We start from the raw sequence: 509,751 nt of genomic DNA, 5'->3' as shown, positions 1-509,751 counted from the left end.
TAGATTGTTTAGAATTGCACTAAAAAGGTCCCAGCTGAGGACAAAATCCTATTTGATGTGTAAAGGAGGTGAGACAAAGATGCGTGAGCATCTTGCATTCTACAAACTGACTAGAGGAGGGCTGTGGTTTTCATTTGAGAGCAAGCGAACTAAAGATAGTATGATTCTGTTTTGCTGGCCTCTTTACAGCCCCAATTTAATTGGGCTGTCTGAGGCTGTCCACCTCCCTTCACAGTCCCTGCAGGTGCAAGAAAAATCCAACAAAAGCAGACCAGTTCCTGGAATATCTACCCAATATCCATTTAACAGCGTTTGCAGCTGATGACTTCATCACTGGAACTGGGTCAGACCATTCAGTTGTCAGTAAGATTGCAACGCCCAGTTTACAGCTTTTGCAGAAGGCCTGCCGGAATCAGGAAAGCTGAATGCGAACCACTTGCTCTTTTGAAGAAACTATTTTCTTTACTCATTAAAAAAGCAGCCGAGCAGACTGAAGCAGCTGCCTTGTACTGGATCAGGCTCAGCACCTGACCATCAATAGGGCTAGAGCAGGTTCAGGAGATCCTGGAACACCGAAAGCTATGGAATGGCAATTTTCTTTCCCAGCATGACACTGTGGCTGGGAAGGTCTAGATCAGCCTTATTCAACTTTTTTTTTACCATGAGAACCCCCTGAAACATTCTTCAGGCTTCAGGAAACCCCAGAAGTGGCACAATTGTACAGAATATGGTTGGGAAGCAGAGCTGTGTACATGCCCACCTGGGGTCCCTCACCTTCCCATCCCGTCCAGGTCCATCCTTGTCCATTGGGGGCGTTGACATGATCATGTATGGTCATATCACCCAACAAACATTTAAAATATTAAAAGAATATATTAAAAAATAATTAACTCCCACCCATTTGGGAAACCCTTCCAGGGCCTTCACAAAACCCTGGTTGAGACAGCCTGACCTAGATATAAGCAACACATTTAGAGGGCCCAGCTTTTGTGCTTATGTGGCAACACCAGTGCCTTTAAGAGCCGTATGCTAGAGCTTCAGCATGTGCAGCTTTACCTCAGCATGGGAATACAGAGATAAAGAAAGCTCCATGTTGGATTGCGGTCTGTCATGGGGCCTTAGTGCCTTGCCGGAATTTCTTAAAAGTAGCTATTTTACATGGTAGCTCACTTGCTCACTCACTGTGAGGGATATGTTTCCGAGGGTAGCTGTGTTGGTCTGCAGTATGACGTATGTAGTTTAGCCAAGAGATCTGAGGACAGTCTGGCAGCCAGGCAAGGAATGCTTGGTGGTGATTTGCCATTGCCTACCTCCGTGTCATGGCCCCTAGTATTCCTTGGAGGAATTCCATCCGAATCCTTGGAATGCTCCCATCCAAATACCAGCTAAGGTCTGTAGTAGAAAAGATAGTTTCCAGCCCAGTAGTACCTTAGAGACAAACAAGATTTGGGGTTGGAGCTTTTAAGTCAGAACTCGTTTCATATCTATATGGGCTTGAAGGAATGTATCTCATACCCCTATGGCCAGATCTTCCATGCTGTCCAATATAGCTGAGTTACATTCTGGTGCAGTAACAGGTCATATATCAGTAGATCTGGGGAGGCAGGGGCAGGGAGGATGGTATGTAGTCCATGCCTTCTTGGCATAGCAGCTCTGACAACCAGTTAGGGCCAATCCAGAAGGAAGCTACTAGGATACCATCTGTCAGTTCAGCTAGCACCTTTCCTTTAACCTTGTTCAAAAGAGGGAAAGGAAGGAGCGCATAAAAGAAAGCAAAGCCCACCTAGGTCCTGTTCCACTGCACCCTTTCTGAAAAGTTCCCCTATCTAAGTTCTGGGTAGGTGTTATCTGCTGTGGTTGAATCCAGGTGGCAAGAGGGTTAAGGTTAACATCTCCAAAAAGAAACCTTCCTGAACTATAGACAAAAAAAAACAACTCTCCGAACTAATCTGGTGCCAAGCCCATGCAGATTGTGCCAGCCTATCCTTGAAACTGAAAATATGTGCAACTTTAGGGGCAGACGGAACTTGATAGTCAAACCCACAGGAACTGAGCAGACCAATGGGGCCCAGAACGGGATTCAGTAGTCAGGGCTGGAGGAAGCAGACCCAAGTCAATTGAACCTGAACTTGGAATCACTCTGGACAGAGCTGAGGAGGACAAAATTTCCTCCCACAGTGCAGCTGTCCATCGAGAGGTCCTGGCTGACCGAGCCTTCAGGCTGGCAAAGAAACTCCAACAATGTGGGCCTCTCCTAAGCACAGGAGGAAGAGTTAATGCTTGTTGCTGTGCATCGTTTTTGTTCCACATTTAGAACATTTCGTAAACGGTTTCTTGGATGCCATGACACGGGGCCAGAAGCAAAACGGTCAGGGAAAGCCCTGTTTAAGATGGGGCTTGCCTCCCATGGGACAGACTCCCAAAGGCACGAGAAACAATTATTTGAAGGAGAAAAGGGAGTCTATTTTACCCACAATGAAAACGAACATCAACGGAACATGCTGGAAAGTTTCCTTATGTTTGCAGGGGTGAAAATGGAACTGAGGGAAGGGGGTGACTGTCATCAGAGCAGGTGACACCCTGGGCGAGAATCCTGAGGGTGCACTGACTCTGAAATGGGCAAGGCACCCCCTCTTCAGAGTCTTTAAGTTAGAAAGAAAATGTGGGGCTGCATGAGAGGACAAAAGATGAAATGCAGACTAATTGCTAAGCCTAACATTTTAACAGTTCATTGTTTTTGTTTGTAAAAAAATAAAGCAGCCACTTGTCTTTAGGGTGGGTGGGGGGGGTAAGACAGAGTGATTTGACGATGATGATGAAAGCCCACTGAAAAAAACAGAAACTCTATGGACAAGGGAAAAGGAGGAGGATGCAGCAAGGATGCAAAGGAGGAGGGAATAGTGATGTTGTAAACTACTCTACCATTGGAGGACAAAAGCAGGATATAAATATCTACATAAATCAATATCCCTACAAATTAGGAACATGTGTGGAAACTACCAGCAAATGTTTCCCATGCTAAGAGAAAACGGAAAAGCCACAACTCATACTTTGCTTTGTTAAGGTCCCGGGCTCAGTTCTCAGCAGTCCAGGAAGGTCTTCTACCCAAGATCCTAGATTGTTTATTTTTTATTGTATGGTGTGTGGAGCCAGGAGGTCCAAGAACTGTCTGGCATCCAGGCAAGGAATGTTTGGAGGTGGTTTGCCATTTCCTGCCTCCACATCATGACTCCTGGACTGATTCTGCACTTACTTTATTTATTCCTTTGTAGATCCTGCTGAATTCAGATTGATTTGAACTCTGGTCTTCCTCTATCCCCCTCCCTTGAAATGGAAAATTGAAATGGAAAAGTGTTCTGCATGTCATTAGGGAAGCTCAGAAGTTGGGGGGGGGGCACTCACAGCAGGAGCTTCTTTCTTTTCTTGAATTGGAGAGGATTGGAGACAGCAGAGGAGGGAGAATAAATCCAAGAGGCAAATCTCTGCCCTGAGAATTTAGGGCTTCTGGAGCTTCTGCTGAGAGAAGTTAAGGCTTCCCTTTAAGGGAAGGGACGAGGAACAGTGGGACAAGGAAACCTTTGAACTGATGCCCTGGCCAATCAGGGCTTTTCTACAGCATTGGAGGCTCGAGGCAACAAGTTAGTTTGGGAAAAGCAGAGAGCTGCACCCTTACTCATGCCAATTTTTCAAATGTCAAGGATTATATCACTCCAGGATATCGCGGGGAAAATCTAAGGTCACTCTGGGTTAATCATGCTTGTTGCAGATGAAAAATTTAAATTGCCCAAAATCAAAACGGAAACCGTATTCAGTGTAAACGGTTGGAATAAAAGCTCCATGCAGATTCAGCCCTAGTGTGCAATTAGAGGAAGTCCATCCAAACACTAGCCAGAGTCAGCCTACTTAGCTTCTGAGATCTGACAGATTGGGCTTGCCTGAGCTATCCAGAATAAGGCTTGAGATCCTGGAGACAGAATCCCTGCTAGTCAATGAGACAACTATTTGGGCTAGAGAAGCCAATGGTCTAATTCATTATTAGGCTGTTCCATGTGTTCAACACGGAAAGCAAGAGTCTTCAGAAGACCAGGGTAGCTGCAACTGCTGTGTTTGAGATGGGCCCAAAGATCGATGGTAGAGAACATGCTTTCCGTGCACAAGCTCTTTGGTTCAGTTTCTAGCATCCCTAATTTAAAAGGATCTCACCTGTCGATAAAGGCCCCTGCCTGGGATCCTGGACAGCACACAGGCTCTCAGTGCAAGAGCTACAGAGTATTTTTTTTATCACAACTAACCAAAATATCTTCAGATAGTAAACAAACTCCATTTCAAAACTTAACAAAAAAATCAAAAAAAAAAAGGAAAGAGGCCAAAAGAAATTTAAGTTTCAAAATATTATGGAAAAGTCTCAGTCTATAGTTTGCAGACTATGCATATTTACAAAGCAACTCCTATTGAATTCAGTGGAACCTATGTAGTCGACAGCAGGTGTAGAGACATGGATGGTGCAGGGTACGAATCATCATCATCATAGAATCACAGAGTTGGAAGGGGCCACCCAGGCCATCAAGTCCAACCCCCTGCTCAACGCAGGATCAGCCTAAACATCTAGGATAAGTATCTGTCCAGTCGCTGCTTGAAGACTGCCATTAAGGGGGAGCTCACCACCTCCTTAGGCAGCCGATTCCACAGCTGAACTACTCTGTGATTTTTTTCCCCTCCTGATCTCTAGCCAGCGCCATTCTACATGTAGTTTAAACCCATTAATGCGGGTCCTATCCTCTGCTGCCAACAGGAACCTCCTCCAAGTAACAACCTTTCAAACACTTCAAGAGTATATAATCCTATAACACATTTCAATTTGTAACCAAGAGATGTAAAACTCAAAGCCAGCAGTGGACTCTAGTGGTCACTTGGCATAGTTGCACCTGGCATCTTCCAGTTGAGGGACTTTTCAAGAATGATGAAAGTATTGAGACAAATTAAACAATAAATGTATGGGCAGCTGAGGGCACAAGCGGTGGTCAGTTGATACACAGGTCATTACACTGACACCTCAGAAGGAGAGAAGGAATGGAAGTATGTTGCCCCATTCCCCCATCAAGTTGCAATTTAGGGGGACACCACAGGATTTCCAAGGCAAGACATGTTCAGAGGTGGACCGCCATTGCCTACCTGTGTGCAGCATCCCTGGATTTCCTTGGTGGTCTCCCTTCCAAATCGTTACTAGGACTGACCCTGCTTAGCTTCTGAGAAGACCAGGCCAGGTCAGGGAGCAGCTCATGGTAATTCAGATGCAGTGAAGAGGCCAGAATCCTAATTGTAGTCCTGATTCTCTAGTGCTCTGAGATACAACCCAACCAGTCTTTGTGGAGCAACAAAATCAGAGTCCAGTAGCAACTTTAAGACCAACAAAGATTTATTCAAGGCGTGAGTGGACTCTGATCTTGTTGCGCTACTTCAGACCAACATGGCTACCCATCTGAATCCAGTCTTTGTGGAAGTTAGCTGATGGGAAATATCGCACTCCCTTCCTAAAGGGTCATGGTGCTGCTTCTACCACTAAGCTTTCAGTTGAGGCCAATGAAAACAACGCGGCTACAGCAGCTCTAGAAACCCCCTCCCCATCAGAGACAGGGCAAGGTGCCCCTAGTCCTGCCACCGCATCGAACAACAGTTGTACACACAGTTATGCAGTTACCGGTCTGAACATTTATGCTGTTTGTAATGTTACGATGTTCATAATGTTTATGCCTGTTAAATTCAACTTTGTATTGAACCAACATTACAATGGGTTTGTGAGTTGTGATTCATATTTAAGGTGACCAGATCTTAACATTGGTAAAGCGGGACACCATTGTTGTGATTTATATTTAAGGTGACCAGATTCTAACATTGGTAAAGTGGGACACCATTGACCGGGGGAGTTCTTGATTAAAAATTTGGTCTACATGGAGCAACAAAAAGTTTCATAGAATGCATAGAACGCAACAATAGTATTGTAATATATATATTTTAAATTTCAACATAAGTACAATTTGCCATGTGCCCCCAGATGTCCCTCCAAAAGTGGGACAATCTGGTCACCTTATTCATAGTGTAAACCGCCCTGAGCCGCAAGGGAGGGCGGTATAAAATGGTAATAAAATAAATAAAAATAGCAAGCATCGAGGAATATTACACTTCTCTTACAACTGTAGTTTCAGGCAATTAAAGTGTTTAAACATTGTTAGATATTTAAAGGCATCCCTGGTCATTCTGTGGCAGATCAGAGGAAAACATTTTAACACAAGTTTTCACAACCACTACCACTCAAAACAAACACAAATTAGGCAGGGTTTTTTTTTTTTTTTTCATTTTTAAAAAAGTGGAATCTGAGAAAGGTTTTCCATAGACCGGCAAGGGAGTATTACAAAATTTCTCCCTTCAGAGGCAGATCTCCCTTTTATGCTGTTCCTGGGGGTCCCCATCCCCAGGAACAGAACTGTAGGGCCGCTTTGAGTTGCAGTGACAATCCTCTGTGGGATCCTACTAGAGTTGCCAACTCTGGGTAAGGAAATCCCTGGAGACTTCGGAGGAGGAGCTGGGAGTATGTGGGACCTCAGTGGAGTACAATGCTATGGAGTCCACCCTCCAAGGCAGCCATTTTCTTCAGGAGAACGGAATTCTTTAGTTTAGAGATGACCTATAATCTCAGGGAATCTCCAGGTCCCACCTGGGGACTGGCATCCATAGATCCTGCACACTATTCTCTTACAAGGACTGCGGGGAACACCTCTTCTAGCACACTAACTGGCTGTGACATGAACCCAGTGGATCTAAATAATTAAAAAAAATAATTTAAAAATATTTCTTTGGATATATAAGCCACCCTCTTGGGCAGACTTGAGCATGTACTGAAATTCAGATCTCTAGTTTCATTCATTTACAATTAAATGTTTGTTGACTAATCCATCAAATCTCCTGTCATTAGGCATACTAAACGAACATGTAAATAATTGTTTGCAAGGGACAGGGTTTGGGGCGGGGATGAGGGGCGGGAGAGATTTTCGAGGTACCTCCTCCACTTGAAGTATGACTCCGTCCAGCGTCTCCTCCCACGAAGGCCTTAAAGGGGGGAACGGTCTCCTTTTCTTCACCACCATACTGTGTTAAACACGGAATGAAACCTTTTGCTGGGCTCTTTGCTAAGGAGGCTTCTCATCCAGTTCCTTAGCAGGCCTGAAGCCCTTCTGGGGGGAAAAGATATTGACAGCTTGCTAAAGTACTGCAGGCCTTCTAACCTGCTGGCTTCACTCATTGAGCAAGTCTAGTGGCAGAAGTTACCTTAGGCTGGACCTGCACATTTAGTAATACCACAGAATAGCATTCAAAGGTGGGAAAGCAGATTGTGCCACTACAGCCTGCTAACCAAGGCATCTGTTTTTCAGACCCCCCCCCCTTTTTATTAATTCCTTGTGTACAGCAAGCAGACTGCATGCAAGAATTAGGCTGTACGCCTCTTCAGTATTTTTTTTTTTTTTTTACAAAATGAAAAGATTTCAGTCGAGGGAGAAATTAATAGGTGATACCCCTCAGCTGCAGTGTGAGGTGGTATAGCCCATTCTGGCACCTAGTTTTGTTGCATGTTTAAAAGAAGAAGAGTTGGTTCTTATATGCTGCTTTTCTCTTCCAGAAGAAGTCTCAAAGCAGCTTACATTCGCCTTCCTTTTCCTCTCCCCACAGGTGAGACTGAGAGAGCCCTGAGATTACTGCTCAATCAGAACAGCTTTATCAGTGCTGTGGGAAGCCCAAGGTCACCCAGCTGGCTGCATGTGGGGGAGTGCAGAATCAAGCCCAGCTTGCCAGATTAGAAGTCCGCACTCCTAACCACTACACCAAGCTGACCAGGCAATGATACAATTTTAAAAGAAGCTGGCTTTTTTTTGCAAGAGTGCATTTGTCACTTCGCAGATAGGTCCAGATTTTAGTTGTGTTGTGCTTCAGATCCATTGAAATTCATAAGATTTATGCTAGTTACGATCAACATCTGATTTCAATGGAACTTAAGCCTGACTGAAAACCAGTCTGTGGTCTATGAGGGCCTAATGGTGCCCCCCCCCCCCACTTTAAAAACTATACTCTGTTCCCAAAAAACCTGGTGTTTTACAGTATTGAAAGACATTTTATTTTACTGTTTAGATAGATTTATATTCCACCCCTCCTGTATGCTGGCTTGGAGCAGATAACAACAAAATAATGGTTACATAAAAATCATTTTGCTGTAGTGGTTAAGAGCGGTGGCTTCCAATCTGGCAAGCTGGGTTTGATTCCCATTCCTCCACATGCAGCCAACCTTGGGCTCCTCACAGCCCTGATAGTGCTGTTCTCACAAAGCAGTCCTGTCAGAGCTCTCTCAGCCTCACCTATCTCACAGGGTGCCTGTTATAGGGAGAGGAAAGGTGATTGTAAGCCACTTATAGAGACTCCTGGAAGAGAAAAGCTGCATATATAAACCCACTCTTCTTCAAAACATTAATACAGTTAATATTAATTAAAATCATAGAATCATAAGAGTTGGAAGGGGCCACACAGGCCATCTAGTCCAACCCCCTGCTCAACACAGGATCAGCCCAAAGCATCCAAGAAAAGTGTGCATCCAACCTTTGTGCTCTGTCCTGCAGGCCCTTCGAAACTAAGTTCAGTCTTGAAGGGCCCACAGCAAGTGAAAGGGAGCTCATTTCACCAGGTAGCTCACTGCTTGAGGCCAGACTTACCTCTCAGGGGCCAGAGATCACCAGTCTGTCTGTTTCAATTGGCTGAGCGTGGTGCTCTTCAGGAGGTATAGTCGGTCAGGCGGTCCCTCCGGTACATGGGGCCCAGGCCACGTGTGGCCTTAAAGGATAAAACCAGAACCTTGAATCTGATCTGGAATTCAACCGGAAGCCACTGTAGCTGCAAGAGGACAGGCCTGATGTGGGCTGTCCGTGGTGTTTTTGTGAGAACCCGAGGAGCAACATTTTGGACCCATTGTAGTTTCTGGATCAGGGACAAGGGCAGGCCCGTGTAGAGTGAGTTGCAGTAATCCAACCTGGAGGTGACCATTGCATGGATCACTGTGGCTAGGTGTTCTAGGGACAAGTAGGGTGCTTATAGCCTTGCTTGGTACAAATGATAAAACACCACCTGCACTGCTCTAGTGGCTGAACCTCCATAGATACGCAGGCTTTGAAGATCACGCCTCAGTTCCTAGCAGGATGGGCAAGCAAGTTTCCTTTTGACCCTTATACCTCTTGGAACATAATGGTTCAGTATTGGCAAAGGAGTCCCTATTTAAATATTAGGGCAGCTATGAACACATTGAGTGTTCTTAGACAAGCTACCATCTTTCAGTCTTGATCCCTGTTTGCATGAGAAAACCTTACAGGGTCCTTTTGGAACTACTGAGTTATGTGGAACCCCTATAAGTTGAGTTTCTTTTATTTACTTGAAGCACATTTGCGTCCAAAAAGTGACGAGTTGAAAAATGCAAGAGGGACCATATAATTCATACACTCTCTCCCAAAATCTGCCGAATGGTTCAAGTTAATGCAACGAATTAAACCGGGGTGTTGGATCAACTGCCAGTTTAAATTTTGTCAAGGTCAAGCTACAACAACAACAACAAAAAAACTATTTATTATAAAGTGTGCACATATGTAAAAATAAAAGCATTAGGGGTCTGGATATCAGACTACAGTTTATAAGCATTCCTAGTGAATGAGTAAGTCCTAGGCACATGAAGCTCTGGCAGCTTGTAGGACATCAAAGGTTTGACTGAGGAAATCTGATCTTTTTTTTCTCTTTTTCTTATTCTCTTCCTAATCACTTCTTCCAAACTATTCTTTTGGTTTGTGTGGGTGGGGTGGGTTTTGGGAGTGCTTTGGACTTACTGTTTCTTTCTCCTAGTATTTCTTCTTTGATCTGAGGGGCAGCATAGTTGACCTTTTCTTCTTGGGGTTGTTTTTCTTTTAAAAGTTGATTTGTACAGTTCTTTCTTTCAGTGTTCAGTTTTACAGTTCTTTATTTCAGTGTTTTGTTCTGGGAGGGGCACTGGAGTTGTAGTTAAGAGTTGTCCATTCTCCCCATTTGATAGCTGTTGTACTTGTAGTAGGTTGCCAACTTTGGGTACTGTTGTTCTGTTCTGGTTTGCTGGCCTGGGGGGCACTGTTTGGTTCTCCCGCCAGGACTGTTCTCACAGAGCAGTTCTGTCAGAGCTCTCTCGGGGTATCTGGCATCAAGAGAGGAAGGGAAGGCGATTGTAAGCCGCTTTGAGATTCCTTTGGTTAGTGAAAAGCGGGGTACAAATCCAGCAGATATTCATCCTCTTGACTTTTATGTATTTGTTGGGGGGAGGGGGGAGATGGGAGAGCCTGTGATGATGGAGCATGGATTAAATGCTTAGGCCACCCTTAGCTCCTCCACTGGAAGTCAGTAGGGTAGGTTCACATGATAATCCTCTTGAGGAAGAAGGTGTCCATGTGACACTCCCCCCTTGCTTTCTGATACTATGGATGGCAGTGAAGACAGCACTTTGTATGGGAACAACAGCAGTGATTGTGATGACTGCAAACTCAGTCTAGGCTGATAACCACAAACCAGCTACAGCTGAAGCTCTTTTTGGACATAAAGATGAGGAAGAATCCAGTTTCGAAGGATTTTAACTCTTGTGTTTTAGCTTGGTTGCTGAGCTAAGGTTTTTGCACTTTTAAAGTTATTGTTGATACCATATAGTTCTTGTTGACTTTCTTTTGCACTGACAGAGCTAGTTTACGTTTTTTCTTTGAAATAAACATTCAAAAAAATTTAACCTACTGATGCAATTAATGTAAATTTACCAGTAGCTGCTGCATTTCCCACTCTCGGCTTATATGCGAAGTCGATAAGTTTGCCCAGATTTTGTGGTAAAATTCGGTGCCTTGGCTTATATGTAAGTATATCTTTCTTTTTTAGTCATGCCAAATTTAGCTGTCAAAAAAGTGAAATTCTTCAGATGGAGGAAGATAATCTGAGACGGGACTGTTCCTCGCCCCATTCCCTGAACTCACACCTGCAAAGGAATTACTACATGGGTAGCACGCCTTCGTAGCATCAGTGAAACTACTGAGCAAGCATACACGCAGTCACAAGGATTTATGACCAACATAATTCAGATCTTTATTCTGGAGTTCTTCGGAGAGTGTTCAGTGGATTGGATCCAGCCCGCTTTTTCTTTCATCCCACCTACTTCTCCTTATAAGCCTCTTGTGGCGCAGAGTGGTAAGGCAGCCGTCTGAAAACTTTGCCCATAAGGCTGGGAGTTCAATCCCAGCAGCCGGCTCAAGGTTGACTCAGCCTTCCATCCTTCCGAGGTCGGTAAAATGAGTACCCAGCTTGCTGGGGGGTAAACGGTCATGACTGGGGAAGGCACTGGCAAACCACCCCGTATTGAGGCTGCCATGAAAACGCTGGAGGGCGTCACCCCAAGGGTCAGACATGACTCGGTGCTTGCACAGGGGATACCTTTACCTTTACCTTTTACTTCTCCTTACAACAACCCTCCTGCTGTGTTATTTTTATCTATGCTGATTGCATGAGCCTTCCCCCATCTTTTTGATTTTGAAAACTTATTAAACTCTGAAGAAGATGACAAACGCGGAATCGTCATTAGGGACACCTTCAGCGCATCACTGTCTATAATGGCTACTGAGTCAGGGGCAGTCTTAATGATTCTAAGCCCCTGGGCAAAAGTCCAGGATGGAGCAGCAAAATCACTCCTGCTCTCTTGCTGCCCCCCTTTGCCAGAGCCAAGCAAGAGGTGGCCCTCACCTCATGAGAGAGGTGCAGGGGACTTGCTGCAGCTGGAAGCCAGCTGTGCCCCCAGGCAGGGCACATGCAAATAAATGGCTGGGAAGTCCACTGCGGGACGAATCCATCAACTCTCTGCACTCTCTGCATTCAGGAGCTATCCAAACTGGCCAAAAAAAAATTCAACCAAGCCTTATTTTCCCTCTTTATTGAAAATAGACACTGAATTACAAGCTATCCAGTAAGAAACATACCTAGATGAACCATGTAACTAAGTACCATAGTATATTGAGGCCACCAGAAACCCCAAGCATTTTCTTCTCTTCTCTTTTTTTGGTGTAAATTTGATTGTAAGCGCCTGCAGTCAAAATGTTCTTTTCTTTCAGTAGAACTACCTACTGAGTAGCAAAATAAGTTTGCTTAATGCTTCCTGCTGAGAGTTGTCTTTTTTTTTGGGGGGGGGGGTTAGAAAAATAATTTTGCCTCAGCAGAATTTTATCTTTTCTCGGTCCCAACCAAGGAGTAGAAAGCAGCCAACCAAAGAGAACAATCTGACTCAACATTCTGAATGGCTTTGGTGACTCCTTGACTTACAGACGGATTATTCATCACGTAATGTTTTTGTTGCTGACGATTCCTCATTCAGTGGCTTGCAGCTATGTGCGAACTGCTTCCATTCACAAGGAGGTAATCAAGGCACTGAGGTAATCAAGCACACCTGTCACACCTGTCACTCACGTACGTCATCTAATTGAGGCTTCAGTCCCTGGGTCATCAATGTACACATGTGAATTCGCTCTTAGTGCGTAAGGAACGCCTACAGCAGCCCTTGGGCTTCTTAATCATCACTGGATTCACAATGGTCTGCATAATTAAAATCTGGAAACCTAATGGGCAGCTCTCCCCATCTTTTAAAGACCTCCGTTTTCTTGTCTTTGAAAACCACCACAAATCTGTTTATGTTTAAGCATGGCAGGTCTAGTCCTCTGTGTACCATCATAGTCCCCCAAGCCTGCAAAAGAAAAGGAAAGTGACAATCATCATAACATATTATTATTAATGAAGAAGATAAAGATAAAGGTGCACTGGTGAGAAAGGCACCCGAATCCGACCGACCCGCACTTACTTGTCCACAGCCTCTGCAGATAATGTCGCCATTGATTTGATAACCGGCTTCCTTTGCCTGTAGAGTCCTGTTTTCTTTTACAATATAGAGCTCCCTAAAAACATTTTGAGAAAGAAGAATTGGATTTTGCAGGTGAGAAAGCGACGGCTGCTTGGTGAAGCTGTCCATTTCCTAGGCAGGAAGGGATTAAGGTCACAGGACTGGCCTGTGCATGTTCTAAGACAGGGGTAGTCAAACTGCGGCCCTCCAGATGTTCATGGACTACAATTCCCAGGAGCCCCCTGCCAGCAAATGCTGGCAGGGGGCTCCTGGGAATTGTAGTCCATGGACATCTGGAGGGCCGCAGTTTGACTACCCCTGTTCTAAGAGAAACGACTCTCTGAAGGCAGCTCTGAATTTTAGGCAGCAAGCACAACTGCTGGATTACACCGGGTTATCTGCGTGGCACGCAGATGCCACACAACTGAATGCATATGTTCACGAACACTAACTGCGCAAAGTTTCTTAGGGCACAGCGAAATGCAACCTAAGACATTCACAATTCAGTCTTGTAACATACTCCATTCCCTTTAAAGTCAGCTATGTGAAGGGTGGGCGGGGAATTTGGGTCACTGCTGGGGCACTGGAGCAGGGGTTTTTAATATGCAAACTGGCCCCCAGTGCCTTTTCCCCAGATCCAGGTCCGTGAACTGTTTGAAGCCCTCCTGCTGCGGGGGAAGACTATCCCCCACCCCACATTTCAGGTCTAATAGCAATGGTGGTAGGTAAGGAGCATTTCAGTCCAGGAGATAGCCAAGGGACATGGTAAAACTTTGCTACTTGAATTCCACAGTCCTAATCCGTATCCGGTTTCCCTGTGGCTGCTATCGAAGCAAATTAACCATGTCAAAAGAACCCATGAGAGAGCTCTCACATATAATACATATACAGGCATTTAAAGATTAATAAAGTGTAGGTAGAGCTGAAATGGTAGTGGCTCCTGATAAGGGGCAGGTATTCAGAAGGCCCATGGTTCAATCCCGCACATGTTGAGTTCTCAGTTCTCAATCAATCTCTATTTAAATGGTCATAAACCAGAGCATTAAAAAGAATAAACATTAACACAGATAAGGGCATTATTATCATTATTAATTATTATTAACATAGCCATAAAATAGGAGAGGGAGACTATCAAAGTTCCATAGAGCTAGAATAAAACAGGACAAATCCCAATCTAAGATTCAAATTTCATTGAAAATCACCGTATCATGAACAAAAGTGCTCAGGAGAGCCACAGAGTGATGTCCATCTCCTGAGCCACTGAGAATCACTGAAATTATTTGATGCAGAGATTTCATTTCTTATTATTAATAAAGGTTGCATTGCATTTCATGAGTTCTCTGATGCATTCTTTCTCATTCCCTAGTGAATGAAGGCTGAAAATCACAAATGCATTATGCCCCTGAACTATAGAGTTTTAGTAGCTGTTCTAGTAGTAGCCCAAATTCAAGAAAAAAAAAACATGCCAACTCCCACTTACTCAAAGTCCTTTTTGGCATTGACGTGATGCATATCTTCAATAAGCTGTATGTCTTCTCCTGAACATGCTACTTTCAGACAGCTTTTGCATATGAATTTGATCAAGGATGGATTTTGCATGTATTCTTTACGCTGCTGTTTCTTTGCTTTCATTTTGACCTCCATTTTACTCTGCATCTGAAAGCCTTCGATCTAACAGTGGAAGAAACGCACAAAAAACCTGTAATCTTCTGAGGCCATGAAATGGGCAGATCTTAAGCTTCGTGAGGTGCTCTCAAACCAAACCAGATATTTCTATGTGTGAAAACTCGTTATCCACGTTATTTTTAGAAACAATAACTTTAGCTTCACATAGTGCTTCGGCAACTAAATCAGATTGCACATCATCTATATAATGTTAGTTTACTTCGTATGCTTTGGTATATACTTTAACATTTACAGGTAGCATGCAGCGTAGGCTTGCTTTTGCTTGCAAGAGAAGAAATCCTTTTCTGTTATACTCCTCCAGGATGCTTGAGATCCAGGAAGCAAAATTAGCTCAGGATCCCTAGCTCCAAAGAGGTTAAAGCAGCCTTAACTAGGGCCAGGGCTTCTACAGCCCTGGTCCCGGCCTGGTGGAATGTCCTGTGGGACCTTAAACCATTCCACAGGGCCTGTAAGAGAAAGGTGTTACACCAGGCCTATGATTGAGGCCAAGAAATAATGTCAAAATCTGGCTTCTCTACTTAAAGCCCCTAATATCCTGATTAACACCGCAACTGACGATCAAAGGATACACTTTAATGTATCCTCTCTAAATGTACCCTCTCTAAAGAGAAAGGTGTCTGAAAGGGCAAGATTAAATGTTAACATCAGTAAATTTACGATTTATATGGTTTTACCGAATTAATAGAATTGTGTGATTTATTTATAACTGTTGTAAGCTCCCTAGGGAAGGGCGACATATACAAACAATAAAATAAAAATACAAAAAAAATGTCAAAGAATAAAATAATAATAAATTAATAAAATTTCCTCTCTGTCGTTTCTAAGGTATCAGGATATATCTGCACCAGCTGTTTTTGCGGTTTAGCATTGATGAGAATGTTCATACTGTTGGCTGTCCTGCCTAGGTTTACGTAGAAGAAGAAGAGTTAGTTTTACACCCTGCTTTTCTCAACCCAAAGGAGTCTCAAAGCGGTTTACAATTGCCTTTCCTTCCTCTCCCCACAACAGACACTCTGTGAAGGAGAGAGCCCTGAGAGGACTGCTGGGTGAGGACAGCACTAAACTGCATGTGGAAGAGCAGGGAATCAAATCCGACTTGCCAGATTAGAAGTCGCTGCTCTTAAGCCAAGCTATGGTTGTGAGACTGGTGGGCAGGTTCTGATATTCATTCCAAAAGGAGCATGTTGGTGAGGAAACAACACATGGCCAGTCTCTCTGTAAGAAAAGAAAAGCCAGAGTTCTCCCAGCACCAAGCAGAATACGTGTCCCCGGCAGCCAAGAAAGAATGTTATTTGCTAATCTATCTGCAGTCTAATTATAGAATTCTAATATTTTTGCTCCTATGTCCCAGGAGTCTTTACTGCATTTTGAAATCTCACCAACTAATTCAACTGACAATACAAACCTATGTAGACTGACTGCATCTTAAGATTACTTTAATCAGTGGTTCTCAACCTCACCCACCCCACAGGGTGTATGTTGTGGGGAGCGGAATGGGAAGGCAACTGTAAGCCACTTTGAGCCTCCTTCGGGTAGGGAAAAGCGACCTATAAGAACCAACTCTTCTTCTTCTTCTTCAAACTTCCTAATGCCGCGATCCTTTAATACAGTTTCTCATGTTGTGGTGACCCCCAACCTTATGCAAGTGTTCTTTCACAGAAATTAAACCCAAACTGACCCATGGCGTGAAGATCTATTGTTCATGATTATATATAAATTTGTTTTTTTCCACCAGAGTGTCTCAGTTCAGTTCTGCCTCTTGTCCCACCAGGCCGATCTCACTCTTTTCCACTGCTCCAAACAGATGAACGCTGTGTCTCGATCTACCCTGCAAGACTGTTGTGTGGATGGAGCTGCCCCCCCCCCTTCCCGGCCAAGCTGCTTGCCCTGCCATGACCCCTGTGAACGGGTCATTCGACCCCCAGGATGAGAACCACTGACTTCAATCATTCTGATTAGAGTGGCATAAATATGAGACCCAGTGTGGCGTAGTGGTTAAGAGCGGTAGCTTCTAAACTGGAGAACCAGGTTTGATCCCCACCCCACCCCACCCCATATGCAGCCAGCTGGGTGAGTCATAGCCCTGATAATGCTGTTCTGACCAAGCAGGGCTCTCTCAGCCTCATCTACCTTACAGGGGGCTGTTGTGGGCTGCTTTAGGATTCCTTTGGGCAGTCAAAAACAGGATATTAAAAAAAACAATTCCTCCTTCTCCACAGGACTGCACAAATTCTGTCACAAATGCTCCAAGCTATTTTAAGATTTCAAAAATGCAGCCTTGGAGATATTCTTCACAGTGTCATGAAACATGTTATATTCCCTTCTCCCCTCCTGCCCTTTTCTAAAAACTGTACTGGACACCCAACCCGATAGTGAGGAATTGTGGAGAATCTCCAAAGCTTCATTGTTTTGTGACATTTTGGGGTAGCCCTAGTAAAAAAGTATTAAATGACTGTTGCATTTGGACTGCTGAACAAATGAGCTAATCTGGTCCTGGTAAAATTCTGAACCATACCTTACGAAAATATTCTTTTTCGGGCATGTCTTGGACACTTCTGATCGCCTTATACATCATTTTTTCACGAAAAATGTTCACGTTCTCACGCTCAACAGCTCCAGACCCGCCCGAAGCCACAAGTACGTAGGTACTTTCGTCAGCTCGAGCTCTTCCACGTGCCTGAAACACACGAGGCAACATTAACATGAATAATTGCAGAATGCCCATGGCTATACATAGGAACACAAGTCCGTGTTATTGTTTTTAAAAGACAAGGGATGAAGAGAATTGCTGGATTATTCCAAAAATTCTGCCCATGGCATAAATCAGGGATTATCTTCACATCTTGATGGGTGAAGAAATTGAGTCTTTTTGTTCTGGATATTCTTCCAACTCCCCTCTCCCCTGGTTCCAGTATTTTGGGAAAAGAAAAGACCTCACTTTCTCCACATAACAAATGATTTTTGATATGGAACACATCTTCTGGTGTGCCCCCTGAAACTGATGACATATATAGTCCCGCCCCTGGGAACGCGCCAGAAGATGCAGGGAAGTAGCTGGCAGAGGAGGCCAGGACTGCGGTCGAGGCGGCACCTTGCCAGGGTGGCAGCTGTGAAGCTGCGGTGCCACTTGTGCAACCTCTGCAGACCAGGGCGGTGCCTGCAAAGCCATTGGGGGCTGGGGCACTGCCCACACAGCCAGAGGAGGCTGGGACCCTCCTGCCACAAGAGAAAGGGAGGAAAGGAGAGATGTCTGAGTGTGTGTGTGTGTCTGAGAGAGTGTGAGGTGGAGGGACCAGGGAGGAGGTCAAGGAAGCAAGAGGAAAGGTAGGAGAGGGGAGGGAGACGTGGGAGGGAAGGAGTTTGTATGTGTGTGTGTGTGTCTGACAGAGAGGGAGGGGGGAGGGAACAAGGAGCCCTGGAGCAGTTATTCATTAATATAAACCCATATTTTCACTTAACTAGAAACCCTGTTAGCCTGAAGTCCTTATCCTTTTCTCAGAAGCAAGGTGATCTGACTGTTATCGCTTTGGTGGCCCTTTTCTGTGCCTCTTTTGGTTTTACAACATTCTTTGGGAGCCTGCCTACAAGTTCTGGTTCAACAGATCCAAAGAGATCGTAACTTGGCTGTTTTATTTTCTGTCCCTTCCCTGTTAAACGGTAACACAGAATTTGCCCCTTTGCCCCTCTCCAGGATGTGTCTCCTAGTTATCCATAAGAAAGTTGAAGTCACCCATTAATACAACTCCTTTTTTTCTGGCTGCCTCCCTGATTTTTTCTCTATTTCAAGCCTACTACTAATTTCATTTTGGGGACTATACAGAGCAAAAATCAGACGCTGGGCCACGTGAGCACAGACACTTGGTGCAATTAACAGAAAGAGTGTCTTTCGTAATATGATATATTAATTAATTATCACCACTATCAGCCTACAGCTACTGTTGGATGAATGCATCAATGCATCCACTATAGCAAGATACGGTTCTGTCTGTCACTGAAATGACCAGGCTGGAGAACCTGGAGAATTCAAAAGGCATTTTTCAAACACTAGCTGAACAGCCATCCTTAGGAAACTAGACAGGATGATAGCATAGCAAATAACTTTGCTTCATACAAAATTCTGCTGCAGTAAACTATTGTTCCACAGTGGATTCTCAAGCAGCTAATTCATTTCTCCATCACCAGGTGGCTTTAAATTCATAGAAAATAAATTACAGGGGGAGTGGTCAGACCAGGGGCCCCCTATCATTTGCAATTCTGAGACAGGGTGATGAGTACAACCACATTAATGGCCATCATGGGAGGCAGAGCCAATCATAAAACGGCTGCGACAACAGGCACAGCTTCCCACATACACAAACAAACAGAACCCATGTTCAGGGAACATGAGCAATTAACAAAATATACTGGGAAAGAGGAGTGTGAGAGAATTAGATCAAAAGTGTGGTGGCCGCTACCACCAAAGCAATGTTATTTTAAACAACCCAGCCAATCAAATCTCCAATGGCTAATTAAAAGCCCTCCTGGGCAGGACTGTGTTCTGGCTCCACCCATTTCCTAAAAACCTTCAGCGGGTGCTAGGAAAGGTGTAGGCAGGTGATGATGTGCCATGTGTTGGGAACCCCAGACTACACATTCAACATAACATACCTGCATCATGGCTATTTCATTGGTAACAAGGCCGTAGCGTATAACGATGTTACATTCCTTGATATCCAGGCCTTCTTCTGCCACAGTGGTAGCAATGAGTAGATTCACTTTTCCACGGCGGAATTTGTCAATAACTTCCTTCTGTTCATTCTGTACCAACACATTCATGGTTAGATTTACTAACTGAAGGAACATGAATTCAACAATCAGAACAGTTCCTTTGACTTTATAGAGAGATGCAGAGTATTCATGTTTGGTTACCCCTCCCCCCTCCCTCCCTGCTCCAACATGACTTCCAATGAACATATTACTATTGATGATTGATGACTTTAAAATGTGTCAATTGGGCAGAAACACTCTGGACGGTTTGGATCGGATGCTACACTAAGAGCATTTAACCCAAACAGATTGGGGGATCCCACAGCTGCCTAGGATATGCTTGTGTAAGTTACTTAAGAGTCAGTGCTTGTTCTTTCCTACATTAATTGTGAATATCTGTCATGATTCTTAAAAATAAGATGCACTCATTTTGTTTCAATGTCGTATGCTCCAAGAAAACACACATGTATTCATTAAGAAGCAGAGATCCAAAATAGAAAAGTTGTGAATATACTAGGTGGCTTTGAACCAACTTGTGTTATGGACAAGTTCAGCTAAAAGGATTTTTATTTTTGTTTATAGAAATAATCCTGACGAAAGGTTGAAATTATCTTTACCCAGAAGCCACTTGATATGGTTTTTGACTAAATATTTTGGATTATTTTTCTCTTATCGAGCTATCTTAGCTAGATCTTGACTTCTGGCTTAATATTTTGGAAGTAATTTTCTATATAAAGAACTATCTTAGCTAGTATTTCTTCCTGTGTAAAGGGCTTCAAATGAATTTGATATATCAGGTATATATGTAATTTGATAAGTTATACCAAATTAGAATGTATTTCTTTTTGTTTCAAACAATTTTTGGTTATTTCCAGATCTTGGAATCTAAGTAGGGTTGGCCCTGGTTAATACCTGGACGGGTAACCTTCTCCCCCCCCCCCCCCAGGAAGTGCAGGATTACTATGCAAAAGCAGGCAAGGACTAAGCACCTCTGCTCACCTCTTGCCTTAAAAACCCTACAGCAGGGGTAGTCAAACTGCGGCCCTCCAGATGTCCATGGACTACAATTCCCAGGAGCCCTTGCCAGCATTTGCTGGCGAATGCTGGCAGGGGCTCCTGGGAATTGTAGTCCATGGACATCTGGAAGGCTGCAGTTTGACTACCCCTGCCCTACAGGGTTACTGTAAGTGAGCATAATACAACCTTGCTGGAAAAAGTCAGTAAATAAGCCCTTTTGCCTATTAAGAAAATCAGGATCCTAGTCCTGAAGTTTGGGCAGGAATGATTTATGTGGTGACAGACTGGGGACACTGAGAGAGATGCCAGAAGACCTCCAGGCATTATGACTCGCACAGTGTTCATACAACAACTTGATCCACCAGACATAATTGCGATGTGCTAGTCTTTATGCTGGCATATGTGTATATACGTGTGTGTATACAGACACACACAGTCACACACACAACAACAATTTAACTATGGTCAAATACCTTGAAGCATGCAATATCCTTGGAAATCTGGGCATAAATAAAGAATATACCGTATATACTAGCATATAAACTGAGGGACCTGATTTCACCACAAAATGCTGGAAAACGTATTGACTCACAAATAAGCCGAGGGTGGTGTTTGGATAGTGGCTTTTTCTCCTTTCCTCCCGTCTCCCCTCCCGTTTTGGGTAGGATCGTTTATTTCCCCCTTTTCTTCCCACCCTCCTCCTGTGCACCTTTTCCCTTCTTAGCTTAGTGTTCTGTTTCCTCTACTTTCCATGCCTTCCTCTAGGGGCGTTTCCTCCTCCTCCTCCTGCTCTCTGTTCTCCCTCTGAGACAAAGGCTTCAGAGCTTCCTGCAGCAGCAGCAACACGTACTAGCCATGTGCTAGCCTCCTTAAGGCAGTGAGGGGGGAGGCGGAGACTGTTCTTTCCATCCCCTCCCAGGCTTGCTGAGTCTCTCCTTTGTTCCTGGCCTCTGCTTCTTCAGTTTACTTGTCTCCCACCCCCACCCTCCTGTCTTATCTGGCAGCTGATTTTTTATACCCGCATATAAGCCAAGGGGGACTTTTTCAGCTTAAAAAAGGGCTGAAAAACTCAGCTTATATGTAAGTATATATACAGTACAAATGGATTTCCAATATTAGAATGCTGCCTAGGCATGTAAAATTAGATTTCGATAGTTCAAAAAGTACCCGTATCAATGTTGATTTGGACACTTTTCTAGACTAGGTCCAGTCTGAATCAAACTTCCCCTGTACTTAACAGCCCTAATCAGCCTTGGCTGAATCTCCAAACCGTACTTTGACCATGATTCAGCCATGTGGAGATTTTGAAGTTTAAATTTTAAAGGGATTAAAATTTTCCTTTTCTATCTATTCTGTAGTCTGGGGAGAGGCAGGGGGATCAGGAAGAGGCATCAAATTTGCAGCACAGCTGCAGGAGCCTCTCCTAAAAAGACCCCCCAAGTTTCAAAGAGACTGGGCCAGGGGGTCCCCATCCAACCTCTATTGTTTCCAATAGTCTTGCCACTGAAAATAATGGAAGTCAGATGGGGGCACCCTTGAAGCCTGAAAAATTATTTCAGGGGCTCCTCCATAGTCAAAAGGTTGAAAAGGGCTACTCTAAACACCACACCATGCCATCTCTCATATAACAGCATAACTTAGGGCCATTCCGCACCTGATTAAAGAAGTGGGAGATACTTTGAGACTCCTTTGGGTAGTGAAAATCAGGGGACAAACCCCCCAGCTCTTTTCTTAGTACTGAACTTGTAAAGTCACTTGAACAGACGCCCAGAACGGAAAACATCACTCAAAATATGCTTGGATTTAATCCTTCCACTGTCCTAAGCTATGATGATTATTCCATATACTATTCCATATAATCGGCACTCAGAACTTGTTCTCAGTAGCAGGAATACACGCGCCCTAAAGACCCCGTGTACCACTCCAGCATTGGCAGTTTGTGTCTTTATCACATCGTCTACCAGATCAAAATGATCTTGTTCTCAAAGGAGAGATTCTTCAACTTTAAACCATTTCACATTTTTAACAATACTTCCTTCAGTTTCTAATACAACTTATTGTGGCGAGATTCGACTTGAGTGCTTGAGTGGCAGAGGGGAAAAACAGCCTAGGACTCTGGGTCCAGCTGACTTAAAAAGTCTGCTCCCTTGCAGAAAATCTGGTAATCTAGTGTTTCCAGCTTCATTTTTTTTTACCTGAGTCATGGGCTTAAATTCACTATTGTGACCTGCACCGATCAGGTAATGAGCTTTCACCCCAACTTCTTCGAACTTTGCGTTCTCCTTAATCCACTCATAAAGGGCAAAGGCGCTCTGCCGGGTCTTTGTGAAAATGATCCCCCGGGGCTCGAACGTCTTTGAGAACTCGACCATCAAAGTCTTCCGCAGCTTTGCCAGCTTTTCGTTCTCGTACTGTTCCTTCGTGGCAAGCTCTTTCAGCTCCTCTTCGTTTCCTTTCAAAGGAACAAATCAAAGTAAATCTCACATTAAAAACCAGAAGAATTTGACGGGGGGGGGAGGGAGAATCTATTCCACAAGGTCTCCCCACTCTCCATTTTTTTTACCGCACTCCTGTTGCAAGAGACAAGTGAAATCCAAAATGCGTAAAGTTCCTGTGTTTTTAGCAAGTCAGCCACCGATTGTCAGAGAAAGGGTTAACTCTTTGTAGACACTGGTTACTAGCGGGGACAGGCAGAGTGGGTCATGTGATCTTTATCGGTCTATAAATGTTGTTTCTCCATTTAACTGCATGTCTGTTTACACCAGGGGTAGTCAAACTGCGGCCCTCCAGATGTCCATGGACTACAATTCCCAGGAGCCCCCTGCCAGCATTCGCTGGCAGGGGGCTCCTGGGAATTGTAGTCCATGGACATCTGGAGGGCCGCAGTTTGACTACCCCTGGTTTACACGCAAGCAACGCTGACCAGAAAAGGTTTGTCCTTCCTCCCTTTCAGAAGTGAGCTGCTTTAGGCAGAAGGGCATCCATTTTGAACTTTCACCATGTGACAGCTAAGGTGTAGAGCTCCTGTAATGAGCTACAGCAGTGGTTCTCAACCTTCCTAATGCCGCGACCCTTTAATACAGTGCCTCAAGTTGTGGTGGCCCCCAGCCTTAAAATTATGCAAGTGTTCTTTCACAGGTATTAAACCAAAACTGACTAATGGGGTGAAGTTCCATTGTTCGTGGTTGTATATAAATTGTTTTTTTTTTTTCTGGGGTTTCTCAGTTCAGTTCTGCCTCTTCTCCCACCATGCCGATATCACTCTTTTCCGCTTCTCCAGAAAGATGAACACTCTATCTCGATCTACCCTGTAAGGCTGTTGTGTGGATGGCGCCCCCCCCCCCCCGGGGCCAAGCTGCTTGACCTGCTGTGACCCCTGAGAAAGGGTCGTTCGACCCCCAAAGGGGTCCCAACCCCCAGGTTGAGAACCACTGAGCTATAGGAAGCTATGTGTTTTGCTGGCTTTACCTTCCCAGTATTCCCCTACCCAGTTAGTCTAGTAAAATTGTCTTTTTTATATACTGGTAATACTGCCTTGTCTGGTCTCATCATTCATATATTAACTCTGCTACTTTTACATCAAATATATCCAACAGTTCCCAAGAGCACTCCCACTCTCAGAGGACTTTCCCCCCTGCCGATTCTATTTCCCATTGCACATCCCAACACCAGACATCACTCTGCTCCCCCAACCGCTGGTGCCAAGATCCCTGTTTTTTTCAGGACAGCATGGGGGACGATGATGATTAGTCAAGACAGAAGACGTGGGAAAGATCCCTTCTCTGAGCAGAGTCAACCAGTGCTCTGGAGAGAACCCAGTCACAAGCTCACGTGAGCTTCTGGCTAGCAGGGATTTGAAATGAGGTCTCCACAGAAATTCTACATGTAACGTTACATCCTGGTTAGTATCTAGAAGGAATATGAGAAGTCTGGATTTTCCTCAAAGGTACTCTTTATAATACCAAGAAAGTGCGAGTATCCTACAGTCTCAAATCGTCAGAGAGTATTGGGAGGGGTGGGAAGTTGTAAAGAACAGCCCTTCCATCATCATCATTTTAGAGTGCTTTCAGAAAGAGGGGGCTTTTCTAGGAAAAGTTGGCTTTGTGGGTTGCTGACGGTTGGGGGGACAGGACAGGAGAAGGGGGAAGATGTGCAGAGAAGAAACAAGAGAAGAGAGAGGGTTGCTTGTATTCCCCTTGCCCATCACACTTCCTTTGGGGTACCCTTTGCTCCAGTCACAATTTCTCATTTGAATTTCAGGCCGGGAACAAAAAAGTGCAATTATTTCAAGTGTTTATTTTACTGAGATCATGCTTTACTCCCTACTTTGGGGACATTCCTTGCTGTCGGAAAGGTGTCTATTGCTTTAATGTATGCAGCCAAGATTAAGGTTTATGGGTGTGGTAAGGGCAACCCAATGTAACATTAATGAAGCTTTGGAGTTGACTCCCCTTACTGTCCAAGTGAAGGACTGAACACACTTAACTGATGAGGCTACAGAAGGGTGCACAACAGAAGTATCCGTGCTGAACCATCTGGCCTCACTGCTGTGGTGAAAGAAACAAATAGTGCCAAAGGAAAAGGATCTGTAATGGCTGAATAACCCCTGTGCATTTTGCATTCAGCTTCGTCAGGGGGAATTGATTTCTAGACTAGCAAGAAAGCCCATTGCAACCAGCAAACCAATGGCCGCTAGGACCCAGGGGACACCGGCAGGCACATATCTATCTCCCTCCATTGCAGCAGGAGCCATAGGAGGTAAAATCAAGGCTGTTTGTAGAAGGGAATGAGGGCTCGTTTGGGTGGCTCTCTGTCTCTGTCTCTCTGTCCTTCGCAGCAGGAGCCATAGCAGGTATTCAATGCTGGTTTGCAGTTTGGTAGGTCTCTTTGTGTGTGTCTCTCTCTCGCTGGCTCCTGCATCATCTGAGAGCAAAGTGGTTATCATCCAGGGAGGGAGGAAGGGTGGGAGCTGTAGGTGCAGGGCCGATTAGGGTGTGGCTGCACCCTGATTAGCCCTATTCCAACTCGGACAGCCAGGACACTCTCCACCCCCCAGAGCTGTTTCACAAATATTAAGAGGAACAATGGATAAGGATGTTTTTCAAATTCCTTTCCATATAACACATGAAAAGAGAAATGCTGCTGTGGCAGAATAACCTGAAACCTCCAAACCACAAATTTCTAAGCATCATGTTAGCCCTGTAGGACAACCTAGGTGTGAAGAATAGCCAGTGTGTGATCCCTGTTAGTACAGTTTTGTAGAGTGTTCAAACCAATTTGCTCACCGTAAAATAAATTGAGGAGGAATCTATCTGTTTCGTCTAGTTTCAGTGCTAGGGGCTCATCCTCTTCTTCATGCACTGCCATCTTCCTGTTCCTCTCCTCCTGATAGAAGCTTCGGAGATGCTGGTACGCATCGACCATTCGGATGGTGTCGTTGATTTGCAAGGCATCGTTGTATTTCTTCAAGTGCTCTGCACAAGCATGTTCTTTGCGATTCTCTTCTTTAGCAGCTAGTCATGGGGGGGAAAGACACCCACATTCATTCTCAAAACTAATTGACAGAGGTCTGGAAGACTCTTAGGTATCTAAATAAAGTGCCTTCAAAAGATTTAATCTGCTTAAAGTCCCTGCCCGCCTTGGGACTAGCAGTCACAACGCTCCCTCCATTCTTCCTGCCGCTTTGGTAGTAGGTGGTGGGAACAAGATTGCTTTTCCGTCATGTTAGGATTTTTAAAGTCTTTTAATGGGTATTTTAACTGGGGTTAAGACTGCTCTTACCCGCCACGAGCCTTACAGGGAGTGGCGGGAAAATAAAATAATAGTAATAGTAATAGTAATAGTAATAGTAATAATGGTAAAGGTATCCCCTGTGCAAACACCGGGTCATGTCTGATCCTTAGGCTGACGCCCTCTAGCATTTTCATGGCAGACTCAATACGGGGTGGTTTGCCAGTGCCTTCCCCAGTCATTACCGTTCACCCCCCAGCAAGCTGGGTACTCATTTTACCGACCTCGGAAGGATGGAAGGTTGAGTCAACCTTGAGCTGACTGCTGGGATTGAACTCCCAGCCTCATGGGCAGAGCTTTCAGACTGCATGTCTGCTGCCTTACCACTCTGCGCCACAAGAGGCTATAATAACAACAACAACAACAACAACAACAACAACAACAATAATAATAATAATAATAATAATAATAATAAAGAGGTGAAGTTGGCCTCAGCCAAGGCTTATTCAGTTCTGGTCCCAGTTTGGTGGAATGAGCTCCCAGAAGATCTCAGGGCACTATGGGACCCAAACCAGTTCTGCAGAGTCTGCAAAAAAGTTATTCCACCGGGTTTATGGTCGAGGCCAGAAATAACATCTACCATATACGGCTGGCCTCACTGCTAAGAGAGGAAGGGAGAAGGAATGGAGAAGATCAGCTCTAGACACAACCTCCCCATTGGGATTTTACTCAGGAGCATAAATTATAAAGTTTTGGAATTTTCACATCTGTATTTATTTTTATGTTTTTGCCTGCCTGAATGTTAGAATGGTGTGATATAAATACAAATTATTATTATTGTTGTTATGTTATAATTACCTTTCTTCTCCTCTTGAATAGCCCACTGTTCATAGGTCTGAGATCCAAACTCGCAGCTTGGATTGAACTTGCAATAGGCCTGGATCCTGGTCATTATGCTTACGAGTTTATCTCTGAACGGATCCTAAAAATGAAAGATATGATGGTTTCAACCAATTAAACAAATGGATATTCTTGCCAGTGAGGGACAGAATTCCACTGGTTTAAATACCATCTAGAGCAGGGGTAGTCAACCTGTGGTCCTCCAGATGTCCATGGACTACAATTCCCATGAGCCCCTGTCAGCGAATGCTGGCAGGGTCTCATGGGAATTGTAGTCCATGAACATCTGGAGGACCACAGGTTGACTACCCCTGATCTAGAGGAATTTTCTGAAAATACGCATACAGGCCCTTGCAAAATGGCCCTCCTGCTTGACAATACTGAATGCCGCCAATGAAACTGAGCAGATAACAATCTAGTGAGAGTCCGACTATCAGGACCCCTTGATTCTGGCCCTCTCCCTCTCTGTCACAGACGCATGCACATGCAGACAGAGACTTCCCCCCCCCATTCCCCTTGCCTCTTCTTCCTCCCATCTCCCTCTCTCTCAGACATATACCATCTCCCTCTCTCTCCTCCCCCCCATTTCCCCCTAGCCTCACCAATTTAATACTTCTTCATGGTCCTTCTCCCCTCCCTTCCTCTCAGACACACATACACACATGCAACACAATATTATTATTATTATTATTATTAGATTTATTCCCCGCCACTCCCTGGGTAGGCTCGTGGCAGGTAACAATTGTCTTAAAAATCCCAATTAAAACCCTATTAAAAAGACATTAAAAATCATAACATGGCGGCAGCCAATCGCAATCTACTCCCATCTGCTAAGGCAATAGAGAATGGGGGAGATGATGTATACATCCCCATCACTCCCCCTGTGCCTCTCTCCCTTACCTCTTTTTCCTGGTCACTCCCCTTTCCCTCTCACAGACAGACAGACACACACACACACACACATCCAGACACATTCCCCCCACTCCCACTTCCCTTCCTTACTTCTTGCAGCAGCTGGGGCTCCATCTGCAGTGCAACAGAGCACCCAGCAAGGTTCTGTTCTGTTGCTGCCAGCTGTAGCTCCCGTCTTCCAAGGACGGTCCCACACTTCTGAGGGACCGACCATGGAAGACTGGTGGCACGTTGCCAGGGAAGCCTGCTCATTGCTCTGTCACCACCAAGCATCTTCTGAGGCTGGTCCTGCTCTGCAGAGGGCAGGATTGGCCTCAGAAGATGTGTGGTGTGACCCAAGAGCAGCAAACCCCAGCACTAAGGTCCACTCACTGCTCTGCTGCTGCCGAAGCCACCGAATGTTTTCGAAGGCCGGTCCTGCTCTCCGGAAGGCAGGACACCCCTCAGAAGTCTGGTGTCATCAGCATCAAAGCAGCAAGCCCCAGCACTGAGGCTCAATCATTGCTGTGGTGCTGCTACCACACATCTTCCAGGGCCGGTTCTGCTCCAGAGTGCAGGACCAGACTCAGAAGCCTCAGTGCTGAGCCTTGCTGGACCATCTACTGGTGTGCTCCCTGAGGCAAGACAATGGACGTCGCATCCGTTATCATTTCTGTTACATGGTCTGCGCCAGTAGATGTTCCACATCAATAACATGCAGAAATCCCACACGTCTGATGTTGTACTACACAGACTCTATTATCCTCAGTTAATTAGGAGTCAGCAATTTAAGGTTCCTGAGCTAAATACAGATTCCAAGGATGAAATTCTAGTTGCCAGCCTAAATGCACAGGAAGAAAATAAAAAGTAAGAGCTCTCTATAGCAATGTAAATTACAAACAGACCACTGCCCTGGGAATAGGAATTGGGCTACCACATCTAATTTCTTCCTCGAAGGCCTCCCTAAGAATTCTGACTCAATTAAAAAGTCTTTCTATGATTAAGGGAGCTTTCATTTCTTCATCCTTTAGAAGCCAGGAACCATTTTCAGAAAGCTACATGGTCACAAATCTGCATTCTATAAACAGGCGGGATAATTGTTCCAAAGAGAAACATCAGGCGTCAACTGTGAACAAGGTGACAGAAGAAATAGAAGGCCAGCTGGATCTTATCCTGTCATGGGACATAAAGCATCAAGTGGCTTCAATCTCAAATTTATTTTACCCTCAATGTGCGTTTTGACGGGGACAGCAGAGTTCGTTGGATGACTCAGTGGGAAAAATGGAAGGTAAGCTTTCCTGCTTTGAATTTTTCACATGGTTAAAATTATGAGCTTCTTTAACCCATCATGCCATACTACATTTAATGTTTTCTGAAATTTAAACAATCATGTATGCAATTTTGAGCTCACAGAAGCGTCCAACTAAAATAAAGTTGTATCCCCATGGTGGGCTGGGACACACACTGCAGGTCACGGGGTCCTCCTGTATAGTTTTATGTAACATCTGGATTGGATTGATTCATATTACCCATACCTTCCGTTTGTCATCAGCAATCTCAAACTTTTTATAAGGTTCCTTCACTTGACTGCTCAGCTGGTCCGCATGTTCTTTGACAGTCATGATCCTATCTGCATCAAGATTGGCACAGATCTGGAAGAAGGAATGTCATTACAGAAATTATGCGGACATTTCATGAGTAATGCTGCTAAAGCTGCTATATTTCCCCCCAGGACACTAATTACAAAACAATATTCCTCAATTAAGCTTCCATTGCTCTGGATGATTAAGATTAATCATATGCCTGGAAATTTTGACTAGAACCACTATAAATTGCTGTTCAGCTCATTCTAAACCTCAACTAGTTTGAATGATTTCTGGTTTTCTCATCATAAGCTGGCCGATTTTTAACTGGCCACTACTGCCTCTACAAATAGATGCGCGGGCGCGGCCCGCGGGCGCGGCCAGAAGCGTGGGCGTGGGCGTGGCCTGCGCGGGCGCGGTCCCCGCGGGCGCGGCCCGATGCCCTGCCGGTCCCCAGCCTAATAAAGGTTGGGGACCACTGCTATATAGGACCTTGGAATCCCTAGTGGGAGGGGGCACTCCTGAAGGAGAAGGGGAGTGGCCTTGGAGGGTTTATAAAGGGAAGTATTCTAAAAAAGGGAAGTTAGTCAGAGTGGGAGTTAAGAAATCACAGAGGGATTTAGGAAGACTGAGAGAGACTAGGGAAGTTAAGGTGGAGGTTTGGTGGAAGAGAAAGGATATAGGGGAACCTCTGGGCCAAACAAGGTTCTGTGTCTCAGGAACTCAGGGGAACCACAGCTGCCTTAGTACTCACAGGGCTACTCAGGGACTTAAGGAGAGCCAAGGTCCCTGACAGAACTGACAGCTGGAGCTGAAAGCTTATATTTGGTGTAGGGTTGGGCGCTTCGGCAGCTTGGGTGATCACGGAAGCCCGAGGCTGCCGGCGTTGCACCATAGAGGGGAGGGGTAGTGGTGGCATGCCAGCTGGTGCCCACACTCTGGGCCTGCATACGGGAGCTGGTTGGCGTGCCGGCACCACCCTTCCCCTCCGCTGGCCACCTCGGGCTTCCGTGATCGCCGAAGCGGCTGGAGCGCCCAACCCTGGAGTGCTTAGTGATACAAGCATACAGTGTGAATTTATATAGTATACAAAATAACAGCCTGTAAACAAACTGAGAACAGATTTCTAAACCTCTAAGCCTGGCTTTCTCAACCAGGGTTTCAGGAAGCTCTGGGTTTTTTCGACAACCCTGGAAAGGTTTCCTGAATGGATGGGAGTGAATTAATTTTTTAATATATTTTTAAAAATTGTTAAAACGTTTATCAGACGATACGACCATATATAGTCATGTCAACCCATCCCCTCCCAAAATGGCCAATGATGGGCCTGGAGGGGGTGAGAAGGGGAGGGGCTATCGGTGGGCATAGACACAGCTCTGCTTCCCAATTATAGTCGGCGTGATAGCACCAGTTCTGGGATTTTTTCTTGGAGCATGAAGAATGTTTCAGGGGGTTCCCAATGGCAGAAAAGTTGAGAAAGGCTATTCTATCACAGTTTAATAAACCTTTTATTAAGAAGATGATGAAGTGGAGAGGAGCCAACCCTACACAGACAATAGCCTCCAGTGACAGGAGAGTCTCATGCAGACATATTGAATAATATATATCTTTCCTAAATAGTGAAAATGTCACTGATACATTTACGGGTCATTGAGGATGGTGCTTGGCACAGAAGGCCATTCTTCTGCAAAGGCTTATTCCTGACCAAAGTCTAGTGAATTAGCCCAAAGGAGAGAAAGGTCTCAGAGAATGCGCAGGCTCATGCTCCCCTTTAGCCAAGAGTGGCTCTCCACACATGCCACTCTCCACAAGGCTGACTTACTTTCAGAATATGTTCCTCCGCTCTGGATTTGTTTTTTGCACCTCCTACCCCTGGCGAAGCTGTCAGCCCCAGGATCTGTGGCAGAGGAAGCCGGGGCTTGCTTTGCTTCTTCTTTTCCCTCTTTTCTTTCAAATACCGACGCATGATGTTGTTATAGACGCCTTCCTTTTGAGTGTGATGGCATTCATCAATAACAATCAGAGAGAATTCTGGAAGACATTCCGGAGAGATCGGTTAGATCGCCTGAGCGCAATACCCCCTCCGTGAAAATAATACTCTTTAGTGGTCGGTGAAGGGGAGAACAATTGGTTGGTTTATTCCAAGAGGCAATAATACACGGCTCAGAATGCACGTCTGTCCCAAGAAATATTCCTCCAAATTGGTGCAGTACCAGAGGACACTTCTTTTCTTCCACACATTCTGCTACTTTTAAAGTTGTACTGTAAAATGTTTATTTTGGCATTTATATTCCGCCCTGTCTTCACAAACATGACTGTTGCAATGTGCTTTATATCAGTGGTCCCCAACCTTTTTATCACCAGGCAGCGGTCAGCGCTTGACAATTTTACTGAGGCTCGGGGGGCGGGGTAGTCTTTTGTTGAGGGACATTGCCGCCGGCTGAGCCCCTGCTCCACTTGCTTTCCCGCCGGCGCCCCTGGTTTCCTGCCGCTCTCTGGGAGGCACTGCCAGCAGCAGCAGCTGCACAGTGCCATGCCGAGGGGGAGCCCCAGTCATGGCGGCCGCTGGAGAGCACCAAAGGTGAGCCAGCGGCAGAGTGGCAGGGCAGCCCCCGAGGCAGCAGCCAGGAAGGAGGACGAGGAGGAGGAGCTGCGGCCGGGTATTGACTGATCTACGGACTGGTCCCGGGACTGGGGGGGTGAGGACCACTACTTTATATGTAGGGAGTTGAACAAGGGTCAGAAATTTGGCTGGTCTAGAGGCTGGTTGGGGGATCTACTGTGGGGATTAAAAACCCTGAGGCCACAAAGATGGCCATCAGAGTTAATACCTTCAGCAACTTTATTCCAGGGACTGCAGGCTCCTGCTTAGAGTTGGATGCTTTGGCGGCCGAAGCAGCTGTTCCAGGCCGAAGCAGTTAGCAGCACAGCCCTAGCTGCTTCGGTCTGGAATGGCTGCTTCGGCCACCGAAGTGCCCAACCCTACTCCTGCTTACGGAACTTAAGAGGTGAACCTTGGATGAGGCAAGAATATGAGAGGAGGCTGTATTGGTCAATCTGCAGTGGTGAATTGCAATAGCAGGTTATGACCTAGGAGTTCTTTTAATATAATAGTTTAACTTTGTTTATTCTTTTAACTGTCTGTGGACCTATTATGATGTGAGCTGGCAGGGCTGGGAAGGGCGGTATAGAAACATTAAGAATAAATAAAATAAATAATGAGGGATACTGTAGGAACAACAGAAGTACTATCTAGTATTCTGGATCATTTCAGGCCAGTGTGTACGAACCTGCCAGCGACTTCTAGGACAGTGCAAAGAAATATTTGGTTTGATGATGATAAGCGCAGAGAACGTATCAGAAAAAAACAGAGCTAGACTTCGTCTCTTTAGACACACTAACTTACACATTCATTTAACAGATCTCATATCCCTGAAATATGCTTTTAGAACATCGATGCAGGATAAAAAGTGGCTTGCTTTAAAGAGTACAGAAGCTGGCATCTGATACGTTACACTGTTTTTAAAAGAGCATTAGACGAAGAGTTGATTCTTATTTGCTGCTTTTCTCCACCTGAAGGAGTCTCAAAGCGGCTTACATTCGTCTTCCCTTTCCTCTCCCTACAACAGGCACCCTGTGAGGGAGGTGAGGCTGAGAGAGCCCTGATATCACTGCTTAGTGAGAAAAACTTTATCAGTGCTGTGGTTCTTATATGCTGCTTTTCTCTACCCGAAAGAGTCTCAAAGCGGCTTACAGTTGCCTTCCCTTCCTCTCTCCGCAACAGACACCCTGTGAGGGAGGTGAGGCTGAGAGAGCCCTGATATTACAGAACAGTTTTATCAGTGCTACGGTGGGTCCAAGATCACCCAGCAGGTTGCATGTGGGGGAGCGGAGAATCACACCTGGCTCGTCAGTCCGCACTCCTAACCACTACACCATAGCAAATGACTGGTAGTTTGCTGGCTAATATATATCTTGGGTCTAGAACCCTTGAGAAAACTCATTGATTTACATACTTTTTTAAAGGCCCAGGTTGCAGTTGATCTCGAGAGACCACTGGGCTGTGTGTTCACTTATACTTTCCTAAGCAAAATGGTTTGCAGCTTACAGTATACAGCAGGAAGAGTTTACATATAATATAACGTTGGATTACAAACTAGGAGATCCGCATTTCACTCCCTAGTCTACGACGAAACTTAATGAGCCAATCACTATTTCTCTGTCAGCCTCACCTACTCCGTAGGATTGCTGACCTTAGGCCAGTCACTGTTCTTTCAGAGCTCTCTCAGCCTCACCTACCTCACAGGGTTGTGGGGAGAGGAAGGTAAATAATAATTCACTTCGGGACTCCTTGAGGTAGTGAAAAGTGCACCATATAAAAACAGCTCTGCTCTTCTCTATGACTGTCAGTACAATCTTATTACTCCAGTATAAGCACATGGGATTTCAACTTCAGAACAAAGGCACATGCCTGCTAAATAGACCCCTTCTTCAGCGTCCCTGTCTGCATTCAGCAGGGCATTCTCCAGGATCTGAGCAGTACAGATTATGACATCGTGACTTCGGACGACTTCAGGGAACGAAATTTTCAGCTGAGTTTCACCACTCAGTTTGGTGACTCTATAGTGGTGCTTCAGGAAGGGCTGAAATTCTTTCCAGAAATGCTGATCCACTAAAGGCACCTGAAGGAATTATTCCAAGCAAAAGCACACATAAGGATCAAAACAGAGTCGGAGTCCAGATTCAGATGGGATACAGAAAAATGTGCAGGCAGGCTTATGCCTTGAATTTTGTTGGTCTTAAAGGTGCTGAAAATTTACTCAGACCAACACAGCTTCTACACTCCTGAATCCATACACATAAGGATGGATTTTTTTTAATTGTCCTGTTAAAACTCCACACAAAGTGCTATCCATGTAACATTACCTTGGCAACGTGTAGGGTGCCCTGGTACCAGGTCCTTTTAAGCATGAACGACTAAAGCAGGGGTAGTCAAACTGCGGCCCTCCAGATGTCCATGGACTACAATTCCCAGGAGCCCCTGCCAGCGTTTGCTGGCAGGGGCTCCTGGGAATTGTAGTCCATGGACATCTGGAGGGCCGCAGTTTGACTACCCCTGGACTAAAGCAACAACACACATGGGTCATGGATCACATTTTTTGTGGGTGTAAAGCTGGGGCCACCAGTGTTTTTGAGCTCGTGGACACCCTTGGAATTTTGACAGAGGATGGCCACAACTACAAAATGGCTGCCACAGGAGATAGAACCAACCACAATATGTTGCTCTAGGAAGCAGTGCCACACACAGACAGAGCAAACCCAAACCTAGGGGGAAAGGGCTATTTAAAATACACGAGAAAAACATAAAATTGACATTGTGGTGGCAACTGCTGCTGAAATGTTATTTTAATCTACATAGCAAATTAGGTCCCCTGGGGCCAATCAGAAACAGAATCATAGAATAGAATCATAGAATCATAGAGTTGGAAGGGGCCATACAGGCCATCTAGTCCAACCCCCTGCTCAACGTAGGATCAGCCCTAAGCATCCTAAAGCATCCAAGAAAAGTGTGTATCCAACCTTCAGGGCAGGTCCCCAAACTTTCTAAAAACACCTGGTGGGCACCAGGAAAGATATAGGCAGGCAGAATGGAGCCCATGAGTGCACCATGCTGGGGACTCCTGGTTTCAAGACATGCCTTCTGTCCCACAGGTAGATGCTTGTATGACACATATAAAGGATAGACACCATACCTTGTTGACAAGGACTATAACTTTCCCCGGATTCCCTTCTTTTATCTTCTTATCCAAATGGTGTTTGGCAATATAAACAGCCACACGGGTCTTGCCGCTGCCTGTGGGGAGGCAGATGATAATATTCTTCCCTTCCAGAGCCGGTTGAGCGACTTCCAGCTGATAGTCTCTGAGACTGAGCTCCGGCTCAGGTGAGGATCTCTCGTCTCCATCATCTGCATTGTCTGTGGGGACAGAGAAACCAATTTGTGGTGGGCTCTTTCAGCGCACGGCACTTTATTTCAAGCTGCATGTTTAGCTGTAGGCAAGGCCTTGGATCCTAAGCCTTGTTTCCATTTGTGCAAGGCCCTCCTCCACTGCAGAGGTAGCCCTATGTTGCAGGCCACGGCTTCTGCGTCAGGCACTTCCACCCATGTAAAGCTGCTTTCAGCTGGGGATGATGCCTCACCATGCTCTCCTTGCCACTGTGAACGGAGGAAACGATCATACCTGTGCAGGGGGGAGAGGGGCTGGGAGAAAATAGCTCCAGACCAATGTCTTTCGATGAACCCCTAAGTGCCTAGGACTAGAGCAGGGGTGGCCAAACAGTGACTCTCCAGACTACAATGCCCAATAATTGTAGTCCAAGGGCATCTGGAGAGCCACAGTTTGGCCACCCCTGTCCTAGAGGGAAATGATCCATAGAGTAGGCTTTACATTTCCTATACAAAATACAATCTTAAGGTAAGGATCATGTATATCAAGAGCAACATGCAACGAAGGGGACTCGTCTATCTATCCATCCATCCATCTTGTATCCCGCCCTTCACAGTGTCTCCAGGTGGCTAACAAGTGTAGGATTTCCAATAAAACTTGTAAATTAAAGAATAAAAATAATCAGTAAAATACCATATTAACATCACAGCTCCTCCATAAAATCAACAACCAGAACCACACCTCATTGGTCCCAGCGTGGGTATAATTGGGTGACCCGGGCAAAGATGGTAAGATTCTTACCCCAGAAGCCAAAAAGAACCAGCCACGGAAGCTCTCAAACTATGTACGAAATCATTATTCTGGAAATTAAATGTTATTCGTCTCTAAGGAGCCAATTGTTTTAATTTTCCAAGTTAATGGGCCACCTAATTCAGCCCTATCTTAACCAGGGGAATTAATCTCACGGAAGCAAGAAAGCACCCGATAACATGTCAAGCTGAAGAGCAAGATGTTTCCCAAACAAGATATTTTCCTATGGAGCAATTAAGGGGGAGAAGGAGAATCGAAGAAACAAACTGCATTTAGAAAGGACATTATAGGAATTAAAAAGGCATGAAAAGTCAATTGTCAAAATATTGTGACAGTTACGGAAAGGAACAGCACTGACTGGAATGGGTGAAAGATCTTCATCAAAGAATTTCTAATGCTGTTGGGGAGGGTGTGTGGAATTTTCTGTCTAGTCAAACTGTCAATATAAGCCAATGATAAACACCATAATTGTTTGTAGTTGGTGTGAAGCATGTTGTGTTTTTTTCTGTACCCGCAAATGTATTAAAAGCCAACTAAATTAACAGAATGTAATGAAGCTTGCTGAAAATAATGGAAATCTCCCTCGAATTGAAGCCTGCATTTTGTTGGCGCAGCTAAAAGAATGCTTCGTTTAACTACTGCTTTTGGCACAGAAAGAGTTTTTGTCTTTTTCCTGATAGGAGACAAGGGGATGTAGTGAATCTTCAATCCCTTTGGTTTCTGCTAGACCAGTGGTTCCTAATGCCGCGACCCCTTTTGGGTTGCCGCGGCCATGGCAGCACTGTGGCGGCAGCCTCTGCAACCCCTGGGAAAAGGGTCAATTGACCCCCATAGGGGTTGTGACCCCAAGGTTGAGAACCGCTACATTAAACAGACTGGAGCCATCTTTCTGATGATACAAGTCCAGACTGTCTCTGCCGTCTCCCACAATTAACCTTTTCAGGGTCTTTATAGATAGCACCCACATGAGCCTCTTGTGGAGCAGAGTGGTAAGTAGCAGAAATGCTGTCTGAAGCCGTCTGCCCATGAGGCTGGGAGTTCAATCCCAGCAGCCGGCTCAAGGTCGACTCAGCCTTCCATCCTTCCGAGGTCGGTAAAATGAGTACCCAGCTTGCTGCATGGGGGTAAACGGTAATGACTGGGGAAGGCACTGGCAAACCACCCCGTATTGAGTCTGCCATGAAAATGATGGAGGGCATCACTCCAAGGGTCAGACATGACTCGGTGCTTGCACAGGGGATACCTTTACCTTATAGATGGCACCCACTTTGGGGTTCTCATGCATTGCTCACAGAAGAGGGGTTGGCTTTTATTTTTCCACTTTTTTCCTGCCCTAATGAGTCGCTAAGTGGCTTATAATCACCTTCCTTTCCTCTCCTCATAACAGGCATCCTGAGGTCAGTGGGGCTGAGAGACTTCTGAAAGAACAGTGACTGGCCGAGGTCACCCAGAGGGCTGCATGCAGAGGAGGAGTGGGGGAATCAAACCTGGGTTTCCAGATTAGAGTCTGAAGCTCTAAATCAGTGGTAGTCAACCTGCGGTCCTTCAGATGTCCATGGACTACAATTCCCATGCGCCCCTGCCAGCAAATGCTGGCAGGGGCTCATGGAAATTGTAGTCCATGGACATCTGGAGGACCGCAGGTTGACTACCCCTGCTCTAAACCACTGCACCACACTGGTAAGACCCTAGTCATAAACAGATTTTGAGCCTGCTGCTCTTAACCACTATACGACCCACACCATCACAGGAGCAAATCTTTGCACCAGCTGTATTTTCTAGAATAAGTTGACCAAAGTTCCAGAAATACAACCAGGTGAAAGAGTGGCCATGGCTCTACAAGAGAACAGCAGCAGTAATGCAGAGACAAAGTTTTTGGATGAACTGTCAATGGCTGTTGTGGGGTTTCCAGGCCGTGGTCTAGGAATATTAGTCCCTGATGTTTCATTAGTACCTGTGGCTGGCCTCTTCAGAGGTAGGACATGGCAAGACGGGAATCTCTCTGTGCCAAAGTGATTCTCATCTTGCCATGTCCTACCTCTGAAAATGCCAGAAAGTTTATAAATATATATATTTTTAATTCATTATATTTATAGGCTCCGTCTTACAGGCCTGTGGAACTTCATTAGCTCTGGCAGGGCCTATAGTTCTTCCGGGACCGCATTCCACCAGGCAGGGGCCAGGGCCAAAAGGTTACAGCTGAAACATCAGGGGCTAAAATTACCAGACCACAGCCATGCAGCTTGGAAAACCCACAACTGCCAGTTTTGGATGAAGTGAGACAGGAAGCAGGTAGTTTGGCAAGAAAGCAGTGGGAACAAAGCAATCAACATGTCTTGTGGTGAGATCTTATGCACAGCCATATTCTTCTAAGCCGAATGAAGTCAGTGGTTAGAAGTTAGAAGAGTGCCATGCACTTACGTGGGAACTGTTAACTACTGCGTCCACGGACCATTCACGTAACAAACATCTCTGTCCTCGTTTTCCAACACTGGCCTGACACACGGCAGCTTTTGATTCACTGCGCCTGTTGAACGTGCTCTTCTAGATCTTATTTCATGCTTGCTAGAGTACAGTGAAGGTCATACCTGAATCACCACTGGGGCTGACTTGACTGAGGCTTTCGTTGGCATCAGTGACACTTGCGTCCAGCAAGCTGACATCGGATTCTAGTGGACAAAACACACAAGCACGGGTCACCCGAGAACGTTTCGTGACACAACGTCCTATCTGGCACAGGTTGTTTCCAACTTGACTTGTCAGAACTACCCTCCTTTGTTATATAACATGCCAATTTAGAAGGAGGCATAAGCCACCTTTCAGGGGTAATGAATATTATGTAGTAATTTATGCTGCAAGGGAAAGGGGTCATTAAAGAGTCCATTACCTTGAGAGGAAATGGATGATTTTCATAAGTATGTTTATTGAGAAGGGGGGTGTGCAGGTTGACCCCAAAAGCCACACAAACAGCCTTGAACACCAGGTTTAACAACACCCCTCCCTAAGGCATCTTGACTACTTATCTGTTTTTCAGACACAATACAAAATGAGCATCTTCCTCTAAGCCTTTGTACTTTGTGAACAGAGTACTGATGGACGGTTGTTTAGGGTTACGGATAGAATGGCCTTCAGTTCTGTCCCGTTTCAAAGCTTGCCTTCGGATAGATCAGCTTGCCTCAAGTTTTTTACCACTGAGAACCCCCTGAAACATTCTTCAGGCTTCAAGAAACCTCAGAAGTGGGACCCCAGAAGAGGTGAGATTGTGCAGAAGATGGTTGGGAAGCTTAGCAGTGTACACAGCTACCTGGGGCTCCTTCCCTTCCCACCCCCTCCAGGCCCATCATTGGCTATTTTGGTAGAAGGAGGGTTGGGTTGACATCACCATATATGATCACCTGATCAACGTTTAACATAATTTAAAAAATATATAACAATTAATTAACTCCCACCCATTTGTGACTTTCCAGGGCCATCACAAAACCCCAGGGTTACACAAAACCCTGGTTGAAAAAGCCTGTGCCAGACGATCGCTACACAGACACAAATGCTGCACACCTAAGGTGCCTTGATCTTTCACATTATATTCTGTTCTGCCCCTTGTACGTCTAAGCCCATAAATGCATTTCTTGTGGAGCTTTTAAAAGAGGTTAATTCCTCTTGTGTGGTCGAGAAACTAATTTCCCTTCTCTCTGAATCAGCCCAATTACGTTTCTTGTAGACTGATCCAGTTTGCCTTGGTAGCCAAGAAATTATAAGCTACAGCTGCATTTAAAGGTTGAACTGCTTAACTTCTAAGAAGAGTGTGTGTTCCAATGGATGTTGGCTTGCTTCTGACTTCATCATGTGATTGTGTTTGCTGTAGGTTGCCTTTCGTGTCTCCTAACCATGGACTTGGGCCCTGGTGAGTTGGTGAAAAAGAAATGATTACAACCTTCTAACTGATTGTCCAGTTATTGGAAATTGGCTTTGTTTCCATACTGAAGACCAGGATCTGATCTCTATTTCTTCTCTATACAGGAAAAAAAGTTCCTTTCTTGGTCCGGCTTTGCTACGTACAATGGACCATGAGGGAAATAATTTATATAGCATTTTACAGACTTACTAAGGAATTATGTTTTGACTAAAGTTAAGGGTTGTCGTAACTCGGCCTTCCAGATAGAGCTGAGCTTGATAGAAGCTGGCACCAGAACTAGAGGACTGTTTTGAAATATGCTCTGTTTACTATAAGCTTGAAGGAGGAGTCCTGATCTGGTGACCCTGCCATGTCAGAGGTATGAGATCAGAGCTTCGGAGCTAGCCTGGAGACTTTGGGGGAGGGCCAAAGAAGAAGAAGAAGAAGAAGAAGAAGAGTTGGTTCTTATATGCCGCTTTTCCCTACCCGAAGGAGGCTCAAAGCGGCTTACAGTTGCCTTCCCATTCCTCTCCCCACAACAGACACCCTGTGGGGTGGGTGAGGCTGAGAGAGCCCTGACATTCCTGCTCAGTCAGGACAGTTTTATCAGTGCCGTGGCGAGCCCAAGGTCACCCAGCTGGTTGCATGTGGGGGAGCGCAGAATCGAACCCGGAATGCCAGATTAGAAGTCCGCACTCCTAACCACTACATCAAACTGGCTCTGGACCTGGAGATGACTTTGAGGGAATGGCATTACTACATTGACCCAGGAACGTAGCCAGCCCTCTGAACCAACCCTCTGAGGCAAATGTACAAATTTGTACTGGGTGATAAGAGCAAGTCCTTCCCCGTCCTGTACAGTCTGGACCCCCCAGGAGGGGCCTGCCATCACCCCCAGATTTACATTTGGTTGCCACAGTCAGGAACAGATGATTGAAGATTATGGATCTAACGTGGGATGGGATTGGGTGATCGCCTTCTGTGTTGGTTTTATCTGTTTATATTGTATTTTATGGGTTTTTATGCTTTATTATGTTGTGAGCTGCCATGACCCAGTTTGTCTGGGAGTGGCGGGATGTCCAATAAATAAATATTCTATGCAACTTTCTGTTCTTGGCACACAGTTATGGTGGACATGAGCGTCCTCTGTGCCTGTCTTCTTGCTGCAGCTAAAATAATAAGAAATAAAAAGGCCTTCCAGTCTGGTGTGTTTTGGAGTAACTTGCGCTAGGCAAAGGACCCTGGTTTGGCCCCAGGGCCAATAGCCCCATACAATACACTCTGCCTTGCTAGCTCAAGAGTCTCCCATCACCAGTAACTATTCCAATCCTTTAGAACAGGGGTAGTCAACCTGTGGTCCTCCAGATGTCCATGGACTACAATTCCCATGAGCTCCTGACAGCAAACAATGGCAGGGGCTCATGGGAATTGTAGTCCATGGACATCTGGAGGACCACAGGTTGACCACCCCTGCTTTAGAATGTTTCCTTCCCTCTTTGCATTCTGTGATGCCCAGGAGAAAGGCAGGTATACAAGTATTTCAAATAACTTAGAATTTGGAAGAGGAGTAAACAATCTGTATTTGGCTTGTGACGGAGAAAGTTGCTAGAAGGTTTCTGGCAAGCAGAAATAATTTCTAATGTTACTGGGGGCAAACTGCTGCGAGGATAATTTTAGGTTCCTCTGTGCTTGCTCACCATGTATATATCTTTGGTACTCTTTGCACACAAACTAATCCCAAGAAGCTCCGTTCCTTAAAAGGCTGTCTTGGAATTTTCCTGTTCCGTGGGAAGGAGGGGCAGGGAGAAACAAAACATATTTCAATCAGCCCAGATTTATGGAATTGTGGTTGTTTCATAGCTAAGCACTCCCTCTGCTGGCAAAAAATGTGAATTTAAAGGGAACTGTAAACTCAAGATTCAAATGGATAGTAGCCGTGTTGGTCTGAAGTAGCATAATAAAATCAGAGTCCAGTAGCACCTTTAAGACCAACAAAGATTTATTCAAGGCGTGAGCTTTCGAGTGCAATGGGGGCACAATGGAGGAACAATGGGGGCATTCTGTTGAGGGGGGAAGAGTGCTTGCACTCGAAAGCTCACACCTTGAATAAATCTTTGTTGGTCTTAAAGGTGCTACTGGACTCTGATTTTATTGTCAACTCAAGAGGCATTGATAGTGGAGTGCAGGCTTTCTCAAACAGGGTTTCATAAAATCATGGGGTTTCTTGAGGGCCCTGGGTTTCCCAAATGGCTAGTAGTTAATTTTTACATATTTTTAAAATTTGCTAAACATTTATTGGGTGATATGACCATATATGGACCTGCCCTCCTCCCCAAAATGGCCAACAATGGGCCTACAGGGGGTGGGAAGGGGCCCCGGGTAGGCGTGTACACAGCTATTCTTCCCAACCATACTCTGGGCCAGGGGTAGTCAAACTGCGGCCCTCCAGATGTCCATGGACTATAATTCCCATGAGCCCCTGCCAACATTCACTGGCAGGGGCTCATGAGAATTGTAGTCCATGGACATCTGGAGGACCACAGGTTGACTACCCCTGCATTATATTATCCTCCAATGTTTCACATCCATCTCACTGGGTGACCTTGGGCCAGTCAGCATCTGAGCCTTATAGCACAAGGTTATGGAGGGGGGGGGTAGCAAAATACTGCCTCAATTGTTTCCTGTGTAACTTTAGTTCAGGCTTGGGCCTGTAGATTCTTTAGTAGGCCAGAAAAAATCTTTTTCTTTATGGTCTGAGCATTCCTCCCTAAATGCCTAGCCTTGAATTATCTTCACCTGTGGCCTTGAAAAATTGACACAGTCTCTGATAAGGTAATGACTCACAGATGCTCCCAATTAGGGTTTTGAGAAATGGGTTTTTAGCTATTTGGGAGTTAACATGCCATCCTTGACTTAGGATTGACTCCTTTTGGTCAGCCTGTCTTGACACCAGTAATTTTACTGGCTCATTAATACAATTGGCAGGTAACTCCTGATTGGTTTAAGTGTCCAAAATCCCACATAGAGAAAAGCCGCAAACAGTTTAACTTGTAACATGGTTTGAGTCAGACTTTTGAAACGTTTTGTCTGTACACTTCTTGTACCTGCAACCTGCATTTTGGACTCTGGACTTTGAAATACTACCTCAGAGCTTTGCCATTCTGTCTGCTTTTGAGTATGATGTGCTAGTTAGTAATATTTCACAATGTGTTTTTTTTCACTGATTAGTATAACGATTTATTTATGTGCCCCCTAACTTTTTAAAACCCTTTGACTGATTCTTGAACAAGCTAAGTCCAAAATCCTTACCTTGGCTTATTCATGCTACCCTACCAGATAAAAACCTGAAGCTTTGTGGCCTCTTGTCTCGGAATAGAGTCAAAATTCCTGTTAAGCCTTGACAGACCACAAGACTGCCTCTGGGTCTTGAACGCCTTGGGAAACCATTCAGAGGTGGTGGCAGTACTACCCTACGGGGAGGTTGGTGTTTCTAACTTCCTTAGTTTTGTAATTGTTTTGACCCACTCATGGACACCCCCCCCCCTCTAGCTGATGTTTGTGGACTTGGCCCCGGCTGGGAGTGGTGTGACCACAGGGGAATCATAGCATACAAGCAACCTGGAACCGCCAGGAGGAAAATTTAGGGAAACTCACAAGCAGGGTGATTTCCCAATGGCATAAATATTTGGACCAGACTCCAATAAGTATCAAGACTCCAATAAGTATCAATATGGAGACCAGATACATCAATCACCATGTTAGAACTAATCTAATGTGAAAAATGAGCCCATAGTTTCTCTTGGAAAGTTTATCAATATACCCTTTACTGTCCGTCAGGTGACTGCTAATTTTTTTTCCAGGTGGGTTTTTTAAGAGACATTTGAGACTGCAAAAGTCAAGAGAGATCAACAGAATTGTGCTCTGTTCACAGAAAGTGCTGAAACAGCATGGCAAGCTATGGGAGGAAAAGGTGACAGCTTCATGTTCAAAACAAGGGTGTCGCTGATATACCACGTCAAGAATTCAGTTGCAAGTTAAAAACAAGTCATGTTAAAAACATGATGAAAAAACTAAGCAGAAGTCAAAGACCTGGGAGAGGTAAAGGCACTAAGGACTAAACATTGTTAAAAACTTCTGAAAAGTTCTCAGTCAGCACCTGAACAATAAAAGGACGGGGGTCTGTCAAATGTATCTGTGATGGGCATTCAACTCTTAGGGAGCCACTGTAGAAAAATCTCTTGTCTCAGAAAGCTCACGCCCTGAATAAATCTTTGTTGGTCTTAAAGGTGTTACTGGACTCTGATTCTATTGTGCCACTTCAGACCAACACGGCTACCCATTTGAATGTGCTTTGAAGTCAGCCCCCACTGACTTCAGCTTGATTAAGACTGCCATCCTAAGCAGAATTACTTCCACTGACTTTGTGTTGGAAGAGTTTAAATATGCAGAGCCCCGGGCTGCTTAAAAGTATAAAATAGTTTTATTATTAAGAGAAGCAACTAGGTAGAGAAAGAGAGAAGAGAGACATAACTCTTCTCCTCTCAACCTCACAGGGTTGTCTGCGGTGGGGAGAGGAAGGGAAGGTATTCTGAGACTCCTTCTGGTAGTGGAAAGTGGGGGTTAAAAGCCAACACTGATTCTTGTAACTGTTGTCTGATATCATGGTTGCTGGTTCTGGAGACAAGCAGGGAGGAAGAATGCTCAAAGGAGCAGGAAGTCTTCTAATGAGCCCAGCAGGACACTGGAGGGGAATATTTGAAAATGATCCAGAGATTCCTATCTTAACTATGCTAAATACACAGATTCTCTGCTGCCCCTTGCAGGGTACTCTTTATATTCTGCTCAGTCTTGCACACTGCAGATTGTGCCTATTCCGACACTCAGAAGGGGGTGGCTCTGCTTAGGATGGTACTGGTGGTTTGCCAGCTTCATGGAAGTCTGATAGAAAGTACAGCTCATCCCTTGTAACTTGTAAAGCTGGGTCTAGCTGTGCCAAGGATCTGCAAAAGAGATCAACAGACAGAGCACCTGCAACAGAAGAGGCCTCCCAGAATGAAGCGTTCTTCTCGGTGGCCGAACTGTCCTCCATGTCAGTTCCTTTCTTCAGCTCCTCTGTGGTTGTGGAAGTGTCGGCAGATATCCCATTTTCATAACATTCTGTTGACCGAAAAAAAAAACAAATCAGAATGCTTGGCAAATCATTGCTCGAAGAAGGGTCAAGGGATTTCGTGGCTGGAGTCAGCTGGCTGTTGTGGGTTTTCGGGGCTGTGTGGCCATGGTCTGGTGGACTGACCTCTAGCTGGCATCTTCAGTGGTAGGATATGGAAGAGGGCACAAAGAGATTCCCATCTTCTTGTCTGAAGATGCCAGCCAGCGTTACAGACAAAACGTCAAGGACGAAAACTACCAGACCACGGCCACACAGCCCAGAAAACCCACAATGGCCACATTCTGTTTCCTTTAAAACAAGCAGCCAGACTCTAGATGTGGTCAAAACGCAGTTGGTTCTGCAGTTCAGTGAACCATAAGGCAAGAGAACAATGGCTTTTATTTAAATTTGGTGAGTCACATTAAGGGCACTCTAGAAGTTGATGGCAAACTTCTTTTGGACAACGGAGGGTTATGATTTTGTCTTAGTGAATTCCCCAAGATAGCATACAGGATTTTTAAGCGGTAGAAAAGAGCAAGGGTCCAGTAGCACCTTAAAATTTGTGGCAGGATAGGAGCTTTTGTGAATTACTGCTCACGTTCTTCAGATGCATGGCCTTTATTATGGAGTGCTCTGTCAGGGGCTTTTCTCCACCCAGTCTCCCAGTCCTTCCAAGAGAGAATGACCCAATGCTACTTACAGACTCCTTAGAAGTGACTAGGAGACCTGCCCCCACCCCCAAGGAAAATGAAAGGTAGAGAAGAAGATGGGCAGAGATGTTACAGAAAAAGAGGGAAGTTTCCTGACTGGGTGATTGAGCCAGTTGTTAGTCTGGGTTGTATAGCATTAGCTTTGTTTTCTTTCCACAACACATCGTGGGCCAACGGACCTACAAAGGTTTCTGGACTGAAGGAGAGATTCCTCTCCTCCAGAACAATAAAGCTGGGCTTCCTTCCACCAAAAGTGGAGGGAAGGCAGTTCCACACTTATTCAGGTCTCCTAGACCAGGGGTAGTCAACCTGTGGTCCTCCAGATGTTCATGGACTACAATTCCCATGAGCCCCTCGTGGGAATTGTAGTCCATGGACATCTGGAGGACCACAGGTTGACTACCCTTGTCCTAGACCTTTCCAAGGTAGAACTGCCAGTTTTAATAGTCATAACAATGAAATCACCAGTTCCCTGTCCACTGAGTTCATCGGCAATCTCTTCATGGCGAGCTTCACGCAAGGCAGCCAGAAATGGAGAGAACCACTCCTTCTTCCGCTCTATTCTGTTCAGCAATTCCCTCACAGCTTCTGGATTCCCACATGTGTCACATAGAACTCTCACCTGTTTAAGAGATGGAGGGGGGAAATAAAAGGTGGGGAAAACTTAAAACAGTGATACTTACCCCGAGATTTCAGAGAGTGACAATCACAATTCCCTTCTATTAGAAGACCCACACAACCACTGTATAGCCTGCACACTACCCAATGCAAACAACAACACGTAACTATTGCATAACCCTTTTGATTACCAAAGTTCAGCTGAACATATATGCCGACCTCACCCCACTAGCCAGCTCCTGTAGCTAACAAATTCCCCACTCCGGGGACTCCAAGTCACTGTGAGAGCCAGCTTGGTGTAGTGGTTAGAAGAGTGGACTTATAATCTGGCCAGCCGGGTTTGATTTCCCGCTCCTCCCCCACATGCAGCCAGCTGGGTGACCTTGGGCTCCCCATGGCACTGATAAAGCTGTTCTAACCAAGCAGTGATATCAGGGCTCTCTCAGCCTCACCCACCTCATAGGGTGTCTGTTGTGGGGAGAGGAAAGGGAAGGTGATTGTAAGCCGCTTTGAGACTCCTTCTGGTAGAGAAAAGTGGCATATAAGAACCAACTCTTCTTCTTCTTTGACATGAAACAGCACTCAAGCTCCAGCATTCTTCACAACTCTATTAAAAACAAGCATTAAAGTTTCCCTTTCAAGCTTTTAGTTCACAGGTGTGAAACTTACGGCCTAGAGGCCAGAACCTGCCTGCCCATGGCTTTAACCGGGCCCAAGAACAACAGGTGTGAGAGAAGAAGGTTGAAGCTGTCAAGAATTACCTAGGAAAGGGCTAGACAGGGCAGGGTGAAGAGGCCAAGGTAAAACCGTGTGGCCGTAATGGAAGTGAAGGTGAAGAAAAAAGGGGTGTGTTTTTTCCTCTCCTCTGACTACAGATTGGCAAGGATTGGAAATCCAGCAATGGGGTGGGGCTGGAACTGAGCGGCTAGCACTGCTACCACCACACCAAACAACTTCGTAGCCCAGGCTGTGTGGGAAGGCATTTAAATAGAGAGCCAGCTTGGTGTCGTGGTTAGGAGGGTGGACTTCTAATCTGGCGAGCCGGGCTAGATTCCACACTCCCTCCCATGCAGCCAGATGGATGACCTTGGGCTCACCACAGTACTAATAAAGCTGTTATGACCAAGCAGTGATATCAGGGCTCTCTCAGCTTCACCCACCCCACAGGGTGTCTGTTGTGGGGAGAGGAAAGGGAAGGCGACTGTAAGCCGCTTTGAGCCTCCTTCGGGTAGAGAAAAGCGGCATATAAGAACCAACTCTCCCTCCTCTTCTTTTTTCTAGATCTAAGTCCCTTTGAAGGCCTCCCAAGCCGCCAAGAGGCTTCTCTCCACAGCAGGATCAGCTGCCTGACAGCCTATTTGGACAAACAGGTCCGAAATTCAATGCCAGGGATTCAGTTTATTCTAGCTGTACCAAATCAGGAAAATGCAGATCCTGAAAAGGTGCCAAACTTCTTTCTGGTGCACATCCTTATCATGATTTCCACCTGAGGCCCCCAAATGCAAACAAAGAACAACACTTCCAAACTGATTTGAAACTTCCAAAACATGCAGTGCTTTCGCTGCTGTGTGAAGAGGGTCAGGAAAACCACAAGCAAGGAAACAGTCCGGAGCAGGTGGAATGAGGAGAGCACCTTAGGCAAGAACTCAAAAGTAGGTCATGGCTATATTTTTGCCATAGAGAAGTGTGTTCGAACATGGTTGAAAACAGACACCCTGTGAGGGAGGTGAGGCTGAGAGAGCCCTGAGATTACTGCTCAGTCAGAACAGCTTTACCAGTGCTGTGGCGAGCTCAAGGTCACCCAGCCGGCTGCACGTGGAGGAGGAGCGGGGAATCAAACCCAGCTCGCCAGATTAGAAGTCCGCACTCCGAACCACTACACCAAGCTGGCTCTTATATAAACTTGTATACCACCACTCCCAGCAAGTTGGCGGGGCGGGGGGAGCTTCATGCTCTTTACCAGGGCAAACAAACTGAAATAAAGGGAGTGGCTAAAGAAGGGTAGAGCCAAAGAAGGTGAACGAACTGGAACGGGCTTGGCAAGAGGAAGAAGGAAATATACCAAAGGGAAGAAAGAGCCTGGTTATACTTTTTTACCCAGGGACCACAAAGAGTGGCTCTGCATATCGCAGCAAACCCATATTTTGTCCCAGTTGGCTTAAGTGCTGGTGCTTTGCAGGGGTGGTTGACTTCTCTCTTTCACAATTTACTTGCTCTTTAGCTTCACTCACTCCCTTACAGATGCTGTTTGGGCAGGCTTTGCACTCACTGTTTTTACAAACTGTCCTTCCCTCTTGAGATGTCAGTGTTTTTTCTGAAAGACTACTGGAGTTCAGCCCACTTTGTCAAAGTTATAGACTTTTAGTTCTTGTCTTGAACTAACATATGGATTGTGCCGAACATGGAGTGCGCTAAACAAATTTGTTGGTCGTGCATAGATCTGACTGTCAATCGTATGTTGTAGAAACTGAACTGGGAAGGAGGGAAGCCAAGTTCTGAGCTCAGCCTCCCATGGAACTTACCGCACAAACTTCTTGGGTCAGACTTTCTCTTTCAAGGTGTTGTGGAGGCAAAATGAATAGGGGAGAATTATGTATGTCATGCTAAGATCCTTAGAGAAAGAACAGATTAAAAAAAAAACATTACATGCCAGCTTGGTGTAGTGGTTAGGAGTGTGGATTTCTAATCTGGGGAGCCAGGTTCCACGTTCCTCCTCCACATGCAGCCAGCTGGGTGCCCTTGGGCTCGCCACACCACTGATAAAACTGTTCTGACCAAGCTTTTTCAGTCCTGGCCCTCAACCTGGTGGAATGAGCTCCCAGGAGAGCTAAAGGAGAGCTCTTGCAGTTCTGCAGGGCCTGTAAAATGCAGCTCTTCCACCCGGCATTTGGTTGAGGCTGGGTGGTGGAACATCAATTGGATCCCTCCCCCCCTATCGCTGGTGGGTGCATGAACAGTCCTGCACATTGCTGGAGAGGATATAGAGATGGAAATGATATAGAGATGGGAGTGGGATGGTTTTTGGGTTTGATATGTTGTTTTAATTTTCTTGTTTGTTTCATATTTTACCTGATGACGTGAACTGCCTGGAGCCAGCTGTGCTGGGATTGGCAGTATACAAAGGAAGCAATAATAAAATAAACGTCCCGCCAGTGTGTGCTCCTGGTTACTTTTGCTTTATATCGATTGGATCTGGCAGTAGGGAGCTGGCTGCGCACCGGCCAATCATAATCGCGAAACTGCGATCTTGCCTCAGAACACAAGCTCCCGTCCTCAGCAGACCCACATACACAACATCCCCACTCTCCCCAGGCTTGACTCCCAAACCTCCAGAAACGTCCTGACCTAGATTTGGCAACCCTAAACTCCAAAACCTTATTTCAGGAGTTAGCAATTTCTCCTGCGTCACCATTTTTATTCCATGCTCTGGTTTTTAAGTGTCCATCTCCAGCATCCTAGACTCTACTGGGTAGACATGAAGATCTGAACCAGAAGAACCAAGCTAGAGTCCAGTGGCACCTTTAAGACCAAGGCAGTTTAGTTCAAGTACGGTTGCCAGCTCGGGGTTGGTAAATACCTGTCGACCTTGAGGGTGGAGCTGGGGGTGGGCGGGACCTCAGTAGAATATAATGGTAGGAGTGTCATGCCCCCCCACGCCAGAGCAGCCATTTTCTCCAGGGGGAACCCAACCTCTTTTTAGTCTGAAGATGACCGGTGATCCCCAGGTGGGGCCCGGCATTCAAGGCATAAGCTTTTGGGTGCATGCACACGTCTTCGGATACCTGCGGGCGCGCGTGTGCCCACCAAAGCTTAAACATCGCACGGAACTTCGTCGGTTTTCACGGTACCCCCGAACTCAACGTTTGTCACCCGAGGAGACCTACCCGCTCCAAGTCCTCGTCCTGGAAGAGCTTCAGGCGGACGCACTGCTCGGCCACCTGCACGGCCCTCAGCTCCTCCACCAGGCGGCCCATGAAGATCTCCAGCAGGCGGGCGCCCGTCTCGTGGGCGGCCTCGAGGGAGGGCGTGGGCAGCTGCTCGAGGCTGGGGTCCACGTAGGCGGCCGCCTGGAAGCCCCCCAGCCGCAGCGCCTCGGCGAACTCCTGGCACAAGCCCGGCGGCCGGCGCGGCTCGTCCTGCAGCGCGCCCAGGAGCACGTCGGCGGCGGCCGTGTCGCCCTGCGCCTGGCTCACCCTGCGGACGCGCTCCCGCACCTCGGCGCCCAGCGAGGGCATGTAGTCCAGCACCCGCTCCACCTGCAGGCCCCGCCGGATCTTCGGCCTGAAGCACGACACCAGGTACAGGATGGCCTCGTCGCGGGAAGGCGCCGACGCCATGCTGGGAACGGGCCGTGCAGCAGAAGCAGCAGCAGCAGCAGACGGACGCCCTTTCGACGGGGAAGGATTCGCCTCGCTGGCCCGGAAAGCTCCGAAGCCGCTTTTTCGTGTTGCCTTCGGGAGGGCGCGCCGGAGCCGGGCTCTGCGACTTCGGCACTGGCCGGGCGTCGTCTCCGGGCGCTTATTTAAGCGCAGCACTTTCGGTTTCCATTCCTGCCCGGCGCCCCGTCGGAGTTGGGAGCAAACGGCACAAGCGCCAAGCCGGGGACGGTGCAGGAGGGAGCGGAACGCCGCGGTTTCGGTTTCTGTTCCTGCCTGGAAGAAAGATGAAGGAGGGAGAGCGTCCGGGGAAAGCCCTCCGGGAAGCCAGCGCAGGGAGCGACGCTGAGTCAGCGTCTTTGACGTATGGAAACGAAGCGCGCCTTGGCCAGAGATAGCTGGAGGCGGTGGCCGTGTTAGGCCGAGGCGGCAGAGCCGAGTTTTGAGTCCAGCGGGCACCTCGAAGACCAGCCAAGTTCTGTTCCAGGTGTGCAGGTGTGCACACTTCTTCAGATGCTCTGAAATGACCAGGCCATGTAGAGTTGTATTCCAGGTTAGAAGCGTTCCTGTGCATGCACCTGTCCTCAGATACAGTGGCATGGGAATTACCATTACCAGACCATACATACAGGTGGAGGGTGAACAATACAGCAGAATCAGGATAATAGAGTTGGAAGGGACCTCCTGGATCATCTAGTCCAGCCCCCTGCACTATGCAGGACACTCAGAACTCTATCGCTCATCCACTGTAACCTGCCACCTCCTTAAGCCTTCACAGGATCAGCCTCTGTGTCAGATGGCTATCCAGCCTCTGTTTAAAAATTTCCAAGATGGAGAACCCACCACCTGCCGAGGAAGCCTGTTCCACTGAGAAACCGCTTCAACTGTCAGGGATTTCTTCAGATGTTTAGACGGAATTTATTTTGCATTAATTTCATCCCTTCTTAGGATGCATGCCCAAATTTCCAGGGATTGCTCAGCTTAGATCCGGCAACCCTTCCCCATCATACCCCACTGGAGGCTGGGGTGGACGTTGACCCAAATTGCAGCCAGTGTTTCTACAAAAGCTATCACAAAACCGCCCAAAAGTGAACCAAACTGGTATTAAAATGCATTTAATTTGGGGGGCATCAAGCCACAGGTGACTTAGGGTGATCCCGTAGGGTTTTCAAGGCTAGATAAGGAATTTGCCATTGCTTGCCTCCATGTCATGACTGGTATTCCTTGGAAAGAATCCCATCCAAATACTAGTCACAGGGCCAGCCCTCCATAGCTTCTGAAATCTGATGAGATTGAGCTAGCCGATCTCAGGATATCTTTTAAAAGATTTTTTTTTTAATTACCAGTTCCAAGTGTCCCTACATTATCAGTTTCTTTTTTTCTCCGCATGGTTTAGTTTCATTTCATAAAGCCTCACATTTAGTAGTTTCCTTCTTTTTAAATCAAATGCTCATTCTAGTGCTGGTTTAATGGTCAGCCAAGGGAACATAATTAGCCATTAGGTCCCATTTATAAAAACATAATCTGAGCATTTAAATTTAAAAATTCAGAATCCAGAACATCCATCTTCACGACAAGAACAAATTGACCAGATTCATGGCTTTGCCCAGAATGCATAGTTTATGAATCTTTGTGTAGCCTTGATCATACGGCATTATTACCTGGTGTTTTTTGAATTTTTAATGCCAGCAGGTTACTGATTTGCTTTTTAAAAGATATAAAACTTCAATATATCTAATTCCCAAACTGTTTAAATCTGTGGAGCCACGAACAAGTTAGGTGGATTTTTCTGCGCCCCTGAAAATAGCCCCAGATTTGCAGGAAAAACTGAAATCTCTTTTTAAAAAGGGGATTAACCCCCACCCCCCAAATAGGAGTGCCTGTACCTTTAAGAACAGATGCTGTCAGTGGCCGTTGCTAGGAAACCACAACAACATTGCCAGCCATGGGTTTCTATCAGTAAAAGGCCAGATTCAGGGGCAGTGCCATTTCAAGGCTTTTGGAGCCTTTGATGGAGTACTCATCAGGACCAGCTGCAATCACTGCCTGACTTCTGTGACGCACTCCGGTCCAACCTCCAATTAAACAGCAGCTACCCTATGAAAGTCAGTGTGGTACAGGGGTTCTAGATTAAAATCCCTGCTTTACTGTAGCTCACTGGGTGACCTTGGGCCTGTTACATTTCAGTCAAACCCAGAGATGCCCAACCAGGGGTCTGAGGTCCCCCAGGGGTCCACGGGAGATCCACGGGGTATCCATGGCCTTTCCCCTCATAGTTTAGTGCAGGGGTAGTCAACCTGTGGTCCTCCAAATGTCCATGGACTACAATTCAGATGAGCCCCTGCCAGCAAATGTTCATGGGAATTTAGTCCACGGACATCTGGAGGACCACAGGTTGACTACCCCTGGGTGGACTTGGTCACAAGCTAGGGAACTGGCTGCTTCCGTTGCTCTTCCTCTCAAGCGTGAGCTGTCCCATGGTTTCTGGGTGGGTGGGTCTGCATGCCTACTCCCACGTTCAACTGTCCCTCCCTCCGTTCTCAAGCCTGCCTATTAATTCAGGGCCATGATGCTATCAGTTCTGGTGACATGTAATTTCCAGGGTGTACAGCAGGGAGGCGTGGCCAACCAACAGCACTTCTGGAGCTCCTCGAAGCCTAAAACGTTTCAGGGGCTCCTTGGTCAAAAGGTTGAAAAAGGCTGTTCTAACCTATCACACAACAGCACGATGAAGATAAGATGGAGGAGAATACAGAGACCAGCTTTGGGTCCCCATTGTGGAGATTAGTGGGGTATAAGAAAGAAAAAAGAAATATAGTTGAAGATGGGGGGATAGATAACAGGTAGGTTGGTGGGTAAGACATGCTTAGAATAGCATACCTGAAGCACCATCTGCTCCCTTATGACCCTACCTGATAATCACATTCATCTCTTGAGGCTCAAGTTCCCACACTGCACAGGACAAATCGCATTTTTGAAGCACGGATTGTATTGCAGCATGCCACTGTGGAGTTCCCCCCTTCCCCAGACTCTATCGTTCTTTTAGGCGCCACCCCCTAATCACCAGGAATTTCCCAACTTGGAGTTTGCAACATTTGGTTGCCTCCATCCAGTTTAATACCAATCAGACTTAGGGTTCTGGGTAATAACCTTCAAGGCTATATGAAGAAGCACGTCTGGCCTCGACCAGGGCCTGGGCTTTCTCTATCTTGGCCCCAACTTGGTGGAATGAGCTCCCAGGAGAGATCAGGGCCCTGCCAAGTTAAAACAATTCTGCAGGGCCTGAAAAATGGAGCTCTTCCGCCAAAACTTTGGTCGAGGCCAGTGGACCAACTCCACCAACCAGAGCCCCGGGGGGGTTTCCCCTCCCACCACAAACTGTACCCTGCCTATGAAGAGCCAAATCATAGTGCAGTCAGTAACAACACAGTTATAAAGTCACAACGCTCTGTTAAATGTTTTATTGTTACAACTTATACATTAGTGCCCCCTTCAAGGATCGCTGCCTTGTTGTGGCAAGGGGGCTTGCGTAGTTCAGTGAAGCTATGAGCTATGCCGTGCAGGGCCACCCAAGACGGACAGGTCATAGCTGAGAGCTCTGACAAAAGGTGATCCACTGGAGAAGGAAATGGCAAACCACTCCAGTATCTTTGCCATGAAAACTCTATGGACAGTTCCAATAGGCATAACGATATGACGCTGGAAGATGAGCCCCTCAGGTCGGAAGGTGTCCAATATGCTACTGGGGATGAGCAGACGGCTAGTACGAGTAGCGCCAGAATGAATGAAGCGGCTGGGCCAAAGCCGAAAGGACGCTCAGTTGTGGAAGTAACTGGTGGCGAAAAGACAGTCCGATGCTGTAAAGATTTTTATTCCATAGGAACCTGGAACGTCAGATCCATGAATCAAGGCAAGCTGGACGTGGTTAAAGAAGAAATGAGAAGATTGAACATCGACATTTTAGGAATCAGTGAACTAAAATGGACAGGAATGGGTGAATTTAATTCAGATGACCATCAGGTATACTACTGTGGACAAGAATCTCGCAGAAGAAATGGAGTAGCCTTCATAATCAATAAGAGAGTAGGAAAAGCAGTCTTGGGATACAATCCCCAAAATGACAGAATGATCTCAGTTCGAATCCAAGGCAAACCATTCAACATCACAGTGATCCAGGTCTACGCCCCAACCACTGCTGCTGAAGAGGATGAAGTTGATCAGTTCTATGAAGCCCTACAACACCTTCTAGAAGCAACACCCAAAAATGATGTGCTTATCATCATGGGGGATTGGAATGCTAAAGTAGGAAGCCAAAAGATAACCGGGATAACAGGCAAGTTTGGCCTTGGAGTACAAAATGAAGCAGGGCACAGGCTGGTAGAATTTTGTCAAGAGAATACAATGGTCATAGCAAACACTCTTTTCCAGCAACCCAAGAGACGACTCTACACATGGACATCACCAGACGGTCAACACAGAAATCAGATTGACTATGTGCTCTGCAGCCAAAGATGGAAAAGTTCTATCCAGTCAATAAAAACAAGACCAGGAGCTGATTGTGGTTCAGCTTCTTGTTGCAAAATTTAGGCTTAAATTGAAGAAAGTAGGGAAAAGCACTAGGCCACTCAGGTATGAACTAAATCATATCCCCGACGAATACACAGTGGAGGTGACAAATAGATTTAAGGAATTAGATCTGATAGACAGAGTGCCTGAAGAACTATGGACGGAGGTTCGCAACACTGTACAAGAGGTAGCAACTAAAACCATCCCAAAGAAAAAGAAATGCAAGAAATCAAAATGGCTGTCTGAGGAAGCTTTACAAATAGCTAAGGAGAGAAGGGAAGTGAAAGGCAAGGGAGAAAGAGAAAGATACACCCAATTGAATGCAGAATTCCAGAGAAAAGCTAGAAGAGATAAAAATGCCTTCTTAAATGAACAGTGCAAGCAAATAGAAGAAAACAATAGAATGGGGAGGACCAGAGATCTTTTCAAGAAAATTGGAGATATGAAGAGAACGTTTCATGCAAAGATGGGTATGATAAGGGACCAAAATGGTAGGGACCTCACAGAAGCAGAAGAGATCAAACAAAGGTGGCAAAATTATACAGAAGAACTATACAAGAGCGAGCTTAACATCCCTGATGACCACAATGGGGTAGTTACTGACCTGGAGCCAGACATCCTGGAATGTGAAGTCAAATGGGCCTTAGGAAGTCTGAGCAACAATAAAGCTAGTGGTAGTGACAGCATTCCAGTTGAACTATTCAAAATCTTAAAGGACGATGCAGTAAAAGTGCTACACTCAATATGCCAGCAAATTTGGAAAACTCAACAATGGCCACAGGATTGGAAAAGGTCAGTTTACATTCCAATCCCAAAGAAGGGCAATGCCAAAGAATGTTCAAACTACCGCACCATTGCACTAATTTCTCATGCTAGCAAAGTTATGCTCAAAATCCTACAAGCTAGGCTCCAGCAATATGTGGACCGAGAACTTCCAGAAGTACAGGCAGGATTTCGAAGAGGCAGAGGAACTAGAGATCAAATTGCCAACATACGCTGGATCATGGAGAAAGCTAGGGTGTACCAGAAGAACGTCTACTTCTGCTTCATTGACTATGCTAAAGCCTTTGATTGTGTGGAGCACAACAAATTGTGGCAAGTTCTTAAAGAGATGGGAATACCAGAGCATCTTATTTGTCTCTTGAGAAATTTATATGCAGGTCAAGAAGCAACAGTGAGGAGGAAGGCGGAGCCATGGCACTTGGATAGCTCGAATACTTCGAGCTCCTGTTCCACTGAGGGTCAATCGCTGCTGTGATTGACAGAATCGGGTTTTGGGTACGATAACCCACCCTTAAATCTTCTCAGGAATTCCTTGTGAATCTCTGGGGCCTCTCTGTTCCGCAGGGAAATTAATCTCCCACTGGAACGTAAGCTCAGTGTGCACAGGGTCCAGCAAGCGCCGTCCGCCATCTTAAAATCTTTTTTCCTTTTCTTCCTTTTTCAACTCTGCAATCTACAAAGCTTATTTTAATCTACAAAGCTAATTGGATACCTCCCAGCAAGACCTTCGACTCACCACAACTCTGGAGTGAAAACATCTGGCAGACATCAGATCGAGCCTGCAAACAGTGAGTGGGGTTTCCCTCGGCACCTTCTTCCCTGGAATGAACTCTCGGCGTGGAGAGTTGCTCTCGCTAATCCAAACAAGCCAGACTGACAGGACTGTCTGATAATACTGAGGGGGGGAAGCTGCCAGATTCCAAGATACTGAATCATTAATCAACGCAGAGATGCAAGTGTTTTTCCGCTTCTCCGTCTTTACTTTTCCCCCGTTTCTGGCTCTGCTTGATGCCACCTCATTCTGAGGCAGGCTAATTTTCTTTTCTAATCAGGAGAAGGACTTAAATCAACTCAATCTAATAAGTAACAGCTCTTATTATCTGTTTTATTATATCTGTTTTTCGTCTTCGAAGATAAGAGAGATTAGAGCCATGGAATCTCGCGAGAACTAAGCCTTAGAGACATTCCTTTAATTAAAAACACTGTTGCTTTCGTTAGGACTCTGTAGGACCTCTACTGGCTACTTGCAAAATTGCAAATATTAAGTCTAACAAAATTCCAAACCTGGAACATGTTTTCGTTTAAAAAATTTGCATATCTTCTAGACAAACAAACACAAGACTTGAAAGAATCTTTAAATGGTTCACTTAAAAATATGCTCATGGAGTTTAAAGGCATTAAGGAAGAAGTCTTTAACAGGAATGATGAACCAATAGTAGTGGCTGATGATAGCTCTAAACAAGATGGAAAATTACCAGCAGAAGAGGAATCTGAAATTATGGAGATAGAAAAGGGGATGTCAGAGTCTTGCAGCTCAGATAAGGACACCCTGCCTGAGAAGATATACAGCCACTCCAAAGCAACAATACTCAAGAAAGACATATGGATCTGCGGTGAAAGCAATCGATTGAAAGGAGCATCATGGAAAAACATCTGTACTGATATTGGAGTCCAGGAGGTACAACTGCTTCAAGATTTATCGATGTATACTCCGAGGGAAAGACTACAACTATACTTTCCCAGCCAAAGACCAATGGGACAGAACATCAGTCAACGGGAGTCACAAGACGTAATAAGCCTCGAAATGAGACCTCCCTAAGAAGCTTGGGGAATGGAAATGCAACACAGTGGTCGAAATTCCTTTCCTCCTTTACCTCCTTTATGTAGCCATATAGGCAATATAACTAGTTAAGAAGTTAATCTGGGGTCTAAGATCTTTTAAGTAAGCTGAATTTGTATTATTAAACCTAATTTCGCAGCGGCTACCAGCCCAAAATCAAAGCATAACTAAAAGGAGACACCTAATGGAATGGGCTTACATTATAGTGTGGGGTTTGAGATTTCCTATGATAGCTGAATTTGAATTATCTAGCATATCTATGTAGTGACTTCCAGCCTAAATTTAAAGCATAACTAAAAAAAGGTTTCTAGCTGAGGAGGTGTATATATAACTAACGAAAAATATTTTCTATTAATTAATGAAGACTCCATTTTATTATTTCTGGTATCAACAATGTATACTTATATATATTTGTTTCCCTTCTTTCCGTACAACTAAGTATTTTTTTTCTCTTTTTTCCCTTTTTCTAGTGAAAATGTGGAGGGCTCTAGGACTATGTTAAGTATAAACTGTTTATGATTGTTAAAACTATCAGAAACTATGCAAACAAATGTTGAAATGATGGTAACAAAGTAGACTTCTCTTTTTAAATGTGGTGCAAACGTGAAAAAGTCTATAAAAAGTCTATAAGCTTTGGGTAAAAGTCCATAATATTGTAGCCAGTCTATAATCTTAAATGGAGAGAAGAGGGTTTGTAAGATTGAAACAGGGAACCAAAATGTTTTTCCACAGCGCTTCCTAACCCACATACAGAGCTTCTTCTACTATGCGACGACGGCAACAAAACTAGAATTGGCCAAGAAATGGAAAACGTAAGAACTACCCTCGACAGAAGACTGGGTGAATAAACTAGCTGATCTTACCAAGATAGCCAAACTGACACTAAGAGGCTTTTCAAGAATAATGGGGCCCTTACCTGAACTATTTACAAAAGGGATTAAAAATGGGGAACCAAGTGTATCAAATGAAGAGTATAGCTCTCCTTTTCTGTACTAACAATGTAGATTGCATGTATCTCACTGTTTTCAACTCTGGAAAATAAAATAAAAACTTTCTATTAAAAAAAAAAAAAAAAAAAAAAAAGAAGCAACAGTGAGAACTGAACATGGAATCACTGACTGGTTCAAAATTGAGAAAGGAGTTCGGCAAGGCTGTATACTGTCGCCTTGCCTATTTAACTTGTATGCAGAGCACATCATGAGAAATGCGGGATTAGAGGAGTCACAAATTGGGATCAAGATTGCAGGGAGAAATATCAACAACCTCAGATATGCAGATGATACCACTCTAATGGCAGAAAGTGAAGAGGAACTAAAGAGCCTGTTGATGCGGGTGAAGGAGGAGAGTGCAAAAGTTGGCTTGAAACTCAACATCAAGAAAACAAAGATCATGGCATCCGGCCCTCTCAATTCCTGGCAAATAGAAGGGGAAGAAATGGAGATAGTGACAGATTTTATTTTCCTGGGCTCCAAGATCACTGCAGATGGGGACTGCAGCAAAGAAATTAAAAGACGCTTGCTCCTGGGGAGGAAAGCTATGGCAAATCTAGACAGCATCCTAAAAAGCAGAGACATTACCCTGCCAACAAAAGTGCGTTTAGTCAAGGCTATGGTCTTCCCAGTTGCAATGTATGGCTGCGAAAGTTGGACCATAAGGAAGGCCGAGCGTCAAAGAATTGAGGCTTTTGAACTCTGGTGCTGGAGAAGACTCTTGCGAGTCCCTTGGACTGCAAGGCGAACAAACCGGTCAGTCCTCGAGGAGATCAGCCCTGACTGCTCTTTAGAAGGCCAGATCCTGAAGATGAAACTCAAATATTTTGGCCACCTCATGAGAAGGAAGGACTCCCTGGAGAAGAGCCTAATGCTGGGAGAGATCGAGGGCAAAAGAAGAAGGGGACGGCAGAGAATGAGGTGGATGGATGGAGTCACTGAAGCAGTAGGTGCAAACTTAAATGGACTCCGGGGAATGGTAGAGGACAGGAAGGCCTGGAGGATCATTGTCCATGGGGTCGCGATGGGTCGGACACGACTTCGCACATAACAACAACAACATACATTAGTGATAATGACTGGGGAAGGCACTGGCAAACCACCCCGTATTGAGTCTGCCATGAAAACGCTAGAGGGCGTCACCCCAAGGATCAGACATGACCCGGTGCTTGCACAGGGGATACCTTTACCTTTACATTCACATTCACAATCACAATGTTTTCCTTGTATTGTATCACAGACGTCAATATAAACCAGCCTGAGCCGCAAGGGAGGGTGCTATATAATATATAAATAATAAATATAATAAAATAAAACTGTGCAACTCACTCCCCAAACAGACCCACTTGCCCTCTTCTATTGCTGTCTTCTGCCAGGAGGTGAAGACTTTTTTTTGGGGGGGGGGGGAGTCCCTCATTCCTGCGCTATTTGTAATTGTTTTTATGTACACCTTTTATTGTATATAGATAGATTTTAACTTATGGTTCTTAAGATGTGTTTTTTGCTAACCAGCTTGGTGGCCCTGATGAGGGTCAAAAAGGCAGGGGGTTTGAATTCTGTAAATAAATACATGTAGGAGAGAAGAACCAAGTGCACAGTTCTGAGATCCTTGGAGAAAGGATATAAAAAGACTGATGACCAATGAGATAAAAATAAGGATGCATGCATTACTCTAACTCAGAATGGAATATGTAATGAAGAAAGAATTCAAAACTATTTTTAGATCAACATGTGATGAAATTACTAGCTCAAGGGCAGAAATGCGGTCATGGAAACTCACTGCCACCCCCTCAAAAATGTTAATTTTATAACACCTAATGGGTCATCACAACAAAATTCTGTATTAATGACCCATGGTGCTGTGGTTTATCTGGATTTGAATATGGCACACAATCAATGTTGGTCTTAAAAGACACTAGCTCTGCTGCATTTAGAGGCTGTGTGGTATAGTGGTTAATGTTCTGATTTTTTAAGAAAAGGCACAACGCAGTCTTCTTTCTTTTAAGTTCTCCAGAACTCTTGGGTTGAATGTTAAAGGACAAAGCGGAACCAGCATAGGGGTGTATGTGAAGTGATGTCACAAATCCCTAGGAACCCTAGAGGAGGATTGACACCACTTCCAAGTTTTCCACAGAAGAGATACTAATTATCCCTACAACTTGCTGGAAACCATATGGTTTTACCATATAGTTCTCCATGATTCCTAGAGAGGCATGGCATCCGTTCCAGGGGAAGCATGGACATTTTTTTTCTCCTGTCTCCACTCTAAGCAGCAGGAGGAAATGGGTGCTAGTTGGGAATATTTCCTGTTCTGGATGGAGTTGCACTCCTAAGGAGCAGGTTCATTGCCTTGGGAGTAGGAAGGCAGGCAAAGAGGTAGGTGAAAGGGGAGGGGACTGGGGGGTGAAGGTTGGGGGGGCAATCAGGAGGGGGAGGTGGGGAGGAAAGAGGGGGGTAGAGAGGAGTGTGTGCGTGGATGTGTGGGGTGGGGGAGAGGAAGTCAGGAAGTAAGAAAGGAAGGCAAGCAGAGAGGTAGGTGAAAGGAGAGGGGCCAGGGGATGTGAAGGTTGGGGGAATTGCGGGGGGGGGGCGCAAACGTGGAGGGGAGGTGGCGAGGGAAGAGAGGATAGAGAGGAGTCTGTGCATAGATGTGTGGGGTGGGGAAGGGGTGGCAGAGCGCGGTGGGTGGGTGGCTGTGTGTGTGTATGCGTGTCTGTGGGGGCGGGGAAGTGGCGGCGGGGCAATGGGGGGGCCGCCAGGGGATTTGTGTGAGTGTGTGCGTGTCTGTGTGTCTGTGGTGGCTGGGAAGCAGCGGCGGGGTGAGGGGGCAGCCAGGGGGTTTTGTGTGTGTGTCTGGTAGCTGGGAAGCGGCAGCGGGGAGAGGAGGGGCCGGCCAAGGGGGTTTTGCTGGTGAGGCTGTGTGTGTGTGCATCTGGGTGCGGGGAAGCGGCGGCGAAGAATGGCCAGTGGGAAGGGACCCCAGGCGGGAAAGGAGCAGAGACGCCACGTCTGAGACGCAGCATCCCTGCTCCTTTCGCAAGGACGAGGGGAAGCCACCGGAAGTACTGTCGGGGAAGGCTGCTTCTCCTTGTGTGCGGTGAGTCCCCGGCTGGGCAAGGCGAGGCTGAGCCAAGCAGCCAATGGGGAGCCGCGCACAGCTGCTTGGCCCTGGAGTGACACTTGGAGGGCTCAATCAGGAGCCGCTTCGCAGTTCCTGATTGGGCCCTCTGAGTTTTTATCCCGGACAGAGCCCACCCTTTCTCCTCCCCCTTAGGGCTTACTCTTTTATTTATTCCGCTCCACAGGAGCGGTTAAAGATGTGGACCTGCCCTTGAATAATGTAAAGAAGCTGCAATAGATACAGAATGCTGTAGCCAGCATGCTGATTGGTATGGGCTGCAGGGACCATATCTTTCTGCAATGGTGTAGTCAACCTGTGGTCCTCCAGATGTCCATAGACTACAATTCCCATGAGCCCCTGCCAGCGTTTGCTGGCAGGGGCTCATTGGAATTGTAGTGCATGAACATCTGGAGGACCACAGGTTGACTACCCCTGGTTTAACTCCCATGAGAGAAACATTCCCTTTAAAGCAGACACATGGAAACAAATAAAAACCCAACTCTTCTTGTTCCAACACTATGCAACAACCACAGGGCTATAGTGCCAGGATTATTCTCATCAATAACCCATCCGTATAGTATCTGTCTAAAGAGTTGAGTAGTTTGTTTCCGGTGTCAAGTGAAAACCTCATAACCCAGCCAAGTATCACCCAAAAGGTCAATCTAATTACTTGAACAATAAATATGAAAGAACCACAATGATACACAAATACTTGCCTTTGTACATGAAACGAGAAACAAATACCTACAAATGATCCCTCATCCTATTCTATCTGAAGTGTAAAATATTAATTGCAGTTTCTGAGATTCTCACCAAAGCACCTTTGGGAAAGTTTACATCACCCACATCTGAAAGATTCAGGGGCACATTGGGTATGACTATCTCAATCGCACACCCCAACATACAGCGCCATCTTCCAATATAAGATAGAAATCCATCTGAGCTTAGAAATAACTTTCCCATGGAAATATTGCAAGCTAGTAATCTGCCTCAGTTTTCAAGGTATCTGGGCATGCTTCCACCTTTACCTACATTTTGTTTCCAAGGATGTAACAATGATAACTTTTCTGAAATGATAAAAATAAATTCCCAGCCCTACTTCCTTCAACCAAGGTCTGTGACATCTCCTATATTGTTCCCAATTTGCTTCTGTGCCCAATCCATCATTGGCAATATTGATCTTTAAAGCCCTATTCGGCTTAGGACCAGCATGTCTTAAGAACTACCTTCTCCAATATGAATAGGATTGTGTAAGAACACTCCAAACCAGGGGAGGGTAAAACTGCCCATCCCCACAGTGTTCTCACAAGATAGCGAGAACCAAACAAATTCACACAGAGACCAAGCTAGATATAAAACACAGCTGCTTCAAAGATATTTTGAGCTATAATACAAAGCATTATTTGTATTGCATACAAATAATATACAATATTATTGAATATAATATACAATATTATATTGCATAATATTGTAAAATATAACATATGTAAAATATAAAGCAGTCTCTACCCTAGCAAGTCTGCCCCTAATGTTGGCAAACTCTGGAGAGAAATTCTAACCAGCTCAAGGAATCTCACCCTGAATGTCCATGAGTTAGTCATCCTTTCCAGCATGAAAACCTTGTAGCTAGCTACTGTAGTACCAAAAAGTGGAGTTCTGGGGCAGATATAGCTTGACGATCCTTTGAGGTAACCATCAGGGCAATTAAACTGACCAAACAATGCTGATGAAGCCCAGCGGAACCTGATGTAACATGTGTGGCTGTTTTAGGGCTTCCCTCTGTATCTGTCAGGAAGTATTTCATAGCAAACTCTCTCAAAGATGCAAAACAGAGATAGCTCCATTTGTTCTTAAGTCTTTACAGGGTTATTGCAGATTATGAAATACTCTCTGTCCTAATAGTTTGTCAGCTCTGGGATGGAAAATATCTGGATATTTTGGGGGTGGAGCTTGAGGATGGTGGGAGTTGGAGAGGAGGGAATTCCATCAATGGCAATAAAGCCGTTTCCTCCAGGTGAGCTGATTTCTGTCACCTGGGGATCAGCTGCCACCTGAAGGCTAACACTGAACATAAAGGAAAAGAAAAGGCTAAATGTTGAGTGATCTCTCAAGCATATAACTCCAAATAATTTATTATTATTTAAATCACTTAAGACCAAACCTTCCAAACTGAAGGTTGTGGCATCCGTTATTCGCAGGGGTAGCCAAACGGTGGCTCTCCAGATGTTCATGGACTACAATTACCATGAGCCTCTGCTAACAATGCTGGCAGTTCATGGTAATTGTAGTCCATGGACATCTGGACAGCCACAGTTTGGCCAGGCCTGCATTATGCATCTCACACTGTGTCTTCCTTTTCTCCTGCTACCTTCAACTTTAACTAGCATTATAGTCTTTTCTCTTGAGACTCGTCTTCTCATAATGTGCCAAAAGTATGATAACCTCAGTTTGGTCATTTCAGCTTCTAGGGAGAGTTCAAGCTTGATTTGATGTAGAACCCATTTGTAGGGAAGTGGAAACTATGAAAACTGTCTTCAGCTCTTTGCAAAAAGATAAAACTATAATAAACAGTCCTTTAAAAATAGAGTGGAATTCACCTAGTTAATTGCCATTGTTATTATTTAGATACTTATACCTCATTTTTCTCCCCAATGGGAACTCAAAGCAGCTTACAATAGAATAATACAATATGTATTATTCTATTATTGTGCCTATATATGGGACAATTGAATACATTGAGAGGTAACACATGAAATGACCTACCTTTGAGCTCCATAAGAAGAATTCATCTTTATAAACCACTTTTACTACCCAAAGGAGTCTCAAAGCAGCTTTCAATCACCTGAGAGAGCACTAAGAGAACTGCTCTGGGAGAACAGCTCTAAGAGAATTGTTATTAGCCCAAACTGCAAGTGGAGGAATGGGGACTCAAACCCAGTGCTCCAGTCTAGAGGCTTCCGCTCTTAACCACTACACCACACTGACTTTCATAACAATGACTCCAGGGTGTGTGTTACTCCATTCTTTCAATCTCTCAGAAACTGGTATTAGTGTGCAGAACATCTCAAAACTGTGTTTGACCTTCACACATCTCTAATTTAAGACTACAATTTTAACATTTTCCTGGGAGTAAGCCCCATTGAATAAAATAGGACTCACTTCCAAGTAGACCTGGTTAGGCTTACTCTTTCTGGCTGTCACACTTTAGAAAGTTCTAATTATTATTATTATTATTGGATTTATTGCCTGCCGCTATCAGCCAAACCGTCTCATGGCGGGTTGCATAATATAAAACCTCACATAAAAATACATAAAACCACGAATCCCCCTGTTAAAACATGATATCCCATCAGTAAAACCCCTATCCTCTTTCCCAAATCAGACAACTCCCTCTCTGCGCCATGAGGGACAGTCTACGAGTGCCAGCGGTCTGTTGCCGACAATGATCTGGGCTAGAAGGGCCCATCTGATCTCCCACAACCTGAGATCTACCAAAGACCCGGTGGAAGAGCTTCAGGCCCTGCGGAACACAGAGGGCTCCTGCAGGGCCCTCAGCTCTTCCAGGAGCTTATTCCACCACATTGGGGCCAGGACAGAAAAAGCCCTGGCCCTGGTTGAGGCCAGGCAAACCTCCCGGGGAGCGATTACCACCAGCAAGTTGGTACCCACAGAACATAAAGCTCTGCAGGAGGGGGGGGCATAAGATGACAGGCAGTCCGTCAGATATGTGGGTCCAAGACTGTGTAAGGCCTTGAAGTTCAAAACCAAGTCCTTGAACCTGATCCGGGCTGCAACCGGCAACCAATGCAGATGCCTCAGCACAGGCTAGATATGAGCCCTCCAAGATGTTCCTGTGAGGACTCTAGCAGCTGTCTTCTGTAAAAGCTGAAATTTATGGGTCAAAGACAAGGGCAGACGAGCGAATTACAGATCTCAATTCTGGAGCTGACCCATCACATGGATCACCACGGCCAGGTGCTCTGAGGACAGGTAGGGTGCTAGTAGCCTCGCCTAGTGTAGTTGGTAAAATGCCTACCTTTGTGACCTGTGCCTCCGTAGGAAGACAGACGTTGAGGATCACCCCCAAATTCCTCACATGGGCGCAATGTTAATTTGCGTCCCAGCCAGGTCAGGTAAACAGCTAAAATGCATCCTGGGACATAATTCTACTGGTTTGGTACTTAAACAGTGATTCTGATGTTGAGCTTTGGAGAACTCAAAAGCTCACTACTACTATGTGACATTGTGGTTCATGCTACCAAGTTATTACTCAGCTGTTGTTTTTCTGACACTCCCCCCCCCCTCCAAGATGACACATTTTGGCCTCTACAGCCTTCCTCCGTGGTCAAAAATGCATTTTATTTATTTACTTACATTTGTTAACCGCCACTCCTGGACCCAGCCACCTTGTGACAGTGTACAAGAAGGTAAAACCCACATAAAAATACAACAACGTTATAAAACAAAGTGACGGCAACAAAAATAAATAAATAAGCTCCTCGTCCCCCACCCTATAATAGCAGTCATCGCTGCGCATACCCAGGAGGGGATCTACTGGTGATACTCAGCCTATGGGCCGATCTTCCTAGCCTGGCTTTAACCAAACGCCTGGTGGAAGAGCTCGGTCTTGCAGGCCCTATGGAGCTATGATAGCTCTCAGGGCCCCATACTCTTCCAGGAGCTCATGCCACCAGGTTGGGGCCAGGACCGAAAAGGCCCTGGCCCTGATTTGGGTCCAGGCATGCCTCCCAGGGTCCAGGGACAACCAATCAATTCGACCCCGCAGAGCGAAGAGCCCTACGAGGAGCATAAGGAGGTAAGCAGTCCCTCAGATAAGCAGGGCCCAGGCCGCGGATGGCCTTAAAGGTAAGAACCAAAACCTTAAACCTGATCCAGTAGCTTACATTAAATATACAGAACACCCATTTTCCACAACCAGGTGTTCTCTCTAGTGTGGTTATGCGAAGAACTTTATATATATGTTAGACCATGGGTTCCTCCTCCTGATTCTTGTACTCACACAAACATTTTTAATCTATTATGGAATTTCCAAAAACTCAGGAGTTGTATACTATCAACCAGTAGAACAATACCTGATTGTGAGAAATATTGTAATACTCTCAATGTGTGCTCTGAATGTTTATTTTTCACCACACAGGAAAGCTCTGGAGGCCAAAACCCATCTGGTTTCATTTATGCCACCAATCTTGCATGTGTGTGTTACTTATGGGGGTTTTATAGTTAATGGGGTTTTATTGATTTTATGCATTGTAACCCGCCACGAGTCGGATTGGAGAGTGGCGGGAGAGAAATCTAAAAATAAACAAAATAATAAATAAAAAATAAAATCAGAATAAGTAATCCGTTGGGAAAGTTTGTAAATTGTAATCTGATGTAGCCCAATATTTTTAATTTTACAAATAAACACACTATATCATAAATATAGTAACATAGTTTCTATGTAAACGTTCTAAAATGTTTTATGTAAACTGCCCAGAGCCGTAGGGAAGGGCGGTATAAAAATCTAAATAAACAAACAAATAAATAAATGTTTGTTTTCTTGTCACGGTGGCCTTGAGAAAACTAGAATATTTTGGGACAACAAAATCAGAGTCCAGTAGCACCTATTAGACCAACTAAGATTTATTCAAGGCGTGAGCTTTCGAGGGCAAGCACCTTTGGGTTCAGTTTCCCCTCCATTTTGTTGCTTGCGAATGTTGTCCCTATGGGCCAAACACAGCTGCCCACAATCCTTGTCAGAAATCCCATTGTTAGGAAACCCAACAGGAACTAGGTGGGACTTTAGAGAGCTAAACCATGCCAGAATCTCTACGCCTGAACGTGAGCCTGCTGCCTCAGAACCAAACTGCCAGGAAAAAAAACTCTCTCATCCACGAAAACTTGTCCCATCCCATAACTACTATTAGTTACAAAACCAAACAGCAACGTCGTTCCAAGAGATGACAATCACCGCTTTGCCCCGCCCCTTCCGGCGAAGACATCATCCTTCTCGCCAGCGTTTGTTTCCCTTCCCCCCTTCTTGCTTTTGCCCCGCCTTCAGCTCCACTCGGTGGCCAATCGCGGTAAGGCGAGGCCATCCTTTCAGCCAATAGCGAGAGCCAGCGACGCGTGACGAGGGGAGGAAAGGGACTTCCGCTTTTCTTTTGGTGCGTCGAGCCCGGAAGCAGACGGCCTTTCCCAAGATCCTGCTGGACGGTGGCACCTTCGCTGGGTTTTGAGCCTAAATCTGCTTCGAACCCGGGCGACGGTTTCCTCCCCCTCCCCCACCTCTTAACGGTCTTCTCTCCTAGCGGCGGGATGACGTACCCAGGGTTCGGAGCGGTGAGTAGGAGGGCGGTGATTGGAGGGAAGGCCTGTCTGTCCGCCCCTTCTCCGGCCTTGTTTGGTCGCCCGTCAGCCTCGGCTCCCTCCCCTCTCGCTGCGGGGCCGCGGTGCTGCGCCCTCACGGGGGTTGGTGCAGCAGAACCGTGGGCCCGGGAGAGGTTGGGCCCTTCCGGGCAACTTCTCTGGATCCAAGGAGGGTGATCTCTGACCCTTTTCCCACGGAGGGGCAAACAGTGGCTCTCCCGATATCCGTGGACTACAAGTCCCATGAGCCCCTGCTGCTGGCAGCGTTTGTCAGCCTCTGGTTGCTGGGAAATGGAAGGGGGTCACGTGTTCACATTCTTGTATTTTTAAAAAAAGGTGGCCGTACTGTTGCAGCCTAAGGCAAAGGCAGCCTCACGTGCTTCATGGGCCTCAGGGGAGGGTGGTATATAAATATAATAAATATAATATATAAATATATTGATATAAAGCTGCCTTCTAGATTTAGTGGGCTGAGGCATTGTTAAAGACCTTGTCTGACGTAGGGTGCTTGCCCTCGAAAGATCACGCCTTGAATAAATCTTTGTTGGTCTTAAAGGCGCCACTGGACGCTGATTTTGTTTTGTTGACCTGTAAACCAGCCGGCCTCAATGGAACAAATGTCATGAAATCGCATCTCTTGGCAAGGGCATGCTTTTAAGGAACTTGTAGAAACTGGGGAATGTGCACCTTTAGTTCATCCCCCCCCCCAATGAAACCCAGAAAACTGTTGCTGTAGTTAGACTGTAACAACAGTTAATGGTTGCCAGGGTTCATCCCTTTTTGCTACTGGGTTTAAATCATTAGTGCTTGCTTCTTTTCCAAAACCAAAATGGAGTAACAGGCATCTTTTGTGTGCTGTGAATCTTTTGGAATTCAACCTAATAAGTGTTGCTTTCAAGCTCTAGCTATTTTTATATTTATATTTAAATATCTGCTCCCTCTCTGGCAAATTTCTGGAAATGTTACTATCTAGCATGTGCCTGTAAGAATTTTACAGAAATTTAGTCAGAATAAAGTACCTTATGCTTATAGTCCATGTTTCTGGGATGGTATTCCCTAACTGGGAAATAGAAACATAAGCCTTCATCAGTCTTGTGTGAGCCAGTTTGGTGTAGTGGTTAGGAGTGTGGACTTCTAATCTGGCATGCTGGGTTCGATTCTGTACTCCCCCCACTTGCAGCCAGCTGGGTGACCTTGGGCTCGCCATGGCACTGATAAAACTGTTCTGACCGAGCAGTGATATCGGGGCTATCTCAGCCTCACCCACCTCACAGGTTGTCTGTTGTGGGGACAGGAATGGGAAGGTGACTGTAAGCTGCTTTGAGCCTCCTTCGGGTAGGGGAAAGTGGCCTATAAAAACCAACTCTTCTTATGAGTGAACTCAAAACTCATATGACTCAGAATTCAGGGTTAAAGTGCCTTATTTCCGTTCTGATTTGTATGGACCTTCATACTTGCCATACATCTTGGTTTGATGTGCCAGCTGAATGTTTCTATCTTACATTCTATCTTATTGGGAAATGTACAGCATGCTTACATTTGACTGTAGGAAAATAAACCTCAGTGAGAATGCATGTTTGTATTGAGCTGGTAAGTATGGTGAAATATGCTTCTTTTTTTCATAACAGTATGGCGCTTACCGTGGCCAGATACCAATGCAAATGGCCATGGGTCAGCCAGTCCCAGGAGGAGTACCGAGTGTGGCCCATGCTGGATCGTCTGGATATTCAGTTTATTCGGGTGCCTATGCCGCTGTTGCTGATCCCATGTGGACATTTTTCAGCGCTATTTCTGGACAGGTAAGTTAAAGCTGCTGTCTTTAAGTTTTGGGAGGAAGCCATTTTGTTTGTTATAGTAACAGTCTTTTAATCTGCTTGTCATCCTGTATATATTGCAAGCAATTGAATTTTAAACACCATTTAGTTATATCTATTGGCCTGCCAGTGATTTGCTGCTGAGCACTGCAAATTGATAACCTTCAGCTTGGCTTTTCTGGCAGGGTGGGGGTAATTGCTATGGCAAGCTTGAAGCTAGTCAAACTGCATGGTTATTAGCTCCATGCAAGTATTCCCACTAGGAAGATCACATGTTTGACCTGGGCCTCTTTTTGTTTGTTACAAAAGTTAAAATAAAACTTGGCGGAACAAATTTAGGGTTATTGTTGCTTGGTTCCAATCAGTCATTGACAAGCCTACAATATCTACCTGTTGAAGCAATGGCACTATTTCAGCTTTTTAAAAAGTATTCTGGAAGCACACTAAAGTGAACCGCCCAATTCTTGTTTTTAGCAAGAGTTGTTTTGGAAATCTAAGCTCTAGTATAAAAGCAGGTAGTGGAAAGCTATTTCAGTTCTGCATATCCCAGTTTAGATATTTAAGATTGTGGGGCATACTAGAATGGGGTTTCATTGGCTCTGCTCATGTTAAATAATTATTAGACATGCAATATTAAAAATCATGCAAAATACCTTTTTATTTATGAGTCTGCTTCAGGTTTCTTGGTTGATATAATAAGAAGTATATTGCACATAGCTAGGTATTTAATAGAGTAGTGCCAGTAAAACAGAACTGGTTAAAAGGTTATAGTAAAGATTCACCAAAGGGCATATGCACGGCCCCACAGGTCATTGGTCTCTAGAACGTTTTGGGACTTGTGATGTCATTATGCATTCTCCTAAGAAATGGATCTGCATGAAGAACTTCCATTTCAGGTAAGTAACTTTACTTTAGATTTTTCTTTTGCCTTTTTTACAAATTGAGGTGATGAGCCACACAACTTGTGATGATATTCCCCTTATTCAGACCTCCATATCAATGTTTCATAAAGCACATTTTGTGTACAGCACAATTTAAAATCTTGATCACATGATTTTTCTACACTATAGAAAGGGATGTTTTCAGCTTTTGCTGATGAGAGTGGGTTTCATCAGGTCCAGAAAGCTAAATACTTTTAAGATGAAATGCAAAAGTTAGTATAGTTTAAGAACACATGGTCTCTGATTCCGGTACTCATAGCCTTAGGGGAGGGCAGTATACAAATGTAATAAATTTAAAAATATCTTGGTTCCTTTAATGTTTCTAGAAAGGAGGCTGAGCATTTTTAGATCCTGCAAAATTGTAAGTCATCAAAGTGATTTTACATTAACTGGAAAGGATATTCTGGAACACAACATGTGAGTGGTTATACATGCAGTTCATTTCTGATGCTTTGTAGAGTAGCATAATAATAGTTACTATGGACAGCTGGGAGCTTTGTTTGGATTATCGAGACATTGGATAGGCAATGAAATATTATTGCTTTTTAAATGAATTCTATGCCCCTCATGTTCACCTTGATTAGGCCTTCCCACTAACATTAATGATAACATCCTACCTCAAGATGTCCCAGCTTGGTTGTTGAACTTCTCACATCAGAGGCGTACAACTCCTCTGTCTCTAATCTGGACAGCATAGATTTGCAGAGGCTGTTCAAGTTGGTTTCTGCAGTCAGAAGTTTTCCTTAACAGTACAGGACTTGCACCGTTTGGGTTCATGTTTATTGAGTTTAACATGTGTGAATCCTGGGCATCATCAGCTAAAGTATACCTGAACTGCGCAAAGCTGCTAGCTGCTAGACTCTTGATGTACACTTGGAGGGAAGAAAGCACAAATGGGGACCTGGAAAGCTAGTGCTATTTTTTTCCTTCCCCTAACCCCCTTTTTTCAGGGGTTAACATTTGGATAATCAGCCAGCTAGCTAGCATAACATAACATTCCTTTATGTTCTCAGCCTGAAGAAAGCAGCTATGTTAAGGAAGGTGCCAAAGCCGCTTGGTGAACATAAAAGGCATGGCAGTTCATCTGCATCTGCCATTTAGTCAGTCACTGAGACGTACGGTACTTTCTGCTTTAAGCTGAAGGCTACTGCTTCAGTAGAATAGGAAATAAAACAGCATTCATTGAGAAATGTAGTCTTTACTTTCTGTTCAGTACCATTCTTCTGTGGATAAAGAATGGAGAAGATAGTCACCCGAATGAAGCCAGCTTCTAATGATTTTCTTCATTCTGGCAGTAGTTGTTCCTAGGGTGGCTTAGTGGCTGCTTCTCTTCCTCTCAAGCAGCAGCAGAAACAAAAAATATGATAATTCTGCTTCTAACTAGAGAAGTGGCTCTTTTATAAATACCTGAGTTTAGTAATTTGAAGTGTTTTCACTTTGTATGGTAGTTGTTTTCAGCCTATCCAGGAAGTTCCCTAAATCTTGGGTCCTTCCCAGAACCTAGGTCACAGGGTTATACTTGAAGATGCTGTGTCCTGTAGTGGTCAAGGGTGGTGGACTCTAATCTGGGGAACCGGGTTTGATTCCCCATGCCTCCACATGCAACCAGCTGGGTGACCTTGGGCCAATCCCAGTTCTTTTAGGGCTCTCTCAGCCCCACCTACCTCACAGGGTGTCTGTTGTGGGGAGAGGAAGGAAAAGGTGTTCGTGAACCAGTCAGGGACTTCTTTGGGTAGTGAAAATCAAGATATGAAAAACCTAGCTCTTCTAGTAAAGGCAAACTCTGATTCAGAACAACTAGGATGGGGATGATCTCATTAGAATTGAGAATTTGGTCCATCTCTAGGAAAGTCTTTATAGAAGAATCAGTCTTTAAAATGAGAAGTGATTTGCTGGACGTATTCCTAGCACAAGGTGCTACCTATAACTATTCAAAATGTGTGCTTACAGCTGCCTTCTTCCACTGAGGTGAATGGGAAGTCCTTGCATGTGCAGAAGATCCATTATGTCTATTAGACCTGCCACAAATTCCTTTTTGAGAACCAACGTGGACTGCAGCTAAATTTTGGCTTCCGAGTTTTGCTGCTGTGCTCTTGGCACTCAAGAGTTGTCTCTCCTTTGGAGACCAAATTGCTGCCACCATTGGATTTCCTTAAAACTTTAAAGCCATGGTTTTAAAATTTGGTATCTTCAGGGAACCCTGTTCATCTTTGCTGGGTGATATCCCCTGTCTAGCAAAGGATTCTGGGGCATATTGATAGGGCCGGGGTGTATGGAAGCTGGGAGTCTACTCAAGAAGGAATCCAATCTTGTTTGCAGTGGTACAACAAAGAGGATCATTAGCGGCAAGCTAGCTGTCTTTCTCAGCAGCTCACTCACCATTATTGATCGTTTCATTGAAGAATCCATCGTTTTCAAGGGCCTCCGGGGTTCTCCAGAACACACGTTGTAAAACCATTGCTTTAAGAGTGACTGTATTTATGGGGGCTAAAATATATGGGCGAGGGAAAGATTGTGTAAAAAAAAATTTGCTTTGAATTTCTCTGCATAGGATCTTGAACATATTTTTTCAAGTGTCATATTTTAGTGAATGTAGTTTTTTATAGGAGGAATAAACAATTCACTCCTGAAGTACCAGTCAAATAAGCACAGTCTGTCATCTGCCATGTAGCAAGACCAGTGGGGTGATGGAAGCGTGGGCCCTGACACTCAAAAGAACTGATCAGGTAGAAATTCACAGAAACATGGGGGTTGCTTTTGGAGGGGAGGGTCAACACAGGAACATGGAATCATTTCTGAGCGTGGCTGAATCGCTTTGCTGCAGTCAGTGGGGCTCAGAAGGATACTCATCGCAAAAAATCTTAGTTCTCTTTTTTCCTCTGTGAGCTTGCCCAATGAAAAATTCTCTTGCTGTTGTGGGTAAATCCCACCATTCCCTTGTTACACTGCCGCATCAAGCGTTTTCTTGAATTCAACGCCATGTGGATTCCTAGTCTGCGAGGCATGTTTGATAGAGTTGTACATGTTGCACCTTCAGTCGTCAAGCATGGCTGCCGTATGTTTGAGTTCCTGTTCTGTCCTGCAAACAGTGAGGTCATTTTTGCATCTGCCACAGTACTAGTCTGTAGCCAGGAATCAGATGAGATATTTCAGAGTGAAGTAGCCATAATACGGTTTGCAACAACCTCCTGGAAACTTTCAAAAGCACAGTCCAACTTCAAATTAATGGGATTAGAATGGGGTCAACATCCAGAAATACAGGATTCTAAATGTATCCTCATTTTTATTTTGTTTATTAAAACGTTTAGGCCCTACCTGTCCTTGTGGTTCAAGGCCACTTGCAATAATGGTTTTAAAAATTATAGTTAAATAAAACAACCATCCCCAAGTCTCTTCCTCTCTTGCCCTCAGAAGAAGCTTGCCAGATTTATTATAGAACTTTCATTGGAGAAGCTCGCAAATAGCAGCTCTGTTTGAGGCGGGTGGGATGTGAAGTCAGTTTGGGGGACGGTAGTATACTATGCAGTAACACCAGGGGTAGTCAAACTGCGGCCCTCCAGATGTCCATGGACTACAATTCCCTGGGAATTGTAGTCCATGGACATCTGGAGGGCCGCAGTTTGACTACCCCTGCAGTAACACATAACTTTGCATGTGGAACTTTCTATATTGGGAAATAAATCTCTGGGCCAGGTGTGTCCTCCTAGCAGGACTACTTATAGATGTCCATGGCAGTAGAAAACACTAGACTTCATGCCATGGTGGTGAGTGAATCTTCTTCCCTTGGAGATTAAATGTTATTTGGTTATCTTTTGAGTTTGGATCCCTGGGTGTGAGAAAATCTTCTTTGTGTATGTACACAGTTTGGCTTGAGTTTAATCTGCAACATTTGTGAATGTGTAGTATAACTATGTAAGGGAGATGTGAAATCAAAAAGCCTTTTAAGCATTTATATCTAAATAGTTTCCTCGGTAATCTACGAAATATGAATAACTTTTTGTGTGGGATTTTTTTGCCTATGTTGTAAAGCACCCAGAGATGGCCGCGCCAATAGGGGCGGTCTAGAAATGTGGGGGGGGGGGGATTAATTAATGTAAAAAGCTCAGCATCGCAATCAAATACCTAGCAGCTTCATGTGAAAGGTCTGTTACTGTGAAGTATCCCTATCCTCTCAAATTAAAATATACTTCACTTTAAGTTAAGAATATTTAAACTTTCTGATTTTCTATGCACAGTATAATCTCAGTATGACAGACTCTTAGATGAGGCGTTCTTGTTCAGGATTCCAGGTTTGCCAGTCAGGCTAGATGTTAGTTGGCTACGATTCACTTACCCTTTGTCTTGTATGCTCAAGCTGGTTTGTGTCCCTGAACGTCAAACATGTCTGCATTCACTTTATAGGATGGTGAAGTGGATGCTGAAGAGCTACAGAGATGTCTAACACAGTCTGGAATCACTGGGACTTACACTCGTAAGACTTAATTGCCCCTTGAAATCTGCATGAACTATTTTCTGTTTGCTTTTAATTCAAACCAAAATAAAAATTTAAAAAATCAACATCTCCAGAGAAAACATCTAAAGACTTCATCAACGAGATGCGTATTGTAACATTAACATTGTGTGTATGACTGAAATGGGATGGTTGGGATAACCATGATATATTGTAAAATTAGCCTTGTTGTGTAATTAAAAAGGACATTTCATAGTCTGCATATACACCGGTTTAGCATATAAGACTTCATTTCCCCTAGAAGCTATGAAAATGTTCAGAAGGCAGCTCAAGCCATAATTTATGTCCTCAAAGATTGGTAAAGGTATGCTGTGTTTTCAGAAACATTTGGACAATAATATTTGTTTGTATTTCTACCTCCTGATCCTTCTGATAAGGAATTTAGCTTGCTTTTGAGCATGCCAGAAATTGCTTGAAGATGCATCTTCCAACCGAGGAAGCATTATCATAGTTCCAAATTCATGCCCATTTGTATTTATCTTCTAACTATGCCATCCTAAGCTGATCTATGCCATTCTAAACTCATTGATTTCAGAATGGTTTGACTCTTTGGATGACCCTCTGGTACATTCAGCTGGCAGTGCTATTCTGGAATAAACTTTGACAGAATTTCTGTTTGCATGCAAATTGCGCAGATCGTGATAGATTGGCAAAACAAGAATTTTTTTCCTCATCCTTCGTATATAACCTTAATATATCTGTTTTCAACAAATTAGTCATTGTATAATTGTACTTGTTAGATTTTACAAACGTCACTATGCTGCTAATTAGGACAGACAAACGGGTGTTAAAGCTGAGATCCATCCCCTTGGCTTTGTAGTAATGCTGCCTTTGCTTGTAATTTCAGCCTTCAGCTTGGAGACCTGCAGAATTATGATATCAATGTTGGATGTATCCTTTTTGGAAACAATGGCCATTGTTTTGGTAACAATGGCCAGATGAAACAACTGCATAGTGTTTTAGTATAGCTGGGTTGTGGTCGGTAGTGCCGGGATTTAGAGACTGGCCTCAAAGGGAATTTAGGACCTCTCCGGCTTGGCATGTGTGCCTTTGCTCTGTGCACATCTCTTTCTGGGTGCCACAGAGGGAGTGCCTCTGCTTTCCGGTGAGCCCCTAGCTCAGAGGAAGCGGGCTCTGCAGCATCTGCAGAGAAAAGATGTAGGATCCAGACCTCTATTCTAGACCGCAGCACTACTTTAATTGAGTGGTGGGGGGGAGAAGACTAAACCAATGTGGTCTGAATTATTAGGGCTAGGGTGCAGCCAAACCTCGCTGGTGGGTCAGCATATGCAAGCTTGCAAGATAGCTTTCAACAGATACATTTCAGAACCTTTGTTCTGGGTCTAGTGTTAATAGGATAGGATGCTTGGATTGTCCAAGAAAGGATTCAGTGTTTCAAAGCTTGCTTAGTAGTACTTCTTTTCCTCAAGTTTTCAGTACTTCTGCTGCATGTTCTGCTGCGGCCTGTTAAATTCTCTGGCTGTTCCTTACCCTGATGAGAATCTGTTGCACTCTCCAGAATAAAGGAAATAGGAAAGTGGGTGGGGTCTTTGATTAGGCCTTAGCTTGATTTGTTCCATATAATGGAAGCCATAGACCAGGACATCCAGCATAAGGCATCTTTTAATTCCTCTGTGATTATTATTATAGTTTTGTGACCCGTATTCTGGTTTCTGCTCATAAGCTTCCACATGGATCTGCCTTACAGTGGGTTGCTTCCAGCAATTGCATTCATCTAACAGCCAAGCGTCTCTGGTGGTAGGGTGTTCCCCATGTAGAAGTGTCTTGCCATTCAATCAATCAGTCAATCAGACTTTATTACAGTCGTTCAGACCAAGTTAGTATCTTGCCATTACCATGAGGTGAAGCAGAGTTCTAGGATAGGCCAGAGAAGTTAAGCTCCCGCTGATGTCTACTCCAACAGTCGTGTGTCAGGTGAGGGTCTGTCCTTTGCCTGCTGTTCAAATTCCTCTTGAAAACCGCAGCAACAACAAAAATCCCTTTCAAGATTCCTTGTAATCAGTAGTGAGGCCACAAGAAAGGGTAGTTTTGTGGCTTTCATCTGGGTTTCTTTTATGGTCGAGTGATACATATATGTGAAGGAAAATGTACTGGCAGCTGCCAAAGCATTGAAGACAAAGCTACGTACCAAATGACAGATTATAACGAAAAAGGAAGCTACAGCTCAACCTCTGCGTTCCTGGAACTCTGAGGGGCCTCAAGGAAGAGGGCCTTAGTAAGGCAAAGTGAGCTGTTAAGTTAGTACAGTTAGATAGGATGGACACCTGTTCTTTCACCTGGGTTGCCATATTTGGCATCGTGTTGCTTTAGAACAAACTTTGAAGCTTCCTGCTACTCTCTAGCTATCTTTGCCTCCCAGTGTAGAATCCTTTTTCCGCACAAAGACTCTCCACTGTAGTGGATCAGAGCATCAATATAATGAGACCCGGAACAAGTGAGGCGGTGATATATATCTATCTATCTATATCTATCTATCTATATCTATCTATATCTATATGTATATATATGTATGTGTGTATGTGTGTGTGTGTGTGTGTGTGTGTGTGTGTATATATATATATATATATATATATTATATAATATAATATATATATATTTTTGAATAACCGTGAGCAAGCTTTTGAACACCAGCAGTTCTGAGGGGAAACGACAGTGTTATCTATTAATAGCCGTTTGAGCATTCTGTCAAGTTTTTTTCTCGTTAACTAGCTGACCTCAGAGAGATAATACTGGGAAAATGGGCTTCAATGAATTTAAAGAGCTCTGGGCCGCTCTGAGTGCTTGGAAACAAAACTTCATGCTGATTGATCAAGACCGAAGTGGCACCGTAGAACTGCACGAGTTGACTCAAGTCATCGTAGCGATGGGTAAGGCAACACCATGACACAATTGATGGTTTTTAGGCCTGTTAAAGACAAGCTCTTGGCGGAAGCTAGATGTTGTATACGTGGACCTTGGCAGCATTTCCATTAAAACATTTAGAGTGACCTTTTCCACCCTCTCTCTTGAGATTCAGGGTGGATTACAGTAGAGGTAAAAACATAAAATTGTCGTATAAAAATAGAGATTTAAGATATAGGCATTCAAACAAGAATTAGAACATTGCTTTCTATCATGCGAAAGGGGGGGGGGGGTTAAAGAGATTGCCATTTGAGTTGGTTGGTGGATTCTGACAGGGAGGCCAGCAGATTAGATTTTTTAGGCCTCCGCTGTAGGCCTGGCAAAATAATTCTGTTTTACAAGCCCCATGGAACTGTCTGAGGTGCTGTAGGGATCTGATGGGGCAGAGCATTCCACCAGGCCAGAGCTGGGGATCCTGAGCAAGTTCTGTTGACTAGATCTTAATGCCCTCTTATTGTCCATATCATTTTGAAGTGCTTTTGATGAGCTCTTTCAGGCCGTGTTGCAAATTTGAGTGTAGAATGGTTTGCGTGAAAGTAGGCTGTGCATTGAAGATGGTATTATTTTCATAACTTATCCTTGTAACTTCTGGGTCCTATTGGTGGGTTGCCAATAAATTTGCTCGGCAGCCAGTAGAGGGAAGAGAATGCAGCACAGCACTCAGAGCTAAATAATAGCGGGACATCCTGGAGGACAGGTGTTAAAAGAAACCTCTCTTTGGCAAGGTCCAGCATCCCCATTGACTTCAAGTCTTTGGCTGGAATAAGTCTGCATAGGATTGCCCTGGAAGAGTCCCACAGGAGTGATATCCTAGGAGAATCAAAAGCAACGGTAGAGCTATCAGTGAGGAAAGCCGTCCCTTTCCTATTCAGGTGCTTTATTTTAGTAATATGCCCATTTTGTCGGCTGCCAGGGTTTTCCTTTCGGTTGCCATGCTTTGTGACGTCTAGGAATCGTCTCGACGTCTAGCCCCCAAAACCTTATAAACTTTTTAAAAACTTTCTCCAGGTTATAGGCTAAGTCCACAGACATTAATTGCGATCGTCAAACGTTACAGCAAGAATGGCAGGATCTTTTTTGACGACTACGTGGCTTGTTGCGTGAAGCTTCGGGCTTTGACTGGTGAGTTTATTTTGGGCAAATAATGAGTCTGTCCCTTCTCATAACTTCAGAATGAGGGTTGATGTCAGGACCGTCACAGCGTCCTACTCCCAGTTCTTTCTGTTTCTCCATTATAATGCAGAACACCATGCAGAATATCATGACACCTGCTAATTCCAAGTAGTCAGCATTCAGACTCAAATTTCCAAATGTGAATGTGATATTTTAATTATAGTTACCAACGCTGTAGGCTTGAAAAGCCATTTCAGGGAACAATATTCAAAGAGGTCTCCGCTACAATGAGTGAAGTATCCATTTTCTGTGACAGCGGAATGAATGGAATAAAGGAGTATTAATCATTCAGACAACAGGTGTCCTTCAGAAAGGAGTGGTCCTTTGCAGGCTGAGATAGTTCAATGTGGTCACATCCGTGTTTGAAATTAGTCCAGTCCTAAGTGGCGCAGGGTAGTAAGGCAGCAACATGCAGTCTGAAGCTCTGCCCATGAGGCTGGGAGTTCAATCCCAGCAGCCCGCTCAAGGTTGACTCAGCCTTCCATCCTTCCGAGGTGGGTAAAATGAGTACCCAGATTGCTGAGGGGTAAACGGTAATGACTGGGGAAGGCACTGGCAAACCACCCCGGATTGAGTCTGCCATGAAAACGTTAGATGCTTGCACAGGGGATACCTTTAAAGCACAATATTTTAACAGAAACTTATCTATTTTAGATTTCTTCAGAAGACGAGACAGCATGCAGCAGGGCATTGTGAATCTTGTATATGATGATGTAAGTAGCAAAAACTGGTTATTCAACTTAGAAGGTGCCCTGACAAGAGATGCTTAATGTAACTTGGTAGTCTGATTTTGGGAATGTGCCTGCAGCATTTTCAGGAGTTTGTAAAGCATTCTCACAGTCCATTGGGTGTGAACTCTCAACATCCAGTGCATAGGACTCCCTACACTAAGGTCTCCTCTGTTTGGTTCCTCTGCTTTTCTACTCAATGTATTTAAAATATTTGCATACCACACTTGTTCATGTATTGCTTGAGATCCTAGTAACCTCATTCACAGAATATGGGAGTGAGCTGACAGGATGCTTAATAGGCATCATGTAATGACTGGTAATGTGCAGCAGAATTATTGTCCCAAGTTATATAGCTGCCTATATTATTTGAACTGTGGGTTACCACCAAGTTATGAGGTGAAGAAGAAGAGAGTTGGTTCTTATATGCTACTTTACTTTACCCGAAGGAGTCTCAAATCGGCTTACAATCGCCTTCCCTTTCCTCTCCCCACAACTGACACCCTGTGAGGGAGGTGGGTTTAGAGAGCCCTGAAATTACAGCACAGCTATCATCGCTGTGGCGAGCCCAAGGTCCACCCCGCTTGGCTGCACATGGAGGAGTGGGGAATCAAACCCGGCTCACCAGATTAGAAGTCCGCACTCCGAACCACTACACCAAGCTGGCTCCCAGCTTGACAGTATGACTGTACAGCTTCATTCTGGAATTTGTAGTAGTAGCCTCAGTAATAATTTTATACACTTAACTGTATACAATGAAGTCTTAACTAAGGTGGTTTTGCATGCAAGGGCTGGGGGGGGGGGTAATCCATCTGCAACAACAAACTGTATTTCTAGCTTCAGAAATTTCAAGCTGTAGCATCTGCTGTGACCAGGCTTGGTCTTTTAACAGCTGTGGCCATTGCCTTGTTTTTTTGTACTAATACCCCAAATCAGTGTCTTGCTAGCATAGTAATCTGAAGCTTTGTATTCAAGATCGAAAGTATTCTTTATCTTGGGCACAATCATTTCTAAGGTATGCAAACATTGGCCCTTAGTTTACAGAGTTACGTAACCAGTTCCTCAGAGAGGAATATTCATAATTCATCAGCAGCCCTGGGGCATTTAACTCATGCAAAATGCTGCTTTCCCCTCAGACTTTTCTGCATAATTCCTTGACACATGAAAGCACTCTAAAATTTGAGCTATTTCTGATGGAATGTCATTTTCTTGGTTTCCATTTTAAGTAAAAGTTGTAGACCAGGCTTTCTCAACCAGTGTGTTTTGATGGCCCTGGAGGGGTTTCTTGAATGGGTGGGAGCTAATTAATTTTTCATATATTTAAAAAAAATGTTAAATATTTATCAGATGATATGACCAAATATGGTCACATTGACTCGCCCTCTCCCCTTCCATAACAGCCAATGATGGGCCTGGAGGGTGTGGGAAGGGGAGGGGCCCTAGGTGTGTGTGTACTCAGCTATGCTTCCCAACCCTATTCTGCATGACTGTGCCACTTCTGGAATTTCTTGAAGCTTGAAGGAGTTTCTCAACTGTAAAAAATCTGAGAAAGGCTAGTCTAGTCTTTGATATGAAAGCTGCAGGGGGGGGGGGAGACAACAATTCAGGAGATCCCCCCCCCCTCATGGGCCTTGTTCAAGTTTTCTGATGAAAATTTTAGGAGCACTAGAAAACAACTCCCTTCCCCCCCCATCGTGGCCCGGTACCTAGGACTCCATGGCCCGGTACCAGGCTGTGGCCCGGGGGTTGGGGAACACTGATCTAGAGGGCAGCTTTGCTTTTAAAAAGTCAACCTGAGTTGTGCTGCCTCAGTTGTTCTTGGCAAGAGCTGCTTACGATCCCGAGCAAAACATGCAGCCTGCGCTGAATATCGGTGGTTCTAATGGCATTCGATGGGCTTCCTTTGCAGTTCCTGCAGTGCACTATGGCCATCTGAGTGCCAGCTGTGGAAGAGAGGGCCAGAGGACCCAGCTGTTTTGAGGAAACGAATGGATGCTGTGAAAACAAGGCTGCCACTGACTTTTCCACAATTCTGCCCGCTAACGCGTATCTTCTGTATAAAATACCTTTGATTTTTAGTGTGTAAGTTCAACAATAAACAAGTGTTCATATTTTACAGTAGCTCTTAGAGGTGTGCCATTCTTTATGCATATTGATGTTAGAACTTGAAAGAAACTATTTTTGGGTTATGCTCTCAGGATCAATTAGAGGAGATACACAATCGTATTTTATGTCAGGGTTCTAAACAGGGTTCAGCTCATCCTCTGCAGCGCAGTGGGCCCCCCTGCCGTTTGGAATCGCCCTTCGAGGCCAGCCATGGAACAGCAGGCTTGTGGTAGGACACGAAAACAGCTGACGCTGCACATCTGCCCAATTCTAAATGCCTAGTCGATTTCTCCTGTGCCATCTTAAACAAAACCAGCTCCTGGATTTGTGTCCTGCTGAATCCTCAGTAGATTTACTGAAATCTAGCCTGGCGGAATATGCTCAAAATGAAGATGATTTAACAGATCTTTCTTAGAGCTGTTTTTTAATCTGTTTAAGACTTAATCATGCACCTCTGTAGAGCAACCCACCGCTTCCTTTAAGTTTAAGAGACTTGAAATGCTTCTAGATGTGTAAAAGGGGGAAAGGCTTCCTACTCGGCCACCTTTTAGTGGGCGTAATGTTTTCACTCGGAAATTCCAGCACTATCTTTGCAGCCCGGTAAACAAACGCCTGGCTTCCTTAACGAGACTGGCACAGTCTGTTCCCCCCTGTGCTCTGCTGCATGAAAATAGACCCACGGAGCTTGCTAGGTGAAGGAGTTCCTCTTTACGACTACAGTGATCTCAACAAGGACTCTGAAACGGTGCCAAGACAGCTGTGTCTTCTAGTGGTGTATAAACTAGACCCCCAGGCAAACCCTTTCACCGTTCAGCCCTAATTTATACCCCTGTTGTAGGATGAGTGGATTTGAGCGAAACATCCGAGTTAAGATAGCCTGTGGCTAATGGATGGACAGTGTGGAGTGATTTTCTAACTACCCTGTGCTTACCTGAAATGCGCTAATCCAACCTTCTTAGCCATTGTGTAGATGCTGCTGCTCAGGGTTGTCCTGACTCTTTGGTGTTGCTCTGCAACACCAACCTTCGTGACACGAGTGTCGCGAGTCTGTTCAGCTATGCTGCGCAGAGCCACTTGGGGGGCACTAGTGGGAGGAGGCCGTGTTCAATGGGCCTCCCCATTGCAGCCCACCACCCTTGTAACAGCAGGTCCACTTGTTAGCACAGCCCGCCACGCCGTGGTATTCTTTTTGTGTATGTTAAATTAGTGCTTGGATCCACTTGCTTAAGCAGAGTTTGCCTTAATTAGCTATGGGGCCACAAATGGCAGACGACCCAGCGTCAACTGAAATGTAGAAGGGTCAGTTTACCGGACGGTAGCTGTAATTTCTCATGCTAGTTAAGACACTTTGTGTGGAAATCTGTAATGTATGTATACAAGCCTATATCGGTATCTAGATTCTGTGTTTCTCTCTCCCCCCCCCCCATCCCCCTGAAGAATTATACTTAGTGACCTGGATTCTTTTTATAAAATGTCTTTCAGCCCCTGTGACTTTCTTTGCAGCTGCCAACCTGAGTCCTGCATTTGCTAATATTTGCATGCATAATTTTGCTGTTCACAATTATCGAGTAATGGTTGTAGATGATTTGCAGTCTATGTAGAGTCTTCCTTACCGTATGGAATTTCTGGACACTGTCTTAATTGTACAAATGCTCTTGTAGTAACTATTTTCATTACCATCCTGGCCAATTGTCTGAAAATAAACTTGGAGCTGGCTTTATATTCTTTCATAGAAAGGCTGTGTAAATCTGAGACATTCTTTAGTAGGTTTTGTAGAATAATTTTACTACTTTTTTCTTAAACCCTGAATTCTGTTATTTAAAAAAAATCATCATTTTAGGCTATGCATAGGTGTAATCAAAAAGTTAAAATTCCAGGGGGCATTCTTTATTTTATTTATTTATTTTTGCATTTATATCCCATCACTTCCGGACAGCTTGTGGCAGGTCACAAAACATAATAAAATCCCTGATGAAACCCATCACTAAAACCCAGTATAACTCAATAAATAACCCGGCAGCAGTGATAAAAACCTTTCCCTTCACCCTCCAGCCAGCCCCAAGATGGTGGTGCCTCGGGGACATAGGAGGTAGATGAGAGGGCAAAGGTCATCTTGCGGGGAGGGTCCCAAGATCTTCCTGACTCCGGCTTCAGCCAAAAGACCTGGTGGAAGAGCTTCGTTTTATAGGCTATGGGGCTGCAAAAGCTCCATTAAGGCCTGCATTTCTCCTGGGAGCTCATTGTACACGATTGGGGCCAGGACCGAAAAGGCCCTAGCCCAGGGCAAGGCCAGGCACACTTCTCTACAGCTGGGGACTATTTCTGGGAAAGATATGGTCCAGGCCTTCTGGAACTGCACCATATTATGTCTTGTCTTGCTGTATATATAAAATTAGAATGTCAGGGAGAAAATACCTTTCTTCTAGAGTTGCTATTTTTCACGTACTCTGTGTATGCCAGTAGTCTACCAATTACCTTGGCCTTCACCCAGATTTGCTAGGTTTTTGAAGGTAGGCCTCTGTGTTCTCTTGTATTCCAGAGGAGCAAGGTGTTGCAGTATTTAAAAAGTGCTAATACAAGCCCTTGGAAAAAAGCACCTTAATGAGTCTACCTACTACTGTTAAGATACTACTTGGTGATTTTCTTTTATAGCTTACACAATATAGATAAAACGTAGGTGTTGTGGATTTGAATAAAAATCATGCTTTGGGGGCACTGTACCCTATAATGACCTTTCTCCAACATAAAATCAGTCCAGTAGCCCCTTTAAGACCAGCAAAGATTTATTCAGGGCGTGAGCTTTCGAGTGCAAGCACTCTTCGTCAGACTATGATCTCCTCACATGATCATAGTCTGAAGAAGGGTGCTTGCACTCGAAAGCTCATGCCTTGAATAAATCTTTGTTGGGCTTAAAGGGGCTACTGGACTCTGATTTTATTGTGCTATTTCAGACCAACACGGCTACTCATTTGAATTTCTCCAACATGCAGAGGGTCTCATCTGTTGCACCTCTGAGATAAATCCTCATCAGTGTTTCTCAGTAACTGAGCAGCCATATGTTTAATTTCCGAGCATTGGCCCCCACAATTTTCACAATATTTCAGGAAAGTGCTCAGTTGCTATGAACTGGAATGATTTCATTGATGTGGGTCTATGATGAACAGCTGATTGTCTGTGATGATTACATAAATCTGTCAGGATGTAGAGTTGGGTCAGCGCATGGTAGTGAAATGAGATACCATTGTTGAATGCAGCCCCATAAAACAACCCCCTATCCCAAAGTAGGAAACTTGGCAGAGGAAGAAGTTCCCACTACTTATTCCTCTGCAAAAAATATCTTCAGCATCAAAATGCCAGGGATCTCAAATCTTGCAAAATAACTGACTTGCAAGCTGCACCTCTCACTCCATCAGCACATTAAACTGCCCCGTGCACTAGTTAACATGGAATATAGATCCAATGTATGCATGAGTTTTCTTTATGAACATTGCACAATCCTTATGTAATATGCAATGCATGTATAGCTGAACATGTCACTCAAACCCCATATTTGTCCAGGTTTCGTTTAAAGCGAGCGTGTGCACATGCAGTATGTGTGCAATGTAACGTGAAGTTCAGAAACACCTACTCTTGACTGGCAGCTACTGTCTACCTGCTGCCTGATCCTTAAGCTGAATATGCTCGGAGTTAAACCTGGAACGTTCTGCATGCTAAACATTTTCTGTCACGGAGCCAGAGGCCGTGGCCCTTCTTGGTAAGGAAGGGCTTGCAATGGCAGTGAAGGCCATCCCTACCTCTTCAAGAAGTGTTTTGATAATTTTCAGGGATCTGGTAGTTCTGTATTGTTTGTGGGGGTGGTTGTGTGCAAGGTATTTAATAGAGTTCTGACAGGTGACAGAAATGGAAAGTGATATGTGGAATGAGTCCCACCGATCCAGGTGTCTTGATGGTGGTGAAGAGACAGAGAAGTCAACAAGAGCATCCTGTTTGTGTCTCATATGAACCTGGATCACTTGGGAGTGGAGAGTCTGCGTGCCTTGCTTACAGGTTGCGTCATTTCTCCTGACTCAATAGAAGCTCAGAAAGAGAAAACCTAGCACCATCCTCCAGTTCCATAAATCTGGTTTGAACTTTTGCAAAGGCAGCCTGTACATGAAATGTGGACATGCAATAGATGGTTTTCAATGGGCAGGTTGCATCTTCCAAAGTGCATGTGACAATCCTTACTATGTCTGTGGACATTGGGCATGTGCGTTTGGTTTAGGACCCCCCCCCCCTGCTTTGTTTTTTCATTTTCTAGACTAGGTTGAGGCTTACAAATATAGTAAGTATCGATAAGCTGGCCTCCCTACAGCCCTGAACCCTTGGGGATGAGCAGCATATACATTTGTAAATAACGATTCTCTAATCTGTATTTGGTTACTAATATAGTTCATGCTGAATATTCAGGAATACTAAATATATTTGTCTCCATTAGAGTCAATGGCAGATCTAGGCAAAGACTGTTCAGGGGTCTCATGGGGTAAGGCTTGCGGTAGAGGCGTCAGATTTGCAGTGCAACTACTGGAGCGACTTCTCAAAAGAGCCCCCAAGTTTCAACAAGATTGGGGGGGGGGCACTGCAGAGATTCTCTGGGACATTCTGCTGGGCTCGTACTGCTCCCTAGCTATTTTCCCCACTGGAAACAATGGAGGATGGGGGCACCTTCTTTGGGTGCCCATAGAATTGGACCACCAACCCAATCTTTTTGAAACTTGGGGGTTATTTTGACGCCTCTATCTCAAACCCTGTCCCCACCAGATCACTGACTAGACTAAGGCTAGCTTTGCCATTGACTTTCATACTCCTGTAGGGTACCATGGAGCCGAATATATTCTATATGCTCAAACATTGCCAAACCAATATTGGTATTCGGGTACATTGCATTATACCGATATACCGATTTTTCAGGCCCAATATACCTGAACTTGAAAAATATCGATTTTTTTTTTACACATGCCTAATGGGCACTCTTCACCAAAGAAAGATCAGTGCTGTCATTTGTTTAAAGAGGAAGAAGAACAGTTTTCTGTACCCAAAGGAGTCTCGAAGCAGCTTACAATTGCCTTCCCTTCCTCTCCCCACAACAGACACCCTGTGAGGTGGGTGAGGCTGAGAGAGCCCTGATATTCCTGCTCGGTCAGAACAGCTTTATCAGTGCCGTGGCGAGCCCAAGGTCACCCAGATGGTTGCATGTGGGGGAGCGCAGAATCGAACCTGGTATGCCAGATTAGAGGCTGTCGAACTTAACAACAACACCAAGCTGGCTCCTAGCAGCATGGTGGGCCCTTCTGATCTCTGCTCTTCCCCCTCCCCTGATAAATGGTGCAACCAAAGCTCACCATGTCAGGTGACTGGCAGGGAGTGCAGAGGCCAGCAACATGCAGCATTGATGAGCAAATCAAATGGCAGTTCGATCTCTTGCGCCTTTAGTATTAGTTCTAGTTAGAGCCACTTCCTTTAACTTAAATGGTTTTGTTTTGCCCTCCTGTAAAGTATATAATTTGCTATCCAGGTTGCTCAGCCTTGTTTTAGTGCGACAGAACAGAACATACTCTTTTAATCTCTGCTTATAAACGGATGTGTCTGCCCCACGTTTCGAGTTGATCTTCAGTTTCCCCTGCTGCAATGAATAAGGATATGCTATGACGCCATTGGCAGCAATCGTTTGCCTCCCCAGAGCTCCTGGGATCGAACCAAACTTGGGTTGTGATCAGTGGCCTCCTGGACAGCAATCTTCATGTTGGAATTGTGTTCGTGTTCCAGCTGTTGTGACTCTCTTCTTTGGAGATCGTGTTTAGGAAACAGTGAACAATGTGAGGGAAGAACTGGGCTGAGCAGGAAAGCCAAATAGATACCCATGTATTTTGGCACTCGAGATTGAATGAAGTCAGACTTCCATATGCCATTTTCATGGCAGAAGAGCTTGCGCAGTCATAAGCCCGTGGCATTTTTAGTATTTTCAAACAGACCTTTAAAATATCCATTCACTGAATAACGCATTTTGAACCCTTGTTTGGAGGTGGGCAAGATCTATGTGTTGAGCAGGGGGTTGGACTAGATGGCCTGTATGGCCCCTTCCAACTCTATGATTCTATGATTCTATAACAATTCGTAGGTTTAAATTCCTCACTTGAACCTGGGTGTAAACTGCATGGAGCTTTTATTCCAATCCCAGGCCGATTCAGTCCCTGCCGTCTACACAGAATGCGATTTCCATTTTGATTTTGGGCAATTTAAATTTTCCTTCTGCAACAAGCATGATTGATCCAGCATGACCCTTCCTTTATCGTGCAATATCTTAGAGTGCTTTTAACCCTCAATATTCTAAGAATCGGATTGAGAAAGCAGGCTGTTTTGAATCTGGGCTCTGCTCCATGGTAGAGATTCCCTGATTGGCCAAAGCTGCCCATGTGACAAGCTTGCCTTAAAGGAGAAGCCCCTCATTTCTCTCAACTTCTGTCGGTCTTGAATTTTTTTCTCCTTCCTCTGCCTTCTTCGATCCTCTCCCCCCCTCCAAGAAAAGAAAGAGGCTGTGCTTGTCTCCCCCCCCCTTCTGAGCCTCCCTAACCACATGCAGAACACTTTCCTGTTTCAATGGGGAGGGGGGGGGGAGAGGAAGACCCAAGTTCAAATAGATCTGAATTCAACAGGATTGACAATGGAATAAACAAAATAAGTGCAGAATCAGCCCTGGTGAGCTTCAGCTGATTAAGTTGCTACAAGAAGGTACATTTGAGTCAGCTGGAGCTTGGGAAGTTCAACTGATAGTAGGCTGCAGAAAACCAGAGCACATAATTAGGATAGCCCCAGAGATGAAGGGTTGAAAAGTGGCAGGAATGCATAATAGCAGGCTTTCTCAACCAGGGTTTCATGAAATCCTGGGATTTCTTGATGGCCCTGGAAGGGTTTCCCAAATGGGTGGGTGTTCATTAATTTTATATATATTTAAAAAAATTGTTAAACATGCGTTGTGTGTGTGTGTGTGTGCGCGCACACACATGCGCATTAAAGCCTAAATGCAACACCCAAAGCAAGAAGTAGCTGCATCAGCTTTGCCAGTGCTATTCAGAAAAATCTCACTCTGAAATACATTTTCTCTGGCTCTGAAAACAGAAACCCAAAGAGAAAGAAAGCGGCCATCCACAATGGCAGAAGAAGTTGCTGCTGCTGCATATTTTTTATAATTCTTTCCCATCTTTTGTCACCACGGCTTCCACTTGTTCGGGGGCCAGACTGAAGTCTTGCTTGCTTCGTCAGCCAGGCAAGGAAGATGAATGGCAAAATCTCGAGGGAAATGAGGTGGGAGGCACAGCAGCGATGGCCACGTCTCTGGCTGCACGTAGACCGTTCAAAGGCAGGGTGCAGGCTCCAGGTCCCAGATGGGCAGCCACAAGCACAGCACTGGCAGAAGGGCCTTTCCCCAGAGAATGAGCCAAACCGACTGAGAACAGTTATTATGCAGCTTTTCTCCACTTTTTTACCGTTGAGAAACCCCTGAAACATTCTTCAGGCTTCGAGAAACCCCAGAAGTGGCACAATCGTGCAGAATATGGTTGGGAAGCAAAGCTGCGGACACGCCCACCTGGGGCCCCTCCCCTTCCCATCCCATCATTGGCCATTGGGGAGGGGGCGCTGGTCAACATGACGATATATGGACATATCACTCAATAAATGCTTTAAAAATATATAAACCAATAATTAGCCCCCACCCATTCAGGAACCTGTTCCAGGGCAATCAAGGGTTTCACATAACTGTGGTTGAGAAAGCCTATTCTATACTCTTGAAAAGGCCATGCTAGGAGGAGATAGTTCTAATGGTCAAGGGTAGTTGCAAGGGGTTGCTCTTACCACCAGATCTTTTCTTTGGTGTACCTTGAAACACTCATTGCAGCAAAACTGAAGAAGAAGAAGAAGAAGAAGAAGAAGAAGAAGAAGAAGAAGAAGAAGAAGAAGAAGAAGAAGAGTTCGTTCTTATATGCCGCTTTTCTCTACCCAAAGGAGGCTCAAAGCGGCTTATAGTCACCTTCCCATTCCTCTCTCCACAACAGACACCCTGTGAGGTAGTTGAGGCTGAGAGGGCCCTGAGATTCCTGCTCGGTCAGAACAGTTTTATCAGTGCTGTGGCCAGCCCAAGGTCACCCAGGTGGCTGCATATGGAGGAGAAGTTGAGAATCGAACCCGGCATGCCAGATTAGACGTCCGCACTCCTAACCACTACACCAAACTGGCTCTCCACTTGACGGAAGTAATTCTCACCCATCTTGCACCCTAAATGATGGCGAGTGAAGGTCAGGGGACACTGGACCACTCTCCAAGTGGTCAGGAAGGCTGACACAAAGAAGGGAGAATTCGCCTTTCTTCCCGCTTCTGTGAATCTGATTTCCACTCACCCTGCAGGATGTCCTTTATGGAAGGTGGAGGGAGATTCCTGCTACGTAGACAGTTCCGCCTGCAAGACGGGGCTGTTCCGCCAGGTCTACGGGAGAGGCCTAAAAAGAGTGCTGAAATCCTGACCTCGCTGTTCCAAACACCAGCCAAATTATATCTGAGCCTGACTATTTGATCTATATCCCCCCCAACTACAATAACAGAAGTGGTTGGAACTATTATAAGGGATTCATAATGTTTTTAATATCAAGTATTATAATCCTCTTACCTGCCCTGAATCCTGAAGGTAGGCCTGGCCATAAATGAAATATGTATTATTCTTATTATTGAGATTTGTTTGGAGCTTTTTAGGGCTAATTAAAAAATCTGGTGGCAAGCTCCACCTGACGTGACTGAGTGCATTCCCAGGAGTTCGGTCCATAATATCTTCCTGCTCATTTCCTTATTGGGACAGCATAGCAACTGCATGTAGCACTGACCTTTGAGTCAGAATCTGTGAGCTACTATTTAGAATCATAGAGTTGGAAGGGCCATCGAGTCCAACCTCCTGCTCAATGCAGGATCCGCCCAAAGTGTATTTATCCAGCCGCTGCGTGAAGACTGCCAGTGGGGGGAGCTCACCACCTCCTTTGGCAGCCGATTCCACTGCTGAACTACTCTGTGAAATTTTTTCCCGAGATACCTAGCCGATATCATTCTCCACGTAGTTTAAACCCATTACTGCAGGCCCTCTGCTGCCAACAGGAACCTTTCCCTGCCCTCCTCCAAGTCACAACCTTTCAAATACTTAACGACACCTTAAAGGTCCATATTCCCTCTCTCCTTTTAAAAAAGAAAATCTCTGTTCTATTTTTCTCCTGAAACATTTTGGCCTGAGATTCTCGGAAGGGCTTTCAATTCATGACGCACGACTTCTTTCCCCTCTCCCACTGCAGCCGTCTTGTGCCTCCCTCACAATGTTGCCCCTGCACAACATGAGGGGCGCCAGAGGGTCTGCCACAGGGGGAAGGAGCTGGTGGATATCCTCCGTGGGATCCAGCCGTACTGGAATCAGACGATGACAAAAGATTGCTTCAATAGGAGGCCAACATTTCCCCATCTCCATTTCAAAGGTCTCCAAGCTTAACTTTCGCATCAGCTCGAAACTCCCCAAACAACAAGTCCCTTCCCCAAATGTCTTAGAAATTTCTGTCGAGAAGGGTTTGGCTCCATTTGTTCCAGGGCGAGTTGGCGCTCTTGCTCCTGACAGGCGATTCTTTTTGAGTTATAAACGCATCCTCCATCTGTGAAATTGAGCTCCAACCATGCAAAATGCCTCCTTCGTTTTCCGTTGTTGCTCTGCACGCGCTCTAGTTGATTTCACACCCCGGAGCACATTGCTAAGAATCAGGAGCTGCAGAAGAATGGTGGGGAAATGTTGTCGCCTCATCATGACACATCCCTGTCAAAGTTAATGGTTCAACCCTGCCCCCTCCCCTTAGGAAAGTGAAGCCTTAGATGGGCTGAGGCTGTTTGTTAGAGTGTATAAAGTTTGCGGAGATGCCTCCTGTGAACCCCATCGGCCCTGCCCTAGATTAATCGCCAGCCTTGGTTCTCCTTGAAAGCTTGGATCTTCAGAACACCATGCGACCTTTTTTGGGTGGTGTGGGGGGCTAAAGCAAAGAACACACAGAGAAAGGCCAGTTCTTCGCTCAAACAAACACAATAATCGAAGCATTATAATCTTAACCATAAGCCTATATACAAAAGAAAAAGGGCCATGTAGGTGGCCGTGTCCAGGCCCGGACACCACCCTGCCCGGGTGGTGTCCGAGTTAGCAGGCCAATCCGGATGCATCCAGATAGAGCTGGCCCCTGGAGTACCCACCTCCAGGAGCTAGCCGTGTCACCTGCACATCATGGCAGCCCTCGGGTAAGGAGGCCACGGGCCCGGGTAAGCCACAGACTTGCTGGGAGGGGAGGGGGCCGAAGATGGCTTCCCCATGGAACAGGATCCACCTCAACAAACACCTCCCTCAACAAGCATCTGCCTATATAAGCAAGCCCTTTGTACAATTCACAACAGGCGGTCTCCTATCTGTGCAACGTGTTCCACTAATGGTGAATAACCAGAAATGTCACCTAGGAGTGGGCTCCGACCAGAGGATCTATGTGTTTGGGCCTGAGGGGCCTGGGAGCATGGTGGGCATGCCTCGCTGGGTTCCAGAGTTTGCCAGGAGACACTGCCGGGCTGCTATGAAGTTACTTTGGGTCGTCTACCTTTCTGTCCTTCAGATCCTGTCTTTGGAGACCTGGGGGTGGCTATCAGCCCAGCCAGCTTAACATTTGTTTCCATTCTCTGCCTGCATGGCGGATGTCCTCTGGTCCGGAGTCTTTCAGCCCTGGGGTGGCCTCTGAGAATTGTGACCCTGTTTCCCTTGCTTGTGTTGTATGGCCAGAGTGCTTGCCAAGCTGCCCTGGGAGACTCTGTCAAAACTCTGAGGATGTTTCTTTCTGCCATTGAGAACCTGCCTTTGGAGGCGTGTGGGGGCTGCGAGCAGAGGGGGGATGCTTGCCTTGCTTCCATCATCTGGATGGGGTGGGCGTGTGCCCAGCTGAAGCTTCTCAGTGAATTTAGTGTCACTGGCTTGTTCCTGAGTCTACAGACCTCTGCAACTGCAGCTGTCTTTTCCAGAGAGAGCACTGGGGGAGACCTTTTGGGGGGGGGACCATAACTGTTGCCCCAGAAATGTAGTCCACCCCCAACTTGGAGAGACCGTAGAGGAGCAGGCATTAGGGTGAGGTTCCCTGTGTGTTTGGTGTGTGTCACTAGCAGGGGGTCCATTCTGTACACTTTTAACCTTCACCTAACATTCCCCCCCCCCAAAGCATTTTCCTGGGGGTAGCTTCTTTGGGAGGACATAACTCAGACCCCCCCAAAGTCCAATCTCCATATAACTTAGAGGGCATGTAGAGGCACAGCTGAGGGAACTCCCCAGCAAGTTTGATGCCTATATCTTGCACAGGGCTCATTCTATACACTCCTGGACTTCCTAAACCCGTACCAGTCATTTCCACAGAAAGCCCTTTCATGGGGGCACCTTATTTGGGAGCTCGTGGCTTGGACCCCATAAATCCAATCCTCACCAAACTTTGATGGCTGGTCGAGGAGAGTCAGCCAGAGATCCCCTAGGAGTCTGGTGTGTCTAGCATGCTGGGAGGGCATTCTACTGTGTCATGAACTGAATCAATTACCTTGGCACCTAAAAGTGGCTCACAAACCAGGAACTGAGATGAACCACATGTTCCCAGTTCATGCCCATCTCTACTGGGGGAAAGAACAAAAATTTGGCCATCTCATGGGCATGAGCGAAACTTAGTTCAGATAGAATACCCACATGTGTTGGGAAGATTGCCACAAGACTTGAGATTTCTGCTTGATACAACACTGGGACACGCTGGGCCTTGCTTTCCAGCAACTTGCACTGACCTAAGAGGGGGAACCAAACAGGGATCAACAGGTGTATGTCTACATATCTCCCGATTCCATAATGGCCTCACTGGATGCTTTTGAAGCCACCAAGGGGAGGGGAAAACAGGTGATGGCCAGCCTTCTGAGTGTGGGCACTGTGTCTTTGCTAGGGTGGACTATGCCCCAAATTTACTTCACAGCATGGAGTGCATCGATGCCAGAAGAGATCATGTATATGTATGGGTGACCCAGGTGCCTTTGGGTGAGAACGTGTCAAGGCTTGAAATAACATACGCCAAGCCAGTAGATGTTCTAAGTGAGCACACAGGTGGAGGTTGCTAGATGAGGAGGGAGACCTCAAACCACGACCGTGAAAGTCTGAGGAAGCAGCACCGTTGCCGAGCCTGTGACGCCGTTTGCAGCAAACAAAACGAGCCAAGTCTTCTGCGTTATGTAGAAATCATATTTATTGCATTTGATTATGGTTGAGGGTCTCGACAGCTAACTGCTTGTTTAGCGTGGCCGCTTTCGGCTAGGATGAGGCTGTTCAGAAAGGGGGGGGGGGAGAAAAGAAAACCTGCAACAACAAAAGGTTTAGCCAGTGTGGATGCAAGACAGTGAGGAAGCTTTCCACACCCAGCAGAGTTGCTCTGGCTCTACTGAAAACAAACGGCCTCCTTGCTAATGGTGCTGACACAAATGTCTTCCAAACTCAGATGATGCAGGGACCGCTTTCCTTGCCGGTGCCACGGAAGGGCACGGTGGATTCGGAGGAAGTTCACTGCCGGCAAGGGAATTGGGTCATTCCAAAGGGAAGCGGGAGGACAGTTTCTCTTGAGATTCGCTTAAGACGAAAGGAAACCCCCCCTCCCCATCTTTTCTGCGTGGATCGGCGTCCTCGTCTCTTAAAGGCATATATCCGCAATCAAGCAGGAGTTGGTGGAAAACAGTCAACAGTTAATCTCCATGCAACAGAACTGTAACCATTTCCAAACATGCAGGTGCGTTTTTTTAAAAAAATTAAAAAATATAAGGTGCCTTGGGAATGCTGGCAATTTTACATCTGGAACATACCGTTTTTGTTTTCCCCCCCTCCCCGTTTTAATATATATATTTATATATTTATAATATGTACATCGTTGCCAGTTAAACTTTACCTTACAAGCTACAAAGTTAGGAAAATATACAGTACTTTTGCATATAATGGTATATCCTTGTAGCCCCTGAGTCAAGTATAGAGGATTTAAATACAAAAAAGGAAAAAAACAAAACAAAACCCCCAGCCATTAAAAGCACTTACATTTCAGGTGATGTAAGAGTCTAAAAGGGTTATTTCCCAGGAAGACCAGGATCGGAAACATGCCTATGAAGACCCAAGATTCCTACAGCACTTAGGGAAGAATCTGGCAGGGATGGGTGCCTGATGGGGTGGAGGCAAGTCTTGCAATGTTGTGGGGGCAGCTCTACAGACTGAGCATGCTCTTGTTCCAAAAAGGATGCCAAGTTGTCTTCCGAGGCTGTGTTAAGGTGCACTCCACTCGAGAGGGATTCTTTGGATTTCGGTTTCGATTTTTCGAGGTCTAGGAACTCGGGACACTGAGGAAGTGAAACAACACGACAAGTTATGTCATTGGAAGGGGGGAGTGGATAGGTGTGCTATCAAGTCATCACCGCTGTATGGTGACCCCCATGAGGAGCTTTCAACGGCAGGGAGAAGTAGAGGTGGCTTGCCACTGCGTTCCTTGGCATAGCCTTCTTTGAGGGCCTCCTTTCCAAGGACTGACCCTATTTTGCTCCTGAGACCTCATGATCCCATGCCACCTTCCCTCCTGGGGCAACGAAGGCTGGTCGGATTGCTAGTCCAGAAAATAAGAAAAAAATCCAGCCAATTGGCTGAACTAAATTTTCCTTATTTGCATTTTGTTGTTCTTTTAAATGTTCACAACGTGAGATTCCCTTATAGGGAAATGTTGATTCTTTCAAATAATCTAAAGCAGGGGTAGTCAAACTGCGGCCCTCCAGATGTCCATGGACTACAATTCCCAGGAGCCCCTGCCAGCATTCGCTGGCAGGGGCTCCTGGGAATTGTAGTCCATGGACATCTGGAGGGCTGCAGTTTGACTACCCCTGATCTAAAGTATGAAGCAAACAACAGCCACCAAAACGGGTTCCAGATAAATTATCTGATTCTATTTCCCGTTTTCAGTTTCTTTCTTCTTCAGTGGTATTAGCCTGTGACCTGTTAGAAAACCTCCCAGAAAGTTTGAGCCTGCCAGGACATGCTATATGAAACAGTTGAAAGAATTAGAGGAACTTTATATTTGAAATAATATATTATTCAAAAGAATCAATATTTCCCTATAAGGGAATCTCAAGTTGTGAACATTTAAAAGAACAACAAAATACAAATGCAAATAAGGAGAATTAAGTTCAGCCAGTTGGCCGGAGTTTTTTCTTACATTCCCTCCTGGGGCAGTGGTCAATGGGGACCATGTGGCTTTCCTCAAAACAACTAAGTCAGTGTGATGAAGAAGAAGAAGGAGGAGATGAGTTGGTTTTTATGCTGCCTGAAGAAGTCTCAAAGGGGCTTATAGTCGCCTTCCCTTTCCTCTCCCCACAACAGACACCCTGTGAGGTAGGTGAGGCTGAGAGAGCCCTGATATCGCTGCTCGGTCAGAACATCCGTATCAGTGCAGTGGCGAGCCCAAGGCCACCCAGCTGGCTGCATGCAGAGGAGTGGGAAATCAAACCCAGCTCTCCAGAATAGAAGCCGCCACTCTTAACTCCAACACCACTCTGGAATAAAGGTGGAAGACATCCAGGTTCAAATCTGCCTCTGCCATTAAGTCCAGTAGGTGGCCTTGACCCACTTGCTCTCTCTTTCCATCTAACCTGCCTCATACGGTTGTTGTGAAGGAAAATTAGGATAGGAGAACCTTGTCAGTTTTTTGGAGAAAAAGGGGGATAAAAATGTCATAGTGTGAAAGAGCATCTTAACAGTCTGCCAGGACCTCTGCCATCAGTATAGTTGTGTCACAAACACGGTAAACATCAGACAGTCCCGGAGTCTGCCTTCTCTTCGTTATTGTGGGCTTTTCCTTTTTCTCATGGTCCTTGCTTATAAGTTCCTGTTTCTTTAGGTTCTTCCTCCTGTTCTGCTTGTGTCTTCCTTCCTCTAGTGCAGGCTTCCTCAACCAGGAATTCATGAAATCCTGGGGTTTCTTGATGGCCCTGGAAGGGTTTCCTGAAGGGGTGGGAGATAATTTTTAATATATTTTTTAACACTTGTTAGACATCTGTCGGGTGATATGACCATAGATGATCATGTCAATCTGTTTCTTCCCCTCCCAAGATAGCCAATAGGGGGTAGAGGGGGTGGGAAGGGGAGGGGGCCACAGGTGGGCGTGGACACAGCTATACTCCCTTCTGCACAATCACGCCTCTTCTGGCGTATTTTGAAGCCTGAGGAATGTTTCAGGGGGTTTTCAATGGTAAAATATTGAGATAGGCTGCTCTAGTAGTTTAATTGATGTAACAGTGGTTTATGCCCAGCATAAAAACCTGAAGTTTAAATCTGCAAGGAGCTATGCTGGCAGACAGACATAAATTAATGTAATATTGCATTGACCACTAGGGGGAGCAAAGCCACTGTGCAATGGACTCCCCCACAAAGAAACAGGAATTTACAAACAAGGAATATGATAATATAAAAAGGCCCTTTGTGACTGGTCCTGGGATTCCGTTCGGTGTCTTGTTTTTAGGAACTTAATAATAAGCATAACCAACTCATGCTTGTCTGCTACCAACTATTCATTGCAAACGGTTAGCTTGTCAGTCTGCTATCTGTAACATAAATCAAAGGTGACTGGGTTTGTGGGAGGAGTTTTGACCGAGTCAGCGTCTACCTGATTGGCTGTCTATCCAACAAACAGCTAATCAGGTAGTCTGTCCCATCTCTGGCCACCTTCCCTCCAACTTCTTCCAGCAGGAAAAGGCAACAAGCCCCCCTTGTCAGTCTCTTTGTGCGAGGATGGTGTGAACTCATCTACTCTCTCCACCAATTATTTTAAAGAACAGATATATACATAAAATAAAAATAATGTAAAATACATTGCAAATTTGTTCTACTCCACAGTAAACTTTTGGCCTCACTGCTGGACTGCATATGCACTGTCCTGTAATGGGGCAAAAGGCCCCTTCCCAAGTCATTTTGTCTCAGCAATATGTGAGGAGGCCTGAGCCCTCCTCCTCCAGCACCTTGGTCCCCGTTGAATCATAGAATCATAGAGCTGGAAGGGGCCACACAGGCCATCTAGTCCAACCCCCTGCTCTACGAAGGATCAGCCCTAAGCACCCTAAAGCATCCAAGAAAAGTATGTATCCAACCTTTGCTTGAAGACTGCCAGTGAGGGGGAGCTCACCACCTCCTTAGACAGCCTATTCCACTGCTGAACTACTCTGACTGTGAAAATTTTTTTCCTGATATCTAGCCTATATCGTTGTACTTGTAGTTTAAACCCATTACTGTGTGTCCTCTCCTCTGCAGCCAACGGGAACAGCATCCTGCCCTCCTCCTTGAAATAGAGCCTGTGGCACTTGGGCAAGTCGTTCCCCACAAGTGCTGTGGAGAAACTGGCTCAAGGGAACTCCAGTCAGTGAGAGGTAGACGTGGATTGCCATTGCCTTCCTCTGCAGAGTCTTCCTCGGTGGTCGCTGCCCTCAATCCTGATCCTGCTTAGCCTCTGAGGCCGGGGTGCACCACACCTCCTTCCCTCCCAGTACCTGTGCCTGTCCACAAATGCATACCTGTGCAGGGCTGAAACTTTTGTCTGTTTTAATAGATGCTATAGGATGAAGACTTTGCACCACCCGGACAGCTGGCCTCTGGTATTCGGTACTCGCGGTCACCATGCTGTAGGCCGGTGGAATGAGCGTCGGCTGCCTCTGCAGCAGCTGGAGGATGGTTTGGATGTCAGCAGTCATTTGGGACTCGAGCCTGGGGGGAATGAATCACAGGAAATCAAAAAGCACACTGGAAGGCTCTTGTGATGGCATTGTTTGGCAGAGATTAAACAGTAGTGGGTACAAACCCGGTAGAATCCATGACGGCAACAAAGAACAACCTCCTTTCTCGTACAAACCCTCAGACCTTCTGCTGGCAGTTGCTGCTGCCCTGATAGCTAATCACAGGCGACGTATGGCCTGCAGTCTCTGACTCCGAGGGAAGTGGAAGGAAGAGGGGGGGAAAAGGGGGTACACATTATAAAGAGCCTCTTGTGGCGCACAGTGGTAAGGCAGCAGACATGCAGTCTTAAACTCTGCCCATGAGGCTGGGAGTTCAATCCCAGCAGCCGGCTCAAGGTTGACTCAGCCTTCCATTCTTCTGAGGTCGGTAAAATGAGTACCCAGCTTGCTGGGGGGTAAACGGTAATGACTGGGGAAGGCAGTGGCAAACCACCCCGTATTGAGTCTGCCATGAAAACGCTAGAGGGCATCACCCCAAGGGTCAGACATGACTCGGTGCTTGCACTGGGGATACCTTTACCTTTACACATTATAAAGAAGGGGTGGGTGGGACCTGATCTTATTACCCTGGCCTCAACCAAACGTCTGGCGGGAGAGCTCCGTATTGCAGGCCCTACGGACCCCAGAGAGCTTCGTCAGGGCCCTCAGGTCTTCCGGGAGCTCATTCCACCAGTGAGGCCAGGACCGAAAAGGCCCTGGCCCTGGTCGAGGCCAGGTGTGCTTCCCGAGAACCCGGGACAACCAGCAGTTCTTGGTGCAGTTCTCGCAGCCCCTGTGACCTTTTGTGTATGCAGGTCCTCCTGCACTCCTGGCGTGTGTAATGCAGTCTGGAGTCTGTACGATTGCTGGATTGTCTGGCACCACAGCGAATGCAGACAAGAAGTTCACCTGATTGGGAACAACCCTGCCTCCCCCCAAATCCCTAGTTTGTGGAAGAATTTAAGATTTGGAATTAAACCTGGTCCATTGAGCCAGGTGGTTATAACAGTACCTGGCTATACGACACACACCAGAGGATCAATAAACAATGGTATCTTTCCCAGACATGTTTGGAGGAGCTTTGCCATGGCCTGCCTTCGCATCATGACCCTGGTTTCCTTGGGAGTCCCCCATCCCAATACTAACCAAGGTCAACCCTGCTGAACTTCCAAGATCTACACGATCAAGCATGCCTGGGCTATCCAGCAGATCAGGGCTGCTAGGCTGAGTGGTAGAAGATGGGGGGGTAGGAAGCCATCTGTCAGTGCCATTTAGAAAAATAGGGTTTGAAGGGACCTCCTGGGTCATCTAGTCCAACCCCCTGCACTAGGCAGGACACTCACAACCCTATTGCTCATCCACTGTGACCTGCCACCCCCTTGAACCTTCACAGAATCAGCCTCTCTGTCAGATGGCTATCCAGCCTCTGTTTTAAAATCCCCAAAGATTGGGAGATGGCTGGAACTGACTCACAGGCTGTAAGTTTCTCTTCCAAGAAAAAAAACAAACAATTTAGCCAGGGATCCTGGAAGAAATGATGCAACACACAACTGCTATTACCCAGCGAAGGAGTGTATCGTTATCTTGTGCAGCCAAGATGCATGAAATGTCCCGTCTGACCTCTTTGTGTGATTTGGAACTCAAACTGAGGTTCAAACGTTTCACTACCAATATTTTATCCCAGTCTCGGCACACCGAGCAGGGCGTTGGGAATCTCGGATTCCCTCAGAGAGTTTGTAATGGAGGGGAGGGGGAGCTGACTGAAGCGTCCCAAAGGATCCATAAACACAGAACGACAGACCAGATCGTTGAGCTCCCAGTCAATCTGGGGGCTTTCAGGGCTGTTTCCTGAGCCCTCAGCCAAGGAAATTGCAATTCCTGCTTCAACACAGAGGCAATCTTTATTGGCATCCATAATATAAATGATAAGGCAAGGGCTGTAACTAAGACGAACCAGCCATCCAGTGAGCCTATTGATCTATCTAGCTCAGGAACTGCGTACTCTGACTGGCAAGGAGCCAGGGAGAGAAAGTATTTCCCTCCCAATATTTGAGTCAGAGGCTGTTTTCATAAGGATTTTACGCCTGGCTTTGTTTAACCATGTTGGTTTTAGTGGATTTGATGATGTGATCTCATGATGCATGTGTTCATTTGAGAATCAGAATCACACGGAGCTGGAACAGGCCACAAAGGGCCACCCAGTCTAGTCCCCTATCTTCTAGGGCAGGGGTAGTCAACCTGTGGTCCTCCAGATGTCCATGGACTACAATTCCCATGAGTCCCAGCCAGCAACTGTTGGCAGGGGCTCATGGGAATTGTAGTCCATGGACATCTGGAGGACCACAGGTTGACTACCCCTGGTCTAGGGGACTTAAAAATCACAGAATCCTGACAGGTGCTCATCCAGTCTCCTAAAAACTGCCAATGAAAGAGACTCCACCCCCCTCTAAGGCAGCGTATTTGGTGGGTTGGGGAACCTACTTTGTTGGAAGGGTTTAAATTAAATCTGGTGGCCACCTGCCTGGCTCCTATGATGGCAGAAAGGTGGGATGTACCTTTTTATATAATATATATAAAATATATTTCTGACCTCCCTAGGGGTTCTGTTAAAGCTGTTCTATTGAAATTGCTCAATGAGTTAATTATGGTAACCTGTTACACTTATATTTCCTGTTGGAATTGTTATTGATATGTTGCAGTGACTGTTATTAGTGCATGACGTTCTATGTCATGTATCCCACGATGCTCCCATGTAAACCGCCCTGGGCCGTATGGGAGGGCGATATAAAAATCTAGGAAAATAAATAAATACATACAAAAATATCAAACATGCCTTCTTGGTGAGTTCCAGTCCCTCTCCGATGATGGATGTGCCACTCTAGCTGAGGAAACAGGTACAGTGACACCTTTGGTCCCCTGACAGATCTGTACTGGATTGCGGGGAGAACAGATGTCAAGAGGAAACTTCAAATTTCCTACAGCATTTCTGTCACCATGACTAATGCAGAAAACAGGTCCATCTGATTGGGGACAACTCCTCCTCCCTGAAAATCCCTAGCTTGTTTAAAAAATCAAGGTTTGGAATTAAATTGGGTCCATCTAGCCAGGTACTGTTAAATCTTTCCCAGAACTGCTACTTGAGATCTCTCTGACGGTTTATGCACTGGGAACTTCACTGCCCCAGCTCCCATGCAGGAGCACAAATCGGGGGTGGATGAGGAGCACCGGGCCAAATGCTCCCCTGTGTGGGTGCAGGAGGAGTTGGGGCAACCTGCCACGACTAATACTCCAGCCTGCAGCCCAGCATGAAACCTCCAGTGCATAAACGGTCTCTGTGTCAAGTAGTAGAGTCAACCTCCTGTCCTGAAACGTGATAACTGATGTGCAGCAAGCCCTCTATTTGTTAATGTTCAAAGTGCTGTGGTCCCAAGTCACTGGTCCATAAATGAGTCTAGCTCTCTGCTCTTGTTCTACTGCTCTATTGCAAATGATCACTTGAAACGGCTGTAGCTGTACCAGCAATCAGGCAGCAGGCAGATCTCTCTGCATGCATTCTGCTACCTGCTGTCTTATAGCATGAAATCTTGCTGGTTTTTATTTTACCCCGGAAAATGCGATTCAGGATTTATTGGTTCACAGAAGCAAAGGCAATTGAGTTTGCATTTCAGTTGGTTTTAAATTGCTTATTCAAATGAGCTGTGTGACACGTCCATGAGCACTGAAGGACTAATAGAAACCAAATTCATCAATCCAGGGTTACTTTGCCTATTTCTCACGGCAAAAAAGTTGATGCTGATGAGATTCTGGGGTGGGGATAAAAAAGTGAACAATCTTGAATAACAGCCAGTGTCTCATCAGAGGCAGCTTTGTTTCCTCATAAGTCTCTTCTGCACTTATTTCTAAGATTTATCCCACTGGGAAGGAAGGTGGCTCTACAAGCTAATGCAAAATAGGGATGGGCATGAATTTGGGTTTGGTTTGTGGTTGGGGTCGAAGTATGAATCAAACCCGGAAACAAACCGGTGGCCAAAAACCGGTGGCCATTTTGCAAACGGAACCAGTTTGTGGTTTATGGCCTTGCAGACCCTGTTGAAAGAGACTGCGGTCCCTTTAAATGGAGTTTGCTGGAAGCCAGAAAAACAGCACAGCAATTCAGCTGTTTCAGGCAGTCTGCAGTAAAAAGCTCCAAACATATGAGTGGGGGCTGTTTTCTGGGTGGTCTTTTGCAATCTCTTTAAAGTTTTACAGGTTTTGCGAGCAAAAGAAAGCAGGGGTTTAAAGGGACTTAAATATTCACAGTCAAAGTAGTTCAGCTGTGGAACTGGCTGCCTAAGGAGGTGGTGAGCTCCCCCTCACTGGCAGTATTCAAGCAGTGGCTGAACAGATACTTATCTAAGCAGATGCTTATCATGGATGCTTTAGGCAGATCCTCCATTGAGCAAGGAACTAGATGACCTGAATGGTGCTTGAACATTAGTTTCCAAGAAGCAACATCAGAAGCTATTTTGATTTTTCTGCCCTGCTAACAGACTTTCCAGGTCCTTCTAGCTGATTCTGGAAGAAAGAGGAAAATGCACTAGATCGGGTGGCCAGACTGTGGCTCTCCAAATGTCCATGGACTACAATTACCATGAGACCCTGCTGTGAGAGGCTCATGGTAATTGTAGTCCTTGGACATCTGGACAGCCACAGTTTGGCCACTCCTGGACTAGACAGTCTGATCCAGTAGACCTGTTCTTATTCACTCTAGTCTGGTCTGTATGAAGAACAATCACCGAAAAATTCAAGTGAGCAGCCATGTTGGCCTGAAGCAGCAGAACAAATTTAGAATCCAGTGACACCTTTAAGGTCAACAATTTTATCTGAGGAAGTGTGTGGGTGCATGAAGGCTTATACCTTGAATAAAACTTTGTTGGTCTTCAAGTTGCCCCATCACATTAAAACTCAGTGAAAGTTCAGGGGGGAACAAATTCTTCATTCATGAGAAGATGAATGTTTCCTTACCAAAGTAGACTGGTGTCTCTTGAGGGGACAAATGACTCTTCCCCAGAGGAGTCAGGGGATAATAGCTGACTCTTTCTTCTTTTGTAGGATATTGCTGGTTTGACCCATTTGTTTCCCTGAGGGAATGTTTCCAAAAACTGCTTAAGAGACAGATTATTTGTTTACTGGAAACTAGGATTGTCAACACTGATTCAGGCAAAATTATTTTACCTGGATTTAAAGCTTGGCCTCTTTCAGTTAATAAATTTGGGGGAAGAAGGTAGACCTGCTGGTGACCTTACCCGTTTTTATTAATCTAGGACCAAAATTGACGCTTGAACACATTAAGCTTGAATTACGTTATTTCCAGGAAATTAGGGTGTGGGTTGAAGAGGTTGTCTCTCTTTTGATATCTGGCACCCGCAAGAAATGCTGAGTTTAATAAAGAATTAGTCTGGAACAAATTGTATTCTACTATTGAGTTACTGGAGTTCAGACACATTGATTCTAGTATTCTCTTGGAAGATGATTTTTACTTATGTGGGAAAGGAAAATAAAGTACAGTTATACTGTGTCTTGAGGAAGGTGATTTTTCCCCCTCTCCAAGATGTGAGAGATGATGAAATTAGTTTCCCCAGGTTTCTATTAACAAAGACTTTCTTCAAATTTAATCTTCTATTGTTACGTGAGAGGGGTTATAAAGATAAATACGTTGGGCTTACTTTCATTGCCACTTTAGGGGTGAGTATGGTAGATTATATCTATTTTCTGTCATACTGGAGAGTTGACATTGGGCCAAATTTCAGGAAAATCTGGTATAGAATATTGGAGTTACAGAATTTTTAAAAAGCTGCCTTTGCAGATACAGCAAATTCCCAAGTGTTCGTTTTGCACAAGTAAGGCACACTTTAAATATGACCTTTTCCCATGCCGTCACAATTTCACAAATATCCCTAAAGTATTTCCCTAAACGAGTTGCCATTCAGAGTTGCCATTCAAAGTGTTTTGGAAGTGTGGGGGAATTATCTGCACAAAGATGATCTACTCTAAGCCTTCTCTGAAGAATGTATTCTTGAAACGGTAATAGCCACTTTGTGCCTAGAAGAACATGGAGAAAGATGTCTCAACTACAATTGTAGGGCCAGTTATCCAGTGGGGTGGATCTTGGATGCAGAATGTTGTGCAAGGGCGGGGGGAGGGGGATTGTTTCAGGATAAAGCTTATTGGGCCATATCCAACCAAATGGTAGTGGAGCACCTCCAGCAAAATGGAACCTTCCCACCTCTTCCATCCCAGAGCACCTCTGAAGCCTTGAGGAACAATGCTTAACTGGGAGGGTACACAGGAGGATGGACAGATCAATAAAAGCCACTCCTACTGCTGAAAAGACCAATCAAATCATAGTTGACTTGTGGAGGATAAAGCTGCAACTGACTCCATCCACAGGGTCTTCCAGGCAAAAGATGATCAGAAGTGGTTTGCCATTGCCTTCCTCTGCATGGAACCCCAATCTTCCTTGGTCGTCTTCCATTCAAGTACTAACCATGGCCAACCCTGCTTAGCTACCAAGCTCTGACAAGCCTTGGCTAAGCCCTGCTAAAGTGGTATATAAATGTTATGTTATCATTATCAGCTGCATCCAAGGTCCACCTTTCCTGCGCATACTTTATTTTTTTTACCTGTTCAGTTGGTCTTGAAGTAAATCTAGCCTCTGCTCCACTTCTCCATAGTTGATCTCGCTGTCCGTCTCAGAGACGCCCCACGTGACATGAGGCAAAACGGACTGGCTGGACGACTCCTGGTGGTCCCTGCTGGGATCCTCCTCCCAGATTCTCCTGCTGTTGATGTCTGTCAAGAGCATCAAGATTGAAACTTCAGCTAAACATCAATACTGTTTGAATGGAAGTCCACACTTGTGAGAGAACACCACCTTAGAGGAAGTTCACACAAGTGCTTTCACTTTGCTTATCATACTTTCAAGCCATCTCCGACACAAGCCTGCCTTGAAGAAATAGCTAGTGGGTGGTGGAACCACAGGTGGTACTGGCAAAAATTATACTCTTGGCGTCTGATTTGGTCATGAGGCTGTTTGAAGGCCATGGTAGTGAAATTTTAGAAACCTGCAAAGCTTGGATAAATTTGGTCTAAAATACACTGCATTGAAACTCAAACCTCATTGGCAGATTTTTCCAGCAGCAACAAGCGGGAAGCACCTCAAACATGCACTTCTGCATTATGTGCTGTCTGTGGTGCCACCATGTACAAGAAGAAGAGTTGGTCCTTATCTGCCACTTTTCTCTACCCAAAGGAGTCTCAAAGCGGCTTACAGTCGCCTTCCCTTTCCTCTCCCCACAACAGACACCCTGTGAGGTAGGTGAGGCTGAGAGAGCCCTGATATCACTGCTTTGTCAGGACAGCTTTATCAATGTTGTGGCAAGCCCAAGGTCACCCAGCTGGCTGCATGTGGAGGAGGAGCGGGAAATCAAACCCGGCTTGCCAGATTAGAAGTCCACACTCCTAACCACAAGCTGGCTCCTACTCACGGGAACAAACACTTGTGGAATGTGTAAACTAACAGTTAAACATCAGGCTGTGTACTTTAACTCACAACTAACTAAAATGAGGTTTAAAAATTCACAGCTAAACTGACTCTACACTTGGCCACAGGTATGATAACCTCCAAGGCATGGGTGGAAGGTGTCCTGGAAGCACAGTTTTACTGGGATCAGTTCTCCTAGCTCTGGAGAGAGAACTCTATGACATCACATCCCCACTGAGTTCTCTCACTTCCCCAAATTCCCCTCTCCCTAGGCTCAACCCCCCAAATCCCATAGTTTCTCAGAGAGTCACCCTGATGTGATGATTTGACTCCCAGTTTGGCAGCAGATGTGACAAGTGAGCCCCCCCCCCCCACATCTTTCCCCCTGCCAGTATGTGAAGTGATGGTGAGACAGGGGGGCAATGCTGCGAGGGGGCTGATGCCTCCTCCACTACAAATCTCATTTTAACCAAAGAGTCCTTGATGTATGTTGGCATTTCGATAGCATATTCCCAAGTCCATAATGTATTAACTGTCCAGTCCTGTTCCCCTTTTCTCATGAAGATCTGTGAGCGCCGTGCCACGTTATGCTAAATTAAAGGATCGTTATAAGTCTGGATAATAAATCTTTGCAGTGCATGGCCCATTAAAATGACTCTTGTGGGGCTCCCAGGGGGCTCGCACGTGAACAGTCCTCGGTGAATTAGGCTTTCGATCTAAGGTATGTTATGACAGCATCTCACGGTTAATATCGTAGCGAAATAAATAATGGCCAGCCATAAATCAGTTCCATGCGCTTTTACCCATTCACAGTGGCCATTTATGAACTGCTTTTAATGTGCGGCATGGAATATCTCAGCATCTATCACAGGATTTTGTGCTGCTGTCTAAGGGGGTATTGTGAGGTTTTCCAGCAGGTGGACCGACAAATCTGTCCTTACTTTGATTCAGGGAAATTGGGGCTCAAAACCAGTTGCTGACATTCCCTGCAGTTTAGAAGTAGACTTTCCTGTATCACAGAGACCGTTTATGCACTGGAGGTTTCATGCTGGGCTGCAGGCTGGAGTTTGAGTCTTGGCAGGTTGCCCCACCTCTTCGCACGGGGGAACATTTGGCCTGGTGCACCTCATCCGCCCCCGATTTGTGCTCCTGCATGGGAGCTGGGGCAGTGAAGTTCCTAGTGCGTAAACGGTCATAGGGAAATCCAGCCGCAAAAGCACATTGAAAGTGCATTATCTGACGCGTGCAGAACACAGATTGAAAGAACACAGTGGAAAATGATGGCTGAGGAGTGTAGCCACGGTAGAGGCAGAGGAAGCCTGAACCACAGCGTGGCTAACTGGGTGTGGGGAAAGAATATCCTGCCCCTTTACTAGGAGCTGAACAGGATGTCATATACCCAGAGATTATATTTATCCCCATGCCAGCAGATTTCCATGCAGTGTGTTTGTGTGACTTCCAATTTCTGGAAACCCTATGAATTGAGGTTCAGAATATTCTATAATTAACAGACTTGTACAGGTCTTGCAAGCTGAGGTTCTTGTTATTGTCCTTCCATTTCATATCTGGCTCTCCTCTTCCCCTGCTGCATTCAACTTTCCTGAGCATTAATATCTTTTCCAGTGAGTCCTCTTTGCTGGAATACGCAAGATCTACTATACATATATATAAAAGTAGTGCCTAGAAAATCCTGCAGGGGCAGTAAAGGGGACAGCTAGCCAGAATAGCAAAGTTAGGAACCTCCCTCTACTCTAAATAGTTCCCCTTCTTTCCTCCAATTGGCTCATTTTGATTTTTCCCTGTTCTGAGGACAGTGACAAAATTTGAGCCCAGTAGCACCTTTAAGATCAACAGAGTTTTATTCTAGGCCAATGAGTCATTTGTATACGATTACTAAGAAGATTTAAAACAATCTGTTGGATAGTGATCCATTGCATTAAGAAAAATTGACTAATTGGAGGTACTGTGTTTTAATTTCATATTCAATACCATATTTCTGTATGCATTTAAGCAATATATTGTAAGATTTATTTTGAATTAATGTCTAAGACTTCCCACTGAGGAAAGTTGTTTTCCATTGAAAACAGACATTGCCAGGATGCCGTTCCGGTAGAAGTCCTGACAATAAAGAATGAGCAAAGACAGCATACACAAGAAGAGACTGCTCTCATCCCCTCCCTCGCCCCAAGAGACACTCTTAACCACTCTTCAATCAGAATCATACTTAAGCTAACCCTAACTTTATATTTAAAGCCAGTATGAATCTACATAATATATTTCTGGTAAGGCCTTGGAGGAGGAGCGTGTCTCATGGCTTAAATGCCACTCAGCGCTTAACACTCACTCAGAGTGGCTGTCCCACCCCTAAGTGCTTCCTTCTCCAATCAGCTTGCCTCTCTATCCAGTAGCTAGCCAATCACCTTCTGTCTCTCACCCCTGACTACCCCCTCTTCCTTCCAGTTCCCTCCAAGGCTCAGAAGCTGCAGATCCCTGTTGTATGAGAGCTGTCCCTGCTGGTGAGTTCCCTGCCTGGGGCTTCCAGCCTTTCCAGGCCATACATAGAGTTCTTCCACCCCCCCTCCCCAATCTAACACCTGTTGTATTCCTGAATGCAACAGGTTTGGCCCCTAGTTTTTAAACATATTTCACATGTAAAATAATGGAAACCATATTTATATGTCTGATCGGCTTCCTAACCATGACTCTAACTCTTCCCTAGTCTTAACACTAATAACCTAACCACTCCCCAATCATATCTATATCTAAGGTAACCATAACCTCGACTCTAAAATTAACCCCAATAGAAATCCATCATTTTTACATGTTTTTAGGGTTTGAATGTCTGGTCTCAAATATCCTTTTGAAAATAGCACTGTAAAGTTGATCTGATGATTCAGTGGTTTGACAGCTGTCAAATATGAGCTAATGCCAATTGGTTTGTCAGCTTGTTTGCAGTCAAAGCTCAGGTAATTGGCTTCAGCTGCTTACAATTAACTCTGACTCCATTCAGCTGGGGGCCATTAGCAAAGATGTATTTCGCTATGGTGGCTTCTGGGTCCGCATAATGCAACTGACTGGATCCATGCAATGCAGGGTATTACACTGCTTGGGAGCCACAGTTTTTTGTCTGTGCTGGTAAGCATTTGGAATGTATTAAATTCATGGGAAGTTGTTCTTCTAGATATTGCAATGATTCTGTTTGTATTTTCTGTATTTTTCATATTTCATATCTTGTCAGATGAAATATACTATCACAAAGCAGAGGTGAAACAAAGTATTCCGCACCGGAGCCTTGTTGCATGTTATTGCAGAATAACATATACCACTTGAATAAAAAAGACAACTTTTGCATGCACCTTTGAATTTTTGGTTGGTTTTGGCAGCTATGCCACAGTGTATTTTCTTATGCTGAGGTTGTAACAATTTCCTGTGGCTTCTTATAATTATGTGCTTAGAGGGATTACCTACCAGAGGTTTGTATTTGAAAATATTCACAGTTTAATGTTTCCATGCATGCCGTTAAGATCACACCACTGTATTTTGTTTCCTTATGGGTCCTTAACTGTGAATTATGTTTTGCATCGATTACCTTTGCAAGAATGACTTCTCTTTTCAGCTTGGATTCTTTCTGTGACATGCACCATCTCTTCAAAATCCAGCACAGCTGCTTTGCCCATTATCGATGGGTAGTCCACGATCCCAGGAAACAAGGGCTTTTGCTCATCATCAATGGATGACACAAAAGATGACGACCGGCTTCTCTTCTCTTCAAAATGTTTCTGGTCACCCTGATAATGCCCGGTGTTATCTGCCGAGCCCCTGTCCTCTTTGTCATCATCTGCAAAAGAAAAAAAATACTTTAGTCAGTACCATGCCATGGGTTTTTGAGGTTGCAGGGAAGCAGTTGCAATAGCATTTAGCTGATTTGTTCTCAGCTAGGGATAACTAGGGATAACATTGCAGAGAGGGTGAAGGATTTCCTCAAGCCAGTCTTGTGCTTCACCTCTGCAGTGGCTGAACCTGGCACCTCTGAGCTTTAAAATAAAAACAGAACAAAAACAGCCAATGTGTGTCCAACAAAGAGGGGGGAATGCATCTGCTTTCATGCTACTTTGTGCAGACTTTGAAATGAAAGATATTTCTAGCACAGATGATTTATTTCAAGCATGTTTTACGATGGCAGTCTCGATGCCCCTTTGCAGTAGAGTCCTGGGAGAATTTCTCCATCTGGTTTACATTCTTTATTAGTCCACCCAATATGCTGTTACACATGCGAGGTAAAGGGATCTAGGCGGTGACTGGATTGTGTTACAAGTTATATGCCTTTAAACACAATCATATGTGTATTTTACTTGGAAGTAAGTCTTGCTTCAATCAGTATGATTTCCTTCCAATGACCTTATATGTGAAGCTTTATCATATCATACAGCTGTGAGCTGAATCTACCTGGTCCAAGTCACAGGTGACCCCCCCCCCCCCACTTCTGTACATGCCCTCCAAGTTCTTGATTTGAAATTGTGTAAATATTTTGATTGAGCGGAGACAGTCTCTCTGGAAATGTATCTACTGGCACTAACCTCCACAAACAGCTCAAAAGTTTGTATCAGTTGACCTGCCATGAACTTCACTTTGCAAGCCACAAGCAGGCCAACATTCATCACCAACTTTGTTTCATGAGCTGGTTCATACCCATACTGAGTCATCACAGATCAGAAGTGGAACTCCCACATCCTCTCAGAATATCTTAATAACAATATTCTTCAATGGAGAATTCCTAGCTTCAGTTGCCAGTTATCCAGTTCACACATGGATACGTGAAGCTCCATAAAATCTACCAACATCAGTATCGTCTATGCTGTCTGGCAGTGGCTCTCCAGAATCTCAAGTAGAAGTTTTTTTTCAGAATCACAGATAGTGATGGAGAGGATCTGGGAGACCCAGGTCCGAATCCCCACTCTGCCACGGAAGCTTAGTAAGTGACCTTGGTCCAGTCATCCACTCTTGGTCTAACTTGCCCCAAAGGGTTGTTGTTGTGAGGATGAAATGGAGAAGAAAAGTAATAGCCTCTGAGTCTTCAGTGAACAGAACGGCAATGCATAAAGTAAACAAATACTAAATACTATCTAAGCCTTTCAGCAGGAGTTATCAGATATATTCCCTATATATTAATGACTGGAGTGGGGATGAGGAATGTGAAGATTGGAAAAAGATGACCAAGGCTTTTCAGTAAGTCAATGAATGGGCTGAGATTTGAACCAGAAACTTTTGGTTTCATAGTTCAGTCAGTCTCTTACGGAACAATCCTATGCAGAATTACTCCAGTCAAACTTCACATTTTTGAATATACAGACCAAACCAATTAGTGCTTGCTTTACAGCCTTGGAAAGTTTATCTGGCATGTTGTTTGCCTTGAGGATGGAATATGCCTTGGATTTTAGTCCACTGACCAAGAGAATGAAATCAGATGATTTAGGGTTCGTGAGCTTAATTATTTTAGTTGATACCATTAAAATGCCGTTGATATCCAAATTGTCTTCTAAGGACACAAATCCAGGTTTCATTTATTTTAGCAAGTAAAAGTATTCATATGTTCTATGGTAAATTAGTAAATATCTACTTGTGAGCGCTACCATCTAATCTAAATTTTTATAAAATGCATTGTTGTATTTGACAGCTATCCATTCCACTGAACCGGGTTTTCCTGTAATAGAGATATTTACATTTCTGGGTGCTTTAAGATGTTCATTATATCCTCAGGAAATGTTAAAATACTGTACCCATTTTACAGAAAACACAAAAGGATTTTGAAAGATGAAGGCAAAACAAGTCACTGTATCCAGAAACGTTAAGATGAAGGACTAGGACCCATTATGCACGGGCCAGAATGCCTGCGCTGGCGGCAGCAGGGCAGCGGGGGAAATCCCCAATTATGCATGCCCTTGCCACCAGTGTGGGCATGGCCCAAACCCAGGGCCACAGGAGGCCCATGTTATGCCAGGATACCATGGGTGCCTGCAGGGGCTGGGGCAGGCCAGCGCTGTGCATATTGACAGCACGGGCCTTTCAGTCTACCCGGCCCCGACCTACGATGTCCCTGTAGGGGCACCACATGCTTTAGTTAAAAAAACAGTAATTAAATTGAAACATTTACTCTGGGTTTTCGTGATGGCCCTGGAAGGTTTTCCCAAATGGGTGGGAGTTAATGAATTCTGTATATATATTTTAAATTTGTTAAACATTTATCAGGGGATATGACCATATATAGACATGTTGATTCACCCCATTCCAAAAATGGCCAATGATGGGCCTGGAGGAGATAGGAAGAGGAGGAGCCCTAGGTGGGCGTGTAGCCAGCTCTGCTTCCCAACCATATTCTGTCCAATTGTAACACTTCTGGGATTTCTTGAAGCCTGAAGAATGTTTCAGGGGTTTCTCAATGGTAAAAATGTTGAAGGGGGGGCGTTATGCTTTAATGTAAATTACTGTTTTTAATGATGTTGTCACCCAACCTGAGCTATATTGGAAGGGCAGGCTAGTAAAATAAAGATTGATTCATTTATTACTTATTCAGTGGATTCTAAATAAAGACCCAATGACACTGGCAGATCCCTTCAGCATAAAGAAGTCCAAAAGCTGATGAATTTAAAAACAACCTTTAAAAGATTTGAAAACATAATACTCCTAACAGAATTTTAAAAACATCTGTGTTATGACTGGGATGTCAAAAGAAAAAAAAACATGAAAGTTTGATTAGGATGTTGGTATACAATTACTTCAAAGATGATTTAAGAAGCAAACAAATTAATTGCTGAAGTGATTTGTTTTGCTGTTGGTTAAGGTAGAAGAGATAAAGGATTAAAAAAACCCACCACTCTGAGTAGATATCATCTAAAGCTTCTATGAAGCTGCAGCAGAAATAGTTGCCATAGAAATGACCAGTACCAGCTAACATGAAGTAAGGGACAATAAATATCACCCTTTGTGTTCCAGGGGAACAAAAGCTAATATAAACCATAAATCAAGAAGAAATAGGCTTTCAGAGGGTCTCAGGTGAAGGAACATATCAGCATGACAAAAGAAACCAGTTCTTCTCCATCCATGGCTGCAGTATGAATTGATGGCCTTGCAGAGAGGAGAGGGGGAAAAATCCCAAGCAGAAAAATTGACACAGACCAAAATGTCATCCTTCCTCACAGCACCTCAAATGCAGGCTTTCCAGTGGAGCTTGCTCACATGTTCGTGTGCCAGCTAGCAAGGGTTGAGAGATTCCTGCGTGCGTAAACCAGTGGCAAGAGGCCTCCACGTTTAGGTTGCTTCATTTCTCCCAAACAGCCAGTTTGGTATAGTGGTTAGGAGTGCGGACTTCTAATCTGGCATGCCGGGTTCGATTCTGCACTCCCCCACATGCAACCAGCTGGGTGACCTTGGGCTCGTCACAGCCCTGATAAAACTGTTCTGATCGAGCAGCAATATCAGGGCTCTCTCACCCTCACCCACCTCACAGGGTGTCTGTTGTGGAGAGAGGAAAGGGAAGGTGATTGTAAGCCACTTTGAGCCTCCTTCGGGAAGAGAAAAGCGGCATATAAGAGCCAACTCTTCTCTTCTTCTCCCTCTTATATTTTTGTATTAACAGTCAACATGGAAATAGCATTTTCCCATTTCAATGGAAATTGTGGAATATGATTGACTAGAGGCAAAGCCTGTTGTACCCAGGAACACAATGGGTGTTAGGCCATTAGGGTGGTTAGTGGAGTGATGTTCCAGGTGTCACTGCACATCGTAGCAGGGGTGGCTTGTGCTGAACGTGGTGGGATTGTTGTGATTTAGGGCGTCTCTGTGGGCATATGCACACCAGTGATGCAGTCTACTGGCTTTGGTCAGTTGGGAAGGCCACTCATCCCCATGAACTGTCCCAAGTCCTTCAAAAGGTCTCTAGGCAGCAGGCAACACACACCTGGCAAACCCATCAACTGGGGCAGCGTGGCTTCCAACACCACCACCATCACCACCCCAGACACACACAGACGCTGGATGGAGGCTGGGAGCCGGCAGCACACAAACACACACACACGGATGCTGTATGGAGGCTGCAAGAGGGCACGATATGGAACGAGCAGCTGGGTGAGGAGAAAGAGGCTGCAGGAAGACGACGAGGGCACAGGAAGGCGGCAGCAGATTGTGGTTAGCCCTGGGAGGAGGCTCCCCCCATCCAAGTGGGAAGCCGTAGGAAGGTGGCGGTGTATGTGAACAGGCAGTTGCGGCCTCCTCCAATCAGGGATGGCCCCCCTCCCCTTTCCAGCATCCTCAGAACTGGGGCAAGGGTGAGGAATGCTAGGGAGGTGCAGGAAGGGAGACCGAGCCATGACTGGCCTGAGAGCTGCTTGCAGCCGCTGGCCTAGAAAGGCAGGAGAATGGGCTGGTGCTGAGCTGGGGTGAGGGTGAAGATTGGGGGGAGGTGCAGACGGCCCAGAAAGCTGCTTGATGCGGGCAGACATGCAAGGCAGTGGAAGGGGGTACGCTGGTGCGGGCGGAGGCGAATGCAGCTCACAATGTTCCTGACAGTTAGAGCGGTTTCTCAGTGGAACAGGCTTCCTTGGGAGGTGGTGGGTTCTCCATCTTTGGAAATTTTTAGAGGCTGGATAGCCATCTAACAGAGAGGCTGATTCTGTGAAGGCTCAAGGGGGTGGCAGGTTACAGTGGATAAGCGATAGGGTTGTGAGTGTCCTGCATAGTGCAGGGGGCTGGACTAGATGACCTAGGAGATCCCTTCCAACTCTGTGATTCTATGATTCTAAACAGTGTATGGAAAAGGCTAAACATTACAGTATGACAAGTACAACAGTTATGAACTTATTTCATTCCGCTTCTTCAGATACATACATACATATATTCCTCAAGAACAGGGGTGGCCAAATTGGGGCTTTCCAGCTGTTCATGGACTACAGTTACCATGACCCCCTGCCAGATGCCACCACAGTTTGGCCACCCCTGCTCTAGACCCAAGTCTTATACAGTGTTTAATTTCAGTATTATCATACCTCTGACATCCAGAACTTCACTAATGATCTAACTAGAACAGCTCTCCAAGCTGGTAACAATACGGTTTGGGACCCTGCATTTAATTCTGAGCTGATGAAAGCCATTCTGCAGCCACCCTGGAGAAGCAACTCACAATGCCACAGCAGGTGCAGACTAGAAGGCTACTTTTCCCTCCTTCAGGTGTCAAAGTGTGTTTTCTCACACAGAAGGTGAAGGTCAGTCCAGGAAGTCACCTCTGTCAGAAGATTTCTTTATTTGGTGAAGAGCAGTCTAAATATTTCATGGAGGCATTTTCTTGACAGTTTGGTTGTCATTCTCGGCTTTGTGCTTCAAAACGCCTCCTTGAGGGAAAGGTAATGTCATTCCACTAAATGATAAGCTATTGAGCTGAAAACTACCTTGCCTAGGATGCAGAGCCATGAAAGCACGGCACCAGAGGCTCAGGGGGACCACAGCGGACTGGCTTGGATCCTATCCCTGTCTTCAGTGCGTATGCCTCTCTGTTCTGTTGTGAGGATAATTGTTTGCTGTGCAGCGGCCAGGGTCCTCATAGCAGATGTGGAGGTCCCACATCTGGCCCATCCTCCAACTACAGTGGCTACCAGTCAAATTAAGGATCAAGCTAAAGGTTAATGGGCATAACTGAGCACAATATGAAGGATGTCCTGCGGGGGGCAATAGAGGAGAAGTATATTTAGCATAGTTAGACTAGGAACTATGGTCAAATTGGCTCCTCAAAAGTCCTGATTGGATCAGTGGGACATTTCCTGGTTTGGGGTTTGTTTGTTTTTTGCATACTTCCCCTTGCTTTCTGAAGAATGACTGCAGACAGCAGCAAGCTAGTTAGGTTTCTCTCTCTCTCTCTCTCTCTCTCTCTATACATAGTTCTCTTTTGAATAAAAACTAGTTTATTCTCTAAGCAGCCTGGTGCTCCCTGCATATTCAAATTCTGCTAACATGCTGCACAGTGAGTTCAAGCTCTAGCAGCTCTCGGTCCTGCAAGCCCTAAGTCCATCAAAGAGCAGAAATGCCCTGGTGCGAGAGGCATATGCTCAGCAGTAGAGGCCTCCCTGTGCAATGCAGCAAGATGGGCATATATGTTTCAAGTCCAGCTTTTAACAAACAGAAGTACCTATTTACAAGGTCATTAAAGCCACAACAATAAAGGCATTTCCCAGACCTGCGAGGAGGTTCTGAAGGGTTTAGCAATGAATGTCTCACCGGAAGCTTTTAGATAATCATTTTCCCTGAGCCAACAGACTTCCCCCCTTTTTCCCAACTGCAACGTCTCATTCTGCATTACAGACGTATAAAACACATGTTCAAGTGATATGTCTTCACTGCTTGGTGTAGTGGTTAGAAGCAGCGGCCTCCCATCTGCAGACCGGGTTTGAATTCCCACACCTCCACATGCCGCCAGCTGGGTGACCTTGGGCTAGTCACAGTTCTCTTAGGGCTGTTCTCATAGAGCAGTTCTCTCAGAGCTCTCTCAGACCCACCTCCCCCACAGGGTGTCTGTTGTGGGGAGAGAAAGCTTAGGCGATTGTAAGATGCTTTGAGAGTCCTTCGGGTAGTGAAAAGTGGGGGTATAAAAACCAGCTCTTCTTCTTCATGCAAGGAGGTTTTTTGGGAGCACAATATATAACTTGTGCCCTGGATCATTTCGACTCTGATCCTGGAAATGCCAGTGTAGACTTTCTGGGTGAGAAAATCCAAGAGGGCTTCCTCTCCTAGCATTCTCCACTGGGGAAAGCAGAATGTACAATTCAAGACCAGTTAATAGTATCACAGTACAAACCACCCAACCCTAGGCTGCCTCCTCTCCTGACATTCTCCACTGGAGATTACAGGGTCCATCTCACAGTACTGAGCTCCCAGGCCTATATTTTAAATTCCACCACTTGAGCTATGGGGGCCTGTCCATTACCAGGCACCGCTTGGGATTATACGCACCTGCTGAAGAAGGAGGAGGAGGAGGAGAAGGAAGAGGAGGAGGAGAAGAAGGAAAAGGAGGAAAAATATTTTGAAGGTAAAAATATTTTTATTAAATTATCTGTTCTTTTCGCTTTATTGCAGTGGCCTCGTTGTCCCTTGCTCTTGGTTCCATGGTTCTATTCCAGAAATGACAATCTCCCAGTCTTGATGTTCCATTTCTGGCCAGTGAAGGATCTTTCCCCACTTTCTTCCATACTTCTTTGGAAGTGTTGCATTTGAAGAGAAAAGGCTGGTCTCTTCCTCACTCCCTTTATTGCTAGAAGAGTCATATTCCGGCCCTTTGCACAGCCTGTTCCATTCTGCTAGCCACTTTATTCCAATCTTCAAACGTTATTCCAATCTTTAAAAAAGGGAGGAAGGATGACCCGGGAAACTACAGACCAGTGAGTCTGACCTCTGTTATGGGTAAGATAATGGAGCAGATATTAAAGGGAGCGATCTGCAAACATCTGGAGGACAATTTGGTGATCCAAGGAAGTCAGCATGGATTTGTCTCCAACAGGTCCTGCCAGACCAACCTAGTTTCCTTTTTTGACCAAGTAACAGGTTTGCTGGATCGGGGAAATTTGGTTGATGTCATTTACTTGGATTTTAGTAAAGCTTTTGACAAGGTTCCCCATGATGTTCTGATGGATAAGTTGAAGGACTGCAATCTGGATTTTCAGATCGTTAGGTGGATAGGGAATTGGTTAGAGAACCGCACTCAAAGAGTTGTTGTCAATGGTGTTCCATCAGACTGGAGAGAGGTGAGTAGCGGGGTACCTCAGGGCTCGGTGCTCGGCCCGGTACTTTTTAACATATTTATTAATGATCTAGATGAGGGGGTGGAGGGACTACTCATCAAGTTTGCAGATGACACCAAATTGGGAGGACTGGCAAATACTCCGGAAGATAGAGACAGAGTTCAACGAGATCTGAACACAATGGAAAAATGGGCAAATGAGAAGAAGATGCAATTTAATAAAGATAAGTGTAAAGTTCTGCATCTGGGTCAGAAAAATGAAAAGCATGCCTACTGGATGGGGGATACGCTTCTAGGTAGCACTGTGTGTGAACGAGACCTTGGGGTACTTGTGGATTGTAAACTAAACATGAGCAGGCAGTGTGATGCAGCGGTAAAAAAGGCAAATGCCATTTTGGGCTGTATCAACAGAGGCATCACATCAAAATCACAAGATGTCATAGTCCCATTGTATACGGCACTGGTCAGACCACACCTGGAGTACTGTGTGCAGTTCTGGAGGCCTCACTTCAAGAAGGACGTTGATAAAATTGAAAGGGTACAGAGGAGAGCGACGAAGATGATCTGGGGCCAAGGGACCAAGCCCTATGAAGATAGGTTGAGGGACTTGGGAATGTTCAGCCTGGAGAAAAGGAGGTTGAGAGGGGACATGATAGCCCTCTTTAAGTATTTGAAAGGTTGTCACTTGGAGGAGGGCAGGATGCTGTTTCTGTTGGCTGCAGAGGAGAGGACACGCAGTAATGGGTTTAAACTTCAAGTACAACGATATAGGCTAGATATCAGGAAAAAGTTTTTCACAGTCAGAGTAGTTCAGCAGTGGAATAGGCTGCCTAAGGAGGTGGTGAGCGCCCCCTCACTGGAAGTCTTCAAGCAAAGGTTGGATACACACTTTTCTTGGATGCTTTAGGATGCTTAGGGCTAATCCTGCGTTGAGCAGGGGGTTGGACTAGATGGCCTGTATGGCTCCTTCCAACTCTATGATTCTATGATTCTATGATTCACTTGATCATGCAGCCCAAATTCAATACTTGGTGGTAGGCCTGCCATCAAGACTCCCATAGATTATAAGGGATCCTTTTCTCTTTGAACCAGTTTCTTTTCCGCCTGCGCCACGGGGTCGATCAAATACCCTTCTTTCTTCTTTAGGTGTTCTTCGAACAGACCCAGATAGTTCTGGCATACCAGCAACTGATACAGTTGAGCCGATTCTCCTCCTTTTACTGCTCCCTTTCCCGTAACTGCACTCACCAGCACCTTTAGGTCCATCTCTTTAGCTGCCTCTCTCATATAATCAGGAAGGTCTTCTAGACTGGCTGCCGTTGGTTTGATCCATCTGCCCTTAAACCCTTTTGTGAGCCACTAGTTCTCCTTCCAGGTAGCTTCAAAAAGATCCCATTTGATCTCTCCTCCTTCCCTTATTATAAAAGCAGCCTTCAGAAAGCAGCTCAGAAAAAGGGCCTTCATGTCTGGCAACCCTAAACCTCCTTCTTCTATCGGCGCATAAAAGACTGCCCTATTCAAAGGGAAAGTTTGTCCCCACCAGACAACGTATCGTCTCTCTGGTCACCTCTGTCATGCTACTTTCTGTCAGTGAGTATATTTGTGCGATGTGTGACCCTGCCGACATCAGGTATGTCTGTACATACTGGAACAATAAAATCAGAGTCCAGTAGCACTAAGACCAACAAAGATTTATTCAGGGCGTGAGCTTTCGAGCGCAAGCACTCTTCCTCAGACTATGAACTCCTTACATGACAGCTATATATCCTTCCCCCAATACTATATTAAAACCTTTTTCCTTTGGGAGGTTTTCTTCCTTCCCCCTTCCCCCCTCCTGTTTGGACTCTAAATTCCAATTCTTTTTTGACTAGCCTTTGGAATTTTCTCTCCCTTTCTCCCCCGCCCCATTTCTGCTGACTTTTTGCCCATTCAATGAAACTTTCCTCTCCTCCTTGTATTTCCATTTCACTCTCCTGTTCCCCAGGAAAGTTTTCATTTTCTTCAGGATTTCTCTGCTTTGCCCTGGGTTTTGCCAGGAAACCTCCTCTATTTTCCAGATGCCTCAAAATTTATGGTTTTGGGGGAGCCTTCTTGCTTTCCTTTTGTATTTTCCTTATTTCCTCTCTTTCCCCCTTCTTGCTGTTTCCCAGCCTTAGCTAATTCTTTAAGCTTCCTCTCCAGTTCATAATAATTTGTACTGAGATGATCTACCTAGCTTTGTCTTTCACTTTAAAGTGAGCTCTAGTCTTTCAAACAGTCTAAAGACCCTGCCTGCTTCTGTAACTTTAACATTTCTTTCTCTAATTTTTCGATCTCTCCTCTTTCTTTCTCAATATTTTCCTCTATATTTTCCATCTGAGTCATAATCTCCCCGCAATTTGCAGCGCTTTCTCCCCTGTCTTCCTTCCCTTCCACATTGGCCTCTGCTTTCATCGCTTCTCCTATTAAAGAGCTTTTTTCACTTTTTCCACTATATTTTCCCCACACCACCTTTCCTCCCCCCACCAATTCTTGTCTCTCTACGTGCACCAACGTTTCCTGATTCCAGGAGATCCCTTCACTTGCCATCTCACTCATGCTTGGGCTGGATGGCGGTGGATTCCCTTCTTCCTCATTGATGCCTTCCAGGCTGGCAGCCATTTTCTGCTCCTTCTGCTGATTCACAGTCCGAGCTATTCTTGCGTGTTCTGCTTCAGTCCCTGGGTTCTTCTCATCCAGTTTCTTTCTACTCCTGGTGGCTCCCTTCATCAAAGCCATCCTGAGTTCCCTTCAAACTGGGGGAACCGCCCCAAATCAACAAAAACTTGGAGATTTTTCTTGAGCCCTTCTACTGTGTGTATTATACCCTCTTCAGAAGGAGGAGGAAAGAGGAGGAGGAGGAGGAGGAGAAAAAGAAGAGAAGGAGAAAAAGGAGAAGAGTTGATTCTTATATGCCACTTTTCTCTACCAGGAATCTCAAAGCGGCTTACAATCACCTTTGCTTTCTTCTCTTCACAAGACACCCTGTGAGGGAGGTGAGGCTGAGAGAGCCCTGATATCACTGCCCAGTCAGAACAGCTTTATCATTGCTGTGGTAAGCCCAAGGTCACCCAGCTGGCTGCATGTGGAGAAGTCGGCGCTCCTAACTCCTACACCAAGCTGGGATTGATTTTGCCAGACCAGCTTCCTGAGGTCTCTGGGAAAATAGTCCCAGTCCTGCAATTTCTTATTCTGACTAATTATTGATTGCTCTCTGCTCCTTGCTGCTTCACGCTGAAGTCTGGCTACTACTCCAGGGCAGAGTACTCCACGAGAGCCAACATGGTGTAGTGGTTAAGAGCAGCAGAGAACTGGGTTTGATTCTCTACTTTTCCACATGCAGCCAGCTGGGGGATCTTGGGCCAGTCATGGTTCTCTTAGGGCTGTTCTCGCATAACAGTTCTCTTTGAGCTCTTAGCCCCACCTACCTCACAGGGTGGCTGTTGTGGGGAGGGGAAGGGAAATGGTGTTTGCAAGCTACCTTGGGACTCCCTTGAGTAATGAAAAGTAGGGCATAAAAAATCAGATGTTTTTCTTCCATGCTGTGCGCTCACAATCCGGCTGGAACATGACTGCAGACAGCTTAGGGCTAAGTAAGTGAGAGTTGAGGTTAACTGCAAAGACTTTTGCATTTGAATTCTAAGGCCAATGAACTATTTGTCACATTAGTGCACATCAGCACTGATTATGTACTATGGGCTTTTGAAAAACATGTTTGTTAGATCCGTGGGTTCATTTCAGCTCTTTATTGTGACGCCTGCTCTAAGGTACAAGAGGCAAAACTGAACTAAGCCTGAACTGGAGAAATCCCACAACACGCCAACTTATATTCAACAGGGAACCAAAGGATCTTCCCGCCAATGCATGCCATTGGTCAGTTTCGCTTTAAAACTGCCAGAGTTATTGGCTTTCTGCAGGGCCTGTAAGAAGGAGCTCTTCCGCCAGGCTTATGGCTGAGGCCAGGCTGAGGTCCCGGAGTTATCATCAAACTAGAATTAGAACAAGTCTCTTGCTCCTAAGGAAAGAACTCTGCTGCTGGGCAAGGGAGAAGAGATCGGGTACTACTCCATAGAACTGTCATATTTTAATACATTGGGGACTTGTGGGCTGGGTGGTTGTATTCTTCATATTTATTATTTTATTGTAAACCGCTGTGAGTCTTTGAGAGCAGTGGTATATAAGTCAAAATATAAACAAACAAACAAACTGACTGTATCTGGAAAATGGGATTCAATCACACACTGGCCAATCACGAATTTAGGATTACGGTCCTAAATGGACCTCAAGCTCAGTCCTTGGCAGGTCTACAGACACAATAGTGTTCTTAGGGCAAGTTGGGTTCAGGACCCTGTGGAGTCCTACAGAGAAACAGGCACAAACCTGGAAGCAATTACATTTACCTTTAGCCATTTCGCTTTCAAAGGACAGCTTCCTCCTTCGCAGCTGACTGCTGTCGGAACCGTTGGTGCTCTGCCTTCTTATGGCGAGGTCAGCCTTGAAGGGCAAAACATGCATACAGGATAGATTAGACTTATTTTGCAGAGTCAATTTAACACAACTATTTGGAAAAGGGAAAGAAAAGCAAACCTGGCCTAGCTCACCATTCACAAGGGCTCACCCGGGTGATTAAAAATGGGGGTCTTTAAAAGAGAACATTTCTATGCAGGTTGGAATGTTAACAGAAGCTACTTTCCTAACTTGTGTTCATAACAGTGAGTATTAGAAAATTTCATTAAAAACACAGGGAGAAACTTTCAATGATGCCTGGTCCCACACCGAACAACAAGCTGCATTAAAAGCTTGGTTTCCCATTCAAGGCAGCACCCTATCCAAGGCCTCTTATTCAGAAATTATTCCCATCCCACTATTTCTGTCCATCTGACTTTCCACACTGGGCATTAGTTCATGGATTGTACAGATACTAACACTAGTGGCCTATGAGGAATTGCAGGGATCACATGGCGGACCCGCCCCCCTCACACACACACACACAAACACCACCACTATCTCTTCCTCCATCTACAGGTCCTTGAGCAGACAAAAGTTTTCCTCACACCTTTCCCTCTTGAACTGACTCTCAACATTCCGACCTTGAGGGGCATATTTAGTTCTCATCAGTCCATTTTTTTTAAAGGTTCCCCTCCCCTTTGGGTTTATTTGCAAAGACACATTTCAGAGTTAGGGAGTTGTCTAGGTTTTGCTGCTTTCACGATCGGCATGGTGGTCAGCCTGTTTACTACTAGCTTTAAGGTTGGATCCAGCAATCCATCAGCAGAAGATGCTGACCGTCATGGCGTTTCCCCCTATCACAACAGCCATTTCTGATCCTAGGAAAGCTGATTCTGAAGGTTGTGAGGCCTGTGTAGAGTGATAGTTATATTTATTTATTTAGATATTGGTGGTGGGCTGCAATGCGGAGGAGGAAGTGGACAAAATCAAGCTTGTTGCCTCTTCCATCAGTGGTGCTTCTTCCATTAATTCATGGAGAAGGCAGGAGGAACCAATTTCATCTCCTTTCCCCAATTCACTTCAGCCCACCATTCCACATGGCTATCGCTCTACCTGGGTCAAACGACCCCAGGCATCCAACTCACAGTGATATTCTGTTTCGGCCTGCAAACTGTGCACATGAGTAGCTACCTAAGTATATAAAAGCTGCCTCATTTGTACATTGCCAGTGTGGATGTGCACTGCCCCCCACATCCCACCCCTCATCTGAGCTCCATCAAGCTGGTTGGGTGCATCTGAGGATGGCATGCCCGTCCCCATCTAGGCCAGAATGTGATTAGTTCCTCACAAATGCAGCTAGTTTAGTGCCGTAACATTTGTGGAGGGCAAATTAATCTGGATTAAATGGAGAATGGTTTAAGACTGGGACACTCTTGGGACAAAGGAGTAATGATAGCAGCGGGTTGCATCGATCTCATGGTGACAGTCCAAAGTATATTGTTTTGTTACATCAAAATGAAATTATCATTTTCATGCAAGTTTTTTTTTAAAATAAAAAAAGTGAAGTACAACATGATTTGAAGACATTCCCCTTATGGGATGTATATAATTGCACGCAATAATGTAGTAGCTGAAGATAATTAGCTATGATGTTTAATTACACAGTAAAAGTTGCATCACAAAACAATAAGGCTGGCAAATTACAGACTTCTTTGATTTACTCTTCTAGCTCTTCCTTCTTTGATTTAGCAGAACTGAGATCGTATTTCCACAACGAAAATTGGTTCCCTTCGTCTTTGAATGCTTACATTTCTTCGATGAACAATTTCAGGGGCATTTATATTTTACATCCTTGATAAGAATCAGGATCTAAAAGTGCTGATGACCCTCCAACACAGCAAGGAGTCACAGAAAACATTTTGCTGATGCAGGCAAGAAGAAAGCACTGCTAGGTTTGGATTGCTTCAAATGGAGGGGCGGAGGGGTCACTGGATCTGGACGCTCCCTATTTAAAATCCCCCTATCAACATATCAAACGAGCATGTCAGAGAGAAGTCTGCAGGCTGCCTTTTTTACCCATTGCTGTTTTCGGAGGATAAGGAAGCAGTGTGTGTTGGTAATTATTCATCCCCCTCCAATCTGAATGCAGGAACAGATTTCTTCCAGGGGATAGTTGCAGTGGCAAAGGGGGGTCGAAATATAATAAACAGGGCTTCTGTTTAAGTGTTTCACCACACTCCCTGACAAGGTCCCATGGGGTAAATGATCATCCCTTGGCCAGGGGACTAATGTCTCCTGAGCTCTAGGGATGGGAGGATTCCTAGACTAGGGGAGGGTTACATTACTGCCTTGTTGCAGCTACACACTTCAAAATACATGAACCTGAGGGCCACCAGGAAGGGGTAAAGAGGGGAGCGTGCTCTAGCAATCATTGAGCACTATGACAACCACGTCCTATTGGAGGATGGACTGTGCCTTATAAGGTTATGTTTCCATTTCATCTTTTAGCAACAACATGGCAGAAGTTGGACCTGGTATGCAATTTCCCCATCCTCTACCAGACCTCCCTCCTTTGGGTTGTGAGTCCCTGACACAGACACCAACAGCAAGATGGTCTTGATCCCAGGGAGAGATGTGACAGCTCACATTCAGGATATCATTATTATTTATTATTATTATTTATTAATATGGCAAAGATGGAAAAATGCCTGGCTGGCTACCTTCCTGACCTGGGCCTCCAACGATAGTGAGGCATCCAAGGTCACTCCCAAATTCCTGGCCTGGGACGCGATGACCAGTTGTGTCCCTGCCAAGGTGGGAAGGTGTGCTTCCTGGCCCGCTCTCCTACCCCCCAGCCACAGGACCTCTGTTTTGGAGGGGTTGAGTTTCAGGCGACTCTGCTCAAGCCACCCAGCCAGATAGGTTGCAGCCACAAAGGTGTTTCTCAAGTTGGGCTATTGGCTTTGATCTACTGTTACTGTGGGAGATGAGGTTTAGAGGAGTCCATGCCAAGAAGGAGAATCAACTAATATGAATTCGGCTGGATGAGGAAGGAAGCAGAAAGTGCAAGGAGCACCACCTCACAAGAAATGATAATTAGCTGCCTTTTCTGGTCAACCAGAATTTGCTCATGGTGCGCTGCAGTCCTGGGACTTGGCATGATACGATGGAAATTCAGAAGAAGGCTTTATCCTATGGTATCTTCCTAAGTTGGTGTCTTAGGAACAGAAATGCTCTTCGAAGGGTTAAAGAAAGAATGGGAAGCAGGCTAACTGAAGTGGTAACCCACAGCAATTAAACACTGAACTTAAAGGGATCCAACTGCACCCAAGAGTTAATGCAGCATAGCAAGAGGCTACAGTGAATTTGTAGAATTTCCAGTTTTTTATCCACATAATTGTAGCTCTTTGATCCAGAATCTTCCTACTCCCGTTTGTATCAAAGTACGTTTTCATGCTGTTTTCAAGCACTATATTTTTTGTGTCTCCACCATTCAGTGGTAAGATGAATACCACAAATGAAAAACAATGATCTGGAACCACTTCCCACACTAATATTCATCATTATGGAATTTGGCTTTGTGAATTTTAGTCCTTATATTAATTGTATTAACTGAAAGTCGATTATTTTAATTCTCCAGTGAAGGGAAATTCTGAAATTATATTCCCATAGCAGCTACCTTTCTATGAAGCAGGGTCCAAAGTACCGTTGACCAAATGAACTTTCTCCTGCCCCACCTCCCCCTGGAAGCCACAGAAATGCTAGTTCTAGGGGGCAGGGCTCACCTGGGGGATCTGTAGTGAGGAAGTTAGCTGAACTTCTTTTCCTTCTGCTGATGGAAAACCTTTCCGACAGCAGAAGATGCCCTTGGGATCCATCCCTATGACTTCAGGTTAACAAAATGTGAACTCAGCAACATAAGAAACAACTCTTACATACTTTGGGGTGTTCGTGTCTCAGATTGAAAGTGAGCTCCAGATTGGTGAGAAAGAGGTCAGAAAACTCTGGGTACATATCCAAAACTTCTAATAGGTCTTCTCGTTGAATCTTATGCAAATCACAGTAGGTTAAAGCTCTCACGTCTGCATTGGCCTTCCCTGGTTTGGCATAAAGATGTACCATCTCTCCAAAAATATCATTTTTGCCTGCAAGGAGAAAGGAAAAACACACATGGAAGAGATTAGAGAAATATATACATTCCTCCTGCCCTCAAGGACTTCCACGCAGTTCTCCCAAACAATATGCTTTCTCCTGGTTGTCACACATTCTTAACAAAGTTTATACATTCTTAGACCGTTTATGCACTGGGAACTTCACTGCCCCAGCTCTCATGCAGGAGTACAAATCGGGGGTGGATGAGGAGCACCAGGCCAAATGCCTCCCCCATGTGGGTGCAGGAAGAGGTGGGGCAGCCTGCCATGACTAAAACTCCAGCATGCAGCCCGGCATGAAACCTAGTGCATAAACGGTCTTAGCGACCCTTCCAGAACCCGTATGAGAGCCAATGTGGTGTAGTGGTTAAAGAGAGGTAGGCTCTAATCTGGAGAGCTAGGTTTGATTTCCCATTTCTCCACATGTTGCCAGTTGGGTGACTGGATTAGTCTCAATCATGTTAGAGCTGTTCTCACAGAGCAGTTCTGTCAAGAGTCTCTTTTGTCTCCACCTACCTCACAGGGTGTCTGTTGTGGGGAGAGGAAGGAAAACGTGTTTGTAAGCTACTTTGGGTAGTGAAAAGCAGGGTATAAAAAACAGCTCTTCTATGTGCAGATGCAGAAAAAAGGGACGGTTTGTAGTGTCTACAATCAAAAAGAGAGAAAAAAAACCTATCCCAAGGCTTTTAACAATATTTTCAAAATTTATACCAAATAAAGAAAAGTAAAAAGTCACTTTTTTCTATGTTGCTTTATTGTAGGATCCAACCAGAATGGTTTCTAGAAATTTTTGAAAACGGGAGATATCTAGATATTTGTTTTACTCAAAAGACGAATGTATTGAATTCAGTGAAGTATACCTTCCAATAAGGATGCATAGCCAAAACATTCGGTTTCCTATGAAATAAAGACAAATCTTTTGCCCTGACCTAGATAGCCCAGGCTAGCCTGATCTTCTCAAATCTCAGGGCCTAAGCGGGATCAGCCCTGGTCTGTATTTCTATGGGAGCCTACCAAGTAATACCAGGGCTGCAACACAAGGGTAAACAGTGGCAAACTGCCTCCGAACATCTTTTGCCTTGAAAAGTCCACCAGGGGTCCCCATAAGTCAACTGTGAATTGATCCTCAAGACTCTCTCCATAGCAGCAGAAGAGCTGCCAGCAGAGGGGTGGGACTGGTTTGGTAAGTCCCTGTGGGTCTCGTCCCCAAGCCCCTCTCTCTGCCTCAGCATCTCAAGATCAACAACCATCGAGGGAACAAACCTGCTCCCTGAGAGCCATAAGCCTCCATGCAGCAAGCACACCCCCACAATTACCACCCAGTGGGTAGATACCTGTACATTTATTTTATTTATATTTTAATTTATAAACCACCACGCTTGGGAATACCATCTCGCAGTGGTTTACAATAAAACAGTAAAAAATATAACAGAACCCCTAAAATCCCCATAGAGACAAATATACAAATGTCATCATAGTCTGAGTCTCTGGCCTCCTATAAAGCCCTGAATACTTAACACTCAGCTTCATCGGTTGGCTCCCAGGGCCCTTGCTGGTATCCAAAAGATGGGAGCCGGGAGCCTGATCTTAAAACAAAATGTAAAGCAATATCAATATGGTGTATCCGACATTTTGAGATATTACAATGGGTTGGATTCAGCCAGCTTATTCATTAAATCTCACCTAATACCCCTCCTTACTACATCTTTCATCTTTTGTCTATGCACATCCCATGATTGCCAGCATAGCTATTTTGGTGGTCAAAGGTGACCCACTCTCCTCCTCTTCCCCTCCCCCCCCCAAGGAAAGATGGTTGAAACCAACCCACTCTTTCCTCTCACTAAAAATGTAATGGTGACGGCACGAGCAAACATGGTTTCCCAATTTTATGAAATGCTTAGGAAATGCTTACCGAGGATCGCTACAACCATGTCGTTCTTGAGGATTTCGATGGAGCCTCGCGACAGGAAATAAAGCGCTGTCAGAATGTCACCACAGTGCACAAGCGTATCTCCGGGAGGGGCGTGTGTAGTCTTGAATTTCATAGCCAAAGCCCGGAGACAGCCTTTGCTGGCCCCCTGGAAAGCTTTGCAGTTCTGAAGTAAACTTTGGTTGAGGTGCAGGCAGATATCAGCTTGTAAACATTCCGGGAACCCCTTTAAGACCTGATGGAAACAAGGTGAGAGTTCAGCACAACTGCTAGTGCAACCCGGCCTATTGCTGAGGACTTCCAAAGCAGTGAGAAGTCCTGCTGGCTCTGAGCACCATGGACACCTGGCACAATCCTTGTTTCATGCTCACCATGTTAAAAAATGGGTTCACCATTGAGAAGCAATGGACTTCTTCCACTTTTCCTGTGGCTGACTAGTAAGGAAGTTGGGTAAGTCTGGAGGACGAGATGCACACTCACATCATTGCACTGCTGTACCAATCTTTTGGTCATTGTGGATGGTGAGCAAGAAATGTGTGGGTTATGCTACAGACACTATTTCATCAGGAACAAAAGCTTCTATCAGATGCTGGTTGTGAATGTGAATGACTGTGCTACTTAATCCATATTCTGCTTGCCTTTACTTGGGTAAAGAACCTCACTAATATTGTTGGGCAAAATAGTCCCATTACTGGATTGTCCTTTTGGGTTTTCAGCAGCCATTGTGGTCCAGTGGCCCTTGAAATAACCCAATTCTGGCTCCATTTCAGCTAGTGATTAATTTGCTCTGAATAAATTGCTCTGTCTTTCCTTCTCTTCTGTCTGATGACCCATTTCACCTTTATGTTACGATTGTGAAAAGTATTTAAGGAAACAGTCCCGGAAGACAGATATTGATTTTTTAGAGCCAATGTAAAAAAACAAACAAACCCAAAACAAAACTGACATCACAGTGAAATTGTATTCAGAGTCTAGTGTTTAATTTCAGTGGGCCCAGACTGGCATAATTCTCCAGGGGACTGCAGTTTAGGTTTACTAATCTACTAATTAAGAAGTGTAACAATGTGATCCTGGCAACTGTTCAGCTGGTTCAAGAAAGAGGCGGGCCACAATTTGACCTTTACAAAAGCTATGTCAAAAATCATGGGACCCACATGTATAGATTCTAAGAACATCTTCAACGCTGAGTTATTTTATTTTATATCAGCACAATAAAGGCCCGTGCACCTGTTTCCGCTTTATAGCAAATACGTACATATGTATACGTACATAGATTAGCACATTTGTCCCATTCTTAATAACAGCGGCAGAAGCAACAAGAAAATGGATGACATTTTTGACATGAGAATGTCACTTCACCAAAGCCAAGCTATGATTCAAGAAATGAAGTTCCTAAATGATAAAATTCTGCAACAGAGAACATTGTTATAACAGATGTTCATACATGAAAGTTGACCAACCAGAGGAGCCAAGAGCAGAAGTGCCATTTCAGATTTCAGGAAGGTTCTATGATTTTTAACTACGGTTTTTATTGTAATGTTGAATATATGGTTCAAGGTTCATTTATTTACAGTCATTTAGACCAGCAGGTTCAAGAAGGCAGAATTCTCTGCTTCGCATTCTTCAGTAAATTAAAGATTGGATCCAGACTAAATTATCAAGTTCCACTGATACCCCATTCACACTGTAGGCCCCTCTCATGTTGTTCTTCTGGGTCTCCTATCACCTAGAAACAGGGAAGGGTGGCATAGAAATTTGATAAATAAAAAAGATATGTCAAATGCTAGAAGTCTCTAAGTCAAGATGGGGGAATTGGAGTGCTTGATGTTCAATGACAATTTAGTCAAAGAAGCTATACAAAGAAGAGAAGGTTATTTTTAAAAGTGGAAGATCTCCCACAATGAATTGAACAGAAGGAACCACAAAAGAAAAGTAAGTCAATAATCAGGCATGCAAAAAGAGATTTTGAGTGGCTTTCCATCAAGACAAACAATACATTTTTAAAATATATATCTGAAGCAGCAAACCAGCCAATGAAGCAGGGGGGCCTTTAGATGACAAAGGAATAAAGGGATTGCTAAAGGAAGATGGTGAGATGACGGAGAAGCTCAATAACCCTTTTGCTTCTGTGTTCATGTGGAAAGTGTGGGGCAAGTAGCCTGTTTTCAGGAAGGGAGTCTAAAGAACTGAGCCAAATTAAAATGGCCACAGGTGAAATTCTAGACCTGCCAAAATTAGACACAATCTCCAGGTTCTGATGATATACACCTGAGGGTTGTTAAGGAACACAGATGTGTGATAGTTGAACTACTAAACTGTTTATGTACTCTGTCACTAAATTCAGCTGCTGTGACTGAAGACTGGAGAACAGCAAATGTGATAACGTTTTAAGAAAAGGATTCAGAGGGTAGCCAGGAAATTACAAGCCACTTAGCCTGACATGTAAGGCTAATTAATAGAGACTGTAACCAAACACAGAATTGTTAAGGGCACATAGAGGGACAAAACCTCCTGAAGGAAATCAGCATGGCTTCTGCTAAGGGAAGCCCTGTCTCACCAAGCCCAGAACTAGGAGGTGACATCAGGGAAAGGCCTTGGCCTCTATGCCCTGTTGTTGGCCCTCCCAAAGAACTGGTTGGCCCCTTTGTGAGACAGGATGCTGGACTAGATGGACCACTGGTCTGATCCAGCAGGGCTCTTCTTATATTCCTATCAGTAGGTTGCAGTGGGGTTGGGGGAGGTAAGAAAGTTCTGTTCAGCAGATGGAAAATTTAGTCTGAGATCTAACCTTAAAATTTCAACACGAGCCATACATTTTGAAAGCATCTGTTGTGATTACTCACTGTAAATGTACAATGCTATAAGTAACTCACCTTTTAAAAAGGAAAACCATCATGCCTTCAGCATGCAAGGCCAAAATCTTTTGCCTCTTGCTTGTTTATAACAACAGTCCCTCAAAATCTAACCAATATACATAAGTTTCAGCAGCTCCCTGGGGCCATTTTGGATCACAAAAAATAGCATGGGAGAGCCGATCTCTCACCTTTGTGCAGGGCCCTGCAAATAATTGTTGAATCCTCTCCCCTCTCCCCAGGAGCTTTGTACATGGAGCTCCCAGCACATCATCTGAAGAGATCCTCAGTGTGTAGCACTAATAAACTGGCCGCAGTAGCATAAGATACTGACACATGGCTTGAAACACCACAGGTGATGCTAGGTATCTCCCTACCCACCCTCAGTGGCACTGTGGTGCAAGATATTCACATCAATAGGCCCATTTATGGGGAAGCCAGCAAAAGGCAACATCAAAATAAAAAGCTCTTGGTGGCTAAAGATGTCGTCCTGAGAGGGTGGCAGGGCATCTGCTCTGCTATCTCTGAAGCCTGATAGGGGTCAATTGTGCAAGCAATTGGCAGAAAAGAGGAGGGGTACGCAAACGCCACCTCACATTTCTACCCAGGAAGTTCTTGGGGCCGTCTCCAATCCTTTAGGGAGTATATCTCCCTGGATTATAGGCTGTCAGCGTTCCAGGTCCAGAGGACGACTGCCATTTTCTACCTCGGACTTTCCTTTCTTTCTTTAATCTTAAAGTATCTGCTTCAACCCTACATGATGATTTACCACAAATGAACGCTTTGAACTGAGGGGAGGACATCGGCTGAGTTCCAAAACATCATTTACTGCAAGTATCTCTCGTTTTTTTTCTCTTCGTCTTTCTTCCTGCATCAAAGCCCTTTGTTTCCCCCCTCCTCTTACTCTGCTCTGCCTGAAGCCACCTCGTTAAGAGGCAGGCTAATTCTCCTAACTAAGCAGAAGAAGGACTCAAATCAACTCGAACTAATTGGCAAAAGCTCTTATTGTAATTGTTTTGGTTTTCGAAGATAAGAAGATAAGAGCTGTGAATGGGAAAATCTCACGAGAACTCTGTGCCAGTACGAGAATCTCTGCCTTAACTGACTTCAATACGCCACATGCCTGTGCCGGAACATTAGAAGATAAAACAGAGGACCTCTACTGGCCACTTGTAAAATTGTTTGAGGCCGGTCTTTTTAAAGTCAAAATCATGTCTATGTTAAAAAGATTGGCTCATCTAATAGAGATACAAACCCAAGATTACAAAGTATTCTTAGATGGATTGATCAAAAATATCTCCAAGGAGATCCAAGATGGCAAGGAAGAAGTCTTCAATAGGAATGATGGATTAATAACAGTGACTGATGACAGCTTTAAACAAGGTGGAAAACCAACAGCAGAAGAGAAATCTGAAATTCATATCTTCAAGGAGATCCAAGATGCCAAGGAAGACGTTTTTAACAGGAATAATGGATCAATAACAGTGGCTGATGACAGCTCTAAACAAGGTGGAAAACCAACAGTAGAAGAGAAATCTGAAATTCTGGAGACGGAAAATGGGATGCCGGAGTTCTGCAGCCCAGATAAGGACACCCTTTTTAAAAAGACATACAGCCATCTCAAAGCAACAGTGTACAAAAATCAATCAAAAGAAATATGGATCTGCAGTGAAAGTAACCGATTTAAAGGATCTCTCTGGGGTAAAAACTGTATTGATACTGGAGTCCAGGAGGTGCAACGGCCTCAAGATTTATCGATGCATATTCTGCGGGAAAGAGTACAACTGCACTTTCTACGCCAAAGGCCAATGGGACAGAATATAATTTTACGGGAACGACAAGATGTAGCAAGCCTCGAGATGAGACCCCCTTAAGAAGACCGAAAGCTCATATTGTTTTATGTTTAATGTTATACTGTATTCTATATTTCCATTTTTATGAAAAAGGGGAAGCAGTGTCTCTTTTCTTTTGTAGGCATATAGGTAATATAATCATTAGTGCTGAAAATGTAAAATGGGGTTCTCCCCCCCTTATTTTTTCTTTCTTCTATTAGTGTATTGTCCTAGGACTAAAGCCTACACTGACTTGTAGAAAATGTTTAATGTTAAGCTTTCTACTTCAATCTGAAAATATATCTGTTAGGATGGTTCTTAGAATGGGTCAAGCATAAATTGTTTTGTAGATGTATCAGAACCAAGGATAAGGAGAAGCTATAGAAGACTGAAAGCTTATATTGTTTTATGTTTAATGTTAAGCATTTAATCTAAACCTGGAAATCTTATTATTCTCTGTATTAACAACATATACTGTATTCTACATTGCTATTTTTATGAAAAAGGGGAAGCAGTGCCTTTTTTCTCTCTTGTTTCTTTTTCTTAGTAGGCATATAGGTAATATAATCGTTAGCGTTGGAAATATAAAATGGGGCTTTCCCCCCTTATTATTTTTTTATTGGTGTATTGTTATAGGGCTAAAGCCCATATTGATCTGTAGAAAATGCAAAGCTCTCAACTTATACCTGTCAGGATGGCTCTTAGAATGGGTCAAGTATAAATGGTTTGTAGATGTATCTGTATTAAGGATAAGGAGAAATTATGAAATCCTTTTGTAATTTTTTTTCTTTGTACATCTTTAAGGCAAAGCCCTACTTTCCTCTCCCTTCATCAGGGTATTGATACAGGGCCAAAACTCATACTGTGCTATAAGAAATGTTTAATGTTAAGCATCTAACTCAAACCTAGAAATATCTGCTAGGATAGCTCTTAGATTGTATCAAGCAGTTAATGTGAGGTCTACGATCTCTCAAGTAAGTTGACTAATAATAACTTTTCTTTTGTATATCTAAACAGGCCTTTTTTTTTTTTTTTAATGTAGTGGAAATGTGGACGGCTCTTAGACTCATGGCTCTTAGAGTTTTGGGCAAAAGTTTATATCACTGTGGAGTCAATGTGGGGTCGTATATTCTCAAATGATGATTATATTTCTATCTTTATGAAAATAAAAAAATCATTATATAAAAAAATAAATAAATAAAAAGCTCTTAAGAGGTCAGTGGCAGCTAACAAAACAGAAGTCACAGTAATCATGGTTCTGTTCACTTGAGCCATGATTCTAATGAATGCTTTGGTATAATAACTGCGTCACCAGCATTTTACGGAAGTCACTGGAGACAGACACACCAGTGTGAATTATTAAGAACAATGTGTTTGCTGGAGGCAAACAAAACACACATACAGTAACATGACCCTGCTTGAGAGCCAGCTTCGTGCAGTGGTTAAGAGCAGTGGCTTCTAACCCGGGGAGCCAGGTTGGATTCCTCTCTCTTCCTCCACATGCAGCCAGCTGGGTGACCTTGGGCTAATCACAGTTCTCTCAGAACTCTCTCAGAAGTGTCTGTTGTGGGGAAGGGAAAGTGATAATAAAGTGCTTCGAGACTCCTTTGGGTAGTAAAATGAGGGGTATAAAAACCAACTTTTCTTCTTTGATACTGAACCAGAGCCTTGGTCCATCAAAATCAGTACTGCCTATTTAGACCGGCAGGAGCTCTCTGGAGTCTGAGGCAGAGGTCCTTTTCATCCTTTACTTGGAGAGGACAGGGATTGAACCTAGGACCTTCTGCATGCCAAACACTGAGCCACAGCTGACCATATGAAAGCACTTACACTAGTGGAACTGGACTTCCGCTGGCAGATGATGGTGGCAATTTTTGCTTCCCATTCCAGCCCCCCACTTTGCTCCTTGCAGTGTTTACCTCTAGGAGCTGGATTTCAGCAGGTTCAGCAAGCTGCACTGGGAGGGGCAAGGTGAGAAATACCTGTTCCTCAAGCTTTGGTCCATTTGTGTTAATTTAGATTCAATCCATGGTTACTTATCCTTTACTCTTTGGTATGCAGGTATTGTGTTTCCATGTTCATGAACTTCAAACTAAGCCCCCATGAAGGTCAATAGACTTATTTCCCACTGTGTGCTTAGTAGCGCTGTCCAAAATGGTACACCCTAGTTCATAAAGTCAGAACCATATGGATGAAAATTTGCAAATATAGATAGTAACTAATAGAAGGGCCTGTTCTGTCACTGGTATCAGCATTTTGGATGTCATCCATGCTCCCTCCTACTTAGAACGAAATTATAAAGTATTTCAAATATTTATGTTCTAAACATTAATGCCTCGAGGAACTACAAGGCTGAACAAAGCTGCTTTGAATATACGGGGGATAGGCAGACACTAAGTAGCAACAGCCAAAGAGAGACTGTGAGACCTCTGGGAGTGGGGTGGAGAGTTAAATGGAGGGAAAGTCACCTCAGGTGGGGCTTGGGGAACTGACAGAGAAAGCGGGGAAACTACCAACAGAAGAGTTAGGCGATTAGCACAGTGGAGGCAAAAGAACTCATCTATAATATAGCTATCTAGGGCTCAGGGGCCAATAAAGAGCCGGGAATCCAGCCTGTATCCTGTGTTACCTTTGGGATATAGTAGGTTTGTGAAGAGATTGAGGGAAATATCCCAAGAGGCAAGTGAACCCTGTTTCAATAGTCTTGAGATTCTTGGGTTTAAGGAGGTGTTTTCAATACAATCATTCTTTCTCTCTCTTTCTCTGCCTCTGACAGAAATAGTTCAGGAAAGCTGTGGAGTCCTGCTGTGCTAACCAATAACTTGTCCCATTCCTTAGCTTAACCAACAAACCAGTGAAAACTGAGCCTTTCTAAAGAAGAGAAGATTTATTTATTTGTATTGTGAGAGGAAGGTGTTGGTGTGTATCAGGTCAGGATAAGAAATCACCTGAGATTTCTATTCTACCTTTTCAAGCTTCTGCTACAATAGCCACATGTAATCCATCATGGTTATTTTTTAACATTGGCTTCCTGACCACTTGCAACTCACCCATAACCAAACTCACCTTAGTCATTGCTTCTGGAAAGCATGAAGGGGTGGATAGGGAGCCAAGAAAGCACCAGGCCAGCACACCTACCTAATCCCACTCCTTATCCTGTCTACGTGTATTTTGTCTATGCAGATCCCATGACTCTTCATAGTCTTTTTAGTGAGTAAAGGTCAGGATGCCAGCCTCCAGGAAAATCCAATGTGTGTAGAATAGGTCAGGATGAGGGATCTCCTGGCCCCCCTCCTGTTGACCTACTGCCACTCTGACCATCACTCATAGAGCTACCAATGTCACTTTGAACTTGATGTGATGTTGTAGCCAGCATGTGATGTTGTAGCCAGCATGTGATGCAGCGGTAAAAAAGGCAAATGCCATTTTGGGCTGTATCAACAGGGGCATCACATCAAAATCACAAGATGTCATAGTCCCATTGTATACGGCACTGGTCAGACCACACCTGGAGTATTGTGTGCAGTTTGGAGGCCTCACTTCAAGAAGGACGTCGATAAAATTGAAAGGGTACAGAGGAGAGCGACGAAGATGATCTGGGGCCATGGGACCAAGCCCTATGAAGATAGGTTGAGGGACTTGGGAATGTTCAGCCTGGAGAAAAGGAGGTTGAGAGGGGACATGATAGCCCTCTTTAAGTATTTGAAAGGTTGTCACTTGGAGGAGGGCAGGATGCTGTTTCCGTTGGCTGCAGAGGAGAGGACACGCAGTAATGGGTTTAAACTTCAAGTACAACAATATAGGCTAGATTTCACAGTCAGAGTAGTTCAGCAGTGGAATAGGCTGCCTAAGGAGGTGGTGAGCTCCCCCTCACTGGCAGTCTTCAAGCAAAGGTTGGATACACACTTTTCTTGGTTGCTTTAGGATGCTTAGGGCTAGTCCTGCGTTGAGCAGGGGGTTGGACTAGATGGCCTGTATGGCCCCTTCCAACTCTATGATTCTATGATTCTATAAGGGCCCTACCCATACAGGGTTGTCAGACTCCCTAGTGCAATGGGGATCCCTCATTACCAGGCCCAGCCCGCCCAGCCACAGACCAGTTGGCCAGTGGGGGGAATTACCAGGAGAAAGAGAGTGGCTCAGGCCACAGTGCTAGCACTGCACAGGAAGTGACATCATCACACCTGCAACATCTATGGAATGGTCTGGTGTTTGGGCAAAAATGCCATGATAGACACCATTTTTTTTTGCTCAAATACCAGAGTATTGCAGTGTGTTGCAGCATGATGATCTCACTTCTGGTGTGATACTGATGATGTGGCCCGGGCCTTTCTTCTCCTGGTAAATTTCCTCTCATCCCTGATTAGTTGGCTGGAGGGATGTGGCAACCCTACACCCATATCTCAACCTAGAAAGGAGAACAATATAAGCTGTTTTGGTTCTGCATTTGGGGAGAAAGCTGAGATATAAATGAAGTAAATGCTCTTTAAGGTTCACTGGAACAGCTGAAAAACAGTTTTGATTTGTTTTTTCCCTCCTCATGGGAATAATCAGTCTGCACTGTGATCCGGAGTACGCAATCACCAGTTGGAAGCATCTAATTAAAAACTGAAAAAGTTGGATAGAAAATGTTTTCAGCTATTAATACCAAGAATGAAATGATTTTATCTAGGCCAGTGGCAGTTCACTCCCTCTAAAAGCTGGCTAATCTTAGATATACTTAGTCATTAAGAATAGTCAACTAGTTTAATCATTAGAAATAGATGACTACTTTATACCGCCGGAGGGCAATTTTTTAAAATGCCTGAGGCATGCCTGGGATTACTTCCAAGAATATGCTTAAGGAATACAGGCTTTCAGATCTGTTATAAAATATCTTCAATTTCTACAAAATGAAGTGTTTTTTTTTTTAAGTACTCTTATTCCTCATATATATTTTTAATGAGATTGCTTCTTTTCCTTCTGCCTTTTTCATTCTGAAGACCTGGGGTAACTAATTTAAAACATAAAATACAATTATGCCAATCATTTGGTTGAGTCTTCACATCATCCTCTATCTACTTTCCACCACCCAAAAAAACAACGTTGGGGCTGTGGATAAATGTGATTTTTACAATTTCTATCTTGAAAGAGGACCACAGAGCCTTCTGTTCAATAAGAACCTTCATGTTTTCATACTCTTGAGACTAGATTCTTCAACCAGCTATAGATGGACTTTCCCTTGCTAGCTGCAGAACAGGGCTGGCCTCCCTCATCACACAAGTCAAGATCCATGAATTTCATCGGTTTTCCTTCTGTGATGGTGAAGAAGTCAAACATAAAGTTGGGCAACTGCTACTCATGTTCACCTCATTGTAATCCACCAGTGGAACAGATAATGCTAGCAATGCAATGGAGGCTTCCCCTGCCACTTGGTTTCCATGATGGTAAGAACCAATCCTGTAGACAAGGGTCTATAGACTCCCCATCAATCTAAGCACCTAAGGACTTGTAAAGAAAGACATGTGACAAGATTCAATATCACCGAGCAGATTTTAGAAAAATGATATTAAGAATTTATTAAGAATTTCAAGAATATGCTGAAGGAATATCTAAAGCAGGGCTCGATCCAGAGGCAATATTCAGTGATGGGAGTTTCGTCAGTTAAACTGGTATTTCTCACCTCCCCCTGTTAAAATTTACAAAAGCTTATGAAAGATATCAACAGGGGACACTGGAGCTGTGTATTTAGCATAGTTAAGTAGGACGTTCCTGATATTTTCCCTCCTATGTCCTGATTGGTTCATTTGGAGACTTCCTGCTCCTTGAGCACACTTCCTCCCTGATTGCCTCCTGAACAGAAGAATGAACACAGAACACAACATTAGACAGTTAGGCCTCTCTCCTTCCTCTTTCTATGCCAAGTTGTTTCTCTTCTACATAATACTATTTTTTACTTTTAAGCAAGTTGATGCTTAGATCCTCTTTGCATATTTAAAATCTGTCAACACCCCCATCATTTCCCGTCTTGAAATAACCCCTCAAATACTGTTCCATGGAGGTAGGGGACCCTCAGGAACATGATGAGGGGTGACTTGGAGGACTGCAGTGGAAAGGAAGAATTGGGGGAAACTGTTCCTCTTCCATTATAAGAAATCCATTACAAGATTCAACCCTATGAGATGGAACTTTCATAATCCAAAATAGTACTGAAATCTTATAGTTGTTCAGAAAGTAGCATGATCCTGCATTTCTACAATGGATTAAAAAAAACCCAGATGATAAGGAAACTTAATCTTGGTTGACTATAGACTGATGAGTATAGTCAGTGAAAACATTTGACATGAAATGCTGAATGAATGTCCCCTGCAGCTCAGAGGCCCTGACTGATTTTTCCACTTTGACGGACTAATCAGAATGTATGATCTAACAGATTTCCTTATAACAGAATATTCTTTGCATTGGTTCAAAGTCCCAGAGAGGTTTTCAGTGTCTTTTTGATATTTGGTATCTTTGATTTCTCTTTGTAGTTTTCGGCTATACTACATGGTGATGCTCTATGTACTTTTTTGAAACTCAGCCCTCACTGGGTCTTTTTTGATTTTTTTTTAACGCACGTTAGCAGGAGGATAGGCTAGTCTGAAAAAAACACTGCCTATCTGTATCTACAGAGCAAAATTCTGTATTTTTGTTGAACCTCCCTTCCGGTCCTCCCTCTCTTCAAAATGGATCAAAACAGAATTGATTCCAAATCCCTAAAGAGAGGAAAAGAAATGAGTTGTTGAATTTCAGGGAGAAGCTGGGTAAAGACTAATCAAGAGAATTTCTTTTATCGTACCTACTAGAGATGCACAAAAACCGGCCAACCTGCATCTGTATACCTCTGCTTCCCTCTCAGCAGTGTGTGCTGAGAACCGTAGTTCTCAGAATGTCTGATATGAACCATGTCCCCCAACGCCATTAAGTCCAGCATCTGCAATCACCCAAGTGAACCACAAAGAAAAGAAAGGGACAAAGAAACCAGATCCTAGACCCAGCAGAGCCCAAGGAAAGAAACCTGATTTCTGCCCTTTTCAGCAACCTAAATGAGTCGACAGCCCTCCCCACAGAATTTAGTGTCTATCCCTCTTGAGCCTTCCTCTTTGTGTATTTTCACACCTTCATTTTTGCCAGTGCTTAGAACGTAGGTAAAATTTCAGCGACGTCTGTTTTATGACAAGGTCAGTTTTCTGATCCAGATTAAACTACCCAAACCTGTTTATTCTCCCCTCAAACATAAGTATCAATCATATAGTTTTACCAAAGTGATAGCATACAGAGAAATCCCACAACGAAAGGAATGGAAAGGCGATCGAAAGAGAAAGAACTGAACAACTCAGGTTCCAAGCATTTCTCAGAACAAAGAGCAGCAAGATTTCCATTCTATCCATTTGAAATGGTTACGGAGGGACATTATTTCCTCCCTTCTGGTGGAACACCCAACCCCCCCTCCCAATAATACTCTTAAGCTTTCTTTTTGAAAAGGTGTATTTATCTAAGCACTTGATCTCTTCCGAAGTGAAAAACTCCCTGTCATGTTTTCTTTTATCGGTGTTCCCACTTCAAAAGCGTATTGCTTTCACAAACACCCTCCATCCAATTAATTATGTATATAATGGAATAATGCATGTGTTTACTTTATGCCGCTGAACCAATTATCACTTTAGACTTCACTGCGGGCTGAAGACTTGAAAGTGGCAAAAGAGACGGTGCAATATTCAAGTTCATCTGCGGGAGCTTGGCACCGAGCCCAGCCGGAGAAGAAGAGACCTCCTAGTTCAGGGGTGGTCAACCTGTGGTCCTCCAGATGTTCATGGACTACAACTCTCATGAGCCCCTGCCAGCAAATGCTGGCAGGGGCTCATGAGAGTTGTAGTCCACGAACATCTGGAGGGCCACAGGTTGACTACCCCTGTCCTAGTTGACTACCATGCAAAGCCAAGTGGTTCAAAGTACATGCAAAGCCCATCCCAGGTGCACATGGTTTTGAGCTTAGGTCAACCAACTACTATTGGTCCTTGGCGACTAGCATGCATATGGCATGGATAGGAAAAAGCAGCAACACAAAAGAAAGCACAGAACAATTAGCGGGGAGGACGTCAACCAAACGTAACATTTCTAAAGAACAGGTACACCAAATGCAGAGGACCTTTCTTGGGCAGAGAAGAGCGACCAGGCATGTGGGCTCAAACCATGGCAAATAGATCTTTAAAGAAATGCTTCTGGGTTGTACAATTTCAGTTCTGTTATCTTTGGTTTTTTTAATTGCCTTGTGGCGATATTTTTAAATTATTTATCCCATTGTCATGCAAAATGAAGTTATAACTTAAAAACACAAAGCATTGAAAAAAGACTTTTTAAACCCAACAGATAACATGGCTGTTCTATTTTTTTTTTTTACATTGGAATTAAATAGGATATAAATACCTCCTGCTCTTACCAGTGGATGGTGTTATTCCATGTATTAGGGTATGAAGCAGACAGGAAAGAGATAAATCATTCATAAGTATAACATACATAAGACAACTGGCATATCTATCTCTCGCTAGGGTAAATATGTATATCAATTGGTTCAATTATTGTCCAAAACCCCAAAGGTCTCCAATTTTATTAAGCGGAACAAATACAATATTCCAAAGTCAGTCGCTAATATTGTTTCGTGTTGTATTAAAAGTGAATGCTTCAAGGCATTTCAACAGCTGACATCACAACTCCAAGAATATAAGACAATAAGCTACAAAGTCAAGACTGATTTCTAACACGTCTTGCATGGCAAAGCGCTTAACAGAACGATGTCTTCAATGAGAAGTCACATCTATTCATGAAATGTGGTTGTGGACATTCTCGGGGGCAATCATTAATACTTTCAGGAATAATTGAATGGGTTACATCAATCCCTGCTAAACCTTGTGAGATTTACCCACAAAGTTCTGAGTACTCAGATATTTATTCCAATGTGTTTGTTGTTTGTTTATATCCTGCCCATCCCGGCATGCTGGCTCATGGCAGCTTCCAACATTGTTTCATAAAAACATATACAATAAATAGAAATCACACACAATGCTATTTTCAATTTTAAAAACTTCATCCTAAAAACAATCATGCCAGCTGAATACGCAATTCATTTGAGAGCATCTCGGATTTCAGGAGGGGTATCCGTACAGAGGAAGCCCAGATGGTGTTTAACTGAAGTTGCCGTTCATTGGCCCCAACCAAATGACTGACAAAAGAGGTCTGTCTTGCAGGCCCTGCGGAACTGGCCCAGTTCTGTCTGGGTCCTTTGCTCATCTGGGAGCTCATCCCACCAGGTTGGGACCAGGACTGAAAAGGCCCTGGCCCTGGTTGAGGCCAGACATACTTCTTTTGGGTCTAGATCCTACTGAGGTCATTCAGTACAGATCACTAGATTATGAATACATTGTATGGATGGTTGTCAGCTCTGGCTTGGGAAGCACCTGATTTTGGGGGTGTAGCCTGAGAGCTGGGGGTTAGGGAAGGGGAGGAATTTCAGTGGAGTTTTATTTACTTATTTCTATACCGTCCTCCCATAAGGCTCTGGGCTGTTCACATAAACCATAGGGAGGTACATTATAACCATAATAAGAAAAATCATAACAGTAGCAGTCAAAACCAGTATTGATCAACAATAGCATAACAAGTAGCAATGCAATAGAACTTTTCAAACAGAACCCGTGTGCGTGGGGGGGGGGGTCCGTTGGGTTCAGGATGTGGAGGATGTCTGTGATGTCCGGGGGGCCAGCTGAAAGGTGTTAGATCTGTCATAATGCATAGGGTTCACCTTCTAAAATGACCCTTTGCTCTAGGTGAACTGATCTCTATTGCCTGGAGATAGCTGCACTCCCAGGAAATGTCCACCTGCACTCTGAAGGTTGGGAACCTGACTATGCAAAGACTATTGTTCTCTCAAGTGTCAACGCTGTTCCTATGTGTGCTGATGAATCAGGGTCCTTCTAGACAGAAAGATTCCCAAGGATCAAGCTTGCTGAGACAGAATCACTGACTTCGGCAAGCCACAAGGATTGTCCATAATATCATTGTGCTTTTTTGGACTAGCGTCTAGCAGAATCAGTGCTGGTGTCATGCAGTGCAAAAGTGGACCAGGTTATAAAAGTGCTGCAGTGACTGGTACCATTTTCTTTTGGTATCTTTCTCCCCAGTTTGGGTTTAACGCTTTAGCCGTCCTTCTGGAAGCTGCGTCGCAATGCCTGTTTCTCTTTTAAAATCTGAGCGCCTAGTGCCCAAAGCACCTTGGCGAAACTAATAAAACAACAGCCCTACAAGAACGTAACCCCAGAGATGTTTATAACAGAGGCCTGTCTAACTCCAAGGAGGACAAGTAGACACTTTACCATGGACAAAGTCACTTGCTATCATTGCAAGCCCAAAGATATAACAGATGGAAGATGAAAGTCATGTGAACAGTAAGGAAACCTGCTCGATAAAGACAATATATATATTTAGCTCTTACAGACAAATACAAATTACAGCTAAGTACGAAGTGAGAGTAAGGTTAATCTCTGGGGATGGTGAATACCCTCACAGTCAGGGGTAGTCAACCTGTGGTCCTCCAGATGTCCATGGACTACAATTCCCATGAGCTCCTGCCAGCGTTTGCTGGCAGGGGCTCAAGGGAATTGTAGTCCATGGACATCTGGAGGACCACAGGTTGACTACCCCTGCTCACAGTGACCTGACTATTCTGCAAGTGATGAAGAATTTACTCTAGCCAAGAAAAAAAGTTGGTCAAAAATTGGGGCTGTTAGAAAAGTAAATAACATGGCTGAACTGAAAAGGAGGAGCCAAAAAGCTGGGCGGGGAGGCAGGGACAGGACAAGAAACTAACTCTTCCTTCAGACAACAGCACAAATGGATATTGACTTTGTTTAGGCTTTGGACCATCTTAAAAAACGTTCCTCATATGGTTACTTTGGCTAGCCATGTGTGGTGTGCCAGCAGGGTCTCTCTTCACGCAATGTATCTTTTGAGCTTCAAAACTCTTCACACAGGGAAAGCCGGTGTAAGCATCCAGAAGCATGGACAACATTTTTACAATAGGCAGATGTGCATATTGGCGTTACGACTTTAAAACCCGTGATAGAATGGATAGGGGTGAATCTACACGTCGCAGACCTTTAGCCTCCCAAAGTTAAGAGAGTATCTACAAGAGAATCTGCTTTCAGCTTGGTCCAAGGCTGCTTCTTTTCAGCTCTGGAGTGCTAGTTATTGTTTGCAATGAGCGACTTAATTTTTGTGACTAGTTTCAATGTCATATCACATGTGGTCTCTGCCAAGAGAAACCTGGCTTGGATCAAAAGCTATTTTCCCAATCAAGGCAGACACTCCTGCTCAGTGAAAATGGGAAGGGCAATTTTGTCAATTCTCCCATCACTGCAGCTCCCTGTTATGACCCCCATCTTGTTCCTCCGGGTTTGCGGACTAATGGGGAAATAATTTGGGTGGGTGGAGGCATTAGGAACTGAAGAAGAAGGGGAGAGGAAGGGAAGTTGCCAGTTATGTATTACAGCTCTGTTCACATTTCATAGGGATCTAGCCTTCGTATACAAGTACCTTCAAAACAACCCAATTCTAATTCCTGTGATCTCATGAATAACCAACACTTGGCCCCCTCCAAGAGGTGGAAGCAGTTCTATGAACCCACAACACATTTCATTGCTTAATAAATGCCTGTTAATGTGATGCAGAAGACGCACCCTACTATGCAGGGCATCAAAAGCAGGCAGAGGTAACCCATGGCTGCAGAAAGTAATGAAATTTGCTTCTTTCCCTCTCCTGTCACAAATGTGCACTGTCGGTTGCCAAAAGCAGACTTACATACCATGTTCATGTCAATGCCGTTTGTGTAGGTCCAGGCGTGCTGGAAGTACTCTTCAAGCCGCTGCCTCAGAGGGTTGGGAATCTGATGGAAGCGGATGAACTCTTTCACACGCAACATCTGCATGTGATACCGGGCGGTCCCTGAATACAGCCGTTGGATTATTGCCGATACGTTTCCAAAAATGCTTGCATACATTAATGCTGGGGGAAAGTGGGGGGAAAAAAAACAAAACGAGTCGTTACGTCACAACATTGCCCTCGGGATCCCAGTAGCTCTCGGAAGACTCATAATACAACTGAGGTTAGGTCTCGATTTTGGCGCAAAGGAAAAACACAAACAGAATCTTAAGACCTGGAAGAAGGATTAGACACCACCTAGTCCAGGGGTAGTCAAACTGCGGCCCTCCAGATGTCCATGGACTACAATTCCCAGGAGCCCCCTGCCAGCGAATGCTGGCAGGGGGCTCCTGGGAATTGTAGTCCATGGACATCTGGAGGGCCGCAGTTTGACTACCCCTGACAACCGCCTGCTCAGTGACAGACATCCAAAGCAACAGCACCCTAGAGAGATGGCGCTCTAGCCCAAGCTTTTGTGAAACCCTGGGGTTTCTTGACGGCCTCAGAAGGGTTTCCTGAACGGGTGGGAGTTAATTATTTTTAAACATATTTTAAAATGTTAAACATTATGAGATGATATGGCTGTATATGGTCATGTCGACCTGCCTCCCCTCCCAAAACGGCCAATGATGGGCCTGGAGGGGGGTGGGAAGGGGAGGGCCCTCAGGTGGGCATGTCCACAGTTTTGTTTCCCAACCATATTCTGCATGATTGCAACACTTCTGGGGTTTCTCAAACCCTAAAGAATGTTTCAGGGGGTTCTCAATGGTAAAAAAGTTGAAAAATGCTGTTCTAGCCTCTGACAGAAGATTGCCAGTGTGGACGGCCCACATGACCTCGGGGAATTGTTTCCACTGTTGGATTGTTCACACAGTTCAGAATTTTCCCTTGTGGTTAACAGAATTCTACCCTCCCATTAGATCTACTTGTGCCCTCTGGAGCTTAGCCCTTTCTTCAGGATGGTAATAGTTTGGCCACCCCTGCCCTGTTTGAAGTCATCAATTGCCACATTACCTGCAGTAAATGAGCTGGGCATGAATTAACTGATGCAAGGGTTCTGGAGAAGTAGCATTGCTTTAATGCTGTTCCTGCCATGCCTAGGCTTTCCAATGGGCTCTAAAGTGAGCTCCAGCAAATTTGGCTAACAGATTTTTGCCACTGGACGCTCCTGAGGGCTCCCTGCCCTCTTTAGTTACTCAACTCCAAGGTAAATCACAGGACTAGCCTCTTAAAAGGTCACCGACAAGATGACTGAGTCAACTGCTTGTGGGCGTCTGACATTCCAGCCTATGGGATATGGGCGATCACTCCCGTGAACAAAGTCGGAAGCCCTTTTCCAGTCTGAATAATCTTCCTCTGATTTCTGTGGCTCATCCTCCTCAGCCTTAGGCGGGAGGAACAAAAGGTCAAAAGGCCAAAAGGTCAACGTATGCCACTGTTCTTGGAAACCAACCGGGTCCATTGACCTCTGACTTGCCCAGTCTCCCTAACAGACCAAGGACCCCAGAATACAATTCTCCTTCTTGGCAGTCCCATATACTCCTGCAGGCAACTGGATTGACAGCCCATTCCTCGAGGTATGCATGTCGGCACCGAGAGTCGCTTGTGTTGCTGCAGTGACCAGCATCATTTTCTACAAAACCCGTGCCAGAAGCCTGGCTTGCTTTGCCAGGATTGCAATGCATAGAGGACGCTGAGGGCCAGAAATCTTATTATCATGTGCCAAATACAAAACGATATGGACACGGAGCTGGCTAGGCGCACTGTTCCTATTAGCACTTTGGTTACGCATACACAAGAACCCATTTCCATGAAGGTGTGCCCAAAGCACCTTTGCATAGCACTGCAATGATGTGTTAAGTACTGGTGTCTTTTTCTTGGCCCAGGGTCCATTTCCTGGCAGGTTCCTTCGCCTGCCAGCTCAACAAGCCAACTTGGCTTGGGATATCAGCACAGAACAACTGATCATGACATTGGGATGGATCCAGACGGTTATTCTTTTTTCTCGGGGGGAAAAAAGGCTGAACGAAATCCCCTGGCTGGATCCCACCCATTCTGCTGGCATAGCCTTTAACGTTACAGCAATAATTGGATGATGCAGCTGCTCGTAGAATGTGAATCGGGCCAAAGTTAAGCCTTTTACATTTTCGTGGGAGAGTGACACACGTTCTTAAATCCCATTACTGGTATGTGCACACGTTGGATGCATTTCAAAGGATTTGCTTCCAGAGCATCTGAGCCTCTTTAACCACACTGACAATGGCTACTTTCCTGTCTGGATTCTGGTAGTTACAACACAGAACGGCTGCTTAAGGCTAGTAAAAAGACCATCCTGATATCCATTTAACCCTGCAGAGAGTAGCCATGACACTTCCACTGCTGAAAAGGCCTGTGTGGTTCAGACAAGAAAAAAACTTACCGCTTGGGCTACCAGACTGCCCCTCAGGGTAAATATGTTCCAGATTTTGAAGCACCAGGAAGTGATGTCAGCTGGCCATGTCGCCCTACTACCCCCCCCCCCCAAAGTGAGAGGTGCAAAGATTGAAATGACTGGAGCCCCTTCCCTTCTCACCCCCTCCAGGCCCATCATTGGGAGGGGGCTGGTCAATCTGCCCAAATAATAAACCTGGGTGTAAACTGCACGGAGCTTTTATTCCAACCCCAGATCGATTCAGTCCCTGCCCTCTACACAGAATGCGATTTCCGTTTGGATTTTGGGCGATTTAAATTTTCCTTCTGCCGCAAGGACTGACCCGGAGTGACCCTACCTTTATTGTGGGATATCTCAGGCTGCTGCTAATCCTGAATATATTCAGAAAATCGCATTGTTTTGAATCTGGGCTCTCCTCCGTGGTAGAGGACCCGTGATTGGCTACAGGTGGTCATGTGACAAGGAGAAGCCTTGCCTCAAAGGAGAAGCCTCTAAGTCAGGGGTAGTCAAACTGGGGCCCTCCAGATGTCCATGGACTACAATTCCCAGGAGCCCCCTGCCAGCAAACGCTGGCAGGGGGCTCCTGGGAATTGTAGTCCATGGACATCTGGAGGGCCCCAGTTTGACTACCCCTGCTCTAAGTTCTCTCAACTTCTGTCGGCCTTGGATTTTTTTGTGTGCCTTCTTCGTCCCCCCCCCTTCAAGAAAAGAAAGGATTTTTTTCTCCCTCCTCTGAGTTGTTGGATCCTCTCCCCCCTTCAAGAAAACAGAGAAAGAGTCTCCATTTGCCCCCCCCTCTTCTGAGCCTCCCTAACCACATGCAAAAGACTTTCCTGTTTCAATGGGGAGGGGGGGGGGGAAGAGGAAGACCCAAAGTTCAAAGCGATCTGAATTCAACAGGATTGACAATGGAATAAAAAAAGTAAGTGCAGACTCTGCCTTGATCTCCAGACAATAGAGGTCAATCCCCCTGGAGAGAATTGGTGTTTTGGAGGGTGAACTCTATGGCACTGTGACCTTCTGATGCCCTTCTCCTCCCCAAGCTCCCCCTGAGGCTCCGTCCCCAAAATCTCCAGGTATTTCCCAACCCAGAGATTGCAGCCCTATTTTATCACCATTTATGTCCATGGCAGAAAAAAAAGGTCTCTGAACTTCATTCCACCTGACTGCCGATAAAGGCACAACAGCTGAGTTAGTCTAACCGATTTGTCCAAAGGAGCCTTGCTGGCATCCCTCCAGATGTTCCTCCTCAGCGGATTCATAGAGAGGCATGCCAGTTTCACCTGGGGATCCCCTGAAATTATAGTTTATCAATCTCAAGAGATCAGTCCCCCTGGAGAAAATGGCTGCTCGGAAGCAGGGGTAGTTAACCTGTGGTCCTCCACATGTTCATGGACTACAATTCCCATGAGCCCCTGCCAGAAATCTCCTTTCTTCACAGATTTTAAAAAGTTAAAGTCGGTCGTAACGCCAATATACACATCTGCCTATTGTAAAAATGTTGTCCATGCTTCTGGATGCTTACACCGGCTTTCCCAGTGTGAAGAGTTTTGAAGGTCAAAAGATACATTGCTTGAAGAGAGACCCTGCTGGCACACCACACATGGCTAGCCACAGTAACCATATGAGGAACATTTTTTAAGATGGTCCAAAGCCTAAACAAAGTCAATAAACATGTGTGCTGTTGTCTGAAGGAAGAATTAGTTTCTTGTTTCCTGTCCCCGCCTCCCCGCCCGGCTTTTTGGCTCCTCCTATTCAGTTTAGCCATGTTATTTACTTTTCTAACAGCCCCAATTTTTTTTCTTGGCTAGAGTAAATTCTTCATCACTTGCAGAATAGTCCGGTCACTATGAGCAGGGATAGTCAACCTGTGGTCCTCCAGATGTCCATGGACTACAATTCCCTTGAGCCCCTGCCAGCAAATGCTGGCAGGGGCTCATGGGGATTGTAGTCCATGAACATCTGGAGGACCACAGGTTGACTATCCCTGCTCGGAAGGATGGTCTCCGTAGCATCACCCTCCACTGAGGTTCTTCCCCACCTCAAATCTTGCCCACTCCTGGCTCTACCCCCAAAGTTTCCAGGTATTTCCCAACCCAGAGTTGGGCATCCTAATTGTAGATCAGGCGAATTTAAGCTGACCAGATTGTCCCACTTTTGGAGGGACATCTGGGGGTACCTGGCAAATTGTACTTATGTTGAAATTAAAAACAATATATATTACAATACTATTTTTGCGTTCTATGCGTTCTATAAGAGCCTCTTGTGGCGCAGAGTGGTAAGGCAGCGATATGCTGTCTGAATCTGTCTGCCCATGAGGTTGGGAGTTCAATCCCAGCAGCCGGCTCAAGGTTGACTCAGCCTTCCATCCTTCCGAGGTCGGTAAAATGAGTACCCAGCTTGCTGGGGGGTAAACGGTAATGACTGGGGAAGGCACTGGCAAACCACCCCGTATTGAGTCTGCCATGAAAACGCTAGAGGGCGTCACCCCAAGGGTCAGACATGACTCGGTGCTTGCACAGGGGATACCTTTACCTTTATGCGTTCTATGAAACTTTTTGTTGCTCCATATAGACCAAATTTTTACCAATGTTAAAATCTGGTCACCTTAGGCTAATTTAGACCTTACCACGATACTTGGGGTGCCCTTTAGGGCAAACCGGCTCGTGGATTTCATTTCCTCAGGTTAAAATTATGTATGCTAATTCAATGCAACACACTTCAAAAAAAGAAATTCAGCTGAGACTCAGATGCTGTGTCACCTTTTTATAATTGTCGTTTGGATTCCTGCTCCCCGCCCTGCTTTATAGACACAAAGAGAACAGAGAGTTCTTTCAATTTCAAGGGAAAACAAAGGTTCCTTTAATGCGGCGCTGAAGCTGCGGAACTTCAATGAGAATGTTAATGTTCTCCCTTGATTACCAATTCTTAAAATGAATCCTATTTAATACATTCAAATCAGCTCCCCCCCCCCTCCCCGTAAAAAAAGGACATGGTTGCTCAAATGACTCGAGTCGCTTTAGAGAACGTTAAACCCTGAGGAAATTATTTCGCAACCCTCTGTAGAACACTGCAAAACAGGGCTCTGGAATCTAATATAACCAAATGAGGGCAAGGTGGGTTAATTCCTCTTTGGGGTAGAGAGAGGAGGGGCAGAAGGTGGCCTGTGGGTCACCACATTGAAGGTTCTGTGAGGGGGCTGAGGAAGATAAATTGGCTGGAGGCAAAGGAAGGCAGCCCTCCTATACAGGTCACTCCCCCCCACTCATGCCAACTTGCCTTCCGTTCCCAAAATAGCCAGTGATGGGCCTGGAGGGGGTAGAAAGGGGAGGAGTTCTGGGTGAGCGTGTACACAGCTATGCTTAAAATCACAGAATCATAGAATTGGGTCATCTAGTCCAACCCTCTGCATTATGCAGGAAATTCACAATCCTATTGCTCATCCACTGTGACCTGACACCCCTTTGAACCTCCACGGAATCAGCCTGTCTGTCAGATGGCGATCCAGCCTCTGTTTAAAAATCTCCCAACCATACTCTGCATGATCGCACAACTTCTGGGATTTCTCAAAGCCTGAAGAAAGTTTCAGAGCTGTCTCATTGATTAAAAATTGGAGAAAGGCTGTACTACACTGTGGGTTCAGCATGCTTCTTAACTACCATTTCTTCCAACCCAGAGATCCCTGCCTCACCTTCCCTCACTGGCTGGTTCCATTGTGAGGCAGGGATCTCTGGGAGAAGATGGCAGGAAGCAGAGGCCTGTGTCTTCTTCCTGTCTCACCTTTCTCCAGCTGTGCTATGAGAGAGGAGTATCTGGGAAGTTCCATTGAGCCTCTGCAGCTGCCAGGCTCTCTTCAAAGATACTGGGGAGGTGTTAGCTGTTCTGGCTCCTAGATGAGGCGAAGTAAAGGTGGTAAAACAGGTGGGGTGTGAAAGGCAGGAGATAAACAATGGGGGGAGCAAGAAATGGCAGTGGCTAGGGAGGGTTGACTCAATATTCCTTCTTGAGACACTGCTTTTCTCTATCCCTCCCCATTGATAAAAAGGGAGTTGAAAAATGATGGGCTGGAATATTATCCCATATTTATAAAAAGACATGTTCACGTGGACTTGGGCTAAGGTTGCCAAGTCCGGGTGGGGAAATTCCTGGGGATGTGGAGGTGGATCAAGGGGAGTGGCCTCAATAGGTAGAATGCTCCCGAATCCATTCTCCAAAGAAGCCAGTATCTCAGGAGTGGGCATATTGTGGCCCTTCAGACATGGACTACAATTCGCTGGCAGGGGCTCATGGGAACTGTAGTCCATAGACATCTGGAGGGCCACAGTTTGCCCACCCCTGCATTATCTCTAGGGGAATTGACCTCTGAGGTCTGAAGATTAGGAATGGGCAAGAACCAGAGCACGAACCAAATTTTCCCACGAAAATACTCCAGTTCATGCCCCTCTCCCAACCAGTTCACAGACCTTTGTCCGGTTTGGGGGTTCAGCTGGCAGCCATTTTAGGTTGACAGGAGATTGGGTGCACAGGGAGAGGCGAAATGGACTGGCCGCAATCAGTTTATTTGGGGATGGCTGGGTTATCTGGGTTCAGAGGGGTTGGTTCTGGAATGGAACATACTGATTTTCCGGTCTGTGCCCATGCCTTCTGGAGAGCAATTGTAATTCTGGGATATTTCTAGATCCCACGTGGAGCCTGGAAACCCTAGCTTGGTCACATGACATTTGGTGTTGTTGTAGAACCTTACAATAAATTTAACCTTGGGTATATATGGAAAGATGAACAAGGATTTCATTGCACATATCTGTGTGCCCCAATTGGTTCAATTATTTGCCACACTTCCCTCTGCAAAGTCCTCCAGGGGAAAGACTTGAGAGAGTTTTCCGCTTGGAAGCACAGCAACATTTCACTTGGCATAATGCAAACCTCCAAAGAGGCCTCTTGCCATTTTTCATTCTCAGGAGAACTTTTAATTGAAAGGACATAACTGTGCAATTAATTGCCCTGTCACAACATTAGGGATTATCCTTTTCATGCATTCAGAGAGGACTGCGCCCAATGGCCCTTTAAGCCTTCCACAGGTGAAGCTGCTACAGAAGCCACGAGACGGTTCCCTTAAGGAGGGTGGAATAAAAACTCCAAAAGCAGGCACTCGACAGGAAGTGTGCCTATCTCTCTCGAATATATCTGCAATGCTTCGGACTCAGACAAATAAAAGTGATCCCAGTTATATGCCACATGCTGCCTTCCCTCTGCATTGCCAGGAGAACCAACCCAACCCTGACCTACTTTGTTCTAGTGCCTTTCGAGCATATTCCCTGTAGGAAGCATGCTGACTAGAGGGGGGCGAATACAGAGAGGATCTAGAGTGCCTCATACTTATCACCCGTAATGGCGTGCCCTCTTTAAAGCTCTTTAAAACCCTCACCCTGCAGACTTTCAATCTTGTTACCCATTCGTCAAGTATTCTCGAAAGGAATGAAGTACATAAAGGAAAGCACTCTCTTGCCAAAAATAGCATGCTAGGCTTCCAAAATGATATTTACAGTGTCAAGTTTGGCCCCTTTAAAAGTGATGAGATGGACTGGTCACAAGGAGATGGTTTTCATGAATGTATTGAAAGCAATGCACTTTCGATTTTACAGATCTGATAGACTTTCTGACATTGATACTGCCTAGAATGGGGCTTCCCAACCTTTTGGGTCCTGTGGGTATTTCTGGAATTCTGAGAAAAGCTAGTGGATACAATAAAATGGCTGCTATAGTAGCTGGGACCCAGCACATTCTTCCCCCTGCTTTGGAGGTTTCAGAAAGCTGGGAGAAATCCTCCTTCTGTGGCAATCCCTGGCCCTCCCTCCACATTCACCTGGACTAGGAAGAATATCCCAATGGGCTGACATCAACCAGCATTGGCGTCAGCATGCCAGGGGACATCGAGGCAGAATGCTCTGGGGTTTGGGCAAAACTCTATGGTTGGAGGCTGATTTTTTTTTTTACCATAGAGTTTACCCAAAAGCCAGAGTGTCACTCCTGACATCTCCGACATGCCAACATGACTTCCACGTGATGTCAGCCGGATTCTCTTCCTGGTTCATGGAAATGCAGGAGGGGTGGAAGGGCTCTCAGCGAGTCCCTGGCAGTGCTAACCACACTGGTGACCACTGTCCTAAGCCCTCGCCTCTTCTATGGCAGTCTTCAAGCTAAGGTTGGATACACACTTTTCTTGGATGCTTTAGGATGCTTAGGGCTGATCCTGCGTTGAGCTGGGGGTTGGACTGGATGGCCTGTATGGCCCCTTCCAACTCTATGATTCTATGATTCTACAGTGAATTTCCTTCACTCCTCTACCTTCTGTATTATCGCAATTGGCACCTGTCCACATGTTATCAAAATATCAGTGGTAGGGAAAACAGAAGAACGCAGAAGAGTCCTACTTACAGCCAATCAGCATGACACAGATGGAGAATATTTTCTCAGAGTTGGTGTTGGGAGACACGTTTCCAAATCCTACGCTGGTCAGACTGCTGAAGGTGAAATAAAGCGCAGTGACGTACTTGTCCTTGATGGAGGGTCCCGAGCTGACATCGCTCCGATTGTAATGTTTCCCCAGCTGCTGTCCCAGGGAATCCAGCCAGCCAATTTTATGGACCAGGTAGTCCCGCTCAACGTTCCCGATGGCGTACCAAATGCAAGCCAGCCAGTGAGCAATGAGAGCAAAGATGCACATCAAGAGCATCAGAACGGCAGCTCCGTATTCGGAATAGCGATCCAGCTTCCGGGCGACCCTCACCAGGCGCAGCAGTCTGGCCGTCTTCAGGAGGCCGATGAGAGTCGTGGTCTGGGACGGGACAAACGGGTGCGGTTAGGAAAGGACTCTACACGGCTAAAATGCTGATTTAATTTTTCAATCACAAGGAAAGGAAAGGGGTTCAAAGTCAATTTTCTGTTTAAAAGAACTACATTAAAGTCCAACGGCACCAATTAAGTATAGACCTAGAAAATAGCCCGATATTTCGGTTATAATGCCTATTGTATAAATAGTTAGTAGCTTTGGACATGGAATGTGTTAAAGGTAAAGGTATCCCCTGTGCAAGCACCGAGTCATGTCTGACCCTTGGAGTGACACCCTCTAGCGTTTTCATGGCAGACTCAATACGGGGTGGTTTGCCAGTGCCTTCCCCAGTCATTACCGTTTACCCCCCAGCAAGCTGGGTACTCATTTTACCGACCTCGGAAGGATGGAAGGCTGAGTCAACCTTGAGCCGGCTGCTGGGATTGAACTCCCAGCCTTATGGGCAAAGCTTTCAGACGGCTGCCTTACCACTCTGCGCCACAAGAGGCTCTTTGGAATGTGTTATTTTTGTTTAAATAAAAACACCAACCATATAATTCCTATAGGCTATATCATGAATGGCTTCTGACATACATATTTAAGTGGAGTTATGTTGCGATTGATTTATGGTGGCCTCAGTAAGGGACTTTCAAGACAAGTGAGAAGCAGAAGAGCTAATTGTTATACCCTGCTTTTTTCTTACCAGGAATGTCAAAGCGGCTTACAAATGCCTTCTCTTTCTCCCTCCACAACAGATACTCCGTGAGGTAGGTGAGGCTGAGAGACCTCTGAGAGAACTGTGACTGGCCCAAGGTCACCCAGCTGGCTACATGTGGAGGAGTGCTGAATCAAACCCAGGTTTCCAGATTAGAGTCCACTTGTCTTAACCATTATATCAGGGGTGGCCAAACTGTGGCTCTCCAGATGTCCATGGACTACAATTCCCATGGGCTCACTACACCAAACCGGCTCTCAGGTGAGGTGGCCATTGCCTTTCTCTGCAGAACCCTCCCTGGCTGTCTCTCTTCTAATTCCTAGCCTTGCTTAGCTTCTGAGATCTGACAAGACTGGGCTATACCATTCCTCCCTCTCTTCCACGACTGGCTTCTGATGTCCCCCTCCATTTCAAAACTGGCTTGAAACATGGCATTGGAAATATAGGCTGGTGAACCTCTATTGTTTAAGATAGACAGTAGCCCAAAGATGCCCTGTGCATGTCGAACGCCTTGCGGTGCTCTTAGGTTCTTGGCCAACATTTCCTAAAACAAGCTAGCCTTATTTATGCTTCCAATTAAACAGCAAGAGGGCTAAAAATGATACCTTCGTGTCCAACAGCTGCTTGAAAATTACAGCAAATTCAATGGGAAAGTTAAGCACCCTCTGAAATCTCTCTGTTTGACCGCCGTTGAAAGTATTGGTTCTGATCCAGCTAGGCAGTTCTTATGTGATTCAATCTGACCAGGTAGTAAATATAGAGTATGTTTTGCCAAGGCATGCATACAGCATTTAAACTAGAGCTCGAGAATTTCATGTGTTGCCGCCCAACTTTGCTCTACAGCTGGCAATTACAAAGATGTATCCATTATTGATTCTATAAAAGTGGGCATCACCTACATTCTAAATAGTAATAACCAGAAGAACTCTGCCCTTCAAAGCTATTAATGTGGAACATGTGACGTTAAAATAGTAAAACACAATCAGTATTTAGATTCCCCTGCACCACTTTTTTTTTAAGAAAGCATGTATAAAACATGATGTTTAACAACTGAAATAATTTAAAATTCTGCTGGGACCAGCTTGCCCATTAAGGGCCCTTTTCAATGTTTTATCAAACCTTTGGATATTTGATGTGTTGCCGAATTTAGATCTCGGTAATTGTAGCCCTGAAATAAGGGAGGAGGAGGAGGAGGGAGGAGGAGGGAGGAGAGAGACACGCTCCCTAGGCTGTGTTGGTCGAAAACAACATCTTCTATTTATACCCAATTTACAACTTTCTTCCTGCAACAACACATTGTGATGGCTCAGTTAAGTGCGGCACACTCCGGCACTGCTGCAGAACGGCACTGCCAAAAACCAAGAATCTGGCAGCGGAGTCAACTGTGGGTGTATGTGAAAAGTGTGTTCAATCCGATGCTCTCTGCCATATTTCCATGAGCTTTCTCCCAAAGCAAGCTGAATACAGTAGGGCCTGCAATTCACAAAACGAACCACCAAAGTCGTTTGGAAAAAGAAGAATGAAAAACTGGAGAAACGGGGATAAACTGTATATATCAAGGGTTCTGAATAATTTCCTGCATTGTCCAGGGGGCTGGGCTAGATGACCCGGGAGGTCCCTTCCAACTCTATGATTCTATGAAGGTCAAGTGTCATTCTAAATGAATCCATGCAGACAATAGGAGGAAGGATATTTAACACTTTCCCTCTTTTCGAGAAGCCCTCCTCCTTCCCTCCTTCTGCTTCTGAGGGAGGGGCACTGTCCCTTAGGATAAACATTTTAAGAGGCATTTCAAGGGCTACAGGCATGGAGAGGCTAGAGATGAGAGAGTTTCCTTTCTATACAGAGAAATTTTAGACAGGAGCCATCCCACAGTAACCGAATGAGGGCCTAGAGAAGGCTCCCATCCTATCCGATAGACTTGTGGCTTCTGCCTGGCTAGCGGAGGCTGATTAGAAGGATCCAAGGACAGATCAGTGGGTAGTTCAGTGAAATTCAGAATTTCAGTGAGCCATGTCTTCCCTAACCAGGTGATTCAGCTTCCAGGGAAAATGAATCTCTTAGACCATTTATGCACTGAGAACTTCACTGCCCCAGCTTCCATGCAAGAACACAAATTGGGGGTGGATGAGGTGCACCGGGCCAAATGTTCCCCCGTGTGGGTTCAGGAGGAGGTGGGGCAACCTGCCACGACTAAAACTCCAGCCTGCAGCCCGGCATGAAACCTCCAGTGCATAAACAGTCTTACAGCACAGTAGCCCTCCTCTCATGTCACCCAAAGTCCTTGTACCCAAGTCTGGTATCTCCCAATAGAGATATGTGTGCCTATATAATTTATTTATTTAATGAGTCCTGGCAGCACACGCAGTTGTCTCCCCGTGAGGGTTGCCATAAGTCCCCCCGGCCACTGACAGGGGATTGGGTGGGGGTACAGTTGCCTGATCCAGAAACTCCTGGAGGTTTAAGGGCAGGGCCTGGGGTGGACAGGGACCGCTGTGGGGGTCAATGCCATGAAGGCCAACCCTCCACTGCATCCATTGTCTCAAGGGGGAGCTGAGATCTGTAGTCTGGAGATGAACTGCAATTTGGGGGGATACTTAGGTCCCAACTGGAGGCTGGCTTCCTTATCCCCCCCTTAATTTCATTCTTATTACAACCCTGTGAGGTAGGCTAGAGTGAGAAACAATGACCAGCCAAAGATCCAGCAGGAAGTTTCACGGTGAGTGGGAATTCGAACTGGAATCTCTGAAACTCTAGCCCAGGCTTTCACCCCCATGGCACACAGAGGTGTTCACAATCAGAAGGGGTGGGAAGGTATAAATGTGGGTCCACAGCAGAGAAACCCAGTAGCTAAGCCCCTTTGCTCAGCATGAGCAGAGAGCCCTGAGCCCACCCACCTGAAATCCAAACTCCACCAGGGGAGAGATGTTCACAATCAGGAGCGGTGGGAGGTTATAAATGTGGGTTCTTATCCAAGGCACTGGTAGCTAATCCCATTTGCTCTGCATGAGCAGAGAGACGGGGTGACTCAGAGCACTGAGTTCACCTAACGGCCAAATTGTACCAGGGGAGACATGTTCACAATCGGGAATAAACAAATGTGCTCTGCTTTTAACAAGGCCTAGAGGAAATTCACCTACCATCCAACTGTTGTTGTTGTTGTTGTTGTTGTTAGGTGTGAAGTCGTGTCCGACCCATCGCGACCCATCCAACAGTAGTGATTAGCAATTCCCTGGGTATGCAGGGAAGGGCCACAAGAGACAAACACTGGCACGTCCCTTCCTGCCCACCCACTCAGTCTGCTGATGTTCATAAAATCCGATAGCATCTAACACCCTCCTTTAGAAAACACTCCCATGTTTACATTCGTCTGGCCATAGACCTATTCAAAGGAACAGCACTAGAAACTCTAGCTGTAATTGAAATGATGTTGCTGTCAGGCAAAGATGGTTTTAAAGATGGTTTTAAATAGTTTAATGTACTATTTTAATAGTGTATTGTCTGTATTGGTGCTGTCCTCTACCCTGAGCTTGTATACCAGGAGGGCAGCACAAAAATGGAAGAATGAATGAATGAATGAATGGATGGATGGATGGATGGATGGATGGATGGATGGATGGATGGAATGTATGTTTGGTTTTTGGAATCCTGACACAGTGTGGTGATAGCACCCAAAACTGACTGCCAAAAAGCACCTACCAAAGGAGACAGAACCAGCCTCAAAATGGCCGCCACTGCTTACCTTCAGTCATAAATCTGAACATCCTTGTAGTGGGGTAGCAGCTACTGCCCAAGCAAGGTTTTGAAAAATCTGCACAGCCCATCAAATCTCCAATGGCCAGCCAGAAGGCTTGCTGGGTAAAATCCCCACCTGACCCCACTCACTTTCTAAAAACAGGAGATGGACATCAGCAAAGGTGTCAGTGAGGACCATGACACGTGGGGGACCCCTGCTCCAGGGGATCCAAATCACAGTTTACTTAGTACATCTGTGAGGCACAGTAGATCTGGGGAGCAAATGGGATGAAAGTCTAGAATGTGCCCCCAAATCCTTCAAAATGGGAAGGAATTCAGTGGCACACCAAGCCAATGTAGAAATCTTCTAAAAACCGTTGTTGTTGTTGTTGTTGTTGTTAGGTGCGAAGTCATGTCCGACCTATCGCGACCCTATGGACAATGATCCTTCCTGTCCTCTACCATTCCCCGGAGTCCATTTAAGTTTGCACCTACTGCTTCAGTGACCCCATCCAGCCACCTCATTCTCTGTCGTCCCCTTCTTCTTTTGCCCTCGATCGCTCCCAGCATTAGAAGTTTGAAAAACCATAGAAGTTTGAAAAGCGCTGGTTCATAGCAACCGACAGAGGTGTATTCTGAATTCTCCAGTGCTGCCCTTTGCTGACAAACATGAGGCATCAAAAGCCTCCTTATACCAATCGATTCAAATCAAAATTCGAGTTCCTATTAGCTTAGTAATGCCTGGAGGAAAACTGGAGACAGTTTTCTGAGCCCAGGAGGTGGGGGTGTGGCTTGCTCTGGGTATCAAACGCTGGTGACATTTAGCTGGAATTCCAAAGGGGGTAACCACACTTTCGCCCTTTCAGAATTAATGACTTTGCTAACACGTTTAACATTTACTTTAGTTGTACCACCGTGGTATGCATAAAACATGGCGGTCACAATGGCGTGCATTATTAAGAGGAGGGTGCTTCTTTTTCAGCTCGACAGATAAACGGGCACGCAGGAACCATTCCGTGACATGGCACGTGGCATTTTAGATCCTGGCCTTTCTAAACACAGCGGCCGGCTGAGCGTTTCTAAGCCTTGGAGAACCTGCCTGGGGTTCTCTTTGAAAGTGGTGCCATTGGATAAAAACGGATGGTTGGCACAGCTGCCAGCAGGGGTCTTACTGTTCGGTGGACATTGCGTTAATGGGGAAATAGGTTTCTTTTTCAAGGCACCTTCCACAGTTGAAAATAATTGTCAGTAAAAAGCCGTATGGTAGAATTTTTAAAATGGCTATCATTCTCTCTAGATAGGGATCACCACCAAACGATTCAGGTCAAAAGTACAAGGCATTAAAAAACGGCAAAGAAGGGAATCCAGGCTGTTGCCTAATGATGGACAAAACATAACAACTAGTGTATGAATACCCAAGTACTGACGGATTCTTCCTTTATTCTAGTGATTTTTTTCTAGACTTAACCTTTTGGCAGCTTAAAAGCATGTGATGGCCCACTCCCAACCCATTCAGTTAGTCCAAATGTTACAAAAAAGCCAAAGGAAGACCCCCATGTGAAATGGCTGAATTAGATCTCATTACAAGTTCAGGACTATTCAGCACCCTCGATTTAACAGGGACCTGGGATTTGACTACCATTATCAGTGTTAAATGAGCCCCTTGTGGTACAGGTGGTAAGGCAGCCGACATGCTGTCTGAAGCTCTGCCCATGAGGCCGGGAGTTCGATCCCAGCAGCCGGCTCAAGGTTGACTCAGCCTTCCATCCTTCCGAGGTCAGTAAAATGAGTACCCAGCTTGCTGGGGGGTAAATGGTAATGACTGGGGAAGGCACTGGCACAGGGGATACCTTTATGAGTGTTAATGTCCGCATATTGGTGACATCCCAGCCCATAGCCCCGGACCAGCTGGCTACAGGGTGCATATAGATGTTGAAAAGTGTGGGGGAGAGTATTGCCCCCTGCAGAACCCCACATGGGAGCTCACAGGGTTCCGATAACTCATCCCCCACTGCAACTCTCTGCGTCCGGTTCCGGAGAAAGGAGACCAGCCATTGTAGCGCAGTCCCTCTTATTCCGGTTCTGGCAAGGCGGTGTGCCAATATCTCGTGGTCTACCACATCAAATGTGGCTGACAGATCTAAGAGCACGAGTATGGCAGAACCATCTCGGTCCAGCTGGCGCCGGATATCATCTATCAGGGCGACCAGCGCGGTCTCCACCCTGTGGTCAGGTCGGAAGCCAGACTGGTATGGGTCAAATCTTACCCTAGAAAAAATGCTTTTGAGTCCGGTGGCACCTTTAAGACCAACTAAGTTTTATTCAAAGTGTTATTTCATGTCCACAGCACACCGTGTCAGACAATGAGAACATGAACACTTACTCCTTGAATAAGAGTTTGTTGGTCTTAAAGGTGCCACTGGATTCAGACTTTGTCTTGCTACTTCAGACCGACACAGCTACCCACCTACATCCATCTAGTAAAAAAGATGTTATTGCAAAGATGCCACTGGACTCCTGTTTTATTTTAATAGCAATGGCTGGTACTGATGATAAGTTCTGACGATTCATTCATCATCTCCCATCAAAGCGGTGGTGGTGGCAGAAAGTGCTGGAAGTCATAGCCAAATTATGGTCACCCCCATCAGGTTTTCAAGGCAAGAGATGTTCAGAGAGGGTTTGCCATTGCCTGCCTCTGACCAAAGAGATGAGGGTTTTCAAGGCAAGAGAACTTCCGTGATGTTTTGCCATTGCCTCCCTCTGACCAAAAGAGATGATACCATGTATAAGAGTTTTCCAATTTTATCCTTAAAACCACTCTATGAGCTAGATATGCCAGTGGGAAGGGCTCAATATCACCAAGGGAAAGGCATAGTTGAAGATTTGAACCTAGGTCTTCACAGCCCATAGGTAGAGCTCTGGCTCATTGGTGGAAGATTCAGTCGCATACAGAAGATCTCAAGCTTTACCTCTGGCATCTTCAGACAAAAAGGAATCAGGAAGTAGGGGAAACCCTGGAGAGATCAGGGCCTATTCTGCACACAACAGATAATGCACTTTCAATGCACTTTCCTCTTCTGCACAGGAAAATCCACCTGCCAAAGCACATTGAAAATGCATTACCCTATGTGTGTGGAATGGGCCTAGGAGACCCTGCCTCTGCCAATCAGTACTGACCTGGACAGACCGATGGTCTGGCACAGTCTATGGGACCCTGACAGCTGCTGACAGATAAAGTTACAACAGAGGGGAGGCCTTGGCTTATTTCAGCCACCAGAAAGCAGACAGCAGGCAATCCAAGTTATGGGACTGGTTAAAGACATGTCCAGATTAACCTGGTTTGGTGAATTGTGGATTGGAAAACATACATGAATTAAACAAATTAACAGAAATTTTCATCAACCCCCCCCCCCCCCCCCGCCCTCTCCAGCCCCTGACAAGGCACTGCTAGAATTAGGAAGCCTTCTGAAACAGGATCCCAGCAGTGCCGTTCCCAAGGGATGCCGGAAGGAGGAAATGGCTTCTGTGAACCTGCTGTGTTGATGAAAGCACAGCATCCAACCCCCAGGCTTCCAAATACACGCTGAAGTATGTTTCAGAGGGTAGCCGTATTGGTCGGCAGTAGAACAGCTAGATTCGAGTCCAGTAGCACCTTGGAGAATAACAAGATACTTGACAAAGAGAGCTTTGATTGCATGGCAGCGGGGTGTGGAGGAGGCCGATGAAGGGTACTCAGACACAGTCTATGGAATAATTAAGGCCACAGCTTTATTATAACCCCAGGCAGGAGTATGGTGTAGCAGGGGAGGAGCTGCCCTCCCGAGGTCAATGGACCGCCAGGAAACACTGATCCCAGTGACAAATCATGCAGCTGAGGGCCTCACTGGGCCCACAAAAGGTGTACCTCACTCCTGGCCGCATGCGATCAATCTTAGGGGGTGGCAGGCAGTGTGTGTCCCTGCAAGCCTCTAAATCAGGGGTAGTCAAACTGCGGCCCTCCAGATGTCCATGGACTATAATTCCTAGAAGCCCCTGCCAGCGAATGCTGGCAGGGGCTTCTGGGAATTGTAGTTCATGGACATCTGGAGGGCCGCAGTTTGACTACCCCTGCTCTAAATCAAGCTTTCACGAAACCCTGGAGTTCCTTGACGGCCCAGGAAGTGTTTCCGGAAAGAGCGGGAGTTAATTTTTAAAAATATATTTTAAAAATTTAAAAATATATTTTAAAAATTTGTTAAACATTTATCGGGTGATTTATGGTCATGTCGACCTGCCCCCTCTCCCCAAATGGCCAGTGATGGGCCTGGAGGGCATGGGAAGGGGTGAGGCTCCAGGTGGGCATGCACAAAGCTATGTTTTCCAGCCATATTCTGCAGAATTGTGCCACTTCTGGGGTTTCTCAAAGCCTGAAGAATGTTGCAGGGGTTTCTCAAGAGTTAGCCCTCTGCCACCTGGAAATACGAGCCCACCAGGCTGCCCTAGTAAGGACAGACCACGCTCAGCATCCACACAGCCTCTGTATGCATGATGGGCAAGTCTGGTGCATAGACTCAGACTGCCCCCAAAATAGCTCCGCTCATGTCCAAACTGCCAGCTGTGACAAGATTTCAAATCCAAGGCAATATCAAGGTGGCATTATAACACTAACACAGTAACAACAACCCTCATATGTAGGCACATCCGAAGCAGAAAACAAAAGGAAGCACTGCCCGCATGCTGAGGGGGGAAGGGGCCGAGCATGAAGGCAAGTCCTCTTAAATAGGAAGGGTCTAGCTTGGCCCTCCCTGGATCCTCCCTGCATGGTGCAGGGAGACCTGGCCCACCCTACGCAGAGCCCCTCGTACAGACAGCCTCCGTCCCTCTGTGGCTGCAATCATGTGGTCAGCAGTTACAGAAAGGCTGCATCTCTCAAAAGTTCATGCAACTAAAATAATGTCAGTCTCAAAGTTGGTGCTGGACTTGAATCTAGGTTGAATTTAGGTTGATCTGTAGATATTAGGGATGGTTGTGGGTGTCTTCCCACCTACAAACGTATCACGCCCTAAGCATGGAAGAAGGGCTGATTTTTTAATAACCAGGTTTTTACTACCTGAAGGAGTCCCAAAGTTACTTAGGAACACTGTTTCCATCCTCTCCTTATAACAGACACCTGGGGGAGGGGGGTTACGAGAGCTCTAAGAGAACTGTTCTGCAAGAACAGCTCCAAGAGAACTGGCTCAAGGTCAGCCAGCATGTGGAGGAGCTATAATTCCAGAGGATTCCCCGGGGCCCACCTGGGGACTGGCATCCGTACTCTGCTATTGGAAGGCCTACATTTAGCAAATGCCTTTTGCAAATCCAGCTGTTGCCGAAAGCATTCTAGAATGCAACCTGGCATGAGCAGGACTAGATTCTATCCCCAGTTGCAGGCCACACAAATCCGAAAACCAATGGCTGTTCCTTATGGCCATCACCAGCCAGTGGCTAGGAGCAAGCCAAGCCCTTGCAGGTGAACAACAGCGGAGGGTAACGTGGAGGAGGAGGCGGGCTCGGAAGAAGGGGGGAAAGCCTTTCCCCCAGCCCCCCCCCCCGAGGTCTGTTCCTTTCACTGCTCTGAAGCCAGCGACCGCGGGGGGAAAGGGGGGGGAATGGCTTCAGCGCAGCAAAAGGAGCAGAACTCGGGGGGGGGGGAGGCTGGGGGAAAGGCTTTCCCCCCTTCTGCCGAGCTTGCCCCCCCTCCGTGCTACCCTCCGCCGCCCCTTCCCAGCCCACCCACTCATCCACCCTTTGCTACTTCACCCTCCCCCAAAAGGACCTTCCCCACATCCTTCCTCCAAACCCTGCCCCGTTCCCTTCCAGCTACCTCCTACCTGCCTCCCTTCCTTTCGTCCTTCCTTCCAGCATTCTTTGTCCTTCCTTCCTTCCTTCCTTCCTTCCTTCCTTCCTTCCTTCCTTCCTTCCTTCCTTCCTTCCTTCCTTCCTTCCTTCCTTCCTTCCTTCCTTCCTTCCTTAATTTCTCTCTCTCCCCCTCTCTGCCTCTATCTCTCAGCCTCTTCCTCTCCCTCTTTCTTCCTCTCTTTCTTTCTCACCCTGCTAGCGCCTTCTGTATTTTGCCTGAAGTCACTGAAAATGGAAATTATCTAGAAACCGTCATGGTAGTTTCTTCTTGTATATAAAAGAAACTGTAAACGAAACTGTATTGGAATTCAATATATACATTATCACAAGTATATTGCCCTGGAAAGGTTCCTTGTTTTTCTGTTGATTTTCCATTGTGAACCTTCCTTTTTTCGTGTTGCAATTTTACAGAAATGGAATCATGGCAATGGAGAGTTCGAATCTCATTGGATATACCTTTGGAGTACAGAAACTGGCCCAGTTCAAAATGATACGCCCGATTCCAATTGTATAGTCAGTCACGGAGTCAAATGCTCTTGCTGTCTGGGGAAGAGAGGGTAGAATTTCTGGCTTCTCAGAGTGCCTTTTTCTGCTGCTGTGTATCCAGCGGTTCCCCTTGCTCTTCCCCGGTTATCTTACCCAGAAATAGTGCCATTAATTTACCCTCTTCCCGCATTACAGACACAACCGCTTCCTGTCATGGGTTGAAGACTGCTTCTGAACTTTCTCTTCAGATGCGTTTCTTCCAGGGGAGTGACTGAAATCTAGACTTCTCCAGAATGTGTCAAGTAAGTTTACCACTTCAGAACAGGCATGCGAACACTAGACCTAAAGGCAAATTCTCAGATATGTAGAACAAGCCCTGCCACGAGCCTGACATCTTGTAGGCTATTTAGGGCGGTTCTGTTCTGCTTCCCCCACCCCCCTCCTCTCAAGACCTGACCCAATTTCTCTACCGAACAAGGTGTAAATGGAGAGAGAGAGAGGGAGCGGAAGTAGAAAGACAAGGATCTTCTTGAGCAAACATTTGCTCCTCTCCTTTTTATAACTTTAGCTTGGCTTCCTACCCAGATTTGGCACTGGCTTCTAAAGCGACAGTAACAGATACTGCTCCATGCAAAAGGGAACTGTGTCTAAAGAACCTGCATTTAGGGATGCCAGCCTCCAGGAGGGACCTAGGGATCCCCCGGAATTACAGCTCACCTCCAGACTGGAGAAAATGAACACGTTCCCCTGGAGAAAATGAACACGTTGGGGGGGCGGACTCTTAGGCACTGTACCCCACTGGGGTCCTCGTCCTCCACAGCCTCCTCTCCCGAATCCTGAGAAATTTCCCAGACTGGAGCTGGTAACCATACACCTCCTGTTGGTGACCGGGAAGGATTGGGCGACCCTCTGAATGCCACCCATAGAGGAACTAATTTGTATAAATCAGATACTGTTGTCTTTCCCCATTATTGAAGGCTGTGAAATATTTAGCTGCATTACAGTATGTTTGTACATCCACAAGTCATAAGGGCAGTTTTATATAACTGTGTGTAGAAAGAGGGAGTTTTTCAAACCACCAGGACACAAAAGTCTGCTGTGATTAGCTTATTTATGTAGTGCAACTTGACCTGGCAAGCCGGATCCCATCAGATCTCGAAAGCTAAGCAGGGTCAGCCCCGGCTAGCTCTTGGAAGGGCGACCTTCAAGGAATACCAAGGTCGTGGTGTGGGGGCAGGCAATGGCAAACCGCCTCTGAATGTCTCTTGCTGCCAGCCACACAATCTAAGGTTCTCCTGGTTATACTACGGACCGTGTTACATGATAAATAATGCATAGACCAGGGGTAGTCAAACTGCGGCCCTCCAGATGTCCATGGACTACAATTCCCAGGAGCCCCTGCCAGCCGCTGGTAGGGGGCTCCTGGGAATTGTAGTCCATGGACATCTGGAGGGCCGCAGTTTGACTAACCCTGGCATAGACAATAAATCTCCACGGGCTTTTGGGGGTCCAGTCCATGACATGGCATGAAAGTAGGAAAGGTACAGAAACATGATCAGGGTAGGGAACATTCCCATGGCAATATTGGCCATTGTCACTCCCCAGCTGATAGTGGTAGGCTTTTGGGCAATGCCATGTTTGGTGGGAGGGTCAGGTGAAAACCTGTCCTTCACAGAAGCCACGGGTCCCGTGGGGCAGTTGTTCAAGGCTCTCATTTCACAAAAATGGGAGTGAGTTAATGTATGCCACTTCATTTTGTTTCTAGAATTATAGCCACCATAGAGGGGTGGGCTGTGGAAGCATGAGAGGTCATCTGGACCTGCAGAGGTCATCTGGACCTGCAGAGGTCATCTGGACCTGCAGCATCCATGCTGGTGCTGGATTCATTCCTTTTGCACTTAGGATTGCCAGGTGCCTCCTGGCAACCAGCAGGGGATGGAGACGACTTATCAGGAGCGGGAGGAAGGCCCAGGTTATGTTGCCGGAAATGTGAGAGAATGGCTTGTTTTTTGTACACTGCCTTTTACTACCAGAAGGAGTCCCAAAGGGCCTTACAATCGCCTGCCCTTCCCACAACGGTCACCCTGTGAGGGAGGTGAGGCTGAGAGAGCCCTGAGAGAACTGTGACTGGCCCAAGGTCACCCGGCTGGCTGCCGGTGGAGTGGGGAATCAAAACCGGCTCTCCAGATTAGAGGCCGCCGCTCTTGACCACTACAACAGGTTGGCTGTCAGTGGTGACATCATTTCTGGGCATGTATCTGAACTGAGGTCATAACATTGTGATGTTGTGGTGATGCTCTGGTATTTGTGCAGAAACTCTACAGCAGAGGTTTTGCCCAAATACCAGAGCCAAGCTATCAATGATGTGATGACATCACTTCTCGTACACATCCAAAGTGAAGCCTGGCATGTTGCCAGTGATGAAGCCCAGCCCTCCTTCCTGTCACTGTAAAGTCCCCCCTGCTTGCCAGAGGATGGGCTGCAGGGGGCGGGGCTGGAACCCCTATTTGCGCTGGCTCTGGCCCGCTGTCATAATAGGTTGGATGCAATTGGCTGTTTCCACGGACAGAAGGATTCCGCTCTGTATACAGTGGCTTTCTTTGAGAGCAGGATTTCAGAGGCATTCTGTACTGCAGTGGGAAAGGGGGGAATGAAAAAAATTGCGCTTTGCGGATGGCAATCTTTCTGTCCGTGGAAACTGTTGCTTGAATCAATGCCTCTGGTTCCCTGCGGCACAAGGGTGTCACTATAGTGGCGCAATTCTTTGCTAAGGTGATGTGGGGAGGGAGATTTAGCAAGTCCACTTCAATTGGCATAATTTAGAGACAGGCTTATACACCAACGTAATCTCTTAGGTATGCCTGAAACATAGTTTCTTGCCTCTCTCGGAGCCTTCTGAAGTCCACCAGCTGTCTCTAGGGCAGGGGTCCCCAACCTGCATACAGCCCCCGACCTCTTTCTGTGTGGCCCTCCAACCTGCTTGTCAGCTGCTATCACCCTCAGGGCATATTCCCTCAGGCCCATACTGTTCTTCCTGCCTCAAGAGGCACCATCTACAGTTGTTCATCCTGTCCCTTTCTTGCAAAAAAAAAAAAAAAAAGACAGTAGCAACATTATTTGTTTGGTCTCCATGGTTCCTCCTGCCAGCCCCCTCTTGTGCTTATCCTCCATAATAGCATTTTGGCCATTCTAGGTGCTTTGCTAGCCAGCAAAGCTCAGGCACCCACACCACTCAGCTTTTTAACTCACTCTCTCCATGAATTACCATGCTGAAGCTATGTATTAGCAAGCTACAGAGGTCTGGAGAAAATGGCTGCTTTGGAGAGTAGTCTCTAAGGTGTGTATCCTACTGAGGTCCTGGCCCTTCTCAAACCCTGCCCTTCCCAGGCTCTACCACCAACCCTTTGGAATTTCCCAACCAGGAGTTGGCGACCTTAGACATACTTTAGTCGAGGAGAATCAGCAAGCTGCCCCCCATTTCCACCAGAGTGCGCTTTTATCCCTGAAAACCAAGCACCAAGATACAACGCAATGATTTATGTGGGAAAGTTAAGAGAGTCCTTACAATTTACCTTGAAAGGAAAGTTTGTATGTGGCAATATAGTTGTTGTGATAAAGGACACTATCGCTTCAGCTTCTACTAACATAGAAAACAGATCTTTGGAAATAGTACAGGGTCGCGCATGTTTTCATAAAACGTGTCTTTTATACAGGGAACAATACATTCCTATGGCTTTTCTACAAGGACTCTCTCTCTTATATGCATAATAATGTACCATAATGCAGAAATAAGGTCATAATTCTCAATTGCCACACAACAATACTGAGATTCTCCAGATTCAGTGGAGCTGCTGTGTCAGTGGAGTTCCATGAGTCATGTCCACTGACACCACTGTGGCTCTGGGATGCCTGGATCTGCACAGTCACCACAAGTAACCCCATTTGATCATGCTGTTGGTTCTACTCTCGGGCTGCCAGGTTCCCCTTGGCCACAGGCAGGGAATGAGAGGTAGGGTTGCCAAACCCAGGTAGGAAAACTTGTAGAGATCTGAGAGTGGAGCCTGAGGAGAATAGGGACCTCACTGGAGGACAATGGGGTCCACCCCCCAAAGTATCCATTTTCTCCAGGGGAACTAATCTCTGTAGCCTGGAGCTGTAATTCAGAGGGATTCCCAGGTCCCTCCTGAAAGTTGTAATTCTATCCTACCACCGGCAGCTTACAATGGAGTGAAGAGGAACTGCGATGAGGAAGGCCAAGGAGTTCTGCTTAGATTAAGCCTCCAGTGAGACTTTATATAGGTAAAGGTTCTGAAGTGAGTTTTTCAAACATTAGGTGGTTATTTTTAACCAGGTAAGTAGCATTGGAAGCTGCTCTGTACAGAGGTAGATGATTGGTCCATTTAACCCCTGGGGACTTCTGGCTTTCTAAGGCTTCAGGCAGGTGTCTTTTCTCAATCTGTTACTTGAGATCTTTTATCCTGGAGATACCAGGAACTGAACATATCTCCATCTGGATGTGCTTTATCACTTACATAAGGGAGTTCTACAGAAGTCTTTCATGTAGGACTGGTCAACAATTACTTTAGCTGTTAATGTTATAAGGCTGAATCTGAATTCAATCAGGCATGCCCACGAGGGCTTGGCATTTGTCCTCCCACTATCTTCATGCCTCAGAGTAAACCAGTTTGGATACAGCAGTACAATTGACAATTCAAGGAAAGAAAGTCAAAAATCCCAGCAGCTGGGTTGACCAAAATAACTATTTGATAACAAGTGTTTTAATTGTTTTCTGGGAGAAATCTCCACTGAACACAATGGAACACCTCTGAATGAATACCTAGGACAGGTGAAGGCTACAGGGTGCTGAGCTCTTGTACATTGATAGCCAACATCCTTTATTCATGCACCAATTAAATTATGATGGAAAGTAACGGCAAATTATTTTTTGTCAAGGAAAGGCAAAATAGCTGCCCACTGTGTTTGTCAACATTACTGCTATTACTTACTCCACAGGCCTCCACAACAAATGGTTTCCACCAATCATGATGGACAATATTGTCCTACCAGTGAAAGATTTCATTCTCCCCACCACCACCAAAATCACAGTAACTGAGCGATAAGGGCTTCCTATGGAAAACAGGAAGTAGTAATACAAGTAGGGATGACAGCCTCCAGGTGAGGCCTGGGGATACCCCCGGAACTTTAGCTCATCTCCAGACTACAGAGATCAGTTCACCTGAAGAAAGTGGCTGTTTTGGAAGGTTGACTCTATGGTATCGTAACCCACCGAGGTCCCTGTCCTCATCAGGTATCCACCCCGAATTTTCAGGAATTTCCCAACCTGGATCTGGCAACTCTGCCTTCCCACCCTTGACAGCATTTATGGGGGGCCTCTAAATACAACTCCTCTGTCAGGATACATGAAGTGCAGACACATCAGGTCACCACAGGGATGCCAATCAAAAGCGAGACAGACACAAAACTACTTGTGATTTTCAGCTTACCTCATCAGAGCCGGATCCAAAGATCAGCAGGTCAAAAGGGATTGCTGCAACCATGTCAATTAGGAACCAGCCTTTGAAGTAGTGGATCGCTATTTTGGCTGGGTCACTTACCACTTCTTCATTCTGGTTGACGTAGGTAGTTCGAAAGTTTATTAGAATGTCAATGATAAACATGATATCCACAATCAGGTCGACCATGTTCAGCGGGTTGCAGGAGTAGCCGCACTCCCGCCTCTTCTGCTCCTCGTTGTCGTTGAGGAGGAAAGCGGCGGAGTAAGGGGTGAAGATGGCCGTGTAGATGACCAAGAGCAAAATGAGCCAGTCCCAGACAGCTTTGAACGGACTATAGTGCAATATTGTGAATTTGTTGATGCGAGGCGTTTGGAGTTTATATTCCGGTAAAACGTCTGCTCCTAAGGACAGGACCTGGGGAAATGGAGGGGAAAAGGGGAGGAGACACTTTGTAAGAGGGGAAAATGTCGAGTAGGCCAATCCTAAACCATATTGCATCCTTCAAAACCCACTGAAATCAATAGGCTTCATCAAAGGGTATAATTCTGTTTTGGACTGGTCCGTCAGTAGCATTTAAGAAGGACCTACCCATTTGGGAAACCCTTCCAGGGCTGTCAAGAAACCCCAGGGTTTCACGAAACCCTGGTTGAGAGAGGCTGTCCTAGAGGTTCTGCTAGATTTCCCCCCGACCCAGCATAAGAATTTAAAAAGCAGGCCCCTATGCTGAAAACCTCTCATCCACTCCTTATTTACACTGTGAACATATGAACACCCTAGGGGTTAATGGCCACCCTTTTCCTTTGAAAGGCACATTACAGAATGATTAAGCAACACCTAGATTATAAATTGCTTCCAAGCAGCCATTACACAACACGGGAGAAAATGGAGACCGGGTCGATCTATTATGTACTCCTTGGCCATGGCTAGCACTTAACTAATAGACACTGGCTGCCTTTTAATGCATTAGCAGCTTTGGTGTGGCAGGCCAAATTACCATCATTCCAGGCTATCTAGAGCATCTTTAGCCCCCACCCATTGCCCAAGAAGACCTCACATTAGACCTGAAATCCCTATTCCCTTAGCACTTTCTAACAAGGGGGAGGGAGGAGCAAGGATTGTAGTAGCAGGCCTCGGTGAGACCTACACATGCTCTGTGTGAACAGAACCATAGACTGCAAGTGCACGGTTGCTCTCTTGTGTCTCACCCCTACACCCATTCAACTACCACCACATTTAGTGGGAGAAACCTTTTAACATCATAACAGCCATGCTGGATCAGAGCAGTGGTCTCTCTAATCCAGTACACTGTATCACATGGTGGCCAGTCAGTCCCCCTTGAGCCCTAACAACAAGGCATAAAGTCAGAGGTCTTAGTCTTATCCTGATGTTGCCTCCCGGCTCTGGGATTCAGAGGTTTAGTGCCTCTGAACATGGGGATCACCTTTAGACACTGTGGCTACTAGCCATGGCTAGACCTGTCACCCATATCCATGGTTTCCTATATATATTTGGGAAACTGCCTGGGGGAAGGTGGAGTGTGTCTGGCCCCCGGACTGTGTCTGAGCTGGAATCCAGCCCCTATGTGGCCAGCCCTTGCAGGAGTCGCCGGATGCAGCAAGAAGGAGGCGTGGCAGTGAGTGCAAAAACGGGCCGGCCCTGAGAACGCAGGCAGGCCTCGCTGGAGCTGCCGGCCACAGCAAGAGGGAGGCGAAGGCGGTGAACAAACAGCGAGGGAGCCCGCCAATGGAACACCGCAGCAGTGCCACTGGCGAGAGCCAACCAGCAAACACGGCAACGGTGATGGAAGGCAGGCTGCGCCTCCAAAAAGCCGCCACCAATGAGGAGCCCGCACTGGTGGCGAGGAGGCCGCTGCAGCCTAAGGGAGGCTCTGGCGGTGACAGCGAGCTCACACTGGGGCCAAGGCCCCCACACCGGAGAACGCTGGCCATGTCCACGCCACCCAGACACCGTGAGTCCTGCCACTGCGGGGCTCTGCTGCACCCTAAACCTGCTGCCTGGGGAGGAGGCCATGGCCAACTGAGCGGGAGCCCTCTCCGAGCCTCCCCAGCCCTGCTCCCCCCCACCTGCCTCCCACTAGTGCCCGCTGCCGTAAATCCCATTAAAACCCCTACCCCGTAAAACCAGCATAAAAACCGATCAAGATTAGAGACGTACACCATAATATCATCACCGCCTGGCAGCCATCCCCTTTGGGGGGGGGGGGGTGGTGGCTGATTGTAATCCCTAGGTGAATGTAAGCCACTTGGAGACTCCTCCTGGTAGAGAAAAAGCAGCCTACAAGAACCAACTCTTCTTCTTCGTCTGCATTTCTCATGAAGCACCATCAACCATTTCGAACGTTTGCAGGTACCTTTCTATGATATGCAAGTAACATCAGAGTTGCAATTGGTAATATATTGTGGAGACAGAGAGAGAGAGAGAGAGAGAGAGAGAGAGAGAACAACAGCAGAGTCACACGACAGCCACTTCTGGCTTGCAAGCGGCAGGATACGGCGGTGCGTCCATCCATCAGCACTGCTTGGCTATCTACATCTCGCTGCAAATGGGAACTGTCAGCTGCTTTCCTGGGTGCTGAGGCTGCTGCTATTCACAGCACTCTGTGCCACTAATTAGCAGCCACGCAGCCACTTCCTTTCTCGGTCCTGACAGGTGCCTGTGCTGGAGGGGGCTCCTAAGAGGCGATATTGCCTTGGTTTTATTTTTAGCTCTACACAGTGATGACCTGTACTGTCTCAACCACACCTGTGTCGTCTTTGTGGGTCTCATTTGAATTAATGGGTTGCCCTCTTGACATAGTCAGGTGTTGGGGAAGAGTGGGGGACTTCACAGCTGTCTCTCAGCACCCAAGGTAGGCAAGAAAGCAACACATCCCTGTCTCCAGCGTACAGGGACTGAGGAGAGTGTCTTACGGGTGGGTTGGAAGGAGCTAGGGATGCCAGTCTCCAGGTTGGACCTGGGGATCCCCTGCTCATCTCTTCAGCGTGGAAGTGAGCTATAATTCCAGGGGAATGCCACCTGGAGACTAGCATTCCTAGCATGAATTCATAACCCAAAAGCTGTTATGAAAATCACGTAACTTTGCTTTGTCTTTAAGATCCAGGCTTTTGAAGCTTAGTTCTCATGAATTCTAATCAAGTTCTGTCTCCTGTTGTGTCCTTCATCGGGCACTGGGGCATCAGACGAAACAGCCTGAAGGTAATGGCAAACCACCCCCTATTGAGTCTGCCATGAAAACGCTAGAGGGCATCACCCCAAGGGTCAGAAATGACTCGGTGCTTGCACAGGGGATACCTTTACCTTTTAGGTGATGTGTAAGGCCATGACCCTAAGCCCTACAATTCAGACCCTAATGAACCAATGGCCTGATTCAGTATAAGGCAGCTTCATGGGTTCTTGGACTACTTTCATTCTTATTCATCACTTTGTTTCTCTTTGTGGCTTTAAGCTGTTGTTGGACTAGATATGCTGAAGGACTAGATAAGGGATAGTCAAACTGCGGCCCTCCAAATATCCATGGACTACAATTCCCAGGAGCCCCTGCCAGTGAAGGACTGGCGAATGCTGGCAGGGGCTCCTGGGAATTATAGTCCATGGACATCTGGAGGGCCGCAATTTGACTACCCCTGGACTAGATCATATTTAAAAAAATAATTGTCTTCTAAGAAGCCTGAGACGGCAAGATCTACTGCTTTATAGCATGGCATCTATTTAGGGAACAGGCCTAAGCATGTCTACTCATAAGAAAGTCCTGTGTTATTCAGTGCAGCTTGCTCCAAGAAAAGGATCTTTTGGGTTGCTACCTGTGTTCGGGAGTCTGTTTTAACTGTAATATATATGTGATTGTGTGTATATATGTATACAGAAGAAGAAGAAGAAGAAGAGTTGGTTCTTCTATGCCGCTTTTCTCTACCCGAAGGAGTCTCAAAGCGGCTTACAGTCACCTTCACTTTCCTCTCCCCACAACAGACACCCTGTGAGGGAGGTGAGGTTGAGAGAGCCCTGATATCACTGCTGAGTCAGAACAGCTTTATCAGTGCTGTGATGAGCCCAGGGTCACCCAGCTGGCTGCATGTGGGGGAGCGGGGAATCAGATTACAAGCCGCCACTCTTAACCACTACACCAAGCTGGCTCTACACCTAAGACCTGGGAGGGGGGGGGAGACCCTGCAAAAAGATCTGTGCAATTTTTTAAAAAAACTTAGTTTCCCAAAGATATTTCTCAGACCTGTTAATGAGAGCTACTGCTGAGGAGAACGGGCTAGGAAGAGTTAAGCGGCCCAATTAGGAGGGTGGTCTCTGTCTTTGAGCCCCATGGTCAGAAGGGGTCTCAGATTTAGACATGTGATCCCTTTTTTGGCATTTGATAAATTTCACAACTTGATTCTATGCACATCTGTAAACTGAGCCACACCCTATCAATTATGATCTGGTAAAGCTGTTTGTCCCTGTTTTGGGGGTCTTAATGTGCCATTTTTACTGGGGCTTTCAACTGGAAGTGGCCCAGGACTCTCTGGACCTCTGAGAGGTAGGGCTGCCAATTCCAGGTTGAGAAATCTATGCAGATTTTGGGGGTGGAGCCAGGAGAGGGGAGGGTCCTCAACTGGGTATAATCCATATACTCCATCCTCCGATGTAGCCATATTTTCTAGGGAAGATGTTCTCTGTAATCTGGAAATCAGATTAAATTCTGGGAGCTCTCCAGGTCCCACCTGGAGATTGGCAACGTAACTAACAAAGCCTGCCGGGAACCTTAATCATCATTCCCGTAGAACCTTGTTCTTCAAACGTAAGAGGGAAAACTGGGGGAAAGCCTCACATCAGCACTTTGAGGAGCACTAAATGCTAAAGGTATATCATCCTACTACTCCCATGGAATTCATCAGGGATCCAAGGGGAGAGGAAACAAACAAATACTCATACAATTTATCGTGGCGCCGATAGCTGAGATAATTAGCTTGTATAACCCACGGAAAATACAAGGTTGCAAAAAGAAGAGACTCTGATTATTGACCAGCAAATGGTTCCAAACTCCCAATTAGAGTTAAAACATTTCTAAACAGAACACGGTTAAGGTTTAACGTAATTGGACAGGGTTATGGTTTTACAGCAGCGCAATCGTATCGGGGAACTTAATAATGGGTAATATGCTGTTTCGAATGGCTGTTGTCAGGAGCACGGGAGACTTCTTGGGTTCCAGAATGTTATAGTTTAATGAGTGAGAGATTGGGCCTGTAATTAGAGATGCTGCAATGATAGGCATGCTCTTATTAAATCGCTTTTTCGGTCTGGCCTGAATATTCATCAGTAAATTTCAGATCATTTGCAACAAAAAGGAAAAGAAGATTTGCACTGTGCACACAAATGATAATGTGAGCGGCCCACAGGATCTATCTAGCATTACCCACCCAGTGTGTCTGGGGTGGAGAGGAGCATACATTTAGAACAAGCAGAGGTAGTAAGAATTAAGAAAGAGGGAAAGTTGGAGCACAGAAGAAAAAAAATGGAAAAGAGAGAAGTTCCGGGAGAAAACAGCAGTGGAAGAACCTAAGTAACGCTCCAAGTTATTGCTCAAAAAGGCTCCTGTTAAATCCGTGGGTTCAGAGACCAGGACACAGTTCATTTTAGCTCTTTATTGACCCCAACTCTGTAGGCATTTCCGCACATCACAAAATATAATGTTACACCAGCTGAATGGCATTGCACTAAATATTATCGCACCTCCAGCCATTCCTCTTACCATCTCGCTGTATGCTGCCTTTTTACGCTTCTTATCCTCCACAAGCGCTGCTGGAAATAGCGGGAGAGAGCAATGTTTATCTGCGACTCTCTTCCACCTGTCAATCAAGCAAAGCAGCCAATCCCCTTTCTCCTTTTTTTAATGGTCCCGCAATGCCCACCAATTTTTTAAAATCAATAGTTCTCTGTTTAAACACCTATGCATCTAATCATATAATCATAGATGCATAGTGCTTTTTACCACACTACCCCTTATGGAAACGCGAGTCTTGAATCTTCCTGATTTGGGGGGGGGGAGAGACAATAGAGAGGCATGTTTTGTGTGACAACTTTTGGGGGGGAAATATTTTTGGCTTTGCCTGCATGCTTGTACACCTATTGGTTGCTCCAGGCAGTTCGCTTAAAACAAAATCTTGTCCCCGGGAGAAGGAGGCAGGTGCGAGGGCAGGACTTTGGAAGCGGAGATAGCGCTTCTTCGCCTCCATACATTCCCTTAGTGTGCTGGTTGTCCGCTGGGAGAAAGCACTTTTTAGGCTGGTGAATCCACTTTTTGGTATTCACCAATTTGCGCTTTCAAATGGCAGATTTAGCGTGAAATTTACTGGCCAGACCTGGGAGGCTGGCAACATCATGCGGAGTGCAAGGAATATAGCGTCTTTTGGGGGTAAGTATCACACTAAATTTATGGAGTGCGGAATGGCCATAAAGTATGCAGAACCAAAATTGACCGGAGAAACCCCCCAGAACCACCAACACATATATAGGTTAGAACAATTTCAGATTCCCACCCCTGTGTTTTATTGGTCAATTTCAGTTCAAACTAATTGGATCTGGCAGTCTGGATCCTGCCACATGTTGGCCAATAGTGATTGCAGGGTTATGATCCTGCCTCAGATCTCAAGCTCAGGTCCTCATCAGGTCTACAAACCCAACAGTTCCCATGAAAGCCAAGGTCTGTGGCAAAGCTGGAGTGGCCAAACTGTAGCTCTCTAATTGTCCATGGACTACAATTCCCAAGAGCACTGCCAGGGGCTCATGGTAATTGTAGTCCATGGATTTTTCCTTTTTAGCACAAAGAGCCAGCCTACTGTTTACTCAAAGGACCACTCTGTAGCTGTGCAAATGTGGGGACCCTTTGGACTGGCACAGCATCCCTCTGAACCCAAACCACCTGACGGAGTGCCTAAAGAGCATGCAGCAGTGTCAGAATACGGAGATGAAAATCAGGTTCAGAAAAAAGGACTCAGCGAGATGAAACCAAGCCTTGTCTCCAACCATAAGCCCTTTTGACAAGTGAGAGCTCTGTGTTCAAAAAGCAGGCAAACCTGAATGAAAAAAAGAGACTACTTAAAGAGGACTACTTTTCCAGACTTGCAGTTAAGCAGCTTTCAGGTAATCCCTCAAGGAACCCAGACTGAATAGAAATGCTTTTGAATATCTCATTGGTAGTTTGATATCAAACACCTCTTTTCATGCCTTGACTTCCCTAACAGCACAGCACACTCGAGGCGAGTATCCCCACCTTTTTCCCTACTTCTCTCAGATGCTTCCCATCATAAAATAGGTATCTTTTAAAAAAAACATTTTTTGTTATGATCTGCCAGTTGAGTGAGAAAGGTGGACCTAGACGGCTTTAAAAGGGGGCTAGACAGATTCATGGAGGATATGTTTTTCAGTGGCTGCTGGCAATGGCAACTAGAGAGACAGCTTGATGTAGTGGTTAGGCGTGGGGATTTCTAATCTGGCCAGCCGGGTCTGATTCTGCACTCCCCCACATGCAGCCAGCTGGGTGGTCTTGGGCTCACCACAGCACTGATAAAGCTGTTCTGACCGAGCAGTGATATCAGGGCTCTCTCAGCCTCACCCACCCCACAGGGTGTCTCTTGTGGGGAGACGAAAGGGAAGGCGACTGTAAGCCTCTTTGTGACTCCTGGTAGAGAAACGTGGCATATAAGAACTAACTCTTCTTCAGCAATATCAGGGCTCTCGCAGCCTCACCCACACCACAAGGTGTCTGTTGTGGGGAGAGGAAAGGGAAGGCAATTGGAACCTGCTTTGAGGCTCCTTCGGGTAGAGAAAAGCGGCATATAAGAGCCAACTCTTGTTCTTCTTCTAAAGGGAACCTCCACAGTCAGAAGCAATAGACCTTTGAATCCCAGAGCCAGGAGACAACATCAGGGGAAGGACTTGGCCTCCAGGCCCTTCTGCTGGATCTGGCTGGCCACTGTGTGAGACAGGGTGCTGGGCGACAAATGAAATGAAATAAAATCCCATACTGTTAGCCTGCTTATTGCAATGTCATCCTGAGCAAAGTTACACTCTTCCAAGTCCACTGAAATTAATGGGCATAGAAAGGTGCAAATGTCACCATTAGGTTTCCTAATGTCCACGGTTAAAATACAAAACAGAAGCGGTGGTGCGACTCCAAGACAGACAATCTCCTTTCCATCACTCCCCAGCAAGCCAAGTTTAAAGACTCGGGGAGCAGTGATGTGAGATGCTGAAGAGCCATTGTCACTGCAGGGCAGGCAATTCCGATCGTGAGGGATCAGTGATCGGGCTCAGTTGAAGGCAGTTTCACGTGTTCCGGTTTCAAAGCTTTGTCAAAAACGGTAGGAGTATGAGGAAGCTTTCTGGCCTTAGCAACAAAACCTGTGGAGCACCGAAGAAGAAAAAACAAGGGGGATAAAAACAGGACAAGAGAGAAGTCAGTGGAAAGGACAGCAGCAGCAGAGGAGCCTGGGTAAAGCCTCCAGGCATTGCTCAAGAAGATTTGCCATAAAGACAAAGGTTGGCATACAGGGTTAGGGATGGCCTGCTATTTATCACTGATCTTTCCTTCACAAGGCCAAAGGAACATACCAGAAGGAATGTTGAGCCTTTAAAGACCTTTTCAGTGAAAAATTAAAATAGATAATTAAAGAGGGTTCTTTCTTTCTTTCTTTCTTTCTTTCTTTCTTTCTTTCTTTCTTTCTTTCTTTCTTTCTTTCTTTCTTTCAGCTTAGCTCTTCAAAAAGATTGCAGTGTTTTGTCTTCTACACTCGGGATTTTTTTTTAAAGGATCCAAACAGCTACATTTCTATTGATAAGAATCAACTACATTATCCCTCAAAAACCATACAAGGAGGCGGCAAAAAGACTTGAAGGCTGTCTCCAGACATCCCCACTAACAACAGTAAAGTAAAATGGGGGCAAATCTAATTTCTTTTGGGGCTTGTATATATTTAGATCCTGCTTTTCTCTCCAAGAAACTTACATCATCGTTGTCTCCTGACTTCTTTTTAGAAGAAGAGTTGTTTTTTAGACTTCACTTTTCACTGCCCGAATGAGTCTCAAAGTGGATTACAATCACTTTCCCTTCCTCTTTTCACAACAGACACAGTATAAGGCAGGTGAGGCTAAGAGAGCTCTTTCAGGACTGTTCTGAGATAACAGTACTATCAGGGCTGTGATGAGCCCAAGGTCACCCAGCTGGCTGCATGTGGAAGAGCGAGAAATCAAACCCAGATTGCCAGATTAGAAGCCGCTGCTCTTAACCAATACACCACACAGAACAAGAAGGACAACAACCCTGTGAAGTAAAATAGATTGAGAGTGACAGTCCCAAGAATGCCCAATGAACATCTGTAGCAGAATGGAGATGCCAACCTTGGTCTTCCTGATCCCACTCTTAACCACTATACCACCCTGGCTCACATTGTGAATCATAGGAAAACACAGCAGACGGAACACACTTTACAGTCTCCGAATCATTATTTAGATCTTGTCAATAAAACATTTTTGACCTGTAGTATCATCTGGTAGGCCCCACCTAGCAGCCATCTTTTTTTGCCATTCACTATCTTAGCATCTGTTGGCAGGGGCTCATGGGAATCGTAGTCCGTGGACATCTGGAGAGCTGCAGTTTGGCCACCCCTGATCTACTATAATGCACCAAGAATGTAGTCTGACTTGGATGAAACTAGAAATGGCTCTGGAAATTCGGCTGCTGTGGCAGAAGTTGCATGCTTGAATGCCATTATTGTTTTTAACCGTTGTCATTGTTTTAATTTGTAATCTCATTTGAAGTTCACATGAGGTCCTCCCAGCCCTGGCCCGTGCCTGGTGGAATGAGCCCCAGGAAGAGCTAAGAGCCCTATCGGAACTCGCTCAGTTCCACAGGGCCTGTAAAACGGAGCTCTTCCACCAGGCATTTGGTTTAGGCCGGGCTGACAGAAGATCTTGCCCCTCCTCTCATGTCTCTATTAGCAACATCATCCCTGTAGAATGGCATATGGGGGGAGGTAAGCTGGGGGCTTTGGCTAGCTTAATGATTTGGGGAATTGTGTAGTTTTATATATTTTTATGTTTGTATTGTATTTTTAACTGTTGTTAGCCTCCTCAAGCTGGCAGGCCAGGAGTGGTGGTCTATAATTTTAATTAATAAATAATAATAAATGAAATTTTAAATTTCATTTAAACTGAGAGCCAGTTTGGTGTAGTGGTTAGGAGTGCGGACTTCTAATCTGGCATGCCGGGTTCAATTCTGCGCTCCCCCACATGCAACCAGCTGGGTGACCTTGGGCTTCCCACGGTGCTGATAAAACTGTTCTGACCGGGCAGTGATATCAGGGCTCTCTCAGCCTCACCTACCCCACAGGGTGTCTGTTGTGGGGAGAGGAATGGGAAGGCGACTGTAAGCCACTTTGAGCCTCCTTCGGGTAGGGAAAAGCGGCATATAAGAACCAACTCTTCTTCCTCTTCTTCTTCTAAATGACTGTATATTATATATATTGTGTTATACACTGCCCTGAGCTGGGCTACCAGGTGGAGTAAAAATGAAATCAATAAATAATAGGAAAGAAGCAGTTTTGTATTGCTGTTGTTTACCCAGGATATCCATTCCTTGAAATAAATGCTTCATTGTAGCAAACAATACATAACCTTATTTCTGCAAAGGGAATCTGATACAATAGGCAGGAAGACCTTTAACTCCTTCCCCGCCCACCACTTCATCTAATCATAGATATCGCCTTAAGTAAATTGTCAATAGAGGTTGAATCAAGCTGACATCAAGGTCTCAAGCTGCTTTAATCAACATCTGAGCCACGCAGCTAGTTTGCTGGTAAAATGCAACGATATAAAATACGTCTAAAAAGAATCCAGGCAGATGTTGATGCCACTGAGTTCCTGCTAGATTGAATTTATGAAAGTCAGTAAATGGGTAATGCTGTAACCCTCTCTAAGAACCTTGAGTGACGCTGGAATTCTTCAGTTTACAGTGGAATTTAGGAGTTAAGAACTGACAAGATGACTGGGAAGGAAGGCTATGGGAGTGAGAGGATCAAGAAGGATCCCCATGCAAACCTTAGAGCTCCTAGAGAACAGGGAGTGATCCCTATTCTGTCTGATAGAAGTAGCTCCTAGAGAAGTGTGTGTGTGTGATCTTAAGTGGTTAAGAAGGGAAACTTAAATGTTTCTGGAAATGAGAAAGGGTACATGGGGTGTGAACAGGTCAGGGCTTTCTGTAAATAGACAAGTGGCATGGATAAACAAAATGGGTGAACTTGCACTGACAGCAAAATTGACTAGCATCTTAAATAAAGTCACCGGAGAAGTTTTTGCAATGTTAGAATTGTTTATTAGAATGTCAAATTATAGAATGACTAGGGGGAAAGCCCATTTTATTTTAAAATAAAATGGGTGCCAGGCCCCCTCCCCGATGAAGCCTTTGCAGGGCGAAGGCTTCCCGGGGCCTGGCTTGGTGTGGGTGGAGGCTCTGGGTGGTTTGTGCGGGCTTGGCTGGTAGGCCCTGTTGCCGGCGAAGCCTTCGCAGGGCGAAGGCTTCCCGTGACGTGCCACGACGGAAGGCTTTGTGCGGGCTGCGCGGGCCTGGGCGGGAAAGGAGCAGGGCCGCCATGTCTTTGACATGGCGGCCCTGCTCCTTTACCGCGGCCTCCCATTCTATGTCGAAGGCGGCTATGTGGGGGCGGGAAAGGAGCAAGGCCGCTGCATCTTTGATGTGGTGTCTCTGCTCCTTTCCCCAGCGGGAAGGGACCCCGGGCAGGAAAGGAGCAGGGCCACCGGGCGAGGGCAAGCCAGCCAGAAGACTTACCGTGGGGGAAGGCTTCTTCCTCTGTATGACAACTCCCCGGCTGGCTCAGGCGAGGCTGGGCCAAGCAGCCAATGGAGTGACACTAGGAGGACACTAGGAGGACCCAATCAGGAGCTGCTTTGTATATGTGCCAAAGATGAGACTGTATATGGAAAAACATACACCTCATCCCGACCCCTTCTACCCGACACCCCTTCTCCTTATTCATGTAAAAGAAAAGAAAATACTGTTTTTAAAAAAAGAAGAGACAAGTGGCAAACTGTGACTGCCTGATCTACTCATATCTCCAAACTTCTATGACAAAGAAATCAGAGTCCAGTAGCTCCTTTAAGACCAACAAAGATTTATTCAAGGAGTGAGCTTTTGAGTGCAAGCACTCTTCCTCAGATTATGAACCACTTGCACTCGAAAGCTCACACCTTGAATAAATCTTTGTTGGTCTTAAAGGTGCTACTGAACTCTGATCTTATTGTGCTAATTCAGACCAACATGTCTACTCATTTGAATCTGTGACAAAGGTTATGGTTGGGGGTAGCATCTGGGAAGTGGGGTCACAACCACTGATAGACTGGGTAAAGGTAAAGGTATCTCCTGTGCAAGCACTGGGTCATGTCTGACCCTTGGGGTGACGCCCTCTAGCGTTTTCATGGCAGACTCAATAGGGGGTGGGGTTTGCCATTACCTTCAGGCTGTTTCGTCTGATGCCCCACTGCCCGATGAAGGACACAACAGGGGGCTTTAAGGAGGAGACAGAACTTGATTTGAATTCATGAGAACTAAGCTTCAAAAGCCTGGATCTTAAAGACAAAGCAAAGTTACATGAGCTTGTGGAGTCTGAAGATCAGGATAATTATGACGCCCTCCAGCGTTTTCATGGCAGACTCAATACGGGGTGGTTTGCCAGTGCCTTCCCCAGTCATTACCGTTTACCCCCCAGCAAGCTGGGTACTCATTTTACCGACCTCGGAAGGATGGAAGGCTGAGTCAACCTTGAGCCGGCTGCTGGGATTGAACTCCCAGCCTCATGGACAGAGCTTCAGACTGCATGTCTACTGCCTTACCACTCTGCGCCACAAGAGACTGGGTAGCTGAAGTTAAAGAAAATGTTTTATATATTTTTATGTTGGGGGATTAGATACAGGAGAATTGGGAGGGAAGGTACGGAGTTCTAAGAAACAGCAGCCAAGCAGGATCGGTCCTTGGAGGGGAACCCACCAAGGATGACTCTGCAGTCCCTTGCCTTGAAAGACTTTTGCTGGGTCTCCAGAAATCAACTGCAACTTGATGGCACTTACCGACCAGGAGAATTAAAAACACAGCTCATACTCTCCTACCTCATTACTGTCTTCCCTGATGAATACAAAGTGTAATACAATTTGTTATGGATTCTGTAATTACATTTAATGTTCCAAAGCTTTATACATTTCAGGAGTTCTTCTTGCCAGTGGATCTGAAATTATTTTCATGTTGCAGGGGTAATGGCTGTAAACAGAGAGATTTTCCCAATGTGCTTTAATGAACTCTAAATCGGATTCTACTAATTTATAGATTTTTCAGGGCAACGACTGCTCTCTTTTCCGTAAGTACTCAGGTTAAAATAGTTTAAAAGAAAAAAAAACATTTCTGACAAATAGCTACTTGCATATTTGTGAGGGCACAGGAAACCATCAACCACCCCCGTGTTACTGCAACTTGTTTCCCATTAACCCAATATCCTTGTTCCTTCACCATTAAAAGATGTTGAAAGAATTAAGCAGATGGAGTCATTCCAACTTGAGCTTCAGTATTCTGAGCTATGGACAGGAAGAGAAGGAACCCATAATTATGGGCTCTGTAGCCTCTTATCCCATAGTGGTAAATGATCTATCCAGTAAGCTCTTTAGTACAAAACCCCAAAACCGCCAACACTTATCAGGCAAAATGTACTTGGTGTCACCTGTCGCTGGATATTATTTTCTCCCAGATTGATTTGAAAATGATCTGTGAAAAATAAAAGCGAACTTCAGCAGGCTTTCTGTCTCAGATCTTCCTTCATGCTGGTTTGCTGGTCGAAAATCGATCATACAGCCAAACCCTAAAGAGCTCCTTGAGCTGAAGTCGCAGATAACAAAGGTTTGTACCACTGCAGCTAAGTAGCCCTATAAATAGCAAGCAGAGGGTAACACTGAGGTAGCCTTCTCTCCACCATAAATCCAAGCTAAAGGATTTCCTGATTGTAAAAGTGGTCTAGGCCTTTCCGAGAATCAGAAGACTTGCATATCATTATTAGTGGGACATTTCCTTTAGTCTTTGCACAGCACTAAGAACAACCCAAACTGTCTTTACATTATAGATAGGGGCTGCTGTTGGGAGGGAGGGAGGGAGGAGGAGGAGGAAGAAGAGGAAGAAGTGGAGTTGGTTTTGATATGCTGCTTTTCTCTAGCAGAAGGAGTCTCAAAGTGGCCTTCCCTTTCCTCTCCCCACAACAGACGCCCTATGAGGGAGGTGGGGCTGAGAGAGCCCTGAGATTACTGATGAAGAAGAAGAGTTGGTTCTTATATGCCACTTTTTCTACCCAAAGGAGTCTTAAAGTGGCTTACAATTGCCTTCCCTTTCCTCTCCCCACAACAGACACCCTGTGAGGCTGAGGGAGCCCTGATTACTGCTTGATTTGAATAGCTTTATCAGTGCTGTGGTGAGCCACAGGTCACCCAGCTGGCTGCATGTGGAGGAGGAGCAGGGAATCAAACCCAGTTTGCCACATTAGAAGTCGGCACTCCTAGCCACCACACCCAGCTGGCTGTCAGGTCGCTCTGGGGGTCAGGAAGCCAGGCCAAATACAGGTGAGGGACAGAAGCAGTACACATGTGATTGAATAGCAGAACATCTGCTGTGTGTGTAGAAGGTTCTATGTTCAGTCTTTGGTATCTCCATTAAAAAAGATCAGGTGGTAATGGTTGGCAGCATTTAAATAAGAAAAGAGGGTAAAGCACCAAGCATCTTAAAGAATAATAAAGGTTTATTATGAAGAGAAACACACTTTGTATAGAAAGAGGAAAGAGAGTCCTAACTAACTGTATAACTGTTATGGATTTATTCAGTCTGTTCTGGAGGCAAGCAGGGAGGAAGTGTGCTCAAAGGTGCAGGAAGTCTCCAATGGGCCTTCCCTTGGCCTTAACCTGGAAATTACAGTTGGTACAAAATGTGGCTGCTAGGGTCCTCACGAAATCACGTTGCAGGGCCCATATCCAGCCTGTGGTGAGGCAGCTGTAGTGGTTGCCAATTCTATACTGCAACAGGTTCAAGGTTTTGGTACTTACCTTCAAGGCCACATATCTGAGGGACCGCTTGTCACCTTAAGCCCCTCGCAGGGCATTGAGCTCTGCAGGTTTGAATCTGCTGATGGTTCCTGGCCCCCAGGAAGCACGCCTGACCTCAACCAGGGCCTTTTCAGTTCTGCCCCCAACCTGGTGGAATGAGCTCCTGTAAACACTGAGCGCCCTGACAGAGCTATCACAGTTCCACAGGGCCTGCAAGATGATTCTCTTCCATCATCCATTTGGTTGAGGCTAGGCTAAGGAAGATCTGGGTCCCTCCTTTAGAGGTCCTCTAGATCAGTGGTCCCCAACCTGCGGGCTGTGGCCCGGCACCGGGCCGCGAAGGCCATGGCGCCGGGCCGCGGCTCCCTCTCCCCGCCCCCCCGCAGTAAAAAACTTCCCAGGCCGCAAGCTTGCGGCCCGGGAAGCTTCTTACTGCGGGAGGGCGGGGAGAGGGAATCAGGGCCGGGCCGCGCATCTCACATCGTGCATGCGCGGCCCGTGCGTGCGCGGCCCATGGGCGCGGCCCGATGTGCAGGCATGGCCCGCGGGCGCGGCCCGATGTGCGGGCGCGGCCTGTGGGTGCGGTCCGATGCGTGGGCACGGCCAGCAGGCGCGGCCTGATGCGCGGGCGCGGCCGGTCTGTGTGGGCGTGGCCCGATGCCCTGCCGGTCCCCAGCCTTGGAAAGGTTGGGGACCACTGCTCTAGATGCTCGTCCATCTAGGCAGGTGGCTTCTCTAGAGGCCGGTGGGCAATGGGAACTGGGTCTGGGTTGCTTGGTTGGGAGGGAATAGATGGGATTATGCTGCCTACAGTGTAAATCATTTTATTCTGTTTTATGGGTTTTATTGTAAACCTGCCTCGAGCAGCGCACTTCCGGGAGTGGCGGTTAATACATTTAAATATAAAATAAATATATAAATATAAATCAAGATGCTGGAGGTGATTATTTGAAAGTACCAGGGAGTTCTTATTCTAAGGATGCCCCCTGATACACTCTACTGAACTTGCACATTCCAAAATCTACTAGCATTGCCAATATGCCTGGAGAAAAATATCTTGTCCCTTTCTGCATATTTACTGGCATGTTATTTCCACACATTAAACCTCTATTAAAAGGGACAGGACGGTGTTCTCCAAGCCTGCTGGCCACCATATTTGTTTATTTAATTTGTTTTAACAACATAAGAACTCCTTCATCCAAAGACTGAAATCATAAACTCACAAGTCATAAAAACAGTACATGAGACCAGTAAGTAATTATTAATACATCTACCTGCAGGCTTTAATACTTTTAAACAACAGTCCACTAAAATTTGCTATCTGCTGTGGTTCCTGAAGCTGCGGCTACTTCTCAGGGCAGATGCGTGACGTGGCAGGCAATATTATCCTGACGGTTGTGAATTTCCTGCATTCTGCAGGTGGTTGGACTGGATGTCCGTGGAGATCCTTCCAATTCTGTGATTCTATGGGTGTCAGAATGTGTGGCTCCGTGATCCTGCGTTGAGCAGGGGGTTGGACTAGGTGGCCTGTATGGCCTTTTCCAACTCTATGATTCTATGATTCTATTCTATTAGTCCTCCATTAAAACAAAGCTTATAAAAATCCCCAAGAATCCAAAATATGCATTAGATCATATATGTAGAAACTCCCTTAACAAGGTCACTCCTCTTTAGAAAAAACAAAACCTCTTAAGAGATAAGACCCAAGTGGAAAATGTCCTCTGAAGTCAAATGGGACCTCTAGCTTCACATGTACATTCACATGTGCAGTAGATGGATGCTAAGTCTTGTCTTCTAATATTGCATGTTTGCCAGTCATTCCTCATTTATCCTGCGGATCAGCTTCCCCTTCTTGCTCCTTAATTAACTCTGTGCCATAACCTTTGACTCCCAGAGAATCCAATGAATTCCTGCCAGTTAGGTGTTTTTAATTAGTAACATTCATGAGGATGAACCAGACTCCAATTAAAGGACCTGGCTGGTGATTTAAAATAATTCCTCATTCTGATTTGGATCTGTTGACCCAGAAATCTGAAATGGCATACCTGAAGACAAGCAAGATTTCTTTCTCCCTCTGTCCCTGTTCTTGTTAAACAGAAAAATGTACTCCATTACCGCGTTATTTTTTTAAAAAATTGTACCTCTCGGGCAATCTGAGTATGAGCTGGTTACATTTCGTTACAGGGTCCTATGTTCATTCTGAAAAATATAAGCAGCCTTGATTTTGTGGCTGATTTTGACTTTATTTCAATTAGCTAGCCAGTGGACTATAGCCAGCATGGTGCGGAGGTTAAAAGCAGCAGACTCTAATCTGGAAAACTGGGCTTGATTCCCGATTCCTCCACATGCAGCCAGCTGGGAGACCTTGGCCCAGTCAGAGTTCAGTTGGAGCTGCTCTTGCAGAGCAGTTCTGTTAGAACTCTCTCACCCCCACCTACCTCACAGATTATCTGTTGTGCGGAGAGGAAGGGAAAGGTATTTATGAGCTGCTTTGGGACTCCTTCGGGTCGTGAAAAGCAGGGTATAAAAAAAGCCAGCTCTTCTTCTCTCACTTCTCTTCCCTAAAATTTTGTATTAATTAATATTGCCATGGATGGATAATGGGGGTGGGTACGGCTGCCAGCTCCAGGCTGGATATTTCTGGAGATGGTGCCTGGGGATGACACGGATCTCAGTGAGGTATAATGTGATAAGAGTCTGCCCTCCAAAGCATCCCCTTTTCACCAGAGAAACGAGTCTCCATAGTCTGGAGATGAGCTGAAATTCGGGAAGACCCCAGGCCATACCTGGAGGTTGGCATCTTGGGCTGGCAGGTTCCCCTCGCTACAGGCATGAGATGGGGAGCTGAGATTGCCAGTTCCAGGCTCGGAAATTCCTGGAGATTTTGGGTGGAACCTGGGGAGGACAGGGTCATCTGTGTTCATTTTCTGCCAGGAAACTGATCTCTCTGTTTGGGAGATGAGTTGTAATTTTGGGATGACAGGCTGGCACCCCTACTAGCAGCCCTAGAACTTATCCTCTGAACAACTGCTAAAATACAACATTTTAAACAATAATGCACATTTTCAAAATTCTTAGAAGTGCTTTACTGCTGCCTGCCTCTGTGTCTCCCACTCAAGTATTTAGGGCCAGCTCTGCCTAGCTTGTGGAGTCTGAAGATCAGGATAATTATGACTGCTTTTGCTACAACTGCACAAAGCACAGCTTGCAGCTCTGCTGCCCTGAAAGAAGAAGAAGCCTTTAAGGTAGTGTTGCTGGCTCTGGGTTGGGAATTATCTGAAGATTTGGGGGGTGGAGACTGCAGAGGGCGAGATTGGGGGGATGGACTTCAGTGAGGCATAATGCCATAGAGTCCATCTTCCACAGCGGCCATTTTCTCCCATGTACTGATCTCGGTCGCCTAGAGATCAGTTGGAATCACTCCAACCACCACTTGCAGGGGTGGGCAAACAGTGGTTCTCCAGATGTCCATGGACTACAGTTCCCATGAGCCCCATGCCAGCAGAAGTTGGTAAGGGCTCATGGGAACTGTAGTCCATGGACATCTGGAAAGGCACAGTTTGGACACCCCTAAAGGTAAAGGTCTCCCCTGTGCAAGCACCGAGTCATGTCTGACCCTTGGGGTGACGCCCTCCAGCGTTTTCATGGCAGACTCAACACGGGGTGGTTTGCCAGTGCCTTCCCCAGTCATTACCGTTTACCCCCCAGCAAGCTGGGTTTTACCCACCTCGGAAGGATGGAAGGCTGAGTCAACCTTGAGCCGGCTGCTGGGATTGAACTCCAAGCCTCATGGGCAGAGCTTTCAGACTGCATGTCTGCTGCCTTACCACTCTGTGCCACAAGAGGCTCTAGAGGCTGGCAATGCCAATTCCGTTTTCAAGAGAAAAATACCACATTTGTAATTTTAGAAAAAGTTCAATTCTCCACCGTCTTCGTTTGATAGCAGAGGCTTTTCTCTCCATACACCTGTGCACCATTGTGAGTTGTTTGCATCCTGCATCCCTGGCCCTGTTTGCACAGGTGTGTATGACAAGATGGGTTCAGCCTACTGATCTTTGGCTCTGGGCCCAGCTCCATGACGTCTACTCGCCCCCTTGCACATTCTTCCCCCCCCCACCGGCTGCTATTTTACATCTTCTTTATATAATTACACTTTGGAAAATGATGATATAATTAAGCACACTTGGATCATTACATAATTAGGACCTGAGCTGCAATTACAGAAGTAAATTTTGTAACTATATAGCAAACAATCACAAAAAAGCAGAAATCTTGTCAGAGTAGGGTATTAAGAATTAGCACAGCACAGCCTATGACAAAAATATAAATTCATGTCAGGCAAGGAAAGATTGTTGGAAGGAAAAACCACAGTTCAGCAACTGGGAACAAGTCACAAGCTAGAGACGGCGACAGACGAGGGGAGCATTCAGCTTACATTACCGGAGTGACAACAGAGATAATTGGAAGATGTGGAATAAACCTTTGCCTCCCAAAATGATTACAAAACAAATAGCAGCTATTCACACGGCATGATGCCCTAGTCTAGTGGTCTTTAGACCTTAGGCTTTATTGAAGACAGAGGTGGAAGAATATTGTCATGGTGAGGAGTACAGTGAATTATTGCAATAAACAATAATAAACTTTATTTTTATATCCCATCTTTTCTTGATAGTTCAGGGTAGGTAACAACATGGTTAAAAATAGCCAATCTTATAGTAAAACATTTTTATAACTTACAGTAGACCCCCTAACTTGAGCGGGGGGGCGGTGCCTGAGATTCTTGGAGGGCAGATCTTCCTCTGTTTCAGCTGTGAGGTCAGCACTTTTTGATAGTCTATTTGGGCCTCAGCCACAAGCCTGGTGGAGCAGCTCTGTTTTGCAGGCCCCGTGGAACTGGTTACCGTCCCGCAGCGCTCTGACGTCTTTCAGCAGAGCATTCCACCAGGCTGGGGCCAAAGCTGAGAAGGCCCTGACTCAGGCCAACCTCCCATCCTTTGGGCAGGGTTCGGTCAGATGACCTTAACCCTCGTTTTTCTGAACTCATGTTATATTTGTGGGATCAGAAAACACAAAGGATCCTGAACGGGGGCTGAGTAAAGTACAATAAATGTAACTAGCAAGCCAATTAAAAAAGTTGATTCTTGCCTATTTTTCTTTTTTCTAATTTATTTGTAGTCTTCACCTACACGCCATCCGGTAACAACCGCTTTCGAAATAGTTTTTTTTTTTTCAGTGGCAAAGATATCACAAGAGGCCTAATCGACCCTGGAGTAAATTTCAACTCTTTTAATTAACACCAGCACCAACCAAATACTGAACAAGAAAACACACAAACCAGACCTACTTTGATACTCCTTAGGCTTCCTGCCAAATAACCTGATTGGCTCTTAACGGAGCCCTGCAATTGGACTATAAACAATGCATTTCATTGGTTACAGCAGACAAGCAGAAGCGGCAGCTGATTGGTTACATAATGATCCCTGTAGCAGAATAACCGCAAGCAGGATTCAGTGTCTACATACACGACAACTCACACATACAGTCGGGTTACAGCCTGCTTTTGGTGATTTTCTCAGCTAGCTAGAGAGAGCTGCCCTTGGCTTCTGCAAAAGGAGTACTGCATCACTAAACTAGGGTTGCCAGCTCTAGTTTAGGATATACCTGGAGATTTTGTGGGTGGAGCCAGAGGAAGGTGGGGTTTGGGGAGGGGAGGGACTTCAATGGGAGATGAGTCACAATTGGGAGGTCCTTCAGTTCCAACTGGCAGCTGATATCACTAGAGATGGTGGGGACCCCTGTCCCAGACATTGTTAGAAAGGATGAAGAGGGAAAATACTGAAACATCATGGGGGAAAGAAATCCTTCTTTGGTACTTTGTTCTTTTATTTTCATCCCTATAATAAATGGTCTACATCAGGTCCCCCCAACCTTTTGGCATTAGTGTGCCCAGTGCCTAAAGAGGTCCACATCTTAAAACAAAATGTAACAAAATTATTCACCTACTTGTTTAGATCAAAAGTAGACATTCAAAAGTAAATGAAGAAACGTTAACATTAATGCAATCCATTTTGGAACAATATTTTACTGTGGAATCCTTTTATTTAGCTATATATGCTTACCTAGTCAGTGTGATTTGAGTGGCTGTTTTCTGTTAGCCAAGGCACTGATGTACAAGTCAAGGTTTGTGACAGACACTCTTAAAATGCCATGAAGATGTTTGTCTGTAAGCCTTGACCTACTCTTCAATTTCACAATTTTCATCTTGGAAAAGGTTTGTTTACAGATATATGTGGTGCCAAAGACTGTGAACATGCCTGCGGCAAATTTCTTTAGGTTGATAAATATATCAGGTAGGCCAGAATAGACTATTTTCTTTGTAAATGTCTCTGAGAAGCAAGGCCAGAAGTCAGAGCAACCAGCTCTTGTTGGGGAAGGAAAAATGCTTTTGATTGCAGCAGCAACCCCACCAGTAACTTTGGAAGCCACTTGCTTTGATGGGTGAAGCCTCTAGAAATGTTCAGTAAACAAAACACTTTATATCCTTTTTTTGCAAAAATTCCAGGCCTTTTACTGTCCTTTTCCCGCTTTTTGCAAAAGCAAACCTGATATCTCCTGTACCCATTCATGCAGCAACTTTCCTTTCCTGGGTGGAGTTAAAAAGCTGAGTGGTGTGGGTGCCTGAGCTTTGCTGGCCGGCAAAGCACCTAGAATGGCCAAAATGCTATTATGGAGGATAAGCACAAGAGGGGGCTGGCAGGAGGAACCATGGAGATCAAAACAAACAATGTTGCTACTGTCTTTTTTGCAAGAAAGGGACAGGATGAATAACTGTAGATGGTGCCTCTTGAGGCAGGAAGAACAGTATGGGTCTGAGGGAATATGCCCTGAGGGTGATAGCAGCAGATGAGCAGGTCGGAGGGCCGCACAGGAAGAGGTTGGGGGCTGCATGCAATTTGGGGACCTCAGGTTGGGGACCACTGGTCTATGTTGTATGTAAGCTCTATGCATTTCACTGGGAACAGAATTTTATACAAACCGAAACATAAGCTGACATCATCGTATGCTGTAAGAATTCCTGGCACCTTGCAGAGCATTCTGAATTTCATTTTAAACACCAAGAGTTTTAGAGGTTCCTTACAGGTCAAACTAACCCAAACTGATTCTGCCCGAGTTTATATAAACATATACATCATTTAGGTATCAAAAGTAGATCTAACGTTTTAATAGGTCCACTCTAATATGGAATAACTAGTAAATCCGAACAATAAATTTGAGTATTAAATTATCTCAGCACCACTTAGATGGGGAGCAACTGGATGACATTATCATCATCATAATTCATAAAAGTAGGTTTGGTAAACAGTAAAATGATTTCCCTATAGCACTAGGTTAAATAACCAGAGATATTGTACCCAGTCTGGAGAAGAGTTAACAGTGGTGTCCTGTGCAGAAATGCAACCTTCTAAGCTGGATGGCTTTAGTGAACTCTGGAGGGTGCAGCTGTGCTTAGAATGGTGCAGTGGTTAAGAGCGGCAGTCTATTTATTTATTTATTATATTTATATTTATATACCACCCTCCCTTGAAGCTCAGTTTCTAATCTGGCGAGCCAAGTTTGATTCCCTGCTCCTGCACAGGAAGGCAGCTGGGTGACCTTGGGCTCATCACAGTCCTGATAGTGCTGTTCTGACCGAGCTAGTCCTGTCAGAGCTCTTTCAGCCCCACCTACCTCACAAGGTGTCTGTTGTGGGGAGAGGAAGGGAAGGCGACTGGAAGCCGTGTTGAGACTCCTTCGGGCGCTGAAAACCAACTTCTTCTTCTTCTTCTTCGATTGTAAATCCAATTGAAACTTCCCTGAATATTAACTTTTGTGGATAGTCCAGGTTGTGTGGCTGTGCTCTGGTTGCCTTCGACAATTCCCTGAAAAATCTCCTTATTTTTGGAGGCTGGACCAAAATTATCTGACTCTGAGTAAGAATAGGAGAGTGACTACTGTTAGGTGACGTAGGCTTTCTTTGACTTTTGCACTCTTGGAAGGAGCTTTCCGTGAGGATGAGCTCCGTCTGTTGCTCGCTGCAAGCATGAATTCAACAGGGTCACACGCTTTCAAACAGATCTTTAAGCTTTGGTGACATGTCTGCCTCTTATCGGCCTAATCACAGACATAAAATCAACAGCAAAGCTTGTGGGGAAAGGAGAGGGACTTGTAAACGTCTGGTCTGTGATCTCTCATGTTTTCCCCATTTCCGATAAGAGAACGTTTCCCGCTGCTTTTCTGTGGAGCCATCACAGGCCAATAAAAATGCTGTCCGCCAATAAACCAAACTCGAGGATCTGGGAAAGGACCCGGTTTCTAGCTGCTGTGATGTCAATGATTTTCCGAGCACTTGAGGCGCTCCGTATGAGCTTTGCTTGAAGTTTTCTTAGCCGCTTTCTGACAGCTGGATCTGAAGGAAGAGTGGGCAGCCCGGCTTTCTTGTCAGTGTTAGCGGCTTCTTCCTCGTTTCCTTGACACGCCTGCCGTTCAAAATTCATCCAAATTGACAGGGCCATTTCCCACCCGATACAAAAATCCCAAAGCCGCGTCTGAACAGACACGCGACTTAATTAGGAAATTATAACGAAGGCCTTGGCAACTTGCCTAGGATTCCTAGGGCTCATTTGCACCCATCCCCCACTTAACCAAGACACCTCTGATCACCTCAGGCCACAGCTGGGACAAGGGCAAGGGACGTGAGGCGCTTACCACAGGAATAAGTGGCTCAGAAAAAGCTCACCATGACAACAATAAACTCTGTGTTATTATTACTATTATAGTTGTTATTGATGTAGGGGTATTTTCGGGGGGGGGGTCTTTATTACTTGGCCCATAGACCAGCACGATATTTATGTACTTACCTTTTGAACAAAATAACTGCTATGAATATATAGAAGGCTCCATTTTATATTCTTGCCTGGGGCCCAAAATTAAAAATAATGAACTGGGAGGGGTGGGTCCCAGTGAAGAAACAAATATAGACTAATACAGACGCACTGGGAAACCAATATGGCAATGAAATATCCAAACTGGACGTATATAGAGTCGTCTCTCTTCAGTTTCAGTAATTCTTTTATTCTTGTTTCACACAAGTCCCGACGCGTTTCGCCTACAGCTTTTTCAAGGGACGTTTTTCATATTTAAGGACCAACTTATTAAGGAATCTCTTGACAGAGTATAAGGTCATACAACAGCTAAACTTAGCTGAAGCGCCACAAGAATAAAAGAATTACTGAAACGGAAGAGAGATGACTCTATATAAGTCCAATTTGGATATTTAATTGCCATATTGGTTTCCCAGTGTGTCTGTATTATTCTATAGGTAAAGGTAAAGGTATCCCCAGTGCAAGCACCGGGTCATGTCTGAGCCTTGGGGTGACGCCCTCTAGCGTTTTCATGGCAGACTCAATACGGGGTGGTTTGCCAGTGCCTTCCCCAGTCATTACCGTTTACCCCCCAGCAAGCAAGCTGGGTACTCATTTTACCGACCTCGGAAGGATGGAAGGCTGAGTCAATCTTGAGCCAGCTGCTGGGATTGAACTCCCAGCCTCATGGGCAAAGCTTTCAGACGGCTGCCTTACCACTCTGCGCCACAAGAGGCTCTTTATTCTATATTGGGGCCCAAAATTAGCAGGTTATGGCTCTGCCTCAGGTGCTGCCATGGGAATGTTAGGTTTCACCAGAATTGATGAAAACTGGAAATTATAGGCAGGATCCAAGCCAAGGATGACCTCTTTGGACTATGTAGCCTTTGTAAGTAATGAGATCATGGATTTTGCCCCTGTAAGCTCACATTTCGTGTCTTCTCCTGACAAGCCTTGTAATTTCTTGTAATCCGTGATTCAGTTCACTGGTTATGGAAATGACTGCATCCAACTGAGCCTGGCATTGTACTTAATTTTGTCCCCTTAAATAGCATCCTCATATGCCTAATTGTGTCAAGGGCATGCAAATATTTAGTACTGTCTGTCGCTATTCCAAAACATACTCCATTTCATGCATCGCGTCATTTCAGCTAGGACTAGCATTTCAAACATAGGTCTCCCAGAACCTAGTCCAAAACAGAAGAAGAGTTTGGTTTTTGTGCTCTGCTTTTTACTACTTGAAGGAGACTCAAAGTGGCTTACAATTGCCTTTCCTTCCTCCCCTCACAACAGACACCCTGACTGTTCCTGCATTGGAAGCTTCAATGCCAGGCTGCAGGCTGGAGTTTGAGACGGGGCAGGTTGCCCCACCTCTTCCTGCTCCTGCATGGGCATTTGGCCCAGTGCACCTTGTCTGCCCTGGATTTGTGCTCCCACACAGGAGCTGGGGCGGTGAAATTCCCAGTGCATAAACGGTCTCTATGAGTATGTGAGGCTGAGAGAACTCTGAAAGAACCATCAATGGCCCAAGGTCACCCAGCTGGCTGCATGTGGAGGGGTGGGGATTCAAACCCAGTTCTCCAGATTAGGGGCTGTCACTCTTAGCCACTCTACCAAGCTGGCTCTTTATACCAGTGGTCCCCAACCTGCGGTCCGCGGCCCGGTGCCGGGCCGCGAAGGCTAGGGCACCGGGCTGCAGTTCCCTCTCCCCACCCCCCCGCAGTAAAAAACTTCCTAGGCCGCAAGCTTGCGGCCCGGGAAGCTTCTTACTGCAGGAGGGGGGGAGAGGGAATCAGGGCCGCGCTGTGCATCGCGCATGCATGGCCCGGCCGCGCATGCGCACATGCGCGCTGCACGGCCGAAATCGCGCATGCGCGGCACTTTCATGCATGCGCGAAAGTGCCGCGCATGCATGATTCCGGCTGCGTAGCACGCATGCGTGCTGCGCGGCCGCACATGCGTGCTGCGCGGCCACGCATGCGTGCTGCGCGGGTGGGGGAGTTGCCCTGCCGGTCCCCAGCCGAAAAAAGGTTGGGGACCACTGCTTTATACCACACTATACTGTGTATACTATTCATTCATTCATTCATTCATTCATTCATTCATTCATTCATTCATTCATTCATTCATTCATTCCACAGACATATTTTCTGTTGCAGCACCTTGTTTTTGTTCATGATTTCCTGTTTTATGGATCCTTTTCATGCTGCTTAGGTGCAATGGCTTGATCTTAATGGCTTGTTTGGTGTTTTTCCATTAGAGAAGAAGAGCTGGGTTTTTTTTTTTAAAGACTCCTCTTTTCACTACGCGAAGGAGTCCAAAAGCAGCTTACAAACACCATTCCCTTCCTCTTCCACAACACACACCCTGTGAGGTTGGTGGGGCTGAGAGAGCTCTGAGAGAACTGATCTGCGATAACAGCCCTAAGAGAACTGTGACTAGCCCAAGGTCCCCTAGCTAGCTGTATGTAGAGGAGTGGGGAAACAAACCCAGTTCTCCAGATTAGAGGTCATTGCTCTTAACCACTAGACCATGCTGACTAGCTTGAGTAGGACTCTGGAGACATAGAAATGTTCCAAATAAAGAAATAAATCAGGCAGGTGAATTACTGTAAATAAGTATCTTGGAGGACAGCCTAATGTGTTCTCATATGACAGACAGGGCATTTCCACACATCGTTAAAAATACTGTTACATCAGCTCAGAGGTAGTCAAACTGCAGCCCTCCAGATGTCCATGGACTACAATTCCCATGAGCCCCTGCCAGCAAATGCTGGCAGGGGCTCATGGGAATTGTAGTCCATGGACATCTGGAGAGCCGTAGTTTGAATAGCCCAGCTGAATGGAGTAGGGCTAAACATTATTGTGTCTTCTGGCCACTCCTCACCTCTTTGCTGTCTCACTCTTGTCTGCCACCTTTTTGCGCTTCTCACCCTCCACAAGTGCTGCTGGGAATAGCGGAAGAGAGCAACGGGCTTTATACGTGACTCTCTTCTGCATCAATCCTGGCAACCAATCCCCTTTCTCCATGTTTTAAAGGGCCCGCAAAGCCCACTATTTTTTTTTAATTCAATACTTCTCAGTTGAAACGTCTATGCATCTAATCATAGATGCACAGTGCTTTTTGAATGCCACCCCTTATGGAATCAAGAGTCTTGATACTTTAAAAAAATAATCTCATTCCTGATTTTTGGGGGGAGAACTTTAGATAGGCTTGCTTTCTGTGGGAGAGAATAATTTCTGCCATCGCCTGCACGTTCGTCCACGTATTCGTTGCTGCAGGCTGTTCTTAATTTTTAAAAATCACTTCCTGTCCCCCAAAAGAAGGGAGAGGGAGGTGGGTGCGAGGGCGGGACACTGGAGGTGGAGGCAGCGCTTCTTCCCTTCCATATATTTCTTTTAAAGGCTTCATGCGTGTTGCTCTCCTGTAGCTCGTGCCTTTTAGGTTGGGGAATCCACTTTATGCGATTCCCCAACTAGTGCTTTAAAATGGAGGATGTAGAGAGCAGTTTGCTGCCTGGACGCTGGATGTTGCCGACGTCATGTGGAGTGGCCAGAATATAACAACTACATGGGCGTTTCACTACATTTAACGGGTGCGGAATTGCCCACATTGATTGATTATGACAGTGTTCAAATACTTTTCCAGGGCAAACTGTTTCCCAGAAACTGATGAACAGTCAGTATGGGCTTAGAGAAGCATCACTGATTTGAGGATTGCATCACTGATAAGAAGAAGAGAAGCTTTTGTTTTTTTGTACCCCACTTTTTACTACCTGGAGTTCCCAGGTAGGTTACAAACACCTTTCCGTTCCTCTGCCCACAACAGACATCTTGTGAGGTAGGTGGGACTGAGAGAGCTCTAATAGAACTGTGACTGGCCCAAGGTCACCCAGCTGACTGCATGTGGAGGAGGACTGGAGAATAAAACCTGGTTCTCCAGATTAGAAGCTGCAGCTCTTAACAACTACACCATGTTGGCTGGGCAGCTCCCATCTACATTAAGTATTCTGTTAGTCGGCTGGAACAGTTCGATTCGGGTCCCATATCACTCTAGTAACTTAGAAGATATTTAGGATTAAGGCTTTCAAGATTCAAAGTTACCTTTATTAGATGTTAGCTGGTTGCAGTTCTTCAGGACATTATTGTAACTTGACACTAATATTTATGTCATTTAGAGATGTCAATAGCTGTCAGTGTTTTCCTCAGAACTGCCTGAGCCCTATCCCACTGTCCAAACCTTTCACTTGCTGTGTCTAAAACGACAGCTGACATTATGTATAAAAGAGAGAAGGGGGAAACTCCCTGATAGCTTTTTGGTACGGAATTGTGGGAAACGGTGGAGTAAAATACAGCGTTAAGACTATAACTGGTCTTATGCAATCCTCTGCCGCTTACTCCCTTCCTCTGGAACATGGGGAAAACACCGCTATACAGGGCTTTAGGAAGATGACTGAGATACTATGAAATGCTTTGGCCACTCAGGAAACTTATTACACAAATGCAAAGTATTGTAAACAAAACAGACATTGAATGCATCTAATAATAAAGACTAAGTTGTGGGGTTTGTTTTTGTGGAGGGGGTTCTTTGGATCTCCACTCACTGTTCTTTTGCAGTTCTTGGGTCAGCTGTCCTTATTCAAGTAATTATGAACTTCACTGAGCAGGGATCAACAGCCTTTGGCTGTAATTGGCCCCAGCACCAATATTTTGCACCCCACTAGTCCCCATGCAAGGGGAGAAGACACTCTACTTATTGATGTGCGGAATAGAGGCATCGTTATTGCAGAGATCTTTGGAGCTATCTTATATTGCATCTGGACTGACTCAGAAGCTCTACACTTCCTGTACACTGCTTTCAAGAGAGAGCCCTGGGCTTTAAATATCATGACTGGGGGGGGGGGGGATGCTAATCCCTCTCCATTTCCTCCTCTTCAAGAATTGGACAACTGTAAACATACAGAAGTGAAAGGGATCCCTAGATGCAAGACTCATTCTGAATATTTACATTTGTTTCGTGGCTATATGTTGCCCTTTACCTAGAAAACAGGATTTTTATTAAAGGCATTCAGCTGCCCTTGAGATTTACCAGTTAGTCTCCACATTTTTTCCCATGGGATATCATAACTATCATAACCATTTGTAAATGGACTCAACAGTCCCACCATTTTTGTCACAGAAACAAAAAAAATCTAGTATAGTTCACACATTTAGCACATAGAGGATGAGTGTATTCGCAACAGGGCATCTGAAAGTAATTGTAAAATAAAACCTGCCGGCTGGTATATTCAAAGTAACCCTTATCTAGAATACAGTACTTATTTATAGATATACTAGTAGGAAAGCCCGTTGTGTGCTATAATGCAACAGGCACTAGCTCTTGGTTTGGTGTGGGTTTAGTGCCTCAGGTAGAAGCTGGCAATTCTAAGAGGAGGTCTCTCCTTGTACAGCAGTCCCGATCTATGCAGGGTCATGCACACCTAGGAAATGTGGAATTCCAGAACATGAATGTAGACCTATCTGACAACCTTACCTTCTCTCTGCAATGTTTTATGGACCTGAAATAGACCAGGGTGTGCTATGTGGCTGGCTGGGTGGCTGCAGAGGCATTATAAACTTTTAAGGTCCAAACCTCCAGAAATATTTCCAACCCAGGATTAGCCAACTTCTGGGTGGAGCCTGGAGATCGCCTGAAACTACGGCTCATCTCTAGACCATAAAGATCAACTCCCCAGGCAAAAATTTTAATGACTGCAGCCCCTTCCCTTTCTACCCACTCCAGCCCCATCATTGGCCATTGGGGTGCAGGTTGACATAAGCCATTGAGAAATCCCTGAAACATTCTCTAGGCTTTGAAACCCCAGAAGCAACATAATTGTGTAGAATATGGTTGGGAAGCACAGCTACATACACATCCACCTGGGGCCCCTCCCCTTTCCTCCAGGTCCGTCATAGGCCATTTTGGGAGGTGAGGGCAAGTCAACATGATCATATATGGTCACATCACCCAATAAATGTTTAACAAATTTTTAAAAATACATTGAAAATTAATTAACTCCACCAATTAAGGAAACCCTTCCAGGGCAATTGAGAAACCCCAAGGTTTCACAAAACCCTGGTTGAGAAGCCCTGCCATATATATTCATATCACACAATAATCTTTTTTATAAATTAAAAAAATAATCATCTCCCACCCAATCATAAAACCCTTCCAGGGCCATCGAGAAACCCCATGGTTTCCTGAAACCCCTGTTGGGAAAGCCTATCCTAGAGATAAAAGATGCCCTAGAGCAGTGGTCCCCAACGACCTGGCCGCAGCCCGGTGCCGGGCCGCAAAGGCCCCGGCACCGGGCTGCAGCTCCCTCTCCCCGCCCCCCCCCCGAGTGAGAAACTTCCCAGGCCACAAGCAAATTGGCCGCCAAAGCAGCCCATTAGCTTGCGGCCCGGCAAGCTTCTTTTTGCATGGGGGGGGGGAGGGAAGCGCAGCTGCCAGTGCAAACGCGCATGCACGGCAGGTCCGCGCATGCACGTTTTTGCCATGTGCGGCTGCAAATGCGCATGCATGGGCTGCCGTGCATGTGCGGCGGCCGGATCGCCCTCCCCCCCACCAGTCCGCAGCCTAAAAAAGGTTGTGGACCACTGCCCTAGAGTAAGAATGAAGCAAGTGGCACCATTTCTGCTTAGGGATATACAATGAAAAGAGAAAATAATAAATATGCATTTTATGGAGCCAATCTAAACAATACAGCCAAAGAAAGTTCCTACCTGTGTAACTTTCTCAGTGACATTGTGTGTTCTGTCTTTCACTTTGGGTGCAATAATTGTTTTCTCTGAAGAGGGAGGTGATGAACTTTTTTTTTCACTTTTGATATCAGAAAAGTTCAGGGTGAGTTGGGGGATCTTGTTGATGGTAGTGTATTTGTTGAGATTTGAATCTGATGTAGATCCTAATAGGCTTGACTTGATATGATTGAACGGACCTAAATAAAATAAGGAGGAGGGGGAAACATGAGTATTGCTGCATAATGTCATGATGAGGATTCAAGAAGATATCAGTGAACTCAAGAAAGGAAACATGTCTTTTGATACCTGCATTTGGTAGACTTGTTGGCCAGAATTTGTCATTTTTCCGTTGTAGAACCTACCAACATTGGTACAGCTGACTCTTTCCTAGCATGCAAGGTGCCCTTATCTTTTTATATGAACTAACACAGACCCACTTTGACGTATTTTATATTATTACATGCTTCTGTCATATGATTGTTTGTTTTTCAATTTATACCCTGCCCTTCCTGGCACACCGGCTTGGGGCGGCTTCCAACATTATTTCATAAAAACATATATAATAGGTACAAATACATACCATGAAACTTTAAAACCATCATCATAAAAATCAATCATGCCAGCTGTATAGGCAATGTAATCCATTTAAGCATGTCTCAGGTTTTCAGAGAAGGGATGTCCATACAGAGGGAGCCCAGACTATGTTTGGTTGACGCCTTTCACCAAATGCCTGGTGAAAGAGCTCTGTCTTACAGGCCCTGCAGAATTGACTCAGGGCCCTTAGCTCTTCCAGGAGCTCATTCCTCCAGGTCGGGGTCATGACTGATAAGGGCTTGGCCCCGGTTGAGGCCAGACATACTTCTTTTGGACCAGGGATCACTAGTTTGTTCATATTGGACGATCTTAGTGTCCTTTGGGGGGCAGGGATACCCAATTTCGACTTTATTCTGAGATTGGTTGAGGCCAGTGCCCCCATAGTAGATCAGACCCCCCCTTCCCTCTTAGGGTTATGTTTATGGTGATTCTTACTCCCTCCTTGGGTTATGAGTTGGGTGGTATAATGTCGCCGCCGTTTGGATTGGTTGGGTTAGGTTGGGTTGTTCGGCTTTTTAAGAAGATTTTATTGTATTAGGGGGTTTTATGGGGGGTTTATTGTTGTGACCCGCCACGAGCCTTGTGGGAGTGGCGGGCTATAAGTCGAATAAATAAATAAACAAACAAACAAATAAATAAAAAAATTGTAAAGCTGAAGGAGGTCTTTGGTCAATCACCGTCACATCCTTGTCTTCTTAGCAACTGGGTTATAAGGACAAAAGAAAGGGGAACTAGAAACAAGAGGAATATTACATTCTTTCATCCCCAGGGAGTAAAACTAATGAACACAATGTAGATTAATCTAATGAACACAATGTAGAAAGAGCAAATCCAAGCTCAGATCCCCTCTCAACGTCGTGGACAACAAAGGATGTCCTTGGCCAATCACTGTGACTCAGAAACGATGGGTCCCTTTTTGTGACAGCACTGCTTGTACTACAACCTAACAAAGGGGAGCATTCGCCAGCACTCTCAGTCTGCCAGCTAGATGCCTCAAGCAAATGACAATACTCTTGGATCTTTCCCATCGCCTTCTTGTCAAGGTAAGAGGGATCCATGACCATAAGCAGACGGCAGTTCACAGGATCCAAACCCACTGGGCCAGATCCAAAGGTCTCATCCCACCAGTGTAATGCCAGTTAAACTGGAACAGCCCTTTCATTGGCAGAGGAGGGGAGGCTGGTTCTTGCCCATTTCCCTCTCACAGTACAGACCCCCACTTGTCTCTCCCACCAGTCCTGTGAGGACAGTGGGAAGCTTAGCCAGCTTGGCGTAGTGGTTCAGAGTGGCAGCTTCTAATTTGGTGAGCTGGGTTTGATTCCCCGCTCCTCCACATGCAGCCAGCTGGGTGACCTTGGGCTAGTCACAGTCCTGATAGAGCTATTCTCACCGAGCTCTCTTAGCTCCACCTACCACACAGGTTGCCTGTTGCGGGGAGAGGAAGGGAAGGTGATTGCAAGCTACTTTGAGACACCTTCTAGTAGAGAAAAGTGGCATATAAGAACCAAGTTTCCTTCTTCTTAGTGGGCTGCTGTAGGAATGGGGATGTAGAACATGATGAAGAAGAACAGGAGATAGGCTTTATACCCTGCTTTTCACTGCCCAAAGGAGTCTCAAAGTGGTTTACTACCCTCTTCCCTTCCTCTCCCTACAACAGACACCCTCTGAGGTAGGTGCATCTGAGAGAGCTCTGAGAGAACGGCTTGGTGGGATGAGCTCTACCAGGACTGTGATTAGCCTAAGGTCACCCAGCTGGCTACATGTGGAAGAGTGGGGAATCAAACCCAACTCTCCAGATTAGAGGTCGCTACTCTTAACTGCTATACCATGCTCGCTTTCCAGAAAGTTCTCTTTGTAAGATTAATTCCATTGGGGTTAGTTTGGATCCAGCCCACTGGCTTTTAATTTACTTGCACGTAGTGAAGGTCTGTTTCAACCCAAAATAATGGTCTTAACACAAACAAAATGCACAGTATCAAACACTTGTAACCACCATCAAATTCACTTATGCAACGTTATGCACTTACAAAAATTCACCACACTATATCTAAACCACTGCTAACGTACATAGAAAGCGAATGTTTGAACATGATAAATCACTCTATTGAGGCACTGCTGATGGACTTTTGCTCATGCAATCCATGCAGTTCAGCTAGGAGACAGTTCACCAAAGGCACAAACTTTCTGCGACATGCATGAAATCATACAGAGGACCAGAACTGAGGAAACCCTTCCTCACTGCTCCCGCCCTTCCAATTAGAATATAAACGTGATGGTAAGGAATTCAATTTAGCAAAGGCTTCGGTTAGGACGAATCAATGAAATGTAACAAATTGGAATCAAATTCCATGTACGCATACAAAAGATGGCCTTTTTAAGATGCCTTGTAACATAGGTGGTTAAGGATTTTCTCTCTCTCTTTGGCATGAAATGAAATCCATGCATGCACATTTGAAGACTACAGTAAGCTGAAGCCATACCCCCTGCCATCCAGGAGCGTGAAACTGGTTTTAAGGAGACAAAAGAGGGATTAAGTGAAGAGTGCCACATGGGTCAAGAGGATTATTAAATTGTTCTTCATGTGTGAACTGCAATGCTGAAACAGGTTTAAAATGCCTCGTCGGTAGGATGGTTCATTAAGAACACAGTTTGTGAGTCTTCCCCCCCCCCCCCCATCTCTTAGAAGCTTCTGTAGTTCTTTGGCTTGCAGAGGAACTGCGGTATCCACAGTTAAACCAGGGCCTAGTCTGCACACAATAGATAATGCACTTTCAATGTACTTTCAAAGTTGATTTTCCTGTTCCGCACAGGAAAATCCAGCTGCCAAAGCACATTGAAAGTGCATTATCCTAAGTGTGTGGAATGGGCCCAGGTCTCATCCATGAGGGCCCCAACCAACCAAAGCCAAGCGCTGTTATTCCTCATTGATTTCAAAGAACCACAGTTGACGGTCTGCTTATCCTTGCCACTGAAATCAATGGAAATTCTAAGGATTGGACCCAAAGGTTTTGGGGGAATGCAACATTTTGGGGGAATGCAGTGGGCATTAGTGGGATGCGGAAGGCCGGGCAATTCCATTCCATTGGCGGAAGGCATGGTCCGGAGCACTGTAGCCCACAGCAGCCCAGTGAGCACTCCAGAATGCTGCTCTTAGGTGAGGGGAGACTTCCAGGACCAGAATGAAGAACTGGGGGTGGGGTGGGGGGACGCTGCAGTTACAATGCAGAATCAGCAAAAATGGCCTTCCCTTCAGTGGCGGGAAACAGTTCTTAGATGTAACCCCCAGCTGTGAACCAAACCATGCCAGCCGTTGTCGAAACAAACTGCGGATTCACTGCTCAGCCATTCCTTGACAGCTTCTTCGGACTGGCGTCTTATTGCTGTTATATAGTGAGAGCAAAAAAAAAAAAAAAGCCTGCTAACAAAATAATTAAAGAGAAAAGCCTCTGCAGTGTGCCCAGCTCCCTAGAGATCAGCATGAGAATGTTGCATGGGGACATTTCATACAGCAGGCAAGTTCACATGCCAAAAAAGGGTGGCTTGGGAAGTACCGGAAAAGACATCTGATATAGTTACATTACCTTTGAGATTGCGACCATTGTCTGAGATTCAGCAGAACAAAGAAAAGACAGAAGAAAATAAAAACAAAAACAAAACAAAATAAACTCGGCATTCAAAGAACCCCCTGAATTATTTGAAAAGAAAAACAACAACAACTCTATATATTTATTTAAATTATCACCCCACAAAATGCTGAACGATTCAATGTTTATCTTGTGGAACTCGCTCAGCTCAACTGACTGCTGGTACAATCCGGCTAAATTTACAGTAACTTTCTAAGAACGCTGTCCTGGGAGTAAGCCCCACTGGATGAAATGCAACTGACTTCCAAGGAGGCACGTTTAGGATCGTTCCCTTCAGAACATATATCAGCCCAGCCACAATCGTGTCATTCATCTCATATAGTTCCAATAAACTGTGCTTACTTTTTACCTGTTAACTTAATTTAAGCACAGGTGCTTGGGAATGTCTTAAACAGAGATTTACTTCCAAGGAAACATGCTGAGGATTACTAAAGTAACATTTATTTCAGTGAGAAACCCAGAGATTGGCTTGAACAGGAATCATGGATGTTTTCTGAATTCTCCGTCCCACTCCAGCACTCCCTTCTGACCTCGGAAAACTAGTTTTCCCTTTCTCCTTGCTTTTCTTTATCCCCCTACAGTAGCGGTCCCCAACCTTTCTCAGGTCAGGGACCGCCTCCGGAGTGAGGGAAGAGCCGACGGCCCGGGTGCTGCGAAAACGCGCACGCGCAATTGCCGCCAGATGGCGCTAATGCGCATGCGCTGCAACTGCGCGTGCGCGTTTTTGCCACTAGGGGCGCTAACGCGCATGCACGGCAACAGCGCGCATGCGTGTTTGCGTCACCGCCATGCCGGCGGCTGTGCCTGCCTCTTCCCTTCCTTCTTGCTGCTGGCGGGGGAAGGCAGGCGTGGCTGGCGGCGGCCCGGTACCGTGGCCTTTGCGGCCCGCCACCTGGCCGAGGACCGGGGGTTGATGACCCCTGCCCTACAGCATACTAGGTCATTAGGCTGCAATGAAGAGGGAATTTCCCTTCTTTTCTCATCAGGTGATGGGAGAGAGTCATTTTGTCTATTCCCCTCTCTCCATGGCTTCCCCCCAGTGGTGAAGGTAAAGGTAAAGGTATCCCCTGTGCAAGCACCTGGTCATGTCTGACCCTTGGGGTGAAGCCCTCCAGCATTTTCATGCCAGACTCAATATAGGGTGGCCTCGCCAGTGCCTTCCCCAGTCATTACTGTTTTACCCCCCAGCAGCAATCTGAGTACTGAGGATGGGAGGATGAGTCAACCTTGAGCCAGCTGCTGGGATCGAACTCCCAGCCTCATGGTCAGAGCTTCAGACAGCATTTTGGCTGCTTACCACTCTGCGCCACAAGAGACACCCCCCCAGTGGTAGGAGCTGCCAATTTCAGCATGAAAAGGGAGAGGAAAGCAGGGAAGACCCACCACTACCAGTGCTTTCCGCTGATGGATTACTGGATCCTATCTTGTAGGACTGAGAAATATGATCTTGGGCTAGGCCGCACCCTATTCGTTGCATGTGAGCATTCTGATAAAAGAATAATGCACTAAATAATTTAGGGATGCCTTCCAAGCTGAATGTCCAGCTCTTCCGGTGTAAACTATGATTTTTCAGCAATATGTTTCCAAAACAAAAACACTTACAACTTAAGTTACAACTTAAAACTAGTTAAAAATTAAATTATAAACTTCCTGTTTTAAGGCTTGAAGCCTGTGGATTATGTGGCTAACAATTCTTGTCTAACTTTCATAGGGCTTTCCAATTCTTAATGTTGAAAATTGGTGGTGTTCACTCTTAATCTAGATTATTTTACAGGCTACTAACAAAAGCCTAAACACAATAGCTGACGTCTTGCATAACCCTTCCTAGACTTCTTTCACAGTCTCTTCTATAGAACCACCACACTGCTCCTAAACCATCAAAGTTCAGAAGGGTTTGGCGAATTTGATGCAAGAGCAGCTTAAAAGTGTCAATGGGGAAACATTCCGTGCACATATCAGAAAGAACAATTTCCTTCAAAACAGTTTACACATTTATTATTTACTGTAATATCTCCTGGTTCCCCAACGGACTCAAGTCTGTTTACAGAGTGTTCCTAGAAGCTCTCTTATACAAAACCAGACCCAGACTTGCTTTGCTTCGGCAAGGTAGCTATGTCATGTGACTTTGGATCTATTCCAGGCACTAATCAGGGCTTGCTGTCTCCCAGTCACTTTCTGAATCTTAAAAACCACCAGCAGGTTAGGTGGAATCAGCTTTTTAATACAACCTATTTAAAAAAATCCCTCAAAGGCCCACCTTCCACTTGTACAGGTGCAGATCACAGCTCTGCACCACAATGATGTGTCCAGTATTGGGACCAATGATTACTGACTCCACCAGCTTCACCTCCAGCTCTCGGAGTAAATGCAATAAAAGCAACGGGAGTGAACAAGTAGGGAAAGCTGTGCCATGTCTTTCAGTGAATCCCAGGAACCCTTTCAAGTATCCACTTACATATTCATCACTCTATCCCCACACTTGGATTCTGCTAAAAAGAGGGAGGGGTATTTTTGCTGATTCCTCCTTTCTGCTGCAGACCACATACAGCTCCTGGGTTTGTCACCGCCCTCAAAACTCCCAGCACTTGGGAGTATTTTGGGCTGCAATCAGAGGGGGAAGGTAATCAAATCCTGCTCAATGGGCACCTCTTCTGACAATAGAAATTCTTTAAAGGATACAACCAAGAACCTCTCTGCCTTGTAGGTCACAGCAGGCCCCCATCCTCCCCTCCCATTTGCTGGAGGTGTCACCCAACAGATACTCAGCTCTGGAATAAGAATCGTAGCCCATGCCACACACATGGGATAATGCCCTTTCAGTGTGCTTTTGCAGCTGAATTTGCCTATGTGGGCCTGAAAATCTACTTTGACAATGCATTGAAAGCGCATTATCTGACCCGTGTGGAATGAGCCCTTGCGTTTCCTGCCCCCTTTGGTGTTGTGCCCCTCAAGCTTGTCAAATGAACTGCAGGAGACATTCCAACCTGAGCCAGTTAAGTAGCTGAATCCCAGCTATTTTGTCTTTGGGGACAGTCCTGTAAATCAGGGGTAGTCAACCTGTGGCCCTCCAGATGTTCATGGACTACAATTCCCATGAGCCCCTGGGGATTGTAGTCCATGGACACCTGGAGGACCACAGGTCGACTACCCCTGCTGTAAATCGCCATTAGCCGTCGTCACGGTTTCTCATTGGGAGGCAAAGATACTGATTTCCGACTGTACCTTCACTTGCGTGCCGGTCTCGAAACACATTATTGGGCTGGATGTTAAATCCTTCTATGTTGTGTACCGAAGAGGCTCTCCTTATACTGCAGACGCTTTCCTTGGACGGAGTGTGGGTTAGGGCACTACTAGAATGCAGCATGTCCGCGTACAGCCGGTCCCACTGCCGCTTGGGTGATGAATGGTCAAGAGGTCCCGATATATTCACCAGGGGAGAACACGTGCTTGGCTGGATGAGCGCCTTGGTGTCATCCGCTTCTGAGGGGCTGCAGCTTTCTTTCGTGGGGGACTTAAAGTGCTTCATGGCCATGGAGTCGTCGCTGCGCTTGGAAGAATCCACTATGACTGCGTCGGGATCCTCCTGCGGCAAGGACTGCTTCCGGTACGACAAAAGGCTCAGCCCGGGAAGCTTGAAGCCAAAAAGTCTGCCTACATTTTTTAAAAAGAGAGAGAGGTTAAGAAAAATATCATCTTCCAGATGAGGGGGAAAGGCTAGCTTTTGTTGTCTCTTGTGATTCTCACTGGGCATATTAGCAACAAGACGCTGGCGAGAAGACCTGGCGAAGGGCCTCTGTGGTTAAATAAAGCCATGCATCCCTGGGGGGCAAAACACTGCACAGGATTGGTATATTCTGCACCCGGAAAGTGGTAATACTGATTGTGTGTTTGGTAACTCCTTGGTTATTTTGCTTTTACGAAAAGCTTTATTAGAAGCACACACTGAACGGCAAGAAAGCGGAAGCAGATAAGGAAATAGATTTTTCCAATCCACATGAATATTTTCCTTTCCATTTATATCCTGGTTTGGTACACATGAGGGGTGTCTTTGCAGTTTTAAATGCTCTATGAACACAAGAGAAGAAGGAGGAGGAGTTTTTATATGCCACTTTTCTCTACCTGAAGGAGGCTCAAAGCAGCTTACAGTCGCCTTCCCTTTCCTCTCCCCACAACAGACACCCTGTGAGGTAGGTGAGGCTGAGAGAGCTCTGGTATCACCAGCTGGCTGCATGTGGGGGAGTGCAGAATCGAACCCGGCTTGCCAGATTAGAAGTCTGCACTCCTAACCACTACACCAACAAGCAGAGGGACTGCCTCTCTGAGTATGACCCCTGAAGAGCATTGTGCTCTGCAAATCCCAACTTACTGGGAGTCCCATAAGTCTAAGGCACTTAAAGGAACCCAGATCCCTTGAACTGCCTGGGACTCAGACTGGGAGAGCCAACTTGGTGTAGTGGTAAATAGCACCAGGTTTGATTCCCCACACCTCCCCCACATGCAGCCAGGTGGGTGACCCGAGCAGTAATAGCAGGGCTCTCTCAGCCTGCCTAACTCACAGGGGGAGAGGCAGGAGAGGAAAGGTAAGGTGATTGGAAGGTGCTTTGAGACTCCTTCTAGTAGAGAAAAGAGGCATATAAGAATCAATTCTTCTTCTTTATTCCAAACCATACAGCCTTGTAGCTTGGAATGGACTTTCTCTGGGCTTTTTAAGGGATAATAGCCCCATTGACTGCCTGGGACTCAGACTTCACTCCAAGCCACCCGTGAAAGAGACAGTGAAAGAGACAGTTAACGGGATCTCAATGCCTTTAACTGCCTGGGACTCAGACATCACTCCAGCTGTGCAACTTTGTGGCTTGGAGTGAACTGACTCCGGAGGCAGTGGAAGGGATCTTTGACCCTTTAACTGCCTGGGACTTGCTGCTGCCTCCTGTTGCTTGCAGCTTGGTTTAAACCGGGGTGGCACAGAGCCGAGGTGATGTGAAGTTCACTATACTGCTGCATCCCAGCCGATCCTGGACTGGCTCCTGTTACTTGCGGTTTGGTTTAAACTGAGTTGCAAGAAACTGGAGCCAGCTTCAGCTATGCTGAGATGCATGGCATGGAACCCGGCAGCTCCTACCTACTTGGCTGGGTGGGTTTCTGCACGTCTAAAGGATCTGCCTGCAACAAGGAGAGTTATCCCTGCTCTATGCAGACCTGTGACTGAGCCACAGCAGGATCTGTCTAAAGCAGGGGTAGCCAAACTGCGGCCCTCCAGATGTCCATGGACTACAGTTCCCATGAGCCCCTGCCAGCATTCGCTGGCAGGGGCTCATGGGAATTGTAGTCCATGGACATCTGGAGGGCCGCAGTTTGACTACCCCTGGTCTAAAGGATCTGTGTGCAGCAAGGAAAGATCCCCCCCATAGCAGGCAGACCTTGGAGGGCTTCTGCTGTGGCAGGGTTTAAAGGACATCACGGCAGAAGCTGTCCTCAGGATCTGCATGCAGTGGGGAGGTTTCCCACCGCTGCATGCAGACCTGAGAAGATCAGTTGGGGCCGCCAGGAACGGAGAGCTCCTGGCGGCCCCAGCTGATCGGTGTAACGGAATATCCTCAAATAAAAGCGGGAGGGAGGGTGATCAGCTTCTATTCCAGCACTGCTGTACTGATTAGATAACATAATCTGTTATGAATTAGATAACAGAATCTGTAATCAGCTTAAATAATACCCAGAACCAGTAAGGTATTTCTCACATATTTTTTTCAACTCAGTTTAGCTCAGGGCACGCCCACTGATCTCAACACATTAGACTTTCAGATCACAGGACATCTTTCTACAATAACTTGGACCCTAGCATCTCTTTGTTCCAGGAACTGTATTGGCTAATCTTTCCATAAGAGATACATGCTTGATTCTAGTCCCCCCTTGACATCTCAGGACATAAGTTGAGCACCAGTGTAGGTTGAGCATGGAGAGCAGCGTGGTTTGCATCCCCAGGTTCATTCTTGCAGAAGAGTTGGTTCTTATATACCACTTTTGTCTACCCGAGGGTGGCTCAAGGCAGCTTCCAATCTCCTTCCTTTTCCTCTCCCCACAAGAGAGCCCTGATATTACTGCTCGGTCAGAACAACTTTGTCAGTGCTGTTACTGGCCCAAGGTCACCCACCTGGCTGCATGTGGAGGAATGGGGAATCAAACCCAGATTAGAGACCACTGCTCTTAACCAATACACCAAGCATGCATACTTGTAAAGTCAAGGAAGAAAAACCTGAGCTGTTCCTCGGTGGCTTAAATAGCTTTAACATCCAATTGTTACGTGGGCCAAGGTTTCTATTCATTTGTACAGGGATGTTTTGAAGGCTTGTGGATCACTGGTAGAGCATCTGTTTGCATGCAGAATACCCCAGGTTGAGTTCCCAGTATCTCTAGTAAAAATGATCAGGCAGGAGCTGATTGAAAAGACCTTCCTTCACCGGAGACTTGTGACAGCTGCTGCCCACCAGAGCAGGCAATACTGGCCTTGATGGCCCAATGATCTGACTCAGCTCAAGGCAGCTCCATTTGCTCAGGTGCCCGCAGGAGGGAAACAGGGCTGTACCCACCAGGACATACTCCATAATCGTGCCTGCTAGCTACAGTACGGTGTTACATTTTTAATAACTCTGCCGATACATGGCATTGAAGAGCAGGAGACATTTGTTGGAACGGTAAAGAAAGGAGTCCAAACCTATGACTGGAAAGGTCACGTTTAATAAGGATGGAAACTACTTTTGATTTGGGCTTATTACCAGCACTTTCTCATTTTAATTTATCTCCAACATCAAAATGTATCTCGGGACATCACGATTCATCAAGGAAGAGTACAATGAAGACGTTTTGCGATATTATACCTTCTGCAAAGAGAGACAGAACGGCTGCTTAACTGAGAATGGTTACAGCCATGGGATTTCTCACCTGGATGGAAAGTACATCCATGAGATCTACCTCCCATGAGTTACATTCAGGCGTGCTTCTGTTCACGCAAGGGTTATCTCTTGCATGGCAGGAGATCTGTGGGTTGTCGGCCAGCCAGGCAAGGGATGTTCGGAGGTGGCTTGTCATTTCCTGCCTCTGCATCTTGTCCCCTAGTGTTCCTGGGAGGAACTACCACCCAAATCCTTGGGCGTCTCCCATCCAAATACTAGCCAGGATCAGCCCTGGTTAGCTGCCGAGATCTGATAGGATTGGGCTAACTGATGGGGCAACACGAGGGTGTATCTGCAATGTCCACCATTCAGGTTGCAAGCTCACCCACTTCTCCCCAGGCTCTTTGCGGCTGCTACTTTCATGTGGCTCCTGATGGGAGAAGGAACACTCCTGCATCCGGCCGCTGGGATTGCATGCATCCTGCTCACATCACTCTGGAGCGAGACAGTAGGATGGCAAGAACCTACGTGTCCACTCATGGATCCTTTCTTCTGGTCAAGCTCTTACTTCTCCCTTCTCTTGAACAGGGGCGAGCTATCTCCTGCACTCTTGAGCCTTATGCATCCTGGAGCAGTTCCCGATCATAAGGCATAAAAAACATCACACAGTGAAAAAGCACAACCTCAACCTCCCCATGAACGTAGGACCATAAGAAGAACCATGGTGCATCAGACCCCAAAGCCCATCCAGTCCTGCATTCTGTTCACATGGTGGCCAACCAGCTACCTCTAGGCAACTCCCAAGTAGGATGGCTGCAACGGCACTATCCTTCCCATGTTCCCCAGTGTCACACAACCTCTGGCATTGGAATGACTAGACATCCATCATGATTAGTAGCCATGGTGTCTATCTCTCACACACATTGTTAAAAGGCTCAGTTTAAAAGCCTGGGAGAAAAGGAATGATCTAGCCTGGTTCTTAAAATGCATGAGCACAAGGGGGCCCACTATGGTTACATGCAGAGGGCTACCAAGAGAACAATCCTTTCACTTGGGCCTACCCAGGAAGAAGAAGAAGAAGAAGAAGAAGAAGAAGAAGAGTTGGTTCTTATATGCCACTTTTCTCTACCTGAAGGAGGCTCAAAGCGGCTTACAGTCACCCCTTTCCTCTCCCCACAACAGACACCCTGTGAGGTGGGTGAAGCTGAGAGAGCCCTGATATCACTGCTTGGTCAGAACAGCTTTCTCAGTGCCGTGGCGAGCCCAAGGTCACCCAGCTGGCTGCATGTGGGGGAGTGCAGAATCGAACCCGGCATGCCAGATTAGAAGTCCGCACTCCTACCCACTACACCAAACTGGCTCTCTCACTTCTGGCAAAATGCACAAGTCAAGGGCCTGTTCAGGCTCAAAGCGGCTTACAGTCACCCCTTTCCTCTCCCCACAACAGACACCCTGTGAGGTGGGTGAAGCTGAGAGAGCCCTGATATCACTGCTTGGTCAGAACAGCTTTCTCAGTGCCGTGGCGAGCCCAAGGTCACCCAGCTGGCTGCATGTGGGGGAGTGCAGAATCGAACCCGGCATGCCAGATTAGAAGTCCGCACTCCTACCCACTACACCAAACTGGCTCTCTCACTTCTGGCAAAATGCACAAGTCAAGGGCCTGTTCAGGAGATCTTTACTGTTAGGTAAGAACAAATGGGAATCGTCTGCCTAGGTAGGTGGTGAGCTCTCGCTTGCTGGCAGTCTCCAAGCAGCAGCTGAACAGATACTTAGCCTGGATGGTTTAGGCTGATCCTGTACTTAGTAGCTCAGGCTTTCTCAATCAGGGTGTTGTGAAACCCTGGAGTTTCTTGATGGCCTTGAGTTTCCCGAATGGGTGGGAGTTAATGAATTTTTAAATATATTTTTAAAATTGGTTAAACATTTATTTGCTGATATGACCATATATTGTCATTTTGATTCATTTCCCCTCCCAAAATGGCCGATGGGCCTGGAGGGGGTGGGAAGGGGAGGGCTCTGCGTGGGCCATGTACACAGCTCTGCTTCCCAACCATATTCTGCACCATCACAGCACGTCTGGGGTTTCTGGAAGATTGCAGAATGTTTCAGGGGTTTCTCCATGGTAAAAGAAAGTTGAGAAAGGCTGGAGTAGGGGGTTGGACGAGATGGCCTCTATGGGTGCTTCCAACTCTACGGTTCTATAATGTGGTCCTTTAGTATTTGATATGGGCAGACATGCTGATCTCTTGGTACCATCCAAAGAATGACGGTGTACACATTCTCACAGGTGCCATAAGGAGACGCAGACAGTACTTACAGCTGTCCGGATGCCACCTGCACCTGCAGATCTAACAATGTGCATTTTGCCAAGAAAGCTTTTGGCTAGCTGCGTGACAAAAATCAGCCATAGGAGAAAAACTAAATGAGAGAAGTACATTCTGCTGTTTTCGCAGCGTGTACGAAACTGAGTTCCGAAAAGGGCGTAACTCAATTGTGCAAGCTAATGACATCAAAGCTTAAGCGATTTGCTTCCTGGAGGTCTCTGCTCTGTACTGCAAACTCACAAAACAGGGACCCTCGTAGAATTCCCTTGCATTTCCTCACATGGTAAAAGTTGGTTACTTCTCCCCCCCTTCTTCACCGCTGTTCTATTTTAGTAAATTCATGGTGGTACAGATGGTCTCTTCTGCTTCACTAGGTTAATGCGACCATGTTAGGCTACGTTGCTGATTTAGCTGTCTATCTGTAGCTCAGCTGGAAAGAACACTTACAATGTTGGTCACCACTAATACTTTCAGGCAGGAAACAGAAAATCAGGGGACTATATTTGCCGTTCTTTTTCAAATGCAAGACGGGACTCTTTCAAGCGGAAATGTCCCAGCTATCTGCTGTCCTTAAAAACAACAGCAGCAAAAAACACACCCCGGAATTATCTGTTAAGAACAGTCAAAAAGTGATGCTCTTTCTCATTTCTATATATTAAAAAGAAGACACAAATTCCTTCTATTTCTGGAAGTTCAGTGACTCTCTTCCCAATGAATGGGAGTTGCATAGGCATTTTCACATACACCCTGATCCTATTCCTTGCCCTCATTCATTTTCATGACTAGGTTACACCTGCATTTTTATTCTGAAAGAAATCTAACGGGGGTTAATGGGCATTTCTCCCCTGTGATAATGTACAGGGTTTCAGCCCTGGTTTATAAAGCAGGATAACATAATATGTAAGAGCCGGATAGTGTCGACTGACTGATTTCCTGCTGTTTTTCTGGGAGACATTTTCTGCGTTTTTAAGTTCATCCCTTACATTTTAACAACCAAGAACCTAAGATAGTGGTCATGTAGGCATACCCATTCATGGTATTGATTTTGTCTTTCATCTCTACTTTCTTTTGTGCTGGGGCTCAAAACAATATTTATAATAGCACATGGAATCCCTTAGCATAGCCTTTCTCAACTTTTTCCCCATTGAGAAACCCATGAAATATTCTTCAGGCTTTGAGAAACCCAGAAGTGGCCTGATTGTGCAGAATACGGCCATGGGGGAGGTCAACATGAACTTATATGGTCATATCCCCTTCTAAATATTTAACAAATTCAAAATATTGTTTTGTAATGGCCTTTGGCTATATACAATAAATGTTATCGTAATCGTAAATTTAAAAAATCTATAAAAATTTCTCACCCCTTCAGGAAGCCCTTCCAGGGCCATCAAGCAACTTGAGGGTTTCATGAAACCCTGGTTGAGAAAGCCTGTCCTAGAGCCAGCATGGAGTTGTCTACTGACTTGGCTACTACAAGGGCAGTGCCTTCATACCTGAGATGGGACAGCTGCTGGGGCTCATGGCTTCTGCCAGGGCCAGCTGCCACTGATCACACATCCTCCCTGTTGCCCACCTATCTTTCACCAACATGTTTGCTTCCAAGTACTCTTCCATCCCTGCACCCAACTGTATGCACTGCCAAGCATTGTGAGGAAATGGCCATGTGAGTGGTGCAGGCATCTGTGAGTGCTCATGGATGGGCAACAGAGGGATACACAGGCATAGGGGTCAGAGGGTGAGAAAGGAGGCGTGAGGGGAGTCCTGGAGGGGTCCCTGGGTCTTTTTTGTCCAAGGCTCCCCAAAATCTGGGATTAGTCCTGACTGCTACTGGAGAGATGGCTTTGAGATTTGTGGTAGGGTATGGTTACAGGTTGTGGGAATGAGCGTAGACACATGTCCCTTGTTTCCAGTTTGATTTGGGACATCGATCGATTGCACCTGATCAGCCTGCTGGGTGCAGTCAACTCTGCTCCCAACATGGTGGGTAGGGATGGCTATAATTATACTGCACAACTTAGGGATGCTAGTTCTCAGGTGGGACCTGGGGAACCCCTGGAATTATAGCTCATCTCCTGGTAACAGAGATCAGTTCCCCTGGAGAAAATGGCTGCTTTGGAGGATGGTCTCCACAGCATTATACTCCACTCAGGTCCCTCCCTGCCCCAAATCCCACCCATTCCCAGCTCCACCCCAAAGTCTCCAGGCATTTCACAACCTAGAGCTGGCAACCTTAGCATTACTGTAAACAGGAAGCACCTGGCAAAGCACGCTGGATACTTCCAGCCTTCCTCTGTCTAGATATCCACCTGATAACATCTCATGGTACCATTCTCATAACTGTTCCTCCCTTCTATGTCCATTCTCTTCAGTGCACTTAGAAGGGTGTAGCTCTCCTTTGAAAGCCTCTGCCAGTCATACCCGGCTTCAAGAAGGAAGGTTTCGCACCAGACTTTCAAGCTCTGGATCACCGAGGCTGAAAAGATCTAACCGTGAAGAATAGACATCTCTAACCCCCTAGTGGGGATTAATATACCTCCAAACGAGCAGATGGAAATCTACAGCAATCTTCTTTAAAAAGTCCTCCGTTGCTAATATCTGCTCCCCAGCTGGGTCTGCTCAGCAGTTCCAATAGTGAAAGACTTGCAGAAAAACTGCCCAATTCCCCCCACAATTACAGGGAGCCAAGAAGAGCGAGGCGTCCTTTACAAGTGGTTTGGCAGTACTTCCTGATACATAGTGCCGCAGAGAACACGTGCGGAAACAACAAGCAGCACTCAAACTTCTCTGGTAAGCCTTCCAAACGGGCTGTCTGGAATCTGATCCGCTCCATAAAAAAGATGCTTTGAGCCTCCTTTATATCTGGGTGAAATTGCCTGCTGTGCGGGAAGGATCCCAGGGTCAGCCCCCTCGCTGCTGGGTTTCTGGCAAATACACGTTTTGTGCCATAGAATCCTCCCAAAATACAGGTAATCAGAGACAGGGGAGCACGGAACTCATGCGGAGCTTAAAGCTTTTAATCATTTAGGGGTCAAAAGGGCAAAATCAACCTCTGTTTTCTGAGTGCAAAACGAAGCGAGATGACAACACAAGTCTCTTCAGTCTTAAAAATTGGGGAAAGACAGCAATAGGTTTTCAAAGGCCCTGAGGGTGCTGGGATTCTAGAGCAGGGGTAGTCAAATTGTGGCCCTCCAGATGTCCATGGGCTACAATTCCCATGAGACCCTGCTAGCATTTTCTGGCAGGGGCTCATGGGAATTGTAGTCCATGGACATCTGGAGGGCCACATTTTGACTACCCCTGTTCTAGAGCGTGTGTTAAGTAGGGGTCTGGATGAGGCATTCTGTAAACTGTATTTCTCTCTGCCTTCTTCCTCCTTTTCTTTTTCTTGCCACCCAGCCATAGCCGATTTATGGCAACTCTGGAGGTTTTTCAAGGCAAGAGATGAACAGAAGTGATTTGCCAATGCTCTGGGCAGCAAACCTGGCATGCCTGGGGGGGGGGGGTTCCCATGCAAATACTAACCAGGGAGGCTGGTCATGGCAGCAGCTCTCCTCGATGCTTGTGGACAGGCCATCCCTGATGGTCATCTGAGGAATCTATTGAACATAGAGATAGGGATGCCACTCCCCAGGTGGGACCTGGGGATTCCTTGAAATTATAACATCTCCAGGTGACAGAGATCAATTCCCTTGGAGAAAATGGCTGTTTTGGAGGGTGGACTCCAGAGCATTATACATTAAGAAAAAGGGGTTGCATGGAGATGTTTAAGCACTAAAAGAAATTCCTATGCTTGAATATTCAAGACAATATACTCTTAAAAGAGCTTTCCAAAATATACAAACAGATTCATTCGCAGCTTCGTCTACACGTACCCCTCAGGCTTCTATGACTATCAAGCTGGATAGGGATAAGTATAAACTAAAAAGCGAATGAAACTCTTTGTATATTTTAATTTGTATCCCACCACTCCCAAGCAAGGCTTGTGGTGGGTAACAATAGTTGTCCCAACACTAAAATCCCGTAAAACAATATAAAACCCCTAAAGAAGAAGAAGAAGTAGAAGTAGAAGTAGAAGAAGAAGAAGAAGAAGAAGAAGAAGAAGAAGAAGAAGAAGAAGAAGAAGAAGAAGAAGAAGAAGAAGAGTTGATTCTTATATGCCGCTTTTCCCTACCCGAAGGAGGCTCAAAGCGGCTTACAGTCACCTTCCCATTCCTCTCCCCACAACAGACACCCTGTGGGGTGGGTGAGGCTGAGAGAGTCCTGATATCACTGCTTGGTCAGAACAGCTTTATCAGTGGTGTGGCGAGCCCAAGGTCACCCAGCTGGTTGCATGTGGGGGAGCGCAGAATCGAACACGGCATGCCAGATTAGAAGTCCGCACTCCTAACCACTCCACCAAACTGCCTCTCTAAATAAAACCTTCCCTTAGTGGTGAAAATTCCCACCTCCCCCGGCTCAACAGACCTTTAATAAAAGAGTGCTTTAGGGGCTATGGGGGTGGGGATGGTCTGACTAACTAGTGGGGGCCCCAGATCTAATAGCGCTGGCTTCAACCGAAGACCTGAGGAACTGAGTGCCCTCAGCTCTCCCGGGTGCTCATTCCACCAGGTAGGGTAAAAGACGAAAGACCCTGGTCTGTAACTGGGTTATCACATTTTGCAATATGATGAGGACAATGGGGGTTGCTGATGAACGGACGGAGCCAAAGGCAGTGGGCCAGCTGGCTGAGAAAGCCTGGCTTCCCAATCGCCCCTCTGAATGAGGCAGAGAGGCCTGGGGTTGGCTCAGTCCAGGAGCCATTGCTTACACTTCCCAAAGGGCAATCCAATCAGGGACTTGCGATGACGTACCAGAAATGAGCAAGGAGAACTTGGCTCCAGATGAACCTTTCAGGGGGTGTAAGGACTTCCCACCCTGGAGCACAGCAACTGCCCTCTGTGCCCATGGAAACATGCGTCTGAACCCAAGCCAGTGCATTTTCTGAGGTTTCCCACATTCTCCAGTCTGATTCATTTTCCTCTGGGCTTTACCCTATCATTAATGCTATGGGTTTTTTGTTTGTTTGTTTGTTTGTTTGTTTGATAAGGAAAAAATGGAACTTTTGAACAAGAGACTGTAAAATGTGACACCACAAAGGCTGTATGGGAGCTCTAGAAACTGACACTGATTATCCAGGATGTGCTTGTCTACTGAGCAGTAAATGTGATCCTGAATGACACATTTTTCCATCTTGTAAAATGTTCCTTTTTTTAGGGGGTAGAATTTTAACAGCTTCCAAAAAGACCTCCCTTTGTTGAGTTGACCTCCCTCCTTTTCTTTGCTAAGGGCATACCCAATAATTTTTTTGGCTGTTTTGAACCCTTCCTCCTTTTCAGGTTCACACTCCTATGACTTTCTGTCTTATATGCTAAGGTCGAGTCTTCTTTTGCTGACACCCACGCAGGATTTCCCAGGTTGCCAAACCAAGATGATCACATAACTCATCTGTTCTGTGGTCTTGTTCAGCCCAATAAATTAATCCTGATGGATACAGACAGTTCTGTGATCTTCTTTCTGTGTTAAAGGAGTCCAGTAACTCACAGCAATGAATGATTTTCTCAAATTGCTCCTTTACCATTGGCATCTTATAGCTCACTACCCAGAGAAGACTCCACTTATCTCCTTACAAGTTTTGGGTTTTTTTTTCAAATAAAGCTCCAAATGTATGCCATCCAAGTCTAACAAAAAATATTTTTCACCCATCCATCCATCCATCCATCCATCCATCCATCCATCCATCCATCCATCCATCCAGTCAGTCAATTATTACAGTAATTCAGACCAAGTTATATAAATAAAATCATAAGAGGCCAAAACAGTATGGTCATTAGCTATACTACAATTGAGACAAATCTTCAAAGCAAAACTTAAAATTATCTTTCTTCCAAACTTCGTATTTTGATGGCAGCAGTGCAAAACCTGGCAGGCTGAATTGTTACTTGGGGGGGGGGGGGTCTCATCACTTAAATAGCCTCTTCGCTTGCTCTGCATCCAGACGTTTTGGATACTTTTGGAGCACTGGGTAGATCAATTTGCCTTGAATACCTGCATAAGCCGGACAGTGGAACCATTTCCACACTGGGAACTTCACTGCCCCAGCTCCCTTGTGAGGCACAAATCCAGGGCGGACAAGATGCACTGGGCCAAATGCTCCCTTTTGTGGGAACAGGAAGAGATGGGGCAACTTGCCCTGGCTCAAACTCCAGCCTGCAGCCCGGCACAAACCCTTCAGTGAAGAAATGACAATATGCAGTTTGCATAGGGGAGCATTTGGCGCAGTGCACCTCGTCCGCCCTGGATCTGTGCTCCCACAAGGGAACCGGGGCAGCAAAGTATGTTCTCTGGTTTCAATTTGGCTGTTCCCACAAAAACACTGCCATGCATTCGTTTTCTCTTACATTTGGTCATTCATTTGTTTTGTTTTTCCTGGGTCTGAAATACAAGGACAGCTTCCCTTCATGGTCTCCACCAAAGCTGCTTTAATTCCTGCTGGGAAAAATTCCAAGTCCATTGATTTTTTTCCCCCTTTACTGGAGGTAAAAGCGGCTTGTTAAAGATTATCAAGTGGGACCTAGAGAAAAAATGTCCCGTTCCTTTAGGAGAGGTATAATGTGTTGAAATAGGCAATTAAAGCTTTTCATGGCAAGGAGGCAAATGATACCCGGTGCTAAATAGCATCCTATTAAACCTCTATTCAAGGGACAGGACATTTTCTCCAGACTAGCTGAGAACTGAGAACTGTATTATCACTCAGGCAAAAACTCCCCAAAAGTTAAGAATCCCCCACCCAGATGTGCATGCTCCCATCAAATTCCAGCCTTACTGGATGCCTTTTATTAAAACAATAAGAATTATTTTAATATAATAATATGTAGTTCCACCTGCTGCGAATATCTGATGATGCCATGGACAGTCCAGGAGCTTCCATATATCGTGGCTATTATAACTCCTAGACATCCACAAAAGTTGTTCATGTTGGTGGCGGGGTCAGAGAACAGTATGGGGAATGTGGAGGCTGGCAGCAGAAAGACAGAACTGGCAAACAATCACCCCCGCTAAAATGGAACAGCCCTTCTGCTGGCCAATAAAGGACTCTAAATCCAACCTTCTATAACTAGACAAAGGTTTAGGCAACAGGAAGGCCTATAGACAAACAATATCCATAGATCACATGGAGGTCACATGACAGATGTGTTCCCCACAAGACCAACAGCTGGAATATCATGAACACAGTCACGTGGAGCAACTTTTCATGAACAAACATACTGACGAAAATAAAACATGGAGCGATGAGATGTAATTTTATATTTGATCTGGTATACCAGGCTTAAGCGCAATCATTTCATCTCCCTCCCAACAAAATGACATCATCTTCAAAGTCTAGTGGTTAAGAGTGGCGGCTTCTAATTTGGTGAGCCAGGTTTGATTCCCTGCCCCTCCACATGCAGCCAGCAGGGTGACCTTGAGCCAGTCACAGCCCTGTTAGAAGCTATTCCCACAGAGAAGTTTATCTGAGAACTCTCTCAGCCTCTCCCCCCTCACAGGGTGCCTCTTGTGGGGAAAGGAAGGGAAGGCAATCATAAACCGCTCTGAGACTCCTTCTGGAGTTTTTATACCCCACTTTTCTCTACCTTTTCCGGATTCTCAAAGGGGCTTACAATTGCTTTCCCATCCTCTCCCGACAACGAGCACCTTGTGAGGTAGGAGGGACTGAAAGAGCTCTGGGAACTGTGCCGAGCCCAAGGTCACCCAGCTGGCTGCATGTGGAGGAGCAGTTCGGAATCCCATCTGGTTCCCTAGATTACAGGATGACATTCTTAACCGCTAAACGAGGGGTAGTCAAACTGCGGCCCTCCAGATGTCCATGGACTACAATTCCCATGAGCCCCTGCCAGCGAATTGGAATTGTAGTCCATGGACATCTGGAGGGCCGCAGTTTGACTACCCCTGCACTACACCATGCTGATGTTGTACGCCATTCGGATCAGACTGTTAAAAAAAACAGCATGTGCTTGATCTTCAGCCCACCAAAATCTCTGCCTCTTCCTTCTGACATGAGAGGGAGAAACCTACATCCCCTTGACCTACATCACACCTCTTCCAATGCAGTGGCCCCTGAAAGAGATACGCATGCAAATCTACAATAGCAAAGTTCAATTCAAATTTATTCTCTGAGCCCTCTCAGGATGGGAGATCGACAAGGTCTAGGTTAACACAATTTCTGACCCACCAAGCTGAATGCAGCTCAAGCCGGCCTATGTGATCATTGACAGCTTGGTGGGCCATTTGTTCTGGTGGCAGGAAGCCAATTCAATAGATTCCACAAAACCAGGGCGGTTTGGAAACACTGCTCTGAAAGCCGGTCTAGACGTGGGGACATAAGAAGCAGAAGTGGCGCAAATAGGATTTCAAGGGGGAGAATTACCTGAAGAAGAGCCTCTTGAAAGGTTGTTACCATCTGAAATACAAGTAAACTGCATTTACAGGGAGCAATCATTTTAAAAGGGGGAAAGAAACAACAACACAAGTTAAATTTAAAGAGCATTCTATGGTTAGGCTTAACGGCGTGAAACAACCTATGTGGATCCATCAAGGCTATCTCAGCCTCTCTCTTTTCTCGGGGAATGGAAGGGCACTTCTGGCTTCTGAATACAACGTTCCGGTTTCGGATTTTGCTCCACCGCACCTCTTCAACAATTGTATGTAAATAAGTTACTTTGTGTGTTTAGTTAACCATATTGTGTTTGTTTTGTGGTTGTCGTTTGGGTTTTTGGGGGTTTTTTTTACACTGTATTTGTGATGACACTTATTTTTTTTTTCTTTTCTATGTCTAAAATAAAAACCTGGGGGGAAAATAAAGGTAAAGTTGCAATTGGATTCGGCGATTGGATTCGGCGGAGGATTTCTGCAGGACTGAAGGGGCCGTTTTCGCCAACCCACCCTACCGTGGCAGACCGCTGCCCGGCAGACCACTGATGCGGTTCTTGAGCTGAAAAGCTGTCAGCAGGGGAGCCAAACCACAGATGCCGATAACACTTAATTTAACGCTGGTTTCCCACACTCGGACTGTCCTAGCAGCTGGGATGAGGACAGAGTCATGGACCGGAGGCCAGCTTGGTCTCCTTGATCTCTCCACTGAGAGTCTTGGCAGACTTGCAGGGCTAACCATTGAAGACTATGGAGAAGAAGAGTTGGGTTTTATTTATTCATTTTTCGATCGCTATACCTCCGCTCTCCAAAGGTCTCGCAAGGGTTTACAATTATAAAACAATAATATCCATAAAAACCCATAAAAACACCCCTTGTCACAATTAAAACAGACGGCGATCGCTTCCCTAGAGAATTCTAAACACCCAAACCACCCACCCCACCCCTGCTCAGCCTGAGGGCCCAGTTCTCTTCGCACGGCACTGATAAAACTGTTCTGACCGAGCAGTGATATCAGGGCTCTCTCAGCCTCACCCACCCCACAGGGTGTCTGTTGTGGGGAAAAGAAAGGGAAGGCAAATGTAACCTGCTTTGAGCCTCCTTCGGGTAGAGAAAAGCAGCATATAAGGACCAATTCTTCTTCTTCTTCTTCTTCTTCTTCTTCTTCTTCTTCTTTCTTCTTCATCCGATGGGAACGGAAGAGAACTTCTCACTGCCTGAAGGAGTCTCAAAGTGGCTTACAGTCGCCTTCCCTTTCCTCTCCTCACAACAGACACACTGTGAGGTAGGTGAGGCTGAGAGAGCCCTGATATCACTGCTTGGTCAGAACAGCCCTATCAGGGCTGTGACGAGCCCAAGGTCAACCAGCTGGCTGCATGTGGAGGAGGAGCAAAGGATCGAACCCGGCTTGCCAGATTAGACATTGCTCCTCCTAACCACTGTACCAGGCTGGCTTAACCGCGCTATGTTGAAAAGCCACGTGTTCTTTAAATGGTCATTCTAAAATCTCTGCCATTCCAAATTTCAAGTGACTCTTTGCAAGAACACAGCTTGCCCATTATGGAGTTATTACGAGATTTGAGGGGAGGCAGTCTTGAGGCGGTGGGTGGGGGAGAGGGACCTGTGGGGGCCTGAGTGAGGGACGGGAAGTGTCAGGGTTACCAAGTAGTGCTGGTGGGTTTGTACAAGAAGGAACTCCATGCTACGTGTGAGGAGTGGCAGAAAAGACAGGCTTCGGTCCTCAGAAACAACCTGCTGAAGGGCTGGCTCTCAGCTTATGACTAGCAAGCAACATGGGAGTTGACCCAGCAAGTTTCGAGTATCTCTGATTACAAAGGCAGCCAACGGCTGTTCTGCTTCTTTGATTCTGTGGTGTGCACAGAATAACAAACCTCTGCGCGTGAAAATAAATGGTGACCATGTAACATCTCTGTCAAACCACAGATGCCTGAGAAATGTGCCTGAGCGAACCAAGCAGATGTGGACCGCACAGAATCCTTAAACAGATGTTGGAAGCAAAGAAACGGCAAATTCAAATTCCTCTGCTGGCAAGTTGAAATGGGGACCTCTTTGCTTGGCTAAACACAGTGAACCGAGTCCTAAAATAACTTCAGAGGAACCTGGATTGATCAGACCCAAAGTGAAAGAGCCAACTAGTCCAGCATTCTGTTTCAAACAGATGTCCCTGCAAGACAAGAACGCCACAGGGAACCCAGAAGTTAGAGGAGGGGCTTGGGCTCCATGAAAGAGCTTCTGCTTTGCGTGTCCAAAGTCCCAGGTTCGATTCCCCAGGACTCAAAAGGACCAGGTCCTGTGCCTGAGACCCTGGAGGATGGCTGCCTGTCTGAGTACACAATACCAACCCTAATGGACTGAGGGCCTGACACAGTATAAGGCAGCTTCATATGCGCTGTCTAATGGCATTCCACAGCACACCGCCTCCAAAAGTTGGTTCCCTGCAGCCCTCAAAGCAAACAGCCTCATAAATGGGCCTGTAAGGCAGCCTTTCCCAACTTTAAAATCAGAGCCCAGTAGCACCATTAAGACCAACCCAGTAGCACCTTTAAGACCAACGAAGATTTACATACTGTCATGTAGGGAGTTCATAGTCTGAGGAAGAGTGCTTGCACTCAAAAGCTCACGCCTTGAATAAATCTTTGTTGGTCTTCAAGGTGCTACTGGACTCTGATTTTATTGTGCTACTTCAGACCAACACGGCTACCCTTTTGAATCTTTCCCAACTTTGTTACTGTTGAGAAACCCCTGAAGTGGCACCATCGCGCAGAATGTGGTTGGGAAGCAGAGCTGTGTCCACGCCCACCCGGGGCCCCTCCCCTTCCCGCCCCCTCCAGGCCCATCATTGGCCACTTTGGTGGGGACGTCATGTCACCTGATAAATGTTTAACCAATTAAAAAAATATATTAAAAGTAAGTTAACTCCCACCCGTTTGGGAAACCCTTCCAGGTCTGTCAAGAGACCTCAGGGTTTCACAAAACCCTGGTTGAGAAACATGCTGTAAGGAGTGAGAACTGGCAACCTCTCATTTCGTTTGGTTTGCCAGTTTGGTGTAGTGGTTAAGAGTGCGGACTGGCAAGCCGGGTTCGATTCTGCGCTCCCCCACATGCAGCCAGCTGGGTGACCTTGGGCTCGCGGCAGCCCTGATAAAGCTGTTCTGACCGGGCAGTGATATCAGGGCTCTCTCAGCCTCACCCACCTCACAGGGTGTCTGTTGTGGGGAGAGGAAAGGGAAGGCGAATGTAAGCCGCTTTGAGCCTCCTTCGGGTAGAAAAAAGCGGCATATAAGAACCAACTCTTCTTCTTCTTCTTCTAAAAACGAAGGGAGAAGCCAGCTGGATGTCATACCATGTCCACAGCACTATGGGCCCCAGAGTGCATATGTTGCCTATAAGTTCCTCTCTCCCTCACTGCAGAGAAGCATTGGCCTCCTGGAGGGCGCTGAGCTCCCGTGAAACCGAGGGATGCAGGAGCCTCGTGTGTGCTCTGGAGCGAGTTCCGGTCAGGGAGTGTTAGAGCGCCAAGGGGGGTCCTGCGTTACATCCCCTCGTCTGGAGCAGCAGGGATTTGCTTTATGTGCCTCAGCCTCCAACCCTATTCATTCCATACGATGACAGCAAATGGATGTTTCATAACACTGGGCAGAATTTCATTACGAGCGCTTGAATAATAGATGGGCTTTCTTTAAATAATGTACTCGGGCTGAAAGATTTTCTATTAGCGCTCGAGCTTTTCGTCCGACTTAAAGCTGGCATGGTCCACTGCAGGGGACTCTCGGTCGTGTCGCAGGCTTCACTTCCTAAGCGGGGGCTTTTAGAGAACCCCGGACGAGAGCGATGGGCTCCAGGAAGCAGAATGGCGTAAATGCCACATTCGTTTTGTCATCTCTGCAATACTCTCAACGAGAGCTACCACTTAATCTTCGTATTATATGACTTCAGTATCAATAATGCCACATTCTAATGATCCCGGGGAAGAACTCTGCAGCAGGAGCAATTGATTATTGTACATAACATATAGGCATGCCACTTGAGCCAGCGGGGTGGAGTGGTTAAGAGCAGCGGCTTCTAATCTGGCAAGCTGGGTTTGATTCCCTGCTCCCCCCACATGCAGCCAGCTGGGTGACCTTGGGCTAGCCACAGTTCTGATAGAGCTGTTTACACAGAGCAGTTCTGTCAGAGCCCTCTCAGTCTTACATCCCTCACAGGGTGTCTGTTGTGGGGAGATGAAAGGAAGGCGCTTGTAAATCGCTTTGAGACTCCTTCTGGTAGAGAAAAGCGGCATATAAAATCAACTCTTCTTCTTCTTCTTCTTCCTCCTTCTTCTTCTTCTAACCCTTTCCATACGTTGCCCTTGGCATAGCAAATAACCTGGGCCTCCATCTTCAAGTTACTAGGAACTGGCTGACAAGTATTTGTTCCCTTCCCGTTGTCCATCACAGCCGTCTTTGATCTGGTACAGAGACATGGATGCCACTTCTAAACACAGGAAATAGGCATCAATGGGATTTTCGAAAACATTGTGGGTGGATTCTTCTGTACCTTGGAAAGGTTTGTGGTGTAGCGGTTCAGAGCAGCAGGGCCTATCTGAGAACTAAGTTTGATTCCACGCTCCTCCACATGCAGCTTAGGCTAGTCACAGTTCTTTTAGAGCTGTTCACACAGATCAATTCTCTTAGAGCCCTCTCAGCTCCACCTCCCTCACAGGGTGTCTGTTGTGGGGAAAGGAAGGGGACAGTGTTTATAAACCATTTTGGGTCTCTCTAGGGTAGTGAAAAACTGAGCTTTAAGAACCAGGTCTTCTTCTACCCATATTATCCTCCACTATGCAGGCATATACACACCTGGATAGCTTGCATATCCCCACATTGTTTTCAAATGACACAGTTCATCTGGAGCCAAGAGAAGCAGAAAAGCTTTTCAGGTGGGCCTTTGCCTATATGATGCAGGAACAGGTACTTAATTCACCACTGATTGCTACAGCTGGGCTCTTTGTTTTTGTTTTTTTACACATCCGTTTTTCCTTCTTCTTTCTTTTTATCCTTCAGCTGGTGATTGGTGGAGCAGGTTGTCCTCTCAGCCAATATGCTGCTGTAGGTGCTGCTGGATTTTTTGCCTTGTTTATAATAAATTTCCACTCTTGGCGATTGGTGGCAGTCGTTTTGGCCATGTGGACAGTCAATCGCTGGTTTCTAAGGTCTTCCTCAATCTGTTCAAGCCGTGTTTTCTTTGGTGCCAATCGCTGGATCTTCCGTTCAGCTGGTCGTTCTTGCCAAAGGACTTTATGAGGCAGTCTGCTGGTGTTCATTCTGCAAACATGGCCATGCCATTGCAGTCTACGCTTTTGGATTTATGCTTTAATTTGCGGCTGGTTGTCACATTTTGTCCGAATTGTCTCGTTTCGATTACGATCACATAGAGAGACACACAGGATCTGCCACAGGACTCACATTTGGAAGGTCTCAAGTTTGTTTATGTCAGGTAAAGCCCATGTTTCTGATCCATATAGGAGGGATTGGCAGGATTAGTGTCTGGAAGAGACGAACTTTGGTCTTGAGAGAGAGGTCATGTCTGTTTTTCCAATTTCCTGTTTGTGCAGGCGGATAACAATCCCTCTGATGACAAAGCACCTTGTACCTAGTGGAACATTTGCTGCCATTCACAAAGCCTCCGGTTTGTTTTCCTTGTTTTAAGGGCGGGAGTGAAACGGGTGCTACATATGGTGTGACCAGTGGCTAAATGCTGAACGGGGCAGTCTTAAACAGAGTGACACCCTTCTTAGTCCTTAAAGTCAACTGGATTGGAAGGGTGAAGCTGTAAGCCCTGAGCTGCTGATCTGGGAGTTCCAGCTACAAATGTTCCTCTCTGAACTCACTAGGTGGCCCCGGAAAGTGTATTCTCTCTCCGACTCAGGTCCCCGCATGCATCATACAGAGAATAACATTTTCCTGCTTTACACGTTTGTCATATGCAGTATAGCACAATATAATGAAAGTAATGCTTTGAGCACTTAAGAAGAAGAAGAAGAAGAAGAAGAAGAAGAAGAAGAAGAAGAAGAAGAAGAAGAAGAAGAAGAGTTGTTTTTATATGCTGCTTTTCTCTACCCGAAGGAGTCTCAATGCGGCTTCCATTCGCCTTCCCTTTCCTCTCCCCACAGCAGACACCCTGTGAGGTAGGTGAGGCTGAGAGGGCCCTGATATTCCTGCTCAAACAGTTTTATCAGTGCCGTGGGGAGCCCAAGGTCACCCAGCTGGCTGCATGTGGGGGAGTGCAGAATCGAACCCGGCATGCCAGATTAAAAGCCCGCATTCCTAACCACTACACCAAACTGGCTCTAGAAGAAGCGCTGGCATTTTACACTGCTTTTTAGTAGTCTCAATGCAGCTTTCCCTTCCTCTCCATAGAACAGACACCCTATGACAGGGGCTCATGGGAATTGTAGTCCATGGACCTCTGGAGACCCACCGTCTGACCAACCCTGCTCTATGAGGTAGGTGAGGCTGAGGGCTCTGAGAGAACTGTGAGTGCCCAAAGCCACCCAGCAGGTCTCATGAATCTCTAAGGGGATTACAATCGTCTTCCCTTCCTCTCCCCACAACAGACAACTTGTGAGGTAGGTGAGGCTGAGAGAGCTCTGAGGGAATTGTGACTGGCTCAAACTCACCCAGCTGGCTGCATGGGGAAGGAGCGGGGAATCAAACCCAGTTCTCCAGATTAGAGGCCGCCGCTATTTACCCCCACGCCCAGCTGACTCTACTTTAAAGTGTTATACAAAAGCCAGATATCATTATTGGCCCTGGATTTAACTGTGCATGGTGTCCAGTTACTCTCGGGTTCCTTGAGGAGCAAAAATGGGGGGGAAAACTCAAGTCAACCACAGCAGGAGGAGAAAGGCAGGGTGGTTTCACTCTGACAGCTTAAGCAGCTGTGATTTTTTTTTTTTACATTTGCTTGGATCTGGGGACAAATCTTCCTTGCCTCTTCCTTCCTTCCTGCTGCAGCCCACAATGATCCCTGGAATACCACTGGAGAGAAGGGGAAGGGTAGCTACCATGAGACCTAATGATGCTGGTCAGATCACCATTGAGGAAAGCTCTTAAATCCTGGCAACCCTGGTGATGCTGGTCTAAAGAGATGGGAGCAATACAGAGCTATGCTCTTCTTGTTTACCCCAAAGTCAGGCCCACTGGCTGAGCGACTCCCAAGACATTCAAAATGTTGCAGTGTATCATTTGAGCCTGGGGTAGAGCTCCATCCATATCTCTCCCTTGCTGGCTGATTCACAACTGTATTTACTGGCTGATCCAGGGGAGAAGGGAAAAGGGCTTCCCCGTGCCCACCCGCTGAAATATTCACGGGATCAAGCGAGCAACTGATTATTTCATTTGGGGAAAGATCGGTTACTCTCTCCGCTTATTCCTTTCTTTTCTATGTAGAGCTTGTTCTTGTCTAACATTCTGTTTCAGAGACATACTTATAAAAATGAAAAGAAATGCTCAAAAGAATTTTATTTTGGGGGGTTCATCACTTTGCTAAGAAGTGCCTTGAAAATTTCCGATTATGTTCCAGCACTGGGCAAAACCCTCTCTCTGTGGTTCCTTCTGTTCTGCTAGCTCCTCAGCGGGTTGACAAAGTACACATGCATCGTGCACGGCATGTGGAGCGATATCCATTCTCTCTGCTGGGACCCCTTCCAACTGGGATTTACAAGAAACATTTGCAGAGCTTTGGCATGAATCTCCTTGTAGGTGCAACATGTCAAATGGAATCTCTTTCGTGCTCGAAGGGCTCGAATTTAGCAAAATTGGTTAAGTGTAGCATGTCACAAAAGATTTACATCCTAAGCGAAATCAGAAACAAAACATTCTTTTGGGGGAAAGACCCAGGCTACTTTAAGCACATTTTGCCCAATAGCTGCCTCTTCGGTAAAGCTCTTGCACCACGTTGGGGGTATTTGCAGAGATCATACTGGATGTGCGGCATCTAAACAGGCAGGGGCCAATTTGAAGCCTCTGTTTGGGTATGTGTACAGACAGGATCCGAGATGCATCGGAGGCCAGAATGTCGCCAGAATGGGGGGCTGGTTTTAATAGGCTTTCACTTGAGTTTCATTGCAAACCACCCTGAGTCCTCTTGTGAGGAGAGGCGGCATAGAAATTAAAGATCAATGAATAAATGAACAAACCACTGCCAGAGACTGTCTGGCTGTGCCCCCTGAAGTCTGGGGGGCAAAGCCAGAGGAGCTCTGGGTGTTCTGTGTCCCATCCTTGGCCCACACTGTGAAGCAGGTCTGGAACGAGTTGGCGCCTGGGAGTGTCAGATCCTTTGGTGGATCTGTGATTTAAGAAAAGCTGTCCCTCTAATGAGCCCTCCTTATGGAGCTGGCTCTCCTTTTCCCATGTCTGCCTGCCATAGGTCTTGCTTTAATCCACGCAGAGAAGCAAAGGCAGCACTGGGTCGGGAAGGCAAGAGAGAGCTTTCTTGTCTTGCTCCTCTTTCCCATATAAAACACAAGACGGCTTTTGATAAATTTTGCAGCTTGTTTTTTATGTGCAACTCCAGCAGGCCAAAGTTCAGTACATTCTCTCGGCTGAGTGCTGCAACTTCAAGCAGTGAGAGGTCGGGATTCGGTAAAATACATGTTTTTTTTTTAGTTACCTGATACAGATTTCAAAGAAGCAGAGTTGCTTTTCACTGCCCGAAGGAGTCTCAAAGTGGCTTACAGTCGCCTTCCCTTCCTCTCCCCCACAACAGACTCCCTGTGAGGTAGGTGAGGCTGAGAGAGCTCTGAAAGAGCTGCCCTGTGAGAACAGCTCTGACGGGACTGTGACTAGCCCCAAAGTGACATGGCTGGCTGCATGTGGAGGAGCGGGGAATCAAACCCGGCTCGCCGGAATAGAAACCGCTGCTCTTAACCACTGTCCCCTGTTGGCTCTCTTCCTCCTCATAGTAAAGAGTTTAAAATGTTCATAAATATCATTACAAATATATGGCTGAGGTCTTAAAAGCTGAAAGTGGGTTTGGTGCCTCGGGACCCTTGAGAGGGGAGACGGGTTGAGATTCCACCAGTTTTGCCAATAATTCAGTCAGAACCCTTCCACACTGTGTACTGGGTGTCAGGGTTGTGGCAGGCCAGGAGTGCTCGTCACAATATGTCAATATAATCTATTGGGCTACCAGGAGATTTTGTGGGTGGAGCCTAAGGAGGGCGGGGTTTGGGCAGGGGAGGGACTTCTGTGGGGCATAATACCATAGGGTCTGCCTTCCAAAGTGGCCATTTTCCCCAGGTGACCTGATAATGGGTGCCTGGAGATCACTTTAATCCCAGGAGATCTCCAGCTTCCACCTGGAGGCTGGCAACCCCAGTGGCCCAAAAATTGCTTCCGTCCCTTACTTCGTACTGCGTTTTCACTGCCTAATAGCCTTAGCTTTCACCAAAGAGCAGAGCTGAGCAAATAATTCATGAGTAACGCATTTAACGTCTTTAGCCTCTTATTGTGCCATTAGGCTATCTGCAAGCAGATTATGTTTCCAATTTGGAAAAAAAAAAGGATTTAAAAATCCCCCCAACTACTGTTCATATGGTTCTTAATTGGATGACTGTGCAGACAGTTCTGATATGAATATTTGTGTGTGCCAGTTTAAAATTGGATTTGTGAGGAATTGCTTTGCCTTCAGCTATGCCTCGCGTTTTGCAGATATCTCTCTTGAAAAAGCGCTGATTCAAATATGAATGAAATGAAAGCAGAAAGAGTGCAAGGAGAGAGAGAGAGAGAAAGAAGAAGAAGAAGAAGAAGAAGAAGAAGAATGAATGAATGAATGAATGAATGAAGGGTCCTTTGCTGAGCTATTAAGGCCCACTTCCAAAATTAATCCTGTGCCCAAAGGGGAATCTGTGGCATATTCTTGCTCAGAAACAGGCTGCCAGGAAGCAGCACTTCCCATGTAGAAAGAAGAACCTATTAATTTTTCCCTCCACCGGGGAACAAGCTATTTTAAACTTCTAGGGTTTGGGAGAAGGCTGTCTGTTGGATAGATGGGCCTGTTTGTTGTAGCCAGATCCTTGTCTGCTTAAAGGTCTCCCAACTGTGTTATCTCCTTCGCAAAGAGATGATGTTGGGTCAGCCACATTTCTCAGAGCTCTCTCAGCCTCACCTCCCTCACAGGGTGCCTGTTGTGGGGAGAGGAAGAGAAGATGATTGTAAACCACTTTGAGACTCCTTCAGGTAGTAAAATAATGAGGTACAAAACAACCTAGCTCTTCTTCTTCTAAAAATATTCACAGAATAAGCCTTTCTGTGCAATGTATTTGGATAAGTGTGCATGCACATGAAAGCTTATACCTTGAAATAAACTTTCCCGGAGCCCCTGGACTAGAACTTTGTTATATATTTTCTGCCGGAATGAAGCCCATACAAATGGTAACCATATAAACTACACTTATTATTCCTGTTAGGTCCTTGAATCTGTTAAACATATTCATTACGCTGTATGCTAATTTGCGGTTCACCCTCCATCTATATGCACAGACTGGCAATTTCCATAATAAAATCAGAGTCCAGTAGCACCTTTAAGACAAAGATTTATTCAAGGCGTGAGTTTTCGAGTGCAAGCACTCTTCCTCAGACTAAGAACTGACCATCATAACAGTAGGAGTCAGTTCATAGTCTGAGGAAGAGTGCTTGCACTTGAAAGCTCATGCCTTGAATAAATCTTTGTTGGTCTTAAAGGTGCTACTGGACTCTTACTTTATTGTGCTACTTCAGACCAACACGGCTGGTCATTTCCATGTCATTGTATCTGAGGAAGTGGGCATGCACACAAAAGCTTGTACCTTGAATAAAACTTTGCTGATCTTAAAGGTGCCACTGGACTCAAGCTTTGTTCATTTCTTGGGTAAGAAAGGAGTGCAAAACCTAACCATTTCCAGGTCAACATGAAGATGGCATGGAGTTAAAGGTAAAGGTAAAGGTATCCCCTGTGCAAGCACTGGGTCATGACTGACCCTTGGGGTGACGCCCTCTAGTGTTTTCTTGGCAGACTCAATACGGGGTGGTTTGCCATTCCCTTCCCCAGTCATTAACATTTTATCCCCCAGCAAACTGGGTAATTTTACCGACCTCAGAAGGATGGAAGGCTGAGTCGACCTTGAGCCGGCTGCTGGGATCGAACTCACCGCCCCATGGGGAGAGCTTTCAGACTGCATGTCTGCTGCCTTACCACTCTGCACCACAAGAGGCATGGAGTTAAGGACCAATAAATCCAAAAGGGAAGTACCACGGGGAGATATGTGTGCAGTACAGACTCTCTAGCAAAGAGTTTAGTCCCAGGGATCCCCATGCTCTCAATACCTTCCCTGTCTACTATGTGTTTTTAGGAAGTAGGCATGGCCAGATGGAGCATCTGCCCAGCAGTGGTTCTGACTAGACATGTACGATTTGGTTTGGATAGTCTGAAAAGTACCCAAATCAATGTCCATTTGGTCACTTTTTGGACTAATCCAGTCCAACTTGACCTTCCCCTGAAGTTAAACCAGGTTTTATTAAGTACAGAGATCTTTTCAAGTACACATTAAAAAAAAGCGTAACATGCAACTGTCATCCAGGGGATTATGAATTACATTTTTATTTTATTTATTTTGATTTATAACCCTTCACTTTCACAAAGTGACTCATGGCGGGTCGCAATCTAAAATCCCTATACAAAACCCCATAAAAGTCTGAAAAATCGCTACCCCCGTTAAAACTTAATAACCCACCCCCCAGGTGGCGACTAAGCTCCCCCCCACACCTTGGCTCACAGACTCACACAACCCTGGAGACTGCCTAAGCAGACTGATGTCGCGGCTAACTCAGGGAGGGGCCCTGATCTTACACGCCCTGGCCTCACCCAAAGACCTGGCAGAAGAGCTCCCTTTTGCAGGCCCAGTAATCGTTTTAATTACTAAAGAGCCAGTGTGATGTAGTGATTATGAGCGGTGGCCTCTAATCTGCAGAACCGGGTTTGATTCCCCGCTCCTCCTCCACATGCAGCTGTCTGGGTGACCTCTCAGAACTCTCTCAGCCCCACCTACCTCACAGGGTGTCTGCTGTTGGGAGAGGAAGGCAAGGCGGTTGGAAGCCGCTTTGAGACTCCTTCGGGTAGAGAGAAGCGGGGTAGAAAAATCAACTCTTCCTCTTCTAATTGTAACATTTGTGTTATATAAATATTTACGAAACACTTTTCTGTGCTTACCCTTTCAAGCCTTATGAGCCCATATGCTAGCTACACAGCATAGATCCATACCTACAAAGGGTACCCTTTTTTAGAATGGCACACCTGTCCAGAACAACAATCACTGCTGGTCTGATGTAGTATAGTTAGAGCAGGGGTAGTCAAACTGCGCCCCTCCAGATGTCCATGGACTACAATTCCCATGAGCCCCTGCCAGCGATGCTGGCAGGGGCTCATGGGAATTGTAGTCCATGGACATTTGGAGGGCCGCAGTTTGACTACCCCTGAGTTAGAGAGTTGGCCTAGGTCAGGTTTTCTCAACCAAGGTTTTGTGACAGCCCTGGAAGGCTTTCCTGAACATGTGAGAGTTAATTAATTTTTCTATATATTTTTTACAGTTGTTAAACATTTATTGAGTGTTATGACCATATATGGTAATACTGAGCTGCCCTCCACTCCCAAAATGGCCAATGATGGGCTTGGAGGGAGTGGGGAGGGGAGGGGCCCCGCATGGGCATGTCCAAAGCTCTGCTTCCCAACCATATCCTGCATGATCGTGCCACTTCTGGGGTTTCTCAAAGCCTGAAGAATGTTTCAGGAGTTTCTCAATGGTAAAAAAACTGAGAAAATATTATCTAATTCTTGTTCTAATGTTTATAATCTAATTTTTTTTAAAAAAAACTATTTTTATATTGCAAATTCAGATATTGCAAATTTATATGCTTTTATCTCTAGGGTAATCCATCCTGACTCTCATGAGATAGGCTGAAGAACGTTTTGGGGGTTTCTCAAGAATAAAAAAAAAAAAGTTGAGACAGGCTGGCCTAGGATCTGGGGTACTCAGGTTCATATCCCACACAGACATCAAAGCTCATTGGGTGACCTTGGGCCGGTCGCATACTCTCACCCTAAACTACCTTGCAGGGTTGTTGTAAGGGTAAAATGGAGGAGAGGGGGAGGATGTGAGCTGTTTTGGGGTCCCATTGAGAAGAGAGGTGGAGTGTAAATGAATTTTTAAAAAAGTAATGCCTTTTTGATTGCCACCCTTCAATTATGGAAAGGGCTTCCTGGGGGCAGGGGGTCTAAAAGAGTTCCTCATTGCCGGCTTTTGGGAGGGTTATGAAAGATCTGACTGTGATTTTTTTTAATGCTTGCAGCAGCGGTTTAATTTTTTATAGGATCTTTTAGCAACACGATGTTAGCTTGCGAAGGAGATACAGGTTGGGAAGTACATTTTTAAAAAATGTTAGGAGAACAATTAAGGTCAGTCTTTTCGAATTACATGAAATTCAGCTCACACGGAAGTGCATTAAGCAACCATGCAAGCAATGCCTTGTGAGGCAGGAAGCTTCTCTGCAGTGTGAAAGAAGTGGGACTGTGGAAGGGACTAATTTCTTTTGAATGCAAGATCGTTCCCACTGATTTCATTCGGGCCTGGCTGTTGCAGGGCTCCTATCCTGCCTCTGCACAAAAAACTTCACATGCCCATCCTTGGAAAGATGTAAAACCTCAAATCTTGCTTCCAGCCTAAACTTTCTGATGGGTTGGTCTGTAATAGGAATGCAAGTGTCAATTCCAGTAGGACGTTGAAGGCCAAGGAGAAAAAGAGCTGGGTTCTCCAGATCAGGGCCCACCACTCTTAACCACAACACCACACTGGCTCTATGAGTCCAGCAGAACCTTAAAGACAAACAGGGTACAAGCTTCTGAGAGTCCAAGCTTTATTCCCCAGATACCTTTGTATAGAATCATAGAATTATAGAGTTGGAAGGGGCCACACGGGCCATCTAGTCCATACCCCTGCTCAACGCAGGATCAGCCCAAAGCATCCTAAAGCATCCAAGAAAAGTGTGTATCCAACCTTTGCTTGAAGACTGCCAGTGAGGGGGAGCTCACCACCTCCTTAGGCAGCCTTTGTATACTCAGATACCCTTAAATACCTAGCTATAAGAACCTAAGAACGAACATAAGAGATGCCATGTTGGATCAAGTCAATGGCCCATCTACTCCAACACTCTATGTTACGCAGGGGCCAAAACCTATGTGCCATTAGGAGGGCCACCAGTGGTGTCAGAACCTCAGAAGCCCTCCCACCATTGTTCAAGCATCAAGAACACAAAGTATCAATATTCCCAAAATAGTGTTCTCTCTAAACCTTGAGCTAAAAGCCACAGATGGACCTCTGCTCCATATTTTTATCCTATCCTTTCTTGAAGCTACCAGTTCCCGAAGCAGTGAATTCCATGTGTTATTTACTATGAATTTTATATGTTAAAATCGGACAAAGAAAACTTTGCCTCTTGAAAGTTATACTCTGGGAATCTTGTTGGTCTGTGAGTTCTACTGGAGTTCTACTGGAGTTGTATCTTGCTCAACTTAACATTTCAGCTCAGTTTAACTATCTTTCTAAAGAAAGCAATTTATTGACTCATTTTTTCTTACAAAATAAGAGAAAACCTTTTGTTTATATCATCATCATCATCATCATCATCATCATCATCATTATAGACTATCTCCCAAATTAGTGGAGCAATGGTTTCCTGTATGTGTACTATGTGAATGCCACAGGCTCATTTAAAGTGCATGCTTTTGGATATCTCAATGAACTTCTTAGTTATGCGCTACAGATGGAAGGATCTTCCACAACTTTTATTCAAGTTCTGTGTGAAGCCACAAGGTGTTCCATGAAAACTACAAGACATTTGCATTCAATTACAGTTTGCTAGTCTAGCGTTTTTTGATCATTAGTGCAATGAAATAGTCTTCAATGCTAAACACCTTTGGTCCCTTAAAATGTTTTCATAGCCATGCAGGAGGCGATTACCCCAAATCTGGACACGGAATGGCTGAAGTAATAGGAGAAGGAGAGCCAGTTTGGTATAGTGGTTAGGAGTGCGGACTTGTAATCTGGCATGCCAGGTTCGATTCTGCGCTCCCCCACATGCAACCAGCTGGGTGACCTTGGGCTCGCCACGGCACTGATAAAACTGTTCTGACCGGGCAGTGATATCAGTGCTCTCTCAGCCTCACCCACCCCACAGGGTGTCTGTTGTGGGGGGAGGAATGGGAAGGCGACTGTAAGCCGCTTTGAGCCTCCTTCGGGTATGGAAAAGCGGCTTCTTCTTCTTCTTCTAATATACAAATGAATCTATCACATGGTTAGTAGCTAACCATATGAGTCTTTCCAATGCATCTAGGTCTCTTTGCAGTAGGATATCAGTCGGGTATCTAATCATTTAAATGTTGTGGCCCATCACACCCTTGGACAGGGACCTGCTGACTGTATCTTGACCACTCCAATCCAAACAAAATATATAGGAATTGTCCAGGCTATTCCAAATTAATAATGGTTTAAACGGGATATTATTTACCTAGGAACCCGTTTTGGTTGTGATTTATTTCTGTTATGATTTTGGATGAATTACAAAAGTTTTGAGTTATTATAAAAAGAAGAAATAAAAAGATCCATTATTAATTTGGAATAGCCTGGACAATTACTATAACTTTTGTTTGGACTGGAGTTACCTAAAGGAATTGACGGTTCGTTTGGAGTGTATCTTGACCACGGTATAGTCACCTGTGGTGAGAAGACACTGGATCCATATGGAGGCAGTTTCTACATTGCTAGGATAACAGTTCAATTCCAAGAAACTTCCTTCCTTAAGTTAAGGCTAAGGTATTAGAACAATCGATGAATAGTTTCCTGTTGGGTCCCCCGTTCATGTTGCATCCCACATTCCGCCCTACCCCAATAATAATCGCACTTACGGTTTGTGACTTTGGGTGAAAGTATTTGGTTGAATTTCTCTGGAGACTCTAGAGGCTCCTCGCCCGTGACGTACTCAAAGTTAATGATAAACATCATGGCTACGCCGTCCTGGTTTTTCACTGGGATGATGTGGGTGTTGCAGATGAAGGTGGAGCCTAAAAAGAACAGGGGAAAGGTAAGTCAGATTCAGATTCAGATACCTTTACTGGCATAAGATTTGATATACTTAAAACAAAATTTAAAACAGAAACAAATTCCAGACATAGACATATGGACAACAGTAATAAGGCCTTATGCCGTATAGCCGATCTGCAGCACAGACAGATTAGTTCTCGAGATAGTTGACAGGATTTTTGCAAGGTCCACTATCTGAGAAGCCTCCTTTACACTCAGAAACATCTTCACTAGATGTTTCTCATCAATGCACAGATACTTCATTTTCCCCATAAAAACCCCCAGATAATGATGGAACATCTGAAATTTGGGGCACTTGAATAATAGGTGGCTAAGGGAATCTGGTACATTGCACCTGTGCAGACAGTTTCTCTCATTTTGATTTGAAGGAAGCGTCCTCTTGATAGGTTTGAAGGGAAGATGTTTAGGCATGCAAGGAGAAAGGCCCTTTTAAGGGAATAGTCATCTAAAACTTGCAGATATAGGGGCATTGATTTATAAGACCAGGGGATGTCCCAATGGCCTGGTGAACAGATCCTGTGGGTTGATGTGCCTATTATCTGAATATCCTGGTCTTCTAGTCTTTTAGGGATCAGCTTCAGGACTTTGCTCTCATCATAATTAATTAGAGTAGATAGATCTAATCCTAAGCAACAAAGTTTATGAAAAATTACTTCATTAAAGTCCTTAATAAAATAGGGATCTCCTAAAGTGTTAGAAAGTAGAGATAGTGGGAAAGAATGGAAGTGGATTTTTAACCAGTATTTGAATGTACAAAGCCAGGCTCTGGTTTCTAGGGTCTGTTGACCAAGCTAAGAGTATATGGGTTGCGACACAATTTGGTACATCCAACAATTGCCTTAAAAAGGTAGATTGACATTTTTCAACTTTGTTGCTGAATGCACCAATCCAAACTGGGCTTCCAAAATGCAGTTGTGGGGTTATTTTAGCTGCTTAGATTTTCATTGTGGCCGAGAAATTCCTATAACCCTTCTGGTGGAAAATTTTTGCCAGTAAAGCCAGTTGTCTCTTAGAGCAGGGTAGTCAACCTGTGGTCCTCCAGATGTTCATGGACTACAATTCCCACGAGCCCCTGCCAGCAGGGGCTCATGGGAATTGTAGTCCATGAACATCTGGAGGACCACAGGTTGACTACCCCTGCCTTAGAGGATTTGACAACCTTCTCTATATGGTAAGTCCACTTATTGTTATAGCTAAATTCATACCAAGATATTTGAAGTGATATACTTGCTCGATTTGATCGCCTCTCACCTTTCACTGGTATTTATGTCTACCTTTGGCAAAGACTAAGATCTTAGTTTTCTCAAAATTAATTGTGAGATGGTTTTCGGTACAGTAATGTATAAAAGTTCTAAGATATCTTGTTAGGCCTATTTGGGTTCTTGAAAGGATGATTGTATCATCCGTGTACAGTAACAGAGGTGTAGACCTATTATCTACCGAGGGGGGGGGTGACCATTGGTTCTCCCAAAAAGAGCAGGGAGATCGCTAAGAAAAAGATTAAATAAATGAGGAGCAAGAATGCATCCCTGCTTCACTCCCATATCAATGGGTATTTTATCAGTTAGATTCCCCTCTTTTGAGTACTTTACTTGGCAGAAATTATTACAATGTAGTTATTTTAATAAAAGTAATAGGTGGTCCTCGATGTTTAAATCCGCCAATTTCTGCTACAGTTTTTCTCTCGGGATCAAATCAAAGGCTGACTTAAACAATTTCCCTATCTTGGGACTTAAGTATTTCTCGATTAGACTGGCTAAGACAGCGCAATGGTCAAGTGTGGTGCTGCCTTTCCTAAATCCTATTTGTTCTGGCCCTAGTATGTTATTGTCGTGGATCCAATTAGAAAGAATGTTGGCTAGGTATTTTGCATACAGCTTGTTTATAACAGATAGTAGACTAATAGGGCGGTAGTTACCTGGCAGATTGATGTTACCCTTTTTAAAAATGGGCAAGATAATAGAGCTTAGCCAAGCTTCGGGGATATGACCAGTAGCATTAAAAAAAAAATGAATAAACATTTCTGGAGGGATTCCATCTGGGCCTGGCGATTTACAGGATATCAGATTACTGATATCACTTGGATGAACCTTTATCCAATGAGGCAAAGGGGACTGTACTCTGCTGGGACTAGTTGACTCCACTGGAGTTGGACCTGAAAGCAGCTTAGAGAAATGGACTACCCAGGAATGTGCTGCAATATGAAGTATGTGACTGTTGTTTGTATTATTTAGGGCATTGGTGACTACCTTCCCAAAAATCCAGTTGTTAGGCGATTTTAAAGCTTTGTTTAAGTCTTCCCAATCCTTTTTGTAAAAGATTGTTTTTTTGGATCTGACCAGTATCTCATATTCTTTTTTGGTTTTGATGTAGCAATCTTGGTCCATTTGGTGACTGGATTTTAAGAAAGTTTTGAAAAGATTACGTAATTCTTTCTTTTTAGCTAGACAATCCTTAATCAAACCAGGTGGTTATTTTGGTTATAACCTTCACAGGGTTAGCTAAGGAATAAAGAGATTCCATTAATTCATCATAGGTATATAAGGCAGATTGAATAGACTCTGCAGAGATAAGGCTTTCTCTAAAGGCAATTAATTTTGGAGACTCTAGGAGTTCTTCCACGAGAGGAGCAGTTGATGTTGTCCAGTTAATCTTCCTAAATAATAGGGCGGTGTCAGGTGAAGGGTCGTTAACAAGGAGAGGTTCTATAATTTCAATCTGAATTGAAAGAGATAGTGGCATGTGATCGCTTTCAGTGCGACATTTGATGGCAAAGTCCTTGACAAGATTGACTAACTCTGAAGACATGCAACAATAATCAATAACACTGTTTCCCCTAGCAGATATATATGTGAATTTGTTAGTGTTTGGGTAGCTTCTTGAGCCATTAAGTATTTTTAGCTCTAACTCATTACACAATTTGGAAAAATACTTAAAAGCAATGTTAGATTTAGCATCAATAAAGATCTTTTCTTGGGCGCATGTAGAGTGGAGATTTAAAATACAACTAGTTATCCCTATTCTGGCGTTGAAATCACCCATTAGAATTATTTTGGCCTTGAGATGTTCTGATTTTAGGGAAGTAATATAGTTAGTTACCTTTCCCCAGTTTAACAATCCAGATTCCATCTCTGATAGAGGTGGAATGTAAATATTAACTAAAACTAGCTTTGGCTTTGCTAGAAAGACTGCATTAGCTGGAGGAGGACATGAGTCAATTAGCATAGCCCTAGATCTAATATTTGATTTCACCAGGATGCAAAGTCCCATTGGATTTCTACCTTTCTTGTTGGGAGGTAACGCCTTTAGGTTGAAATTTGGTAACCCTGAAGCTGAATTTCTGTAATGGCCCATGTTTCTTGAAGGGACTTTAATCTTTAACCGCTTCTAGTGGAGCGGATAAAATAATTTGTTAAGGGCACCAAAGGTGGGCCCTGTCAGTGATGAGGAAGGGTGCCCATAGGGACCAATTGCGAGCCGCGCACAGCCTCGCCAGACTGACTAATCGGGAGGTACGACAGAAAGTCCCTCAGTTGAATCCAACTCCAATAGTAGCTTCTGGGGTGAGCTGGTCACTTTAAATGTATCAAAGCAATAGTAATTGTACATAGGCTTCACACTCCCCTGCTGAAGCCAGTAGCCAGAATAGCAAGAGCAAGCTGGCTTTCAAAAACCAAAAAACCCACACAATTGTAGGGAAAAACAAAAAGAAAAAGGGAGGCCAAGAAAGAACCCTAAAAAACCAAACAACGACGACTCCTTCAAGTTCAGCTGCAGAGAATCAGCAACACAGCATCTCAACAAATCAGGTAAAACTGTGAAGTTTGTTGTCTGTAAAACCTCTGGACACGAAGCACAAAAATTAGGTCCTGTAATCAACAGTGGCAGCTAGCCAAAAACGTGATAAGAGGGTTGTTGGCAAGCAAGGCTAAAACAAAGATAATACAGCTACATAGCAAATCTTATCTGGGAGTGTTGGTTAGACGCTCTCACTCCGCCGCCATCTTGGGCCAGCAAGCCAAAATGATCGAAAGGTAAGTCAGTCTGTCTGTGAAGCCATTGTTATTTACTTCCACTGGATCCTCTAGTATTCATTCTATAAATTATTCACGGGAAAGGAGGAAATCCTGTGGATGTTTTTTTTTTTTTGTTTCAAAGGCTTGTGTTTTCCTGAATTCCAGGATCTCTTTTATCTTTTTCATACTGCTTTTTTTAGTAATATTTTTATTCAGTAGAAATGCTTTGAACGCATGTGTGGCATCACACTGGGAAGGTATTCAGCAGCAACCCACCACCTGCAATTTACCCTGTCATCAATGATTCTCAGTCTGAAGAAAGCTCCATTATTCTCTTAAATGTCACCCGTTTGGAACTCAGATTTTTGGCTGGATTTGCAATGCCAAAAGTTTTTGAAAATAGAAAGCTATCTGCATTCTTCCCATTTCCTGTGTACATCTGTGCATTCTTCTAGTCCTACCCAGTGTTGAATTATAAAAAAAATAATAATTTAACAGTAATATCATGGCTCTCTCAGCCTCACCTCCCTCACAGGGTGTCTGTTGAGGGGAGAGGAAAGGGAAGCCAATTGGAAGCCACTTTGAGACTCCTAGTACAGAAAAGTGGGGTGTAATAAAACCCTCTTCATCTTAGGTGAAGTGGTATTTTAGAATGGATTTGAGGAAAGGCACTGCCCGGAGACATCCATACATGCACATTATAGGACCTTTCCTTCTCTTGCTTCAGGCTGCTGTGCAAGGCATGAAAGTCTCAGCACCATGGACAGATCACAGTGGAGGTTAGCCGGAAGATCACCAGCAGCAGGGAGCGTGGTGTTGCTCCGAGACCTATTTTGAAGCTCAATGACTCAGGGAAAGGAATGATTCATGCTTTGCCTTTCTGTAGAGTCCAACAAGAAAACTCAGTCTGTAATACCTTTTCTCAGGACCATCCGGAAGGAAGCAAAGCAATGTTCAAACTTTTGAGTTCTCCAGAAGTTTTCCTTGGGATAAATGCTACCACATGGTGGTTGGGACAGATGGCTCAGACCATGTTTTCAAAGCCCATTTCTCACCAGCATCTCTCTGCTCAAGACTGGTAGACAAGCAGATATGCTTTGGTGCCAAATTGTACCCTAGTTCCTCTGAGCAAGAAAAAACTAGCAAGTTCTCTCTCTCTCTCTCTCCACTGAAACTAATACCAGGTTAGAAGTCACACCAAAACCAGCAGAAGAGATTCAAACACAGCAAAGAAAAATGCAGGGGAGAAAAAGTCTGTATGGAGAACGCTTTTAGAATAGGATTTTGGAAATGTCGAAAAGGAGACTAAAGATCTTCCACTGTGGAAAATTTAGAAACAGAACGGGAATACCAAGTTTAAAAATTGGAGTGCTGCAGTGAGAGGGAGAGAAAATATTTGTGTGAGGTTTTCTGTGATTGCTGAAGGCTCACTTTGAGAAGGAAGCAGCTTATTCAATAAATGTGCAATAGAAAGGTTCAGAAAAAAATGAAAAAGGTACAGAATGAGACAATCACAATGAGTAGGGGGTTGGGACCCCTTCCCTATGGAGAAAGGCTGAAGAGCAGTGGTTCTCAATCTGGGAGTCGGGACCCCTTTGGGGTTCAAATGACCCTTTCACTGGAGTTGCTGCAGGGTGAGCAGCTTGGCTGGGGGGGGCAGTGCCACTGTTGCTGTTCCTCCTGCAGGCGCCTGCGCTCAGCTGCCAGCTGCTCCAGAAGTGCCTCCAGCACAGCGCAGTCTCCCGCCAGGCGCTCCAGGTGGTGGCGCAGCTTGGCAGGACAAGAGGCAGAATTTGAACTGAGAACCCCCAGAAAAACCCCAATTTATATACAATCATGAACAATGGATCTTCACGCCATGGGTCAGTTTCGGTTTAATTTCTGTGAAAGAACACTTGCATAGTGTCATGGTTGGGGGTCACCACAACATGAGGAACTGTATTAAAGGGTCGCGGCATTAGGAAGGTTGAGAACCACTGCTGAAGAAGCTGGTACTTTTGAGTTAGGAAGCAGTCAGCTAAGAGGGCACATGATAGAGGTTTATAAAATTATGCAGGGTGTGGAGAGAGATGACAAAGAGAACTTTTGCTCCCTCTCCCCAAATGCTAGAACTCAAGGGCGTCCAATGAAGCTCATGGGCAGTCACAGGGTCAGGACAGAAAAGAGAGGGATTAAAATGTGGCATTCGCTGCCAACGGATACAGTTATGGCCACAGGAATAAACAGCTTTAAAAGGGGATTACAGACAGATTCATTCTTTGTGGTTCAGTTCAAGGGATATTCATTACACTGTTCACCAAGTACGGTAATAACTAAGCATATTGTATGACATCTCTTACATTGGTAAGGTAGACCAATGCATCACTACACAGAGAAGTATCCAAAAAGCCAAAGTCACTGACCAATGTGTGGTTGCCTCTGACAACCAGCCATTAGGGTGTTTTAGTGCTGGGCAGTGTCTCTTGTCCCCTCTGTTATGCAGCTTGATTTGATTGAAAAACTGGAAATGGATAGCAGTATAGCACACTGCCTAGTGTTCTGGTGGAAGGCCCATGGATCAAGTGTTGACATCCTAGGAGCCGCACTATAGATACTGTTGAATTTAAACAGTAGGGTGAAGTCATTCTACCTTGAAAGGCTTCTGCTTCATCTGTAGCTCAATAATGAAAGCCTTTGATCTCTTGCCCTCAAGCATCTTATGTCTCCCACTTGTGACTTAGGAATGAAAGTCTTCGAGGTTCATTCACATCCCATGAAACTATGTGGTCGGGCAGGCCTGGGTGACCTGGCATAGCTCCATATACAACCATAACAGTCACATAATGTGTTACCAGGAAAAGAAAATATGCCATCAGGGAGCAAGTCCTGGGCAAACTAATCAGATGTCACTTTGTTCATGTCAATTGCCTTTTGGGGGCAGACCGGTTTGTATAGAAGATTTTTCTTAAATCTCTAAACTGACTATTTATTTATTTATTTATTTATAAACTTATATTCCCTGCTCCCCCACATGCAGCCAGCTGGGTGACCTTGGGCTCACCACAGCCCTGATAAATCTGTTCTGACTGAGCAGTGATATCAGGGCTCTTTCAGTCTCACCCACCTCACAGGGTGTCTGTTGTGGGAAGAGGAAAGGGAAGGTGATTTGAGACTCCTCTGGTAGAGAAAAGCGGCATTTAAGAACCAACTCTTCCTCTTCTAAAAAAAAATTGCTCAACAGTAATTGTGCAGATGCTAAACTGAAGTAAAAGCATATGGACAAATTCCATGGCAAGATCTTAATTTATAGTAATGTGATGAATAAGTTAATTCTGCCACATTATTCCATGTTCAGACTTTGAAATTTCATAAAAGGATATTAAGCTCCAATTTGTTATAAGCAAGGGCTTCTCTTAAGTACTAAATTACCATCCATGGTACTCAATTTTTTTTTTTAAGGGCACAGCTATTTCACATAATAGATTGGCTCACTGGTTATATCAGACAGATGCTTGGTTTTTAAGAGAAACAAACAAGCCAAGTGGTGCAGCTTCAAGGAGCACAGTCGATCGCCTGAAATTCTGAAAAGACTGGCACGGCGTTCCAATTCTTATAAGAAGGTGAGGAAGTGAGGAAGACGGTGGCATAAGTGACAACAGCTACTGATGAGATTTTAGGTGCTGGAATTTATCATGACCTATAAGGTACATTTTGTCACACTACTGTGCCTGGCCAAACAGGTTATATGGGTTTAGCATGCTAAAAGCCTACAGGACCTGTTTGACGATATGCTCTCATTCTCAGGCGCATGTGCAATGCCGTTCTCAATAGATGCTAATTATCTGCTGCAAAGGACAAGAGACCTGTGAAACAAGCTGCAGAACATGGCCGTGATCCATCTGACGGCAGGACCAGGCATACTGGTAATGGTTTGTCCCCTTGCTGCTGGAATGCGAAGGAAGAGTGATGTGCCAAAACCACAATCTATTTTTCAACAGAGACACATTCCAGACCAGGATAGCCCAGACAAGCCCAGTCCCCTTCCATTTCCGAAGCTAAGGAGGGCCAACCCTGGCTAGTATTTGGATGGAAGAGCTCCAAGAATTTGGGTGGTAGTTCCTCCAAGGGAAACTAGGGGTCATGACCCGGAGGCAGGCAATGGCAAACCACCTCCAAATGTCCTTTGTCTGGCTTCCAGACAAGCCTCAGGTCTCCTGGCTGCACTACACATATGCCATACGATAAACAAACAAATAAACAACCCCTATCTTATATTAAGTCTTATATTCCTCTGGCCCAAAAAGAGGATTCCACAAATGCAAAAGACTCATGCAGCAGCAAAAGGCTCCTGGTACAAAATGAATGTGCCACTATTAGCTTTGGAATTCTCAATCCTCACTCCCACCACCATTAGCTGAACAGAGTAGCAGTGTAAGAAAGCCTAGCTTTGGCTCAGCAGTATGTATTTATTTCTATATTTATACTTCACTTTTCTGCATCATGAAGTGTGCTTCTCTTTCCCCAGTTTATCCTCACAATGACAATTCTGTCAGGTGAATGAGGGAGTCAAGGTTCCCCACTGAGCTTCCATGGCAGAGTGAGGGTTTGGATTTGGGTCTCCCAGATTCAGGTCCAGCACTCTAACACTGCTTCTCAGGGTACAATTCAAACAGCCTTGCGTTGCTTCAAAGACTTATTGTGAACTATGCATTCATAGGCCAGGGTACACAGCATATGATCCATGAAATGCTACATTCAGCCGGCATCTTGAATGCATCTGACAAATGGTACAATCCTATGCAGTGTTACTCCATTCTAGAGATGCCAGCCTCCAGGTGGGACCAGGGCATCTCCTGGATTTGCACCCCATCTACAGTTTAAAGAGATTAGTTCCCCTGGAGAAAATGCATGTTTTGGAAGGCGGACTCTATGGCACTGGATCCCACTGAGGTCCCTGGTCCTCCCCAGCCTCTATCTCCATATCTCCAGGAGGTTCCTTAGGGCAGTGGTCCCCAACCCCTGGGCCGGAGACCGGTCCGTGGATCAGTCGGTACCGGGCTGTGGCTCCTCCTCGTCCTCCCCAGCTGCTGCCTCGGGGGCTGCCCTGCCACTCTGCTGCCAGTTCACCTTTGGTGCTCTCCAGCAGCCGCCATGGCTGGGGCTCCCCCTCGGCATGGCACTGCGCTGCTGCTGGCAGCGCCCCCCAGAGGGCGGCGGGAAGTCAGGGGCGCCGGTGGGAAAGCAAGTGGAGCAGGGGCTCAGGCGACGGTGGCGTCTGTTGGCAAAAGACTACCCCCCCCCCGGGCCTCAGTAAAATTGACAAGCGTTGACCGGTCCCTGGTAATAAAAAGGTTGGGGACCACTGCCCCAGGGGACTTGGGAACCTTACTGAAGTCATGGGGTTTAGACTGGAATAACCCTGCATAGGACTGCACTGAAAGTGGATCCTGGCTCACAAAACCTTTTGCCAAACTACAAGGGTTACTCTTTAAGCCGTTGCCAATAGTCCTTGCTCTTTTTAGATAGTTCTTCAAGTTCAGCATATACTATGAGGCGTCCAAGAACTAGGGGCTTTTCGCACGCCTTCAAAATCGCACAATGGTTGCCAATTGAAAACGCTATTGATTTGCTGTTATGCACAACGTCGTTGACAATCTGCCACACACCTGAAACCGATCCGCAAAAAGCGCTTCGTTGTAGCGCTTTCAGGGAAATCCCCAAAAGTGGATTCACCCTCCGGAAAGCGATACACTCCTGCAACCAATCTGCAACACTAGCGAAAAAGACCTGTGCGTTAACATTGTTGCGGTTTCTACAAAGTCCCTCCCCCTGGCTCTCTCCTCTGATCTTCCGGCGAAGCGATCGCCATTTTTTTTTTCTCCGAGCGAGCGGGGATAAACGCACCAGCGAGCCTCTTTCTGTTTAGAGGCTTCCCTGGCTTCAGTCCCTCCCCTTCAGTCACTAAGCACAAACACAGAGAAGCCCGTTTGCTGATGTATTTTCCCTTTATTTTTTACACTTTTTTCGGCCGAAAATCGAGCCCGTGAGAGGGGGGGGGTTTCACTAGGAGGGAGTGTGGCAACGATGAAACGACAGCTCAAACACACCAGGCAGCTGGATGGGTCTCTCCGTTGCAACGAATCAACACAGATTCGTTGCAATGGGTGTGTGTGTTTTTTTTTAAACTTTCTTAAAGGGAAAGGGGCTGTTTGGGAGCATGCTAACGGCCACCCATTGGCTGCTTGACGTCCAGGGGCGGGACGAGCTTGGCAATAGCGCTTCCTGGCTAGCGATTTTTGCCGAGACCGGAAGCCTGTGAGAAAGGCTACAAAACGCAACTGGATTCCACTACAAAGGCAGGTATGCATAACGACGAATTCCACTATTTTAAATGGCGATTTTTCATTCAGCAACCAATTTGCTACAAAGATCCCGGTGCGGAAAGCCCCCTACTATTGGTCAATGGACCTGACATTTAACTAGATGCCTAACTGAGCATTTGGAGAAACGACATGAGATCATGCTGCTGCCCCAACTTGCCATGCAAAACAAAAAGGGAACAAAAAACTCAACCTGAGAACACAAGTCAGGAACCTGAAAGTTGAACAAATACACTATTTTGGGAGCACTCATGAGGATGCACACACAGGATTGCACTTTGGTCTTCGATAGAGTCGTGGTTTTTGACTATTTTGATACTTTATTATGAGCTCTTCATCAGGAATCCCAATATATTACTGGGAGCTTCACATTTTGGGATTCTTATCCCACCAACCAGGTCTTACTGTAATATCCTATGTGTGCATATATTATAATTTATTTGACCACTGATTTGGGTCGAAGCGCATTTGGTCCATGCGCCACCGCTGAGAATGTACATGCAATTTTGCACAGATTCTGCCGTTTGCATTTTAATGTTGTTTTTAATCTTCTTCGTTTGCGCCAAACAATACATATCTGCGTTCTAATTTTAATATTTTTTTTGTCCAACGTGCCATGCGCCAGCTGCACTTTACAAAGTCCCGAGATTGCTTCTGGACGGCTAGCAGGAAGCATTAGTGCCAATAGTAATCTGATTGCAGCAAGCATCGAGAGAGAGACAATTTGGCTACAAGATTCCCACAGATGTATCTGCAAGACAATTATCTTGCCAGAACCACTGAAGGCTGATTCTAATGGAGATGATCAGCTATGCAGTCCTCAAGACTAAAGGAATTAATAGACCTCCTTAAGACTGGCTCTCCTCTTGACGCCAGAGCGGAATGGAGTTTAAATTTATTTCCACCGGAGAGAGAAATCAGCTCTGCCCTCCTCTCCCATGGATCCAAATCCAACCCTGTGATATTTCGGAGCCGGGTGTGAAAGCCGAGGGGCCTTGTCTTTTGCATGCTGTCGCTGCGGTTTCAGTCCATTTACTAAAACAGTTAAGCTGTGTCACTTGCCACGGTTTCCATGGGAACAAACGGGATGACTTTAGTAAACAGAAAATAAGCAATTTAAGGCTGCTCCGTCAGGAATAAAAATAGAAACGCTCCAGGCCGTGCGCTGAAAGAAAGGAACAGAAAAAGAAAAACTCCTAAACTGGTTAAGCGGGAAGTTGGGAGAGAGGCTAGACGTAACCATTATGTTTTCAGTTAATTAACCAAAATGCATACTGACGGGAAATGCTTCCAAAGTGACAGTTCCATTTGCATCAGAAAAGGATGTGGGACCCCACCATGAGAACCCCATGATGCATGCATTTCGCAGTCCATCAGAACGGTGCATTTTGCTGGTGTGCTGAAACCTTCCTCCGATCACAAAGATGTATGCATTCAAGCTTTATGAGGAACTCAAACGAAACCACTGCTAGGGCCACTTATTTTGGGCTCAGCACCGTGGTGGTCAACTCTGTTGTCAGACGGAACCTGGAGATTCCATCTCCACCTTGGGATTCATAAACAACTGCAGTTTCTCATGCCTGGGCATAACAGTTGGCATCCCCCATTAGCTATGTGGGGTTGTATTTCTTGCAGCGTTTTGCCCAGTGGTTAGAATGTTAGTAGGACTAAGGGTGATGTGGCTTTAAATTGTCACTCAGGGCCAAACTACATATTACCCCTGACCTTTTGCAGACAGATGCAAGCCCAGGAAACTAATGTTTCTTTCCATGTGTGCCAGGGCTCTGATTCAGCTCAGAAACATGACACGGAGGGAAGGGGAAGCTTCATCAAGCATCCCCAATGGTGACTGTGGGTACCATTGTACCATGGCACCTTTTCTGGTGCCCATCAAGTGTTTGTGGAAGTTGACAAAATCTCTCAAGCCTGGTAGGGCTTTTGCCCAGCAGAGATTCTGACTGACTATTGAATATTTGATTGGCTATGCAGATTTTTAAAAAATCATTTTGTGTCTGGCTCTGCCTCCGGTGGTAGCCATTTTGTGGCAGCCATTTTGTTGTAGCACCAACCATGCCATTTCAGAATTCTAAATGTGCCTGCAGACTCAAAAAGGTTGGGGGCTCTTGGGCTTCAGTCGTTCTTCCACCATTTTCAATCAAGCTGAAATATCCATGGGGGGGGGGGCATATGGGATACACACTTTTCTTGAATGCTTTAGGATGCTCTGGGCTGATCCTACGTTGAGCATGGCCTATGTGGCCCCTTCCAACTCTAAGATTCTATCATTCTACCTGCAGAGGGAACCCACATGCATTAAGTCAGTGGTCCCCAACCTTTTTATCACCAGGGACCATTCACCGGGGACCACTCAACGCCTTTTACTGAGGCCCGATGGGGAGGGGGTAGTTTACTCCTCTACTCTCAACCACTGCCCTAACGCTCTCTGATCGCTATGGTAATGTTTAAACATCCCTTCAAAATAAGATACATACACGCCACAATAATGAACATAAGGAACATTTTATTTTCATGGAAGTTTTAACTCATGACAATGACCAATCAATGGGAACCCTGAGCTTGTTTCTCTGCAACAAGATAGTCCCATCTGGGAGTGATGGGAGACAATGACACCCGAAGTGTGTTGTAAAGGGCCGGGGGGGATGAAGTAAAGGGCTGGGGGGGGGGAAGGTGTCCTTCGGGGCCCACCTCCAATTAGTCAAAGGACCACATGTGGTCTGCGGCCCACAGGTTGGGGATCGCTACATTAAGTCACAGGTGGCACAGGGAATGTTCTCTCTGGCCCTTTGCCGTGAAGATCAGTTGAGCAGAAATCCCAAAGTGGTATTCTTCAAAGCAATCTCCATTTAATTGAGCGTGGCCGGCCAACATTTTCAAATTTCCTCAAATTGCACCAACTCAAATTTAGTGGCAACATGGTCACAGTTAAATTTGTGACCCGTAATCCCATTTCAAAAAGAAGGGTCTCCTGAAACCTCTTAACCCATTAGCGGCTCCGCCAGACATGAAAGAAATCCATGTCCGCAGCTTCACACTTAATTACATTTAAATCTACCGGCGCGGTGCATTTTCGCTTCATCCAAGAGATCTGTCAGGATATGATTGAAGAGGAAATAGAACAGCACCAGTCCACATGAGATGCAGAAAGGTGTTGCAGCCAATTAAAACAGCAAGATCAATTTGGAAAGAAAGCAAAGTCAGATCCTGGGCTGTTGATCTCTGGCCAGAGCTGCAACATTTTAGGTTGCCAACATTTTTATAGCCAACGATGGAAGGCCTTCCAAAAGCCTTACTCTCTGGAATTTCATTTATTTGGAGGTGAAAGACAAACCAACCCCTCAATTATTAATAATCATTATCAGGAGCAAATACTGCAGCGCTCTAGAAGGAGCAGGGAAAACACGCAAGCCATTGTTAAATATTTGCTCCTTGTTTAGTTTATCCTTGCTGCAAAAGGCAGGGTGCCAGCAACACAAAAACTTGCTAAGTCGACTTTTGCAAAGATGCACAAAAGGGCTTGGCGTTCTTGAAAAGAAAAGGAATCGTGAGACGGGAGAGAATTTGGAAATCCCTCTCTCTAAAATCTCCCCCCTTGTTGATTTGTCTAGACCAGCGTTTTTCAATCTTTTCACTGTGGAGGAATCCCTGAAATATTTTTGAGGCTCTGAGGAGCCAGAAGTGATGTCAGTTGGCCACACCTCTCTGCCATGCCTGAAAAAGACCAAAAGGAGGGTGGGGAAGAAAAAGGAAGTGGCACAGTAACCATGCGAGAACGCCACCGTCAGGTCAATGGAAGTGGCCAATTCCTTACTTTTATGGCAATGCCAGGACTAGGCAAGATATAGGGGAAAGGCCAGAGAGCCCCTGGGGAGTCTCAGGGAACCCCTGGTCTAAACTCTCCGAGTCTTGAGCATGCTCATTTCTTCTCTTACCCCTTTCACTGACCTCTAGTTGCTCTCCTGGAACATATTTGTTTCTCATCAGGCCAGATTTAGGTCTAATCTGCTTTTGTGGGATTCTTTATAATGTACTTCTGTACACCTGGGGCGCTGCCTGAATAGGGAGACACTCTACCTGTGGGTGAGCCAGTTTTTACCCTCCACACAAGGGCCACCAGGCTGACAGCTGGACACAGTGACAGACTGCATGGCTGCAAAGCTTCATGGGTGGAGGGAATAACATGGATACCTCACTCCACCTCTCAAAAAATCTTCCTAAAGCTCACAAAGGTTTGAGCAGGTTGACTTCTTCATCCTCCCCACATCCCACCCCCTACAGAGCATTTTCGCTCATTAGGCCACTGCTGGGGTCATCGGGTTAACTTACAAAGTCATCTCTTTCTGCATATTTGGGAAATCTCCTGAGTAGGCTGAGACCTTTGCCCTCCTCTGTGGGAGGTGGACTTTTCTGCTTTTCGCCAGTCAGCCACAAGGGGCTTAGCCAGTTTACTATTAGATACAGTGATGTGTACACAGTCTAATAGGTCAGCTCTCTCCAGCATGATTCAACACTGTCAATATCAAATTTTACTGTAGAGAACATACCCATCCCTATAAGCTGCTTCCCTGGGGAAATGAAGTGCACATTTCATTTCTTGCTTTGTTGGGCTTTCATAGCCAGAACCACGCTGATCCGGAAGATGAGAAGTGTAGAAAGCAGCTATGAAAACTGAGGAGCACGAAATTCTTTGGGCTAAGTTTGGTAATACCTTCCCAGTCAGTTGAGATTTCCTATTAGCCTAGGCACGTCTTTTCTCACACAGTTTACTCTGCCTCTCCTCCAAAGAGCTCAGAGTAGATTCTTCCCTCCACCATGTTATAACAAACCTGTGAGTTGGATCCAGATTCATTTTTTCCACTTGTGGAACAGAACTTTCCCCCCTCCCCCTCCCTCTGGAGTCCATGGATCTCCACATCGTGGTGCTCTTTGGGGATGGAAGACCTGAAGAACAACATGAGGGAAACCTGCAGCAGGAAGGGGAGACTGGTGGAAATTGCCAATCTAGTCAGGCTCCAGCCCTGAAAAACTGAGAGTGGCAGCCCTAAGGTCATCTGGTAGACTTCATGGCTAAATGAGGATCTGAACTCAAGGTATCCTAGTTCTAGTCTGACTTGTGGTTTTTTGGTCATTTCCTACTAATAACCTCCCCAGAAAAAAGGCTGTAAATCGTTAATAGCCTGACAGTTTATACATTTCAAATGATTTCTTATGCTTCTTTAAAAAAATCATTCAAATAATCTTGTTTTGCTTTCCAGTCCTCTCCGGTATTCCAGTCTGATGTCATCAGTAGCTTTCATTAATATATTTCCACTTTTACTATCAAGGTTGTTGATTAATATTGATTAAAATTGTTCCCAGGATTGAAGTCATGAAACCTCCCTAACAACTTCAGTCTTGCTTTCTCTCTATCCTTCGGTAAATTGCTGTGTTCTTTCCTGAACGAACTCCCTACCAACCTATTAAACTTTCTTCATTAATGTGTCTCTCTTCTCCAACTCTGTAATTTCCCAGAAGGCACTGTGACAGGTGCTTTATTGAAATACCAAGTTATCCTGGAGATCTTCTTGAGAAAAGATATCACATTGGTCTGTAAACTGACTCAGAATTCTAACAAAATCTCTCAAGGTCTAGCAATTCAGAAAAGACAATGAACCATTTCAGTTTGAAGGCCAAGATGGCCCATTTTGTGCCTCAGGGATCTTCAGAGCTAACTGACCTTCTGACATTCACAAACAGCAGCAATCCTAATAACATTATCCTGTAAGCAAGCATTGTGGAACAAAATGTAGTTCATTTCTGAGTAGGTCCACTTAGAGCTGCTCCCACATAACATTCAAAATCAAAACGGTTGTAAAGTCAAGAGAGTTAGCTATGGCAGATCTAGCAGCACCTATCAAGTGTTTAAGATAACCTGATGATTGTTCATACATTCAACTCAAATATTAAACAAAGCAAAAGCTGAGCAGCCAGCTGTTGAGATACCAAGGGATGTGTGTCCATGACTGTTGTCCTATTAATATTGGAGGAAACAAAACGTCCCAAAGGAAACTGTTGCCTTCAAGCCAAGGTTGTTAAGAGAGGCAGGGGCTACAGCATTTTGTAGAAGAAAACACATTGTGCCTCTATACTATAGAGTCAAACCACTGCTGTATCCTGGTCATCAACAGTGGTTCTCCATGGTCTGAGGTAGAGGTCTTCTGCATCACATAGCACCTAACTCCTTTAACTGGAGATGTCAGAGACTGAACTCCGGACTTCCTGCTTGCCGAGCAGATGCACAGCTGCTGTTGTACAGCCCGATGCAGAGCCAAGCTGGGAATGGTACCAGCATACCTCTTCCGATTAAACAATGTCTGCTAAAACAAATGCAGGATCAAGAAGATGGTTGCCACCCAAGTGTGGTGGCATTTGTCCACAGGCTTCCACGCATCCCCATTTTCCCAGAGGCCCTGCGAGACTTCAGAAAAGCCGATTCTGTGGGCCAGAACAAAAATGCTGTGAGATATGGGGCTTGTAGTGAGGAGGAAGAATTGGGCAAAACAGTCCCTCTGTTTTTCCCAGAGGAATTTCTACTGGTGACAAACACAGGGAATCAGGAATGTTTTGCCAGTTTCTCCTTCCTTACTGTAATCCTTGGTATTCTGTCTCCTGTGCCACAGAAAGCAGTTGAGGGAAGGAGAAAGGGAAGCAGGTCTATGTCTACGAGTACCTTTTGCTTGTGGTTGATAGGCTTCAACCCTGTATCTTTAACACTTATTCCCCCAGATGTATGCAAATCAAATATTTTGGTCAGTGTACTCCATAAGTAATTAGAAGAAGAAGAGTTGATTCTTATATGCTGCCTTTCCCTACCCAAAGGAGACTCAAAGCGGCTTACAGTCGCCTTCCCTTTCATCTCCCCATGACAGACACCCTGTGGGGTGGGTGAGGCTGAGAGAGCCCTGATATCACTGCCCAGTCAGAACAGTTTTATCAGTGCTGTGGCGAGCCCAGGGTCACCCAGCTGGCTGCATGTGGGGGAGCGCAGAATCAAACCTGGCATGCCAGATTAGAAGTCCGCACTCCTAACCACTACACCAAACTGGCTCTCAACATTTTCTCAACATTAGCAACATTTTCTTGGGAAGACTGACCAAATACACTCCAGTTTGTAGCAGACACATGTGGGCATGTGTGCCAGGGGAAAGTCCCTTTGAATACACATGTTGGTTTAGACAGCTGTTTTTTTCACTGAAAGGTGACTTTCTACTCATGTGCATGGAAATGAATTGTGAGAAGGGGCCACAGTGTGATGGCCTCTGCTATGGTCTCAGCAAGCTATACCACTGACAAAATAATGACGAAATGCCTATCACTTGACCAGTATCGAAACACAACAACAATTAAATTTTATTTGGACATTTTAAATTGTGGATGAACAGCAGTGTGTGCAGAGATAGCGCGGCCAAATGACATGAGAAAATGGGGGAAGGGAGGATGCTGTTGTGAAGGGAAGTCAGCTCTTAGCCTCTTAACCACACCCAGCCCTTCCCAAGTCCTGCCAGCCAATAGAACCGGAACACTGGAACACTTATGGGTCAGGCACACTGCTGGGCTGAGGAATGGTATTTTTGCATTGGTTTGTGCCGCAAACAAATGGGAGTCAACTTTCCTTTTTTTTTATGCCTCAAGCTATCGAAAGCTGCTCTCTCAGCTTATACATAATGGCAAGGTCCCTGGATTTACAAAGCCAAGGTTTGATAACTAAATTTTTAATTTACGATATGACCTTATAGTGTGTAATAGCTTGTTGTGAAATTTTTATTCTCTGCTCTTTTCCTGGCTACAATAAAGGGGGAGTGTTGTTTCCTCTTAGGGAATCATTCAGGCATGTCAAACCTTGCAGCGGCAGCAGCTCCATGGATGAAAGAGTCTAACACAATTTAGTCAGAATTTACATGAGTGTTTCAATGGATCCCCCCCCCCTCTCTCTCTCTCTCTCTCTAAACCAGGGGTAGCAAATGCTGGCAGGGGCTTCTGGGAATTGTAGTCCATGGACATCTGGAGGGCCGCAGTTTGACTACCCCTGATCTAAACCAACAGATTTTAACCTGCCACATATCTCTAATCGTTATCTATACTGAAATTCTAGCACAACACATCCCGAAAAGTCTTTGAAAAGTGGGTCAAACGTGGAAGACTGTATCATAATCTGGGGCATTAGAAGAAGAAGAAGAAGACGAGCTGTTTTTTTTTTATACCCCACTTTTCTCTACCCAAATGAGTCCCAAAGCAGCTTAAAAACACCTTTCCCTTCCTCTCCCCACAACAGACACTCTGTGAGGTAGGTGAGGCTGAGAGAGCTCTGACAGGACTGCTCCGTGAGAACAGCACTATCAGGGCTCTGACAAGCCCAAGATCACCCAGATGGTTGCATGTGGAGGAGCGGGAAATCAAACCCGGCTTGCCAGATTAAGAGTCTGCTGCTCTTAACTCCTACCCCAAGACAGCTTCAACACATTCAACTCCAGTTTAAAATGGAGCTTGCGTTGGGTTCACCCAGCCAGCAAAAATAATCAAGGGACTCCACCTGCAGCATCACCCATGGACGGTGTTGCTTCCATTAGAAAACCATTATGGCTCGTGCCACAATTCTCACTGGACGACGCTGGGCAAATCACTCTCTCTTTCAACTAAATGGGCAGTCCTATGGGAAGTTACTCCAGTCTAAGCTAATTAACTTCAACTGACTTAGACCGAGGTAATTCTTCATAGGATTATTGCACAGGGTTGTTTTAAGGACGAGGCTGTGGGTTGGACCCTGCCAGGATTTTCACTCAGTCTAGTTCAATTCCCCTTCCTTTAATGGTTCCAGTCCCACATGGCTTTTGCCAGCACACGTCCCATGAACCCAACTAGGGGTGCCAAGTCCTTTCTAGCAATCAGCAGGGGATAGGGGAGGGAACTTACCAAGAGAACAAAGAAGAACCAGGCCATGTTGCCAGCATTGCAAAGGAAGTGACACCATCAAGCTGCAATGACACTATGACACTCTAGTATTTCGGCAAAAAATCTATGGTAAAAATAGCTTTGACCACAGAGTTTTCCTCTGTGCCTTCATGCCAGTGATGTTGCTCAAACATCACTAGCATGATGGCATCACTTCCTGTAGAACACTGGCAACCCTAACCCCAGTACAATTTTTTGTTGGACTCTTTTCCTCCATTTTTCATCAGCAGAAAAGCTGAGGGGATCCAACGCTATATTACATATGTCACTCTGAGCTCCTTGGACAAAGGGAGGGAAAAATGTAACAGATTTCTAGTATGAAATTTTACAGAGATCCACATTTGTAAAACTAAGCCTAGCATTCCTGTTCTTGATTACAAAGAGAACCCTTTTTGCCTCAACAAACAAATCTACCAATTTCACAAATCATTCAAGCACTTGGAGCGAACACATGACAATATATCCATCCAACGTGCAATCTCAATTAAGGTGCACCACCCTGAAAGAAAGGAATGAGGACCAAAATGATTCCGTCTGCCTGCCCATCTTGGATTTCAAAATCCTGTTTATCTTTCTAGGGCAATGATCCATGCAAACAGTTGAATCGGAGTACCCAGACTCAAACAATGGGATAGAGTAGGTTGAAACAAATGCACTAGCTGAACGAAAATGGAGAGTTGCTTGCTCGTCTCCTGTCATAGAAGCTTCGGCATAAAACACATATCCAAACATTTCTTCTCAGATCAGCAATGGCTTTCCCCAACGGCCCTGTGATCGGGAGGCAAGCAGGACTTCCAAGAATCCCCGTTGCATGTTTCCTATCTTAACACATCTGTAGACCAGTGGGAAATCCAGAAGCTGCAAAGTGGAATGAAGGGTCTTAATCAATATTGTGTGGTGTGCCAATAGGAAAAAAAAATTAGCATCTAAGATCCAGGAGTGCTTTTACTTACGGGATCATATCTCCACTCTATTGAAATGTGCATACTCCTGATTGTGCACTGAACTCTTGGGCTGGAGCTATGAAACCACATCATGCTACAGGGAACATGTTTTGAGGCCACTCTTGTCTAGCTTCAACGGACTGAGATGTCTTGCTCACTGTGCCTGACAATGGGGACGTCACGAGCTTCCCCATTCAACTGACTGCAGGTGGATCTATGCGGCAATCTTCTATAGAGATTCAGTGCAGAGGAGGAACTAAAAATAACTCAGGGGTTGAAATGTATTGTGCACATCTTCATTCCTGGTGCAACACTGAAAAAGGTGGGTGTGTTTGTGTGGAGTTGCAGGGAAAGACCAGTAAGAGATCTGAATACATTTGACTGGGTATTTATTCGGCACTTTAGCTTATAGTGATTAAACGGAACCTTTTCCCCTTGACATCCCCCGATATCAAAGAGACGTTTCGCTTGTCACTGAAGCTGCTTCTAATACCCATCCGCTTGATTTACTAGACTGCTTTTAGGCGACTAGAGTATTTCCTTTCTTCATTGGGAATAAAAAAAAAGCAGCCACTGAAAAATTTAAACCTCCAGAAGCAGAAAATGTTCACAACTGAATTATCCATTTGTCTGAAATCCGTCGAAGCTGTTGCTTCGTTTGGCACCAATTCCGTTTATGGAGAGCTTCACCTGCTATAAAGACCTTCATATCCCCACCCCAGAATTTCTTATAAGATCACATAGACTCCATAGATCGTCTCCATCCAACCAGCTGCAGACAAAGCAAATTCATGGAAGGGATTTTTGCCACCCCCACCCTACCCGGTTTATTGCAAGTTCTTCGGCCTGTGAAAAGCTGCTCCTGAAGGTCAGGGGACCACTGATGCTGAGCAAATACTGAGAGAGGGCTGTTCAGTGAATGTTGACTGACTAAGAAATTCCTACTCCTGGCTGCAAACCCACCCACCCCATCCCTTGTGGATCCTGACAATCCCAGGAGTTTAGAGTAAGAATGGGCATGAACTGGTTCACAAGCCAAATTTCAGCATGAACTTGGCCTCCTTCGGAACCCCAAACTCACATTCAGGGAAAGCACCTGCCCCAAACACCAGACTTTTGTCTGGTTCAGTTTGGCTGTTTGGGCCATTTAAACCTTACAGCTGTGTGGGGCAGGTCCACCTGGCAGCGGTTTGTTTTAAATGGATGCAAAGCAGAGAGAAGCAAACTGGGCAGGTAAAATCATTGCAGAGCTAACTGCTGGCCATTTAACCCTTTCTGGCTGATCCCTCCTTTCTGAACTGGCTGGTTCGGAGTTCGGTTCAGGAGCCATCCAAACCCCTAAACCAAAGTTGAATTTTTAGGTTCATACCCATCCCTAGCGCAGAGGGCTGCAGTCAGGAAAGGTAAAGATCTCTTGGGGGGGGGGTGTCTCACACTGTGGGTCAGGATGCAAAAGAGGCTCATAACTGGGTTTGCCAATCTCCAAGTGGGACCGATGGGAAACAACTGGAACACAACGCTGCCCCATGAGAATTTCTTCATGTCCTTTAATGCTCGTAAACAGGGAGAAGACTTGCCAGACTTGCCCCAGTTCTAAAAATGCTTTCAGAAAACAATTTCTTCAGTGGCAAGTATTCCTTTTACAATAGCTCTCCAAAGGAACTACAGTCCTAGTGCAAATTATTCTGTCCTTGAAACAAATGACTGAAGATCCTATAAATGTTAAAACAAAAATGTTGACGGCTGTGGATCGTGGCAATAAGCCTACTTTGAAAAGACATTTGCTTCAAGGACAGATACTTAGCACTAGGAACGTAGTCCCTTTTGAAAGCTATGAAGAAAGGAATACTTGTCACGGAAGAAATTGTTTTCTGAATGTTTTTTTCTCATTAGTGCAACTTTTGTACTAGACAGTCTATATTGTGGGCCTTGCCGCACAAGGATCAATGTTGCCAATTGGTTCCAGAAAGCAGAAACGCTATTTTTAAAAGTGGAATCTCGGCGTTACGCATACCTGCCTTGGTAGTGGAATCCAGTAGCGTTTCAATCATTTCCCACAGGTTTCCAGTCTCGCAAAAATTGCTAGAAAGGAAGCGATTTTTTCTGTGCTTTGTCCCGTCCCTGGCCGTCAATCAAACGAACAGCCAATGGGCGGTTGTTATCATGCCCCCGAAAAGCCCCTTTCCCTTTAAGAACAGTTTTTTTAAAAAAAAAAAAAAGAAAAACACACGTTGCAACGAATATGCCTTGATTCCTCCTAACGTAGAGACCCATCTAGCTGGCATGTGAGCTGGCGAGTCATCGTTACCATGCTCCCCCGAGTGAAAAAAAAATCTCTCCCCCCTGCACGGGCGCGATTTTTGGCCGAAAATAAAAGGAACTTGGAAACGGGGCTGTGTTGTGCTTGGGAACTTAGGGAAGCTTTAAAGCACTTCTGTGGAGGGACTGTAGCCGGAGAAGCCTTGCTGGGTGAATGAAGGCTCGCTGGTTTGTTGCTTTCTGTTCGCTCTGAGAAAAAAAAATGGTGATCGCTTCACCGGAAGTTCGGAGGAGAGAGCCAGGGGAAGGGACTTTGTTGGAACCGCAACAATGGGAACGCACAGGTCTTTTTCGCTAGTGTTGCAGATTGTTTGCAAGAGTGTAGCTCTTTTCGGAGGGTGAATCCACTTTTCCCGATTTCCCTTTAAGCGCTACAACGAATCGATTTTGCGGGACTGTTTCAGGAGTGTGGCAGATTGTGTGCAACATTTTGAGGAACTGCAAATTAGTAGCATTTACAATTTGCAAGCCTTCTGCTACATTAAGGTAATGCGGAATGGCCCTGTGTATTGACCTCCAAGTGGGCCCTGAAGTTCCTTTGGGATTACATCTGATCCTGAGATGACAAAGAGCAGTTCCCCTGGAGAAAATGGTGGCTTGGAAAGGTGGAATATATGGCATAATGCTATGGTGAACTCCTTCCCCTCCCCTAACCCCACTACCCCTAGATGTCACCCCAAGTCTCTGGGAATATCCCAACACAGTACTAGCAACACTACTTGTAACTTTCTCACACGGTCTTGCAAAGTCAGGAAAGCTAGGACAGAGGACTTGAAAGGGTTAATGGCAACTTTGGATGCATCTCTGCCTATTGTGCTTAAGAGCTATGAAGCACAGCCTGTAGCTCTGCAATTCTATGTTTTTTATAATCTTATATTTATAATCTTATTTATGCTCTTGTCTGGTTTGCACTCCCATGAATTTCTGGCTGATGGAAAGCCATACTTCTTGCAAAGGTTCCAGTACAATATAGCTTGCAAATCTATTGTGACATTCTTTATGGCCAGTTTGAGCAATTTTACTGCAGGCATCGACCACGTGGGGGACCGTTTCATCCTTTGTCTTGTGAAATCAACATTGACTGTTGCCACTGGTCTTCTGAATCTAGTGCCTGCCCTTGTGTGCCTAGAATGAGGCCTTCTGTTTGTTTCCTCGCCCATTTTGGAGCCACTTTGAGGTGTTTTCATTATTACCTTTATTCCCTGTCTTTTAAATCTTGCCCGGGCAAGTGCTTTGTATCCAGTTGACAAAGTGAGTGCTGGTTTCAATCTCTTTCCCCAGTCTTTCTGTGATGTTTTTCTTCTTCTTCAGTAACAAGAATAACACTAACATTTTATCTAGACAGCCCTGACTGCTCATGGTGACATAAACAAAGGAGAGGTGCAGACAAAATGGGTCAGTGGAGATCTGTGATTATAACCTTCAACCTATGAAGCAGCCACAGGGGCAACATGTAGGGATGCCAGTCCCCAAGTGGGGGCTGGAGATCTCCTGGTTTTGCAGCTCATCTCCAAGTGACAGAGATCAGTTCCCCGGGAGACAATGGCTGCTTTGGAGGGTGGCCTCCATGGCATTAACTGAGGTATCTCCTTTCCCCAAATCCTCCCCACTCCTGGCTCCACCCTGAAGACTGCAGGTATTTCCCAACTCAGAGCTGACCGAGGCTTCTCAGCTGCAGAAGGATATCTTAATTCTTCTTCCTGGGCCATTTTCCTGGCAAGTAATGTTCCATGCTGCGTTACACACTTCTAGGACTGGCTTTTCACTAAAGTATCCCAAGAGGCAACATTTTGTGACCCATACTGGAAGTCCCACAGCTGCTTTTTAGGGTGAAACATCTGTTACGATAACGGCACTCCAATACCAATTGTAGTTTGACACTGACAGATGGCAGAAAATCCAAAGGAACTGAGAACAAGAGGGGACGCTAACCAGTGCTAGATGGGGGCCATCCTTCTGCAGGACAATGAAGGAAAAAAGTTTAGCAAAAAAGGTGACTTTTCAAGAAAGCCAAAGAGATAGATGGTGGTACATGGCAGGGCTTTCTGTAGAGAAGTTTTAAGCACAGGGAACAGAAGGGGTTGGATCCAACACATTTTTGGCTGGTAAAAAAAAGGCAACATAGGGTCCCCTTTGACTATCAAAAACCCTATGCTGGGGACCATGGAGCCTACAAGGACAGAAACTATTGGGCGGGGCGGAGTCCGTAGTAAGAACGTGTATTAGGCTAGATTGAGTGAAATGGGCTAAATTCAACCCAAATGGAAATAGGAAGAATCCTTTACAGGGGCAAATGCTGAAGGTCTTTGAGTGAGTCCATGGCTGAGATAAGCATTCATCTCGTGGCTCATGTTCTTCACTATTCCATTACTGAAACTGAAAGCGATAAGGCCAGGGAGGGATGTAAGGATGCCTCCACCATTTCTGGAGACACAGTATACGCCTTCTTGAGCAAACAGAGGACTATTTAAAGCCTTACAAAGAAACGTGAAATCACAATGAAAAAGAGGGAAATCATCCAACAGAAAAATGAGTGTATGCATACATTAACATCAGACTAGGAGAAACTGTGTGGTAATTTTCTGTCAGAATTATGTCAATACACTTAGACGGAAAAAAAGAGGTAGATTTGCTACTTCTCCCAGAGGACAAAGGAGGTGTGGATAATTTGCACATATTAATTCAAGACAAGCACATTCTAAAATATTCACTGCTGAGCTCCCTTAAAAAAAAAAAAAGGAGCCAGGGCATTCTTTAAAAAGGCTGCTAGGATAAGGTGACCAGATTGTCCCACTTTTGGAGGGACATCTGGGGGTCCCTGGCAAATTGTACTTATGTTGAAATTAAAAATATATATATTACAATTTTTGCATTCTATGTGTTCTATGAAACTTTTTGTTGCTCCATATAGACCAAATTTTTAATCAAGAACCCCCCCCCCCGGTCAATGGGGGGTCCCGCTTTACCAATGTTAAAATCTGGTCACCTTATGCTAGGAGTACAGATGGTTTGTTTGGGGGAAAGAGGTCAATGACAGAGAGTTAACTTCAACATGGATGGCTTCTGATCAGACCATTCATACCACTGATGTCAATTCCAAACACAAGTTTCGATTTTGTGTGCCTTGATGCATTTTTATGTGTCTTTATACATATAGATGAGCCTCTTGTGGTGCAGAGTGGTAAGGCAGCCGTCTGAAAGTTTTGCCCATGAGGCTGGGAGTTCAATCCCAGCAGCCGGCTCAAGGTTGACTCAGCCTTCCATCCTTCCGAGGTGGGTAAAATGAGTACCCAGCTTGCTGGGGGGTAAACGGTAATGACTGGGGAAGGCACTGGCAAACCACCCCGTATTGAGTCTGCCATGAAAATGCTGGAGGGCATCACCCCAAGGGTCAGGCATGACTCGGTGCTTGCACAGGGGATACATTTACCTTTACCTTATACATATAGCACCATGGCCCAGAGAAAGTTCAGAAGTATAATGAAGAAGATATAGGATTGAAAAGAAAACCCTCTCTTTTTAGTGTAGGATTACCAACAGTGGGTGGGAAACACCTGGTGAGTTTTTACAAAACCAAGGCTGAGAAAGCCTGCTCTAGGTGAAGAGTACAAGCAGTAGACTAAAATATATTTTTTTCCAAAGATTAACCCTCATTCATTTCACTGTGCTTACATGAGAGCAACTTGGCACAGGAGTGTACTGCAATTCACTCTAGGAAACTGTGGCTGGGGGGAGGCTGGCGGGATTCGTTTTTTCATTAACATCACATTACAGTTCATCTCCTTTTTGAACAGAGGTACTGGCATTAACAACAATATTAGCTGAGTGGTTTCAGGGGGAAGATTCAGTGGGGGGAAAAAGCGGAAGTTATGCTAGAACAGTGACCCTGACTCAATAGCTTGGCAGCTACATCTGGCTCTTTCACGTACCACCTTTAGCTCTTCCAAACACCATTCCCTTTTGACTAGACTGCCCCGTACCCATGAGCCAAAGGCCACATATATGTTATTTAAATCCTGCCAAGAAGAATTGATCCTATTGAAGGACTTCATTAGCAAACATCAAGTTGAAAAACAACCACTGATGAAAACTCACTTGAAAACGGTTATAATCTGGAGGCCGTTTTGGTTGTTCAATTAAAATAAGAGATTAGACACATTTAGTTGCATTCATTGTGAAATTGTTTATTGTGGCCTAGGATAGGTTCTTTTTTCTGTTGTTCTACTCATTTTGAACCACGTTCTAATCTAGGCAAATAGTAAGGCTACTGGTTGTAAGGCTTGGGGTTGGCAGGTGCTTTGCACCGTGAAGAAGCCAGCGCGATATTGGAGGATGGGTAAGCTTCAATGCTTGAGCCAGGAATGGAAGTTAAGAGCCCATCCTCTCCATCTCTCAGCCCCATTTCCTTCATTCTCCTCCCAGCACTAGGATTGCCAGTTCTCCCCTGAGGAAATCTCACATCATCTTACACTGATCAACTGGCTGGCAGGGGACTTACTTCTACTGCCCCAAAATTTCTCACCTACCTTATAGTGCCCCTATATTCCTTACCATCCCCCTGGATTCTATCACTACCCCTGGGGGGGGGGATACCACCCACTTTGGGAACTTCTGTGCTAGAACATGTTCTTTAACACCTATGTTTGTGTACTCAATTGTGTTCAGCAATGATAAATAAACGCCTGTTACTCCTCTTTTGGTGTGTCAGGTTGCAGCTAAATATGTTCAAGAGAACCAGCGTGGTGTAGTGGTTAAGAGCGGCCGCTTCTGATCTGGAGAACCGGGTTTGATTCCCCATTCCTCCACACGCAGCCAGATGGGTGACCTTGGGCCAGTCACCGTTCTCTCAGAGTTCTCCTAGGCTCACCTACCTCACAGGGTGTCTGTTGTGGGGAGAGGAAGGGTAGGCCATTATAAGCCATTTTGAGACACCTTCAGGCAGTAAAAAGCTGGGTACAAAGAAACAGCTTGCAAACCAACAGCCACGGAATGCCACGTTGCTAGAATGAAAACTCATCTGTCTTTCAAGTGTCACAAGACTTCTATTTATTGCCCACCTACGCCAACAACAGACCAGCTCTCTGAAACCTCTTGAAACTTTATGGTTGCAAATGAACCATGGCTCAGTAGCAGAGATCAGGCTTTTCAAATATAAATTCCCAGATTCAATTTCTGACAGTTTTGGTTTATTTATATTTGTTGACTGCCACTCCTGGACCCAGCTGGCTTGTGGCGGTCTGCAATAAAAACATTTTCAAAAAAAAATTAATTATGTAAGTTAATTTTTCAATTATATTGTGAACCAACTCCAGGACTAGATACGATCTAAAAGTTTGTCTAGGAACATACTGAATGAATAAATAAACAAGACTTAAATCCAGGTCTTTCCTTGGAAGGCAGCATCCTTGCTATACCAGGCTTTACAACGAGGGAAATGTGGTTGTGTCAGTTAGAACTCGGCCTTCACCATCAGCCAGTTAAGAGTCTCTGAGGAAACACTTCATGTTAGCTGTTAATTAAGGAATCAGGGAACACCCAATGGAAAATGTAACAGACAATGGGGAGGGAGGTGTGGAAGCCATGACTTTGCAAATGAATGTACCAGAGTTGTTTGCAAATGTGCTCTGATCCTGGGTGTGGAAGGACATTACCGCTTCCCCCCAACCCCCATTTCACTTTCCCCACCCGTTTATTGTTCAATAACGGCATTAAGAGGGAGAGACATGCTAATTAGGAAAAGGTCCTGGTGCTAGGAATTAATCTCATTGTAATTACATATAATTAAAAATGCTTTTCAAAAATGGAATCGTTTCACTGAAACTATATCTTGTTTCCTCTTATAAATAGGAGGGAAAAAATCAGGTTAATTAAAAGAAATTGTTCAGTCCATTTAAAAGCAGATACAATGCCTGTAGAGGAAGCTGGGCTTTTGCCTAGCAAATAATAATAATAATAATAATAATAATAATAATAATAATAATAATAATAATAATAATAATAATAAGTTATTGAAGTTATTTCAGCAAAACCTAATAAAGGATGTAATAGTTTGGGCTACTTCAAATATGCTGTGATGATTTTTACTATCAGAAATCTAGATAACTGGGCAGTGATATCAGGGCTCTCTCAGCCTCACCCACCTCACAGGGTGTCTGTTGTGGGGAGAGGAATGGGAAGGCGACTGTAAGCCACTTTGAGCCTCCTTCGGGTAGGGAAAAGCGGCATATAAGAACCAACTCTTCTTCTTCTTCTTCTAACACTGCATAAATGCCTAAGGTGGAAACAAAAACATTATTAACTAGCCATCAAAATTAACCCAAAGCATTCTTCATACGCAAGAGTCCACTGGCACCTCAGATACCAATAAAATATATTCCAGAACAAGGCTTTGGAAGTCAGAACGCTCTTCATTAGATATATAAGGGGTTCATCCATTAATTAGAAAAGGTATATATGAAAAGCTGTGAACAATAAATAGAGAAGGATAGAGGGGGAGGTTACAAAGAGAAGCTAGTTTACAACAAGAACCAATTGATTTACTACAAGATCCACTTATTCCACCCTTTCCCCCCCAGAATTTGGAAGTAGCAAGTATAGAATATCTCTCCTTCCACTTTGTACACTGTTTCTAATAGAACGGCACACTGTGTGCACCAGCAAGCGCACCCGTGCCTCCCCTCACCCCCTCCCATGCCGCGGTGCTGGCTGCTTCAGGTGCTAACAGCCGCTTTGGACGCCAAAGCACCCAACCCTAGTTTCTATATCTTCCTAGGCACTGTATGTTGTGCACCCTGGGAAATGTAGTCCTCAGGGTGCCTGGAAATGTAATTTGTGGAAACAGCATCTAAGGGCACAACTTATGTATCCCCAGGTTGGACCAATATTTTAGTGCCCCATGTGGCCATACAGGAATGCAGTCAGGGATGAGGTACAGCACACACACTGTCATTTAGGCTCCCTGGATGAAGTAGGGCCAGTAGCTATTTTTCAAGCATGCCTCAGCGCTGTGATCAGGCTTGCCATGTCCAGGTTGGGAACTGGGAATAGAGCCAGAGGAGGGCGGAGTTTGGGAAGGGGGGAGACTTCAGTGAGGTATAATGCTATGGAGTCCACCTTCCAAGGCAGCCATTTTCTCCAGGGGAATTGAGCTCTGTTGCCCTAAGATGAGTTGTGATTCCAAGAGATCTCAAGCCCTCCCATGGAGGTTGGCAATCCTAGTTGTGATTGTTTGGGTAAAAATGGAAGAGGTATAGGGCTTCTGCCCTGGGCTGCCTGGCAGAACAGTGAGGGGAAATGGTGTTTGTGTGTGTGCAGCATTCCAAGGGGGTCAATGTTTTAAATGTTTTAAGGTCACTTCAGATTCTTTTATCTTGTTCTTATTCTGAACCATTCTAACCTCCCCTGGGACCTTCTGGTGTAGGTGCGGAATATCACTCCACATAGAAATAGATAAAATAAATCCAGCAGCATGAAGCTTAGTCATCAGTTTTCCAGTGCAAGCACAATGCTAGCAGAAGGGCAGACTAATGGTTCTGCCGCTACATCTTCATTCTGCAGCCTGCTTAGTTTGGCTCCCTGAGCGTTTTCCGCACTTCGAAAAAGGGAGCTCTAATTTGCCCCTAAATACCCCGCAAATTCTCTTTCGGTTTGTCATTCTGCATTCTGCGTCTCACTCTGTTTCATGATCCACAATGTAACGAGCATTCCTTCCTGAAACCCTTCAGACCTCTTTCCATTTAGGGCTGCCATTTGGCTGTATCACCGCACCAGATCAGCTAGTAAAATCTGAAACCCTTGCATGAATGTCTTAATGATGAAGTCCTTTGCCAGTGAAATTCATTTGAACGTTAATGAAATCCTGAGACCTTTGCGTTTAACTCTTCTTCACCCTGTCCCCTAGTCATTGGATCAACTCCCCTTCTCTCATCCAAAGGGACAAGGCTGAAGATCTCGTTTGATATGGATCTGGGATCTATTAGCTATTTCTGGCAGTTTTTTTTCAGCTGTGAGATGGGTGACAAGTGGCCTATCTCCTGTTTGTCATAGAAAGATCTTGCAGCTGGAATCCTTGATGAAGGTATCCCGGCTTCACTGTGCATCTACTTCGTTAGCATGATGCCCCATCACTCTTGCCAGTAGGGTTGCCCACCTGGGGATCCCCCGGAATAATAGCTCATCTCCAGGAGACAGGGATCAATTCCCCTAGAGAAAAAGGCTGCTTTGGAGGGTGACTCCATGATGTTATGCTCCACTGAAGTCCCAAATCCCACCTGAGGTCCCAAATCTCACTTGCTCCTGGCTCCACCCTCAAATTCTCCAGGTATTTCCCAACCCAGAACTGTCAACTCAGTTTGCTTGGTAGTTAAAAGGAGTGTATCTTGGACACATGGCTTCATGTGCCATGATTTCCCTCCCCCCCAACTACCTTGTGAAATAAAATTGGGCAAGCAAGTCCTTGGATGGGAAAGAAAAAAACAACCAATATGGCTCACAGGAGAGACTGAGGCTTGCTGGTAATTCACCTATGTTTGTAGACAGTCCTGGCTTCAGTCTCCAGCACCCCCAGTTTAAAAAGCGGAGACACCGGAGAGCTGCTGAAAGGCTGGCAATGCTAAATTTGACAGGCCAAGGGTCTTCCTTAGTAGGGCCAGTACGGGTGATGATGGGTTCAAATGACGGGAAAGGAGGCTCCACTTAAATATTAGAAAAGGCTGTTTGTAAACAGAATAGGTTGCCTCTGAGGGTGGAGGAGTCTCCTTCATTGGAAGATTTTAGGAGGAGATTGGATGAGTACTTACCAGGAATATGTGATTTTTAAGTCCCCAAGAAGGGGGGGGCTGGACCAGATGGTTCTTTGGGGTCTGTTCCAGCTCTGGATGAGTCAATTCTGAGAGGGGGGGGTGAATGCACCGGCACTGCCCCTGCTCCCAGGCAATCACCTGACCACTCGGCTTTCTGACTGATACTGGGTGAGCGTGGGAGAGCTTGTGTGGCTATTTTAGTTCAGCCACTATTCTCTTCCACACGGCCGGGGTCAGCAAGCTTACACCTGTACCCCCCCCCCCCCGCATACACAGATGGAGATGCCTTCTGTATTGATGCACTGTACAGCAGCTTCCTGCATTCATGGTCTTCTTGAGACTCACTCGCTCTAAAGCTGCAGACCTTTCCCATCCTCATCCTTTGCTGGAGGGAGGAGGAGAGGAAAGAGACTTAGCTTTGCTCATTCTTTCCAAGGCCGGAACCCTTTTCCTCTGAAGCAAGGTGGGCATTCATTAAAGCGCAGTAAAGGTCTCTTGGTGACATTTATAGAATTTCTAAGGTAAAGTTAACGTGTCACAGCGGCATGGCACAACACTTTAATCCCTGCACTTTGCTGGATTTATTGTGGCAAGATAATGTTACTTTAATACAGCATTTTGCAGCTTTCCCTCCCTTTACTGTATAATTTAAAAAGAAACTTCAGCCACAGCAGTACAACAGAATAGACCGTGACAGCCCTTTCGTGATGATTTTTTTTAAATTGCAGCTCATGTGAATGAGTATATAATGGATACTATTTACTTAATTAATACTAATGCCTTCTTTCAAGTTATTGGGTGGCAATGGGCAATTTCTTTATTTTGATGTTAGATATTTGGCTTCACAAAGGTCTCCCCCCACCTCTCCTGTAATTTCATCCTAAACGTAGTTTTCATGGACTTGTATTTTATGGTGTGAGATTCTGAGGCCTGCTGTAGACAAAAGCTGATCTAAACAACAGGACGTCAGCAGAGGAAGTTCATTGGGAAAGAGTACAGAAGCCAGCTGCTGGCAACATGACTGGTTGGGTTTTTAAAAACTTTTCCTGAACTGCTGGGGAGCCTTACCTGAGGTTGCTGTGTGATAGGACTGTGCATAAACTTACTTCCTGACAGTTTATGATTTGGTGCTGCCTCCTGTGGCAACCGTTCTGTAGTTGGTTGCATGTAGGGGATTCCCTGCCCCTGGGACCCATTTCCCACTGCTGATGTGGCCACGAGTGAGGAAAAAAACTTAAAAAAACCAATGATCAGAGATACTCTGATATCACTTCCAGGGAAAATCCAGAAGTGACATCAGTCCTTTCATGATAAAAATGCAGTAGTTTTACCATGGATATTTCAGTGCTTCCTAGAGAGACATGATATCACTTCTTCATTTTCCTGGATGTGACATCATGCTGTCGCCAACAGAGCCGCCATTTCCCTGCTCCCCCCAGTCTCCCACTGTTTGCTGCACCATCCATGGTGATCGTAGCTGCATCTCCTGCAGTGAGGATTTTGTACCCTGTATCAGAATTCTAAAGGTGCCTTTGGGGATCTCCAAGATCATTCTTTTATGAACCAAACTGCTCTCTGAAGAAAATAAATCACTGAATTCCTTTTCTAGATGTCCCCAATTCCTGTAGACAGGGCCTTTTCTGTGGTCGCCCCCATTTATAGAACTCTCCAAATTTATCTCGTGCCAGGTAAAATCTGTCCTATTTGCCACACCTTGGCTTTGTTATCATTTCATTTCATTTTTCTTTTTTCTGCTAGTTTAAAGCTGCTGTGCTTAAACCGCTCTCAAAACTCCTTTAAAGTAAACATTTACATTTAAAGTGCTCGTAAACATTGTTTAATTCCTGCTTCTTTAACTAATTTGCCGCTTTGTTTTGCCATTGGTGATCAAATATGATGGAAAGGCGTAATTTAAATGCCTCAATCAAGCAAAGATTTAAAGTTATTTTGTTTTTATTGGTTAGACTCAAAAGAGCAATTACTTCTGCATGCCTAAGAAAAGCCTAGAGTCCCAATTTTTTTTCCCACACAGCAGTCCCACACGTCATAAAACAAATATTTGAATCTGAGGAGAGATTCAGAAGCAGTCTGTGTTGTGGTGTGTGTTTTCTCATGTAAGGGAATAAAACAAATAAGAAATCTCACTGGACATTTTCAGTTCCGCAGGCATTCCTGAAGAACTCTGTGGATTCTGGACACAATGTTTTTTTAAAAATTGACAAATCCTGTTAGAGAAAATAAAGCACATGTGTCATTTGAGTGTGAGTGTCTGTATGTGTGTGAACAGTTACAGTTCATTAAAAAAAACAAAGAAATTGACTGTCAAGTGGTGTTTGAAAAAGTTTTAAAGCCCTGATATAAAAAGTAAAAGGGGAACAGGCATCACTAAACATTATAAAGTTGAACTTGCGTGCAACCAACAAACTCCCTACCTGGTTAGCCATCCCTTGTAGTATGCCGCTAATAGGAAGAGAACAATCTGCCAATGAGGGCCAATCAGGTCAAATTGCGTGCAGACAGCCAGGAAAAGCCTCTACCCTTAGAATGTTTACTCATGAGTAAGTCATAGCCCCTGCCCTGGGAATATTTACTCATGAGTAAGTCATGGCCCTCAGCCAGTACAGTTTAGCCCCAATCAGGGGAATCCTCAGCCCTGGTAGTTTAGCCCCAATCAGGAGGGAGCTCTCAGCCAGGAAAGGCTAATAAGTAGTCAGGGGGTTGGACTAGATGGCTTATATGGCCCCGTCCAACTATATGATTCTATGATCTCTGCGGCTCCAACTTCCTGCCAGTTTCAGAAGTTTGCTGGGTAGAAGAGAAGCTGGCCTCAGAGCATGCCCTGCTGCCAGTAAGTTGTCTCCTGGCCCCTTGCAACTTGGAGGACATGAGGCAGGGGGAGTGAATTACCTCCTGATGCAGCCTCTATGCGCCAGCTGGAAGGGGGGTTGTGGGAGGCCCAAAAATGACCCCCTGCCAGCCCTCTGGGTCCCAGGACTGCCAGGAAAAGCCTTTGCCCTGGGAATGTTTACTCATGAGTAAGTCATGTGAGGCGTGCTATTTGCAATCTGAAAAAGTAGTAATGATTTTGGGGTAGCCATCACAGGCAATTGCAGCGTGGAATATAACGCTGAGGTCAGTGGAACTGGGAAAATACAGACTTTCCATATGGATACCACCTTGGTCTTGTGACCAAATCTGAGACCAATGGTATGGAAGATGGGAAAAGTGTAGACATGGTACAGAAGCGCCATAGGGACATGGGGAGGAGGGAGACACTGTTTCCCAATAGCACCTTCCCAGTAGAAGAAGAGTTGGTTTTTATACCCTGCTTTTCAGGGCCCAAAGGAGTCTCAGAGTGGCTTATAATAGTCTTCCCTTCGTCTCCCCACAACAGACACCCTGTGAGTGCTCTGAGAGAAACTGCTGTTTCTAACAGGACTGTGACTAGCTCAAGGTCACCCAGCATGTGGAAGAGCAGGGAATCAAATCCAGCTCACACTTTAGAAACCGCTGCTCTTAACCACTACACCAAGCTGTACAAATTGCCCTTCCCTTAAACTAAGAGATGTAGTTAGAGCACAGGCAGAAGAAGCTGTTGAAGGAGGATGGTGTTAAGTCTTTTTTAATTTGCTCATTCACTGTTTTTTCCCTTTAAATATGGATCTTCTGGCCAATGGTTTCTCAGAGCAATCCAAGGATAGAGACACGCAGGTATTTCCTACATACACAGGTGATTATGTAGTTAATAAAGTTTGCAATTTGAGAAAGGAGGAATGCTTTTGTCTTCTGTGTGTTCTCTCTCTCTCTCTCTCTCTCTGTGAGTGTAGAGGAGAGTACAACACAGCCCTCTGTCCCCATCCCAAGCAGCCCTTTCCTCCAGGGGAACTGCAGTCCGGAGAGGATCTTTCATTCTGTGGGTTCTCCAGGTCTCACCTGGAGGCTGGCACCCCTGACCAGTGGTGGGGATGCTAGCCTCCAGCTGGGACCTGGCAATACCACTTCTGAGGTTTCTCAAAGCCTGAAGAATATTTCAGGGGTTTCTCAATGGTAAAAAAGTTCAGGAAAGCTGACATAGAGGCAGTAATTGAGAAACCCTCTGTAAGTTCTTTCCCAACCAATGTTTTCATGTTTGATTGCAACATTTGATTTACTGTCATATTGAACTGAACTGAAGAACGTACTGACTGAAAGGTTTTCAGTTCTTTAAGCAAATTTTGCTATCAATTAAATATTTTCGTTGAAGGAAGAAACTGTGACAAGTTTATGAATTATTTGATGTTTATTGTTCTTAGCAATTCCTGCCACCCTGCACTTCTCTTTGTTCCCCACCTGGAGCCTGAAATCCCTGCACTTCCATGGGATGCCAAGCCAGGACTTTTCTCCAGGGGGACTGATCTTGGTTGCCGGGAAATGACCTGCAAGTGCAGCAAATCCCCAGGTCCCAACCTCTCTCATCCTGCAACCTCTCTGTCACAGAGTCCCCCCGCCCCAAGCAAGCCCTTTCATCTCCAGGAGCCTGGAGATGAGTTGTCATTGTAGAGTCCCCCCTCCAAAGCAGCCATTTTCCCCTGGGGACCTGGACTCTATAGTCCAATTCCAGGAGATTTCCTGGCCGCAGCTGGAGGTAGGTAACCTCTGGGTCATGAGTGTTCCTTGAGGTTTGGAGGTGGGGCCTCAAGAGTTCAAGGGGGGGCAGGAGCTTTTGCCATGTAGCCAGTCCTCAGGAAGGCCACAGTGCAGTTGTGCATCCTAGCGCCCACTGCTTCCCTGGGTACAACGGGCTTTGCCTCTAGTTTGTAAATATTTCAGAGATAATTAATTAATGATGAATAGAAGTTACTATCCACAACAAATTATCATACATCATAGCTTGCTTAAAAGGTTTGTGTAAATTATTTAATGGTACGCCCCGTACGCTGTTACACAAGTAAAGCATTTATAGACGAGAGCATAACATTACTCATAAATGCCTTGTGTCTACATCATGTTGCTGAATCCATAGCTATAATTCATTAGGAAAGTGGCATCTGCAATCCATATTTTATCAGACAGGAGAGCACTGTTTTGATTATACTGAGGCAATACTAACAATAGTTAGCATTCAAAAATGGCCTCGGCGGTATAGAACCATTCAAGATCACATTTTGGCTGCAGTTATAATATGAGTGGAAATGTAACCTAAATTGGCAGCTGTAAAAGAGGTTTCCAATGGGCAGGGAGGATGGACATGAATCAAGGTAATTCACATTGTGATTTCAGTTGCAAGGAAGCACAAGACATTTTAAGCCATCACTGTCAATTCATCACTTGAAAATCAGCTAAACCAATAATGCACTGTGATTTGTTGATATGATCATAAAATAATTTCAAAATGAGTAGCAACTTCCAGAAATACACTATACATTTCAGTCACATGAGCCTAAACCAGGGGCAGTGAGGTATCGCTAACAGTGATGCAACACAGGGAGCGTTCACGCACGCTAAATACGTTATCCATCCTCTTTCAATGAACTTTGTAAGTGGATTTTACTGGGTGAAATGGCAAAATCCATTTGCAAATGATTGTTGCAGAGGATTGAAAATGCATTATTTAGCATGTATGAAAACACTCAGCATAGTGTAGTGGTTAAGAGTTGTGGCTACTAATCTGGAGTGCCGGGTGTGATTCCCCACTGCTCCTCCACATGCAGCCAGCTGGGTAACCTTGGGCCAGTCACAGTCCTCTTAGGGCTTTTCTCACAAAATAGTTCTTCCAGAGCTCTCTCAGCTCCAACTACCTCACAGGGTGTCTGTTTCAGGGAGAGGAAGTGAAAGGTTTTGTAAGCCACTTTGGGACTCCTTTGGGTAGTGGAAAGTGGGGTATAAAACCCAGTTCTTCTTCACCTTACTAGTGAACTTTTCTGCATTCTCATTTTCCTCACTTATATGTTTCCTGTTGCTTTGAGGATTTCCTTCCTATTAAACATTCGCTCCCTCTAGTGGTCGATTCAATATTGCATTGCATTAAGTCCAGCTTCTCTTCCTATAGAGCAGGGATTCCCAACCAGGAGTTCACAGACCCTCAGGAATTTGTGGGAGCTTCAGAGGGGATCTGTGGCATTTCCCCTCCTGCTTTAATGAACTCTGCCACAATTAGGGAACCAGCCGCTTCCACTGCTCCCCTCCTTCCCTCCCAAGCATGAGTGGGTTTTCTCATGCTTTCTGCTCCTGGGAGGGGGTGGAGCCTGCACACCTATTCCCATCTTAAACCGCCTCCTGTCTCCTCACCCTCCCCAGTCCTCCTCAAGCCTGCCTGTTGACATGGGTGCTAATGTCACTTCTGGTGACATGGGACTTCCAGGGGGCTTGGCAGGGAGGTGAGACCAACTGACACCACTTCTGGAGTTCCTCAAAGCCTGAAAAATTAGGTGAGAAGTTCCTCTATGGTCAAAAGGTTGAAAAACGTTGCTATAGAGTGTTGTCATATTGACTACTCCAGGGAGCAAAACATGCATAGAAGAGAACACACCTAGCCAAGCAGCAAGTAGACACAAAGAGGAAAATTATAGTATGGAACAGCCCACATAATATATTTCTGGTAAGGGCTTGGAGGAGGAGCGTGTCTCATAGTTTAAGTGCCACTCAGCGCTTAACACCCACTCAGGGCGGCTGTCCCGCCCCTGAGTGCCTCTTCCTCCAACCGGCTTGCATGTCTGTCCAGTAGTCAGCTAATCGCCTTCTGTCCCGCACCCTTGACCATCCCCTCCTCCTTCCACTTCCCTTCGAGGCTCAGAGTCTGCAGATCCCTGCTGCGTGAAAGCTGCCCCTGTTGGCCCATGGGCCTACACGGAGTACAAAATAAATAAATAAATTGCAACTATCTTTCAAGAACTCTGAAGGTGAAGAACACTGATATCAATTCTCTATAACGATCTAATTTGAAAATGAATATTAAAAGAAGAAGAAGATGAATTACTCGCCTAGGTGCCACCCTTGCGACTTTCTGAGCCTAAAACAGTGTGTCATTTGTTATCATTGCCATTAAGCAGAAGTTACTCCTTGATATGAATAATGGTCTTTTGCTTTTGATCAGTAGGGTCATTCCTTCCAAGGACATAATCTGTTGAAACGTTCAGGGACAACAGGAAGATCCTGGGAGAAACAGCTCTTGAGAGAAATCAGGTGGAGTGTAAGATGGATACCTGCTGTAATGCATGCATGATTTGCCAGCTATCTGGTGAGTGGCCTCTATAAGATAAATGGATGCCATCCCGGAGGCTGGCTTTTGGATGACAGACTCATCTAAGGGTGGCCTAGCAGGATCTCAAGCGAGATATTTCAAAAACATTGCTCAACAGTACTTCCAGTTTGGATATGAGTCTCTACTTCTTCCAGCAGAAGACAAAACACACCCCTTTATATATGGGGTGGGGGTGGGGGAGAGAATCATGTTTCCAAATACATGGAAGAAAGCAAGTATTTCTTTATTTTAAACATTTCCATACCACCTTTTTACCCAAAACAAGGTCCCCAAGGCAGCAAACATCTGAACATTAAACACCTTTTAGACACTAAAAACTTTTCAAAATTGCTTAAAATACAGGTATATAAGTATTATTTGGAACAAATCAAACATATGAACATAAAAATTGAAAAGGGGCCTAATGAGAATTGATGAAGAGACACCAAGCAAACTCTTCACCTGCTGGTTGAAGACAATTATAAAGGGAGAAAGACAAATCTCCCTGGGTAGGAAAGTGCTGATGCTACAACCACAAAGGCCATTTCTCAAATCACCATGCATCTAGTATCAGCCATGGGGTTTCTTCCCTGTCCAGAACTGAAGAATATATTATTGATTGTCTTGACAGACTTGTTCTTACAATTGTGTTGCAACCCTAAGGGAGAAAATGGCATTGAATAGCATGGGTCTTACTTCTGAGCAGACCTGCTTGGGATTGCTCTCTCTCTCTGTGTTTGCGTCTATGTTAAAACACTCATTAATTTTCTTATCTTTGTGGCATTCTGTTTCCAATAACAAATGTACAGCATATTGGAGGCTTTTTCTCATGGGATCATAATTCAGAAAAATTCTTCCAGTGTTTTATTTTTCTAATGGTCAATGCATCATCAAAACAGACCATAAGTCAAATGCTCAGAAGAAGCATGGGAATTGCATTAATTCCTCAATTCTATTGCATATGGAAAATGAGCCTAGACTTGTATTTGATGTGGTAGGCACTCACAAACATAATAGTCTTGTTTCATTGTAAAATGGGACAGAGGAGATTTCAAATAGGCAGGCCCATTGTAACAATGACACCTGGACAGAAACGGTTTATCCTAGTAGCAGACATAATGGGCCCCATGGTGCCAGGGGCCCTGCAGTGCTGTATGGTTATGGGGTCTTCATACTTATGTGGCTTGTGGACCAAAAGAACAGAAAAAGGGCAATATGCATATTCTGCTACTAAATGAGCAAGTGCGCGGACAACAAGCCACATAACAGTGAAGGTCCCCTTAGATCAGGCTTCCTCAAAAAGCGTGTTGTGAAACCCTGGGGTTACCTGACAGCCCTGGAAGGGCTTCCCAAATGGGTGGGAGTTAATTCATTTTACATATATTTTTAATATTGGTTAAACATTTATCAAGTGATGTGACCACATATGGTTCTGCTGACCCCCCCCCCCCCAAAAAAAAGGCCAGTGATGGGCCTGTAGGGGTTGGGCAGGAGCATGTCCACAGCTCTGCTTCCCAACCATATTCTGCACAATTGGGTCACTAGCGGGGTTTCCTGAAACCTGAAGAATGTTTCAGGAGTTTCTCAATGGCAAAAAAGTGGAGAAAGGCTGTCTTAGATACTTCATCACTATGCTTGCATATTCCACCAAGATTCAAGAAATGTTTTCAGCCAAGTGAAGCTGTCAGATGCTTCCCAGAGTTCCAGCTATCCCTGACAGGAGGGCCCTTCATTTACCTGTGCAGGACACATAATAGCTCCAATTGTGCTCCGCTAAGGCCCCATGAATCCTTAAACAGGATCTGGTGTGATGGGCCCTGTGAATCCTTAAACCTGGCCTTTGTTTGGATGGAAAGTTTCTCCAAGTTGCTGGCAACCTGTTGGCTTCTGGGAAGCTCCCCAGTGGAATTAGGTCATCTGGAATACGGAGCTGTCTGGAGCCGGAAGGTGAGGTGGAAAAGCCAGGTCTTTCAGAGTATAACTGGTTGGCCTCCCTCACCTCCCACCAAATAGTTTCTCTTTAAATTGATTTCCGTGTCAGTCACACATACTGACAGTGACAGCGAAAGGGAAGTCAGAGGTCAGGCTCTGCTAATAAACATGCCCAGAGGATTCACTCACGGAGAGATCTGCTTAAGGCTGAACTATCCGTACTTTTCTCCCCCTACTTAATGGCCTCCAATACACAGAGTCATTACTCACATCTCTTCTCAGAAACCTTTTCCGATACTGGAACACCCAAGGAACAGCAGCATTTATAACAGTGATGAAGTAGCAGCATTTTGATGCAAGCGTAAAAGAAAGGGATGATTCTAATGGCACCCACGGGGATTTTTTTTTGTGTGTGGAAATTCCCTTTTGTTTCTGTAATGAATGTGATTAGCCACACATTTTCCTCTTTGCAAAGCAACTATTTTTCAAGGAGACAACATGAATATTGCGCTCAGCTCAAATCAATGGGTTTTCAGTTGACAATGGATCAATAAATACCTCTACAGCTCACTTTTTCAGAGAATGAGCATCACAGGGATTTCTAGAAAAGTTTTGTTCTCGTTCCTGACACTCCCAGACTGTTCGAAGTAACAAGTCCTGGGCCTGAAGGTCCGTTAGAAAACAGAAACCTGCAAATCCATGGGTGGAAGCTTTTTGACACTATATTTTTGCCCTCGTGTGGGCAGTGTGACATTTACACCCCTGCATCTCTCTGGCCACCTTCACCCATGTGTGTGTCATACCCCCATAAACAAGTAAGCGCTACTCATCTTTCCCCCTCAGGAGCCCCAGAGCCAAGTCCAATTGCCCAACTCATGTTTCCAAGCAGGGTTTTGGGTATCCTTCATTGCAGGCACTCTACATATTGGAGGGAGGAACCATGCATGCTGGCAGAACTCATAACTGTTGTGTTTTGGCAGTTGGTGTCAGTTAGAGTCAGTTAACAGAATCTCAAGTTAGTCAGTCAGCGAGTGCCTCTGCTTCTATGTACTTGTGTGTTTAAGACAGAGTCAGTGTCTCTATAAGTTCCCTTAACACAAAGAAGTGTGTTAGGAACAAGGTTTACCTCAGTAAGGCCTATGAGACTGAATCTATGTTTAACTATTTAACCAAATGAGAAGAGACAAGAAATGTTCTTCCTGTTTGTTAACTGTGAATATAAATGTGTTTTAACAATTACTCAAAGAAAACTGAAGGATTTATTTTAAGCAAAAGAATAACTACCCCAGTGAAAAACAAGCTGACTTTAGAAGAAGAAGAAGAAGAGTTGGTTCTTATATGCCGCTTTTCCCTACCCAAAGGAGGCTCAAAGCGGCTAACAGTCGCCTTCCCATTCCTCTCCCCACAACAGACACCCTGTGAGGTAGGTGAGGCTGAGAGAGCCCTGATATCATTGCTGCTCGGTCAGAAGAGTTTTATCAGTGCTGTGGCCAGCCCAAGGTCACCCAGCTGGCTGCATGTGGGGGAGTGCAGAATCGAACCCGGCATGCCAGATTAGAAGTCCACACTCCCAACCACTACACCAAACTGGCTCTCTTTAACCAACACAGCAACACTGTCTAGAAACAAAACTTCCCCACTTACTCTGCCTGGGATTCTGTGAAGTCTAAAGGCTATCACACAGAATTATTCTCACAGTCAACAAGAATATCGGTTTACATCAGGATACACGGCCTAAAATTCGATTTTTACAACACAGAGCTCCCCAGCTTTTTCTCACCAGAGCTGGGGGTGGAACCCTTCCCTACAATTGTGGTTGCCACCTCCTGGGCTTTTTATCTTGCTTTTCACTCTGATGCCAAGAGAATCCTCAAAGAGGGATGTTTTGGTAACCCAGTGCACAGCAAGGTCATGCAGGCAAGAATCAGTTAAGTCTTTTTATATCTTAAACAAATATGAGCTTTAGTCTATTAGTATATCTCTAGAGAGTCTGTAGTCTCCAGTATATCTCTGGAGAGTCTACAGTCTACAGAAACTATGTCCCAAAATATTAACAAATAAAATGGAAAAAGATTTCTAACTTGGAAACTACAGTAACTAGCATCTGTTCTTTGCTTCTGCCTGAAAGATGCAAATGAGTGTATGGGTAAAGAAGATGCTCTTCAGCTGTCATTCCCACACAGTCACCCCCACACCCCTGCACAAAGGAAGGTACAGTCCTTTTCAGTTCTCTCCCCTGATACGTGCAGAAAAATCCGAGCCAATTGGGTTCTGGCTGCATGGACTCACCAGAACTCATCACCCAATAGGGAACTGTTTATACATCAGAGAGATTTCTACCATACAGCTTGTGAAAACATCTAGCTCTGGGAACAACACCCTCCCTGTTGCTAGCAACTTCCATCTCCAGAGAAATGTCAGCCCTTCCTAAGATGAAGGTCTTGCGCTGCTTTCAGTCCATGACAGGTAGAATGCAGAAACCAAGAAGCAACCCCCATGTCAGCAGGTGGTCCCAGGCTTGACCTTCTCAGGACCTTTGAAAACAGACTCATAATGGTACCAGAGGATCTGAAGCAGAAGGGATAGACACCTCAGATTTGACTTCAAAGTTGGCATGAAACCAAACTGACCAAAAAGTGATTGTCACAACACTCAAAAGCAGTGGCTCAGCCATAAGCAAGATTGACATTGAGGATGGGAACCATGGCAAAGCCACCTTAGATAAATGTGTTCTGGTTATTGAACTGTCCTCCATCATGCTCACATATGTTGACATGAACTCTGAATTTCCCGAGAAGAGAGATCCATGTAATTCCCATTCTGGAAGAGTACAGGTATAATTTTATTCAAATTAGATTGCTCTGAGAAACGCCCTCTGCATTAGGCTAAAACATATGGAGGTGGGTGATCAGTCTGATAGGATAGAGCAAGGGTTGCCAACCAGCATGTTGTAATGGTTAAGAGCAGTGGCTTCTAATCTGACAAGCAGGGTTTGAGTCTCCTCTTCTCCAAATGCAGTCAGCTGGGTGAGCTTGGGCTCATCACAGCCATTATAGTGCTGTTCTCACAGAGCAGTCTCTTTCAGAACTCTCTCAGCCACATCTACCTTACAGGGTGTCTGTTGTGAGGCAAGGAAGGCAATTGTAATCCCCTTCAAGATTCCTTCAGGCAGTGAAAAGCAAAGTATAAAACCCAACTCTTCTTGTTGTTATTGAGTTTGTGGGCATTTGAGGATTTCTGAGAAAATGACTATCACTGTGTAACTGTAGCCAGGGGATGTAGGACCAGTTACAAGATGGCTGTCATAGGTGGTGGTGGGAGCAAGACAATAAATTATTGGGAAGTTCCAAGCCAAGCATGAATTGGATGCAGTGGTTTCTGAATATGTACTTCGTTCTGGGGTCTCCTGAAGTAACTCCTGCTCCAACAAGGTGGAGGAAATCCAGGTCTGGTCCCACTTTGGTGATGAAGAAAGTGGGCACAAGGAAGCACATCAACAGATGCCATGGCACCAATAGGTGCCAAGGTGGGGATCTGATTGCCTTACGATCTTCTCTATCTACTCCTCTCATAAAGACTCAGATGCAATGCAAAGTAAAAGACCAGGATTAATATCTTTCCGAGTCTACATGAAGTCCATCTAATACATACAGTTTTACCCCTTATGCAATAACAACAATTAAGGTAACAGTCACCGGGCAGCTACTTCTCAGTCTTTCATATTACAGTACCCAAAGCTACTGTGGCAAAATACATTTTCTATACCAAAGTCAAGATACCCTACTAAGAGAACTATTAGAAGGATCCCATGCCAAGATCCTGTTTCAAGATGATTGACTAAGATGATGTACACAGTAGTGGGAATACATTACGGTATGTACGTTGTACATCAACTTGCTCGAAAGGATGAGGATTTGCTGTCAAGCTATTCATAATGGTATGTCATCCTGCAGGGAAACTTACGTAATATCACCGGACTCTGAGAAGTTATTTGGAAATAAAAAGGACAGGACGTAGAGAGACCCTGGAAGCTGGGCACGAGGTGCCTTCACTGCTTGGACTGGACTCTGCACTAATCCTTCACCAGTCATCCTCCCTGACCAGCCCATCAGGTCACCTCCCCTCCTGCCAGTTCCCAGATGGGCCAGCGCAGTAACCTGTACCACAGAGCCAAAGTTTTCTCCACCCCTGCATGCTACCCATGTGTGGGAGTGCTCCTGTTGCAGAGCTGCCCCTGGTTCCCATGTGCAGCCCACCCTCCTCTGTCCCTCTCTGGTTGTGCCCCTCACCACAGCCAGTGAATGTGAGACGAGGCAGTTCTCAAATGGTCAGCCAGGCAAGTGGGTGGTGGCACAAAGCTTGCAGTGTGTGTGTGGGGGGGGGGGTGAGGCAGTTAGGAGCATGTCCTGCCAGTCGCAAAGCCTGCCTGGGCATGCACCCACCCCCATGTCACCATGCCCACTTGGTTTGTCCATACAATGCAAGCTGCAGCCTCAAGGAGCCTCAAGTTGCATTTGGAGACATGCCAAAAGAGGGAGACGAGGTTTACAGTGCCATCCTAAGCAGAGTCACACCCTTCTAAGTTCACTGACATCAATAAACTTAGGTGTCACTCTGCTAAGGATGGAAATGCTGATAAGTTAACCACTACTAATTTTTGCTATGAGAAGCCAGCTCTCACACTGTGCTGTTAGCGTTTAGCATAAGAGATGTCCTTTAAAAATACATTTATTTTCTTGGAAGTCCCTCCCCTCTTGCCCTCGCCAACCTCCTCAGGCTCCACCCCAAAAATCTCCATATACTTCTCAATCAGGAGCTGACAATCCTTTTGTAATGTGCATGTTACAAACCAACCAAGATGCACCCTTCAGTTCTTCTGTTCAAGCTCCTATAGACGAAATAAAAGCCCCGTTTGTGACATTTGACGGTTATTTCAAGCAATGGCACTCTGCTATTTAGGGCCTATTCTACACACAACAGATAATGCACTTTCAATGCACTTTCGAAGTTGATTTTCCTGTTCCGCACAGAAAAATCCAGCTGCCAAAGCACATTGAAAGTGCATTATCCTATATGTGCAGAATGGGCCTAGGATGCAGAACAACATCCTCTTCCATTTATTGGGAGCCCAAGCTTGCGAATTCTTGTTCTTCTAATGTTTATGTATTTATTTAAGCAGTAGCCAAAGTGTCGATTCCTCCAAACAAAAAAAGGAGATCTGTCGGCTAAATAAATTTTCTGAAGTATTTATTCATTTGTTTCTTCTTTGTTATGATTTCACAGTTCTAATGAGTTTATGGTACAACCCCAATGCTTACAGGCAGGAATCTATGAGCAGAAGCCTGTGTGATATCTAATAAAATTGAGCATTAAGATTAACAATCGCTGACGAAAGTGCAGGAAAACAGACAGAATACTGGGATGCCGTTTTGATTGTTGATCGTGTTTCAGAAACGGAAAATATGACAATAGAACTCTTGGGACTTCTGTTGATTAGAAATGTGAAATCATAACTAAGAGGAAACAAATGAATAAATACTTCAGAAAAATTATTTAGCCTAAAGGTCTCCTTTTGTATTTATATATTTATTTAAAGCATTTTTATCATTCCTTCTCTCCTTAGCTTCAAGGCAGGAAACAACATAGAAAGGTTGTGAAATACAGGGGTGTCAGTACCCAGGTGGGGCCTGGGGGTCCCCTGGAATTATAGCTCATCTCCGGGTGACAGAAATAAGTTCCCCTGGAGAAAATGGCTGCTTTGGAGGGTGGGCTACAGAGCATTATATTCCACTGAGGTCCTTCCCTACCCCAGATTCCACCCACTTCCAGCTCCACACCCAATGTCTCCAGATATTTCCCAACCCAGAGCTGGCAACTCTAATGAAATATATTTACTGAGATAAAACCACATGCAAGGTAACATAAAAAAACAATACAAATAAAAAACAAGGATTACAAATACAGCTTTACACAGCTGAACAGATTAAAACTGCATCCAAACCTTCTTCAGAAGTTGATTCTGCACCAATCTCCCTGTGAAATAAAATTCTCTCACACCTCTTCATAAATGCACCCAGGGAAGTCACCCCACCACACCTACTCTGTTATGTCATTCTGCAAGATGAAACCTACCTCTGAGAAAGCTCACAATCTTGGTTATTGCAGAAAAGAGAGTCCTAAGAGGAGGAGGAGGAGGAGGAGAAGGAAAGAAGCCTATCTGAAGAATACATCTGGTGCATGGCAGAATTTTAGGAGGTGCGGTTGGATAGGTAGGTAAGCCCTGAGCCGGGAAGGGGTTTAAAGCTGATAACCAGCACACTGAATTAGTCCCAGAAATAAACAGGAAAGCAGCACAGTCGATGCAGCATTTGGGCTGACCGACCACCTTCATAGACCACCTCACATAGCGAACATACAATCAAGTTGCAGCCAATTTATGGCAACCGAGTAGGGTTTTCAAGGCAAGAGATGTAGACTGGTAGTCTGCCGTTGCTTACTGCTGGGCAGGTGGTCTCCCATCCAAGTACTAACCAGGATCGGATGAGTTCTGGTGAGCCAAGGCTGGCCAGCGCCACACATAGCGCTTTATAATAGTCTTACTATCTGGAGGTTACAGCGACATGCTCCATTATCTTGCTCCTTTTGCTTCCAAACATTTGCAAGTTCTTTTTTGATATCTCCCCATCCACCACTTTCCCTCTTTTCCTTCCACTGAAGCACTTGTCCATGTTCTTTTTTGGGGGGGTATCTCGATTATCACCTACTGAATTCACGGCAATGCTGGCGTTTAAAGGGGAGATTTCCCAGCGTCCTGCTCAACGTCTATCTTTACATAGATTACTAGGCTAGGGATCTCAGCAGATAGGCACGGGTAACTGTATGTTCTAAGAGGGTTTAGAGGGATTTGTTCCTACAGACTGTTCAGAGCCTAGTCGCAGTAATCACTAGGATTTTAGGCTCTACAGTGAGTGAGTGAGTGAGTGAGTGAGTGAGTGAACGCCTCCCGAATTTCCCATTGTGAAGCGCATGTCTCCCTCTCTCAAAATGTCATGTTCTTCTTGTATTAAACTAAAAGATTATTTTTATCTCCGAGCGCCAGTATTAATAGCAGGTCAATGGCTATTTCCATCTGCCTCTCCATCAAAGTGTCAATGCTGATTAAACACATTTAGCCGCATTATGCAATGTAACTGACTCTCAGGTTGGACTGCTATTACATTTTAATGGATGCACTCTTGTCCCCCATCAGTGTAACACCAATTTCACTAATGCCAAGATCATGGCTTGACCTAGTTAATCATAAATGTCAACAAAAAAGTTTGCTGTGCTTCCTGGCTATAGAATATCTGCTCCATTAGAAAGGCTTTTTACAAGTGATAAATTAATCCAACTCTACAATACTAAATGTCCCTTCACATAAAAACCTTCATGCCCATAGAAATCTAGAAGTTAGAAAGGTTCCAGTGTGGCTTTGACCAGGACATGCTAATTTTCTTCATGCAATGAATGATCAGAGCAAGTGTTTAAATATGCAGCCTGAAGAGGTATGGGACAGGAACAGGTTCTTGTCTTCTTAGTGTGCAATAGGTCTTTGCCTTGTTAGGATTAGGGACCCACAGCTCTCATGATGATTCATGGCAGAGAGAGGACAAATATATCAATGCACACATCTCTCATCACGTGACAAGCCGGAAATAATTTGGATCCAGACCCAAAAGGGAAATGCATTGTGTGAATAACAGGTACAAATTATCCTAGACCAGTGGTCCCCAACTTTTTTATCACCGGGGACCGGTCAACGCTTGACAATTTTACTGAGGCCCGGGGGGGGGGGTCTTTTGCTGAGGGATGTCGCCACCGCCTGAGCCCCTGCTCTGCTTGCTTTCCCACCGCCCGCTGGGAGGCGCTGCCAGCAGCAGCTGCGTAGTGCCACGCTGAGGGGAAGCCCTAGCCATGGCGGCAGCCGGAGAGCACCGAAAGTGAGCTGGCGGCAGAGTGGCAGGGCAGCCCCTGAGGCAGCCGCCAGGGAAGAGGACGAGGAGGAGCCGTGGCCCGGTACCAACTGATCCACTAACCAGTCCCGGTCCCAGGACCGAGCTTGGGGACCACTGTCCTAGACTACAAGATACCCATCTGTGGGTTCAGCAGTTAAAGGGCAGCTTCTAGAAAACTCAAGAAGCGTAGGTCGAAGTGATCATTTTGCCATTCTCCTCCCAGCTACAAGGCTAGGGTCAAGGACACAGAAGCAGAAGGAGCAACAGCCTAGTTTAGGTTTGAACGGGACTGACAGTGAACTCTTCTTGTGGCCTGTTCCACTGATGTTCCTGCCCACACCTGCTGCAGAGTGATGATGGGAAAGAGGCAGCAGATTCTTGAGGTGGTAGATGTTACCACTTCAAACTGCAGGTAGATACAGTTCCAATTTTGGCATGCGAAGGTCACAAAGCTCTGGGGATTGTGGATGAGTGGGGTTGCCAGCTCTGCATAGGCCAACATTAGGAGACTGGGGGGAGGGGTTAGGAGGGTTGAGTTTCAGGGGACATTCCAGGAAAAGTCACTGATTTCTATAGTAAAGATCACAGAGACTGGAGAAATTCCTAGAGCATCATGAGGGATATAATGCCACTTCTGTATAGATGTATAGAGAATGTGCTGTCACTTCTGAGTGATATTCTAGGAATCCCTACTATCTCTACAGACTTTGCCATAGAGATTGGGGAAATTCCTACAGCATCACCACCAATGTTATCCCCCCCACACACACACAAACATTGTTTCTCCTGCTTAATCATTGACAGGGAGGTGGTTTGCCTGCCACAGATGAGCAAATGGCAAGCCTACTGGCTAAAGTAGAATTTGGGGGAGAAAAAAAGAGCTCAGCAAGGATGTGATGCCACAAGAAGCTGCCATTTACTGCAATTAAACTAATCTTTGTCATCGAGCGATAAGTTCAGAAGTACTCTAGGCCAGTGGTCCCCAACCTTTCTGAGGTTGGGGACCGGCAGGGCATCGGGCCGCGCCCGCGTGCCGCACCCACGTGCAGGGCCGCGAAGGCCATTGCGGCTGGCCCTGATTCCCTCTCCCCGCCCTCCCGCAGTAAGAAGCTTCCCGGGCCGCAAGCTTGCGGCCTGGGAAGTTTTTTACTGCGGGGGGGGGGGGCGGGGAGAGGGAGCCGCGGCCCGGCGCCATGGCCTTCACGGCCCTGCACCGGGCCGCGGCCCGCAGGTTGGGGACCACTGCTCTAGGCCACACCTGGACACTGGTAACCCAAGAAGAGATCACATTTTGGTATAGCCTCCTGCAACAAGAACTCTCTATAGGCTACAAAAACAAACAAACAAAAAAGTTATCACAAAAAAGAAGTGTGCTAAAAGTGTCCCAATATACCCCCATTACGATCTCAAACACTGAATCTCCTGATGGTCCCTGGTCCAAAACAAATGTGCCTTTTCTCTACCAGGGTCAGGGCTTCTTCAGCCGTGGCCCCAATCCGGTGGAACTCTGTGCTGGGACTTCTTACAGTTCTACATGGCCTGTAAAACTGAGCTGCTCAACCAGATCTACAGTTGCAGGTAGGTGCCTTCCGCTGCTAACCTCCCTATCCCCCCTCCCCGTTAAGTGATCAGACTGCTATCTTTTAAACTGAGATTTTTCTAGTTTTTCATAATGTTATTGATACTAGTTTTGTTCACCCTTGGTTAGCCACCCTGAGTCAACTGAAAAGTAGGATGGGCGGCCTATAAATTGCACTAATCAATCATTCAATCAATCAGCTAGAACCTTTCTTTCTAATAGACTTGCTTTATTTTTAATTTATGTGGATTGAAGTAGCTGGTCATTTCAAAAACAATACCTCCCCTGCAGTCTGAGGTCCCACAGTCTGTTCCATGGTCACGGTATGCTGCTTTTTCATGCTGCCATTTGTCTGGCCATGCTGACTTGAATGGGCTGCTGACAGGCAGCAGAATACCCCCATGGGAAAAGCTCTCGCCCAGTGTCTCGCTGAAGCTGAGCTACCAGTGAGGCAAAGCAGCTACATCTGCTTAATTAGCATGCCAACGTGACACCCACCAGAGCTCTGAGTCTCTGGTGTGTTTAAACAAGAGGCTGAATAGTCACACGGGAAATTGGTTTTGCTTTGCTAGGCCCATGGGCCAATCAGACCCGGCTCTCTTGAGACCGAATGCTCTTAGTCCCTCAGAAGGGATACACCTAAGTATATATAATGAACAACCAGCTTTATGCAGCTACTATGAACATCAAAAAAAAAACAGGTATATAAAAAGAAAATGTAAAGATTTATTGAAAAAGTACCTGAGTGATGCTCCCACAGAACTAGCGGTAATAAGTCCCTACCAAAACATGCGACTCAGCCACTGTTCAAAACCACTGTTATTTGATTTGAATAGCACTGTGAGGTTTCTCGGGGTGTCCTGGAGCAGCCAGTCCCGGCCCACCAACCGCACGCCAACAAGAAGACTCCCACAAAGGTTTGGCATCATGCTGGAGCTTGCGTTGATACAACAGGTGTTGCAGAAAGAGCCAAGTCAGGGTTTTCTATCACACTCCCAGTTGACCCCTCCGAAGATCCTGCTGAGTCTGAGCTATCAGAGTCACTGGATATCTTCTGGGAATCTCTCCTTTCCCAACTGCTGACTCTTCTGCCCTCCACAATGCTGGCTGTTCTGGATTGGCAGATGCCTAGAAGACTCACAAGACTCCTCTCTCAGGTCTCTGTTGCTCTGATTCTTTGCCACTCCTTGGTCTCCCTCTCTCTTCTTCAACCTTATCCCCACCTCTCACCTGTTTCCTTTTTATACGCTTTTCCTATCCTAACTCCTCCTCTTTCCTCAATCACCTGAAGTTACTTTAACCCCGCCCCTCCTAACATCTTCTCTTCCTGGCTTGAATCCAGTCCTGTCGTTCCTGGCTCCTACTGCTTCCTTGTCAGCTTCTTCCTACAAGTGTATCACAAGGTAAATTCACAGTAGACTGGTCCCTGGGCTTCTTACTCCCCCTTCCCTGCATCTTCCCTCCTGGTGTTTCTCTCTTTTTCTCACTGTCTACCCTCTGGGGTTTCTCCTGCCCTTGCATGTTCCGAACCTGGCCCTGCCCGTTGCACCAGCTCTTTGCTCTCAATCTTGGATAAGCTGCCTGTGGGTCTGTCTAGAGCAGGGGTAGTCAACCTGTGGTCCTCCAGATGTCAATGGACTACAATTCCTATGAGCCCCTGCCAGCAAATGCTGGCAGGGGCTCATGGGATTTGTAGTCCATGGACATCTGGAGGACCACAGGTTGACTACCCCTGGTCTAGAGTATTGCCCGCCCGCCCGCCCTGCAGACTGCCAGGGAGTCAGGGCAGACCCCATGGGTGTAGCAGGGCTGTTCTCTTTTCCTTGGCTAAGTCCCCACACTTCTAACCTGCCCAGGAGAGGGATTGTCCCACCCGGGAGAGGGCTCTGCAAGGGGGTGCTTGGGGAGACGTTCTGACAGCCACATAAAGGCATTCTGTTTTGAGGGAAGGAAAAGGGGAAGCCCAGCTGAGTTTTAGCCCCCATGGTCTCAACCATAAGTCTGCTAGGTGTCGTTTTAAAGATCTTGCGGAACTGTGAAAGCTCCATCAGGGCCTGGATCTCAGCTGGCAACTCATTCCACTAGGCTGGAGTCAGAACCAAAAAGACCCTGGCTCCAGTCAAGACCAGGCTGGCCTGTCTAAGGCCAGGGATCACCAGCAGGTTGGTATTCACTGAGCATAATGCCCTCATGGGAACATAATGGGAAACGCATCTCATCAGACTACAGAGAGAGAATGACATCGGAAATTGGTACCTAACACAAAAAAAGTCCCTGCAAATAGGGAACAAGCAGAGGTAGGGGGTAAACCTTCCTTGTTGTACAAGCTTTCTATTTAGTAGGATACGAAGGGACACACAAACTGGAATCCACCACCCTGCTGCAGCCATAGAGAAAACACAAGCAGTCCCAGTTCCTAATGATTTCAATGGGGGAACTACTATGATTGGAGCTATGCTATTACTCTGAAATATAGTTCTTTTGGGGAGAGGCATATTCACTTCCCCGGAAGATGGATATTTCTTTTTCTTTTTTTTTCATTCAATGACAAAAGCATCTTTCGCGACACAAAAGATGTCAGTTGTAAGTAAAGGAGCCGGACTTGTCCTTTGCTGCCCTGACCTTTTAGACAAAGGATTTTAACACTGTCATTAAATATATATAACTTCAGGGATTCAATTGACAATTCGAAGGCTTCTGGGATTTGCCTTAATGGCCAAGCTGGCTTCAACATTCTTTGGCAGTTCCTTCTTTTGGTGAATAATTTACAAAGGTTCTCAAAGGCTTTCAGACAACATCAATACAAAGTTGCAATCAACTCTCCAAAGGAGTCATATAACAGCTTTGCCTGAGGAGCAACTATGGTAGCACAGAATTAAAACAAGACGATGTTCTTTCTGAAACTTCAGTTTGCTTTTGAAGGGATTCCTATGCAATCAGCCTGAAAACCGTAATTCTGAAGAGGTAAAAGCAGGAAGGAAAACGTGAAATGCCACAGAAAAGGAACAGAGCGTATTTGAACATACCTGAAATGGCATAGAAAAGGAATAGATCATATGTACATATGGACTTCTCTGTGTTTGCAATGAATTCACTTTAACTACTTTCCACTTGTTGCTTTAAGTAAGGTCTTGAGAGTGTAACTGGAAGGTCGCAGAAAGAATGCCTATCTCTGGGGGGGAGAGGGAATCGCCACAAGTATAAAGCTTTTCAATAAGGTCAGTTCACATGTTCAGCTCCAAGTCACATGGACACACAAAAAAACCCTGTCTTATGCTGAGTCAGTCCTTTGGTTTATTGAGATCTGTGTCGTCTACTCTGACTCAGGGTCTCAGGTAGAGGTCTTACCTGTAAACTACAACCTGATCCTTTTAACTGGAGGTTCCGGGGACATTCCGCAGGCAACGCCAATGTTCTGACACTGAGTCATGATCATCATCTATGCCAGTGTACTTTGAGAAATCAGCTATACAGGCACTTATGAACCAACACAATACTAGGATACTGAACGGCCTCTGCTTATCGTAGAGCAGGCTTTCTCAACCAGGGTTTTGTGAAACCCTGGGGTTTCTTGATAGCCCAGGAAGGGTTTCCTGAATGAGTGATAATTAATTTTTAATGTATTTTTTTACATTTGTTAAACATTAATCTGGTGATACAACCGTATATGGTCATGTCAGTCCACTCACCCCCTTCCGAAGTAGCCAATGATGGGCCTGGAGGGTGTGGGAAGGGGAAGGGCTGCTGGTGGGCATGTCCACAGCTATGCTTCCCAACCATATTCTGCATGATCATGCCACTTCTGGGGTTTCTCAAAGCCTGAAGAATGTTTCAGGGGTTTCTCAACGGTAAAAAAGTTGAGAAAGGCTGTCCAAGTGATTGGACCCTTCTAGGGAGACGTATCACACTTCACGTGGTGTTGCTAAGTCAAATGCTCGGAAAGAACAATAAGATTTATTTATTTATTGCACTTTTATTTATTATTACACTTATATACTGCCATTCCCAGCTGGGCTCATGGCAGTTTACAAAGATAAAATACAATAAAACCCCATAATTCCCCTTAATAAAACTGTTACTCTCAATACCAATATCAATATCAAAAATCAGGCAGCAGGTGAACGGCTGTCGACTAACTGTTCCCCTCGTTCAGTCGGGGACAACATCCTGCTGTTCTCCTCCTGAGAGTGAGGCCTCAGATCTTACAGATCTCTCAGATCGATGGAGGGAGTCCTGGTCGAATATTGGGACTCCACCCTGGCCTCAACCGTATGCCTGGTGGAAGAACTCCGTCTTGCAGGCCCTGTGGAAAGTTGGCAATTCCGACAGGGCCCTCAGCTCTTCCGGGAGCTCATTCCATCAGATCTGTTCGGTGTTCTGTTTTAGCCATCTTCGTCTTCCTCAGTTCATTCCTTGCAATCTGTTTCACAAGTTAGTCGTACCCAGCAGGAGCTGAGTCATGCATCGATAGTGCTGATTTTTTACTGCGGATGCAGGCTGATCAGCAGCCAGATCTGCTTTGTGCATCAGAAGCTTGATGCCTTCATCATCCAGTGAGTCAGTCGCTCTACATCGAGGTTAAAAAGGGCAGCGAAGAGGTGTAACTACCAGCCCAAAATAAGCCTCCTTAAAGGCTCGAACACTGAAGCAGGGAGAAGCCTGGGTGCAATCCCGAAAGCTGTAGAATAGCTTTGGGTTTGAATAAGAAGTCCTTTCGTTATAATTTGTACCTTTTGATACTTGAAGGATGCAGAAATATCACTCTGAAATATAGTTTTTGTTTGAACATTAATGAAGAGTGGCATAGACTATAATTATGACTCTGGATTGTAGTTGGATTGTCTTTAAATGCCTTGGAAAAGCCAATTGTGAATGACTTCCGTAGAGCAACAATAGCATGATATCCAGTGAAGTGTAGATATAGTCGGAGGCACCAAACTGGAGATCAGACCATGAAACAAACCCAGTCGCCAACTCATATGAACTCAAGCGAAGCTATTTCTGGGCTCTATGACTTCAGCTATAACATTCTTGGCTCGTTCGTGTGCTTATCTTCCAATATGATAGATGCTTTTACGTTCTAACTGTGTTCTAACAATGTACTCCTGCTCCCAGCATGGGACAAAAATGGCAGTCCCTATGTAAACAAGTGAAGAGAAACAAACCTGACACTGATGTCCAGCAACCAGGAGGGAAACATTTCAGCCTCCCAGGAGGTTCTAATATGATCCAAAAGTCATACTTTGCCAACATAGCTGGAGACTCCATCATGGAAGTGTTGCATTAAAACTCATCTAAAGGCTTGGCAAAATCCATCCCTCAGTCCTAAGTAAAGGCTTGAGATTCCATACTGACTATATGTTCTACCTATCTTAGCTAGGAATGACAAGGAGGATCTGGGGATCCCCTGGAATTCTAGCTGAACTCCAGACTAAAGAGATCAGTTTCCCTGGAGAAAACGGCTGCTTAGGAGCGTGGACTCCATAGCATTATACAACAGTGAGGTCCCTCTCTGCCCCAAATCCTGCCCACTTCCAGCTCTACCCTCAAAGACTTCAGGCATTTCACAACCCAGAGCTGACAACCCTAGTATAACTGATTAGCTGGACTGGCAAAACTAAAGAAATGGCCCAAGACTGCTATTATGTTCTCTGCACAGAGATTTGCTTCTGAATTCTGCATAATAACCTTCTACACTGGACTTCCTATATTTCATGGACCCACCACCATCTTTCTTTGTTCCTAGTATGAACATGCCACAATACACCAGAAGAAGTGGCCCCCCAGTCCATCACCACTCATGCTAGAATATAATTGTGTGAGTCTCTAAAGTGCCGCTAGATTGTGCATTTTCGCTACTTTGCAAACAGTCCTCAGTTATGCAGGATCAGTCTTACATGCTGATTCTAAGCATATTAACATGGACACAAGTCTTGAAGGAGCCTGAGTTAAATAATGCTTTTGTTAAGTATAAATGTTATCCAGAAACCTAGAGGGGGAAAAATGGTTTTCGTTGAGCTGAAGATTTTTGGGTGAACTGCTTCACTGTGGCTAAGCGTCCTTCATTATTTACGGTGTTCCTGAGTGTCACATTGGGTTATGCCCACTCATTTATCAATGGAATACACTGAAGACAGGCATCACACGATTTGGTTTAAAGCTAAATCCTGACGCTGCCTTTAGCAGCACATGAATAAATATGCCCTGATCCTAAAGACTCGCTCCTCAAAGAGGGCGTTTGCTACCAAACAGCCACTGGAGCGCATGCCAAACAGGGATGTGCAGTCAAACAGTAGCTAATTGAAATATGACCCAAACGTTAATCAAATGAATCCAATGACAATAAGGTCCAACATTCAGTAGCAAATAACAATGGGAAGAAAAGCCTATAAGCTCAGTCAAAGAATAGTCTTTAGGCACAGCCATCTGGCCTCAGGATAAAAACAGGCTCTTCTATTGGGCCGGAAATTCGCCCTCTCAGAATAAGCAATGATGGATGGTTGAAGGGTAGAAAGGAAGGAAGTCCAGTCCCATCAGTGGAGGCATCAGGCTCTATATGTTTGTGAGTGAGAGAGACAGAGAAAGGGTGAACCATTTAGACCTGGAATACCTATTGTGGTGCCATGGCACCCACTGACACATTTCCTGGTTCTAATCTGTAGAAAGTGGCCAAGGCCAAATAGGGCTTGGACATCAGATTGGCTGTGCAGATTCTTAAAAATATTGCTTTGGAAGCAGCTGCCACCACAGCACAAAGGTTTTCAACCATGTCACTCAGCCTTTCTCATCTTTCCTCCTGTTGAGAAATATCCTGAAACATTCTTCAGGCCTCAAGAAACCCCAGAAGTGGTGCAATTGAGCAGAATATGGTTGCGAAGCAGAGCTGTGGGCATGCCCACCCAGGGCTCCTCCTCATCCCACCTCCTCCAGGCCCATCATTTGCCATTTTGGGAGGGGATGGGAGGGTCAACATGGCCATATATGATCATATCCCCTGATAAATGTTTAAAAGTTTTTAAACATATATAAAAAGTTAATTAACTCCCACCGATTTGGGAAACATTTCCAGGGCCACCAAGAAACCCCAGGGTTTCATGAAACAAAGCCTGGTATAGCTGAAGATAAACTATGTGTATGCAATAAAATATCTTTTAAAAGGAGGTTCATTTAAAGAATTATCTTGTTATTCAGAACCCAGGACAGAAATGTTAAGAGTTAATATCAGAGTTATGCATGACTTCACTCCCTAATATTTTGTGGTTGTCTCCTTCTCCCATGATAGTTATTGTATGGTTGCATCCACCATTTGTTGTCCAGAGGGGATCTGCAGGCTCAAAAAAGGCTGAGGACACCTGATCTAGACTTTCCACATCAGACCTCACAATTTGAAATGAAAAGTAGCTTGGCCAACTCTGATAAGAGTAGCTTGGCCAACTCCGGTGGTATCCATTTAGCTGTTTTTCAGTTGCAAGATTTTTTCGTAGGAGGAATTCAAAGATTTCCAATTAAAAAATGGTTCCCAACATGCATCCAACCATATTTCTATTTACATCTGATGAGCAAACATTTCTCTTTCTTCTACTCAGCTGATGTAGCTATACTAATATATTATTTTCTAGGCTGGGCTACTGCAGTACACTCTAGGGCCAATTCCGGACAGGCAGAAATGGCCAGGAAGAGGGGCTAATCCCTGCTTCCATGGGACGTAGCTGCCAGATGGGCCCTCTCCAGGGCCTGGTGCACATTAGGCTGCTGTTGCCCTGATTTAAGAGAACACAGATATTTTCTGCGTTCCCTTAAGCGCTCCAGGGGCCAACGGGGCCTAGTCTTACGGAGGCCCATGTAGATGGGAAAAGCCAGGAGGCCTGCAGGGGGCTAAAAAATGCCCCACTTGCCTCCACAGTGCTTCATGGTGCAGTGGGGCCAAATTGGGCACTTTTTAATTTTTTTCAGGAAGGTGGGGTTATGTTTGCACCTTCCTGCAAACCCCCGCTGCCCCCCCATGTGACGGAACCTTTCTTCCATGGCTGTGTCCTCTGCATAGACGCAGAAAGCAGCAAGCCAGCTCCATCTCTGAAATGTGTCCCCTCCATGAGGCCACAAGAAGCAGTAGTGCCCTGGAGTAGCGCCGCTAGTGCAGGATCACTCTAGGTGGGGCCGACCTTCCTGGTATCTCATAAACGTCAATTTCCACAAACTCAGCAGCTTGTATGGGTCACAGTCATGATCTATCCATGACTGCACTGCATTCCTGTTATTTTCTGGGCTCAGTGCTGGTTCTAGAAAGCCGTTCATAATTTGGGGCCCACATAGTTGGACAGTCTACTTCTCCCAACACGCACAAAGCTTTTCATTAAATCAGACTAGCTTCCCCTGCTGGCGGCCTCTGTCTAGCAGGCAAGGACTTCCTTAGTGAAAATTCGGTTTTCAGGATAGAGTCCTTATCGAAAACTGCATTTCTGCTTCCATGACTGGTTAACACTTGTGTGTGTGTGTGTGTGTGTGTGTGTGTGTGTGTATGCATGTATGTGTAAGCTTTTGAAGAACTGTGATGGTGCTGACTCTGGGCTGAATAGGGCAATTCAGGCTCCAGTCATTTTGTTTTGATACCTAAAAACTGACTAGACTTGAAGATGATTTTAAAATAATCTTGTTGCAAGCAGCTGCCAACATAGGGGGAGATGGAATATTAAAATGTTAAATAAATAAACAAATAGATTCCCCCCAGCCCTTTGGGATTCCTTCCCATTTAGAACAGGCAGAAGCCTTCCATAAACTGAAACACACCCCCTCTCCTTGGAAGGGGGTCACTTCTGCCTCTCCTTGGATTTTTGAATCCAGAAAGCAGTCACTTTGGCTTTCTTTGCCCAAAGGCATTCTTTGCAACACTGAAACCTTTTGGGATAAGGGTGAGGCACGTCTACATTGATCTGTCTCTGCTGTAGCATCTCCTCTGCCAGACTACCAAGAGGCTCCTACAGTCACCAGTTTCCATGCTCAGCAGTTTTCTTTGTTGCACTGTCATTTCTGTGTGAACTGCTTGTGACCTTTGCTGTTTGTGCTCAGGAGTGTGAAAAGCTTCCTGATGGCTCCTGCTATTCTTTCAGGGAAGGCACCTTGTTTCTTTTGCCCTTTTCTTCCAAATGCCCTGCTTCGTTTTCATTCCCTTCTCTTGCCCTGACAGCATCACAGGGATTGAATTCCTCTCTACTGCCCATCCATCAGAGCGTTTGCTTCCTATATTCTAGGTGGGTTATTTTTTTTAAAGGCACTCTTGTTGCCTGGGTTCTTCACTTAATACAAGCCATGTGGAGACATCACTCCACAAAGTTCGTTGTTCGCTGTACTCCAGACTGAATAACTCAGGATTTTGGTAGATCAGCCTTTCTCAACTTTTTAACTGCTAAGAAACCCCTGGAACATTCTTCAGGCTTCAAGAAACCCCAGAAGTGGCATGATTGTGTAGAATATGGTTGGGAAACAGAGCTGTATACATGCTCCTCCACTTCCCATCCCCTCCAGGCCTGTTACTGGCCATTTTGGGAGGGGTGGGTAAGTTGACATGACCATATATGGTCATATCACCTGATAAATATTTAACAATTTATACACACAGAGAGAGCCTGTTGATGCGGGTGAAGGAAGAGAGTGCAAAAGTTGGCTTGAAACTCAACATCAAGAAAACAAAGATCATGGCATCCGGCCCTCTGAATTCCTGGCAAATAGATGGGGAAGAAATGGAGATAGTGACAGATTTTATTTTATTAAAGGGAGCGATCTGCAAACATCTGGAGGACCTAGTTTCCTTTTTTGACCAAGTAACAGGTTTGCTGGATCGGGGAAATTCAGTTGATGTCATTTACTTGGATTTTAGTAAAGCTTTTGACAAGGTTCCCCATGATGTTCTGATGGATAAGTTGAAGGACTGCAATCTGGATTTTCAGATAGTTAGGTGGATAGGGAATTGGTTAGAGAACCGCACTCAAAGAGTTGTTGTCAATGATGTTTCATCAGACTGGAGAGAGGTGAGTAGCAGGGTACCTCAGGGCTCGGGGCTCGGCCCAGTACTTTTTAACATATTTATTAATGATCTAGATGAGGGGGTGGAGGGACTACTCATCAAGTTTGCAGATGACACCAAATTGGGAGGACTGGCAAATACTCCGGAAGATAGAGACAGAGTTCAACGAGATCTGAACACAATGGAAAAATGGGCAAATGAGAACAAGATGCAATTTAATAAAGATAAGTGTAAAGTTCTGCATCAGGGTCAGAAAACTGAAAAGCATGCCTACTGGATGGGGGATACGCTTCTAGGTAGCACTGTGTGTGAACGAGACCTTGGGGTACTTGTGGATTGTAAACTCAACATGAGCAGGCAGTGTGATGCAGCGGTAAAAAAGGCAAATGCCATTTTGGGCTGTATCAACAGGGGCATCACATCAAAATCACAAGATGTCATAGTCCCATTGTATACGGCACTGGTCAGACCACACCTGGAGTACTGTGTGCAGTTCTGGAGGCCTCACTTCAAGAAGGACGTCGATAAAATTGAAAGGGTACAGAGGAGAGCGACGAAGATGATCTGGGGCCAAGGGACCCTATGAAGATAGGTTGAGGGACTTGGGAATGTTCAGCCTGGAGAAAAGGAGGTTGAGAGGGGACATGATAGCCCTCTTTAAGTATTTGAAAGGTTGTCACTTGGAGGAGGGCAGGATGCTGTTTCTGCTGGCTGCAGAGGAGAGGACACGCAGTAATGGGTTTAAACTTCAAGTACAACGATATAGGCTAGATATCAGGAAAAAGTTTTTCACAGTCAGAGTAGTTCAGCAGTGGAATAGGCTGCCTAAGGAGGTGGTGAGCTCCCCCTCACTGGAAGTCTTCAAGCAAAGGTTGGATAAACACTTTTCTTGGATGCTTTAGGATGCTTAGGGCTAATCCTGTGTTGAGCAGGGGGTTGGACTAGATGGCCTGTATGGCCCCTTCCAACTCTATGATTCTATGATTCTATGATTTTCCTGGGCTCCAAGATCACTGCAGATGAGGACTGCAGCAAAGAAATTAAAAGACGCTTGCTCCTGGGGAGGAAAGCTATGGCAAATCTAGACAGCATCCTAAAAAGCAGAGACATCACCCTGCCAACAAAAGTGCGTTTAGTCAAGGCTATGGTATTCCCAGTTGCAATGTATGACTGCGAAAGTTGGACTATAAGGAAGGCCAAGCATCAAAGAATTGAGGCTTTTGCTGGAGAAGTCTCTTGTGAGTCCCTTGGACTGCAAGGCGAACAAACCGGTCAGTCCTAAAGGAGATCAGCCCTGACTGCTCCTTAGAAGGCCAGATTCTGAAGATGAAACTCAAATACTCTGGCCACCTCATGAGAAGGAAGGACTCCCTGGAGAAGAACCTAATGCTGGGAGCAATCAAGGGCAAAAGAAGAAGGGGACGACAGAGAATGAGGTGGCTGGATGGAGTCACTGAAGCAGTAGGTGCAAACTTAAATGGACTCTAGGTAATGGTAGAAGATAGGAAGGCCTGGAGGATCATTGTCCATGGGGTCGCGATGGGTCAGACACGACTTCGCACCTAACAACAACAACAACAACACACACACACACGCACATACTTTCTCTTTGGAGCTACAATACTGCCAGGATTTGGCCTTACCAGTCAGTTTGTAGGGCGATATCATGGCCAAGGGAAAAGAAGACTTGTTTTTTTATATATCCCACTTTCCTCTAACTGAAGAAGTTTCAAAGCTGCTTACAGTGGCCTTCCCTTCCTCTTCCCACAACAGACACTGAGGGGGGGGGGGCTGAGACAGCCCTGAGACTGGCCCAAGGTCACCCAGCTGGCTGCATGTAGGAGAATGGGGAATCAAACCCGGTTCTCCAGATTAGAAGCCACCACTCTTAGCCACTATACCACCAGGTCATTGAAACAGCCAGCAGGGGTTAGAATAGAGCTAAGCTGAAGATGTTGGCTGTTTTATATTACCCCATTTACTGTTTTAGCACCTTGTCAGGTTTGTTGCTATAGTAATCAGAGGGGATTTGCATTTGACCACAAATTTACCTCAGAATAAGTCCCATTCTTTAACGGGCAACTGCCACACCACAAAGGAAGGGCGCCTCTTGAGTAATCACCTAGAGTCTCAAATTTGTACCAGCTCAGTCTTTGACTACCTCATCCTTCGGCATGGGTAAATCAAGCCTCAGCCATCTCCTAAGGAACAGAGTAAAGAGGAACTGGCCGTGAGGAGAGATTGCAATGATATCCTTCTTCTCTCCCTCAAGCAAGGCACAGCTGGAAAATTAACTAAGTCTAGTAGTGGGTGGCAGCTCTGAAAGGACTGAAAGAGAGCTCTTCACAGATCCATGTAGATTTTGATACTATCAACTATTGTTACAGTCTCTTGAAGCCTTCTGAGCATGTGGTAGATAAATCCTGGGCTGCTGAGGAAAAGAGACTTACAACTCTGTGAATTTAAGGTGTTTTCCCACAGATGGAAATTAACATCTCATTCATAGATTTCACTTAATTTCATAACTGGCTTGGTTGATCTCACCTGTACTGCACACCGATAGTTTCCCCAGAGCCTGAGACCCATGCAATTTATATTTTGAATATTTTCATTTCAGAGACAACGGCTCTAATGACAACAGAAGTTATTCTGAAGCCTCAAGGACATATGTCTCTTTGGAAGAAGGCACGACAACTTGTACTTATGCTCCTTCACTTTCAATGTCCTGCTAGGACATGGGTGGCCAAACTGTGGCTTTCCAGTTGTCCACGGACTACAATGACCATGAGCCTGGTGCTAGCAGGGGCTCATGGTAAATGTAGTCCATGGACATTTGTAGAGGCACAGTTTGGCCACTCCTGTTGTAGGAACAAAATCTAGTGGGGCTGTAGTGAGGGGGGAAGTGAGAAAATACTGCTATTGACGCCTGCTCTGTGAGTGACTGGGCTTGGGAAATTTAGTGCTATAACTTTTGAGGGGAAAGGTATATATAGCAATTCTTAAATATTCCTCCAGCCAACATTACTTGGCACAAATGTGAAAACTTTGGGTTGGATCCAAACATCTGCATGTGGAATTCAGCTTGAAAAAAAATGGTTCTTGCCACTCCCCATCCTGGTGCAGTAGAGTTACCAGATCTGGCTTGAGAAATATCTGGACATTTTGGGGGTGGAGCTTGGAGAGGGAAGGGATCTCAGCAGCATATAATGCCATAGAGTCCCTCTTCCAAAGCAGTCATTACTCCAGGGGTACTGACCTTTGTAACCTGGAGATTAGTTGCAATACTACATCTTCAACAACCCCCTGTAGACTGGCAACCCTATGGCACAGCCCACAACACTCTTCCCAAATGGCTATTTATGGTTATCTGTATCTGTTTCCTGTTCCCTGAAAAACCGCCCTGAGCCTTCGGGGGAGGGCGGTATATAAATATAAATAAATAAGTAAAGGTTAGGGGAGCAATTTAGTGTGGGGATTTGCAATAAGAAGGAGGAATCAACAGAAACTGTTCTCCCTCTCTTGTCCAAATGGAAGAGCCCTTCCACTCAGACAAAGGAGTAGTCTGGATCTCTACCACCTAATGTTCTATATTATAGACATACTAGGGGCCAAGCCCATTGCATTCAGGAATACAACGGGCACTAGATTGGGGTGGTGGTGGAAGAACTCTGTGGGTGGCCACTCCCTCTCCCCAGGACCTGGAAAGATTGCAGGCAGCTGTTAAGGAACTCACTGGCAGGGGCAGCTCTCATGCAGCAGGGATCTGCAGCCTCCGAGCCTTGGAGGGAAGTAGAAGGAGGAGGGGGTGGTCAGGGGTGGGGGATGGAAAGTGATTGGCTGGCCACTGGACAGACAGGCAAGCCAGTTGGAGGAGCACTCAGGGGCAGGACAGCCGTCCTGAGTGAGTGGCACTTAAGCCATAAGACACACTCCTCCTCCAAGACCTTACCAGAACATATTCTGTACTATATGCACATTAAAATATTTTAGCCACACATTTTATTTGATGGTCAGGTTTCTCTTTCTTACTCTGAGAAAACAATGGATTCAAGTTATCTGCACCTCTCCCAAAAAAAACCCGATTTTCTTTGCTATTAAGGAGAAGTCGATTGGACATCTTTCCTGCTAACGTGATTCTTCTTCTGTCAAGTTGGTTCATTGACTGTCACTTTCTAGTGATGGAACTTTCACCTGCAGAATTCTATCCACTTGTAGTACATTTGTTACTGTGATGGCCAAACGTCTGCCAATTGTAGAGCCAATCTGATGCTGACAGCTGCTGTCTTCTCTCTCTCTTGTTTGCTCCCTCTCCAGTTACCCTTCTTAATCTACATGCAATCAAACTTGGCTGGGTTTTCACATTCCACCTCGGTTTTTTCTTTCCCTTCCTTGATAATAATAGCTATGCTTTGTGTGCTTTTCTTTCAAGAGTTACTATGGATATAATCACTAAATCCCATTGATTTCTTCTGCCTTATTTTTCATCTATTATGGGTCATAAGTAAACATGGCAAGCCAGAGACATGGATAATCACACTGTTTTGCAGCTTGTATTGGGAAAAGAATTCCTAGTGTGTCATGGTTGGTTGAAATATACTATATAGGGATTACAGGGCTTCCCAGACTATTTGAACAATCAAGCTAGTATTGCAATGCTTGAGGCACTACAAAGGCTCAGATGCTGTTGTAAAGATACTGAAATGCAGTCCTAAACAGACTCCAACCCCTCTAAAACCATGGATTGCAAAAAACCTCAACTCGTTTTAGGATTATGCCATGAATTGGTTTGCTGGCTTCAGTGCAATATTATATGGACAAAATTCAAGTTTGTTTCCATTCTAAGGGATTTAGGGAATATACGTGGCTCCCTTCTGCATTCTATCCTAACAGCAAACCTGTAAGGCAGACTAGGCAGACAGACAGTGACTGGCCCATGGCCACCCAGCAGGGTTGCAGCTCCAGGGAGATACCTGGAGATTTGGGGGATGGAGACTAAGGGGACAGTTCTGGGAAGAGGAGAGACTTTAGTGGGATATAATAACAGAGCAGTCTTTCTCTATTTATTTTTACCATTGAGAAACCCCTGAAACATTCTTCAAGCTTCAAGAAACCCCAGAAGTGGCACAAGCATGCAGGATATGGTTGGGAAACATAGCTCTGCATATGCCCACCCAGGGCCCCTCCTCTTCCCAACCCCTCCAGGCCCCATCACTGGCCATTGAGGGGGGGGCAGGTCAATATGACCATATATGGTCACCTGATGGATATCTAACAATCATCACCTGATAAATATCACCCGATAAATGTTTAACAAATTTTATTTATACACGAACACGCATTAATTAACTCCCACCCGTTTGAGAAACCCAGGGCCATCAAGAAACCCTAGGCTTTCACAAAACCCTGGTTAAGAAATCTTGCCATAGAGTCTACCTCCCCAAATAAGTCATTTTCTCTAGATGAACTGATTTCTGTAGCCTGGAGACCAGTTGTAATCCCTGGAGATCTCCAGCTACCAAATTGGAGGCTGGCAACCCTATTGCCCAGGGACCTTTACAGCCAAGCAGAGTGTTTGAATTTGGGTCTCCCAAATTTGACACTAGTCACTATTCCACAGAGTTTTAGTGTGCATAAGGCACAGAAATGGTAAACTGGAGACAGATTCGGATTGTCATAAAGATATCCCCTGTGCAAGCACCAAGTCATGTCTGACCTTTGGGGTGATGCCCTCTAGCGTTTTCATGGCAGACTCAATACGGGGTGGTTTGCCAGTGCCTTCCCCAGTCATTACCGTTTACCCCCCAGCAAGCTGGGTACTCATTTTACCGACCTCGGAAGGATGGAAGGCTGAGTCAACCTTGAGCCGGCTGCTGGGATCGAACTCCCAGCCTCATGGGCAAAGCTTTCAGACTGCATGACTGCTGCCTTACCACTCTGCGCCACAATCGGATTGTCATAGCGTTTATTATTTAGGTAGATGAAACTAGGCATTTCAAAGCCTGTTGATGGAATGCTGGAAAACAGGAATGCTTCAACCCATAGTTCTCTGAAAGGAAGACTAGCCTATATAGGGGAGTCCTAAAACTGCAACTAAAAGAAGCAGAAGTTCTCCCCTGATGCCCTCCCCAGGACTGTTCTTGTATTCCTGAAGGGGAGGGAACTACACTGCATGTTTCCTCCTCCATTTCATTAATGTAACTGGAAATTAATAGCAGGACCAGCCCAACCATTAGACAAAGTGAGACAGCCTGCCTCTGGGGACAGATTTTAGACTTCTACTAAAGGGCAGTACATTTTGCAATTATTTTGCTGATTATTTGAACTGTCGATGGCAATGCCATTAAAATTTTCTGCTTCAGGAGTTGAAACATCTTGGGCCTCTTCTGGGTAATGGAGAAAATCACATTTTTAACCAGCTTTTCCCCTCCTTGTTTCATCCCCTGGGGGAATGGTGCTTTAAGCCCATGTAGCAATCCTGCTTCATTCCTCACCTTTTGGTCCATGTTTACGAACCTTGGACACTCTACCACAGAAAATGCTTTACCTTCTTTAATCTGGGAATAAACTGGGAAGTTCTCTTTCGTTTGCTGGATGCTAAGGGCCAAAAGAGAGGGAGCAGCTATGTGTTCTGTTTATGTAAAGTTGGGTGAGGTAGAACTTGAGGATGAGAGGAGTAACCCTCTTCCACCTTCTGTCTTACCTTCCTGCAGTCCACTGGGCATATTATGGATTTCCAAGTCTAGTTCCAAGTCTAATAGAAGTCACGCAGGTTTTGATAAGATTACCTGTCGCTATGAAACAAGGTGCTCTAACCTGAATGGTCAAGGCTAGCCAAATCTTACCACATTTCAGAATCTAAATTGTATTTGGATGGGAGACCACCAAGGATGCCCGGCAGGCAATAGCAAACCACCTCTGCTTGTCTCTTCACTTGAAAACTCAATGAGATTGTCATAAATCAACTACAGTTTGACAGCACTTTCTAACACTTCCATAAAACAAGGCTGAGATAAGGACTGGAAGACTGCAGCTCTTCTGAGATAGAAATTAGAAACTATAACTTTCCTATTTATATATGGATGAGGAATGTACAGTAAAAAAATAATGCCCGCTATAGGGCTAATAACTTATAGGTGGGGGCATGATTTTGCTTAGATTTACATCTGACCTCCAGATGATAGAGATCATCTCACCTGCAGAAAATGGTAGCTTCAGAGGGTACACTGAACAGCATTTCCAAAACATGAACCAAACTATGAACTTCTGGTTTGCAAACTAAATTGGTTCATATCAATTCATGACTCCTACTTTCTGCACCTTGCCACATTTTCAAATACCAGTGCTCAGCTGTATGGTTTAGAGCAGTGGTTCTCAACCTTCCTAATGCCGTGACCCTTTAATACAGTCCCTCATGTTGTGGTGACCCCCAACCATAAAATTATGCAAGTGTTCTTTCACAGAAATTAAACCAAAACTGACCAATGGCATGAAGATCCAGTGTTCAGGATTGTATGTAAATTGGATTTTTTCCGGGGTTTCTCAGTTCAGTTCAGCCTCTTGTCCCACCATGCCAATCTTGCTCTCTTCTCCAGACAGACGAAGGCTCTCTCTCTCAATTTACCCCACCAGGCTGTTGTGTGTATGGCGCCCCCCCCCCAGCCAAACTGCTTGCCCTGCCACAACCCCTGTGAAAGTGTCATTCGACCCCCAAAGGGGTCCTGACCCCCAGGTTGAGAACCACTGGTTTAGAGAGTTAGCTTAGTGCAGTAGTTAGGAGTGCAGACTTCTAATCTGGCGAGCCAGGTTTGATTCTGTGCTCCCCCACATGCAGCCAGCTGGGTGACCTTGGGCTCGCCACAGCACTGATGAAGCTGTTCTGACCAAGCAGAAATATCAGGGATCTCTCAGCCTCACCTACCTCATGTCAGGATTGTTAGAAACCCTGCCATAAATTAGCCTGAGTTCTTCCATGACAGTTATATTGCTTGGCTCCTGGTTGCTCCAGGTCCTGTAATCATGCTAACAAGTAGAATGTGAAATGTATGTTGTTGTAACCCTTATCTCTTGCTGGGGCCTCTCGGCTGGGCCTGGTTTCACTATCAACCGTGGAAGACAGTCAAGGCAATGAGAATGTATCACTGTTTTTAATTGCAAGTGTCTCTTCTCTCCCTCTCCCCTCCCTTGGGAACTTTCAAGTTTTGGGCGGGAGAATTGTATTGATAAGAAGAAGCAAATCTGCCCTCAAGCCAGATTTGACTTCGCCAGTCTAGATGTATGTAGTGCTTCTCAATAAAGCTTTCTTATTATTAAGAAGCTAGTTGTGAGTTCTTTCAGCGTCTGACACCTCACAGGGTGTCTGTTGTGGGGAGAGGAAAGGGAAGGCATATGTAAGCTGCTTTGAGTCTCCTTCGGGTAGAGAAACGTGGTATATAAGTTAATTTTTCTTCTTCTTCTAAAAGGGGGTTGGACTAGATGGCCTGTATGGCCCCTTCCAACTCTATGATTCTATGAAATGGCTCTGAACTGAACCCACAAAAGCCCCTTTAAACAGCTGAGCTGCATGGAGCAGATTGTTCCATGCGGCTCAGCTGTTCAAAGGGGCTTTCTTGGACAGCCAGCCCATTTGGACAGCTGAGGATGACAGCAGAGTTTAAAACAGCTGAGCTGCAGGAGCAGGCTGCCCATGAGGCTCAGTTGTTTCCCATTGAAACAGTTGAGTGGCTTGGAACAGCCTGCTCTCTCTGTTCAGCTGCTCCGGTGATGTTTGTAGATAGGAGAAATGAACCTCCCCATGAAATCCACAAATTAACTGAAAAGTTTATGGTGGTTCATGGCCGGGTTGCAGTTCACAAACTATGAACTGACAAAAATTCCACATGAACAAAGGTTCATGAGCCAGTTTGTGGCCATCCCTACATTATCACTTCCCCACTGATCTCCCTCTAATCCCAATTTACCACCCTCCTTAGATAGTGCACCCCTCAGATCTCCAAGCAATTCTAGTCTACTACCATCATATCTATTTTGGCCCTCATGAAGGCACAGCTTGAAAGTGCCCTATTTCTTCTCCTGCGACTGTATCACTCTCCTGAAAAGGGTGTGTGTGCATTGAGGGTGTCAGTGCTGTATTTCATGTGACAGGATGAAAATAGAACTGTGTCTTGTCAATGAAATAGAGTGTACTTTTTATGGGGAAAGTTTCTCACTCTTGTCACAGAACAAATAGCTTGCATATAAGCAGGGAATTTGGTGAAGCTGCCAAGTCATGTATTAGATGGTCAAATAAGGAGTGATAAATATACAGGAGAGTTCATGTTTCTGGTGGATGGAAATTCCATTCGTATCTATTTCCACTATTAATTATTAAATAAATTCATCCGAGTCCTTCCTCTCCTGTCCTTCGGAAGATGAGTTATGCTCTAATCTCTCTTAAGAAATGAGTAAATTGTGATCCAAGTGGGCATTTTACATCTTTCCCGTGTAAAGAGTTTCCTGAATGGCTGCATGAAAACATGGTATGTTGTATGTGGGGTGGTACTCCAGCTGCTCTGAAGCCAGGCCAGCAAATGCTGAAACAACCATGCAGAATTTACAACAGAATCCCTCTTTTAAAACCTTTACATGATTACCCAGCTGTACTGGAAACCTGAAATGCCCTCCTTTTCAGGAATGCTTTACCTGTACTAGTTTGGTTGTGTTACCAGCAAGGAACCTGTAATATGACCTGGAGCGGAAGGGTTTTTGTAGCAAAGCAATTCAAGGGAAGGCCAAGCAACTGGGTTGCCAGTTGCAGCTGGTAACACATCAGGATGAATTAAGGGGTGGGGACAACATAGTATTGGAAAAAAAAACCAGAAGTGACATTCATGGCACTGGGACAACACTCCAGGATAGCCTTTCTCAACTTTTTTACCCTTGAGAACCTCCTGAAACATTAGTTGGGCTTCGAGGAACCCCAGAAGTGGTGTGGTCATGCAGAAAATGGTGGGAAGCATAACTGTGTACACACCTATCTGGGACCCCACCCATTCTCACTCCCTCCAAGCCCATTATTGGCCATTTTGGGAGGGGGAGGTCAACATGAATAAATATGGTCATATCGAAATTTATATACACACACACATGCATGTGTGTGAGTATCTATATCTATATCTATATCTATATCTATATCTATATCTATATCTATATCTATATCTATATCTATATCTATATCTATATCTATATCTATCTATATATATATATATACACACACACACACATACATTAACTATATATATATAGTACATAGTTATAACTATAACTATATATATATATATGAATATTAACTCCCACCATTCAGGAAACCCTTCTAAGGCCGTCAAGAACCCCCAGGGTTTCACGAAACTCTGGTTGAGAAAGCCTGCTCTAGGATGACCCTGGGATTTGCCATTTCCCTTCCACCACCCTTTGAAGGGGACAAGAGGAATTGTAAGGAGGTCTCTCCGAGAAAAGTGACCTACCAATGTACAAACTAAAGACCCCTTTGGGAATAACTCTCACTGAATAGAATACAGATTACTTCTGAGTACACCAGTTTAGGATGGCTCTCTAAGCAGTTTGTACCTGAAAAGCTCTCCAGGGTTGAGTTTGGGGGTGGGGGTCGAGATGATCCAGATAGTTCTTACTTGGTGCCATGTCTTAATTCACTAACAGTGCAACCTTAAACAGAGTTACGTCCTTCTAAATCCATCAAAGTCTATCGGCTTAGAAGTGCATAAATCTGTCTACGACTGTATTGGAAGAAACTATTTAGGCACAGCTAAAGAATGGTATCTTTTCAAAGAGTCTTTGTGGTGAAGCCAGAGCTGTTAAAAAGCTTTAAAACATGACTGTTGTTTCAAAGTGGAAACAAAGCAAAATGAACCCAAAACAAAGAAACACATTTCTGTTAGTTAGTAAAAAAATCCCAAGTGAAACGTTATTCCAAGATTAATTACCAATTTTGAATGATATGTTTTCTCTTGAGGGTCTAAGCCAGCAAAGTTTCCAAGACGCTCGTAATGAAAGCAGCCTAAAATAGACCAATAACAAATAATACCGTCTCATATGTAACAAACCAGTTTCACAATTTTGATTTGAAGCTTTGATGACTTGTGGACAGTCTGTGCTGTGGAAACCCATGGCCCAAATACAAACACAGCTTCAGGGTTTACCTTCTCCTCACCTCCTAAATTATCTTAGTCAATAGCACAGGGAGCACGCCTAAGCAGTCTAACAATATAAATTTTACATTGTTCAATGAAGTTTACTCCCAGGAAAGTGGCGTTAGGACTGCAGCCACAGAATACATAGTAGTGACATGATAAATGGGTAGGATAAATTAGAATGTGGTATTTAATTAGGATTGATTTCTTAATAACCATGAGCACAGGTTGACTAAATAGGCCACTTAGGTTTTCTGTTTGAGTCTCTAAGGCAGCCTTTCTCAACCTTTTTACCACTGAGAAACCCCTGAATCTTCAGTTTTCAAGAAACCCCAGAAGTGGCGCAATTGTGCAGAATATGGTTGAGTAACATAGCTATGTACATGCCCACCTGGGGTTCCTCCACTTTCCACCCCCGTCTGAGCCCATCATTGGCAATTTTGGGAGGGGGGGGCTGATTGACATGATCATATATGGTCATATAACCCGATAAATAACTCCCACTCATTTGGGAAACCCTTCCGGGGCCGTCAAGAAATGTTCACGAAACAGTGGGTGAGAAAGCCTGCTCTAAGGCGTTGCCCTGAAAGTAACATTGATAGATCTAAGTTGCCAAACTCCCGGAGATTTCAGGATGAAGTCTGGGAAAGACAGTGACATAGATTCCACACTGGGAACTTCACTGCCCCGGCCCCTGTGCGGAAGCACAAATCCGGGGTAGATGAGGTAGACTGGGCCAGATGTCCCCCCATGCTAGAGCAAGAAGAAGCGGGGCAACCTGCCCCGGCTCAGACTCCAGCCTGCAGGCCAGCACAAAGCCTCCATTGTGGAAATGGTCATAAAGTCCACCTCTGAAGCATTCATTTTCTCCAGGGGAACTGATCTCCGTAGTCTGGAGATGAACTTTAGTTCCAGAGGTTGTCCAGGTCCCACCTGCAGGCTGAGATCCCTACTTGAAGATCAAAGGTGAAAGCTCAATGAGAATAAACTTTCTTTTCCAGCAACTTTAGGCAATAGGGATCCATTAGCTGGGGGCCCTCAGCCTTGTGTATAGGGATGCCAGCTCTGGGGTGAAAATACCTGGAGACTTTGGTGATGGGGCTGGGAAGGGGAAGGAGTATAATGCTCTGCAGTCCGCTCTCCGAAGGAGCTATGTTCTCTAGGGCAGGAGTAGTCAACCTGTGGTCGTCCAGATGTCCATGGACTACAATTCCCATGAGCCATGAGCAAATGCTGGCAGGGGCTGATGGGAATTGTTGTCTATGGACATCTGGAGGACCACAGATTGACTACCCCTGCTCTAGGGGAGCTGATCTCTTTAGTTTGGGGATGAGATGTAAAACCAGGGGACCTCCAGGTCCCACCTGGGGACTGGGATCCCTACTTTTGCCTCTTTTGCTCCCCTCCTCAATTACCCCAAATAAACTGAAGATAGATCTTTGGCTTTAAGCCATGATAGTAAAATAGCTTGGATACAAACAGAAAGGTGGGCTATTATTTTGTATGCCCAGCTTGCAAGCTTCCAAGAAGCACCTGGAAGGTAACTGATGGGAAGAGAAGATTTGCCAATGTAGATCCATCTTATGCCAAAGGAAAGATGTCTTTCACTTATGAAATGAGTGTGGTGACTCTTATGAACTAATCATAAAGGTAAAGGTATCCCCAGTGCAAGCACCGGGTCATGTCTGACCCTTGGGGTGACGCCCTCTAGCATTTTCATGGCAGACTCAATACGGGGTGGTTTGCCATTCCCTTCCCCAATCATTACTGCTTACCCCCCAGCCAGCTGGGTACTCATTTTACCGACCTCAGAAGGATAGAAGGCTGAGTCATCCTTGAGGCGGCGGCTGGGATCGAACTCCCAGCCTCATGGTCAGAGCTTCAGACAGCACATCGGCTGCTTTACCACCCTGCGCCACAAGAGGCTCATTATGCTTGTCTTATTTGTACGCTTTTTAAATTGAATGCCATTGTTATGCCCACTAGATAACTTGTCAATTTGCATCCTAGCAATTCCTCTATTCACTGGCCCCTGTGGCCCAAGAACCATAACTAGCTATTTTCATAAAGTATCCTTCGCACACATTCTGCCTTCCTGTTCCCTTGCTGTTGATGGCACTTTACACTTTGAAGTTCTGGGTCAGCTTATATTGCTGCACAGTAGCCAGAGAAAAATCAATTCATTCCCAGAAGAGAGAAATGCTGTTGGGGAAGGTCACCACAGAGTCTGCTGCCTGGCCTCAAGACCTTGAGATGAGACGGCTGGGGAGATTGATCCAGATAACCCCTGGCTAATTAGAAAGACTTCTGTTGTTCTACCTTCTCTGTTACTAATAAACTAACTTGCAGCATCTACTGTTGCACTTCCAGTGAGCTCAGGGTGGATCGATAGCTGAAATTAAATACAATCTCAAAATAAATGATCAAATAAATCCTAGAAACTCATCCCATAACCAAACCGCTAAACCACTGGAAACATTCATCTGCCCAATTCCTGCCAATTACAGAGATCCTAGCCACCATCTCTAAGTACAGAAATGTAGAGAATGTATCCTTCTGCCTTGTCCATTCTATCTCACCCAAATCTCTTCCCCACTAAGAACTCTGTCCTGGATTCAACTATTAGAACTGTAGAACTTGTGTAGTGTGTTTAGTAGAAGGGCACGGTTCAAGCCCAGTAGCACATTTTTCAAGGTATACACTTTAAAGCAGGGGTAGTCAACCTGTGATCCTCCAGATGTCCATGGACTACAATTCCCATGAGCCCCTGCCAGCATTTGCTGGGAAGTTGTAGTCCATGGGAAATGTAGTCCATGGACATCTGGAGGACCACAGGTTGACTACCCCCACTTTAAATAATAAAAAAAAATCCCTTCATCAGCTAAGGTCAAAAGAACATAACCACCTTTGAGTCAGTTTGGTGTAGTAGTTAAGAGCAATGGCCTCTAATCTGGTGCGTAGGGTTTGATTCCCCACTCCTCCAAATGCAGCCAGCTGGGTGATCTTGGACCCTGATAGTCCTGCTTTCACAGAGCAGTTCTGTCAGGGCTCTCTCAGACCCACCTACCTCACAGGGTGTCTTTTGTGGGGAGATGAAGGGAAGGTGATTGTAAGACACTTAGAGACTCCTTTGGGTAGAGAAAAGTGGGGTATAAAAGCAACTCTTCTTTTAGAACTGAACTGTAACTGTGCTTAATTTTGGTAGGCTTGTGCCTGATAGAGGGGTTTTTTTTTTTTAGGGGAGTTATAGTAGCTGAGGTACAGATAGGGCTGCCAGCTCTGGGTTGGGAAATACCTGGAGACTTTTGGGGTGGAGCCTGAAGTAGGCAGGATTTGGGCCCCAGTGGAGCCAAATGTGCTGGAGACCACCCTCCAAAGCAGCCTTTTTCTCCAGGGGAACTAAGCTCTGTTGCCTGGAGATGAGCTATAATTCCAGGGGGTCCCCAGGTCCCACTTGGGAACTGGCATCCCTATGGGAAAGGGAAAGTCTTCAATGCAGTATAATGTCACAGAGTCCCCCTTCTAAAGCACCCATTTTCTACAGGTGAACTGATCTCAGTTGTAACAGTACAGGGGTGGCCAAACTGTGGCTCTCAAGATGTCCATGGACTACATTCCCAGGAGCCTCTGCCAGCATCATGGGAGTGGGAATAGGAGTCCATGGACATCTGGAGAGCTAGTTTGGCAACCCCTGTAATAGTGGGAGATCTCCAGCCACTATCTGGAGGTTGGCAACCCTAAGTGCAGACCAGCACACGACTGACGCCTTCAGCACATGACTGATGCCTTCAGAAAATGACATAAGAATCCAGCTGTCAGATTCCCCTGATTATTGTCATGAGCCTATATGTAGCCATTTTCTCTTGTCTGCCACACAATCTATAATAGAACTATAACTGTTATCACTGAAATTAGTAACACTGGATGCTCCAAGACCAATGCATGTTCATGTTATCATTGTTGGATACCTTCTCTGACTGCACCTGCTTATGGAAGCCTATTATGTTGGTGTGTGTGTGTGTGAACATCTTCGCGCGGGAAAATTGGGGATAAGAACCGTGTTCTACTTTTGCCAGTTACTTTCGGCTTTGAATCGTCCTGGACGGAACTGCTTTGAATAAACACTTGCTCTCATTAAGAAGTTGTTGTTTCAAGTCCGTCATCCTGATGCCAGCAGGTTATCTGAAGCCACAGCATACCACGTCCAATCTAAGCACGAGCTAACTATGCCCTGTTCTTAGTATTCTATACCTCCTCCAAAGACGCCAATGACACCCAAAGGGTATGTCTTATACACTCGATAATGTATCCTGAATGGCTAACAACGCTTCCACGGATTTGGCCATAAATAAGCGCAATTCATGCCCGGCTTGAGAGCTGTTAAAACGCCACACTCCTTCAAAGCAAGATTAAAACAAAAATGTTTTATTTACATATGGACCGTGGTGATTTAAATCCGTTTACTACTCAAGAGCCCGGCTGACACCGCAGTAAATTTCAAGACAAAAGCTGTTTGGCGGACTTTGCACCTCGGCAAGTCTCATGGTGTTACTTTGCATCCCATGTTGCTATCTGTCTCCTGAGCCCCCTGCACTGCTGGCATGTTCAGAAAGGGGACGTGGGCTAAGGCAGGGGTAGTCAACCTGTGGTCCTCCAGATGTCCATGGACTACAATTCCCAAACGCTGGCAGGGGCTCATGGGAACTGTAGTCCATGGACATCTGGAGAACCACAGGTTGACTACCCCTGGGCTAAGGAGTGGGAGATGCTCATGAAGTATGCCTCATAAATCTCAGCTAGTTTGCTGCATCAATCAAACACAGTGTTCGGTGCATGGGTTGTTTTCTTGAAGCTGGAGAACAATGCAGAACTCAGCCTGATAAGCAAAGTGTAGGTAGGGGATGGAACCATTAGCTTCTCCGCACAAGGACACTCATGTAAGAGAGGGCTCTGCTCATAGCATCCCCGATCATGTTAACAGCATAGGTTTCAGGACACTTTTGGGGGGGAAGGGGGAGGCAATCAAGAGAGCAGAATGGTGGGATTAAGGAACGCAATGAAAGCAAAGGTGCAAAAAAACCACAGTTTTTGAAAAGGGGAAGGGGGCAAAGCATGATGGGAGGCTGCCTCCATCGGATGCAATTTGGAAAGCATATCACGAATTTCAGCCTGAGAAATGACAGGAGGAAAACCCGAATGTGGAAAGGCTCGCAGCATCCAAACAAAATCCAAAGCGAGGTGAAATCAAGGTATGTCTTCTAAAATAGAAATGGTCATTGAGTTTTCGGTCATATGCCTCAACTGCCTGGGCTGTATATGCGTGTTTCTGTTTTTTTAAGAATATGTCAGCTGGTGTGGTTTATATTTATTAAACTACCTCTCTTCAAGGATTCAAGGCAGCCAACAAAAAGCCAGCGGGCAAAGGACACTATAACACAATACCAAACACAGTGGACTAACTTGCAAATAGCAATAGCAAAATAACCGCAGTGAGGAAGAAGAGACCAGAGGAAGGTTAATGGCTTGCAGCTCAAGTGAGAGATGATAGGCTGGTTTTTATCACTTCTGGTGTCAACCCTCTGCAGAGTTACTTTAGTCTAAGCTTAAAGTGAACTGGTAGTGAACTGTAAAAATGAGTACACCTACCTGGATATTTTCCTACATTCACCAAGCCCCTTGGAAAACGTTATTGTTAGATCCACCCTCAAACTAGTTCCGTGTTTGAATTTTATTGTGTGGTTTTACTGCAGCGCGCCAGTAAGACAATCTCTCTCTTCCCCTCTCCCTCCCTCCCTCCCTCCCAGGCTAGAAAGAAAATTAGGCAGACAAACTGGATGAATCCAGCTTCATGTGTCATGGGTAAACTTAATGCCATTTTATTTAAACTGGAGGGAAGCCTATGTGAGAAATACAGAAAGTAGTAGAGGATGCCCCAGAATTCATCAAAGGAATGGCATTTCATCCTCCCTCATTATCTACAAATTCAAGATAAGTGACAATGAAAAGTTTCGATACATTTTACTGCTTTCATTCCTAGTAGATTTACACCCTTCTAATCCACTGACTCCTGAAGGGTATAGCTTGCCCTGGGACTGTATTGCTGGTCTACTCAAGATAAGACTGGGAGAGATTTAAGAACAGGTTGCTTAAAAAACCACCATAAAGGGTATGAAATGTGTCTGTGGGGTTGGGGGAGAAAGCTGGCAACAGGATGACGTTAGGGGAGAGGAGATTTCAATGCCAATTCTAAATATTTTCATCAAAGCGTCTAAGACAGTGTACTTTCCACTATGTCTTTGATTAGAGCATGGGTGTTGGTAATATTTTTTCATTAGGTTTCTGGCCTGAGTCAATGGAATGTGCTTTTTGTTGCTCTTAAAGGTAAAGGTATCCCCTGTGCAAGCACCAAGTCATGTCTGACCCTTGGGGTGACACCCTCTAGCGTTTTAATGGCAGACTCAATACGGGGTGGTTTGCCAGTTCCTTCCCCAGTCATTACCATTTACCCCCCAGCAAGCTGGGTACTCATTTTACCGACTTCGGAAGGATGGAAGGCTGAGTCAACCTTGAGCCGGCTGCTGGGATCGAACTCCCAGCCTCATGGGCAGAGCTTTCAGACTGCATATCTACTGCTTTACCACTGTGCGCCACAAGAGGCTCTTTTTGTTGCTCTTGCCAGTACCAAAAAGCGTGTGACATCTGTGAAAAGGACTTGTATGTGCTTGCTGACTGTGGAATTATCACCCTCAATTGGATGCAGAAAAGCACATGCATGGCAGATGTCACCAGCTAGTGAAAGAATCCTAAGCAGATGTCCTTGGCGAGTGTGGTTTGGACTGTAGCCCAGGTCATGGCAACACCCGATTAGCACAACCCCAATGACTTAGGGGGCGCACGCGGAACCTCCTGTAGGAGCACAGTTATTGTTAAATTTATCTCTGTCGTTCTGCATATTTCAGCTGAACGACAATAGTTACGGAGGCAACTCAGCTTTCAGATTTACATGCCATCTTCTGCCTAGGGTGCAATGGACCCCCCTGCATTTTGCAGCAGCTATCTTGGAAAAGGCCTTTATTTATTTAATTTTCAGTCAAGCACAATAACCGTCATTTTGTCACCACTGGGAGCCATATCAACAAGGCTGGTAATTGAACGGACTGCCCATATGGTTCAAGGACATGATACGGCTCTCTAAAACATGGGGACAATGAGATATTTCTGGCAAAAGCAGCATGGGCTGTTTTTTTGCCAGAAAGATTTGTGTTCTGGAGCCAATGCCCCTGCTGCGGCTATTTTAGTCTGGCTTTCTTTCAGCACCAAAAACAGCTACAGTCCTGTCTTGTAACGGGGAACGGTCTCTTCCTCATCCAGTATTCAGCCACCAATAGATGACTCCCTCCTGCATTTTTAAGGATACACTGATATCACATAAAGAAATAACCTTGGTGAGATTCCCTTGTATGGCCAGCAAATTCGAAACTTGAGATCTTTAACAGCACAGATGTGACAGCTTATTTACGTACCAGGATGACAAGGGACAGAACCAGGGTCTACAGCAACTGTCCTTGTCTTGTAGCAGAAAACAGTCTAGGATCTATGTGGTACACTGCATGAAAACCAATCTAAAATGCACAAATGCAGCTTAAAAACAATAAGACATCAGCCAGAAAACGCATTTCTACTATGTGAAAAGCCAGATATGATTACCTAGCCTGTAAAGATTGTAAGTAAATATTACTTCTTACAAGCTTAAGTTCCACACTTCCTAGATTGCTGAACTGGAAAGTTCCTGTGCAGGCATTAGCTCACCAGAGGTGGAAGAGGAATTTCCAGCAGTGAGTGCTAAGGGGAAATGTTGCTAAGGGGAACTGAGCTAAGCAGAGGCTTATCCTGTGGCTTCTACATCCAGAAACAGGAAGTAAACACGACATGCTGACATCACCCAGAAGCGACGCTGGCACATCAGTGACATCAGGGGTCTACAATCTGGTTTCGAGACAAAACTCTGCTAAGATGCTAAATCTACGATAGAGTTTTTTCCTTGAAAGACCCCTGATGTTGCAGATGCGCTGATGTCACTTCCGGGGAATGTCAGCATGTTGCATTCATTTTTAGCACTCCTCCCCACTCTTGAAAAGTGACCCCCATCCCCTTCTAGCAACTACGAGTGACCTGGCAACCCTAGATATGGGCTAGGGAGCCAAGACCCGATAGAGGTGGGGGATCCCCCACTCTGGGGCCCCTCCCTTGGCACTGATCAACTGGATGCTGGGGGAATTCCCAGCAGCAAACTGGAGCCTAGGCTGGTTATATTACTATGGGCCCACACTGGAAGTGACATGGGAACATTCTGGTATTTGGGCAAAAACTATAAAATCAGATTCTTCCATAGAGTTTTTTGTCCAAATACAGAGCACCCTCAACTTGCCAGAGATATGATAATGTCACTTTTGGTGAGCGCCAGAAGTGTTCCAAGCAAAAAGCCTAGGCCTCGATTTGCTGCCAATTAGGGTTGCCAGCTCTGGGTTGGGAAATGCCGGGAGCCTTTGAGGTGGAGCAGGGAGTGCATGGGAAGAGACCTCAATGAAGTACAATGCTATGGAGTCCACCCTTCAAAGCAGCCATTTCTCCAAGGAAACTGATCTCTGTTGCCTGGAGATGAGCTATAATTTCAGAGGATCCTTATGTCTCCCCTGGAGACTGACATCCCTACTGCCGATAGGTTTCTGCCAGCTGGTCGCAAGGTGGCCCCTGGCAGCTCTAATCTGGGCTGACCTCTGGTTTCTCTTCCTGTTTTGAACTACTGAGACTTGGTTGAGAGATGTGAGTTTGTAGGCATGAGTTGAAGGACAAAAGCTAAACTTATTGGCCCATGGCTATAGCCTGTGATCTTGAGGAGCCAACTAGGAATCCAAGACCAGTCCAAGTTGTGGTGTTTTACTGTCTTTGGGTTTTTTTTCCCCTCTTGTTTTTTTACTTAAATTTTATTTTTTGTAAGGTACTTGATGTCAAGGTATTAAAAAAAATTGGAGAACCCCTTCCCTTGAAACTAATCCCAAAAACCTGAAAACAAGATAAGTCAAGATATATATGTGTATGTATGAGTTGAATTATTCACATAGGACTAGAGTAGTAGCCATGACTTGCCTCTCTTAGACCATTCTATGTAATTTTTTAAAGCAAGGTACAGACTTCTTTCTGGTGGGTTTAATAATCTGGAAGGGTTTTCTGGCGGGGCCTTTAATCAAATTGATATACTTCTAATGGTGATGGCAAAATAGTTTGTCAAGAGAATTTACTTCTTTGGTGCCTGAGAAGTCTATAATATTTTATTAAATCACTAAGTGAATAGATTAATGAAATCATAGTTACTGAAAACCAGGTTTTAAAGCAGCCTTTTTTGACATTTTTACCATTGAGAAACCCCTGAAACAGGGTTCAGGCTTGAAGAAACCCCAGAAGTGGCATGATCGTGCAGAATATGATTGAGCTGTGTACACACCCACCTAAAGCCCCTTCCTAGCAATAGCCTAATATCACATTACCCTTCTTGGTTGCTGCTTTGCACGGTTGGCTCATATTCAGCTCATTGTCCACCAAAGACCAGTTCACCTGGAGATAACTACTTTGGACCTCTGACATTATAAGCATTGAAGTCCCTGCCCTCCAGCTCCACACCCCCAAATCTCCTAATGTTTCCCATCCTGCAGCTGACAACTGTACCTGAGACTCTCAAGAGCCACTGCCAGTCAGAGTAGAAGATACTTATCTGGATAGACCAATGTTTCTGACTCAGCATAAGGCAGCTTCATTTGTTTAACTCGAAAGCCTGCTGCAAGGATTAGTCATCTGATGCCGATCTGGACACTGACTACGCTGCATAACTCTAAAACAGACCACATTGTTAACAGGTCTGGTAACATCCATTTAGCTAGCTAGGCTCTAATTAACATAAATATAAATTCTTGTTGTACACCTTCGTGCTGCGTTTTTCTACATGAAGCATGTCAGATCACACATGCTCATATGACTGAAAACAGTCAGCTTTTCTGAAGGGGTCGCTTGTAAATAATCTTGGAATTTCATGATAGGGCTGTCCTGGGCAGTCCAAGATAAGAGCAGCCGCCTCTAATCTGGTGACCTGCTCCTCCACATGCAGCCAGCTGGGTGACCTTGGGCTCATCACAGTGCTGATAGTGTTGTTCTCACAGAGCTGTCCTGTCCGAGCTCTCCCAGCCCCACCAACCGCACAGGGGCTATGTTGTGGGGAGAGGAAGGGAAGCCGATTGTAAGCCGCTCTGAGACTCGTTTGCGTAATGAAATGTGGGGTATAAAAACCACTCATTTAAGCAGCCCTAAGCCCTTCTACTTCACCAAAATCAGCAAGACTTCAAGGGTGCATTCTTCTCAGGACTGCATCATCCGGGATGCACCTCAGCCATCTCCAAAACCCGAGATGATGAAAAATAGCCTTATCGCTGCTCAATTTTCCCCTTTCACAAAAAATATTAAATCTGGCGTTACTACTGTTTTGTTCCCCAATGAGAAGTCAGTCAGTACGGCTTACAGACGCTTCAACCAAGGAACAAAGCGACAACCACCTTGCTTCAAAACCAAATTCCTTGGCTTAGCCAAGTGACCGTCCTCTGCAGACACTATAGCAAATAAGACTGCACTTCAAGGCTGCCTTGCAGTCTAAACACCAGATGGCTAGCAAGGCTGTTTTGGCACATTTAGATCAAAGACCACTATTGCCCTCTTTCCTGTGTGAACACCCAGTTCCTGCCAGAAGCCCTACTTAGAGCTCAGGTATATATTCAGTGCGACCCCCTCCTCCAGTGTCTCTGTCTGAAAGCATATGCAATGTGTCGATCCTGAATTCTTCCAATAAAGACTTTTACTTAAAGCTTCAACCCGAAGCCCGAGAGTGATCTTTATGGAGTGATTCTGCGGGTTCTCAACCACTTGGTTCCTGACACACTATAAGTCAGCTGTGACTTGTTGGCCAAAAAATGAAATCAAATAGGAGGACTGCCTGCCAGAATTCAGTCCCAAATGGCCGTGGATGCCAATACCGTTCTGCTTGCATTCATGTGTACTAAAACGGAAATATCCGTGCCAATCCCCACGCTAGTTACTGCCTCATTTCCAGCCTCCCCTTTGGGGAGTAGGCTGGCAAACAGGTGTGTTGTGCCACAGCTTTGGAGGCACCTGGAAACTCTTTGTTTCCTGGATGGTTGCCACGCTGGCTGTCGGGCGGAAACAGCCCTGAAGCTGAGCTTGCCACCCACACTGATTGCCTTCATCTGGGAACCAACAAGGTGAATTGTGCCCAAAGGATTTAATTGAATCTTTCAGCTTCCAGTGAGGCCGCTGATTAGGAGGTGTTGATCCCGTGGCTGCAGAAACTGATCTGTTCACAGATTTTTTTGATCTGAAGTGTCAATTTTGGATTATGGATGAAGGCTCATTAGCCTCTTGAATGCCCCCTTGGGATGTCATGCAAGGAGCTCATCAGATCCAGGTCCTGCTCAACAGATACATGAGATCTTGAGCAATATTTGTTTGATTGTTTGTTTGTTTATTGCTTTTGTATAACGCCCTCCCCTAAGTGCGGTCCACATAGAACGTAAACAGGAACAATACATCAAACTCAGTGGTTATAACAAATGAACGCCAGAGGCAAAAAACCCTCTGCTTAATAAAAAAGGTAGGACTGTTAATTACACTACTGTTTTTATATTATTTATTCCATCTTATTGCTTAGTGCTACTAACATCTAGTACTATTACACTCAACTATTCAGATCTCCTTCCTGCCATCCCCTGCCATAGCGTGGGGGGGGGGGTTATATTTTTTGCCATTTTTCTTATTGAATTATTATGACTGTAAGGGGTTTTATGTCCTTTAAGGGGAGCTTTGAAGAGCCTCTGGTGGCGCAGAGTGGTAAGGCAGCAGACATGCTGTCTGAAGCTCAGCCCATGAGGCTGGGAGTTCAATCCCAGCAGCCAGCTCAAGGTTGACTCAGCCTTCCATCCTTCCGAGGTTGTTAAAATGAGTACCCAGCTTGCTGGGGGGTAAATGGTAATGACTGGGGAAGGCACTGGCAAACCACCCCGTATTGAGTCTGCCATGAAAACGCTGGAGGGCGTCACCCCAGGGGTCAGACATGACCCAGTGCTTGCATAGGGCTTTACCTTTTTTTTAATGGGGGTTTTAAATGGTTTTTATGGACTTTGTCACCCGCCACGAGCTGGCCTCGGGAGTGGCGGGAAATAAATATAATATAAATAAAATATAAGTAAATAACTATAATTATCTCAAGTATTACAAAATATACTTAAACCTATTCTACCTTTTATGTTTTATTATACCCTATGAATATATTTAAACATTTTATTGCACTTTTCTCTCACCCTAGGGAGACTTGAACCAACCAACAGTGAACATGTGAGTCATGCGGTTTTTATCTGGTCTTTACTCAATACATGGTAGGGGTGCCAACCTGGGCTTCAGAAACAGCTGGAGATTTGAGGGACTGAGCCTGGGAGAGTGGGGTATTGAGAGGGGACGGAGCATGGGAGGGTGTAATGCCCTGCAGTCCACTTGCCAAAGCAGCCATTTTCTCCCGGAGAAGTAGAATAAATGTTTTAGAGAAATAAATAACAAGTGATTTATGTAGTCTGGAGATGAGTTGTAATTCTGAGAAATCTCCAGCTCCCACCTGGAAAGCAGACTACCCCTGCTCTACACCACTCTGGCAACAATAGTCACATTAAAGTTCTCATGGGAACTTGCAAAGAATATGAAGAAATACAGGCAATCATCATTAACATTGACCCATCTTCTTCATCTTCCTCTGCGTAGTTACTTTTCTCTCAACTCATTCATTAATGGCCTCATGCCTTATTTTAGGATTGCACAAAGCTACACCTGGAACAAGTGAAGCTTCCTGTAAATGGTTATTGTTTATCAGCCTAGCTGGAACCTGGAGGTTAGCCCAGACCACTACATGAGTTCCAGGTTTGCTTGATGCTTTGCAGACAGCTGGTGGAACGGAGCAAGAATGTCTTACTCTACAGCACCATCATTTGTTTGGGTTATCCCAGAGGATTCAAAGTTCTGATAGCTCAAGGTCCTACGATGCAATCCCAAACAGAGCTAGGTCCCTTCAAGCCTACTGATTTCCCTGGACTTGGAAAGATATAATTCTGCATAGGATTCCACACTGTTGGAGGCTTCAGTCAGCCAACTGGACAGGCAGAAAGAAGCTTCTCTTTCCCACACCCTGACGCAGTTTGTGACAGGGGCTACCCAGATGGCGCATTCAGATTGCAAAGTCATGGTAGCATATCCTTGATTAAAGTTACAAAGCCTGTGGGGGGTTTTTGGGCTGTGTGGCCGTGGTCTGGTAGTTTTAGTCCCTGACACTTTGCCAGAAACAGGTGGCTGGCTTCTTCGGCAGGGAGAGATTCCCATCTGGCCATGTCCGACCTCAAAAGATGCCAGCCACAGCTACTGGAGAAACGTCAGGCTAAATCTACCAGACCACATCCACGCAGTCCAGAAAACCCATAACAACCAGGCCGTAAAAGCCGTTGACAATTCCTGTGGATAAATATTTAAACTTGACATTCATGAGGGCTCCCAAGGAGAAAGACATTTTGGCGATTCCATGCCATTGCAAAAAATGTCCCTCGTTAGCATCCTCTAAGTCTAAACTTTCAGGGCCTAAACAAAAATGTTTCTATCAAATAACATGCCAGGAAGAGGGAGGGGGGCATTGGTTTTAATGAGGCACTTTATCTCTAAAACCAAATGAGATGCTTTGGGCTCTGTATTTCACTCTTCTCACTGAGATTACACGATGGTGTCTTTACAGGCATGACAACATGGGTAAGTCTTTGGAAGCCCTCAAAGTGCATCCTGTTATTGTTGACATCAGAAAACAGATTTCTGTCTTGTTATAATAGCTTCCCTGACTATCTTTTAAAGAGGCAAAAGAGATGCTTTTGATATAGGCTGATTTGATTACTTGTTTATGAAAGCACATCTTAATTTGGGATTTGGGGTGTTTTAATCCATCCTGGGGGAGCGCTTTTTCATGTCAAGATGTTTTCTTCCTTCCCCCACAAAGCAGAAGCTCTCGCTTGTTGATCAGCTCTCAGTTAGAAGAACATGAGACACTATTACCTCAGGTTTTCCATGACAAAGTGAATATTCCCTTCCCTATCATACTGGAACTTACAGGTAGTGGCTGATGAAGAGCAGGTTCAAGACAGACAACAAGGAAGTCATTCTTCCTTCAGGTCCATGAGTTCATTGCCACCAGACATCGTGATGGCCACTAGCTTGTTTATCTGTTTCATTTCTCACAGAAAATCCAAGAAGATTTCATTTAGCTGGCTTTACAAGAGGATTCTGGGGTAGAAGGACCATTGGTCTGATCCAGTATGGCTGCTCTTCAAACTGACTGTGCAACCACCCTATAGCTTTTGTAAGGTTGAAGAATAGTGTTCAACACTGCAAGGGCAGCATGGATATTAGTTAGCCAATCTCATAACACCTATTGCAGCAGAGTCAGAAAACTAAAGAGCAACTGAAACTAAAAGAGGTAAGATAATCTGAACTCGTGACGGAAAGTTCCGGCAAATCTTAGAGCAGCCTTTCCACCACTGTGCTTTGAAACAATGCCAACGGCAGTCCCATCTGGCAATTCTACCCATATGCCAAAGAATCAATGCTTCTGTATTTGTAGGATGTGGGCCTCGGAGGACTTATCTCATTACATACTTGACTGTCCACTTTATGCACAACCTAGGGCTAAATTTCTTGCTGAGATATTACCCGGTCTGGTTTCCTATTCAGTTACTGAGAAGATAATCTATCTCTTATCTGATTCTGAGGACTATGTGACATATAAAATGTCATTATATGCCCTGGCATCAAGGAAAATAAGAGACAAAGTTGGCAGTAAAAGAGCAAATATCTAATTCATCTTTTTTTGGTATGCTGCTTTTAATGTTTTAGGGTTTATATAATAAACTATTTTAAGGTGCCTTTTGCTTTGTCATATATATCTTGTCAATTTGTTGTTTCTGTGGTTATTTTGTAAAGGCCTACGGCCAAATACAGATAAATCTTTTGTACTTATTTGCTCCACTAGTGGTAGAAAGTGGTGTCAAATCACAGCTGGCTTATGCAGATCCCATAGGGTTTTCCAGGCAGGAGATATTCTGGGATGGTTTCCTATTCCAGGGAGTGACCCTGGACTTCCTCAGGGGTCTTCCATTTGAATACTATCCAGGACTGACCCTGCTTAACTTCTGAGATCTGAGGAGATTAGGCTAGTCTGGGCCATCCAGGTCACAGCCTTTTTATACTAGGAAAATTTTTTTTTTAATGAAGAGAACGTTGGCCTAAGAACAGACGAAATTCGAAGGATGCAAACCTGGCAAAGATAGAAAACTCTCCCGTCCTTATGTGGTACTCCCAGTGACAGCACTTCAAAGAACTAAATTAATTAAGCTTCCTTATCTACCACAGATGAAAAATAGAAGTCTGCTCCAGTGGAAACATTTAGGTAAACTTCAGGGCACATTGACTGTAATTTGCACGCTTCTAGCATGGCGTGGATGAAGCTGGCAAGATAAATTAAGAGTTGTGCCACATCTGAAGCAGAGATAGCGCATCATGTGAGCTTCCAGCCTTCACCACAGCCATTCATTACCCCCACAGGGCAGGTTCTTGGCTTGAGCAGAAAAGTCTGCAGAGCATTGGCTTGAAATATGGCCCTGTGGTTCAGTGACAACTCTGTCACATGCAAACAAATTACAGGAAAATACCCTGTAAGATGCAGAAGAAACAAGGGGAGAAAAATGTAGAGGAGAATTGGGGGTGGGGTGGGGAGAGAAATGCAAAAATCAAACAGTTAAAAACAAGTAAAGGATAATGTTTTAATTTCAGTTTTTTAAATAGGATTTGTGTAGGCTAGTTTTTTAAAAAGTAGCAGGGGTTTTGCGTGTGTGTGTGGGGGGGAGAATAGTCCTCAAAATGTCTTCATCCCCTGAAGGGTGGCTAAGAACCCGCCTTATTACTATTACTATTACTATTACTATTACTATTACTATTACTATTACTATTACTATTACTATTTTACTATTACTATTTTACTATTACCATTACCATTACCATTACCATTACTATTACCATTACCTCCCACTCCCAAGAGGCTCGTTGCAGGTCCAGTTAAAACCCCATTAATACCCATTAAAATGGACAATCCACAACACAATAACAGCATAGCAACAACAACATGGCGGAACCCCCATCCCTAGTCCCATCCCTCTCATGTAGGGAGGAGGGAAGAAGAGGCCCTGCTGCAACCCAACCTTGCCTCTGACCCTTGATGGAGGAGGGAGAGAAGAAGCCACCTTCCCTGGCTTCTTCCCAGTTTTGTCCCATACTCATTGCGCTTGGTGGGTAGCACTCGGCATGCGGCAGGCGCTTCTTGCTTCTGTGAGACGGAGGCTGGCAAATTGCAATCACTGCGCACAAGACAGGGCTACAGGTGTCTATAAGGCTCATGGTAGCAGCAAACATTCAGCATATCTACAGTGGCCTCCAGGTCATGGCATCAGGGGATCTTGCTTATGGCATGGGGGGCAGTCTCCGCCCAACAGGTAGGGCTCACAACCTTCAGGTGCTGGCTCGTGCTATTACAACTCATCTCTAGGTGACATAGGTCAGTTCCCCTGGAGAAAATGACTGCTTTGGAAGGTGGACTTAATGGCATTATATCCCTCTGAAGTTCTTCCAATCCGAGAGCTCCATCCTCTTCAGGCTCCACCCACAAAATCTCCATATATTTCCTGACACACAGCTAGCAACCCTACCCCACAGGTCTTTCTTCACTGGCCTTAATGGCCCGGCGGGTATAATGGGGTAACCCCTTGAAAAAATCACTTCCCTCGTCTATTAAGGAATGCACCTTTTAATTCCTGGCAAGAGCTGGAAGACTGCCTTTTGTGTAAGACTGGGGAGTGGGAGGTGCAGAATTAAGCACAAAAGGGACCACATCATTACACTCTCGCAGGAGTGGCCAAACTGTGGCTCTCCAGATGTCCCTGGATTTCAATTACCATGAGCCCCATCTGGTGGCCACCCCTGCAGTATAGCAATCATGAAAGAGCCAGTGTGGCTAGTGGTTAAAGTGTTCAACTAGGATCTGAGAAATTGAGATTCAAATCCCAGTCTGCCATGGAAGCTTTCTGGGTATGGTTGCCAACTCTGAATTGGAATATACCTGGAAGTTTTGGGGTAGAGTGGGTGGGATTTGGGATCGTGAGGGACCTCAGTGATGTATAATGCTATGGAGTCCACCCTCCAAAGCAGTCATTTTCTTCAGGGGAACTGATATCCATCACCTAAAGATGAACTGTAAAATCAGAGGAACCCCCAGTCTCACCTCCCTACAATTATCCCAAGTCTCCTCCCCTGCTTTGTCTTCAGTCAAGCCATCTTCCCATCCCTTTTTCCCTTCTTGCCTTTCTCACTGCTAGAATGTCAAATACCTGGAGACTTTAGGGGCGGAGCCAGGAATGGTCAGGATATGAGGTGGGGAGGGACCTCAGTAGAGTATAATGCTATGGACTCCATCCCCCAAAGCAGCCATTTTCTCCAGGGGAATTGAGCTCTGTTGCCTTGAGATGAGCTATAAAACTGGGGGATCTCCAGGTCCCAACTGGCATCCCTGCTGCTGGGTGACCTTGGGCTGGGTGCTGGGTGACCATTATCAGTCTAATGGAGGAGAGAACGATGTAAGGAGCATGAGTCTCCACCGGGGAGAAAGTCAGGGCCTAAATGAATTTAATAAATACATTTAAATTATCTTGTTATCCTATGGAAATCCAGTAGTGAACAAATGCTACAGCAAAAGAACAGTGGAATATCTGGCAATATATGTATGCAGCCAGGGTTGGATCCAGGGATGTCTGCCATGAACCAAAGCATACTTCTATTTGTGTAAGAGTGAGCAACGTTAATGGATCCTTCCTCCTACCCCCACATTGTGGTCCATATTACAGCTGAGAGTAGAGTACGGCAAGAATATTTTAACCCGATGCACATAATAACCTTGTAAATCAGATACAAATAATGGTCTTTTTGACTAACAAAAAAGGATTAAAATGGAAAATGGACTTCTGAAAGAACATGGAAGCAGAGATGAGGAAAGGTTTATTAAAGACAGTGGGGGGAAAGAAGCCAGATGGATGAGAAGAGCTATGGAACATTGTTGGTACATAACATCCAGTTAAAAGATGTATTACTTGTGCCTATAAATACACAAAGTCCCACTGAGCCAAGACAATATGTAGACCGAAAAATACCAGGAGGATAATTCTCAAAGAGCTAAAGAAAGCTCGACTGCATGAAAAATAATATAACAGGTCATTTCAGGAGTTATTCAACGAATACAGTTTTAAAAAGTGACCAACAGCAGATGATTATCGTGGTAAACAGCGTACTTCATTGTTGAAATCAGAAAATACAGAATTAAAAAATAGCAAGCAATATGAACACAATGTGGTTTTCCTCTTGGGTTGCCAGCTCTGGGTTGAGAAATACCTGGAGACTTTGGGGGTGGAGCCAGGAGTGGGCGGGATTTGGGGTGGGAAGGGACCACAGTAAATTAATTTTTCTACGGTTCCATGTTGCTTGTTGTTTCATTTCATTCATCGTTGTTAAAAGGAGTTATCTGTACTGTTTCTGTTCTGTTTCATGTGAACCGCCCTGAGCCTTCGGGGAGGGCGGTATACAAAACAAACAAACAAACAAACAAACAGTTTATAATGCTATGGACTCCACCCTACAAAGCAGCCATTTTCTCAAGGGGAACTGATCTCTTTAGTTTGGAGATGAGCTGTAACTCTAGGGGGATCCCCAGATCCCACCTGGGGAATAGCATCCCTAGTTTCATCTCTTAAAATATTTGTAAGGGGTGAGGTGGTGTTGGAACCAACAGAGAAAGAAAGATTTCTGTGCCTGAAGAATGCAACTTTCTTGCTTCCCCTCTCTGGCGGCAGCAGGAGTGCCCAAGGGAAATGTTTCTTGGGACATTTTGGGCTGCAGTGGAAGGAAAGAGGTATGACAGTGACATTTAATGGGCAGAATTCTTTCCATTCATGGGAACGGTCCCACTAAGCCGAGATAATCGTTTTATCGTGTTACTCACCCTCCAAATAAAATATCATAAAAGTCTGGCTATAAAAATGGCTGATAGAGCAGGTAAGTTCTGGATGCTTCTGATTCTGATTGCAGACAGGTTACACATGCCACTGCCCTAGCCTTTATTTAGCACAGGAGTCTCCAATGTGGCGTCCACTGATACCTTTCCTGGTGCCTGCAAAGTGTTTTTGGAAAGCAGGTAGGCACTAGGTGGGGCTTCAGTCCAGCAAGACTCCTGATTGGCCATGAAATATCTCACTGGCTGTGCAGAGTTTTGAAACGCTAATGTCCTATTAACGTTCGTTTAAAATGTCATCAAACAGCACTGTCCGTATCCTCAGGCTAACACATCCTCCCAGCCCTCGAATCTGATCCAATTATGAGGCAGATACAGATAGTCATTTAGCAAACAGATACTTTGCACAGCGTGCAGGGACCTTCTTGATAAGCTGGGTTGTATCACTCTGTCAAGCACTAAAGAGAGTACAGGCATGCTAATAGGTGTGGTGCAATGGCCATCGGTCTCTATCCAGTGTTTTGGCCTTATTCAAAACAGAATGTTCCCATCTCCCTCGTTTAGCAGTGCAGTCCTACGAACATTTTCCTGAGGGGTGAAACCCCTTGATAGGCCTGAGTTAGGTTCTGAGCAGACTTGCTCAGGATTGCTCTCGAGACAATGCTCAAACTTTCACTGAGGAGACAGGAAGTTTGAGGTGCTTGCATTTCCCGTTCCTGTTGAAACCATGTCACAAGCTGGTTGGGTAACAAGATCGTATACCCTTCCACCTGGGATGGTCGTCTTCTCCCAGCGAGCACACAGTGTCAAGCGGGATGCCCATGGAGCAGTGAGGGAGGTAGGAGACACCCGTCTAGCCAGCCAGATCAGCCAAATCAACCCTGGCGATCAAAGGGCTGACAGATGATGCACCCAGATTGCCCTTACATCTGGGTAACAATAAAATCAGAGTCCAGTAGCCCCTTTAAGACCAATAAAGATTTATTCAGGGTGTAAGCGTTCGAGTGCAAGCACTCTTCATCAAACTATGACCTCCTTACATGATCATAGTCTGACAAAGAGTGCTTGCACTCGAAAGCTCACGCCTGGAATAAATCTTTGCTGGTCTTAAAGGTGCTACTGGACTCTGATTTTATTGTGCTACTTCAGACCAACACGGCTACCCTTTTGAATCTATCTGGATAACAAGATCATTTGGGAAGCTCCCTGTGACCAGCTTGTTTGGTAACCTTGAATAATAAGAATGCAAACCTTCAGGTGGCAGCTATTATAACAGATCTCCAGCCAAACAAGATCAGTTTCCCCGGAAAAAATGGCTGCTTTGGAGGGTGAACTCTCTGGCATTATACACTGCTGTGGTCTTTCCTCTCCCCAAGTCCCACCCTCCCAAGGCTACACCTTCCAAATTGTCAGATATTTCCAAACCCAGAGCTGACAACACTATTGATAGAAAATACTCTTAATGCTCTCTGTTCCCATTGGCTTAGTTTTATGGTTTAGTGGTCCATATAAGAGTAGATACTTTGGCCACCTCATGAGAAGGAAGGACTCCCTGGAGAAGAGCCTAATGCTGGGAGCAATTGAGGGCAAAAGAAGAAGAGGATGACAAAGAATGAGGTGGCTGGATGGAGTCCCTGAAGCAGTAGGTGCAAACCTAAATGGATTCCGGGGAATCGTAGAGGACAGGAAGGCCTGGAGGATCATTGTCCATGGGGTCGCGATGGGTCAGACACGACTTTGTACATAACAACAACAATAAGAGTAGAATATTAGCCAAAGAGAGAACTAGGAGATCTCTGGTTCAAACCTTGGCTCTTTCATGAAATAATAAAAGTGCAAGCCTCAGGCCAAGAGCCCTTTAGCTTAAACTCAGAAGTTGATGCATCTTGCCATGACCTGAAAGGACAGGAGAAGCAAGCATGTTGGATAATGCGCTTTCAATGTAACTTAGAAGTAGATTTTCCAGGTTTGCACAGGTGAATCCAGCTGCAAAAGTACATTGAAAGTGGATTGCCTTTCCTTTTTAATTAATGTTTTATGTAATATTTTGGATTAATATACTGGGGGGGAAGGATGCAAAACTTGGAAGTTAAATATTTTTTATTTGAAGAGTAAATAATGTATTATATTTATTGTATTTATATACCACCCTCCCCTGTATCAGAAGAGGCAGAATATTTAAAATCCAACTTACATTAAAATGTTAAGAAATTATTTTTATTTGCATATACGATGCAGGAAGAAAAACAAAAAATCTTAAGAAGTTTTTATAAGAATCTAAAGAATTGTTTTTAAGGGAGAAGAGGAATGGACGTAAAGTGAGAATGTAACTATCAATACTATAACGTACGTTCTGTTGTCTGTATTCCACTTCTTTCCCCCAAAATAAAAAATCTTTATAAAAAAAAGAAAAAAGAAAGTATATTATCCAACGTGTGTGGAATGAGCCAAAATCGGCCCTAATGAAATTCAACAGCTGTTAGCAAGCCAGAAGGATGTTCCTGACAGAAACGTGATACAATTTTCTGAGGGAGGTTGTAAAAATAGTTCTAGTTTTATTTTTATTATTTATCTGTTTTATTACATATTTTCACTGCATGTTCATAGTTATTTTTGTGGGGGTTTTTTGGTGAGCTGCTGTCAGTCTGCTTTCAAAAATAATTCTGTGAATAATTGACTGAATAAAACATTTTAAAAAGTGTACAAAAGGCAGCAGGTAAAATGTGTGTGTTTTTAATTGCGCCACACTATAACCACCATAAAAACAATGCACATTAAACTCATCCCTATTCCTGGAACAGTACTGGATAATTATTGAAAGTATCATACTATGGCCTTGATACTTAGCATCAGGGGTTTTCTCCGTGGTGTCTCTGAGAGGAAGCTGCAGTGTTCCCATTCCTTTTTGTCATTTTCTCTTGCTAGTTCGCAGCATGCGTTCTGGTAGTAAAACGAGTAACCCTCACCAGGTTTGGTTAGAGGGATATAGACATTATATTATGCATGCCACCCTTTTGGATAAAGGTACAATTGTCAGATCATGCGGTTTTATCCCTCTGGAAAAAGGAACAATGCTCCTGGTTATGAGGCAATTATGCTCCGTCAGCCAAACTAAGCATTTCTGATCAACACAGGATCGCTGCTGTGTTATATATGGAGGGACACGTTTTCGAGAACAACACAGGGGATGGGCATGGGCATGCTTTCCTTTTGAGGGGGGAAAGCTTTCCACTTCTGCCTAACCGTTGGCTGACAGGGGGCCACAGAAAAGCCCCTTCTCACTTAAAATACTGCTGTGGCCAGCCTCGCTGCTGGAGGGAAGACACAGCCAAGCGGTGCATTTCCACCACTCTCTGAACGTTTGAGGCCTACCGCGCAAGGTTGTTGTGCAGATGAAACTGGATGCTGTTGCGGAGGATCTTTTGCCCCCTGTGTCATCTCCACAACAATCTGTGTGGGAGGCCTTAAATGTTTCTTCTACACAATAACCCTGTCTACCCTCCAAACCAGTCATTTTCACCAGGGAAGCTGATCTTTATAATCTGGATATGAGGTGTAATTCCAGGAGATCTCCAGGCCCTACCTGGATGTTGGCTACCTGGGTTGGAAATACTCCTGGACGTTTGGAGGAGGGCCTTAAAAATGGTACAGTGCCTCAGAGTCCACCCTCCAAAGTAGCCATTTTTGCCTGCAGAGCTGATCGCTATAACCCGGGTCATCAACACCCGGTATGCGGCCCAGCTCCCTCTCCCCGCCCCCCCCCCCCGCCAGCAAGAAGCTCACCAGGCTGCTAGCTAATTGGCCGCCAACTAGCTCGCAACTCGGCAAGCTCCTTGCTGCGGGAGTGGGGGAGGAAAGGGAAGCTCGACTGCCGGCATGCCAGTGGCACATGTGCGCATGCACAGACCTGCGGCGCATGCGCATTTACTCATGGTGGGAGTGCAAACGTGCATGCGTGACAGTTTCGCACATGTGTGCATGCGCAAAACTGCCACATATGTGTGTTTGCACCACCACCATGTGCAAATGTGCATGTGCGGTGGGTCCGTACATGCACATTTGCGCGGGGCCTTCCATCCTTCCGAGGTCGGTAAAATGAGTACCCAGCTTGCTGGGGGGTAAATGGTAATGACTGGGGAAGACACTGGCAAACTACCCCGTATTGAGTCTGCCATGAAAATGCTGGAGGGCGTCACCCCAAGAGTCAGACATGACCCGGTACTTGAACAGGGGATACCTTTACCTTTTTATCAATAAAGTGGGTGTAGCACACACTTTGAATTAAAGATCTAAATTCTATATCCGATTTCTGCAGCTAAAGATTCCAGGAAAGGCTTCTGCAAGATACCCTGGAGACTTGCTGCCTGTGCCAAGGAGATGATACGGACCTAAATGGGCTAGTGGTGTGACTTAATAAAAATGATTAGGGTTTTTGTTTTTTGCCAATCATCTACCCATGCTATGCTGCATATCTGTCATTTGCTGCTACGGAAACTCAATTTGCAAATTATGATAGTCTACCCATTGAGTTTGAACACTTGCAAATATTTTTTATCATCTCTCCTTTTGGAAACACCAAGGAAGCAAAACAAAAAACAAAAACAAAACTCCAAAAACAAAACCCTGTGCAGCAGGATAAAGGGTACCAGTCAGCAAATATGAAGACACTTCAGAGGCACCTTGCCAATTAAATTCCGTCATTTGAACTAGCTATCATTGTAGTTATAAAATTAGAGGTCAGTCTCGAAAGGAAATATACAAGATGCAAATCTGCAATCTGTGAGTCAGATTGAGGGCAACAGATGGTCTCCATTTAGGATTTTAGAGAATCTTTTAAAACACTGGAAACAGACTGGCGAACACATGGGATCTGAGTTTTCAGCACAATATTCCCATGCATTGGTTTAGTATGAATATTCTCCCACTAACTTTATGATTATTCTAAAGCAATATGGTGAGCCTTGTTTTGATCTCTGGTTGGGAACTCTGCCCTTGCCTGGAAGATGATAAATATGCCAGGAAAAAAAGGGGCTCCTTTCTTCTCTTAATATACCCCATTGTTAGCCTCCTTCTAGTCCAGTGGTTCTCAACCTGGGGGTCGAGACCCCTTTGGGGTCGAATGTGAGGATGCGTTCTGCTGCAATCTGAAGAGAGTAGCATCAAGGACAGCCCTGATTAGATCAAGTTACAGATTTTCATCCAATACTTTAACCACTGATCACTTAAAAATACAGAACTAATCTGATTCTGTTTATAGTACAATGTCTATGTTCTAAGCATCTTCAGGAACACAGGAGAGATCATGGCACTGTAGTGGAGTATAACTTTACTCCCTGAACCTCCAATTCTTGGGGAGAAGTCTTGTGGAAGACCTTTCTGAGTCCGAGGGCTTAGAGAACCTCTACTGCTCAGAGTAGTAAGTATTGATGGATTCCATAGTATTATACTCTAATGAGGCCCCAAATCCCGCCCATATTGGCTCCACCCCCAATGTCTCCAGGTATTTCCCAACCCAGAGCTGGCAATCCTAGATAAATGCAAAGAATGAACAAGAGGAAAGGGAAAAGGATGAACTAGCCTGTGTGGAGAGTGCTCATAATGACCTCTCTCGCTCTCCCCAACCATGGGGAGAAAAAACAACACTTAAGGGAACGAGAGGGCATAGAAACTGCTGCAGAAATGGGAAGGGCAGCATCACTAATTTTAGAAATTAAGCCCTAATGAGAGAGTTTATGTCAATAAAACCCAAACCAAGAGATGCTTAGACATTATTTAATTACTCCTTTGTTCACAGAGAGAGTAATTAGAGGAAAGGTGGATTTTTGCCAGCTTACCAATGCATGTGGAAAGGATTCTTAACTATGCTCATAACTGGACCAGTGCCACAGGTTAAATAGACAAAGATTAGTACCTCCAGCATACTTTATACTCAGAGTACCGTACAGAAAAATCCAAATTCTTTACAGCTAGAGCTGCAGGACTGATCAGTAGTCAACTAAAAGTAGTTAGTTAATTCGTGGGAGTCTTGCAAATTAAGGGCACCTGCAGGTTGTATATTTTTTGTTATCTGGTTATAATGTTTTATTTCAAATGGGCATGGAAAATTACTTTATATAGACTTTCCTAATTTTAATAATAGCAATAATAAAATTCCCTATTCATGTTACTCTTATTTTTTTCATTGCCCATTAAATTATATTTTCATGCCCTATACAATTTGTTAATTAAATTGGCAACTGTTTATTATTTCATTCATAAACTCTTTGGGCTCCCCTTCTCACATTTTTCAGTTAGTGGCCCCCTGCAAATGTGCCAGGGCCCCCCAGGGGACCATATAGCCCCCATGGAAAATGGTTGAACTAGAGTATCCACTACTGCTTGTTGAACTAGAGTATCCACTACTGCTCTTAGAATAGGGGTTCCCAAAGTGAATGACATGCCCCCCTGGGCCGGTAGAAGGGTCCAGGGGAGCAGTGAGGAATTTTGGGCCAGTAAGAGGGCAGCAGTATTACTCTTCCAGCTGCAGCTGCATCTTCCTAGCAAGAGACATTCCAAGGTGGCTTGCCATTGCCTGCCTCATGTAGTAGTGACCCTGGGCTTCCTTGGTGATCTCCTATCCCAGTGCTGACCAGGGCCAAGCCTGCTTAGCTTCCTGAAGGAAATGACAACTTCAAAAAGTGGGCTGTAGAGGATCATATTCCTTCTGAGCTCCTTCCCAGACTTCACTCCAGATCTCCAGAACTTCTTAACTCAGAGTTGCCAACCCTTCCCAAAAGTCTCCATCTTTGGGATGCTGGGAAAGCCTTCTCCTGTTTGCTCCTAGTTATGGGATTTTCCATCGTCCCCCCCCCCTTCTCCATCTGTCTTTCTCCACAATGAGGACTCAAAGTGGCTTTTACAAATGACTTTTACAAAGAATGTATATATTTTTCCAGACTAAAATATGGCCTCTGCACAACAACCAAAAAAGAATGATAGGCAATATAGTGTGACTTGAATTTCCGGTAGAACTAACATCAGGAAAGAGGGATGTGTTCATATATTGGGGGGGAGGGGCACTAGAGATGTGGTCTGGCAGCCACGGGGATGGCAGCCTGAAAAAGTTTGGAAACCACTGTCTTAGAATAATCCTTTTTCTATTGTATTTGTAGACTGTGCAGCATCTCTGTAGAGCAGTCAATCATGCTCCAATAAAACAAAAATGCCTAAACACCTTATTCCATTGTCTCCTGTTTTAGAACCATCAGAAATACTTTGCTGAAGGCAGAAGGATGTACATGGCTGTGTTTTCTCCTGGGGGCATAAGTATCCATTCATTGATTTCTTAGGCATAACAAATTCAAAAAATTTCTTCTTAATACAGCAAGCTTATGTTCCATGTATAAAAACAGGAAGCGAGGAAATCGGGTTTGCTGCAATAAAATCCAAACAGCAAGTTTTTGCATGACATTGGATCACTGTAGGGTACGTCCATAAACACCTAGTTTCTTTAAATGAAACCGAATCTTCTGGACCAGATGAATTGCATCCAAGGGTACTAAAAGAACTTGCAGATGTAATTTCTGAGCCTTTGTCCATTGTTTTTGACAATTTTTGGAGAACAAGCGAAGTGCCAGAAGACTGGAGACGGGCAAATGTTATCCCCATCTTCAAGGAGGGGGAAAAGGAAGATCCAGGTAGCTACCGACCCGTCAGCTTGATGTCTATAGCTGAATGTTTATATGGATGGCTGTAATTACTAAATAGAGCCTCTTGTGGTGCAGAGTGGTAAGGCAGCAGACATGCAGTCTGGAAGCTCTGACCATGAGGCTGGGAGTTCAATCCTAGCAGCCGGCTCAAGGTTGACTCAGCCTTCCATCCTTCCGAGGTTGGTAAAATGAGTACCCAGCTTGCTGGGGGGTAAACGGTAATGACTGGGGAAGGCACTGGCAAACCACCCCGTATTGAGTCTGCCATGAAAACGCTAGAGGGCGTCACCCCAAGGGTCAGACATGACCCAGTACTTGCACAGGGGATACCTTTACCTTTACCTTTTTAATTACTAAATAGAGAGGGGTAGCAAACATACCAGAAGACAGATACACAGGATGATCTTAACAGGCTAGAAAATAATGAAAATGTAAAACTCTGCATTTACGTAGGAAAAATCAAATGCATCAGTATAGGATGGGTGAGACTTTTCTTGGCAGTAGTACGTGTGAAAAGGATCTGGGGGTTTTAGTAGACCATACACTGAACATGAGTCAGCAGTGTGACTCAGTAGTTAAAAAGGCTGTATTAAAAGAAGTATAGTGTCTAGATCACATGAGGTGATCTACTCTTTACTCCACTCTGGTTAGATCTCACTTGGAGTACTGCATTCAGTTTTGTGCACCACAACTGAAGAAAGATGTAGAAAAACTGGAGCGTGTCCAGAGGAGGGCTACGAAGAGGGTGAGGGGTTTGGAGACCAAGTCCTATGAAGAAAGGTTGAGGGAGCTTGGTCTGTTTAGCCTGGAGAGGAGACGACTAAGAGGGGATCTGATAACCATCTTCAAGTATTTAAAAGGCTGCCATATAGAGGATGGAGCAGGGTTGTTCTCTCTTGCCTCAGAGGGACAGACGAGAACAAAGGGGATGAAATTAATTCAAAAGAAATTCCATCTAAACATCCGGAAGAAGATCCTGACGGTTAGAGCGGTTTCTCAGTGGAACAGGCTTCCTCGGGAGGTGGTACGTTCTCCTTCTTTGGAAGTTTTTAAGCAAAGGCTAGATAGTCATCTGACAGAAATGCTGATTTTGTGAACTTCTGCAGATTGTGAGTGGGTGGGCATGAAGAGATGTGCCAGTGTTTCTATCTTGTGGCCCTTCCTTGCATACCTGGGGAATTGCTAATTGCCAGTGTGGGATGGTAGGTGAATTCTGGAGGCTGGATACTGGAGATTTTTTTTGGGGGGGGGATAATTTGCGCATGAAATTGGGGTCACTGTGGGTAGGTGTGTAGTTGTGAGTTCCTGCATAGTGCAGAGGGTTGGATGACCCTGGAAGGCCCTTCCAGCTCTATGATTCTATGGACCACTTCACAGTTTTGTCTTGCAAAACTGGCCCGGGATGTTTTGCTACCAGCACTGTCTTTCAGAGGAGTACAGAACACTTGCCCTCTCAATCCCATTATAAATGGAATGAATAAATAAAATAAAAAACATGCATTTATTGCATGTTGGTTTGACAGAATCAGTGAGGCAGTGGGAATAGTCCTAAGAGTTATAAAGAAATTCCCTGGGCCGTTCCGCATTCGTCCAAAATAGCACAATGGTTACTAATTGAAATCACTACAGTTTTGCCATTATGCACAACGTCGTTGACAATCTGCAACACTCCTGAAACCGATCTGCAAAAAGCGCTTCGTTGTAGCGCTTTCAGGGAAATCCCCAAAAGTGGATTCACCCTCCGGAAAGCGCTACACTCCTGCAACCAATCTGCAACACTAGCGGGAAAGCTCTGTGCATTACCATTGTTGCGGTTTCTGCAAAGTCCCTCCCCCTGGCTCTCTCCTCTGATCTTCCGGTGAAGCAATGGCCATTTTTTTTTCTCCAAGCGAGCGGAGATCAACGCACCGGCAAGCCTTCGTTTACCCAGCGAGGCTTCCCTGGCTGCAGCACCTCTGTTTAAAGTCACCAAGCACAAGCCCGTTTGCTGGTTTACTTTCACTTTATTTTCACTTTATTTTCACACTGTTTTCGACCGCAAATCGCGCCCGTGAGGGGGGGGATTTTTTTTTCCACTCGGGGGGAGCGTGGCAACGATGAAACGGCAGCTCAAACACCACCTGCTAGCTGGATGGGTCTCTCTGTTGCAACGAATCAATGCATATTCGTTGCAAGGGGTGTGTGTTTTTTTTAAACCTTCCTTAAAGGGAAAGGGGCTGTTTGGGAGCATGATAACGGCCGCCCATTGGCTGCTTGACGGCCAGGGGCGGGACACAGCTTAGCAATAGCGCTTCCTGGCTAGCGATTTTTGCCGAGACCGGAACCCTGTGGGATTCCACTACAAAGGCAGGTATGCGTTACGCTGAATTCCACTATTTAAAATGGTGATTTTTCGTTCAGCAAACAATTTGCTACATGGATCCCAGTGCGGAATGGCCCCCGATATTGAGTTGCCCATTGGCCCATCTATGACTCGAAATAACGGACAGTAATTCTAGGGCAAAACTCCTCTGCTTCTCACTTGCTTTGAAAGCCCTTGAGTGGGCTTGCCATAAGCCACCATAAGTCAGCACTTAACACACAGGCCTCTGCTCTGAGTCCACGGAGAGAAGACAGAAAACGAATGCAATTCTAAATAAATAAATAAAATGCATCATATATTGGAGAGGCAGGTGCTAGAACAACCAGACTGTGAAGGGCACAAAGACAGGTTTTACGAGAACAAAGGGCTCCTCAGCAATCCTGTACAAAAAAGGGAAGTAATAAAAGTGAGCAGCTGCCAGGAATCCAAGCGTGAATTATGCGCATGGTTATCCCAGTGCGCTAAAAGCAATTGTGCAGAGACCTATTACTTATTGTGAGGTCTTGTGGGTGCTGCTTCTCAAGAAAGGACTCAGACCAACCAGTGTTTGGGCTGTGGAAACTGTCAGGACCTATCTACCAACCTAAATCCACCAAACTTATTGCAATCTATTGATGATATTTCACTCTCCTTCCTCTTTTTAGATAGGTTGCTGCACTAGGCAAATAGGGTTCTGTTTTTTTATGTATTCTAATTTTATATTTTTGCTAGCAAAAAAGCCCATTGCAACCAGGAATACAATGGGCGTTAGGACCCAGGGGACACTGGCAGGTGCAGATCTCTTTCTCTTGCAGCAGGAGCATTTGGGGCTCCTTTGCAGTTTGTCTCTGTCTCTGTCTCTCTCTCCCCCTGGCAGCAGGTGCCATAACAGGTAATCAGGGGTCATTTGCGGTTTGGCAGGGCTCTCTGTGTCTCTGTGTGACTCTCAGGTGGCTGAGATCAAAATGGCTAGCGTCCAGGGAAGGAGAGTGGGAGCTGGATAGGGAGGGACAATCAGGGTGCGGCCAGCTTTTGCTGGCCGTACCCTGATTGGCCCTATTCTGTCTCAGACAGCCAGAACACTCTCCACCCCAAGGGCTGTTTCACAAATATTAAAAGGAACGATGGATGGATGGAGAAAGATAATTGTATTTTCAGTAAATTTCAGGCTAAGATTTTATGCTTTGAAATTCTATGGCAGGTTAAAGTCCTACCTCATAGAGCATCTCTTGTGTAGAGAGGAAGAGAAAAATCGCTTTGGGACTCCTTCAGGTAATGAAAAGAGGAGTATAAAAAACCAGCTCCTCCTCCTCCCCCTCCTTCAAAATTGTATATTTTATTCTGTTGTGACCCACCCTGAGGCTGTGGGGAAGTTCAGTGAAAAATGTGATAGTAAAATAAATAATATAACGTTGCATATTCTCAGTTATATGTTTATTCCTGGGTATTTTGATGTCTTTAATCATGAAAAGGTTGCTGACCCCTGTTCTAGTCCAAAGTTGGCTTCTCTAACCCAGGTCTGAGCCACATAGAGGCCTACCCAAGATCTCCCAACCAAAGAGAGATGTGTGCAAGTTCTGAGTGTGCAAAGCACATGCTCTTCCCTGTCCCAATTTAGGCACATTCTGTACAAATAAAAATATTTTTTCCATTCAGTCAAAGATTCTTTGTATGCCCAGGAGACCTACTGCCTAAGAAGCATTCTTATTAGATGCATAACAATGGCAGTAAAAAACAAGAGTATTATTTCCTAAATACAATTGGCAGCTACAGAAATTTGGAATGGGCTTCTTGATAGCCGAGCAGTTATATTTGGATCGCCCTGGAAGTCTAGAAAGAAAGGTGTACATTTCTCATTACAATGATACTGTCCTCCTTTTGTGTATCAATATATCATTGCTTTTCTTCCCAACCCTTTCCCCTGTTCCCCTAGTTCTCTTTCAGTTTTTCCCCGCCAGAGGTGGGTGCTGGACACAGAACTTCCGTTTTCTTTAATCTACTTTTTAAAACTCGTTAGCCTTCTCTCCTTTCCATTCTGCTTCCCTCACCTCCATTTTTTCTTATGATTTCCATATGACTTCTAAAAGTTGTGCAAGAATCAAGTGGTATAGATCACCATGCTCAGTAATACAGCGTAAATGTTCTGCAGTTCATAATGGTCCCATGTTCCTTCTCCTTTAGGGTCCCGGTCTCTGGTCCCCAAGCCGGCTGTTTCCTTCCCCAGAAACTGTCCATCTCTGCCAGCTATTCTGGTCTCTTGGACGCTCACAAATGGGATTGAATGTAATCTATTATGAAACAGGCTGTTAAAAATAACACATTCAAAATAGCACCTTGCACAGAGCAAGATTTATTACAGCACCAAGTAAAAGGAAGAAGGCTTAAAGGAAGCCAAGTAAAACACACCAGGCCTACAGAACTACCCGTTTCTATTAATTATGTGCCACTCGTTACATAAGCGTGCCATCCGTGCATATATTAATAGCACCTGCGATGCAGCATACAAAATATTTTAAGGTAATGTAGGTGCATAATTAAGGATATATTTATGATACATCAGGTTGCATCCCCCACCAGAGTTCTATTTACAGCTTTAATTTTACACAGTTCTGCGATGCAGAAAATCCGGTACCGTTTGACCATCTGGCTTTTTCACACACAAAAACGCTTCTTGTGTTGCTGTGATATTAACTTTTTTATTTTAAGTTGAATCAATACAGGCTTATTTCATTTGCATTAGAGATCAAGGGCCACTAGAGGTCTCTCACAGAAGGGTGTATTGGGTGTTGTTATAAAAGGTAAAGGTATCCCCTGAGCAAGCACTGGGTCATGTCTGACCCTTGGGGTGACGCCCTCCAGCGTTTTCATGGCAAACTCAATACGGGGGTGGTTTGCCAGTGCCTTCCCCAGTCATTACCGTTTACCCCCCAGCAAGCTGGGTACTCATTTTACCAACCTCGGAAGGATGGAAGGCTGAGTCGACCTTGAGCCGGCTGCTGGGATCGAACTCCCAGGCTCATGGTCAGAGCTTCAGACAGCATATCGGCTGCCTTACCACTCTGCGCCACAAGAGGCTCATTTGGGTATTGTTATACCAGCTTGCAAATTATTACTCAGAAAGGTATATGGGGGGGGGGGGGATGCCTTGGCTTGGGCTTCTATAACATTCCTATCCTGATTCGGAAGGTTGGAAGGCTCTGGATGCAGAAATGCGCTGTAAGGGGACAGCTGTGGTGGACACTAAAAGGAAAGAGATGGGACAGTTTCCTGGCTAGTTGTACCTCTAGAACTTGCAAAAAGACCACCAATGTTGGGGCTCAGACAGAGCCAAGACTGGGCCCTGGCTGCCTGTCATGGCAGAATCCTGGCCAGTCTGTGCCCGGTAACCTGAGGCACTTTTTAAGATTATACAATCCACATTCACCTCGACGAATATAAGAAGAGCCATGCTGTAGTCAACCTGTGGTCCTCCAGATGGGAGGCCCGCAGGATTTGACTTGCCATGGTAAGTATGGGGGACAGCTAACAGAATACAAACAGGCTTGGGCAGTTCTGCAGACCTGTTGTTTGAATGAGGCAAAATACTGCATCCGAAATGAGATTGTGGTGCAGCCCACAAAACTGTTTTCCTCCTGTCACAGGAATGTGAGCATCGTTCTTCCCATGGAGATGTGACGGAGCTCCTTGAACTTCCTCCCACAGCGACTGAATGGATTGAAAACTTAGATCAAGCTTTCTCAGCCAGGGTTTCATGAAACACTGGGGTTTCTTGATGGCCCTCAAAGGGTTTCTCAAATGGGTGGGAGTTATTCTTTATATATTTTCAATTTGTTCAACAATTATTGGGTGATATATCATATATGGTCATGTTGATCCCCCCACCCCACCCCAAATGGCCAATTATGGGTCTGGAGGAAGTGGGAAGGGGAGGGGTCCCAGGTGGGCATCCATGTTCTCCGCCATCATGCCACTTCTGGGGGTTCTTGGAGCCTGAAGAATGCTTCAGGGGGTTCTCACTGGTTAAAAAGCTGAAAATGGCTGACTTAGATATTAGTATTTAAGGGGATCGCTCAATCTTTCGGTATACTTACTTGGCTACATATTTTATAGGATTATATGATGATATGATATGATTCCTGTGTGTAACTCTGCAATAAAATACACAGACATATAACTTGGAAAAAATGCCCAGAACCCCAGAAAACCTTTGCTGAAGAGGCGAGAACAGTGAGTAGAGATTCAGCAACTCTAAATATTCAGCCATCCCTAAAAGATGCCCCAGAATGGAAATTATAGAGAAACGCATATGACGGAAAACAAAACTTTCAATCTCTCTGAAGTTGAAAGATAAGAGATGGTTACAATCCTGTGGCTCTGCTTGACCCACTGAATCATCCAAGTCTATTTCCACATGTTTTTGTTTGGGGTCCAAATTCAGCTCCGAATGACATGTTCCCTTGGTTTTGGGCTGCCACTCTTCCTGGCAAATTCCACAGCTATATATCTCCCCCCCCCCCCCATTCACTCACACACACACAGCACAGAAAAAAACGCTTCCAAATACTGCTCTAGAAGATGTTCACCTCCTTCTTCTGCTAGTGACAGCACAAGATGCACAAAGGAGGGGAAGCAGAGAAATGCAAAGAAGAAAGAGCTCCGAAGTATCAGCTCTGAAAACCCAGTTTGCCTAGAAGTACCAGTGACGTAAAAGTCACCCTGCCCAGGTTGCACAATTGCTCTTTGAAGACAGCCATAAAGAGTGGGGGAGGGCTGAGCAAGCGCACCTCCAGCATGGGAGAGAAGGAGGAGAACTGCTAATTTCTGCTGCGATATTCTTTCAGGGGTTGCGGAGGGAATGCTGGAGCAACAGGCCTCCTGTCAGCCTGTGTATTGAAATCAGGCCTTTTGAAAGAGGGAGGAAGAAAGAGCACGTGAAATGGCTTCCTGAATTTGGGGGTGCTCTTTGTACTTCCACCCCGTGCTTCCCATTGAAATTTCGCAACTGCTTTACCTGTTATTGTTGTTGTGTTTTTTGCTGTCAAGTTGCAGCCAGCTTATGGAAACTCGGTAGGGTTTTTGAGGCAAGGGTCGTTCAGAGGTCGTTTGCCATTGTTTGTCTCTGCACAGTGACCCTAAGCTTCCTTAGTGCCCCCCCCCCCAATCCACATACTAGCCAGGGACCAGGGCTGACCCTGCTTAGCTTCCAAGATCAGACAACATCAGGCTAGCCTTGGTGATCTAAGTCAGGGCTTCACCTGGAGTTGCTCCTGTACTTCCACTACCTTTAGTAAAGTGGAAAAATGCTGCCACGCAGGATTCTCCTTGACCAACCACCATGTTGACTGTTTCATTGCCAAGGTGTAGTGGTTAAGGGCGGTGGCTTCTAATCGGGAGAATGGGGCTTGATTCCCCATTCCTCCTCCACATGCAGCCAACTGGGAGACCTTGGGCAGTACGCAGTTCTCTCAGCTTCACCTCCCTCACAGGGCGTCTGTTGTGGGGTGAGGAAGGGAAGGTCAATGTAAGCCAATTTGGGACTCCTTTGGGTAGAGAAAAGCAGGGCATAAAAAAGCAGTTCTTCTTCAAGTGGTTATAAACTCTGTTCAAGTCAGCGCCTCCTTTTCTTCTTCACACCCTCTTTTAAAGGCAACTGCAGTGGGAGTTAGCTGATTTTTGTTTTTTTTTTTAGAAGAACTAAGAGCTGTAAAATGTGTGGCAGATCCTTGCTCAACCTTGAAATCCCAAATGTATTTAGACATGCCTTCCAAATCAGTTAGCCAATTCTTGCCAATAACTCTATCTTTGGAGGTCACAGACAATTTACTGTAGTTTAATCTGGTTACTTTTTAAAAAACAAATTCAAGCAATACAATTTTTTTTTCTCCTGGGGATTCCCCAGAACCCCTCTGATGTCAGCGACTGTCAGAATACAGAGCAGTCAGAATGTCATTACACTAACAGAAGGTTACAGGGCAATTTTGCTGTGAAGATCTGAAGCAGGGCATAGTGGTTTGAAGCAGATTTAAAGCAGAGCTAATGTGGTGTAGAGGTTAAGAACTGTGGCTTTTATTATGGAGAGTTGGGTTTGATTGCCCGCTCCTCCACATGCATCCAACTGGGTGACCTTGGGCTAGTCATGGTCCTGTTAGAGCTGTTCTCACAGCAGTTCTGTCAGAGCTCTCTCAGCCCCATCTACCTCAAAGGGTGTCTGTTGTGGGTAGAGGAAAGAAAGGCGATTGTAAGCCCTTTGAGACTCTCAGGAAGCAAAAAACGAGGCATAAAAACCAACTCCTTGTTGTTGTTGTTGTTGTCTTCTTCTTCTTCTACTACTACTACTACTACTACTACTCTTTTTTCCCTCCCAAATTGCCCCTTTTTTGTAAAGGCTAGTCAGGGTTTGAAAGGTTTTAGATTTTGGCCCACCTTTTGTTTTCCAGGCTGATTAAATGGCTGCTGTGTTCTTCCAAGTTTGTTTCAGGGAAGTGTCTTGGGTCAGTTCACACGACACATCTGAAAGGTATAGGCCATGCATATGATGCCCCTCTTTTTCCTCCCTGTGTTCCAGTTCTCTTTGACAGACTCTGCTACTGGAAGTGAGCTGGGATGAGAGAAAAAGATGCACGTGCTGGAACAAAATGCAGCTGCTAGGGTCCTCACTAGATCACCATGGAGAAACCCATATCCAGCCTGTGCTGAGGCAGCTGCATTGGTCGCCAGTTTTCGCCAGGATCAGGTTCAAGGTTTTCGTATTGACCTTTAAGGCCATCTGAGGCTTGGGCCCAGCCTATCTGGGAGACTGCTTATCTCCTTATGCTCCCTGCAGACTCTTCACTCTGTGGGTATCAATCTGCTGGGGGCTCCTGGCCCTAAGGAAGTATGCCTGGCCTTGACCAGGGCCAGGGCTTTCTCAGTCCTGGCCCCGACCTGGTGGAATGAGCTCTCAGGAGAGCTATCACAGTTCCACAGGGCCTGTAAAATGGAGCTCTTTCCCCAGGTCCTGGGTTGAGGCCAGAGTTAAGATCAATGTGGTCCCTCCTCAGGCTGCGGCCCTTACATTGTTTCATCCCACCCATAGGTTAGTCTGCTCAGGAGGTAGAGGGTACCTTTTTTAGCTGCCATTCTTGGAGGGTTGGTTTCAGGGGGGTTATTGGGGTTTTACTAACTATGTTTTACTGTAAACTGCCATGAGTCCTTGGAGAAGTGGCGGGATATGCATCCAAAAATAAATTATTAAATAAACAAACTGCTTGCGTTTCTGATTCCTGCAAGCTACCAAACCAGTTTAGTTTACTTTCAGCACCTAGCTGAAAAGGATGATCTAATAAAAACTGAGAATAGTAAGTAAGACATTAAGTGACTTCCATCATGATCAGAAATGACAAGATCCTATTAGACTTCTTTATACACTGAAGGAATCATAGATGTGCAGGCTGCAGGTGGGATTCAGCAGCGTGGCAGCAACAGCACAAAAAGGCTTTTTATTAGAGGTTTCACAAATGATTATCTTAATTTGGTCTATTTATATGTCACTCTTCCCTAAAGGCTCAGGACAGCTTACAGGATTAAATAAACATAGGATATATTATCATAATAAATTATTAAAATACAATTAATATAAAACCATTAAAATAACAGCAGCATACTTCATCCCTATTTTGGGGTGGAGGAGGGAATGTGCATATTATTCCAGTGGTGTTCTGATTGGGGTGAGTTCCTGGTTAGGTTCTCTTGTTTGGATTTTGAGTTTGAGAATAATGCTTCTTGGTAAGCATGGTAGTTCCAGCATATTTCTCTTCCAGTTTCTCTTCTTCTTTCTGCCTGCATTAATCACATGCAGAATTCCAGACTCTGAAAGATCAGATAGTGACTGGAATTATGCCATGATACGATGTAGCCAGTCAGAATGCCTACAGCAGGAGTAGTCAAACTGCGTCCCTCCAGATGTCCATGGACTAACAATTCCCATGAACCCCTGCCAGTGACCGCTGGCAGGGGCTCATGTGAATTGTAGTCCATGGACATCTGGAGGGACACAATTTGACTACCCCTGGCCTACAGCATCATGGAAAACAAAAGAACTCAGGGTTGTTTTTTTTGGGGGGGGTGGCGTTATAGAGCTTTGTAGGTGACCCAGGAAATCGTGGTCCATGTTCTGGTAAAGATGTCACTATGAAAAGTGGATGATCAATATTACCAACAATGATAATGTTGCTTAGGGTAAACAAAGTCTATTCAGAAAGGCAGAAAGAAAGGGCAGACATTCTGCAAATATTTCCAAAAATCGCTAGCGGGGAAAATTAAAACGTTCCAAAAAGCATTAATAGGTTTGGCCCAGCCTGCTTTTTAATACCCTGAAGAGAGCTGAGCACAGGCATAATTATGATATTTTGCATTCTGCATGAAATCCAGTAATTTCAAATCCCTTATCAGTTTGGTCAAGGAGAAATTCTGCCAAATGCTTTGAAAACTTAGCAACACAACACACTTAGATGGTTTCATACCACTTTAAGTGCCACAACTTCTTCCTTTCTCCCCCCCCCCCCCCAAAGAAAAACAAGACCCTGGTAAAAGTGTTTGGGGGACAGATGCTGAGAATTCCCCATCAGAGATTTGTAGCCTTCCCTCCTGGAGCTGCAGCTCCTAGGATTCCCTAGAGAGAAGAAATGCCAACTAAACTCATTTAAGCCTGTTGTGGAGAGATGACGCTAGAATATCCTGGCATTACATAAACCCCCCTGCGGCATATTTAAGCCTCCTACCAAAATCCTTATGAATTCTTAAGCACCTCCTAACTCAATATCCCCTAAAGCCTGTGCAAACAAAAAATCTAAGAGGAATTAACTCATGGAGGGGGCGTAATCACCCGCAGTACCCGGTATAGTCTCCAAACAGTTGTTCCACCTTTGTGCAGACCCCTGTGTTGTACATGCTGTATGGATTTAGGCAGTGCACTCAGCATACATCTTTGCAGTGCATCGATAAATACAAAGAGACTGACAGGATGGCCAGTAAGTATCATCTTTTTTTATTTACACACTAGGGGTAAAGCCCATCGTATCCAGGAATACAACGGGCTCTAGAGCTAGGGGGTGGGAAGAAGAAGGGGAGGGTGGTACCACATGCAAGGGAATGGGAATGAAGGGGTGCTTTTTTGGGAGGGTTGTGGTAGTGTGGTGGCAAATGGGGGCATGGTAGTGGTGACATGGGTGTGAAGAATGTAGCAGGGAAGGATGGATGGAAATGGTTGATGGTTTTAAGGGGGCTGGTTGGCAGAGGGCGGTGGGGAGGGCTTTTGCAGAGAGGGGGACAGCAGGGCAGGGCAGCATGTGGCTGCCAAGGTTTCTACCTTGGAGGCCATGGCAGCATTTTGTTGGAGAAATAGGTCCAGGGCCTGGCCGTGTTGCAGGTGAACTTGGTTGGGGAAGGTTTGGGTTGGGGGGATGCAAGTGGGAGGTGGGTTGGTTTCTGGGGGGGGGTGGATGAAGAGGGGGGAAGGCCTTCCTCACCCCATAACAGACGCCCTGTGAAGGAGGTGGGGCTGAGAGAGCTCTCCAGATTAGAGGCCACAGTTCTTTAACTGTTGGCAGGGGCTGTCTGGGAATCATGGGAATTGTAGTTCACAGACATCTGGAGAGCCACAGTTTGGCCACCCCTGCCCTAGAACAACCAGGAGGACACAGAGACAGGGATGCACCCCAAAATAATATGGGGACAGACTTCAACCCCATTTATCACTAGGCCATGGGTGATTCCCCACATGATGCCAGCAAGTTCCCAAGGCAAGAATAGGAAGCACTTTTCTCTTTCCTCTGTAATGGAAAGAAATTGGACAGAATGGCCTGCAGGATGGCCTGGGTCTCCAGGGGTGTTCTGGGAAATCCTAGCCTCCCCCATCTGTCTGTGAGTACCATCAGTCACAAGCAAGGAAACAAAGACCAAGGGCAGCCCAGGCTGCAGGTGGAGAACATTTGCAAGCTGCCTGCCACTCACCCAGAACTGTGCCAGAGGGCTAGGTAAGCAGCAGGCTGGCATCCCCAATTACAGTACCAGAAAGCTCACCCTTCAAAATATCCATTTTCTCTAGGGGAAATTATCTCTTTAGTCTGGAGCTGTAATTCTAAGGGATCCCCAGGTACCACCTGGAGACTGGCATCCCCAATTACGGTACCAGAGAGTTTACCCTTCAAAACATCCATTTTCTCTAGAGGAACTGGCTTCTTTAGTCTGCAGCTCTAATTCTATTGTCCCTTTTATTATGCTTATTATGCTAAATAAACCTTCTCTAAGAGACAAATGGTAAGAGTAAATTTAAAATACTCATGAGGTAATAATGTCAAACAAATCCAATAAACTGTGATCACCTTTATATTTGGAACTAAATGGTTGCTGGTAGTTATACTTTCTTGATGACCTCATATAAATCCTAATTAGAAAGAGTGTGTGCAGTTTTGCCCCAAAATTTGATATAATTAAGAGTTTGGCTAGATGTTTCGTAGAGACTGGCATCGCTGCAATAAGAACTGCCCCATGCTTCCTCCTTGTATCAGTTAAAGACTGACAGCTTATAATCCATTTTAAAAAAGACAGGCTCGATCCTATCATCTTTTTCACTGGTGAAAAATGGAGTGGGGAGACCCCTTTGACCAATAGAAAACTATGCATGGAATCATGGAACCCCTATGGACAAAGTCATGTTAAATGGAACTTCCCTGAGAAGGGGAACTGGTCGAGGTTGAGTGAAAAAGTTGAAGAGATCCAACACTCTTGAATTTTGTGATGCTCCCTACATTCCTTTGAGAGCCTCTTGTGGCGCAGGGTGGTAAGGCAGCAGAAATGCTGTCTGAAGCTGTCTGCCCATGAGGCTGGGAGTTCAATCCCAGCAGCTGGCTCAAGGTTGACTCAGCCCTCCTTCCTTCTGAGGTCAGTAAAATGAGTACCCAGGTAAACGGTAATGACTGGGGAAGGCACTGGCAAACCACCCCGTATTGAGTCTGCCATGAAAACGCTAGAGGGCGTCACCCCAAGGGTCAGACATGACCCGGTGCTTGCACAGGGGATACCTTTACCTTTTACATTCCTTTGATAGTTTAGGGAAATTTTGAAATTGTTCCTATAAGTGTCTCATATACCTTATATCAGATACGTTTGTCTACGATTATTTTCTTCCAAATCGGATATCCACCTCCTCCACAAAAACTTCACATTCCACACAAAAATCCACTGAGACAAGAGAATTAGACAGTCTGTTTTAGTGTATCCAACCACACAGTTAGAGCTATGTTGAAGTAGGACTTTTAAAACTAAACCTATTTGTGTTTTCTTTTGATCATTCTAATTTTACACACATCACGAACACTCCAGCTGGAAGCTATGTCTGACAGTTGAAATAAAAAGGGGGGGGGGCATTGTAAAGCTCACACAAGAATTACCAAAAGGAAAGATATTTATTAGGAGCGAGATGGATGGAATAGTTACTTGACTCAAGTATGACATTTTAATATGTTGCTTCCAAAGTTCCACATGGTTTTCCAGGCCTTGTATACCCAGGGGGCTTGCAGTTAGGTTCACAAGATTTCTTCCCGGCATCCCTTGAAAAATTCATGGTGGAGTTCTTGGGAAACATTTGTAACAAATGGAAAGCCACCCTGACCACAGTCCATCCCTACATGGGTTTATCCACATGGGTGATCTTTATTGATGTAAAACTATAAGGCAATGGCATAGTGCCATGCTCTAGTACACCCTTTTTCAACCTTTTGAATGTAGAGGAGTCCCTCAAATAATCTTTCAGGCTTTGAGGAGTCCTGGAAGTGGCTACACCTCCCCGTCACACCCTACAAAAGGGCCACGTCAACAGAAGTGACATCGCCACCCATGTTAACAGACAAGCTCAAGAAGGTGGGAGGGAGAAGGAGGTTTAAGCTGGTAGTAATCATGCAGGTTCTCCTGCCCTCCGAGGCACAAACCACATGTAAAATCATCCTCAGGGGGCCAGAAATGGAAGTGGCCAGTTCCCTAGCTTGTGGCTGGCTCATTAAGGTGCGAGGGGAAAGGCCACGGACCCCCTCTGGAGCTCCCACAGATTCCCAGAGGTTCACAGGCCCCTGTTTGGGAATCCCTGTTCTAGTACATGTTTTATGGCCATTATGTAACCCTATTTCCAAGTGATTAGTTTAAAAGCCAGCATGGTATAGAGCAGTGTTCCCCAACCCGTGGGCCGCTAATTGGTACCGGGCCACAGCGGGGGGGGGGAGGTGCCAGCAGCAGTGCTGGCGCACCAGTGGGTGCGTCCCCCCCCACGGCGCAGCACTTGATGCGTCGGGAGCGATCAGCCACTTTGGTGGCCGATCGCTCCCAGTGCAGCGAGCGCAGCACTGCGCTACGAGAGGGGGAGGCACGGGCACCGGCACACCAGTGGGTGCGCCTCCCTCTTCCCCCCGGTCCCCGGGCCTCCCTCTCCTCCCCCCAGTCCCCGGCCCGAAAAAGATTGGGGACCACTGGTGTAGAAGACAGAGGGTTTGACTAGGATTTGGAAAACACAGGTTTGAATTCTCACTCTGCCATGGAAGCTTGCTGGGTGAGCTTGGGCAAGTCATACACTCTGATCTTAACCTATCTCAGAGGCCTGTTGTAAGACTAAAATGGAGGAGAGGAGAATGATACAAGCCACTGGACATAAAATAAATAAACCACTGCCTTGTTAGCAAAACAATGAAACAAGCTTTTTTTTTTTGTAAAAGAAAACTGGATTGAGTTGTGCAATTTAATGAGGAGATAGACTTCTGAGGTGGTAGAATCACTTGTACCATTCCAGACAGCAGGGGAGGTTTTTAACACGTTTCCCTTTCAAAATCCCTACGTAATAAAAAGTAAACATAGCAGGAAGGAAAGCTTTGCCTGTTGTTAGAAGTACTATTCCTTGCTGGTGCTTAATGGAGATGAGGAAGAAACTGGGGAGGGGGGGTCAGTGTTGAGGAACTTGGAATTGACATCGCCACAATGCACAGCGCTCGAGGTATTCTCCTGATATCTGAAGTTCGTATCATAGAGATGGGAGGAAATTACAGATGTCAGTCCCCAGGTGGGGACATGGGGATCTCATCTCCAGGTGGCAGAGATCAGTTCCCCTATAGAAAATGTCTGCGTTTGAGGGTGGACTCCACAGCACTGAGGTCCCGCCTCAAATCCCACCCACTCCCAGCTCCACCCCCAAAGGCTCCAGGTATCTCTCAACCCAGAGCTGGCAACCCTAGTGAAAATCCTAGAGAGTTGCATGCAATGTGGTGGTATCCCTTCTCGGTTCCCAGCATTGCATTTTGAAAGTCTTTGCCCCCAAATGCGACATGCAACATGCTGGGAATGTGACATGCTGTGCTCGTTTTCCACCGACAGGATAAATGCATTTCATTCCGCCACCCAAGAAGTCTCTGCCCTCTCACTTTGTTGCACACAGAAACCAGACCCTAGATGGAGCACATCCCCAGACAAAAAATACAGACCTCATTACCTTTAACAAACTATCACTGAAATAAATTCTGTGGGCCTTAATCTCATTATTCATTGCAATGAAATATATTAAGAAGTGCAAACTTGGATTTATTTGAGCTGGTCCCCTGTTCTCACAAGAGACAATTCCACTCACAATGAGCAACTCTTAAACTTTGTGATGGAGGCTACTTCCAGGTAAGGATGCCAGCCTGCAGGTGGGACCTGGGAATCCCCTGGGTTTACAGCTCCTCTCCAGGCGACAGAGATCAGTTCCCCTGGAGAAAATGGCTACTTTGGCAGGTGGACTCCATAGCATTAGACTCCACTGAGGTCCCTCCCTGTCTCAAATCCCGTCCACTCCTGGCTCCCAAAAGTCTCCAGGTATTTCCCAACCCAGAGGTGGCAACCCTACTTCCAGGAGGAAAGGCCTAAAATCAGACAGGGACACTATTAGATAGTGTGTGGGAGCACAAGTATGTGACTGGCTTCAGTAGCATCCCCCCCCTAATAATTTCTATAAACCGATTGTGACTGTTCATATTTCAATAGATGCTGTTGTATTTCAAGTAGCATCATTCAGCATGTAGGGGAAGAATCCCAATTAGGGTTTCCAGCTCTGGGTTGGGAAACACCCTGAAGACTTTGGGGTGGAGCTGGGAATGGGTGTGTTTTGGGGCAGGGAGGGACCTCAATGGAGTATAATGCTATGGAATCTACCCTCCACGGCGGCCATTTTCTCCAGGGGAACTAATCTCAGAGATGAGCTGCCGAACCAAGGGATCTCCAGGTCTAAACCCTAATTAACATCCCTGATCTCTAATCCAAATGGAACTCTGCATCATAATATGCATAAATATTCTATTGGAAAACCTTTCTAGTCACCAGTCTAGCTGAAAAGCAGGGTATAAATCCATCAGACAAATCTGTTTCACATAATATATTTCTGGTAAGGCCTTGTAGGAGGAGCGTGTCTCATGGTTAAGTGACACAGCACTTAACATCCACTCAGGGCAGCTGTCCCCCCCTGAGTGCCTCCTCCTCCAGCCAGCTTGCCTGTCTGTCCAGTGGCCAGCCAATCTCCTTCCGTCCCCCACCCCTGACCACCCCCTCCTCCTTCCCTCCGAGGCTCGGAGGCTGCAGATCCCTGCTGCATGAGAGCTGCCCCTGCTGGTGAGTTGCCTTCCTGAGGGCCTCCAGCCTTTCCAGTCCTGGGGGGAGGGAGAGGCTGTCCACAGAGTTCTTCCACCCCCCCCCCCCAATCTAGTGCCCACTGTATTCCTGAATGCAACAGGCTTGGCCCCTAGTTGGTAATAAATCAGATTTGTGCTGTTCTAATGAGAAACATGCCGAGTTTTGAATCATCCAGAAATCAGATATATCGAAAACTAATTTCTTTATATGATAAATGTCTTTGCGATGTGGGGCAGTTGTCTTTTGTTCACTCGTTCTGTCAAACTTCAAAGAGGCTTGGCCTTTGTGGGAGTCCTGCTGGCCTCATTCTCAGAGCTCGGCACTAGCTATTTGGCCGTTAAAAGGGAAATGCACCAAGAGGGACTTCCTTGGGCAAAAGGTCCTAGATGCTGTTTGTGTAGCTGCGGATTCTGTGATCCAGGATATGGCCAAAACTTGAACGTTCTGTAACGGTAAGCATTTGTGTGCAAATGAAAACTACACACAAATGCCTCGGCCGCAGCTCTATCGGGTCCACAACCCAGAAGCTACCACTGTGTAATCTTATACTGCCCTTAGAAAAACCAGTCCCAAAATTATTCTAGATGGTGAAAACCAAGGCTGACTGTGACAAGTAGAATTGTAGGATTACAGAAACAGATTTGGAAGAGAACTCCAGGGTCTTCTAGCTCAACCCTCTGCAGAATGCAGGAAAGTGCCCATCCACAGTGACCCCAATTCCACGCTCTACCCCCCCCCCCAAAAAAAAATCTCAGAATACCTGGCCAGTCTGGTCTGGAAGAAATTTGCTTCCCCATCCCAAAGTGGCGATCAGCATTTCTCTGAGCATGTAAGGAAGTCAGAAGAGCCAAGCACCAACAAGAGAATCAGTCCCAAGAGGATTTTTACAAACTGGGTGAGTGGATCACTGTGACATGATGCAGACTGGAATAGAAAAAAAAACCCATCTTCAAATGCAGGCTAAAGTGGTCTAAACTTGCTGAGACTGAATCGGTCTTGGGGTCCTAGTGGGGTCGTAATGGAGAGCTCAATGAAAGGGACAACCCTGTGTGCTGCAGAAGTTTTTTTTTTTTAAGGCAACGTCTATGTTAGGGATTATTAGGAAAGGGACTGGACATAAAACGGCCAGTATTATAATGGCCCAGGGGACTGGCACCCCTAATGGTCGGATTGTTTACATGATCACGTCCAATCCACTGCCAGAGAAAACGAAAACACAAGTAGCACAGAGTCCTGTGGCACCTAGGAAATTAGGGCATTTTATGTGGACTATTTCTCCCTTCGGCAGATGGCTGGATCAGAAGATGTTTCTGTCTTGCGTTTGCCGCAACAGAGCAATGCTAGCTACACACAACTCAATAAAGCCTTCTCCCATTTCTGAAAAGTACACAGCAGGCTATGATGGGCAGCAGTTCTGACTTTGTCATTCCTTGAAAATGTCTGAAACTCAGCACTATCTTTGCTTCCAAACTTTGCTGGAAAGGTCTCCCTGCTGGGTATTCTTTTCTTATTTAAAAAAAAATCAGAGCCAAAGAACAGTCAGAGAGAACCCCTTTAGGCCTTGAAATGTGGGTCATTCCTTTAAAAACTTTTTCTTTTCTTTTTTGCAGAGAGGCAGAACAGCTCTTACTGTTTGAAAATGAGAAACCTAACCAAACAGAAGCCACCCTTCACAACAGAGAAAAAAACTGTGGAAATAACTACAGGGTTCCTGGACTTTCTGTATGTAGCCATCATTGAGGCACTGCTGCCTCTACTGTGGAATAATAATTAATAATAATTAATTAATAATAATTAATTAATAATTAATAATTAATAATTAATAATTAATAATTAATAATTAATAATTAATAATTAATAATTAATAATTAATAAATAATAATTAATAAATAATAATTAATAAATAATAATAATAATAATAATAATAATTTCATATATGCCGCTTTTCTCTACCCGAAGGAGTCTCAAAGCATCTTACAATTGCCTTCTCTTTCCTTTCCCCACAACAGACACCCTGTGGAGTAGGTGAGGCTGAGAGAGCCCTGAGATTACTGCTCGGTCAGAACACCTTTCTCAGTGCTGTGGCGAGCCCAAGGTCACCCAGCTGGCTGCATGTGGAGGAGAAGCGGGAAATCAAACCCAGCTTGCCAGATTAGAAGTCCACACTCCTAACCACTATCCCAAACTGGCTCTCTAAGGCTAAAAGGGAGGATGGAGCCCTTTTCATTTGTCCAGGGATTTATGTCCTGCATGCTCCCCTCTAAGATCCCAAGGCAGTTCACAACAATGCTAAATAAAATAATCTAAAATACATTAAAACATTTAAAACATAACACCCCTCCAACCTCCCACCCACCCTAGCAGGACAACACAGAGAAGAAACTAGTTATCAAAGGCCTGGGGTAAAGAGGTTTGTTTTCACCATGTGCCAAAATCCATAGAACGTAGGCGCCTGGTGAATCACCAGAGGAAGGCTGTTCCAAAGTCCGGGGGCCACCACAGAAAATCCCTCCATGTCACTGCCCCTTAATCAGAGAGGGGTGGAACTACAAGAAGGATTTCTCCTTGAGATCTCGATGCTCAGGCAGGTCCATATGGGAGAAGGAGCTTCATCAAAGGGGCTGCCTTCATGTCAGCATCGCCTAGATCAGGGGTAGTCAACCTGTGGTGCTCCCATGGGAATTGTAGTCCATGGACATCTGGAGGACCACAGGTTGACTACCCCTGGCCTAGATGTAACAGTAGTGAGTTAGCCCCATGGAAGCAGTGAGAGGTCATCTTGTCTGTAGGGTTGCCAATCAATCAGAGGACTGATTATCAGTAGCGGTGCCAGTCTCCAGGTCATATCTTGAGATTCCCCCAGAATTACTGCTCTTCTCCAGATTACAGAGATCAGTTGCTTTGAAGGGTGGACACTATGGCATTGTACTTCATGGGGGTTCTAGTCCTCCCCAGGCTCCGTCTCCAAATCTCCATGATTTTCCTAATCTGGATTTGGCAGTCCTGCCTCCCCATCCCCCACTAGTGGCCAGGACTAACATGGAACCCTACAGCTCAGAGCTCTGCTGATTTCTTGGTTTGCTCCCTGATCGAGATTACAGTGTACATGTGGTGGGTGGGTGTGCATATCTATGTGTGAATGTGTGTGTGAGAGGGAGGATACTGGCAAGACACAACCAAGGCTGCCTACTGTTTGGTGGGCCACAAGTTGTCCAAATGTGCCCCGTTTTGGACAGACTCCACACTCTTCTGTTCCCACCATTAAAACAAATGAACAGGTGTCCTAGCTGCTATCCCTGTGACTTGCACACTAACTACCGCGTGTCGCCGCTTGGCACCTTCCTCCTGCTCAGGAGCATTCTGAGTTCGGAGGGTCTTTCGGAGTAGCGTCCATCCATCCCACCTTACACAACAGGCCCTGAACATGGGCCAGATGATAGGTTCACACACGCACTCACTCTCTGCCCTTTAACACTCCTAAACAGCGCCGCTATACAAAACGGCACTCGGAGAAGTGATAATATTCGAGACGATAATAACACCCACCAGTTATGAGACAAGCCCTCTAGGCAAATCTCATGACCTACTTGCCTGCCTCTGAGCAGCCGTGTTCTCAGAAATCATCAAGGTTTACAGATCTGGTTCAACTCAGGTACATTTGCACGAGAAATTTCTCCCTGGCTGGGGGAGAGAGGAAGGGAGGAAGGGAGGAAGGAAGGAAGGAAGGAAGGAAGGAAGGAAGGAAGGAAGGAAGGAAGGAAGGAAGGAAGGAAGGAAGGAAGGAAGGAAGGAAGGAAGGAGACAGGCAGGCAGGCAGGCAGGCAGGCAGGCAGGCAAGAAGGGGAGGGAGGGAGGGAGGGAGGGAGGGAGGGAGGAAGGAAGGAAGGAAGGAAGGAAGGAAGGAAGGAAGGAAGGAAGGAAGGAAGGAAGGAAGGAAGGAAGGAAGGAAGGAAGGAAGGAAGGAAGGAAGGGCGTAAAGGAGGCAGGCAGGCAAGAAGGAAGGAAGGAAGGAAGGAAGGAAGGAAGGAAGGAAGGAAGGAAGGAAGGAAGGAAGGAAGGAAGGAAGGAAGGAAGGAAGGAAGGAAGGAAGGAAGGAAGGAAGGAAGGGCGTAAAGGAGGCAGGCAGGCAGGCAGGCAGGCAGGCAAGAAGGAAGGAAGGAAGGAAGGGAGGGAGGGAGGGAGGGAGGGAGGTAATGCTATTTACACCCATTTAGAACGTCTTATAGTTGACATATAAGTACTGCCTATGGCTTACAATGCTGAAAAGTTTTAGAGAACCTCTGGCTACCTGTATCCCTTGGTTCTTCTTTTCTCACCTGCATTAGACTTTACTGGCAGATGCTTTCCAAGGTCTCATGGAATGGCACTGCCCAGTCATTTCATTCAGAGATCCTTTTAAGCAAATGAACCAATGAGTAAACATGGGAGGGGAACTGGGACTCCCACAGCATTCACGTCTTTCATACTAGAAACACCTGTTATCCGCGGGCCGATGTTATGCAAGAGGCATCGTCTCTTGTTTGAGAGCTGTACATTTTAGCCCACTGAGCCTGGACATAATATTTACTTTGTTTATATTTACAGAACAGAGCTACTTTCCCTTTATCAAATATTTGATGTTTAGATTGATGTCATTTCAATTTTATTTTAAAAAGCAGAACAAAACAACAACAACAACAAAATAAATTGAACCTGGAAGCTTATGTATGCAAAGCTTATGTATGCAAAGCATTTCTCTTTGTGTTTACATAGGACATATTTGAAACTACAGCAAAAATCTCAAATCTTTTTTTTTTTTTAAGAATGAGAGAGGACTGGGTGGGAGACAAAGTGCTTTCACAGCCAGTTGTTCAGTCCCACCCATCTTCACCCTTTCCCTGCTCACGCTATTACTGAGTAAGGGCTTACTGGGGCAACACTATGCATCACCGGAGGCCAAACTGCGGCTCCATGGACTACAATTCCCATGAGCCCCTGCCAGCATGTGCAGACTCATGGGAATTGTAGTCCACGGACATCTGGCGAGCCGCAGTTTGGCCACTCCTGCTACCCATAAAGAGGTAGCACCAGTTGTCCTCATGCCTTTCTTTTTACATAAGCCCTGAACAAACAGAGCCACCGGGGGACTTCTCTGATGTGGCCGTTACATCTACCTAACTACAAAGCTGCATCTCCGCTCATTTGGAATTCTGCTTTGAGTTCATGTGCTGGAGCATATGGCCAGAATAAGCAGGTGCTGGGTCTGCTTCGGCACTGTAGCTACAACTTTGCAAAGTATGGGACTTCAAAAAGCAGACCTGTTCTACCAGGCAAGTCTTTGAACTGTGGAGCAGTGCCTGCGTGTGAGTGTGCTGTCAGGAAAAGCTAGGAAAGGCCACTACGGTGGTTGGATGGGATCCACGGGGGCACAATCCAAAGAACCGCACAAAGTCAGAGGATTTTGCAAGCTGGCCTTCACTCTGCAAGCCGGCCTTGTGAAGAAAGCAAGAAAGATGCACAGTTTGCTCCGGCCTGCACCAGGGGAGCCTCTCAGTAACAGTGATAAAGTCAGATCGCATCAATGCACAGGAGAATTCTGGGGAAGATTCTCATCCTGTACAGTAATATGGCTATTCTGTGAGCTTCCATGAGTTGAGAGCCAGCATGGTGTGGTGATTTAGAGCAGCAGCTTCTCATCTGGAGAGGCAGGTTTGATTCCGCACTCCCCCACGTGCAGCCAGCTGGGTGACCTTGGGCTCCCCACAGCACTGATAAAGCTGTTCTGACTGAGCATTAATATCAGGGCTCTCTCAGCCTCACAGAGGTCAAAGGCATGGCTGGTCCTTGAAAGAGTTGCTCTCTTCCCCCATGTTGTGGTGCCGCCTGGTATCTGAATGCCTGAAAGGGGGCTCAAAGCAACAAGCTTGATTTTGGGATCGGAGCCTCCCAGCGTCAGTGCTCTTCTTGTGGTGTTGCTGATATGCAAACCCCAAACTGCAAACGGGAGTAAACATAAACTCCAAATAGCAGGGAGCCCCGATGGTTTAGCTAGAGCCCATGGAAACAATTTGGGCTGTAGCAACTAAGTGTGCTCTTTCCCACTCCTGTAATGCAGCCCCCTGGGTGCTGGAAGACAAGCACCATCAGTAACTTCAAACAAGTCAGCAGGAGGCTGAGGTGGGAGGAGGGAAAGAGAAAATTAGATGCCGGAGACAAGAGAAAAGAGGAAAACAAGAGGGAGCAACATCTTCATGGCTTTTTCTCAAATGCTTCCCCCACCCTCCCCCTTTTCAACCTACCATGCATGCAGATGCATGCTAAGCAACAATTTCATGATTCCTAGGGTGTAAACTGAATGCTTGCAGAGTGGTATGCAACTGGTAGTGCATACTAACAGTCCAGGCCAGTGCAGTGTCAATGTACCGGCAACCTGCACATACATTTCAGAAGAAGTGTCCGATGCTACATCTCCCAAAAGCAAAAACTATGCGCAGATCTTAATGGAGAGAAATGCATCCTCCATCAAAGATCACACCCTTTTTCTTCTTTACAATATCCTTTTACCCAAGCCTCCTCCCCACCCCCCTTATGACTATTTATGGAATTTACAGCCCTCTTATGGGAGGAGGAAAAACCACTATAAATCAAGGTGACCTCCAAATGAAAAAGATACAATATAAACAGCAAAGCAAGCCACAAGATATTAAATAAACAAGCAGCTAAATGACCACCAAGGCCAGAGAAAGGCACACAAACTTGTGCTGCCTCACCAGCATCCAGACGCAGACATAGGGTTGTGAGCTCTGAGTTGGGAAATACCTGGAGATTTTGGGGGTGGAGCCAGTCATGGGCGGGATTTGGGGCAGGGAGGGACCTCAGTGGAATATAATGCTATGGAGTCCACCCTCCAAAGCACCCGTCTTCTCCATGGGAAGTGATCTCTTTAGTCTGGAGGTAACCTGCAAATCTGGGGGATTCGTCACTGATTCTTGCTAATTTTTGCCCCTCCATTCTGCCCCACCACTTCACAAAGCAGCAAAAGTATGGATCTTCAAGAGGAAGTTTGCCTGCCATGATGGGCAACAGAGATGGCCGGCTGCATCCAGGTTCTTAGGGGAGGATGTGGGGGGAGGGATAAGGAAATGCTTGCTGGAAGCAAACACCAAAAGTGACATCATGATGTCAGGAGGTAATGCTCTAGGATTCATCAAAACTCAATAGCTGAACAATGATGGGTCCAATGTCATGACATAGTATGCTGGCCACCATATTTACCCAATAATTTGTCTCCTACCAGTAGCAGCAGCAGAAGGAGAGATGGTCTTTTGTACCCACATTTGACTACCTGAAAGAGTCTCAAAACGGCTTACAGCCACTTTGCTTTCCTCGCTCCACAACAGACACCCTAAGACAGGGGTAGTCAAACTGCGGCCCTCCAGATGTCCATGGACTTCAATTCCCAGAAGCCCCTGCCAGCATTTGCTGGCAGGGGCTTCTGGGAATTGTAGTCCATGGACATCTGGAGGGCCGCAGTTTGACTACCCCTGCCCTAAGAGGTGTCAGAGAGAACTGTGACTGGCCCAAGGTCACACAGTTGGCCACATTAGGAGGAGCGGGGAATCAAACCTGGTTCTCTAGATCGGAACCACTACACCACGGTGGCTCTTTAGCAGGCAGCCATCAGGATTGCTGGAGCATTTCCTGTTATGGCAAACTCGGTGTGCAACCTGGTCCCTCTAGTCACTTGCCACCAAGGCTACTGTCTCGTAGGATGCAAGACAACTGAGACATTCTTTATTGGAAAAAAGTTCAGAGTACATATAGACCCCACCTCCCCCCCACAATGCACCATTTCCACAGCATTGGATGTTCCCGCAGCCAGAAGAGCTCTTATCTTCAAAGGAAAGCTGGAACAAAGCGAAAACTACAATTTTACACCTAGTGGCCAAAAGATGGCCAGAAAGCTTGCTGGAGCCATAACATGCAGACTATGAGATAGTATTGTGAAGGACACCTTCAACCTATCCGTGAGTCCTAAGAGTCAGACACAGGAGCAAGGGGGAGGGGGAAACCAGAAAACAAGAGTCAAGCCCAAAGGCTCCTAGGTCTTTGGTTCAATTTGTGCCTAAATTCATAGCATGTAGTGAGGGGCTACATGACACGTGGGAAGTACGGGGAACCTCTGTGTACTAACACAGCAAACCAGTGCTAGGAGACAGGCTTGGCCTCTGCCCTGTTTGTTTGACCCCCCAGCACAACAGGTTGGCCAGTGTGTGGAACTGTATGTTGAACTGGATGGATAACTGGTCTGATTCAGCAGACTGTACTTATACATATGTCTCATAGAGACACAGTAACAGCCCATTTGGGTATTGCAAGCTTTATTATACTGAACGGTGTATTGTTATCTTAAGACTCTTGCCTATTAACTGTGCCCTTTGTTTTAATTGGTACTGGAGAAGTGGAGGAACAGAAATTCTCTCTAGCGCATTAGGAGGGCAGGTCTTTCCGGTAGGTTGCCCCAAATTATATACCCAACGTTAATGTTTCTAATGTGGCACTGTTGCATTTCACATTGGTAGCTCACCTAAAGGCTTTCAAGGGCAAGATGTGGTAAGAAAGAAAAATTAGAGAGACATCTCTCTAGCCATGATTATCAGGCTCTGGGTCTCACTCTCCCCCCGCCCCCCTGTGTGAATGAGATTGTATAATGAAGGACTGAATTCACAAAGCAAAATGCTAACTGAGATGCCACTCTCTTCTGCAGCTATACAGCTGGCTCATCTTAGCCCAAACAGCTTCAAGTGTAATTTTATTTGCATATTCTTTGGTTCATACAAAAGGAAGGGAAAGAAGCGGTCATTTTCTAGTTACACAAAGGATTTGGGAGGGATTTTTGGAATAATCATTACTGATCCTTTTCATCACAAAACATTACCAGAATGGAAGAAAGGCTACCAACACTGGAGGAAGGGCCCAACAGAGGGTTGTTTCGATGGATAAAAATTAGGTTTTCCAACTTAATGCCTAAACTCTTATCCAGCTTGGACTTCTCTGTGCCTGAAATATTTGCTGTTCCCTTTAATAAGGAGAACCACCAATGAATGACCAACCTGATGGTGGCCGGAGAGAGGGGGGGTGAGTGGAGGGCAAATTTTAGTATCGTTATGGTTTTAGGATGGTTTTATTGATTTTTATTGATGGATATTTTATGCTGTGAATCGCCCCAAGCCCATCCATGAGGAGAAACGGTGTACACACATCATCATCATCATCACCATCACAAGAGTGTTGGGCTAGTATCTGGGAGACCTGGGTTCAAATCCCCACTTGTGCCATGGAAGCTCAGTGGCCAGTCAGACTCTCAGGCTAAGCTACCTCAAAGGGTTGTTGTGAGAATAAAATAGAGGAGTATTAAATAAGTTCTGTAAATAATGAGGTTATATCCATTGATAGTCAGGAATCAGTCTTTCTCTGTAACTAGAGACAGGCATACTGCATCTGAGCAATGTGGGAGAAAAGCAGTTTAGAAATATTATTATTATTATTATTCTGCAACAAAAAAAGGCTAAATTCTTTAATTTGAAAACTGGGTAGATTTGCATCATTTTGCATTCTTCCTCCTGCCCTTTCCCTGGTTTTGCAGAGATTGATTCTTGTTCTGGTAACTGCAGGGTGAGGAAAAGAAGCCTTCTCTGGAAACCTCCTTCCAGTCTCAGAAACCGCAGCAGCTATCAGCCCTACACTGGAAGCAGATCTTTGGCAGCCCAAAAGGCTAGAAAGTTACTCTAAAAATGATTCTTTATTTTATATGTATTTACATTGTATTATTAACGCTGTAGTTCCATAAGTAACCTTAAAAACAATACAATCACAATGAAAAACAATAAGTATCTTAGGAAACAATTAATAATGCAACCTGTACTTTTGGGTGCTTTTGCAAACAATCGCAGTCCTGCTCATATATGCTAGTAATAAGCACACACTGCTAATATCAGAGGTAGTCAAACTGTGGCCCTCCAGATGTCCATGGCCTACAATTCCCATGAGCCCCTGCCAGCGTTCGCTACAATTCATGGGAATTGTAGGCCATGGACATCTGGAGGGCCGCAGTTTGACTACCCCTGATATAAGCAGTGTGTGCTTATTACTAGCTTATATGAGCAGGACTGCCATATATCCCTGGCTTACATGGTTCTCCATCCTCAGGGAAGCACTCCATACAATTCTGATTGTTTTCAGGGTAGGTTCTTTGTTCTTACTTTACAAAATATACCCAAGAGAGAAATTTGAAGGGGAAGCCACTTATAGGGACTAGTATAATTGTACCTGTTTACAAAAAGGGTGATAAGACTGGCCCACAGAACTACCACCTGATCTGTCTCCTAACTATAGCATCAAAGCTGTAGGGTAGAATATAGGGGAAGGTTTTTGAAAAACTCCCCACCCTCCGCGCTATTCCCTTTCGAAAAGCTCCAGCTCCCTAAGCTGTTTTTATCCCCATTGTGGAAACTGACTGAGCCGAACAGCCTGACTAATGCCAAAGCAAACCATCTAACAGCTACTGTCATGGTACAGGCTTAGACATTTCCTCTCAAGGCCCCGAAAATGGTTGCGAGCCATGTGCTAATTGATACAGCACACCTCTGGATGTCTCTCAAGCGGACTGTCGTGGTGTTTGGACTCCTGGCATTCAGGAAGGCCTGCAGGAGACAAAAACCTCACTCCATGCAAGGCTAATCAGAAAGGCAATCCCATCACTTCTGAGGAGGACTTGAATTACACCAATGGACTCTTTTCTTGACTTGAAGGGAGAAACCATCTCCTTACTTGGTAAACAACGATAGAAAAGTCAGTCCGGGCACCATCTGCTTACTGATAAAGGAGTCATTTCTGCCTTGCCTCCACAGTCATATTATTTATGCAGGCATTCGTTTGCAATCCATCGAGAGACTCAAGACAGATTACAGTCTATATTACGAGTTAATCGGCGATGTACGGTTAGGTATAGCGATGGACACAAACTGGTTCACAACCTTAAACCCATCACAAATTTGACCGGTTCCTCCCCCCCTCCCCACACACACAAATTTGGAGGAAGCACCTCCCCCTGAACATTTCTTGGACCTTTTGACCAGTTGGGTTCAGGCCATGTAAACACTCCATTTTTCCCCCCCTTCCAAATCAAACCCTGAAATGGCTTGTAGCCATTTCAGCCTCACAGCAGACAGGCCATTTGAGTGATCGGGAGGGAATGAAATGGATCTCTAAAGTAGCTGGCAGCCATTTTGGTCTCACAATGGGTAGGCATGCGTGCCCCACTTCTAAGCGGAGAGACAGTGAAACAGACCAGCCCAAACCCAGTGGGTTGATTTCAGGGCTTCTGGGTCATTTCCATCTGGAAGCATCCTGAACCCTGAATGAGCCAAAATTTTCTAAACTGTGCCCATCCCTAGTAGGTCTTCTGCAAATTTTAACAAGAGCATGATTGCCAAGTGAACATACTTTGTTCACAGTCCCCAAGTAAGTCACATTAAGGCAAGTGCCAGATCAGATTGCCTTGATCTCTGTCAAAATCTTGAACACAGTACCATGCTGGATACATGCTGGATATCTGCAGCTTTGGAATGCTTTTTGTCCTGTCCAAGAACTAAATCATCTCATTTACCGAGCAAAAGGCAGTATCTCTCAGGGTCATTAAAATGACTGACTTGGGTAAAGGATCAAATCACTTGCAGTTTATCCTCCGTTTGTCCCTGCAGAGACAGATGCACTCCTTAAATAGCCAACATGAGTCAGCAGCACCTATTTGAGAAGTGATCATAAGATTTCGGGAGGTTCATGGCCAGAAAACACAATGACATCCAAGTAGTAACTCACAATTCCCCCCCTGTTTTTAGTATACACCTTTCCAAACTGGAAGTAATGGATGAGTAGTGGAGGGGAAGCAATTAGAATAAAATTGCAGCATCGAACAAGGAAACATTGCAATTGTGCATACTGAGTATATCCATATTTTCTTGGGTGCGTATGGAGTGACATCCAGTTACAAGCAACTTATGGTGTCCCCATCCCCAGCAATAGGATTACAAGGCAAGTGAGAAGCAGTGGTGGTTTGCCATTAAAAAACCCCTGAAACATTATTTTGGCTTCCAGAAACACCAGACGTGGAGTGATCATGCAGAATATAGTTGGGGAGCAGAGCTCTGTACATCCCCATATATGGTCATATCACCCAACAAATTAAAAAAACATACATAAACTCGCACCAAAGGCTATCAAGAAACCCCAGAGTTTCACAAAACCCTGGTTGAGAAAGCCTGGCTTAAATACGCCCAAACAACTAGTGGAATGATCAGCCCTCTGCCCAGGTTCAGCAAATGCAACCTGGGCTAAACCAGCACTTGTCCAAGAATGGTTATGGCATATGGAGGACCCCATTTTGGGTTTGATCACTTTCATTTCTATGATTTTGCATGATCAGATAAATAAATCCTCTGGCACTACAGTAACTTTCTATTATTTTTTCCTGCTTCACAAAGCTCATTGCTCTTCTTTTTTGATACCTTAAAGCAGTGGTCCCCAACCACCGGGCCGCAAAGGCCCCGGAAACGGGCTGCGGCTCCCCCCCCCCCCCCCCGCAGTGAGAAACTTCCCAGGCCGCAAGCAAATTGGCTGCCAAAGCGGCCGATTACCTTGCGGCCTGGCAAGCTTCTTTTGGGGGGAGGGAGGGAAGCGCGGCCACTGGCGCAAACGCGCATGCACAGCACGTCAGCGTGTGCACGTTTGTGCCATGCACGGCCGCAAACATGCATGTGTGGCAGTTTCGCGCATACGCACTTGCAGCAGCACATGGCACAAATGCTCATGCATGGGTCTGCCGCGCATGTGCGTTTGCACTTGGGCTGCCGCGCAGGCGTGGTGGCCGGATTGCCCTCCCCCCACCGGTCTGCAGCCTAAAAAAGGTTGCAGACCACTGCCTTAAAGTACCTATATAAAGCACAGGAATGCATTTTTCTTTAGAAAAAAGAATCAATTAAGCCACTTTCTGTGCCAGTTCCATGGATTTTAATGAGGTTACACAAGGGCTCAAGTGCTTTTGAAGTCACCTGCTTACAATCTGGATGAATAGTGTACTTTCTCCTACCACAGGCAGCAAACACATTATGTACTTTACAGTGTTTCCCTGTGGCATTCTGATAGGATTTCTGCCATGGAAAGATCTGCTTTCCGAGGGCTCTGCCTCCACGCAAGAAGATGCAGCCCTGACAAGAGAACAAATGTTTTTGGAGGCAATGTTTCACGGCTCTTAAGAGTGCCGGCATGATTTATTGTATAAAAAGATGCACATGGTACATCACAGAAGCCCACAGAATGGAGCAGGCTGCCTTTGTTTTCAAGCTCGGTGGCCAGATGAAGATTTCAACAGAGACTGTAACAAATGCTTCCCAATTTGGGAGCAAGAGGGTTCATGGACACCTCTGGAATGCCGCTTGGCATTATAAGGTCTGGCTTCCAGGAGGAGAAATGTGTTGAATGCTCTGTTCCTTGTGTCCATTGCATAGAACAACAATTAAAGCAGTACACAGAGGGGAAATGGCTGGGCCATGTAAGTGCACCCTGTCACTGCTGCCTGTTGATTATAAAGCACACTTATGAGTATCTCAACCATGGGGCTCATTGATTTACAAAGCTGTTGCTGTGACTGACCCAGCATTCCACTTGGCATGGACCACAGAGATTACAGAGCACTCTGCCTGAGGCTTTCTCTTAAGGGCTGCACCTGATGGATGCAGCCAGGAAGGATTTTCTCACTGGATGTTTGAAAGGACCCACAGAATTTTCAACCATGGGAACCATGAGATTGTTGTAGTTTCCCTGAGGTCCCCCACTCAATAATAGTGAACACACTTCCCGAAAAGTCAATGGTCTTCATCTTCCCAACAGCCTGTCCAAACTTCGTTCTAGAACCTCTCCCAGAATCCTCTGCCACATGCAGCATTCCTTGCCAAAATGAGTGGCGCATGTTCTTTTTGTTGGCAGAGGTTGAATATGCAAAGGAGTAAAGTACCGGCTTCCTAAAGAATAAATACAACTATGTAAAGAGCCGAGACAGAGAGAGAGAGAGTCCCTAACAGTCTGATTGACTTTTCTTCTGGAGGCAATCAGAGAGGAACTGTGCTCAAAGGAGCAGAAAGTCTGCAATGAGCCAATCAGGACCCTGGATAAGAGCATTTGAAAAATATCAGGAACGCCCTACTCCAACTGAGCTAAATGCACATCTTCTCCCACGCCCCCTGCTGAATATTCTTCATATACTTCTGAGTCATACACACTTGCAATTTCCAACACTTTTAGTCATTTTAAAGTTTCCTGCCACAGGCAAAGTCATTAATTATGCAAGATGGCCACCCAGCACAGCTATTATTGTGTACTGTACCCTCTCTCTGTGCCTTCAATACTAGTTCCACCAATAGGTTCCATGTCTGAGTTTCTCCCAGCAGCTCCTGTTTTCTCACTATGTCCGACAGTCAGTGAAAGAATAAGAAAACATCCTTATCCCACCCACCATGACCAATGTTGTTGGACAATATAGAACCTCCTATTCTACCTTGCTATTTTGGTCCCTGCCCTATAATGGCACTATCAAATGTCTCAAGGTTTTATTTGAAAGGAGAGTCTAGGAATTCTGCTCACCTCATTATTTTTTTATTTCAAGAGGTTCTGACACACCTGATGAGCCTTAGATAGCATCTACAGCAACTGGGCATAAGGGCAGTAAATAAAGAAAAGCCTGTTAATCTCTCTGTGGGTTTATTCGGTATCATTCTTTTTAAGCCTAAAAAATCTCTTTCCTCCTGAACAAACCAAATTTGAGTGAAATGTTTGAGAGGATGTCTTTTCCGAAGAGCAATACCGCAGCAGGTGCTTAGATACTTTTGATCAGTCTTGGGGCCAACCACTCCGAGTAGTGAAATGTTATAATGCTGCCCTCATTTGGTTTTCACGCTAGTGTCTCTTGAGACAATATGGCCTCCCTCCTTGAGGAGAAAACTGTTCCCAGCTCTCCCCCTTTCAAGCCTGTCCTAATGAGATGTGGTTGTGACCAGTGATTACTCACCACAACAAACATTTACAGAGGGCCTTTCTGCACCTGTTAAATATAGTGAAATGCTTACCTTAGGTAGTCGTTATATTCCGGCCGCTTTGTGTGACGTCACCAACAACTAGCATCCAGGCAGCAGATGGCTGGTTACATCCTCCATTTTAAAGTGCTAGTTGGAGAATCGCGTAAAGTGGATTCCCCAAACTAAAAATGCTTTTCCCCAGTGGACAACCAGCACACTACATGCTAAAGAAATGTATGGAGGCAAAGAAGCGCTATCTCCACCTCCAATGTCCCACCCTCGCAACTGCCTCCCTATCCCTTCTCCTGGGGAAGCAAATGGCCTGGAGCAACGAATATACGTAGAAGCATACAGGCAAAGCCAAAGTTGTCACACAAAGCATACCTCTCTACAGTCCCCCCCACACACCCAAAATCAGGGACAAGATTAATTTTTAAATGATTCAAAATGGAATTCCATAAGGGAATTATAAAAAGCACTATTATTAAATGCATAGGCATTTCAACGGAGAACTACTGATTTGATTGTTTTAAACATTGACGGGCATTGCAGGACCTTTAAAAAAAGGAGAAAGGGGATTGGTTTCCTGGCTTAATTGACAGGAGCATATAAACCACGTTACTCTCTTCTGCCATTTCCAGTGGCGCTTGGGGAGTATAAGAAGTGCAAAAAGGCAGCAGACTACCGCGAGATGGCAAGAAGGTGAGGAATGAATGGAGGCGCGATAATATTTAGTGCTATTTAGTGGCGTGATGCTATTTTTTTCTATGTGCGGAAGTGGCCAGAGTGTTGGTATTTTGCACACACAGCTTTCCTGACATACACTATCTAAATCTGTGAGTGGGGGCCCCAGGTCCGTCCCTACACAGGAATTATCATCACTTTTTACTCCTGAGGAGATACCGTTTCCAAAAAGAGATTCTGAGTTGGGAAACGACATGCTTGGGAGAATGGGCTATGTAAGCACAGGCTGAAAATGGGAAGGCAGCTGACTGAATGCTCCTCCGCACAAAGGATGAGTTCTGTTCGTACAGAAAACCTAATTATCAGGGATAAAATTTCTGGCCTACTCTGCATCCTATCTGAATGGAGGATCATTTAATTGAATTTAGCCTTCAGCTGACAACTACAGCCCATATAATGGTTTAACACAGGCTTTCTCACCCAAGGTTTTCTGAAACCCTGGGGTTTCTTGACAGCCCTGGAAAGGTTTCCCAAATGGGTGGGAGTTAATTAATTTATCTGCAACTATTATAAAAGACCTATTATAAAAGACCTTTGGGCCTTACAATTTAAGGGCCAATGAATGCTCCTGCCTGCGTCGTCCTGCCGCCTGAGTGGCCGGCTGCCCAGTCAAGCTGTGTGTCCCGCCCCTAGCTGTCATGTCCAAGGACTTTGCTCTCTTTGCCTCAGACCACTGACAGAGCAGGCAGGTGCCTGGTGAGCTGCCTCCCTGCAACAGACGGCGACCAGGGCCAATGAGAATATGGGGGAAGGAGAGTCAGCCAATCAGACGGAGGTCCCTCTAAGGCCCGGCCTTCGTGTGCTGTGGGAATTCTGAGGGGAAATCCCTCCGTTTGGGGGTGACTGGAAGATTCCTTGCCAAAGATTTTAATGTGGGGCAAAATAGCTGGGGGAGAGAGAAGAGCAACTCTAGTGTTGGTCTCTGAGAGCCATTGTGGGGTCACATTTAAAGAACAGCGTCCTCTAACCTGGAGAGCCGAGTTAGATTCCCCACAGGCAGCCGGCTGGGTGAACTTGGGACAGTCCAAGTTCTCTCAGAGCTCTCTCAGTCACACCTCCCTCATGGGGAGTCTGTTATGGGAAGGGAAGGCGATTGTAAAATGCTTTGAGACACCTGAGGCCTGATGGGTGACTGTGAACCATTCCCAGTTCTCTCAGAGCTCTTTCAGCCCCACCTTGCTCACAGGGTATCCTTTATGGGGAGAGGAAGGGAAGGCAATTGGAAACTGCTTTGAGACATATGAGGTCTGCTGGGTGACTGCGGGCCTTTTGCAGTTCTCTTAGAGCTCTTACAGCCCCACAGCCTTCACAGGTTGTCTATTGTGGGGAGAGGAAGGGAAAGGTGTTTGTAAACCACTTTGAGACTCCTTTGGGTAGTAAACAGCAGGGTACAAAATCCAGCTCTTCTTTATGTAAGGAGCAATAGTGAAAGAAGCATGTGGGCACATAACATTTTACCAACAGTAAAAAATGGAAATAGAAGGAGTAGGGTAGACAGCTGTGTATTTTGACCCCGTGTAGATTAGGGCAGAGGGACATTTTGGTGACTGTGGCCTAATTCACACAAGAAGGGAAATGAGGTTGAATGCAGAATGGGGAGGAATTGGCTGTCATGTAATCTCCCCCTAAGAAGAGTCTCCAGTAAGGTTTTTCCTTCTCATATCTGAAGACAAGGCTCTGGAAAGCTCATCTGTAACCACTAGGCCACAATTCCCAAAGGTCAGTCCTCTCCCACACTCAACGCATATTCCAAACCACATTTCTTGATACCTGTCTCTCCACACCCACACCCTCATTTGTCACCATGCCACCCCAACCCCCCCCCCTCACACACACACACACCACACATATTCAGCCTCATGCCCTTATAGATTAGACGATAATGTTGGCTCCCTGGACATTATCTTGCTCACCTATAATCCTCTATAAAAGTATCCAGGTTCCATCATTCCCTCACTGTCATGACTGGTGGGAGAAAGCAGGTTTGCCTTTTTCACCCTTCTTTACAGATTTCCTTTCCCTCCAGTTTCCACTGAGCCCAGTATTATTTCAGGCAAACGCTACAGTTCATTGACAAGGCATTTTAAGGGGCAGGGGTTAATATCCGCCTCACCAACCAATCCCAGCAAAGACATTTCTCCAGCCTCACCAAATCAACCATGAGATAACCTTCAGCTAAAAACTGCTGCGTCACAAGATCCTTACGAAAACAACAACAACAACAACATGCTGGGTTTCTAACAAGGGAATGGGTGGTTGGGGTGGAGTGGGAAAAGCAGGGGTGGGCGGGGAGATGGCCTGAGGTATAAATAGAACACACCAACGAACACGGCTGAGCAAATCCCAGGAAAATTCTGGTGCTTTGTTCTTGTATCTCCGTTCCTTGAAACATTTCATGCGTGTATGGGCAGATACGACAGGAAGACAGGGCCACGGTGAATGACACACTCAGAGTGGCAGGTTTCTGCACCACTGTCGCTTGGAAGCAGGATCTCGAAACAAGAAACTCGCCAGCAGCCTTGTGGAGCAAAACCAGGGGCCTATCGGCTTGCAAAAACGGAGAAGGGCCGGAGGAGGCCCTGAGCCATGAAGAAATGCAAGAGACCGTCCACTGAAGGGGGAATTTCTGTCTGAGCTTTTCTGCAAGGCTGGGCATGGTGAAAGCCAACATGGGCCCTGGACAAAGATCCTCCCCAATCCAAGAAGGCAAAGAAAAACAAAGTGAAGTAGAAAAGAAAGACAGGGGACATAAAGGGGTCTGCCAATAGTAAGAAAAGTGAAATGAAAACTGAAGTCAAAGGGATATATTATGCTTCATTACTTGAGTTCAGAACAGAGCATCCTTCCCACATTCATCAGTGCTTTGGGAGCAGAGGAAGGGGTAGGGTTGCTGGATCCCTCCTGGCTACCGCTGGGGGATGGGGAGGTAGAATGGCCAGATCCAGGTTGGGAAACTCCTGCAGCTTTGGGAGGACAGGGACCTTAGTGGGGTACAATGCCACAGAGTCCACCCACCAAAGCTGCCATTTTCTCTAGGAAAACTCATCCTTTTAGTCTGGAGATGAGTTGTAATTCCAGGAGATTTCCAGGTCCCTCCTGGGGGATGGCACCCCTAGGGGGGAGAGGAATCCAGGAATCCAAAATCTTTCACTGTAATCCTTTACTTGGCTGGAAGAAGATGGCAAGGAAAACACTCACTATGATTTCGAGTCAAGTGCAAGGCTAAAGGGTTCCTTCAACTTGGATTCCTTCAAAGGTTTTGAGCTGTTGCAGAAGCTTTGAGTTTTAAGGTACTGGCCTGTACTGTACTTGTTCAAGAACAAAATGGGGCAGGCAAATTGCCTGGCTTTTTGGCCCAGAAATACTTGGGCCTTGGTCATTTTGTATCCCAAATCCTCTGCCAACAGCCCTCCTTGAAGCTTGCAGAATGCCCGAATGAAACACACGTGTGTCTTCCCAAGCACAAGGCAGTAACCAAAACTGGTTTAGGAGAACAGGAGAATGGAGGTGCATGATTCAAACCCACTGCTAAAGCTAAGCATGTCATGATGGATGAAAGACCCCAAGGGTTCCAGGTCTGATGAAAGAGGAACTAGTGCACAGAACAACTTCAAGAACTGTTTACTGAAAAGTAACTTCAAGAAATGTTTTCAGCATATTCCCATGGAATTATGCAAGACTTAGCTTTAATCAATCAAAGCAAAGGCCTCATTAGTTTAGTGCCTCCAATGTTGGGCAACCAGATGCCCTTGGAAAGGTCACTTGGTGATATGAACGCACCAAGTTGCTTTATGCTGAGTCATGCCATTGGTTTATCAAGTACTGCATACTTTAATGCAGGGGTAGTCAACCTGTGGTCCTCCAGATGTCCATGGACTACAATTCCCATAAGCTCCTACCAGCATTTGCTGGTAGGGGCTCATGGGAATTGTAGTCCATGAACATCTGGAGGACCACAGGTTGACTACCCCTGCTTTAATGTATATGGTTTTCCAGGGTCCCAAACAGAGGTCATTCACATCACCTACCTACCACCTGATCCTTTTAAATGGAATTGCTGGGGATTGATCCTGGAACCTTCTGCATACAAAGCAAATGTTCTACCACTCAGCCATGGCCCTCCCAGCTCAGGCATCCTCAGCATCCTGTGTGTCCTAACAGTTTATGCCACTGAATTCAATGGTGGAAGGAAACTGTGAAAGAACATGGAGCTGCTGTTTCTGGTGAGCTTCAACAATGACTCTAAAAGCTACCTAGGATGGCACTGTTAAGTTTGGAGATATTCTCGCAAAGCTGTCCACATCCACAGCCTTCTTAAGACTTTACCCTCCTGAGTAATTTGGGCTCTTCTGCAAACTTGGGTCTCTCATTCACCTTTGACAAGATCATTTACCCACTGTAACATTGGCCTACATACAGGTCCTTTAGAAATACTTGCAGTTTCTTCCTTCTACTGCAGGGAAGGAACTTTGGATTCTAATTTGAGCATATCAGTGTTAAGGGCTTGTAAGTGCACATTGTAATTGCAGTCTACAAGCAGCAGGACTACAATTGCAGTCTACAAGCAGCAGGACTACAAGCATCTAGACTATCTGGTCACGTGATCTGGATAAATATAGGGGCGAGCCTGTACCCACAGGCTCTTTGCCTAAAGGCAGCATCTGACACAGATCCAGATTAAAGAGACATTGTTTCCACACTAGGAGACATACATTGTTTTAGTCTTGCTTTGGATTTCCTTTGGATGCTGTGAGTCAACTCTAGCCTTTCTGCATTTGGACTTTCCTCCCTTTACTTCCCAGGCTGAAATTCATGACATGATTTCTGCACTGAGTCCGATAGAGGCAGCCTCCCATCATGCTTTGCTCCCTTCCCCTTTTCAAATAATGTGTTTTTTTTGCAAAATGGTGCCTGCTTGCACCTTTGTTTTGGCTGTGCCCCTTAATCCCAGAATTTTGCACCTCCCCCCTTCCCCCCAAAGTGGTCTGAATGTAATTTTTAAAAACCCTGAGTTATAACATTATAACATAACACTGCTTCTTTTTAAATTTAGAAACACCGTTGTAACAGGATCACTCTTTTTTTTTTTAAGGCAGATTTTCCAGAAGGGAGGGAGGAAGAGGGAGGATAGCAACCTGGAAAGAGGCATGCCCAAATGACTCAAAATGGCAGGTGCAGGGAAAACCCCGACTGCACACATTTCCACATTGGTCAGCCTTGAACCAGACCCCCACTTGAAAAGATGAAATCCGGTTTTCTGGGGATGCAAGAGAGGGGGAAATTCAGGATTACGCCTGATGAGGCAAATTTTAGTGCGGAAACGGACGAAAACATCAACCCTCTAAAATTCAAATTCAAACGATATTGCCAGCGCAGAAACAGTCTGAGCCAATTTACTGACTCGTAGCCAGTCAAAGACTGCCTGAACTATTTGGGGAGACAACACGAGGGCAATCACTGTTACCAGAACTCCACTTATTCATATTTCTAATGTGCTTCATGTTGGTTGAAGAACCAGGTTCAACTGCTTGGTCAGGGGGACTACAAGGAACTGTAGTTCACAGCAGCACAAGACTAATTTTTTAATAGAATCCCAAACACTGGGAAGAAAAATGACTGAACTCAGTGGGAGTCACTCCTGAGCTGTCACTTTCGGGTCATGCTTAAACAGCTACTGAATAGCTCTTGAATGCTCTGCAATATCTTCTAATGACACCATGCACAATTCTTAATACCACACCATTTTAAATGGGCACATTTTTCTTCCATGGCACATGGCATTTTGCAAGAACCTAAAAAGGTCAGAATAAGGGAAATGAACTAAAGGGTAGAACACAGTGTTAACATTTAGTACTAATATTTATTGAAGTTAAAAACCCAAGGCTTATAGCATAGCCTCAATAAAATCAGTGCACACACCCACACCAAGGCCTCCACTGACCAGGTGTGTTTCGGCATTGCCACCTTTATCAATAGGCATAAAATTAAAACAGCATACATAAAATACAAAAAAAACAGTTAGCTCCTTTACATAAAATGTTCTTACATGCCCAGAACACTATGGACCTCTGGGGCAGGGTATTTTCTCCCTTTTGTTTTGGAGATGGCTAGAAATAACGACAAAATATTTCATGTGATTTCAACAAAGAAAAATATACCTGTCAAGTCCTGTGAAAGTTGAGCTAAAGGAAAAGGTCCAATTTCTTACGTTTTGGGGTCCTTACCTCTGAAATATGGACAGTTCTGCAAGGAAGCCCATATCGAAGTCTCAAACGGAATCAAAATGTACGCTGTGATTTTTAGCTGTTTTAACTGTTTTAGCGGATTGGATGTGATGCTGCTATAAAACGCTCTGAGGCAGCATGCTGGGAGGGATGGTCATATAAATCCAAATATGAATGAATGAATGAATGAATGAATGAATGAATGAATGAATGAATGAATGAATGAATGAATGAATGAATGAATGAAACAAACAAACAAACAAACAAACAAGCAGACCTCTGGAGAGGACTTGCCATGGGATTCATATGGGCAAAAAAGTCACAGAGGAGAAGAGCTGTAGTAATGAGGCCAGATTGCTTCTGGCTACTGCGATGTAGAGATTTAGACTGGCAGATGCTAATCTGAAGAACCAGGTATGATTCCCCAATCTTCCGGATGAAGCTTGCTGGTCCACACTGGGTCACAATTCTCTCAGAACTCCCTCAGCCCCACCTACCTCACAAGATGAAGGAAAGGGGAGGGTAAGCTGCTTTGACTCATTATGACCGTTTATGCACTGGGAACTTCACTGCCCCACCCCCTTATCAGGAGCACAGATAGGGAGTGGATGAGGTGGACCAGGCCAAATGCTCCCCCATGTGGGTGCAGGAAGAGGTGGAGCAACCTGCCACGACTAAATCTCCAGTCTAGAGCCCAGCATGAAACCTCCAGTGCATAAACGGTCTATCCTAGAGAAAAGAGGGGTATAAAAAGCCCAACTCTCTCTCTCTCTCTCTCTCTCTCTCTCTCTCTCTCTCTCTCTTTGTCTGTTCCAAAAAAGCCACACAGGACAGGGCTACAGTAATGAGGGGAATCAAGCCAGATCGCTTCTTCTCACTCCTCTACCAACTGAAAAGCTGGTACCATTCAGTCCCATCTCTTTCTTGCCGATTTTGATTTTTTGTTCTCAGCTTACTGGCACAGTGCAAATTACTGTGAGCACTGAACACTGATGGGCCCCTGCAGTCTTTTAATGTGTCATTGTGCTCCAGTACAACTGGTACATGGAACTGGGCTGACATGGCAGAGATTTTGCAGAACTCTTTTAAAAATATTATTGGGTTGGTGCTTTGCATGCGTTCAAAATTCATGCATACCTACCGGACAACAAAAAGTGATGGTTTTTGACATTATATCACGATGGACTGTGGGGTAATTTCCCCCTTTGTGCAATTCTGCTCAAATTGACTTGATGCATCCTGAACATTAAAAGGTTTTTTTTTTTTTTGGAGGGGGGTATTTGTCTTTGATTGATACTCTTCTACTCAGAATTTGATCCTTCTTTGTAATGACTACCATAAACTGGCATGCTAAGTTAAGCAGCACACACCTGTGTCCAAGCAAATAAGCTAATGAATTCAGGAATTGATCTCCTCTTACGCTCATGTTTCTGCCGTCAATAAAGGCACAGATTCTTGTTTCCCTTAGAAAGTATAAGAATTAAAATGTCTTTAAGACTTCAAAGTGTAAAGAGCCTGCAGAAGACAAACCAAAATTGCTGAGTGGCACGGAAGGCCTCCCTGCCACTCAGCTGTTCTTGCAGCTTTCAGGGAAAACAGAAAACAAAGGTTTAAAGGGATGTGGAATCCCTTTACGCCTCCACTTTCTTCTCCATCCAAAAACCACCATGAACCACTCTAAAAATTCACAGAAGTGCGTGGCAGTGAACCCGTCATGAACTTCTGTTTGCGAACCACAAGCAGGGCAAAATTTGTCACGAATTTTGCTTCGCGGCTCGGTTCACGTCCATCCTTATTCTTCACCCCGAAAGCACTTAGCCGAGTTCTACCACTGTGATCATAGCTGTTGCAATGGCAAAAAGGAAGGATAATTCAAAGTCACATTGTGGACCATGTTCTTAGAAAACTCCCTTTCATAAAGAAGAAGACATCAGTGGCCGTTTGGGGAAATTATTTAAAAATGGGAAAATGCAGATGGCGACACTGCAGGCATTTCCCGCAAACGCCGCAGAACATCGTAGAAGCTACATGGCTGGAGCAGTACCGATATAGTGAAGTTTATATTTCCATGAGTCAGACAAGCATTTAAATCCCTGTGAAACTGAGATTGCAGTTGATGGAAACTGCTGCAACCTCTTCTGGCCTTTCCAGGCTGTGTCCTATTCTCATGCTTTAGAGATGATTGGCCAGTCGCTCTTTCGTCTAAATTGAGAAACAGAAATAAATCCTCTAGAACTGGGCGTGCATGGTCACTGAGATGACAGCACTTTAATTAAAACCACAATGAATTTAGTCTCCAAAAGAATCCCTGGCTTTCTTCTTAGATCAAGTTTACTCAGGGGCTCCGATGTTTGCTGAAAATTCAGTGTATGTTAGGGATTTAGGGCCCAAGTGCCATTTAGTATTTTGACAGCTTGCCAACCTCCAGGGAGTGGCTAGTGATCTCCTGGTATGTCAACTCCAGGCAACTCTCAAAATGTAGTACCATTAGGGTCTTGATCTCCTCCGGGAGCTCATTTCACCAGGTGGGGGCCAGGACAGAGAAAGGTCTGGCCTTGGTTGAAGTTGAGTGGGCTTCTTTTTGGACCAGGGATCACTAGCCACTTGGAGGCGGCAGAACGCAAAGCTCTTTGAGGGGCATAGGCAGAAAGGCGGGCGGTCCCTCCGGTACACTGAGCCCTGACAGCGTATGGCCTTGAAGGTGATTACCAGGACCTTTAGCCTGATCTGGACATCGGGGAGCGATCTCATCAATGGTGGCCTGCATTCTGTCATGCCAGTCGCTGACCAGACCATTTAGAGATGTGCAGGGAGGCACTGGGTCCCGCAGTGCATTCAGGAATCCAGTTGGAACCATACGTCTCAGCGGGTGATCTAAAATTTGCTCCATGCCCAACTGAGGGGATAGTAGCATTAACTGAGACTTCAGGGCATAGTGATCTGACCATGGCACAGCATTTGCTGTGATCAGATCCACGTTCAAACCCATGCCAAGAATGAGATCCAGGGTGTGGCCTGCTTGATGGTTGGGGCCAAAAACAAACTGCGAGAGCCCTAATGTCGCCATGGCTGACACCAGATCCAGCTGCTTTCTAGAGGACGGCAGCTCAGCATGGACTTTAAAGTCCCCCAGAACTAACAGTTTGTGGACATCTGGAGAACTGCAGTTTGACTGCCCCTGCAATAGAAGAATCCATCAGGAAATTTTATTTCAGTTTTGCTGACTGAATTAAGCATTTGTTTTGTGGCACTAAGCCTGGTATCGTATTTATTGGGTGGTGAATTTTTAAAAATTTTCCTGTGTCTTTTTTTTTTATAGATTACTCTGGTTGTTTCTTTTAAATGCCAGTATCAGCAGAAGCTGGCTTTTAACTCAGAATCCATAAATAAATCTGTTTTATAATAGAAAACCTCAGCTTTTATTGAAAGACAAACTATGTGGTATCCTTATGATTGAGACCAAATCCCCGCAGCAGTAAACACTGCACTTGGGAGTGATCAGTTTGAGGAAACTCTTCATGGTCCCTCTATATCAGTGGTTCTCAACCCAGGGGGTCAGGACTCCTTTGGGGTCGAATGGCCCTTTCACAGGGGTCACTGCAGGGCGAGCAGCTTAGCAAGGACACTGACACTGTTGCCGCTCCTCCTGAAGCCGCCCGCCAAATTTATAACCAATTTATATACAACCATGAACAATGTATCTTCTCGCCATTGGTCAGTTTCGGTTTAATTCCTGTGAAAGAACCCTTGCATAATTTTATGGTTGGGGCTCACCACAACATGAGGAATAGTATTAAAGGGTCACGGCATTAGTAAGGTTGAGAACCCTGCTCTACATTCTTGTCTTTCCTAATAACCTAAGCCTCAGGCCCTACTGATCACTAAATAGCCCATAAGCACTCAATGTTTCTTCAATGTGTTAATCTACCATGAGTTTCTTACAAGTTAGGACACTGTGGCTCAGTGGCAGGTTTTGTCTGCAGAAGGCACCAAGTCCAACATTGGGCAACAACGGATGGGAAAGATCTGTACGGCTGGTACACAGCGCTGTGGACAGATGGCTAATGAGAGGGCATCTTAGGGAACACAAGTTTTCAAGCTTGTTTCCTCTACATTGGGCCCGATCTGTTGCCAGGGCCAATTCAAGGCTCTAATATTGACCTTGGAGTCCTATGCGAATGTGGCCTGCCTGCACCGATCCGCACCAGTCATCTTTGAGGCCCTCCTTTGGGTGCTCTTGCCATTTGCAGCCAGATGGATGGCAGTCCAAGAAACAACCTTCTCAGTATGCTTGCATATGAAAGCTCATGCCTTGAATAAAACTTTGTTCGTCTTAAAGGTGCCACTGGACTCAAGATTTGTTCTATCAGCTGTAGAGAGCTTTAAGAGACAATATGCCTAAATATACACAACCCCTAAGTGCTAGCAAATTAAGACATGATAGACTTGCATAAGCAGGATGCCTCTCACAAATGAACCTTATCCAACACCATATGAGACTTATGACCACCTGTTTTTTTGTATAGCCGGTGGGGAAAACATTCTGATATATGAATGACTCAATGATCAGTGGGCCAAAGTTACAAAATTTCAAACTGGCTTTTTTGCGATGACTGGTTGTACCTCATGACATATTTTGGGTTCTTAGTCACCATAATATTTTGGAGAAATTGTAAGTTAAAGGCTGATCTGTTGAAGTGAAATGCCAACTGGTATCTTTAAATATATGCAATGCCCTTTCAAGCATTCACCAATGAAACATCTAGGAGTTACATGGATTACCTTCTAAATGCTCTTGCCAAAAATGTGTATGGGTTTTTACCTGCACAAGAACTGCAAAAGTGAATGGATACTGGAGCTTGGAGATTTTGAGAAAGGAATCCTTTTTTTAGATCTAGAAGTAAATTCACTGGTCCTGGTGTGGATGATGAAAACTGCACAATGGAGCCACCTACAGACAGGGTCATGGTCTTTCTCTCAAGTGACTCCTCCAAGTATAAGGAAAAATATATCTGAAAATTTCCAAAAAGGAAGAAAGAGCCTAAAATTTATCCTAATGAGGTCAAAACATAGTACAGGAGGAATGGAGAACATCTAAATAACAGTAAAAATGGGGGGAAAGAAACCTGCTGAAGGCTGAGAGGTTAGAAAATCTGAAAGAGAGGTATATCAAGGAGGGTTTTTTCCCCATAGTGCCCCCTTCTGTGATTCCTTTGTAGGCCCTCGCTTGCTACTCATTAGGCTACTCAAGCCCACAAGAACTTAGGAAGTTCTGGGGGACAAGAGTTTGAAGGGCTAGTTGATATTTCCTAATTGTTTCTCTCTCCCCTTCCCACAGTGGTTTCTCACAGGTCCTCAGCTCATCATTCTACTTGCTGGTCCTTAGGGTAACAAAAGAAGCAAAAGCACTTCCCCCACAGAAAAGGGAGGGGTTCTTTCTTAATCAAATGACTTTGTAAAAAGAATAAATATGACTTTGCAGACGTACACAAAAGACAAAGGGGGAGGGGAGCCAGATGAGGAAAGGACTGTATAAAATAATTAAGGAGGAGGGAGGAGAAATCAAACCTAATCAATTGATTAGAAGGGGAGGTTTGGTGAAATTTCCAAATTCTCCTCCCCCCCTTATGATTTCTTCTGGGGTCCCCTGCCCTCCACATTTTATGATCTGATCTGAATCAGCTCCTCAATACCTTTCTGTGCTTTGGTACGTATCACTTATTTTCCATCTGGCTGCAAAGATATATAACCTATTTTGATTCACAATTCGGCCAGACACTGCATTGTATTGTGCAGGAAGCAAAGAAGCTTAAGAGGGGACAAAAAGCACTTTTTAATCTTTGGCCAGAGTAAACAGTTTGTTTGGAATACTGTTTACAGCATACCTAAAGCCATTTGAAAGATGGGGGCTTGTCAAACTGAAACACAGGGCAAGGAACAGGAACAATAGTCTTCCCACTGCTTGGGGGGAAAAGCCATACACAGTCCTAATCCCCAGAGTAAATAGGAAGAGTCATTCTACACACCAGAAAAAGTACTTCGAAATGCAAATGATGGGATTGCATGTTTGGATCCTCATCACGAAATCCCTGTACATAGAAAAAATAGCTCTCCATGGAAAAACTTAGGGTAGTATTACATTTTTTATCTCACCTGTCATCAAAGACTTAGTCTATATAGTTAAGGATGAGCATAAACACAAGCTAAGGTTTGTAATGGATTTTGTGTGATTTGTAGTTCACGAACCCAAGTTTGTGGCAGGTCAACTGGCATGGACTTTGAAGGGGTTCATGGCAATTCGTAAATGGATACATTTCCAGACTGACTGCCTCTGTACAAAGTATTTACCAAACTTCAGAGCAACAGGTTCCCAAATCAACAGGTTTCTTGTGTGTTTGGTGTGTGTAGCTTGTACTTCTGAACATGCACCTGCTATTTCCCCCAAAAGCACTTTCCTGGAGGCATCTTCTTTAGACCTCCTAAATCCAATCTGCACATAAATTGACGAGCATATAGAAGAACAGCAGAGAGAGGTCCCAAGCAAGGTTTATGTCTCTAGTTAGCACAAGGTCCATTCTATACTCTGGTGAACTTGCACCTGCCATTTCCCCAGACAGAATTTTCCTGGGTCACCTTCTTTGGGGAGCAGTCGCTTGGATCCCATAAATCAAATCCTCACCAAACTTGGATGGCGGATTGAAAAGGATCAGCTGGAGATCCCCTGTGAGCTTGGTGACTCTACCACACTGGGGCGGGGGGGGGGGGAGGATTCTAATGCATCATGGACCTAATGAACTGAAATAGTTAGTTTGGTGCCTCCACATGAAGTCTATTGAGTGACCTTGGGCCAATCACAGATCTCTCAGAACTCCCACAGACCCTTCTTTGCAGTGCTGCAGTTAGAAAAATAAAGCAGTGGTACTTTTATATTATTAGATTTTTCCTTCACAAGGTGCCTGTTGTGGAGAGGGGAAGGGAATGTAATTGTAAACCAGTTGAGTTCATGATGGTTCATGGTTCATAAACCCACAAACTTAAACAAACCACATTTTCCTGGTTTGTGCCCATCTCTCTCTATATAGATATATTTCTAGAAATTCTGAAGCCACACTTTGTTCTTTCAAGTGAAAAGCTGAAATTACAGGGAAAATGTCTCTGTGTGTAATACTTTTTTTCTATCAACTTTTTTTCTATCAACCCTAAACTTATTTTGAGTGGCACAGTGGTTAAGAGTGGCAGACTGTAATCTGGGGGACTCGGTTTGATTCCTTGTTGTTCCACATGAAGTCTGCTGGGTGACCTTGGGCCAGTCCCAATTCTCTCAGAATTTCTTCAGCCCCAACTGCTTCACATGGTGCATGTTATGTAGAGGGAAAGGGAATGTGATTCCAAGCCACTTCGGGACTCCTTAGGGCAGAGAAAAACACAGTATAAAAACCAACTCTTCTTCATTTCCAGCATTAAATGCATCATTTATAACTCAGTCATCATATCATGGTTGTTTCTGCATGGCTTAGTTGCCCCAAATTCAATACTACTGAGAAGGGGGGGGGGGGGTTCCTGTCTGCATCCTCACAGCATGGTGATGCATTAATATACCTCCCTGGGTTTCCTTGGCTTTTCTCCAGTTTTTCCCAAACCTGCTCTGCTCCCAAGTTATGTGAAAAATTGCAGCAGAATCTGGGTGGCTCCCACAGCACCCATTTCCACTGGGGCAGCCATCCCCTCTCCCTACTGCAGAGATCCCTCCCCCATCAGCAATTTAGTGTTATTAGCAATAAACTGTTATGCCAAAGCATGCAGAGATATATGGAAAAAAAATCATATATTTGCAACGAAATGGAGTAGAGACTTACATTTTAATAAAAGCTGAGGTTTCAGAGAACCTGATGCTTATTTTGGTATACTAAAATATTGATATAGTGCTATTAAATACTCAAGTGAAAAATGAATACTGGGGAAACCTGATGTGTCACCATTACGCTGCTTCTGTTGCTTATGGGGATTGGACCAATAGAGACATTTTGAGAGTCATGCAAACAGGGACATTACACAAACCTGTCTGTGTGAAAAAACCATACTTTTTGGCATAACATGCAACCCCTGTATTCCCTTTGGCCATCCCCTAGGGACCTCTTGCAGGTGCCTGGTCCCAAGATGGCTAGGTTATCTGACACCAATGGAAGGGTCTTCGCAGCGGTGGCCCCTGCCTTGTGGAATGCACTCTTAGATGACATGCATGCCCTGCCTTTGGAGGGTAACCCCATTTGGACTGTTTTTATTAGTGGTATGGTGATAAGCTACATATTTTAATATTTTATTAATCTTTTATATTTGTTATTTGTTTTTAAACCTTCTGGGCTTTAATGTTGTAAGCCCTCATGAAACCTTCTGGGTAAGTAGCAACTGAAAAATCTAATAATATAAAAGTGCCACTGCTTTATTTTTCTAACTGCAGCACTGCAAAGATACCCATTATTGAGAACTGCAAACGGGGCTAAAAATTCCTGAACTGGTGCACTCTATGCTCCCTTAGCAAGGATTTATCAAAATCTGAAAGGAAGTTAAAAATTAAAAGTTGAAAAATGAGCAGACAAATATAAGCTCCTGTAAATAAAAGAAAGTGTATGATTTGGACAGAAACAGTTCTCCAGCCATCACAACAGACTAACATCTTATTGGGATATCAAGTTAAATTTTGTAACAATGGAAACTCTGAACTCTTTAATAATTCAGCCAGCTTGGTGTAGTGGTTAAGCACTAAGCTTCAAGCCACAGTTTGTCTTCCACATGCAGCCAGCTGTGGCGTGGTGGTTAAAGAGCAGTGGCCTCTAATATATAGAACTGGGCTTGATTCCTCATGCCTCCCCATGCAGCCAACTGGGTGACCTTGGACCAGAAACAGTTCTCTCAGAGCTCTCACCCTGACCTACCTCACACGGCGTCTGTCCTGGGGAGAGGAAGGGTAAGCAATTGTAAGTCACTTTGAGACTCCTTGGGGCAGTAATAAGCAGGGTGCAAAAAAATCTATACTTTATAGCACCCTTGTTGTTTGTTAAATTCATTCACAATTGAACAATAAATATATCCTTGGAAGTACATTGCAGATGTTTGCAGCATCCACCGGAAATATTATCTAGCGTCATCTGTTTATAAAATGACGCTACAGACTTGGCATACACAAAACTTTATTTTGAAAGCATTCTCTCAGGCCACAAGCATTTTCTGCTAGAGTTCCTCCAAATGCTCTGTTTTTCCATCAGAAGAAGAAGAAGAGTTGGTTCTTATATGCCGCTGTTCTCTACCCAAAGGAGTCTCAAAGCCTCCCCTTTCCTCTCCCCACAACAGACACCCTGTGAGGTGGGTGAGACTGAGAGAGCCCTAATATTACTGCTCGGTCAGAACAGCTTCATCAGTGCTGTGGCCAGCCCAAGGTCACCCACCTGGCAGCATGTGGGGGAGTGCAGAATCGAACTTGGCTCGTCAGATTAGAAGTCCGCACACCTAACCACTACACCAAGCTGGGTCAGAAAAATTCCAAGTAAGCCCTTGGATTTTTCTCCCTAGATTTTTTGTGTGTGGGGGGGAGGTGTTTCCCTGGGGCTTCACATCTTCAGCTATTGATCCATGCCTATCTTTCGGCATCACTATTCTGAACATGACTTGTCTTGAAAACTGCCGGAGGGGGGGGGTCACCTTAACTCTGCTGTTCCTTAAACAGCCCCAACGCATCACTCATTACTCCTGATGCCCAGAATAAGAGTAGTGCCTCACACGACTGTCCTTTAAGACAGGAGTAGTCAACCTGTGGTCCTCCAGATGTCCATGGACTAAAATTCCTATAAGCCCCTGCCAGCAAACACTGGCAGGGGCTTATGGGAATTGTAGTCCATGGACATCTGGAGGACCACAGGTTGACTACCCCTGCTTTAAGACATACTAAGGCCAGTAGGAAACAGCATGATCTCACCAAGGCTCAAATGTGGCTTCCGTGTTTATTTATTTATTTCTAGATTCATTTCCTGCTGCTCTCAGCATGCTGGCTCGCGACAGGTTGTATGTTAAAACCCCGTAATAACAATGCCCTAGCAAATGAGCTGTCCCGATAAAAAGCAAAATTTAAATGGGGGGATCGTTTGCCTGCCTTCTCGACTATTTTTGCCCCACTTCCACTTGCGGATTTATATTACAGCTATTTTAGACTCTGCTTCTAATTTTGTTGCTGACCCGTGCTTAATTTCATGATAAGCCAAATGGGAAGGGTTGGGGAGTCCTGGATTGGGCTGTAAGGAGGGGTCTAAATCTCAAAACTAATGAATAAATACATGGCATCTGAATATCAGACTAATTTTCAAAATTGTTGAATGAAGATCAGGAGAGGGCCGGAATCCCAGCATTCGTTTTTTCTTTGCTCTAAATGAGATTACAGAAACACAAGCAGATGGAATTCTCCATTCCAAAATGAGTTTTAAAAGGAGGGCTGCTAAGAACTGAGATTGTGGAAACATTACATCATCATATAAAGGATCTGAATCCTGGAAGGAGATAAAGGAAAGTTACAAGGGAGACAGTCTAAATATTAAGACTTTAGGTTAGTTAATAAGCTCACTTCCCCATACACAGTGTTAGCCTATACACAGTGTTAAATGATATTCTGAAAATACATTGCGCCTATCACCCTAGGACAACTGATTAGGATGCCTAGCAAGAGAGATCCCTCTCCCTTTCATTGCTCATTCCAAATGTATGTGCAAGTTCTTGAAAGGAAATGAGAAAAGACAATTAAACAAAACCACACAACAACATCAATCTTGATATTGGCAGAGTGAAACACCAAACAGAAATAGCAACTTGTCTAGCTTGGAAAGCAGAAAGATCAAATGTAAGGAGAAATGAGAGAGTAAAAAGGGAAAGGGGGGTGGCCACAAAAAGGAAAGCGGAGGGATGCAGACAAAAGTGAGAAGCTCGGCCTGCAACAGACCCTAAAATTAGTTCCCCTTATTTCATCTTAGCATTAGGTCACATCTAATATCGTGCTCCCATATTTGCGATCCAGGGAAGCCAAGTGATTACACCATTCTTAATTTCTTTTTAGAAGAGCTGGGGAGTTTTGTACCCCCACTTTTTACTACCTGAAGGAGTCTCAAAGCAGCTTATAATTGTCTATTCTTCCTCTCCTCATAGCAGACACCCTATGAGGTAGGTTCTCCAGATTACAGGCCGCTGCTTTTAACTCCACCAAGCTAGGTCTCTGAGCAAGTGGAAGAGTTAGAAAGAGCCAGAGATGGGGAGAAAGGCAGCTAGAGGGGAAGTGGAGGAAGGGATGCCCTTTCTCAGGGGTTTGAGGGTCCTCACTACTACTACTACTACTACTACTACTACTACTACTACTACTACCACCACCAGTACTACTACTACTACTACTACTACTACTACTACTACTACTACTACTACTACTACGTACACAATATTGGAGAAATATTGTTTTATTCGTATTTGTACCATATTGTTTTAATTGTGCTTTGTAATGGCCTTTGGCTATATACAATAAATGTTATTGTATTGTACTGTACTACTACTACTACTACTACTACTACTACTACTAGATAGATAGATTCCATATGCTATTTTATACTTCTCAGGTTATAGATAGATAGATAGATAGATAGATAGATAGATAGATAGATAGATAGATAGATAGATAGATAGATAGATAGATAGATAGATAGATAGATAGATAGATAGATAGATAGATTCCATATGCTATTTTATACTTCTCAGGTTTCCCAAGTCTTCTTCATTAAGGACAGGATATCAGAAGTTAAAAGGCTTCTCACGTTTAAAACCCTGTCCTTTTATTTACAGAATACACACAATTGTTTAAGCACTGCTAGCTGGCAGTTGAGCAAATGTTTTCATCTCACAGTTTTACGATAATAAAGCAATATCTTGCACTGAGAAAAATAATCACCATCATGACAACAAGGCAGCCCTAATTATTGGAATTATTCATAAAATGAGTCATTTGTGTGCTTGAGATAGCAGGACAACAGGGAGGAAGTATTATTGAAAGAGGGCAAAAAGGAGAAACACACAAAGGGGAGAAAAGGGCTTCGTAGGGAGTATGTGAACAAATGCCTTGAAAACAAGCATTCTGAAGGTGATTCTTGTTTCTCATGCAAAGCCCTGCCTATCACATTAATTTGTTTAAAATATTTTTACTATGTAGTCCTAACCTAAGCTTACATGAGGGGCAGGTTACTACAGGGGAAACAGCCAGGGGCCTGCAGGCTGTTCCCCCCCCCCCACCCGGCCCACTTTGGTCATGAATAAGTCTCATTTGCTTTACTTAGGGGAGCACCTTTGTGTTAATGGATGACCCAGCATTTTTCCTATTATCCCATTGCAATAGAATGTATAGGTAGCCACAGTTTTAGTTTCTTATAAATGGGGATTAGACAATTTCATCCCATGTTCTATTGACCCTGAAACTCCAGAAAGAAGAGCTGGGGGTCTTTTATACGCCACTTTTCACTATCTGAAAGAGTCCCAAAGCAGCATACAAACACCTTTCCCTTCCTCTCCCCATAGCTGACATCCTGCGAGGTAGGTGGCGGTGGAGAGAGCTCTAAGAGAACTGCTCCATGAGAGAAGCCCTAAGAGACTTGTGACTAGCCCAAGGTCACCCAACTGGCTGCATATGGAAGAGTGAGGAATCGAACCTGACTCTCCATATTAGGATCTGCCATTCTCAACCACTACATCATGTAGTTACCTTTTGAGTAATCATGATTTGGGGGGAAACATAAACATAAAGCTCAGTCCAGACAAGACTGTGATGCTATTGATCAACGGAGAAGCTGATTTGGGACTACAGGGTCAGCTTATTCTGGAGGTAGTGGCACCACCCCTAAAGGAGCAGGTTCATAGCTTAGACCCTGTCCTGTGGCGGGAAGCTCAGAACTCCTCCGTGGCACATAGTTCCTTTTATTAGTTCCAGCACGTTCACCACCCACTGCCATTCTTCAGAGAGGGTGATCCCATGTGTGCATCAAACATCTGGCAAGCCTCCATACATAGCTGATAGGCTGCACTGAGTTTGGTAGTTCTCAAATGGGGCGTGCCTGGGATTTCAGTAAAGGAAGTTTTTTAAAGCTATTTTTTGCCTGCTCACTGAGGAGTGATTAAAGCCTCTGCCCCAGGCTCAACAAAGGATTTCTTTCCTCAGCAGCAGGGAAGAAGAAGAAGAAGAGTTGGTTCTTATATGCCACTTTCCTCTACCCGAAGGAGTCTCAAAGCAGTTTATAGTCGCCTTCCCTTTCCTCTCCCCACAACAGACACCCTGTGAGGTGGGTGAGGCTGAGAGAGCCCTGACATTCCTGCTCGGTCAGAATAGCTCTATCAGTGCCATGGAGAGCCCAAGGTCACCCAGCTGGCTGCATGTGGAGGAGGAGCGGGGAATCAAACCTGGCTTGCCAGATTAGAAGTACGCACTCCTAACAACTACACCAAGTTGGCTCTCTTGGCTGACCCTGGGCCAGTCTTAGTTCTCACAGAGTTCTTTCAGCCTCACCAACCTCTCAGGTGGAGAGAGGAAGAGTAGGTGATCGTAAGCCTCTTTGAGACTCCTTTGGGTGTTAAAAACTGGAGTATAAAAACCCAGCCATTTTCCTTCAATGTATGGCCAGTTTCCCCTTCCTATAGATCAAAACTCTACAGATCTGATTAGAAGTCAAAGGCCCATGATGGGAAGTGAGAAGGCTGGGGGAACACTCCTTTCTGACAATTTAAAGGAAGCCCACCCACCCCAAATTCCTGCTAACCTACAAGCTGATGGCGTAACATCAGCGGTGTGATGCAGTGGTAAAAAAGGCAAATGCCATTTTGGGCTGTATCAACAGAGGCATCACATCAAAATCACAAGATGTCATAGTCCCATTGTATACGGCACTGGTCAGACCACACCTGGAGTACTGTGTGCAGTTCTGGAGGCCTCACTTCAAGAAGGACGTCGATAAAATTGAAAGGGTACAGAGGAGAGCGACGAAGATGATCTGGGGCCAAGGGACCAAGCCCTATGAAGATAGGTTGAGGGACTTGGGAATGTTCAGCCTGGAGAAAAGGAGGTTGAGAGGGGACATGATAGCCCTCTTTAAGTATTTGAAAGGTTGTCACTTGGAGGAGGGCAGGATGCTGTTTCCGTTGGCTGCAGAGGAGAGGACACGCAGTAATGGGTTTAAACTTCAAGTACAACGATATAGGCTAGATATCAGGAAAAAGTTTTTCACAGTCAGAGTAGTTCAGCAGTGGAATAGGCTGCCTAAGGAGGTGGTGAGCGCCCCCGCACTGGAAGTCTTCAAGCAAAGGTTGGATACACACTTTTCTTGGGTGCTTTAGGATGCTTAGGGCTAATCCTGCGTTGAGCAGGGGGTTGGACTAGATGGCCTGTATGGCCCCTTCCAACTCTATGATTCTATGATTCTATGTAACCCAAATTACAAGAACAGAATAGGTGAGGCAGCGACTTCAACATTGGCCAGACACATTTCTCTTGGGGCGAATAGCATCTTTGGAAAGCCAGCTCTATGAGCTCCCTCAGTTTTTCTAACTCCACCTTCCCAATTCTCCACTCCCAAATATCAAGAAATGTCTCAGTCCGTCTCTCCTTCCTGCAAGACAGGACCCCTTTAAATCTGCCCTAGGATTTCTGCATTTAATTAACAGGGCAGTGCCAAGGGAGCATTACTAATAAAGGGATCATTTTAATAACAAGCCCAAACCGAAATGTCAGCTTACGTGATTGGCCTTTTCCTTTTCTAGCGCTGATGCGGACGGATCAATAGCAAGAGCTTCCAAGGTTGTTTGCTTTCCTCTAGTCTGCCTATCTCCATATTCATCGAAATAAAATGCCAACCAGCCATTGATCCGAGCTACCGCGGCTTCAGCGGAGAGGGGGAAAATAACTCTTCAAATAGTATTTTTATCGCTAATGTCTTCAGACTTCATTGCCAGCCTGAACTGGGAAGACGCAAAATTAAAACACGTTCCCCAAGTGAAGTGATAGGGGATCTCCTTTTAATTACTTTTATTGGCTATCATTCTTCTAGTCATGAAGCCTTCAACAGGTGCTTGGGTGAACTGACTGGGTGGTGAGCAGTTCTGCCCATTTACATTCCAGCGGCTAGAATTATTTATGCAGCAGAACGGCAGTCGGATATTCGTCCGAGTATAGAAGAATGGGATAATAAACTGGCAAAATTAATGTCCTATTTGAAAAACAGGTCATTCTCAAAGCTGGAGGGGAAATGGAAAATCTGTTACGAAAGCAGAAGACAAAGCCAGAATGAGAAGTAACTTAAAATTTAAAATAGGATATAAGTATATATTAAATGTAATATCTGTTCAAGAAGAATGAGAGTAAAATCTGAATATAAATGTATAATGAAACTGAAATTGAATAATATCTTTGATTTTTAATTCGCTTTCTTTTTTAATCTAAGATATTTAATGGGCTTTTATTTTAATGCATTCTGCTGTATTGTCTGTGATGGTAAATATAGATGAGATGTGAGATATGGGATATATAGAAATGATGGAAATAATACAGCGACAAAATAGATTGTTATAAGAACTGAAGAAAGGATTATTGTAAAGACGGAAGAGGAGGAGTAAGAGGATGGGGAGACACCCCCCCTTGCTTGTTTGTTTAATATACTATATAGTAAGTAAAATATTAAATGTTTAATATATTTGTATGTGTGTGTATACACACACACACACAAACACAATATATTAAACATTAAATATTTTACATTTATATATATATATATATATATATATATATAATGTTCAATATATATATATATATAATGTTCAATATATATATATATATATATAATGTTCAATATATATATATATATAATGTTCAATATATTATATAGTAAGTAAAAAATTCCAAAGGTTGGACTCAGGCAGCCTCTCCACTCAATCCCTTCTTACTACATGGTTTCTGCCCAGGCAGATGTCATGATCCCCACATAGCCTTCGTGGAGATTCATTAAAGATTCATTATTTCATAAAACAAATAAGAATGAGCAGACTGTGGCAGTATCCTGGATTCCCAGGGACATGAAAGCAACCCCCCCCCCCCGTACAAATCTCCATCCACCTGCTAATCCAAAGCCTAACATGTTGGGCTTGATCTCATAAGCAAAACAGCAGCTGGGGGAGAGACTCACATTTTTTGGCAAAATCTAATCTAATAGGATTTGGTGATCATCCACTGTTGTCAAGTACAGATGAAGGACTGGAGTCCTTAATGGGCTGGATGAGGTGAACAAGCTGAAATGCCATCCTGATAAGGCAGAAATTCTCTGGGTTAGGAGACAGGCAGACAGGAGACTTCCAATCTCCCCTATCTCTGATAGGGTTACACTCCCCTTGAAAAGCTGGATTTGCCACTTGGGAGTGCTGCTTGCCACAGTAGTCAGCTTTGAAACCAAGTGGCACTTGTCCAGCTCCACATGGTGCATCAACTGCGTCTGTTCCTGAGTCATTGAGATCTAGCCATAGTGATCAATGCCTTAGTTGTCTCTAGGCTGGACTACTGCAATGCACTCTACTTGGGACTACCCTTGAAGAGTTTTCCTAAGCTTCAGCTAGTTCAGAATGCGACAGCTAGATTGTTGGTTGGGGCCGGCCATGGGGAGTTGTTGTTATGTGCGAAGTCGTGTCCGACCCATCGCGACCCCATGGACAATGATCCTCCAGGCCTTCCTGTCTTCTACCATTCCCCGGAGTCCATTTAAGTTTGCACCTACTGCTTCAGTTACTCCATCCAGCCACCTCATTCTCTGTTGTCCCCTTCTTCTTTTGCCCTCGATCGCTCCCAGCATTAGGCTCTTCTCCAGGGAGTCCTTCCTTCTCATGAGGTGGCCAAAGTATTTGAGTTTCATCTTCAGGATCTGGCCTTCTAAAGAGCAGTCAGGGTTGATCTCCTCTAGGACTGACCGGTTTGTTTGCCTTGCAGTCCAAGGGACTCGCAAGAGTCTTCTCCAGCACCAGAGTTCAAAAGCCTCAATTCTCTGACGCTCGGCCTTCCTTATGGTCCAACTTTCGCAGCCATACATTGCAACTGGGAAGACCATAGCCTTGACTAAACGCACTTTTGTTGGCAGGGTGATGTCTCTGCTTTTTAGGATGCTGTCTAGATTTGCCATAGCTTTCCTCCCCAGGAGCAAGCGTCTTTTAATTTCTTTGCTGCAGTCCCCATCTGCAGTGATCTTGGAGCCCAGGAAAATAAAATCTGTCACCATCTCCATTTCTTCCCCATCTATTTGCCAGGAATTGAGAGGGCCGGATGCCATGATCTTTGTTTTCTTGATGTTGAGTTTCAAGCCAACTTTTGCACTCTCCTCCTTCACCCGCATCAACAGGCTCTTTAGTTCCTCTTCACTTTCTGCCATTAGAGTGGTATCATCTGCATATCTGATGGGGAGTATATGTCCCCAGTTTTACAGCAATTACACTGGCTACTGGACCTCCTGAGCACAATTCAGAGTGTTGGTTTATAGCCCTACAGTCCTGGCTTGGGACCAGGCCATTGGAAGGACCCTCTTCTCCCATATGTACCTGCCCAGGAATTAAGATCAGGGGGAGATGCCTTCCTGTTTGTCCCACCAATTAAAGACACGCATTTGGTGGTACATAAGAGAGGGACTTTTCCATGCCAACCCCACAATTATGAGACAAACCCCCCCCCCTTCCAGGAGATGTGCCTGTCCTCCTCAATGTTGATCTGCAAGAGTCTACCTCACAGGGAGCCTGTTGTGGGGAGAGGAAAGGTAGGTGATTATAAGCTGCTTTAGGACTCTTTTGGGTAGTAAAACCAGCTCTTCTTTTTATACTGTGGAAAAACTGTTGGTCTTCAAGGTACTACTAAGATCCACCCTGCAGGTGATAATATCCTAAAACAACTGAAAACTGGCTTCAATTGGCAATGTAAACATACCTCAAGTGCTGTAAACATTTTGTCATCCTTTTTTTTCCCCTAAAAGACCTCTGACCTTTAGATAATTAGAGAACCACATATTTCACCCCCATACTTTTAAGTACCAAGAAAGGTCTGCCATTTCATTGATGACTACTCATTCTGTCTTCTAATTCCTGAAGCCCAAGGAATGCACGGAGCTGTCTACGGACTACATCGAAGCACGAGTCTTCACGTGAACTCAAGAGACCTGTGTTGCTATGATTTATTTATTTAGTTATGCAGTCTTAGACTAGAATGTGATTCAATGATCTGTCTACTCAACTCGAAGCATACTGATATCATCTTTTCCATATGAGACTCAAAGAACTTGTCCCTTTATTTACCTTGATGATAGTTGGCTGCATCACCTGCTCTAAAAGCTCTTTAGAATTCCCAGTGCTGAGATCTATTAATGGCAATTAATTCATTATATGTTAACCTGAAATGTTCAGTTACTACACCAGTGAAGCTGCCTCAAACTGAGTTAGAACACTGGTCTACTACAGTAGCAAACTCTGGATCTCCAGAGTGTCTGATAGTCACCGGCACCTGCCAAAGTCACCAGCACCTTTACTTGACCAAAGTCCCAGAATCCCCTGTGAGGAGCTGACCTCACGTTGCCTTGCTCATTCCCCCCCCCCTTTGGATTCCATATTCTGGGGCCATCTGGCTCCTTATCCTGTGCCCAGTTGTTGTGGCTGTGTCTTCCTGCCTTGAGGTGTCAACTCTAAACCTTACTACCCTTTGATGATAAGAACTGTTCTGTGTGAAACTGAATTGTGCACAGAAAGGGGGGGATTTTGCTTCTATAATTACTCTACATTTTTTGCTTGCCTTCATTTTCAGCAACACAAGAGTCTGGTGAAGCCACCTGTACGCTCTAGAATAAACTGCTAAGTTTCTAGCTCAAACTTTCGAGTTTGCCTTTTTTGGGTGGAGGGGCATGGGGGCAGACCTGCTATGTAACATGGCACAGGGTCACCTACCACCCAGTACTTTTAAAACTGGAATGACAAGGAATTGAACTGGGGATGCATGTAAAACATGCATCCCATTTCATGAATGTGAAACAGGTCCCATTCTGCATTGCTTGCTGGAACAAGGAACAGAAATGGCTCTCAGCATAAAATCTTGCCGGTGCATTTTCACATGGCAACTTGACGGCAGCCATTCAAACCCAGGGCAAGGTGGCCATTTGGGTTTACCCAGTCTAGTAATCCTCATAATTTTATCAAAGTCAAATATCTGGAAAATGCAGTGAGGAAGAAGAAGAGTTGGTTTTTATACCCTGCTTTTCACTTCCCCACAACACACACCCTGTGAGGTAGGAGGGGCTGCGGGAGCTCTGAGAGAACTATGATTGGCCCAAGGTCACCTAGCTGGCTGCATGTGGAGGAGTGGGGGATCAAACCCAGCTCTCCAAATTAGAGTCCACCACTCTTAACCACTGCACTACTCTGGTTCTCAGTAGAATTTTTTCCACTTTTGACCCCCTTGTATCCTTTAAGCAAAAGGTCTATTCTACGACAGACTGAATATGACATTATTTTGATTTTAATGGGGAAATACAATTTCATGACCTTTCGTTTTGGTGACATGTTGGCATGGATTGCTAACTAATCAGACAGATCCTAGAGAACACAGATTATGCAAAGCCATCTGTGCAAAGGATAAAAGATCACTGGTTTTTATTTGGTATTTTTTGTCTTTGTCAGGGTTATGCCATTCTAAGGCACACATTGCCAGTTTGGGGCATTTATAATTACCGGTGCCAAGGACTTTGTGGCTTGCATGTTTGGCTTAGAAATATACCATTTCTGATAGCCATGCTTGCACCAATCTCTTTCCTTCACCATCGCTTCACCCAGGCAGCTGCTGTAATGCTCTGCAGCTGTGTGACAGCTGTGGCGGACGAGTTTCATTCCTCTCCACCTCGTGGCATCTTTGACATCTGTGCAGTAGGTGAAACTGATTCCCCCCCAGGGTGGTGGAGAGCTGCATCAGGTAATTAAATGATACAAGGGTGAGAAATGATGGTGGCGATGAATCAACTCACAGCGGACTTACAGGGACTCTGCAGGTTTTCCAAGGCAAGAGACGCTCACGGGTGGCTGGTCATTGCTTGTCCACCTGGGCTTCCTTGGTAATCTGCCATCCAAGCACTAACTAGGGTTGACTCTGCTTTGCTTCTGAGTTCTGATGGGATCGGGCCATTTGAAAATGCACATGCATGAAAGAAGGTCAATAACATGGGTTTCGATGCAACCAAATGGCAAAAGTTATTTTGAAATGGTGCTTTGTTCATAATTGCTGGCTGGCTGAACTGATTTGCTGAAGCATCCTTTAAACAGTAGGCTGTCTAGTAACATCCACCAGGATTTATGAGGAGGCTCAAGGTTGAAATGCCATTGGCTGCACTGCATTCTACTGTGTGACAAGGGACACAGTATAGTGTCATATCTCTTCCACTTACTAGCTCCAGATTTACGAAAAGCCTGTATGCTGGCTTTCTTAACCAGAATTTCCTCAAACCCTGGGGGTTTCTTGACAACAACTCTGGAAGGATTTACTGAATGGGTGAGAGAATTAATTTTTAAATATATTTTTAAAAATGTGTTCAATCTTTATCGAGGGATATGACCATATTTGGCCAAGTCAACCCACCGACCCCTCCCAAAATGGCCAGTGATGGGTCTGGAGAGGGTGGGAAGAGGAGGGCCCCTGGGTGGGAGTGTACACAGCTATGCTTCCCAACCATATTCTGTACAAACCCATCACTTCTGGAGTTTCCTGAAGCCTGAAGAATGTTTCAGGGGTTTCTTCAAGGTAGAAAAGTTGAGAAAGGCTGGTTTAATGTATTACAACCCCATGAAAAAATAGGAATTATCCAGGCTATTCAAAAACCAATAAAGAATTCTTTAATTTCTTATTATGGTTATCCAAATAATAGTAAATATTCTTAATCATCGAAAATAATTACAAACAATCAAAACGGGTTCCCAGGTAAACTCTCCATTTTCCTTGGCTTAAGGTATTGCCTTCTGCTTTCTACATGGCACATTTAACTTCATATTTGGGTGGATTTTGCCCCTATGGACAACGAGAGATAGAATTGCTAGCTTGTTTCCTTTTGTAATTGGCCTTTTTACTTCTAATTTTTGTCTTAAACTTCTTGGGTCACTGTTTGATAATGGAAAATTTCAATCTGATGACGTGAAGGTCGTTTTCCTCATGTCTAGTCAGAATCCAGGGGTGAAACTGTTGCCCGGTTTTTGCTATTGGCAATGAGGTATCGTGAATAGAATGTACTATATTTTAAGGCTTTTATTTATTTACTAGTAATCAAGCCCGCTGTAATCACAATACAGCGGGCGCTAGATTTTTTTCTCGCGGCCGGCAAGTCGTCAGGCTGCCGGCATGCGGGACATGGCGGCCTGACGCGTCAGAGGCGCTTTGCGCCTCCCGACACGTCAGGCCGCTGGCCAGGGAGCACCCGCCAGCCGCGCTGTGCGCGGCTGGTGGGTGCTCCCTGGGCAGCGGGGCGGGAATCAGAGGGGCCAATCGGCAGGTGCTTCGCACCTGCCAATTGGCCCCTCCGATGGTCTGTCTGGAGGAAGGGGCCAATCGGCACCCTTCCTCATCCTGGACAGAGCACGCCCTAACTCCTCCCCCCAAGCCCTTATGGCTTTATTTAGTCCGTGGTGGCCGCGGCGTCGCAGGCGGGGATTAAGATATTCATATTTAAATTTTTAGACTGCCACTCCCGGAACCAACAAGCTTGTGACGGTTTACATTACATCTAAAAAACCCCATAAAACAATACCCATACGAATCCAAGAGGGCGGTGAAATCACAACTACAGGATAACAGACTTCACCCCCACCCACCCCCACCCCAATACCATTTGTGTTGTAAACATAACCAATTCCCTCAACTATATTGTTTTTGTATGCCAATAAAGGCTTTGCTATGCTATTGTTTGAATATGTGGAAAGTAGCCTGTCAAACAGGTTCAAGCTGCTCATTAAGAGCCAAACTGCTTGGTGGAAAAAAATCAGCTTTGTATTCATTACCGGTGAGCATAACACACAAGGGTTCAAACATCCATATTTACCTTTCACTCTCCAAGTATAGGACAAATGTTCGTGCTCTACTTTATATAACATTTAATTTCAGTTTCTTGGCCAACTTCAACATCTGTCCTAGCAGGTTCTTCCTTTTGATGTACATGCTATCCTTAAGATATAAATATGGTATTTATAATGGGCACATTTAAAATATTCATGAAAAAAACAATTTGCAAACAGCTCATCAAGACTCAACAGAAATGGCCAATTTACTGAAGGGGGGGGGGAAGGTGTGAAAATTGCCCTGTCTTTGATCTCACTCTAGTGCCAAAGTTTACACTTATAAGAACAAAAATTGCCTCTCGGTTTTGTAATCCTAATTGCTTCCAAATCCAAAAGTGCCTCTTTTGTCATCTCTAAATAAATCAGGACGTGTCTTTTGAGCATTGTGCTCACTAGTGAATGGATGGAAACAGGTGTTCTTTACTTACTGCAATGCATGCTCTAACAACTGAAGCCACCAATGAAATTACTTACTGCAATGCATGCTCTAACAACTGAAGCCACCAATGAAATTTTGGCAGCCTTTGGAAGAGAACTAACAACTGATAAATAGGCATCTTCCATTGATTGACTGTATTGTTTTACAAGAACTAACAACTGATAAATAGGCATCTTACTTTGATTGACAATGTTATTATACAGGTCTTATTTTGGTTCTTTTATTGGCTGCTGTACATATCTTACGTTTGATGAATGAGTGTGTTTCATAATCAGACCTCTGAAGAAGGCCCTACATGGGCCGACATATGTCAGGTCTACAGTTGAGTTATATAGTGCATATTAAACTGTTCTTGCAATAGCCTATGGGCTGTGTTTTTAATTTTTAAAGTTTTTAAGTTGTGCACAATAAAAGCCATATAATTTTGTAATTAACTGATGCTATATAGGCACTCAGCCTTTGAAGAAGAAGAGTTGGTTCTTATATGCCGCTTTTTCTCTTCCAGAAAGAATCCCAAAGCAGCTTACAATTGATTTCCCTTTCCTCTCCCCACAACAGACACCCTGTGAGGGAGGTGAGGCTGAGAGAGCCCTGATATTACTGAAGAAGAGTTGGTTCTTATATGCCGTTTTTCTCTACCCAAAGCGTAGGTTTTTCTCTACCCTATCTCAAAGCGGCTTATAATCACCTTCCCTTTCCTCTCCCCACAACAGATACCCAGTGAAGTAGGCAAGGCTAAGAGAGCCCAGATATTAATGCTAGGTCAGAACACCTTCATCAGTGCTGTGAGGAGCCCAAGGTCACCCAGCTGGCTGCATGTGGAGGAACAGCGGGAATCAAACTTAGCTTGCCAGACTAGAAGTTGGTGCTCTTAACCACTACTCCAAGCTGGCTCTTTTCATTTGTTTTCATTTGGGTTTTGTGGCTTCGGATGAACACAGTTGACTTTAAACTGGTTAGTTACCAATAGTGCAGGTGTAAGTGATTGGCTGCTCAGCCGTCAGAATTCTCCTGTTGGAAGAACAGAAAACATGTTGCTACTCACCTTGATTCTTTGGATTTGAGGGGAAGTGGGATCAGACTTGCTTCCCGACCGCAGCCATCAGCTGTGAGGTTCAAAGAGCTGGCAGCTATTTTAGCAATCCCTTTTGCTTAGTCCCACAGAAGCCCATTCACTGGGAGGTTGAGTGGCTGATGGCCATTTCAAACCCTCCATTTTGTTTTCCTCCATTCAGATGGTTGATGCTATCATACAACGTGGGATTCACGCATTCGTTGTTGTTGTTGTTGTTGTTGTTGTTAGGTGCAAAGTCGTGTCTGACCCATCGCGACCCAACACACATCCATACTTTGTATCAAACCACAGTTAGCATGGAGCATAATGAACAGAAAAGGCCAAAGTTGTAGTCTAGGTTCCCAGTCCGGAACTCACTAACGAGCCACAGTTTGCTGGACAGCCTGCATCCCAACATCCCACTAGATGGTAGTTCAACCATACGGAGGAGTCCAAGGAAATAAAGTAATTGTTTTTTTAAACAAAATTTAATCACTGAAGGCCTTGGAGAGGAAGAAAGGTAGAATTAAATTGCACTAGTGAGAGAGAAAGAGAGAAACAAATAACCATTTACAGTCTGTGGTTTATGGTGACAACTCAAGGAAGCTGTTCTTTCGTACACAAAGGGATTTCCCTCATTTCATGGGAGGCAGGCTTCTGCATCTCTTTGCAGAAATATCTGAGTGAGTCACAAAAAGGGAAAACTAGACAATGCTTTACTCTAAGACATCAATGCACCCTTCCCGGTACTCCTCTGCTTTGATAGGATGGCACAGGTGATGATTATTTGCAAGGGGGACGGTTAGATCTTGTTCATCCAATCTAGCCATACAGCTGGATGAACATGATAGCTGGAGGGAAGGGGGGTTAGAGATGTCTTTTAGAGAGAGATGTCTGTATTATGATAATGCTGTGAACTAGCAGTGAAAGTGTTTCAAATTATTATTATTATAGTTACAGTGATTTTCCGCCCTATCTCATAAGATTCAGGGTGGATTACGATAGGATAAAAACATATACAATTGTATACACAATTGAGATTTAAAATAAAAATCCATTAAATCATAACTATTAAAGCAAGAATTAAATTAATTGCCTGCTCTTCTATCATGGGAGGGGGGGAATCATAAAGATGCACTTCAGTTGGATGATGGATTCTGACAGTTTGAGAGTTTACAGCTGCCTTTCTCAACCTTTTTACTATTGAGACGTCCCTGAAACATTCTTCAGGCTTCGAGAAACCCCAGGTCAGCAGATCACACCTCCCTGTCACACCCCTGGAAGTCACAGTTCACTCAGACACTCCCACTGGATGAGACATCACACTCTGTCACCTCACCTCTCCCAATGCCAGAAATGACCCAGCAGCCTACTCTGCCGGGCCAGGAACTGGGCTAGGGCAGGCATCCACTGCCACTCCGTCAATGAAGTTAAGCTAAAATGAGAGTACTTACTTCTCTGGTCTCTAGTCACTGCCATGTGTGACAAGCCTTGGCCAGCAAGGATTTTTATGACAAGGGCCCCTTCCCTTTCCACCCCCTCCAAGCCCATCATTGGCCATTTGGGGAGGGGGTCAACATTACCATATATGGTCATATCACGATAAGTTTTTTTAATTGTATATATATATAATCAGTGAAACCCTTCCACGACCATTGAGAAACTCCAGGTTTCACAAAACTCCTGTTAAGAAAGCCTGCTTCACAGTAACTATCACAGCCTACTGATCTAGAAATGTCTGCTCATTCAAATTTTATATCTCTCTCCCTCCATTGTTCTATCATCAATCTCTGATTCCTGTCACCAGAAAGAACATTGGAAGAACCGTGATCCTTCTGAATAACTTTGCCTAAAACACACAAGGCATTCTGTGCAATCAAATGGGGAAATTGCCTACCTAATATTGCTAGTTTAATTAATGATGAAAAACACACAATCTTCAAGCTAATAATGCAAAGACTAGAAGACCACGATGTTGAATCAGTGGGCTGATCAATCTATAGGGTATGCTCACCTAGTTATTGGGATATCCCTTTGTTATATAAATCAATGCCAGTTATTTACACATACTAGACATCTACCCTCTTAAAAGAGTCTTTCTTTTAGTCTGGCTTAATATCTTTCCTTCGAACTCATCTAGAGGCCGATTTTTCCAAATTCGATTTAACAAAATAATTGATTTAACAACACCCTGGATACATCAAAGCATTTATTGTTTGGTAGTCCTAAGTTTTTGAAATATCAACATTCCCTAGGTGATTATATAAAGAAACTGAAATATGATTGTGTAGAAGAGAAGCATCTGGTTAAAATCATGAGAAAGACCCATCAGCTATTTTTTGGGATAGCCAAAATTTTGAATAAACTTCCATTGATGGAGACTGTTGGTAACAAATAAGGTACTATTACTATTACTGTTATCCTATATGCCCTTGCCTTTTAACTTTATTCATGAGCCTCAGTGGAGGGTGGTATACCAATGCAATGAATGAATGAATGAATGAATGAATGAATGAAATTATGGATGTACTTTTTAATGCCAATTTTCTGAATCTAGTTGCAGAGATAACCAACCTGATGCTCACATATTACTGATGACAAATAAATATGCTTGTAAGGGAAAAGTTTGAACTCAAGATGGAAAGTGCCTATAAAGTCTGGCAGCCCACCCCCCTTTCCAAATGTAGGCCTTTCTTCATATCTTAGGATTTTTAGCACACTGACGAAATATAAAAACTCCACAGAGAAATGAGAGCCTCAAGGGGAAATGCAGCAAGAATTGGTCCCATGGCAGATAATGGAACCCCCCCTCCCCCTCATCATTAGATCTTGACAGCTGCCAGGCATAAACTCCCAATGGTATCCTAAGATATTTTCACTTTACTTGCTATGAAGACGCACATTAAGCAATTTAATGATCTGTCAGACACAAGGGACTTGTACAAAAAAATTAACATCAGTCTAATGTATGATATGTAAGGAGCTTAGAGATCCCTAATATGTACCAATTAAAAAGAATATGATTGTTAACATGATAAAGCTGTTCTCTGCTTTGCCCCCCCCCCCAACTTGTTTCCTAACAGAGAGTGCCCTATTGCTGCTGCAAGTCCCACCTGGTGTTTCCTGCTTCCGAGTAGGACTCTTTCACTGGGCCCAGTGTGGTCCCCGGGCTCTCTGGCAGCTACCAGAGGGTCCAGCATTGAGCCCTGGGTTTTCTGTCAGCTACTGCCAGGCCTAGGGCAGCCCCTGAGCTCACCACAGGCTGCACCGCTGACAGCAGCATGCCCAGTAAGACTCCTGGGTTTGGGTGGCAGCATGCCGAGCACGGCTGTCACCAGGCCCAGCATGCACTGAGCTGCCACTGGGTCCAGAGCAGCTTCTCGGCTGTATGACCCCCCCATTGGCTGTCCCCATCCACAGATTTATGTATCCACAGATGGGGCCACAGGAGGTTAATAGTATATAGATTTTTTTTTACAGTAACAGTAGTTTAGCTGTGGAACTGGTTGCCTAGGGAGGTGGTGATTTCCTTCTCAGTGGCAGTCTTCAAGCAGCAGGGATGCTTTTGGCCAGCCTTTCTCAACTGTTTGCCATTGAGAAACCCTTTGAAACATTCTTCAGGCTTCGATAAACTCCAGAAGTGGTGCAACGTTGTAGAATACGGTTGGGAAGCAGAACTGTGGACACACTCATATGGGGTCCCGCCCCTCCCACCTCCTCCAGGCCCATCATTGGCTATTTTGGGAGGGGGAAGCAGACTGACATGACCATATATGGTCATATCTCTCGATAAATGTTTAATAAATTTTAAAATATATTAAAATTAATTAACTCCCACCCATTTAGGAAACCCTACCTGGGCTGTCAAGAAACCCCAGGGTTTCCTGAACCCCCAGTTGAGAAAGCCTAATATAAGCTGATCCTGAATGGTTTATTCCTTCCGCCGCTATGATTCGGCGAACGAGTGGGCACCTGGAAATGCATTGCCCATGGGAAAAGTATTCTAGACCAGGGGTGGGCAAACTTGGGCCCTCCAGATGTCCATGGACTACAATTCCCATGGGCTCATGGGAATTGTAGTCCATGGACATCTGGAGGGCCACAGTTTGCCCACCCCTGGTCTAGTAGTTCTGACTACTTGTGGGAAGAGATGTGTTTGGAAAGAAACGCACAATCTGCCTAAGAGAATCCAAGAAACTGAAAGGCACAGCCAAATCTATTTTTGTGTGGAATCAGAAACTAAAAGAGCATCATAATTCATACAAATATATTGATAGATACGTAGAAGAAATGAAGCTTTCATTACCAACTATTCTGGTATATGTTCCTTGGCATGCCAGGGGGGGAAACAGAAGAAGGAATGTCTCCAAGAGACACAGACAGTTCTTCTGAGCACACCACAAGAGAGGCAGGCATCAAGGAATTTTTGCTGTGGTTTATAATCAAGAAGAGAGAGAAGAACTAGTTTTTATACTACCCCCTTTTACTACCAGAAGGAGTCTCCAAACAGCTTACAAGCACTTTCCCTTCCTCTCCCCAGAACAAACATTCTGTGAGGGGGGGGCTATTTGAGCTCTGAGAGAACTGCCTCATGAGAACAGCTGGTTCTCAAGCCCGGTTCTCCAGATTAGCATCTGCGGCTCTTTAGCCACCACACCATGCTGGTGCCCACTTCAACACAATTCATTAGGGCCATACAATAAGGTCATATCTCCTTAAGAATATGTTCTAGCATATTTGGGTCAGTGCTCCAGGTCTAGAACAGTGAACCTGAAGGTGTATCCCAAGCCTATCAAGTTCAACATTGCGAGAAAAAGCTGTCTCAGCATTTTGGCAGCAGACTAAGGAAGGACACCAGAGTAAAACACAACCACCTTAGAGAACGCTACATATATCCTCTCCTGTGGGCGAGCAAGGTCCACGGTCCCTCGACAGGAGTGCACTCTCTTTTACTGGATCACAATCCTCAAGTAACCGAAGGCCGCCATTTTCTCCAGAACTGATCTCTGAAATTGTAATGGATCTCCAGGCCCCAAATGGATGCATACAGTGTACAACTGGATACAGACAATACGTACAGTGTGCTTCATCAGTCATCAGAGAAACACTGGGACCCAGTAGGGATAGCCAAGGGGCCTCCCCACCACCCCCACCCCCAATGCTCAGGAAGTCATTCCTAAGGATGGAAATGTTGAAGACGGACAACCATACAAACACTCTCTCCCCTGTGTTCTAAACTGGGCTGTTGCAGGGCTGTTGTGGGCATTCCAAGACGTGTGGCTGGAGTCTGGTAGTTTTATCCCCTGACATTTTGCCAGTACCTGTGGCTGGCGTCTTCAGAGGCAGGACACGGTAAGAGAGGCATTCCTCCAGGCCAAAGTGGGGAGTCTGTGAACAGCTGCTGGGCATTTTATCCGTTTTATTCACACAGTCCACACTTGAGCCTGGAGAGGTCCCTATCTTGCCGTGTCCTACCGAAATGTCAGGGACAAACTACCCAGCCATGGCCATGCAACCCCCTGAATACCCACAAAAGCCAGTTGACTCTGTCCATGACAACCTTCAACGATCTCTGCATGGGCTCATGGCCTGGAAGAGAAGCCCATTTTGCCTGTAGCCTGCGTGTTCACCGTGAACTCTGTTCTATCCTTATCCTAATATATTTTCCACTGCTGTTCTTGTTGCTTTTGTTACATTATAAAAATGCATTATCTCCTTGGTGCCATCTCCAGGAGGTCTATCCTGCAACTGCATTGATTTCTTCCCCTCTAAATGCAGTGCTATTATTAGAACCAATTGTTGTCTGCAAAAAGCATTACTACTTATTTTTAAGTTGGAAATAATCCATTAGAGGGGGGGGGGGGGGATGTACCGAAGCTTCCTGGAAAAGTGTGCTCATGACACCTTGTAATGTATCGAGCTGATCTGAGTGATACTAATCACCAAATGATGCTCCAGTGCCATCTATTAAAACAGTTAATACCCATCACACAGGTTAGGTTTGCTATGGTGATACGGTTGGCGAAGAGGTCTGGGTAAAACTGTCCCATCCCTTAAACAGCAGCTCAATATGTGGAAAGGAGTCACTGAAGCTCTTGGTGGCACCAAGGTAAAATCACACACCATTTGGGAAACACCACCCCGCCTGACCTAATCCCCCTATAATTCAAGGAGGAAATAAAACTGCAAATAGCTGAGCAGAGCGGGATAATCCCATCTCATTCCTTTCCAAGCCAGCGGCTAGCCAGTTGAGAACAGCCGGATGTGATAAAGGACAGAAATTCTGTCCCTTTAATAGTTGATTAGATGACCCAAGTGCGGCTTATCAAGGGTCACCGGAAGGCAAAAAACAAACAAACCCACTGGCTTATCATTTAAAGTCATCTTCTGTTGTGCTGTGCTAGGTCAAGTGGCTTGAGGTCGACTATATAACTAAGCACATGGTCACCGTTTACAAAGTATGCTTCAGTACCGGGCAGGGATGCCAGTCCTCTGGTGGGAACTGGAATCCCCCTGGAATTACAGCTCATCTCCAGGCTAAAGAGATCAGTTCCCCTGCAGAAAATGGCTGCCCGGGAGGGTCGACTCCATAGCTTTGTATTCCACTGAGGTCCTTTCCTACCCCAAATCCCGCCCATTTGCAACTCCTCCCCCAAAGTTTCCACGTATTTCCCAATCCAATCTGGGTGCTGGCAACGCTGTATGCTAATTTGCACTTTAGTCAACACGAGGAATTCCCAGTTTTATCACAGGTGTCATTGTTGCCCATTCTGCCATTCAGCCCCTTGGGCAGGATAAGAGGGCCTCTAGCCACCCCCACTTCCCCCAAAAAAGCCATGCTTCAATCCACATGAGAGTGAGGGAGAGAGCCAGGGAGGGTAGCCGTGAACTGCTGAGAGCGCTTTCGTATGGTTCCACGGTTGCTATAGAAACTCCTTCCTTTGTTTGTACATATTCAAAGCAGTCTGCTCTTTAGGCAGCACAGATAAAGTGAAGATTTCGGTTCCTGGGAAAGAAAACCTGCCTGTATTTTTGCAAATCCTTATCGTTTTAGGAGGTCTGTGAAATTACTCCCAGCTGTTATCTCCCACCCACTCCGAACCGTCTCCCAATTTGGTAGTTAAGAAACTGCTGGGACACACAAAGTTTGGTCTCACTGGGTACTTTCCCGCAGATATTGCATCCAATTAGAAAAGTTGTGAAACCATAAGCGTCTGAGGAGGCTGCAGTTTGGGCACAAGTGAAGCAGTGGTAGATCGGACTGCCAGGTGGGAGGGAGGCTGTAACCAGCCGGTACCTCAGGAGAGAGAATCGGCTCTTCTCAGACCATTTTAATATCTTAGCAGGAAAACTTCAGCTAGGTCAGGGGTGGCCAAACAGTAGCTCTCCAGATGTCCATGGACTACAATTCCCAAGAGCCCCTGCCAGCTAGCAGGGCCTTGTGGGAATTGTAGTCCATGGGCATTTGGAGAACCACAGCTTGGCCACCCCTGAACTATGTGCCCTAAGTTGCTTCTACCCCTGGTGAAATTTACTACAGGGATTGCAGATCTGGCACTAAATGGCGTAAGAGGAGATGGTGCCCATGGATTGAATTTAAAATACAGGGTTCTTCTTCTGGAAGGGGGGATTCTTTATGGAAGAACCCATAACCCCATCTTTACAAAGTGCCTGTAGGACATCTGATGCTACACAGCTGAAGATCAAAAGATTTTTTTTAAAAAAAATTACAAAGAGTGATTTGTGCATGACAGATTAGTCCAGCTGTTTGCGATCAGAGGCTGGCAGAGAAGAGCACTTAGAAAGTCCTTCCAAATGTTTATTCCGTTGACAATTTTATTTGTTTTGAGGAAGCCAGGAAATCAACCCATGTTGAGTTTTTTTCTAGCTTAGGTAGCTTCTGCTGAATTTCAGTCGGTTGAACTTTCATGGCTCAGAAAATATGGAAATACAATGTGCTTTCCCAAGCTTCTTTGAATAAAGGTAAAGGTAAAGGTATCCCCTGTGCAAGCACCGAGTCATGTCTGACCCTTGGGGTGACGCCCTCTAGCGTTTTCATGGCAGACTCAATACGGGGTGGTTTGCCAGTGCCTTCCCCAGTCATGACCGTTTACCCCCCAGCAAGCTGGGTACTCATTTTACCGACCTCGGAAGGATGGAAGGCTGAGTCAACCTTGAGCCGGCTGCTGGGATTGAACTCCCAGCCTTATGGGCAAAGCTTTCAGACGGCTGCCTTACCACTCTGCGCCACAAGAGGCTTCTTTGAATACTTGATGGCTTTTTAAAAAAATTTCAACATGAGGAAGAAGAGATATCTACAGGGCTGGGAGCCATGACGAATTTCCTTAGCAAGTTCCATTGTATGCAGAGCTCCCTACAGCACAGTGCAGCTCTCAAGGTAACAACCTGCTCACAGTTCTTATAGGTTGGTAGACCTCCTTGAGTGAAAGGTGTAAAACTGGGGCACCCAATATTGTTGAGCCTGTGAGCACACTTAGAACACGGAGAATGGTCACCAGCACAAAATGGCTGCCATGGAGATCTAGGACCAGTTACAAAATGGCTGCCATGGGGTAATGGACCAGCAGTAATATGCCAAGCATCCTTCACCTATGAATTCAGTTCCTGGTTTCTCCTGCTCCGGTAAAGTGGAGGAAAGCCTGCACTGGCTCTTTGCTAGGGTTGCCCGCTCCAGGTTGAAAAATACCTGGAGATTTGGGGGATGGAGGCTGACAAAGGCAGGGCTTGGGGAGGGGAGGGATTTCAATGGAGCATAAACATCACAGAGTCCACCTTCCAAGGCAGCCATTTTCTCCAGGCGATTGCTTTCACCTGGAGACGAGTTCTAATCCCAGGAATTCTCCAGCCACCACCTGGAGGTTGGCAAATAAACTCTTTCCTTTGAAGCAGAAGCAAAGGGGCTTCACCTGGCAGGTGCCACAAAGGGGATCGCCACCTGTGTAGCTTCCATCTTTGATGGTACTGGGGGGGTGGAGTGTAATCACAAATGGAAGTGAACTATAATAAATTATAGTTTATTATGTTTATATGCAGAAGGATGGATTTTACCTGCAGCATCTAATTTGCAACATTCTGCCATTTGCAGTGGTTTTTTTCACAGTCATTAGTACCAAAGAATTGCTTCACTTCATAAGAGCTGTCAGAGGATATGACCTATATTGGAATGAAGTGTATTCACAAACAAAGCTCAGAGGAGCATGTAGATTTATGAGATGCTATTTGTTTTTAAACCTATATCTTTCCCCTATTCCAAATTAATTAGCATTGGGAAGAAGGGGAAGGCGGGGGGGGGGGGAGAGAGAGAGATGCAAAAGACGAGAGAGAGGGGGGGTGGGGAATGAAGAAAGAGCAGAACAACGTGTCCTGTACTATATTTAGATTCACAGCTGCCGGTAACCAAATCTGAACTTCTTGTTTTTGTTTCAGTTGCGGGGTTTTGGTGTGTGTGTGTTTAGTGCGGAAAATATCAGACAGAAAGCCAAGGCCTATATGAAATATTTGAACAGAGATGCTAGTAAAATACATTAATGGAGGTGAACCGAAAGCAAGGGAATCCCTTACATCCCATAAGGGAAGCAAAAAAACAGCCGGAAAAGAGATTCCACAGTATCCACTGGGAAGGGAAGAAGGTAATTTCTCTCCTGCAAAAGGCAAAAAGAGCAATGCCTCTTCTTGTAGTGATTTCCTTCGGGGGAGTGAAAATTGACTGGAGAAAACAGGAATTCCCTTTAACCGCTGGGAGAAGACCAAGCAGCATTTTATGTTCTCCGCCTTAATTAGTCTTGAAAGGTTTCCACTGCTAATGGAAACTGCTTTACATTACACACTGCTTTACATTTACCCATCCTTAAACTGCACACCAAAATCACACGTTACTGCATCAGACGGCCTTCTAAGATACATTTGTTAATAGAACAGCCCCAATGTATTCTTAGGCTTTTTCCAAATCTGCAGAGCATTGAGCCCGATCCTGGGTTTTAGCCTTGTTCTAACAGTACAGAATTGTGGGTCACCTTTAACTGCAGTTGCCAGGTGCCTTGCCCACTGGCCCTTGAGCAGCCAATCGCAGAAAGCCAAAATTGAAACAGTGGTATCGATAAACACGTGATGTCGCTTCTGGGCAAGCCTATAAGTGATGTCATGCCTCTCTAGGAACTATAGAAAACTCTCTGGTTTTACTGGCAATATCTAATGGGGCGTGACATCACTTTGGTGTTTTCTTGAAATGACCTCACACCTCTCTCTCCCCCCCCCCTTACTGCCTGCTTGCATCATGGTGGATTGTAGAGACACCTGCATCTCTTCCCATCCAACTAGCTAAATTAGGGACTCTCTTCTTACCTTTCCTCTCTAGAACTGAGTTGTCTAACACAGGGGTAGTCAACCTGTGGTCCTCCAGATGTTCATGAACTACAATTCCCATGAGCCCCTGCCAGCATTTGCTGGCAGGGGGTCATGGGAATTGTAGTCCATGAACATCTGGAGGACCACAGGTTGACTACCCCTGGTCTAACAGATAGTTGTTATATTAGTTTAATAGCACGACCAGAGTCTCTGCTTTGTTTGTTGTTTATTTCATTTGGCCTATACTTTTCTGGATATTGCCGATCCGTTCCACGGGTCCCACCACTCAATATTTGTCGGGGGTGGGGGTCAGAGAAGGAGCCGTTTTTTCCCGCATGGACAAGGGTATGAGTCGTAGCTGAAAATGAGACTTGGGAACTGGATTTTGAGCTGTCTCAGTTTGGAGCCCTCTGCAAATTCACCGTGTTTTGATCTTAGATGAAGCCATGCGACAGGTGTTCAGAGCAGAGGGAGGAAAGCCACCTGCTCGTGCTGCCAGTCAGAATAGGAAAACTTCACCTGGAACGCCAGATGAGTTCACTGCCTTCTGGAAATCTGCCACAAATGTTACATTGCCTCTGCAGTTCCTTTGCCAATGCAAATAATTCTGTTTTGTAAGAAACAATTCTTCAGGACCTAGAAGTCACATTTACCTAGAATGGGAATTGATACATTCCCCACCCCACCCCCAGATCTCCTGGAAATTATTTTACTTCCAATTGCACCACAATAGTATGATTTCTCTAGCTATTTAGACATGTCCTGCTTCTATGATATCATTAAACAATTGCTAGTGGATGCAGAGGGCTAGAAATGCACACTGCGTAAATAGATGTCATGGAGGATGGAGGGGCACTAGTATGGAGGCTGTCTTTTGAGGAGGGACAAACTCACTATGTTTTTATGTTAGCAATTTTGTATTTCTATAGGGTGGGGCTGCCAGGCCAAGCCTGGCAATTGGCTGCAGGAATGGGTTCGCGCTGAATTACATATCATCTCCAGACTACAAAGATCAATTCCCCTGGGAGGAAAAATGAATGAATTGGAGAGTAGACTCTCTGGCACTGTCCTCCATTGATGTCCCTGTCCTCCTCAGGCTTCACCTCCACATCTAAAGGAGTTTCTCAACATGGATCTGGAAGCCCTACCCTACATCCCCCACCATTGGCCAAGGGGGACTTGGCAACCCAAATAGAGAGAGTTGGGGAAGGGGACATAGTTGGGGGCAGTGTCATGGGCATGATGTCACTTCCCGGGGAAACCTGGACATGATGGCAGGCAGCTCTAGGAACTTGAATAAACTTTATGGCTTTACCAGTTACCTACCATCTTTTACAGGATTTCCCTGGAAGTGATGTAATCATGCATGTGACTACACTGTTCTTTTTTGTACCCTGCATCTCAGCCAGGAGGGGGGAATGGCATCTCTAACTGGAGGGTCACTTTGGGAAAGTAACAATGGACAGTGAGCCCATAGAAACCATGCTCTCTCTCTCTCTCTCTCTCTCGCTCTCTCTCTCTCTCATATCTATCCATGTTTTGCTGAGACTGGACACAGACAACTCAGATTTGTTAAGACTAGGGGGTCAGGGCAATATAGAGGGAAATGTTTCTTCTCTTAATTGCTTTAGAACAGGGGTAGTCAAACTGTGGTCTCCAGATGTTCGTGGACTACAATTCCCATGAGCCCCTGCCAGTGAACACTCAGGGGCTCATGGGAATTGTCATCCATGGACATCTGGAGGGCTGCAGTTTGACTACCCCTGCTTTAGAAAGCCATCTTGATGTAGTGGCTAAGAGCAGCAGCCTCCATGGAGATTAGGTTTTGATTCCCCACTCCTCCTCCACATGCAGCCAGCTGAATGACCTTGGGGCAGTCACAGTTCTCTCAGAGCTTTCCCAGCCTCACCTACCTCATAGGATGTCTGTTGTTGAGAGAGAAAGGTCAGGCGATTGTAAGTTGCTTTGAGACTCCTTCGGGTAGTCAAAAGTGGGGTACAAAAATCAGCTCCTTTTCTTCTTCTTAGGAGGATATTGGAGCCCATCAGGAAAGCAGCCTATCTAGTTGCAAATCCAGTTTTTTTCCCCCAAAACAACACTGCTGCAGCAGGAATTCTCTGAATTGCATTATGCATCAATATGACAGAGCCTTCCAAGGTTTAGAATTGAAGCAATCCCTTCATTAATGTGATAACTTAATACACTATAAATGAAACACCATCGTCTTGTACTTTGCGCAGAAAGGAAGGGATGCGTTTTATGGTAATGTTGAAAAAGTGGATGACATTTGCTACAAATTCAGCCAAATTGGGGAGGAAAAAGAAAGGAGGAGAAATTGCTGTAATTGTTGCTTTAGCTGACAATATTTATTTTCACGTAGCGGAGCACGTGGCACAGTAGGAAGAGGAATTTAATTTTTAATGGGAGTAAAAAAAAATTATCTGGGGGAGGAAATAAATATCCTACTTCTTTCAATGGGAACCAGAGTGCATGAATTTCCGTACGATTTTGGCTCCCACTTGCTCGGCATCTAGAAAAGAAGAAAACCTGCCTGACAAAACAAGCCATCACCACCTACTCATGATGGAGAAGATGCAAACAGTAAAGAGGGGATTTTAAAAGTCATACTGATATCCCCATCAGCCCAAAATTTAGGGGTGCCAGGTCCCCTCTAGCCACTGGCAGGGGATGGGGGCAGAGGGTTTTCCCCATCAGTTCAAAATCAGCTCAACATATACCAGGAAAGAGGGAATTTTCAAAGTCATACTTGTATCCGCATCAGCTCAAAATATACCAGGAAAGATGGTTTTAGGAATTCAGTCTATCTTAGGGATGGCACAGATGTCCATCATCACCAACTTTTAGGCCAGGAATTCAGGTGCTGGTTGGTCAAGAAAGTAGAGTAGGTTCCTGACCCTTCCTGTAAATAGCTGGTGTTCTTTGGTATGAAGAGGACTTGATTACGGGAACAACATTAATAGTACAGAGAAAGAAACCAGCCCTAAGCAGTCTACTTCTAAGCCCCGTGTTATGCAGTGGGGCTTATTCCCATGGAAGTGTCCACAGAACTGCAGCCACAGTGCCTTCGAACTCCCATGGTGCCTTGAGACATCCCATCCCACTATCACATGGAATCTTTTTTAGGGCTAGCAGGCAGAGATCTACAGATGTCTCAAATCAACCTGGAAACCAAAGGGTGTGTGGATCCCAGTATTTCTACCACTATACTTCTTTCCACACTGTGCTTCCAAGTCCTGCCTTCAACCATCTCATTGACCGTTTACGCACTGGAGGTTTCATGCAGGGCTGCAGGCTGGAGTTTTAGTCGTGGCAGGTTGCCCCACCTCTTCCTGCACTCACACAGGGGAGCATTTGGCCCGGTGCACCTCATCTGCTCCCGATTTGTGCTCCTGCACAGAGCTGGGGCAGTGAAGTTCCCAGTGCGTAAACGGTCACTGAGAGTAAGTCAACCGATGTGTGGAATACAAACAGAGACTTAGATCCAGTACATCGCTGCTGAAATCACCTATTGAGGCGTACTTTGATAAAGGACAAAAACCAGGCTGGGCTGCTTTATATATAAGAAAATGCTGACAGCTACAGGGAAAATAAAAACCCATGATATCCTCATCAAAGAAGGTATTGATATCACTTGGTTGGAATATCATCAAGGTATCTCCAGGTTTAAGTCTGAGTTCCGATCGCAATCTGGGTCAGTTCTAACTGACTTTGAAAAGATATTATTTCAGGCGAAGCAACATGTACAGGGTAAATTGTACAGACTTTTATTAAATTATGACATTGAGTCTGAGCAAGTTAAACATTGTATGGTGAAATGGATGATGAACTTGAATCGTACTATTTCTTTAGAGGAGTAGGAACTATTATGGAACAAAACTGTGAAACGGACGAAATGTCAGCTATTAAGAGAAAATTGGTATAAGATGTTTTGTAGATGGGACGTGACTCCTAAGCTGTTAGGTGAAATTTCTGGAAACCTTGATATATAATGCTGGAAATGCAGGGAGAAGGTTGGTTCCTTTTAACATATGTCGTGGACATGTAAAAAAATGCAAATATTCTGGGAAAAAATCCATGCTATTTTACAAAGAATGTTGAAAGTCAATTTCCATTTTGTTCTGGATTTATGTTACTGTGTTTTACCAGTTAGAGTCCCTTGAAAAGCTGGTGATTTCTTATTTCTTGCAACAACAGCAGCACGACTGGTGGTGGCTAGGAGGTGGAAACAACAGGACACACCCAAAGTCACGGATTGGCTTGAGAAATTGGGAGAGTTGGCCGAAATAGGGAAGCTTACAAGCCTAAGAACAACCACTCTGCAGATGAATTCCAGGAACTCTGGAGCTACTATATCGACTATCTAGGTAATTAGTTAAGGAGTATATTAGAAGATGGCATGGTATATTCTATGTTTTATGTATTTTTCTTATTTTCTCTCTTCCATGTTCTATGTAAACTTCAATAAAAGCTGGTTTACCAGCACCTTAAAAAAAAGTGGAAGGCAGTAGGAAAAGAGGAGGATTCAACATGAGATGGTTTTAGAGATACCAAGTTCCTTCTAGCCACTGGCACGGAATCGGTGGGTAAAGTTGCCAGATTCAAGTTGAGGAACGCCTGCATATCTGGATGGAGCCTAGGAAGGACAGGGATCTCTGTGAGGTTGGAATCATAGGATCACAGAGCTGGAAGGGACCTCCAGGGTCATCTAGTCCAACCTCCTGCACAATGCAGGAAATTTACAACTACCTGCCCACCCACAGTGACTCCATTTCCTTGCCCAGATGAAATTTGCTTCCTGCTCCGAAAGTGGCATTTGGCATTTCCCTGGGCTTGCAAGAAAGGACCACAAGAGCCAATCGCTGACACAATCAATGTCATAGAGTCCACCCTCTGAAGAGTTTGTTTGGTTTCTGTTATCTGGAGATGAGCTGTAATTCTGAGGGGTCCCCAGATCCCACCTGGAAATGGGCATCTCTAGATGGACTGACTCTGTAAAGGAAGTCACAGCCCTCAGTCTGCAAGACCCAAGCAAGGCTAGATTCAAGTGAGTAGCCGTGTTGGTCTGGAGTAGCACAACAAAAATAGAGTCCAACATAGACTTATTCAAGGCATGAGCTTTTGAAAGTGCACACCTTGAATGCATCTTTGTTGGTCTTAAAGGTGCTTTGGGCTGATCCTGCGTTGAGCAGGGGGTTGGACTAGATGGCCTGTATGGCCCCTTCCAACTCTATGATTCTGTGATTCTGTGCTATTTTTGCCAAGCAAGGCTGTTAACAATAGGAGATTTCGGAGGACGTTAAGTGATAGGCTCACCATAAATCAGAAGCAACTTGATGGCACAACACATTTAGACATGGAATGGACACTGGCACCTACTCACAAGGAAGTCATTTCAATGTGCTGATCTGCAGGGTCACAGGAAGCTTTCTGGCACATCATTAACTTCGACAGTCACCCTTCATCTGTCGAGCTGATGCCTCTGCTCAATGACAGAATGACTTCACTTCCCCCAGGGTTGCCAGCTCTGGGTTGGGAAATACCTGGAGACTTTGGAGGAGGAGCCAGGACTGGGATTTGGGGCAGGGAGGGACCTCATTGGAGCATAATTCTATGGAGTCCACCCTCCAAAGCAGCCATTTTCTCCAGGGGAACTGATCTCTGTCACCTGAAAATGACCTATAATTTCAGGGGATCCCCAGGTCCCACCTGAGGATTGGCATCCCAAGTAAGGAACTAATGATGCATCCATGCCACATAATATTCCAGGGGATCCCCAGGTCCCACCTAGGAACTGGAACCCCCATTTTCCATACTGCTCACCCCCTCCAGACTCCTAGAATGTGAAACTATATCATGTGGACATGCTTCTGCCTCTTTCCTTTATCAGCAGGCACTTGGGAGATTTCATTTAAAAAAAACCATATCAGGGACTGACACGTGACACTTTTGCAAGCATATAAAAGTTGTGTTTGCAAGAATACCGTATGCCAGGGCAGCCTGGGATTCAGCCTCGTCATGCCTACCCTCAAGTGCTATTTGCAAGCATCGCACCCACAGCAATCTGGTTATTTGGTGGCAACCGAGGGGCATTCCTTCAAGCAACAGTGGCTCTGTGTGTGTAGAAGGAAAGCGTCTGCAAGGAATTGGCTTCAATCGCATCTTCAAGTTAATTCTGGCATTTCAATGTTAAGTGGGGCCGTTTTTATGAGCGATGCTTAAACGGGTGCCTGTGTTTCCTGTGTGCCATCTGTCGTTCAAAGGCTCCGTACAGAAGGCTCACTCATATACAGTTGCAAAGTGAAGGAAAAAAGCTGTCTCCTGTGTTATTGGGTTCAAACGGGTCCCTATACCACATTTTTCACATTTATTTAATTTATTCATTGGTCAATTTGTAGGCAGCTTCTTCCCATCTACTGTTTGGGGGTGGTGAACAACATATTAAATAGCAAAGCAATAAAAACAATAAATTTAATTAACACTAAAAACAGACCAATCCACTTTAAAACAACAAGAAACAATAAAACCGCAATCAGCAGGACCGGAGTTACTGAACTTAATTCACAGAATCATAGAGTCATAGAATCATAGAGTTGGAAGGGGTCATGCAGGCCATCTAGTCCAACCCCCTGCTCAACGCAGGATCAGCCCAAAGCATCCTAAAGCATCCAAGAAAAGTGTGTATCCAGCCTTTGCCAGTGATCACGACCCCAAGATAAAGAACCACTGATTTAACTGGAGATGTCAGGGGGATCAAGTGTTCTGCCTCTAGCAATGCCAGTCCCCAGGTGGGACCTGGGGATCCCTAAAAAAATGGCTGCTTTGGAGGGTGGATTCCACAGCATTATACTCCACTGAGGTCCCTCCCTGCCCCACCCACTCCCAGCTGCACCCCCAAAGTCTTCTGGGTGTTTCCCAACCCAGAGCTGGAAACCCTATCAACTTTGCGTTCCATAGGTCACCTAGGGCTGAGGCAGGACTGAATGGTATTACTACCTGGCCCTCCATTCTGCCCAGCAACTGGGTTTTTATGACAGTGAACCTCATCAGGCAGTGACCTACTCATGATGAAGGATTCCTTGGCAACGTCCCCACCTGCAGTTCCTCATGGTTGACATGGTCTCCTTAGAAGTTAGGACTAATTGCTTAGTCAAACTGTGGCCCTCCAGATGTTCATAAACTACAATTCCCATGAGCTCCTGCCAGCATGGGAAATGTACATGGGAAATGTAGTCCATGGACATCTGGAGGGCTGCAGTTTGACTACCCCTGGCTTAGATGGAGACAGCCTAAGCTCCCTTAGGTAAAAACTTCTATCAGCATTAAGGAACCTACAATAAATTGGTATTTTGTAATCAATTTGTGACATAACAGATTGCTGTAAGAGCACAGCAGTGTAGAAAGGAACCCAAAGAACCACATTAGAAGACACACACTGACATGAGGAAACATTTCTGGAAAACTCCACATGGGGGCTGAACGGTATTAAAACTTTGGGAAGTAAGACACAGGTTAATTTTTCTATTTGATCCCAAACTTAATTCCAACTCAATGAAGATAAAAAGGCTTTTTAATTCTCTTTTTGAAAAAACCATGGCTCAGTTTTGCAGATATGTTATCTTAAAAAAAAATCTTTTATTGGTCTTGCTATGTAATGCAACACCCTAAGTAGAAGGATAGATGCAGCCCACCTCCCACCCTCATTTCCTCCCAAAAGACTGCTGGGAATTTGACACAAGAGCTTTAGAAAAGGGAAATGCTGGTGTAATTGAAAATGCCACCTCTACAATTAACCCCCCTAAGGGAACACATCCATCCATGGTGACAAATTCTTGAGCGATTGCTGTGTGAGCCTGCTAAAGCCCCAACACCAAAGAGTCCTTTAGCACCTTAAAATAACAATGTGTTGTGCCATACACTCTTGCAAAGCCTCCCTAGATGCAAGAGGGGTTGTGAACACAGAAGAAGAAGAGTTGGTTTTTACACCCCGCTTTTCACTGCCTGAAGGAATCTCAAAGCGGCTTACAATCGCCTTCCCTTCCTCTCCCCACAACAGATACCCTGCGAGGTAGGTGAGGCTGAGAGAGCTCTGACAGGGCAGCTTTGTGAGGACAGCACTATCAGGGCTGTGACCAGCTCAAGGTGACCCAGCTGGCTGCATGTGGAGTAGCGGGGAATCAAACTCACCTCACCAGATTAGAGGCTGCCGCTCTTAACCACAACACCAAGCAAGCCTGTTCAGAAGTCCCTTTTTAATCAATTGTTCTTGCTCCCAGGAGCATGTTTGATGGATTGCAACGAGTACGGCCCTATGTAGAGTTCTTACATAAGGATCATCGCAGGAAAAACAGAGAAGACAATCTTTTTTCCTCCCTTTGCTTGTATCGTCCTGTTCTGGATGGACGCTTTTCAATAGCTGACCTCTCCTGCCCAGGTAGAGGGAGCCATTTGCTTAACACAGTTTCTGTCACTCTCTCCATCGCCCTCTCTTTTAGGATTCAGTGATTAATAGAGTGCTTTCAAAAAAAAAAAAGCATTGCCTTGAATAGAGCTTATGAAACCATATCAGATACAAATCCCAGCGGGGGCAGACATGTTAGTTTGTCGCAGCCAAAACAACCAAAATTAACAAAAAGAATCTTGGGGCGTCGGCACGACTCCGGCAGAGTGATTGCCTCTCAATGTTCTTGTGCTATCAGATATGGTTTCTTCTTCTATAGCAGGGGTAGTCAACCTGTGGTCCTCCAGATGTCCATGGACTACAATTCCCATGAGCCCCTGCCAGCAAATGCTGGCAGAGCCTCATGGGAAATGTAGTCCATGGGAATCTGGAGCACCTCAGGTTGACTACCCTTGTTCTATAGTATCTCCTGAAAGGCAGGGACAACTACAAACAGCTGCACTCCTGCACACAATCTTGGAGCATAGCCCAGTTTAGCTTGAGCTTGAGAGCTAAGCAGGGTCGCCCATGGTCATAACTTATATGGGAGGCCACCAAGGGAGATCAGGGTTTACCACATTTGGCAAACCAAATCTGCTTATCTTTTTGCCTGGAATGTCCCATAGATCAGGGGTAGCAAACGCTGGCAGATGTCCATGGACATCTGCAGGACCACAGGTTGACTACTCCTGCCATAGATGGGGCAGGTGGGAGTTGCTTGTGCTCAGATGGAACGTTCTCTTGTTTCTTATTGATTTCAGAGGGACTAATTCCCAAATAAGCATGCCTAGGGTCCAAGGTTTGAAGACCAATCTAGCTCCCTGTACTATGTGCCATTGTGTCTCAGAGGCGCTGCCCTCCAGCACATCAACCCTGAACGCCACGCAAATGCAATTTTGTTTTTTTTAACTTATCAGAATCCATAGTGAGCCAATAGCACAACAAGCAATGCTAATATATCCACCAAAGCAATGCTGCCATAACCCCACCACACTCATTGAATATACTAATCACTGTTGATGGTATCCAGTTAAAGATTATGGTGAAGATCTATAAAAGGGGGACCACCAAGAGAATCATAAGCAGGTTAGATCTGAGCACTGCCCAGGGTCCGAATAGAATTAATGCAGAAAACAAACTTTTCCCCATCCCATCATATTTAGAAACGGTGTTCTTTCGGATTCAGCTACACATCTATCAAAAGGGAATAACCACCTTCATGGCACAAGGATGTGATGGTTGAAAAAGAAGATGAAGCCCAGTAAAAGCTTCTTTCCTTCCTGACCAATGTTTTGATTGCTGTTTTTATGTCTTTGTGTATATTTGAGCTCTGCTCTTAATTGTTCTTGTGATGTGTGGTTTAGTGCAGTGGGTGATTTTAATGGTTTCAAATTTTGATTTTATCACATATGTTTTCAGGGGCAGAATGGTGGAATCTAAATCTTGAAAAATAAAATTAAATAAAACAGTTTCTTTTTAAAAAACGCACATCTCACAGAAACCAGCTGCATCTTAAGCAATGGCACAAACCAAAATGTGTTGGTCCTTAGAAGATACTCCATGGTGAATCAAAGTATTGAGCTCAACACAAAAACAATATTGGGAAAAACCCAGTTAGTTAACATATCCAGGCTGTGGGGGTTGGCATTATTTGCATAGAGCTCCAGTGATACACAGTAAAAATAAAACCTAGACAAGCTCTTTCCATTGAGGCAAATGAATGTTTTTGCATAACTCGAATGGCCGCTGAGGTTTTTAAGGTTTATTTTTAAACATTTTTAAACCAACTTCCTACTCACCAACCAGGCAGGGAGTAATTTCAAAATACAAAGGGAAATTCTATATTAATCCTCAACTGCAATTCAAATGCAAGTCAAAAAAGGAAGCGGAAGATAGAAACCAGAAATATTGATGTTTCTCTCATGTCTATCAGAGTGTTAAACAGAGAGAACGTAGGTGATAAGAAACAGCTACCAAGTAGGGTTACCAGGTGTCCCCTGGCCAGCTGCAGGGGATGAGGGGATAGGGTTGCCAGATCAAGTGGGAAACTTCTAGAAAGTTGAGGATGGAGTCTGGGGAGGACAGAGACCACCCTACAAAGCACCCATTTTGTCAAAGACAAGTGATCTCTGGTCTGAGATGAGCTGCAATTCCGGGGGATCCACAGGTCCCCATCAGGAGGCTGGTATCCTTATTACCAAGTTATCTTAAGGGATGAATGTCACATGATATTTTGTGTTTCTAAGGTGCAATAAAGTCACAATTGACTTATGGTGACCCGCTTCTAACACAGGTGAGAATCAGAGGTGGTTTGCCATTGCCTTCCTCTGCAGAGCCTTCGTGATCTCCCAGCCAAGCACTGAGGTGTGGTTTGTAGTGGTGAACTCACCTATACTGCTTCCAGTTTACCCTTCAGTCCTGCTCTGAGGCCACCACACGGGAGACCCTGTCAGCGTCCCACCACATCTCTTTATTGCTCCCAGCTAGGACAGGACACTCCCTCATGGAAGACGCTAACACCTATGCAGAGACTAACAACTGAACAACAGTTTCAAGAGCAAAGCCAGGCCTTGAGTTGTTCTTGAAGATATGAACATGCACATATCTGTCCACCATGACCACAAGGGTTTCAAATTTGAGCCTGCGTTTCAGGAGGGGAAATGTCAGAAGCGAAGGGCTAACCAATGTTTCCCACTGTGCTCTAAATTAATCCTTCTGGAAGCAACTATCCCTTTTGTAAAGAAAAACAACCACCCTTAGGATAACATGAACATGGATTTGGACCCAACAAAAAGATTAAAGTGGAATGATGCTGTATCCTTGGAATATTTAATCCGTTTTAAGCCTCCTTCAGGTAGAGAAAAGCGGCATATAAGAACCAACTCCTTTTCTTCTTCTATATTTTACTAAAGACCAAAGAGTATTATTTGGTAGATGGCTAACCAATCTCCTTGTGAAGTCCTTAACAGCAGCCTTAACAACAGGGAAGCTTGATCACAGTTTTCGGCGGGAGGCCCAAACTCCACGTAGGATCTGGATTTCATCTGTAATCATTTATTTATTTATTTATTTATTTATTTATTTATTTTACTTAGATTTTTAAACCGCCCATTCTTTACGGCTCTGGGCGGTTAACATGGAAAACTGCATAAATTTACATGGAACATTGTAACAATCTAATGACATACAATTTTCAATAGAACATCACAATCTTATCAGTAACAATTACAACACAACATAAATAACAACAACGCTAGGGAGATCAAATGGTTCAGTCATAGCAGGGTATCGGGGGGGGGGGGACCAGCAGATGTTCCGAGTCGGTCGACCTCAAGCAAATGCCTGGTGGAGGAACTCCCTTTTGTAGTGATTTTGCAGTGATCGTAAGTGATTCCAGACAACAAGAATCAGTTATATTGGAGCAAAGATGTCCAAACTGTGGTTCTCCAGATGTCCATGGACTACAATCCCTGCCCACTGGCAGGGGCTCATGGGAATTGTAGTCCATGGACATCTGGAGAACCAGTTTGGACACCCCTGTACTGGAGGAAATGACTATTTCAAGGGGGAGGGGGACACTCTATAGCAGGGGTTGTCAACCTGTGGTCCTCCAGATGTTCAGCAAATGCTGGCAGGGGCTCATGGGAATTGTAGTCCATGAACATCTGGAGGACCACAGGTTGACTACCCCTGCTCTATAGCATCTCACTGCTTCTAGACTCCTCCCAAACCCCACCCTCCACAGACTCCTCCCTCAAATCAGCATTTCCCAACCTAGTGTTGACAGTCCTACCAATGGGGGAAGGTGGGTTTAACCCTTTTTTCTTACATCTCTACAGAAATGTCCCCGTCTGGTAGCAACCAGCCCTGGCAGATTAAAAAAAGGACCCGTCCAACTTCAACTACAAACAAAGAAGTTTCCATAAATAAACGAATTTCCAAAATATACTACAATAATGCAACTTGCATCCAGTTTTTAAAATTAAATGCTTGGTCAACGTGTATGTATAAATTTTAATTAATCTTTGGTTTGCTGATAGTTTCACAAGGACATCAAAGCAAAAGCTAACGAGACATGTTTAGTTTTAAAAGAGCAGATGTGGGCAAAGGAGCTATTTTAGTGAACCACAAGCAAACAAAATAAAGACTGCATGAACCTTGAAACTTAGCTTCGCCTCTTGTATATAATTCTTAAATTACAATCTCATCTGGCCTTTTTGTTTGTTTGTTTTAGAGGAACCTTTATCATATTAGATCCAGAGGTGGCCCAACAGTGCCTCCCCAGATGTCTATGGACTACAATTTCCATGAGCCACTGCTGGTGCATGTACTGGCAGGGGATCATGGTAACTGTAGTCCATTGACATCTGGATAGTCTCTTTGGCCACCCCTGGATAAGCTTGTCAGGTTGTCTGACCAGCAGCTGATCTGCTCTATCCCTTCCGCATTTAAAGATTTCTTAGTGTGTCTCGTAAAAATTGCAAATTCTCTCATTTGGGGATACTGATTCCAAAGGAGTAGGAGCCAGGCCAAGCTTCTGCTGCAAAAATGAAAGCATTCCGTGACTGCTTAAGGACGAGCAAATTAATTGTAGCATAAGCTTTTGGGGAGCTGATAAAGTTACCTCTAAGTCATCAGATTTGTGTTTCAATGATTCTTTTAGGCTTTAAGGTGTCACAAGACAATATTTTATCTTCTCTGAATTCTTTATGCCTGTTACTGGCATGGGGTTACTGGGAGGGGGAGGGGTTCTGCACCCTCAATTCTTGTTTCCTACCACCACGGATGTAGGCAGATGGTTGAAAAGCAGTCTAAGGGGGCGAAAATCACCAACAACAACAGCAACTTGGGGGGAGGGAGTCTGTCCTCTTTAGAAATCTGCAGGAACTCTGCAATTTTACCATAAAGTTTCAGGAAACTCTACATTAAAATTTCCTATAAGTAGAAAACGGCAGCATCCACATTGGCTACAGGTCTGTGGCAGGAAAACGAAGAATTTGTGGCTGGATTTACACAGCAGAATTTTAAACAGCAGTTCTCTTATTAAACTTACTGCAGCATGTTCAGCGAGCAATATTTTACTGGAAGTGACATGATGGCACAATCGTCATCTCCCCCCCACCACCATATCCATTCCCACAGCTCTCCCCCTGCCTGGCCACCATACTTTTAACCCTTGCCCCAGATGCCAACCCATCACTGCATACTGGCACCAGGACAGTGCATGCCTCTCTGGGACCCATTCTGCACTAGTGGCTGGGCTGCCACCGGATGTTTTGGCAAGGATAGGTTGCCCCATCTCCTCTAAGGTCCAGACGGGAGAGCATTTTCCCTGCTGCACCTGGTCTTTTTGGATTTATGCTTCCAGACGAAGCAGCTGGGGCAGGTTCCAATGTGCTGCAGGGTGATGGGGGCCTTTTTGTTGTTTGTTTCAAGAATGTGGTATTGCATAACAATGCAATACTGCATTTTTTTTGTCCCTTCTGGGACACTGTAGTCACAGGCATGGGTGGGGGAGGGGGCCGGGCCACAATGGCCCAATTCTTCCCTTTTCAACAGCCCAGGCTTGACATATATCCATGTTCCCTTGCCCCAGGGCAAACAAGGACCTGAGTCGGGCCAGGCCTGGGATGGCCCTGGCCTGGTCGTTACATCATGTGAACCTGGAAATTTGCCCTGTCACTGGATAAGCGGTGGATCAGGGCAAATTCCTGAAATAGGTCTGGGTTGCCTCCTGCAACCCCTGCTCCATCCACCAATGCACTGTGGAGAAAATATAGCAAATATCTGATCGCAATAATAAAATTTCACATGTTGGCAGCGAGATTTCATAGCTTCATCATTAAACCCAGCCATTATTTTTAAGGAAAATCTATATATTGAACCAATCTCTATTATTTAGAGAATGACATTAATTGGGAAGAGGAATAATCATGCCTCGCTGCAATACCACTCACAATTCAACGTTATATGATTTGATCACTACGCAGCGCAATTACATTTCAATTAGAATGTAATTTCCCCCCTTAACTCATATCAGATTAACTAAATCAAACTTTAGGCCTGTGTTGATTGCAGACAGGAAGATATAGATATAATTTTAATGAGATCATTAGAACACTTTCTTTTAAAACGAGATTTCTACCATTCCATACATACATACATACATACACACACACACACACACACACACACACACACACACACACATACACGCACGTGTGTATTGTGTGTGTGTATTATCTTACACAGCAATTTTTTATTCCTACCATCCTAAGAAGATTAGGTATTTAATCACCTGAAAGAAAATAATCCTCATAAAAAAGTTAAACCGATGCCGTTTCCAAACACAGTCATATGAGAGTCAGATCTGCAGCTGAATTAAACATGCACGTGGGTCCAGGATGAGAAAAAACAGGACTGCAATTAACTGCCAATAACAGGGAAGGAAAGAAGATTGGCCAGTGTAGATTTTGGGTTGCATTTCTGATCTGTGAAATGAGAACTTGCTGCTGTACCCTACAAAGATACAGCAGTCGTGGGATAAGAGGGTGTGTTCTCTTGTGGGTGGACAACTGGTTAAATGGCAGGAAGCAAAGAGCAAGAATCAATGGGCCATTCTTGCAGTGGGGGGAAGTATGCCAGGATCAGTATTGGGGTTGGCACTATTTAATTTATTCACAAATGACCTGGAACGAGAAGTGAATGGCGTTGTGGCCAAGTTTGCAGATCATAGAATCATAGAATCACAGAGTTGGAAGGGGCCACACAGGCCATCTAGTCCAACCCCCTGCTCAACGCAGGATCAGCCTTAAGCATCCTAAAGCATCCAAGAAAAGTGTGTATCCAACCTTTGCTTGAAGACTGCCAGTGATGACACCAAATTATTCAGGATGACCAAAACTAAGGCTGACTGTGTAGAGCTCCAAGAGGATCTCCACGAACTGGGGGAGTGGGAGACAATGTGGCAAATGTTCCGTGTTGGTAAAGTATAAGGTGACGTACACTGGTCCAAAAATAATCCCAATTTCAATTATAAACCTTGCTGAGAACTGAGAAGGGGGGAAAGATCTTGGGGTTGCAGTAGAGAGCTCAATGAAAACTCTGTGTTAGGGGTTATTAGGAAAGGAATGGCCAATATTGTAATGCCCCAGTATAGATCTATGGGGCAGACTCCCTTGGAATACTGTGAACAGTTCTGGTCACTGGAACCCAAAAGGGACATTGCAGAGCTGGAAAAAGTACAGAGGAGGGCAACCAACAGGAATGGCTATAGAGTCTATGGAAAAAAGGGGCTATGTCAACAAAGACATGGGGTTTAAAGACACACCAGAAAGGTTTAAAATTATTGAGAGGAGGCAGTTTTTAAAATGTTTTGATACTCAAATGTTGTATGATGCTTTAAAACCTGTTGTTGCCAGGGAAGGAATACAAATAAAAATTGTTATTATTATTATTATTATCATTATTATTATCTTGGTCTGCCACTGGAGCTCCCACAGCACGGCAACATGTCGGAAGCCTTGCCTGTAATACTGTCAAGATCTTTATAGACCAAAGCTAAATGACAGGGCCTTTGGAAGAAACATTTTCTGAATGTTGTGAGATCAGCATGTCTCATCTGCATGTTCTGTACAAAAAACAAACTCTGGGCTCTCCAGATTTCGGAGTTATTTTTATTGGACACAGTGCCTAATTAGAGTTTTATGCTTAGGCAGCAATCGCTGTCATAACAAACACTGTAAAAATTAAGCTAACAACCCTTTACCACAGACAGGGAAATTTCGGGGTCTCATTTGTGACGGGGAAAATACCGCACTTTTATAACGGCTTATTTAGTTCGTAAAGATAAATGGATCCAGTTTAGCCAGGGTTTCTAAATTAAGTATAAGGTTGAGGGAAAGCAATTCTACAAATGAGACAGGCCAAGACTATAGTCTCAAAGAACTATATTTGTTCTACCAATTTAAAGCTCATGTGAACATTCAGAAAAGCCTGCAGTGATGCCGACCTGACAGCCAATGAGAGAACAAGAGTGAAAAGTGAATTTTCTCTTTTGAAAATGTTAGGTTCATTTTTAGTAGAGTATAAGTCTTTTCAAAGACCTCGCCTTTCCAAAAGGAAAGGGGTAGCTGGATAGCTATTTAAAAAACAGGAGTTTGAAGGTTTCAAGGTAAAGGGGGAAGATGCTTACATGGCTAGGCTTGCAGCTTCTAACTAGAAGCAGCTGGCCTCCTGCCCACCTCTTCCACAGCTAAATGGTGGGGTAAACCATCGAACCTGGGATGAATAATAAGAGTGTCACCTCCTGGCAAACCCACGCATGGTGTAGAAAAAGCAACAAGAACCCATTCCAGTCAGACAAAAGAAAGAAACTTTTCACACATATTTATTTTGGACCGAACTTCAGAGAGGCACATAGTAGGATTCTCCAATATCCAGGGGAGTAACAATAAATATTTGCTGGCTGAGGCCATTTTGGGACCTGGTTCAGAGAAAGCAGCAGGATCGCCCAGGAAGTGTTAAATGGATGGTAGCTTTCCTTCCACTTGGAAGAAGGGAGCAAAACCAATGGTTTAAATAGTTCACAGTCCTGCTGAACTGTTAGGTTTAAATGGCCCTAACCCCAAAACCCATTTGGATAAAAGTTTGGGGAATATTCAGGGATGGCACCTTCCCCAAACATTAGTTGGAGGCTACGAACCAGGCCAAATTCATGATGAGTTTTAGCTTTTAAATTGGTATTATTTGGTAGAATGACACAACGGTGGAGAATTTGGCCTCTGAATGTCTGTAGGTTTTGTAGAACAGTTGTGGGGGGCCCTGTGGGAAAGTGGTGAGCCAGAACTATGTAGACCATTGTCCAGGTCCTGTATTCTCTTAGGTTCCTTTGTGTTCATCCATCACTAATCCGGTATGTGTTTTGCTGCTCTGCTGCTATTCAGCTATCTACTAGAGGACACATTAATAACCTACCAATATTTCATTACATTGGAAGCATGTTGGAAAGATTTAAAAGGTCATTCCTAGAATGGTGCCATGTGACAAACTGTTTATGCAACTAGAATTTCAAGTGATGATTGCAAGAGCCGTATGAATGACATGGTCACCCGAAGGCACCATTTGATGGCTTGGAAATGGTGGGGATTCTCAATATGAGATCATAGAATCACAGAATCATAGAATCATAGAGTTGGAAGGGACCTCATGGGTCATCTAGTCCAACCCCCTGCACTATGCAGGACACTCACAACTCTATTGCTCATCCACTGTAACCCGCCACCCCTTAAGCTGATTCGGTATCTTCTTAGTTTTTGCTTATTTGACTTCACTCTAACATGAAGTGCATTGCATTGAGCAATCCTGATTTAATTTGTAGGCTCTAATAATGAAATTTAAAGAAATAATACAGAATCATAGAATCATAGAGTTGGAAGGGACCTCTGGGTCATCTAGTCCAACCCCTTGCAACATGGCATTTTAAGCAATATGGCTTAATTTACAAACAAGCAGGTAGAGAAAAGGAACAACACATGAAGAATCATAGAGTTGTAAGGCACCTCCTGGGTCATCTAGTCCAACCCCCTGCACTATGCAGGCCAGTTAAAACCCTATCGCTCATCCACTGTAACCTGCCACCTCCTTGAACCTTCACAGAATCAGCCTCTCCGTCAGATGGCTACCCAGCCTCTGTTTAAAAATGTCCAAAGATGGAGATGTAGTGGGCTGTCTCACTTTGAAGTTGTATTTTCCTCCAGTGTGAAAAGACATCCTCTGGACGAAGGGACTTTTGTACCAAATGTTTATGTGTGAAAGACCTTTGTAGGGTGAGGAAATAGTGAATCTTTACAGAATCCTTTGCTCTCTCCAATGGAATCTGATCAGCTGATACCATTTTATCCTCAGAACAAGACTGTGAGGCAGATTAGGTTGATAGGAAGTGACTGGCCCAAGGTCGCCCAGCAAGCTTCCATGGTGGAGTGCAGATTCAAATCTTGGTCACCCAGATCCGAGTCTGACACACCAGCCTTTCTCAATGTTTTTACCATTGAGAAAACCCCAAAGTGGCGCAATCATGCAGAATATGGTTGGGAAGCATAGCTGTGTACATGCCCACCTGGAGTCCCTCCCCTTCCCACCCCCTCCAGGCCCATCATTGGCTGTTTTGGGAAAGGGGGTGGGGTGACATGACCATATATGGTCATATCACCTGATAAATGTTTAACAGGTTTTTTTTAAGTATATAAAAATTAACTAACTCCCTCACATTTGGAAAACCTTTCCAGAGCCATCACAAAACTCCAGGGCTTCATGAAACCCTGGTTGTGAAAGCCTACTTTAGCCACTGCGCCACACTGGCTCTCTACAGGGAGAAGCGTCTCCATAAGAAAAGCACAAGCAGATATCTGAATGTGCATCTTAAAGAAAGGCTTGTTCGGCTTGACAGGTCTGCAGTTCTGCTGCACCCCACGAGTTGGATCCAGCAAAGCTTCTGCCTGCAAACCACAACTTCTTCCCCCTCTTGCTGCCACCCCCAACGACTGCAAATGGGGTTCCTAGGCCCAGGACAGCACTTCAGGGACTGTTGGGAGCTGCCCCAAGAGGGAGGAGATAAAGAAGTTGCCCTGAGCAGGGAGAAAGGCTTCCTCCCACAGAAACGTTCCGCTCAAGCCAAGTCTATCTCGGGAAAAGGCTTGGTTGGACAATGGTGCATTTCACCCAGCGAATCACGAATCCAGCTTTCCATGTTGGGCTTTGCAATGCGCTTGGAAGAAGAGTTGGTTCTTATATGCCGCTTTTCCCTACCCGAAGGAGGCTCAAAGCGGCTTACAGTCGCCTTCCCATTCCTCCCCCCACAACAGACACCCTGTGAGGTGGGTGAGGCTGAGAGAGCCCTGATATCACTGCCCGGTCAGAACAGTTTTATTAGTGTTGTGGGGAGCCCAAGGTCACCAGCTGGCTGCATGTGGGGGAGTGCAGAATCGAACCCAGCATGCCAGATTAGAAGTCCGCACTCCTAACCACTACACCAAACTGGCTCTCAAGTGCCGGGGCTGAGGCAGCAGCTTTGGTGTCGCCTGTCCCTACGTTGTCCCCTGAAGTGTTTTAAGCGGATGACTGAAGCATCCAACCAGTTCCGCAGAAAGCGTTCCCAAACGGCACTTTAGGGGAAAAAAAAGAAATAAGGAGAGATGATAACCCTCCGTGACACTTCAGCTTTTTCTCTGACCTTCCCAAATGAGGCTGGCACTCGACTTTCCCCTGTCAGCTGTTAGCAAGCACATCACAGCGGCTCCCCTGTGCCCTCCCTGCTGGCAGATCCTACAGAGAGAAACTCAGCGGGTTTCCTGGAGCAGAAATGCCAAGTTCCAGTCCTTCTGCTCTCGGAATAAGTAGAGAGCCATTTTTGTCCTTCCCCCTTCCGAGAGGCGGGCCCTTCTTTGATGCAGGGACGAGAAGCTGACAGCGGAAATGCCGAAGCAGTCGCTTGTCCCGCATGCGGTGCCCGAAGCGTCGCTCTCAGGAGCGTAACTTTCCCGCTAACCTTGCAGTTCTTTCGCTTTGCCGTTTGCACAAAAAAAAATAGAGCAGCTACCTACTGCTGGATTTAATATTGATGGGGGAACAGGCAGAGATTTGTTCTTTCGGCTCCAAGTTTTCAGCTACCAACGGAGCAATTAAGACATTCACTTAAGGCAGGGAGTGGAAGAAAGAGCAAGGAGTTTTTGTGCTAAAAATGATCCTTGCCGCGGAATTGGTGATCTAGCTTTCCATGACGCATTTGCAAAACTGGTCCTCAGCTTAGCTTACTTTGTGAAGTTGCTGCTGGGAAAAGGGGGTGGATTTTGTTCCGGAAAGGCCCGCCAATGTCTTTTCCTAAGAAGACTTGGAGACCAAGGAAACATTGCGCTTTGACAGCCACATCAATGTTCCTGGACAGTCTCCACAGTGTCGGGGTTAGCGGTATCTGACAAGTATCAAAACCCCATGCCATGGAAGATCCCTGAATGACCACATACAGTTTTCTCAGCCTAGCCAACCTCGCAGGGGTGTAATTGGGAGAATAAAACAGAGAAGGAGAGGGTGATGTTATGATCTGCTTTGGGTTCCCATTAGGGAGAAGGGTATAAATATTAAAATCAACAGAATACAAATAGTATTGGACAGTTGTGCGGAACTGTTGTTTAAATGGGGCAAAATATCAGGTCCCGAATGAGACTGTGGTACAGCTTGCCAAACTATTTTCCATTTGTCACAGGAATGTGAGCATCGTGCTTTCCAGGGAGATGGGAGAGAGCTCCCAAAACCCCCAAACCCCAGTACACAGGGATGCACAACTCAAATGAGCATCCCAGGTTTGAAGGGAAGGAGGAATCAGCATACTGAGCAAGCTCTCTGCGGCCTGGGAAGGGCATGTAGAGCGCTAAAAGAGGCTCTTACCCCCTCCACAGTCTGGGAAGGATCTGGAGGGGCATTAAAAAACCCTGCGAGGTCTTTAGCAAGTCCTTCTCAATGTCTGAATCCAAACCAATCGAATCAAGCTTGAACCAATTCAGGCTTTTGTTTTTCGGCTGGTTTAGATCAATGTGATGTTCGATCCAGCTCAGATAAGCCCCAAAAGTACTCGAATTAGCATTAAGCATTTTCGGGCTTATCTGAGCCAAATCACCCATCCTTATTTGTGCGTGATATTCTTCTCAAGCTGTCCACTCTAAAAACCTGTGCTGTGAGAAACGAAGGTGGGGATCCTGACCTCTTCTCATGTACACTCACATGTGGACATCAGTTCAAGGGTTCGAGGAGGACCAGGGGCACAATGTCCAAGCCTCCGGTTCCTCCAGGTCATGGAAGGTGAATTGTTGTTGTTGTTAGGTGCGAAGTCGTGTCCGACCCATCGCGACCCCATGGACAATGATCCTCCAGGCCTTCCTGTCCTCTACCATTCCCCGGAGTCCATTTAAGTTTGCACCTACTGCTTCAGTGACTCCATCCAGCCACCTCATTCTCTGTCGTCCCCTTCTTCTTTTGCCCTCGATTGCTCCCAGCATTAGGCTCTTCTCCAGGGAGTCCTTCCTTCTCATGAGGTGGCCAAAGTATTTGAGTTTCATCTTCAGGATCTGGCCTTCTAAAGAGCAGTCAGGGCTGATCTCCTCTAGGACTGACCGGTTTGTTCGCCTTGCAGTGCAAGGGACTAGCAAGAGTCTTCTCCAGCACCAGAGTTCAAAAGCCTCAATTCTTTGACGCTAGGCCTTCCTTATAGTCCAACTTTCGCAGCCATACATTGCAACTGGGAATACCATAGCCTTGACTAGACACACTTTTGTTGGCAGGGTGATGTCTCTGCTTTTTAGGATGCTGTCTAGATTTGCTGTAGCTTTCCTCCCCATGAGCAAGCGTCTTTTAATTTCTTTGCTGCAGTCCCCATCTGCAGTGATCTTGGAGCCCAGGAAAATAAAATCTGTCACTATCTCCATTTCTTCCCCATCTATTTGCCAGGAATTGAGAGGGCCGGATGCCATGATCTTCGTTTTCTTCATTTTGAGCTTCAAGCCAACTTTTGCACTCTCCTCCTTCACCCGCATCGACATGAAGGTGAATTACCAAGGTCCAATAATGCTGGGGCATATACAGAAGGCCCAGCTGGGCTCAGAGAAACACGGATCTCAGCCCAGTCGATTCCAGGACAGTGCAGCCTCACATCTGCAGCTTGAACTGGTACCCTCCACAAAAACCTTCACTCCACAGAATAACTGGCCCTCAGCAATGCCTTCACAGAGCTTCAGTGTATGTTGGTATTATTATTTCTGTTTTGCGGTTGAGGGCCACCTTGTTAGTTCATGGCCAAGAGAGGTTTTGAACCAGGAATTCCTTTGCTGTCGGCTCAGTCACGGACACCCTGTCGACAGTGTACCAGAACACAGCTTGTTCCCTTTACCTGTTTTCCTTTTTGTGTAGGAGTACGTCCCCCATGAAACAAATTAGATTTAGCAGAACCACGCAGCGATATCCTGTAGCTCTTTACAGGGACTCTTTCATATTTCAAAGGGGGAGGGGATCGAGATTCAACAGGGGGCAACATTTTCCAGCAAGCGTTCAAGGCCCACGCTCGGGTATATTTCAGAATGAATGGCAGTCGCTTATTGTCGGTTGTTTTGAGTGCGGAACCTGTGCGCTGGCCAGTGGCCAAGTGCCCTGGAAGACTTCTTAACCTGTGCTTGGAAAGAAACCGCAGGAGGGATATTCCTGTGCCCTCTTTAATTGGCACCCCACCATTCTCCCTCCTGATCACACGGAGATCAATCTGTTCACTCTCAGGGACTGTGAACCGGAGCAGCTGTAGGCAGGCAGGAGCAACCTACCTGGGGAACAATGTTCAAACTGCAGTGATGGTTTTTAGGAAGGACAGGGGATTTCTATTTTATTATGTGAACCGCCGTGAGCCCAATCGGGAACGGCGGTACATAAATTTAAACAATAAACAAATAAATAAATAAAATATTGATTCTTCCCTCTGAAATCTGTTTGTGGAACAGTTAAGGGAATTGGTTCCTATCAAGAGACTGCGACTAGGCCAAAGACAGAAGAGGAGGGGATGTACCTCTCCGGAAATGGAAAGGTGGCCCCTTCATGGAGATACAAGTGTCTTTCCCCCACCCCTCCACCCAGTGACCCAAAACAGCTTACATTTATATTTTCTTCTCCTCCATGTTATTCTTACACCAAGAACTCCACGAGGTGGGTTAGGCCGAGAGTGTGCAACTGTCTCACGGTCACCCAGTGAGGTCATGGCAGGGTGGGGATCCTAATTTGGCATCCTAATTTGACACTCTCACTGGCCCGCTATGGCATCCAGCTGGCCTTCTATGAGAGGAGAGGGAAACGTAAGTCTTTCACACGTTTTGTATGACCGTATCACCATCATCCGTGACACAGAACAGGTCCCTGTCATACAGCAGTGAGGCATTTGCAACCAGGCTCCCTTCCAAGGTAGGCAGATGCCCAGCTGGTCAGGAAGCACCCGTGCACCCGAGGAAGAGACGTATGAACAACACAGCTTAGCTCTTACAGTCTACAGAAATCTACTGGACAAGCGAGTCCAGTTCAAAGTGAATTCCTGCGAGAAACGTGATAGACAAACAAGGGCATACAAAAGAATGGCAGACTGTTAATGACGAAGGAAAAAGTATACCCTGGTTAATTTTCTTTCATAATTTCAAAATGAAGGAGCAAATTTTGAAAGATGATCTGAGAGAAAAAATGGTCTTTGAAAAACTGATGACTTAATAAAGGGAAAATGGTAGAATGAGATCACAGATGAGTTAAGGGCCCTGACAGAACTATCTCAGAGCTCTTCCACCGGCCATTTTGTTGAGGTCAGGACGTGGTTACCATTTAATGGCCCCTCCGCTATATCAGGGGTAGTCAACCTGTGGTCCTCCAGATCTTCATGGACTACAATTCCCATGAGCCCCTGCCAACATTTGCTGTCATATAGAGCAGGGGTAGTCAACCTGTGGTCCTCCAGATGTTCATGGACTACAATTCCCATGAGCCCCTGCCAGCATTTGCTGAACATCTGGAGGACCACAGGTTGACTACCCCTGCTCTATAAGACAGCGATCCCCGTTACAAAACATCATATAGAATGCTAGAGACTATGATATATATTTATTAGTATAATAAGCAACTGATGCGATATTGCTTACTGTAAATCAATGTTTTGGAATTGTTTTTATTGATTGTACTGGTTTTTATGGTTGTCTAATAAAAGTCTAATGAATAAATAAATCATAATATAGAACACCTACTGGGAAATTCTTTACTAACTGCTATATATATATTGTGGGTCACCAAACTGAGGTGATAATTCCTATTTCATTGTATCTGAGGAAATATGCATGCACGCGAAAGCTTATAGCTTGAATAAAATTTTGTTGATCTTCAACTCAGACTCAAAATTTGCTCTAAAATCTCTAAAATGGAAGACATTGTGTGTACCCTAATATTTGATATCACTTGGAGGGTTCCTGTTGGAATATAGGATCCCCCTATGGGGATGGAGTCACTGAAGCAGTCGATGCGAGCTTAAATGGACTCCGGGGAATGGTGGAGGACAGGAAGGCCTGGAGGATCATTGTCCATGGGGTCACGATGGGTCGGACACGACTTCACACCTAACAACAACAATGGGGTTGGGATTAAATAGGTTTTTAATGTATTTTGCATTATTATTTTTTATGACTGTACAAGATCTTACTGGATATCTGCCGTGCTATTTCAGTTCCCGTTTTAATGGATGTACTTGTACACTGTACATTGCCCTTAGCCAAAGAGGAGCAGCCTTTAAAAAGGAAACAGATATAAAATAAATAAAACGGAGAAAAGAAAAGGGCTCCAGCTCTTTCAGCAGTGGGAGGATGCATGCTGGAGAGAGGAATGCCCTCCAGAGAGACTGGGTGGTCTGTGGGTGTGGAGACAAACAAGGCACGGGACATAATTCAGCATCCTTTCCTGTAGGATGAAAGCCCTGACAGCAGTGACAAAACGGAGGACCAAAAGTTCTCTCTCCACTGCCTAGCTGAGATAAGGAAACCCAGCAACGAACTTTTCCTCCCTCAATACAAAGGGAAAGAAAATGTTTTGGGAGGGTTATCTCTCGACCGACTCTCCCGACACTCCGAAAAGAATTCCGCACAGTGTGAAGAGTATTCCCACCCTTTGAAGATCCGCCGTCTGTACATCTTCAGCGAAGCCAATGGAGTGCTGAGTAACAGATACCAGGCAGAGGGTGAGCGTGGGACGGCCACCTTCGGGCTCACTATCTCTCCCTGCAAGGAGGCTTGATCACGGAAAGGCTGGGCCTCAAGTCACCTTCCTTGAAGAGGACCCCTCCTCTAGCTTCTGTCCCCTTTCTCCTAACTAGGAAATGAAAGCACGGGTTTTCGTCGCTCACGGAATTTCGGATCACTCGCGTTTATCTGAAATGAATAGGGAAAGCTGGAGGTGCTGATTTCACAAAACGTCGGGAGGGGGCGAGGGGGTGGTGGTTGTAGCTTGGGTGCTTTGGGTGGAAGACACCACCAAAAGGACCCTTTTAGGAACACGAGGCAGGAGCTGAAAACAAAGCAGCTGAATCCAAATCAATGCCGGCCGATAACACAGAGGAAATAATTACCGTAATTATTATGCAACCGAGTTAAACCAGGTCATGGAAACAAATAACCCCTCGTGCAGCTAAACACAGGGAATAACCAGAGCAGTGTAAAAGATCAAAGGCACACACAAAAAGGCAACAGTCGTAGTTGTAACTAAATCTCATTGATTTCAATGGACTTTCAGGGAGTCATGACCAAGTCCGAATCTGTGGCTTTGCCTAGGCCTTAGTTACATTCCTTTTTTGCTGGACTGTATCCAAACACTGGAAGGGAATATCAGTGTAGTCCTTCTGCCAGGCCTTATTTGCTATAGTAGCCCAAGGTTCTTCCCTCGTAGTACAGCTTAGAGGTGATAACTGGCTGTGCAGAATCCAAAGTAAGTAAATTCTTCAGCAGCCAGAGGAAATTAGGAAGAAACAAGACCATAAGGAAAGAGCTAACTCCTTGTTCCCACAGGAGGCTGCAAGCCAGGCGTAGGACTAAGCAGCCTCCAGTTGACTGTAACGGTTAGCAGTTCTGACAGCTGCTACTAGCCACCTGCAGACAGATCTCTCCCAACTCTTGCACTGGATACAGGATAAAGGCCTAACTACTTTCTATACTGTCTAAGGCAGGGGTAGTCAAACTGCGGCCCTCCAGATGTCCATGGACTACAATTCCCATGAGCCCCTGCCAGCAAACGCTCATGAGAATTGTAGTCCATGGACATCTGCAGGGTCACAGTTTGGCCACCCCTGGTCTAAGTGCCTGTCCCCCTTCCACTTGCACTTCTGAAAATGAATTGTCAGGCATTCGGGGGCCTGATTCTGATTGAGAGCACCCAAGGTGGAGGAGGCTTCATCCTCCCATTACATCATTCTTGTGACATTCAAGAAGAACTCAGGTAGCCACTATAAACATAGTCCTTCATGACTTATGCAGCCCATTAGTCTACCTATGTTTCCAGAATGGGGTTAATAGCAATGGGGATGCCGGACCTCCACTTTGGCATTCCTTCCGCTTTGGAGGTTTCAGAAAGTGCAGAGAAATCCCCCCCCCAAAAAAAAGAACAGCCATTTTCATGGTGGTCTTTGCCCCCTGACCTCCCCCCACACACACACACTCATTGGGACCCGGAGGAACATACTGATGGACTGGTGTCACCCAGAAGTGATGTTGGCATGCTGGGATCATTGGGTGACAATCTGGGTTTAGGGCAAAACTCTATGGGTGTCTGTTCTGTGGAGAGGAAGGGTAGGTGATTGTAAGCCACTTTGACTGTTTATGCACTGGAGTTTTCATGCCAGGCTGCGGGCTGGAATTTTAGCCATGGCAAGTTGCCCCACCTCTTCCTGCACCCAGACAGGGGAGCACTTGGCCTGGTGTGCCTCATCCGCCCCCTATTTGTACTCCTGAATGAGAGCTGGGGCAGTGAAGTTCCCAGTGCATAAATGGTCTTTGTGACTCCTTTGGGTCCTAAAAAGCAGGGTACAAAATCCAAGCTCTCCTTCTCCTTCACATGCTCATCCTCTTGTAAGACTTGGAGACAGTTTTAAATATAACCAACTAACATTCTCTCTGAAGAAAGACAGAGGTTAACCTTATCGGACAGTGTTAATTACTCCTGTTTGACAATGACAACAGGAATTTCCCCTCAAATCAATGAAGGGCTCCCACCCCCTTGGCCTTTCCCAGAACCCACTGCTGTGTTAATTGTCTAGCAGCGCAACCCTAAGAAGAGTTACGCCCTTCCAAACCCATTGAATTGAATGGGTTTCCAAGGGTGTGACTCTGCCCAGGATTGCACTGTTACATTGCATTCCTTCTGAGTTGGCCAACAAGGTCCCTTTTGCAACAACTCTTGAAGAAAAAAGGCATCCAGTTTGGTGTAGTGGTTAGGAGTGTGGACTTCTAATCTGGCATGCCAGGTTCGATTCTGCCCTCCCCCACATGCAGCCAGCTGGGTGACCTTGGGCTCCCCACGGCACTGATGAAACTGTTCTGACCGAGCAGTGATATCAGGGCTCACCCACCTCACAGGCTGTCTGTTGTGGGGAGAGGAAAGGGAAGGCGAATGTAAGCTGCTTTGAGACTCCTTTGGGTAGAGAAAAGCAGCATATAAGAACAAAAAAAAAATCCTGCAATTTATATCAAGTGCAATCCTAAAGACACCATTGCAGGAGTAAGTGGTTTTAATGGGATGTTGCATTATCTGAGCTTCATCCCAGCAGGAATTCCCAATCTTTGTACTTCCAGCAATTGGCTCCATCAAAGTGCAAGAACTTGAAGAAGCAGAACTCCAGAAAAGCAACCCTTCCCTTCCCTCATCAAGCTCCACTTCTTCCACAGAGTAAGTGGCGCCATGGGCACTGGAGAATTTTTTATACTGCCATCCACTCCCACAATCCTGAAATGTATATGTTATCATATAAAGCATACCCAGAGCTTTGATATGGTTTGCAGTGAAAAGACATTCTCCCCTCTCTGCACGTTTTTATAATCCAGGGATTTATGAAGAAAAAAACATACAAAAGGACTCAGTAAGACTTTCTGCTGCACTCTTAGTAATTCCCTAGTGTGATATTGAAATAATATCATTTCTGGTTCTCTCTAGGCATTTAGGTTCCCTGTGGTGATATTATTTTAATATCACATTAGAGAATTGCTATGTAGCGAATCCCACAGAGTTCTTGGATTAGTTTTTCCAGAGGTGCCTAAATCACAGAAATGCATACCCAGAAATTGCAAGCATTTTTCTCTCCCTCCTTATTTATCTCTAAGTTATGTAGAAGTCATTTCATTGTGTAGAATAGCCATCTCTGCTTCTGCTGAAAGGTTTTTTTTTCTTTTTAATTTTCTTTATTTTATAGATACAAAACAAGACAACAACAAAACCTAACCACCCTTAATGACTGCAGGAATCGCATAATAATTTCCCATACATTGCTATCTTAAAAATCACTTCTTGTATTTAATTAAGTTTTCCCAGACTGAATTAAACGCAACCCTTTGAAAGGTTCCTTGAATCGCTTTAATGATATTATTTTTGTATAAAGTCATAAATCGCTTCAATTTATTCCACCATTACCAAATTCTCATCATTTTCCCAATTGTTAGCAATAACTATTCTCGCTGCAACAGTCATAAAGTTCGCCAAATTTTTTTTGTTTGCAACATGCACGAAATCTTAGCCATCTGAAGCCATCTTAGCCATCTGAAGCTCTTAGCCATCTGAAGCTCAGTCCTTCAAAGATGGAGATCCTGTGGCTGGGTAAGAAGGTACCAAGCAAGGAAGTGCACCTACCAAACCTGGATGGAGTGTGTCTAAAAGTATCCCACTCTGCCAGAAACCTGCCGGTGATCATTGACGCCTCCCTCTCCATGGAGGTACAGGTCAAAAGAGTAAACTGCCCTGAGCCATATGGAAGGACAGTATAAAAATCAAACAAACAAACAAATCAAGAAGGGCTAAAGGAGTTGATGGTTCTTTCTTTTCTTCTATTTCCTTAAATAACATCCCCCTCCAAATCTTTTAATGAGTGGACAATCCTACCACATATGGACTGACTACACCTTCTTCAACAATTTTTGCCTCGAAAGCAATTTAAATAAGATATGGGTGTAGAATGCCATTTCTGGTAGTTTTTCATTATCAGAAATCCTCCCCATCCACGTGACAATTTCTCCACATTACTTTAGGATCAAATGTAGAAGACCATCCCTAGAGTCCCTGAAGGTTGCTTTGCCAATGAGGATTTCCTTCTCAGGGGAATCGCCTTCTCACGCAGGGAAGAAAAGGTTAACTGAAAGAGGCAGTGGCAGCTGTCCATCATAATTGGTAATGGGGGTAGAAAGTGCTGTCAAGTCACGGGGTTGCCCCGTAGGGCTTCCTAGGCAACTGAGGCTCAGAGGTGGCATGCCTTTGCCTCCCTGCCTGTCTTGCCCCTGGAATTGCTTGATGGTCTCTCCTTCAAATACTAGCCATGGCCATCCTCTGCTTATTGTTATTGTTATTATTGTTTTATTTATATACTACCCTCCCCGAAGGCTCAGGGCGGTTTACATGAAATGGGAACAATAGAATTAACTCAGTTTACAGTGATGTAACAAAAGGAACAATAACAACAAGATAATGATAGTAATAAACACTGTAGAAAAGTAAAATTCTAGAAACATTGATTAACTCGTACTGAGACCCAGTGGTTTGGACGGATCTGTAATGATTGTCAGAGGGAGGCTTGGGGAGCCAGTGGGAACTGGTGATTCAGGTAGACCTCAGCCAAATGCCTGGTGGAGGAGCCCCCTTTTGCAGGCCCTGTGGAACTGTTTAGGTTCTGTCAAGGTCCTGATCTCCTCTGGGAGCTCGTTCCACTAGGTGGGGGCCAGGATGGAAAAAGCTCTGGCCCTGGTTGAGTTCAAGTGGGCTTCCTTGGGTTCAGGGACCACCAGGAGGTTGGAGGTGGTAGAGCGCAAGACCGCTTATGGCCTTAAAGGTGATAACCAAAACCTTAAGCCTGATCTGGAATTCAACCAGAAGCTAGCACAGCTCTTGGAGGATGGGCTGGATGTGGGACCTCTGAGCTTCCAAGATCCGATGGCATCAAACTAGTATGTGCTACCCAGGTCAGGGCATCACAGCTGATTTGGTCCTGGACAGGACCGGGCCAGGATTGTGCTAGCCCTGACCCATTCCAGACAGCAGCTAGCAGAAACCACCAGCTGCAGGACTGAATCCCACAAGCAAAGAGCAGACAAGAAACACAGCGCCTGCCAAGCCACTTGCTCTATGACCCCAGCAAAGGAATAAGGCCATACGCTACATTAAAGAGCAAACACAAGTGTTGCAAGAGATGTGCCATTTTCTAGCACTTGAGAAACCTGAACATTGACTCCGCTGGACTCTTATTCAGATCAGGTCTTTGGTACAAGCGAGGGAACTGACCTTTCTGCCCTCTCCCCCTGTCCAGTTTCACCAACCACCCCTTCCCTTGTACCATTAGAGGGGGAAAGATAGGCCAAAACAGGATGCCTGTCTTCTCCTCAAATAACAGCCGGGGGGGGGAGGTCAGGGCCAACCCGTAAAACTGCATGCAGCTTGCACAAGCACCCTCACGCAAACCAGGGCCCCACACAGCTAATATTTCCCTTTTTAAAAGCATGTGGATCTCCCGGCCGCACATCTGCTTCGGTCCTCAAACACAGCTGGTGGCAAACGTCGTCACACAGAAGCTTCAACACCTCCGAGATAAAAATGTGATTCAGTCCTGATTAATTCTATCGCAAGGAGCCTTTGCAAGAATCTCCATCTTAAAGAACATTCCATTCCAAAAACACAATGTGGAGAGCTTCAGAAGCCAGGAAACTCCAAGAGGTACGAGGCGGCACCTCAAGACACCCATCTGCATTCATCCATTAACACCACATTATTTTCAAATGCTGTTACGCATTCGTGACTGAGTCCATGACCTTGAAGAGGTGAAGTCTTCTTTATGACCTTGGAAATGGTCCAGGAGAATATGTCTGTTCTGTTAAATGAATAATGAATGATGTGATGGCAAAGGAGGGAAAGAGGAGAGGGCCGCGATAGAGATATTGAGGTGATTTCAATCTTTTCCATTCTAGTTCTCCTATTTGCAAGCTGCAAAATCTTGAGTGTGTTTCTTTATTCTCCATAAGAGAGACACTTCCCCCAACATTAGTTGTGCATCAGAAGGTCAGCAATGCACAATACACAAAACTGATGTGCTTTAAACGCGTCGAATATGCAGCATGCGTGCGCCATGCCAACTCATCTACAAAACCAACAGGAAAAACAGAGAATCCAAATCAATGAATACAAATGGCAGCAAAACGTGGACCATCCATTCATCTCCGAAGAGAAGAGAGGCAGATTTCCTTTCTACAAACCCCTTGAGATGTAAAAGGCATCTCAACGTACCTCAAGAAACAGGGAACGGTCTTTAATTTTGTTTTGCACGCTGGCATGGACGTCCAGCCAAAGAGAGTTGGGCCCAGCCAGCTTTTTCACACCATCTCTCCCATTCCCTTCTGAACAGCAGCCCCTCTCCCCACATGTCTTTCCCCCAGGCAGTTCCCACACTTCCCAGCACAGCCCTTTGGGTGTCCAAGACGAACCCCTTCCTCCCTTTTAACTAACAGAGCAGCTGGCTGCCTTAGTAGAGGAAGGTAACCTCAAGTCAGGGGTAGTCAAACTGCGGCCCTCCAGATGTCCATGGACTACAATTCCCAGGAGCTCCTGCCAGCATTCGCTGGCGGGGGCTCCTGGGAATTGTAGTCCATGGACATCTGGAGGGCCGCAGTTTGACTACCCCTGCCTCAAGTCACTTGGCTGACTTATGGCGACGTCTCAGGGTTCTCAACACAAGAGATCTTCAAAGGTGGTTTGCCATCGCCTGACTCCATATCCTGAGCCTTGGAGGCCTCCCATCTGAAGACTTGCCAGGGCTAACACTGCTTAGCTCAGGCCTTCTCAAACAGGGTTTCTTGACAGCTCTGGAAGGGTTTCCTGAATGGGTGGGAGTGAATTCATTTTTTATATATTTTTGAAAGGTGTTAAGTATTGAATGGGTGGTATCTCCATATCTGGTCATGTCTCCCACCCACCCCTCCCAAAATGGCCAGTTATGAGTCTGGAGGGAATGGGAAGGGGAGGGGCCCCGGGTGGGCGTGTCCACAGCAATGCTTCCCAACCACATTCTGCATGATGGCACCACTTCTGGGGGTTTTTCAAAGCCTGAAGAATGTTTCAGGATTGAGGGAGTTGAGAAAGGCTGGTTTAGCTTCTGAGATCTGACAGGATCGGGCTAACCTGGTTCTTCCAGGTCAGGACTAGCCCATGACATACCCATCCTCAAAATACTCAGGCGTGAAAATCATGACCAGATTTATGCCCTACTTGAGGGTATTTCCATGCAGCATGTTCCCTATGCCCACCATTCACCCTCAAAGATCCATTCCCTGAGCACAACACAGAAAGCGAGAATCAGCAGAGGCAGAGGAGTTAAATCCCCCCGTGAAACATTCTTATCTCCGACGTTTCTGTCGGAGCCGGGGCCGGTGCTGTCGCTACAAGCTGCGGGAGATAATGTGGCCTCTGCTGGAGAGAATAGCAAGGGTGTCGCTGCCTTAGAATCCTCTGAAGGGAACCTATAAAGCTATAAAGCTCGACTCTGCGCTTATTTGCTCCTTAACATTTTCATGGCATTTTCCTTGTCTGTATGTTTTCATTTGCTGCTTCTCGTACACCGCACTGTGAGTAGAAATTACTAAGGGACAGGAACGGCAGAACAGGTTCACCTCGTAATAATAATTCCATTTCCCACATTCGGAGCTTTTACCCTCCTACCGTAATTCTCTGTTTCACAATGGGTGGATTTTACCGAGAGATGGAGGTTGCTAATACTAAACATTGCTCTTGTTCAGATTAATTTCTTCTGGAATATCCCCCTTTGAACTCCTCCTTCTACATCCTGGTAGAGTACAGCAGACACCATGAGCAGTTTCTCTTAGAATAGTACCTGATAAAGCTTGCAGAATTTCTCAATCTGGGGGTTCATGAAACCTTGGCATTTATTGATGGCCCCAAAACAGGTGGGAGTTAATTAATTTTTAATATATTTCTAAAATTTGTTTATTGGGTGATATGGCCATATATGGTCATGGCAACCTCCTCCCCCCTGCCAAATGGCCAATGATGAGCCTGGAGGGGGTGGGGAGGGGAGGGGCCCCAGGTGGGCGTGTCCACAGCTCTGCTTCCTGACCATATTCGGCACGATTGCACCACTTCTGGGGGTTCTAGAATCCTGAAGAATGTTTCAGGAGTTTCTTAATGATCAAAAAGCTGAGAAAGGCTGTCTTACAGAGAATGACACAGGCAGGGTGTGAATTTGGATTAAAACTTATTTTGTGAAACCAACGGGTGCATGCATGATCAAGGGATGCACATTCATCTATTACTAATTTAAAAAATGAACCAACCTCCCCCTTTTGTTAATGTAGCTGCTATAGCTAAGGCAAATTGGGGGAAATGACAACAGTTTGGTAAGATCTGGAAATTTTTAGGATGTGCCAGTTAATCTTATGCCTAGCTATCTGGTTTAGAGTTCACATTGATCAGAAGGAAGGAAGGAGTGAGGAGAGAATCAGCAAATCTGGTGCTGGCTGGAATAAGCATGAAGCAGTATATCTGTTCAGCAAGCAACAGGGAGGCGGGTGGGGCAAAGGCTGGGAGGTCTCCGGCAGCCCCAGGCTCACAGCAGTGGCAGGTGGGTGATGGGGAAGCAGATGGGCAGGGGAACAGGCTCTGGTGGCCCAGGGCTTGCAGTGGAGACTGGCGGGAAATGGAGAGGCAGGTGACCAGGAGGCCTCTGGCTGCCACAGCTCTGGGAGTGACTGGGAGGCTGGGGGGCATGATCTGGAGCCACAGGCATGCAGGCAGGCTTGGGGTTGAGGCATTCCTCTCTCCGAGGTGCACCTCACTGGCCAGCACAACTTCTGGAGTCTGGCCAGTAGAGCAGGCTGGCAGTTCTTCCTGCTGGAAGAAGTTGGAGGGGGATGCAGCCAGGAACAGGACAACCTATCTGATCAGCTGGCCAATTAAGTAGATGATGAGTTGGTCAGAAGACCTCCCACAACCTCAGTCCCATTTTATTTGTTACAGATAGCTAATCCCATCTACATGGTCAAATGTTACAGCATAGAATGACTTGTTCTGATGCCTGAATTGACAACTGGTTGGCCACAGTGTGAAACAGGATGCAGGAGTAGATGGACCATTAGTCTGCTCAAGCAAGGCTCTTATGTTTTTATGGGCACAGGCATCTTTTAATACAAATGGAGACTCCTATCCAGGGTCATTAAAGTTACATGCAACTACCCTCAGATCTGTTTATTTTTCTGCTGGCCACGTCAAATCAGCTCTGTAGCTGTGCAGTCTTTATTTATTTAGTAGCCTCGGGTTTGGGAATTTGTTTCTTAGTGTCATACTTTTGCCACAGATGGCCTGGTAAGGTCGTTAAAAGCGGTGGTAGGAGGTGTTCTGATTGTTTGCAGAGTTAGAATATGCGGGCAGAAAGGAGCATCATTCTGCTTAAAGAATAAAATATTTTTTATTCAGAAGAGAAACAATTATGGGTAGAAAGAGAGAGGTAGAGACCGAACTATCTATCCAGCTGCAGTCATTCTTATGTTCAACTGCTGTTCTAGAGGTAAACAGAGAGGAAGTGTGCTCCAGCAAACAGGAAGTCCCCAGTTAAGCCACTGGAGGAGATCAACTGAAAATCATCTGGAAGTTCCTATTCTAATTATGCTAAAAATACAGCTTTGTCGATGCCCACTCGACAACGATGCCGTTATATTCTGCTCAATTATGCACACTGCAGAACTTTTGTATTCCAACACTAATTCCCATCATGCCTCAGAGATAATACAGACCTAAACACCAATTAGTAAGACTAAAAGATAGAGGGGGGGGGCTTGTACCCTCTGGCCTTTCCCCCTCACACTTTCCTCCAGCTGGTTCAGACGGTTTCCTCCACTGCGACACTCACTTCCTCTCCTGCTTGCACGTCTTTATATGTAAAAAAAGGTAAAGGTAAAGGTATCCCCTGTGCAAGCACCTAGTCATGTCTGACCCTTGGGGTGATGCCCTGCAGCGTTTTCATGGCAGACTCAATACGGGGTGGTTTGCCAGTGCCTTCCCCAGTCATGACCGTTTACCCCCCAGCAAGCTGGGTACTCATTTTACCGACCTCGGAAGGATGGAAGGCTGAGTCAACCTTGAGCCAGCTGCTGGGATTGAACTCCCAGCCTCATGGGCAGAGCTTTCAGACTGCATTTCTGCTGCCTTACCACTCTGCGCCACAAGAGGCTCTTTATATGTAAAGGCTCCTTGAAAAATGCGGATCTGCTACCAGCATAAGCAGCAAGCATCACAGTGGAGGAAACCCCATCCAGCAACAGGAGAGGAGAGCAAGGAGAGCAGTCACATACGGAGAGCCAAGGGTCAGTGACAGGGTTCAGTTCGGTATGCCCAAGATCCTTGGTACCTCCAGCTAAGGTGATGTGAAAGACCTCTATCTGAAAAGTTGGGGAGGGTCTGCCAGCCTGAGTAGACAATACTGACCCTGATGGACCAAAGGTCTGATTTGGTAAAGCACCTTCATGGGTTGACGTGTACTGATTCAAGCAACAGCGATTATAATCACTTCGCTTAGAGACTTGTTTTCTCGCTGGTTGTTTATGTGATTGGCTTGGCTGTGCTCCACGCAGTGAGGACAGGCATGGGGGGGGGGGGATGAGCACTTGGGATGGCAAGAGAATGTGGATGTGTGAAACGCTGCCAACTGCCCTGGACTGCTTGCACACGGAGGAAACGTACAGACTTTAACTGCTCGCAAACAGCCCAGCAAAAATTACACAACCAGTAAACCATCTGTAACTTGAGCTGGTGGCTGTTGGAGCATACCTACTCTTCATTGGTTTGGAGATGAGGGGAACCTGTCCAGAGCAGTGGTCCCCAATCTTTTTATCACCGGGAACCGGTCAATGCTTGGCAATTTTACTGAGGCCCGGGGTGGGGGGGTAGTCTTTTGCTGAGAGATGCCCCCTGAGCCCCTGCTACGTTTGCTTTCCCGCTGGCGCCCCTGACATCCTGCTGCCCGCTGGGGGGTGCTGCCAGCAGCAGCTGCACAGTGCCACGCCAAGAAGGAGCCCCAGCCATGGCTGCCGCTGGAGAGCACTAAAGGTGAGCTGGTGGCAGAGTGGCAGGGCAGCCCCCGAGACAGCAGCCGGGGATCAACGGACCGGCACCGTTCTACGAACCGGGGGTTGGGAACCACTGGTCCAAAGCCCCTCAAAGGTAGAGCGGAGCACAGGACCAATAAGTCAATGGATCCTGGCCAGACACAGAACTTAGCACAAGGGAATCTCCCTGCTGCTTAAGCACAGCAACTCTGCGATGGCTGCATTAGCGCCTACACATCCCTTAGCACGGGAGGCAGGAGAGATACCTGAGCTTCAAATCTTCCCCTTTGTTACAGAGGTAAGAAAGTGAGTGCAAATGGTTGGAATGTGCAAGACCCACAGGATGCATAACGGAACAAAATATAAAGGGTGTCCTGCAGGGGGCATTGGAGGAGATGTATATTTAGCATAGATAGGAAAGGAACTTCCAGATGATTTTCAAATTGCCTCCTACACTGCCCTGATTGGCTTAATAGGAGAGTTCCAAATTTTTGAGCACACTTCCTCCCTGCTTGCCTCCAGAACAGTTGCTGAATAGAATAATGACTGTAGACAACAGCTAGCTAAATAGCTAGGTTTCTCTGATTGTTTTTTGTCATAAATATTTTATTCTTTAAGCATCCTGGAGCTCCACCCTCTCTATTCAAACTCTGCCAACATAAACTTCATCAAGTTAGGAAGGTGCAAAGATTTTGGCACCGAAGGTAGAAGGCCTTCTTCCCTTCTCCGATTAAAATATCAGGAAGAAAATCACTCTGCTGATAGTTCAGCTTTGAAGCAAAGCAGCTTCATTGCAAATATGGTGTACTTATAATAAAATCCTCAGAGTTAATTAAAGTCTTATTAGCCATAATTGTTGCACCATTCAAAAGAAAATTCAGATGACAGGATGGGAATCAAATACCACTGTTTGCAAAACAGTGCCTATCCGGGATTCTTTTCTGCATGCGTGAGAGCATTTACATTTGCACCGTGCGAAAATTGCTAGTGTCTCATATGTGGAAGGGTTTGCGCAGCTATTAGTAACAACTCTTGAAAAATAAAGTCCAAACTCACAAGGACGTAAGATACCTACTTTCCCTGGCATTTTAAATCCTTTTCAGGCAAGCAGGTTAAAAAGAGAGAAAGAAACTGTCAATTACGATCTATTTTCAGCGTTTTTGTGTGTGTTTTTTTTTAAACCATGAAACTACAGACAACCAGAAAACACCGGGCTTCACAAAATGCTTCGCAATGGCAAGTCCTATATATGAAATAACGTTTTTGTCATCAGTAGCTATGGCAACAGTCAATCACAGTGTGCTGCAAACGCGCACAGATAGCCCTTTGCTAAGCAACTGGCAACTGCCCCAAGATCGTCGCCGGAGTCTAGGCAAGTTGGCTTGGAGTGTGCTTAAGAATACACGGGTCACTGCCAAGTTCCTCTCCTCTCAGAGCGGCCGACAGTCTCTCTCTCTCTCTCTCTCTAGGATAGCCGTTTCCAGCACTGTGTCAAGGAGTGGAACAGGGAAACATAAAACACATCAATAGACAACGTATTCCTTCTGACACAATTCCAAAGCTGAGGGAAACCCTGCGTATTGCCTGTCGTGCCTTTCCCTGCACGCCACGATCTCTTTAGAAGCGACGTTGAATGTGCTCTGTGCCGCCACAACCACCGTGCCATGGCTTGCAAAAGCCAAATTAGGGTGAGCGCCTTTGCTTTTTTGTTCGTGCGTGCTTTGATCCAGCCCCCCCACCCTCCCCCACAAAAGAGGAATAAGGAAAGGAGGCATTCATTCGGCACACACTGGAGGAGGCAGTGATTAGATTATACATTTTATTTTTCAAAGAAGAGGAAGAAGAAATTACATGATGTGGAACAGGTTTTCTCAAGCAGGGTTTCATGAAACCCTGGGGTTTCTTGAGAGCCTTGGAAGGGTCTCCTGAATGGGTAGGAGTTAGTGGATTTTAAATTTTTAACAAAAAAAATTGTTAAACTTTCATTGAGTGATGTGACCATATATGGTCATAGCGACCCTCCCCTCTTCCTCCTCCTCCCAAAATGGCCAGTGATGGGACTGGAGGAGGTGAGGTGGGGAGGGGCCCCAGGTGGGCGTGTACACAGCTATGTTTCCCAACCATATTTGGCATGATTCCACCACTTTTGGAGTTTCTGACCCCCAAAAAATGTTTCAGGGGGTTCTCAATGGTTAAAAAGTTGAGAAAGCCTGATATAAAATATAAATAGGCAGTACATGTATATGAGGCCTATCGCTCTGTGGTGGCTAACCTATTGGTCATTCTCGATCCCAAGGAAGCTCGCCTGGCCTCGATCAGGGCCAGGGCCTTTTCGGGCCTGGCCCCAACCTGGTGGAATGAGCTCCTGGAAGAGCTGCGGGCCCTGCAGGAAATGTCATCATTCCGTAGGGCCTGCAAGACGGAGCCAGGCTTTCGGTTGAGGCCGGGCAGCAAGAAGATCTAGCCCCCCTCACAAATGTGACGGTTGCATCTGTCATCTGCCCCCTCCCTTTCCCTTCTTAGTGTGTGTGGAATTGGGTTAGTTATATTGAATTTTGCCAACCTTCTTGTCTTAACTTTTGTATTAATTGTATTATGTTTTATTGTGCTTTTATTGTTTTAGGGGATTGGTTTTTATGTGACCCGCCTCGATCCTCCGGGGGAGGCGGGATATAAATTAAATAATAATAATAACAACAACAACAATAATAATAATACAAGTTTTATTTACAACGCTATGAATATGAAGCTGACCTGTATATATGTATTCATAATATGTAGTAAACAGCCTCTCTCCCCAATCTGGGCGTGACATCAGGTTCTCCTCTAATTACATCTTATACCCCTGAGGTGGGGGAGTTGTTGAAGATGTGGGGGCAGGGGGAAGGGTTCAATTGGTCATCAGATGTGGGATGGTTTTATATTTTATTGTGGGGGGTTTAATGACGTAACCCACCGCAAGCCGGTTTGCTGTGGGCAGCAGGTACTAAATCAAATAAATAAATAGGGCTCAAGACGGTTTAGAAATATAATAATCCCAGATAATACCTTTCAATGTGCTCTTGCAGCTTCTAAAGTGCATCAAAATCGCATGATCCAAGGCTCAGGGCCAGGGCTCCAGCCACGAGGCAGTGTGTATGCAACAACTCCACCCAACCCGCACCCCCAAATAACTATGCAGGCACAACTGTTATTGCTGCAGCTGCTCCGCATTACATCAAAGGAGGCAGCAATGAGGGCCAGAAGAGGTGCTTCAAATGGCAAGCTTTCCAAAGACCTCTTCTTATCAATCATTCTGAATGCAGGTAGAAATAGCCCCTGGTGGAAGAGAAAGAGCAGGCAGAAGGAGCCCCATCTCCTCTTCAGCTATCTAAATAGACAGAAGGAGAAAGTGGATAAAGTTGGATTGTTCGGGATCCAGAGTTCCAACTCTTCCCTTTGAAATTTTACTTCTGTGTATCCAGCAGAGCAACAATGGTGGAATCAAATGGAGCAATGTTTAGTTAAGACAGAATCCATTAATCATATCTCAACATGTCAGTGGTTTCCTCATGTGTGTTGATTAAAACGAGGGACTGACAGAGATTCCAGGGCGTGCTATGTTTTTAATCTGTCAACAAATAACAGAAAAGGAAACCATTTTTCATGGTGCCAGAAGTGTGGGAGGAGGGATGCCAGACCCCAGGGAGGACCTGGGGACCCCCTTGAATTATAGCTCCTCTCCAGGCAACAGAGATGTTCCCCTGGAGAAAATGGCTGCTTTGGAGGGTGGAATCCATAGCATTATACTCTACCAAGGTCCCACCCTGCCCCAAATCCTACCCTCTCAGCTCTACCCCCAAAGTTTCCAGGTATCCCCTAGCCCAGAGTTGGCAACCCTATGTGGAAGAGCTTCAGCAACTCTCTACAACTGACTAGGGCTGTTTCCAGAGAAAGTAAATATCAGGCTGCAAGGAGGGATAAATAAGGGGGTGGAATAGGCTGTGTAGTTTCTGATTGCAGGGGAGGGTATCAAGTTCTTAATGTTCCCCCTTGATGCAATCACTTCCTGACGATAAAACCTGAGACGTGAGAGAGAAAGGTTATCTCCTACCCTTCTGTTTGTTGCACTCACTTTCCACTTAAAGGAAATTAGCCCTTCTCAACCTGTTTACCATTGAGAAATCCCTGAAACATTCTTCAGGTTTGAGAAACCCCGTAAGTGTTGTGATCATGCAGAATATGGTTGGGAAGCAGAGCTGTGGACATGCCCACCTGATGCCCTGGCATCAGGAAATGTTGAAAACAACTATAATTTCTTCCCTGCGTTCCAGAATGAAACAGTCTATCCTCTCAGCCTTCTGCCACTTCGTTATCACCTCCTTGTGCTTCCGGGGTCAACTAGGCCCTGGGCCATGAAACAGAGGCCCAAAAAATGTCTGTTGCCAATTGGCTGCATGATGCCAAAGATGGGAGGGACCCTGTTTGGAAACCCCATCAGGGAGCTGTATGACAAAAGGAGTTATTCTGGCCACATACGAAATGACAAGAAACTAGTAGAATGTCCACAGGGAGGAACAGCAAAGCAATCTGTTTTTGGAGTTGTCCGTAGAGAAGAGTTGAAGAAGAGCTGGCTTTTTATACCCCACTTTTTTATAACCTCAAGGAGTCTCAAAGTGGCTTGCAATCCTCTTCCGGAGAAGTTCTGACAGAACTGTGACTGTCCCAGGGTTCCCCCCCCCCCCACTGCCTGCATGTGGAGTAGTAGGGAATCAAACCCAGCTCTCCAGATTAGAGCCTGCTACTCTTTAACCACAACACCAAGCTGGGACATCTTATAGAACACAGGTAAATTCCTGCTCCCTTAAGTTTCTGTGCAATGAAAGGGACTGCTTGTTGATGGCCTAAGACCGCACAGCAACGGCAAGGAAGAGGAAGCAAAACTTCAAGAACAAGTCATGTTCCAGCCCCCAACAAGAAGAGTTTGCAAATTTGTTACATCAGTGGTTCTCAACCTTCCTAATGCTGCAACCCTTTAATACAGTTCCTCATGTTGTGGTGACCCCCAACCATAAAATTATGCAAGTGTTCTTTCACAGAAATTAAACTGAAACTGACCAACGGAGTGAAGATCCAGTGTTCAGGATTGTACATAAACTGTTTTTTTCCCCGGGGTTTCTCAGTTTAGTTCTGCCTCTTGTCCCCCCCAGGCTGATCTCGCTCTTTTCCGGTGCTCCAGACAGACAGCCTGCAGGAGGAGCAGCAACAGTGGCAGTGACCCCCCCCCCAGCCAAGCTGCTCGCCCTGCCGTGACTCCTGCGAAAGGGTCATCCGACCCCTAAAGGGATCCCGACCCCCAGGTTGAGAACCACTGTGCTACAGGAACAAGAGCCAAGTATTTCTGCAAGGCAAAAGTCAACATTAACTGTGCAAGGTCATTCTTACCACCATCATCCACATCGGCCATCCCAGACATGGCCAACCCCTCATGATCCTCTACTCTGGTAGAGGATGGTCACAAGCCTGCCGTGGTTTCACACATGAAAAAAAATCTAACTGTGCTTGGAGCTCCCTCTTGACTCTGAGAGCCAGTATGGTGTAGTGGTTCAGAGTAGAGGACGATAATCTGGAGATCCGTGTTTGATTCCCCGCTCCTCCTCCACATGCAGCTGGCGGGGTGACCTTGGGCCAGTTGCAGTTCTCTCAGAAATCACTCGGCCTCACCTCCCTCATAGGGTGTCTGTTGTGGGGAGAGGAAAGGACGGTGATTGTTGGTTGCTTTGAGATTCCTTCAGGTAGTTAAAAGCGGGATACAAAAAACAGCTCTTAGAATCAGAATCATAGCATTGAAAGGGATCTCCAGGGTCATCTAGCCCAACCCCCTGCACAATGTAGGAACGCACAACTACCTGCCTACCCACGGTGACCCCAATTTCATGCCAAAGTGACCCCTTCACCAAAAATCTCCAGAATCCAGCTTGGCCTGGAGGAAATTCACCTACCATCCCATAGTGGAAATTAGCAATTCTCTGTGTATGCAAGGAAGGGCCACAAAAGACAAACACTGGCATATCCCTTCCTACCCACCCACTCACAATCTGCCTCAGTTCCTAAAATCAGCATTTCTGTCAGATGACTATCTAGCCTCTGCTTAAAAACCCACCAGTGATCTAGCCAAGGATATTGCTATAGCTTTACCATGTCATTCACAGCATCTCAACCACAATATGTAGTCTCAGGAAGAAGAGTGTCATTGCTAGTAGGATTATTACCCTTCTGTATGATGATGATGCTTTGTGTCAATAATCAAAGGCTCCCCCACCACCAGGAAGAGGAGGAGGAGGAGGGGAGGAGGAAGAGGAGGAAGAGGAGGACTTGTTGCATGTGGGGGAGTGCAGAATCGAACCTGCCATGCCAGATTAGAAGTCCACACTCCTAACCACTACACCAAACTGGCTCCTTTTTTTTTGTTTGAGGTTTTTAGCAACATTTAATAGCTTCTCATAAGAGAGTGCCCTTTTACAAACTTTGCTTTTAGCAGGGAACAAAAAAAATTCACAAAAAAAAACAACCAAAAATGCACTTGGTCCACGTTTGCAAAACGCCTGCCCCCAAGAGGAAAGCATCAGTTTGGATGCAACAGCGGAAGCCATCCAGGTCCTATCAGGGCATGCTGTGACTGCCCTAAATGGAATCCCCATTGGCTTAAAGCTGCTTTCCATAAGAGAGGTTCAGGCTACGCTGAAGTAGTTTTAAGACACAAACGACCCTTGTTCCTCTGGCCCAGAAGGATGTTTCAGCCTACAGCCTGGTGCAGTGTTTTTACATAGCCGGGATCTTGATTGGTAAAACGTCACTAAGAACAGTCTAAGCAGACCGTGTGACCCTCTGAAATGAAGGGAAAAGAAACACAGTACACCTGCGATTCATGGAGGCGGCTTTGTCAGTAGAGAGGGCCTTTTATGAAACCAGTAGGTTCAATCGCATTTCTGATGTGACAAGGAATTTCTGGTTTCTGCTCGGCAAGATGTGCTTCACTTAATGCTTAACTGGCTTTGCAAAAGGTGTGACTTTTTGAAAAGTGTAAGAGCTCTGACGGTTTTTCCATAAGGAGAACATAAGGAGGAATGAGTCTTCTGCAACCCCTGGAACAAAGAGGAGGAGAATAACCTCACATTTGTTTATTTATTATCACATTTATAGTCTTCCCTTCCTGGAGGCTCAGGTGGATGACATGATTCAAAACATAGAATTTAAAATGTACAAGTTAGAAATGTAATTTAAAAAAACCTCAAAAACTAATTTGAACAAAGCAGCATCTTTATCAAGAAAAGGGAAAAGAGGTAATCTATAAAGATATACAGAGTTCTGCCTGGCTGCAGCCAGTGCTGAAAAAGCCCTGGACTGGGTTGAGACCAGTTTAATTTCTAGAACAATCTGGCGAGCTGGGTTTGATTCCCTACTTCTCCTCCATGTGCAGCTAGCAGGGTGACCTTGGGCCAGCCATGGGGTGTCTGCTGTGAGCAGAGGGAAGAAAGGTGATTGTAAGCTGCTTTGGGTAGTAAAAAACAGGGTATAAAAACCAACTCTTCTTCCGATTTCTCTCATCCAGGGACCATCTGTAATAGCGAGAGGCCTCCAGACAGCACATGGGAGTTGGCAGCCCAGAATGCAAAGCATTTTGCAGCACTCTGCTTGTGTGTCTTTTATAACAGACCATAAATGAGTCTGCAAATCCCATTTCCTGCCCATAAAACTATACTGGGGAGCCCACCTCTGTTTATTCATCAGTTCAGCCCCCCTGTAAGAGAGCCCGCTTGTGCTTTTGGGGGTCATATCAAAAGATCCATCAGGGATGGTTCTTCCCTGCTCTTGTTTTATCTGCTGCCACTTTCAGGCCTTGAATTGCTACACTCTGAAATCTCCAATCTTTGCAACCGCCGTGTAAATAAGAAAGGACTTACTAGGAAGTCTGCACAGGGCTACATCATTCCACATCCCACCCAACACGGGGGGAAATAATTAAGAAAGTACAGCCCTCTCCAGTGCAATGGACAAACTGATCCTCAACGCAGATGTAATTATAGGTTTTATGTCAACGCTTTACAGCTTTATCACCTCAAGCCATATTTTACAGCTGTCAGGGATGATTCATGCAATAATGACTTAAAAAACGATGAAAGGGAATCCTTGGAGGATGAGCCGTCAGATAGCTCCATGGCAAATAACTTTATTAAAACAAAAATATTGATATGCCGGGTAAACAGTCTCCTACCTCCACAGATTAGGTAATCAGATCAGATTCGGAAGAGAAACCACGCGGTGGCAGAAAGGACGTTAAAGGAGGAATGCACTGCACGGTTACTATGGATCTGAATACCCGTTGATGCCCACTGGGCATCTCTAGAAAACACTCAGTTTAGGCATAATTGGGCGTACAATTTTCATATACTTCCATAACTCAACCCTTCCCCCTTTTTTTCCAGAGCTGGAATTGGAGGCTTATAGCTAAAAGGAACGTTGTTTTCCCCACTTCTATCTATCCTCTCCCTGAGCGGTGTGGCATCGTTCAAAAGAATACATGCTTTCAGATTTTGATCTCTTCTTCGGGAGTTCTCTGTTCCTTTCGGTTATTCTCCAACATATTTTTCTGTTACTTTGCGATTGCCCCTTGCAGAACATCTCATGGGATGACAAAAGGGTTCGGACCTCAGAAAAATGGCTCTATTAGAAAAAGGTGTGCAGGAAGAACGAACGATATACAGTTAAAGCGGGACTATCTGTTTTCCACGGGGTATAAGCCTGACTCCCAGGAACAATTTTTCAAGGGCCTTGCAAGAGTTATTGTGTGTCATTTTAATTGGATCAATTGCTTCTGGCTCAGTCAGTAATGTTGCCATGTTTAAACCCTCTCATTACAATCTCTTTTGGGGGCATTGTCTCGTGGAGTTGCTTTCCTACTGCAGGAAAAAAACAACTACCCAGAAAGCTGGGAGTTGTTCATCAATAGGTGGAGGACACATGAGCTTTGCTAACTGTTCAAAGTTTTGAAAAACATAGCCAACAATCTATGGTGGGCTGTCCTATCAATTGCGGTCTTTAAATGCCCATCTATCCGAGCTTTTAGAGAACAGCTGAATCTGAGAGCACTTTAGGTCTGAAAAATTAAGGGACTAAAGGAGGCTTTAACACCTCTCCTGGTGTTTATGAAATGTAATCGCCAGTCACTCTCCTTAATTAATCAAATCCAACAGCTGACCAACCTCCTGGACATGCAGAGAAACGAGACACTAAACATTCAAGGGCTCACAGGACAAAATGCATTGGCTACAGTCCCACAAATGTACATATGACACCCCTTAAAAGGACCGAAATGTGTACACGTGCATGAAACACATGACTACTAGTGTAGCGTAGCAGCCCAGTCAGGAGACAAAGACAAAATCTCTATTTCCAATCTGCTGTCAAATCAGGATTTAGATAAGCCTTACAGACAACTGTGATGACCATAGTCCCCTGCCTTACAAGCCTGTTGTTATGGATTATCTTTAATGTGTGAGAAGAGTTGGTTTTCATACCCTGGTTTTCACTACCCAAAGGAGTGGCCTATGAACACCTTCCTTTCCTTTCCCCACAATAGATACCCTATGAGGTAGGTGAGGCTGAGAGAACTCTGAGAGAAACTACTCTCGAAGAACAGCTCTAACAGTACTGTGACCAGCCCAAGGTCACCCAGCTGGCTGCATTTGGAGGAGTGGGGAATCAAACGCGCCTCACCAGATTAGAAGCTGCGGCTCTTAACTACACCACACTGGCTCCCTGAACCTCGGGAAATGCTGCATGTGCTAATAATGAATGCTGACGCCATACCTAGTGGTAGCTGACAACAGAATACCTGTACTTCTTTGTCTCGTGGCTAGCAGCAAGGGGAATTTTACCACTCCCTTCCCCCTGCACAAATCTCTGGTGGTGCACATCATGGTGGTCCGCTATGTCCTTGCCAAGCTCATGGACAACCATCTTAGCAAGCACTGAAATATATAATAATCTTAAAACCGCCCGCGGCACCACAAGTGGGGAGGAGTTAGGGCGGGCTGTGTCCAGGATAAAAACTTGGAGGAGCGAATCAGGAGCCGCAAAGCGGCTCCTGATTCGGTCCTCCGAGTGTCAATCCTGGACCAAGGAGGCAATGGGGAGGCATACAAAGCACGCCTCCCCATTGCCTCCTTGGCCGCCATTGCCTCCACCTCGATGCGGGGAGAGCAGCAGGGTCGCCGCGTCAAAGACGCGGCGGCCCTGCTCCTTTCCACCCACACATCGGGCCAACTCTGACTTCTCCCGGCCGGGAGAAGGCTGCTAACTCCCTACCTTCGCCCATGGACTATGCCACCCCCACCGCCCCAGACTTCCCTCGGCCGCCGGCCTCACGCGACGAGAGGCTCAAAGAAACATTATTCCTGTCTTGTTCCACCTGCACTGGCAAATAACTGCTTCCACGAGAAGGTGACCCTCCCATTGTGATAAGAAGAATGGCATGTTGTCTAAAACTCTTGACTACGTCTTTTATTTTATTTAGAAGAAAGGGAAGAAAGAGAAAATAACCACACAGCATATAATGAAACTTGTATTACAATATCGATTGCCATGTTCTTTGTTCATATCCAATATATTCTTATCATCACTTAATAATAATTCTTTAAATTTAGTTACTAATAGGATCTTAGCAGAAGAACAGATTTAGGAAAGACAAAGCCAATCTAAGTTTCCTAATACCTAATCTATCCAGACATAAAGAATACTTAATTATGATGTTTTTTAAAAAATCTAATATAAACTTAAGAGCCTCTTGTGGCGCAGAGTGGTAAGGCAGCAGACATGCAGTCTGAAAGCTTTGCCCATGAGGCTGGGAGTTCGATCCCAGCAGCCGACTCAAGGTTGACTCAGCCTTCCATCCTTCCGAGGTTGGTAAAATGAGTACCCATCTTGCCACTGGGGGGTAAATGGTAATGACTGGGGAAGGCACTGGCAAACCACCCCGTATTGAGTCTGCCATGAAAACGCTGGAGGGCGTCACCCCAAGGGTCAGACATAACTCGGTGCTTGCACAGGGGATACCTTTACCTTTACCTTTAAAATGAATTTGAATATCCACTACATTTAATCAGATTTCTTCCCACGCAGCCTAACGACATGGGCACAAAAATTAACTATTTGTCTAAAGACATTACAATTTTCACCTGAAAGGAGTATTTTCAGGTAATCCCTATCTGAACAACCAGGACATTTTTCTGTCTCCAGAGAAACAGTCTTAGTCCGCACATTTCTATAATACAGGCGTGGAAAGAAGACATTGTCCAGAGATTCAGCTTCTCCAAGAGGACAAGAACAGAGTCTTTTATCAAACACGATCCCCCTGTATCTTCCCTGGGTGGAAAGACGGATGTATAATACAATGGGGACTTGCACACACCCAAATACATACCCTGCAAATCCGAACCAACTTTGCATTAAGAGATAAATCTGGAACACAGAGAAGACCGTCTCCTCGAATGCATTTTAAATCAACTGGAATCACAGCATCAAGAATCCTCTCCACCCCGGGTCCCACGAACGTCCCTCCATGCCGGGGCCAATGGCACAATCCAAGGCCCAGCTCATCCCAGTCCCTTTAAAGCACCATTCCCACCCATTATTCCCAGTCCCAAAGGACCATAAACAGATCCCTGTCTCCTTTCCAAAGCTGGTTCATGCGCCAAATGTGCAAATACGCAATGACTTTGCATACATATCCACAGTGTGGGCCAAGAATAGTGTGCGACATACTTATGTAGGATTCCAGTTTGCTTAACGTCTCTCTTGTTATGCTGAATAATCAGAAAGGAAAAAAAAAAGCCAGGCTTCAACCTTCAGAAGTTATTAGCTTTGTTATTCTCTTGTCAGGATACATCATGGCAAATCTCCTTGAAGTTTCAACAGTAAACACCAAACACGGTATTATTCGTAGCTTGTTCTAAGAAGGATCACGCAAATTATATTTTAGTCAGTCATTAGTTCCACTTTTTTATTATTATTTTTTAAAAAACCCTCCAAACCGCCTTCTGCTTGAAATGAGCAGGCTCTTTGTTGTTGGTTTTTTAAAGCCAACTCAAAAAGCAATTGTTCAGCATGCCTGTTCAAGCAAAGTCGACTTGGCATGATTCTAGTCCTGCTTACTTTGACAGCTGAGCGTCTTACTCAGCTGGATGTCCCATTCAGTCCAAACTCAACGTCCACGTATCCTTCCTCCATCCCCGATGTGCAACAATCCATGCAGTAAATCTGCATGAACCACCGCTGAAATCTCTTAATTCAGGGAATGCTTTCCATTCATTTGCAACAAAAACAAATCCATTTAATTTCAACCCCCCCCCCCACACACACACACTTTCTTTAAAACAGGCCTTCTGTATGCTCCCGTAGGTTTTTCTGCCAAAGATTATACGATATGGCAGTTTTGTTTGAAATCATCCTCTCTGTCTCTCTCGCTCTCTGACCATCCGTCCGTCCATCCATCCACATTTCGATTTATTTCCTGCTGCTCTCGGCCAGGTCAGCTCGCAGCGGATTACAAGTTAAACCCAAAGAGCAATACAATAAAACACAATAAAAACACACACAAAAAAAACCCTTGCAATAGTACAAAACAGCGACGGGTATATAACCAATCAACAATTCCCCTCCCCCCAATTAATCCACACTCAATGGACCCTGCCCGCACTTAACCCGTGCAATGAGGTGGATGGTTAAGATGTAACGGTGTCTGGATATCGGAAGACATCCAGAAAGAGGAAGTGGGCGTGGAACTTCCAGCCCTAGCCTGGAGCCAATGCCTGGTGGAAGGGCTCCATCCTGCAGGCCCTGCGGAACTGTGACAACTCTGGTGGGGCCCACAGCTCGTATTTATGTTCTAATTCTGCCTTGAGGTCCATTTATAAATCTGTTTGGGCTGGCAACAAAGTTCCCACTGCTGGATCCGAAATGCAAGAACCTGGATTTCAATTTCTGCTCTGCTCCAAACTCATAGGCCACACTCCACAGCAAAAATCAGCTTCTTGTTTTCCGTATAGTTAAACATGGTTAACTGAATGTTGGATCATGGCAACTGCACAACTCTGAGTAAGCGACACCCTTCCTCTCAGTCTCACTTTCCCATCTGTAAAATGGGAACACGACTGATACCTTCATGAATGCATTCGATGACCATTAGTAAGAAATAGCTGGGCGGAGGAATGAAAACATGTATCCTAAACCACTTTGCACACCAGACACAACACCAGAGAGATTAGAGACATCATGTGGGTATTTGATTACACCCAGATTTCCAAATATCTGAAATCCAATTGCTCAGCATTCGTTCTTCTGTACAACACTGAACACATACTTTTAAAAAGCCGTAATCACCCACTTTCCATCTGCCAGGCCTGGCCCTCAAAATATTAGTTAAGACGACATACTGAAAAGGAGACTGGAGACTCAAAATTCACGTCTATTTCAGAATCTACCAACTAAGCAATGACTTCATATTATCTTGCTGTGATTGAATCAGAATCATAGACTTGGAAGGGTCCTCCTGGGTCATCTAGTCCAACCTCCTGAAGAACGCAAGAGGACACTCCCCAAGCCAGAATCCCTGGCCAGTCTGGCCTGGAAGAAATTTGCTTCCTGATCCCAAACTGGCAATGGGCATTTCCCTGGGCAAGCAAGAAAGGGCCACAAGAGCCAAGTACCAGCACAGTCCCTTCTGAAGTGGGTCTGTCCTTCACAGTCAATGTGCTTAAGCTATCAATCTTGTTCACAAACCTGGGATGAAACCTAGGTCCACATGCCAGACCGAACAGCACCAAGACAATAGCTGATCCATAGAATCATAGAATAATAGAATTGGAAAGGGACCTCCTGGGTCATCTAGTCCAACCCTCTACACCAGGGGTAGTCAAACTGCGGCCCTCCAGATGTCCATGGACTACAATTCCCAGGAGCCCTTGCCAGCATTCGCTGGCGAATGCTGGCAAGGGCTCCTGGAAATTGTAGTCCATGGACATCTGGAGGGCCGCAGTTTGACTACCCCTGCTCTACACTATGCAGGACACTCACATCCCTATCGCTCATCCACGCTAAACTGGCTTTCAACACTGGTTTGAAAAGAAGCTGAAAAAACACGTGGTGTATTTTGTTTAGAAGATGGAAGTACTTTACCATCTTTGTGATAATACGTGACTTCCACTTTCCTCTCCTCCGACCCCAGCAGCGCCTGGGCGATTTGGGCAATGTGATGCCGTTTGGTTTCCGGTCCGTGGAGGAAGTCGCAGGTGCACGGCTTCTGCATGACGTCTGGCCTGGAGAATCCCGTCATCTCGCAGAAGCCGTCATTGCAATAGATGATAGCGCAGTTCTGCACTCGGGCATTAGCAATGATGAATTTTTTATCTGCACGGGGGGAGGGGGGAAGGGGAGGGGGGAAAGCAATGCAGTTTGGTCAGCCGTCTTACAAACATTTCTTCAAGTCTCTCTCGCCAGAACGAGAGCTGTTCTTGCATTTAAAAAAAAAAAGAGATTCTTTGGCATGGTGAACTTTACCAGCTGTTTAATACCGCTCAGATGTGCCAGAACTTTTTAATGAAACTTCAATAAAAAGGAGAGGCAATGAAACTCAAGGCCAGCTGACTTTTGGAGAGAGAAGGGGGAAAACTGAAGCAGGGAAAACTTCAAGCAGGTGCCTTGCAAAGCTTATTGCCGATTAGAAAGAGGGCAGTTGCGTTGTCCCGCTGGGTCCTAAGAGAAGGTACCTTTTTGGGGGACCATGCTGTTGCATGAATTTTAGTTGGGGTGCCCATCCAAGCTGGGGACTTTTCAGAGAGGACTTCAATTAGGGTGGGCAGGCAAGGCAAAGGCATAAGGTAAAGGTATCCCCTGTGCAAGCACCGGGTCATGTCTGACCTTTGGGGTGACGCCCTCCAGAATTTTCATGGCAGACTCAATACGGGGTGGTTTGCCAGTGCCTTCCCCTGTCATTACCGTTTACCCCCAGCAGCAAGCTGGGTACTCATTTTACCGACCTCGGAAGGATGGAAGGCTGAGTCAACCTTGAGCCAGCTGCTGGGATCGAACTCCCAGCCTCATGGGCAGAGCTTTCAGACTTCATGTCTGCTGCCTTACCACTCTGCGCCACAAGAGGCTCTTAGGCAAAGGCATGGGGAAGCTCAAATCAGCACTGAACCCAACCTTGAGATAACTCCACAAATATTCCTCGCCCACATTGTCCACTGTCGTGGAACACCAAAAAGGGCCCCAAGAACCCCACTTTGTCTACCTTCTGCATTTCATCCACCCTTATTTCAAGGAGTCCCAAGTGGCACAACAGCTTCTCCTTCATCCTTTTTTAACCCTCCCAACGACCCTGTGAGGTGAATTCATCTGAGGAGAGGAGTGACCAGGCTAAGGCCACTCAGTGGGCAACACAGAAGCACCAGGATTTGAACCCAGATTTCCCCTAACCCAGTGGTTCTCAACCTGGGGGTCGGGACCACTTTGGGGGCCGAATGACCCTCTCACAGGGGTCACGGCAGGGCAAGCAGCTTGGCCAGGGGGGCGCCATCCACACAGCAGCCTTGTGGGGTAGATTAAGATAGAGCGTTTGTCTGTCTGGAGCAGCGGAGAAGAGCAAGATCAGCATGGTGGGACAAGAGGCAGAACTGAACTGAGAAACCCCATAAAAAAACCTATTTATATACAATCATGAACAATGGATCTTGACGCCATTGGTCAGTTTGGGTTTAATTTCTGTGAAAGAACACTTGCATAATTTTATGGTTGGGGGTCACCACAACTTGAGGAACTGTATTAAAGGGTCGCAGCATTAGGAAGGTTGAGAACCACTGCCCTAACCTATTCCAACGCTCTAGCCCAGGAATTCTCAACCAGGGTTTTGTGAGTCTGGAGTCTGGAAGGGTTTCCCGAAGGGGTTGGAGTTAATGTTTTATATGGTTTTTACTTGGTTAAATATTTATCGAGTGATATGACCATATATGATCATGTTCATGTCGACCTGATCCCCGCCCTCCCAAAATGGCCAATAATGGGCCTGCAGAGGGTGGGAAGGGGAGGGGTCCTGGGTGGGCATGTCCATAGCTCTGTTTCCCAACCATATTCTGCATGATTGTGCCACTGCTGGGGTTTCTTGAAGCTGAAGGAATGTTTCAGGGATTTCTTGAAGTGGTAAAAAAGTTGACAGAGGCTGCTCTAAGCACTACACTACCTTGTCTTTCCCAAAAGCTTACAATATTTCCCAGTTTGATGCCCTAGAGCAGGGGTAGTCAAACTGCGGCCCTCCAGATGTCCATGGACCATAATTCCCAGAAGCCCCTGCCAGCAAATGCTGGCAGGGGCTTCTGGGAATTGTAGTCCTTGGACATCTGGAGGGCCGCAGTTTGACTACCCCTGCCCTAAAGAAAATCCTTGCTCAACGAAAATGCCCAAACCAGTTTCTATTTGGGCCAGAAGCCTGGGTTCCTACCTGCCTTGCAGTTAGGTAAGCCTAACAGAGAGGTTACTATGTGAGCCATGCATCATGCGTAGGGCTGCTCCCCCCCCCTCCAACTTGGGTGGTCATTTGAACCCCAGTTTTCTCCTGCACTACGATTTTGCATTTTGAATTTTTGCATTTCGAATCCTATGTAAATAACGTCACATTGATGCCCAGGGTCAATGACAGGGTGCAAATTACTTTGGCCACCTCATGAGAAGAAAGGACTCCCTGGAGAAGAGCCTTATGCTGGGAACGATTGAGGGCAAAAGAGGAAGGGGACGACAAAGAATGAGGTGGCTGGATGGAGTCACTGAAGCAGTGGGTGTGAACTTCAATGGACTCCGGGGAATGGCAGAGGACAGGAAGGCCTGGAGGATCATTGTCCATGGGGTCGCAATGGCTCGGACATGACTTTGCACCTAACAACAACAATTGCAAAAAAAAAAAAGAAATATGAAAAAGGGTGGCTATCCCAGGTTGGGAACATCTGACCAAGAAACTCATTTCCTTGGCTGAACTGTCTTTCAGAGCCTTCAGTATCACTGTGCTCAACACTGTTCCCAGAGTACTGGAGCCTGAATCACACCCATGTGCTGAAGCCGGAGTGCAGCTCAAGAGACGAAAAAAGAGGAGGAGAGCTGCTTTTTTGTACTCAGCTCTTTGCCACTCAAAAGAGCCTCAAAGTGGCTCCGAATTGTCTTCCCTCCCTCGCCCCACAACAGGCATCCTATGAGGCGGGTGGGGCTGAGTGAAAGAACCATGACAGGCTGCACGTGGAGGAGTGGGGAATCAAACCTGATTCTCCAGATTAGAGTCCCCTGCTCTTAACTGCTACACCGAACTCGCTGCCCCTTCTCTTTCTCAAGAGAGTAAGAAAGAGAGAATTCACCTTAAGCTGACGTCTCCTTTAACGCAGCCTTAGTGTACCGACGCATTCAAGCCAGAAAACTCTCACCAAAGCTTTCTGCCTATCACGCTCCTTTCTACGGATCCCTGTCGTTCGCAATGGCAGGTGTCCCTTGGGCGCTCTGTCCCTTCCCGCACTGAGGGATCCACCTGACTTTCCTCCCCACCTTCACCAGAGCCATCACATGAGCGCCGTGGGTGTGAGTGAAGCCCAGGATGGCTACAGTGGGGGGGGGGATGTGACTGTAGAAAGCAGGACGTGGGGGGGGGGAGAATCTGCAAAGCGATAGGCATCTTCCACCCGGTCTCTACATGTCCCTCCCTGCCACATTCATTATGTCAAACGCCCACAATTCACAGCTACTCCCGGACCTGATTATGTACAAGCTGCCTTGGCTGCAGGCATCGCTTGCACCACTCAATGGGTCTCATTATGCACAAACCTTACAGAGATAAATAAGCCCCTGACATTAACAGGCTATGTACATCCAGGAGCGCCTGCTGGCTTTTGGAGAGTGCACATTAACAGAGCCGGCATCTACCTTTGGAGGAAAAATCTGCCACCGATGCATGCAAATCTCATGGAAGGGAATGCACCTGTGATGTGGCCAGAGATGGTATTTTGCATGTGCAAAGGGCCAGGCTAGGTCAAGGGTTAGCTTTGGAAAATTTTGTACCTGTAGCGGAGAGATTAAGCAAAGCGACATCGCTAGGGCTTAAGGTTGCCAAGTCCTTTCTGGCCACCAGCAGGGGGTGGGGGGGGGCAGGGTTGCCAAATCCAGGATGAGATGCTCCTGGTGATTTGGGGGGGTGGGGAGCCTGAGGAGGACGGGGACCTCAGTGGGGCCCAATGCCACAGTGCCCAGCCTCCAAAGCATCCCAGGGGATCTGAACCAGCCTGGAGATGAGCTGCAATTCTAGGGGATCCCCAGGCTCCACCTGGAGGCTGGCATCCCTACTAGGGCAACTCAGCATGGGTGAGCCAAGCCACAAGCAAAACATCCTACTTAGGAAAGCCTTTGGAACTGGCCTGCTGGAAACTTTCCACGAACTAATGTGAAATCAGGCGCCCTCTGGCAAAAAAAAATAATAATAAAAATAAAAGCGGGTCAAGTGGAAAGCCAAGGTGAGAGAGCAGGCAAGTCCTTCGCGGGACCCAGGACATATTAGGACCTTAGACTCCCCCCATCCCCCCCACCCTCACCGAGAGACAACATGATGCGCGGTTGCATAAGCACGCCTTTTCTATGTTCTCCCTCCCGCCCCCCTCCGCCGGGAGAGTCAGCGGGGGGACGCCGGGAGAGTCCCGGGGACTTGGTGCCGCGGATGAGGGGGACGGGGGACCCGAGCGGGCTCAGCCCGACCGCCTTTTCCCCTCAACTTGTTCGCGGGAGGGGAGGGAGGGCGGGAGGGGAGATGACCCAGCCGAGGGAGGGAGGGGGGCGCCGCCCGGCTGGAGGCTCGGGGCGAGCCCACTTACTTTGCCCTTCGAATTTGCGGATGATGGTGCCCAGGAAGGTGTTCTGCGGTGCCACATGACCTCGGCGCACAGGCATGGTGGTGCTCGCCCGGGCGCGCTGCCTCGCCTCGCCTCGCCTGCCTCGCCTCTGCGCGGCTCGCTCCGGCTACCCTTCGCGAGCACTCATCGCTCTCCTCCTCCTCCTCCTGCGCCTCGCCTCAGCGCCGCTGCCGGGCTGCCGCCGCTGCCGCTCGCCTGGCCGGAGTGCGCTCCATGCTCCCGGCTCGCCTCCCACCGGGGGAACCTGACCCGCTCGCAGCCGGGCAGAAGGGAGGGACTGAGGGACGCACGGAGGGAGGGAAGGAGGGAAGGAGGGGCCGGGCCGGGCGGGCCGAGGAGGGGAGGGGAGGAGAAGAGGCGAAGGAGAGAAAGCGGATGGGTGGGCGGGCGACAGGGCGGGAAGGGCTGCCCGGGCATCGATGGGCTGCTGTCCCCGAAGCCCCGCCGGCCCTCGCCCCTCTCCCAAGCGGCCGTGAGACGGAGGGGGGCGGGCCAAGCGGCCCGAGGGAGGGTCGTCCCTGCCCGTCAGCCCCGCCACGCCCAGGCTGGGCGGGCTCCGGCGCGCTTCGCAGCTTCTCGGGTTACTCGCGCGTGCCCCGTCCGCGGCCGGCCAAGAGCTCGCGCCCCGGCGCGGGAAGGGCCCGGCCACGCTCCCCCGTGGCGGGAAGAGAAGGGCGCGGCGTCGGGGCATGGGCAGAGGGCGGCTTCCGCCGGCGACGGCCTGCCTCACGGCCTTAGGGGCGAGGTTCCGAAATAGCTTGCGGGGCGAGGAAAAAGTGCGTGGGCGGAGTTGCGTAGCCCCAACCTGAGGCCGCGGGGCGTGGGCAGAGGGCCAGTCCGGTGGCGAGGGCGAAGGAGGGTGTAGCTCCCAGCGGGATGTCCGCACAGTTCTATTCCTCAAGCCCGGTGCCTCGGGACATGGGCAGAGGGCCAGCTCCCTGATGGTGCGCGATGCGATAAACAGAGCTTGTGCAGAGTGCCGTTCGGCAGAAATGGTGCCTCGGGGCACGTGCAGAGTGTTGTTCCGTTGGCAAGGATCTGTCTAGAGTTAATGAAGCGGTAGCTCTCGAATGGTACTTGGCACATGGAAGAACACTTGAGCGAAGTGCCCTTCCACAAAGGCAATACCTCCAGAGTGCCATCCCTCTTGGACAGGCAAAGTTCGCTATGGGGCTAACTGGTGCGTAGTGCCAGAATGACAAACTGCAATAAAGAGTGTGCGTGGCGCTGTTTCCTCAAACCAGGCTTTCTCAGAAGAAGAAGAGCTGGTTCTTGTATGCCACTTTTCTCTACCAGGAGTCTCAAAGCAGCTTACAGTCGCCTTCCCTTTCCTCTCCCCACAACAGACACCCTGTGAGGGAGGTGAGGCTGAGAGAGCCCTGATATCACTGCCCGGTCAGAACAGCTTTCAGTGCCATGGAGAGCCCAAGGTCACCCAGCTGGCTGCATGTGGGGGAGCGGGGAATCAAACCCCGCCAAATTAGAAGTCAGTGTGCTTAACCACTACACCGAGCTGGCGCTCCTCAACCAGGGTTTCGTGAAACCCTGGGGTTCCTTGATGGCCTGGAAGGGTTTCCCAAGTGGGTGAAAGTGGATTATTTTTGTATATTTCTTTTTAAACTTGTTAAACATTTATTGGGTGATATGACCTTACATGGTCATGTCAACCCACCCACCCCTCCCCAAATGGCCAGTGAAGGAAGGGGAGTGACCCCAGCAGGGTGTGTACACCCCTATACTTCCAAACCATATTCTGCGCGATCATGTCACTTCTCGGGAAGAATGTTTTGGAGGTTCTCAATGGTAAAAAGCTGAGAAAGGCTGCCTTACGTTGATGCTTCAGAACATGTGTGGTTCCCAGCAGAAGTGCCTCAGGGCTTGTGCAGAGTGCCATTTCTGTTAGTGTAGAGAGGCTCTGCCGAAGGCTTAATTCCAAAATGGCACATTCTCCAACCCTACTGGGAAGCCGGTCCTGTTGATAGCAATGGGAGTCACATCCCAGCAAATGCAGCAGAGACTTCAGCCATAGCTGTTCTCCTCCTGTTACATTCGGATTAAGTTCCCTTCATCGTTTCAGTTGCTCCTTATTCCATCCCAGTTGCCTTCTGTTTGAGGCTCGGGAATCGCTTGGAGCTCTCTGTCTGCAGATAAAACAGAGTTCCTTGATAAACCAAGAGGGAAATTGTACAGTGTGCAGACAGATGGGTGAAGAAAGACACCATCTCTCAGAGAAACTCACACCGTGGTATCTTGCAAAGAGCACTCTAAATTAGCAGAGTGGGGCGGGGAGGGGGGGAAATCCCACCCAGCCATCTAGTGACCGCCTGGGCATTCGCTTTATGTCATTAGGAGCTGGCAATTGGAGGAAATGTTCTGTTGCAGATGAAGGCTGGATAATGCGGTTTCAATTATAGAGTGTCTGCTTGACATGCAGAAACCCCTGCAGCATTCATTCTTCAGGCTTTGAGAAACCCCAGAAGTGGCGTAATCATGCAGACTATGGGTGGGAAGCAGAGCTGTGTCCATGCCCACTCGGGACCCCCTTCCCACCCCCTCCAGGACTATCATGGACCACTTTGGGAGGGGGGGAGGCAGGTCAACATGATCATATATGGTCATATCACCCGATAAACGTTTAACTAATTTAGAGTATATAAAAATTGATTCCTAGCCATTCCAGGGCCTAGCCATTCCAGGGCCGTCAAGAAACCCCAGGGTTTCATGAAACCCTGGTTGAGAAACCCTGTGAAAGATCTCTGCTTGAGACCCTGTAGAACGGCTGCCACAGTCTGAGATGACTAGAATGACCACGATGGATGAATGGGTCTGATTCCACATAAGAAGAAGAGCTGTATTTTAAATACTTCACATTCCACTAACTTAAGGAGTCCGAAAGCGGCTTATGAACATCTTTCCCTTCCTCTCCCCACAAGCTAGGCGGGGCTGATTGAACTCTGACAGAACTGCTCTAAGAGAACAGCTCTAAGAGAACTGTGACTAGGCCAGGGTCACTCAGCTGGCTGCATGTGGAGTAGTGTGGAATCAAACCCAGTGCTCCAGATTAGATTCTGCTACTCTTTAAGCACTGGACCATGCTGGCTCTCATCTGTAAGCCAGCTTCATGTGCTTAGGTAGTCTATGCTGTGCACTATCGCCAAAGGGAAGGGCTTGTGGTCCAGTTTCTGAGCACTTGCTTGGCAAGTGGAAGGTCCCAGGTTCAATTCCTGGGATCTGATGGTTGGCAACATGGAATATTGAGACCCTGAAGAGCAGCTTCCTGTCCAAGCAGACAAGACCAGTGCTCTGAATCAGCATAACAGAAACACTGTAGGAGAACACAAAAACAATATTGCATAGTTATATAAAGAAAACGAATATCATGGCATCCGGCCCTCTGAATTCCTGGCAAATAGATGGGGAAGAAATGGAGGTAGTGACAGATTTTATTTTCCCAGGCTCCAAGATCACTGCAGATGGGGACTGCAGCAAAGAAATTAAAAGACGCTTGCTCCTAGGGAGGAAAGCTATGGCAAATCTAGACAGCATCCTAAAGAGCAGAGACATCACCCTGCCAACAAAAGTGCATTTAGTCAAGGCTATGGTCTTCTCAGTTGCAATGTATGGCTGTGAAAGTTTGGACCACAAGGAAGGCCAATCTTCAAAGAATTGAGGCTTTTGAACTCTGGTGCTGGAGAAGACTCTTGTGAGTCCCTTGGACTGCAAGGCGAACAAACCGGTCAGTCCTAGAGGAGATCAGCCCTGACTGCTCCTTAGAAGGCCAGATCCTGAAGATGAAACTCAAATACTTTGGCCACCTCATGAGAAGGAAGGACTCCCTGGAGAAGAGCTTAATGCTGGGAGCGATCGAGGGCAAAAGAAGAAGGGGGCAACAGAGAATGAGGTGGCTGGATGGAGTCACTGAAGCAGTAGGTGCAAACTTAAATGGACTCCGGGGAATGGTAGAGGACAGGAAGGCCTGGAGGATCATTGTCCATGGGATTGCGATGGGTCAGACACGACTTCGCACCTAACAACAACATATAAAGAAACAACAAATTGTGTGGCCAAGATATGAATCTATGTCTTTAGGAGCACAATGAAGAAAGGGCAAGTTAAAAACTGTTTTTATTATGTCAACAGATCTTCATCCTAAACAAAATTAACTCATGGACAAGTACATCTCTTTTAAACAACACTCAAAGCTGATGCTGAAAGCTGGAAAAAGTGTGTGTGTGGGGGGGGGGGAGTGTGTATGCAAGTGTCCGTGAACCAAGGAGTGGGATTTTGGTTGCTGCACCTGAGAGGGTTGTGGCATTTTAATGGGTGTTGGGATTTTTAGGCTTTTATAGGGGGAGGGGGTTGTATGATGATTTTGGATTGTGACCCGCCACGAGCCACTCAGTGAGAGCGGCGGGATATAAATGAAACATCCATACATAAATCCATCCATCCATTCTTGTTTCAAAGAGATCTTCCACAGCAGCAAGGCCTAGGAGGCGTAGAGAACAGCTCTGAGGGGGAGCCAAGCTCAAAATGGCTGTTTTCCCTTTTCTTGCTTGAGCGAAGCATTTGTGGTGCTACTGCCTGTTAGTGCATCTGTCCCCTGAATCGTGCCTCTGGATTAATTGTGTTTCTTTTGCTTTGCTGAATCAGCATAAGGCAGTTCTGCGTATAAATTCCTCATGCAATCTTGGATCGGGAAGGTGAGCTATAAGGCTGATTTGGTAGAAATACGACTTTAAAAAGAAGCTCAGCAGTGCAACCCTGTGCAGATCACTACATAAGATCCAGGGGTAGTCAAATGCTGGCAGGGGCTCATGGGAATTGTAGTCCATGGACATCTGGAGGGCCGCAGTTTGACTATCCCTGGATTACTCTGTAAGTATCACAGTGACAAGAATTCTGATGAGCAGAAGCTACATGGATGATGCCAATGAATCCATTTCATGACATTTGAAAAGCCAGTCCTAAAAGACGCACACTATATGTACTAGAGTATTTTATTTATTTTTATTTATTATTAAATTTCTATACTGCCATTTTGGTAGCAAACCTCACTTGATCTAAGCAGTTTCAGTGGCCTCCAAGGCCTGGTGATATGGAAGTGGGGGGTGGAGAAAGTCTTCAGTGGTTTGGCTCAGTAGATGACCTCCAGCCCACATGGCCTGCTGCAAGGATTCCTTGCTAAAGCCACACAATGGACCAAAGAAGTGGTAGCTTCCCCAAAGCTTAGTGAAGCCATTCAAGAATGATGTCCCCAGCGTGGGGTAGTGGTTAGTATCAGGCTGGGCACTGAAAAGGGCCATCTTAAGAACATCAGAATAAATTTATAAATAGTGCCTGCAATGTGATTGTGAAACAGAACAAGTTAAGGACTGTATGATAAAATGGGCTCAGACCAATGGGGGCATTGGGTTAATGAGCTGAAATTTATTGAATGTCAGATGTTAAAAGAAAATTGGTATAAAATGTTTTTGAGATGGTAATGCCCCTTATGGGCTTTAATTACAGCCTTTAATAAATCTATTGAGCGTGTTCAATCTGCTTTCTATAGGCAAATTGCAGGGGTTCCTAATTGTGTCTCCTATCATGCCATTTGCGCAGAATTTGGCCAAATTAGGGTAGAGACAAGGGCCTGGATAGCTACTTTTAAATTTTGGGTCAGACTGTATTTTAGAGTAGAAACTGGCAGCCTTTTAACTTGTTTGAAAAGTGACCCTCTTAAATTTTGATGGTTCCAGGCTATTGAACAAAAATTAGTCTTCCTTGGCATCGATCTGAACTCCCTACTACCTCTGGAAGAAAAATGTATCTTCCGGATTATTAAACAGAGAATACTAGACCATGAGCAGCAGGAACTCATACCTACAGAGCCTCGAGTCTGCTCACCAACATTCTTTGGCATCACTATGCAGAGAAATATTAAGTCTACATATTTGCATCTTCTTGATGTCCCACCCGAGAAGAGCTTTTCTCCTGGCATGAATGAATGCTTTCCCCTCAAAGGTCTTAGAGGGAAGATTCCACCATATCCCACACCATGAGAGACTCTGTCCGTGTGGTTCTGGCTGCCCTGACTCTGTCTCACACATTTTGTTAGATTGCCCCTTATATGAGCAGTGTCGGGATGACAGCTTTGTTGCTCTGCTGGGAAACAAGCCTTCTGTAAGTAAATCTATGACCTTGCAATTTCTGCTCTCTGACAAAGACCCACAGGTAACCATTTTAGTTGCCAGAGTTTTAACTAAGAAGCTTTTATAATATACTGCTTACCTTGTATTTTATCTTTTATGGTTTATTTAATCATTTTAAGATCTGTTTGGTTATGTAACCCCATGGCCTATTTTATTATTTTGTTGAAATTTTAAACACATTTTTTATATGTCTTATACATATTTTATGCCAATAAAAGGTTACTGACTGACTGAGATGGTATTCTGTTCCTAAGGGTATAGCAAGAGTTGTTATTGTTAAGTGTGAAGTCTTATCCGACCCATCGCAACCCCATGGACAATGATCCTCCAGGCCTTCCTGTCCTCTACCATTCCTCAAAGTCCATTTATGTTTGCACCTACCGTTTCAGTAACTCCATCCAGCCACCTCATTCTCTGTCGTCCCCTTCTTCTTTTGCCCTCAGTCACTCCCAGCATTAGGCTCTTCTCCAGGAAGTCCTTCCTTCTCATGAGGTGGCCAAAGTATTTCAGTTTCATCTTCAGGATCTGGCCTTCTAAGGAGCAGTCAGGGCTGATCTCCTCTAGGACTGACTGGTTTGTTTGCCTTGCAGTCCAAGGGACTCGCAAGAGTCTTCTCCAGCACCAGAGTTCAAAAGCCTCAATTCTGACACTACCTCCATCTGACACTACCTCCATTTCTTTCCCATCTGTTTGCCAGGAATTGAGAGGGCCAGATGCCATGATCTTCGTTTTCTTGATGTTGAGTTTCAAGCCAACTTTTGCACTCTCCTCCTTCACCCGTATTAAAAGGCTCTTTAGTTCCTCTTCGCTTTCTGCCATTAGAGTGGTATCATCTGCATATTTGAGGTTGTTGATATTTCTCCTTGCAATCTTGATCCCAATTTGTGACTCATCTAACCCCACCTTTCTCATGATGTATTCCGCATACAAGTTAAATAAGCAAGGTGACAGTATACAGCGATTCCATGCCCGGTTCTTGTTGCTTCTTGACTTTCATAAAGGTTTCTCTAGAGACAGATAAGATGCTCTGGTATTCCCATCTCTTTAAGAACTTGCCACAATTTGTTGTGCTCCACACAATCAAAGGCTTTAGCATAGTCAATGAAGCAGAAGTAAATGTTCTTCTGGAACTCCCTAGCTTTCTCCATGATCCAGCATATGTTGGCAATTTGATCTCTAGTTCCTCTGCCTCTTCAAAATCCTGCCTGTACTTCTAGAAGTTCTTGGTCCACATATTGCTGGAACCCAACTTGTAGGATTTTGAGCATATCTTTGCTAGCATGAGAAATGAGTTAGTAAGGTTTATAATGAGAAATGTGGGAAAAGCTAGGATAAAACGCATCTTTTCACCATATGTGGAGGACCTGTAAAAGCAAGGGAATATAGGATTATGACTCATGATGAGTTCAAAAATATATTAAGAATTAGATTAATATTAGATACAAAATGCATGTTATTAAATATGGTACCAAATAGTATTAAAATGTATAGTGAGCCTGTTAAATATATGGTAACCACTGCCAGGATCTTATATGCATCAAGATGGCAATCTCATGGATTGGCCAAATAAACAGACTGAATAAGTGACAATGGCAAAACTGACACATCTGGTACACAAGGGATCAATTTCAGACTTCAGAAGAAAATTGAGTCTAATATTAGATTATATTGATTAATAAAAATGACTCAAAAACAACTGACTCATGTGTATGGGAATTTTGGGGGGAAATTGTGATATGTGATATTATGAAGTTTTAAAGCTTTTAAAGTTTTAAATGCATTGCAGAATGGCGGCTTAACAACATTTCAAAAACAGTGCAATGTGTAATATCCTTGTATTTTCCCCCCTCCCAAAATTAAATAGTTAATAAAAATATTAAATAAGGCTGCTGTATCAGACCAGTGATCCTTCTAGTCCAGCACCTTGTCTCACAGAGTGGCCAACCACTTCTTCTGGAGGTCCACCAGCAGGACATAGAGGCCAAGGCCTTCCCGTGACGTTACCTCCTGGCACTTGTGTGTGGAGGTTTACTGCCTCTGAACATGGAAGTTCTCTAGTCACCTTGGCTAATAGCCACCGGGAGACCTGACCTTTGTATTCAAATCTGTCATAAGCTCCTGTAGTGTCCTTGAGCTAATCTCTCTGTGTCTCTGTCTCTCTCTCTCTCTCTCTCTCTCTCTCTCTTTCTCTCAGCCTCATTTAACCCACAAAGTTTTTGTGAGGATAAAACAAGGCAAGGAATGAACCCCAGGCTCCTTGGAGGAAAAGTGGGATAAAAATAGATGACGTGTGGCCTCCCCAGAGACTCTCACAGTTAGCACACAGACACTTTTATGGTTGCATTCTGTAGGAGATGAAGAAGACATTGCAAACCAGGCCAAGAAATGAAACACCATCCATTATGGCCCTAGCTGCCTTCCTGTCTGCTCAGCAGACTGCAGAGAAACATCCACAAGAGAACTTGGACTCACAGGATGATGATCTAAGGCCAGGAAGAGGAATTGGTGGAGGGTGGAGGGAATGGGAGAGATTTATTAGCATCCAGAAGCCAAAGGGGAAGGGTGCTGATGTTTCAGGGACCTGCACCACCAGCTGGTGTTCTTACTGGTGTTGAATCCTTGCCATAGAACAAAGAACACTTGGGTCAAGTGAGTCAACAAAAGCTGCTAAGGATCCCTGACCCCAAAGCAATTAAACTGGCCTCAACTAGGGCCAGGGCTATTTTGGCCTCTACTGAATGAAATCGGGACCCTGCAGGACTTTTAAGCAGTTCCGCTGGGCCTGTAAAGATGAGCTGTTCCACCAGACTTATGGTTGAGACCTAGAAGAACATTGAAGTTCTACCTGGCCTCCTTGCCTTCATCCATCCAGAAATGTCATCTGACGAACAATATTTATAATGTTTCCATCCTCCTCTCCTTAAGACATCAGGCAATCAGCAGCGCTGTTGCTTTTCTCTTTTATATTTTTAGAAAATTGTGTTTTAATAATTTAAGCTGGGATTTTGATTTAAATTGTAAAATTTTAATGTTGTGTATCTCATACGTTTTTCCCACCCTGAGGCTCTGGGGAAGGACGGGTGAAAAATGCAACAATAAAGAAATAAAATAGAGATGTCTCACCATTACTCCCACCTTTTGTCCAGGTGGCATCCCTGGTCCGTCCCTTCTTCCTACAAATCCGTATAATAGGTCCGGGCCATGCTAGCCTGATCTCATCCACTCCCAGAAACCAAGTTAGTACTTAGATGGGAGACCTCCAAGGAATACGCAGAGGCAGACAAGGGCAAACCTCCTTTGATGCCATCTTGCCTATGGGGTAACCTTATCTCTTTTTTTGAGAAACTTACTACCTTGCTAGATCATGGCAATGCTGTGGACATTGTTTACCTTGATTTCAGTAAGGCTTTTGGTAAGGTTCCCCATTATATTCTTACTAGAAATTAAACCCATTTTATATGAGAATAAAATGGGCACTAGGCTATTGTGGCCGGGGAAGCCTTCGCAAGGCGCACGGGGAAGGCTTCCCGAGGGCTGGGACGCCGTGGGGAGCAGGGCGCAACCTGGGGTGTTCTCCCGGAGCCAGGAGAAGGTTGCGTCTCCCCACCCACCCAGCAGCGCCCCTGGGCCGTCTCCGGGCCCCAGGAGCAGCCTGGCCGCGTCAGCGACGCAGCGAGGCTGCTCCCGGAGCCGGGAGAAGACCGCACCCCTCCCCCACCCGGACGTTTCCCTCTGCCTTCTCCTGGCCCTGGGAGCAGGCCGCGCCCCCCCAACATCCCAGGGTGTTCTGGCGGGCCCAGGCCCCCCCCAACGGTAAGGGACCCAGGGAGGGGAGGAGAACCCGGGCCAGAGGACTCACCGTGTGGGGCTGGCTGGTCTGTCTGCGCGGTGAGTCCCCAGCCGGGCCAAGCAGACAATGGGGAGCCGCGGCTCCCCATTGGCGGCTTGGCCCTGGATGGACACTCGGAGGGCCCAATTAGAGGGCCCTGGATGGACACTCGGAGGACCCAATTAGAGGGCCCTGGATGGACACTCGGAGGGCCCAATAAGGAGCTGCTTTATCGTGGACAGGGCCTGCCCTAACTCCTCCCCAACTCCTCCCCAACAGCCCTTACCCTTATATTTAATCCGCTCCGCAGGTTAAAGATTGACAAGTTGGTAAAATGCAGTATGGATTCTATTACTGTTAGGTGGATCAAGAACTGGTTAACAGATCGTACCCTAAGGTAAAGGTAAAGGTAAAGGTATCCCCTGTGCAAGCACCGAGTCATGTCTGACCCTTGGGGTGACGCCCTCTAGCGTTTTCATGGCAGACTCAATACGGGGTGGTTTGCCAGTGCCTTCCCCAGTCATTACCGCTTACCCCCCAGCAAGCTGGGTACTCATTTTACCGACCTCGGAAGGATGGAAGGCTGAGTCAACCTTGAGCCGGCTGCTGGGATCGAACTCCCAACCTCATGGACAGAAAGTTCCAGACAGCATATCGCTGCCTTACCACTCTGCGCCACAAGAGGCTCATCGTACCCTAAAGGTGCATGTAAATTATCTGTCAGAGGAGGGATGAATAGAGTCTCAGGGATCTGCTCTGGGCCCTGTATTGTTTAACATACTCATAAACGATTTGGATAAAGGAATAGAGGAGGAGCTTATTAAATTTGCAGATGATACTAAACTGGGAGGGGTAGCAAACACACCAGAAAACAGAATCAGAATACAGGATCATCTTGACAGACTGGAAAACTGGGCTAAAATGAATTTCAGTAGTGAAAAATGTAAAGTTCTGCATTTAGGTAGGAAAAATCAAATGCATCACTATAGGATGGGTGAGACTTTTCTTGGCAGTGAAAAGGAACTGGGGGTCTTAGAAGACCATACACTGAAAATGAATCAGCAATGTGACTCATTAGCTAAAAAGGCAAATGGGATTTGGGGTTGTATTAGAAGAAGTATAGTGTCCATATCACACAAGGTGATGTTGCCACTATATTCTGCTCTGGTTAGACCTCACTTGGAGTATTGTGTTCAGTTTTGGGCACCACAACTGAAAAAAGTTGTAGAGAGACTGGAGTGTGTCCAGAGGAGAGCTACAAAGATGGAGAGGGGTTTGGAGACCAAATCATATCAGGAAAGGTTGAGGGAGCTTGGTCTGTTTAGCCTGGAGAGAAGATGACTAAGAGGTGATATAATCACCATCTTCAAATACTTGAAGGGATCTCATATAAAAGATGGAGCAGAGTTTTCTGTTGCCCCAGAGGGTCAAACCAATGGGTTTTAATTCATTCAAAATAATTTTTATCTAAACATCCAGAAGTTCCTGACAGCAGTTCCGCAGTGGAACAGGCTTCCTCAGGAGGTGGTGGGTTCTCCTTCTTTGGAAGTTTTTAAGCAGAGGCTAGATAGTCATCTGACAGAAATGCTGATTTTATGAAGTTAGGCAGATTGTGAGTGGGTGGGCAAGAAGGGAAGTGCCAGTGTTTGTCTCTTGTGGCCCTTCCTTGCATATCCAGGGAATTGCTAACTGCCACTGGTGGTAGGTGAATTTCCTCCAGGCCAGGCTGGATTCTGAAGATTTTTGGTGGAGGGATCACTTGGGCATGAAGTTGGGGGTCACCTTGGGTGGGCAGGTAGTTGTGAGTTCCTGCATTGTACAGGGGGTTGGACTAAGTGATCCTGGAGGTCCTTTCCAACTCAATGATTCTATGTCCCAGGTCACCCAATAAGTTACCTAGCTTGCAGGGACAGTAATATGGGTCTTCATAATCCTGATCTAAGGCATTCTAATTTGACAACTGTATTCCATTTTCAAGTCCAAGCAAGAGAGAGAAACAGCCATCACAAGCTCCAAATAATTATCAGAAATCCCAGTATATTCACACCCAATTAGAACTGGGAAAGCTTTTATCATCATGATTTTTAAAGAATTTCCATTGGTGTGGGGGGAGGGGCTTTGTCTCCTGTCTTCTCAGTACACATCTATAGTGAAGAATTCTGCCCAAGGCCCCTCGACTGAGTTCTTGGATGGGAAGAACAGGAGCTTTTGGAGGTAAGGGTCCCAAACCTTACCTTAAAGCTTGGGCAATGCCACTCAGAGGTGTGCAGAATCCTGTAGGTCTTCTTGGTTTTTTTGTGTTGGACAAGGCGGATAAGCTAAATAAACAAGACCCCTTTTCTAGGTGGTCGCCCCATCCCTTTGAGTGATCTGTTTATTGCTTGGAAGAAGCTTAGAAAGACAGATGGGAAACTCTGTGTAGACTGGACACCAGTGAGGGATGACGAGAGAATAAAGAAAAAGAAGAGAAGGGTGGAAAGAAAAATCCCCTCCTTTCACACTACCTGCACCCTGGCTTGAACACCAGGCTTAATGATCTTGGCAAAAGCTGAGGGTCCCTCCATATGAAAGGCAGTTTAACTCATAAGCCATCTTTGCCTTTTCTTGGTTAAACTTGAACTTTCCATGACTTCAGCTCTAAGCTTACCCCAGCGTACCTTGACCCTCCCTCCTTCCTTCCTTCCTTCCTTCCTTGTGTAGTGGTTAAAAGCTGCAGCTTCTAATCTGGCCAGCTGGGTTTGATTCCCCACTCCTCCTCCTCCACATGCAGCCAGCTGGGTGACCTCGGGCTTCCTACAGCACTGATAAAGCTGTTCTGATAGAGCAGGAATATCAGGGCTTTCTCAGCCTCACCCACCTCACAGGGGGTCTGTTGTGGGGAGAGCAAAGGGAAGGCGACTGTAAGCCGCTTTGAGACTCCTTCTGGTAGAGAAAAGCAGAGTATAAAACCCAGCCAACCAACCTTCTTTCCTATCTGACCTATACCTCTCTAGTGCTGACACATTTGAAGAAGCGGCCTACAGCCCATGGAAGCTGATGCTGGAATAAAAACGGGGTCGCCCTTTAAAGGGACAGTCCTAAGGGCGCATGGGGGGAGGGAAGTATCCCTCTCAATAACAGGAGACCTTCTTCCAAGGTGAGAATGGCGTGGGAAGATGCATGGGTATTTTTATAGCGCCAGACTCTCGACAAAGCGACGCCCTTCTAAATCCACGGCAGCCGAGAGCTGTGGAGGGCGTAACACGGTGGAGGGCGGCGCTGCAGCGCCCCTGCCACCCCCTTCTGCCGGCCGGGGACTCCCCATCGTCTCCCGGGGTTATTTCTTGCCAGCAGGAAAGCGCAGCGGCCGCTGGGCGCTTCCGCAGCGGGTCGGCCTGGAGGGGAATCCCTCCTCTGACGCGGGAGTGCGCTCAGCCGCTGGCGGCACCGCCTTCTTCTCCAGCACGCGCACGCGCGCCCCCGCCCCCCGCCGCTCGATTCGGATGCTCTCCGGACTTCCCTTGGGATAGGAGAGGCCTCCCCAAGGGAACTCGCGGGCAAAATGCAGAGGGCAGAAGAAGGCGTGCCTGTGCGCCTCGCATAACGCATAGAAGCGTCGTGTCATTTAGGAGGGAAGATGAGGATCCTAACTCGGGCCTGACCTGTCGCCCCATGGGGAGGGTGGAGACGATGAGGCTAGTGACAGGTCTCTCTTAATGACTCTGCTCTACAACTGGGCATGCAGCTGCCACGAATCACTTAATCGGGATATTTGTATTCCCCTTCTGTTTATTTTGAACTGGAATTGAAGCCAAGGGACTGATAATTGAAGCCAAGGGACTGATCTGTTGGCTACCTTCATGATTGCAAACTTAAATGGACTCCGGGGAATGGTAGAGGACAGGAAGGCCTGGAGGATCATTGTCCAATGGGGTCGCGATGGGTCGGACACGACTTTGCACCTAACAACAACAACCTTCATGATGCTGTTTACTAATTTCCTGCTAATTTACTCTCTTCTTGGATGTGTAGTCTGGTGTTTTCTGGCTCATTGTCTGAGGAAGTGTGCATGCATAGAAAAGCTCACACCTTGAATTTAAAAAAAGTATTGTTGGTCTTAAAGGTGACACTGGACTCCAATATTGTTCTGTTCCTCTCAGAGAAACATACCCACCATTTGATACATTGGCACAGCAGCACCAGGCATGCAAGGAAGCTGCCCCACTTTTGTGCTCTGGACAAATTTCAGCATGTAAGCTTTACTCAAAAAGCAAAGCCTCACCCTCTGATTATGTGAAGAACTAGAAGTGCCTGTGTGTTGTCCTGGTTAGAGATTAGGCTGGCCTCCCTCCCTCCCTTGCTTTTAATTGAGTTGCTAGCCCTGTGGATTTGGAGCCCCCTGAATGTTGGAATGTTGGAATTATATTTTTGATGTTTTATTAATGTTAACTATTGCTGGATGGGGGATGTTTTAAATTGTACATTGCACTATGTGTTTTTAATTTGCGATCTGAGAACCACCCTGAGCCATTGTTGGGATGAGTAGTCTATAAGCTTAATAAATGCAAAATAAATAAATCTTTATTTTTGTAGCCCTCCCTTCCTAAAAAGCTCATGGCAGGCATAAAACGATCAGAATAAAACCGCATCACAAAATCACAAACATACCTGTAAAATTATACAATAGCGGCCACTAAATTAAGCTACCATGACTTAAACTGTGTGTGTGGGGGGAGGATTCTTGGAGGACGGATCTTCCCTCTTCATTAGTGTTGTTGTTGATGATGCTAAATATTATTGTTGTTGTTGATGATGATGATGCTATTGTTATTGTTATTATTATTGGGCCTGGAACAGCGAGGCTCAAATCCTCATTCTGCTCTGCAGCGCCCTGAGTGACCTTGGGCCACTCAGCCTAATGGACGCCAGAAGGTTTGCTGTGGGGCTCCAATGATCCAGGTGAACGACGGAAGCCGCTCCGGGGAAGGGGGGATACGAGGGCGCGCACGGTCCCCAGGCACGCTCCATAGCGCTCGGAGCTTCCCCCTTCCGTCAGAAGATGCCTGCGGAGAGTGGCGGCCGAGCCGCTGGGAGCTGTCCTTGGTGCTGACGCCGAACGCGGATGGAAAGAGGCCACCCGCCGCCGCCGCCACAGCTGCCCTCCGTCCAAATGCCCTCTCTTCCCCGCCCGACGGCAAGAAGCCGCAGGGAGGCGAGCGAGATCCCCGGGGAGGGGTCTGTTATTTGCCAGCGATGTTTCAACCTCCCCCGAGGAGCAGAGGGAAAGGTCGCCTCGCCGGCTGCACGTTTCCTCCTCGCCGCGTCCGGGCCCGGGAATCCGGGGCTTGCAGGCGGCGGAGCGCCCCGTCCGGGGGAGCTCTGGGAAGAGAAGCGCTCGGAGGCGCGAATGGCAATGCTAAGCGCCGAGCCGGCCGCCTCCGCTTCTCACCTGCTGGTGTTTGGCAATCCCCGCGGGGGTTTCCTTCTTCCCCGCGGCCTCTCTCAGGTGTTGCTTTTATGACTTGTTATTATCTCCGATTTGGCAGCCGCATCCCTTAACCAGCTCCGCAGGGCCTGTCGTCTGAGACAGCGCTGTCCCACCGCGCCCGGGGGGGGGGGGGAGTTCTGGTAGACCTGCGGGAAGTGCTGGCCTCACCTCCACCCTCTGAGAGACGACCTGACTCTAAAGTTCCAGCCTCATCAAAACCCTGACCCAGTTGGGGGCTACAGAAGTACAACGGTTTCATAGTATTGATACCGGACGGTATAATTTTATGGATTGAGAAATCTATGTTGTTACCTGGCCTGAATGTTAAGAAGGGCCGATTATAAGATTCTTCTTATTCTGCTTCTGAGCGATGGAGAAATCCCTTCCGCCCCTCCCAGCTTTGCACTGTTACTAGGGGAAAGGGAGAAGTTTGGGGTGCTGATGCCAGGGGTGGGGTTCCGAGGTGCTCCAAGAAGCGGTTTTGCCAGTGGTTTCTAAAAACGGGAACAGATGACGTCCCTGGTTTCCTTACAGTTCTTCCTCACTTGCTGGAAACTTAGATGAATAATAATAATAAAAAAAAGTTAAACTGGGATGTGCCAGGCGTAAATAGATATTTGGTGTAAGAATGGATTTTAGTGGCGGGGAGGAAACCCTCTACTTTGCTTTGTCAGCACGCTCTTTTAACCCAAGAAAGGGCCTTTTGAGCCATGGCACCCACACTTTGGAGCTTCCTCCCCAGGGAGATTAATCTGTCTGCTTGGATCAGTGTCTTCCACCATCTGGTGAAGATTTTCCATGTTATTGGCCCTCCCTCCTCAGTTCTTGTGTCATTTGCTTATCATTTTAAATGTTCTTTTTTAACAGTTTGAGTGTTTTAATATTTTTATGTTTGCTTTGGCGGGGAGGCAGCATACAGTGATTTTAAATGAAGTAAATAAAGAATATGTCATCTACCCAGCATCCTATTGTTATCCTGTCTTTTCTTTCAAGGAGCTAAAAGCAGCTGACACATCTGCGAGGTAGGTTAGGTTGAGAGGCTGGCCTGAGGTTTACTCCGTACGTTCCATGGCAAGCAGGGATGTGAACATGGGGCTCCCTGATCTTTCAACACCACAAGCCTCACCTGTTGCACCCCCTATTGCAGACTTGGGCTGTATCAACAGAGAAGTCTCATCAAAATAGCAAAACTGCTGTCTACCGCATGGGTCAGACCGCATCAGGAGCCCTGTGTACAGTTTGGAAGGCTTCAAAAGAGACGTGGACCAAATTGAAGAGGGTACAGAGGAGAGTGACGAGGATGATCTGGGGCCTGGGGACCAAGCCCAATGAGTTGTGAATTGGAAGTTGTTAACTGGACCTCATCAAGAACTGGGAGTTGCAAAGCCTCACTTGAGGACCCCCATCCCAGCCAAAGGATCTCTGTCTTAAAGGTAAAGGTATCCCCTGTGCAAGCACCGGGTCATGTCTGACCCTTGGGGTGATGCCCTCTAGCGATTTCATGGCAGACTCAATATGGGGTGGTTTGCCAGTGCCTTCTCCAGTCATTATCGTTTACCCCCCAGCAAGCAAGCTGGGTACTCATTTTACCGACCTCGGAAGGATGGAAGGCTGAGTCAACCTTGAGCCGGCTGCTGGGATCAAACTCCCAGCCTCATGGGCAGAGCTTCAGACTGCATGTCTACTGCCTTACCACTCTGCGCCACAAGAGGCTCTATAAGAGGCTCCACAAGAAGCTCTATATATCTGTCTTAGCTGGATCCAATTTCAGTTGACTCCATTGGAGCCAGTCTGCTATGGCCTCCAAGCATCTGACTAGAGGATTTCGGAGTGTTGAGGGATGGCTGTCTGTCAGCAGATACAACTGGGTGTCATCACTGTATTGATGGCAGCTTAGACCAAAGCTCCGGATTAGGGAGGCACACGTAGATGTTAGATAAATAAAGGTGTATATGTTCTGACCATATTCCATAAGGATTTCTGGATTCTTTAGGGCAGGGGTAGTCAACCTGTGGTCCTCCAGATGTTCATGGACTACAATTCCCATGAGCCCCTGGCAGCATTTGCTGGTTGAATACCCATGTTTTAGGGTATCCGTTTCAGGAAGCATGGACATTGGCTAGGAACACAGCTGCTGAGTCCAAGAAGGGACATGAGGAAAGGAACTCTAGCTACTGGGTTGAAGGGAAACATTCCAAGTTACAACACTTTAAATGTAGGAATTATTTCTATTCCAGAAGGCCTTACGATGCTCAGGTTTTGCCTCTGCTTTCCTCGGTTGCTTTTGTCACATTCCATTTGACATGCAATTTTGGCTGTGGCATTCTCGCTTAATGCCACAAAAGATTAATTATGAATGGGCAGACTGTAATTACTTTCACATACTTTGGTTCATTCAGCCTCTGAGAGTGGGAAATAAAGGGAAGGACTGTGTGGCAGGCCAGCCAACAGAAGCTCCCCAGGAGTCTTGAGCAGGGATTAGAGACGGTTATTGTACTTCCTGTCAAATCTTGTTTCTTTTGTACTTCCAAAGAAGTACAAAGGAAAACATTTACAAAGGAAAACATTCAAAAGAATCAGTTTGACAATGAAATTCACATGTTCGTTCTAGCCCCTTATTGTACTCCTCAGGAAACATAGTTAAGATTCCAAGTTCATTCATCAGAATGTCAACATCAGTTTAAGCATAAAGTATAAACCCCAATTCTGGAGGGTATGAAAACATAAGAAGAGCCCTGCTGGACCAGACCAGAGGCATACCATGGTGCACTGGTTAAGAGCCTGCTTGGAGTGGTGGTTAAGAGCAGCGGCCTCTAATCTAGAGAACTGGGTTTCATTTCCTGCTCCTCTTTCACATGAAGCCATCTGGGCATCCCTGGGCCAGTCACAGTTGTCTCAGAGCTCTCACCTACCTCACAGGGTGTCTGTTGAGGGGAGAGGAAGGGAAGGCAATTGGAAGCTACTCTGAGACACCTTTGGGTAATAAAAAGTAAGGCACAAAAAACTGGTTTTTCTTATAGTCTAACAACCTTTACTGATTTTTTTTTAAGAAAAAGAGTTGGTTTTTATACACTGCTTTTCACTGTTCCTCCATTTGAATCCTTGGCGGTCTCTCATCCAGATACTAGCTAGTGTCGGCCCTGTTTAGCTTCCAAGATCTGATGGGATCATGCTTACCTGGGCAATTAGATTTCATTCATCACCACTCTTCACTTTCTCTTGACACAACAAATAGTTTTTGTTTTGGTTTTGTTCCCTTTGCTGACAAATCACAAAGGAGTTGAGAGTTTCCTGCATACTTCAGGGGGTTGGACTAGATGGCCCTAGAGGTCCTTTGTGACTCCATGATTCTATCAAAACATTGCCTGTCCTAGTCTAGGGCCATTGGGAATGCTTCCAAAGGTCTATCAAATTCTGCTGTGTCGTCATTCTAAACCTTTCTCAACTTTTCTCAACTTTTCTCAACTTTCTCAACATTCTAAGCCTTTCTCAACTTTTTTACCATTGAGAACCCCCTGAAACATTCTTCAGGCTTTGAGAAAGCCCAGAAGTGGTGCAATTGTGCAGAATATGGTTGGGAAGCAGAACTGTGGACACACCCACAGTGTGGACACACCCACAGGGACACACCCTCCCCTTCCCACCCCCCTCCAGGCCCATCATTGGTCATTTGGGGGGAGGGAGCGTCCATGTGACTATATATGATAATGTCACCTGACAAATGTTCAACACATTTTTAAAATATATAAAAATTTGGGATATATATAAAATATATTTTTAATATATATTCAGGAAATATATAAAAATCCAGGGCTATCACGAATCCCCAGGGTTTCATGAGATCCTGGCTGAGAAAGCTTGTTCTAAATAATAGCCTTTCATGATGCAGCTATTCTGCACAGGGACAACAAAAAACGTGATGCCTGATCCTAGAACCAGTGCCTGGGATGCAGGATTCACACTAGTGCAAAGGAATGGGTGCTTTCCAGCATCCACATCGCTGCACTCAATCCTATATAACAGGGGTAGTCAACCTGTGGTCCTCCAGATGTCCATGGACTACGATTCCCATGAGCCCCTGCCAGCAAATGCTGGCAAACGCATATTGCTCTCCACAGGTTGACTACCCCTGCTATATAAGGCACTGCCTTGTTTTCCCCCCAGCCCTTGCAGTTTGTTAACGCGTTTGTCACAGTCATCGGGCCTCGGTAGGCACGCACACAGTTTCTGCTTTCTCCCCAGTCGGGATGTTATTAGCACAGTTATTAAAAGCTTTCTCCTGACGCTGCACTCTGCCAGGTCAGCCACCGAGGGGGTTCTGTGCTCTCGGATTAGTCCCGATCCAGTTCTCCCTGTCGAAACCAGTAAGGCCTCAGAAGGCTCCTGCGCTGTCCAAAAGCCCATCAACTAATTTTATCTGATGCAGCGTTTTATCACTGTCATTGCTCGTGCTGCGGACGACAATAATCTCCTGAATCTAGGTCAGGTACTTCTCTATCAATATTTTACACGCTTCTCTCACGGTGCCCAGGAATGCTCGGCTCAGGGCACCTCTTGTTATTCCCTGGGATGGAGACCAGTTTCAAAATAGATGATTTTGTCCCAAGGGTGATGCATGCTCCGCTCTGCTGCTTGTATCTCTCAGAAGGCATTCTTCATTTTTAAAAACCCTAGCTGTGCGTGAGATTATACATTTGTTTAAAAAAGAAATCTGGGTGCTTGGCTAACAGTAGGGTTCTATGGTTGGGATCCTATGCATGCCTTTCCTAGGACCAAGTCCCATTGAACAGCGTGTCCTATTTCATGACATTGGAAGAAGGAGAAGGAGAAGGAGAAGGAGAAGGAGAAGGAGAAGAAGAAGAAGAAGAAGAAGAAGAAGAAGAAGAAGAAGAAGAAGAAGAAGAAGAAGAGTTGGTTCTTATATGCCGCTTTTCTCTACCTGAAGGAGTCTCAAAGCAGCTTACAATCATCTTCTCTTTCCTCTCCCCACAACAGACACCCTGTGAGGTGGGTGAGGCTGAGAAAGCCCTGATATCACTACCCAGTCAGAACAGCTTTATCAGTGTTATGGCTCGCCCAAGGTCACGCAGCTGGCTGCATGTGGGGGAATGCAGAATCGAACCTGCAGTCCGCACTCCTAACCACCACACCAGGCTTGTCAATAGTGTCCTTCCTCTTCGTTTCTAATGTAGAGCTTTGTTTGCACTTGTATACGTTCTTGAAAATCTATTAAGGTCTTTAATTAGTTAGCAGTTACACAATAACTGTTGAGTCGCCTAAAACATTAATAACTTGTTATTAATGATATCAGTTAGGGCATTTTCACACACACTGATCCACTGTCAATGCACTTTGCAACTGGATTTTGTTGTGCGTAAGGGCGAAAGCCACTGGCAAACAGTTACTGAAATGGATTACAATGGCATTATATAGCAGGTGTGGAAGCACCTGGTAAGGAATTATATATATATTTCCTTGTCCTTGCTGCTGGCTCCTGCTGTAAAGGTGTGCCTGCTTCAGATGAGGAGGCAGGGGGCTCAGTTGAAAGGATGTCTGTTTTACATGCAGAGGTTTTCCCATTCAGTTCCCAGTATCTCCAGATAAACATGGCCCCACAGTAATTTTAGCCTGTGGCTCCTTGGGAATCCCTTGGGAATCTGGTTCCATCAGTTTGGATCAGAATATCAGCAACAACAGCCTGAAATGCAGGCTCTGGAGAGAGATTCTACAGAAGGTTCATCTCCCGGTGATGAACCTCCAACACCTGAGCCACCAGAAATACAAGTATCCAGCTCACCCAAGCAGGCAAACTGTTACAGCAAAGGAGCCAGGTGCAAAGACACGAATGTAAAGAGAGAAGACATATTGCTCAACTACAGGCTTATTAAACCGCCCTGAGCCTCCGGGGAGGGCGGTATATAAGTATGATAAATAAATATAAATAAATATTATCACAGAAGGGAGATCTTCACGGGATGAGGGCTGAATGCAGGGACCCAGTTTCTGGAAGTCATTCCAGGATCAGGACATGGGGATTGCCATGTCCTGTCTAGGTGGTTTGCGACATCAGGTCAGTTGGGGTATGATGTGTGTGGATTCTGGGTCACTCTTTCATGAGGCCTTCCTGACGTGCTCTGAAGCCCTGCCCTTTGTTTGTTGAGTCTGCTTCTGGGTTATGCCTTGACCCTCTGCCTGCTTTGTCGTTTGGCTCAGCCTCTGACCATGCTCCTGGTTGCTGCCTGCCCTGCCCTGCCCTGCCCTTGGATTGTGACTGTGCTTCTGCTAAGCAGCACAGGGTTAAATGCTAGGTGAAGAGAAAGATCTCTGCCTGGGACCCTGGAAAGCCGCTGTTAGTTGCAACAGAGAAAGCCAAACTGGATAGACCCATGGTTAACATCACAATAACATTATTTTATGTGTTCATGGTACAGATGCTGAGATACAAATAGTTCTTTGTTAAAATGTATATCAGCCTTTTCACCTAAATGGGGGGGGGGCAAAGCTGTTCATGAAGAATTTAAAAAGCCTACCTGAATAATAAAACTTCAAATACACATAATTATCCTCCAGCACTTAGAAGCCAGACTCTGCTGCTGTGTTCAGTGAAATTAGACCAAACTGAGCACAGCCCGTCTTGCATAAGACTGTCTTGCATGCCTTGCTAAAGGTTCATGAAGCAGATTGCCTCTTCGCCACCAGCAAAACATGAATCTCTGGAGCTGGTGCTTGTGGCTGACTGGAGGGTCCTGCGGAGGATGGATGGCAGCTGGAGGCCTCTCGTAGCCTGGCAGTGGAGGAAAAAAGATGGGTCTGGAAGTGAGGACATCAATGAAGGGCCAAAGGGGGCTGTTGACACAAGTTCCCAGGATCTGAGGGAAGTGGTGGATAAGGGAAGTCAGGACTCAAAACTTCCTGAACAATCAGTGGACTATGGCAGGGGTAGTCAACCTGTGGTCCTCCAGATGTCCAGGGGCTCATGGGAATTGTAGTCCATGAACATCTGGAGGACCACAGGTTGACTACCCCTGGACTATGGAAAGGCTCAAAAAGACAGGTTGGGGGCAGGGATGAGTCAGAACTAAGAACTGGAGGAGTGGCATCCCAGAGGTGTTACTAAGATCTTAATCTGGTAGAAGTGTGAATAAAATTAATAGGCAGAGCCTTAGCTGAAGAGGATCAATAGAGGCTTAGCCACTAGTCAAGGTCACCAGAGTTTGCTTCAGGGTGGTTGAGGAAGGATAAGGGTGGGCAGTAATCAGTGTTCCCCCTAAGGTGTGGAGTCTTGTGAGCCAAGAATGACTAGCATTAATTTCTTAAAAGATTATTTTTGGAAGATTATTTTAAAAAGAAGATTGTTACCATAACCTTGTAAAAAAAACCACTTGAGGCTCAAAGAGTTCCACAAACATCTTGGGGGAGATTTAGTTAGCTGAATTGTTCTTCTTGTCACGTCAGTGTAAGTGTGTCCTGAAGGGTTAGTGCCAGGGCGCCTTTGAACGCCAGCAGACCACAAAGCTACATGCGCAGCTAATTTCTGCCCTGTGTTTTGACAGCTCTTTAGTGCTGAAGAGTTCCCTTGCAGAAATGTAAGGTGCCTTTAATCTAGATACTGTACAGGAGGGGAAATAGACAATAAGATGGAAATAACTTTACCCCAGCAGCTTCCAAAAGCAACCAACTCAATAAAAGATATTAGCAGAAACTAGCTGGTTTAATCAATGCATTGTAGTCTGCAAATGAGCAACAAAAGAAGGTTCTGTGCTCAACACAAGCTAGTACTAGAAAATAGCCTGAAAACTTGACAAAAAAGGTAATAAATAAGCCCGTTTTCCCATATTCCTTCTGCTCATTATGCATCTGCTTCTTCCCCTGACAGCAAATGTAACTGGGGGGAAAGCACTAGAGACTTTCTGACTAGTTATCACTAATACAGCTAGAAAGTTCTAGAGGACTTACAAGTGGGATTTTTGTTGGAATTGCAATCAGAAAGTAATTTGGTGAAGTCAATCTTGAAGGACTGCAGTCGCAGGTGAGGTTGCAATGGAAAACCCAAGCAAATTTCCTGGGGATTCCTTTGTTTAAGATGGTGGGCTCCTGCCCACTTCCTCTTTCTTCAGGAAGAGATCAGTGTGTGCGCGCTGAAGAAAGGACCAACATCCATTAAGGCTCTCTGCTAATGTGTAGGCATGTAGTCTGTTTGAGTCAGCCAAAGGGGCTTGCAATGTGTTTTCTTATAACTATCTTTTAAGTTTTTGTACTCTGCTACAGTAAGGACCCTGAAGCAGATGAATATGATGTGTTTCTGTAAATAATCTTTCTAGTAAAGATTATCTCTCTTTTAAGCCTCAAAGCGTGTCTGGATCTGTGACCCATCCACCAAATTGACTAATAACTGCATACTTTCAAAATGTTCTGTTACTCTGCAGGTCTAATTTCCCAGAGGGACCTAGGACTGAGTTTAGCCCAAAAGTCCCAAAATTCCTACACCCTCAAAACACACACACTTCTAGTAATGGTAAGGGGAATGGGCGCTAAACCCTCCCACACTCCTCTTTCTGCACACAGCTGAAACTCGAGCTACTCCGGAGTAGCAATTTGACTTTGCAAGTGCAGCTTATCAAGTAACACAAGATTCTGGCAAAGAACTTCCTGCAAGGACAAAGCTGCACCAGTTCCAAATGCCAGGGTATATTTATGACCCCCATTCTCTGGGATCAGCAGGGCAGCAACTGTACAGCCAAGGCATGAAAGCAGGCACAGGGTCTTCCTTCTGGTTTCCTGGAGAGACCAGAAACTGCAACAGAACGCAAACTCCCAAGCCTTTTGCTGGAGAGGGGGGGAAGGGGAGCGATGGGGACCCATTCCGGAGAGCGAATTTGGCTCATGACTATACTTTAATTGCCTGCTCTGTACACTTCACATTCATTCTGTACAGCAGAGAGGAAATCAATGCTCTGTATTTTTAGGAAGGGATCCCCCTCCCCCCTTTTGCCTTCCTTAGGACTCTATGCCGCAAACTCTATTAACATTATGTCAAGGAACATCAAAGCTATTTACAGAGCAATCAAACAAGGCGGGGGGGAACCTGCTCAAAGTGAACGGAAAGTTTGGCTTGCTTATGTGTGTGAGGGAAATAAAAAATCAGCCTTAAATATCCATGTTAACCAAAAGTCCTGTCAGATCTTGGAAGTTAAACAGAGTTAGTATTTGGATGGGAAGCTTCCAAGGATTTGGGTGGCAGTTCCTCCAAGGAACACCAGGGGGCATGACATGCAGGCAAACCACCTCTGAACGGTCCTTGCCCAGCTGCCAGACCATCCTTGGATTTCCTGGCTTCACTACACACTACACTAAATACATTAATCAAAGATGGTTCTGGGCGGTTTTCTAATGCAGGGGTAGTCAATCTGTGGCCTTCCTTATGTTCATGGACCACAATTCCCATGAGCCCCTGCCAGCTAACACCCCCCCAGGCCAGCCTCGTGAGAATTGTAGGCCACGGACATCTGGAGGACCACAGGTTGACTACCCCTGCTTTAGCAGCCCAAGAAACTCATCTCATGAATACAAACAGGGATTCTTCTAATTTTCTCTTTTCTCTTGCAACCCCTTTTTTAATTTTCTTTCTCTCTTGCATAAATCAAATCAAAAGCTTTCTTTTCCTGGGATTTTCAGTTCCTTTGCAGTAATATTTCCCCCTGGGAAATATTGGAGCCTTCTTTGTGCCCTAATTTGCTTTTGTTGTTGTTAGGTGCGAAGTCATGTCCGACCCATCGTGACCCCATGGACAATGATCCCCCAGGCCTTCCTGTCCTCTACCATTCCCCGGAGTCCATTTAAGCTCGCATCGACTGCTTCAGTGACTCCATCCAGCCACCTCATTCTCTGTCGTCCCCTTCTTCTTTTGCCCTCAATCGCTCCCAGCATCAGGCTCTTCTCCAGGGAGTCCTTCCTTCTCATGAGGTGGCCAAAGTATTTGAGTTTCATCTTCAGGATCTGGCCTTCTAAGGAGCAGTCAGGGATGATCTCCTCTAGGACTGACCGGTTTGTTCACCTTGCAGTCCAAAGGACTCGCAAGAGTCTTCTCCAGCACTAGAGTTCAAAAACCTCTATTCTTTGATGCTCGGCCTTCCTTAAGGTCCAACTCTATGGACAGCTCCAAAAGGCAAAAAAAATGTGCTTAGAGGTCATATAAATGGTCTACCAGGATGGTGTAGACTCTAATATGGAGAACCAGATTTGATTCCTCCACATGCAGTCAGCTGGGTGACCTTGGGCTAGTCCCACTTCTCTTAAAGCTGGTCTTGGAAAGCAGTTCTTTAGAGCCCTCTCAATCCCATCTATCTCACAAGGTGTCTATTGTGGGGAGAGGAAAGGAATGGTGATTGTAAGTCACTTTGGGACTCCTTTGGGTGGTGAAAAGTGAGGTATAAAAAACCAGCTCTTCTTCTACTATAAGTGAACTGGGAACACTGAGCAAGAAAAAGAGGTCCATCAAGAAAACACAAAGAAACAAGATAATAAATCTGTAAACCACTCAGGGTGCGTTATAAACAAAACAGTAAGGCTAAGGGGGGTGGGCTGAGTCCAGGATAGAAACAGGGGCCAACGATTGGCCCCTTGACCTGGACTGACAAGAATTCCAGCCAGTTGGGTGAGGGGCCAATTGGAAGGTGCGAAGCACCTTCCAATTGGGCCCTCACCAGGACAGACCAGAGTTCGCGCCACCCGACCCGCCCACCTAGCCAAGCCAGGGGCAATCTGGAGACATTGTTGCCAGTCTGCTCCTGACCAGAGGAGGTCAGTAGGGCTGCCAAGGGGGTTTTCTGAGAGCAACGCAAGGGAACCTCAGGAAATGGGAGTGGGCATTCCTTTTGAGGGTGGGAGCTTTCCCCCTCTGCCAAACAGTTGGCTGACAGGGAGGCCACAGAAAAGCCCCTTCTCACTTAAAATGCTGCTCTGGCCAGGGGTTAGACACAGCCAAGCCATGTGTGTTTCTTCTTTGCAACTCTGCAGATTTGAGGCTACTGCATAGTGTTATTCTGCAGACGAAACTGGATGTTGTTGTGGAGGTTCTTTTGTCTCCTGTTTCATCTGCACAACAACCCTGTGCAGTAGGCCTCAAGTCTTTCAATTCAATAACAACCTCTGTGGGAGACCTTAAATTTTTCTTCCCTACCACAACCCTGCTCAAAGTAGCCCTTTCTGCCTGGGGGGATGATCTTAATATTATGAAGATGAGCTGTTATTCCATGAGCTCTCCAGGCCCCACCTAGAGGTTGACTACCCCTGGGTTGGAAATATTCCTCGAGTTTTGGAGGTGGGACTTTAAAATTGTACAATGCCTCAGAGTCCAGCCTTCGAGGAGGCCGCAGATACGCTTCTGGGCCCAGGGGGGGGGGAAGGGAAGGAAGCCTTCTCCCTGGCCCCAAAAGCACACCTAGCACCCATTGTATTTACAAGTACAATGGGCTTGGTCCCTAGTAAATAAACAAAATAAAGAAGAAATTAAATGGGTATATTCATGTATGTTTCACCTGGAATGCACTGTTCCATGCAGGCAAAAATATTATTCCATGTCCATTAACATAAGCAATTTGGGTTACCTTAATATTTCTAATGTGCATTAAATTACTGTGAGATGAATGGGTTGGAGCACTTTGAGGTTCCATTGATTTTAATGGGAGACATATTTAAGCATATTTAACACTCCCTTTGGAATCAATATGATGTCAATCTGACATAACTTTGGCTACCTCATCCCTCAACATTTACTTGATTGGTTCCTTCCTGCCACTTGTTTTGTTTGGTTCTTTTGCTTTCACTACATGTTTGGAGGCTAGTCAAGGCCGATGCCAGAAATAAAGATGTTCTAAGGAATTTTGGTACCAAACCAAATCAACCTCATAAAAACTAACAAAGCAGAAAGCAGGGGAAACAAATTTAGGAAGGACACAAATATAAAGTTAAGAAAGCTGCTCTGCATTGTCTCAGGTACCCTTAAGTAGAGCTCAGATCTTAGTAAAATATAATCTATTGTTCTCACATCATTGTTGGCTTTTCCATCTGGGGGTACAAGTTCAGACATGTTGGCTCTTTTCCTACCCTGGGGTTTCTTGACAGCCCTGGAAGGGTTTCCTGAACGGATGAGAGTTAATTTTTAATTTATTTTAAAAGTTTGATAAACATTTATTAGGTGATATGACCATATATGCTCATATGGACCCCCCCCCAAAGGTCAATGATGGGAAAGGGAGTGCCCCCAGCTAGGTTTGTACACAGCGATGCGTCCCAACCATATTCTGCACAATTGCATCACTTCTGGGGTTTCTCGAAGCCTGAAGAATGTTTTAGGGGTTTCTCAACTGCGAAAAAGTTGGGAAAGGCTGGCTTGTAGTTTTTGCCCCCTTTCTCCAAGGAGCTCTCCGTGACATACCTAACGCTCCCTTTTCCTTTTGAGGCTGCCATCCTAAGAACAGTTTTCTGGGAGTTGGTCTCACTGAGCAACATGAGACTTCCTTCTGAGCAGTCCAGCTCCAGCTTGCTCCCTTATCTTCCCAACACCCCTGTGAGATAGGTGAGGCTGACACAGAAAACAGGAAGGCTATTAATATTATTCATGTGGATCCAGGCTCGGGATGATAAGGGCTGTCTACAGTTTGATCTTCTTATCTTTTTGAGGGTGGAAACTCCACGGGTCGGCTCCCACCGTGCAAACGTATGCTTCCGATTTTGGCGGCAATCCTGCTCACAGTTGTGTGTACAGAAGTCCTTTGGAATCTGGTTTGAGTGATATTTTAATGATGAACACTTCAAAGGGCTGTCATCCAAAGACTCGTTACAGACACTTCTTTCTTTTGTTTACATGGGAGAGCATAACCCTCCCTTTTTATATAAGAGGAAAGCAATGCTAATTGTGCAGGTCATTGTGTGTATTTTCTATTTATGCGCATCTCACAATTTATTGCTTGGGAGTTCTATTTTGATTTAAAACTGCTATTTGGAGACACAAATGGACGTTATGCTTGGAACAGTCTAAAACAGAAACAAATCTGGCAAAAAGAAGAAGAAGAGTTGGTTCTTTTATGCTGCTTTTCTCTACCCGAAGGAGTCTCAAAGCAGCTCACAATCTCCTTTGCTTCCTCTCCCCATAATAGATACCCTGTGAGGTAGGTGGGGCTGAGAGAGCCCTGACAGGACTGCTCTGTGAGAACAGCTCTAACAGGACTGTGACTTGCCCAAGTTCACGCAGCTGGCTGCATATGGAGGAGTGGACAATCAGATGGTGCTCTGCAGAGTAGAAGCTGCTGCTTTTAACCACTAAACCATGCTGGCATGTAGGTGCACTAGCACTCAGGAATACAATTAAATGTTCTCATAAAGTTGCCCCTCCCCTAAGTCCTATTAAGGTCAGTTGCGAGTCCTCCCCAGTCTTATCAAGACCAGAGCACCCCCTCCTCAAAAGATTTCTTGGCTTTGAGATACCAAAATCACTCAGAAATGTTGAGCTTCATGGTGCCAGATGTCAGAGAGAAAGCATCTCTTTTCACATTGAAAGGAAAGGCTCCTTGATCAAAGAAAAGGATGGATAAAAGGCATTCCCTGCATGGGAGCAACCTAACATCTTGGATACACCAGATATGCATTGATCAAAGCCCCCTTTGAACCTTCAGAGCTCCTCACATTTACATGGCTGTATTATCAAAGCAATTGGAATTTCATCCAGAAAAGCAAATCCTAGATAATACACTCACCAAACCAGGAAGAACATAAGAAGAGCCTTGCTGGATCAGACCAATTCCTCTGGGGGAACCACAACAGGGCATACAACAGTGGTTCTCAACCTTCCTAAATGCCGCAACCCTTTAATACAGTTCCTCATGTTGTGGTGACCCCCAACCATAAAACTATGCAAGGGTTCTTTCACAGAAATTAAACCAAAACTGACCAATGGCGTGAAGATCCATTGTTCATGACTGGATATGAATTGAAAGGCTTGTTCAACCCCCAAAGGGGTCTTGACCCCCAGGTTGAGAACCATTGGCATAGAGGCTGAGACTACCCCCTGATGTTGCTTTCTGGTTCTGGGATTCGGGGGATTATTTCCTCTGAAAGTGGAAGTTCCCACCAGTTATTGATAGATTTAGCTATCTAATCCCACTTTAAAGGGGTTTATTCCTGTGGCCATCACTACATCTTCTGGCAGTGAATTCCACAATTTAATTCACTCTCTGTGTAAAGTAATATTTCCTTTAGTCAATCCTGAACCTACTGCCCTTTCTTTTCATTAGATGCCCTTGAGTTCTAATATTTGGGGAGAGGTAGAAAAATTTCCCCATGTCAGTGCTCTCCACCCCATGCATAATTTTATAACCTTCTATCTAACATAGAGTTTGTCTGTCATCACAAACATGCAGTTTGCCTTTTTCACCATTGCAGCACACTGAGTTGATACTTTCATCTGGTTATCCACTACGACCCCAAGATCTTTTCCCCCTCTCAGTTTCAGCAAGTTCAGACCCCAAGGCTTATACTTGGCCCAGTTTGCAGAGGTCTTCACAGTCAGCATTGGTTTTCACCATCCTGGTCCAAGCACGGATCTAGAGGGGAAGAAATATGAACCAGGAATTATTGTGTATCAACAATTTCCCTCTCACAGGGCAGTGGTCATTGAGAGCAGGCAGAAAAAAAAAGATCTAGAGCAAGATTCTAGCTTCTGTTATAGGGCTAGAGTTTCAAATGAAAACCCAGGTCTGGAGAAAGAAGAGGGAAATCTCTGATACCTGATTGTCTAAAAGTGATGGTGGTTCCTAGGTCCTGGGACATTAATTTGCAAAGAAGAAGTATGATTGAGGCAGTCTTAGTTGCCTCACTGAGGTGGGATTTGCGACAACAGATTCCACTCTAATACTAGAATCATAGAGTTGGACGGGGCCACTCAGCCCATCTAGTCCAAGCCCCTGCTCAATACAGCATCAACCTACAGCAACCAGGGCTGATTCTGCACTTCCTTTTTTTCACCTGCTGTCGAAGATCAGTTTGTACCCAAGTTTACTGCTTCAACTCCCCTGAATTGAAACAGAAAGCCTTCTGCACTTGAGCATGAGGCTGATCATTTCTTTCCTTTCCTGAATGAGTCAGTGGGTGGGTGGGTAGGCAGGGAGGGGGTGGGGTGCCGAGCCAGCAGCAGCCCCACTGAACAAGGCAAATCTCTGCTGAGAGAAGTGTGGGATTCTGGAGCGCAGTCACTTTAAAATAAATTCCAAAAGGAGGGTAAAATAAATCCTGGGAGGAAAGTCTTGCAACCGGGAACAAGGAAGTCTTTGAACTGGCACCTAGCCAATCAGGGACAGACTGCTGCTCTACCTCAGTGGGGAGAACATTAATCTGGCAAAACACAGATCTGCATTTTAATACTGGGAGCCCTCAAAGCGGCTCGATCAATTATAGCAAGTTATATCTGCTCCTGGATATCACGGGGGGAAAGTAGGGTCACCGTGGCTCAATCATGCAGGGAAAATTTAAAGCACCCAAAATCAAAATCGAATTCAGTGTAGATAGTGGGGATTTATTTGGAGTGGGAGTGGATAAAAAGCTCCGTGCAGACTCCACCCAGGAAAAAAAATCCGTCCAGCTGTTGCTTGAGACCACCAGTAAGGGTGGGATCTTTTGGTTGGAAATATCAAGGTAGGCTTTAGTTCTTTCTAAAATCTGAGTGCTCAAAATGACCAGACCCTGTGTCCTAACAAACTCTCCATTACATAGCTAAGTAATGATCTGAGGGCTAGGTATATTCCGCTGATTGTGATGAGATGAAGTGGACTCCTGCCGGGTCCTGCTCCTTCTCTTCTGAATCTCAACTTTTGCATTGCACAGTGCCCAAAACTCATTTAGCTGGCAGAGCAGAGCCGCTATTGGTCATCAAAATGGAAGGGAAAAGAGAAAGCCAAAACTTCCTGATTTCATCCTTAGCTCTCTGAACCATCCTTTAAAAACACACACACACACACACACACAACTGAGTCTTTCTCTGAGTTAGAGCAGTAAAGGCATTTAAATAACTGCTTGGACAGTAAAACAGGCGCCCACATACAAATTTGATTCTGTGTTGCCTTAATTTCATTTTGCAGAAGCTTAATTTGATAGTGAGATGCGGAATCATAGTGCAGGTGGCAAGTGTTGGGCCAATCTTATTACCGGCAACAATTGAATTGTGTCTGCCTTCTGCAGTTATAACTGGCCTGTGTAAAAACGTTACAGCGTTGATGGCGATGATTACTGACATTGGAAAATGTTCTTGGCTTAGTTTCTCCGAGGACGAAGGTTAAAATAGGAAAACAAAAAAAAATGAATAAAGCTCCAGATACCGTCCACTAAGTATTGGAGAACAAGTCACTCTGGGTGCCTCAAAGTGGACCATGATGCTTTAGGATGCTTAGGGCTGATCCTGCATTGAGCAGGGGGTTGGACTAGATGGCCTGTATGGCCCCTTCCAACTCTATGATTCTAAGATTCTAAGATTCTATGATAGCTCATCAGATAATGATAAGATTTTGGCTGAAAGCTTTTCACATGTTTTGTGAGTAATAATAATAATAATAATAATAATTATTATTATTATTATTATTATTATTATTTTTAACCTGTCCTTCCATATTGCTCAGTATGACCTTTTGGGGGGAATACTGCAATAGAATTGCTGTAGAGGAATTGCTGTTGCCAATTTTAACTTGTTTGCTAGTACCTATTTTCAATTAATTTTACTTTTATCATTCTAATTATTATATTTTATGCACAGCTCTGTAAACTGATCTGAGCCGGTTTGATGGGAGGGTGATCTAAAAATCTAATAAACAAACAAACACACAAACAAACGAGCAAATAATCCAATGCCCCCAACCAACATTCCAAATAGGGATTAAGGTATCAGGAGCTGATTTTTCCATCTCTCCCCTCCTCCCCCAGCAGTGTGGCCAGCATCTGTAGTGGATGCTAGTTTGGGCCCCAACCGTAAGCCTCATGGAATAGCCCTGTCTTGAAGGTCCTGTGGAACTGACCAACGGCCCACATGGCCCTGATCTCCCTTGGGAGCACATTCCACCAGGTTGGGGTGAAGCCAAAAAGGTCCTGGCTCTGGTTGAGGCCACTTCCACCTCTACTAGGCTGGGGATCTTGGTCCAAAGGTAGTAATGCTGTTGGGGGAATATAAAGAAAATTATGGTCTTGCAGGTATGCTGGTCTCAGACAATTCAGGGCTTTAAAGGTGAGTACCAGCACCTTGAACATGATTCGGACTCCAAGCTGGAGCCAATGCAACTGGGAACAGATTTTTAACACATTGGATAATTTTTTTTTTACTAGTAATGTTGTCAATTGTTCTCTAAATTTAAAGTAATTATTTTTTTAGGTTGGAATTAGCCATGTCATGGATCTAATGCAGGATATACTCTGTATCCATTCATTCATTTATTCATGTAGCTACACAATTTAATGTACAATCTAGGATTATGATGCTTATTCTAAAGCTTATAGGGAAACATGGAAACAGTGAAGTGTACATTGCTTCTTTTTATATGATGGTCTCATGATTGCTTTTAATTTATGATGCTAATGGGGTCAATTAATATTTACATTGTTTGATGAACAAAGGGTTTTTGTACAGTATGATAATGATATTGATAAGGTGTTATATTATTTGGGGGGGGGATTGATCGCATCAGAAGTCAGAAGCTAAGCAGGGTCAGTCCTTGGATGGGAGACCACTGTGGAAGACTCTGCAGAGGACAGCAATGGCAGACCACCTCTGCTTCTCACTTGCCCTGAAAGCTCCTTGATGGGGACAGTATCGTGAGATGCGCAGGTCCCTCACGTGCTAGACACTTCTTCTCACATGAGACCAATTCAGGGAGCCAAAAGGCATGATAAGAACATGATCTGAACCACCTCTGCAAAGAAGAAGAGTTGGATTTTATGCCCCACGTTTCTCCTCCAAAAGGAGTTTCAAAGTGGCTTACAATCACCTTCCCTTTCCACTCCCCATAACTCCCCTGTGAGGTAGGTGGGGCTGAAAAAGCCCTGATGTCACTGCTTTGTGAGAGCAGCACTATTGGGTCTGTGAGGAGCCCAAGGTCACCCAGCTGGCTGCATGTGGAGGAGGAGCAGGGAATCAAACCTGGTTTACCAGATTAGAAGCCATCGCCCTTAACCACTACACCAATGAACAAAGAGAAGAAGAAACGGAAACCATTAGGATCAGTGGACTGGAACCAAAATAACTCGCATACAGTTTCATTCAGTTACTTAATGTTGAGATTTATATCACACCTTTCCACCACATGAATCTTCCACAAGGTAGTTCTCAATCATTGTCCTCTGATGATGTAACTCTGCCTAGGATGACACTGTGAAGCCGATTGTTTCCACCTAGAAAGATAAGTGAATTTTTTCAAAGTGCAGATCGTCGTACACATCACATGACAAAACTATCCATTCTCTTCACTGGCAAACCAGCTGAGGACCCGTCTCTCTTTGCTTGCATGAAGCTTTCCTCCTCTTCTGAAGGGGTGAATTCCAGAGAGGTAGCCTTATTGCAGCGCAACCCTAAGCAGACTTACGTTATTCTAAGTCAATGACTTCAGAAATCTTCAGGAGTGAGCTAGAGTTAGGGTTCACAGGTCTCCCCTGGCCACTGGTGGGGAATGGGGAGGGGAAGGGGTGTCAGATCTAGGCTGGGAAACTCTTGGAGATTTGGGGATTGAGCTTGGGAAAGACAGGGAACTTACTGGGGCACAAGGCCATAGAGTCTACCCTCCAAGGCTCCCATTTCCCCAGGGGAACTGGGCCCCTTCTGCACCCAACGGTTAATGCAATTTCAATGCACCTTAGAAGTGGATTTTCCTGTTCTGCACAGGAAAATCCAGCTGCAAAAGCACACTGAAAGTGCATTATCTTCCATGTGCAGAATTAGCCCTGCCCTCCATAGTCTGGAGATGAGCTGTAATTCCACGGGATTCCCCAGGTCCCACTGGCGGCTGGCATCTCTTGCCAGAGCCAGCCCACATCTTCAGATCCACTCATCACAGCGGCTGGCTTAAAATGTCATCCATCTCCAAGGAGGACATTATTTTGGAAAGGTACGAAGATGTCTGCATGCTCACATTGTATGTGTATGTGTTGGAAGGACTTCCCATGAAACTCGTTAATAGTCAGGGAGGTAAGAGGGCATTGACTCCAAAGCAACAGAAGGACAGCAGAACTTGTTGTAAGGAGAACATTGTTAGACAACAGCCTGGATTTCTTCTTAGTAAACAAATCATTGTAGAATCATAGAATCATAGAGTTGGAAGGGACCTCCTGGGTCATCTAGTCCAACCCCCTGCACTATGCAGAACAATCCCAACCTTATCGCTCATCCACTCTAACCTGCCACCCCTTGAGCCTTCACAGAATCAGCCTTTCTATCTGATGGCTATCCAGCCTCTGCTTAAAAATTTCTAAAGATGGAGAACCCATCTTCCTCCTCTTCTGAATTGTGTTGAATTTCATTAGATATTTCTACAACACAAGCAGGAAGACAGAGGATCTCAGTTCCTTTCTTCACTGTACTCTGTCTTGCATGGCTTTTTTGGCCATGTGGGCCCCAATATTCCTGACATACCCATTTGGGGAGAAATTCAGAAGGGAGCCCCTCTTGTACCCATGGGAAGGTTCATAGAATCCACCAGTTTTGTAGATCTCCAAATGCTTTTGCAACTGCATAAATCCCATTCTTTGCTTGGGGACACACTGATGATCTTTGATAAAGTACAAGCAACTTGGCAATCACTAAAATGTTAATCAAGCCACAGATGTAGCATCTGCTCATGTATTACAATGGGAAAATATCACATGTGTTTCAATGCTTAGCATATGTGCATTTACTTGGAGAAGCAAAAAATAAAAGTGCATATAAGGTGCAATCCTGCACCATTAAAATCAATAGGTGCTTTTATTGACCGGCAATACTGATATAAATATACAGGTAAGATCTACTTCTAGCATAATATTTAGGTCTTAACCTTGGAATGAAAACAATAAAAGTAATTCAAAGTTCCCAGTATTTATAATTCGACTGTCAATGAATATTTAAAATTTAATCATCCTCCGCTACCAACTGCGATTCCCAAACTCTGGGAACCGTTGCCCAAAAACTAGCTACTTGATGTGTAATCGGATTATTCTTATCTGAAAAAGATATTTGAGCCTGGCTGTATTGGAATATAGTGCAGGAAGAGAGGGGCCGCAGCTCAGTGACAGAGCATCTGCTTCATATCCAAATGTTCCCAGGTTCATTCCCTGATGTCTCCAGTTAAAAGGCCCAGGCAGAGGGTGATGGGGGGAAGATTTCTGCCTAAGAACAAGAGAGTTGCCAGCTTGACTTCTTTGGGGCTGGGGAACTTGAGCAGATTTTGCTCTCTGGATCTCAAGTGTCTTGGGGGGAACGTGATGGAGGAGGTGGTCTCGCATGTGAGAGTTGGTGCTGCTTTAGCTAACCCAATCCCAGACTAACAGGGCCTTTTCGGTCCTGGCCCCCGCCTGGTGGAATGAGCTCCCGGAGGAGCTGCGGGCCCTGCGGGATTTGCCATCCTTCCACAGGGCCTGCAAAATGGAGCTCTTCCGCCAGGCTTATGGTTGAGGCCGGCGCCCCCCTCTTTTTAGATCGGCCCCCCCTTCTACATCAGTAGTGACCCCTGGGCCTAGACCCCTGGGCACACAATAGATAATGCACTTTCAATGCACTTTAGAAGTAGATTTTCCTGTTCTGCACTGGAAAATCCAGCTGCCAAAGCACATTGAAAGTGCATTATCCTTTGTATGCAGACTAGGCCCTGGTTTCTGGATAGTTCTGCCGCCATCAGGTGGGTTGGGGAGTTTGGGATTGTTTTAGGTGTTTTTATGTATTAGGGGTTTTATGGGGTTTATACATGTTGTCACCCGCCGCGAGCCTCAGGGGAGCGGCGGGTTATAAATATAAATATAAATATAAATATAAATATAAATATAAATATAAATATAAATATAAATATAAATATAAATATAAATATAAATATAAATATAAATATAAATATAAATATAAATATAAATATAAATATAATAATGAAAACAGAATCAGAGTCCAGTAGCACCTTTAAGACCAACAAAGATTTATTCAAGGCGTGAGCTTTCGAGTGCAAGCACCCTTCGTCAGACTATGAACCACTCATACTCGAAAGGTCACGCCTTGAATAAATCTTTGTTGGTCTTAAAGGTGCCATTGGACTCTGATTTTGTTTGGCTGTGCTGCTTCAGACCAACACGGCTACCCACTTGAACCAATCCTAGACTGTTTACTGCTTTAAGTGTATGAGCCATCACTTTGAATTCTCCTTGATCACCAATAAAATCCCTTAAATATTGCTAGGATACTTTCTCTGTGTCTGAAACTGCTTAGTTGGATACTGTGCTAACAAAATGACTCACTTCCACAAAGTGAAAGATAACAATACTGCGATATCCCGCAAAGTGCGGTTCCTTCTTACTATGAATCATGAATATGAGAAACAGTCATGCTGTGGGAGGAGGAGAAGAGAAGAGGGAAGGGAGTAAAGCCCAGATTTGTGTTCTTCCACAAATCATCTTTTGTACCCAACAGTAGTGAGAGACAGAGGTTCTTTTATTCTTCATGGAAGCAAGAAGAAGAGTTGGTTCTTATATGCCACTTTTCTCTACCCGAAGGGGGCTCAAAGCGGCTTACTGTTGCCTTCCCTTTCCTCTCCCCACAACAGACACCCTGTGGGGTGAGTGAGGCTGACAGAGCCCTGAGATTACTGCTCAGTCAGAACAGCTTTATCAGTGCTGTGGCGAGCCCAAGGACATCCAGCTGGCTGCATGTGGGGGAGTGCAGAATCGAACCAAGCATGCCAGATTAGAAGTCCGCCCTCCTCACCACTACACCAAACTGGCTCAACAGCAGTGCCAATCACAGAACTGGGAATTTAGCCTCCTCTTAATCCCTGTAGTACAATGAGGTGCAGACTTCAGTTTTAGAGGGCATCGTGTTTGGTGTAATTCCTGACCGCTGTACGAACGAACGCTTGGTTATTTAACATCCAGGCATAATCCCTGCCTTGCCTTTGCGTTCCTAACTACCCTCATTATGAGATCAACAAACGGCAAACTTGCAGAGTAATTAATCTTTGAACTATTTAGGAACTTCAAATATAATTATGGGAGCAAGTAATCGGCGAGGATGTAATTACTAGGAGGCCGCGTTTATCAAGAAGGATCCATAAAAGCCCATGGCAGCTGTTGAAGGTCAGGACTCATGGCTCGGCCACCAGCCAAAGGATTTGTCTGAAATCTGGCAAGGTTCCTCGTTTTGTGTGTGATAATGTTTGCCACATGCTCTCGTCGGTTATAATAGGGATTGCTGCAAACACAGGAAGGGGGGGGGGATCAAAATATGTCCTTCCCTGGATTGGTTTTATTAAATTAAAAATTAATCCAGTTTGAGGCTGGATTACTTGCTACAGATGCCTCTGCTTGGCAGGGAGGGATGTCTTGCTGATGGTATTTGGCCTACATACATTTTTTATACCTTCCACACCATCTAGTAGGGTGATAAAGAAGAGCGGCCGCTGTATTTCCTCAGCAGGAACTCCGTTTCCTGGCTACTTTTCTGTTTTGTGATTAGAGTGATTTGCTCTGAATGCATGAAGCAGATTTTTTATTAGTCCCCTGTATGCAGCAATACATGCGTTGAAATCAGTGTGCAGGGCAGGTGTTCTAGCCTCGACCAAATGCCTGGCAGAAGAGTTCCATCTTGCAAGCTCTCAGAACTAGGTTAGTTTAGGCAGGGCCCTCACCTTGTCCAGGATCTCATTCCACCAAATAGGTGGACATTCCTTGTTTGTACGTTTTCCACTTTTTAACTTTATAAATTGCGTGCAATAAATGTTACTATAATTTGATTGCATTCTGTGGACACTTAACAATTTGGGGGTGTAGCCCGGAGAGGGAGGAGTTTGGGGAAGGGGAGGGGGGAAGGAACTGAGTGGGGATGGAATACCATCTTCGAAGCTGCCGTTTCCCTCAGGAGAACGAACGCCTGCAGCCTAGAGGTGAGTTATAATCCCAGGAGATCTCCAGCCGTCTCCCGGAGGTTGGCTGCCCTGTTTAGGCAGGAGATGCAACCTGCGTGCTTCTGCCTGTTCTTCCTCCCTGTGTCAACATGTCTTCTTCACAGGGCATTCTTAACTCTTGGGAAATTACTTCTTCATCTGAGAGCTCAGCGGTCACCATTTTGGTTGCCCTGACAACAGGCTCTCTCAGAGTTCAGGAACTGGTGTGTGTAGCTTGTTGCATTGTTCGAAAGTTGCCTGGCGGAGTGTGGATTAGAGCAGAAGTTGGGGACATGGCTGCTGGTGGTGGGGTGTGTGTGAATTGTCTGTCTGGTGACAGCAGGATGGGAAAGGGTTGCCCGCCCGCTCCTATCTGCTTCCTTAGGTGAGCACCTCAGGTCACCTCATGACAGAGCCACATTTTAGCAACTGTGATTCAGTGACTGGGAGATGAGAACTAATTATGGTTACAATATGAGGAAAGGCTGAGGGACTTGGGAATGTTCAGCCTGGAGCAGAGGAGGTTGAGAGGGGACACGATTGCTCTCTTTAAGGATTTGAAGGATTGTCACTTAAGAGGAGGGTAGGGAAAGGTTCCTGTTGGCAGCAGACGGCAGGATTCACAGTAACGGGTTTAAACTGTGTGTGGAACAGTATCGGCTAAATATTTGGGGGGGATTTCACAGTCGGAGTAGTTCAGCACTGGAATCGGCTGCCTAAGGAGGGGATGAGTCCCCCCCTTACTGACAGTCTTTAAGCAGCAGCGGAAAAGCTACTTATCATGGATGTTTTAGGCTGAGCCTGCATTGAGCAGGGGGTTGGATTAGATGGCCTCTATGGCCCCTTCCAACTCTATGATTCTATAACTCTTTCCTAGAGCCAGCTTGGTGTACTGGCTAGGAGTACAGACTTCTAATCTGGTGAGCCAGGTTTCACTTCCCACTCCTCCCCCACATGCAACCAGCTGGGTGACCTTGGGCTCATTACGGCACTGATAGTGCTGCTCTCACAGAGGGCTCTCTCAGCCTCACCTCCCTCACAGGGTGTCTGTTGTAGGGAGAGGAAAGGGAAGGCGACTGTAAGCCACTTTGAGAATTCTTCAGGTAGAGTAAAGTAGCATATAAGAACCAACTCCTCCTCTTCCTCCTCCTCCTCTTCCGACTTCTTCTTTTTGGCTGCTGTCAAGAATTTACATTGCATAGAGACAATCTATGGCAGATGCCCCCCCCCCCACGCTTCCCCACTGTGAGGAAAATTTTTCCCTCCAAAAAGAAATGGTGTTTCCCTAGCCTAGTAGCGTGGTTTCCTTTGTTAATATAGGAAACTCAGGGCCATTTCCCACGGCGATCTTTGTTGCAAATTGTTTGCGGAATGAAAAATCGCCATTTAAAATAGTGGAATTCGTCGTTTTGCACACCTGGCTTTGTAGTGGAATCAGTTGCGTTTTTTAGCGTTTCCCACAGGCTTCCGGTCTCGGCAGAAATCGCTAGAAAGGAAGCGCTATTGCCAAGCTTGTCCCGCCCCTGGCCGTCAAGCAGCCAATGGGCAGCCGTTAGCATGCTCCCAAACAGCCCCTTTCCCTTTAAGAAAGCTTTTTTAAAAAAAAAAACAGACCCATAGCAACGAATCTACGTAGATTCCTTGCACTGGAGAGACCCATCCAGCTGCCTAATGTGATCTATCGTTTGATTGTATGATCGTTGGCACGCTGGCTCGAGTGATAAAAAAAAATTCCCCCCCCCCCCCTTCTCACGGGCTCGATTTTCGGCTGAATTTATGTGTAAAAAATAAAGGGACTTTATTTCTGCAAACGGGCTTTTATGTGGTTTGTGCTTAGTGACTAAAGGTGAAGGACTGAAGCCAGGGAAGCCTCTAAACAGAAAGAGGCTCGCCGGTGCGTTTATCCCCGCTCGCTCCGAGAAAAAAAAATGGCGATCGCTTCGCCGGAAGTTTGGAGGAGAGATCCAGGGGGAGGGACTTTGAAGAACCAGCTACAATGGTAACGCACAGGTCTTTAGCGCTACTGTTGCAGATTGGTTGCAGGAGTGTATCGCTATCCGGAGGGTGAATCCAGTTTTCTGGATTCCCCTGAAAGCGCCACAACGAAGCGCTTATTGCTGATCGGTTTCAGGATTGTTGCAGATTGTTGACGACGTCGTGCGTTATGGCAAATTAGTAGCGTTTTCAATCGGCAACCATTGTGCTATTTTTAAGCCGTGGGAAATGCCCCTCAGTATCTGACTCAGTCTATTTCAAAAAATTTTGGATTTATTCAGCCCTGGTACCTTTTGGGAATGTATAGAGCCAGTTTTTCCTAGCAAAGTAACAGCAACAACAAAAAAGGAGCAGGACTTTCTCACAGAGCCCCCACCCCCCACCCCCAGAACAGTAATGGGGAGCATTTGTGCTGCAGTGAGAGGGGCCGTGAAAATCAACTTCAAAATAAATACTCTATGGCAGGGGTAGTCAACCTGTGGTCCTCCAGATGTCCATGGACTACAATTCCCATGAGCCCCTGCCAGCAAATGCTGGCAGGGGCTCATGGGAATTGTAGTCCATGGACATCTGGAGGACCACAGGTTGACTACCCCTTCCCTATGGGACCCAACCCAAATGGTTAAAAATGCTAAACTTTTGGAAATTACAGGGAATACAGTAGGCCTACAGCTATTACTTTAGAAACTGGGGTGGGGGAGGGGCAGGGGCAACTTGTAGATCATGAAAGCTTAGAGATTCAAAAGTTACCGAGAGATTTGCATACAATGGATGTTGGTGATTGGCCGTCCATTGAAAAGAAGGACGTCATATATAAGGACAAAATTACTTCAGCGTACTTTAAATATACATTAGATTCATGATTTAACTGTTTTACAGTGTAACCCTAAACAGGTCTAAGGATTCTGATCAGGTCTGTTCAGTAGGACCAGGAAATGATGCCCAGGGAATTATTTTTAAGAGGGCACTATTAATGTGTGTTACTATTGCTGTGAGTACAGTTGCACAACAAGAGCTTATTGGTTAGAGAGAGAGAAAAAAAACACGAGATATGATTGGTTAATCTCTGGAGACATGCATCAGGATTGGGACTGCCAAACTCCCACCTCCAAGTCCAACTTCTGTTTCCTAAGATGGCTGCAGCCAACAGGAGAAATTTACTTTTACAAAATCACTGTCAGTAGAAAACCAATAAGTGACACCAATCCTCTACAGCAGGGTTTCCCAGTCAGCAGACCTGGATACAGCAGTGTACCTTGAGAGCCCCTCAGATGTAACGCAGCAGGAGGAGTCCAACATGGTTGCCACATGGAGCCAACTAACACTGCCACATTCACTCTGCTTCTTCCCCTGTGGCTGGGGTAAGTTGGCCTGGTGGGTCTTCTGTTGGGCAGGGCTATTTTGAGTGAAGGGAGGCACATTTTAATATAATTTTGATTTACATGTGGGGCATGCAAGCAAAGTGTAGTGGGTGAGGAGATGGAGAGCTGTTTCATGTTTATTTGCATAATGTTATGGTTTTATTCGTGTATGGGGGCATGGCAGGGGGTGTGGCCTGCTGACA

The 509,751-nt window shown here is 45.5% G+C and overlaps 3 protein-coding genes and 1 long non-coding RNA gene across 11 annotated transcripts; 2 read left to right on the top strand and 2 right to left on the bottom strand.

Annotated features, from left to right (window-relative positions):
- Positions 1-11,950: 11,950 nt before the first annotated feature.
- Positions 11,951-64,026, bottom strand: IFIH1 (interferon induced with helicase C domain 1). 2 transcript variants are annotated; one of them, XM_077319897.1, is made up of 16 exons: positions 50,532-51,469; positions 46,495-46,651; positions 45,199-45,327; positions 38,867-38,947; positions 35,274-35,497; positions 33,992-34,202; positions 31,343-31,551; positions 29,473-29,589; positions 27,005-27,128; positions 25,702-25,929; positions 22,612-22,868; positions 19,301-19,450; positions 17,169-17,330; positions 14,448-14,638; positions 12,929-13,022; positions 11,951-12,814 (listed from the first exon to the last, which is right to left on the bottom strand). In XM_077319897.1, the coding sequence occupies exons 1-16, from the start codon at positions 50,982-50,984 to the stop codon at positions 12,641-12,643; spliced, it is 2,961 nt and encodes a 986-aa protein (XP_077176012.1). In that variant the 5' UTR covers positions 50,985-51,469; the 3' UTR covers positions 11,951-12,640. The 2 variants fall into 2 exon arrangements, with proteins under 2 accessions (XP_077176012.1, XP_077176013.1); XM_077319898.1 differs by lacking the exon at positions 50,532-51,469 and adding an exon at positions 63,900-64,026 and having other exon boundaries at positions 11,967-12,814.
- Positions 64,027-68,470: 4,444 nt separating this feature from the next.
- On the top strand, positions 68,471-82,900 carry GCA (grancalcin). Its single transcript, XM_077319896.1, has 8 exons — positions 68,471-68,664; positions 70,320-70,490; positions 75,848-75,917; positions 76,804-76,847; positions 78,697-78,844; positions 79,887-80,000; positions 80,706-80,764; positions 82,689-82,900. The coding sequence occupies exons 1-8, from the start codon at positions 68,641-68,643 to the stop codon at positions 82,713-82,715; spliced, it is 657 nt and encodes a 218-aa protein (XP_077176011.1). The 5' UTR covers positions 68,471-68,640; the 3' UTR covers positions 82,716-82,900.
- Positions 82,901-95,218: 12,318 nt separating this feature from the next.
- KCNH7 (potassium voltage-gated channel subfamily H member 7) lies at positions 95,219-468,030 on the bottom strand. 7 transcript variants are annotated; one of them, XR_013228058.1, is made up of 19 exons: positions 467,526-468,030; positions 462,811-463,041; positions 240,626-240,781; positions 224,628-224,660; positions 210,172-210,600; positions 206,887-206,907; positions 205,786-205,809; positions 202,694-202,908; positions 171,868-172,293; positions 155,157-155,556; positions 146,175-146,374; positions 129,598-129,850; positions 127,474-127,679; positions 123,486-123,579; positions 110,881-111,129; positions 106,432-106,600; positions 99,572-99,761; positions 97,777-98,009; positions 96,275-96,361 (listed from the first exon to the last, which is right to left on the bottom strand). XR_013228058.1 is itself a non-coding variant. In XM_077319889.1 (18 exons), the coding sequence occupies exons 1-18, from the start codon at positions 467,599-467,601 to the stop codon at positions 96,095-96,097; spliced, it is 3,639 nt and encodes a 1,212-aa protein (XP_077176004.1). In that variant the 5' UTR covers positions 467,602-468,030; the 3' UTR covers positions 95,219-96,094. The 7 variants fall into 7 exon arrangements, 6 of the variants coding, with proteins under 6 accessions (XP_077176004.1, XP_077176005.1, XP_077176008.1 ...); XM_077319889.1 differs by lacking the exon at positions 97,777-98,009 and having other exon boundaries at positions 95,219-96,361; XM_077319890.1 differs by lacking the exon at positions 97,777-98,009 and having other exon boundaries at positions 95,219-96,361; positions 129,598-129,841.
- On the top strand, positions 408,823-410,274 carry LOC143829294 (uncharacterized). Its single transcript, XR_013228059.1, has 3 exons — positions 408,823-408,931; positions 409,763-409,841; positions 410,131-410,274. It is a non-coding gene; the product is annotated as an uncharacterized LOC143829294 (long non-coding RNA).
- Positions 468,031-509,751: the final 41,721 nt, after the last annotated feature.

This window comes from Paroedura picta, chromosome 2, assembly GCF_049243985.1.
Source record: "Paroedura picta isolate Pp20150507F chromosome 2, Ppicta_v3.0, whole genome shotgun sequence".
Lineage (NCBI taxonomy): Eukaryota > Metazoa > Chordata > Lepidosauria > Squamata > Gekkonidae > Paroedura > Paroedura picta.
Note: the sequence above shows the minus strand (reverse complement) of the source record. Positions and strands in the feature narration are given on the sequence as shown.

Excerpts from the sequence above, each read along its gene's own strand:
- IFIH1 (XM_077319897.1), bottom strand. The coding sequence starts at position 50,984 with ATGGCGTCGGCGCCTTCCCGCGACGAGGCCATCCTGTACCTGGTGTCG. Across the intron at positions 29,590-31,342 it reads CGGAGGAACATATTCTGAAA|ATCTGTGCCAATCTTGATGC; the intron begins GTAAGTCAGCCT and ends TCCTTCTTCCAG. Across the intron at positions 27,129-29,472 it reads TTGCTGATGACAAACGGAAG|GATCCGTTCAGAGATAAACT; the intron begins GTATGGGTAATA and ends TTTCATTTTTAG.
- GCA (XM_077319896.1), top strand. The coding sequence starts at position 68,641 with ATGACGTACCCAGGGTTCGGAGCG. Across the intron at positions 76,848-78,696 it reads TTATGATATCAATGTTGGAT|AGAGATAATACTGGGAAAAT; the intron begins GTATCCTTTTTG and ends AGCTGACCTCAG. Across the intron at positions 80,765-82,688 it reads TGAATCTTGTATATGATGAT|TTCCTGCAGTGCACTATGGC; the intron begins GTAAGTAGCAAA and ends CTTCCTTTGCAG.
- KCNH7 (XM_077319889.1), bottom strand. The coding sequence starts at position 467,601 with ATGCCTGTGCGCCGAGGTCATGTGGCACCGCAGAACACCTTCCTGGGC. Across the intron at positions 210,601-224,627 it reads TTCAAGAGGCTCTTCTTCAG|GCAGACTTTTTGGCTTCAAG; the intron begins GTAATTCTCCCC and ends TAAAAAATGTAG. Across the intron at positions 127,680-129,597 it reads CATGGTTGTAGCGATCCTCG|GCAAAAATGATATTTTTGGA; the intron begins GTAAGCATTTCC and ends TTCTCCTTGCAG.